The sequence below is a fragment of the Coturnix japonica genome, chromosome 2 (assembly GCF_054131305.1).
Source record: "Coturnix japonica strain WE chromosome 2, WE-NBRP24, whole genome shotgun sequence".
In the NCBI taxonomy this organism is placed as follows: domain Eukaryota; kingdom Metazoa; phylum Chordata; class Aves; order Galliformes; family Phasianidae; genus Coturnix; species Coturnix japonica.
Window position 1 is genome coordinate 82,962,504 of NC_140664.1, and position 576,716 is coordinate 83,539,219.

At 35.6% G+C, this 576,716-nt stretch overlaps 2 protein-coding genes across 14 annotated transcripts; one reads left to right on the forward strand and one right to left on the reverse strand.

The window, feature by feature from the left end:
- The first annotated feature begins 1,348 nt into the window (after positions 1 to 1,348).
- On the forward strand, positions 1,349 to 446,156 carry CDH18 (cadherin 18). 13 transcript variants are annotated; one of them, XM_015854439.3, is made up of 15 exons: positions 1,349 to 1,703; positions 165,101 to 165,183; positions 272,162 to 272,235; positions 291,870 to 292,350; positions 326,658 to 326,952; positions 335,573 to 335,692; positions 379,458 to 379,625; positions 387,944 to 388,131; positions 395,584 to 395,837; positions 408,804 to 408,940; positions 416,105 to 416,194; positions 422,258 to 422,379; positions 426,979 to 427,096; positions 439,103 to 439,354; positions 440,917 to 446,156. In XM_015854439.3, the coding sequence occupies exons 4-15, from the start codon at positions 292,123 to 292,125 to the stop codon at positions 441,417 to 441,419; spliced, it is 2,475 nt and encodes an 824-aa protein (XP_015709925.1). In that variant the 5' UTR covers positions 1,349 to 1,703; positions 165,101 to 165,183; positions 272,162 to 272,235; positions 291,870 to 292,122; the 3' UTR covers positions 441,420 to 446,156. The 13 variants fall into 13 exon arrangements, with proteins under 13 accessions (XP_015709925.1, XP_032298365.1, XP_032298366.1 ...); XM_032442474.2 differs by lacking the exon at positions 416,105 to 416,194; XM_032442475.2 differs by lacking the exon at positions 416,105 to 416,194 and having other exon boundaries at positions 440,929 to 446,156.
- A 34,458-nt stretch (positions 446,157 to 480,614) lies between these two features.
- Positions 480,615 to 488,041, reverse strand: LOC146762002 (uncharacterized). The gene is made up of 4 exons (XM_085539232.1): positions 485,690 to 488,041; positions 485,457 to 485,588; positions 482,774 to 485,313; positions 480,615 to 482,688 (listed from the first exon to the last, which is right to left on the reverse strand). Exons 1-4 carry the CDS (start codon positions 487,590 to 487,592, stop codon positions 481,006 to 481,008), a joined length of 6,258 nt encoding a protein of 2,085 aa, XP_085395358.1. The 5' UTR covers positions 487,593 to 488,041; the 3' UTR covers positions 480,615 to 481,005.
- Between the last annotated feature and the right edge of the window lie 88,675 nt (positions 488,042 to 576,716).

Here is a 576,716-nt window from a genome sequence, read left to right on the forward strand (position 1 = left end):
CGTGCGGGTTGGAAGGGACCTTAGAGATCATCGAGTCCAGCCCCCGGGATTCGAGTCTCCTGTGTAGCAGAGCGGCACTTCTACCACTTGCGCCACAGGGGGGATTCGAACTCAGGGCCCCAGTGTTGCAAGGCAGCGTCTTTAACCACTGCGCCACCGGGGCACACAGTTCTCTTGTTGGTGCTCAATTTCCACACTTGTTAAAACAGGTTAAGTTACAGGACTTGCTACTTGAGTTTTCAGAACCTTAAGGTTGAGGCTTGCTCTGCAAATTCACAGGTTAATTTCTAGTTTGGGATGAGCTCTCTATTATATAAATATATATTCACGTACACTCTAAACAGAATCACAGAATGACCCGGGTTGGAAGGGACCTCAAGGATCATGTAGTTCCAACCCCCCTGCCTAGCAGGGCCACCAAACATAATGCCTTTAGTAGATCAGGTTGCCCAACCTGGTCTTGAACACCTCCAAGGACGGGGCATCCACAACCTCCCTGGGCAGCCTGTTCCAGGGCCTAACCACTCTCCTAGTGAAGAACTTCCCCTAACATCCAACCTAAATCTTCCCTCTTTCAACTTAGAACCATTTCCCCTAGTCCTGCTATTGTCAGCCCTTTCGAAGAGTTTACTCCCCTCCTGTGGGAGTAAGTTCCCTTCAGGTATTGAAAGGCTGCAATGAGGTCACCCCGCAACCTTCTCTTCTCTAGGCTGAACAAACCCAACTCCTTCAGCCTGTCCTCATAGAGGAGGTGCTCCAGCCCCCTGATCATCTTTGTGGCCCTCCTCTGGACCCTTTCCAAAATCTCCATGTCTTTTTTTGTACTGAGGGCTCCACACCTGGACACAGTACTCCAGATGGGGCCTCACAAGAGCAGAGTAGAGAGGGACAATCACCTCCCTATCCTTGCTGACCATCCCTCTCCTGATGGAGCCCAGGATCCCATTAGCTTTCCGGGCTGCCAGAGCGCACTGCTGGCTCATGTTGAGTCTTTCATCCATCAGGACCCCCAGGTCCTTCTCTGCTGAGCTCCCATAGAACTGCTTAAAAAAAAAAAAAAAAAAAATGCAGAGCAGTGTATGTGTTTATGTAAGTCTCTTGGGGGGGGGGGGGGGGGGTGTTTTTAAAAAAAAAAGAAAAGAGAGACAACTTTGAACCTGAGCTCTCCTAAATAATATTTTCTTAAAGAGAAATAAAATAATGATAAATACTTTCTTAAAGTGCTGGCCAAACTCCTCTTGTTTGCTCTGCTCTTGGAAAAGACTCTGGGGAGCAGCAGTGGAATCTGTGCTATTGATTGGCTGGTTAAATAGAGGCCTATTAGATTCAGACAGGCTAGATTGATTATACAGCAGCAGAAGGAGCTCAGACTCAGAGCTGAGAGAACGTCAGGGTGAGAGAGAGCACAAGCAAGGGAGACTGTATATACTGTAGCATCAGTATGTGATTGCTGGTGCCTGATAATACTGGTATCTTGCTCTTGAAGTAGACAACACGCTGAGCTACCTTTTAGCATTTGCAAGAGGATACCAGCTCTTAACCAGTACAACTGATAACAGACTGGACCTTGGAATAGTTAATTTTACTTATAATTGCATCTTATTGCTCTGCATCTCAGAAGAAGCAGCTTATTACAGAAGAAAAAAATTCATCCTATCCCCTTAGTTCACACAGTACTGATAATACAGAGTTTCATCTCCAAGGTAAGGAAATCATCCTTTTTTTTTTTCTTTTTTTTTTTTTTCTGATCAACTAAAAAAAGAATTTATTAATTTTGTATTTTGCATGTTAAATACAAGCTTTGGAATTTGTGTATATAATGTGTTTACTGCACTTAAATTTTTTTCATTCACGGATGAAATTCATCTAATATTACACACTCCTAAAGCAGATTAAGATCAAGACATGGTTTGTGCATTGCATTATTATACTTAACCCTTCAGGGTAAATGGGAATAAATCAGCCAGAAAAGACAATTTCTAACTACTTGTGATGTTTTAATCTAACCTGTCCCACACATGCTAAGCAGCCTCGAGTTGTGACAGCATGCAAGCTCTCTCATGTTATTAATTCCTTACCGTTCATGTTAAGACAGGCAGAGAGAACATTCAGCTAAAGGATTTCTCAGTGCTTGTCAGTAGTTTGAAGCAGTATGTCGTTTGACTGCAAGCTTACCTCTGCTGCACAAACATGATCTGCCTTAAATAATACGGCGTTAGACTGCCATCTTTTTATAGATACTGTACTTATTGCTAATGTTCTGCCTGCTAAGCAAAGATCAAGGCTTATGACCTGAAATGTGTACTCTAGGATGTTCAGTGATGCAGTGCTGTGTGTTTGAAGCAGACATCCCATGAGCTGATTGCTTGTTTTGATGTGACATTGATACCACTGTCTCTAAACTGCCTATGCTCTACATAAACTTTCTGCACACCATTTCCTTCAGCTGTGATGTATGTGGTTTTGCTTTTTCTATGGAAGGTGATGGGTTAAAAGAAAAATTAACCAGTTTTTGGTTATACAAGTCAGGAAGCTGGTTGACTTGGGGGTTTAGAGTCTATGGGAGCTCACATCTAAGAATCTAACACAGTGCCTTTTTTAAGAATACATTACTTCTAGCTGATGTTAGTTTGTACCACCTTCCACTTTAGTCTGCATCCTCTGTTCCTTGATCCAAACAGAAATTTTTGGTACACCAGCTACTGTAATTGTTCCTTCTGAGTGAAGTCATCAGTGTACTTAACCTAAGAGTTTAAGCAGATTGTCATGCATTGAAGTATGACTACCATTGGATTATCCAAAGAAATTTGTTTATTACTTCTAGACTAGAAGCTAATGGCAATCTGTTTTATCTAATGGCAAGTATATAAAAAATAAAGAAAAATCACTTGCTTGACCCAGGTATTTCTTTGAATTTCTAGTGGGCACCATATTCAAATCTTGATGACACAAAATCTCAGGTGGGAAGATAAATGTATAGCTATGAAAATATTTATTTATAACTAATAAAAGACTTTAGAAATGCTGGGGCACTGGGCATGCATAGAATTTTAGAACTAACAATAATTTGAAGGAGAGGTGTGCCTAGATGATCGCATGAGTAAAATATGTGAGGTTGAAGCTCTCTTTTAAGCATCTATGACAAATAAATATTAGTAAAATAAAAACTATACTCATGAACAGAAATGAAGTTTTAATTAAAATAAGAAATCTAAGCTATTTTATTGGTTTATTATTATTTTTATAATTTCTCTGTGGAGAAATTATGTTGGTTTTTTTATCTGTATAATTGATTCAGGGCAGCAACTTAAATATTTTCAAGTAGTAAGAAAGTATTTTGGGGACATATTTTGTCACATTAGCTTCTGTCCAGAGTTATTTTACTCAATTAACAGTGTTATGAATACTGTGAAAATACTGTCAAGAAGAGATAACTGCATATGTTGAATGTGAGAGTCAAAATCTCACCATAAATAATGGCTATGAACACCCATTCAGTTTTAATTAACTTACTAAAAATTTCAATGAGAAGATGAAGACTCCTATATCAGAACTAGGTCTATCAAGTATAGACAGAATTTTGTAAGGACAAAACTGGACAAAAACCAAATTCAGTTTGGTTTCCCATGAAATTTGCTTGGGAATGTTTCAGATGCAGCTTAAGTTGCAGAAAGAATCCTTTACAAACATTCAAAACTTTCCAACAGTCCATACTTACCATGTTTTTTTTCCTCTAAAAAGCCTTGTTTACTACACTTATGATCTTCAAATATACGTTAAGATATGATGTTACTCTGTAATTAAAATCACAGAATTTACATAAGGCAGTGATACAGTTTTCTCCAGATTAGTATCTTCTTTGTATTCGGGTTATACTTCAAAAGGAAATTAAGACATTCCTAAGAAGAGGTATTTATTTTTACAAAAAGAGTATTACTTTTTTTTAAATAACCATTTGTTTGGACTTTTAATTGTCTAAGCTTATGTCCATGAAACGCTTTATTGATTGTCATACTGAAGATCTGCAAAGTAATTATCTCCTTTAGTCAATTGTCAGTTTTAGGCAAAAATAACTGAAAAAAACCCCAAACCAAAAAAGACTGAGTTTATATACTACGAATTGCGCATTTACTTTTGAGTCTACAATGTTGTTAAACCAGTCTTTTTGCAAGACTTTAAACTGATTCAGTTGTATCACTGTTTCTCAAGAAAACTAATTTAGCATTTTTGAAACTCATTTTGTTTTGCCTTGCAGCTTAAACTTGCTGAAAGTGAAATTCCATCTTACTCTTCTAGGAAACTTGAAGCCATTAGGGGGCTCTTTCCACCTATGGTATTGCACAGAAAGCTGCATTAAGCAGTTACAGCTGTTTACTAGCCATATTATGAAACAAGTCCTGTTTGAATTGATTTATTCTGGGTGTAGATCACTTTAATGTTACAGAGCAACTAGAAATTTTTATTTATTTATTTATTTATTAATATGTAGGTAATTAAATGAGGATAATTCTTCCACTGCCAATTAAATGGTTATGTTTTGAAGTCATCTTGTACCCAGATAACAGAAGCAAGGAATATGTTTAGTGTGAGCTCCCTAATTTGATAAGTTAATAAGTCAATAGCTAACAGTCTGATCAGACTGAATATGAATCACTACTACTGATGTCCAAAAAGCTTACATGCACTTACTTAAGTAACAACCAATATGGCAGTAGTATTTGAAAATACTACCCAGCTGAGTACTATTATACTGTACTAATAAAAACCATAAATATTGAGAATAGATGTGCTTGTCACCTACATAACTTGTGTTCAGAAGGACAGGCTAGGGATCTGAATGACTGTTACTTGTATCAAGTTAAGAATGATTCTGCAAGCATGTGTGCAATTGAGCAGCTGTACTGAAGTTGCTGGAGACCAAGTTCTTGTATTCTTTGTTCTGTCCATTTCAAACTTAGAAATGCTTTTAATTTAATTATACTGCGATTCTTTTTCAAGAGAGCGAAGTAGTATACCAGGAAGTAGTTGTAATTAGTCCTTTGTACTGTTGTGGGTAACAGAAGCAATTAATGAAGAGTCAAACACAGATGGAATGCACCTGTTGTAATATACCAAGTGGGCTGGAAGCACTGTCTTATCTCAGTTCAGCTCTTCCAGAAAATTGCAAACATTATGTCTGATTTCATCTTATGTGAGCAGAGGCAAGGAGAAAGGCAGGTATCAGAGCACATGTTAAACAGCTGTCCATTTTTCTGGTAGTTCTGAGGAAATAATTTATTCCTATCAGCCTTGTTGGAGAAAATCCTGTATTCTTGAATCATTCTCCAGCCTGTCTGACTTCTTGCAATGACTCCATTCACATTTACAAACAATGACAATAAACAATACACAACAAACCTAAACACTAAAACAAATGTGAAGAATTTCCTTGCATCTACTCCAGACCTTTGTTGTCTCTCAACTTATATGTACACTTAAACCAAGTATTTTATTAAACATAAAATAGGAACATTGTTCTGTTAAACAGCACCTAGAAATTCCAATAAGGATCTGAAAAAAACAGTCCTTGTTTATAGCTCATGCAGTAAAAAAAAAGTTAGAGTACATTAAATACTGGTCTGAGATATGTCACTGACAGCTCACATTCAGGGCAAGTGATCTCCAGTAGCCAACTCATTAGCACATAGCAAACACAGTACCACACAGGTTAGCTTACAATCATGGGAAAAACACTTCTACATCAGTAGAAGGGGACTGTAATTAACTGTGACTAGCTTGGGCTTAAAGCAATTAACAATAGGTACACAAACAGCCACAAAAGCTGAGCTGGTACTATTTATCTTCACTTTGTTTTAAGGTCCAAATCAGATACAGTGAATTGCATGAAAATGAGTGCAAGTCTGTAGCAGAGTATAGCTTCTTAGTAGAAGTCAGGTGCCCCAGCTACAGGCCTGTTATCTTCTCCATAAAGCAGTATAATTTGATTGTATGCTCTGCTCCCTTGAAGTGAATGAAATTTCACTTTTTTTTCTTTTTTTTTCTTTTTTTTTTTTTTTTTTTAAATAAAAATTATTGCCGCAGAGTTGCTGTAGGCTTTCAATCCAGAGGTGTCTAATTTACTGGTTGGTTAATTTATCCCTTATATATACACACACAATATGGAAACCACTCAAATACTTTTGAATGACAATTGTTGTATAAATGTAAAGTATTATTATGGTAAACAGAAATCACTCAAATTTCATCTAATTAAACCTGCAGGAGTATGGGATGCTCTGTTAAGCATGAATAAATCATTTATTTCTGATGAATGTCTGAAGTCTGATTTAAAAAAAAAAAAGAAAATCTATTCTTCAGGTACGTATTCATTTCCTCACATAAAATATATGTGAGGAATAATTTATATGTTAAGACCTTGGCAGGTACTTGAAGGGACATTACAATTAAGAGGGAAACTGAATTTTACACAGTCTGATAGTGGTAGCACAAAAAAAATGAAAAAATAAAAAAAATCTTTACACAGTGAAGTGAGGCACTGGCACAGACCTCCCATGAAGTTTGGGTGCCCCATCCCTGGAGATGTTCAAGGCCAGGTTGGAGGTTGAAACTAGATGATCTTCAAGGTCCTGTGCAACCCAAGCCATATTCAAATAATCAGGAAATATTATCAAAATATTCTAACAACAAATAATGACAATGGAGACTAAAAAACAAACAAACAAACAAAAAACACACACACAAAAAAAACCACACCAAAACCATTTCACAAACAACAAGAGTTCTTGCTTTTAGTTGTCTTACTAGAAAAACTAACATAGAAAACAACATAGTTTCTCAACTACTATTTTCTCTCAAAGAGAAATAGACCTATACAGTATATGAAACTTATGCCAGAAATGAGAAAGTCATTTATTATCATAGATTTATACTACAATTAAATGCATTTTTTTTTAATAGGGGTACACAAACTGGTATTTCTAAAAATAGCTGAAAATATACTGCAGTGTTTTGTTCTTCCATAATTTTTTGAATTCATCTGTAGTTTTTAGATTCTTTGTAACACAGCAGTAAAGACATTTCTGAAACCAGTATTGTAATTTCCTCCTTTCTGGCTAACAAACTTGTTAGCTTGTACACAAGCTAAAGAAAATAGGGAAAATCCTGTATCTAGTGCATTTTCTTGAGTTTGAGTATTATAAACATGTTTTCCTTTGTGTGTGTGCATTTTCACTTGTAACAGAGAGTACCTTCCCAATACTACATAGAAACTAGCATTTGAAGTTACTGTCTTTCCTGCAATCAAAAGAAAACACTTTGTAGGGAAACTGACTCTTTTAAAAGATCCCTGTGTTATTTTGAAACACTGCAAATCTGAAGCAGTTCTCAGGTAAGCTTCTGTACTTTAAGACATTGAGTCTTGGATGTTTGCCCATTAATACTAATCACTGTTGTACATCAAGCACTTCCTTGATGATTTTCAAACACCATCTTGTAGTGAAGTATAGAATTTAATTAGTAAAATTTCAGCAATGCTATTACTGTGTACTCTTTATTATCTCCTGCTGGTGAAACAAGTATCAATGACCACCACTGCAGTTGTTATGAAGCTGCTCATCACTAACAAAGCTACAGTAAAGCCTGAACGTTCTACAGTGTCCATTAAAAAATAACAATCCTGCATTGCACTGCTGTATGCCTCTTCAATCAGGATTTGTTGTGCAGATTTTACTTTGGTGATCAGGAAGAATTTACAGAGGAGGGGGCGTGTTTCTTTCAAGCATGAATCTGCGTGCTCTTTGAGTGTCACAAAGACAACTTGGACAACTGCTTACCAGTTATCTGAGCTGACTAACTTGAAGATACATGGGAAAAGGAAGATGGCATAAAATGGTATAAGGGTTAAACATAATTTACTACAAGTTATTCTCATACCATTAGGGAAATTTATCTAGACCATGTTCTGTCTTGTTCTAAAAGACACCTATTTTTCTTATTTATGTTCAGTTCACTGTTCGTATGCTTGTTTTTCTCCAGCATAAATTGCAACTATCCTCCAGATCTAGTTCATCATTTCTTTCCTGTTTTCTGTTTTTCACAACTAAATAGAGGGCAAAATATGCTTATCTTAAGAACAGTCTTCAAAAAACAAAATCATTCCTAATCCCTGCTGTATGGTTACAATAATGAGAAGATAGTGGTAAATATCCAAAAGGTTACTTACAGGAAAAACTCACCTGTATGGAAGCATTCACTCTGCTGGGAACCACTGTGGCAATCTCCACCAAGGGGCAATCTCCAAGAGATGCTACTTTAGTGGTGGTCAGCCCTTAAATGGGATCTAGGAGAGGTGGAGTCAAGCTCCACCCCTTCCAGGAGCACAGCTGAATTACCTTCACCTGCACTCCCACAGCTCAATCATCGCTTGCCTCAGATGGTTAATCAGACGTTTGGGCTATGATCAACAGTTTCCCTTACAACATACACTAACATGAAACAAGTTCCATATATTAGTAACTTCAAAGAACCAAAAGACAGAAGATTCGCAAAAGTACAGGAGTTTCCTTAGACAACATCACTTACTAAAGTCATATCAGGATTGTGAGTGCACTAATTAGCCTTTGGTGGCCTCTATCATATTCTCTTTTGACCTTCACTCATACCCTTTACCCATACACTCAGGAGCCCCATTTGATGACAGCCCTGGGTGTTGAGCCCATCTCCACTTAATGTATAACCATGCTCATGAGTACTCAGATATCCTACTTACCCAGACTGAGACCTGCTAGCTGATTTCCTAGTTTGACCTCAAATCTGACTTGTCACCGCCCACCTGCCCAGCAATAACTGGAGCTGATGCCAATACATAGTTTGACTTTAGAACTTCCTTATCATGTTGCATTTAACTGACAATCTGGGCTCTTTACTGAATGTGGCCAAAACCTCAGAGTCTGTCCTTGCTGCTACCCTGGCTAATACTCCCAGCCCTACCAGAAGCATGATGCTTAGCTCTCTGTTCTACAGTGAACAGGCAGCTCATGTTACTCCCTGCTATGAGGGCTCTTCCTTGCTCTCTTATAATGCTTTTAGAGTACATTTGAGACATGGATCCAAGATATTTTGCTGAGAGTGGTACAGACTTGTAGTGACTTTTCATAAGGAACTGCAGAATTACTAAAAATAAACATTTGAGAGAATCAGGGTAACACCGCAAGAGCTGACTATTGCAACTGCACAAGAATTACAATTAAAAAAGCTCTAAACACAAGCATCCTGGTTCAATGCAGTTTTTAGAGGCACTGATCTAAATAAACAAACATGAGTTTTAAAACATCAAGGTGACTTATCCGATTTTGTAATTTCTACCAAATGCTAATTTGAATAAATTTCCATACAAATTGAAAATAAATTTGGCCTTTAATGTATTAAAATCATTAAAACCTTCTTTTTTAAGTCATGGGACAGGAAAGTTGAACTGCTAGCACAACCAATTTCACTGTTTCTACAACAGAAGTTAAAGTTTAAAAAACCAAGTGAGATTTTTCTTAGCCTGCACCTTCAAACTAACATACTTCTAATGTCTTTATCCTTATCTTACAATGAAGATATTTATAGAGTCATTATATTTCTGGAAGCAGACTGTAAACATGATTCCTGTTGATGTAATTCATAAAAATCTGAAAGAACAGGAATACTAGTCAAAATGTGCCACACAACAGAATAGAATTTTCAAGCTGTGAAATGCATTTCAGATATGGCTCTCCAGATGCTTGTATGTTATTTCATACAAGTTCAGATTAAAATAACCTAATAGATTAAAGTAACATAATATCACCATCAAAATAATCAAAATCGAAACCTGGTACATCGGAACCATACAGGTGCAAATATTTCATAATGGGAGAGAAGCAGATTTAATTTAGTGACTTAAATTAAAAATTACTGAAAAGTATTACTCTCCTTACTCGACAGTTCCTTCAAATATTGATGATTTTGGCAATTAAAGAATGAATTACTCCAGAATGAATGATAGTACTAGTTACCAAAATTACATAATAGTATTCCCCTTAAATATTAATATATGTCTTCACAGTGCTTTAACAGAATTGATTCAGCTTTTGGTGTTACTCAATTCAAACTCTACCCTGAAAATATCAGTTAGAAGTTGCAATGATGACACAAATATTTTTAATATGACTGTTATGCACTGTTGAAGCAGTATACATATAGAAGCAACCACTGGATGTTGTTCATTGACCCAAACTGAAATTACATTGTATCCAATCATGTTCAGTTAAACTTTTTCCCCTGTGTGTTATATAGGCCAAAACCTGTATTTAATATACCAAAGCCCAACTGCAATGGAAATTACAGATATGATGCATGTATAAAGGTATAATTTGAATACGTATATTAATACCTACAACCAGTGTCCATGTGAACACAATTTAACAAGCTTCTGTTTTTAAGAACTGCAGTGCTTCAGTGGTCAAGGATTTGGAAAAATAAGATGTATCCACCAAAGAAGTAAAAAAGGAAAGAACTGTGCACCATGAAGAAAAACAGAATTCTTGTTCAGCAGAAATGCTTCACTGTGAATAATCCCCTTACCTGCATTTAGCATGCGTTGATTGTATGGTTCACTAGAGCGCAATATGCTAAGCAGAGCCATGGGTCAATAAAGTAATTTAAAACAAACAACTTTCTGGGCAGAATATGTAATGAACTTCACTTCTTTCTTTTTCTCTGCTAGAACTGTTCTTCAGTTGGCAAATATTTGTTTAAAAGAAAAATAATAAAAGCCACGGTAAACTCACCAAGCACCTTATCTAGCTCTTATACGTTGCAAGAAAATGGGGAAAATCCTGAACAAGTATATCGTATTTGAATGCAGTATTAGCAAATATTTATTTTTAAACCATGTGAATCTGATAGATATATTCACCAATATGTGATAGATTCAAGTTAATTAAAACTTCATCATGCTTGACAAGCTGTAATGCTGCATGCGATAATGTGATGGAAGGTACAACAATAATAGTGGAATGGCACTATCCTAGGCTGCAGCAAATGAGAATAAGGTCAAATGCAACAGCCATGGACACAGAAACAAAGGAAGGAAAAACTGCTTTAAAGGATCCCAAATACTCAGGGATCTCCAGCAAGACACCCCCCCCCACCACTGCCAACCCTTAAATCAGGTCTGGGAAGGGGTGGAGTCAGGATCTACCCCTTCTGGTCACTCAGGTGAACTGCATGCAACTGAGCATGTTGGGTTGGCCCAGACTTCCCATCAGGTGCTCAATCACTGGTTCAGTCTGTGAATTCTACCACAAAAGCCAAGTTCAGTATGTTGGTATTTTGTATGTTATGAGATTGATACACAGAAATGTATATCTTAATCTAACATCTCACACGACTCAATGAGAATATCCAAATATACCATGCAAACAAAAACCCACATCCTTGGCTGTATCAAAAGAAGCTTAGTCAGCTTCTTTTTCAGTTTGAGGGAAGGGATTCTGCCCCAATGTTCTGTACTGCTGAGGTCTCACCTGGAGTATTCCGTCCAGATGTGGAGTTCTCAGTACAGGAGATACTTGGACCTGTTGGAGCAAGTCCAGAGGAGGGTCTCAATCAATGCAATCATCGAGAAAGCCAGACTCAAATGGATATAACTACTTGAAAGGGAATATGAAAAGGATAAATAAGGCAAGAAACAGGTTTAAAATGTAATACAGTCACACAATTGTGTTTGTTTTGTTTTGTTTTGTTTTATTTTGTTTGTTTGTACCAGTACTACTTCATATTTCAAAAATAGACAGTGGGAGTGAGAGCAACCTTCTTTCTTCCCTCCTTAGATACAGCACCCAAAACTCAAATTTAGTTGCTGAGCTAACATTTAGAGTTTTTTTTGTTTTTTTTTTTTTTAATGTTTACTATTTTTTCTGAGTGAAATCAAGTTAGCTTTGTCATACATGACAACTAGGAAAAAAAAGAAAAAATCAGACAAAAATATCTTATAACGATGACAACGAATAACCTATGTGATGCTTAAGTGTTCACTACCAGTCTTCACTAAATTTGGCACTCTTCTTTATCAAGTGTTAGACTAAAAATAGAAACAATCAGCTGGGGATGGTTTCCAGTGTAAATTTGGTTTATGATGAATATTATAGAAGTGAAAAATAAGTTTTATAAAAGATCAGTTTACCTTTTCTTGAAGACTTCTGGAGTATTGGTAAAGTCAATTTAAACGTACTTTAGAACACTATATTGTTATCCTTGCTCTTCATCTTTATTAAGTCACCCACTAAGGCATGCAGCACTTCATCAGTTAGCTTCTATAATATTTCTTCCTCATTACTGACATTCTCAGGAAGGCTGTAGAAAATGATCTTCTGTAAAAAGAATAGTTATCTAGATTCTTTATGAGACCATAAGAGAGGAGGTGATTTGTAGAGGTTAGATGAATTTAGAAACTGATCTGCAGATTGGAACGTGGAAAAGAAACTGTATTTCTTGAGATACTAGTGATAATAAAAAACAGAATCAGTTCACATAGACTGCTGTTGATGAATTCAGTTTGAGGGTTTCTCTCTTCAGGTACACTTCGAGATGAATAACTTGCTAGGATTATTCCTCCAGATAGAATCAGGGATATTTGCAGAAGAGTGTAGCTTAGATGATTTATTTATTTACAAAATTATTATTGCAGAGCTTTGTGGTATGTGAAGACTCTTCTTCAGTTTAACTTCTAGCAAAGGGTCCTTTAATGCATGAATACAAGTACCACCCTGCAGCATAGAGGCTCGAATCCCGGGGGTTGGACTCGATGATCTCTAAGGTCCCTTCCAACCCGCATGAGACTATTGCTATTGCTATTGCTATTGCTAATACTTAAGTAAATAAATAAATTATGACTGCTTGGTATTGTTTAACTCATTAGAGTAGGGATTTTACTGTGCTGTGGTATTCCTTGTAGGTTTCTGAAATACCCAACTAGGTCAGGTATTTTTTTAATACAATATAATAGCCATGTACTCAAATTATAATTTTCAAAGTCACCACCAAAATTACTATCAAAGGCTGGTAAAATACACAGAGCTCTGTGCCATCTATTATTTCATAATTACCACTGGAACATGGTCAGTGTGGCCTGTTGTTTTCATCATGCCAGAGCTTCAGTCTAAATAATCATGATCTCTGTCTTCCTCTCACCTCACATACCTTTCAATAAAAAGTAATAACTCACTCATTTCATCTAATTATCCTTTTTTTTATTTTAAATTTATTTTTGTTTACATCATAGCTGTTTTATCTCTCTCTCTCTCTTTTTTTTTTTTTTTTTTTTTTTTTTTTCCTTAACCATTATGTTATTCAGGATGGATGTCTCCAAGCATCCTTGGATAAACAAAAATTTTTGGATATCTTTTAGTGCGCTCTTATGTGTCATATTGCTTTCCTGCCTGAAGAATGAAGGTATGCTATCAGCAGTTAACTTATGCTTTCTTAAACCAGAAAGCTTGGGGATTCTAGATTGTTAAATAGCTCTGTACTGATGATTATTTTCTTATCATATCTGCTTTCATAATGTGGAGAATAAACATAAATATCCACACTGTATATTAATCACATCAAAACTTTTGGAGGAAAATTTCTGAAGATCAGTATTCTAGCTAACAAGTTCAGTAGAACTCGAGAACACTTTTCTAGAATGTGCAGTGTCATGTGTATCTGTGCAGACAGAAAGAGAACAGCTGTTACTGCTCGAATACTTTAGAGTTTAAACGGTAGTATATTACAGTAATTTAGTTACAATATCATTATCTCATACCACTATCTTTCATGAAGGTAGGCTTCAATTAAAAACCTACACGACAAAGGTAATATATACATTTCCAAAAAACTCTTTTTGTTGTCTGTGACTTTTTAGAATTATTTGGTATGGTCTATAGGGTTTACAATCAGATTTTATTTTTTTTTTTTCTTCTCTAAAACAATGAATATGTTTGTGAAATACTGTCTTTAGTATATTAGGTTTTTTTATGGACATCCTGAAGAAAATTTTTCTTAATTTTTTCTTTGCCATTTATCCCTAACAGACATAAGGAATTTAACAGGAAAAATACATATTTTAACCTGATTTCTCTCAGATGTGAAGATCTTGAAATGTAAAAAACCATAAGAATACAAGGTAAAATTATTTTGTGCTTGTAAGGCAGAGATTGTTTTTTAGATTATATAAGCATCCAGTAATAAATTGGTTATTTTCTACAGTTAAGTTGGATGTGAATGTTTGTTGAAATCTGTGTTATGTTTAAAAATGGTGATAGAGAAATATGCAGAAAAACCTGTTATTAGTTATGAAGAAGGAAGACAGTGTGATGCATTTTATCAACGCATTTATTATTGTGAATTAAATTTCTGGAGATGGGTGTTAATTCAGTCAGGTTTTTAAATTTTGTTGAAGCTCTTCTAACTTTCAGGTACAGTTGTGCTGCCAGAAAAACAACACACAGAAAGAGAAATTCTGAGAGGTTTTTGGAAGCAGCAGCTTGTTCATATAAGTTTTCTGTTTGGTGTTTCAGGCTTAGGTGTTTTTTGTTTGTTTTTGGTGTGCATGCATGTGTGTGTGTGCATGTGTATATCTGAACAATGAAGAGTAACTAGAACAAGTAAAAGAATAACACTAACTGAAACATAAGTTTAAGGGTTAGTTGTCACTGTACAGCTGGGCATTTGTATGTTTTAAGAATAAAACATGCTACAGAATAAAGGAATATGTTTTCTTGTTGTGTTGTCAAATGAAAGTGATTCAGTAATTGTGAATAAGTATAGTAGTCTCTGCTTTTATGACCCTTTGACTCATTCCATGTGTTCTGTTTTGTTTATTTTCTTTATTTTCTTGCATTTCAAAGTCATTTTATTTCTTTTGAATATCATGTGGTACATGTGATATGTAGGAGCAATTCAAGAATTTACAAGTCTATTCCTAAGACAGCCCCCTTTTCATAGGGATAAGTATGAGGTACTGAAATTCTGGAAATGCAGAGTTATTAAATGAGAGGTAGCTTCAAGTAGCAAAGAAATTCAAAAGCGTTAGAAGAAAAAAATAGATTGCTATTCATGCAGATGACTAGCAGAGGGAATTGTCTCCCTCATCCCTGCCTACCATACAGAACTTTTGAATCTTGGCCTTTCTTGTTAAAGATATAATTTTTGTCTAGGTCGAGCATGATAAATACTTCTTGTACATAGAAGAAAAGATGGTTCTTGTGATGTCAGGTGATGTCAGTATCTTGTCACCTACTTTTTCAGCCTTCCCTTACATATCTCATGTAGTCACTTTCTCTTATTTCCTCATTTAAGAGTAGAAAGTGGCAGCTAAAATCAGAAATGTGACTCCACAAAACTGAATAAAACTATCTGCTTGTGTTTTATTAGTAATTTTTACTGACACTAATTCTGCCCCAAAATCAATATTGGCATGGGGTGGTGCCTTTCAGATTAAGCTCTGTAAATGTTCTGAGTAGTGACTAAAAGACAAAAAGTGGCTGTTGATAGTCAGATGAAACGTTAATAGAGAATTTAATGTTACTAATGTTCTGGATGTGACAAGTGCTGTGGAAATTTCTTGCTTGTACACTCTTATGCCTTAATTGATGTAGAAATTTGATTAATTAAAATATACTGTTTCAGTATGTCTCAAACAATGTACAATTTAGAGCTAGTCATACTTAGATCTGACGTAAAGGAGAGCAGAAATGGTGGGAGGCACTCAGATGACTTATTTTATTTGATATCAAGAAGCCCTCATGAGCTTGTAATCAATCACATTTTCTGTCATGTGAACCTGGTCATCTTGTTCTGTACTTTGATACCACCAGCAATAATGTTATAGATACAGCCTAGCAGGGTAAGTGAATGACCAGTAAATACTCTTGACCATCATGCAGCACACAACAAAAATAATGATGCTGTGAAAAACAGTTCTGGTACTCTAATAAAGATGAAACATACTTTATCCCTGTCTTAGACAAAATCAGCAAGTTATCACAGGAAACCTATGGTACACATAAAAATCATGAAAATTAAAAATACTTAATACCACCACTGCCATATAAACATATGATGGCTTAAATTTTATAAAAACTAGTTCCAAAAAGTATCGCTTATTGTCTTCTCTATGCTTTAAAATTTCCTTTTGAAAGATCTAACAAAGAGGACTGCAGTCTTCTTAGTCTTGCAATGTCTTCATCAAGATCACATACAACACCTGTTTCCCAGAAGTTTAGAGCTAAAATGCTGATAAGCCTTTTCTATTCTTATTCTTATTCTTATTCTTATTCTTATTCTTATTCTTATTATTAAATGATAAGCAGTGATAAGAATTTGAAGATATAATTCAGAAAATCTCCTGTTGAAAACTTCAGTATCTCCTTTATGCATCTGAATAGCAGATATTTTCTTTCTAGCTAGTCATAAAAAGAAGTAGTAATGCTTAATTTTGTCCTTGAAGATTACTTTGAATCCTTCTTTGTCTGCTATCTTAAGAGCTCTCCTTATTAAGAGAATAATCTTAGCAAATTGGTCTGGTAGAAAGCTACACTGTAATTTCAGGAAGATGATGGAAGTCACTCTTAGTGCAAATGAAATTATGCAGAGTGAAAAGCCTGTGATGCTTTCAGGGGAAAAGAAAGTGGGTAAAGGGGATTTGAATAGCCTACTCTTCACTTAAAAACGAACATTGCTGATACTTAGGCCTGAGCTGTTGTTCATGAACTTCCTGGGAACACCAGCATACTTCAAAAGATGTACTTCTAGGCAAATACTAGCCAAGCAGTATTCAAGAGTGTCCTGTCATATGAAATATTTCAACTGGTCATTTATCACTGTATAATGGTATAAAAAAGAAAGCACACCACAAAACCATTTCCAAAGCAAAAACTTTTGAAGGTTTAAATTAAATGAAAACGTCTCCTTAAAAATGGCAGTATTACTATATTCTGCAAGTATTTATTAATAGAGAGAAAAATGTTTCTAAACTTTAGAATGATATTTTTTTTTCTTTTTCTTTTTTTTTTTTTTTTTTTTTTAATTTAAATTGTGTTCTTGGTTTTGCATACATTCCACGAATGTAAGTGATTGACATAGTTCAGAAATTGTAATTTCTTTTACCTGGAAAAGGTAATATACTGCTTGTTTCTATTGTCATTCCCCAAATAGGAAAGCAGGAGCAATGTATTATCCTTGTTATCAAAAATCAGGTGTATTTCATTTTTCTTCTTACTTACTGTTTGCTTCTTATTGTTCTTATTGCTTCTTATTTGTTTTTTAAATGGGATATCTTAGCGTTATGACCTGGGTATTCATCATTAATCTTACTTTATGAGCACTGTATTTGCTTCTTTGCCATGAACAACCAACCTTGAGTTGAGAAGATCTTTTATATTAATAAATGTTCAGAATTTTGAGATAATCAGTCTTCAGACAAAGCATACTCATTGACTTTTCTTTCCAGCTCACCAACAAGGTGTGATGCTGATTTGAGCTTAATTTATACAGTAAACAAAATGAAGTCTATTTTTGTCAGCACTCCAAATCTGGAAACAGAAACAACAAAAAATAGAATGTGGTGTAATGATTAATGATTGTGATTAACTCCCTGTAGATTGTGGCTTCATACTCTAATGGTTCTCCTATTCTTATTGTGCAGACATTATGCACAGATGCCTTCATCCATACAGCTTGACAAAAACCTGAAGGTTAAGCTTCAGGTTTTTTACTTATCACTAGTGCACTTCTCATACTGAATATGTAACTTGTAGTTCGTTCTTTTGAATTATCTAAGATGGTAATGTTCTAGAGCTGAACTATCTTTATTTAAATATCTTAATTCCATATGAAATAGGAAAATTAGGTGATAATAAAACAAAGTAATTGTGCAGTTAAATACCCCAGATTACTTTTGGAGGTGCTTTCTCATCACTTGAAAGTAATTTTAATGTAGGTTTGTTTAGCTGAATACACAAAGAAGTTTTGTAGTTGAATGATTAAAGCCATGTTGAAACATGGGCAATGACTGCAGTACTAGTATACCAAAAATATAATAACTTAATTCCAGGCACTTTATAAATTACACGTTTACTCTATGCTCCATCAGATATGTAGGATGTCCTTCTTGCTAACTGGATATTGCTGCGGTGATTCAGACATTTTTCTACTACATTCTGAAGAAGAAGCTCATCTATATGTTACTGTCTTGACCGTAAGAGAAGCTTGCACTATTGTACGTGCTGTATTCTGAGATCTTAGGTAATATACAAATAGCCATTATTTACCCAAGTTGCTCCAAAGGTAATGAATCCTATTTCATTCTTTTGGCCCACAATGTCAGAGGTGGATGTCAGCAGGACAGCAGCAGATGTTGAATCTTCCTGCCAATATTCTGTTACATTTTGTTGCTGTGTGACAAATGACAGTAGAGGGACAGTCTGACAAAATGATGTCTGATGTGGAAGTATGGATGAAGAAAAGCTGTGTCCTTGATTTCCTCTACATGGTATGAATGATATCCATTGTAATTAATGATGCTTGCTGAACATTTATGGATACTAAACAGGAGATTAGAGCACCATAAGAGGTAGGTGGTACGTTTTGGCAGTGCAATAGCAAGAGTGGTTCACCTCTGCTTTTAAGGTTTTGAGAAGCACTGCATGCAAGCCATTTCACTATTGATGGTGAAAATGCATAGCTAATTTTAATATTGTTTTCTTGTATAAGCAAGCTTTTATTATAAAATTAAGAAAAAAAAAAAAGATTTTACTAGATGTAAATTTTAGATCCCCAGATAAAACTTGTGAAACAAACAACAATTACATAATACCTCTATTGCAGCATTTAATACACAAAGATTTGGATTTACAATGCGGCAGACTCCTGAAAAAGTGAATTATTCTCTGAATATTCTTGTATACTCTCAACCATGTTATCACACTCTTATGGGATACAGTGCACTATTTCAGGCATAGCCTAGCTGACAGAAGATAATAGTGTTTTGTTTGCTTTTGGGCAGTCATCTCTCTGAAACTGAAGAAGACAATCAATTTGAAATTATACTGCTCTTCATATTGACTTATTTTTATTTTAATTTTTTAAACAAATCGCACAAATGTATTTTCCCAACTGTTCAATTACTATGATAATTTGGACTCCTGTTTAATATACTCGCAGAATTCTATATAACATTTTATAATGAGCACTGTAACAGTGAATCCAATTTTAATTCTCTAGTGGAAATCTATTATTGACAAATGTCCTGTCAGAGCTTCACAGGATTAGTTAATTAACGTTACTGTATACAAGACACTCCATAAGAACCAAAATGAATTTTTTTTTAAGTGAACGTTGGTGTTTTTTTTTTTTTTGTTTGTTTGTTTTAAATTGACCTATATTACTGATTCATTTCTCTCTGAAATATAATGCAAACATTTTTTTTCTTCCTCTCCCCTTTCTTGGATGACCTGCCATCTACTGTCAGTATTCTCTACCATGTCTTTCTAAGACTCACAATAACAAATATTCAGCATAAGAATAAATGTGGAGTGGATGAAGTTAGCAGTACGGCAGCCCAGGAGAGGGACAACATCTCCTGTTAGGTTCTGCAAATATATTTTTGTTATCCACATTTTACTTTTTTAGAGCTCATTTCTGATGTATCTGAGTATAGTTAAACTGTCAAATGTGTGATGGCAATGGTCAATTTCCAAATTCCTTCTCGCTGTATTCAGTCAGTTGTGGATTTGAATTCAACACAATGCTGCAAATAAACCATAGTGTTCCAAAGTGAGATTCCAAAAGTTGACATTCAGGCACTAACTACAAGAGGAAACAGTCTGATTTCAGAACTTTGTGTTTTCCAGGGACTCTCAATTAAACTGCCTAATTCAGGGGACTGTAAATATAAATCAACCTGAGTGAATTTGGTGAAATAGTAGTAGTAGTAGTACCAGTTATGGAGAAAATATCTTAATCATCTAATTTGCTGTACAAGGATGACCTTTTTAAAAAGTAATTTGCTAACATAATCTTGACACAATTTTACAGTGTGAAGTGATTAGACAATCAACACAATTTGCCATGAGTCATAATGTGTATATATAATTGTATATTTCACATTGCTCTAAGGATAATGCTATAGTACAGACTGTGTTGAAGTCCTCTTGGTTCTGTTTAAAACACTTTTAAGTCATGATGCTGAGTGACTTTCTAAGGGGATTTCTTAGGTGAGCTCATAGACTTAGTAGTCAATTCAGAGAAGTCTGATCATCTGAAGTATATAAACAAGTTGATCAGATAATATACTAGGTAATAGGAATACTGCCAGACTCCTTGTGAATATAATGCTGGTGAGAGATGAACTCTGAGTGAGGATAAATTGAAAAGTTCGTATGATCTCTGATATTAATATTTACTTATATGACCTGTTCTTGGAAGGAAGAGAATTTTTTTCTGTAACACAAATTATTTGAGGATTTTCTTTGAACATATAGGTGTAATACTTACTATTCTGTATACAGAACTGTGTTCTGGAAAATGTTGACATTGTTATCTTCCTGTTTCTTTGTTTCTTACCAAAACCTGTAGACCTCATCCTACTTGTAACTCAGATATTTTTCACATCAATAGAAATACGACTTGGACAAGTTTGGATAAAGTAAAGAGAAAGTTGGACTTCATAATACAAGACTTTTTGCCTTTACAATTGCAAAGGAAAATTTGAATTAAATACAATTTATGAAGGAAAAAAGATGAAAAGGAATTTATCTTATGACCTGTTCCTATTTTTGAAAACTCACACAATCCATATACTTGATAATGTTTCAGCATTTTTCAGCATTTTTAACAGATATCTGTTCTCTCTGAAGGAGAAAAAATCAGTTCTGAAACATCTTCTTGAAAAACCTGGGAATTAGATGGGACTACCTACTGTCCTTCAGTTTATTTTTATTGGCACTGGGTAGGAAGAATTTTATTATAAATGATGCAAAGTATTGTGAAGCCAATTAAGACAGATGACATTTGATTTGGTCAGGTGATGTAATTAATAACTCCTTGTTTGAAACTCCAGTTTGAATTGATCTTACTTAACCTCTGGAATTGGAAGTGCAGAAAAGTTTTATAATTTTTTTTTCTTTTTCTTTTTTTTTTTTTTTTCCCTACATGGATTGATTTGCTTGCAATAGAAAATAAGTTGGTTCAATTCTATATCTATGTGGAACATTCACCTCTGTACATAATATCTGTATTCAGAAGAAAAGGCAAAATGACTGAACATCGATTTAAAGGTTCAGACTACACTTAGGCTTCAGGAAAACTTAATCCATCAGTGATTCCTGGAGTACAAAGTGAGATTAAATTTATCAGAATGGTTGTAAAAACATGAATGCATGTTAGAGATAGCCTATTTTGAATCATATTTTCCATGTAGTTGCTAGATCAAAATGACAAATTAAAATCCAAGTCTGTCCCAAGTAACTGATCTTCTTGCCCTGGTGAATTGCTGAGTCATTAAAACACAATTAAGGCCAAAGAATATGAAAGGAAGAATTGAATTGTGTGCCCAAATCCTTTGCTGAAATGATCAGAATACCTTTATGTTTATAATTAACCACAGACTTGAAATTATTCACTGAGCATGGGGAATTTTTTGTGGCTTTTCACTAATAATTATTTCTAAAAAGCATGGTTTCTTCAACTTTTTGAACTACCTGGCAGCTAGATTAATAGCTTCTTGGCAGCAGATTACAACCACTGGTATGTAGTGGCTACCAGATGAGCATTAATTTTGTTTCATATTAAGCGTGCAAAGAAAGTAGAGAAAATATAATCATTTATTATTATAATAGTCCTAAGTTATAACCAGCTGCATGATTTATGCTTCAATTAAACTATGCAGCTTGTACTAAGTCTTCTTCCTGTATTAAACATGCAAACTGGCTCATTATTTATGACTACAAAAAGCAGATGAGCCAAGGTTTCCAGCGATGATTAGGAAAGGTTTCATATTTGCAACACCCCACATATTAAGCATGGCAGGGAAGATGAAGCACATCATATGAAAGAAAAATTTGATACTGTAGTTTTCCAAGATTGTTACAGTACTTTCAATGTGCTGTAACTCTATAAAATGAAATTAAATGCTGCTATTATTTACACCACTCAAAGCTTCCAGATGCTTAGAAGCAAGTGGTTATCAATGAAAATGATTTTTGGTTTACAATCCTAGGTTGTTCATTTGTTTGTTTTCAAAACTGAGAATGAAGGCATGCCATACCAAGAGGCCTGCACATGACTGGAAAGAGGGTATACAAGAATCCAATGAGGTATAACAAGGCCATGTGTAAAGTGTTGCACTTTGAGTGAGGCAATCCCAGATATGATTACAAACTGGGAGAAGAACTCATTGAGAGTAGGCCTGTTAAGAAGGTCTAGGGAGTCCAAAAGTACAAAAAGCTGGACGTGAGCCAATAGCGTCTTCTTACAGCCAAGAAAGCCAATATCATCCTGCACTAGAGGGGTAGCCAGCAAAGAGAGAGAGATGACTATCCCACTCTTCTCTGCCCTTGTGAGGTCCCATCTGGAGTGCTGCATCCAGGTCTGGGGCCCCCAGTACAGAAAGGATGCAGAGCTGTAGGAGCAGTCCCAGACCGTGGTCACTAAGATGATCACAGGGAAGGAGCACCTCTCCTATGAAGAAAAGTCGGAAGAACTGGGCTTGTTTAGCTTGGAGAAGGGAAGGCTTCGGGGAGATCTCATTGCAGTCTTTTAGTACTTCAAGGGAAGTTTACAAGCAATAGGGGCACCATCTTTTTACATAGGCAAATAGAGAAAGATCAAGGGGGGATGGCTTTAAACTGAAAGAGGGGAGATTTAGGTTAAATGTTTGAACAATTTTTTTACTCAGAGAGTGGTGAGGTGCTGGATCAGGTTGCAGCATGTTTCCAGGGAGGAAAGGTAGAGGGTGAGATGACTGAGATGTCTGGCTTCAAATAACTCATTGTCATCAGAAACTATGTTGTTCTAATTTTAACTAGAGACATAAAATACCGGCTCTGTATGAATACCCTTTGTCACGAAGTTATCTCTAGATCTGGCACAAGCCCAGGAGGAGACAAAAGAGAGAGGGAAGAAAAAACTAACCCACCTTTTGAAGTGCTGTGCAGCGGGCCCTGGACTGTGACCAATGGGCCATGTGCTCTGGAGAGAGGGAAGGGTAGGGAGATAGCAGATGGGTCTAAAAAAAGCCAAACACAAAACAAAGCAAACAAACAAAAAAAAATGGCAACAATCTGAGGAGGAATGGTAATTTACTAAATCCAACAAAATCAAACAAAATGAGAGAGAAAAGAGTGTCCAAATATGAGGTCTGACGCTAGTAGACCTCAGGAGAAGCATGTACCTTACTTCACAGCAAATTGAGCAAGAGGGGGAGCAGCTGTTGTCTCACTTGGAGCTCCACCTCACTTCCTCTTCATGCCAAGTTGTTCAGGGATGACGCCCCTACCCTCTGAGAACCCAAAATGCCTAAAAAATGCAGTCTGTGGAACCAGAACATTAACTCTTTAGGTCCCACTATTTTTCATGACATTCTGAAGTGGAATACCGACAACAAAAATGACAAAACCACAACACCCTTGGTTGGTTATTTCTCCTGCTTTTTGCCTCTTAGACTTCAATTAGTCATAGTCGGAATTTGTCCAAAACCATCACACTGTTATTGAAAAAAAAAAAAAAAAAAAGAAAGAAAGAAAGAAAGAAAAAAGAAAGAAAGAAAGAAAGAAAAAAAGAGAAAGAAAAAGAAAAAAGAAAAAAAAAAAAAGAAGACAAAAGGAAATTAATATCATACAGTGATAAATGAAGCAAATCTATCCATCCTACCTACCCTCTTTCTATAAAAATTTTAAATCTTCAAAGTATCACAACCTTATTTCTCTATATTCCCACTCACCCCTCGTCTATTCATTCCCTCCAACTTTGAAGGGGTGATAGATAGAATAATCAATGCAGCTAACTTGAAAGAAAGTATTTTGGTCATGACTGAGGGTCAGTTTATTAGTGTTGGTGAAAATAGTGTTGATAAAGGAAATGTGAATGGAACAGTAAATTCATACTTTAGTATGTTTGTCAGATAGCTTCTCAGGCATTGGTCTGTCACACCAAAACATGTTCAGCCAACCCTTTACTGAGAAGATAGTCATTCATCTTTGATTTTGAGATTTAATAATTATTATAATGGGTTTTTATCTTTTTGTCTTTATTTTATACCAATTTGTTTAATGCACATTTTTCTTAGTCCTGGAGTTCTTATGATGACAAATTTAGCAACTTTTTCTTTTATCATTTCAGCTGAGTGGTATCTCCAAGTAAACTGGTGTCTTGTCTCAGTTAAGCATTTGCTTTATTTATACATTTAGTAGAGAACTGTGATCATTACATATTCCAATGTGATGTAGCTTAAATGCAGAAAGTCTTTTGGGGTGATAAGAAAGAATATGATATCAAAAAAGCATTTCATCCGTGATGTAATATTTGTCCTTAAAAGTCATTATTATCTTTATTTTCCTAAAGAACGTTTTGTGCTTATGCTATTTCTTGAGCTCTGTAATAGTTTCCTAGCTGACTGGTTTTCTTTTTCTCCCTGATTACACACTGACTGTACAAGTTGTTCTTAAGCTTTGTGAAAATGCACTCTTTGGGACCCACTGAATTACTTCTGTACTGAGTTATCTTATAAAAGCTTGAGTTTAGATTTGTTTATTTTCTCCCATTGGCCTCTATTACATTATTTCCTCACAGACTTTCAAATGTTAATGAGTGTAGATTTTTTTTTTTTCTAGTGGATTCACTAGCATACTGAATTTAAAATTAACTTCTTATTTCTTTTGATTTATTCTGTTGTACATCCATCTTTCATCTCCAGGTGATTAGCCATTTTTAAACTTACTTTTACGACTCTCCTAGAGCCATAAAACTGCTGGGAAACAGTGTAAGTTCATGAACTTCAATACAACTTTGAAACTAAGTGAAAAAAAACAATAGAAATCACGTGTTCTTTTTCTGTCTACTTCTTAAGTCTTTGAGCTATATGTTGTGCATATTTATACTCCTTTGTCACTGTGAAGTTTCCCATACAACACAGCCACGTTACAATCTTAGCCTAGTAATGAAATAACTGAACTGATGACATGACCCAATTTTTATTTATTTATTTATTTATTTAAATAAGCTACTTAGGAGCAAACCACATTCTTCACTTTCTATTTGGATAGATGTTATATGCCTTTATATCCATCTGTCTCTTTCAAGAGAGGGAAGATCCAAATATGCAATACCTGTTGCATACTGTGTATGAATAAGCATATAAAGCTAGTTTTCTAATTGTTTATATATATAATATATATATTTAATCAATATACATGTAACAGCTCTGCTTGTGTATCAAAATCATTCACTGTATTCTTTAAGTTCTTCATTCAAATGTGACACATTAATTTTTATCTCATGATTTATAGAACATACGATGATCCTAGTTGTAGGGATCTCAGATAGCCCTTGTTACTACGTCCTTCTCGGAGCAAAACAAATCAATTTTCCCAACTGAATTGAGAAGGATGAAGACTGTTTAGCCAGTCTGGGCCACTCAATTCACTTCTGAGTGTTTATCATAGAATCATAGAATGGCCTTGGTTGGAAGGAACCTTAAAAATCATCTATGTCTGTCTAGTGCCTTATTCTTTTATTCCTCTTTATGGCTGTTACTTCTTGTCTTTTTGTAGTGCAGCACAATAAAAAGCCAGTGGCTGGCCACTGATTCTTCCGAAGCTACAACTTCTTTAACAGTGCTCCAGCCACTGACTTTATCTGTGGTCATTTTCCAAATGTGCTACAATTCAATGACATTCTGTAATTCTGATGTTCAAGAATGCAGAAAACTGGGTCTTGCATCTGAGATTTGATACTGCGAGTGTTGAGTAGAGGGGGATTGTTCCTAACTCATTCTCCTAGTTGTGCTGTGGTCAGAATGAACTGCTGGTAAGTGTTCAGCTTTTGTTTGTCCAAATCATAACATCATCAATTGGGAATAACCATACTGTGTGTGGCAGTGATTAATCCTGTGGTAAAACAGAGGTGAGTGATGTCTAATAGACTCCTCTAATCTTTTCTGTGTGGCAATATATTTTATTTACTAATTGTAACAACAAAAAATACACTGATAAACTTTTAAAGGATAAAGTTTTTACATCATAGTCTAAATTTACACAGAACAACAACAACAAAAAGCAAAACAGATAAGCAAAAAGCCACAGAGAAACACGAATTTGTTAGTTTTTCTGAGTCTTAAATTTTGCATTTTACTTCCTTCTTCATTGCTGTTTATGTTTCTAATGTATTTCATTAAACAACCATTAATTGACTAATGAAGTTAGTTAAGTGTGTTTGGAGTTGCTAATGGCTTTTTCTAGGAGCTTATTTTCTAATTCTGAAGTTTATCAAAATGATCAAAGAGCTGGAGGGAATAACACACTAATGATTTCTGAAGTATTTTCTCTTGCAGAACATGTAGTTTCTGTTATCCTGTGATCAAAGACTACACAATGACTGCCCTATTACACAGTTGCTCCATGAAAGGAAAAATAAATAAAAGTTTTTGTAAATATTAGTTTCCATAACAGCTCTGAGCTATTGATATTTTGGATACTTGGACAGAGTATATTTCACCTAAATATGTTCTGAATTGTAAAGGGGTCCTTTGGGAAAAGAGGGCCTGTAAAGGAAAAGAGGTATTCTTCTTCTTTTTTTTTTTGTCTGTGGCAAGGGTGGAAGCCTCGAGGGTTTTAGGATTGGACTGTCCTCAAACATCCCAACTCAATCTCTTTCTCTACATCTGAAATACAGTGTTCTTGTTGCTGTTTTTTCTCTAAAACTGTACTTTTAATGGTAAAAATATTATAACTAATACTCAATTTGAACCTATTAAAATTTGCAGTCAGATCTGTAAAATAATTTTGAAAGACAGTAAAGCAAAGATAATCATTCTTACAACAAAAAAAAAGTATTAAGTTGATACTTTCTACATATTAAATCACCGTTTTCTACACAGCAAATGTATATTGAATGAACTTTCAGGGAATTATGAACATAACATGAGAAGCTTTAAAAACTCACTTAAGATGGTGTAAGTCTCATTTCAGGTCTCAGGAAGAAAATTAATTAGTGTGTGTCAAAGGACAGTATGAAACTTTAGTTTTTGATTCAATATTTTCAAAGTAAAATTTGCTTGTGTGAAAATACTAAAATATGCATAGAAGATTGTATGAACAGGAAAATTTGAATATTAAAAACCAGAAGTTTAAAAAAAAAAAAATTCTCAGTGCTGTAAGGCTTATTATTACTGTTTCCTTGTCCATATTGATGTATCTATGGTAAAAACTGAGAGTGTTTTATAAGGGGACTAGCTTGAGTTCTAACCTGGGTGCCTGCAGGGCTGTCCTCCCACATCTCTTGTTCCTCTCTCCCAGCTGCTGTTGCATAGCAGATTTTCCTCTTTCTCAAATCTGCTTTCCCTTAGGCACACACCCAGTGTCACTCACAGCTCAGCTGTGGCAGCAGTGGGTCCCTTTGGGGCAGCTGGAGCTGCTCTGGTCTGAAATGGAGAACTGCTGGGCTCCTACTCATGCAGTCTTGTGGTTACCAAAGCTTTGTCACAGAAGTCCATTAAAAATTCCTGTAATGCATGAGCCAAAGTATAAAGAGTAAACCCCCAAAAGAAGCACCAGTGATCGCAGAGGAAGGCTGTGAACAGTGGAGAGTGGGAAAAAGACTGTTTTGTAAATAAAGCATGGATAGTGTATTATATATTTTGCTGTATATTTTCTTCTGGGGTAACTGCTTTTCTAAGGACGATATGAATTCTGTAAATAAAGTAAAGCCGTCACATACAGGCATGGAAATTCTGATTTATTATTCCTTTAAAGAATAGCATTTTTCATCAATAATTCAGTTTTACAAATCATTATTGTGCTGTAAATTATTAAGATGCATAAATTATTCCTTGTATGTAATATGCAATTTTGAGGGTATAATAGAATTTTATATTTTTTACTAGATGACAGAAGCTATTCTGCTCTTCGTTATTATTCATTCATTTGGAAAGGATGCAGTTCTTAATTTTTTATTTTGTTTTGTATAACTGTCTTGAGTTTTGACCTAAGAGTTATTTTGTCATGTGGGACTTGGATCAATGAACAACAGAAGACTTTCAGAAGAAACAGTTTTCTGCATACTTGAAGGGAAAAATTATAGTGTATTAAATATGCATATCTTTGAAAGTATTGGTAAAGACTGAAATGCTCCTATGCTCTGTTTGATCAGTAGAAAAAAAACCAATGCTAAATCTATGAAACAGCAACACAAACACAACGCTTGGAAAGAGATATGTTCTGTACACTGGTAAAGCACAAGTAGTATTGTTAGTCCTGTTGGAGCTGAACAGTGTACAAATGTAACTGATGTTTCCAGGGGAATTTTTTCTGCTGAATTTTTTCAGCTAACAGTTCTAACATTAACTTAATAAAAATATCCTTAGGTATTGTTCAATATTATCTCCACTCACGTAACTGTTTCTGATTTAAGGCTTAAATGTTGTGGTTTCAGCAAAACAATGTTAATAGCACACCACAGTGCTCTGGTGCTTTTTTGTGTTTTTTTTTCCTGAGTGATAGGAGCATACCCAGGACGAGGTGGGGCCACTCAGTAGGGAAAAGCTGCCTCTATTAGGCCAGGGGTTATTCTATACCAAGTGACACCATATGGTAGACTATAAAGCTGTGGACAGTAGTCAGGTAACAGCAGCTGCTGGGGAATTGGCTGGATGTTGGTGGAACACTGGAAGTTATTGACTGGTGAGTGGCTGTATTGTTAGCTGAAAGCAAGCAATTGTATTGTAGATATTTATGTATAATCATGGTTGTATTTTTGTTTCTATTTTTCTTTTCTGCCTCAGTAAATATATATATATTTTTTATCTTATCCTTATGTTCTCTTTTGTTTACAATTTTTTTCTATGTCTAACCTGTATGGGAATAGTTAAAATGTCTCTATGGTGCTGAGCTGCCTGCTGGTATAAACTGTGACAAATATATAACTGTTGTGCATGTGTGTGATATTCTCTTGTACTAACCAATGTCACTTTGCAGATTTTCATTCTTTATTCGTCTTGTCCCTATGTTTGTTTTGTTATTTCTCCCTTTTGGCATTTGCAGTAATACAACTCTTAAAATAATAACAATAGTACTTTTGTTCACAATTACTCTGCTCATGCATATTTTTCTTTAAATACTAGTAGGTATACTGCAGTCTGATGGAATGCTTTTCTTCTGCCTGTTGATCTATTGCATTTCTAACTTTTAACATGTAATTACTTCTCTGTTTTGAAAGTGACTATGAATTATTTTCAAGCAATGCTACAGTAATATTGGTGGCAAACTAATATTCTTTTAGGCAAATAATGGCTATGTTGCTTGTGAGTTTCCAAGAACTAATTTATTGAATTAATTCATCTTTCTTATCATTCTTCATAGTTTTTTTTCCATTCTCCCTATCCTATTTTCTGCAATAGATATAATAATGAGATTAATTTGTGCATAGCAAAGTTGGAAAAATCTTGATTTCAATGAATTGCCAATTTCAATGCATCATTCAGTTTTCAGGCAGTATCTCATTAGTTACTATTGTTTTCACTATATCCCGTAGTAAGTATCAATAGATGAGAAATGAATATAATCCATATCCTGATGAAAGTGTTCATTCTTTTCTTATCTATTACTGAGGGAAAAAAGTGTAATAAACACAATTCTCTACCAACTGTTGGGAATTTGGTAACTGAGTGATTTCCCAAGGCTGTCTTCTAGCAGCACAAATCCTTTGGAATCCAAGAACTTTCCTTGAATAGTTATAAGCTGAGGTACAACCCAATGCCTAGGATGCATGTATTGAGATCCAAATCTTCTATTTATTTTCACCAGCAGTGAGATGGCAAACTAGAACAGTTCAGTCAAATAGATAAGTTTCCCTAAGGTTTAGAGTTTGAAATGAATAGTTCTTTACAGAAATGCCACATTAACTAGAGATAGAACAAAACTGAAGGTCATTGCCTCAATTTGTAGCTTTTCCTAGAAGTGATTTTTCCCACTCTGGTTGCTATTATTTTCCCCCCTCAATTAACTTTCTGTCTCCCTACAGGTAGGGAAATGAAGAACTGAAGTAAGTTCTTTTCACCAGGGTTCTAATACTGTCATGTATAGAATTATTTTGGAAGCCCTAGTGATCTCCTGCTAGAGCAAAATAATAATTTTTAATGTTCTGGTTTCAAGTGATCTTCCGTAAGTCATTTAGGTATTTTCTTATCTACTTTAAATAATTGTTGAGGATAGCACATTTTTATTTGATGCTCGTTGTATCCTCTAAGTACTGTAACACTTCCTTATTCTTGAGGTTCTTATAATTATTCCAGAAAGATATTTGACTGCATCCTATGGCTGAAGCATGAGGATGGAATATTCTGTATAACTTTATTTTAATAAACATAATGCTGGGAGAGAAGTCCAGTGCATTGTCAGAAAAAGAATAATATGTTGTTGAAAAGGCGAGAAGTCTCTTACAGGGACATTAGTCAGACTGGATTGTAATTTCTAAAATTTTCATCATCTTTGGAATTCTCTACAATTGCTCTTTAGTTCAACTTGTCTTTTAGTAAAGAACTGTTTTAATGTCTTGTGTGCCAGTCAAGGCACAATTATATATGGAGGGGTAAATAGGAAGAAAAGAGTGAAGAGTTATACATGCATAAAGCTATATGTGCAGTGAAAGCTTGTTTCTTTTAAATATCATTCAGAGCCTTCTCTTTTTGTCGTGCTTGAATGCTCTCCTTATCAGCAATTGGAATAAAGTTTGACTAACGCAAGCTTTTCAATCATTTAAGCTGTGTAATTTACTATTTCTTCCCTTCTTCTGTGCACAAATTTATGCTGTCATGTATTAATGTTTTTAAATTTATATTTCAAACCACAAAAATGGCAATTATGCAAATATTGGAAGGTAAGTTTCAAGTACTTGATACTGGACTCATAGCTCTTAGTATTAACTGAAAACTACTGTTGTAATGGTTTACTGTTGTGGATAAATCACAGTAGGTATCACTTGAACATCTTCAGACGGAATGACATTATTTCTAAAGTAGCCTGTTTTATTGAACTCTCAGAACTGCTAGGACACTGTACAGAAACTTTGACCTAGTTGTTTGTTTTTTTTTTTTAATGGCCTTCCTCGCTTTGTAAATAGGTGGAAGAACACAACTCTAGTGGACTTGGTACATTTCCTCATTCTCCGTGTTAAAGAAATATGGACATCTAATAGTGAAATGCCAAATGAAAGTAAAAAAGATTGTTTTGTACGATTTGATGTGCCTGTAAATTTGTGCATAATAAAAAGATTTTCTCAATTTCTTGGAGGTGTTTTAAAATATTAAACAAGAACAGTATGATTTCTTGCATTTGTGGACGTGTATATTAAGAATGTATATATTTAAATGAACATTCTAAGTACACTATAAAAGGGTTTTAATAGTACACTGTTCTAATAATCTGGGAAAAAGCACTCTAAAATTCAATAAAAATGTGATAATATAGAACACAAAAAGTCAAGTGTAACATTATACCATGAAATAAATGCAAGGGTGACTCATTTTGTTGTAACAGGGACCACGATATAATGTCCTCTAATGGGCTTGGAAGCTGTTAACAGCAAAAGACTCAGTACAGGAACTAAGAACAGGGTTTGTTTCCTTTTGTTTAAAAGTTTCACTGCTGCTGTTGAGTGTGAACTCTCTGGATAGAAAACATGATTTAGTCGCAATGAGTCACCACTGACATTTTTCCCTGAATATTTCCATATGATGAATCTGCCTAACTGGAAGAAACAGATTATATGGATCTGTTCAAAAGCTGGAAGATCTAGCTAAGGGGCAAAAGGTCTGTAAAAGATTGCTTTACTTGCATGTGCTGTAGAGGTGTAATTTAATATTTATGCTTATAACCATTCAGTAACCACTGTGATTTATTTATTTAAACTTAAGTTTTAATGGTATATAATATAGCTCAGAATATGTTTTTCCCAGTAGATCCTGTACAAAGGTGTAGGATTCTATCTGGAAGTGACACAAAACTATGCTAAACTAAACAGTGGCATACAGCTGTGAAGTTTGTTTGCAAATATATTTTTCTCTAAAATAAACACTTATTTATTCACATCCAAATGTGTACAAGAAAGTTGTGACAATAAGACACATTTTTAGCTGTGTTATGCATAGCTTGGGGAAACTTCAGATTTGTATAGATTTCTAACAGACTGAAACCATGATATTCAGGCCAAACGTGGTAGAAAACCTTAGGATTCAGAAGCTTTCCAGTTGGAAAATAGAAGTTTCAGGAAGAAAACAATGTGATTGTATCCAGCTTGTACACAATACAATATTTCACAGATATTTTGTGTATTCAGGAGTGAAGTATATTTTATTATATCTTGCATTAACTCCGGTGAGAATGAGCTGGACTGTACTGACCAATGATCTCAGGAACTCATGCATTCTGCTGAGGATGTTGTACAGTTTGGTGTACTGCTTATCTCAGTAGATGGTGACTGTAGTGTTTTTAAAGACTGAGAATTTGTTTTGCTCTTCTGAGAGTCCTTAGCTTGTTTTTGGTTTTTTGGTTGTCCTATTCTATAGTTGAAATAGTTATAAAGAAAAAAAAAAAATCATTAAGCCTACGAATAGGGTTTTGTGTTGGGAAAGAAAAAAGCATTTTGACACTTCAGAAACTTGTGATCCAAATCTTGATTTGTAGTTAATAGCATGAATTATATGAATAGTAGACTGGGCATGGAAGCAAGCTTTCCTCCTTCCTTTCATTTATATTGCGTCTAAGCAAGATTTGGCAAATGAAAGGGAGAATTGCAAGAGCATAAGTCAGTTTGGCTGTTGCAAACAAGTGACTCTGAAAATAAACTCCTGATCTGTAGAGTCATTGTTAAACTTTAATTTGTCTGGATAGATAAGGGAAAAGCAGTAGATGTTGTGTTCCTTTATTTCAGTAAGGATTTGATGCTGTCTCCCAAAACCTCCTTGTAGGTAATCTTAGGAAGGGTGGGATAGACGAGTACCTGTGAGGTATATTGAAAACTGGCTGACTGGCAGAGCTTATAGGGCTGTAATCAGTGGATCAGATACTGGTTGGAGGCCTGTAACTATTGGTGTTCCCCAGGGGTCAATGCTGGGTCCAGTTTTGTTTAACATAATCACCAAGGACCTGGATGAAAAGATAGAATGTACCCTCGGGAAGTTTGCTGATGATACAAAGCTAGGAGGATGCCTGACACACCAGGAAAGGAGTTCTACAGTGATACCTAATTGTCCTGCTGGACAGCAGGTTGACTGTGAGTCATCATTGTGCCCTTGTGGATAAGAAGGCCAGTGGTATCCTGGGGTACATTTAAAATAATTATAATAAAGTGGAATTGGGCAGATGCTATATGAAGTTTAATTTTGTATATTTCAAGTAAAGAAACAACTAACTGTTTCACTTGGGCATTTCTAATGAGAAACTGAAATGGAATGTGCTGTGTAACTCTTAAGTACTAAGATGTTTTGTTCATAGATGTATTTTTTTGAGCGTGTGAATATTTTTCTTGTTCAAGTCAATTTCAAGGATTTTGTATTAAGTTTAAGGATGAACTGCATTATGATACACTCCCCTATTTTACTTCAAAAAGCTTGTCTCTTTTGAATTGTTTGGTTTTGAATGGTTCCCAAAAGAATTCAAGTCTTTGCTCTCTTAAAAATAAATAAATAAATAAAATGTCCATGTGTTGCTTTTCTTTTACAAAAGTGATAAATTGTACAGACTTGCATAAAAAAGTAATTGGGGCTTCAGAGAGTTAGTAAAAATGAGCAACAAAGGCCTGTTTATCTGTGAGGCTTCAATTTTAAGGCTACAAACTGGCTACAGAAATGCTGTCTAGGGTGTCGTGTAGGGTTAATTTTCTATAAGCAAAGTTATACTTTCTATCAAACTTTGTATGTATTACATTTTGTGTGTGACTATTAGAGAAAGCAACTCTGTCAGCAGAGTATGCAAATTAGTTATAGAGTCAGACTGGTAAGAAGGAGAAGACTGCTTAATCCTGCACAAGTACCTCGACCTATGTCAGCAATCACAGATGATGCATGGAAGTGATGATGCAGAATGAATGTTCTTATTTTGTTCTCTTTTCAGTGGGTTATATGATTGTACTTCTAGCTTCATCATTTCACATAAACACGATAGGGGATTGAAAAAAGAACTCAGAATAGTAGGGCAGCAGTGAAAAGGGAAGAATGTAGACTAAGAAAAGAAAACAGGAAATTAAAATAGAAACAGCAAATTATTTTTATTCAGTTCAAAGGGCATTAATTGGTACCACGTTGTGCCAAGCAGCATTTTAAATATTTTTGTTTTCTATGCCTAGTACATCACACTGAAAATAGCAATGCTGCTTCATCACTTTATCCAGGAATACAAGTTCATATAACTTTTCTTAATTAGTTCTAGAAGACTAATGTAAGAGCTAAAGCCTTTTTTAAAATTTATTTATTTTTTAACAGCAACTCATTTTCTTCCATAACAGATCATGCTGTAAATGTCTTGAAAATTTCACATCTAGGGTTCTATTCTAAATGCAGGGGTGTGTAGGTTAACAGTCCTGGGGCAAGGGTAGCAACTATAGACTAAATTCATGCTAAATATTTCACTGAGCTCATCTAGGAACTTTGGCAGATGGTGAGGTACTTGATCAGATTAAGATTTTTCTAAATTTGCTTTTCTAGATTAAAGTAATTTTTTCCTTGCTTCTTTATGTCCTGCTATCTTTATAGCACTTCTGGATATGCCTATACTGACATATTGTGTGCCTCCAGTGGTGTAGTGGTTAAGGACACCACTTTGCAACACTGGAGGCCCGGGTTTGAATCCCCCCTGTGGTGCAAGTGGTAGAAGTGCCGCTCTGCTACACAGGAGGCTCGAATCCCAGGGGCTGGACTCGATGATCTCTAAGGTCCCTTCCAACCTGCACAAGACTGTGATACCGTGTGATATTTCTCAATTGCGTTGAAATTGGGTTCTGTAACATTGAAATCCTTTTAGCACATTGGTTACCTTAATTGATCTCTGAAATTAAATAATGGATGTGTTACTGGGCTGGATGAGAATGGCTTCCAGAGGTCCTGGATGTGTTCATCAGTAGCTCATTCATCACTGATTTCAGATGTCACGTCTCTGTTGCCTTTTAAGTCCCTATAGATAATACAAAATGAAGTGAAAACGGCCACCTGAGAGCAGTAAGACTTTAAGACAAACTCCAGATAGAGAGTGTGGTTCATAGGAAAGAAGCTTTTTATATTCTTGAAGTATTGTGTCTCAAAGTATTTTGGCTTTAATCACAGTGGCGTAATTAGAACAAGAAAATAAAAATTCTTGTTAAACTATTTCTGAGAGCTTTTTTTGTAGTAATTGAAGATTGTATGAAGAGATCTATTGGTAATGTGACAAGATGAATTGGACAATGGAATGAAGTAGCTGAAAGTCAGCAGGGTACGGAGAAGGAGAAACAGCAGGAAAAGAGATAGGGAAGAAAAATAAGCAGAGACAGCAGGAGGAGGAGGGGAGAATATATTGTAACAGGAACTAAATACTTTTCTTGCAACCTATAAAAAATTAAGTGCCTTAGAATTATGCAGTATTCCCACAGAGCAACTTGATTCTGATACTGCTTTTTTAGCTGTGAAGTTTTGCTAATGTGCTTTTTAACTCATGACATCTGCCATTTTCATAAACCAAATGTTTAGTGTTTTTAAAGGAAGAATACACTAATAAGAGATTTTACATTACTGTTCATGCAAACAGAAAAACAATTCTAAAAAACATTGATTCATCCTTTAACAGTTGAGTGAATGCTTTCTTGTGGAGATGTTGCTTCCATTTTGCCATTTTCAGTGACTGAAACATTCAGATGAATAGCATCTCTCTACTGGAGAAACACAATCCATCTAACTCACAGAGCAGTGCTCCAAATGATGTGTAAAATGAGGAAATTGACAGATTTTGCCTTTCCTTAAGTACTAGGTCCATGTAAACTACTTATAGGGGCAAAAGCAGCCACTTGGGTGGTGATCCCCTAGAAGTTGTAAATGGGGTCTAAGAATGGTCTTGCTCTTACATGTAGGAAGAACTTACACTCATGCCTTGACAGTCTACTGGTTCTTTTAAAATAATGACTGCAACTACTTTTCTGAAGTTGCACAGTTAAGAATCTGTCTTTATACAAGGGCTCTTTTGAAAGTAATTCCTCCTATTTTATTATGCATTTATACATTTATTATATACTGGCACACGACATCAGAGGCAGATGTTGGTGGCATGGTAGTGGATGTTAAGCATTCCCACAAATATACCTTTACACCCAATTGTCCATTATCAGTGGTTGGTGAATGCTGATGGAGTCCAAACAGCCAAAATGAGCACAGTGAGGTGATAGGTGGTGTTTTTCAGAAGTAGGGGTCTCTGCTGGTGCAAATTTTGTGGCATACAAGATTTTGTTCAATGCTTTCACAGTAGACTGAATCCTAACCACGAAATCTCAAATCACTTCTAAGAAAGTCACTTTTTATAGCACACAGTCATTAACTTTTAGCATGCAATGCAGAACTGCAAGCAATTACCAAATATGAACTATGCTTGTTTGCTGTTTCTACTTGTGCATACTTCAATTAGTTCAATGTCCGCAGAAGCTTTTGTACACAGAACAAGATTTTGAAGGAAATTTACCTTGTAGCTTACTGTATCATAAGATAGAGAGAGAGAGATTCAGAATTGTTCATTGAAATCCTGCTAGCAGGTAGCAACTTCCTGAGCCTCTGCAAGTATTATGATGCACTAAACACATGGAAGGTCTTGAAGGTGTGTAAATTTAAGTGACTGACAGATAGCATATTTAAATTCAGAGCCTCTACAGCAGCGATTATCTAATTAGATAACTGTTTCCTCATTCTTGGAATTAATCATATATTTGAAGAGAAAATGAGTGGTTTTTTTTGTTTGTTTTTCCATTTGCGCATAGATGCTCTTTTTATCTTCTATGTTACTATTTGGTTATTAAATCTGAGAGTCAAATTAATTTACAGTTCAGAAATATGCTCTGTTTATATTCTATTTTTGTAGTTTAAAATGTGTAGGAGAAGATATTATGTAATTTCCACTGAAGAACATTATTTAGAGTTGAACTCTCAATAAAAATAATGATCAATTGAGACATACATTTAGATGTCATTTTTGAATGAGTGAATGTTTTACATAACTTCCTGAATGATCTTTGGAACATTTTGAGTATTGAGATTTGAGATGAGCACGGACAGTTACTTGTTTTAGTGGACATTTGCCACTAATTGTGAGTTTTTTTCCTTTTTACCTTATTTAAAATTGCGAATTCCACAATCATTTGCCATGTTGATTTATAATAAGTTTATATACTGCAATTGTATTGCAGTACTGAACTGAATATGTTTACCTTCATAGAAGAGCATCATCTTCTAGCATTTATCTTAGAGCAAGTATGCCATGAGTAGTGGCAGTGAATATACTTCCTGATTTCTGTCTAGAATGTGGCTGGGAAAATGCCATCTTTGAATGGTATCAGTTTATAACTGTTATCGGGACACACTGTTTCGAGTTCTAGCACATTTGTAAATGTGCAAGTGTTGTAGTCAACAAAAAGTATAATCATTCATCAAAAATAAACAGTGTTGGAGAGAGTACGCTAACACCTGCTGTTCTATTTTTTGAGTTAGCTATTTCTTATTATAAATTTTTCTTGCTTTATTTATATTCTGTATTCAGTCTCATGGTGAGAAGAGTAGAGTATTTTTCAACATTTTCTTTAATAATCTAATGCACTGGAAGAAGAAAAATAATACCATTTTGTTCTGTAAGCTAACATTTTCTTGACACTCACCTGAGTAATTACCAGAGTGCTTTGGGAGAGTGTGGTGAGGACGGTGACAAGAAATAGGCCTGTTAGTTGGGGAGACCCTTCATAACCCTCTTGCTATGTGTAACAGGAGAATTGTTGATCTTCTGCTGATTGTGAATAGCATTTAAGAGCCTTGTGTCTGATGAGCTGTTCTCTGAAGGGACCGCAGTTTCAGTGATGTTTGAAATTGTATTTGATTCGGCTTGACCAGATTTCTTTGCAGATAGTGGGGGTTAATCAGAAAACCCAGCATTTGATCTTAAGGAAGAAGGCTGCATCATACCGGCTGCCTCCTCAGGAGATAGGGGGAGAATATTTTTTGTTTCTCTTTTGCTATTTTTATAGTAATACTGCTTTCTTTTTTACACTATTCAGAAGTCCTATAGCAAAGTCCTAAGTCTTAAAGTAAGTTTTGAATCATTGGTGATTTAATGGTGTTATCTTTGTGACATATTTTTCAGTTAGTTTTGAACAGATGAGCAGTTTAACACCATGAAAACAATACTTCTTAGAGTACCATTCAGAATTCTCTCACATAGTACTGTTGACTCATTTATGGGGAAAGCATATATTAGACTATGTGGGGGTGGATGGAAAACTGTAGGAAAAAAAAAAAAAGTGTAGGAAAACAGGGAGTGCCCACTTAAATAAATACTGGGAGGGCTTCCCATCTGACTGCAGACCTTGTACTATAGTAAGACTAAATTTTAGGCAGTTGATTAAAATAATCAATAAAGATCTTAGGAAAGTTCAGTCCTGTGCAAGCAGCTCTAGGTGGCAGTACTTGAGCTGGGACAAAGACACACAGTATCAGATGACCTTCAGGAGTTCCTTTCATCTGTAGCTATTCTGAAATCCTGGGTTTAATAAAGAAATAATAACTTATGGTTTAGGTTGTTTCAAGGATGTCAACAATGAAAAAACTCAGAATTCTGCTTAGAATATGAACTGAATAAATATTCTACATTCAACATAGTTCAATTCGCAATTATCATTTTTCATCTCTCAGCTGAATAAAATTGCTATTAGGTAATAGATTATACAGGAAGATATTTTTTAAACCTTTTGTATTGGTAATGCCCTGTCTAGGGAGGAAAGAAAAAAAAAAAAAAAAGATAGAAAGAAAAAGAATAAAAATTTTAAAACCAGCACAAGTGGTAGAAGGACTTCCTCTCTATGATAAATCACATATTCAGGATTTTCCATCAGATGCGAGGGAGTATATGTGTCTCTAGTGATAGGGTGAGTTTGAATCCAAATTTTTTAATTTGAGTAATCACACAAGCATCTGTATAGCAGTTTCTGCCTGTATTTTAATTTTTTTTTTTTTTAACTGAAAATGTTCAAAAGGGGAATTTTATACTGTTTTTTTTAAGCAAGAAAATGTTTGAAGATGGGTGCTGTTTTAGTATACACAGCTCTTTATGCTTTTTATTTTATCAGAAATCTGGAGGTGACAGGTAGCCCTATATATTCATTAAAAATTGTTCATTGAAGTGCATTATGGAACATTTTGTGGGAATCTAAGTTAAGCTTTTTCTTTTTTTTTTTTTTTCCCTCCTTATTTATTTATTTATTTTGGCCATGATATATCACTGATAGAAAAGATTGGACTGGACAACTTTACAGTGAAGCAATTTAAGCAGGTGATATCTGAGAATCTTATTCAAAGCTCAGTGACTTGTCACAAAGGCAGTTCTAATTTAGAGTGTCTTCTAACTTTGGGTATCACAACAGCTCAAGGGAGGAAGCAAATGCAGATGGTATTCAGAAGTTAACAGGCATTGTAAAAGTATCAAATACATAAATATTGTTAATGAGTCTGTACAACATTAATTCTGTATGCAGTTTTGAGGAGATTCAAGTCCAGCAAGAATTAGGAGAACAAAATGGAAAAGGGTTAGGCAATATACACGTGTAAGATGTGCATGAAAATGCTGAATTTATTACACTAGTGGAAAAAAAGCATCTGAAAGGACTTAGAGTAGCAGCAGTACTTTTGATATCTAAACTTTTATTAGTGCTTCTTACTAAAGTTCACTCATTCAAGTGATTAAAACCCTATAATAGCTACTTCACATAAAGATGTAACATTGTGGAAAACATGAAGGTAAGATTTAGTCCTTTTTGTTGTCCCATAAGAATATGAACAGCAATGGACATGTTAGAAATACTTCTAGAGAAGGGTGCATTTGTTTCATTTGAGAACCTTATAGCAACTGAATGTGACTTGAAACTCTTGTAATAAATCATGTAAAATCTGAGATGGCCGGATAGCAAGAAAGAATGTGGAGGCTGCAGACCTTCTTTCTTTGTGCTCAGGTTTCTAAGCTTGCTGCTCAAGCTTCCAGCTGCTCAAGTCTGCTAGGGCAATCACAAGCACAGCAGCCATAGGATCATGGGATAAATAGGTCATAGGATAAATGAAAGGCTGGTTATACCTAGACTTCCTGGTTTACAAACAACAATGTTCTTTTTGTACAATACTATTTTTAGTAACTTACCACAATGTTTCTTGTTTCACATTTTTTTCCAGGTGAGCAAAAAGTGACCTAATACTGTCAGCCCTTAATACTGCAGTTCATAGAGTCTTGTGTATTAAACAGTTGAGAAAAGCTTTTCTCTCCCTGTGTAGTGAAGTAGAGCAGGTGTAATGTATGTATTTTTTGGTAGAGGAGGGAGGGTATCGTTTTTCCTATTTATAGGACTCTTTCAAATGTTGATGTTAGGTTAGCAGGTGTACTAAAATTGAACAGGATTCTTGTGCTGTGGACTTCCTTATTTTTTTGTGACCTTGCAGATAGAACATAGGAGCAGGATTCTTCTGTATCAAGCATGCTCTTTGGTGCAGTGGCAGCGCTGCTCTAGCACTGCAGAGGAATTTAAAATGAAAGCTGAGTATGAACTGTCCTGGTTTCTGTGGCAACCAGGGTGCATCATGCTGCTTCCTTGTGTAAAGCAGTGTCACATCAATAAATATCAGTGTGCTTTAAGACTCTAAGGATAGCAATTTTTGTGAAGACACAGATCTACCACATTGTAATTTATATCTAATTTCAAGTTTCAGACTCCCTTAGTTCCAGCTACTTTCACCTCCTGCTCCCTCCAGTAGAAATAGTTAGTTAGAAATGATTACAAGGTGTCCTGATACCAGCACCTCCAGTTGCACAGGCTGTTCAGTGAAGATGCACAACATGTGGGGAAAATGGAAAGAAAACGAGCTTCTCTGCTGTGGTTGCAATGTTTTTCCCTTTTTTTTGTGTGTGCTGGGTTTCTATTATATTTTTTCCTAGCTTGTTAATTTGTTTTTGTTTCTTTATTTTGCGTTTATTTGTTTTCTTGAAAGATTAAATGTGTTTCAGGAATTACTTCGGACAGTTCAGGAAAAGCTGCAGTTACTGTCTCTACTGTTAAGCCAGCATACCTAGCACTTGTTCACTGTAGGAGTTTCAGTTTAATGAGCTTCAGAAACAATTGAGACTTCCTTACATTATCAAAATTTTGGCAAATTTTGTGTTTAGTCATTAGTAGAATATTGAGGGGTTATTTTTGGTAGTGCTTACGTCTTTTGCACTGTATTTTTGTTTTGTCATCAACTGACTATTCAAACTCTTGATCTGCCCTAGAAATGTACATTATTAAATATAAAAGCTCATATGACCTTAGAAAGAGAATACAGTGTTGCAGCCTCTGTTCATAGAAGTTTATATCCACTGATCAGTGCCATCTTTGTCTTGTACAGAAGCAAGTTCTATGCTTTACATTATCTGATCTGAAGATTACTTGATGTCATACTACTGGGCTTAAAAGCTGTATCTTCTGAGATGTGATGTCTTGCATATCAGTATTTTACAGTAGGGTTCACTAGTGTCCTTCCTGGTACTTTGGATTGTTGTTTACTTTTCTGTTTTCCATTAGTCTTCGTTGAAGTAATTCTCTTCAGTTTTTCTGAGGGGTTTATAATCAGAAGCATCTATTCAGATAATGATAAACATATGTATTTTGAGGTACAGAGAGATAAAAGCAAGACACAGAAAGACTTAGCTGTGCTTTGGGGTCATTAGGCTTAAATCTGGATCCCAGCATTTGTTATTTTACACTCTGCCTGGAGTAACTTTTGTTTTGGCTAAAGACTGTACTGTTCATTAGTGTCTTCATTAATATCCGCTCATCCTTTAAATTCCTATCCTGTAAATATTCATTACAGAAGTCTGAAGTGCTGAGTATGAAAAGTCAGCAAATGAAGCAAGCGGGTGGCAGCAGGCCAAAGCTGATTTTCAGAAGGCTTACTTATTCAAGAAATGTACTAGAAAAAATGCACTTAAAGTGTATTTCTGATAGGACTAATAAGATCTCCAATAACAAATATCTTTCCGTGTGTTCTGAACCAGTCTCACACTTCCAATAACTGTTACGTGTACAAATCACAGTTTCCTCTTCTCCGATTCATTTTATTTAATTATCAGTACATTAACCCATTGTAGTTCTCTGCTTAGCTATCTTTTAAGCATCACTCTTCTGCCAAAATTCTTGCTTTTGAAGACTGTGTATTCAACAAAATACATTTTATATTTTTTCCCCAAGTAGGACCAAAACTACCATGTGTTTAAATAAGATCTCTGTACTATAAATGTCTTAATTTTACATGTATGCAGTCATGTGAAAATCTCCTCCTTGCCTAGTTTTCAAGATTGCTACAAACTGGATTTTTAATGTAGGTGAAAATTCTACATCAGTAAAATATGCAAATATCATCATAACCTTCTTTTAACTAAAGTTTTTATCTGTTCTAATGTTGAATCAACAAAAAAAAAGTATTCAGATTTTATAATTCATTGTAATAAAATTACCTATTTGTATGGGAAATCACAGCCTGAACCTCTGATTAATCAGCTGAGGCAAGTATTGGGTCAGCTGTGGGAGCAGTAATTTAGCTGTGCTCCCGGAAGGGGTGGAGCTTAATATCACCTTCTCTAGACCTCATTGAAGGGCTGACCACCACTAAGGCAGCATCTCTTGGAGATCACTCCCTGGTGGAGATTGCCTCAGTATGCCATGCTAAGGCATCTATATTGGGGAGTCTTTCCTTATAAACAGCCTTTTGAATATCTGTTACTATCTTTGTATTATTCCACCTTACACTATTAAAATATTTAGTTTTATGAGGTTTCTCAAGGAAAAAAGAGTGAAGAATTAATTTTCTGCTCTATGTAGTTTAAAATAAAGTTTAAAAAAAAAAAAATATATATATATATATCCTAAGCCACTTCCTAGAACAAAATTTTCCTCGCAATAATATTTAGTATGAGATTTTCAGTAGTTGGTATCTCAGTATTTCCAGATAACAGACGAGCATAATGTGAAACTTGCTGTACTGTTACTGCAAATGCTGATTTTGTTCATTAGAGTTGGAGGACCTTGGTTGGATGGAGAAGGCAGGATTACTTGGTTTTAACTGACATTCCTGTACCATTCACTGTTATATTTTAAAAATAATTGATCAGTAAATCTATGGAAATGGTCAAAATGCAAAGAATAAATTTATCTTGTTCTAAAACTCTAAGAGCAATATAATATGCAAGGATTGTTTTTCTGTAAGCTGTGTTAGGATTTTGTTTTTCCAGTCCAGCAACTCAAAGAAAATAAGTTGTTCATTGTGCGGTGCCTGTATAATCAATGAGCACACAGAGAAGTTAGACTGGAAAGATTATTATGCTAGAGAGGGATAATCAGAAATAAGTGGAAAGCTTACCCATGTCTTGGGCTTGTCAAAAAAGACTCCAAGAGGAGTGATCTCCAGAGAGTAATCTTTCCCCAGTTGCAGTCAGCCCTTAAATGAAGTCTAGGACAGGTGGAGCCAGGCTCCACCCTTTCCAGACACACAGGTGAATTGCCTTCATCTGTGATCCCAGAGCTGATTCATTGCTTGCTTCAGGTGGTCAATCAGAGGTCCAGGCTGTGATTCTATTGTTCCCATACAGGTGCCATAATTGTATATTCTCACAGCTATGATTTCTGCCAGGTCTAGGTTGAACTCAAATCTTTTAGTTGTCAGAAGGATGTCTGCCACATTTTCCCTCTTACTTTTGTTGAATGGCTTCTTGCATTTGACTCAAATATCCTATGAGGAATAGCTGCTGACTCTTTAATTTAGACAAACCAGGAGACTTTTCTGTCTGCTTTCTTGAGCCACCCAACTTCATTTATGCAATCCAACTGTTTTTATGGAGTGGTAATCTTCTTGCTAACTTTTGAATGCCAAGTACTGTGATTCATATGGCTCTCAGAAGAAAATACATGAGAAACAAGGCTTACAGTTCTACAATCTTCTGCTGTAAATAAAACATATTTCCTGTCTTTCTAGTAAAAAAATGGAGTTTGTTTTTCTTGCTTTATTAAATGCATTTTAAACCAGGAATATTTAATTTTTCTATTGGAATGTTAGGAGTTTCTGACTGGATTTTTTACTTCAAGTTAAGCTAGGCAATTGTGAAGTACAGCTGATTTCTGAATCATCGCATTTCTTCTTAACTAATGTTATTTTATGAAGTTAAACACTTCTGTGGTACTCAAGAGGTTACAATGTATGAATTCAGAAGAAGCATCAAAAATGTTTCAGGAATTGTTTTCCTGAATTCTACCTTTGTTTTTATTATTTACATGGAATTTCTTTAATTTTTGGATCATCTGCTCATGTGGTGAGAATGAGACTTATTTTTAATTTCATTTATGTTTGGGAATTCATAAAATTTTCAATATTCCAAATGTTACTAAATGAGCTGTATTTAACATATCTTTTTAGATACCAAATAGATGCTCTAAGAATGAGTTAATGTTTGATAAGCAATAATTTAGTATGAGCTCTGACAGTGGAATATTTAAGATTTCAACATGTAGCATTGATAGTGATGTTGGGAGAGTGTTTTATAATTGGAATTTTCATCTTGAGACACATCAGACCACATTCCATTTTCTCTAGACTTGTTGCATGTAATTTCAGAAACTTAGTGACCATCTCAGGAAATGTTTGTACACATACATATTTCTTTGCATGCCTGTTCTTGGGATAGATTGTCTACAGATCTTGTTTATCTGAAACTTTAGATTTTCTAGTGATTTATACATACATAAGTAATGTAAGTACACTACAAGACATGTAGATCTCCTGATAGAGAAATGCTATACTTACATATATATAATGGTTGTATGACCTGGAATAAACAAAAAGATGTTCTCAAAGCTGAAGTGAAAATTCCCTGAATTCTGTTTATGATAATTTTTTCTTGCCAGGCTTTCAATTTTCAACAATGAAATATTTTTTCTGGTATGTAAATTTCATAGAATCATAGAACATACTGAGTTGAAAAGAACCACAATGATCATTTGATTTCAACCCCCTGCTATGTGCGGAGTCACCAGCTACCAGACCAGGTTGTCCAAAGCCACATCCAGCCTGGCCTTGAATGCCTCCAAGGATGGGGCATCCACAACCTCCTTGGGCAGCCTGTTCCAGTGTGTCGCCACTCTGCATGTGAAAAACATTCTCCTAATATCTAACCTAAAGCTTCCTGTCTCAGTTTAAGACCATTCCTCCTTGTCCTATCACTACCCACCATTGTGAAAAGCCATTCCCCTTCCTGCTTATATGCTCCCTTAAAGTAGTGGAAGGCCGCAGTGTTTCAGTTCTGTCATTTCTTCATAATACTGGCATCTTTAAAGCTGAGAAATGGAAATATTCTGGCAAAGCTGTTCTTGATTTGGAAATCTGAAGGCAAGGATCTCTGTTAAGATGATATAGAAGCTTGCCTCATTGGTTCACTGGGAGGACAGTAAGAACAGAACAGTGAGCTGATTAATCTATCTCCTTTTCCGCCCTGGAGAGAGCCTAATCAGGGGCTTTGGTTTTCTCTGGTGCTTGGAGTAACTGTGGTTCCTTGGCCTGTCACTGTTCTTCTGTGCTTCTGGGTGTTTATAGACATTTGCCTTTAATAACACAACCAAAGCCTTTTGAAGTTAATACAATAACCACTATAAATCTGATGATGTGTAATAGGTTATGAAGTAAGTCTGGGAAGATTGATATATACCATAAAGCCTGCCATATCTTCCGGACTTTATGGATGATATAATGAATAGAAGCCTAAACCAATGTTGATTTGATCTAGAGAAGTGTATATGCATACCTGAAGCAGAAACATTTCAGACTTTGGGTTGTAGAGGATTGCTTTGGGATGCAATGTCAGTTTGATGCCAAACACAATAAATTAAAGCTGAATGCAGCCTCATCATTTGTTCCCTACAAGTATGCCATATGTGCATCCATGGTAAAGCTGTTTGTCATTGAGTGTGCTAAGTAAAGATCACTTTAGATATATTTGTGTCATTATTTGGATCTGGGATATTTAGAAGAAACAGTAAACAACAAAAATGGCCTTTTGGGGTATAGAACATTTTATCTTTAAAAAATATATATATATATATCCTTTAAAAATTCAAAGAACAAGGTTTGATGGCGGGTATTGCCATTAGACATAGAAATCAAGCACTGCAGTCCAGCATTTTATTTTAAAGATGTCATCTATTTACTAAACATCATGTAAAAATGCTCTTAAATGGAAGACAGTACAATATGCTATTGCAAGAGTACTAATATATATTAAAGTACCCAAATTTGTTTATCTTTGTAGACTGGAAATTCTTATCGATTCTTTGGTAAAGCAACTGGAAGTGCTGAATAACAGCAGCAATTTTGTACTGAGCATTTACCTTGATCTGTTATAAATCACAGACAAATAATCTAGTTAACTTCTCAGTAATTAGCTGTGGACTTTTAAATTATTCCCTGGCTTCTGATATTCTTCAGTCACTGAAAATGGAAATGCCAAGGATACTAATTGTAGGTAATCTGATACATTTTTAATGTTTATGGATTTATTAGCATGATTTGAAAATAAAAGTGGTACAGCTTTTTGGATCTATACGGGCACATATTAAGAATCATAATAATTGCTTCCTCATATGCAGTGTTTAATGCTTGACAATGATGCTGAGATTACCAACTTCTTACATCTTCATAAGTGGACAATAGAAACAGCTGGTGTAAAAACTGCTTTTTATAAAGCTCCTTTTTGTACTCTTAATTATCAGAGTTATGTACTGATACTAAGTGATGTTGGTTTAAGGCTTCAGAAGTCTCTGAACTCAAGTTACAGTCATGGTACTGATAGTGGGGGAAAAAAAAAAAATCAACTATGAGAATATTTAAAATACCTTTGATAATCCTTTCCTTCTTATGCTAGCATTTTATTAATGTTGGTTCCTTCTTTCTAAGTAAACACATTATGATGTCCTTGGCTTGAAATATCAATCTGCAGAAATGTATTAAAATGCAAATTGAAGTATTTCAGCAGTTGAGCTGTTTCATTCCACCCTTAATAAATAAATAAATAAACAAATCTTAACTGATTATTAGCTTTAATATGTTGTTATCTAAGAATATTCCAATCAGGCTGATCTTGTTTTATTTTCAAATTAAAAGTGCTTATAGCCTGGTTTATTTAACATAGGATCTATGTAAATTGAATGGGTATATTACAAGTTAATTGTTAGTTTAAACTTCTCTTTTAAAAGGAAAGTTCTGTATGTTTGTTTTTTTTCCTTCATAATTATATGTACACTCTAAAAAGACATAAACTGTCCTGCAAACGAATAGAAAAAGAAATTCCACCAGAGTATAATATTGTGAGGTTTATTTTGTTTGTTTGTTTTTGTTCTTTGTTTTGTTTTTTGCACTTTAGAAGAAAAACTGAAAGATTATTGATGGCATGAGTTCTAGATTTGTCCTTCAGAACAAAACTTTTGATATGAGTTCTCACAGCCTTGATAGTGTATTTTTCATAATTATTTCAAAGCAAAGAGGCTATCCTATGATAGAAAATTATAGATATTGCAAAATTGTGTATTTAGCCTAGTATGAAGACTAGGGGGAAAACTGGTCTAGGAAAGTTATCAGCATGATGTTGTTTGCAGCAGTAACAAATGGAGTATCGTTTGCTTTGGGACAAATAACTTTCATAATTTTTTTCCTTTTCAAGTTATTAGTTACATTTAATTGTAATGGGCTGCACATCAAATTGGGCAGTTTAAAGGAAGGAGCAGACATATTAGGATGGATACAGAGCAATTCTGCGAGAAATTTGTGTGAAAATATGTCACAGAACTGATGACTGGACAACTTCTTGAGTTCCATATTTATTTTAAAAGGAGAAAATCCATTATTTATTTATTTATTTATTTTTGTAGTTATGCATCAAAATACATGGAAAAGAACATCATGTGAAATAGTATGTGAACTGGGGCTCTTTATACTGGAGGAGACTGAAGGGAGATCATATTGCTCTCTAGAACTATCTGAAAGGAGGTTGCAGTGAGCAGGGTGTCAGCCCCTTTTCATAGGTGACAAGGGAAAGGATACAAGATGAAAAAGAGTTTCACCAGAGGAGGTTTAGATTAGATGAAGGAGGATTTCTTCACTGGACAAGTTGTTAGGCATTGGAACTGCCTACCCTGGAAGGCAGCAGTCACCATACATATAGGTATTCAATAGAGCATTGGATGTGGTTCTTAGGGAAGTAGATTTGTTGTAGGTCAGACTGGTAGCTGGACTTGAGGGTCTTTTCCAACCTATATGATTCTAGAATTAATATACAACACAATAAAAATAAAACATGTTTAGTTTGAAAAAGAAATAAAAATAAATGTATTTCTAGCTGTCAATAATTCTCCATGAAGTTCTTTTTTTATTAATGATGCTGAGCTAAAACTTTGTGAAAGGAATGTGTGGGAACTATTAACAACTGTATACGTACTCTACTTATAGATCATATTGGTTTTATTTCACCTGCTCTTAGAAATTAAGCTGTTTTAGATCTGCCTAGCAGAGTACAGGGAAACCATCTGGCAAACCTTGAAATCCTGGCAGATAACTAATGTGTGATATTACAGAAGAGATGCAGAAAGCAAATGAGATTGAAGAGTCCATGTGAGCATGTGGTTACTGCTAAGCTGTTAGAAAAGTCAGAGGGAGCACATTGCTCAATATCATAGGTAGAGTGCATGGCTTCCTGAGGTGCCCGGTGAGCAGAAAGCTATGGCAATTAACTGAGGATCTCACAAATTAAGGAATTTTCCCAACCTGGAAGTAGTAGTTCTCTGTCCTCATCTGTTTTTACCATGGGAGAGTAGAATGGGGGATAAAGAAGAAATGCTGTAAAAGCCCTTTGTTAGGCTATTCGGTGTCTGTAAGATTAATCATAAAACTTTAACTTAGTTCCTGAGATTTTGTTATGTAGAAAAAAATAAAGTAAAATATTTTTGGATTATTGTCTTGGATTGTGTGTTGTATATTTTGCAAATGTGAATCTTGGAAGAAGCATGATTTGTTATAAATTGTGATAAAATGTGTAATAAAAAAGAAAGTGCAAAACTTTTGGATCTCCATAAAATAGTCACAGAAACCTTTAAAGTTTGATATTAAACAAAAATTCAGAGATAAGATTCATCCCGTAGGAAATTAGCCATCTCTTTTTAACTTAATCTGTTTTGTCTATCTGGTCAATTTATGCATTTTGAAACAAAATGAACAAAAGACCTTTAGTTATAAGTTGAGATGTCTGAGCTAGTCTCATGTCCTTCAGTACTCTCTCTCACTCTTTCTCATTGAAATGTGATTCCTGTTTCCTTTTCAGGAGTAAGACATATTCCTATTTTATTTTATTTTTCCTCTTCAGATGAAAAATGCAGGTATTGTTCTTGATGAATTGGCACAGATTTTAACACTATTCTACATTTAGTGACTAGCCCTTCAGATGTGTAAACATTAAAGTATTGTCAGTGATCAACATTTGATGCTCCAGATTGCCTTCATTTAACGATTTTGTTATCAAATATATTAGTACACCTGCTCTGTTTTATAAAAAAAAAAAATAAATGTTTCTTCTAGAACAATTGTTATCTGCATTATAAAATAAGTGTTCTATAGGAAGCTTTTAAGCAAAACCACTGTAATTTACTTTGACTAACGTCAGACAGTAGTTCAGACTACAACATTAGTGCTCTAAATGTCAAAACAAATCGATTTTGCAAATGTCAGACTGTCATGAATGAAAGCTCTGTTCATCCTCAACTATGAATACTCTCATAGTTCATAATACTACAGCATCTTATGTCATGTCCATTTAAACAGAAAACATCAGAGCAGCTGCAGACTTTATTATGAATTTGGTTTCACAGTTCAGGTATACCCTAAGCAGTGTGAAATGATTCAGGCCCACTTCAAAGTTTGGGCATGTTTGTCAGTACCCTTTAGGTGAAACTTTTGCTGTTGTCAATAATGAAGATCCCAGAGCCTTCCTGAGCAAGTTGTTTCAGTGCATAGAAAATGCAGAACAGCAGAAAAGCACCTCAGAGAAGAGACTGGCTCAGTCTTATTTCTACACCACCCTCAGAAAGCAGTAGGCTGTAGCTAGGTTCATAAATTACCTTTCTTCTGGAGGCAAAATAGCATTTCCTCACCCCCTCCTTTTATTGCATGTGATCAAACTGTCTCACCATCTTAGTTAGCCTTTTTTTCTCTAGTTTGATCTCTCTCTTGCACTAGAAAATCCCAGAGTGGAGATGATACTCCACATGTACCTTCATATATTTCAGATGAAGAAATATAGTTGTCCTTGGTTTTTGAGTGTGCGTTTGCTGATAAAGTCTAGCAAGTGGATAATCTGCCTTGCTGCAAAATTACACTGGTGACCCATGTTGAATTCATGGTGCTCGTGAAATCCAAATAGTTTTCTGTAATGTTGTTACTTGTCTTCTGCCTGTATTACTGTATGTTTAATATTTGTGTGGATTATTTTGTTTGGGCTTTTTTTTTTTTTTTTGGGGGGGGGGGGGGGGAGGGGAGGGCTTGTTTTGTTGGGTTTTTTTTTTGTTTATTTGTTTGTTTGTCCAAGGTACTGAATTTTCTCTTTACTGTTTTGAATGCCATGTGACTTTTGTTTCTCTCTTTCTCCAATTTGCTGAAGTCCCCGTGAACCCTGCAGTGTACTGACATTACCCCACGTTTGATGCCAATATCAAACTTGCCAAGAATATATTCTTTCCCACTGTTCCTGTTTTATTAAGGATAGTACAGAATTTTAGCTTCAGTATCCTCATTTGAGGAATGTCAATAGTAACTGGCTGCCAGCTGGACTTCTTTGAGAACAGAAGTCTAGGCAGTTTTACATCCAAACCTTCATGTAGTCCATTTCTCCCCAATAGAATATGATTTTGAAGATCTTTCTTGGCTTAAGGTAGACAACATACAGTGCTCTCCCTATTACACTGGTTACACTGTAATTTCAATAGGAAGGCACTTCTTTTGGAGCTTCCTTTATGCTCTATTTTATGGCCATTTCCCCCTGTCCCGTTCTCACAGATCACTGAAAAGAAATTGGCCATGTCCCTTTGTCTCCCACACTTGAGCTATTCATAAACATAAATATATTCATAAAGATGTCTATAAGTTTTATAAGACACCTTCTCAGTCTTCTAAATGTGTTTATACAATATCTGTTTGAGAAAGAACACATATGATGTTGAAAGCATACTTAACGCTTATGACTACTTTAGGCAAGTAAGTCCTGTCACTGTCTTGATTAAATAGGAAAAAGAAGTAGTACCGGGGGAGTCACTAAGGCAGGTGTACCCAGTTGTCACAGCTGTTGTTTTGAATATCTGTTTTTCTGTCAAAAAAGTTTATATTTGAAATACTGGAAATAGTGAAGAAATTTACAAGCATAGGAAAGCACAAATAATGTATCCATGTGAGAAAATAAAATCACTGTTGTGATTTTCATCACTGTTACAGCTGAGTGATGAAAGTGCACAGAACAAATGCATGTTACTTAATGGGAGAGTATAATCATGTTATCAATAAATGAAAGATGGCTGTAAGTGAAGTAGATGTTGCACAGTTTAGCACTGTCCATATGAGCTTTGTCTTGGCCAACTGTCTTATACTGCAGGAAAGGTACTTAAGGAAGGTGACAAGTGAATTCTGGTAATAATTACATCATTTAGAGATCTCAGTAGAATTATTCAGTATGTATGTCTTTGACCCAAATAGTTACAAAATCTTTTTTTTGTTGTTGTTGTTTCTTGTTTTCAATTTAAAAGAAGTCAATATCAGTATCAATCAAAAGATGTCCTTGCAGACTTCCAGGTATGCTGATGATTCCTTTTCCTGTTTGTCTAATAACAGTCTTCTTGAGTAGCTTTCTAATCCTATAGTAATCAGATAATATCTGACAATTTCCAGAAAAAGTGAGTTTAGAAACAGGCCACATGGTGGTTTGCTGGAAATTATGGAGACTGTGTGCTGTATTCTCAGATTGTGTGGCTATATCTGTGAGTAGGGATTGCTTACCCATTGAATTTGGCTTGCATCTTGGGGTGTGTGTGTGGGGGGGGGGGGGGGGAGAGGGGGGGATTCAGGAAAAACAGAGCTTGATAGTGGAAGGTCAGAATGGATATTCTTGGACATACCATATTATAACTTAAGTGTAGTGTTGTCTTCGCTATTATTATACTTTGTGAATATATTCTGTATGTATTTAAGGTAACATAAAGACTCAAAGCCTTCTTATGGAATGACCATATTGGTGTTCTGAAAAACAGGGAACCACATAAACTAGGCCTCTTTCAGTTTTTGCTAAAGTAGTTTGACTGTAACTTTGGCAGAAATTATCTCATTAATTTTACTATGTGCTTAGTTGGCTGCAATTATTTCCAAGCCATGATGATGTTTAAAAGTAAGGAAAAATTTAACAGGATGATAACAGTTAAAATGAGTGGTTCAACTTTAAAGGTGCTGGAAACTGTAACAGTAGATATACTCATCTGACAAGAAAAAGACAGTATATATTTATTTCCAGTTCAGCTAGGTGCCAAATCATAGAATCACAAGGTTGGAAAGGATCTCTATCCAGACAACTCTTGAACACTGCCAGGGATGGCGACTCCACCACCTCCCTGGGCAGGCCATTCCAGTGCCTGACCACTCTCTGAGAGAAAAAGTTTCTTCTTATGTCCAGTCTAAACCTCATCTGATACAACTTGTGATCATTTCCTCAGGTCCTGTTTGTTGCCTGGCAGAAGAGGCCAAGCCCCTCCTCATCACAATCTCCCTTCAGGAAGTGGTATTGTGCAATGAGATCTCTTTCCTGAGTCTTCTTTTCTCCAAGCTAAACAATCCCAGCTTCCTGAGCTGCTCCTCATAAGACTTGTGCTCCAGACCCCTTGCAAGTTTCGTTGCCCTTCTCTGGACAAGTTCCAGGGCCTCAATGTCTTTCTTGTAGTGAGGAGCCCAAAACTGAACACGGTACTCAAGATGCGGCCTCACCAGAGCTGAGTACACAGGGATGATCACCTCTCTGCTCCTGCTGGCCACGCTATTCCTTATATAGGCCAGGATGCTGTTGGCTTTCTTGGCCACCTGGGCACATGTTCAGCTAAGCATCAACTAACACCTCCAGGTTCCTTTCCTCTTCACAGTCATCCAGCCATTAGCCATAATTCCTAGATGATTCATACTTCATGGAGTTTTCATCAGAGTGTTTTAGCTGAAATATTTTATTCCTAGTATTTTGTTCTGCCACTTCCAACCAAAATCTACATTCAGAAACACAGACTATTTAAAATGATATTCTTTATGCTACAAAATCAATGCATTTGCATCTAAATTTAGAATACATCACATTATTAAGTGACTATAGAAAACATTTTTCCTTGAGATAGTGAAAATACTTTGTTTCCATACCTTTAACAAAAGCCAGGGAGCAGCTTAAATATCTACTGAAGTTATTTATAATGTTTTCACCCAAGAAAGCTACAGGACCAAACTGAAAATTGCCAATGTTGTTTTAAAACAGTAAAGTTTTACTCTTGGCACTTATTGTTAACACATGGTTCAGTGTACTGACCATGAAGTATATCACTGAAAGTGCTTGCACCACTTCTGGTAATAGGTGTGCTTCATAGATAAATGCAATGAATGTGCTACTCAACTGGGTTAATTCCAGAAATCTTTGGTAACCCGTTTCTTTTGCTTTGGTGGTCACTGAATATTTAAATTATCTTGGTAATGAAACAATAAAAGTTTAAAATGTGTATAACTTGTATAATTATTTATACCTTATCAGTAGCATGTATGCCAGTATACTGTATGCCTGATTTTGTATTCTGTTTGATGATCCCCTACAAAATGATTTTTATTATTTTTTTATTTTTAATTACTTTGCTAATCAACATGGCATAGTGTTTTTTGTTTGTTTGTTTATTATTTTGTTTTGCTCTTCTAATAGATGTGTAACTCTATCCTGAAAGTACATGGAATATCACACCTAAGTACTGCTTTTTAGTCTGTGCATATGATATCATGTCCATTACTGTGGAGGCAGGCATGATTAGAACACTGTAGTCTGCTCTCTTTGACACAATTGTCCTTGAATGCCTATAAAGGTATCCATTCCTAGGACAGACTTATTAGCTGAAGTGTACAAATTTCAAAATGCTTTCACAGTAGGTAAAATGTTGCTTATTCCATTCTAATTAAAGGTATTATTATTATTTATGTATTTTTTTTAATAAATATCTTAAGCTAAATTTACACTCTTATTTTTATACCAAAATTATAGAATATTCTTGTAACTTTATGTATGATGGCTGAAAAAATTCAGTATGATGCTAAGGAGATGGTTTTTCTGAGCTAAAAATAAATATGATTATGCAGTGCTGGCTCTAGGCTATGGTAGTGGTCATGTGCGCTTCCTCACATCATTTTGTTTCTAAATGAAATGTATAGTGTTCTTCTGGTTGACAGTACACAGCTATACTGTGATCAAAATTTCCTTTTAGTTCTTCTAATTCTCTGCAGCCTTTTAATATTTTCAGGAGCTAAGAAATCTATTTTATCCTTGCAGTAATTATGTTCAAATATGTTCTAAGAATATCATTCTCATATAAAGCTTTTAGTATAAATTAGTGGAAGTTTTTAAGTGTATACTCATTTTAATTACTAACTTTAAAGTAACATTTTAGCTTGTTGCTAAATTGCTCTCTTAAAGAAATAAAAGCAGAGATTGTTAGATCATATCCCATAGATGGTGTACTGAATAAGAAAGTAAGTATGTGGGGGGGTTGCATTTTATTTTAAATGTAGTATATTTATATGTTTTATAAATACAGAATCACTGGCATATCTACTGAAAAAAATATTTGCAGTACTTTGAATATATATATAGTTGGATTTTTTAAATGTCCTGAATATTTTCGATATGAATTATAGTAAATACAATTATGCAAAAAAACTTTCCAAACACTACAATTTGCAGAAGGAAACTGTCAGATTGAAACATAATATGTAGAATCCATTTTAATTCCTGTACTGCCAAGCAATGATGTGGAAGGCCAAAAGCAAAGGATGTTATTTAAAGAACTTTGGTACTTGGGCATGTAGCAGAATGTAATAGGCCTATAAAACCAAGAGAATTTTACCTGCTGTATCTGCTGCTCTAGAGCAGTGTACCAAACTGGGCAGGGCAAAGCATGTTGTCTCCCGACAGAAACTTGCTCATGCTCTTCTCTGTGGTGTGTGTCTTTACTGTTGGATGAGCCTAGTTGTGCACTACTGAAACTTCAGTTGATGTTTGTTCCAGGTCACTGTGCTGCTGTTCTCTTTTTTTTTTCCTGAGTAAACATATTCCTTGCTTGCTGCCTGCAGTACCTGATGCTGCTGTGTGCAAAGTGTGAATCTCCTACTACAAGAGCTGCTTTCCACTACATCTCTGTGGAAGTGCTATGCTCTTAGGGGGAAATCTCAAACCATTATACCATCGTCCCTCTACAGCTTTGTGCCCAGAAATTTTTGCTCAGTCTTGCAGTTACTTGATAATTTTGACTTCAGTTACAGTGTTTCTCCTTTCTCTATCAATAAGCATTATCACTTTATATATATATAAACATATATACACACACACACACACAAAGTGCTTTGTATTTGCTTTGTAGTTTCTCTTTGTTACAAATCCAAACCAAAAACATACAGCACAGTTCACAGTTTTAAGGTTATATACAGGCAACAGTCAGTCCCACCACACTTCAGTCACAGTTTCTTTTAATAAAAATCATACAAAATGAATGGTGAGCCAGGATTGCTGTCAGTCTTCCCAAATGTGTAGCCAAAAATATTACCTATCCATTTGTCCTTGGAAAGACTCTTTAGAAAGATGAATATCAAAGCTAAGTTCCTGTACTGCCACAATAATTATTTCAGTGGCAACAGACCTTGTTTTTCAGTTACATGGTTTTGAAATTTTGTTGGATTACAAAGAGACTGCAAGGGACAAAGGCCTTTGAAAAGAAAAAAAAAAGTCTAAATGAAACTCCTGTTATATTAAAGATAAATGAATAAGGCTGATTTGTGAGATCTTATGGGTACTGTATAGAACACTAGCTTTAGAACATTATATGCATCTCTTCTTTGGTTATGTACAATCAAATTGTTCATTTAATAAGATAAAAAATGTAACTTAAATTTCTGGATACATTATGCCAATTTGTGCCATCTTTTCTGAGGCTTATAATAAAATAACAGGAGGTTTTTGTTCAGACTTTTCTGAACTGCTTTGTTAGCTTCTCTTTTTTAATACTGCACCTTGTTAAGCAGTTTTTATTCAGTTGTGCACTTTCATTTCAACTTCATGCACAGATGGCACCTCTGACTTAGAGAATAGGGTAGTTAAACTTTTGAGTTTAAACTTATTCCACACCAGTCTGGAACAATACTTTTGAATTTGTTACATCTTAAGCAACTCAACGCTTTAGAAAAAGACTGCATGCTGATTTAAGCTTGTATTGTCATATTTCATTTAGTAATGACTTAACATCGTTTTATATATGCTACTATAGTAAGTAATATGCAAAACATGGATTGGACAATACTAGACTGTTATAATTGTGGGGACATGTGTCTATGCTGTTCACTTTTGTCAGTGCTGTGATGATGTGACTTCAGTTGCAAGTGGTGGATTTTGTGTGTGCTTCAGTGCTATTCTACACTGTGAAATAATACTTGATTCCCATTCTATGTAGGAATGTCTTTAAGCATATATTTTGTCCGTGTACAGAGAGAAAAAAGAAACACAGGTTGAAGGTGATTGGTCTAGGATGTATGAATTCTGTTAAACAGTCTTGACGGTAGAACTCTTAACATAATTGTAGGTTAACACAATCTACACCAGTTACTTAATCCTTTAAAATCAGCTGTTTACTGCATTTGCTAAAAATATCTGAATAAATTGAATCCTACCTGTACAAATCATCTGAATAAAATGGTGATTCTGAACAAGATCCTACAGCAGAGATGGATTATTTGTAAAGAAGAATAACACTATTTCAATCTGTGCTATTAAATCCTTAAAACACACAGAATTACTTAGAAAACTCTTCATTTCAGACTGACTAGTTTTACAAAAACTTTTTATTGCTGATAAACTCTGCAAAGGAGAGAAAAGTACTATTTGAAAAAGTATTATTTCTCAGTTTTTGAACTGAAGTTCTTCAAAAGAGAGCTCAGAAATTGCATTTTCTGGAGTTACATTAGGGAGAAATGTAGCCACCAGGTGAAATATCAATAATTGCTCAAGGACAAGCTATGCATAATTTACAATTATTCCAAGATATATTTGAGGTTATTGAAGTAGAAACTCATCTGAGGATACACACCCACACTTTACCTTTCCCTTTGCAGTGGAATTTCCTGGCTTTGTTCAGAAAGATATGCAGGGGAAGAACTAAATGAAATTACTGATCTGTAAGTCTCATTCAGAAATTCAAGAGGGAATCAGTAAGAATATTTCTGTCTAGCTGGTCAGCAATAGGAGGAGGTGAAGGTTTAGATTTACAGTGGTTATTCTGCTTGCTTTTGTTGTGATACATTCTCGTGAGAATGCTCGTTAAGATGAGCAGGTCCTAGTAATAGTACCAGAACTTATCTAGAAAAGGACAGCAAGGTCAGACAATGTGGGTGATGTCTCAGTAAATGTGAAGAGAGGGAAGCATAGTGTGAGAGATGTGCCAAAGGTAGTGTGAGAGAAGTGCCTAAGTACTATATACAAAACTATATGCAGTCAATCTAGAGCAAAAGAACAGGGTTTATCTGGAGTTTATTTTGATCTGCTAGGCTTCATTTACAAAAAATGAACAACAACAAAAAGAATCTAATCACTTAATACTGGAACTTGTTTTTCAGCAAACCTTTGGTATTTTCATTTCTATTCTGAAGTAACGTTGCAGTTTAACTGAGAAAGTTAACCACCATGTAAGTGTTCTCTGATTCCTCCCCTTCACAGTGAAACAGGAAAAGAGGAAAGGAAGAATAGGAGAGAAAATACTTGTAGGTTAACATTTTAAAATTAAAATATAATAATAATAGAGGGAAAAATAAGTGTAAGTGAAATGGAAAGATAGAAAAATAAAGACAAACATGCAATGTAGTTCACCACCTCCCATGGCAAGCTTATGCACAGTGAGCTTCACAGCTAGAAGCTGGAAGAGACAGGACATGTACTTAAACAAAAACTGCATGTTCTAGTACAGATTTTCCTGAATAGACAAAAAGCTTTAGTCGTGAAATACATTTTTTGTGTGTGGGTTTTTTTTTTTTTATGTTTTTTTTTTTTTTTTAAGCCTAGATTGTATCTGACAATTAATTTTATACTTCATGACAGTGGGCCTTGTTCTTGTTCAAAGTCGCGAAAAGAAAATTAAAGTTTGATTCCTTTAGTGCTTACAGATTCTGAACAAACAGATTTTTATTGTTCCTGCTACATAATAAGTGGATTTCTATGTCACCTAGTCTGTATCTCAGTAAAAGTACAGAAGAGAAACAAATCTTTTTGTAATGGTGAGAAAACACTGCTACTGCACTATTTCTATGCTTTATGTAATGAAACCAAAAGAGGCAATGATGCAACAAAAGAGAAAATGTCTATGTAGATTTGTACAGATGAATTGCGTAATGGTGTTTAAGTATGGGAAGGCTTGAGGCAGCATGATAATGAAATGTACAGAAATTAAGTTTACATTACCTTTTAACCCCTGTTTTATACTCTTTTCAGACTGCAGTGATTTGATCACATTCACAAAAAAGAAAACAAAAAAAAAAGATAAAACTGTTTTTGTTTGTTTGTTTGTTTGTTTTGGTATAGATTGAGTCTGTTTAGATCTATTACTTTTATTCTGTGGTTCAGTAACTCCAGATTCACCATGTGACTTGTGGTGATCTTAATGGGGAAGAGATCCGACACTGAGGCCTTTTTTGAGTTACATGTGAATGCTGATAGGCTGAGTTCTAGCTCCATCCTAATCCGTAGCCAACTTCTGCTGGGGGCACAAAACAACTGTGATTTTTTCTTTTTACTCAGTAAGGACATTAATTTGCATGTCTCCCCAATACATGACTACTATTTTATTTGATTTTTTTAAATTTTTCACAGTATCACAGTCTGGTGCAGATTGGAAGGGACCTTAGAGATCATCGAGTCCAACCCCTGGGATTCGAGCCTCCTGTGTAGCAGAGCGGCATTTCTACCACTTGCGCCACAGGGGGGATTCGAACCCGGTTCCCCGGTGTTGCAAGCGGCATTCCTACCACTGCACCACTGCCAGATAAACATTAAATTTTTGGCTTTGTTATTTGACTTATAAAAAAAAAAAAAAGAGTTAATTTTTAAAGGATTTTTTGAGGGGTCCTTTGGGATTGTTCATTTCAATTTGGGATTGAAGTTTTCTTCAGTTTGCCCTTAGGAGATTGTGTAAAATTGCAAAGCTTAATAAGGAATGTTTAGGAAAGAGGGTGCATGCAGGAAAAGGCAGAAATCATTAATACCTGATTAATCAATAAAAGTCAATTCAGAACAGCTTTGTTTACACAGTCGGAATCTGGAGGCAAGAATGGAAACCCTCAGGGACTCACTGCAGCAGCATGGCATCTCACCACATTGTTGAGAAAAGAGCTGTGTCGGTCCTAGTCCCAAAGAGAGCCACTTAAGTTGAGACGTATGCTTAAGAAATGGTAATGAGAAGACAGACTAAGAGGAAATCAGATACTGTGTGCCTAGAAGGAAAAAAGGAGTTTGTGTGATATAGAGAGCAATGGGAATTTTGCTGGCAAGATTGATTTGCTGTCTTTTATTTCAAAGTTTTTTTTTTTTATTGCTGTTGTTATTAAAGAGCCTGAAACTGCTATCACATCTGACTTCACTGTCCCAGTATGAATGATGGGTAATTTGACTGCCACACCTGATTTCTTTCTTTTGTTGTTATGTACACTACACCATTGGTATGAGTGAATTTCTTATGGGTCAGATTTGAAAACTACTTACTCCATTCATGTGTCAACTTGTTGCAAATGCTGCTAAAAAATAGGAAGTTACAGGTTCATACTCAGATCTGTTAAATTTGGAGGGTATCTTTCAGAGAATGAGCATGGGAAGGAACATACAATATTGCCAGCCCTACTTTCCACTGGTATACTGCCATCTAATACCATTTGCAGTCAAAGGATGAAGTAATTAATACACCTGCTGTTTGTGCATGATCTCCTGTATCCAGCTAGGTATGCAATAGGGCTATAATGGCCTTCATGAATAAATAAAACAGAGTTGCTTTGAATCAGGAGGGCCTGCTTTGTTTTTATACCAGTGAGAAAAGCACTTAAACTCTGTACAATATCAATTAAAAATCTATTTATTAGATTAAACGCTGTAAAGAGAGGACAGCATAATTAATCTTACATCCCTTCAGATGCTTGGAACTGCTATCCTGCAGCATCATATTGGCTTCTTTGAGCTGGATGTAGCATTCTGAGTAGATTCTACCTGCAAAACGGTTACCCCATTTTAGTCAGCCAAGCTCTTGCAGGCCAAACTCAGAAAAAAATAAGTATATTTATCCTTTCTACTGTCAGATAGAAAGGATGCTCACAAGAGAAATTGTTGCTAAGTTTTATATAAAGGATCTGCAGGTGTTGGCACTGAGTAGGGGCTGCCTTCGGGCTCCTCTGTTACAATCAACAGCCAAGGCAATTCTGTGGCCATGGAACATGCGCAGCATCAGCCCCAGTGCCAAGCTGTGTGTGCAGTGTGACACATGCCTGGACCTACTGGAGTTGCCTATGATGTGAGCTGCAAACTCTTTGATGTGTCTTAGTCTTCTGGTCAGGATCACTGCATTGGCCCAAGAGACAGAAGCTCTGTCTGCATGCTGCAAGAGCACAAAGGAACAATTAATTTCATAATGATATAACGGAGATTTCTTCTCCCCACCCTAAATAAGAAAAATAATTAAAGCAGATAATGAGAAGAAGTGATAAGAGGAAACAGTGGTGTCTTGAATACTGTGACAAATTGTTTCCCTATTTTAGTTCCACGAGGTGGGAGGGGAATCTAAAGCAGCAATGAACTAGACTTGGGTATAATGGCTATTGATTTCTTATCACAGTTTCAGTAGGTATTTGGGCTTGTTGGTGAAAGAAGACATTAGTGCTTGCAAATCACTGCCACTGTGATCACACTCCAGGACTAAGTATTAATTTCTGAAGCAAGATGATTCTCAGTAAGGTAAGATCAGCTTGATAGTCATCAGCATTTTTTTCCTCATTCCTTCCCTTCTCTGGAGGCCATATAGCATTCTCTGCTGAGAGCTAGAAGGTTACAGTGTGTTAGTCATTGTGATTATGCACTTTTGTTGACTTTGTGCAAGAAATGCAAAATAAAGATATGAATTCAGCAGGGTTCAAAAGTAAAATTGATCTGAATTAACACTATTCTGACCATGTCCAGCTAACTTTCAAACAATGGTAGCTTATGAAGAAATGAAGAGGACTCTCAAAAGTTAGTGGGCTTTTTTTTTTTTTTTTCTTTTTGACGAGTGAGAAATGTCATATATGAATGTAAATAAATGTTTAGGCTTATATATAACTGTCTCGCTCCAATTTAGGAGTGAGGCAAAGGTTCTTTTAATAATGTTATGCCCGGCGTGAGATTAAGAAGAAGAGCATTCAAATGTTGATCCGACCAGTTTATTGGAAATAATAGACAATTGAGGGGATGGGGAAGGGAGAGCGGCGAATGCCAAAATTAGGGTGATGGGGAAGGGAAAGTAGGCGATAGAAAAAGGTAGAAAAGAGCAAGAATTACGTTAAAGCGGGGAATAGTCACCTCCTGGATGCAGCAGCGTCCCGTAGCACGTTGTTAACGTTGGTCCAGGGCAAAATAAGCATAGGGGAGAGCAGCAACGGAGTAGCAGGCTGCAAGCAGCAGATCGGTGAATCGCAGAAAAGATGGTCAGAGTACCGTGGTCTCTAGAAGCAGAGTCTCGGCCAGCGAGGTCCCTCGGAGCAGAGTCTCGAGCAGCAATCCCAGAAGAGAGAATAGGCAGCAGTAGGACAACGGTGGAGGGATCTGAGGTCAGATACCTAGATGCCCACAAAACCGTGGTTTGTCCGTGCCCTTTTTATCCTTCTTTCCAGCCTTCCAGAGATTTCGGGACGGCTCGGGTCAGAGTCTTGTGACTTCCTCAGAGCTGTCAATCTTCCTTGAGATGGGCCAACAGGAAAGACCACTTAAGGGCCATTAGTCCTCAGGGATGGCCATCTTCCTTGAGATAGGCCAACACAAAAAGACCACTCAAGGGCCATTGATCAGTATCTTATCTCCCTTTCGTAGCTCCCGGACTTGTCCATCTCCTAAACAAAGGGATTTCTCAAACCTTGGTTCCCGTGTGTCTCAGACAAAGGCAGTCCTGGAACCTTGGCCAGGACTTGCCTGAACTTGTCCATTTCAGCAAACTTTGAGACAGTAATGTAAAAAGCATGGCCTCTTACAATAACCTTCATAGAGAAGATATCAATCCTAGAATTAAGCATTAAGCAGTTAGTTTTACAGAGAAGCTTTTATTCTTTTGACCATAGTTTGCTGTTGTTATTACTTACTGCAGAAGAACAGTAGTTTTTGTTTTTATTTTTTCCCTAAATTAAGCTTTTAAAACAGCATTATAATTTTTTTAGAGAAAATTCTGACTCTTAACATTAAAAAAAAAAAAAAAAAGTAAAGGAAAATAAGCGTTTTTCAATCCAGTGATGATGGATTGTAATAAATACAAGCTTGATAACATTGTGATTCACTGGAAAAGAATGCAAGAGGTACAGAAGTAACTTCTAGTATGGCAGCAGATTTAAACACTAAAGTCTAGAAGCAACTGAGATTTAAGCAGAAATAAGGATTATTTCCCCTTGGCAATTATTATTAGTGTATGCTGCCTTGGGTAATGCTGTAGTATTTATAACTGGTTGTGCTGTATGGATGGCACAACAGGGAATCTTATCACCAAAATAAATGTTTGGTTTTTTTGTCTTCTTCTATAGAAGCATCATTTTGGTGTGAATTTAATACTTGTCATGGACCGCTCCAGTCATGACCTGCAAGATGAATTGTATTTATTTCTTCTGTCTCATTAATAGGGTAATATTTTTTCCTGTTCTTAACTATGTGGGGAGAATCATCTTCTCCTTATGCCTTCCTCTTTTTTAATTCTTTTTTAAAAATCTTTTTACTATGGAAAAGTTAAAGTTGAATTTCTTGTGGATGATAGTGGCCATTTTTATCAATTCCAAAAGTAAATTTCATGGTGTTTTATTAGATCTTATACTGAACTTTAATACTGACTATTCTTAGGCAAGCAATTGTATTCTTGTGTGGGAGAAGGAAGGCCATGCATAAAGCAAGCAAACTTTTATATCCCTCGCTTCAAATATACTCCCTACTCCACATCTGGGGTTTCAGGAGTTAAGGAAAAACAGAGAAGTGTTTGGAGATGCACACAAGACCTAAACTCACAAACAAATGCAATGCAGTAAAGTAGGATTAGGCTGTTGTGGATTCACTTCCTCATTCTGAGATTAGAGTAGCTGACAACTGTCATAGCTTGGTGCACTTCCAGAGCATCTGAAAGCTGTGATAATGGCTACTTAATTAAAGAAGATGTGGAATAAATTTCCCCACTACCGGATGAATTGTGATTTTGTATTTTACAAATGAAAAATGAAGTTCTACAGGATCTGGAATTCAAACTCTTGCAAGAAAACATCTGTACATATAAATGCAAAATTTGCTTTGGAAGAAATTACTGAAGAGATATGCAAGATATAGGCTGATCTTTGAAATCTCACTGATTTTCTCTCTTCAGATCCAAGTTTGCCTCATAAAATTTGTTTTTCTTGCCACTATGGTCTGATATTTCAATCTAATGTTTCTTCCAATAGAAAAAGTGTGCAGTAACTGAGAAATTCCTGTGTGGAATAGAAGCTTTTGAAAAAATTCCAAGTCTTCTTTTTCAAGTTGTTGGCTGGAAACATCATAAAGTAACTTTTATCTTACCCATTCAGTATCTTTAAAACAGCCTACTCTTGCCTTCAGTGTATTTCATATTCTTAAGGGGATCCTTTTTCCTTTTTCTTTGATAACAGGTTGAATCTCAAAATGTTAATGTGCATCTGACAGAAAAAAATGGGCTTTGTAAATGTTTGATGTTTAGCTTTCAGAGAATTGGAGAACAGACTGGGGGGTGGTCAGAAGGTTAATAGGCTGCCTCTCACAGTGCTGAAGAAAGAAGCATTTCCTTTTTCCTGGGTAGATGATAAATGTTGTCATTCTTCTGCAAGTTCTGTCAAGTATTTTTCCAGCTTTCTGGCAGTGGAGTTGTTTAGAAACTCGGGAAGAGTATATGGTTTTAGCAGCTGGGAAACTAAGTCAGATTATTATCTTATGGGAATATCATTTGAAGAACAGCATTCCCATTTGCTGTTTGACTATAATTTTACACAAGTATAGCAATCTTATAATTCAGGACTTGAGTTTAGTACCCTGTATTTCAATAAATTTTTATCATTCCCAGTGTTATATATCTATATAAGACTTTATAAGATCCTGTACTGGCTTCTTTTTTGAGGAAACCGAACAGCATAAAATATGTTTTAAAAAAATAAAAATTGTAAGATGTTTATCTAGGTTCATGCCTAAGCACGGATGTTAAGAGAAAAGCATAAAACTCAGTTTTGAAGTTTACACATTAAAAAAAAAAAGTGTCAGCATTAAAATAAGTGGAACAGTCTATTGAGGGAGTAATTAGATACATTAAATCAGAAGCACTATTTCTTCCAATTTAATGAAGTAGTTGATGATCATACATAATGCCAAAGCATCTGAAAGCTCTTGGGAAACCTTTAGGTGAATCTAGAGAAATCTTAATGGCACTTAGTTCCTATGACTCCTTAGTTAGTAGCGAAAAAAGTGTCTTCTCAATATGTATTTATTTTAGTGCATTTCTTTTTAGTGAGTGTAAGTAAATACGGGTATTATTCTGCAAAATATAAATATTGATCATTTGTCTTCAACCACTCCATACAACTATAAACGTGTGATCTAGCAAACTTCAGGATGTACAATATAAGCATTTGAAAAACATACACCATTATACCATGTTGCTAAAAATGCTGCACCGGACAACTGTCAATACAGCACAGCCTTCTGCAGATTCTGGTCTCGTAGCCCTTATCTCAAGTAATCTCTTGTTCCAAGGGATCCTCTGGGAAGAACCCATGAGTAAGGTCCTGAGTGTGGATATTGGAATCTATCAACTCTTGTACAGAGCACTGCACTCTATTTTTCTTAACAGTGCTTGAGATGTTCTGTTCCTTTTGACTGTGTGAATGTCTCTGATTGTGTGGGACTGCTTCTTGTACAAGTACTTTGCCGGAAGACTTCTTGGTTTCGGGTTAGCTTTTCTTTTGTTGAAGTCATGAGAATTTGTTACTAACTTGAAACGGAATAAACCTGTACCTGTTTCACCTTTAGCTCTCCTGAGTATATGCTTTGTAGCTGAAGTCCATGCTACCTTATGCTATGTATATCTAACAGTGAAACTCTACAGGTAGCTCTGGAGTATTTTAAATTTGGTTTCTCAGGCTGATGTTTGATTCTGTCAAACATAGTTTGTCAGATTGACACTCTTGGTGCAATGGGCAGTTCTGGTGAAAATATTTGTGTATTGTCTGAAGTGAATACAATTACTTGTAAGTCATTTTGAATAAAAGATAAAAGGAAAGCAACTCTGACATGCTTGATGAAGGTTAGCAACTCTTTCAAATCTAATCTAATTTTATGTATAGTTTCATTCATGTAAAATATACAGCCCATTGTTCTACCTTTGGAGGCTCACGCTGCACATAAGAGTATATATCTGCTTTTAATCTGTGCAAGATATAACACATTTAATACAGATTTGGGGTTACTCAGGGGAATGAGACCTCACTTTTCAATTTTGAAATACAAGTGAGATTGGTTTAATAAGGGATACAGCTCAGTGATACTTTAAGATAGTCTTCAAGTATTTATCCATTTGGAAATTTATCTATTTAATCCAACAATAGACAGAGGAATACTTCTTCATTCCCATGATTTAACCTACTCTGAAGTGGATGAATTTTCTCTTTATGCATTTACATGTTAAACAAAAAATGTTTGAGATAGATCAGTGCTGTACATACAAGGAACTGTGTAAGGATATAACAAAGGCTGCTCTGAAAGCAATGCCTCCTAATTTATTATGTTGACCCACAACATCAGGAGGCAGATGTTAGTGGCATGGTAGTAGAGGCTGAACCTTCTCACCAAAATTCTGTTATGTTTTGTTGCCATGAAAAAGAAAAATTCTGCAGAGACGCAGAATTGTATCTGACATGGAAGTGCAGATGAAGCAAAGGTGCAGAATTGAATAAAAAAATAAATAAAAGCATCCATTGACATTCACAGATGCTTGCTAAACATTTATGGACACCAAACAGTGGATATGATCACAGTAAGTTGGTAAGTGTTGCATTTCAGCAATGACTCTGTCACAGAAGCTGTGAAACAGTGGGTGCAGAATTTTAGGAAGGCATCATGCAGGATTTTGTTCACCATTAGTGAGTGGTGATAGCATATAATGAGTGGCGTAGTTAATATTGGTGATTATGTTGAAAAATAGTGTTTTGCCACTAAGAATTTGCTTTGTCAAGTAGCATTATTGTGTTTTTTGTATCTGTTGTAATTTCTATGTAAAAAAAAAAAAAGAAAAAAAAAAGGAGTCATTACTTTCAGAGTGACCTAGGTATTAGAATATAGAGGTAATACAAATATAATAGAAATTTAAAGAGAATAGCACCTGAAGTTATGAGTAAAAATAACGAGCTTGTTCCGGAGATTAACTTAGACTCTATTCCCTAAATCACAGTCAATGAATAATTCCTGCACAAACAGATAAGTGGGAGTTGTTAATTCTTGTGGTAGACAGTTCATTCCCCAGGTGGAGTTAAACACAACACCTCCTGTTCTGTAAAACTACATATGCTAATAGCAGCCAGAGGGAGTAAAACTATTCCAGACTTGAGCTTTCATAGAAGGACTAGTGAGTGTTCTGAACTACACGTGCAGTATCAATGTGACTTTACATACAGGTGTACATATGTATGCCACTAACTTCTTGAATAGTCTTTGTAGCATAAACTATACATCCTACTGCTAATACTGGATATGCTTGTCTTTTGTATAGTTTCAGCAGGTTCTCTGTGTCCTCAAGTTATCAGTATAATAATAACTCATATCCCTTTCCTACACTAACTTCTCAGAATGTAATTCTATTTTCTTCAGCGCGTTGTCTCCTAGAAAGATTTTCTGTCCAAATATACAGGAACCCATTCACATGAAAACTCATGCCAAGTAGTCCTTTTGATATTATCCATCTGCATAACTTTGTCCAAGTTCATTGAATGGCACTGTCAATTTACAGGACCACTAGCATTTTGTTAACTCTAAATTCATTTCATTTACTTCATAAAATCATAGAATCACAGAATTGTAGAATACCCCAAGTTGAAAGAGACGCGCAGAGACCATCATCTAAGCTTCACACAACACCCCAGAATCAGACTATTTGACTGACGGAATTGTCCAGATGTTTCTTGAACTCAGCCAGCTTGGAGCTGTGATCACTGCCCTGAGGAGGCTGTTCCAGCGCTCAACCACTTTTTCAGTGAAGATCCTCTTCCTGATGTGCAGCCTCCCCTGTCACAGCTTTATGTCACTCCCTTGGGTTATATTTCTGTCACTGTCACCAAACAGAAGAGATCAGCTCCTGCTCCTCTGGTCATGAGGAATGTGTAGGCCATGATGAAGTCTCCAGTAAATCTCCTCTAGGCTGAACAAACCAAGGGACTTCAGCCACTCATCAAGTGTCTTGCCCTGTATACTCTTTATAACCTTTGTAGCCCTCCTTTAGACACTCTCTCATAGGTTTATGTCCTTTTTGTGGTGTCTAAATCTGCTCACAGTCCTCAAAGTGAGGTCGCATCAGAGCACTGTGGATTGGGAAAGCTTACTTATGAACATAAACATCATTGCTGTATTATGACAAAGTAATGTGTACAAATGCAATTAAAAATGCTGTAAGGTCTTATGCAGAATAAAATTTCCCTTACAGTTCCATTTCTTAAAAGTGCATCCAAACTATCTCTCCATGAAATATCCATAGCGTTGAGATGTTTCCATCTTCATGGAATTTTTTTATTAGCCAATGTTCTTTTTCTTTTGCAGTATTAACATGCATAAGATTATGTACAGTAAGTATTCAATTATTTTACAGAGGTGCACCTTACTTGCCTTATTGTTAGACAGCATGAGATTACTGTCATTTAGTGTAGTCCAGAGTCAAGTAGTGCTGTTCCTTGATCATTACCTGAAAAAGAAATACATGATAATGATCATAAAAACATTAACTTAAAAGTGTTAACTAGGCACAGCAAGATTTGGGTTTGTTTGTTTGTTTGTTTTTCCTAAACAAGTATTTTTGTTTATCCAGATTTTTTATTTTTTTTTTTAGCACAAAAAACCACACAATTGCAGACAAAACCAAAAGAACAAATGAAGAAAACAAAGAAACCTCCACCACCCTAGATTTTAAATATAAAATCATAAAACAATGCATTTACATCTAAAGTGGCATCTGTTACTATATTCAGTGACAATAGGTGCTTTATATATTACAGAAAGACCTAGGAATAATGTTATTTCAAAACAGATAGATCTATACAGTACCAAAACAGCCACATATTTATCTCTGTCCTAAGGCCAAAAATAGATAATCTTGCTGGTCATTGGTGCCAAAGTTACTTAAGGAGAAGTGTAATGTAGCGATTTTTATGCCAGCCCAAATCTGTGTCACTGCCACTGCTGGTATTAGTGTGCAGGGATCATCATTGCAGTTTTAGTCATTTATGAGATATTTCATTTGGGACTTTATATGTCCTTCCTTCATGATAGAAATATCTGTTTGCATATTGATTATCTTTGGCTTTATAAAGACCATGATGAATTTAGTAGCTCAGCAAATAAAAAATAAAATGATATTTCTTTGCTACGTTTAAACATGTTGACTTAGAAACTGAGAATAATATATATATAAAATATATGTATTAAAATACAGATATATATATATATGTGTGTGTGTGTGCATATATATATATTCTTCCACGGGGCATGAATAGTCCTTTGTTAGTAAGAGTGTTCTGTGGCAGCTTAGGCCAGTTTTAAATCTTTATATGAAGTTTAACTAGCATTACCACAAGCGGTATTTTCTTTTAATTTTTCATGAGCAGTGCCCCAGATAAGGTAGTCTTATAACCTTGGTCAGCAGATACTGAAGCAGGAAGTGTGTAGGTAGAAATACTACACAGTCAGCTGCCAATTATAGTGAAGTGGAGAGAAAAAAAAAAAAAAAAAAAAAGATCTTTGCAGTATAGGAACAATCATGTAAGGTGATAATCAAGTAACCTTCTCATTTTATGGTAAGGCATTCAGAAAGTTTGTTCAGCATTTTGAGAACTGAGATTCCATGATCTAAGAAGGAACCGTAGACAAAGTTCTTCATTTTGTGCAGCATAAATCCACTGTTTCCCTTTTCTACCATGTATTAAAATACAGGTTTACAGATGTTGCATATAGAACTGTAATTATCACTGTGCGTTTTCATTGTGTTTTGGATAATCTCTTGCGTTAGACAAGTTACAATGATAACATGACTGAGTAGAATCAAGATTTTCCCCTCTCTGATACTGAGAAATGTTTAAGAAAATCTTTGGAATCTTGACTGCTTCATCCACACTTCCATGTCAGATGCCATTCTTTGAGACTGCCCCTCTGCTGCCACCTGTTGCATAGCAACAAAGTGTAGCAGAATTTTGATGGGAAATTTCAATGTCTGACATGGGAAAATATAATAAAATAGGAAAAATTGCTTTCTGGAGCAGCCCTCATAGATCATCACAAAGTTCATTGTGAACTTTGTTTATTTTGAAAGCAGCATGTACTCCAGAAATAAGTATTTTTTTCATGATTATACTTTTCAATGCCTTAAAATTATTAACCTGTATGTAGTCAATTCATATGATGAAAAAGTGTAATTTTTGATTTAAATCTATCATTCCAAATTATTCTGCAAGTGACTAATGTTTACAATAGTGTTTTCTTTGTTGGTGTGTTTGTTTTTGTTGTTGTTTATTTTAGTTTTTACTGAGAAAAAGAAGAATTATATTTAAAGAATTTACAATATAGCATTGGGCTAGCTTAATATATTTTTTACTTTTCTTTTTCTACATTTCTTCCCAAGGTATTCTGAAGATACAAAAAATAGGGGGAAAAAATGTGTCAAAAGAATATATTCCAGGTACATTTTTTGAAAAGAAAATCACATTTTATCTTTTACATCTTCTGAATAAAGGAAAAAATAAACATACAGATATTGAAGGTACTGCATATTACATACAATCCATCACATCTGTCACTTCTTCCACCCAAAATCATAGAATCTTGTAGACTGGAGAATACCCTTAGGACCAGCCATCACACAGTCCACCACTAAACCACATCCCTGAGTATCATGTCCACACAGTTCAGGGACAGTGACTCCACCACTTACATAGGCAGCCTATTCCAATGCCTTACCACTCTTTCAGTTAAGAAATTATTCACAATGTCCAACCTAAACTTCTTCTGCTGCAACTTGATGCTGTTGCCTCTTGTGTAACACCTGTCACATGAGAGCAGAGACCAACAGCACCCTTGCTGTTACCTCTTTTCAGGTAGTTGTAGAAAAAAATGGGGTCTCCTCTCAGCCTCACCTCTTCCAGACTGAGTAGCCCTAGCTCCCTCAGTTGCTCTTCATAAGTCTTGTTTTCTAACCCCTTCATCAACTTTATTGCTCGTCTCTGCAAGTGCAACTAAATATCTTTCTTGTAGTAATGAGCCCAAAACTGAACACAGGACTTGAGATGCAGTCTCATCAAAGCTGTGTACAGAGGGCCAATCACTTCCCGATTCCTGCTGGCTGTATTTTTGATGCAGGCTAGGATGTTACTGACCTTCTTCGTCACCTGGGCACACTGTTGGCACATGTTAAACCACTACCTTCCAGGTCATTTTCTGCCAGGCAACTTTCCAGCCACTCTGCCCCAGTCTCCACCAGTGCATGAGGTTCCTATGATAGAAGTGCAGAACTCAGCACCAAGCCTTGTTGAATTTCATACAGTTGGCCTCAACTCAGTTCAGCCTATCCCAATCCCTCTGCGGAGCCTTCAAGCACCTAACTAACTCGGTGTAATATCAAAATTGTTCTACTGAATGAGCTTTCCTTGCCCTGCAAAATATACTATGTATATTTAAATGCTTTTAAAAATCAATTCAGACTTCTTTCCCATGAATGAATTTCTTATTTTTAAACCTGAGTAGTCTCATTGGGATTGTGATTCTTAGAGTTACTGTCATTCATTTAGAGAACAGGCTTCCCATGTGGCAGTTAGAAGAAAAATGTATATTAAAAAAAAAAAAAAAAAAAAAGGTCCTTGAATTAGAAACTTTGTGCTCAGAAAGGAGTATTAATAAATTATTTGCAGAAAGAAGATACTAAGAAAAATCATACCTGTAGCCAAGTTGCAAATAGATATGAGAGGTTATTTATTTCATAATATATGATGAATTAATTAATTTTTACCCTCCTGATTAACATGAGGTTAATTGTAGTCCTTTATTCAGTAGGAGTAATAATTTGGTTTATTTTAAGAAGCAAATCCTTACAAAACCTCTACTCAATACAAGACTGTTATTCTTCTTCTTCTGTTTATTAAATTGAAACTAAAGCAAATGGACCTTCCCCCCCCCCTCCCACACACACACACACATAAACAATTTGGAAATAGAGTGGAAAGTTATGTTTGTGCAATACTTGTGACATTGGAAATTAAGGTATTCTGTTTTTACTTTCTGTTTAATTTTAAGATTTAAAATCTCAGCAAACTAGAAAGCTGTAATTTATTCCTTCTCCAATTTGGAAGTTGTAATTGGTTGCTCCATCTTGCAGCCATAGGAAAAAGAAGAGGGAATGAAATCACAGCTCTGCATCTAACCACAACTAGCCAGTAGTTAATCTAAACTTGTTATCTCTCCATATATAATGCTATTTTGTATGCACTTAAATATATATTACATATATATGTTATATACATGCGTTAGATTTTTATATGTACACATGCATCCACACTCTTTCCTCATGAATAAAAGAACCCATACGAAATATTTTAATCTGACCCTAAAATGACTAGTAGTTAATTGTCCAGAGTCTGAGCTGTAAATTCTGATCTCTTCAGGGACATGAGGAAGTTTCTCTGATCCATTCCAAATAACAAATTACAGTGATAATGAATCACTGTTTGTCAAGTGGACAGTGATGGAACTGTGATGTTCTTGCTTCTGACCCTTTGTAACATAGTTATCTAGATCAATCTATGTCCGTGACAGGAGGCAGTAAGCCTGTGAGCCTCCCGACCCCCAAAAATGGGGAGGGAAAATGGAAAAAGGTTAGGGAGATGGGAGCTGGGCTCAAAGAAGAAAACAGAGCAGTGGCAATGATCTAAGGAGGAAAACTTATGTTACTAACTGTGATATCAGAATGCAAGATAACACAATATAATACAATCTAATTGAAATTGAGGCTAATAAATCAAGTAAAAAGAGGGACAGAGTTTTCCAAAGACCAAGAAGCCAACGTTGAAATTGAAGGAGCACGGCTTGGAAGCACACCCGCACCTGCTGCCAGGAAGTGAGAGAGAGCAAGTGTCCTTTCCATGACATATTTTGCCCTCTAACCACAAGGGATGTGTAGTTCTTCTTCTCTGTGCTCCACATGATGTCATAATGTGGAATACCAATAGCAAAAATTACAAATTACATGCTGCTGGAAACAAATTTTTGGAGTAGAAATTTGATTTCAACTGTTTTCTCTCATAGCTCTCAGAATGACCTTAAAATAAACTATTTTCTAATACAATCCTGCTAAAATTAATAACTGAACTTAACAGGTTCCCATGATAAAAACAAGAATCTTTTTCTTTCATGGGAATACAGAAACACTGGAAGCACATAATTGGTCAGTGTGGAAATAAAGTGCATCATCTTGTAATTCTTACTGAGGTAAAATTCTTTTAAGCAATGGAAAAGTTTATCTATCTGTCTGTCTGTCTATCTATCCATCTATCTATTTATTTCCTTATTTTGTTGTGGCTGTGGTCCTGAACAGTGTGATCCACTTCTTTTTATATTTCATCAGTAATCTGTTCTCAGAGATATAAAACCAGGATGGTTTGGAAGTGTGATTACAAAAGAACACCATTGAATGGACCATGATACTAATTTTACCTTGAGCCTGGAAGTTTGCTTCAGATGTTTCTTTAGTTTAGCATCATTCCTCAATGTCAAAAGAAAGGTAGGAGTTGCTGATACATAGTACAAGGACAGAACTGCATCTAGGCAGTTCTACTACCATTCATGACTTAATGAAACAGTGATTAGTACATTTAAAACATCCGTAGTGCATTTAATATATATGACATATTCCATACAGGTTTGCTAGATATTAGAAACCAGTAATGTGAGAATGGCAGAATTGTTTATGCAAAAGTAATGATACAATTTAGTTTGACATGTTTAAGCTGTAATAGGCAAAAAATTCTTGTCTTGGAAGTTAAGTAGGTTGAACAATAGGATATTACATTATCTTGTAAGAATTACAGAGTATCTTTGTCGTTCCCTTATGTCTTAGGAGACACAATGCATCTCACAGGATGAAAAGGAAAAAAAAGAGAGAAATACAATAACTGGGTATTTTCTGCACCTTTTCACTAAAGGCTTTTATTCTCTTCAATCATTAACAATGCCTTTTCTTTCTAATCCTCGCTTACAGGAGTGTGTAATATGTACATTCCTGTGGGTGTTTATAAAACAAGGTTGATGTTTATTTCTCCAGGGTCACATAGGGAAAAACCTACAAACTTCAGAACATTTTAAGTCACCCCAACATGTTTTGAAAGCCTAGATTTTACCCTTTCTGTCTCTAGGCAGAAAGCAGATGCATGTATATAATATTCTTCACTGCTCTCAGTTCCATCAGAAAAAGATGTTGAATCCTTGTAGTACACCATGCATATCACATACTTTGGACAATCTAGACTCCATGGCGAACAGAAGTATTTATATAGACTATTCACAGTCAGTAGTTTTACACTGTGTTATGCAGATAGAAGTAAAATATATATCAGTATATATATCAGTATAAGCTGAATTAGAGCTTTGTCATAACTGCAGTTAGTTCACAGTCTGAAAATAAAAACACAGTATTTTGGATCTGAACAGTAAGACACTTCTTTTAGGAGGAAAAGAAAATATAGCATCTATGACGTCAGTATCTATAATGAATTTTTGCAGATTATTACTCACAAATGTTCTTATTTTACAACCTTAGAGTACATTTATTCAATACTTACAATTCAGTCAGTTACAAGATTAAATCAATAAAAGTGCATTTTCTTCAATGGGAGCTAGATCAGGACTGCAATTAGTTTGCTAATAGTACTCGATATACTTTTATTTGAAAGAACTTGAGTGTATTAATATGTACATGTATACATGTACTGAAAGTCACTAACACTAATTTTAGTATAAACATGCTGTCATATCTTGGGCATGGTATAAATTTGCTTAAAAATCAGGAATTATTTTATTCAGGAGCTGTTTTGAATTAATATTTAATGAGAAATTTAACCTTGTTCTTCTGTGTTACAGAATAGTTCTAAAGAGAACTTGCAGTGTAGCAGGAAAACAGGGAAAACGGTATTTCTCATTCTTTTGAAGTGTAAGAGACAGCATGGATTACAATGATTATTTATATGTCTCCAGAAAAATAAAACTCTTTAAGAGTAAAGTTTTTTTATTGTTTATGAAGCATGAATGTATCTCATTTTTATATTAAATATAGGAGAGCTTGGTTTTCTGACACACCAAAGAAACATATTTCAAATAAAAAGCTCTGAAATTCATTGCTACTAGCGGACTATACACTTACTGTGTATCTGCACATTTATGGAACACCACATTTAGATGACTAAATTAGAAGTCAGATTGACACACACTTGCTTGAAAACTGAATTTTCCCTTGCACGCAAATGGTATCCTCACAGATGTCACAACCATTCTATTCTTTTAATTAACTGGAAATCATAAGCATATGTACCCATTTATACTGGTATAAATACTGGTCTTGTTGCAAAATTTTCCTTTCTTCTGGAACCACAAATGTAAAGATAGAATTTTATTTTTGTGTGGAGAAAAAAACAGAAATTTAAGCTTGGGAATTAACAACAAAAAGCAAAGACACTGAGGGGATATCTGCAGTCCTTCTGCCTATAAAATCTATTTCTGTATTCAAACACTGTCCTGGTTTTATGATGCTGAATTTGCTATGTATCTCTGCACTGCATAGGCTGCATTTTGTGTGACAATGAAAGCAGAACTGGAAATGCTATCCTCAGGTCAACTTATTAAAAAAATAGTGTTTCACCACCTGTACAAGAACCATGACCAAAGAAGGTACATCTGAGTATTCTGATTTCTGTTAAATACAACTAGAACCTAAATACATGGTTATTTTGTCTTTGGTGTTAAAAGATTACTAATAGAAATAGAACACTATGTATATGACTTGAGTAGAATTTTTAAAATTGGAATTCACTTTCTCTGTATTCAACTATTATTACTTTACAAATTAATTTTAAATTTGAAAGATCATATTTGATTTATTTTTTTTAACTGAAGTTAAACTGCCTGAGCAATAGAATGGAGTACTGTACATACAATTAACTGTGCTAATTTAATAAGGGATCTCGTCCTGATTAATTTCTTTGTATGAAATCCAAACTTAAAGAAAATATGCCATATCAGTGTGTTAGGTTTTATGCTCTTATTTCTTTGATAATTACTGGAGACATGAACTGAAATTCCCTAGTTCTGATACAGAATGGGAGATGAGACATAATACTCTCAGGTTATGTACGGACATTCACAGCAAGAGCGACCAATGATTTAAGCATGAAGCATCCAATTTGAATTTAGCATGGCCTCAATTTGATGGGTTATCTGCCATCCAAATGAACCAGGGGATAGAAAAACTCTGTACCTCAGAACTTCAGTGCAAATGTGGAGTCTTTCTTAACCTATGAATTGAGAAAAATATGTGAAACAAGCATATGACATGTCAGTATCAGCACTGAGACAAAGATAACTTTTGAGAGATATTACTAAGGATTATTGATGTGTATAACTATTATGGAAAAATCTACCAAACCTTACCTGATTCTTCACTTAAATAGACTGACCCTGAACTAACAAAGGTTACAGTCTATACATCTCAAATTTTGGTGGGTGTGAGCATTTTGAATTTAGAGGAAAATAAAAATAAATACTCTCAAATATTTTAAAAGTAAACTTTTTACTGCTAAGAGCGTCACTGAGTTCCTGAAATAATATTTGCATCAGCATTTGTATTTTGCTCTGGTAAATGAGAATTTGAATAAGGTCTAAATCTGCGCATTTTTATGAAATTTATAAATTGACTGTTGTTTATTTTTATCCCTCATTTCCTCTGTATTTTCAGAGCTGCCATATATTGCTTTTTTAAAAAATTGTAATGTGGGAATAAAACATTATTGTTTTTCAGTCTCAAGTATTGTTTCAACTGATATCTTACTTTGATGAACTAGATATAACCACTAACGTCTTTGCCTCTAAATAACCTAGGATAGAAGTTGGGTATACACTGAACAGTGACTTGTTTTTAGTGTTTGTTCATCTTTTGTTTCTTTTGTCTTGTCTGCAACTCAAAAAAATAAAAATAAAAAAATAAAAAATAAAAAAAATTCTTATTTGATTAGCTTAGCATATATTTAGGTAACTTCAAAACTGATACTAGTGTGCCCCATTTGTAGAAACATACTCAATAAAGTTAATAACTTTTTTGTGAATTTTAATTCAGCTATAAGTCCTGCTTGTTTGCTGTGTAGCTCTTGGAAACTATGGCTTCAGATACTTATCTAAATTTCAGGTCAGTAGCTTCTTGTTTGTCAGAAAGATCTCTTAAAGATTTTTGAACTCAGATTCTGCCTGAAATGTGTGTTAAAATATTTAGAAGGTCCCTGAGTATGCAATAGTTCTGACATCTCAGAGTTTCTCTGATTTCTAGAAATAAAGTTGGGAAATGCATTTCAGCCTTCCAGATTAGTTACTGTTTAAAAATAAGTGAAATCATTCAAAAAGATTCAGAGCAATTTTGCATCAAATAATACATTTCTTAAATTGATGTCATTGCTGACTCTCAAATTTTTTTGCTAAAGACATGAATCTTCAGGGTAGAGCAACCCAGTGAAAAAGAGTACAGAATATGTTCCTTTTATTTTCACTAGCAGGTTGTTCTAGATAGAATTAGCAATGGTTGTCCATGATTGGTGAAGTTGAACAGTTCTGCTAAAAATACCTGAACTGTGAGGCCGATACAGTATTCAAATGTTAAAAATTTGAGGTGTAGTTTCAATGTAAGAATGAAGGCACATCTCATTTTATAGAGCCATACAGAATCAGAGGCGGTCTGGAATTGTGCAAGTGCAGGACTAGAGTGATCAATAATAACAATTAACAGAAAGTGTTTTATGGCAAGTTGAAATGTTTCTTCATTTTCTGGAAGTGAAATGAAATTGATCTTCTGCCTTTTACCTCACCCTGCCTAGATCTGACTTGTAAACAGTTCAAAGAAAGAGAGAATTGTCTCTCCACCCAATAGTTTTATTTGTCTTATCATTTATTTTATTGCTTCAAATGCTTCTATGGATTTTTTCTTCTTTTCTTGTCTCTTTTGTCTGCCTTATTCATACACAGATAACCTCTGATGCTTCTTTTTAGTTTCCACATAAAATCTCATGGTTCAAATATTTTCTCTTGACTACACCTTCCATTAAATATGCCCTCCTTGAACTTTATGTATTATTTGAAATTTCTACAAGAATTATCACATCAGGTTTCTCCAAATCTGGAAGAATAAAGATAATAAAGGGATAAAGATAGTGACCAGAATTAATTCATGCCACCAAGAAGTCAAGAGCAGTCAAAGTCTTCCAAACAACTGCAATGCATCTTGTGCAGCTCAGCTCTACGTGAAACTGGAAACTGCCTTTGTAGGAAGGGGAAGGACAATGCAGAAAAGAGAAAGGAGGCAGTCTGTGAAGACGCCACAGGTTTTTTTGTTTGATGCATTGCAAATTTTACTATTTTTCAGAAGAATATCATAAAACATTTCTAGTATTATCAGTCTAATGGGAAGCTGGATCCTTCTCTTTTGCAAACTTAGTGGGTGTAGTTCTGAAGGTTGCTCTGAAATTTGTTTCATTTGGTGTAGGTATATAAGAATAGCTATCTGTTTGACCTGCAATTTGCTCCAAAAATGCTTTCTCATTATCTTCATTGTGGCTTTTGTGTCATGTCAACTGCAGCTGAAAAAGTCACAGATTATCAGGGTGAACTGTGGACTACATTGTGGACTCAAGTTTTGTTGGTGGGAAATATTTTCAGATTTGTGAGAACAAGGAATCACTGTAACATAGACTCTTTAAAAGACCTGCCCACCACACCACCTGTAACTGCAGGAATATTTCCAGTTCTTTTTGCTTCTACATACTAAAGGCTTCTCACTGTGTAAGAAAATCATAAATTATCTAGGTTCTCTGTCCATAAGAATAATATATGATTTGGCTTTTTTTCATGTAACTATGCCTTTTAGAGATTTAAATTAAGAAAATAATGTAATGAAGACCATATGAAATTTTAAATCTGATTTGAAAGACTGTAATATATTTTATATATAATCTATCAGGTTATTCAGATTACAGTTTAGTCTTCTATACAGAGGTATTAGCTGTACACCGAATAATCTAAAAAAGAACAACAGCAATTACAATTGTACGTAAGGTTGTGGGATATAGGTATATCTATTGCCAGGTAATTGTTCTGTACTTTCCTGAACACTCATTCCCCTTTATCTGGCATCTTCTTAGACTCTCTGGGGGTATAGGAAGGGTAGTACTTCTTTGACTACAGGAAGCTAAAGAAGACGAGAAGTGAAAATGTAACAATTTCAACTTAGGTATGTCTTGGTTTAAACGAAAATCCACCTGTGTCCGTGACAGGGGGCCGTGGGCCCCGCAGGGGCCCTAGGCCGAAAGGAAAAAGTTAATTAGGAAAAGAAAACAGCGACAACGATCTAAGGAGGCACACTTATTTACTAAATACTATATCGAAATACAGGATAACACAATATAATACAATATAATTGAAAACTGAGCTAACGAATCAAGCAAAAATAGGAGAGAGAATGAGTCCTGAAACCGAGAGGCCTACTGTGAATCTAGGCGAAACAATGAAGGCTCCCACACACTCCCCTGAACGCCAGAACTCGAAAGACGTCAGTCTAGCCTGTGACAGAGATAATATATTGTCCAGGTCCCGTGACCTATCTCTGGCCGTGTTGTTCTCTGGGAGATGTAGTCTTCTTCTGTAAGTTGCAGATTCAGTAAAATTATTCATGCTTTATATGATGTTATGATGTGGAATACTGATAGTAAAATTACAAAATTATTAAACCATGACAAGGTACAACTCTAATGAACAAAAAAAAATAAAATAAAAAATAATGCAATTTTAAAAGTTAATGCATTGTGCAAGTTTGTTCTTTTTGATAAAGGAAGATCTTAGGAAATGAGTAAGAACAATGAAAAGGAAATAGATCTGTGATGCTGGCAAAAATGGAAAGCTTTCCTTTACTTTTTCATAGTAAGTTCTCAGACTGTTTTACTTGATGTTTTTATTCAATGTTTCTCAAAACTATCTTGGTATTAGCATATTATGAAACTTCAGTGGTATTTCAGAAGCTTTTGTGAGAACCGAAGAGGGCAGATTTAGACTAGATATTAGGAAGACATTCTTTACTGAGAGGGTGGTGAGACACTGGAACATTTGGCCCAACAAGGCTGTGGATGCTTCCTCTTTGGAAGCATTCATAGCCAGGCTGGATGGGACTTTGAGCAACCTGGTCTAGTGGGATATGTTCGTGCCTATGGCAGGGGATTGGAACGAGATGATCTTAAATGTCCCTTCCAACTGTAACCATTCTATGATTCAATGATGAATTAGGATCTCAGTGATCATATTTTATAGTATAGTATTGATATTATTAGAATCAATAAAAAGTAGTCTCTGATATGCTTTTCTTCAAATTATATTATCAACAAACATTTTTCTCTAGGTACATTTTTCTTTGTTTGTTTTTCCCCTATATATGTTGAAAATATAACTAAAATGGTATAATTATTTTTATAATCCCTAATTGTCCATTTTATTTATGACAAGGGTTCACTGTTCTACTTTCTACTGGTGATTCACCTGACACTTTTTTAAGTCAAGCAAGATTTAATTGTATTAAATCTAGAAGTTTATCTAATACTTCATTATCCATTCTGTGTCTATCTAGGAGAAAATTCAGATAATCCTGCTTATTATGAATCATTGAATTTTTCAGTTTTATTTTTCAAGGCTAAGCTTTTTACTCTAATGCCATTATTGAAATAGTAATGGAGAATATGCAGAGAACCTACAGCTGGAATGTAATAAGGAACTGCAGTCTGTGGACCCTGACCACTCATTAACCAATTTGGAATTAGGCACTTCAGCCAAACATAGGCTTTGTTTGATGTCACATTAGTATGACAGCTGAAGATACCACAGCAAGTAAATATAGAGGTTCATCTTTGTAGATTTTGAAAAAGTCAGTGTATGTTTTCAGCTATCATTATGAATTTTCTCAAGCAAGAAAATACATAAAAGGTTATTCTGAGGAGGAAGAGGAGTCAAAAGGGTGTTAAATAGGCTGGAAAATTTCACATATTGGAAAGATGTTGAGCATTATAAAAATAAATTTTGCAGCTTGTAGTTACAATGTTTCCTTGTCTAAAGAATGAGAATTCCTTTGTAGTAACTTTCTTTACATACATTCCTGGAAAATAAAGTTAATTACCATACTACTAAATTCCTACAGGTGTCCAGACTTCTGGTTTATTTATTTTTTTTTTAACCCCGAATATCTGAAAGTGTAATTGATGAAACTGGAAAAAAATGGCTTACATGCTGGCAATTTGGAAAACAGCTTATGCAATCTCAGTTCAGTTTTTCTTTTCTGACCTGGACTACTCAACTAGCAGTGATATTCAGAAGTGACATCTGTGACCTTTGTAGGAAACAAACTAAGAACATATGTTTCTTGTTGTGATATAACATGTAGGAAGTGAAGCCAGAATTAAAAATAAAAAATAAAAAATTGGTGAATACATTAAAGCCTACAGCTTATATATGTATAGATCAATAAACTACTTATACTCTATTGATTATTCACAGAATCTTAAAATCACAGAATGGCCTGGATTGAAAAGGACCACAATGATCTAGTTTCAACCTCCCTACTGTGGGCAGAGTTGCCAGCCACTGGACCAGGCTGCCCATTGCCACTTTCAGCCTGGGTATTAATGCCTCCAGGGATGGGGTATCCACAAGCAGCATGGGCAACCTGTTCCAGTGTGTCACCACCCTCTGGGTGAAAAACTTCCTCCTAAGATCCAACCTAAACCTCCCCTGTCTCAGTTTAAAACCATTTCCCCCTGTCCCATCACTGTCCACCCTCATAAACAGTCATCATCAAATCATTACATTCTTTTATTTGGGGATTTATTTTTCATTCTGAACTCCCACAAGGCCTGAACGAAGCAATTCAACCTCACGACTTAAAGAAACAATGCATACAAAACATATGAGGGCTGTATAATGTGCTCTCCCTAAAGATTTCTGTTTTTCTAAGCACAGTGATAGCATGGAAATCCAGGTAGAAATGTGCTACCCCACTGCACTGTTCCAGTGCATCACCACCCTTTGAGTGAAAACCTTCCTCCTAATATCTAACCTAAACTTCCCCTGTCTCAGTTTAAAACCATTCCTCCTAGTCCTGTCACTATCCACCCTTGTAAACGGCTGTCCCTCCTCTGTTTATATGCTCCCATCAAGTACTAGAAGGCCACAATGAGGTCTACCTGGAGCCTTCTCTTTTCCAAGCTAAACAAGCCCAGTTCCTTCAACCATATTAATAATAATAAAAATGATTATTATTAGGAAACTAGTAAAACATACAAAATCTGTCATATAAACTTGAAACTGAGGACTATTACTCATGCCATACTTCAGAGTTCAAGTTGATGGAGAGAGGTGAAAAGTGCAATTTCTTGAGGCCATTTACCCAGTCATGGGTAAACGTTGGCCAGCAGCCCACAGGAATCAACAGAATTCTCTGCATTTACCTGCTGGAAAGGTCAGCAAAGCTGCTCATCTTCAGGATCATAGTGGAAAGTAGAAAGCAAGTAACTTCAAGTGCCGTGAAACACTGCCAACTGGCACTCTTTCCAGGCTTTAAAATAAAACCTACCACTAAGATTAGATGAGGTGAAAGTTTCCAGGGGCCTTCAGTGGGCTGATGATGCTGCTGCCTCAGCAGTCGTGAAGCAGATGCAGATCTATATAAAGAAAGTGCAACCCATAGATGAACAAGCTTGTACTGCAAGTCTCACCTTCCAGATGGCTCTTCCGTTGTTGAGGAGGATGTGTTAGCATTTCTCTGTGAAGAAAGTGTAACACATGTTTCCTGAACCACCATGAAATAAATTGTGTTAAGTTTCTTGCAGCAGTGAAAATCATGGCAATACTGACCATAGAAATACCTTCTTGTCTCATTATAATTTTGATATTTACATTTTAGTCTTAAATATTTTTTTTCTAATACCCTCCATGTTGATGGACTTAGCTGCTTGCTACTTAGTGGGAAAATTTTCCATGTACATATGATTTTGCAATGTTAATTATGTGTTTGCAAAGATAAGGAATATTCTTTAAAATGTTAGCAGTTAAAAGAGAAAGAAATGTAGAAACTATAAGGCAATTTTTGAGGTTTAAATGAAATTTGTTTTAAATAAATCCGGTTAGAAAAAGCCTTGAACTAAAACTTCTGGGCACAATTAGTATAGCCAAGATGGCAAGGTATGACAAAATCTATCTCTGTAGGTGCAGTTTAATTCAAATTCTATACACTAAGAGATTATTTGATGGAAGTTACACATCTATGTTTTTGACTCTACCTGAAAGGCTTCTCTGCTGAAAGTATACATTGTTTTATCATGTTCTTTTTTGAAGTTAGCAGTGCCTAGCCAAAAGAGAAAGAAAGAAAGAAAAAAAAAAAAAAAAGAAAAAATAAAGAAAAAAGTAGTTTTATTTCCCTTTAAACCTGGGTTTTTGAAGGCAGAAAAGTTCTGGAGGCATGGCTCTCCTTGTCAACATAGCTACCAGCCTGCTTTATTTGGTGAAAAACTAGATAACCAGATCACTGTCTAGGACAGAAGAGAGAAGGTGAGTTGAAAAATAATTAGTTTTTACATGTTATAAAGCTTTAGTGTAGAAGTAATTAGGTTGCTTACTGCATTCTAGGTTGCTAGTCAATAATATATTGAAATGTCATTTTAGTTTACTGAGTTGTGACTTCTAATCAATATTTCTTTTGATTTAGGTAATCAGTTTTGCATAACTTGAATAGTATTTGAATTGACATTTAATAGGAAACACATCTTTACCTTCTTGGAAGAATATATGTCCATATTTGCTGTAAGACTGTTGTGTTTCAGCTACATCACTGCCAAAACTGGTACTAGAAACATCATTTTCACTAAAGGGAGTTAGATAATCTAAAATTACAGGACTTTTTGCAGTTATTGATGTGCTATGGAATCCAAAGAAAAGGATATTTACTTTCTCATGAAAAAAAATTGTACATGTAATAGTACAGTTTGGAAAACTGTTGATTTTTCTTAAGAAATAGGGAAACATATTGCATACCACGCAGTGTTATCCCTGCAGCTACTGTGTTTTTTCAGTATGATCACAGCACTGAAATCAATGTTAAAAAGTCTTTTTAAAGAAAGCAAACAGTAACAAGGAACTAAGTTTTCAACAATATCAGCTTTTCTAAATCTGTAGTGCTTTTTTGTTTTGCTTTTTTTAAGAGATAAAATTAATTATTTAAAAACATCTTTTTAATACTTATAAGTATAAAGATTAAGTCAAAATGTTGCTGTTTACCTAGTAAATAATTGAAAATAAAGCCATATTTTAATGACACAAAGAAATGTGAAAAATAAACAAACTTTCTTAAACATTCCTGTAGCAAACATGCTAAGTCACAGCTTGAACCAGTGATTGAGTACCTGGTAAGAATACAGGGCCAAGGCAGGGGAGCTCAACTACATGCAGTACACCTGAGTGGCTGGAAAGGGTGGAGCCAGAAATTTCCCCTTCTCAGACCTCATTTACAGATTGGCATTGGAGGTAAAGGTATCTTGCTGGAGATTCTTGTTTACTTGGGGTCATCACAAGGTAAGTGGATTTTCTTGTTTTGCAGCTGTTGCAATGGGGCTTGTTCTCATTTGCTGTAGCGTGGGGTTGTGCCATACTGTTTTTATTGCTCTATTTTCCATCACATTATAGTGTTACAAATCAGTATATACATTGATTACCCATAGATATGCTTGGTATTCTAAATGTTTTTTATTTTGGGCGGAATGTTATTTTTCTGATAAATGCTATCCTGTATGTTAAAGCATGGAGGGTGGCTGTTGTTGTTCTTTAAAATCATAAGTAATGCTATTTGTCTTTTTGTAGGACATAAAATAAAGTTATTTTTTCATTGTTATGAATTTTCTAGGCTTCAATAGTTTAGTGGTCTAGGTTAAATTAGCTTGCTATTTAAATGGATGAACTATATAAGGACTTTTATTTTTGAGAAACTCAAGTCACATGTATGCTCGCATGTTCCAATGGTCTGTTGCTGTTAATATTAGTGTCAGCTTTCTTTGAATATTTCTGTGAATAATGGGTGTTTGGTCTGACTCATTACTTCAAAGTGAACCTTGCAAAATGAATACAGCATTATTTCTTTGTGTCAGGAAGTAGTTATGGAAACTGGGAAAGTACTACCTTTCAATTCTTATTGATTTTTCTTTTTCTTTATTTTATTTGTGTGGGTACTTATGTTTTTCCCATTGTGAGCTTCTGATAGCTATTACTTCTTTCAGATGTCCCTCTGAGTGACTATTTTAGTCACTTATTTTCAATTAAAAGTTATTTTTAACCATTTCCACTTTAAGTGTACTGCAACCATCTATTTTATTATTATTGTATTATTAGGTAAGGGAGTAATCTGTGAATTTTCCAAAAAAGTTTAACATGGTCTTAATAATCAGACCTTTTTACAGACTTTCAGTTATGCTGGAAATTATTTATAGTCAGTGCTAATGAAAGAAGGTTGCAAGTTCAAAAAGCTAATTGAAACACTGCCAGAAAACAGACTTTATTTATTTATTTATTTATTTTTTAACTAAATCAAACAATGTATGTAATACGTAAATAAACAGCACCTAGGCTGAGTCACTGACATTATGTTTTCATACTGTCTAAATACTCATACATCTGACATTGTCCTGCTGAGGGCATGACCAGGGTTAAAATGGTCCTGAGACTGTTCCTGGTTTGAACAAGGCCCTTTGAATGTTTTGGTAGACAGGGATTTTTGCTTTCTGGATATAGACAATGCTGTTTCATCATTTTGTGTATTAAAATAAATATGGCCTTAGTGCTTCTACACTGAATTACATGGAAGAATTTTGTTATTACTGTATTTTTTTCTATCATCGTTCCATTGATTGTGAATAAACACAGTTTGCACGTGCCTGAGACCAAATTAGTATCTTTGTTTCATTTCCCACTTCAGTTTATTCATACAAGCATAACCAGGTGATATATTTCAAAATAAGTGATTTTTTTAATTATTTATTTGTTTTTTTAATAACTGTATTATCTCAATTTTCCTTCCTTTTGCACTGAATAGTGTTCACAAAAGAGAAGGGGAGGATGTGGTGGGAGGGAGAGGAGAAAAACAGTTCCTCAGCTCCCTGTGTGTTAAGTTGACATCACATACAGGCATGAATATTAACATTTGTCTTAACTCAGTGTGGAGTTCTTTTCTCTCACATGCTATTATAATCCAGTCTGTCAAGTAACTTAGCAATGCAATGAAGAATATTCTTGGAGAACAATGATTTTTATTTCAATAGCACCAATACTTACAACATTTTCAGCTATATCTCCTCTTCTGTTTGATCTTCTATTGTTAAAATTCTTTTATTTGTCCATCAAGAGCCTTTCTTTGGTTTTTGGGTTTTTCTGTTTTTATTTTTCCTAGGATTAATGTTAGAAGGCAAAATAAACAATAAAAATAATGTTGTATTGATCATAAACTACTTTTTTTTATTATTATTATTATTTTTGAGTAAGGAATCTAGATCAGTAATTGGGCCTACAAGTTTTGTAAAAGTATGTGAAAATAGATTCAGTCTTTAAAGTGTGAAACATGTATCATGTAAATGTGTAAGTCTCTGTTATGTATTTTTGTTAGGATTTTAAGAGTGCACTTGTACCAGGAATGGCTTTGCTACTAGGATATACTGCTTTCTATTACATGCTTTAATACAGAAAAATGTTGAAGAGTAATAAAGCTAATATACAAATATTCATCACACTGAACATTTGCCTTGTTTGTTCTTGCGCAAATGCTACAGGTGTTTATTGCAGTTTCTTTCTAATTGAGATGAATATCGAATTTAGGTAGAGAATTAAGGACAATTTTCTGTAGAGTGCAGCTAAATAATCTGGTAATGAGAATTAATCAGATGTTCTCTTTGATAACTGGCAGTTTCAGTGGAAACATTTCACTACCCCACTGAAATCAAGGCACCAAGAATGACCAAATATTTTTATTGTCCCCAAAAATGTGATCCTGCAACAATAAAGTTAATTTACTAAGTGATCCCATGTTGGTAATGTTTTTGTATCCTTTAAGGTTTCTTTAAGTTCATTTTATGTTGCGTTGTGTGGGTGTTTCAAATGAAGTGGAAATTGTTGCTGATAAGCCTACCTATGAAAGCTTGTAAAAATAACAGCATTAGAGTTCTCTTACGTAGTCCACTCCAAAACTGTTGCTTCCTCTTCATTTCCATGAAATCTACAACAAACATGAAGGGCACAATGATGATGTTTTCTAGAGCAAATTCTCAGCTCTGAAACATTATTTTTCAGAGCAGTCACCACCATTACCTGTGCATTTTTGCCAGCAATGAAAGAGAGCCTGTATGCCACATGTGCAAAAAACCTGCATGGCTGTTCATAGTGATTCATTGTTCACATTACTGTCACTAAAGCTGAAATCCACAACTCACCACCTCCCTGCTCACATCTACTGTTTGGTCTCCAGAAACATTCAGGAAGCACTAGTGAATGTTGAGGGGTGCTGATTTTTCACACAGAGTAGCTCAAAACACACCCTAGCTTCATCTGCTCTTCTATATCAGACTGCCCCTCTGCTGCCATTTGTGACACACAGCAACACAATGTTCTGAAATGTTGGTGGATAGGTTTAACCGCTACTACCTTACCACCAATTCTGATATGATAGGCCAACCTAATAAAGCAGTGTTACCTATGAGCACCCTTGTGGCTGTTGTGGCAAAAAACAAATGAATGAACAAACAACAACAACAACAAAAACAAACAAAAAAAACCAGAATTTATGGAGTAGTTGTTGAATGGTTTTGTTATCATGCAAGAGTGTCAAGCTCCAGATTAAATAATTGAACTCATTGATCTGCATTTGACAGGACTCTAGTATTTCTTTCAAGGTTACGTAGTTATCCAGGTATGATATTCCAGCCCTTTGACAATAATTCTAAATATGTCATTTGCACTTTTCATTAAAAAGTCCTATATTCTGAGCCAAGGTTAATGAAAAATACAAATCCCAATAGAAGCCCTTGAAGTGCTTTAGCAGTAATTTTTCCCTAACTTAATTTTCACCACTAACCTATTATTCTCTTCTATCAGTTCCTTACTCATCTCAAAAATCTTACACCAATTCAGTTATTCTCCTATACAAATAATTTCTCATGCTATGTTTTATCACATAATTACTGAAGTCTTAAGACTACTTGTACTTTTTTTCCACTTAAAATAATTTCTTTTATTCAAGAAAAGAGTGTCATGACAAAACAGCACAGTCTACTTTTGATGTATTACTACACTGTCTATTTCAGATTTCTACAAGTGAAAATAGTTTCTTGATTACTGAATTCTTTTCAGCTTAGCAATGGTAGTTACTACTGATACCTGTTACTCAGTTTGCCCTGTTGTAAATCTAAGTATTCAAAACAGGCAAGGCACAATCTAATTTTGTGAACTTAGGTTGCTTGTAAGTGCTCTGTGCTCAGTATTGATGACCCTCGAGACTTTTTTCTGGATCTTTTTATTAGAAGAACTTCTGTTTTTATTGTACTAAATTCACAGAATGGCCTGGGTTATGGGAGGCCTCAGAGATCATGAAGCTCCAACCCCACCTTTCCTGCATGGCCCCCAGCTTCCACATTTAATTCTAGACCAGGCTGCCCAGGACCCCATCCAACCTGGCCTGGAACATTTCCAGGGACGGGGCATCCACAGCCTCTCTGTGCAATCTGTTTCAGTGCCTAAAATCCTGGTTCTGGATTTTTACAGCTCACTGCTTGAAATAGTGTATGTGAGTGGTACTGTGTGAAGCTTGGAGATTTAGTTTATAATTATATATAAGAATCTAAATCAGTTTTATATGTATAATACAATAAAATCATTTTGAGTGTGACTAACGTTCTGTATGATGGGTTTTCTAAAGATGTTACTGAACTCAGATGCTAGAATATCAGTTATAATTAAACCTCTAAATCTAATGCTTTTATTTGAAGGATGCATGGCAGTGGTCTTTTGGATATAATCTACCAAGTCAGTTATATCACAGCTGTTTCTAGTTATCCTTATTCATGAATCAGACAAGTTTTTGAAATATTTGTATGTTGCATAAGAGATAATAATAAAAACTTAACAATATTTCACTTATATTGGTTGCTCCAAAAGTAATGTCTCCTATTAATTTTCCTGGAAACTACAACAGTTACTAAGAGCACAATAACCCTATTTGCTAGAGGAAGTTCTTGGCTACCAAAACAACTATTTATTTCTTTATTTATTCAGTGAAGTTAGCATTATTACCTATATGTTTTTGCCAGCAATGAGTAAGAGTCTGTATGTTGTACTTGAAAATATCTGCACTAGCAGAGGTGACCTGCTGTTGCCAATACTGAAACTGGCAATGAAATGAAATGCTGATTGGAAGGTCCAACTTCTACCACCATACCACCAGTGTCTTACTCTGATGTTGTGGGTCTTCATTTAAAAAATAATAAAAAAAATAATAGGAGGTGTAACTTTGCTAAGGAAGTCTCCTGTATATTTGTGAAGATTATAGTGTAATACAGTGGCTTTTTTACAGAGGGATATCTTCTACACTCAATTTAACTACAACATGATTTTCTGATTTATTTTTTGTTTGTTAAGCAATGTATAGTGTTTGCCAGTCTCTGTTCAAGCAGCAAATGATACAGCTAGGCATCTAATAACTCATCTATTAACCATGTCCCCCTTAAAACCTAAAATATATATTTTTTTGTTTAGGTCATTAATTGATTTTTAAGATTCCTATTAGGTCAAACAGTGGAGATTACACTGAGTACACTCATTCAGACTCAAGTAACAAGCAGAGGTCTAGTATAAAATCATCTGCTTGTGAATAGCTTTTTTCTACTTGTGGAGTATTGGAAGATTGAGCAAAGGCATGTTTCTTCAGAGAAAAGTTATAAGTAGGCTTTTACAAGTATTGGAAGGACTGAATAGCTGTTGGAGTTTGCTTGAAATGCTTGAGAGAAAGACTGGACTTTCCCTGACTTGTGATCAGATAGATAGTTGAGAGTGTAACATTTATGTAAGAAGTTGCTCATGACCTTGCAAGGACAGATATGGTTTAGAAAGAAAATTAGCTTGACTTTGAGGAGAGAAAATTTTGATTAACCCTTGCTCATAAATTACAAGCTAAACAAAATGAAGTAGAATTTATGTAGTGTGTAAGTTGGGGGTGGGGGAAATCATACTAAGAGCATGCAGGCATATCTTTAGGTATATTTCAATTATTGTTTGAATGAGTACATAGCTATAGAGAATCCATAATATCACAGAACTGTAATCTGTCCTAGTTGGAAAGGACCCACAATGTTGATAGAGTTCAGCTCCTGGTTCCAGGTAGGACCACTCAAAATTAACACCACTCCCACTGCTCTGGGTAGCCTGTTTCATGCCCATCACGAAGGTAAAGAACCTTTTCCTAATTTCCAATCTGACACAGCTCTGTGCCATTTTCTTGGTTGTGTCACAGTTACTAGAGAGTAGTTGCCCCTTTGCTCTTCTCATGAAGAAATAATGAGTACAAAGAGTAAAGTTCTGGAGTGTTTAATAAATGTTTTATTAGACACTGGCAAAAATGAGTTGTCACAAAAAATTTTAGAAGGCTACTGAGGTGACCTTTGTTAATGTACAATTTAGATCACTTCTATAAAATTTTGAAAGAGAGAATCTAATCCAAGGAATGATTGTTAGTTACACATTTGCCTAGTTGGTACAGTGTGCTTTATCGTCAGTGTTATTTATGAGTGAAGAATTATTTTAGCAAGGGATTTTCTGTCAGTCCAAGACTAGCATTGAAAAATATGGCCTCAACACTGGAAAAAAGGAAATCCCTTTATCAACAAATTTGTTCTTGTTTTATTATTATCCAAAAATGAAAATATAAAACATTAACTAAAAAAAAAAAAAAAAAAAAAAAAAAAAAAAAAAGTACAATGTAAAATTGTTTTGGATTTGTGAAAGGCCATTATGAGCAACTTGAGTTTCCTTTTCTATGTTGTGGAATTTGATGATTGCTAGATTTTTTTGATGGTACCTATCAGTGATTTGAAATTTGATCTGGAGAAGAGCAACTTGTATTGATAATATGCTGTTTGTTAGGGATTTAAGTTTAGTCTGCTTGACATATGCTTGCTATTATAAATTGAGGCTTGTGAAACGTGGCAGCTTTTGTAAGAAAGTAAAAGCCAGCAGCAGCAACAAATACTGAAGACTTACACAACAACCCCATCACCATTATTAGGCCTATTCTGACTTTCAGCAGAGACGTTACAATTTTTAAGCATTCTCATGAAGAAATGTAAATAAAATTTGTATAGTCAGTAGAGCTACTAATTTCTGTTATTTTCTTTGTTGAAAGAGACAATGTGGAATTCATCTCTTCTGGCTTTACACAGTCATAGAATCATAGAATCACTCAGGTTGGAAAAGGCCTCAAAGATCATCAAGTTCAACTGCAGCCTTACCAAGGTACTCTAACAACTCTCTGATAAATCATATCTCTGAGCACCACATCCAAACAGTTCTTAAACGCATCCAGGGATGGTTAGTCAGCCGCCACCCTGGGGAGATTATTCCAGTGTTTAACTACCCTTTCTGTAAAGAAGTGTTTCCTAACATCTGACCTAAACTTGCTTTGGTGCAACTTGAGGCCATTTCCCTTTGTCCTGTCACCAGTGAGAAGAGACTGCTTTCACTGTAAGCACCTTTCAGATACTGGAAGAAAGCAATAAGATCTCCCCTCAGCCTCCTTTTCCCTAGACCAATCAGCCCCAGCTCCCTCAGCCTCTCCTCATAGGGCTTATTTTCCAAGCCATTCACAAGCCTTGTTGCCTTTCTCTGGACCTGCTCCAGTACCTCCATGTCCTTTCTGTACTGAGGTGCCCAAAACTGAACACAGTACTCGAGGTGAGGCCTCACCAAGGCCAAGTACAGGGGCAGGATGACTTCCCTAGTCCTGCTCACCGCACCATTCTTGATACAAGCCAGGATGCCATTGGCCTTCTTGGCCACTGGGGCACACTGCTGGGTTATATTGAACTGGCTGTCCATCAGTACACCAAGATCCATTTCCATCAGGCAGATTTCCAGCCACGCCTCCCCAAGCCTGAAGGGTTGCCTGGGGTTGTTGTGACCAAAATGCAGGATCCAACACTTGGCCATACTAAAACTCAGTTTAGTCAATTTACTTCAACATGCATTACCATGAGAAGTAGTTGGCAGTCTGGCAGACGTGTGTATCCATTTACAATTTCAGAAACCAACTGCTGCTGTATGTCTGAAGCTAAAGAAAATCTGCAGACTTGGTGCATGCTAGAATCATCAGTGCTTGATGCTGTGGGATGCTACACTAAATATGATTATTTTATGAGCACAGTGGAAGCATACTTTCTAAGTCAGAAGTGTTGAGGATTTTTTGTGTTTTAATTGTATTGTGAAACTTTAATATTTTTTAGTATAGTTCTATTTTTTGCAGGGGAAAAAAATTACCAATGTCATTAAAACTGCTATACACACACTTTCTAGTTTCTACCCCTTTCACCTGCTCTTCTGAGTCCTGAGAGGCTTCGTTGTGGTTAGTTGAATTCTCATTTTGTGGAGGCATTCACGTTGGTGAAATATAATGCTCATGTTGAGTGTTTCCTCTTCCTCACTCTAAAGGTCATTTCTACTTATTTACTAGCATGTTTTTTCCGCCTTTCCTGTCTTCACTGATCTGCAGATGTAATTTCATTTGGTCACTTTTCTGAAACCAGGAATAGAGGAGGTGATAAGCAATCAACACCAATGACTGTAATTGAGAATTATTAGGCAATTAACAATAACAGTAAGAAAAATCTACATATCTTAGTGTTTTACCACAAAAAGTGATAGGAAGAAGTACATCAGGATTACGTTTATATATAAACAATGCTGTTCTTTTCTACATGTCATGGTTTTATGGTCATCAGTATTCTGCATCATAACATCATGTAGTGCACTGAGAATTTAAGCGTGAATGTTCCAGTGCCATGTACCAAAGAGAAGAAACTGCATTCCCCGGAAGACTGTTTGTTGTGCTGATATCATTCCTGCATGGGGGAGAACACTTGTAAGGCAACGGTGGGTCATCTGACATTCAATTCAGAGTACATCCCATTTGCACATGAGGATGTCCCTCTTGGACCGGAGGGTGTCTCACTCAGACTGCAGGGTGTCTTGTTGAAATTGGAGGTTGTCAAGTTTGGATTGCAGGGAGTCTCTCTCAGACTGGAGTGTGTCTTGCTCAGATTGGAGGTCTTGGAGGTCTTTTCTCTTGACTAGGAGACTCTCTCGCTCATCCAGGAGATCCTCCTTCTTGGCTTGGAGTCTGTCTCACACTCCTTCAGCTTTTCTCTTTGCTGCTCTTCTCTTTCTTCTCTCCTTGCAGCCGCCAGTTCCAACTGCTCATACTACTTCAGTATTACTGTAAGGCCTACAGCTTTCAGATACTCTCATTATATTTGATTTATTAGCTTCAATTCTAATTATTATCTTGCATTTCAATACCATATTTAGTAAATAAGTTTGTTTCTCTTCAGATTGTTGCTGATGTTTTTTAAAATTATTTTGAGGTCCCCTGTTTAGCTTTTCTGGAGGTGTGGATTTTGCAAAATCTCTCTGCCCCACAGAGCGGGCCAAAACAGCCCATAAACCACTGACACTACTTGAAGTATAAGATTGCTAATGTGAGGGCTGGAGTACCTCTCTTGTGAAGGAAGGTTGAGGAAACTGGTCTTGTTTAGCTTGGAAAAGGGAAGGCCTCTGGAGAGACCTCATTATGGCATTCCAGTACTTGAAGAAAGCTTATGAACAGGAGGGGAAACAACAGTCTACATGGGTTTATAGTGATAGGACAAGGGGGAGTGGTTTTAAACTAAGACAGGGGATATTTAGGTTAGATTTTAGGAGAAAGATTTTCACTCTGAGGGTGATGGTGCCCTGGAACATGTTGCCTAAGGAGGTTATGGATGCCCCCTCCTTGGAGGTGGTCAAGGTGAGGCTGGATGTGACTCAGGATAATTTGGCCTAGTGACTGGTAATCCTGCCCATGGCAGGATCTTTGAGGTCCTTTTCAACCCAGGCTATTCTATGATGTAACTTAGAAATTGACATTGATGGCTTTATAAGAAAAGAACTATCCAGACAACAATTATCCCAATGGGAGGCTTGAAGACTCTCTATCTTCTTTCTCTGTGACTGCGGGAGAATTCTCAAAAGCAAAGTAAGTAAAAGTGATCCAGAAGAAATTAGCAAATATTGCTAACTAAAGTTCGCCCAGAGAAGTTGTAGATACCCTGGAAGTGTTCAAGGACAGACTGGATGGGTGTCACTGTCCACAGCATGGGGTTGGAATTCAGTGATCTTTAATGTTCTTTCCTTTGTGTGGTTTGGGTTCCATTCTAAGATTCTACAATTCCATGTGAAACAGGATGATTAAGAAGCAAAGAAAATTCTTAAATCTGAAGAAAAGTATGTGAAAATAGAACAGGCAGTGTAGTGAAGCTAAAAACATTTTTAAGGAATAAACAAAAAAAGTATTTTATTCTGTTGTATGGAAGATAGCTAGGTTTCATGTGCAAAAAGTCAGATAATTGATACAGCTTGCCAGATGTTGGCCAACAGTCAGTAGCCTAGTTCTGGGTCAGTTGACTTTTCATTTCTGATTGGTTTACCCTGTGCAATGTTCACTATCATGTTTTTCATTTCATTTTAAGTAAATTTAGCTTTACTCTTTGTAGTTCCTCTGGGGCGACTAGAAATCTCAACTGTTTACAAGTTATATTACAGAGAGGCAAATGGGGAGCAGTAAAAATGATGTAATTGTGGAGACATTTCTTCATCTCCTGCTAATAACTTGACCTAAGGACTTTAGGGTATATTTGAGGATTTCCCTGTCAGAAGCAGGAAGATTTCATGACTTGTGTTGCTGTAGGGAAATATAAAACAACTGGATGTGGAACAGAGGGTTAGGCTGGCCTTTGGTTTTTATGTTTATCACTGACTGATTCATGGGAAGTTTAAAGCAAACAGTGTCTTTTAAGATAGCAAGAAAAACTTCCCTGTAAAAGAAATTATAATATAACTACAGTTTGCTGGCAGAACTCACATTTCAGTAAGTGATGTCTATTCTCACATACTTTATTTATTTATTTGTTTCAAATCTGTGATCTTCAGTAAATGGCACAGCCTTCTATCGTCATGGCTTGAGAGATGTCAAAAGCTGGTCAAGTAAAAATATAGGATTAAATAGATAAGTTTATTTTCAATTTTCATTTTTTTAGGTGTACCTAAATTTTCATTTATGTTTTTATACTAATTATATATATAACTATAGTTATATATAAAATTATATATATTTAACTATACTTAATATATAATATAGTTTTTTTTAATATATGTAAAATACATATATCACTGTGTTACATTTATGCTTTTATACTAGTTATGAACCTGTATATCTGTCGTTTGATATTCTGATATGAATAGATGCTTACAGGAACAATGAAAAAAATTAAAAAAATGTAGTGGTCTGGTACCCGTATTTTAAATTTTCTTTGTTTGGCTGTTATTCACATTTCTTAGGATCATTATCTATCAGATTCATTAAGTGATAATTGCTGTGAAAAGTTGAAATATTTAGAAGACCATTTTAAATGTACTGGAACTGTAATTTTTAAAAGCTGCCAAAAAATAGAAATCCATGCATAAAATTTGTCAGGATAAGCATCTTAATCTCTTCATGTCATATTGGAAGGGGCAGATCTTATGGTGTAGTCTGTTTGTTTTGGACCATACAATGAGAAATAGTATTATTTGGGCATATTCAAACCTGTTCTGTTTCAGTAGAAGTTTCTGAATTGTCAGGTTTCTTGTATATTCATTACGGAGTTACAAGCCTGTTTGACAGAGCACATAATATTTTTAACCTCTTAATTACTAACTAGTAAGTAGTTTCTCATATTTTCAAAATTTTCATCATATCCAGTGAAGTGTTTGGGCTGCTTTAGGTGTATAACAAGTGTTTTAGCAATTGCTTTGCCTTTATTCCTCTATCTCATATGAAAGTATTTTTCTTTAAAGCTTAGTGCTCCTTTAAAGTTTTAATACAAATAAGCCAGTGTTTTCAAGTCCTCTGGGGGAGTATTTCTGTTTTGTACCCCTGTAATGCATCTGACAGAGTGCTGTCCTGTGATTTACATTACTCCTGGAATGTGAGGCATAAGTAGGAACAAGTATACAATGGAACATCTGTGAAAAGTACATTACTTCATCTCTCTGTCAGAAAGAGGTCAAGTGGTCAAGAATGGTATCTACCAACCAGCTACTACAACTGGAAAATCCAATTAAATGATACCCGAACAGATAGCTTTTATCATTATCCACCTGTTTGATTCTCAGATTTGTTTTGTTATTACTGTTATTTTACATACTTCTCCTCACTGGTGTTTTAGTACTTTCTGCCCTCAACTGTACTATATGAGTACATTTCTATGTCATTCAAATCTTAGCATAAATGGTTACATCTATCCTATCTTCAAATGTAAGCACGGAGGCTACATATTCAGCCATATCTCCACATAACCTATAATTCTCTTAAATTGTATTAGAGTGTTTTGTTGAAACTATTCCTAAGTGACTGAAATGTGCATTGTGTCAGGTATGTACCACTGAGTTACAGAAGAAGGGTATTTTAAACATGGGGGTGATAAAAGCAACTTTCAATGTCACTGAATGTCATGCTTTTTTTTTTTCAACACTCTTAACTGATGAATAATTTTGTTTTGCTTCTGTATTTTCTTCTATTAATATAAAAGAAAAATAAATAATTAAGAAATAAAAGGAACAATGTGAGGTTTTTATCTGGTGTCCTAAATGGCAAGAATGTGATTGATGCCAGTGAGACACAGCTAAATGTATTGCTGCTAGAGTGGTGTTGACACAGTGCTTCATATCACGGAATAGGTGAAAGTGTAATGTGGAAAGGTGGAATACAGATACACAGTTATAAAGAACTCTTCAGATGACATGAGAGTTCTCAATCTCTTTTTGAGCTATTGTAATGCTATATGTTTTCAAAGCCTTTGAAGAGCTTTGACTGTGCAACTTCCTTTTATGTCTGTAGGAGACATAATTTTGTTGTGAAAAGGTTTCAGTGATTTTCTTTCACATACTTTGTTACTAAGAAAATCAGACCTTAATCACTTTTATTAGGACATATTAAACATTTTAAGCAAATATTAGGTCAAGTAATGAAGCAAATAAGTGTACATTTTCATGTTGTCTTAGTAGTTTCATTTTCACTTATCATTTTAATGCAATATAGTTTCCTGAGCATTCAGGAACAATTTTTTTAGTACTTCATTGAGGTTTCTACTTTATCTCCATTTCACACTTCATTCAGCTAGAAGGAGAGAAGAAATTTTTGTTTCAGCACCTTGGATTAACATGTACAAGGGAAAGAAAACCATTTCTGTCTGTGTGGATGTTAACATAATTATTCTTCTTACTTATCCTAGAATTTAATTGTTACCATCCAGTTATCTGAGAGAGAAATGTACACATTCATGAACTTCTCATCTTTCCTCTTTTGGTTGGGGAGGGGAGGGGGAACGAACAAAAATCCTTCATGAATATTTATTGTTTTAGTGAAACTTGCTCTTGCATTTAAAGCATAAGATCATATCAAGAAAAAGTATTCTTTCATAGTAAAATAACTCCAGGCTCTTGAGCTTAAAGGCTATTAGCCATCATTCTGTCATTTGGTTTTGGCTGTGGAAGAAATGAATACATATTTTTATGCTGGTGGTTTGTAATAACATCAGAAGAACTGTTATGTTGTTAAGAGAAGTTATATCACCTTTCTTTGAACTAAACAGAATGGATGTGTTGGTCCATACTGGCTTACGGAATAGGAATATTTCCTCATTTCGGAGAATAATTAGCTTCTGATGCAAGACAATTCAAATATTTCCTAAGATGTTCTGATATTAACTGGGGTTTATCCCAGCAGCCCTGTTGCATCCTGAAGAAATGGGAAACAGTCTAAAACAAAAGATGAACTGAAAAAATATGTGGGTAAATTTTAAGTAAAATGTAAGCAGTTACGGCATCCAGAGGATGACCACAAAAATGAACCAAGGGATGGAGCACCTCCCCTAAGATGATAGGTTGAAAGAGCTGAGGCTATTCAGCCTGGAGAAGAGAAGGCTCTGAGGTGACCTGATAGCAGCCTTTCGATATTTAAAGGGGAGCTGCAGGAAAGAAGGGGACAGACTCTTCAGCAGGGTCTGTGATGATAGAACAAGGGGAAAGGCTTTAAGTTCAGAGTGTAGATTAGGCTGGATATAAGGAAAAAGTCTTTCATGATGAGGATGGTGAGGCAATGAAATGAACTGCCTAGAGATATGGTTGAGTGCTCATCCCTGGAGACTTTCAAAGTGAGGTCAGATCAAGCCCTGGGCAGCCTGATCTAGCTATGTTCATTGCAAGGGAGTTGGACTAGATGCCCTATAGAGGTCCTTTCCAACTCTAAGGATTTTATCATTCTACTATTGATAGGAGACGATTATTTTTTTCCAGGAATGTGGAATAGTGTGCCCTGGTGGCGCAAGTGGTAGAAATGCCGCATTGCAACACCGGAGGCCCGGGGTTCGAATCCCCCCTGTGGCACAAGTGGTAGAAGTGCCGCTCTGCTACACAGGAGGCTCGAATCCCGGGGGTTGGACTCGATGATCTCTAAGGTCCCTTCCAACCCGCACGAGACTATGATACTATGATACTATGAACTAGGTTCCTTTAAAGAGGTATAGGCAGATGACTTTTTATTTTCTGTTACATTATGATAGTATACTGCAAGGGCCATTCCAAAACTGAGAGGTCTATTTTGCAAAATTTATTCATCAAAGGAGTTTATAAGAAAAGTATGCAGTAGAAATGTATTTCAACTTTGAATAATTATACCCAGCTAAATCCTTTTCAGTATTAAAAATTAAGAAATCTCAACAGAATAGAGTTTCTGGTCAGCATTTGGAGCACTGCTCCATTTTTGTAAAATAGTCTTTTCTGCAGGGGTGGTATGTAGCATCTTTTATGCTTACATTCTAGAGAACGTAGATTGGATTCTAGAGAATGTAGAATGGAGATTTACCATCCAAATGCAATTTTGCATTTTACCACATAGCAAATGTTTTAAAAGGCACTGAGAAAGGTACTAACTTAGAATCATAGAATCACCAAGGTTGGAAAAGACCTAAAAGATCGTTCAGTCCAACCATTCATCTATCACCAATAGCTCCCACTAAACTATGTCCCTCAACACAACATCCAGTCTTTCTTTGAACCCAGGGTGTAACTTCTGCCATTTATGAGTCACCAGAAATTCAAAATAAAAATATACAGTGAAATTATTTCACTATTTTTAAGTTCTAAAAGGAAGTTTTGTACTTAGAAAGAAAATCTCCTGTCTGGATATTTTTCGTTGGAAATCTGATATGAAGGAGTTGTTCGGATGGTAAATTACTGATAAATACCACAGCATACTTTCGCTGTTGGTGAATAAATATATATATTTTTTTTCCAGAATGAATCACATGTTTAGAATTAAATGGATTGATTCAAGTTCAGGTTATAAAAGGAATTTGAGGTCAGCATGTTCTGATAACTGGAGAAGCTTTTGGCTACAAGATGAAGACAAATTATGTGGGTGATTAATATTCAGTGAGGCCAATGAACATTTAATTCAACTAATTTAGGTAACAGCATCTCATTTCTTTTGCACTCTCCATATAAATGCTATTTTCTTCTCTGTTTCATATCAGCTAATTCCTGTACAACTACATTTGCTGACAGTGGGAAAAACATTGTCTTTGCTCTTATAAGTTCTCTTTGAAGCCTATAGAGCAGCATTGGAACAGACCATTAGTAATAATTGAAATTACTTTTCTGAAAGTAACTTATCTCATCCTAACACACCTTATATAGGCTTTTATGGAAATAAAAAGAAAACTACAGTGAATAAGTATAGAGTGTAGGATTCATTAAAAGCTGTTTGAACACTGTGCAGAGGATGTGCTGGGAAATACATACAGAAAGAATATTAATTTGTAATTTGTGCTGGAAGTGGGAGAGTGATCCATTTCAGAGAATTTTGGCTTTATTATTTAACACATTCCTTCTGTTTTTAAATACCAAGAAAAAAAAAAAAAAAGCAACTCAAAACAAAACAACTGTGTATTCCTACAGGATTGTGAAAATCTTCTGTATTTTCAAACAGTTATTAGAAATGGATTAGCAGGAATCTGTGTGCTTATGAGAGAATGATAACTTCAGGTTCTTTTTAGTAAGGGACCAGTAGGCATATCTCTGTGGCATTGTTTATTAGTTTTTGTGGAAATAGAAATTGAGTGTTTCTGACAGAATGCAAATTTAAAAGAAGAATATTCTTTTCCTGAACATTTGTGTGTGTGTATGCAAATCTTTGTAAAGCATATATGAAATCTGGATTAAACAAGTCAATCCTTATTGTTTGCCCTGAAAACTCATATAAGAACTGTAATTCACACAGAGAAATTAAAGCAGTTAAAGCAAAAAGAAGTAGGTGAATAAGGTATAAAATAAACTATTAATGTGTAGTATTTTTATTTTTAGTCCCTTTTGCTTCTACTTTCTGCTTATAAACTGGTCAAGAAGTTTAATGTGGTGTTTTTTGATTCCCATAATGAAAGGTGATCTTCAGTTTATTACTGCTGAGGATAAGTCAGTATGCATCTCATAACATTATTGCACCCTCTGACGAGGTAAGTTCTTGCGTTCTAAGCAGAATTTAACAGAATTTCAGAGAGAGACTGAGATTTCATCAGGTGATACAAGGTGCAGCTTCTGCTCCGGGGCTGAGTCTCTTGGGGAATGAGCAGAATTCATCCTAGATGGGTGGAACTAACCCGCAGTGTCTCATTTTCACTGACTTTACAAATCACTGACTTATTGAATGGTGATATGACAGGTAGCTTCTAAGTTTTCTGTGTAACCTGATCTGATGGTTATGGTTAATTGACTTCGCTGTGCTTTTAAAATATTTTAATATTTTTTTATTTGTTATTTTGAGCAAGTTTTCTATTTAATGTATTAATTAAAGCCAGTGACGCAGTTTGTGTTTAAGTCTGTTCCTATTTCTGATGTAAACTTATATAAAGAGAAATTACACCTGTAGAGTATATGGTAAAAACTCTCTGTGCTAACAGTCTTAGGGCACAAGGAGTGGCATGGAGCTATATCAGAGGGGAGGGCCAAGGTGGGTATTCAAAAAAAAGTTATTCCTCAAGGGTGTTCTGGCACTGGAACAGGCTCCTTGGGGCTGTGGCCATGGCTCCAGTTTTGCCAGAGTTCAAGAGGTGTCTGGACAATGATCTCAGGCACAGGGTATGATTTTTGGACGTCCTGTGTGGAGCCAGAAGTTGAATCAGATGATCCCCATGCATCCCTTCCAACTTGAGATATTCTATGATTCTGTATATCTCCTGATGCATTTCTGAGTTGTGCCTATTTATGATAATTGTTGAAAATAATTTTGAGAGATCATACTTCATGGCACTGGTTTTATACAGGCTTACCATGTTCAAATGTTTCAAAAAAAAAAAAAAAAAAAAAAAAATATATATATATATATATATATATATATATATATATATATATATCCTTAATGTTTGGTTATGTATACATACATTTAAAAAATATTAGGTATTTGTAAATTGGCACCAACCAGTGTTAAAGTTCTGGCTGCAAATTTGAAGAAATAATCTGCCTTTACTATGTAGACAGTAATTACAACACGCGTCAATTACAACATGCATCAAATGTGCCATGTGGTTTGGATTTTGAGTGGGAAGCACAATTGATCTTTTGTTGGAGTTTTAATTATGTAGCACAGAACAAGTGGACCTTAGTACAAAAATTGCTTCTTTACATTGATTCTCTTTATTTACAGAAGATACCTTGCACTAATTATTTTTAAAAAGAATGGGATTTTCTGAGAAAGTGACTTGAGGTTGTAAATAAAACCCATTGTGAATGTTGCCTTACCAGACTCCTGAGTCATGTTGGATGTTATGTAGATGTCCAGTTTCCTTCATAATCCAGATTCTTTCTTTGCACAGATTATTTTTTGAAGGCAACATATAGTTGTAAGGCTGTGATAGTGTGTGTAAAACAAGTAGTCATTGCTCTACATGGGATGCTTCTGCATGTTTTTGTTTATTTCTAACAGCCAAACACAACAAATCTAAAGAAGTCGAGGAAGTCTTAGATTTGTATTACTTTGTTGTTTTTTTGGTCATCTGTACCAAAGTAAAATAGACCAAAATCACACTAGATATGGATGATAGCTTTTTGATTTCCAGCTGCATGGATGTAGTTTTCTTTGTAAAGCACAGAGTAGGGTGGAAGTGTTTAGTAAGTACTAATGGGCTCCTGAATGACCAAGATCCTGTTTTGACTCCCAGGATCAGAAAAAATATTTATATCAGCTGTAATACTATTAATACTAGTAATGATTTCTCTCTTAATGCTCTGAGAATTTAGTTGTTTGTCCTTTGAATATATAATGAAACAAAGTAGGAACTGTATTGAAAGTCAAATTGATGTTTTAGGTAATGAAAAAGATGTGTCAGCAGATAGTAGCTGAAGAACAGATTCCCTCCAACTCATTCTAGTGCTCCACCTAGAATCACATGATTCAGTCTTCCCTCAAAGTGTACTTTCATCGTCTTTTGGGAACTTAGCATATCATAGCATTGTTTCAGAAAGGGAAGACGACTCCTCTTTTTCCTCTTCTTACTTAACTGTAGTTATATTGCTGTGATTCATTGCCTAAATTGTCATACTTACTAAATGAAAGTAAGGTTTTCTGTTTCCCCAGATTTTTATTAAAGTTATTTTATTTATCAACTTTTCTATGGTCAGATTTTACAGTGGTTTTCTGTATCATTTTGTTACTTGCTCGAATAGAGTATCACAATTGGTTTGATTCATATGAGTTTGTTCTTCTGTTGGTTCTTACGAACAAGGCTTTAATCATTCTCAGTCATTTCAAAATACTATTGTGCATGTCAGTTATATCAGCAATTAGTTTCAGGAGAATCTGTTCTAGTTTTTGGTCTTTAATTACATTTTTCTTACTAGCTACACGTGAATGTTTAATCTGAAATAAATAAAAATACTATATCTATTTTGCAGTACTGGAAAAATGAAATAGTAATTAAATAGAAAATGGAAAAATAGCAATTTAAAAACAAATAATTGAAGCTGACTGTGGTACTTCAGTACAGACATTTTCTTTTAAATACAAGTGGAAGTAATATTCATATATTTTAAACTATGCAGTACTGCAGCTTGAGAAAGATTTGATCCACACTCTACAAAGGTGAAGTGAGAGGAGTTCTTTGAAAACCTTATCAAGTCCAGAAACTGGTTTTATTTTGGAGTACTGAAACACCTGTCATCCAACAACAAACATTCCACTGGTAAAAACTGTTGAATGAAACTGGTTGGTTTTTTGTTTGTTTGTTTTTTTGGCTGTGCTTCAGAAAGTTAGCAGAGATTGGCTGAATTCAGAAGGCAGCTCCCTAGATGTAAGATGATACTGTCTGAGTAAAGATGGAAAAAATCTTGTTACATCACCTTCTTTAATCATTTCACATAAATTGTGATGTAGTTTAAAAGTTCTGCTTTAGAATTTAGAATCTGTTGTTTCAGATGCTGTAATGCATCACAATGTAATGAAAAGAAAAAATTAAGACTAAGACTTTCACTTCTATATTCTACAGATAATCTACAGTGATGATATCATAGGAAATAATCTGATCTTGCTGCTGTATTGTATTTCTAGGGATGCTTCTGAGAACAAGTGTGTGATGCTGTTTTCTGGCTGTTTTCAGGAAAGAATGAAGTTCCTGTTACTAGCTAATGAATGTATTGTTCTTCCAATAGCATGTATAAGTGCATTCATGAAAAAGTCCAGAGTCTCAGCCTATCTGTAAAGTGGAATTTTTGTTGCTGTTGGCACCTCATAGACATCCTAATTCAGCCTTTTCAGCACTGGCAAAATCACATCTGTGTCTGTTTTTAGCCAAACAAACAAATGCTATAAAGTTTGTTGAAAAAGAAATTGCATTTCCTTAGATTTCTCTGAATGTTTTCCCACATTGTATATTATAACATCAAATTGAGAATCATCATTGACACTGCAGGAACCAGGCAGCTCAGCAGCAGCAGAAGGCTATAATTTACTCTAAGGCAAAGAATGAAATTGTCTAACAGTTGCCAGGCTTTTATGTTACAAGCCTTAGAAGCACAGCAAGAAAAGAAAAGCCAAGATGATTGTTTTTATTTTGGTATATTTTGTGTATAATGCAGAAAGAAAACCTGAGACATAAGAATGAATTGCTGGAAATATAAATAATCCTGTGCTAGATCATAATAAAATCAGTAAAATTCTGATGTTGATTTAAGCTTTGGAATTCCCTACAAAGAGTTCTGTATAATAAGTTGAAATAAAGAAATAATTCAGCCATGCCGGTATGCAACATACCTTTAGCTTAATAACTTACTTATTTTACACATATTTTCTGTTGTCTTTGCTTGTGCTGTTCAAGTTCAGTGAAGCATACATTGCAAATGCGCCATCTTTAAGTAATTATTTTAATTAAAATATTCTTCCCCAACATATAAAATAACTATTTTATTTAAAATAATCTTCCTCCATATATGTTTTTTGTTTGTTTGTTTGTTTGTTTCCTTTTGTTTCCTTTTTTTTTTTTTTTTTTTTTTTTTGTATCGAGTGTTGCAGTGCCATTGTGCTCCCTGATTTGTGTAGGGTCATAGCTTTCTTTTATTTTCAATATCTCAACAGTCCTAATAAGAGTTTACCTTGGTATTGTCTCTCTTCATTTTTATTTATTTATTTATTTATTTATTTTGCTTTGTTTTGTTTTTCTCTTTGTTCTTCCCTCTTTTTCTGAAGAATTCAGGTGGGACTGACTGCACTGCAGTACAGTATAATTATATTGTTTGAACATTGTTTTCTGTTTTGTTGTTGTTGTTGTTGTTTTGTTCTTCCTATAGAATTACCTTCAAATCTTGCACTGAATGGATGGATTTATAGAGAAGCATTTTGTCTTCATAAAGTTTGTTAAGTGTTGACCACAATAAAACTACCTTTGGATTCCATACAGCAGTCAATATGATTTCTGGCAATCTGTTGTTTCTACCCAGTTGCTTCTCACAGACTAGATGTAGTCCACCATTAATACATTCTCATCAGAGTGCATTTCTGCATAGTGATGTTAGAAGTAATAATCACTTCATTTCATTTAGAATATGAATTAATAAATACATAAACAGGTATAGATTTATGACTGTACTTCAGAGTAATGTGGTACATGATTCACACTGCAGCAAGATTTATTTGAATGTCACAGAGTACAGTGAACATATCTGTAATACCAAGGTCGTTTCTGCTGTAATTAATAAGTTAGGACTTCTTTTGTACTGGAGTTTCAAATAAATTTAGTTCTCCTAATCAGGATTATTGGATGTGGAATGGGTGTCCTTGAAACATGTAAATTGTCCTATGAAATTCAGTCATGACTACATTAAAAGTAGGCTGATGTCTTCTTACCAGTGTGAATATTTTAGTAGATCAAATTCATCTTGCAGGTTTATTGACTCTTTATCAAGAAACACAGATTTCCTGTTTTCTCATGTTATTAACATTAGTGAAGCCTTCTTGGTGGGCTCACTGGGAAAAATCTCACTGCTAACATTGAGTTAAATACTTCAAAACCATCAGCCACCATTGTTCACTGGTAACTTCATTTTACCTCATCTTGTACTGGTCTTCATGGTACAGTTTGCCAGGCATGCCTGTGCTGCTTTTATTTTGTTACAGTGCTTTGTTTTGTCCCAACTGTAAAAGCTGTAGAAGCAGATAATCACTTTCATGGTGGTTTATTTTTTTTCTTTTTTTCTTTTCTTTTTTTTTCTTTTTTTTTTTTTTTTTTAATAGGAATAATGATCATCGATAAAATTCTAAGTATCTTCATCTACACCTCTACCTTTAATAATAATAAACAAATAAAGTAAAAGTACAAAAGATCAAGGTTTCTTTTCTTCCAGAGGGTGCTTTTCTCCTAGAGCTAGAAGAACAAAGTGACTCACATTATTTTTAATCATAAAGATTGTCTTGTTCTTTTGCATTTGTAAGGATAAAGTGCTGACAGAATGATCTTTAAAAAGTTTGCATGTCTTTTCATTATTCAAATTAAGCAAATCTCAAAGACCAACTGTGGCTGTGTAACAAATGACAATAAGAAAGGAAGATATTTCCTGAGATGGAGTGGTTAATTCTGCATAGTTCTGTTAATCACAGAAGAGAAGCTTGGTGACTTCTAAAATGATCCTCATGCCTTTGAATTTATCTTAGTGCTATTGTTAGTCATCAGTTTTCAGTTGTTCCTGTCACAAGAAAGCCATTACAGTTTATTTTAGTGTGAACTCATACAAGCTGATGAAGCTGCAACTGGAATAGTTTGAGTTTGGTATGTGAATTCTACCAGGAAAAAAAAGAAAACTTACTGAAGGGAAGATTTATTTTGTTTCATTATATGTTTAATAAAATTTGGACTGTGAATAGTTAGTCTTTGATTATAGGGATTGAGAGCAAAGCTTTTATGAGCAGCATAAGCATATGTTATCATCTACACTGGCCATCATCAGGGGAAAATTCCCTGTTGTATGATGATTTGTAAATTAATTTAACTTCTGTTGTCTCTTTCAGTTTTTGAGCAATTAAATAATTCAAATCAGTCTGAGAAAACATAAAAACATCACATCATTATCTTCCTTTTCACAGGAGGTTCTGTTTGAACACAAGTATCTTTACTGTGATGGCATTACTTTACAATGACACAGGTTGCTGGAGAGGCTATGGAGTCTCCTCCTTGGAGATTTTCTAAAGTGACCTTGACGTGGTCCTGGACAGCTTGCTCTGGGTGTCCTTTCCTGAGCAGGATGTAGAACAAGGGACCACCACAGGTCCCTTCCCACCTCAGGTAACAATGGCTGTATTTCATGAGAGGGATTTGTAGTCATTGTAACTTTTGTAGGCCCAGGAATAGAATCCTGTAGATGTGAATTGAGACTGTAATTTCCTTGGTTTCAAGGGTATGGCAGAATCCCAGTACCCCTTTATAAGGGAGGAAGTTTGAGTTACAAGACACTTAGGAACCCCATTTTATGCTCAACTTAAACTCAGCTAAGTTTATTCACATATCATACTTAGCAGTACGATAGCTTAGACATAGTTTGGCATCTAGTCAGTCATACAGAGGATACATGTTAAAGAAAGCATGTGTCTGTGCAGATTTATTAGCAATACATTGTTGGTTCCAGCTTAGCATTGAAGCATCAGAATAATCCCTCATCTGTGGAGCGTGGGAACATGTATCATCCTGTCACTTTGGTAGTAAGACTGACTTCTAGTGCTGTATTCAAAGTAAAAAGACATAGTAGAAGTACTATAAGCACCAGCATTTTTGTCATCTTCATTTTGGTTCAAATATATATATATTTAATTTTGAACACAATGATAATATGAGCTTGAAGGTTCATAACACTGTATCATTTGAAAGGCTCTACACAATGAATAACTGTGACGTGTAATACAAATCGTGATTCCAAAGACAGATTTTTATTGAATGAAGCTGTAATAAAATAAGACACCTAAATAAAGTTAGAACATCTGCTATGCATGATTACAGCTGTAGGGACAACTGATCAATGTCTTGGAATATCAACCTGGCTGATCACGTAAGATTGTACCATTAGAACAAAGCTTACTTGCGGCAGAAGCAATAAAGCATCAGAACTGCATATTAATAGATATAATCATTAATTTGGACTATTTATTATTATCAAATTAATTGTTCCAGAGAATGGTGACCAGAAAATTATTGGTTTGATAAAGTCAGAAGATTCAGACCTTGCACAGAACAGACGCTAGCATTTTTACCTAGCAAACAAAGCCTGAGTGTCTGTCAATGACGTGGATATTATTAAGAGTATAGTATTCTGAAAATTTTATCTAGGAAAATTATAAGCTCTTCATTTACTCAGATCTCTTTGTACTGTTCCATCTTATAATTCCCTTTACACATTTGTGTCATTTTCCTTATGTTCCAATATATTTTATTTTTTGTTGTTAATTATATTTATCTAATTTTATTGCTTAACATTAAAACTCCTCAAAGTTGTTTTCTTAGGTGTGTTAGAATTAAATTTTATGCTACATAAAATAATTCTAAGTGAACTGTTTTCATTATTTAAATGGTTTAATAATGTTATTATTTGTAATAAATAGCCCAAGTTAATATTTTTCATAAATGTGCTAGGCAAAGTGCAAGTAATTTAATCACCTGAAAATCATCAAGATCTGATGTTGAAATAAAAACAATTATGCAAAGATGAATATTAAGATAAATACTATCAAACCTAAAAGAAAAAATGTAAATACAAAATAATATATGAGAAGCAGCACTAGATTCTGTTCAAACCAATTCTAGTATAACAGATAATTTTAAGGACTTGATTACATATGAAGATTTTGAAAATTAAAACTGATAAACTCCATGCATAACTTTCTTATTCCATAACAGAAGTAGGTTTTTCTTTTAATCTTAGCTGATTTTGATGACACTGGACATTTTGATATTTGCATATGAAATGATCCAGTGTCAGAAAACAAATTAAAATGTTAAATAGGGAAGTAGCAAAAATATCATTCAGTATTGTTTTGGGTTTTGGTTTTAATCACATTAAATAGTTCATCCAGCTAGGTAAAGTATGTAAGTGGGAACAGGTATTAAGTGTTAATAATTTACCTCATTTACTCATTTGAAGTCAATCATGACTTTAAATAGAGGATGTTCTGAATTTCAGTGGTGTAACAGAAATGCTGAGCAGAATATTTAATTTTACAAAATTTAGGATTTACTCATGCTTTCTGGAAAGCGTGACAACTACAGTACAGAATATCAACTAAATTTAGCTTATTCAGAAATACAAATACAGAATACTCTTGTGTATTCTTCGTAGTAATTAAGACGGAGAAATATATGCATATATGTATAAATATACAACATTTTAAAAAGTCTAAAACAAACCAAAAAACAAACAAACAAACAAGCAAAAAACAAACAAAAAAAAACAAAACAAAACAAACAAAAAACAAACCATCAAACAAGTACATTATTATGAATTGGAACCGAATGCATTTTTTCCATGAACTGGGAGGCAAGAAGAAAAAACCTTTCCTATATGTCTGTTTTCTCTTCACTGTTCAGCAGCTTATGTAACTGCCAAGCTTAATTGTATTAATCTTTATTTTTCCAGAGAATAAGATTTTCTTTCGGTGTCTCTTTAAATATGCATTTTAATTTGCTCATAATCCTTCTCACATCTTATCCAAACTTCACTGATTGCAACTTGGATGGATTTCTACCAACCTTTGTCCACTTGCATCTGATTAATATTCATATATTCAAAATTCTGTCCTCATATTTTCAAGTTCCACTGATTTTGTATTTCAGTGATGAGGGCAATATAAAAAGCATTACATGTGACCGGAAGTGTTTTTTTGCTCTTTCCTTCCTCCATTCCTCCCTTCCCCCCTCTCCCCCCTTCCCTTCCCTTCCCTTCCCTTCCCTTCCCTTCCCTTCCCTTCCCTTCCCTTCCCTTCCCTTCCCTTCCCTTCCCTTCCCTTCCCTTCCCTTCCCTTCCCTTCCCTTCCCTTCCCTTCCCTTCCCTTCCCTTCCCTTCCCTTCCCTTCCCTTCCCTTCCCTTCCCTTCCCTCTTTCCTTCCAACAGATTATTGTACTGGAGTCAGATTATTCACAATTTTATTTATTTTATTTTTTTTTTTATTGTAAGTACGAAATTACATTAAGATCATGTTTGGAGTATTGCTTTGTTTGGAAGATGCTTTAATCATCTTGAGTTTGGTGCACTTTGTGTTTCAGAACAATGATTCTGAGAACTTCTGACTTCTCCAGATTGAGAACCCAGAAGGACTTTTTAGGACTTCTGACTTTTAAATGTTTTTAAGTAAATCTTGACTAGTTGTGATCTATTATACAAAGTTATTTTAACAAATGTGGAAACATGTAGGAAAAAAAAGAAGCTGAATTGCACCAAAGTATTAATAAAAAAATAAAAGCTGTAATTATTACAACATTTTAATGAACATTATGTGCAGTGCTAACTGTTGTTTAGGAAGCCTCCTACTAGTTATTGTCACTTCATGAGGCAAAATGCAGGATTCTCACAGTATGATGCTTCATTATTTTCAGAAATATCAGTAATGTAAATAGTGATTGTTTGTAACATGGAAATCCAAATTATTATCTTTTAATAGAAATCCTAGATATTTTCTGCATCTGCTTAGAATAAGAAAGTTATGTTTCATGATTCTTCTTAGGTATTATGTTTCTAACAAATAATTCTAGAATACACATGACAATTTTTTTTTCTCTGAGATAGACTAAATAACAGATGATTCTTTGCATTAAAAATTATTCACTGACAAAAACACTTGCACAGTGACACAGAATCAAGCTCGCTACAATCATATATAAGGATTTATTCTTTTTTCTGTCACACTCTTTAGCACTGTTACAGCTATAGATGTAAATACTATAAATCTGAATTTAAGATTATTATCATTTCTGTAAATAAAAAAGTTACACTGTGATATAGAACATTTGTGGTTTGGGGGGCCTTTGTGTTGTTCTTATTTTTATTCTTTGTACTGAATATTTTGAATTCAAGCATTCTGAGAGTTCTGTGAACTGATCTTTATTTTTTCTTCCTGTTGGAAAAACCATTGACAATGAGTAAGTTCAAAATATAAAGGGGATTGATCTGTATAGTATGACTTGCAGCAAATTTATGATACTTCATCATTTATTTATTTATTTAACAGTGAATTCCTATCTTTCTTCTGTAAAATAAATTCTCATCCTTTACTCCTCACAGAAGAAAAGAAGTTCTCTTTCTAGACTCTGCTACATTTTCAAATATGGAAAAAATAAACCAACAACTTGGATTTCCAGTAGTATATTAACCACTGTTGTCTCTGAATTTTGCTGTGTACTGGAAAGAGGTTAGCACTGCAACCTTACCTCTGCTGGCCAATTCTGGTCTACTGATAAACTAGAGCATTGCATGCTTCTCCTAGACAGTAATCCAGATGAAGGCTTAATCTGGGTTTCTGGGATTTCAGACTTCTGTTTTCATAGTGATGAGGACCTTCTCTGTTCAATTCTGTACTTTCTATGCAGAGAATATCAATAATTTTATTCTGTCTTTCACAGACTTAGAAGCTTTTTCTGTTTTCACTATGTTGTCATCATCAAATCATCCCTAGTCCCACTGTTCCAGGTTCAAAGACATGCAGAGGCATTTTTTTTCATGCATGTTGCTGAAGAATATTCTATGTTTTCAAACAGCTATAAACTTCTTCATAATATTCTCAAAATCCAGTTTAAAACCTCTCTCTTCTCTTAAAATAATCTGTACATGTTCTTGCAAGCTGTCTTTTTAATCCTGTACAAATTCAGTGTTAGGATAAGTAGATATCTCTTTACAGGCTCTCTAAAGATCAGGATGCTTTCATACAAATATAGATCATCTAGTGGCATTAACATTTAAAATGAAAAAAGCACTATCACTTTTTGTTGCTTATGTGTTTTTTGTTTGTTTGTTTGTTTAATTTGTTTTTCCTTCTTTCCCTCTCTGATATTCAATATGGCTACTTAAATACCTGAAACTCTTATTTACTTTTGTCTTAATCTCACAGAAATCATTGCTACTAAGTCTGGATGCTTTACCAAGAAAATAACCTTCATTTTCATTTCATCAGCTCTGAAGCTCATTTCATTCTGGTAAAGGGTGACCTGTGTTACTGTCTCTTAATTTGCTATATTTCACAGAATCACAGAAGAGCTATGGAGGGGACCTCAGTAAAAATGCCCTTCCTACTCCAGCAGGTTCAAATAGAATAGATTGCCCAGGACAATCACCAACTGAGCTTTGCATATCTTCAACTCAGACTCCACACTGTCTAGAAAATTTATTTGAATATTCCCCTCACTGAAAATAAGTGTTTTCTTATGTTTAAATTAAATTTCTGGCATTCCAGTACATGCCCATGGTTTCCTGCCCTTCTTCTTGGCAACAGTCAGAAGAGTCTTATTCCAGCTTCTTTCCCTCTTATTCCCACCACATCATATATTCATAGACATTGCTACAATCCCTCTGAGACTACTCCAGGCTGAACAGTCCCATAACTCTCAGCCTCTTCTTATATGTCAGGTGTTGCAATCCCTAAATTATCTTCGTGCCCTTTTGCTGGACTTGCTCCAATATGCCAATATTGTAACTGATGTTGTTCAGAAAAAAAAAAAAAAAAAAAAAAGAAATGGTTTGTCTCTTTTTTAAGTGTACTCAGCAAAAGATTCTTGTCAGATTGCTGTGTTCCTTTTCTTCATCATCAGAATTACAAGATATATCTTCTTAAAACTTAGTTTTAAATGGGAAATAATATAAAATAGATATTTCATTTGCCTTGAATAAAACAAATAATAAAGTTTAAAATTAATATTTTTATTTTGTTTGGTTGTGGAGGAGAAACATAGTCAGCCTGAAGCTTATTTTGTTCATATTTTGATCAGGTATCTCAGCAATCCAATGGTATATTTTTTGTTTTATTTTTGAGAATTTAATTAGAAAACACGATCTTAACTGAGTGTACATCTTTAAATGTTGCTGACTACTTAAACTATACAGTGTGAACTGGGAAACATTAGCAGTTTAGTGGATGATTGTAGACAAGCAGACTTATATGGAAACATCTCTAGTAAGTTAGGTGAGCAAAACATGGACTGGGTGACATGGGAGGTTGAAGGTATCTGCACCATGTGGACATCCCACAGTGCAGAAGGATACTTCTTAAAATATCATAATGTACAACAGACAGAGAAAAGCATTATCATATCAAAATATATTTATAGTTGCAAAACAATTTGAAGTTGATTAAGCTATGCAAAAATTAACTGTGAAAATAGAGTAACAGTATATGCTCTGAAAGTAATGCCTTCTGTTTTATAATGGTGGCCTACATCATCAGAGTCAGATATTGATGACATAGCAGTAGACGTTGAACCTTCCCAATGGTTTTATTTTCTTGGTGTGAGACAGATATAAGCAGAAGGGCAGTCTGACAAACTGATGTCAGACATTGAAATGTGTAAGAAGAGTTTGTCATTGAATTTCTCCATGTGGAAAAAATTGCACGTATTGATATTTGCTGATGCTTGCTGAATTCTTATGGAGAACAAGAAGTGGATGTGAGCACAGTAAAATGATGGGTGGTGCACTTCAGCAGTGGCAGCAGCAACATGAAAAACAAGTCACGTTCCAAATGGCCATGCTTGGCTGTTACACCACAAAATACTGTATTGGTCAGCTCATCCATGTCAATAGGCAAATTGTGAACAGGGAACCATGTATGAAGCATTATATTAGCTTTGAAGCATTGGAAACAATGGTGGCAATATTGAAATATCACAGTATGCACCAGCTAAATCTAATATGTGCTTGCACAGGAAGAGAAAGAACACCATGTGCAAGTTTGTTAAGATGTATTGAACCAATATAAGGCTGAAGGTGGCAGTCTGAAGACTCTGAAGCTCATTTCCAGTCTTGGCTGGATTGCCCTATCACACTTGCTGCATTGTCTGGATTTGGCAACTTCTCACTTCCAGCTGTTTGGACCAATGGAACATATACTGTTCTATAAATAGAAGGCATTACTTTCAGAGCAGGCTAAGTATAATCTGAGGATTTCAGAAGTCCATATTGGTAAATCTGTTTCAGCAGAATGAGAAACTTCAAAGATTCTTTCAAATAAAATATATGTACAGTTAATGCAGTGCTCTCACAGTAGCATAAAATTTAATTGCACTCTTTTGACACTGGTTGCTGAGAAGGGACAAAAGCATCCTCAGCTGCTTTGTGGGCTTTTTCTGGTTATCACTTTGCTTTAGTTCTTTTCTAAGTTTGTTATGGAACTGAAGCTATTGTTGCTCACAGCCCTATGCTTTTTTTTTTTTTTTTTTTTTTTCCTCTCTTTAAGAGTGGCACAGTAGTCTCAGTTGATTCATTTCTTTGTTTCCTACCAACACACTCATTTTTCACACAGCTTGTAAAATGAACACACTGACCAGGTATTTACCCTTGTAGGAAATGGATCTCATGAGGAATTGCTTGACCATCAGTGTGATTTTAAAATACAAATTTAATGAAGACTGGCTTTCTGATTTTAGGTTGCAGGTCAGCACTGTCAGATGCTTCATGAGGCTTTTTGAGTGGCATGTCAGCATAGGAGAATGTTAGGAAGAAGAAAAAAAGAAAGAAAGAAAAGAAAACCTGAAAAATATTAGTAGAAGGATGGACTGAATTCAGGAAATACATCAGAATAGTTAAAGCCTAATTGTCAGTATTAACAGCTCCTCAGTGTGGCATCCTTCCACAACTGGCAGCAGCACTCCTCCTGCCCACTGAGGCCCAGCTTGGGCAGCCAGGTGGCCTCTTCTCTCATGTAATCGGTGATAGAACTAGAGGGAATGGTTTTAAACTGCACCAGGGGAGACTCAGGCTGGACAATAGGAAGTATTACTTCTCGGAAAGGGTAGTCAGGCATTGGAATGCACTGCCCAGGGAGGTGGTGGAGTCACCAACCATGGGAGTGTTCAAGAAATGTTTGGATGTTGTGTTGATGAATATGATTTAGCTGGGAAGTATTGGTAATGGTTGGACTAGATGATCTTCTAGGTCTTTTCCAACCTTGATTATTCTGTGATTCTGTGCCTAACACTCCTGTGTTCGGATGAGGGACACTCAGGGATGCTGACATGGCTAGCTTCACAGATTCTTTGGCTGACAGAGATGGAATGTCACTGGTACAAGCACATGATGACACTCCACAAGATTTCACATGAGTGAAATGAGAGTGAGCATGGCCTGTTGCCCAGATCCCACACCCTCTTACTTGCCTCATGGATCCTTGAGTCACTGAGCTGCTCCTGTACAATGCTTGCTGTAGTCAGATGCACAGCACTCATAAAATTGTCCATGGAGCGCGTGATGTGTAAGGATTTCCCAGTGTGCTAGCATGGGCTTTCTGCCCACCTGATACTTCCTGGGATTGCAGGCCTCCTATTCTCTGGCTCATCCTGTTTGATGTAACCACACCCATTTTACTCCTCCCCCCTCTTTTCTCCACATCTCCCAACCCCCATTAGAGGAAGGCACAGCCATCCCCTGGCAGGGTCCCACCAAGCCCCACTATCATCCAGGACCCTCAGGTTTGCATGATTATCACTTACAAAGCCTTGGTTTTCCTGCATTTTCAGGAAATCAGGCTAGCCCATCTATTAATGTGACTGATTAGATTTAGTTCTGGCTCTTTCATTCTTTGTTCATCAAGTACATATCTGTATATGCTTAAGTTTTGCTTTCTTATTACCCTTATTTGCAATGGAAATGTCTTTGATCCAATACCATTAAGGAAATGGTTCTTTTCTCCTTTCACATTTCTTTTCAGAAAATATTGAGAAAAAGGGAATATGTAACTAATATTAATTTGCTTTATTTGTAATCTATTATTCAAATGCTATTTTGGAAATGTGACTTTTTTCATTATACAGTAGCTTAGAATGTGCAATTCTACATTTCAGTCCTTGTACTGGTTTTAGTAGAGCATTTTTAACTGTGAGAAAATGCTTAATCTTTGTGTCAAAATGCTGACTTTTTCTGTCTTACTTTGGTCTGCTTGCTGTCACTAATTCTCCTAATCTGTGGATGGAATAATACTTTAAAATATATTTTGGTTTAAGTAACTTCATAACAAGAAAAGCTAATAGAATTTCATCCTGTTGCTCTCTGTTATGGCATAGCAGAAACATTTTATTTTGATGTACAAACAAGTTCAGAGAATCACATGCATAACGTCACCCAAGCAGGCCGTTGTGTATGTTTGGATGTTGTGACTAGTGAAACTGATGATGAAAGCATAAAGGTAATTTACTCAAGGAGAAATTTTTCTTGACTGCATCTTCCTGTCTTTATCTCTCGTTAAACCTTTCATTACTTTTTTCCTCCTACTATAATGGGTGTGTTAATTGGTAAGATTTGTAATTAGTTATGAGAGAATTCAGGACACAAATTTGTCTTTCTGTGCTGTAGTATAATTTTATAACTGCTTGAAAATTAAGTACTAGGGTGATTAAACAGTTTTCTCTGCTTCAGCTTCAGCATCTACTATAAAGGCAATCCTTAATAAGCAGCCTGCAAGAGTAGCTTGTGCAATTTCTTTTTAATGTGATCCATTCTTCTACCCTTTTTTTTTTTTTTTTTAATAGTGGAAGAATTAATGAGGTTGATGATATTGATATTTAAAGTATCATAACCGGCATCTGATTTAGCGTCCATTGACATGAATAAGTATTCCAGTTGCCTGAAATTATTCACTCATCTCCTATTCAAATAGTGGTGAAATACTATATGATTAAACTAAGAATGGTCAGGATTTTGATGTTTTGTTCTAATCCTACCTCTTGCCAAAAATGGTATCTGATTATTTCCGATGGTTCTGCATATGTTTTTACTTCCTAAGAAGTGTATTTTCATGTATGAGTGTCACGGAGTTATCTAGATCAATTTGTGTCCATGACAGGGGGGGCAGTAGGCCTGTGGGCCCCCCGGCCCCAGCAAATGGGAAGGGAAAAAGGGGTAGGGGTAGGGAGGTGGGAGCTGGGCTCAAGGGAACAAACAGAGAAGTGGCAATGATCTAAGGAGGAAAACTTATTTTACTAATTACAATCTAATTGAAATTGAGGCTAATAAATCAAGTAAATGAGAGAGAGAGGGAGGTTTCCTAAGACCAAGAAGCCTACTTTGAAATTGAAGGCACCATGGCTTGGTAGCACATCCACACCAGCTGCCAGGCAGTGAGAGAAAGAGCAAGCACCACTTCTGTGACATGTTTCCTTCTCTGACCGTGAGTTCCTCTGGGATGTGTAGTTCTCTGTGCTCCCCATGATGTTATGATGTGACATACCAATATCAAAACTTACAAAACCATGACAATAAGATGGCTCATACATATAAAAAAATTACTCGTACCAAAGTCACCATTCCAGTTTCGTAACGGTATTTGCAATTATTGTTTTGTTTTCTTTCTGAACTACATAGTTCAGTCTCACTTTATCTATATTTTAATTTAGGTAAAACATCTAAGCCCAGACTATTATACCTTTTATTTTAAATACATTAAAATTCAATTCCTTAGAATGAGAATGTAATCCATTTGTTTCCTTAATGTGTAAGAGATCACGTATAAGAGATGAGGTCAGAAATTTGAGAGATTTAGATGCAGTTTCCTAATTTTATCAGCTATTTCCTGCTCTCTATGTGACTGTATAAATAAACTTATTCCACGATTTTGTTTTTCAAACTGCTAACTCTTTATTAATCATCTAAAGGGGGAAAAAAAAAAAAAAAAAAGAAAAAGAAAAAAGAAAAAGAAAAAGAAAAAAAAAGTATTGTCAGTTGCCTGAATGGTAAATATGAATGATACCATGTAAAAATTAAAAATAGAAAATTAAGTAATCTAATTTATATACTGCAAATAAATATTTATCCAACTGTACCCAGTAATACCTTGGCCCACTTGAAATGCCCTGGTTAAACACAATTGTAGAGTGTGATATATTTATCTTATTTCAGTATTCTCCAGACTAACTATCTTTTCTGTATAAAGTTTTATATTGTTCAAAATTCAGAGTTTCCATGAACTCTGCATTCTATGAGATAATAAAGTTTTCTCCTTTATTCACTAAACTATGCTAGTATTTCTTAACATTTCATTGACTTTGTGCATTATTTTTTCTATGTCTTTTTCACAGAAAGGTCTGTCTTGAGATCTTGCTTTGAAGTGGTTAATGGCCACTTTTAAATTCTCCATTTAATGTATGAAATTTTTCTTTTACCTGCTTTTTTATTTTACCTGCATTTTTGCAGTTACCTGCATTTAGTTTCATTTGATATTTTATTGCTAATCCTAGGATTTTATACAATATACCCATACTTCTGTGTAGTCAGTCTTTATCCTAATTACCCTAGGTAACTGACTTACTGTTGTCAGCAGACTTTCCTTCTTTCAGTCTACTGCTCTGTACAAATAATAACAATAATAAAAAGAATTACAACACTCTTTTTTGTTACTACAAATGACTGTTCCTTTTACCAGCCAGAGAAGATTGCTTAGACGTACCATGTTTTGTGATTCTGTTTATAAACTATGTGGCAACATCTATTTTCTTTTTATTTGTCAACCACTAATAGATGAAACTGTTTCTTTATTATATCATTTGTATTTTAACACTCATATTCCAGCTGTAAAAACTGCTTTGGAAAAGCAGATCTTATGGTATTGTGTCAATTCTAAGGGAAAATATTTCCTTTTTATAAGCATACAAATATAAAGAAACAACTTCATCAAATCTCCTTTTCTACCCTTAAAATTGAATTTATTACTCATGCATTAGTATTAATAATTTGCGGACATGTTTATCAGTAATATAATTTATGTGCAATTGCTTCGTTATCTGATGAACATGCTTTAGTTATGAAATGGTGGATAATTTCTGTTGGTTCTTGCTTTCTAGACAAAATATATCACCTTGTTCTACTTCATCCCCAAAGCATCAGAGAACTTGGTAATAATTGCCATATTTCTATACAATTAATTTTAAAGTATTTTCTTTGTTTCTCCAGAACTGTGGTGAATGTATACGAATAATTGCTATTTATCCTCCGAAAGTGCTACATAAAATAAACCAGATTTTGTTTTTAAAATCGAGTATTATTTCTGCTACTCATTGCAAAGTAAATGCTTGTCCTAGCACTGCTGTTTTGACATTTTTGTCAACTTTCAAGATTTAATAATGAATCACTCAACCCGACCTTTTCAAAATTCCAGATCCTAGGGTTCTCTCTCTTGCATATAAAATAAATTTTGGGTTTCTAGCTGCCTGAATTTATGAACTAATTGTACTTCAGAGGGGAAGGAAAAAGAAAAAGGAATAAAATAAATAAATAAATAAATGAAAATACCGGCTGTAATTATTGGTCTTTCTTAGATAAGATTACTGTGTACTTCAACTCAAATATATCTAATAAATGGACAGAAATAAGTACCGTGGAAAGGGACTGTGTGCTTGAGACCTTCAATAACACTGTAATTGTCAGTCTTCTGTAGCAGATAGCGAATGCAGTTGCATTTCTCCCAAATCCTTTCAAGCATATTGTCATTGTTGTCACTCATTATATTTCCATACTTCTTTAGTCTTCAGAAGCTTTTATTTGTTTCTGATGGCAAGATGTCCATCACACTACAGACATTTGAAAAACCCAAAAAGTAGGGATCTTGCTGGACCAGTAGATAGAGAAAAACAGTAAGAAACCATCTAATGGTTTCACATTGATCTGGTAGTTATACAACATTAAACTGACAAAAACAGAATACCCAGCTCAGTACAATAGAGAGGTGGCAAAGGTATTTTCCCTAGTGGTGAGGCAGTGCTCTTTGACGTACGTAGGGCAAAATTAAATTTTCCAGGAAAAAAGAAAAGAAAAAGATTGCAAAACTGCACTCATGTCCCCATGGTCTTCATTATGCCAATTGTCAGGAAATACCAGATTTCAACAGGCTGGTCCTTTGCTTTGAATGTTATACTTGCAGATAATATTGGAATAAACTTCAAGTTTTACTGCTGCAATTTTAATATCCTTAAATATGGATCAAAGCCTGATTTTAGAAGTGTTTTCATTAAGACTTTTACTACAGTAATATAATTCACTCATCTATCAGTCTGAGAATTCTGTAAATTGGTGGTGGGTCTACAATGGTGCTTCAGTATCAGAGCATCAGGTGTTTGAACTGAGGTCTGCCAAACTGTTACAATTTTTTACAAGTACATTTTCAAGTGTGCTGTATATTGATAGCTAAAAATTGATATTATATGACATTTTTTGTGAATGTTGTGATAAAAATAGATTTATTTTCTTTGCAAGCACATGTGGAAGCATGTTCTTTCTTGTTTCGATCTCCAAAAATTTTGCTTTGATTGTTTTAAATAATATCATCATAAACATCTATACTTTATTTCCCCAGTGGTATAATTTCCTTGAAGTAATTGTAGAGCATCCCAGGCTCTTCTGTTTTGTTTCTTACCTTTTGTAAACTTTTAATAAGCTTTTTGATGTATTTGTCTTTAATGTCTAGGGAATCATCAAATTTATGCTGTTTCCAGTAAGCAAATTATAACTCATTTCATCTAAACACTCTAAATTGAATACAATCACAGACTTGTTGAGACTGAAATGGATCTTTAGAAATTGCCTACTTCATCTTGACTCCTCAAAGTAGTTTCAGCTATAGTAGCTGGTTGTATGGTTGTATGGTTGTATACTGTTAAGTTTTGAGTATCTTTGTGGATGAAGACTTCATAACAACTCCGTTGACAACTTATTGCAGCATTTTATAATCCTGTACGGGAAAAGACTTTTCTACTTATGTTTAAACAGATCTTTCAGTGTTTCAATTTGTTACCTCTTGGTCTGTCAGTGGCCACCACTGGGAAGAGTCATGTTCCATCTTCTTTCGAATCATCCCATGTCTCCCTTCAGGTGTTTGTACACATTTCTCAGGTCAGGAACATGCAGAGTACTCCAGGGTCCAATCCTGTTTAGCATCTTCATTGGCAGTTTGGTCAGTGGGGTAGAGTGCACCCTTGGAGAATCCACAGATGACAGAGACAGTGGGAGGAATGTTCAATGCACCAGTGAGTCATGTATCCATCCAGAGGGACCTGGAAAGCTAGAAAGGTGAGCTGACAGAAACTTCCTGGAATTCAGAAAGGGGAAGGGTAGAGCCCTGCCCCTGGTAAGGAACAACGCCAGGCTGTAATACATGCCGGGACAACCAGCTGAAAGCAGCTCTGCAGAAAGGACCTGGGGCCCTGGTGGTCACCAAGTTGAAAGTGAGACAGCACTGTGTCCTTGCTGCTACGAATGCAGACCGTATTCTTGGCTGCATCAGGCAAGATAATGACAGAAGATGAAGAGACATGGTCCTGTCTCTCAACAGTGTTGAGGCTGCACCTGGAGTGCTTTTTCCAGTTCTGGACTCCCCAGTGCAAGGGAGAATGCTGGGGAGAGTTAGTACATGAACTGTTGTGCAAAAGATTTTGAAGTAGCATCTACAACTTCTTAAGAAATAGGATGTACTTACTTGCTGAAATGATTATCCCAAGAATAGTTTCAATAATGGCCATTGTGTTTTTCTTTAAATGTTTTGCTGGTTTTATATTTCATAGCAATTTGTTTTGTGTAGTTGTGTAGTTTTGTTTTTAGTTGACAATTAGCAACTTGTTTGTAGCATCTGTAAAAAAGGGGGAATGTTGATGTCTGACAGATATAGCATTTGAGTATCCAGTAAAGTCTGGAAAAGAGTTTGATTCTGAAGAAAGTGATTAGTGGGGTCTCATGATGAAATCAGCATAGATGAGCATCTTAAATATCTGAAATTTCTCAAATAAAGTATAAAGCAAATATTAGGATAGCTTGGGTGAACTGCTACTGTCATCACTTCACATCATCTGCAGAAGGAATTGACTGGTTATTCAGGCTTTGCTTCAATTTTATAATTTTTTTTATTTTTTTTTTTAATCAACATGACTGAAAAATAACATTCAAAAATGAAAAACATTATGTGTAGAACACATTTTCGGTAGAAAGGAGAAATAATTTTCTGCACAGCAGAACTAACACATTAATGACTGTGGCTGTGTCTCTATAAAATTAGTCACTTTCACTACAGGGCGAAATGTATTATTTACATTTCATTTCTTCTGCAGTCTTGTTTAACTGTCTAGCAGCGTCTCAATCTTGTCCATAAGGATTGGATATGCAATAGTTGTCAAGATCTTGGTGCTGCTGTAAAACTGATTATGCTATCAAACTGCTGCATTGAGCTGAAATCATTACATTTTGAAAACATATGCACAAATGTGTGCATGGAGATCCCTTCTGCAACTGAAAAGGTGGAGGGCAAAGAGGTTAGATATTTCTCCTCTTTTTGTTTCATCTAGAAGACCACTGGTTGTATTTATGCACAAATAAAAGTACTGCTACTGACTCTGAGTTCTCTTGAACTCTGTGAGAGATGTGCTCCTCCAGATGCACTGCTCTCTGGGACTTGCTGTGATCACTGATGACTGAGGAATTTATCAGATATTAAACTTTTGAAGCTCTAAAATATGAAGGGAGCAAGTATGCATTTCTAATAGAGTCATAAGTACATAATATTCAATATTCAATTTATCAGTTAAACTGCTATTGCTGTCTTCTGTGAACCTGCCTAAATCACATTTAGATTTTAAATTTACTTTGATTAGAATATTAACTTGATACTCATTTTGTAGATGTTGTTTGAACTACTGAAAAAAATTGTATTACGGAATCTGAACACGACCTGTGTTAATCTCAGAAGTGGCTTCAATAATTTTTTTTTCTTTTTTTCATGAGTACTAATTAATTATTATAATTATTTATCCTAACTCATATATTAGTATTTATATTCCTATTTAGGCACCAGAACAGCCTGTCATAGTAGATGCAGTGGCACCATCTGCAGTTATAGGAGTATCTCTCCTACAAAAATGCCTTGTTCACAGGTCCATCGGTCACACTACATATTGTGGATACTGCTTAATTCCAGCCTGGAACTACAAGGCAGTACTTCTGGTGTTGTGGGTCCTTCCAACAGACTTCAATATGGATATCTTCTCCAACAGGTTGTCTCCATGCACTGTAGGGGAATTTGCATGATTGTTCAGAGCATCTTCTTCCCCTGCTTCTCTTTCCCTGGAGTTTTCACAGCTGTTTCTTACATCTTTTTTTCTCCTCATTGCTGTTCAGCATTTTAAACTTCCTTGAAGATGCTGTCCCAGAGTTCCCATGTGCCTTTTCTCAAGAAACTCTTGGTGTTTCCCATCTCCTATATTATTTTTCCTGTTAGATTATTTTTTTCTCATCTTATTACCTCTAGCCTTTTTCCAGTCACCAAGAACTTCACCTAACTGCCATGATTTTTCAAATTTAATTGAGAGTAGTGTGGCAACTATAGCAGTTAATTCCTTCAGGATTCAGGGAATCATCTCTTTGGGACCCATAGGTTTACGAATGTCCTGGTTCCTCAGGTGGTCACAAATCGGATCTTTTATTACAGTGGGAGCTCATCTAGTCCCCACCTTCTGACCCATCCACTCAAGGGGCATCTGAAGGGCAATGCCAGTGAAGACTGAGGCAAAGAAGTTGTTGAGTACCTCAGCATTCTCCTTGTTGTTACCATCTTGCCTGTATTGCTCTCTAGGGGGATATATGCCTTCATGGACATTACTTTTCTCATTCATATACTTATAGAAGACTTCCTCATCCTTTTGTGCACTCCTTATCAAGTTCAGTACCAGTTGAGCCTCAGCCTTCCTGATCCCATCCCTACACAGCCTAGCAGTAACCACACACTACTTCCAGGTTACGTGCTGTATCACTCCAACTTATAGAAGGGAGAGGAGGTTCTTTGTTGTATGAATACCCAGCATGAGAATCTGATGTCAGAAACCCTTCTTGTTCTTCTTCAGTATGCAGGCATAATATGTGAGGAATCTGTTGTCAGAAAGCTAACTTCATTGTTGCCGATCCCTCTTTTATCCTCCTTTTTTCCTGCCTATGTGACATCCCTGGGTGCTTGGGTAAGAGTCATGTGCAGCACCCCCTGAGATGGCCATCTTCCTCAAGGTAAGCCCACACAAAAGACTGCTTCCTGGCCATTCATCTTCAGCTTCTCTCTCTCTCCTTACTCCTGGCCTTGTCCATCTGTGTCCCTCAGAGAAAGGATTTCTCAACCCTTGACCAGGACTTGCTTGGACTTGTTAATTTGTGTCCTTCAGCAAGCTTTGAGTCAGTGCTATAAAAGAATAATCTCTTAGAAATGCCCTGGCTTCAAATGTCTGTGCATTTTCTTCTGACTCTCCAGTTTGACAAGCAGATCCCAGTACAGCCATGCTAGTAGCTTGTCTTCCTTTCCCGGCATCCCAGTGTGAATTCGTCTCCTTCAAAGCATACTACAGAAAGCCTCAGCAAATCATCAAGGTGACTGGAAAGCATCCCTTCATGAATTTCTGTTCTCTTCCAGAATTTGGCAATCACCTGAAATGGATCCTTCAGATTTGAAGCAATTTAGGTGAATTTTTTTTTACTTAGGTTATGGATTTTTCAAGATTAATCTAGTTCTGCTATCTGATTTTATCCATTTGTATTTTTGAAGCCTCCAAGGAAAAGAACTGAAACATGCATAAATGTCCAACAATGTCTCAGTGTTAAAGAAGGGAAAGAAACTTACATTAATCTCACTGGAGTGTACAGTCCACAGTTTTGTTTTGTTTTTTTTTTATACAAGCTTAAAATCAGATGTAGTTAGTTCTATAAAGCCGTATTTTAATAAAGAGTACAACAACTAGTAATATTTATCTTTCATGTAAGAAAAGACAGCTTTTATCTACAACCTAAAAACAACTAAGGCAGTTTCATGATTTACAAGGCTTTCCTTCTCCAAATGATCTCTTTTATTTCTTTGGATAAAAATGCAGAACATGGAGTATGAATTCTCATATGTTTTTAAATTGTGGTAATACTTTTATTTTAGTCTCTATTCAGTTCTGTTAAAAATGGAAGTTGAACATAAAAAAAATCTACTTTTTATTTAAAATTCTATATACTTTTGTAATATTGTAGCATTGCATGTGGCAGGCACCCAAGCAGTATTCCAAGGGCTGCTTTGTGAGGCAAGGCCTTGGTTGCCCTGTGCTGGACACAGTTGGTTCCTTTTTTTGTTCTCCATCAATGCTGTTAAAGATAGAATTCCAAACTTTCTCCCCTTCATTCATCGTTATTATTTGAGAAATATGACAGGTTTTTTTCTATATGTGTTCGCTCTGCTAGACAATAAATAAGGGCTTATTGTTTTTTTTGTGATGCTTTTTAAGATTATCTTGATTAAAATTATTGTTGGGAACTATCAAAGTAATGCAATAAAAATGTTGGTATGTTTAGCTGAGCATAACCAAAATAAGATAACATTGAGAGCTATGAGAATGTGCTTAAGGATCCTTCTAGTTCATAGCTGGCCTTTAAGATATGCTGTTAAAGTAATGTTTATGAAGCAAGCACTACTAAACATTTGGAATCAAATAATAATATTGAAGGAATTAAATATAGAAAATAATTACCAACATTAATTTAATGCTTAAAATAAAAATCAAACTCATTTGGGCATTTAATTCCAATGGAAAAAGTAAATCTTCTTATAATGTTTTTTCTAAGTAAAGTAGTTACAGTGCTGTATCACAAATATGCTCCATTCATCATTTTGTATTTTCTGCATGTTTTGTCCCTGTTGAGAATAACTATGTTTTTTTCAGTGAAATACGCTCTGCAATTCAGTCAATTTTCTGTGAGGGAGGTAAATAGGCTACATTCTCTACACAGTAGAGGTAGGCAATTTTAATTACTACACTTTGTAATCCAGCTAAAATTAGCAGAATTATTACAGAGGACAAAAAGTGCAATTCACAGATAACTTATGGAAGTATCATGTGCTTTCGTTCAGTTAATTATTTTTAATTTATGAGGACAAAAATGAAACAGGAGCACAGATCATTCTAATACTAGTCTACATTTTTTTTTCTTATGTCATCCCATTTAGATGCTAATTATGGATTGCTTTTGGATTTTTATGTATCTTCAAAAAATTCTAAGCAGACAACAAAAATTAGGTTAATAGGTCCAAATTTATTTTTAAGGAAACTGGCAGTGGTGAACCGTAGTAGTCATAATAATACCGTGGATATTTCTTTTTCTATCAATAGAAGATTAAAACAATTTCTGTGATAAGTTTTACAGTAGGATAGGGAAAATTTGGAGATAGTCAGTGCTGCCTTTGTTTCAGTTTTTACTGATACAGTCTTCTTTTGTGTCTTCTGAGAAACACAGTTGTGGTGTCAGCTTAGCCTAGAGAATTGTAGCATTATCCATAGTAAAGAAAGCTCAGTTTAGAAATAGTTTAAAGAATTTGTGTCTGTGTAAGTCTATGAAGCCATACAAGAAGCAATGAAAGTTGTAAAAAAAGCTGGCTTACTTCCTTGCATGGCTTCTTTCTGTGACAGTCATGGTCTTTTAAAGGTCATGGTGATCAACAGAGGTTTCTGATCACTGGAGAAAAGCAAGGATTACACTTCACTTTAAAAAGGCCAGGAAGTTGTTCCAGATAGTCAGCCTTCCTTGTATCAGGGGAAAGCTACAAAAGAAAACATCTCAGGAACACTTTCCATGCTTTTGATAGAAAATCTGGTGAATGAAAACAGCTAACATGGATTTACCAAGAAGCATAAATCCCCCCTGATCCATCCAGCTTCATTCTCCAGTGAGCTGTTTCTCTGTTTGGAAGAGGGGAGAGCTGTGGATATTTACTTTTCATCAAGAATTAGTTGTGTGCTCTCCCATAATTTTCTTGCAATCAGATCGTTGACTGTAGAAAAACACTGTGAGTGGAAAACTAGCTGCCAAGATCAAAGCATAATGGGTGTTATAACATTGTTCCTGTGTTTCTTATGGAAATATATGTTACTTCTTTTTTTTAGTGAGCACACATCAGCAGGACTTTCTGTTTTATTAGTGTAAAATTTAGAACCTCCTCATCTTTCCTCTTTGACTTTAGCCTTGCTAGACCAATTATAAGGACTCCCAAAGAGAAGTGCCAAAACAGTCCTAGTTTGTTGAACATACACTTACATTTCAGCTTATTACAGTCACATAGCCACACCTCTCATTTTACAGTGGTAAAGATCATTTTATTTTCACACAGTCTATGAATCAGATATGACACAAAATATCCCACTGTTAAAAAAGCAAAATATCAAATTTACAATAATTAAAATTTAAAGTAAACTCAGTGTAAAGCATTTGGATTTAAAACATATAAAGCCACATTGAACTCCTTTTAAAATAGTGAAGGAAGATTATGTCCTGGAAGGTATCAAAGGAAAACAAATTTGCTGAGTATGAGTAGGATAGAAGTTAGTCTGTGTCTGGAGATGAAGGTTATAGCAAGTGGGTACTGTTCTATTGTAATTTCAGGTGAAACCTATGGTAATACAAGAAAAGCATAGCATGTTAAAGGGGAAACTTTTTTATTTTATTTTCCTATATTTAGAGTGTATCAAACAATTTCTAGTAATGAAAATTGTGATAATTTTTTTCAATGTTCTTGTTTTTCTGTGATGCTCAGTGATGCTCTTTTGTTTGAGTCTTTACTTTGACAGTGTTGATACTTTCTCTAAAGCAAGATGAAAGTTAGTAGCATAAACAGCTATAAATATTAATAAGCACGTAGATACTCCCCTATCAGTTTTTCTGAAATGATTTGTATTAATACTTTCACAGAACATAAAAGAATTACTTTTGGTTTTGAAAGTTTAGCTGGCTTTATCAACTTTATTTAGCATTTATTTAAATTTTTTTAAAGAAAGTATTCCCACTTGTACTGATATGGCAGTGCACATGGGCATTAAGTACCATTCAAATTATCTTGACAGTTCTCACCAGTATTGTGAAAACAATGATTTTTAGTAAATAAATATCAAGCATGTAGCTGTAAATAATAAGTTAATAACCAATTGGACTTCTGCAATTGTCAGCAAAAAATGTATTAAAAGTTTAACTTAACTTAAGTTGCTAAGTCACACATACTTTATTGGAGAACATAAATGACTCTCAAATGATGCTACGGCTCCTTAAATAAACTTAGGACTAATAAGAACAAAAGTAGTGAGAATTATATGCTGTAGAGGTAAAGTAACAAGGGCTGCAGGCATCATGAATGTATCCAATGCTCTAAGACTGTGCACTGCAGGAAAATTTGGAAACACAAGAGAAGTTAAAAACTATCCACCAGTCACACATGAAAGATAATTTCCAATTTTCAGATCTGTTCTGTATTTTAATATTAGGAGGAAATGGATGTGACAAACATATGCACTTTTTGCGGGTAGTGATTTCTTTGTCCCACTTTGAATGCATAAATTGGAATGCAGGTAACATAGGCTGATAAAGTTAATAAGAAACAGCATTATACCTCTAATTGGACAAACTGGAGAACATTTAGTTGTACACAGGGAGAATTATGCTTACAAACTATCAACTGCTAAGAAGAAAATGGAGAAACTGTGTTTGTTTCATCTTAAGGAACTATATGAGGGACATCATAAGGATTCTTAGAATGTGGTATAGAATTAACATTTGTCTTCACTGGTTTTGAATGGCATCATTGTTTTCCATGACAAAAATCCAGAAGTCTTAACATGCCATTTTTTAGAATTTTTTTTCTCTTGATCCTCAAGAGAGAGACACCAATAAAATGTCAAGCAATTCTTTGTTGCATATTATTAGCCAAAAATACCAGTTGTGTTTGGGAAAATGGCAGATGAAAAACAGGTGGATGGAGTGAAAAGATGTCAAATTTAGATGAATTTTGAATGGCTGTGTATCCCAGAATTACACAGATTGTAATTTTCTTTTGGAGGGGAGGAGGGAAAAGAGAAGTAGCAGAGTTTATTATTATTGTTGTTGTTGTTATTTAAAAGTTCAAGTGTAATCTCCTATTGAAATCTGTCCTGTCAATTTTACTTTTTCTGAGTGGCACTACCGTGTGCCTGCTGACTCTCACAGTCTTCGGACACTTCTTAACTTTTTAACTTCCAAAAAATTTTGAGACTATGAAGTGTAAACTGACAAACATTTCTCTTGATGTAAAACTACTGTATGCATTATTTAAGGATACCAGTATTCAAAATTAAAATGCTGTTTTAAGTGCTTTCCTGACTGTCTTTGTTAAATTGTTTTAATGCTTTGTACTTTAGAGATTTTATTAGGTCACTTCACAACAGAATGAAGACATTCTCATGGTTAAGTTGAAAGGTTTAAGATAATAAATGGAAATGCAACTCTTCTGGGTTTTTGTTTGGTTTTTTTTTCTGTTTTTTGTTTTTGGTTTTTTTTTTTAAATTTCTTCTTTTAAGAACTGATATCGTTTTTTGGGCTTCTCCAGTAATAGTGTGATTAATATAAGGATAGTAATTTTAACATATACTTTCCTTCTTAATGTCTCTTCATTACTTTTTTTCATAGACCAATAAATTATTTTCTCTTGACTCAGTATTTTGCAAAAGCTTATTCAAGCCTTCACCCAGAGTTGGGAGAAATCAGCAAAATTCACGCATATTTTATAGTATAATTATAAATACAAGTTAGTTAATCTTGTTTTGTTTTGTTTGAAAAATTTTACATCTAATTGTAGTAAAAGGTATTTTAATACCATCTTTTATATTAAAAAGTATGATTTTTACTAAGTTCAGCAAGATCATTAAAGGAAAACAAGGATGAAAAGCAAAATTGACTGAACAGTTTACTTTGATCTATCAGTTTCTATTTGTTTGCTTTCATCTTTCAATTTAAGTTGTGTTGTTTTTGAACTCAGCAGTTTGACCATCAACTGGGAAACTTCTAAGGGAATCCAAATGGATACATATTCTGACAAATTGTCTATTATCTCTGCAGAATTTTTACTCTTTCTGTGTCTCTTGTGTATGTGCCAGGCTTTAATGAAATATTGAATTCCTGCCTAATAATCTTTATTGGACAGTCTCTAATCAAGTCCAAATATACTTTCATCTGACACAAAGTGAACTTGCAGAATGAAATAAATATAAATCAGTGAGCATTCCACTTCTAGGCTGAACTTGAATTTGATTGTCATTTAAATAACAGTAACAATGATGAGGAGGAATATTTTTTTATGGTTTTATGAAATTATTTGTCCCGAAAAAAATAAATAAATCACAAACTAATTTTAGTTCTTTTCTAGAATTTTCTTCCTGGAAGTAGCATGTATTCAATACTGAAACTTTTTTTTACTATTATCATATTAATATGTAGTACCTCTGTATAACTGCGTTATCAAGATGTGAAACAAACTGAATAGTTTTAAATCTACTCTACTGTGTTAATGTATTCTATTTTGTATGTTTAAGATTTTAAAAACATCCCTAAATGTGATTATAAAAAAAAAAATTAAATAGACTTGGGGTAATAAAATGAAATCTTGCCAGGCAGCTTGACATAATTTCTATTTCAGATTAAGTACAGCAAATGTACAGAAGGCTGACATCCTCTCTGGTAACTAATTATATAGTGAAAGGAAGTTCCAGAGACCTGTGTACTTCAACAGAACTCTTGATACAGTGCATCATAGGAAACAATTAGTGAAAAAATAGATACTGTCATAATGTTCTAAAATGGATAGAAATGTCTGAAGGACAGGCAATATGTTAAGCTTAAAGACAAAATACTTAGCTCAAGGAAAGTTGATAGTGTTCTTCCTTATTTAGGAGTTCATTAATATTTATTTAATGACCTTGTCTCCAAAATAAGGTGCGTGGAAATGCTGACACTAAATTTTGAGGCATTTAGACTACAAAATGTGATTTGAGATATCATGTGAAAAGGGATCTGAAATGATGTCTAATAAAACAGAAGAAAATGTAAGTCCTGTCTTTTGAAAGCTTCTATTAAAAAAAAAAATAAATGTTTTATTCATAGATAAAGGTTGAGAAAGGCAGTAGTAACCTATCTGTATAAATAAGGTAATACTGAGCCTATATTTAGGAGAGTTGAAGTTCTAAATATGAGAGTCAGATAAATTGTCTTTTCTTTTGAGATTTCAGTTGCTCAACCTATAAAAATGATGGCTGAGGGGAAAACTAATTGCTCTCCTTTCATGTCATGAGGGCAAGATAAGAAATTCAACTAAGCAAAAAGCCTCAATTAAAAAAAAAACAACAAAAAACTAAATTTTAAAATTAAGAGTGAGTTTATAAAGCAGCTTTAAATAAGAGAAATACAGAAAAATAACTCAATTATCTTCAGAATGTAGGTTTGTAATCAATGGAGGCAAGTGTTTGTGATCAGATAGGTTCATTTTCATTTCACTAAAGAACTGCTTTTCATTTCCTCTATTTTAAAGAGACTGTGTGGTTTTGGCTTTATCCTATTTTATTCTTATATTCAGCATTTGTTATATATTTCATGGGACAAGAGTCTGATCATCTTTGTGGTCCTCCTCTGAACACATTCCAGCAGCTCTGCATCATTCCTGTACTGGGGGCTCCAGGCCTGGATGCAGTACACCAGATGGGACTTCACAAGGGCAGAGCAGAAAGGGGCTTGCCTTACCCTGCTGGCCACTCCTCTTTTGACTTATCTCAGAATATCTGAGCCACAACCACACACTGCTGGTGCATTTTAGTACTACTTTAATCATAAATAAAAAGTAACAATAATGATACAATGACTTTTTATTCATGTTTGTTGACAGACTTTTGTCAATGGCTGTATGAAGAATTATGTAAGTAAAATACCCCAGCTGTGCGAGATGCATCATGACCTACCATTATTATAAATGATGTTTAATGAATATTTTAACATGAAAATTCATTTTTTAAATTTATATAGTTTAAAATTTTTAATTCCTTTAATGTATATAATATATGAATGCTTACTTAGTATACTGTTTTCATTTCTAAATCAGCTGTTGTGTTATTTTTCTTAATATGATAAATGCTACACTACTGTATTGAGTATAGACAATTTACATACAAAGAGAGTACTGTAAAAGGCCAACACCATACTCATTTTGTGCTAATGTCATATATAACTGTGTCTGTCTCAATTCCAACATAAGGAAATAACACTATTTGAGACATCTTTCCCATGAAAGTGAATGCAAACACTTTTCAAAAGAAGCAGCTTTTTCTTTTGTACTCAGGTTTCTTCTAGTACTAAATAATTTCTGACCATAATTTCAGCCCTGCAAGAGTTACATCTCTTTTAGCAGTCAGTTCTTCTTGTGAGAACATTCTGCAAGATGTTACAGTGCAGACTAACAAATAAATAAATAAAAATAAAATAAAAATAAAAATAAAAATTTTTTAAAAAATTGATATTAAAAAATCATGTGCATAAATGAGACAGGAGAAAAAAAAAATATCTGTGAATACCAGACATAACTGGGAATTGATATGAAACTTTTTAAATGCAGTCAATAGAGCAGGAGAAGTTGGAAGGAAAGAAAACTGGGATCTGGTTAATATATTTTTAATGATTTTATAGGTAAGATTTTATGTATCAGAGAAGAAAGATTTAAATGCAGGGTGATTTCTTGTTTTCTTCTATCAAATAAGTTGTGCATTCTGATCTTTCACTTTCATCTCAGTCCTAAAATCTGCTGAGAAAATACTGAAATGGTCAAAAACCCCTCCGTTTTACTGGATGTGCCTTAACTTTGAAGACAATTCTTATTTAAGTTGTTAATTACACAAATAAGGGTAAGTATTATTGATGAATCAAGTAACTGTTCAGTTTAATTGTTGACAGGGTCAAGCTTTCTTACTAAGGTAACTTCTTTTTAATAAAACATGCAATTCAGGAAATGCAAAGGGAAAAAAATAAAAAATAAAAATTTAAGAAAAAAAAGTTCTAATTTTTCATTAAATAAAAACAAAAAGCCTCAACACAGCTTGTGTGTCTGAAATAAAATTGTGGCAGTGGCTTTGTGTTTTAATCTTTGCCTTGTAAGACTTTTCAAAGATTTGTTGTTTAAAAGATAATTTTTACATGAGTTTAAACAGAAATGTCTCTGTCGTTCTTTGTGTAGAGTGTAGTAAATTAGTGCATCAAATTGCAGATTTCAACTGTGGAACAGCATGTGGTTGCTGGATGTACTAAAAGCTTTTCATCTCCATTACCTTCTGGGACCATCCTGTGTTATTCATTTAGCTATAAAAAGATTACTGATTCTTGTTTTGTGACATGGTTGCAAATTACTAAAATGGATGATCTTGAAAGTGCTAAATTGCAGTGTAATGAAGCTGAGATTTATAACTGATTAAAAGCCAAACAAATAAATCTATCAAATATGTCTCTGTGACGAGTTTTTGAAAGTTTTGACCCCTGACCATCATTCATTTATCTAATTTAGCTACAAAGGACATTTGATCATTTAGTTTTGTTTAATGGGAGAGGCCATCCTGCTGTAACTGGTATGAGACATTAATTTCCTGAAGAATATAGGGAAAAGAAAAAACCACCAAAACAAAAACAAGTGTTATGGAAAGGAAGTAAAATTTTCTGTATTTCAGAAAGATAAAACATAATAACTAGGAGCATGAAGGCCATGCTGATTGCCAGACAGTGTATTCATGTAAGAGCTGAAGGTTCATCACAGGACTCCTGAGTACTATTGGAGTACCATAATGGCATCAGTCACTATCTGGTTTTCTTTTATATGAAATTCCAATAGGAATAAAAGTAACTCAAAGCGGTTTATTTTAAAAGGTAGCGCAACATGCATCCAATCATATTTCATAACAATTCGCTTAATGTTCTGCAATGTTTTCATTTTTAAACAAATATGTATTTTTCATAGAAAAAAATATGAAACCTCATTCTTCAAAACTGTGTATTTTTGAATGCAACTTCTAGTATTTACATATGAAATTTGACCTGTGAGAAATTGACAGCTATGGTCTTAGCTTATGAAATCTTATCACGCTTTCCCTTTTTCTAGGAAAATTGCATCCACTTATTGGAAAGCTACTGAAACATGAGAATGAAATTGTTTGTAAATAAGATGTTAAATATATATTCCTCTCTTATTCAGAAGTGCATTTATATCTTTTAATACATTCATATGCTCATGTTTTCTACCCTACAATTTCTTCACATAACAATTTTTCAAATACAGAAACTTTTGTAGGAAGGATCTCCATTCCTTTCAGAAAAACAGAGTTGGACTTCATTCCTTTCAGGAGTTTCTTCTCATCAGTCAAACATTTAGCAAATGTAAAGAACAGTGTACTACACTTTCTGTGGAATAAAGTTCTTCAGGTCATGAAGAATGGTGAAAAGTTACTAGTAGCTATGCCAAGAATATTTTAATCTCCTTTCAGATATGGATAGTTGATATTTCTGAGACATTTTTATGCCTTGAAATTGGAAAAAAGTTGGGATTTAATGAAGTTTTATGGATACAGATGAAAAGGAACATGATTATGAGGGCCATGGACAGTATTATATTTCTGAAATTAAAACAGCTATAGTTAGAATTTTCTGGATTCTTAGGCGTAAATTAACATTACCTAACATAAATACACTAACATTCATACATTTCATTTTATAAGAAGTTCATTATTGTGTATTGGCTATAAAAAAGAAAAACGTTAACCACTGTATTTTGCTAGAGTAGTGCCTTTCCCTAATGGACAAATAAGACTGTAGATTATGAAATGTGGAAAACAGGGCTTCAGCAACAGTTGTTGACATGCACTATCCTTAAACATCTACCCTTAGGCAACAAATCCAAACTCTAGATCCAGCCTGTATTAAGCTTTGCATATATTTTCCACCATTTCTGAAATAGGTCTGCTTATTTACTGGATACTGTTCAGTTGAGTGTTGGCTATACCATTAGGTTTCTAGTGTCTAAAAATCTGGTTGTGCCTAAGTTGCACTGAAAAGCACATGAGTAGCATAATGGATATATTTTGTACTGTCCAGCTGGTGAAGCATCTCTCACTCTTCAGTCCTGGTACCCAGAATTTAGTACTAGCTTTAAGTTCTTTCTGCTCTGAAAAACAAAGCAAAACAAAACATGTGGTAAATGCAGACCATATACTTTCTTCTGCCCTAATGGCTGCATTACAGATGAGCATCTGAGCAATGGAGCAGCAAGAGCTATTAGTCATTGCACATTCATACGCTATGTTTGCGTGACCATTTCATTTTGTATTTACTTGCACTTACTTTATAATCACCTTGTGAATCACAAACTACTTGCCCATCATGCATGCATAAAATTTTTTTCAGGGGAAGGTGCAATGATTAGTGGTTAAACAGAAAGGGAGGAACTCTGCTTCCAGCTGCACCTGCATTTCGTTAATGGAAGGGGATGATTCATTGCTAATGTGTCTTGTCTGTTTGGCTTTGCATTAAGGAAGTCCATTGAGCTTCTCTTTTGTAGTTTGTGAGAAAAGGTGGAGAATTTTTGCATTTCCTGTGTTACAATTTTTAAACAGACATATTTTGTAAATTCTCTACAAGAACAATTGAGTTTATGTAAGTATAAATTGAGTGAGAATATAATTTGTTTCCATGAGAAAAATGGCCATGTAATATGAGGGGTTGTTGTTTTAAAATGCTGTATTTACTATTACATTGTGTAACCAAGAGATTGTCCTATCTTTTCAGTTAATTTTCCCAAATATTGAATAATGAATGCACTTCACATGCAATGCAGTAATTTTCTTTTGTCTCCTTTTTAAATATATATATATATATAAAACAAACAAACAAACAAACAAACAAACAAAAATGCTAAATTATCTATTATTCTTTGCTGTTGTTCAACAAAACTAACACCAGGTGAATTTACTTAATCCTTCCTCAGGATTTTATTCAGGCCCTCAAATAATTAAAATGTGAAAGATGGTAGAAAGTCTTTAAAAGCATCTTTTGATGTTATCATTTAAATTACAAATAATAAAGGATATTGTTGATCATTGTTGTAGTATAAAAAGAAAAGGAATACAGTATATTTGAAGTGAAGGTACCAAATCTGGATAAAGTGAATGTGAAGCTTCTGAGAGACAGCAAGAACAATTTCTTTTTTCTAATTAAAGGGTTGGAATGTAAATCATAACCATTTATTGTTCTGACAGATTGTTGTCATTTTTACTGCCTTCTGCAAATTTAATAATAATAGGTTTAAAAATACAATTTCTGAAGTGATTGAGAAGACGTCCATAAGAATACCACCTTGAAATTAGAATTACTGGAGCCTAAATTCAGCTTATTTCAGTAAGGGACTTAAGCCCAGGCTTGATAATAGTCCTTTAAAGAATTCATGGTCAAACTGAATGCAAGAAAGAAATTCTAATTTATTTAATCCATTTCCATGTTCCCTTTCCTTTCCTATATGCCAATTGAAATAAATGTAATATGTCTTAATCATTATCTTATTGACCCTAGACACTTATCTCTTTGAAAAATCTAATAGAAAACAGTAATAAGCTCATCAACAATTTTTGATGACCATAAATCTTATTTTTTTGTGTCATGTTTGAAGAAGTATGATTTATTCTTAAGGAAAACTTAATGCTAGTGAACATCAGGAGCTGGGCTGCTTCACAGGGGAGAAAAAGCTGGGTGCTGAGGGCTGGCTCTGACATAGTGCAGGGCCAGGCTAGGCATTGTAACAGGAAATGTTGAGAGTACCAGACAGACAAGGCTCCAAATCATGATCAGGATCTGTGTGGAGGTTTGGGAAAAGCTGGATGTAAAATGAAGAAATCCAGGTTGTAAAGGAAGCCAGGACAGTGGGTGACAGGACAAGGGCATTCTGCATCCTCACTGGGGCAGAGGCTGGTGGCCCTGGGTCTCACACAGGTGTTAGAGCCTGAGCAGAATCCAGCAGAGTGGCAGGGCCCCAGGTGTCCAGGTTTGGCATTAAGTACTATTCTTCCCTAAGAAAATATTGGAAATTGTTAACATAGGTGCGCTGAACTACTTATGTGACACAGTATTAAAGAAACAGAATAGCCTAATTAATTTTTGCAATACAGATACTGCTCTCTCAGTCTATTGCAATATTAAAGTCAATAGTTGGAACTCTGATTGATTTGGGTTATTTTTAAATGGAAGTGTGAGCATGTGGAATCAATACTTGTACTTTCTTTTAAAGTCTTGTCTAAATTATGTCTTAGCAAACTATTACATTTTTTCCTTCCCTCCCTCCCTCCCTCCCTCCCTCCCTCCCTCCCTCCCTCCCTCCCTCCCTCCCTCCCTCCCTCCCTCCCTCCCTCCCTCCCTTCCTTCCTTCCTTCCTTCCTTCCTTCCTTCCTTCCTTCCTTCCTTCCTTCCTTCCTTCCTTCCTTCCTTCCTTCCTTCCTTCCTTCCTTCCTTCCTTCCTTCCTTCCTTCCTTCCTTCCTTCCTTCCTTCCTTCCTTCCTTCCTTCCTTCCTTCCTTCCTTCCTTCCTTCCTTCCTTCCTTCCTTCCTTCCTTCCTTCCTTCCTTCCTTCCTTCCTTCCTTCCTTCCTTCCTTCCTTCCTTCCTTCCTTCCTTCCTTCCTTCCTTCCTTCCTTCCTTCCTTCCTTCCTTCCTTCCATTTCCACCGTTTTCCAATTGGGAAACTGGATTTAGATGCAAAGTACACTCGTTCTCATCCCCAGGGAAACAGTCTGTAATCAAGACAGGAATCTGGAAGGCAGTTTAAAGATTTCTTCTCTGAGTTGAGAAAAAGTGAGAATTCAAACCTGTTCTTTTCAAAAGGTCATCAATTTCAACATTCATATGGTTATTTTCATATTGTGCACTTCTTCCATCAAACTGTCTTCCTGTAAAAAAATGTATAAATATACCACTGATTCAGGTAATTCAGGTAGTTGGGAAATGCCAGTTCCAGCCTTCATACCAAAACAGGGAGAAAGCTGTTTGTAATCAGTGTAATCAGTGTCTTAGAGGAAAAAATGACTACTTCAACATCTGTATGTTGATATGACATCAAATGTCAGTTTCTATCAAAATCTCAGATAGCTTTCTTTGGTTTTGTTTGGTTTTGTTTGTTTGTTTTGCATTTTCTTTTCACTACTGAAACAAAATTGTTGGTTTCTTGAGTTACTTCAGTAACCACCCAGTGGAATTCTTAGTCTGGAGATGTAATAATTCCTGTTGTGACATGAGCTGTTTCTTATCATAACATATTGTATTTTAACAAATAAAGCAAAACAAAATAAGGGCAATGTGCCTACTAAAAATTGTCTTCCCGTACTAGCAAAACTGATGATTCCACATAGACTCTATTCTGTTTTGTAATAGGAATATGTCTAAAATTTTCAATCATATAATTAGAAATCCCTGCTCAGTGTGAACCAACTGAATACAGTACCTGCTGTCAATTTGAAAATGGATAGTGGCTCTACAGGCAGAGCAGAACTAAGTAGATAAACTGAAATAAGGCTTTGTGTTGAGGTTTGTTTATTTGTTTGCTGTTTGCTTGGAGTTCTGCACATTTTGTTTTGTTTCAGATTCTGGGAGGCTTATTTTATATAATACAACTTCTGCCTGAGGAATAAAAGACCATAGAGTAATGAAACTTATAGATCATTTGTGATAGAAAGAAAAGTCACTGAGTTCAGAGCCTCAAATTGCTTTGTTTCTTAGGCTATGGATAGAAAACAATAGACATTTCTGACCTTTCTTTATCACCGAAATGAAGAGATGAAAATCAGCTTCTGACGACACTGAAGAAAACCAATTTAGTATTTTGACTCTCCAATTCCTATAGGGTATTTAATCTTGCAGTTGTTGCAAAATCCCAGTCTTTGTGGAAATCACAAATATTTTGGTTGCTGATTGTAAACTATCGAAGTTTAAAAATACATATTTTTTATTTTAATATTTTATTTCTCAAACTTTTAGTCAGGCTAGGGCAACTTGTCAACCACCAGATACCATCATGGTTTTGTTATCCTGCTTCACCTAAGCTGTTCCTTGCTTTTTAAATTCATTAGTTGAAAGTAGTTTTAATGTAATATTTTCTTACCTGTTCAAACCATCAATATTTCACCTCTAAGTGAAATCCATCATCAGACAAAAGCCTCAAGTGGGATCCTTGACCAGTTAAGCTCATCATCACCAATAAGTTAACCTTGCTGGGCCCAAAGAATGAATCTCTGCACTGAATTGTACAGGTTAGCAGAATGGAGGGCGGTAATAACAAATGGCTATTACAAGAGAATTGAGATTCATATGTGAATTGGAGCTGCCAGCAGAGTATGGACTCCTGCTATGGGAAGAAGGCAAATCATTTATGATGCTGGAGTCTGAGTAATCAGTTTCTGTGAGAGGCACCAGGGACGGGATAGCTGAGGGGAAAGCATCACTCAAATATGTGTAACTGTAAGAAGTTAGATGCTGGTATAGAAATAGAAATATATAGTAAAAGAAATAGAAGGCAATGAAAGCCATCTAAAATGACAGTGCAGATCAATAGTATGCTGTAGTAGTACACTGAACAAAGGTTAAATATGCCAAAGAATTGAGGTATTGCAGAATTTAAGGCTTTGTGAAATTATTAATATTCTATTTTAAAATGTTTATATTCTCTTGTGTCACTGTTGACACAGATCAGTATCAATTCAGACTCTCAAGCACATATATGTATGCTTTCAAAGCAATACAAATGTTTAAATTTCTGAAAAATCTGTGAGTTTGAGATTGAGGATACTCTTTCTATTCATAATGCAATTATCTTGGATTTAAAAGTTACATATTCTCAGACAGTTGTTGATAAATCTGTACAGATAAACCAGTAGAGTATTCATAACTTCTAGTCAAGAATGGTATTTGTATATTGGACTTGACTATTTTCTTAGCTGCCTAAAGCAGTGGACAAAGTAAGAGGGGGAGGTTCAGTGGCAGGGATGGGAAGAACATTTTTAATATTAATATTTCTTTCTATGTGTGTTTTGAAAAGTATTTAAACTTTACAGGAACTGCTGAGACAGTGGCACTGGAGAATCCATACCTTTGAGAGAATTTTCTGTTCTGTTTTACACTTTCTGTTCCATTTTACACTTCTTCGTCTTTAAAGAAGTAAAATACTGGAAAGAGCAGAGGAAGTGTTTTTTGGTTGGTTAATATTTAGTATTGTTTCCCCCCCCCCCCCCCTCCCCCCTCCCGAAACCAGTCACTTATTTAAAATCTTATTCCCAGTCAGCCGGCTGAATTGTCCCAGTGAGATCCTGTATACTCCTCAAAGTCTCAGATCTAAAATATCCTTGATGATATTAACAATTAATTCTTATGTCAGTGCTAAAAGGTGGAGGCTGCTAGTTTGGACAACTTTTAGAAGACTTCCCAGCTTACAGCAAATAGGAATGACGCATGAATATGTCAACACACTCATAGTAAAATGACACTTCGATGAAGTCTGAATTCCATGCAGACTCCTAACTCTTGTGAATGATCTTTATCTAGCAAATAGCTCCAGCTTAGTGAGAAATGATTAATTTAGTTTGATTGTGTTGCCTCTAAGCCCTCAATGTGATAAAAGCCTGGGTGTCCAGAGATACTTTCATCAGTTTGAAACATAGGGGTTCAGTGCTTTGTGGCAGTGACTGACTTATCTTCCATGACTATTTGTGGAGGAAATGTTTCTGTGATTTCAAGCATGCTATTTCAAAATCATTTCCTACCCATACTTGTATAGGCAACTATTACATCCATTGTATAATTTAGGCTGCACATTGTGTTTTTCTTTTCTTGAGAAAATAAGGAAAATTATTTCTGGGGAAACAGAAAACTGTTTGCATGTATTCTGTTAGATTTGTAAGTTAGCACATTGCTGATAGGGAGTTGCTGCTGATTAGCAATGATATGTAATTGACTTTTAAAAGCATTCCACTGTAATAAGACTTCTATGAGTAAAATAGATTTCTGTGTCCGTTCTCCTGCTTTGTGCTGAATTACTTTTCTCTTAGAAAACAGTCTTTCCTCTGGCAATGTAGTGAACAAGTTTTGTCTGAGAGAGTTAACTTTCTTCACACAGTCTAAATCTGAGTATTATGCTATGTTTTGGATCTGTTACCAAAACAGCATTTTTGTGTTAAAATATAAGACTATTAGATATGGGTATCCAATGCTTGTATACAAACTTTCACTGTGAATTTTTGTAGCTTTTAATTTGACTTATTTTTCCTTAAAAATGAAATTATACATATAAATATAATGGTAATTTAGCCAAAATTTTTCTTTGTTCTACAAGTAACATGATATGTTATTGTACCTGTAGCTGAAGCAAAAGTTACTTCAATTAAGCACATTGTTCTCTGTGTTTCAGGTCCTTAGTTATATTAATTACAAAAGGTCATTTTGCAGTTGAAATTCTGATAATCAGATCTAATTTGATTTTAATAGAGGATGGCTCTGACAGTTTAGTCTAGCAACTGCAAATAGTGTTGGTCCTTATGGTCTAAAATAGGACACTTTTATATTATCATTGAATGTCTGTTCTACAGCATATAGAATATTTCAACAGCAATATTAACTTTTCTGTGTGTTTTCAATTTTTTTTTTTTTTTATTTTTTCTTGAAACTTTGGCTATCTTAAATAATGAGAATGTCTACCTGTGACAGGGCATCTGAGGCTGACAGTTTGAACAGATCTGTAATTCTGTTTTTGTAAAATTGGCTAACTCTTTAATGTTTTTGAGAAACATAAAAAATATATCTAGGAATAAAAATCAGATGTATCCCTTGACTGAATAGCAAGCAGATTCTTAGTGAATGTGTCCCTCTTCGCAACATCTCTGTCATGCTAGAACGAAGCTGGTTTCCCAGTTTGCTGTAGGATGAGATGCTTGCCTTGTGAATAATTCTTTGCCTGTAAGATATATGATATAAGATATATGGCATTATCTGTATGAAAGTGCAGGTGGTTCCACTTGGCTTTGTTTAAGCATGGCTAATGGTTGTTTGATTACAAAAAATTAAAAGGTGGAAGCGATCTCCAGAAACTGAATTATCTGTCCTTCAGAAATTAAAAAACAAAACAGCAAATTACCCTAAAGTTTTTTTTAAATAGTCTTTAAACTGTGAAATAGAGGGAAGATCATGACTGACAAGGAAAACTCACAAGGAAGTTCAACTTAATGGGTGAATTTATTTTCTATTCATTTTCCAGTAGAAAGATTCCATTCCAGCCATTACCCATGCTTAAGTAGTATGAAACTAAAGCAGTAAATGGAATTACCTGTGAGACTGAACTTAAATTTGATCTGCGTAATCAATTACTTTGATTAATGAACTTGTTTATATTGTCATACAGGATGGGAATACATGATTACAGTGTCCATGATTAGGTCCACAGGGCTTCTGAGGTCTGATAGGGGATGTCTGATCTGAAATTACTAACAATTCACTGTTTTTCCTAAGAGAAAAGGAGGTGGTTTCATTACAAATAGTTCAGCTTTTAAATTGCAAAATATGAGACTGTTTTTGTCTAATAAAATGTATTTTGTTTTGTTTCTTGCCTTTATTTTCATCAGCATATAACCTCTCACCATTCTACTCCAGAAAAGAGAATGTGGCAGAGAAAGTCCCTGAAAACAATTGGAAAACTATAAACTGAAAATTGCAGAATATATTATTAGATAAGTATTGATTTATTCTTAGATAAAGACAATTTTTGTAGGTAGTCTTTAGTTTGCAATGTTGAGAGACACTTCTGTTTCAAGTGATCCAAATTTGTTTGATTTAACTTTTAAAAAATACTATGTACCTGTAGAGCTTTATGAATATACATCTAAGGTTTGTTTAAAGTTAAAAAATGGTTTCAGCATGTCTAGTATTATGGGTACTGAAGTCATGTGGGTATGACTTGTATTTATTTGGATAAGACATAAGTATACTGAATTGTTCCTCAATTGGACTCTTGTTTGTGGAGTTAGAATGATGCAGGGCTGCCGCTCTTCCTTAGGCATGGAATTGCCATTTGAAACTCTAATTAAAAAGTGTCCTTACAATGCCAGTTTTTATCACCATGAACTGAGCACACAGAACAAAGACCTTGCTGAGTAATCTTTGTAAGAAAGCAACAAAGTCTAAACATAGGAAGATTATTCACCTGTCAACCGCTGACAAACTAATGTCATGTGCAAATAACTAATGTATCTCTAGCAGTGCCAAGTAGGTAATGGTTATGGAAGAGTATAAGAAAATAGTATGGAAAGAGGGATCTTCTTCATACATACTCCCAAATTTTGTGCTCCATGTATCAAATTTCTAAGAAAAAAAAAAAAAGGACCATCATCTTAATAGTTGCTGACAGCTTTGTAGTCACAAATTCAAACTCATTTTTAACCATCTTGTGGAACTGGAAATTGTATTGGTCATATTAAGAATAATTTCTGTCTGCTAGAGCAACTTTATTGTTTCAGTTATTTCAGTTGCCACTTCATAAAATTGGGATAAAGCCTTTATGAGACAGACTTATCCTTGTGAGATTGTCAATTCCATTTTATAGATTGTTGGAGTTGAAATATATATGTGCGTACTGCACAGTTATTTATGATGACCAGGTATTATAGTAGAATAGTATAGAGGAATCAGTAATTTTATGAAGTTTAAAAATCTTTTAAAAGGTAAGGGTATAAATTTATGGGCAGATTTAGCTTCTCATATTTGTTATCATGGAGAGTATGTGGACACATCTCTTAATGTCTGGCACATATAGTTGAAGTTAAATTCTCACTTCTGGTGATGTAGTTATGTTTATTTCATTGAGAGTTTCACTGAGTAACAGTATGCTCCTTCTTAAAATGCTTGTTATCAGATTTATCAGCAGAAGAGCAATTTAGCCAGTGCTGTGTGGTTATGTGGACTGCACACATGAAATGCTTTCATAGATGGTCAAAATGAGAATATGCATGTGTAACATTCTTCTGAAAAAAAAAAATAATTCAAGCAAAACAGATAAAAACATAAAAACATAAAAACGTGGTGTTTTTTGTTTTTTTTTTCCTCACAGTAGTCCTTATTGAGTACTAAATAATAATAGATGAATAAAAAACTGAGTTCTGAAAGCTTCTTGTAAGATGCCTAGACACCCTTAAGAAAAACACAAAAATTCATCTAGTCAGCTAAAAGAAGAATTTGCCAAATGAAATTTTAGAGCTTCTGGTGTATGCTTAAATTAATCTATCTTTGAAAGTTTCACATATGAAAACTGGGGTTTTTGACTTTTACTTTCCTGGAATATTTATTAATAATTTTTGTTACAGATAGATTGTGATTCTAGTTAAATATAGGGACAAAAGCAGAGAATCACTAGAATGATTTCAGAAAGTATTGTTCAAAGGAAAGATTTATGTAATAAATAAATAATTTTAATAATAATAATAAAGAATTTATAAGACTTAATGGTTCAAATGAAGATAAGTTTTAACACTGTATATTTAAGGGTTACCCCCGGTTAAGCCAAGATCTTTTAAAACTAGTGTTTAATTGCAAATAAAATTCAAAAAGCATTGAAAAGATTCAGTCAAATAATGCAAATAAAATCTGTCGTAGAATGTAGTAACTTAATTCAGAAGTTGCAAATGAAAATATTTTGATAAACTCTTATCAGTTTATCCGTCTCCTAGTTTAGGATGAAAACTACCTTGGTGCATATGCAAAAGAAAGTTTAAGCTCAGTGAAGTTGAAGTGCGAGTTGTGATCATGAGCAGAATGTACTACTAAGATGTACTAGATCATTTTTTTGGAACATGACACTCCATGTAGGAAAAGGGAGCTTATTGTAGTAATGTCAGCTCAACTGAGCTGTCCTTCACTTGTCATTTTAGTAAAACACCATACATGTACTGCTGTATAGCTGGAATGCCAGTTCAGCTGACATAATTTTCATCAATGTTTGGTTTTTTTTTCCTTTTATTTGCTCCTTGTATTTTACTTTTAACTCCTATAGTTACACTTCAACGTGAAAAAGAGATGTAGGTTAAACATTCTTCAATAAAAGTAGTAATTATAAAAGTAAATTATCCTAAAGTCTAGCCACTAAAGAGAACAAATTTCATCTGAACTGACTTATTTCAAAGGGCTATTCACTGGGGCAGAGAAACTGCAATAAGAACTACTGTTTCCATTAAACAAAAAAAATGAAGATGACTATTTCAATAGAAGGATAAATGAAGAATAATGAGAATACAGTTAGCCATAAAAATGTCTTATTACTGATTATATTTCAGGCAGGATGAGGAATTTAAGGATGAACTTGCAAACCTGCAAGTTTTCCTTGCTAACTCCAATAGCACACTTTGCATGTATTCTTGAGAGTTGTGAACATGGGACTAATACTAAAATTGTTATAGTATATTGCAGCTAAAAACCTATGCAAAAGGTTTTTATTATGAAAATAACATTACTAAATTTAAAAAAATAAAAAATAAAAAAATCCGGATTTTATTTTCTAAATGCTACATGTGGTTACAGAAATAATGTCAAATGAGTGACTTGTTCTTCTTGCAACGTTTTTACAGCCATCTTGTTTTAAAACCAAAAGAGTTACATCTTTGTTTTAAATTCTAGTAAATTATTAATATATGTTAAAAGGGCAAGGTAAACTGCCATTAGTTTCAATTAGTGCAATCTCCTTTTTTACAAAATATGCTCCAAAACTAGAAATTGTAAGTGAATTTTTCTGAGTTGTCTAGTTCTGCACATTGCAAACACAAAGTAAAAATGCATTTAGAACCTAACTTTTTCAAGTACTGAAAGTAATAGCTCAAGAAGAAATACGTCCATGAAGGATATATGTCATGTGAAAGGGAAATTTCATATTTGGACATTAGAAAACAAAATTGCAGGCCAAACTGTTTTTAAATATTCAACTTGTATGTGCATATAAAAAATTAAACTGCTTCATTCAGTGTATTTGAAAGAACCTAAGCTACTCAGGGGCAATGTTATTTTATCTGCAAATTTCTTTCCTCCCTATGATTCCTGAATGAACATTAGCCCTAGTTGTTTTTCCTCCTCCCTCATCTGTTTTTATTTGTTTGTTAGTCAATTTATCATTGATGAAAAATGAAGAAAAAAAAAATATATATATATGTGAATTTCTGAATAACAGAATATTTTATTATGACATTAAGGAAGTGTAATATTGGTGTGCTGAAAAATAACAGATCAAAGATTATATATCTCTTTTGATGATGCTTTAGTGATTAAATTAACTTGTAATTATGTCTTTATGTTTATAAAGCATAGTTGTTTTTCTTAGCATGATGATTTTCTATGTGTCAAATATTTTCCTTCTTTAATTGTCACTGCAGTTTTAGAGAAACAGGGGCAAAAAACTGCTAGGTATCTGGGTTTCTTTCTGCAGTGATGGGGAGTAAGATCTTGCAATAATTATAATTGATGAAGGAAATGTTAGTGAAATTACACATCCTTTGGTTTCAGCCAGTTTTCTGAGTGATCTCAGAGGTTTACAGTCCTGTAATTAACAGCCCAGTTCTCACATGAAAACTCTTCAGAATGGAATTCATCTCTCATATTTTTGTAAAGAGAAATTTTTTCCTAGAAATTACTCACTTCTATATGATATGAGATTTTATGAACGTTTTTCCCTTGATATTGAAATTTGCCAGGAATTTTCATGAATATTTTCATATTTACATTTAAGTAGTATGGGGATTTTTATTATTAGTAGTAGTAATTTTTATTTTTATTTTTATTTTTTCCTGTTAGAAATTATCAACTCTACTTGTTTGTTTGTTTAATTAGTGTGAGAATACAGGATTTTTAGTCTGTGAAGAAAAATGTTGGCATTTTCTGAGATAAATTATCTTTTTTATAGCAGTCTGATTATTTCTCAGTGTAGGAGATTTTGCACTTGATTGTGTGCAGGTGTGAGAAAAAATAAGCTGGGCATACTGGATGTCAGGTAAGAAGTTTGACCTTGGTAAACACTGGTATTGGTCTTTTTAAAATATGATCCTAGTAGGGTTTTTGTTGTTGTTGTTTGTTTGTTTGTTTGTTTGTTTTTGTTTGGTTGGTTGGTTTTTCCTGTCAATTTATATGGACAAAATGGCTTACTCACAATGTCTTTTGTAACACATGAGATACTGCTTCCACAAAGTTTTCACAAATACTGAACGTAAGTCTCTGCAAACAAAGTGTGTCAAATGTAACATTTTGTAATAGTGAAAAGAAGGTGTGAGCTCTAAGGCAAAAATCTGTTTTTGTTGTTGTTTTGTTTGTTTGTTTGCTTATTTTATTTATTTATTTATTTATTTTTCCGGGAGTTCTCTGAGTCTTTGGAAAAGCAGTATCTCCAGCTGACCACAACTGTTCTCAGCAGTGACATAGTTACTGGTATGTGCACCTCACTGATAATTTCTTTCTTCTGTCAGGCAGAGGTTCTTGGCTGTATGTTTGATGATTTCCAAGCTTAGTGAAGTGTGGATGCCTCTTGTTGTTCAGCTTATTAGCAACATACCTCCCATGTGTAAATTGTGAGTTTATGCCATTCTTCAGAACAAATCCCCACCTCCATGCTTAAGCACATGATTTTTCCCTAAGCAGTTGCAGAAGCTTTGGAACAAAAGTATTAGAGGTATAGTATAACAATGAAGTTATGATCAATTGTTTAAGAATCTTCAAATTAAATTGTTTATTCCAAGGTAACAAAATCAAGTATGTCCTTAACTTATCAGGAGGAAAGGGTCTTCATCAGAGTAGCACTGATTGAAACAAGTGACATAAGACAAAAGGATAAGTTATCAAATGCAGATGAAACATTTCAGTATTGTCATACTATCTCTGCAAGAAGACAATAGAGTGGTAAATGAAAATGATGTGTAGAATTGTTACAAATTATTTCTTGCATCCAAGTTACAGATCGGTTTGTTTCAATTTCCATCAATTATTTACAGTCAAAATCTTTGGCAGAAATAGCTTATATGCAAAGCCAAGAATTTTCATTGTCTAATTTTTAGTCTAATAAGCAAATTACTATTAATCCAATTGCAATAATGCTAACAATAGGGATTCATCTTTGTGTATTCAATTAAAATGAGATAAATACAAAATTTCTAGGGATCTCTCCTTTCATGCTTGGGATTGCACTGTATCTTGCACATGGACTTGCTGAACCTCATTAGGCAGTTCTTAACTTTGTCAGGTCCCTTTGCATAGCAACTGTTTCTTCTGTTAAAAAAATAAAAAGTGTATGTATCAATCACATACTGGCCATGTATTGTCTGCATGCTGCTTGCCACCAGTATGCAAACCACAGTTGAGCCACAAGGTATGTGCTACAGGCCATATGCCAAACACTAGCCATGAGCCATGTATTACAAACCACAAGCCTCAGACCAGCTGCAAGGTAAGTGCAATATGCAAGTTACATGCCATGTGCCAAATGCTATCAATGAGCAACATGCTACACAACAATAAGAAAAAGGCTTGTGAAGGTTTTGGAGAATATGCCCTACAAGGAGTGACTAAAGGAGCTGGGGCTGTTTAGTCTGGGGAAAAGGAGGCTGAGGGGAGACGTTATTACTCTCTTCAAATACCTGGAATGTGATTGCAGTGAGAGTGGGGCATGTCTCTTCTCACTGTTGACAGGTGACAGGATGAGGGGAAATAGCCTCAAGTTGCACCAGAGGAGGTGTAGAGACATAGACCTGTTGGAGCACATCCAAAAGAAGGCAACCAAAATGATCAAAGGAATGGTACTTGATGATACTTCAGTAGGTTAGTAACTTTTTTCCTGAATTTTGTGTAACAGTATGTTCATTCACTTAGTTAATGCTTGCTTTTTGCTCTTGTTTGCGTCAGCGAAGTATACATGAACACGTGTTCCTTGCTGGAAACTATATAAACTCAGATTTAAGTCATATGTATACTACAAAATAAAATTTATGCATACAAAGCTCAACAATCATTGCAGCTGGTTAGATTACTAATGTAGTTTGTTTGGAAGACAATATAAGATTAAGTTCGATACCATTTAAGGTTGCAGTTGTTGCTAATGTTTTCACAGGCTGTGTATTATTCCTCACCTAATGGAGGGTGTGCTCTTCACACTTTGTAGGCTGTTACTTACCTGGGCCATAAATCTGAAATTCAAACTTGTTCTTAAATATGCACTACAGTCTAGTGCACCTTAGGAAACTGAGTACTTCAGTAGCTGATAAGGTGGACTAATTGAATTCATTAGCCTTGTCATAGTCTGTCTCTGGTTAAAAAATTCTAATTTTTCTGGATTAATTACAAGTTAAAACTGAAGAGATGGGTTTTCTGTTCTGTGGGTTTTGTTGTTGTTGTTGTTGTTGTTGTTTTTATTATGTATGTTTAATATCAGTCATTCAATGCTGCTTCCTTTCTTACTTTCTCTTCCCCACTGAAATTCACTGTGCTTTTCACAACATTTGCAGTTTTGCCTTTCTACACTTAACAGTTACATATGAAAATAAGATTGCTTGCAAGGTACTTGTTGGATGAAGAATGTTGCCTTAAGGGTCTATGTCTTATCTAACTTCTCTGATGCGCATTTATTTGAGGATAAGATCCCCCAAAACATCAAACTTTGGTACCAACTTAAATGCATACTTTATTTTTTAAGCTAGTGAGATAATTGCATAGGAAATATCCTTTCAATGGAGAAGGCAGTTGGTAGTCTTGACTGGCTCAGAAGCAAGTAAAGTCATATGTACTGTGAGGAATGCTACAATACAGACATTAAATAATTTGACATCTCTGGTTTTGGAATTGGAAGAGAAAATTTGACGAATGGACGCAACAAGATTTTTAGCAAACTGTACTTTTTATTGCATCAGAATGGTACCTAAGCTGCTTTGTTTTCTGTTTGTGAACCTGTCCAGAGATGAGCCACAGCACCTGATTATCTTCTGTAGGAGCAGTGAACTTGGAGGATATGAAAATAAGACGATATTTCACATTTACTCTAATAACAAGAAATTGTCAGATAGTTAGAGATTTCCTTTTGAAAGAAGAAAGTGGGAATGAGAAAATGTACAGCTGCCCTCGTTTTTCCCAGGCTAGGAATGCTGCCTTCCCATATAAATGATGCCTCATAGAACTTAGTAGTTTCTGAAATAAACTGGATATTTAGTGGTTATGAAGATTAGTGTTCAATATTTGTTATTAATAAGATGATGTCTTTATGGAAAAATATGTGTATCTTCATAACTGTTTTGCCTCCTTTAAAATAACTATTTATTGAGAAGTTCTTTGTACACATTTTACAACTGAAAATGGTAATTAACTAACAGATACTTCAATTTTGTAAATGATCTGTCTTTATCTCAGAAGTGGTGAGCTTTTAAAATTATTATTTTAATGAAGAAGGAAAAGGGTTTTGGTGTACTTCCTAATATGTCTCAAAAATAGATTTTTATATCTGTAAATGTTTCATTCCCACTTTTTTCATTCATTAAGAATTTTATTTCGAGAACTCAGTTTTAACTCCGTTCTAGCTTCTGCTCTATCAGCACTTTAGTTTGTCTTATTCTTCAAAGTGAAGGTCTGATATTAATGATCTTGAAAATTTTTATTACCAGAATAGTAATAGTAATAGTCATACAGCAGTATCAATAATATATACAGTAATATTGTTTTCATCATTTTTTAAAGAAAAATTCAAATGTACAACTCCAGTTTTACATTTGATATCTATGCTGCTAGAGAAGTCAATAAAAAATTTCTTTCTTGAATTATACCGAGTATAATAAAAGCCAAGTATAGCTGCAGTCTCTCAAGACTGCTCTTAATACTGGTTTAAACAAAGACAATTACACATACAGCATTCAAAGACCATTCCATATTTTGTTTCCAGTTTCTAGCGAATACATTTTTCTCACAATGTGCTTTGAATGAAAAAAAAAAAAAAAAAGAACGTTATTCCACAACATTCCAGTCACATTATTTGAACTGGATATATATATAAAAAAAAAGAACTCGTTTTTTTGTTTTTTGTTTGTTTTTTGTTTGTTTGTTTGTTTGTTTTTGAAAGTCTATATGATGTTTAAAAAAAAAAAAAAAATCAGCCACAGATGGTGATGGAGGAGAAGAAAAAAAAAAACCAAAAAACTTTTCACTCCAGAATTGGCAGGAATAATCATGATAATTTTCAAAATAGAAAAAATAAAGAGAAATTTAGAATTGTTGTTTTATCTTTGATTCTATTACATAGGATGTTGTTTTGGTTTGTTATACATGTGGCATTTAATGTAAATAAGTGACTGGTGAAAATCTAAGAGAAAGAAGGTGATTATTTTTTTCATGCAACTGTTAGTTTTCTGCAAAAATTGATGGACTACATATTACATTTAGTCCTTATATTTTGCAGTTATAATCCCACAGTCATGCCAATACAGTCATAGTCCTTGAATCTGCAACCTGTTTTCAAGTGTGCTAAAATGGTATTAACACAACATACAGCTTCTTTAAGCAAAAAGCCTTACACAAATAGAAAGCATAGTGCTAACAACAAGTTTGAAGCTAGTTTTCATTCACAGTGCTGTACTGAGCACAGCTGATCAAGACTGTCTTTACAGAGAAGTAGAACAAAATCTGCATAATTACAGTCCATCATTATATATTGTCTTACAATTTAATTTATAAGAATTTGCTTTTAATATGTATACATATATAAATTCTTAATCTGTATGGTCAGGTTTGCTTTACCTTTAATATGTGGTTTCATGAAGCTTCCTATCTCTGTCTGTCAGTCCTTTCTGATGTCTGAATAGGTTTGCCATTTTCTACCAAAGGCAAAAGGAAGGAAAAAGGCTAAAAGGGTATTATGTTTGTACATTACTGGAGTACAAATTGGTTAACCACTTGAAAATTGTGAACTACATAAGTGTTTCCTTGAGGGGAAGACAGACAGGATGGGACTTGAGCGTTCCACCTGCTGCTTATGGCAGCTAATCAGCCAGTCATCCTTTTTGTTCTAACCAATCTTGCAGTATGCAAATAGCTGCTAGTGCGTCCTGTGCAATATTTTGTTTAGCAGGGGTGAGATAAGGATGTTGAGGAACTGATGTCATTGTGACAAACATAGCAGTAGGAAGAATAATTTGAACATTTTCAAATTTGTATGGCATGCTTTTAGTTTTACTCATTTATTTTTATCTATTTTTTTATTTACTGATAATATACAGTTATCAATAACCCAGTGTACTTTCATTGGGTAGGCCAAGTCATTTATGAAGAAACCAGGCCTATAGAATTGTAGCAGATTTATAATGCCATCTAAAACTAGCTGGCTGATAGATAAGCTACTTTTTCTTCTGGAATATCTTCTACACATTCATGGAAATCTTTAATAAAAAGATATAGTTTGAATGGTCTTAAGTATACCTTCAAATATGACCAAAAGAAAAAAAAAAAAAAAAAAAAAAGAGGCAGATGGCTTGTGGGATAGGATACCAAATTGATACTTGTGAAAACTTATAGGAATTCATGCTATTTAAAGGCAGAGTGTGTGATACCAGTGGAGGAAGTTGTCTACATGTGGTTTGGCATCCAAGACTGGCTTCAGCTGGAGTAAAGCACATGTGAGAGAATGATTCTTTGCTGTTTAGTGATGGAAACTTTTAAGGTTTTGTGAGGCAACAAAGAATACCAGGAATTGGACTTTAGGTTCTGTAGCTTCTGTCCTGAACAGAAGGCAGAGATTCAACCCAGAATCTAGAACTCAAACATCAAATGTTAGAAAGGCCTTCAGATCTTGAATGACATGATATTTACCCTAAGAATACATATATATTTTCCGGGTAAGTTTGGTCATATTTTTATCCTTCTTGGAAATAGTTGTTTGGTCTGACTTGTCACAGATGTCTAGGTTAGGATAAAATAGGTTGCACTGTGAAATTGTCTGTTTCCCCCTTATGACCCTAAAGATAGTCTATATGTGATGTAGATATTTTAAGAGTGGGCAGTTTCATCCACCCACAATCTCTTAAGGTGCACACACTTTCAGTCTATATTATAAAGTAAACTTTAACCCCTATCAGGTTCTATTGTCAAAATAATTTGAATGTGTTAATGTTAATAATTTTATGAGCTAATTCAGGTACATAATATGATTATATTTAAAAAGCAATTTACTAAATGAACACTACAAAATGTAGTTCTACAATGCTGAGAATACAACTCATTAGAAGAATTTGATAAGTTTAAGTTATTTTCCATTAAGACCGGTACGGAACTTTTGTGTTGCTTCAGTACCAATAGGAATACTTAGATAAGTCAGCTGCAGTCATCTTTGTTGTACGGAGAATATGAATGGCAGCATGAACACTCAAGCAAGAGTTGCTGTAGTGCAGTCTAAAATATTTAAATTATTAGTAGTTATAATGAATTTAGACTTTCTTGTTTTTCTAACAGTTGCAAAACATTTTAATGAGGCTTCATATCTTTTTTTCACATTTATAAAATTCTGGAAAATTTGCATTTTAGATTTTTGGGGGGAGAGAGTTCCTCACTATTTTTTTCTCTCTTAAGGATGATAAACAGTCTCTCTCCCCTTCATATCGTAATTACTTCATATTGCTATATAGTTCCCCATTACTCTGTTTGTGAAAACCAAAAGAACAACTTCCTTAAGCAGCAGCTTCATAAGGCAATACAACCTTCTAATGGAAACAAAAAACAAATATTATTTCTTCTGAAGCCCTAGAGGAAATATGACCAATATCCAGAGTGCGTAAAGGTATTTTGGAGAATTTTAAACATCAGCAGTGGCAGATCAATTTGGAACTAGTTAGAGAATGTGTAAGGTACTCATCCCAAATATTTAAATACCCATTTAAAATACAATTCCTTTTTTTCATGAACACCTGCCAAAGTGTACATGTGCAGCTTTTCTATAAATACTGATAATAAAAAGGTCTGACATGAAGTGAAATAGTATTTGTTAACAACCTACATATTCTATGCATCCCAGCAGAGAAAATGAGTTTTCTGCACACAAGAAAATCTTGTCATACCCTGCCTTTATTTCTTTACTATTATTATTACTATTTTAGTGGGGAGCAGTGAAGCCTGCCTACCACTCTTGTGTTGAATTGAAATATCCAAAGCTAAGCAAAGTAATATTTTTGGGCTTTTTTTTTTTTTACTGCTTTGTTGAGCAAAGCACATTGAGGTGTGTTAACTAACAGAAGCATTTATTACCTAAGCCTGTAGTCGATGACATATCAGGTCTAACAACAAAATACACTTCAGGAAAAAATAAAAATGAGAGGAAGGAAAAAGGAGGAGAATTTCTCTTTCCCAGAAACCTGCTGAGAAGCAGCAATAGAGTCCCAGATTAGAGTCTAGGCACTGGATACAGGGAAGAGGATCTGTCGAGTGCAGTAGGGGGTGGTAATGATGACTATTCTTGATTGTTTTCTTGTTTTCTTGTTTCTTTTTTTTTCTTTTTTTTTTTCCCCAAGTACTTAATACTTCCCTTCTCATATGGTATTTTTAGTAGAATTAATTGCTAAAACTCTATCTGCCTAAATTAGTAAGTTGTTTTTTTTTTGGGTTTTTTTTTTTTTTTTCTGTCATGCAAAGAACACAACGCTTTCATTCAGAATTACTGCAGTGCTACATGTGGGAATATGTGATGCAGAATATGTGTGGATCTGTTCACACAGACAACAGCTTGCTTGACTTACTTATATTTTTATGTGATTTTACATGGGTAGCAATAAAGAAAATCTTAAAATGGAAAATAATTCTGTCTCTAAGAAGACAGTCACTAGCTGCTATCTGTTCCCTTCTTGTAGGTATTTTCAGTTCTTTACAAAACAAATTCAGTAGTCTGATTGAGGTGATAATTCATTACTTTACTGCAGTGATGTGTATCTCTCAGGAACTGTCACATAATCGGCCCATAACAAAACAGTCTGGATAACTGCAATTGTTGCAATTACAGTACTTAATGTATACTGAAGGCTTGATGTCTTATTTCTTCATCATGTTGGACAGTGCTCATACTTCTTCAAAATTTGTGCAAAATGTCACAATAATTGAGAAATGTAACTATCAAGGTACAGAACAGTTACATTTTTGATGTTTTGAGGTTCCTTGAATGCTGGTGCAGCACTTTGAAAAATTCCATAACAACTGACTAGCAGTTCTTAAACTAGTGATTTGGGAGTCCCCTGCTAGCACACTAATGATCCAGACAGCAGCACTAAATCAGCTGCTTTAGTTTAAGTACTTCTTAAGTGTACGTAAAGCCTTGCTTTACAGGGAATTGGACTAACTACCTACAGTCTGAAAAGCAATAAGTTGGACACTTATGCGATGGTAAATTAGTAATAGAAGTTCTTTACTTCCATGTGTTATGTGAAACATTTTAGTTGTTTGGGTGAAATGGTGTTAACATAGATGGTTTTTGTTCTGTTTGTTTGTTTTCAGATCAATGGGTTAAATTCCAGCAGAACTATATTACTCCTCGGGTTTATTTATTCACTTATTTTAAAAATTACTTAGAAATTAATGACTTGCAAAAATGCCCTAACAAAGGCCTTTGGAGGTTGGTAATGCATTTCACAGCTTCCGTGTATTTCCTCTGTGCTGTACTGATTTTTCCAGTGAGTTTAGAATAAAAAGAGAACAGTGTATCAGTGTAAAACCTTCTGCCTATTTACATTTCATGTAAGTTACCTTCTAATGTGGAAACTGCTTAGATATTATTAAACATACGCTCTGTATGCAAAGATTAGTGAATGTCTCCCATGGAGCACTCTACAAAAGAAAATCATCTGATAGGTACTTAAGAGTTAGATATTTTGTTGCTGTCTTTCCATCCAGCTGACCAAGAAGAATACCAGAAGGTCTGTTTGGATGGATAAGAAGCTCCTGGCAAAACTCAAACACAAGAAGAAAATGTACAGATGATCTGAGCTGGAAGGAATTCAAAGACACTGTTGGATCCTGCAAAGTCACTGTTAGGAAAGCCAACTGAGTTTGGCCAGGATTGTCAAATGAAACAAGGAGGATTTCTATAACAAGATAGGTGTCAAAAAGGGAAGGCTAAGGAAAATGTGGGCCTGACAATACTTAAATATCCTAGACAAGGATAAATCTTGGGCTCTGATGAAGAGCCCAAGATTTTTGACTGACTTTATAATCTCTTACGATTAAATAACTTCTTGGTAAAAGGAGAAAGAAGTGGATATTGTTTACCTAGACTTCAGTAAGGCCTTTGACACTATCTCATGTAGAGAAGCTAACACAGCATTAGCTGGATGAGCAGTCAATGTGGAAGATCAAAAACTAGCTGAGTGGCTACGAATGGAGGCCGTTGGAATGGCAGTGATAAAAGGCATGAAATCCTGTTTTCATTATACTTGTGGCTTCCTGTGATTTCATTTCAGCCTTGAATTATAGACAAAATATGATAGACAAATTTCTAATCTTCTTTGATTATTCTTGGTGCTCAATTATTTCTACAGACAAGAATTTACTGTGTCTCCAATTTAAACTTTCATACAGTTCAGATGTTATGCTATTCTTATTTTGAATCCAAACATAGCATTTTCACTTTAAAGTAACTCGATAGTGAGGAAATAAGACCTTACATGTCTGTATTTAGAATGAATTCTAATACTGTCTTAAAGTAGTGAAGAGGAATTCATTATTAAAATAGCATCTAGTAACAGTGAGTTAAAAAAGGGCTATAAGAAGGAAGGGCACAGACTCTTCAGCAGAGTCTGTTGTGATAGGACAAGGCGAAGTTACTTCAAAATAAAGGAGCAGAGATTTAATCTGGTTATAAGGAATTAGTTTTTTTACAATAAAGACTAGTGAGGCACTGAAACAGTTTGCCCAGAGACATAGTAGTTGCCCCATCCCTAGAGGCTTTCAAGATCAGGCTGGATGAAGCTCTAATCAACCTGATCTAGCTGTAGGTATCTCTGTTCATTGCAAGGGAGTTGGACTAGATGACCTTTTAAGGTTTCTTTCAACTCAAACAATTCTATGATTTTATGACTGTCCTTTCCCTAGGCACACATTTCTGCTGTTGCTTTCACTCAGGCCCCAGAAATAATCTTAGTCAGTCATGAGCCAGTTCAAGGTCACCACAAAGCTCAAGAAAGGGAAAACTGGCAAGAAAATAAATGTTGTTATTCACACTAGATAGGTAGGAAGCAACATTTGCTTACTAAACTGCCCAGATTGTACAGTGATAAATATTTTAGCAAATTATTGATTTGTTCTTATCTCAAAATGGTCCAAAGTAATGTACAAATATGAAATAATTGACAAACCAGTATATTCACTTGTATTTTTTACTTGGTCTATTTTCAGGTCTAAAACACTGTGGCTGTAGCTAAAGCTCAGATGCTCAATGAAAACAAAGAATTTCCCTAGTGTTTTGCAAGCATTATTGTAGTCCCATCTCATCCTTTTTCCTCTTAACCCATAGTAGCAGACAGATTTGGTCTCCTGAAACGCAGATGGCTATAGTCTGCACTGTACATTCAAAACATTCAGTCACTTCAAAAGCTGTCCACATCCTGAAGTCACGGATTGCTTTCAACGGAGAGTCAGTATTTTGCAAAATGGAAAACTGTGTTGTAATCAGACTGAAACACAATTATACTCTATGAAGAAAAGATTGTATATCAGTGTGCTTTTTCGAATGTGCTCTGGGGCTTTCCATGAACTTCTAAGTGGCAGCTTATAAATATTATTTGGTTTGGGTTTTTTTATCTTGGGATGACTCTCCTTTAAGTAATGATCAGACTTCAATAGGCCTACCAGAAAGTAAATCCTTTACTTCTATATGCATAAGGGGAGCTTTCAAAAATCACTCTTGATTGTTTGAGAGGAAAATAAGCTCATACCAGTGTTTGTTTTCACTTGAAACTTGGAAGAAAAACTGATTTTTCTATTGTGAATCTAAAGTTTGTTCCTTGGCTTTCTATTTTATCCTATTTCTGCTTAACCAAACATCATTCTTCTTCCTTGAATATTTGTTCTTTAATAAGACTTATCTTCCCATGGTGCTAACTTTTAATTCAGTCTTTTGATAATAGAAATTAAAAAGGCACTGCAGACAGACTTTTGATGTCTGAATTGAGTATGTCATGCTTAAACTTTTTGGAGTTCTAAAAACAGTTTGTGTCAGGAAATGCACATTTGTTTAAAGCAAGATATTCTGAATTCAGAATCATAGAATCAAAAGGTTGGAAAGGACCTACAAGATCATCTAGTCCAACCATCCTCCCATTACCAATGGTACCACACGCCACTAAAGCATATCTCACAGCTCCTCATCCAGACAACTCTTAAACTCTGCCAGGGACAGTGACTCCACCACCTCCCTGGGCAGCCATTCCAGTGACTGAAAGAAGAAGTTCTTTCTTATGTTTAATCTAAACCTCTTCTGGTACAACTTGCAGACATTTCCTTGGGTCCTGTTTGTTGCCTGGGAGAAGAGACCAAGCCCCTCCTCATCACAACCTCCCTTCAGGAAGTTGTAGAGTGTGATGAGGTCTCCCCTGAACCTTCCCTTCTCCAGACTAAACAATCCCAGCTCCCTCAGCGACTCCTCAAAGACTTGTGCTCCAGAACCCTCACCAGTTTCACTGCCCTTCTCTGGACATATTACAGGGCCTCAATGTCTTTCTTATAGTGATGAGCCCAAAACTGAACACAGTACTCGAGATGTGGCCTCACCAGAGCTGAGTACAGAGGGATGATTATCTCTCTGCTCCTGCTGGTCACACTATTTCTAATACAGGCCAGGATGCTATTGGCCCTCTTGGCCACCTGAGCACACTGTTGGCTCATGTTCAGCTGAGCATCGACCAACACCCCCAGGTCCCTTTCCTCTTCACAGTCATCCAGCCACTCAACCACAGGCCTATAGTGCTGCAAGGGGTTATTCTGGACAAAGTGCAGGACCCAGCACTTGGCCTTGCTGAATCCTATTAACCTCAGCCCAGCAATCCAGTTGATCCAGATCCCTCTGGAGGGCTTCCCTACCCTCAGGCAGATGGACACCACTTCCCAACTTGGTGTCATCTGGAAACTTACTGAGGGTACACTCAATCCCCTCATCTAAGTCATCGATAAAGATATTAAACAAGATCAGCCCCAGTAGAGACCCCTGGGGGACACCGCTTGTAATGGGTTGCCAGCTGGACTTAACTCCATTAACCACTACCTGCTGGGCATAGCCCTCTAGCCAGTTCCTTACCCAAAGGAGGGTATACCTGTCTCCTGAGTTACCAAGTAAACTGCCTCATGGTCAAAGAACCATTCATTCATTGCTTGTACTTTCCAGGCCTGCTCTGTGTCCTTCACATCCCCTGAAGGTGTAGAACAAAAAAATTACTTGAGCTCCTGCTCCTTCAACTAAATGCCCTAAACCCCTGAAATCTCTTTTCATAGTTCTTAGGGTTCTCTGAACAATTTCATTGCTACCTGCCTGAACTACAAGTAGTGGAAATAATCAGTGGGCCTAAACAACATAAGGAGTTTCCCACTTATATCCCCGACAAGGGCCCCAGGAAGACAGCACACATTTCACGCAGGTGGAATCCCCGCCGCCCTCCCCAGGCAGCAGCAGGCATTTAAATGATAATGGAACAGGGTACTTCATTTGATTCTTGAAATCATATGGAATTTATATGTTGCATAATGTGAAATAGAGATGTCTGTAGAAGTTGTGATAACTTAGTTTTGATTTAATGATTAGACTTCATCCATAAACAGTGACATTGTATTAAGCACTTCAATGCAAATTTCTAAAACCATTCTTTTTTTTGTTTGTTTTATACCTTTGGATATGAATTTGAGCCTCTGCATGGGTTAGATTCATGTACATGGATAAGGATATCCTAAATTTTGGCTGACATATGTATGAACTAATTGAAATCTTATTACTTATATCTTAGTATAATCTGTATAAAGTAGGAAGAAAGAATCAGAAAATCATAAAATGGTTTGACCTGGAAGAGATCTTAAGGACCATACAGCTCCAGCTCCTTTCTGTGGCAGAGTTGCCGCCCAATTTATCAGGTTGTGCAACTTCTCCCAGTGCATCAACCACCCTCTGAGTAAAGAAATTCCCCCCTAACTTTTAATCTAAGTCTACTTCTGTTTAGCCAAAAGACTGCAAGAGAAGAAAATCAATACAGTTCCTCTCTTCACAAGTAGGAGTAGTAGTAGTAGAGGCAGAACTGTAGCCCAAATTTGGGTAAAAAACACGGATTAGGTTTTTTCTTCCTTCAGTGAGAAAGCACATTATTCAAAGAATACTGCCTGCAGATCCACTAGTTCAGATCTTATTTTACTCCACAATAAGGAATAACAAACAAAAAAAACAACAAGATAAGAAAGAAATTTGAAGAAAATAAGGCTGAATGGGAACCGTTAAGACACAGCCTGACCCCTGGGAGCACAGGTGGAAGCAATTCACCCTTTTGACTGAAAGCCTGGCTCCACACTTCCCTAACCTTATTTAAGGGCTGGTGGCTGCTAAGGTGCTCTCTATGTGGAGAGTGACTTCCTTTGGAGTATTTGGTGAGTCTTGATTCTCTGAAATGCTTAAGTAATTTTTGTTTGTTTGCTTTTTTTTTTTTTTTTTTTTTTTTTTTTTTTTTTTTTTTTTAAATATTACCAGTTTGTGACATGTGTCTTTAGTAGGTGATCCTAAAGTGGTTTAAGGTAGCTATATTTGCTATTTCTGATCTCTATAAAGACTACATACTTGATGGCAAAATAACTGTACTGTTGCAGACCTAGTTTTGGATGACAAGAGCATCCTGTGTAGAAGCATTCAGCTGTTTATTGATTAAGTATAATGAAAGTGTGGTTTCTAGAGTATGTGTGTCTATACAGTATAAATAATTTTTATCTCTTCAGTAGCTTTGTCTTGGTTCAAAATGTTTTGTACTCTACTGGTCTTCTTGGTTTTTCAGATGGCTTTTCTTTTTAATTGTGTTTTCTGAGAACCTTGTGTATGCCTTTTGAAGCATGCATGCACCCTTGTGATTTGGTGGCACTTGTGTTCGTGAACTTTTTGTTTGTAACTTTGCATATTTAATACTTACTGGTGTAATGGAGTAGTTAATACTCCAAAAAGTAGAACTTTCTATAAACTTTTCTAGTGTTTCCAGAAACAGATATATTAGGAAAAAGTCCCTTAAGGATACTTCTGCAGAAATAAGTAGAAATTCTATATTAAGTGACACAGAAGCATTTCTTCAATTTATTTATTTTTTTTCTTCACACCAGAAGTGAAGGCCGATAAATGTTTAAGGATGTTGTAATAGGTAGAGCTGAAATCCTGAATGCTGAATCACTTTTTAGACAAGAAGCAGAAATAATCGCAGATATGTGTCACTAGAATTCCATGTTCTTGTTAATGCCTTGTAAAGATTAAATGGTAGACAAGTAGGATTTCTCCAAAATAGTAAATGTCACTATGTGAATAACATAAATCACCTACAGTCCATATTTTTAAGTTATTTTAACTTCAAGTAAATGAGAGGTAGGAAGTAGTGCTGCAGTTCAGTCACTCATTTTCTAGATCTAGTTCTGTAAGAATGGTGTTCCTAGGTTTAACTGTGTCAGTGGTTTTTGCTGTTGTCAAGTAAATTAGTGAAGTCTACTTTAAAATGTGGCAGTTTTTATCTGAGAAAAGTTTTAATATTTTTCATTATTTTTGCACTCAGACATCATCTAAAACACGTGGAAAGCATTAATGTCAATTCATGTAGAGAAACCTGTCTACATAAGAAACACAAAGGAAAAATAATGGTAAAAAAAAAAAATTAAGAATTGAACTTCTGCATCTTTGTGTTATAATTCAGCAGAGTTTGCCCAGTCCTAAGCTTCATGAATAAGCTGTCTGTTAGTTGTTGTGGTTGTTTTAAAGATCATTTTAATTAGTAAGGGATTTGTGGGAGGAATTTTCCTTGAAGAAGGTAGTGCTCCAGATAACAATTAAAATTCAAGTCATCTGAATAAGAGGGTATAAATTTATTAGTAATTCTATACAACTCTATAAGCATTTTTACTCTACAGGAGTTAAACAGTTGAACAAAATGACAAGGATTTGTTTGTTTGCTAGAGTAAAGCTTTCCTAGTGAGACATGATTCTTCAGATGTCTAGAGAGACTAGACTAAATTGTTTTAGACTAAATTGTAGGTTAATGTTGTAGTTTCTTTTTCTCATTCAAATAATTAAGAAGATATAGTCATTTAGCAACATATTTGACAAACATAGATACATATTGTATTGGCATTGTGGATCTTAGACACAGTAAGAGAAGAAAAGCCCAGAACTGGCTTACTGAAAGAATCAGATGTTTTCTCAAGTTTCTGAGAAAACCAAGTACTTAATTAAGTACTTTACTTAATCAAGCAATACAAAGTTAAAAGAACTTGTGTGAGAAGCTACAGTCAACTTTTAAATGTTGTTTAATGGAGAAAAACTGCTATTTGTATCTAAAGAATAAACTGTGAAAAAAGGGAAACTTTGTTGAGACTTCACAGCTAAACATTTATTAAAATACACAATTTGAGCTAAATCTTTACTGCTATTACTCAATTATCATATTTTCAAAAGGCCATGAAAAGTTGATAGCACACAGGTTTGAATATCTATTGGATGAAGAGAAGCTTGAGTTGAGCTTGAGCCTCAAAAATCTAGAAAAAATATTACCTGACAATCTCTCATATTTTATGAGACTCCATTTTACTATTATTTGAAACAATAATACTCTCTAAGGACACTTGGACATTATGTTTTCTGCTATAAATAAATATTTGACCTTAACATTAGGTCTGTGGTTTGTTTAATTTACTGAATTTGAAACACAGCCTCCTAGTTCTTAGTCTTACTTGATACTCATGCAGTGTCTTATAAATGCTGGATGCTGTTTTCCTTTTGCATAGCATGTGCTTTTGTGTGTCTGGACTTGCATGTGAGAGATTTCATACTCTTTCCCCTTACAGAGAAATAATGAACTGAAGACTTTAGGACTAGGTGTTAGAAAATGAGTTTGCTGACTGCTTTCTAATTTGGTATGTCATTGCTGGCTTTTGAGTATGAAATGAAGCTCCAATCAGCTCCTTTTAGTTTTGTGGTTTTTTGTTGTTTTTTTTCTAATTTCTCTTTTAGCTTTGTCTACCTTTTATTGCTTTTGTTTTATACTATCTTCATGAGATATTTCTACTTCATGTGAAGCCTCTGTAACTGTCATCTTCTAGAGGTGGGTTTATATGATTATGTTATCGTTGCACGCCCTTCCAGAAAGTTGTTTTCGGTGTTGTTTTCTGTTAAAATAATTCCATTCCATTGATACAATGTTCAAGGCAATTAGAAGTAAGTATTCCCTAGCAAAAGTTACAAATAGCTTTATATAATGAAGCAGGGAAGTTCAGTATCATTGAAGCTAAAAATAAAAAGGGCAATTGGTTTCTACACTTGTCTGTTACGTTTCCTTTAAGTTAACCTTAAAAAGTGGTCGATTCTCAATTTTAAAAACATCTTCTAACACTTCATTTTGGACTTTTTAGATGTGATAGCCTATGTTATCCATTTTTTTCTTTAACTAAGGTATTGAGAAATTATGCTTACAAGTGACAAACCTGTTAGCAGCATGTTAGATTTTCCCTTACAGCACACTCTACTTTTTCCTCTCCTTGTACCCTTTGAGTAAAATTCTAAAAATGTATAAGGAATGTAAAGAAGTACCTAGAGGCTGGACCTCTTGAATTGAAGGTAATTTATTTAACAAAATAAAACATCTTTTGTTGTTTTCCTTGGTGTGTCACACATGGTGGTATGTGCAGTAAGAGGCTTGAAAATTCAAAATCCACTCTTCCTATGATTCACATATCTTTATAAAGTTATTTCAGTAGAATTTGAATTGAGTACATTTCTTTACACGCTGGAAAGTTAGTGGTAAATGATGTTGACATGTTTTATTTCAGGAATATGTGGAATCATAGTTACACACACACACATTTATTGAAGATCTACTATGAAGGTTGCCTGATAGGAGCATTTTTTTCTATAGTGCTCTATTTATGAGTTTCCTCGTAGACTGCATTTTAATAAAATGTCTCCCTGCCCAGATGACATTCAGTTTTCTAATTCGCCTTTAATAAGGCATCCCCTTTCTGAGATTTATTTGCTTAAGATAATGAGGTAGGATTACAGAGGAATTAACAGCAATGCTATTAACTTTTTTCCTTTCTTGGGTCTAGCCTTATGCTCTCAGTTTGAAAGTAAGCTGAGATTTATTTTTCCTAGGTTACACAACAAATTCAAGGCAAGATGACAAAAACACAGCTGAGCTAGCAATTCTTCTGAAGAATTAAAACACTGTCTTTGAGGTATGTTCATTTTTAAAATTGCTCTTTACTATATATTGCTTTTGAATTTTAGTGACTTTTCACTGACTTTTTCACTTTTTCAAATGTGAAATACTTAATTTGAAATTAGTTTTAAAAATATGCCTTCCTCCACATTTTTTAAAAGTGTGGGGAATTAATTAGATACAAGTTTGCTTCTCTTTTATCTGGTACTTTTTCTATATACAAAACTAGATAGTCAAATACAAAATTAAGAAATCTAGAGGTTCTATCTTCTTTATGACTTCACATTTACAGATTTTTGTGTGCCATAGTCACTGCAGGGAAAAAAAGCTGTTAGCTCTTCTCATTTTGTGTGCAATATGCATTTCTGTGTTCTAAATAGGTACAATAAACACTTATCAGGCTTTCCATTATATCAAACTGATAACAGAAATATGTACAAATAATTAGAGGAAACAACAGAAAATTGTCAGTAGGTAGACTGAATAATGAGAGTTATACTAAGGAAATTTATCCACTTTTGAACTGCTTTTCTGCAAGTCTAAACCAGCCTCTCTAACATCATTCATTCGTTGCAAGAATTGTTGGAAGTCAGTAATTTTTATTCTATGTTTGTAAATGTACCTCTAATGAATCAAATTGATGCTAATTTTGTTTTAGGTTTAATTATTACTTTGTTCAGGATTGTTAACCTAAGAACAGACAGTGAATATTTTTCTTCACATGATCAAAAATTTTGGGGCCCAGAAATACTATTTTGATTACATTTAAGAAATATTTATGCCTGGGTTACATTTCTGAAACTTCTCCTGACTGTAGTTTTTGCATTGTAATAGTATAACCAGTTTCAAAGGACAGCTGAGTTTCTCTTGAAGACATTTTCCTTTCACAGAATCTCTGCTTGGTTCCTTCTGTCCTCACCTGAATCCTATTTCTTTTTGCCAAATGTGCATCTTTTCAGAGTAGACTGTGTTATGTCTACATTCTCATTGAGTCTTTGTAGACTTGTTAATTTTTAACTTGGCTGAAAATCACATGGGAATTTTAAGTAATGACACAGACCTCTCATGGGCTATTAAATAATACAAGCCACTACTGTAACATGTTTGCATGTTTTAGTTAAAAATGTACTTCTGCTTAAATAAGTACCAAAACCAAAAAAGATCAAAAATGACTACAATAGCAGGAAAGAGAAGGGGGAAAAATATATAGAGTCATAGAATCATGAGGTTGAAAAGGACCTATATGATCATCTAGTCCAACCATCCTCTCTTCACCATACCTACAGGAAACCCCTAAACCATATCTGCTAGCTCCCTATCCAATCCAGGCGCTTCTTGAACACTGCCAGTGATGGCGACTCCACCAACTCCCAGGGCAGGCTATTCCAGTGCCTGACCACTCTCTGAGGAAAAAAAAAAAATTCCTTCATATGCCCAGCCTAAACCTCTTCTGATACAACTTGTAGCCATTTCCTCAGGTCCTCTTTGTTGCCTGGGAAAAGAGGCCAAGCTCCTCCTCATCACAGCCTCCCCTCAGGAAGTTGTAAAGTGCAATGAGATCTCCCCTAAGCCTCCTCTTCTCCAGGCTAAACAAACCCAGCTCCCTGAGCTGCTCTTCATAATACTTCTGCAAATTTTGTTGCCCTTCTCTGGACATGTTCCAGGGCCTCAATATCTTTCTTGTAGTGAGGAGCCCAAAACTGTGAGGCCTCTTTGCATGCTGGGGCAGTAGGGATGTTCAGTGATAAGTCCAAGATGGCTCCTGTTTGCTGGACAGGTCTTGCTGAGGCCTTCTCATGGCAACAGACCCTGGATGGAGGGGGCCAGCAGAGCCTCAGTATTCTATAATAGGGCAAGGGTTGTAGTTGTGATTCAGCTGCAGGAGTCATCCCATTTGAAGCAGCTGCAGAGTAAGAGATGGGTTTATTTCTTGCATGCAAATCATATGTTTGAGATCTAATCAGTGAGAATAGGTCATGTCATTCCTTGGAGTCTGATTACAATTCATTCATTCTGCTGCCTGCTACCCTACTATTTGTATTTGCATGATGTCTAATTTTGTTTATATGAATATTCAAAATATAGCAGATCCAGAAGGACACAGGTTCAGTTGTCTGCTACCAGTTTTCACTGGATTTGTATCACTGAAAATATTACAGCTCTTTTACCTCTGCAATTTCGAGGGTTTGCAATATGAATTTTTCCAAGCAAGTATAGCAAGTTTTTTTTCTAGCTGTTTTTCCTCTTTACTTCTTTTGCTTTACTTTATGCACAGTATTAACGGAACAGAAAAATGATGTAGTTAACTTTCTCAAAATATGGATTAAGAAATGATGTCCCTTCAGAAGGAAAAAATAATTGGTATGTTTCTTACAGTGGCATGTATTTGAACCTGTCTTTCAAAGTGGAACACAGTCTTTAAATAACCTGTAAAACTGCCTGAAGATGAATAGAACTTTATTTCTTCCAAATACTCTAAAATTACAGTACCCAGATCTGGCTCACAGTCGGTGGAATATTTTTGTTTACTTTTAATGGGTTTGTTTTCAAATGCTGAAACTGTCCTAGTTCTTCTGATAACATTCTAACCATCTATAGATAGCACATAATTAACTTGAGGGAAGAACAGGGTAAGCCAGGAAGGAAATATGTGCGGTATGCAAACTGTCTGTTTTTTGGTTTTCTTCATGTGTATGTTCTGTGTCAGTTTTAATGGGTCTGTAATTAGGTCGCAGGATTGATTGATATCAACGCTTAGCTTCCTAGGTGAGGTCACCCCTTCCTTAATTCTCTAATAGGGATTTTGCTTACAGAGAAAAATAACTAATTAAATTATTTGTAGACTTGACACTGGATAAATTATTTGTCAGGAAATGGAGACTAACAGGAAGGAAGAACTGTGGAGAGAATACAGTTATTCTTGCAACCGATGTATAGATTAGTCTAAAAAAACAGTGGCTGTACTAGGCTGAGATGGGAACAGCCTAATTGAAATGATGGGGTTCTTCAAATCTTTAGTCTGGAAAGTTAATGCTATGGGGGAGGGTGTTGAGAGGTGTGGAACCTGAGATGCAAGGAGGAGACTATAATTGTGCCTAACCAAATGCACAGAGAACTTGGTATAAGGGAAATAAAATGAATGACCAAACAAGATATAATTCAAAGGGACTATCAAATGTGAAAATAAGATTGTCTTATGAACTTTTGTGTATAGGAATATTTATAAATGCAGAAAAGATGCAGATAAGAAGGGTGCTGGTTCATTCAAAACAACCGCTGTGTTTCAGAATGAAGAAACAAGTTTTTTCCAAGGAATAATGCAATCTATCAGTTGATTAAAAGTTAGCTCTGTAAAAGGTTTTACAAAGGAGTTGCTGTACTGGGAAGTTGTATCAGTTTGTTGCCATCATTATTACTTTGTTCTCAGGGAGTTCTTCCCATTAAAGACTTGTTTTGGTTGTTGTTGTTGTTTTTAATTTTTCAGATCTTATTTTACTTTTTGGAGATGATATTTACACAACACTGATTTAATTTAAAAGACTGACTACTTTAAAAACATGAAGAGCTTTTCCAGAGATCTTAGATTTTGATACATAGACTTGATCCTCAGAACATTACTTTTGTGATTATAGGATAACTTGTTCCTAAAACAAAACGAAAAAAGGAAAAAAAAAGACTTAAGTTAATATTCTTTTTTTCTATGAAGTATATAGTGAGAGTAACTTCTGTCTGTCGTGAGGTAGTCTTTAGTGGAAAAAATAGTGAGAGTAGGCTATGAGAACAAAAGGAATGAAATCTGTTGAATTTTCTGGTGGATGATAATGATCTGAGATGTTTGTTTAAATTTAGTTAAAACTTATCTTGCATATGTAAAATGTCATCTTCCTGCTCACTAATGCAGATGAGGAAAAACCCTCATATCTCTGTAATAAGTAACAGTTGACTTGTGTATAGTTTTTCAAATAAATTATGCATAGTAATATTCTGGTGCTATTTCATACTAGTTTTCAGTTATATCTATTTACTGTTTATTTCTGAGCCTTTTGATGTACACTGACATGATTTTGTTCTCACTGTAGTGATTTCCAAGTTACTGCTGTAGCAAATTTTGTGTTAAGTTTGGTTGGTTGTTTTGTTTTTTTTTAGGAGATAGCAGGGATGTTCTATGAAATCCTGCTACTGTGCTCCTCCAAGCAAAATGAAAATCAAATGCATAGTTTTTGATTTAGAAACACTAAGAACAAGCATACCACTAATCCAGGTTCTAAAACAAGTGACTGCACCCATCTGATGACTATAGCTTTGACAATCAAAATTTTTGTGCTTCTCTTTAGAGTAAGATGGAAATCTTCATTAACTAGTGGTGCACTGGTAGATCTGAATGTATCAGATCTCATGAGCTATAGTTTTCCTCAAGTAGAGAGGAAGAAAGCAGAAGTTAATTCTAATAAAACACTCTGTAAAACAGCTTCTTGTAAAACTGCATGCATTTCTCAGCAATATGCTTTTTCTAGAAATTGTTGGTATTGAAGGGGGGGAGGGGAAATTAGTGGAAATAGCAGGTAGTAATGTTTGAAAATTCATCATACTTGTCATTAGCCAGAAGTTCTATCCTGCTTCCTTCTGGAGTTTAAACTGGGAGTGGAAGTTGGACTGTGAGGCAGCTGCTCTTCAGAACTTTCAGCGGTACAGTAGTCTCAGTGGGTGAAACTGGGATAAGCACCAAGCGTCATACACTGTAATGGAAGTAGTACAAATGTTTGGATATTTTTCTTTTAAGATGAGAGTTCAAATGATGTTATCCTCACAAAAAGAGTTCAATTCCTGTGAGATTCAGAAATGTACAGGACAATTTTGCAAAAAAAGTTAACCCTGACTTTTTTCTTCAAATGTTAAAATTCTGAACAGAGAGAAGTGTTGCTTTTCCTTATCACCTTCCTTCACATTTGAAACCTGTGTGGTCTAATGAAAGAATCATTTTTCTTTGCCAACCATCAATATTTGTTGGTCTGCTCGGGTGTGATTTTATTCTTCTGTTACAAAACTTTATTCAGAAGACATTGTGCTAGTGTTTCTTAGTTGTTTTTTTGTTTTTTGTTTTTTTTCTTTTTAAGAGTACTGCCTTCTACAATGACTATTCCTGTTTTGTTTTCTTTTTTAAAGGGATCTTCTCTACTCCCTAAGCTCCAGTTTCCTCATCAATCCATCTTTCTTCTCCCTCTCTGAGGATTATTTCTCATATCTCACCTTCATGCTCAGCTTCTGATGTTTCTTCACTATATTTTTATTGTTTGTTTTCACCAGTATCAGCACAGGTCTCCAGAATATCTATGCCAACACAGTGTTATAGTATCTTAGCAGCTCATAGGTTTTTTCTGACTCATCATGAATAATGCTTTTTACACTGGATGGAACTGTTTCTTTATGCTGTTTTCCTTTTTGTTTTGTGTGTGTGTGTATAAAGGTAGATTCCAAAGTGGTCGTATAATCCCACAAATACCATTCCCATTAAGGTCCTGCTCTACCTGTGTTTTCAGCTTTTTTTTTTTTTTTTATTGCTTAAAAGAACCCAAATGCTCACTGAATAATTTATTACCATTTTTCATTGAATGAAACCAGTGATGTATGCATGAACAGTTTTACATATTTTGAGCATAGTAAGGAGCTTTTTTCCTTTTTTTTTTTTTCTTCATCCACTCATGTCATACTTATTTAGAGTGCGCAGGGAATTTCAATTCTTCATGTTTTAGTTCCTAAAAAATTTCTCATGAAGGCTGGATTAGGATGTGCCATGTTCAGATTTGTGGTGTTCTGTGTGGTAGCAGTGAAATAGTTGTTGCTTTTTGACTGACCCAATTGCACAAATTCTAACTCCTCCTCTTAGTCTGAGTTCAACTGGACATCAGGTTTCAAGAGAAGCAACCAGGCACACAAATAACTGTTGTTCATAGTCAGCCTCATACATTGTCAAAATGTTTAAAGGGAAAATTATGCATGAAGTTTAATATTATGTTGTCATTCATAGACATGTGTAATTCCTTGAACATTTATGCTGAATATTGGCAGTTAATAAGGTCCTGTAGTTCAAAACTGAATTGCTAATTTTCACAATAAAGAATTATTCCTCAGGAATTATTCTATTAATATTAACATTCATTGAATATTAATGAGATTGTCCGTAGTGTGATGCAAAGCTTTTACTTGATATTTTTAAAGCTAGCTTTTAAAAGAAGAATACTTTACCCAATAAGTATCATCAGAGGTAATTTTTCCATCATACATTTGTGATTATTTTGGAGGCAAAGGATAAGAGCCCATGTTTTTGGGGAAACTGAATGGTCTTGTATTCAGAAGCAATTAAGGAGGGGATTTATACAGATTAAGTAAGAAGCATGGTTAATAATGCATTCTTAAAAGCTTTAACACAAGATTTATATGAGGAACAGAAGTTTTGTAGCACAGATGAGGGCATAGCATAAACATCCTCAGTACAGCACTCACTGAAGGCTTCAGACACACATTTTTTCTGTAAAAACATACTTTTTCCTATAACCCAAATAGCTTGTGAGTCTGGTAATTGACAGATGACTAAATGTTAGCACAAAAATATTTTAAGGGAAGAAAAATAGCTATCTTAAATTTCTGAGAGTTTTAGTAGTGTTTTCAAGTAGCATTCAGTGTTCTTCAGGTGACTGTATATATCACAGGTAAGTCCTTAACAGCAAATGATTGATAGTTGAAATTTATGATCAAGAAAGGGCATTATTTCTTACACATCTATTATTTTTTTTCTTTAGTTTGCAAACCTGCATCTTTTTTGTACCCTTGGCACAGTGCAGTCCTTCCTATGTCTCCACTCCTTGTACCCAGCAAACTGCAGAAGACTGGGAGTCTGTGTCGTAGAATCATAGTATAGCCTGGGTTGAAAAGGACCGCAATGATCATGCAGTTTCAACCCCCTGGCCCTGAGCAAGGTTACCAACCACCAGACCAGAGCCACATCCAGCCTGGCCTTGAATGACTTTAGGTAGGGATGGGGCATCCACAACCTCCTTGGACAGCCTGTTTCAGTGTGTTACTACCAGTGTGAAAAGCTTCCTCCTAATTTCCAACCTAAACCTCCCATGTCTCAGTTTAAAACCATTTTCCTTTGTCCTATCACTATTTACCCTTGTACACAGTTGTACCCCCCTCCTATTCCCTTTGAGAAGTACTGGAAGGCTACAATGAGGTCTTCCCAAAACCTTATCTTCTCCTAGCTGAACAAGCCCAGTTCCCTCAACCTTTCCCCATAGGAGAGGTGCTTCAGCCCTCTGGTCATCTTCGTGGTCTTCCTCTGGACTAGTTCTAAGAGCTCTCTGTCTTTCTTGTGCTGGGGGTTCCAGGTCTGGACACAGTATTCCAGATGGGGCCTCACAAGAGCTGAGTAGAGGGGGACAATTACCTTCCTCACTCTGCCTCCCTTTTTTTTTTTTTTTTTTTTTTTAGTGCTGCCCAGGATATAGTTGACTTTTTGGGCTGTGAGAACACAATGATGAATGCAAAACCTTACACCTGGCATTTTGAACCTCACTAGGTTCAAGCGGGCCCACTCCTCCAGCCTGTCCAGGTCCCTCTTGATGGCTTTCGTTCCCTCCAGTATATCAACTGTACCGCACAGCTTAGCATTGTCTGCAAACTTGCTGTGAGTGCACTTGATTCCATTGTTTCTGTCACTGATAAAAACGTTGAAGAGCACTGATCCCAAGACCAATCCTTGGAGGTCACCATTTGTGACTGGCCTCTATCCTGGCATACAACATAGATCACACCACTGTACAACACACACAGCTACAACCAGCCAGCCAGTTCTCAATCCACTGAACAGCTCATCCTTTAAATCAGTAACTCTCCAATCTAGAGAAAAGGGTGTGTAATAAAGGGAGGATTTGAAGGAAGTATGTAAGTGTATGTTTGTTTATATTAACTTAGATGTTTATGGCATGATAGTTATACAGATCATTTCTAAGTGGGGGAAAAAAAAAAAACAAACTAACAACTGACTCATTGTGTTAGTGTTGATAGCATTATTTGTTTACTTTAGTAAGAAGTTTTCTTACTTGCTTGTGATTTTTAATAAGTCATGATGGTTACCATTGTGTTCCGTTCAATTACAACTGGATATGTCTTTTTTTTGTGTGTGTGAAAAGCCAGGAGTATCTTGTAAGACCACCTTTACATTGCTTTCTCATGCGGTTTAAAGTTAATTAATTTACAGGGTGTAAACCAAGTCAAAATCATTGTAGACAGTACAGTCTACAGTACTTTTCTTTGTTGCTTTTTTTTTTTTAGTGTGTTTTTGGTTGCTGAAGTTTTAATGTTATAATATTTCTTACAAAAAAGCAAAAGAAAAGGAAAATATACAAAGAAAAACCCTTATCTGCTTAAATTTTTTGTACTAGTCTGTTATTAGTGAGCCTTTTGATTAACGTTTAATTTTCAGGCTTCTATTTTCATGGTGTATTTTAGGACAAGGTCACTTTATCTTTTGATTTGGTCTTCCTCAAGTGATAAGAAAACTCTGCAATGTGACAGTTTTAATTGTCTGAACCTGTTAAATTTTGATCTATTGTATAATCAACGGTTGATAGCCTCAGAGAAGGCAAAATAATGATTTGGCCACACTTTCATAGTTTTTCAAATCTGGAGAGAATTCCCATTGTGTTTCTTCTTAATAGTGTGACTCAGTTCTAAACAGATCGTGTTGAAGCTTTGAATACTTGTTATTCATCTCTGACATCTACAGTTTTCAAGCAGTGTTAAGGTTAAATGGAAGTTCACTTACACTCTATTTTGTTTAATAAGTGCTCTCATAATTAAATGCACATCCATGTATTCTAGTAGTAGAATGAGAAATTCATTAAGATTCCTGATTAGGAACAAGCATTAACAGAGACTGCATAGGTTATAGAAATTTAGCTTCTCTTTAAGGTAAATTAAGTTTAAAACACACTCCTGAAACATGAAGAAAATTGCTTAAAATGTACCTGACTCAAAATTTGTTTTCATCAGGTGTGTACGCTAGAACACATACATTTATTAAATCAGTATTGTTAATAAAAATTAATAAAAGTTATAATAACTTCATATTTATTTTTCAGAAAGTTATATGTAAAGGTGTGTATATTATTGCAAATACTGATGAAACTATCAGGAGCTTTAGGGTATTTCAAATTTGTTTTTTTTCCAGTGGGAAATCCTAATGTGAGCTAAATTGTAAGACCTTTGCTTAGTATCTCTTTAAAAACAGGTAGCCTTTCATAATATTACAGGGATTGGAAGGAACCTCTGGAGAATATAGAGTCCAACTCCCCTGCTAAAGCAGGTTTCCTTCAGTAGGTTGAGTAGCAAGGCAACTGGGCAGATCTTGATTATCTCCAGAGAAAGAGACTCTGCCTCTCCTTGCAACTTGTTCCAGTGCTCTATTGCCCTCATAGTAAATAAGTTCTTTTGGATGTTTGTATGGAACTTTGAGTGTTCCAGTTGTGCATCTTTTCCTATCACTGCTTTGATTTTCACTGGTGGACAATTTGGTATTTTGTCTAATTTGCCACTTGCTGAAAGTTGTAGGAAGGAAAGGGCCAGCAAGTTTTGCCTTGACTAAAGTTAGCTCCAACTTTGCCCTTCAGTTTTAATGGCATATATGGGTAACATAAAGATCCAATGAAGAAACATAGAAGCTCTGTTTTTTCTCTAGCAGTTTAGGTTGTCCATATTTGATTTTGGCTTGATTCTGAAACTTTAAACATATTTGTAGACAAGCTGCATGAGTGCAGCATGCATTTTTCACCAAACCCTTAAAAATATTTTCTTACCATTCCCATAGCATTTCTCTCACAATGGAGTTAAAACATGTTTAAAAACTCATTCCTAAAAGCATCTGGTGCTTCCATTATATAGTGAAAAAGGAGGTTGAAAATCTGTATCTCACTTGAGGTGCTCAGGATTCAGTGATTTTGTTCTAAATGTAAGACCTTTTTTGTTTGTTTGTTTTTGGAAAATAACCAACTTTGTCCTCCTCAATTACTCTCAACTCTCAAACATTTTTCTTGGTTATTAAACAACCATCTGAACTAACTTAAAAATATTTCTGTTGAATTGTCTGAAATGACTGTGAAATACTGTGCCAATACTCATATGCCCACACATATGAGTATTTTCAGACATGAGTATTTTTTTCCCTTTGGTTACTGTGATGAATATTTGATCCTGTTTCGGTAGGGTGGGTTGTAAAGAGGGCAGTGGAGATTAAATCAGGTGGACCTCTGGAAGTTCCAAGCAGTCTAAATGTTTCTGTAGTTGGGTGGAGGCTAATGTCTACATGGTAGTACACTGGTAGGGTACACACAGTCTCAGGTAAATTATGATACAGCATTCTATCTTCAATTCACTGTGATCTGGGCTACATCTACCTCTGAATATAACAGTACTGAAAAGTCCTGTCTAACTTGGTTGCTGTCTCCAAGATATCTTTCATTAGAAAAGATTCCCTTTTCTGTTGGAAAAATGCTGTAGTATCTAACTTATGGACCTGATTTAAAAACAAACAAAAGAACTGCTAGATAATAGAAATTCTTCTAAATCAAGAACAGGAGATTTTCCTCCCACACATTCCAAACTTCTGTGTTGTTTGAATTGTGTGACACCTTCCAATATAGATATGTGAATCTCATTAGCATGCTCTTTATACACTTTTTCAGATCAGTAATGAGGAATTTAATTAAAACATGACCTAGCACTCACTCTAGCAGCATTCACCATACACTTCCTTTTGACTTGAAACACTGCTGTTTTTCTCTGATCCGTAGTTTTAATACTAGCCAGTTTTCAAAGCCATGGAAAGGTGAGGTGTAATACCATTTCATTGCAAGCAATTCACTGAATCTTAAGAAAGCTTTTCAGTGCAAGAAAAAGAAGGAAAATGTTTTCTGTAACACAAGGCAGAAGCCTTGTTAATAAGCTACCAAGATATATTACTTCATAACTCAGTTTTGAAACAATGGCATCCTATTTTCTTGCATTAAGGAGGTAAGAAAGATTAAAGACAAATCTTAACAGACAAGCTTTTGCCTTTTTTTTTTTTTTTTTTAAAGAATTACATAATTAAGGCCTAAATTCACTACTCTTAACTCTGAAGGATGTTATGTTGGAAGATTGCTAGAGGGAACTTGTTTTAGAGAAGGAATGCGACTGTTTTACTGGTTTGAAAAGCTCCTGTAGTAATGTAATTAAGCTGGGAACTGTTTGCTACTATTTTAGGAGTCCTAGCTGTGTGAAGTATTCTAATTTGCCAAATATTACTAGTCACAATGAAACACAAAGGCCCTGTAAAGTGTCTAAGGAGGAAGAGAAGTCCAATGGAAGGGTCAGAGTAGGGCTAACAAGAACAGATTGTCCAGGGTTGTCTAAGCAGATTCTGAATATTCCCAAGGATGATGGGTAGCTCTGTAACATGTTCAGTAACCCTTACAGTAAAGCACTGCTTTTATCTTTAAGATGATTTCTTGTGCCTATTGCCTGGTGTCCTGTCAGAGGGCATTGCTGGGGGGAGCCTGACTCCATCTTCCTTACTGCTTTCCCCATAAGGTGATCAAGCACTGATAAGTTATGTTTCTGCTCAGCCATGTGTGGATGATGTTCAGGGCATCCTCACACAGGATAAAGGGTGATGGATACAATGGTCTGTGTGTGACCCTACCCTTGTTGCAGCAGTAATTCTAGGAGACAGTGGATAACTCAAGTATCAAGAATGCATGCTTTGGAAATGTAGTTGATACAGAAGTATCAGTATGAACGACTTCTTTGAATATTCAGTAATGTGGTGCATAAAATTAATGAGGGAGCTCTTACTTGCCAAATATTACATCTAACAGCATTGAAAGAAATGTATTTACCACTGCTGTACACCAGAATGTGTTTGATAAACGTATTCTTATGTTCTGTGAAAGCTGTGTTGGTCATATAGAAAGGATTACGTACCGTGGCTCACACCGTAGATTTCATTCAATTTTGAAATCAGCTTTCAGGGTCCTGGAAAATGGATGGAACCATTATACTATGTGTTGCTAGACTTTTATCTGCTACATGCTTTCAGCATGTGAATTCCCTTGACTTAAGCTGGAATTGTATAAATTAGGGTTAATTTATACAGATACAAATAGAAAAGTAGGTTTATGTACAAACGGTTAATCAGTTTTAAAGATAGGTGTGTACATGGATAAGTAGATAGTAGAAATGAGGACTCTGCAGTTTACCATTTTCTCACTGACATGCTTTTCAGTGCTGAGTTAATGTTCCTTTAGGAGAGCTGAAGAGACCAGGAAACAGAAGCAAAGCATTTATGTCACTGTCAGAGTTTTTCCTCTCATGTTTTAATAATCACAGGGAGAAGTAACTCTTGAAGCAAGTCATTTATGGTCATTTATGTATGTTTTCTGGGTTTTCACACACTTACCTTGATTAATATATAATATAGTGAAAGCATGCATGACACAAGGTATTTTTGACTTGATTAAAAAAAGAAATATATTAAAGTTAAGGTAAACTTGATCAGTATTCTTGTAGGAAAGTAGTAACAAAGCAGTAGTAAATTTTAGTAATGAATTTCCATTCTAGCTAGGCTGTATCTGTTACCAGTCTTGTTGTAATTTTTGTTTGTTTGTTTTTGTTTTGTAGTTGGTTTTTATGTTTTTAACAACTGCAGGTGAACTATTACTTTGTATAGATCTATTTGGTCTCTGCTTGTTATGCCAATGAATATTAGGAACTGTTGCTAATTTAAAATATATATATGTATACATATGTATTGAATTCTGGATGAACAACTTAAACCCTAAAGGAGTTATGTACTGATTTTGTGACATCTGAGATAGTACATCTTAAAGATAGGTAATAAATGATATAAATTGGTGTGGTAAAATCATAAATATTAGTTCACTGAAAGATTTCTTGCTAGGTTTTTTTTCATTCTTACTATTTTGAATTCCAAAAGAGGGGGAAAAAAATGTAAATAATGAAGAAATGTTCATAGTTTATTTTGAAAATAATGCCTCCTATTTATTTCTATGGAAACTACCATAGATGAATATAGCAAAATAGCACTATTTTTTTTTAGCACAGTAGTGCGTTAGATATGCATTTTTGCCTACAGTGAACAAGAGCCTCCTGCATGTCATACACATATAAATCTGCGTGGCTCTCTGGACTATGGCTTGGTGTTCATGTTGCCATCACCACTGCTGAAACACACCCCCTGCCACCTCACATCTGTTATTTGTTCTCTATAAGCATTCTGCATACATCAGTAAATGTCAATGAGTACAGTTTTTTTCCATGTAGAGAAATTAATTTCCATGCTTTTGCTTCCTACATGCTCCCATGTCAGAAATCATTCTGTCAAACTGCCCCTCTCCTGACATCTGTCACAGCAACAGGATGTAATGGAGTATTGCTAGGATGGTTCAACCTCTACTGCCATGTGACCAACATCCACCTCTGGTGTCATTGGCAAACATAATAAAAAGAAGGGCATTGCTTTCAAAACAGCCTGTGAATATGAAAATCTGAATACTATTTCCCTTGTAATTTCTTGAGACTTCTAAGTGGTTATTGTAATTGGCAGCACGTTATGGCAATTAATGAGCAAATTTGTTAGGTGTTGAGAGTTGCCGTATTTCTTTCAGATCTTTATATTTCACAAGTTTCAAAATAATTTCAGTACTTAAACTGTAAAAAATATTAACAGATAATACAATAAATAATTATAGAATCACCAAGATTGGAAAAGATGTCTAAGATTATTCAGTCCAAACATCAATACATCACCAGTATTTTCCACTCAACCTTGTCCCTCTGTACAACACCTAAATGTTTCTTGAATTACCCTAGGGTCAGTGACTCCACCACCTGGGCAGCTCATTCCACTCTCTCAGAGAAGAAATTGTTCCTCACATCCAACCAGAACCTCTCCTGGTGCAACTTGAGGCCATTGCCCCTAGTCATATCTCTAGCTATATGGGAGAAGAGGCTGACACCCACCTCACTGCAACCTCTTTTGAGGTTGTTGTAGAGAGTGGAAAGGTCACCCCTGAGCCTCCTTCAGGCTGAACAATTGCAGCTCCCTCTGCTGTTTCTTATAAGGCCTGTGCTCCAGACCCCTCACTATACTATTAGCAAATAAATCTATAAGTTAAAACAGAATCAGTAAATTGAAGAACATGACTCGGATATCTTTCTGTTGCCAGATGGAATTACATATTTCTCTCCTTCAGTTAAGGTGTATTTCAGTGTTACAGTACCTTTTCATCTGAAATATGTGGCTCATTGACAGTCTGCACTGAAACCTGTTTTTAGAATGTCTGCAGCACTATTTTGTTAACACAGCACTTGCATGCTGTGTCTAAAAGATTACATTTCCATTACATGGAAAATATATTTTACTCTTCCCTTTTACTAACCTCCTGCTGAAAGCTCTCTTAAAAAAAAATAAAAAAATAAATTAAAAAAAAAAAGCTTTTACTGCAGATTATGCCTAGAAAGGATAGCTGCTTGCCTTTGCAATGAGTGCAGTAGGTGTGTGTAGGTAGTTAATTAGTTGGAGGCATAGAATTTCTCTTGATTGCTCAAATTCTTACATTGTATTGAAAAGACAGTCTGCAAATAATTTGGCACTCAATTTAAAACAAAGGATATGTTCTATTAACATTTACAGTGTCTCTTGTATCTGTACTGTCACATCCTTCTGGCTTGTGCCAAATCTTCATGTAGGATATGCGAGATGGCACAAGTATAGTAGCTAAAAAACAGAAGAGTCAGATGTCATGCCAATATTTTCAAATGGGTCTAATTTGTCTAATGTTAACTTAGTACAGTACAGTTTATTTCCAAGTTATGTAAATTTGCAGGGTGAGAATTCCTTGTTATATTTTGGAAGATATAGAACGTTTAAAAATATATATAAATATATATAAATATACTTGTGTATGTGTAAATTATTTACATAAGAATCACTTGCAAATGACTCTAGGTAATCAAAGATTACACACACTTCTTTTACAGCAAAATTAAATTATACTCTCAGTAAGCTTTATTTCATGACTGACAAACAAGACAGTAAATTATTAAGTTATGAAGATATAACCAGCTTTTGAGAAATTATGAATATATTTTAATATTTTCAATTCATTTCATGAGAACGGCTGATACTGTTTTAATATATATATATGCAGTAATTAAAGCAGCAGATATCTCAGGTACAGAGAACAGAAACCAAGATCAAAAACTTATATCAAAGGACAGGTTGGAATGTATTAGACTGTCATATTTTGAGAAACTTGCTGCATACGTGCACTTATGTTTAAAATATTGTCACTTTATTATTATCATGTATCTTATTTTGTAACCAGTACAGAAAAAATTGTGCATTAAGATGCATGGAACTCTCAATTTCACGTTAGGTTAACTAAAATCTGAGTACAGTCCCTACGTGCTAGTGGAGTAGAAGCTACCTTATTTTTGCTTTATGCCTGATGTTTGTTAAATCAGTCATTACAATTATCGGCTAACTGAATTGCTCTTAATTCTATGACTTCCAAATAGTAGGATTCAAACCAAGTAAGCTCTTTGCAATGATGTATTTAAAATGCAGTGTCATATTGAACTTATTTACATAAGCTGAGAGATAACACTGGGAGATTGTTATTCAAAGTATTTTTGTAATTCCTTTTCCCATTGTATACGAAGAATCTGTTATTTATCATGCAGTGGATTAGTGTGGTGTAGATCATGCTGTAGAGTAATCTGTACATTTCCCCTATTTGGTTTTTATTTCTCAGTGAGTTATTTTTGTATCTTAGCCATCATATGAACTCTAAGAAAATTAGTGGAAGCTTTGTCCTGAAGAGTTTGACTTAAAAGCAAGCTTCTCCAGATGTGCTGTCTGCTTACTTTTAATGAAAAAGTTACATTTCTGTCATTTTCAACACAGGAAGTTGAATGACATGAAGTTCTCCAAAGATTATATCTGTGATAGAGTTTTAATTCCTAACGTAAACATTACTTGGTTCATAATTGCTTTCATTTCTTCTTTCTGAAGTATGGGGCTGTGTAATTAATTGTGTTCATCTGTTGTTTCCAAAAATGTCTATGTTTTAAAAGCTTTGAAATATTTGTGTCAAGGTACAGAAAAGCTGGAACATGCTAAATTTTTTTGAATGATTACACTATATCAGATTACTTAAAAAAAAAAGTATTGATTTAAGAAAAGAAAGTATTGATTTAGCTAATTAAACAACTGCTTTGTGCTTGTGTCTGTCAAATTACAGACAGTACATATTGTTGCATAGCTTTTAAATAATAAAAGCATTCAGTAAGAGATGCTCCAGAGCTATTGATTACTTTGTATCCTTATTGGTGTTTGCCAAACAGAGTATACTTCTTTGGGATTTGTTTTTTTTTGTTTTAGCATTTGACTGCAACTGTGTACCGTTAATTAAATTTCTTACTTTTTCACTCTTGTATGGTCATAGAATGCCATAGTATCTATGATTTATAATTCCATAATTCAAATGCTTATTGTAGTATCTGTAAATTGTCAATACAATTTTGTAAGCTACATTGTTCATTTTAATTATGGTCATCAATATTTTTTAGGACTGTAAAATGAGAATTTACTGAGGTACACAAGGACATTGGGCAGAAGCAGATTATATCAATTATATTTGTAAAGCTCTACATCAAATCTAAACTAAAACAATTCTACAGAGAGACTGCAGTCTAGGATCACAGAATCATAGGGCTTGGAAGGGACTGCTGGAGGTTATCTGGGCTAATCTCCCTGCTAAAGTAGGTTCTCTACAGTAGGTTGCACAGAAAATCATTTAGGTGGGTTATGAAGATCTCTCCAGAGAAGGAGACTTTACATCTCTGGGCAGTTTGTTCCTGTGCTCTGTCACCCTCAAAGTAAACAAGGTTTTCCTCATGTTCATAAGGAACTTCTTGTGTTCCAGTTTTTGACCATTGTCCCTTGTTTTGTCCCTGGGACCTACTGAACAGAGCTGACCCCATCCTCTTCACACTCTTTCCTTATGTAAGCATTGATAAGATACCTGTTCAGTCTTTTCTTCACCAGGCTGATCATTTTTGTGACCCTCTGCTGGACTCTCTCTAGAAGTTCTCTGTCTTTCTTAAATCGAGGAGCTCAGAACCTGACACAGTACTCCAGATGTAACCTCACCAGGGCAGAGCAGAGGAAGGGGATCACTTCCCTCAACCTCCACCAGGACAACCAGGTCCTTCTCTACAGATCTCCTTTCCAGCAGATTAGCTCCTAAGCTGTACTGGTTTGTGTGATTATTCCTCCACAGGTGTAGGACTCTACAATTCCTCTTGAAGAATCACATGGTGCTCCTCTCTGCCCAACTATCCAGTCTGCTCAGGTCTTACTGAATGAAAGCACAGCCTTCTGGTGTGTCAGCCACTCCACCCAGCTTCAGTATCACCATCGAACTTGCTGAAGATGCACTCCCTTCCTCCATCCAGGTCATTGTTGAAGATGCTAAATAAGATCAAATCCAGGACTTGACCCCTGGGCAACATTGCTAGTTACAGGCCTCCAGCTAGACTCTTCTCTATTGGTCATCCATCTGTGGTCTACCAGTCAGCCATTCTCGGTCCACTTCACTGTCCACTCATCTATCCCACACTTCCTAAACTTATTTGAGTGTATGCTATGGGAGATGATGTCAAAAGCCTTCAAGAAATCAAAGTATGTAACATCCACTGCTCTCCCCTCATATTCCCATCCAGTCACGATGTCATAGAAGGCTGCTACATTCATCAAGCATGATTTCCCCTTGGTAAATCCAAGTTGAGTACTCTTAGATTTCTATTTCTTTATGATTAATCTCCACAGTGCATGCATTGGTATACAGGCCCTTCAGACAAGAAAGAGGAGCAGAGGGTGTAGTTTATCTTGAGAGATGCAAGAGGATCCCCCAGTAGCTATATACACCCATGAGGTGACTGGGCTTCTGGTTCTTGAGACTTCCTGTCTCAAGGAAGCAGGGAATCAATTACTAAAAATACTCAGCTTTTCTTTTTAACAGGGAATCACTTACTACAAATATTCAGTGATTCTTTTTACAGTATTGTATGGTAAATTGGTAATCACAGCCTGAACCTCTGATTAATCAGCTGAAGCAAGTATCGGGTCAGCTGTGGGAGCACAGGTGAGAGTAATTTAGCTGTGCTCCTGGAAGGGCTGGAGCTTGACTCCACCTCCTCTAGACCTCATTTAAGGGCTGGCCACCACTAAGGCAGCATCTCTTGGAGCTTGCTCCCCAGTGGAGATTGCCTCAGCATTCCCCAGCATACTGAAGGCATCCATATCGATGAATTTTTCCCTTTAAATGACTTTTTGAATATCTGTTACCATCTTTGTATTATTCCACCTTACAAGTATCTACTACAAGTTGCCTATACTTTCCTGTAGCCTTTCATTTGAAAACTGCTTCATTTTGCATGTTGTAGTAGAAGATATTATTTTAACAAAATCACAGAATGGCCCAGGTTGGAAGGGACCTCAAGGATCATGAAGCTCCAACCCCCCTGCCTGGCAGGGCCACCAAACTTCCATGTTTACTAGATCAGGTTGCCCGGGGCCCCATCCAACCTGGCCTTGAACACCTCCAGGGATGGGCTATTCCCAACATCCCTGAGCAGACCCTCTCCAACATCTCTTTTTTGTACAGAGGGCTCCATACCTGGACACAGTATTTTAGATGGGGCCTCACAATAGCAGAGTAGAGAGGGAGAATCACCTCCCTGTCGTTGCTGGCCGCCCCTCTCCTGATGGAGCCCAGAAGTTTGTGAATGGCTTGAGTGATGATTCTTCTTAGTTAACTAGAACACTTTATATCATTCTTAGGGAAGAATAATAAAAATATAAATAAAAATCAAATATACAAACAAAAACCCCATGAACATACCCAGGGAAGAACATTCCTATTTTGGCAAGAGAGAAAATCCTTAATACACAAGATGGCACTGTTTCATTTGTGCAAACATCTCATTTTCACACATAACAGTGAAAATTGTGAAGTAGAGAATTCATTTTGTTTTTGTATGATTGAAGATTAGAAATTTGCGAAGTTGAGTGTTCTAGTTTATTATTGACAAACCAGAGCATAACTATGTGGATGCAAGACCACGTAACTAAGGCAAATGAAAGCGCCTCTGAAGTGACTCTTTGCAAAATTGATTGAACTGGGAAATGAAGAATTGCTCTCAGCTAAATTGCAGTGTGAATTATTCTTTTGCATTTAGGAATTTAGAGGATTTTGGAATGTAGCCTTCATTTTGTAGTTTTTATCTGAAGCTTCTCAGGGCTGTTCTGATCTGCATATTATTAGCATACAATCCAGGTTTCCACTCTTTGTTTTTGAATCTTTTTGTTAAGATGTGAAGTTATGTGCTCAAGTGGATGAAAATTTCCTGCAATGCAGACTTCAATTTTTATGCCTTAAAGTTTATGATAGGTTTTAATTTGGGTTGAAAAGAATATTGTAGTAAAAAGTTCATTAAAACGCCATAAAACTTTTTTTTTTTCCCCGACATTTATTTATTCTGTGGTAGACAGATTTGATCTTAGATAATATTCGCCTCCTACATTTGCAAAAATATGGCTGTCTTTATTAATGTGATAACTATGATTCAAGAAGAAACTTCAAATATTTCTTAGTATTTTATTCAGGTTTCTTAAATAAATTGACTTTTTATATATCAAATATGCTCTTCACAGGAGCAGAATAGAAGAACTTCAAGCTGTGCATGAGTTTATATATAGTCAAAGTAATAGCATTTCAACATTTTCACTCTTTTTTAAATCTAGGTATGCATGTACTGATAGTTTCATGTTACTTAATGTGATTTTTGAGACTTTCTTAGGCACAGAAAGATGTAGCACTCACATCTTTGTTTTTCAACTTTCAAGGTTTAAAATTTGATACAAAAATGAAATTTATTGTATATGAAAGCATTACCAAGAAAAAAAAAAAGTTTGTTTATTATAATTATTAATCATTACTTCAAGCATATGGTTGGGGGGTTGTTTTGTTTTGCTTTGTTTTGGTTTTTGGTTTTTTTGTTTGCTTGTTTTTGTTCTTAAGAAAATTTCACATGTCAGTCCTTTTAGTTAAAAAAAATAATTGAAGTGTGTATCAGACTACTTTTCACAGATTTAAGCTTCATTTAAAGACACACAAGTCGTCAAACTAAGTCACCATTCCTAGCATACAAATTTTAAAAAGTTTCTAAATGTTCATTCTGAAATCTCACCTTTCAGTCTTAAGAAAAATACTTGCAGGAGTGTTTTTGAAGCAGGTCTGTCTTTACCAGCTATCGTTTTTGATTTTGCATCATTGAGCATTTTCAACATATTTTTCTGTCATAGAATAATAAGGTGGAAGAAGTGTTCTGTAAGCACATTTCTCTGTGTTTTCCAGTTATTCTATGGCACATCATTCACAGGATGAGGTTAGAAGCAGGTCACTTAAAAGGTGGTGTGTACTTTGACTGTAGAGATCATGAAGTTTACAGTTTCAGTCTGTGTCTATTCTGCTTTGTAGCATAAACACTATATGCATCTTCCAAGCAGAGAGCTTGGACCTTACTTAAAAATATAACATGCTGTCTGCAAATAAAATTGCATAAATATTGAAAGAAATATTTCATTTTTGTAACATTCTTGAATTTTAGTTTATCCAAACATTCCCACTTTACAGATTGTGTTTTGCTGCTTTGAAAACATAATTTTGTTATAATGCTGAAACTAGCAATTCTAACATAAACTGCAACAGTCATTCATTTGATAGAAAATAATAACATATCTTAAATTTTCTGTTTGATTCTCTGCTGACACGTAGCTGGAATTTGGGTTCCTTTACAAATGCAATAATAATTAAAATTTCAGTTATGTGGGTTTCGTGGTGGGATTTTTGTTTTTGGTTTTTTTTTTTTCCCCTACTGTTAATTAAGTTTCTTGGCAGCTGTTTAGGACACTGCAAAATAAGCACTCTAATTCTTCTGTGATGTTGCATCCAGTTGGGATTGGACATATTATAAAGAAACAGATTTCTCAGATGTACTTGTTCCCAGTATCATTATTCTGAGGAACAGAAATAGTGATTGACTGATGTCCATAATTTCAAACCTTCTTCGTAAAACATCTTCAGTGTTTTTCCTCAACTTCTTCAAAACTTTTAACCTTGTTCCACAGGACATTATCAAGTAGAAGTAGGCAATTCTTCAGTGAACAATTTAAGCTTGGAAGAGTACCAGTAACAGAGCCATTATCCTAGCACTTAACATATTTCAGAATTTGAATAGAAACATAATAAAGGCACTAAAACATTGGCTGCATCAGCATGTTCAGTTAAGCTTGTTGTATGTTTTAGGTGTTGGCATTCATTGTAACATTGCTTATTAGTAAGTGGATTTTAATTTATGCTTTTTGGTTTTAGAAATAAACTTTCAATTAATCACTGAATTGCTCTCATTGCAATTTCACATCATTCTGCATCAGAATTCAGAAGTCTTTGATGGAAATTATTATTAAATCTTGAAGAAATTTCTTATCTAGTGGGGTTATCTTCCTTTGCTTAGTTAGCTCTGGTACTTCAAGGAAGAGACAGTTCTACTTTCCTTGTTTGGGTCTGATGAAAATGCACAGTGCAGTGCACTGTCTAGTTTTATATTCAGTGTTAACAATTTACTGAGTTAAACATGTATTTGCTTGGCATAATGTGCAAGCAGGGTTGACGGTTAGTCCCTGGTTCAATTAGGAAGATGAACTGTACATTTTTATTATTTTAATTCTGTGGAATAAAGTATTATCTAAATGCAAGATTAAATGTTATGGGTTTTTTCCCAATTTCTCTTTATTATGTTCATTTTACAACAATTTAACTCGAGGGTATAAGAGTTGTTGAGGTACCTTCCAACCTGTGTTCTATGATTTTCTGCATCTAGTGATTGTGTGAAAATTGTGTCCTGATTTCCAGCCTCATAGACATCTGAAACTGATTTATCCAGTAATTATTTTTTCATTAATGGGTTGTTGAATTTTTTACTTTTCATAATGATTGCCATGATATTCCCTCACAATTACGGAACAACTTGACTTTGGGACATTTGATTGAATTGAAGAGTGATAAAGATGCATAAGTTTTATGAAATGGTAGAAGATGTCACTTAATAGCCTTTTTTTTTTTTTTTTTTTTTTTTTTTTCTGGCTTAATAGGCTGATGTCCTTCCTTTAGTTGTTTCAAACAACTTTTTCACCTACAAATAGCAACTAGATATCTAGCTTTTGGTTGTGCCAGCAGAAATATCTCTTGCCATTATCACATAATACTATTTGATGGTTTACCAGGACATTTTAATGACATTTTCATACGCTCATCTTACCAAAGTCTTACATTTGCTGGTATCCTAGACATGTCTGTCTGTAAAGAAAGTCCTAAGGTGTTCACAACATGTTTGAAAACAGCAGTAGATGGTAAAACATATTTCCTAAATTCTTGCATGTATTCCTTCATCGGTGAGTAGAAATGAAGATATTTCAGCTCTGTCCTCTCCCAAGACAGCACACAGTGAAATCAGACTTGAGCTCTTAAGACCATTTTCTCCCTTCTCCTTCAGTTTCTGGTAAATTGCACAAAATTTGCATTTTGCTGAATCAAATTTATTTCATTCTGGAAGAAGTATCTTTACAGTGACTGTATTGGCTCTATTAGCATTGTCTGTAAGGTGATATTAAAAATGTGTGATACGTGAAAATAGTACATGAGGAATTGTAATGTTTGACAAATCTTTAAGTGTTTTTTTGTTGTTTTTTTGTTTGTTTGTTTTGTTTTGTTTTTTCCCTAAAAGTGTTCAGTCTGATAAAAATTGTTTAGATTCTAGATAGGAAATGGTCTTAAACTATTATTATTAATTTACAATAATATTCCAAGAGAACATGTAATCTTATAAAAGTTTGCATGAAGACATTTCAGTGCACGTTTGCACAAGGTTACCATTAGCTTACAACATATTTTGGTATTGGATTTATGTGAAAATAACTGGAAATCTCTGGCAATTTCAAAGGCCTTGAACGTGAGATTTTACTGCCTTTTACTTCATCAATACTTTATGGAAAGTGAGGAAGAAAGGCACATTTTAACAAACCGGGTTATAAAAATATATAATAATTTCCTTTCTGATTTTTTTTTTTTTTTTTTAATAAAATTTGAGTAAGGATCTTCAAAATGAAGAGCAGCCCCATTGATACTATGAAGCATAATAATCATTTCATTAGGAAAAGTTAAATATCTTGTGAGACAATGGCCAAACAGACTATGCTGATCAGATGGCCAGTTCCATCTTGCTCCAGTCTGGGGGCTGGATTATATTTTTCCTATATTGACCTAGTAAACTAACGGAAGTGTGATATTGATATGAATGTTTCCATTTCTACTATGCTGTTATTGATGTTACTGTTTTCTTGGGAGACAAACTAAGGGAGGCAGATATTTCTTTGTGGATTCACCTTATTATTTAGAAGAATATTGCCTGTTTCACTTGTATTTTCTGGGATTTATCTTTAGGCTTTATGGTTTCCCAGCATACTTTCCTGAACACAAATCTCTGCAATACAGGCATAGATTAGAAGAAAAAATGTGTAGAAAGAAGGTTCAGCAAGTCAACAGTGTTTTTGTGGAGATGACTTCCATGTCAGAAGTACTGCTTACATAAGTTTGATTGTTATTATTTCTATGATTTCATAGAAATTTACATGTTGCTATTCATGCAAGAGTTGTACTCTATAAAATGATGCTAAGGGTTAGCAACAGAAATAATTCTTAACCTGTACTTGAGGTGGACAAATGTTAATAGATAGTTTTAGAAATCACTAGGGAAATAGGATGATGAAAATGCAACTTCAGTGGGCATATTCATAATTCTGAGACTCAAGAAAGCAAAGAATCTACATTGTTGTATTTTCTACTCTTATACCATGTAGAATATTCTGTCAGGGCTAAATTCGTATTGCTGGACTAAGTGCTCCAAATAGTTGTGAAATTCCTTTAAAGATGTCATTGTAGTCGAAGCACTCACTTATAGCTAGAAAAAACATAATTTAGTATGCTACAGTGGCATTGAATATAAATCAGGTTTTAGTATTTTTACTTTTGTAATGTGTCATGTATTGAAAACACAGACAATATATGATACCCATTAAGAAAAATAATTTTGGCATGTTCTTGTGTGTTAGATACTTTGGTCATTAGATCTTAAAAGAAAAACATAATAATTAAATAGGTAGCAGCTCTTTCATCCTTCTTTGTTCTTTCTGCCAGAATAGAACATTTTTAAAATTATTTTTTATTATTTTTATTATTTTGTGCAAATTCTGTAGTGCAGTCTTGTGTTTTGCCCTTGGCTTTCAGTCATTATGTTCAACTCCTGTAATCTTTAAAGACAGAGATACCATCTTGAGTAGATTTATTAGGATAATACTTGGGATTTAAAATTTCATTTCCTACAAACGTCTGCCATGATCAATACTGAATTTTGTTCTATGAATACAAATAGTTAATGATGCAGAGTTTTACAGTGTATTCATGAAACAGCAACATTAAGATCTGAGAAATCAAACCAGTAGACTGTTTTTAAAGATTGTGATTGGTACAAAGATCTGTGAAAATCTCAAAACTTTTGGAATCAAGATTGGCACTTGCAATGACATTATAAATAAGTAGAAAGATAATAATACAAATCAGGCAGTCTGCACAGTACATAGCATAATTAGTTCATACTACCTACAAGAACATTCCTTCTGGCAAAAGAAAGATCTCACTTTTGGCATTCTCTCAAGCTCATTCAGGGCCACAAAAGCATGTGTCTTGCACAGGGTTTAAGTGGGATGGCTTCTTGTTTCCATCTGCTTATTGGCATTAAGAGAAACTAATCTTGATTAGTTTTTCTAGGTAAAGAGTTAGAATTGCCACAGCAGTGTTATGTAAGTGAAGACTGAAAGCAATCCTGTACTTGAACAGGTTTATATCAATAACAAAATCTTTACTGTAAGTAATGGCCCCAAAATTTTAAAAAATTCAAGAGGTCTTAGTCAAAGGCAACTGCAGTCATGTTTGCTTTTTCTCATTTTCATCTGTACTGCACTAGATCTATCACCTAACAAGTCATTGAAAACATCACTATTGTATGGCTTTTATAAATTGGCAACACAGGTACATCTAAAGGGCAGGCATGTTCACCAAGTTTTGTAAGAGATACAATAATATTGTCCATACCACCCACATATGGAATTACCACAGAATGAATAAATGTAGTTGAATTTGGTTTTATCACATGGAGCTATTGGGTGATGCTGATGTCTGAGCACAGGGCACTGTATTGGGGACTATTGCTGAAGTAGTAATATTCAAGCTATGTAAGGACAGCTGCTAGCTGTGAAATGAAGCAAGAGAACAGAGAGCTAGGATGGACAGAAAAGTAAGTAGGCGAGATTGGTTGAATTAAACTGTTAGGCATTGTTTGCCTTCAGTTTGGTATTTTCATTCATTCTGGAAGTAGATCATTAATGTCTAAAGCCTTTTGCTAATCAACATTTCTCTTTTAGACTTGGAAATGTCTGTATAGCTTTCTGTTTCAGGAAATTTCATAGTACTGATGGTATAAAAGTTCCATAAAGTGCCAAAATTACTGTTACATTTAATTGAAACAATACAGGCCAGGCTTAGTGTTTTAGAAGCAGAGACTGCACTTCCTGGATGGAGGAGGCAGAAAGGAGAAGTGGAGTAGTGGGAAATGTGCAGGGGAGAGATATGAGGATGAGACTCATACCAGTCAACTTCTCATGAACAAACAAATAATAATGGGAATCGGGATATTAAAAGTTACACTGTCTCTGTCTCTTCATAATTCTATGAAGTTTAGTAGCTCCCAGCTCTATAACTAAGAGTACTTTGGAATACCTTATCCCTTTTACACCAGGGTTCTAATTAAACACAGTGACAGTATTTGCACATATCTAGAGCGTGGATGTGAAAATAGTGGCAAAGAGTTGTATGCTTTAGTGACTTAAAAAGGCTTATTAGGAAAACAACAACCAAAAAATCAACAACAACATCAACAACAAACAGGGAAGTTTGTTATCAGCTCTTGTTGAGATCAGATGGGGCCTATGAATACTTTGTACTTTTTGGGAGCAAAAGAAATTCCTCTTCAAAAGAACTGAAAAAGAAATAAAAGGCTACAATTTGCCTAAATGAAAAAAAGACTTCGTGATACTAATTATTTACTATTATATAAAGACACAAGCATACACAAATGCACACAACATTCAGTTGCATGCTGGGCTACTGAACAAAACATAAGGTTACTTTTTTACAGGCTCTGTAGAATTGAAAAGCTACAAATTTGAATATTTATTTATTTATTTTCTTTCCTCTCAGAATGCCCTTTTAAAGATTGGTTTATTTCACTTTTTGGTTTAAAATTAAACAAACAAACAAACAAACAAAAACCTACAATTCTACTTTCCTACCACTCTCACAAGAAAGAAAATCTCCTTCCCAGAAAATTACCTGATAACACTGTGACATTCATGAGGGTTAAGGACCAGAGAAGCAATATGTGTAGTGATTACAGAAGATAGTTTTGTCTTATTTGGAGCATAATAAGAACATTGTCATTATTCTGCTTGACTGGCTCATTTTTAATGTCGCCTTGGGCAGTAACTGTGTAGATGTAAACTTTTCTTTATTCTTTTCGACCTTAAAATACACTGTCAAATCAAGTTTTAATTTCACTGTCTTTGCATCTCTTCAGGGAAGTAAAAAACAGCATAAATGAGTTTATTTCACCTCCTCTTAATCATTAGTTTTTGTAACACTTGTTTGAATATGAAAACAGTGTGGTAAGAAATTTGAAATTTTGCTCTCACCAGTTTAACAACTGGTGCAAAATAACAAAGGTAGGCTGCCTGTGAGGGAAGCAGAATATGTGGTTTTCTAAATGGCAAAGACACTTCACATAGCTTCACACCTATACTTTACTTCGTGACCTGAGGAGGTTGGGGATTGGCCTAAGAAGGATTCCTAAAGCATCAGAAGTGTGTTGTTGTTGCATCAGGACTTTGTACAGGTTTTGACTGAATCTTCAGTGTTGGCGCTGTCCCATTTGTAGGTAGAGTTACTACATTTATAAGGTCATGGAGGAAGACAACGTGGAAGACCAAAGTTTCAAAATCTGTGAGCAGTTAGTTTTACACCCTATATTAAGTTTGTAGTTGAGCTTCCTCTTTAGAGATCTTTCTTCTCAGATACCTAGTTTTATCTGGAAGCATGAATGGAATTCTGTATTTCAGAAGAAATGGAATATTGATTTATGTATATGCTTTTAAGCTTGAGCTTGTACCAAGAAACTAAAGAGTTACATTCAAACCATGTGCCTGTTCTCACCACCTGTATTAACTGTCAAAACTATTTTCTTCTTAGAGACTTTAGAAAACAGATCAGTGATACAAACTTTTCTTTTTGCTTTCTAAAAGAAAAGATGGTAGAAGGCAACAAGTAGAAAAACCGGGAGTTTGGCAAAGAAAGTCGGGCCCTCCTTTGTGGCCCCCAAAGGGAGTCAAGTGAGTGCACTGAATCAGCGTATTTCTCTTCCTTCTCTTCCTCTTGCCAGCTGCCTACATCAGCATGCTTTCACTTGAGCATCAGCAAAGGTCTTCACATTTGGCAGCGAGACTAGAGTAAACTCTGAGAAGTAAAAAAAAAAAAAAAAAAGTTTTTCCTAATTTTTGGCTCAGCAGTGAGAGTATTATTTACCACCTGTAAGAGCTGTTCACATCAAGACAATTTGCAACTCACTGCATTTTGTTGTCTTTACTTTTATCTGAGTGTTACTAGTGTCACTGTCAGTAGAGTTTAGTGCAAAATCTATTGCTTGCAAGAGTTGTTCCATTGGATATTGCTTTCAGAGTAAGGACTATCATTTGCTTCTAAGAATTGGATAAAGTAAAAACTAGAGATGAAGTCTGAACCTCAATCTTTAGCAAATAGCCACTTCTCAACAAAACAGACAATACAAGGCACCCACAAAAGTGTTTGGAGAACTCTTTCTTATGAGGTAGGAATCCTGAAATTGTGATTTTTCATCCTGGGAATAAAAACCTCTTCAATTTCCCATATAAAGAGCAGGTGGATGTTGAATAGGAGGAGGAAAGAAAGAAAAAAAATAATGTCTGTAATCTCTCCAAAATAGTGATGGCATACTGAACCTTTTCAGAAAGACTGCAGTCCTCAGAGAGACCATTTAATAAATTATGTATTTAATTCACTTAACATTGACGGTGACCTGATCATGCAGTAAGAAGAAGTTTGTTGCTTCTAGTTTGATTCAGGAAATTTGCATCTTAAAATGTATTTGATGTTCACATTTAAAATAATGAAGTCTTCTGCAGTATTTAGCATAGGTAAGTTTTAGCCATTCCAAAAGATGTCAGAAACAGGGTCATATCAATGAAGAAGTTTTTGTGCAGGCAGAGGCAACGTGGCTTTAACCTGCTGTTCTTACTCCCCGGTACTTATTTCTGACAGTGCTACTTCTCAGTGCTTTTGTACCTAAGTGAACTGAGCATGAGCCTCACAGAAAGTGCACCAAAAGAAACACTTCTAACCACTTCAGGCTAGAAAAATAAAAGCTAAGTGTCCATTCTTTTAAATTGTACTTTCTACTGATGTAGTGCAGTCTTCCATCCGCTTTCTTATGTTCTTTCAGACTCGGAGACTTAGAAAATTCTATTAATTCCTTTGAATACTTTCCAAAATTGCATTATCCAGTTTTGTTTTCAGTAGCGTTGAGAAAGAAATTATGGAAAGGGAAGCAGAGTTTTGAATTACATGTCATAAATTTGCTTACATCCATTACAGTTTTGGGGAATAATGTGGCAATTTTCTGTTGTTGATCTCAAGAGTTTTGGGGAGCAAACTGAGGTAAAATAGCTTGATTTTTTTCTCATTTCCTCAAGTTTAAGATTTTGCATGGAGGTGTACTGGACAAGGCAATCTAAGGAGGAAATATAAGAGTATATCTACAGCTTCTACCCCTGAGCTGAATGTTATCAGTTCATTAATTCCCAACAGAATCCCAGCAGCCTCTTCTAAATCCTCAGTCTCTTCTCACCATAACCCTGTAAAAGTGTATGGCTTACTTCACTTGTGTGAAGGGAAGAAATTTTCATTCAGCAGTTTACAGGGTAACTGAGTGGCCTAGAACAGTGTGCATTGATATCTCATTTACAGAAGTACATGTAGCAAATTCAATAGATATCCATGCAGTTTTGTATAATAAATTCATATGGATTAAAAACCTTTTCCTAATTTAGAAATGTAAAATAACCTGCAAGGTTATTTTGCTAAAAATCAAAATTTATCAGTCAGAGGATGAGAAGCTTAACGTTAAATTGATTCTGGATAATATCTGAGGAACACTAAAGCCTAAGATTTTCTTGAAAAGACAGAAAACATTTGCTTGCAGAATTCCACTGAGCAGGGCCCAACAACTCTGAAACACAGAAAATGTGTATAATGAGGTGAAAAACCTCATTATACATAGGTAGCTCCAAAAGTAATGCTTGCTTTCCGTGGAAACTACAGCGGATAAAAAGGGAACAATAATACCATTTGATAGAGTAGATTTTCAGCTACAAAATGCTATTTTTCAACAGAGTCACTGACATTAGACTTTTAACTGTTATGAACAAGAGCCTGCATGACACTCTCTTAAAATCTAAACCAATGAAGGTGACCTGCTGATGCCACTGTTGAAATGTACCACCTACCACCCCACTGTGCTCACATACACTATTTGATCTCTGTAAACATTCAGCAAATATTGATGAATGTCAATAGGTGTCATTCTTTTTCTGCATGGAGAATTTCAATTCCACACCTTTGCTTCCTATGCACGTCTATGTCAGAAGCCATTGTGTCCAACTGTGCTTCTGTTGCTGTCCATCACATGGCAACAAAAACAAAGTGGCAAAAAAAAGTTCAACCTCTACTGCCATACCAGTAGCATCCACCTCTGAGAACACAGGCCAACACAATAAAATAGGAGGCATTCCTTTTGGAACAGCCCTTGTAGATATATTGGAAGAACAGCAGTCATTTAACCAAGGTGACAGATAGATAATACTTGGGGCTGGTTGTATTGTAAACAGAAGTATTTATTCTCTAGTTAGTTTTGGCCTAAGACAGCTTTTCTGTAGCTGTTTACAGCTTTCTGCTTAGTGGATTTATCTGTCTGTCTTTGGAGATTCTGAGCATGTTTTACTGAAAGCCAGTAAGCTTGGTGGGGTATGTACAGAATAGACTTCTTTGTGTTTTCTTTTAGACATTTACATACTTGCTTCACCTTTCTATGTTCCTCTATCTTGTTTCTTAGGTTGAAAACCTAATAGGCAAAGCTTCCCAGGTTGGTAGAACATTGTTCAACTGCTGGTACATGGAAACTGTAATAATGAGACCGTGCAGAAATAGAGAATTTATATATATTCAATATTAGCAAGCTGATATATTTGTGTAAACATTTTATTGCAGTTAATAAGTTTTGTCCACGGAGTCTAGGAAAGCAATCTTAGATTAATCTTTTGTACAAAATAATATTGACTTAAATATGGTACTACAATTCCAGCTGTAATTATTTGTCAGCCTCTCTCTTACACAAACTCTCACATTGGCTGACCATGTGAAATTACTAACCATCAAGCTTTTATGAAGCTGTAGGAAGCAAAACTCTTCTTCATGGTTTGCTTCAGAACATGAGCAATAGAGGTGTTTATGTGCTCAAGCCTTAATGTCTGAATTTGATCCTCATTGTAAGGCATGCACTTTTGAGCTGAGTGCAACTCTGTTTGCAGAGGCTTGGAACCCTGGGAATAGGAGAGGTTCTTAGTAACTGTGAACTCTGTGTTTGGGATCAAGGGACTTAGAAGCCTGCCAGCTGGCTTTTCCAATTATCTCAAGTTTTCTTGTGTCCCTTTAGATTTCTGGATAATTGGGGTTATATGCTTTATTGTTTTCTCTGATTTTAAACTGCTGTTGCTTAGATGAGCTTCAACACTTTCATTGCCTTTGGTTGTTATTTTTCTTATGTCTCCACCAGTGCAATATTTACCCACAACTTAGGCAGATTTTACAGTTTCTGTCTTTTATGTAATATTAAGTAGTATGACCATTAGGTAATGCATTGGTTTTTAACAACATGAATACATAAAAGACAGTCAGTATTCCATTTGGATTTAGTTCTAAATTAATATTTACTTTGGCTACACTTTGCTTTCAGTGTATCAATTGTTTCTAAGGGATTATCTGATGAGCTGTTAGAAATCAGAAGAATCTTGCTTCATAAAAGAAAATTGGAAAATTGTATAACAATTGTAACATGCTATCAGAATCGTTCTCAAATGAAACTCTTGTTTTGGCATGTTAGTAGCAAACTGATAAAAAAACAAATTGTTTGGCTGTATTTTGACATAGAACACAATCTAAATCAATTCTGAGTACTATAATTGAAAATGAAACACTCAGTCTTTTCCTAAACTATTGTGTTTACTGATGCTGTTGTAGTAGCTGGAATTTTTACCTTGAGATAACACATTATCCTTTTTCCTCACTCACTTTCTACATTTCCAGGGTATCAGAATGAAGAACTTACAGGAATTTGAATAATATTGTTAGGAACTGAGCTGGCACAGATTCACAACTGGCACAGGACAAAGGCCCTCTGGTTTTAAATACCAAGCAGCAAGATGTGTGGTATTATCATATTTGAACCCTCATCCTTCTGAAGTGTAATTCTCTTTGACACGTTTGAAAAAAAAATAAGAAAGAGGGAACAACCATACTTTTTAAATAGGGAAGTGCAACACTGTCAAATTTGTTACTTGTCTTAACAACTTAATCATGTTATTTTTTTAATTCTGAGGTGACTGTCTAGTAGATTGTTACTCCCTACATGGGTCAGAAGAATTAAGTTAAAGCATAGTACAGAATTTGTAGATATTTCAGCATATGTTTCCACTTAGATGGCAACATCTGAACCCCAGTGTGGACTGCATGTACAAAACTAGACAGTATAGACAGAGCCAGCCTATGTGCTGTTCAGGAAACCAGGGCTGTTAATAACTTCTCACTTGTCCACAAGCATAAAAGCCAGCTACCCTCTGATACTTAGCAATATACAACAATCATCTCTTACCTGTGCTAAGAGGTAATTATTCTGCCCTCTATTGCTTTTTCATATCAATGAAAAAAAAAAAAACCAAAAACAAAAATTCAGCGACTAGATCGGTACAGTGAAACTAGAGAGTCTAAAGGGCCCTGAAGATAGCTAATGTTGCTAGATTTTATGATTTTTTTTGTTTGTTTTGTTTATTTGTTTTTTCAAAGCATGCAAATATTATGAAAGGTAAAGAATTTTCAGATCATAAAATCAAAGTTGAATTTACCAAAAATAAATGTTTTTCTTTCTCTCACTAGCACAGGAGATAGTCTTTTGACTTCACTAAATTTCATTTCAGGTTCTTAGACCTTCTGAGATCTCTTCTTAGACACTTAAAGTTAGTTTTGGGAACCAATGCAAGAGTCTTTAAAATGAATCCCAGATATGAGCATTATTACTTTTCTCAAGTAAGTCTGCACCAAGATTTCTACTATCTGTAAAAGCCCCACATTTTAATAAGTGACTTCAGTTTCTGTGATTGGTACACTAACAAAGAAGTAAAGAATATTATAATTTTGTGTTTTACATGTGACATGCCATCAATACATTTATACTTGATGCACACAGGTTTCTACCCAGTGCTCAAAACTATGATACAGAAATCGTTATTTTCTGTGGAACAAATATTTAAATAAAATTTCATGGTTAAATTTCATACATCATGGGTTTGCAGTTCCTCTTACTGAATAACTATAGTCTCATCTTTTCAGCTGGCCCATGCGTTCAGAATCCTCCAAAAGAATATATATATATATATACATCATTTTTAATAGACTTCATAAAATGGATTACTTAGACCTTGAGTTTCAAACCAATCTGCCTTCTGTATCCAGGAAAGCTGAACTGAACTTCACTTGAAAAGGTTATAGAACTCTATAGTTGGAATGCTTTTCTTTATCTGAATAGCATGGAATAATATTTGGAAACAATATATTTGGAAAATTTTATAAAAATCACAATTTTACTAACATCCTGGCTGTAAGAAAAAATAATACAGCTTAATTAATAAGCAAAGGAAAAAGGGAAGCATATCAATACCTTATTACAGTAAGATGAAGTGAGTTTTTGTTGTTCTGTGTGTTTTTTGCTTGTTTGTTTTTATCATGAGGCTTTTCCGACTGAATGGTAGAAAAGGTTTGATTGGGTAGTAATGTTTATCCTTCTAGCCTTAGAACTTGTTAACATCTGTGTTACTCTAATCATTCTTCAAAAGCTCAGGGGAAAATAGGATCATTCTTCTCAGCCTCCACATGCTCATCATAATGCTTTCGGTTTTCATTATATAAGAGCTCCATCCTTGCACTCCTAGGCTCTGGGGCTTTTACCAGATTTTTTTTCTGGGCTCAGGGAGGACTAACTTCCTAAGCACAACCACTGAGAAATACATTTCTCTGAACATGAATACAAGCTTTTTTGTGATTTATCTCGGTCTGAATATGGGACATGGAGTAGTGTTCGTCCAGCATTCTGAAGCAGTATGGAAAATCCTCTGTTTACCTATCTGACTGATGTATCTTTCTCACACAGCCAGGATCACACTAATAAGCGGATTTACAGCTGGAAAGTGAATATACTTTTATTTCATCTCATCTTGTGTAAGGAGCCTTGAGGGAGTGATAAGTAGCTGTGTTCACCTTCAGCTCAGAATATGGATTACCCCCATGGGTCATCTAAGCATATCTAATTCACTGCCTCCACCATGAACTCCTTGAGCTCATGTTAGGGCCAGAGCTGTCCCTGCTGTCCCTGCCTCTGCTCTGTTGCACAAGAACTCAGCCTCCTTCTCCATCCTAAAGTCACTGACATTTGCACCAGGTCAAATTAAGTGGTCTACTGAGTCCTGCTGGCTCATGGTACTGCAATTATACAGGGTTGCCTTAACATACTTGGACTGTAAAGTTTGGTGTGCATTTTATTATGTCTTTGCACTCGTCACTCTTTGTTTGTTGTTTCCTATTGTGCTCTTCTATTTACTAATCTAAGTGCGTGGGACACCATCTGTAGTCATTACAGCATCACTAAAATATAGTTCACTTCTCTAGTGCCAAAAAATCGGTGTTCTTTTTGCTTTCTATGCTTTCACTAATGAAAGTGCTGTTTGCTTGTTAAAACATTCCAACAGTTTGTTAGAAAACAGATTAGTTTTCCAAAAAGAAACAGTGCTTCAGGTTTCCTATCAGATCATGTGGAATTCAGACCATGGGAGGATTTTATTCAAAAGCTGGATGAGAAGAGATACTTGCATTTTGAGGTTTTGTGAATAAGTATCCTATTATTAACCTATTGTGTGTTGATTAGGTTTGTTGTTCTTATGCATATGTATACATTGTATGAATGTTTTGCATGTATATTGTATATCAATATACATATTGTTATTCTTCTGACAAAATGTAGTATCCATAGAACTGTATTGAAAATACTTAGAAGTAATAAAATTGCATTCAGGAAGTATGAAAATGATCACATTTCCCCAGTCTGGATTATGTACAAGCAGTGAAAAGTAACTGACAGCTTCACTGTCAGTTAATTAAGCAGGAGTCAGCAGTCCTGAGAGGAGCAATTGGGAAATAACCACGTTTAAACAAAACTACAGCTGTTTGTCAGAGCATATCTAGCTATCAAGTTTCTTAGTATCAGGTCAAAAGGGAGAGGAAAGAATATGAAGAATAAGCTTGTAATTAAGGTTTTACCTCTAAAAATCAGGTTCAAGCTTACAGTTTTTCACCTACCTGAGCTTTAAGCACCTTGACCATTGCAACTATGTGCTGCTTTATTTGTCTGCGCCCTGCTTGCCCCAGTGCAGTAAATATTGTACTAATTAATAGTGCATGCAAGAAATGTTGACAGATGCCTACTGCAAAATAACTTCTATATTGGCATTTCACTTGATGTATGAAAACCGGTACACTAATCTTGATTAAATTTCAGGTTTTCACATTATGTGCAATGAAGAGAGAAGGCAGTGGCATGTTAAGGAATAATTTATGGATGAGTAGTGCTAGAAATGAAAGAAGAAAGAAAGAAATAGAGACTGAATAGTAGTAGTGATATGAAAACTCTGTGAAAGTGTGAGAATTATGGAGCACCTGGTAGTGGTAGTTATTACCAGTAGCAAATGGGTTATACCTGCTAGAATTTTTGCCTCATATTTAGGAAAGAGGGAAGACAAATTTCAAGGAAGGAAACAGAAGCAAAACACAACACTCCTGCTGAGACTGTCTTGGAAGAGGACGGTATTTATTGTCAAATTCTTATCATTGAATTTCATAAATAGAACATCAGAAGGGATGAGAGCGGGTGATTTTTGTGACAAACAGAAATAATTCTGTGGATCAAAGTAACCTTGGGCTCAAGTGGTTTGGCAGCATGGGAAAGAGGATCTACTTATAAAATTACTTCTAATTGATTACTGTAGCATTGTTTCATCTCCCCTCTATTACGTACATGTAGTTAGTGACAGTTCATTTGCCAAAGAAATTTCTAGTATATTTGCTCTTTATGAAAAGAAGTAAAAGAAATACTTAAACCCCATTTATTTCTAGCAATGAGCTAAGTTTATACTTAGAAGGGAAGGGATAATGAGTACCTCAAGACATCTGCTTTGTGCACGTCTTTTGAAGAACAGGATAATCCCCAAAGGCAGATATCACACTTCGCAGTTAATACATTTAAATTTGGTTGTTTTGCGACATGGTAAACTTTTTATCCTTTATACAAGCCTGAGTGGCAAGTGGCAATGGAAACGGTAAAATAATGTTAGATGGGGTCGGGATGTCTATGTGTTACTGTGTTACTGCTGGTTTGGTTGGTTTTTGTCTTTTATTTTTGTTTGTTTAAGAATTTTTAGTATGTGGCTTACTATTCCATTTATATCTCCTTAGATCATCCTACAGAAATTTTCTTACTTCCCTTTAAATTAAATATGTATAATGCCCTATTCATCAGGCAGTTATTTCCTCTAAAACAGTTTATTTGATGTTCACTGCAATTTTTCTGTGCCTTTCCAATAGGGAAACTGTGGTGACATTTTCCAGAGACCAGTAGTCCTAAACCAATTTCACAAACAGTTACGTTTGCATTAGCTTGCACTTATGTCAGGGACAGCAGTCTTTCTTGCTGTTTGCTCGTTCATTATCTTGGAAGCATGTGTATGATGTAGTACTTTGTGAAGAAGTGCACAAGTAAATTAAGGTTTATGTTTATGTTCAAGAAGATGCAGCTGAAGAAATACATCTTGCATTTGAAGTGCAATGTAATGAAAGTAGTAGTTTGCTTTATGGTCTCCCATCAATTCTCAAGAAAGCTCTGAGCTCTGTACAGAACACAGAAAATCTGCTCTACTCTGGCAGTAGAAAGGAACATTGTATTTGAGAAACAAATTGTCAGTTCACAGTTTTCCCCTTTTTAGCACAGGCTTTTTTGAAGTGTTTTGGTACACAGCAATAATTGTTTGAAGAACAAATTACAAAGAGGGAAAAGGGACAGATTCCTTTTCTTTAAACGTTTTAATTTACCTATTCCTTTGAAAAGGAATAGCATAAGTATGAAATTCAAAATAAGAATTTTATTCAGAGACAGCTTCCTTAGTACAAAGAGGTCTTTTCTTGATCTCCAAGGAATAAGATAATGTCAGGCAGGAACAATGGGTTAAAAAATGTATGAGCAGTGAAAAATAAATAATTATAAGAATTACTATAAGGATTTACAAATATGAGAGAAAATGTCAATAGAAAAGAAATGGCCACATCAAAAAAAAAAAAAAAAAAAAAACAATAAATAATTTGGAAATTTCTATTTCTCTATATTGAAAAGAAAGGGAAACAAATGGAAACAAGATAGAATGCAAAATAAAAATACAAAAAAATATTGTCTTTAAATGACATTGAAAACAGACAGGGAGGAAATAGTATGAATAAAAGTAATTCCTGAAAACTCTGAAACTAACTTTATTTAACACCTGTTAAAAGCATAAAATCCTAAAGATGTAGATGAAATTGTAATGGTAAGGGCAAATGGAGTATTCCACTACACTGCAAAACTAGTAGCAGAGAAAAACACTTGAAAATAAGGTTTCATTCTTTTTGTCAAAAAGAAGCCATTATAAAAAAAAGTCAAGGGAATTGAATGAGATAATTTTTCAAGGGAATAAAATACCAATATATCACAGGATCTCTGTTTCAGCTCTAGGTATGAAACAGGAATAAGAAAAAGTAGCAAATCCTGAGAGATGGAGAGATTTGCTACTTCTGTGATTTCCCCAACAGGAATCTTTTTGTATATTATGGACAATCTCACAGTATGAAATACTTGAAAGACTTAGAAATTGCAGAGGGAGGAATCTAGAAATATTTTCTGTGGTTATATGAAAGAAAACCAGAAAAGGTGGCAAGATGTTCAAACCAGCGGTTTGAGCTTAGATTTTACAGTTAAAAATAATAATTAACATAATAATAATAATAATAATAATAATAATAATAATAAAATAATAATAATAATAATAATAATAATGACAACAACAACAACAACAACAACAATAATAATAATAAAACACATCAAACATATAATGTAAGATCTTCAACAGAGAAAGTGGAGATATTACCTTGAATTCTTTCAGTGAAACTCTTGAGTGACAGTATCTAAATATCTTCTTAGTGGTTCTTATGTGGTCCCCAGACGTCTTTTTCCTGATTCAGCAGGAAATATATATGACTATATGTATGTGTATATATACATATATGTATGTATGTGTAAGTAAAGAAATCCTACATTGACTGATGGCTGTTTACTCCTAGAACATGCAGAATGCTGTAATATTTTTCACATACAAAAATACACCTTCGTAGCATGAATATTTTACATCCAGATCGTATGCAGAATACATCAGTGTTGTTACATCTTTCTGAAATATATCAGCAAACTGACTTGCTAACTTTCTTAGTGATCCAACTGCTAGATGGCCATCAGTTATAATGTAAACATGAGGAAACAATAGTAAAATTTGTTAACAGTAGCAGAATTCAATTCCCAAGTCTCGTATCATTTATCTCTGCGTTTTATGAAGGTCCTACTAATGAGTTCTTTGTGTAATTAATCATGTTGACATAATTCAAGGTAGATGACTTAAATCTCGGTTGTGAAGAGTTAATGAACTCTTGGTGAGCTTACTGGAACTTCAGTGAATTTAATGGAGAATTGAACACACTGTGGAGCTCCCTTCTGACTATGCTGTGGGACCTGATCTTGAGTTTGTTAAATATTTAACAGAAATAATTTGAGTGTACTTCTGTGTTTACTGCTAAATGATTTTTCATATTGCTGCTGTACAAGGTATTAATTATTGTCTTAAGATTATTGGAAATAGATGTACATGAACATAAACTATTCTGTCACAGATGATTTATCCTAAATATGAAAATGGTGTTTTAATTAATTGAGAAATAGTGACATGTTCCTAGCGGTTCAAGAATATGATAACATTTGTAAAATCTAAACTATACAAATGTTCTAAAATGAACAATTGCAAGGAAGTCAGAAGTGACAATTTAAAGATCCTGAAAACATACAGAAATCCAGATTTTGTCCACTTTAATCAGGGAATATGATTACTGTAATTAGGTTCTACACAAAGTTCTTTGTGGAATCTGGGGACTAGCTTGATATTAACCTAGTTTGGAGAAGAGGAGACTGAAAGACATCTTCATTGCTCTCTGCAGTGGAGAAGCAGAGGGAGGTGCCAGGGTCTGCTCCTGCTCAGCAATGGTAGAACATGAGGGAATAGTACAAAGCAGCACCAGAGGAGGCTCAGACTAGACATTAGGAAAAATTGCTATCATAAGGGTGGTCAAACACTGGAACAAGCTTCCTGGAGAGGAGTTTGATGCCCCACAACAGACACTGTTCAAGAGGACAATGAGAGGATAATACTCTGAGTAATATGCTTTTTGGTAAGCATTAAAGGTTGGGCGGTTGAGCTAGATAATCTTTGAAGGTCCTTGCTGAATGAATATTTCTATCCTATCTTAGTAATAACAAAAGCTAAAACTGCATGAAGTGCCAGCCTTATAAATGTATATACCTCTCTTCTGCTGCATGATGACACTGAAATCTGTGGAATGTCAAGAAATTGGTTTTATTGGCAAAAATGTAAAATTTACAACTGATAAAAGTCATAGACATGCACTCCATTTGTAAAAATAGCAACTCTATCACTGGAATTTTTGCAATTTGTTTTGCCTTCTTCCTTAATCACAGGAAATAAATAAATGGATTTAGAGAGTTTATCTGCAGACTATCTCTATAAGAAAGAAAGCAAAGTGTGTTTTTAAGTTCCTGAGTGTTTCAGCTGCCAGCTATGAAGCAGGATGAAACTTGTCTTACATTTTGAAAATGATGACTTTGACACTGACTAAACATTTTATTTCTTAACTTCTTCATTGGCAGTTATATCCAATTTATCAGGCAAGCTGTGAGTGTAATCTCTGTAATCATTCCCATATGTTTTTGTTCTTTCAAACACTGTCAATTAAGAGCATTTTAATCATGCTGTCTCTAGAGCCTCTCACTCAAAACATTAGTTCAACATGATACTCTTAATAGAAAATGTTCTGGTTGAAAAGACAGACTAGTGCTTAAAATATACTGAAACCTTCATTGTGTTGCAAAAGCATTTTTTGATCTTAGTGAAAAAATATTACTTACGAAAGAGATTTTGAGTTTACTTAAGAGCTACATTAGACACCACTTGGATGCAAAAAAAAAAAAAAAAAAAAAAAAGTGGAATCTCTGAGATGAATCCATGAGATTTTAATCTATAAAGATAATAATTGTCACAACTGCAATATACTTATTGATATTTCCCTGGCATTAGCAGATTCTGTGCACCTTACAAGTCAACAAACAATTTTTAAGCATGTTTCTATGAATAGTGTTGCATTGCCTTGCCTGGACCCAGCAAGGGTTTCTTCACTTAGTTGGTTGTTTTTTTTTTGGTTTGTTTGTTTGTTTGTTTGTTGGTTGGTTGGTTGGTTTGTTTTTTTGTTTGCTTTTTTTTTTTTGCATATTACCAGATGAATCTCAGAACCAAACATACCTAAAGGAGGCAGAGGTTTGGCTAGGAAATAACAAGAGAATAACACTTATGAATGCCTATTCACAACTGGAAACAGCTGTCTTCCAGCATCTTTAACTTGTATGTATCCACCCTAGCCCCAGTCTGATACATGCAGTTCTGGCAGTTTGGTTCCTGATTGCCTGCTGCCATTGTACAGCTGAGTTGTACAGCTGGCATCTCCAGCCACTTGAGCATTCTACCTCTGGATTCTTCTCCTTTTTCCCAGTAGAGTGAGGATCTTAAAGTACCCTTCTGCTGTTTTTAGACAGAGAAGTTTGTGTCCTACCCTGTTTCTAAGAAAGTGCATATTTTGTAATAAGCTCCTTGGACTTGCATTTTTGTAAAAGTTATAGCAGCACTTTAATAACGGTAACATTACCTGACAAGTGGGTTATCTTTCAACTGTGGTGATACTTAGAAATCTTTTAAAATTGATAGGATTGGTTTAAAAACACACGCAAAAGTATGAGCCATGAAATTAGATAATACATTATTAATTGAAGACACAGTAAAGGACTTAGATCATGGCCATGGAAATAAACCCCCAAATTTAATAAGTTTTGCGCTATTGCTACTTGTGCGCACTGTCCCATCATACTTGTTGTGTGCATCGTGCATGACAGCTTGGTTCTGTTGCCTCTGCTGCTTCCTCTACAAACTCTGTGCTGCAACTTCTCTTTTTTCCCCAGGCAAACAGACCCAGCTTCTACAGCTGCTCTATGCCCACCACATCCTTCAGCACCCAGATCATCTCTGAATGTCACCCCATCTCTCCTCAGCATTAACCGCTTCCTCCAATCTGATGTCACCTGTCAGCTTACATTCTGACTCACTATTCACATTGTTGAATACAGTAGTAAGTATCTGGACTGTTATCGAGACTTGACAAACACATTCCTGGAAACAGACATGCTTCAGTTGGACTTCTACTACTTTGTGGCCTACCCAGTCCAACACTCTGTAGTTTGGCTATAAGGATACTTTGAAAGGCTGGGCTGAAGACCTTAACAGATTCCAGAAAAGTAGTCAGCACTGCTATATTTGTCTACATTCCATCATAGAAGACAAGTTGGACAGGCAGGATTTATTCTTCGTAAATCCTTACTTGCTAGACAGCTTTATTTATTTATTTATTTCCCACGAGCTTGGAAATTATTTCTAGGAGGATTTGCTCTACAAACTTGGAAGGGATTTTGTGATAAGTCTGACCACTTGTAGCTCTGCAGCTCTTCCTTCTTACCTTTTTGGGAAGATGAACATATTGGAAGATAGTAGAGAATGGTGATGCCATTCATCCTACTCATAGTGCTGGATGCAGCCTAATTTATGTTGTATTTCTCCAGTTTAACTACACATACCTAAGTCTGAAAGAATGAGAGATAAGAAGGACAGGACATATCATCAGTAAATTAATATTTCAGAGTACAGAAGTGAATAAACTATCAAAAAAAAAAAAAAAAAAAAAAAAGGTGGTTGATCAATTATTAATTTCCTGAACTCCTAAAAGAAAAATTACTTTCATGGACAATATGCAGTGATCAAACTTTGGCAGTTAGGCTAAATACCATAGAAAGGGAGTGGTCTTTTTCCTTTTCTTGTACACGTCCCTGAATTGGATGTAAGAAAGATTTGTTTGTTTGTTTGCTTTTAAAATGTGAGTGGTGAGGTTCTGGGAGAGAAGTTGTGAATGTTGCATCACTGGAAGGGGGCATCAAAGTCAGGTTGGACAACACTGTTGTCGGTTCTGCTAGTGAAAGATGCCCCAGATTAAGGTAGGGGGATTAGAATTAGATGATCTTTAGGGGTCCCTTCTAGGGGTCCCAAGCTATTCAGTCATTCTTACATAATTGTTTCAGTCTTGATTAGGATCTTGGCATTGTGATAGGGAGCCACTCTTCCGTAGTTTTGATTTAATAGTAGGAAGAATTGGAAAAGTAAACCAATAATGACAGTTATTCTAAGAATATGTAGAAAAAGAACTGGCAGATTTCACTCTGTAAAAAGCTTCTTTCATTTTGGAAGTTAGAAGATCAAAAGCAAAATACTTTAGTAAGGCTTTTTACAGGAAATAAGGCTTTATATGATGCATCTTTCCAAAACACCTTTTGTGAACAGATGGGTAGCAATCGATTATGTTTACAATTGGGGCACTAAAGAAAATGTTGTCATTTTTTCCCCTGCTAGCCATTTATCTATTTAATTCTTTGACAGCACAGAGGAAATCTAAGTAAATGTTCTGTTTTAATTAAAATGAAAGTAAATTTATTAGTCAGAAAAATTCTATGTTCTGTTTATGCTTGGGGAAAAAAGTAAACATATGTGTCTGCTTCATTGTTTGCCACCATTTAGCATGAGGTTATTTCTCATTGCTTATTTGGCCTACAGAACAAAACATGCTAGTGAAACTTTTCATTTTTATCAGTTCTAGCAAATTGTAGTGAGCTGTAAATACAATAAGAGCACATCCTGAGAAGCATTCTAGGAGGGTTTTGTTGTTTATGTTTTTCTGTTTGGTTGTTGATTGTATTCTAAATAAATAACAGTCAGTGACGTTTCCTAAAATGGAGAATGTAGTTGGCTGGTAGAATTGGAGTGCTTCTTTAAGTGAAAGATGGAGAATAATAATCAGTCTCTTTCTTGAACACTGTTTCTTGAACGTTACTTCAACTGTCTGGTTGTCTGACTAGAATATAAGGCAGAGGAGCTTCTACTTCAGAGATACCATGGATATCATGGTATTTCCACTTCAGTGTCAACATCCTCATGAAAATCTCATAATTTCCCACTTGATAACAGCACATCAGAGAGAGGGACATACTAGCAGCATGTCTAGAATCTCAGAACAAGAAGTATGTATGAGTGTGCTGTGCCCATTCAGTAGCCCTTGGTAGAGGCGATTCCTCATCAGCTACAGTGCTGTAAGACTACCTCTGAAGAATATGCTTCAATTTTGTTTTGTCATTAGACACTACTAAATGAAAAGTCTGTCAGCCTCAGCTTTTAGACACTGGAAGCATCTAAGAAGTTGTTCTTTTGTTTTTCTTCCTCTTGGTTTCCTTCTCTGTCAGAAATTTGCTTGTATTTATTCTTTTTCCTGCTATAATCAGAAACTAGGTTAATCTAGTTAATGGAAGCACTGGGATTAGATACTAATTGACTCTACAACCCTATACTAAATACGGTTGTCCCAAAAGCTGTGATGATTTGGCAGTGAAGATCTTTGCATAAGAGCTCAGTGATTTTCAAAATCCAGCTCTGGTCCTATAGTAGAGCTCAATCTAATCACAAAGTAAAGTTACTACAGACATTGTGCAAGTTTGTCTCCTTGAAGCAAAGAAGGCCAAGAGCACCCTGAATTGGTTTAGAAAGAGCATCATCAGCAGGTCAAGGGAAGTCATCCATTGCTTCTGTCCTGGTGAAATTCTTTTGGAGTGATGAGTCCACTTCTGAGTTCCCCAATAAAGTGAAATGTGATCATACTGGAGCAGGTCTACTGAAGGGCCATGAAGGAGATATGGGGATGAGAGTAGACACCATATCAGGTAAAGCAGATATATGGCAGATATGGTGCCATTTGGCCTGTAGAACCAAAGATTCTTGGGGAGCTTTACCAGTATGTATGAATACCTGACGGAGAGTGGAAAACGTGCACACAGACAAGGCATGAAGCAATAAGCACTAACTGTTATGTTTAAACATATGTAAAAACACTGTCAGCATGAGGTTACTCAAATACTGGAACAGGTTACTCAGCAAGGTTTTGGAATCTCCATCCTTGGTGACATTCAGAGTTGGGCTGGACATGGCTGTGAGCAGTAGTTCTTGAACTAAATGATCTCCAGAGCTTTTTCTTATCTCAGTGATTCTGTAAATGGTGTTTTACATTTTGGAGTGTTAATGATACTGTAGACCTTTATAAGAAGCATTAGTATACTGAGCAAAGGAAAATCAGACTGCATTTTCACATTTGTAAGAACTGGAGAAAAATAAATAAAGTGAGGACTCCAACATCCTATAGAATCTTCTACATTAACGAAAATGTATCTACTTTTTCCTTTACTCAGCTCAAGGGTATTTGAGCATTATGGTTTCAATGGAAAAGAATGTTCTCACTTCAACAGTAATCTCACCATCAACTTGTAACATTTTAGAATTCTCATTTTTGAAGTTCTGATTTTAGAATTCTCCATTTTATCTGTCTGCTCCGAGCCTACTGAATGTGGAGTCTAAGAGAAGAAATGTCTTTATCTCAGTAAAGATAAGAAGTATATAATATGTCCCAGAAATAGTTTGTAAGAAAATCTGTCTTCAGGCTGTCCCAGGAGATTTTGTCTATAAGTATTTACATACCTTTAAGTAAAATTTTCTTTAAAAAAACTGTTATAGCTGGGAAGGATGGTCGTAAAAGCCACCAAATAATATAATATCCATAATTTCAAATCAGACATGCTTATAATCAGTTCATGAATTATATTAAAAATAAGGCATAGAAGTTACCATTTGCAATAATCCAGAAAGAACCATAATCCGTGAGGATTTCATGTTGGCCTGTGAATGAAAAGTGATTTCTTTTTGCCTTCATTAGTTTCAAAAGACTTAAGAGTATTTTTCTTAACAGGTTTAAATTTACAGATATATTGTCTATTGCACACCCTTACATAGTTATCAGGGAGCATCCCATTTTACAGTGGTCACTGCTGTACACACTGTCACAGTTATGTTGGTTATGCTGGTTTCCTGGGAAACATTCCAATTAAGCAAGTTTGATGGTTGAATGGTGTCCGTTGTATGTACCTTAATGTGAAATTCCACGTGATGAGCAGAAAGGTCTACTGATGTCAATCATTTCAATGCCTTTTGCTGGGTCTTCTTTCTAATACTTCCCACAGTGCTATGAGGCTGAGACTTGGGGCTGAATCACTGCACTGTTCCTGATGCCCTTTATGTACCATCTGCGCTTTTCTGCATTTGGAGAGGGACTGATTAGCTCAGAATTTTATGGTAACAGGTAGCAAAATGCCAGGTATTATGTTGTTTCCTCCAAGTTCTGTCAGTATGTTTTACCTGTCATTTCATGCAATCCTAAAGGCAAATGACTGTATTATTGTAAGTTTTCTGTGACTGGCAACTGTTATTGGCATCATATATCTAGGAACAGCTGTTGTTGTTTTATTAGAAAATACTCCAGTGATGCTTAGTGTAGAAGAAGCCAAGGCAGTATCAGCAGCATTGCCATTCCCTCTGTGATTAGTATTGTTCAGCATTTGCTAACCTGTGTTAAAAAATCTAGTTTTCCTAATCATCCATTTCAATATTTCATAGGAAATGTATGGCTTAAAGAATATTTGAGACCACGGATAAATGGAATTGTTTTGGCCTCTGAATATTTGTGCACATTACCAGCCAAATTAAAAAATTAAATCATAATATACAGCAGGCATGATCTGAGATCTCTGCAGAACATAAAGATGGCTCAGTTTTGTGTTCACCCACTCAACAAAGTTAAAAATTTCTGTCCCATCATTTTATACCAGAAAATGATGTTTGGATAAAAATGAAAGTGTTGACTGCTGTAATCAATTTGGACATGATTTTTGTTAAGAAATGCAAAGACAGAAAAACAACAGTATTCTGTAATGCATTTGATTTGATTTCAAATTTAGTTTTGTTTGTAGAATTTTTATGTTTTATTACTCTTTTGCATGGAAAAATAGATTCTCTTTTACATGGAAATAGCACTGATATGGTGAGTCAATTATTGTTAGATTGTGATGCATCATCAAAAGATATACATTAATTTATACATCTTCCCTGTCAACTTTTGCTTTTATGCTCCTTAGAACTAACTGTTAATTGCAGTCATTGAGATAATTTTAGATTATCGTTTCTAGAGACTTATCATAGTAAAGCACATTCAAACTTAAGGAAATTTCTCTCTTCATGCAGTGGTACTTGTAAGAATGTCTATTAGTAGCTGTGTTTGAATCAGAAGTGTTTATTAAATAGGAAGAGAAATAGCAGTGTGAGTATCACTGTTTTCAGACATTTCACTGTGACTGATTCTTACGCACTGCAGCTGAGAACAAAAATAATGATGTAATCATTAAGAAATCAAGTAATCAAAAAGAAAAAACAACAAGCAATTACACAGCCAGTGTTAACTGATATTTGTTTTCAGGGGTGGTGCTATTCCTTTGCATGCATTATAAAGTTGATGGCACGTGCTGGGAGAATTTTTTTTTTCCTTTTTAGCCCTTTCACTATAGGAAAAAGGCAAGAAATATGTAACTGTTTTTGTAGGACTGGAAAGTTTCTGTTGGAGGTGGGTGTAACAGGGGTATTCCTGATGCCTTAGAACAAGAACATGAGAACTACTGGTATAACTGTTCTATGTGTGTGAAAGGAGGTTCTTGGCAGCAGCTGTGCTAATTTTTCTTGACTGCAGCTATTAGAGTACACGTGCTTAAGAGTTGGGCTGAACTCAGTAACATTATTGCAATATGATCTGAACATTCTTAATGTACCTACGGTACAAGAAATTTGTAATCTATACATGACCAGGATTTTTTCATTATCTGATTTATTAATGAACCAGTAAGTCTTTTTATAACTGGTTGAATGTTAGCTGAATGATCAGTTTCTAGCAGTTACCTGCAAGATGATCAATACTTGTTTAGCATATTAAGCCACCAACAAAGAGAGATTGGTTTTGCAGGCATATCCTGTAAATGATTAACTGGAGCTTCTTGTCTAACAAAGATAATTTAAACAGCAGCAAAAGATCACGGGTTTTTTTGTTTGTTTGTTTGTTTGTTTCATTTTAAATCTGTAGAAACTTGTTAGTTTGTAGTACAGCTATATGTTCTACTTCATAAATAGTTCATCTACATTTCTTTATTGCTCCAAAACAGGTAAAAATCCAGGTGCTTGAAGGTATTTATATACCCCCTTCCCTTGCTGCCCACTCACCCACCTCTTTAACTACTGCCACTGCTCTTAATCTCTTTATGCTGATGTTCTTTGCTCCTCCCTGTGAGAAATCTTGGAAATACCTAGATATGGATGTGTATGTATACATTTATTATACATGTATGTACACATACACAACAAGAAAGAAACTGTGTAGATTCTCACCTTTGAAGTGCTTTTCTGGAGCATCAAGACTTCCCTCTGCTTGTCATACTGCTTATTGCAGAAACAAATGAGTTGTGAGTTCTGCTCTCTGTATCTGGTGCATATTCATAGTTTCACATTATTTGCTGATAATTGCTGAGAAAAAGATCTACAACAAAACATTTTGTTTTCATCCTTCACCCTGGGTTGTTCCATATCAGCAGCATTTCACCAAATGGCCGTTAGGATGAAAGGTTCTGGTTTTCCCTCTCTCACTTGAGGCAGTGAGGAGGGCATTTTAGGAGGGTGTCTTGGTGTGAATTCAAATTAAATTGTATGGACTTTCACAGGGTTCCCATTTTTCCTCCAGTGTTACTAATCTAACCACTTCCCTGCCAAAGATATGTGGAAGTTGCTTCCCTCATGGTGAGGTAACACAGAAGGAGCATCTGGATGAAGGCAACCCATCCCCCAGATCACGAGATCTGAGCTGGGAGCTATGCAAAATCGAAAAGAAGTGACATGAGAGAGAACATTCTGAAGACTGTGTATTAAAGCATTGATTCATACATGCTGCAGTTGCAAGCCAGAGGATGTATAAATAGCAAATGGAAGCAATTTCTTTTTTGCTCCTTTTCGGAGCTTACCTCTCCCCATTCAAACACCTGTCCTCCTCTTGCCTTCAGTCCCAGCCCTGCTTGCAAAATTATGTTTAATGTATATAGTGCTGAGCAGCTAGGAGTGTTTTTGTTTGAAAAGTTCCCAAAATCCAGCACTGGATTTTATCCCATCTTTGATTTAAGCAAACAGTGTGCAGTCTTGTGCTTTCCATCTGATCTGGTGTAACGGTTTCTGTTCCAGTTATTTAACAGGATAGAATTGCTCTTTTCAGCTCTTCTTCTCCTGTCCCAACCATTCACACGTTGGGTGCTGACCCTTCACTCGGGACACTCCTTTCCCCTTTTGATTCAGGTGACCTTTCTCTGTGCCAGGGCTGTGGCAGCTGAGCACACCCAGAGCGCTCTTACTGCTGGCTGGAAGCAGGGCTCCACTCTGCCAGGAGGGAACGTGCCAGGGCTTTCTCTTACATGTTAATTACATTTTTAATACACTGCCTTAGCAGGTTGGATTAGCGGGGTCGGACACGTGTTTACTCCACGACTGAAAACCTCAATCAGGAGAATGCCATTAATCTTAATTCCAAATAAGGTAGGTTTGGAGTAAAGCTGTTATGCGAGCTCTAGATTTTGGACTGACTTTTGCCTCAGACAGACCGCCCTGATCCAGCCCAGCCCAAAAGGATGCAAATAATCTGACAGGGATGTGAGTGCTGAAGGGCAGGGAATCCCGACACGCGTGGGGCTGACCTGAAGGTGGATGAGAGGGAACCTCCGCTCTCCAGCAAGGCTGTAGCGAGGGTTAGAGGACGTCCCTCCCCCCGAGTCCAGCATCCAGCGAGGCCATGTGGCTCGCTGACGGACGAGGCGGCAGCCGAATGTTTAGCAGCCTGTGACGACTTTGCACAGAAATACGAGGATTTATTGCCACGCCGGGGCCGAGCCGCGCGCTCCCTCCGTGCACTCCCACCCCATCTGCCGGCCCGGCCCTCCCCGCCCTGCGTGGGCTCGGCGCTCCGGCACGAAGGGCGCTTCGCTCCGGGCAGCCGCGCCGATGCCGGGCGAAGCCGCGCGGCGCTGCGCCCCTCGTACCGGTACGTGCGGCGGGCAGGGACGGCGGTGCGGGGCGGGAGGGAGAGAGGGAGTCGGCGCACCGATGAGCCGGGCCCCGTGCTGCCGAGCGGCGGCTCCGGGGCCGCGCAACCGGGGTCGGGTGCTCCCCGAGGGCGGCGGGCGTCGCGGAAGTCCCCGCGCGTCCGGAGGGTGGGCGGCCTGCGGCGGGCACACACCGCGGCGGGGAGGGCTGAAGGAGCGTGGGGTGCGGAGGCGGCGGGCTGTGCGGCAGCGCAAAGCGTGCGGTACGATAACGCTGCCACGGCGGGGGTCCGCGACCTGCGGTGTGTCTTTGTTGAAGTTACCGCCGGTACGTACGCTTTACCCCTGTGGCGTGTTAGAATCGCGTTTCTCCGAGACGGCTGGAAGGGGACCTGGCGAAATACAGGTAGAGAGAGGCAGCCGTGCTGTGTGTGTGTGTGCGTGTGCTTGTGTCCGTAGTACCTGCTGTTCTGCCGTTTAACTTCGGGGGTGACGTGCAGATGGGATTGCATGGTGATCGCGGGCAGATTCTTTAGCTCAACTCACATCTGTGTGCCTGGCTGCTCAGAAAGCATACCATCTGAGACTGTACATGAAGAACTTGATATATAAATAACAATTTCAGGTCTTTTTTTTTTTTTTTTTTTTTTTTTTTCCACCCTATATGTGTAATATCGTGTGATAACTGAGAGCTGAAATTGCAGCAGGAAAGTCTTCTTGCAGATGTACCTCGAGCTGTTTGTTAAAGCTTAAGCTGTGACCCAACTTTACTTTGTGCAGAGGGTACTGTAAATAATGCACAGCCAGAAATGAATTAACTCTTCATCTCCTCCCAGTCCACCCCATCCTTATTAGTGAACAGAAACCACCGTGTGCCTTTTGTTCACATAGCATTTTCCCCAATTGCACTGCCAGTGGTCTGGAACTGAGTGTTTTTGCAAGCCAGGAGCTCTCTACAAGCTCAGTGTGCCTTCCATAGCATGAATCTTTGAAACCAAAGTAGTCCTGTATGTGTGTGTGTGTGTGTGTGTGCGTGTGCGAGAGTCTGTTTTGTGTAAGCAAGGAGCCAGATACTGAATGGAGAGGGTATAGAAGCCAATGAGATGTGGCAAATGTATACCCCTGCATGTTATTTGTCTGAGCTGGTCACTCTAAAGCAGTATGAGCATTTCTTATGTTTTAATGTACTTCATCATTCAAATTAGGGCTTAGGAGAAATCGAATTTCATGAGCATTGATACCCCATTAGTTTTTCATGATCAGAAGACATATGGTAGAGAACACAAAATTATGACTTACAGTTAGCACAGATGATAAAATCAGCTTTTATTTTTCATTCCAAGATACTGACCATAGCTCCTGTGTTTCCAAAGCTCTACTTCTGTACTGCAGTCAATCACAGACAGTTGTGTGACAACACTGAAGCCTTCCTTCTGCAATAGTTGTGCTCCTCCTGAATAACAGTAAATGTTTACCTTCAGGGAAAATATTTATTTGAAGTTTAGCATATGTTTGGTGTTTTGCTCAGCTTTATAGGTAAGGAGTATGATTTATGGAAGGCTTCCCTAATTAGTCCACTGCCCTTCACAGAACATTTAATTTCAGACTTTTCTGAAGAAGAGATGGTACATTATAGCTAGCTAATGCAGTGTAAGGTGTGGCTCTTTTATTAGATGTGGACCTATGGAAGCAGTGCAGTAGTTTTCTTCTTCTGTATCTAGTTAAAATTACTAGTAATCCTATGGAAGGAATTCAGTAGACAAATTTAGTTCATTTTTAGTTGAAACAGCAGGAAAGAAAAAAGAAAAGAAACTGTAACCCACTCTCTTACATGTTCCCTCTAGAAAAGGCAATGTCTCAGACATCACCCCTTCCTTTAAACAGGAGTGGATCCAGTACATAAGCATGGCTTAGGGGGCACTGTGTTGCTGACAGAACCATTTCCAGATGAGGTTCAAAATTAAATTCTGACCACTTGCCTGAACTAAGAATCCCATAAAGCTTCACCAGGACCAGAGTGCTGACCCTGCTAGTAAGATAAAACACCAGCAGAAGTTTTTGTACTTTAGCCAGTTTAATTCCCGAGACAGTTTATTTATTTCCTAAATATTGTTGTATAGTGTTTTGGCCCTGCAATGCAGAGACTTTAACTCATTGCCTTTGTTCGTGCGTGCTGTGCTAGTTGTTAGGAACCAGTTCTGGTGAACACAAGTAGTATTATAAAACAACTTGGGAAAAGTGAATTCAACATCCAAAATGCATGAGTGTGTGTGTAAGTGCCAGAGATAACAGCTGCTTTTGCACTAGTACTGGCTTCCCTGACTTCCCTATGATGTGTAACATTTACATGATACCCTTCAGAAAACAGTCTGTTTCTGAACATAATCACAAAATCATTTAAAAACAATCATTTTGTCTCATAACTCTGCTTTACTTTATTTACTGTTTTGGATAAGGACTTGGAATTTGCCAACATAAAGAAATAAACACCTTTGAAAAGTGAGTTGGTAGTTCTAAACATGATTGTGTGGAAGACTTCAGCTGAGATCTCAATCTGATAAATGCAGTTTGAAGGGTATGAAAGATTCTGTGCCATGTCTGGAAGCTCCTGTTCCAGTTAAGAAGTACAGTTTTGTTACGGCAAGTAGTGCTGAAAATTATCAATGCTATCAGATTGAATCAAACCAGCTAAATACCAGTGAGTCATCTTTTCCATGCAGATGAACATGAGCTCCTGCTCAGACAGATAACAGCTAGTTAGCTCTGGAAGATCTGCCCAAAATGCAGACCTGAGCTATATTGGCCATCCTGACCCATTGTGGCATGGCTTGCTTGTAGGCAATGTAAAATAAAGGTGGCAGCTGATATGACAGAAAGGGAGGAAACACGGAGAGGGAAAAAAAAAAATAAAAAATCAATGCAAATAGATTCTATTCATAGAGGAGACACAGTTCATCTTCTTCCGGAAGAAAGAGGTTTATATGCGAAGGTCATAAGCATAAATAATGTGGAAAACTCAAAACTGCCTATAAAGATTTATGTAATCTAGCATGTAAGTCTCAGTAATATTTGTTTGGAGATTACAATAGAAAACCTTTTCCTTGGTCAGCAGTATTCGAGTTTAAAGGGAGTATAGTCCAGTGATAAATCAGGATGTGGTCTTTGGTATCATGACTTACATGATAGGCAATCTTAGACAAGTCCCTGAAACACTCAGTAATGTATAAAATGAACAGCACTCAGTAATGTGTAAAACAAATGCTGACATGATAACTACAGAACGAACACTGTGCAGTACTGTTTTAAAGGAACACTGCAGATCCTAAAGCTGCAGTGTTAGTGTATCCATTACTCTTTAAGTCAGTTTCAATTATAAACACAGTTTTGCTTTCCATTTCCAGCAAAAGAAGTTGCATGGAATTGAAGTTCAATTCAGGAATCAGCATAGAATTTTTAAGAAGCTCCTCAAGTGGGAGCCAAAAATCATGTGTCCCTTAAGGGAGAAGGAGGGCTGACAGAATAAGTGTTATTTTTCCTCCAAAACCAGAAACAAACTGCTGATGTTAAGGTGCTTTGAGCAGTGTACCATTATTATTATTATTAGTTTGGCTCTATATGTAAGAGATAAACAATTTGGTGATGTTTGCACATCTGCAGTTCTTGTATGCTGAAAATATAATTAACAGCTTCCTGAGTTGGTTGTTTTTTACTTTTTTCTTTGTTCTTTTTTTTTTTTTTTTTTTTTAAATTAAAAGCCTAACTCTTCACTCCCCATTCTTTTGTAACCTGCTTGCTTCTTTTAAGCAAATATTCTTGCAAGGTGGCATATATTTGGGTCACAGATATATTTCCCATCCCAACTCCACTTTGCCTAAGTTTCAGTACAATTTAATTAGTGCTTACATGGGCAACTTTTAAAGGATGTTTATGCAGTATTGTATTAAAAGTACCCAAACCAGCTCACGTTCTGGTTGCATTTCTTACCTTGGTACTGTAGGGGTTGTTGAAATTTTTTGTTTTTTGTTAAGACAGCTTCATTTTAAGACCCACTGTGGTTGGTTTGGAGTTTGTAGGCTTGTGAGATAATTAAAGCAGTAAGAATAAATAAAAGGTATTGTTTTCTTCTTTTATGATGGTAGTTTAAATAATAGGGACTAGTTAGCCAGTTTTATTTCAAAACTCTAATGCTGAGCAGTTTGCAATACGAAATGGATTGTTGTTTGGGACTCACAAAAGTGGCCATAGTCTGTCATATACAGCAAATGTATCCAGTCCATGAGATTGAACACTTGGAGTAGTTTCCAAGAGAGGAGTCATGTTGTATCAGTGTAGCAGATGGGAAGCCAATGGCGGGGCCTGCTGCTCCTCAAGAAGCCTGTCAGAGGCAGAACATGTCTGCTACATCCTCAACCAGCTTCACAGGGTGCAGGGGACCTGACATTGCAGATTGTCTTTAGGTTCTGCATGATTTGTAATGGGGTCTTTTGCTTGTGTGTTTGATGCTGTGTGGTGAAGCCTGCCCTCCCTGCTGGTGATAACAAGTAGCTTGAACCAAAGTACGTATGTAGGTGTAGGGGGTATAAATACTGCCTGTCCATCATGTCTAATCCTCTTGCTGTATTCCTGTGGGAAACAAACAGTTTCCTGTTTTGTTGGCTACCTTTCTTGGCATTTCAAAGTGTACAGTACAATACAGAACTATCTCTTTATTAATAATTATTGAGACCTTACAGCCACATTTATGGATTTATACATATATGCAAAAAACCCCATATTCTTTGAGAGGATACAGAAGAATGAAAACCAGGTTGGTAATGGTTAAAAGCATATTAAAGTAACTGATCAAATTATCTACAACGAGCTATTCTTTGACCCATCTGCTTATTTTCACAGATGTAAATGTGAATTTACATAATTACATTAAATGATTTATTTTGAATAATATTCTATGATTAGATCACTTAATCTAATGACTAATATATTGTTACACAAGAGTTAGTTTTACATTTGGATTTGAATTGTGTTCAAATTGTGTTCTCCTACATTTCATACAGTGGGAGAGCTATGAATTAAAATCTTTTTGTCCATAAGATATCAAATGCCTTTTGCAATCAATAATTATGCCTTGTGTACATTAAAAAGTTTTGTTCTTTCTTTGCAAGTATAGTTTTTAGGGTAGTTGTTAAAATGAGGCTTAAGGTAACATTTGAAATTTGGGCTAGTGGTTATCTGGCTAGGATTTGGTTTCATACTCTCTGTCATGTTGTACTATTAGTCATATTCAAACTGATAGAAGAAAATAATAAAAAAACATTGGAATTGTAGAGACCATCTCCATAGTAGTCTGGCACATGTTTGAGGTATTCAGAACCAAGCCTGAGACCCTGCCCCTGTAAATCATACACTATTTGTAAAGTGTAGGTGCTCCTTCAGTAGAGAGCCTTTCTGCAATTAACAGCAATTTTAATAGTTCAGTAATGGTGACAGGACAGAAAAATCATGGCTATGAATTCTGAGGGTGTTGAAGTGCATATGCCTGTTATTGCATATATTTGAAGGAAAAACTGTCTCGGCTAAAAGGGAAGTAGTTCCTTTAGTTTTTTCAGTAGTGAGAAAGATTTCATTTGGCTGTAAGAAGGTATTTTTAATGCTGATATATAGTATTAGCAGCGGGGAACTGCTGACTCTTCCAAGTGTAAAATGTTGGCTTTCAGGAGACTTGAAATAAAACTAGGGCATATGAACAGCATCGTAGCATGGCAGCTATTAACTGCCTGTGGGAACTGCCAATATTTAAAAATAAAAAGGAAACTAATTTACATCTGGATTACGGTCCTCAATCACTATTTCTTTTATGTTTTACATTCTGTTCTTTCTAATAAATAATAAGCCTTCTTTTGGAGTCGTAAAAAAATGCTACACATCATTTATTATATGCAATTTCTACACACTTTGCTGATGAAGAATATTTATTATATATTTGCCATTCATTAGAACGTGATTTCTTGCATTCGTATTAGGGAATTTGAGCTTAGAGTTACTATCTTGCCTATTCAGTCTGGAGAGATCTTAAATATTTTTGTATTTGCATGGCAGAAAGTATAAAATAACCAGTTCATTTTGCAGCAGGCTTTTGCTTTGCCATCAGTTGTTTTATTCTTTTTGTTTGTTTGTTTGTCTGTTTGTTTTCTGTTTTAAATTGTGAAGCACCTTAGACTGCTTTGAGACAACTGCTAAAGAAGTGTAGGGTTTGATGTTGTACTCATTCGTTTTATTTTGAAATCTAGTGGAGCTTCTCATTAGAAGCCCTTCTAAATGGTTATGGAAGCAGTAAGGCAATCTGTAAGCAAATACATGTTTTCAAGTGGTGCTCAACATTTCTATCTGGTTGAGCTTCTCTCACTGTCAGATAAAGTCCTTAAAGTGTTCACGGTACAATTGATTCATGTTAGGTGTAGTGTTTCCTACACAAGCTGGATTTATTTGCTGCTCTGCATATTCTCAAGCCAGCCGTGGTATGTATGAGGTTTGTGGGGTACCCAGGGCTGGCGCAGGGCATGGTATGGGCAGCAGGAGGCGTCCCTGTTCTCCCCTTCCCTCTGCAGATGAGGCGGCCTTCAGCAGAGGCAGTCTCTGTCTCAGTGCTGGCTGAGCAGGCCATTGGCATGGGGAGAGGACTGTACATGTTCTGTGTGGGGAGTGGGTCCTGTGGCTGGCAGCCACATCTTGGCTTGCTGCTAGGACAGGAATGTTCTTGGTGATCCTGCTGAAGGGATATAGGACCAAGGGAGACCTTTGTGTTCCTCAAGTCCAGCAAGAATGACAGCAACACACTAATATCAACTACATTTTATGCTGGAGGTAGAAAACGTAACATAGGAGACCTCTTTGCCTTTTAACTAGGTGGCTGTAGCTGTATTTGTTTTGTGGGAGAAGCAGGACCTAGAGAACTCAGGGCAGCATTGTGGACAATTTAAGATGGCTCATCCAACAAGTTGCTTTTTTTTTTTTTGTTTTTTGGTTTTTTTTTGGTATATATATTTCTTGCTGGGTTAATATTCTGCTAGATGTCATTTTATATCAAGATTTGGCAAATCTTGTGTCTAATGCACGGAAGCAATAGGCTGGATATGTGGAAGGATAGGCAAGGCCCCTTTATTTAGATAATTTTTATTTGGCTGTGGCAGAGGAATGGAAAAGATGACTGTAGGCATGTTTCTTTTTACATGCCTTTGAAAAGAAGCTTCCTAGAAATCAATTCAGCAGGTTTGTAAATATCTCTCAAGCAATTCCATCAGGAAAAGCTTTGTCTTCATAAGCCTTGCACTGTGACTTGAAGACTAATGAGCTTGAGCCAGTTTCAGACTATATGAAGTTGGGCAACAACTGATTTCCCAAAGCTGTTAATGCCCACTGTGTTACAGGAGTCAGTCTGGTTTGTATTACCACATTACAGTAGTGTTTGTTTGGACATATTATGGTGCGTGAAGATGTCTGCCTGTTTCCTAGATCTTTTCTGAGACTGGAAGGGCCCCTATGTATGTTAAAACAAAAAAGGAATCATGTTCTTGAAATGCAATGAGTTTACTCCACACGACCATTGTGTGATAATTAGTGCTCATTACTTTATAATGAGCACTTGCTCTATTCATTTTGGAGCTTATTATATTTTCATGCCTTGTGACTACCCTGCAGAATAAAACTGAAGATCGTCCCTGTACATGTGGCTTGTTTTAATGGATGCATTATGCAATGTGTGTCTTATGTGCATGTACATACTTGCCACACATAGCTTTAAATTTGCTTTTATAAATAGGATATTATTTTTCCTAACTTTGTAAAAGCCCCAAAAACTTGGATGTTTCCTGTGCTGTGTATTTGTATTTCAGACCACATGAAAGAAAGGTGGTTTTATCATGGACTCCTGTATTAAAGTAAAGCTTGCAAATATTTTGTACATGACTTTATTTTGTTCATTAAAATTAAAGCTCAGAAATTAACGTGATTTGATATGCAACTACCTGCAAACTTGAAGAATCAGATTTATGTAGGAAAATGTTAATATATATGGAAGAATGTTTGTGACATCTATAAACTAAATATTTGAGCTCTTAAATATAATTGGCTTTTGTCTGCTGAGGATCCTTGACACTGTGGCATCACTGCGCTGAGGAAAAGAAGAACTAGAAACTAAATTCCATACAAATTGGTTTGTAGATGCTGTCTTAAGCCTTTCAGCCTGTCTAGCGAATCTGTGTTGATTGCTGGTGATCTTACTGTGTCACCAAAGCTTTTGATAATGACATTCCTGAAATGCCCACATAGAGCATTAGCCCTAAAAGTAAACATTTTACTTTTCTCTGTCATCTTCCGATACTGCTACACAAGCAGCTTATGTTTTTATTAACATTTAGACTTGAAATATTAAAACTGATTTTCCTCTGTATCAAAGTTGCTTATCATTTATGAAACTTGAAGGCCATCTTCACTTCCTTGATTTAAAAACTTCAGTATCAGCAAATTTAAACTGACAGATAGTTAATCAAGCTGTATTTTTACTTTCTGTAATCCTTTCTCTATTGTGTCACTTCTATTTGAACATTTATTACCACCCCCAAGGACTTACAAACAGGATTTTACTGTATTTATGTATACTCGTCAGTTATTTATTGACTAATAAGGCTCACCTCTTAGCTATGACAGTACAGTGCTTGCTGAGATGCAGGTTCCTGTTGAAACCCTGCATGCCCAGCGGTTACCATGCAAGTGGGGGATCCTTGGCCTCCACTGCTGCCTAGGATAGAGCAATCATTGGTCTTACAGAGTTTTTGCCTTCCAGTCCTCCATGGTTTTCTCCATGTTTTTATACTTCTTCATGTTTGTATGTATCAATGCCCATTCTACATTCTTAACTTCTGTTTCTGTTTTTGCTGTAGGTACATTAAAGGTCCCAGTTCTTTGCTCCATTTTGGTGAATCCCTTAATTTATCATGCATTGGAGAACAGTGTATTTAGAACAAAGATGGGCTTTGATCAGCTGAAGAAACGTATTTTAAATGGGTAGTTTGAATGAAGTTTAGTCCCACCCTTGCTGTAGGTCTGCTGAATATATTTTGTCTGCAGAAAAACTTAGCTTATGAACTTGCTGTAATGGCTGACCTTTTAAGTTCCTGCCTTCATGTATCTCACACAATGGAAGGAAGCTCTGTATAGTTGACGTGCAATTTTGCTGAGCAATTTTAGAAATTGATTAAAAAAAGCAGAAAGGAAAGGATAAAAGATATGAAATAAAGAATTCAATAAAGTAGTGAAAGTGTCATTTAAGGAAGAGATTGAAGTCTTTTTTTTTTTTTTTTTTTTTTTTTTTTTGGATATGATACAAGAAAAGAAGAACATGGTTAAACTTGTTCTTTTTCCTGTTCTTCAAGTATTATTGCAGGTTATTGCTGTAAGGGTGTCAATTAGAGTCAGCTACTTGATGCCTCCTTATCTCTTTTCTTTTTCTAAGAATGTATAGTTAATTTTACAGTTTGTCACATTATGAAGTTGATTTCTTTCTTTCTCTGGGTTTGAGCTAGAGAGGCGTGGAACTTAATTTGATCTTAGAGGATATATGGTCTTGTTGGCCTTTTGTACAAGTTCTTTCAATCAGCATATGCTATAAGCAGCTTTATTTTATATATTGTAAGCTGCTTATGCAATGGTTATCCTACTCTTGAAGATTACAAGATTAGACCTAATAATCAGTATTTATAAATCATTTTAGGATACTATGAGTAATACATTAGATCCTGGAGATTATAGCTATTATATGCTTAATTTTGGCTTGTCAAGGCCATATATATTTGCATACCAAGGTGGATCTCAACTCTAAGGTGTACTTTGTCTAAGCCAAATGTCTCTCTTTTATATTTTTTATTTTTAAAATTAATTTATTTATTTTTACTGAAACTCCTGCCAATAGAACAGAAAGAATTTTTGCAGTGGAGATGAGATTTACTAACTTCCTCATCATATTGACCTTTTCTGTGGCTTCTCCACAGCTACTCCATTATCCTACTCCAATAAGCAGGAATCTTTGCAGCAGAGATGACACCAAGGATTCCTGAGGAAGTTTTCTTCAGATGTTAAAATCTCTTTTCCAGGTATTGGATGCTACCCTTGTCCTAACTGCAACAACCATAATGGTAGAAAACTTCTTCCACCAGATTACTTTCCTCTGCCTTTTCATGAAAAAGAGGCTTCTTCTTGCAATAAGGACTCAATGAATCTTGTGTTTCAAGTATTTACGTAAATTGAGAGAAAAAGCCCTACTAATCAGGCTAATCTTTCAGTGCTTGAAAGATATTAAGTGGAAAACATTAATCTTTTTTTTTTTTTTTTTTTTTTTTTTTTAAACAGTCTGGTCCAGTTAAAAGTTTTCAAGTGTTTTTGGTTTGTTTGCTTGCTTTTCTTCTTTTCTTCAGCTCACCTGGAAGTGACTGGTACACCTTTTATGTGTTCTCGTGCAGATATTTCTTTTTGGTCCATTTTTGTTCTTTCATGCATAAACACATCCTTTCATTTTTATTAGCTTATTTTGTGAGGTGTAAATAACTATAACAAATACACCATTCCTATGTGAAACATCTCAAAAATATTGTTATTGAGTAGATTCTCTAAAGCCCTGTCAGACTGGCATCTTAACATTTATTCATTCTGATCCTCTACAGTTTGCACTTTTTTCTGTTCAAAAGACCACATAACTCTCTACTGCCTGAAGGCATGAGAGATTCATTTTTCTCACAAGCAGAATGAATAGGTATTTTCAGCTCTCTCCATTTTGTTTAAAGTTTGTCTTTGAAAGCCTAGCGTGATGAATTTGAGATTTCCTTTCAGGCACATACCTATTCCGTTACATTACTTATATTCTAAGCTTATATTTTTCACTTCTTGTTGCTCAAGTGCAGTAAAGGACTATAGAACTTTCCCTTCTCAGGTAGCTCTGACAGGCAGCAGTACTACTTTTCCTTTTGAAGACTTTTTGTGTGTCTTGTAGTGCCTTTGATGTTGCCTAATTGAAATCTCAGAAATGGGAAAAATAAAGTAAAATACTTGAATCAAGAGATGAACTACATGCCTGAGGTTGTACATAATTTTATTTTGCTTTCAATCTTTCTTATATTCCTATGCCTTATGTCCAGGAAGCCCTCGAACGCTCTTGGTTTATGTATCCCTACCACCCATTCCTGTGTTAGCATCTTCGTTATCTCTGCTGCACTTTAAGCCTGAGTTCTCAAATTTGCTGTTGTTTTTATGCTCCCTCAGAATCCTGTTCAAAACTTTTACCTGTCCTCATTTTTAATGACTTACCTTTCTTAAGTTGTTCTTCATCCTGTCTCATCTACTTATCTGTTATAGGTTTAAATTCCTTTGAATAGGACTGTTTGCCTTCAAACTCCTTTTGAATACTACTCACACATGCAGCTCACTCACAGTTCCACACCTGTTTTGGCATGACCCAGGTCAACACTGCAGCCTGAAGGCAGGCAGTTCTAGGCTGCTATGCCTGTTTTGCAGTTTCCTGAAACAAGAGGATGGTCACAAAAATCACTCTTAAGCTAAATTTTGCCTTTATATTCTGATCAAGATTCTTACTTTCAGTTATTGTTTACTTTTTCATTTTCTGTTTTCTAAAATAACCTGCGGAGTTCCGTGGAGTTACATAGTGATTTTGCGGATTTAAAATCTATGTCTAAATCTTTAGCAATGTACTTCAGCAATCTTGACGTAGAATAGCATTACATCTAATAAGTATTTATTTTGCTTAATTGCGATGCATGTTCATTATAGCCATTTTCAAAGGAAAATTTCAGTACAAGGGACAGTAAGTTACAAAATGATGTTGTTTGTATTAAAAAAATAAAATGAAAAGACTGATTTTATTCTGAAATAATGTGTCATGAATGAAAACAAGAAAAAAAATCTTTAAAAATATATGAGTAAATTTGAACAATGAAGTGGGCAAAATGATCAAAATAGTTTTATGCACTTCAGTTCTTCATCATATCACAAGACCAAAAAATACTATATATTAATAATATGTGACAATATAATATGGATTCTGCTTGTTACTTGTCAACTTGGATGATAATGTCTTCTCTAAACGTAAGTGAATGCTAGGCAGGCCTCCTTTGCTGCTATTACAGGGGAAGAGAATGGTTAAAATTGCCTTCCTGAATTTCCTAAAGGTTAAATGCCTTTCTCTTTGAGGGTGTGTTTTCTTTTGCACTGAATATGAATTCAAGCTGTCTTTTCTCAGAAATCTGTATTTTCATGGAGAGTTAAGAGTTTTTGTGCAGAGATGAGAGCATTATTGAACAGAAAAACTCAAGAACTTGAGCCACAGGAAGGGTAAGTAGTGCTTGCTTGTCCTCATGGCAGAAACAGATTTGTAGCATCTGAAGTCCCTGAAGCTAAAGAAGAACATGTGAGGGTAAAGCAGAACATTTATGGTATCTTAGAATAAGATACAGAAGATGGAGCCTGTTTACCAGAAGGACCAAAGATAAGTTTGGCTGTGGAACAGTGTCTGAAGAAAAGCCCCAGGCAGTGAAATTAATCAGATAAACTAAACAAAATGTTCTAGGAGGTAATGATGAGGAAAAGCTTCTTTATGTGCTTAAAAAACAAACAAACAAAAAACAACCCAAGAATACCTTAATTATAAGATTAGCCTCTTAATTAGTAGAAGAGACTTTAAAGTCCTTCTGATTTCTCTGAGTTTTGAAAGAAATTATGCTGCATCCCATAATGACCAAGAATGTTGATTTATAACATGGTTTAGCAGAACATAGAGATCTGTAATAATTTTCTCAGTGAGCTGTGGCCTAGCTGGTATTAAGGAGAAGGAAGCAGCACCTACACTGAAGTATTGAGTCTGCTGTTTCACTTCTGGGTATTTTGTGTTTTCCCAATATCTGATGCAGCTTTATTTGACAATCTGAAGTAAAGGCTATATGTGTAGCACGTGTGTTGTGCATTGTTCAACTCTGGGAGAAATCTCAAATGACCTTATTATTATTTCCCTAAACCACTTGCTGAGCAATGTGGAAAAAACAGGTCTCTTGTAGATGGACACAGAAAACAATGTGGACATTACATTAACTAAGATACCATCTTTTTCATTACTTGTAATCCTTTCCAGGAAGGATAATACCATGTATTTGTTTGTCTGTGTGGTGAGATTACTTTCTTTTATGATTTGCATGAGCTACTGTATTTATCTTCTCTCACGTGGTATAGAATTTATCAGATGGCACCTGACAGAGTAATAATTGAGTTCAACTGCCAGCTCTGGCCAGCTGCTTCAGAATAGTAATTTTTTTTTTTTTATTATTTTTTTCTTAGAAGAGGCAAAAATACTGTATCATTTCTGCTGTTGCTATAGTATCGTCTAGACCCCCTTTTTTTCCCCTCCTCTCCCCTTCTTTTTTTTTTTTTTTTCCTTCTATTTTTCTCCTGGAATATAAATCAAATTAGAGGGTGTTCTGTCCAGACAGAAATTATGCAAGTAAATACTTAACTCTTATTTTTTTCTTTCTTTTCCATTAAACCAATGTGTCAACTACTTGAATTTATTACCAGTTGCTGACAGTGGAAAAAGAAAAGGTAGCATATTTCTGGTGTTTATTAGTAACTACTTGTCTTTTTTTATAATTCGAGAGGTTAAAGATGCGGAGTTAGCAGTGTGGTGATGTTGTTTTCAAATGCCTTTGATATTCTCTTCTGAAATTTATGATCCACACAGAACTAGGCCTACAGACACCTTCTAATACAGTTATTGAAATGTAGTTAAATTAAACAATTACTTCCCATGACATCTCTGTAAGATCCTTTTTCTCATATGCAGCCATTGTGAAATGAGCGGAGAAATAATTTTTTTTGAAGTAAGCAGAGTGGAGAGATAAAGCCTGCTGTCTGAAGTCACAGAAGTGTAAGGGAGACTGTTGATCACAGCCTGAACTTTTGATTAACATTCTGATGCAAGCAAGAAGTCAGGTGCGGGAGCACAGGTGAAGGTAATTCAGCTGTGCTTCTGGAAGGGATGGAGCTTGACTCCACCTCTTCTAGATCCCATTTCAGGGCTAACCACCACTAAGATAGCATCTCTTTCTGGAGATTGTTCCTTTGTGGAGTTTTTGTAGTGAGTCTCAACATTGGTAAGCATCCATCTCAACTGAAAGCCTCAGCACTGGTGAGTCTTTTCTTAGGTGCCCTCTGGCTATTTACTCTGTAGTTAATCTATACACTTGTATTATTCCAACTATACACATAAGCAAGGTGAATTCAGCCTTTCCTTAGTCACCATAACCAAGCAATTACTTGTTGTGTAGGAGGCGTTTACTTGAATTTACTGCTCAGTCTTGGTTAGGTACCCATCCAAATGGGATAAGCTACAGCCTAATTTTCATCTCAAGGAGTGTGGGACTTAGAAACAAATCAACTCTTAAGGACAGGTTTTGTGTGTCCAGCTAAGAGGCTCTGGAGCTTGTTGTTGTAGCTGTGAGATGGTTAAGAAAGAATTGGGTGGCTCCAAGATAGAGTTGTCTTAACTGTTTCATTAAGAGACTGTAATCTCAGTACCTTTTCTGGCTTGTGTAGCAGACTTTAAATACTCACTGAGCTCAGTGAGAGTACTGTATGAGCTGCTTTCTTGCATGAATATGGCCAGTCCTGGAATATGTCTTATCCTGTTAGGATATAGTTTCATTAAATGTCCCCACCTATCATGTGAGAATTCTTCAGGTCTAGTATTTTTCATGTACTGGATATTCCATAAATGTAAGATATCTTAGAAAATGAAGGTGTTTCATTCCTTAGTTCCATAAGACATAGCTCTATACGTATAGGATATAGCCAATCTCCAATAACAGTTGCTGTATTTGTGGTATTATGTGACTTTTTCTTTCATCATGTGGTCTGAAGTGCAGTCTTGATGACAGTTGAGACTGGTGAAAAGCTTACAGCTCCAAGCTTACCTCATCTGCTTTTTATTACATCTTGTGTAAAGTTCCTGTGTTGTCCTGTCTAAGTGTGGAATTACACCTGTAGCCTCTCCTTTTCTTCTCTCTGTCAAATAATCTGCATTTAAAAGCAAGATTTAATGTAATGCTAGACATTTCAGCTGGTGCCAGGAATGGCCGTGAATGTTGTTAATGATCTGAGGAGGCAGCAATATAAAGATGATGTTAGTACGCAACTGGGGCAGGGCATGGATGGTAACATTTTTGCTTAGCTCTTCGTCAGCCAGAAAGATATCTGGTAACAACCGTGTAGTTTTAGAGGTGTGAAAAGGTGGGTGGAAAACTAGCAAGATATGCCATTGACTTGGTGACATATATATATATATATATATTTTTCCCTAGACTTTCACTTTTGCATTTTTTCATGCTGTATTTGTTCTCGTACTTGTAACAATATATTTTTATCCTTTGAGCAAGTGGGCAGTAACGCCTCGGTATGAAATTAGTTTTTATTTTAAACACCTAATTTTAACTTAAGGAATGGGGGTACGAATCCTGCTCATTAAGCAGGACTCACTAAAATTAACTCTGAAGATAATGAGCCAGAAATTTTGCTGATTAATGCCTGATGCAGCATTAGTCAAGTCAAAACTATTGCATGTAGTGTGACTCAGAATTAAGTTGTGAACATGAGCAGTAATCTCTTTTTTTTTTTTTTTTTTTTTGTCAGTATTGGGGTTTTTTTTTTTTTTGGTTGTTGTTTTTTTTTTTTTTTCCAAATTCTTGCAAGTATTTCTGAGTACACATAGACCTGTGTTGTTACTGTCAAAAGTCATGATTAGGCCTGCAGGTGGTACAGCTGTTTAAGTGTCCATTGTGTCAAAGGGTGTGGGGTTTTTTGTGGTTGGGTTTGTGTTTTTTTGTTGTTTTTTTTTTTCTTTGTATTTTTTTTCAGTCCTGGAAGTTTTGAGAAATTAATCGTGATTTTTTTCCAATATTGTTGTGCAGGCAATACAGGATACTTTTCTGAAATGCAAACATAGGAAGTGAGGAGTGTAAATATAGTTGGATGTATGTTTGCTTGTATCTGTGGGGTTCTGTGTTCATATAAGGACTCTGTGGAAAACACGTAGAAAAAGGACCAAGTAGAAAAACACAGTACGCTTACTAGTTTTTTTTATTATTATTTTAATTTTTTAATAATAAGAGCTTGCTTTGTTTATGTGCTTCATTTGTCTAATGATTTGCTAGAGATCCATGGAGATATAAGTTCTTATATATAGTTCCTGTGTATGACTTGTCGTGGTGGATGAGGAGCTGGACATGAACCAGCAGTGTGTGCTGGCAGCCACTAAGGCCAACTGTGTTCTGGGCTGTGTTAAAAAAAGGGTGGCCAGCAGGGAGAGGGAGGTGATTGTCCCCCTCTACTCAGCTCTTGTGAAGCCCCATCTGGAGTACTGCATCCAGGCCTGGGGCCTCCAGTACAGGAAGGATGTGGAGCTCTTGGAGTGGGTATAGAGGAGGGCCACTGAAATGAGCAGAGGTCTGGGGCACCTCTCTTATGAGAAAAGGTTGAAGGACAGTTCAACAAGGCTTGTTCAGCTTGGAGAAGAGAAGGCTCCAGGGGTATCTCATGGTGGCCTTTCGGCACTTGAAGGGAACATATAAGCAGGAGGGGGAATGGCTGTTTATATGGGTTGATAGTGATGGGACAAGGGAGAATGGTACCAAATTAAGACAGAGAGGTTTAAGTTAGATATTAGGAGGAATTTTTTCACACAGAGGGTGATGATGCACTGGTACAGGTTGCTCAGGGAGGTTATGGATGCCCTATCCCTGGAGGCATTCAACACTAGGCTGGGTATGGCTCTGGGTAGCCTGGTCTGGTGGTTGGCAACCCTGCACATAGCAGGGGGGTTGGAACTACATGATCATTATGGTCTTCTTCAACCCAGTCCGTTCTGTGATTCTATGATTCTGTGTTCCGATAGGCCTGGAGGAATAAAGGTGGGTTTATAGATCAATGTACAGTCTAGTTATGTGAGGTAAAATGGGGTTATGGCCTACATGCTGAACTGTTTTTAGTGACAGTTCTACTTTCAATAATTTTTTTCAATGAATACTAGAAATTGGTTGGGACTCATAAAATTGTAGCAGACTACTTTACTGGAGCAGACGAATTCTGCAACATAGCTACATTATTTGGCTACAGCACTGCATGTTTACACTTAGTTTGCAGCTTTTCACAACATAAATGTTTTGCAGTCACTTAAATCACAGGAAGTTTGATATATGCATCACATGAAGTTTCCTAATGGAAATTTTTCTAAAGAAAATCTGAAGGTGGCCACTGATCATGCTTACTTTGTGTTGGAGCCCTGCTGATAATTTCAAAGGGGCTATGATCTGTGTGCTGATCTGTGCTTTCACAGGTATTTAACTTACTATACTGTGAGTGATTGCATTCCAGTGGTGGGACAACCAGGTTTGTGATGCTCCACGAATGTGTAAAGAATCAGAATCAGGTAATGTGCTGCCGGGTAGGTTGCAAAGGCTGAAAGAGAAAAGAGAAAATTGAGTAAGACTCAGTGCTGTTTGCTTCTTTCCTTAGAATACGTGCAACATATTTGACATGAAATGGGAAGGTTCAGTTGTTAAATCCATAAAAGTATCCAAAAAGCATGATGAAGATAAAAGTCACACAGAGTGGAAGGTCGTGTTTTCTTCTCAGATGGATGAGTTTTAGGCTGTAGGTGATTTAGCAACTAAAACTTGTGGAAAAAATATAATGTGAGAATCTTTGATTATTTTCCAGGGAGATTTTTTTTGTCATTATATCCTTTGAAGGCTTTTTTCTTTTTTTATTATTCTGAGTCCTGAGGTGCCCGATTACTATTGTAGGCTAGTCTTGTCTGATAAAGCAACATCTAAAGAGGGGAGGCAATATTTAAAGTAATACCAAACAGTGAAAAACGTCAAGATACCTAAAATGTCTTCTGTTAGGTTAACAACTCTTTCAAGAGTTCATAAGTCAAAGAAATTAGATCTGCTGAGCCTAACTCCAAAGTGCAGTTTGTCTGTGGAACTAGCAGTGCTCCTCCATGTCAGGATGTTCTCTAAGGAGTTCAGCCTAGCTTATAGCAAGAGCCTGAAGCAAGTCAGCTGGCTGTAGTTCAGATTCAGCTTTGTTTTAGAGAGGATAAACATTTTTTTTACTTTTACAAGGGTATTTTTTACAATCTTTTAACTATTTTTTTTCTGTATGTTTGAGAGCTTTGGGTTTTCTTGAATTAAAAAAGTATAAACAACAATTACAAAAAAAAATATTTAGTGAGAGAATTGGCTTGGGCTCAGAGCAATTGCATGTTAAAACAAGTAGGGATTTCCAACATTTTATACAGTTTTCAAAGATAAATACTTCATGTGCATTGGTTTCAGAGCTTGTATACAAATATTAGCAGAGAAAAAAATGTGCTTTCCACTGATGCAAAAATGCGAAGGTATGTGGCAAGACACACAGCAGCATGCCTGAATATTTGAAATTGAGAGTTAGCTTTTTACATTTATGTAGAAGCTTCCAGTACTTAAACAAGTACAAATTTCTCAGATGTCATTATTTGGTCAGAGAGGGCTAGGAACAGTGTAACTCATTCTGCCATCACTTGAACCAGTGTTAGTTTGTATGGAGTGCATTTTGATATCCTAGGGATAAAGGATATTTTGAAGGAAAAAAAATATTTCTCAAGTCTAGCACTAAAGAAAATTAAAATTCCCCACATTCCTGAAATATTGCAGTTCTTCACCCAGTATCATTAAAAAAAGAAAACACGCAAACAACAACAACAACAACAAAAAAAAACAATGGGTTATGCTGTTAATTGTATTGTACTGTATCTGTAACAGTAACTAATCAAATAAAGAAAACTGTTCTCTGTGTTCAAGCAACAGCAAAGAAACAATCTTATGCAGGCATAGAATTATTTCTGTTGCAAATGAAGCTCAGTAATTTTCTCAGGAACTGACTACAGTTTACATTTGGCTTTGTTTTCTATTGTTGAATCATGACTGGAAAAAATATGACCCATCTTCTAAGGAATAAACCTTTGGCATCACATTCTAATGCAAGACTGGTGTTATAAGGGCTATTTTCTGATACAGGCACAAAATTAGATCTCTTGGCTTTCTTTGAGTGGCCCACTGGTGTTCTGAAGCATTGCCTAATTTGATTGCTTCAAGTGGTTAAAATTTGAACTGGAAACATATAGAAAATGTATTGCTTTATTCACCTTTGTATAGGAAAAAGAAATCAAATCTAGAACCCGTATACTATTGTGTCTATGTATATATATATATATATATATATATATATATATATATATATAATTATTTTTTTACAAAAGCCCTTGTTTTGCTTGGAAACATAGAATCATAGAACAGCTTGAGTTGGAAGATACCTTAAAGACCATGCAGCTCTAGCACCCTTATGCTCCAGTCACCATCTAGATGAGGCTTCCCAGTGCCCTATCCAGCCTGGCCTTGAGCATCTCTGGGGATAGAGTGTGTTCAAAGACTGTAGCATAAATGCTGGATTGTTTTCTGACGTAATTAAAACTAATATTGGTGAGTCCTCATGAAGTCATATGTTTGTAACTAATTGGCATAAATGGAAGATATCACATTATTTCAGCTTTAGTTGTTTTTTAACAGAAAATTATTTTTAAAAATTTTGATCAAATATGTCTATTGCTTATCTATTAAATACTAGCTTCCATAATGAAGCTGTCCTCTGTAGACAGATTCTTACTTGATTATGCTTCTATTTCCTAGGCATTTAACTATTCAGTTGAAAGACCTTAGCTTATGTTTAATTAAGATTTGTTTATGCGTGATGTTGGCTGTGGACATTTCCATTGGTTATTTTAATTTTGTGAAAAGAAAGACATGCCTGATGGGTACAAAGCTAAAGTGGAAAACTGATAGGTCTGTTTCAGATGTCTCTGAGTGATATGCATCAAGGACCCAGCTCAGCACTCTCAGATGTTGGTTTCACACTGCTGTGATACAATTCAGTAACATATGCTAACATTTCTGTAATCTTATGCACTGTTTGTTCATTGTATGGATTTATTCCATCAGATAAATTAACCCTGATGTAGAAAGAAAAGCAGTCTTCATTTACATAATGAAGTTGTGTAGATGTTTGATATTTACTGCTGTAAATGGCTGTGGTTTATGGTGTTTTCTAACTCTGCTCAAATGTAAGTCATAAATAAGAGTTCTTAAGGATTTCATCTATCTAGTTCATACTGTACGGTCTCAGGAACATGTTTCAAGTTGCATCTTACCCTCATTTCTGAAGAATGAGAAGCATTTTGTGTCATGAGATAATTCACTAGGTGAGGTTTGGAAAGGATATCCATGTAAATTTGGTTTGTTGCCTTTTAATTATCTTGTTTGCTGGTGTGTTGTTAGGTAGACTATAAAACATACTGGAATCATGGTTACACTTTTGAGAAAGAGTGATGATTTGCTTTTATATTTGAAACTTGTTGCAGATATCTATTTCTGGTTTTGTGTTTCATGTGTGCTTTAATTGCTAGGTGTTTTCACTTTATTACTAGGTCTGATATTTAAAAAGTAGTTTCTGCAGTTCAAAGTAAGTTTTGAGTTCTGTACTTTGAAGCTAACCTGTATGAAAAGATAGTAATGTATCAAACAGTCATCCAAGTTAACAGTTGCATGTTTATTTACACATTTTGGTATCTTCAGCTCATTTATTGTATGCCTTAACTCTTTTCTTTGATACTGTTTTTATTCACTTTATTGCCTTATTATCTTATATATTGTCAGTAAGGTCTTCCAGTAATTATGATGAAAGACTTGTAAACATGTAGCTTTTATCAGCCTGTTGATTGCCACTGCTGAAGAACAGTCTAGTCTGTGTATATTTTCCATATATATATATATATATATATATATATATATATAAAGCAAGTCTTTTTCTGGCAAATACCATACGGAAAGGTGTTGACATTACATGTTATCTTTTATCTGTTCTTACCACAATATGGTGTCTGAGATGCAGTGTTTCTGTATATGTTTAAGATCAGAAAACAAATACTGAGTTTTCTCTACTGTGATAATTCAACAAGTGCCCACTTGGGCAAGTATGCCTATAAATGGTAACCTAAGCAAGTTGTCTGTTTCACTTGATGAATTTCTTTTCCCTGAGAGAATAAACTGGTCAGCTTTCAAGTGACTTTATAATAAAATTGTTACAACATAAAGATTTATTATAGATTCACATGCTTGAAAGTGTTAGTTGTGAAAATGGTGTGGAATTTTCTAGTCCCTTCTCACTAGTAAAACTGTAATTGAAAATGGGTATGTCCATGATCAGAAAAGTCTGGGGTATGTTGATTTATGCAGCTCAATGGTGTAAAATTTGCGTGGAATCTTAAATCAACTTCTGAACCTCTTGGCTGTTTTTGCCTGGTACAGTAATAAGAGGTAGTATTAAATTACGTCAACAACTGCATAGAATGTAGTCTGTGAAATTGCTGTTTTATAGACAATATTTATGTTTAATGGAATGTTTGTTTAGTCAAAAATAAATAAATAAAAATCAGACATATCCAGTCACAATTCTGACCATATTCACTGCTCCATTTGACATAGTATGTTCCTTTGTTATATTACTTACCCTTACTGCCCAAGCTGTAAATCAGATTTTACATTCACATGATAAAAATGTAAACTAAGTCTTCTAGAGAGACATGAGAACAGCTGCAAGTGTGAATTTGAAATGTAGGGGCTGGTGGAGCCTACAGGGAGAATTTTAAGTCAGACTCTAAAAATTTATGGGTTCCTTAATGCCAAGTTCTACTTTTCCTTACTAGCATTTCTTTTCTGAAGGGCGAGGCTGATCAGAGTAATTATTTTTTTTTTTATTTTATTTTATTTTTTTCTTAGGCTGGGGTTGTACTTATCAGTCTCAGTACAACTACACTGTAATGTATAAGAGGCTAATTATATTTAAGGCATGAACTAATTAATTACTTAGAACTCAGTGTGAGGAACTGTTGTTCATGTTTTCTTTATCTGTCATGAAGTTATGTATTGTGCAGATGTGCACTTCTAAAACCTTATCTGTGAAGCTTGAAGTACTTCTGACAAGTGCCAATGAAACTAAGAAACCTCCTCTTGATTTTCGTAAGACTAAAGAAACGTTTCTTTACAATGTATTTCTGAACACTGTCTCAGTATTAATTGAAAGCATGTAAAGGGGTAGTAGGGATAGAAGAAACCTCTAAAGAAATTGTATTCATATACTCTTCTATCTGTACGTTTTCCAATAGTGAGCTTACCGATAAGAAATGAATGTATTTTTCACCTTTTGCTTCATGACCATTGTTATCTTTTACATATATTCAATTATGATATCACCACCTACATGCCATGGTTAGGATAATGCATGAGTCTGGCCACTGTGTTGATAGAATTAAAAAAACAAACAAACAACAACAACAACAAAAAACACTTTGGAATTGCTGTGTTGTAGCTCTTTTTAGCTTAATTTGGTGTTTTAGTATAATTATGTGTTGTTGTGTGTGTGGCCACCTAGAAATAGAAAAATGGAATCGTTGAGTGGTTTGGGTAGGTGGGACCTCCACAGGTCACCTACTGAAGCCCACTGCCAGGGGTTTGGCATAAATCCATGGGTGGAATCTGTGTAACCTCACTGGGCATCCAGTTCCATCCTCAAAATCAAGAAGTTATTTCATGTGTTCGTTTGGAATTTCCCATGTTTCAGTTTGTGTCTACTGCCTTTTGTTCTGTTGTTGAGTGTCAGTCAGAAGAGCCTGAGTTTCCTTCGTTCCCTCTCTTGATGTGTTTATGCACATTAATAAGATCCTCCTTCCTTGAGCTTTCTCATCTCCATGCTAGGTCTCAGCTTCTATTTCTTTTATAGATAGTTCTATCCCTTTAATATATTTGTGGCCCTTCTTTGGATTCTATTTAGTATCTCCCTATTGATCCTGTTCTGGAGAACCCAGAACTAAATCCAGCTCTCTTAACATCTAGCCTCAACAGTGCTGAGGTTTGACCTTCTGGTGAGTTCAAAGAAGGGCCACAAATACATGCTGTTGGCCATCTAGAGGGAATTCAAATATATCTTCTGCAGACTCCATCAGTACTTCTGTGCTATGCTTTCATATTGCAGTGATTGTGATACTGTGGGTTTTTAGCGTTCCTGATTCAGTAGACTTACTTTGGAATTTGTAAAGCTGGAAACATTTTAACACATTTGACGCCGTTCAGTCAGTTAAGTTTTTCATGCTGTGGAGTACATTACTCAGTAAATGTGTTTTAATAGAGTTAAGAAAAATATGTTTTCACAGGACCAAGGAATCACAGAATTGTAGGGGCTGGAGGGACCTCTAGATATTATCTAATCCAATCTCCTTGTCAAAGCAGGCTCCCTACAGCAGATTGCGTAAGTAGGCATCCAGGTGGTCTCAAATGTATCCAGAGAAGGAGACTCTGTAACAATTCTGAGTAGCCTGTTTCAGTGTTCCATTGCCCTCTCTGTGAGGAAGTTCTTACGCTCGTTGGTGTGGAGCTTCCTATTCTTTGATTTGCAGCAATTTCCCCTTGTCCTGTTGTCACACATTGCTGAGAAGAGCATGCCCTTTGCTTCCTGCACCTTAGGTATTTGTGGACGTTTTGATCAGATCCCCTCTCAGTCTCCTTTTCTCAAGGCTAAACAGACACAGGTTGCTCAGCCTTTCCTTGTAAGAGAGGTGCACCAGGCCCTTTATTATCTTTGTGGCCCTCTGCTGGACTCCTTCCAGGTGATCTCCCTCTGCTTTGTACTGAGGAGCCCAGAACTGGACTCAGTACTCTGGGTTAGGACTCACCAGGGCAGAGTAGAGGGGTAGGATCATCTCCCTTGACCTGCTGGCCACACTCTAATACACCCCAGGATCCCATTGGCTACCAGGGTACACTGCTGGCTCATGGCCAATGTAGCATCCACCAGGAACCCCAAGACCTTCTCTGTAGAGCTCCTTTCCAGGAAGTTTTCTTTTGTGAAATTGTGAAATGCAGTTCATTCATTCCACATTGCTAGCAAGTTTACAGGAATTTGGTCTCGTGCCCTTAGTATTAAAATTACTGAATGGCTGGTGGTATTACTATTCATAAACAGCCATGGTACTGCTAATACAATCTTTTAGAACCTGCAACTTCTTAAGATGACCTAGAGAAAGCCTTACAAGTGATTTTTTTTTTTTTTTAATACTTTCATTTCTGTGTGCTGCACTGAGACCTTCATTAGCTTCTCTTTTCAAATGAGAATAAAATATAATTTAAAAAAAAATTTTTTTTGGATGTTTTCATTTTATTTCAATATTATTGTCAGTATTTTTAGCACACAGCCTCCAGAAAGTCAAAATTCTAATTCTCCTGACTTTGAAATAAAATGTGAGACCAAATCAACGGCATGGTTTCTGTGGACAGCAAATACTGTTGACAGAATTATGAGTAACAGAATAGAACATGTTTGTCAGTACAATACTTAAGCATTACATTTTTAGCATGGAAATAAAGGAGGAATTTATACTGGAAAATATAGTAATGTTTATAGAGAAATTGTAAATAGCATGAGAGAAAGTTCAGAAAGATTTATCTGGAAATTCAGTAACTGGGTAACAGATGTTGGCATTAGACAGATATTAAGATGAACGTTGAGTGTAATGCTACTCAGTTGGAGAGAAAGAGTAGAGGTGAGGGAAATTGTAAGTGAAAAGAAAGGAAGAGACATAAATCAGCTTTCTTTTGATCATCTAATGAGGGCTGGGAGGATGAAAAAGTGTCCTCTATGAAAGATGTTATATTCAGGCCGAAGATTGTGGGTCTTTGTAGTACTCAGAAGAAAGAATTGGCTGAGGTGATGGTGCAAATTTAATAGTCTTGTTTATAGTTAATGCAGAATGGTTCCTCATTTTGTTGCTTCTGTGTAACAATTCAGGGACAGACTTGAAAGTTGAGTGAATTATGAAAAAATATCATGTTTGCTTTGAAAGATATGCATTATTGTATAGTACAGAGACACTACTGGGGAGTAGACAGCAGAGTATATCTTAACAAAAGCACTTAATTTTCATTCTTTCAAAGGTGCTTTTCTTCATTCTCTCAGTCTGTTATGCTTGGGGAAAGAGTTTATTTTGTTTTGTTGTTAGTGACCAAGACTGGGAAGAAAGTGACTTTTCAGGAGATTTTTCATGTGGAATATCATGTTATTTTTCTCACAGATGAGATTTTTTTTTTCATTTGAAAAGTTTGTGAACATGACAAATACCGCTGTATAAAAAAGATGCAAGAAGATTCTCTGATAAATGAGGGCTTCAAATTACATAGGTTTTCAGATGCAGAAAATGGGAGAGTAACATTGAAATGATTTAGAGTGTTTATTAAATGAGCTCTGCATTAGTTGCTGTTTCTACAAGGTTTTTAGATATGACTCTGTACTGAGTTTATTCCAAGGAGCAATACCTCACTGAGAGTAGATAGAAATTACTATCAAATTGGCATTTCAAAAGGAAAGGTTTAATATCCTTCCAAATACTAATTAAACCCAGTATTCCTGATAATATGCCTAAACTGAATAGTTGGATAATAAAAAGTTGCTACGTTGTTCATAATTACACACATTTGAATTATGGGAAGTAACTTATGTTCTTAAAATCCTGAAATCCTTCACAACTTAAATAATCCCTTTCTAATTATTGTTTGCTCTCTTAATATAAAAATTGTGCTGTCAATAATAACATGTCATATGCAGATATTGTATTCCATTGCTGCAAAAAACCTGAATGTTAATCCCTTTACACTGTGATCTTATATTTGTCCTGGCAGTTAAAAACAATAGAATTTGCCCTATAAATGTTTATGTTGAATTTTGTCCAATTCCACACCATGAAAGGAGACATTTCTTGATCAAGTTGTCTGGAATGGAGAAACTTTTAACATCCAACAGATAGTTGTACCTTGAAGTAGAGTGTACTTTTCATTGACACAGTTGTATCAAGCAGCTCGGCAGAGAAGGACCTGGGGGTCCTGATGGATGAAAGACTCAACATGAGCCAGCAGTGCACTCTGGCAGCCCGGAAAGCAAAAGGGATCCTGGGCTCCATCAGGAAAGGGGTGGTCAGCAGGGATAGGGAGGTGATTGTCCCTCTCTACTCTGCTCTTCTGAGGCCCCATCTGGAGTACTGTGTCCAGGTGTGGAGCCCTCAGTACAAAAAAGACATGGAGATTTTGGAAAGGGTCCAGAGGAGGGCCATGAAAATGATCAGGGGGCTGGAGCACCTCCCCTATGAGGACAGGCTGAGGGAGTTGGGTTTGTTCAGCCTAGAGAAGAGAAGGTTGCGGGGTGACTTCATTGCAGCCTTTCAATACCTGAAGAGAAGTTACTCCCAGGAGGGACTTCGAAAGGGGTGACAATAGCAGGACACGGGGAAATGGATTTAAGTTGAAAGAGGGAAGATTTAGGTTGGATGTTAGGGGGAAGTTCTTCACTAGGAGAGTGATTGGGCCCTGGAACAGGCTGCCCAGGGAGGTTGTGGATGCCCCGTCCTTGGAGGTGTTCAAGACCAGGTTGGACAGGGCCCTGGGCAACCTGATCTGCTCTGCTAGGCAGGGGGGTTGGAACTACATGATCCTTGAGGTCCCTTCCAACCCGGGTCATTCTGTGATTCTGTAAAAAATTTAAGGGGTTTACACTGGCTAATGAACAAAGTAATGTAGATAATCCCAGTTGTTCCTCTTTTGCAGTATCTGAAATAAAATTTCAGACAGTATTTCTTCTACTTGGGCAACTTCTTCCTTGGAAGAGACTTGCATATGTGTTTTCTAGATGTCCCAGTTCAGAATGTTGTATATTAGAAGCAGTTTGTGCATAATAAATGTCATGATGAGATCTTTTACGGGAAAGGTAACAGACTGTTTTTGGTACTTGCAATTCTCAATCTCATTTCTGAAAGAGTCAGTGCATCTTCAGATTCAATTTGGACATGATGACATTTAGAATGAACAAATACAAAATCATTGGCATAATCTACGTAGAGGAAATTCAGAGCAGTAACTGGTTTTATGCATTCTTTCAGAAATCTGAAAATATTCCTTAAGAAGTTTGACATTATATTGTTTTAGTAAGTTCCAAACCAGGAAAAGGAATGCTATAGACACATGCTTCCTTTAAAATTGTAACTAGAAGAATGCTTTTCTCATGTCTTAGATTTAATATTCTAAAGTTTAGTTTTGTAGTTAGTATTCATACATGATGCATAAAATATTCTGGATTTCATTCTGATGAGATGTGTTTAAAACTTTAGGTACTGTAAAGGCAATCCAGGATGTCTATTTAAATATCTCTGACATTAGTACACTGCTTCAGAATGTGAAGTAAAGGAACTCAGTCTAATAATACATACTGTCTGTGTATGTATGTGTTATCCTGCTCTCCTCCACAACTAACAAGTTTTTTAACCGTTGGCCATCTCTTGCCAATTTCCACAGATGGTTAGAAGTCCCAAAGATACAAAGTTTTCTATGTGTTTTACAAAAATAAGTACTGTTTCTAAGGGAAAGACTGCTGTGTGATAACACCTTCTACTAACTATCCCACAGTCAGGAAAGTACTTGATTTATTTTGACTTTGTTTATATGATAAAATTGTGTATTTCTGAACTTATACTGTTATGACGTGAATTTCTTCTTAGGGCTGTAGGAAATAAGGTACTGATTGTATCAAAACTGATAGTACGTAGACTCTAAAATTAAAATGGCTTGCAGTTTAAAGAACTTTTAACAGATGGACTTTTGTTGCTTTTATTGTAAATATGTGAATAGTTAAAATCTTGCATACTAGATAATAATTCAATTTTTGCAAACATTCCAGCGGAAAGTTTTGTGCAAGGAAGTTATTTTCTGACTCATTTCTGGACTATGTGCTATTCAGTGCTGTGCTAGTATGCATCACTGAAGTAATGAAGCTATTTCTGAGTCATTAGTAAATCTCAAAACAGTTTTTTTTGTTTGTTTTTTTTTGTTTGTTAGTTAGTTTTTTTGTTTTTTTTTAATTTATTAAAACTTCTGGAGGATTTTCATGATTATTTTGTTGTTTTCTTATGCTGTGCATGCATGTGAGAAATGTGATAATTATCTGTGTGTAGAACTTTCCTGTATGAGAACATGGTAAGAATATATTCTACAACTGCAGAAAGAATCTCAGTATTTAATGAGAGTAGAATTGCTTTAATCTTTGAATACAGGTGAAGAGAGTGATAGTTGGGAATGTAGATGTAGGAGGAAGAACCTGTCAGGAGGATGACAGTTTATGGACAGTTAAAATAAGGATATTAGGAGCTTATAGAAAATAATGTCAGGAGACGATTATTTTCATCATATAGAATGCCTGTTTACTGTCAAAACGTTATTTATAACACATTCTTTTGGGAATTACTTGGAAGTTTTCAAATTATTTTATTCTTAGATGCAGACAAAATATGATGCTTCTGCAGCTGTTGTTCAGTATGGTTATCTGCAAATATATCATCTTTACATAGTTGAGTGACTTCATGATGTCCTGGTAGCATGCATTACACACAGCTATTATCAGAATGCATTAGTGGAAGTCTTTGTCTCATAGACTCTTACTGAAGTCCAAACACAAGTGACCCAAAGCTTGAAAGTAGCTTGGTGTTATTCATTTGTTAAATGTGGGAGTGACAGATTGTGTTTAAGTAGAAGATAGAGGATTATGCACACTTGGAAAGTGCAGTTCACAAACGGGCTAGCAAGTAAAGAAAGACAGATCCAAGAATCAAGCTCTGACAACAAACTCACTCTGGATGTAGGATGAGAAATAAACTAACCCGATAGAATTTGTATGTGTGTATTTGCAAAGATTGGATTTATATATTTATTAATATCTAAAAGTGGATTATATCAGTTTTAATAGGATCTCTGTACTACAATTAAAAGTACTGGAACTCTTACAGTTTTATCTGTCTAAGCTTTGCAACTAAACAATGCAAATTAATGAAAAATCAAAATAAGCCTTGCCTTACTTAACAACTTTATCTGGAAGAAAGAAAAGTGAGAAATGGAACGGGGGGAGGGGGAAAGTCACCAGTCTGGTTTTTGACATTGCTCTGCCGAGTGGGGTGGTCCTTTGTCTGTGAGAGCACTTGTCCAGAAGGTCTAAAGTGTTAAAGTCTCAAAGCCTTTCCAAGCATCCTTTTATATCTACTAGATTTGTAAGGATCATTGTCAAAGTGTTCACCATAAACAAGTTTGCAGTCAGAACTCCTGTAGCAAACAGGAGAGTTTAAGACAGCAGGGCTGTCCTATCTCCACGTCTCCCTCCCCAGACCATGTCTTTAGACTGTAGCCTGTTGACTGTTGCCGAGACTTGTCTTACAATGTTTTGAGATAGCTGCTGGCTATAGATAAAGTATTTTTCAGTATTCTGGTATAATAATGTCACAAAACTGAGCTCTTGATGCTTGTCTTTTGGACATAGTATTGAAGATTGGGATCATTTAACAATTGTTAAACTTTCCACTTCTCACTCTATGGCATTTCATTTGTACAGCATACTCAGTGTTAATTCTGTTTTCTTTCTGTCTTCCTCACTAGTGACTGAGTTTAAAGTTTGTTAAATGTAAACTTCATGACTGTTAATCTTGTACTTTAAAGTAGAGACCCAGGAAATGATGGTGAAAATGTAAGCTTTTCAGTGAATAGGTAGTTGGTGGTGATTCTGATGTACTTACTTTGAATAAGCCATTACTCAGTGTAAGGAAGAAGAGAATGATGTATATTCTGTATTCAAGTATGTAAAAAATTTCCTTCTTGAATTTCACTGTGCTTAACAACAATTGCTACTTCAGTCATAAGTGTTCTGTGATATTAAGGGAAATGGAACTTTGAATAAAATATGACCTTGTTACTCTGTATTTTACTTACATGTTTTGAGAGTTGTTTTTCTTTAGGATGTTAGTGGAGTACCTTCAACTTTTGCTTTGCAAAATGATACCTTGTCAGGATCAATACCAATTATACAGAATTTTCTGATTTCTTTTGTAAACCTGATCTGTGCATGTTGGTTTCAAATGGTGGTGGGGGTGAAGTTTAGTGCTGTAAACCATTTGGTGAAGCATTCTAGCTTTTGTTGGTATTGTTTCAATAGCTATTGTTGGATCATCCATTGTAGCCAAAAGTATTAACATTGCTTATTCAAATAGTCTAAATAAAAAAATATTATTTCTCAAGCAAAATGAATGAAAGGTATCTCTGGATCATCTGTATTCTGCTATCAACATAAAGCTGCAATTATCAAGTTGGGATTATAAGCTGCTTATTTTATCAAGGAACTGTAACACTGTTGATTCCTATGCCTTGGTTAGCTGGTTAACTGTTGTTTTTTTTTTTTTTTTTTTTTTTTTTTTTGTGCAATTTATATAAACTTATTTGCAGGTACTGTGCTAAATGCATTTCTTGTGTGTATTTGAGTATTATGGTGTTTCTTGGTGCTTAAAATGACAACAAATTATGCAGCTTGACAGTGAAATATTTTGTTTTGTCAGACTTCTGAAAACAACACTACTGCATTATATGTAGACGGACCCGTCCAGAGCAAACATAGATAAAAATAAATACACTTTGGGGGATTTAATTTGGCCTGTTTTCTTCTGTATGCTTTCTTAAACTGAGTATCTAAGTAAAGTAAAAACTATGAACTTTATTTTCATCCCTAGATTATAAATTTTTTTTTCAAGTATATTAAAGGTTAAAACTTTTTTTCAGCCTATGCTTTGGGAATGTTATTTGCTGTCATTTAGAGAATAGTTACTTCTCAATAATCTTTAGATGAAATACTGGGCATACTCAGTGTAACTGTTAATTCCATTTTTTATCCCCACTAAAACAAATGCTAGTTGAGCTCTTTGGTAAGACATCCCTCAGAAGCTATCTTGTCTGCTGCTAAGGAACTGATGCATAGTTAGAAGGTGGTAGACTATTGTTGCATACTTCAATGAAAACTTATCATCAGGTTTAATGTTGTTACCAGGGACCACTTAAAACTGTTATTATTCACAGTATGTTTACTGTTTGCAACTGTATCAGATACTGTAAAACAGAAGGATTGATGGTAGCACTTGAAACCTTTTCACTCTTCTAAAAGTAGGAATAAGAAAGCATTTACTTCTTCATTTTTATGAAGTGATCTGTAAACGTCTAAAATAAACAAGCAAACATTAAAAGCATTTAAAAGCTTTGATATGGCACTACTTGTTTCATAGCTACAGTTGTTTGCAGTGGAAAGTGTATTTCATCTCTTAAGATGAGGATGTAGTCGGTAACCCCAGTATAGGAGTTAGAATAACTTTCTACCTTATTTTGAATGAATATAAACTTGTAGCTCAGACATTTTAATATAAGTTATCACGGAAAGAAATCTGGTTTTTTTTGGTGGGTTTTTTTTTTGTTTTTTTTTGTTTTGTTTTGTTTTTTTGTTTTTGTTTTTTGTTTTTTTCCTTAGAACTCACAGAGGAGGGAAAATGCAGTTTAAAATCCATGTAATAAGCAAATTAAAATTGTCTGTGGAAGTTCTGTTTGAAGTTTCAGGGTTATGAATAGGGTCAGCAAAGTGAGTCCAACTGTTTTCTGGGATAAGCACAATAAGGGGTTACTCACATGTTCATTTGAGCCTTCAGCAGTTGACTCTGGAATGACTGTATAAATGTTCAATGTGGTAAAATAACATTTGTGTATATGGGAGGAAGAGTACATATTTATTCACACAGCTTTTAAAAGTACACTGAAAAAAAATGGTAGATCAATGAAAAATATAATCAAGATTGTGTCATTTTTTCAGAATATAAACAATGAAAATATTCAGCTTTTTTTGAAATAAATGCTTAGATGAAGATACTTTCATTCATAACTTTCTGCTGTTGTGTACTGTTAGGGCTAGTCATTATGCATTAAGAGCGTACTGCATTGTGCAAGGTGCAGTAACCTCTGCAGTTGAGATCATCTGCTATATAGGGAATAATGAGTTTTTTTCTGAAACCATTTGGCAGTATTTATTCATTTTCTATCAAGTTTACTGTAGTAATATGGCTTTCCATGAGTCCATTTGTTGAGCAAATGTCTGTATTGCTCCACATTTTTCTTCTTGCTAAAAAAGTAGCAACAGCAGTACGGTCAAATACATTTTTTAAACCTTTTATTATGATTTTGATTTCAACACTCTAAGCTGGTAGCCGTGTAACTTTGCTGCTGCCCATGTAGTTATAGATTTTTACTGCTTGTGGTTCTGGTTCCTGAAGAGCTGATTTTAAATGAAATAGCCTTGACAAACATGATACAAGTACTTGGGGAATTTAAGATAAACAGAGTTCTTGGTAGTAGGTGCATTGCCACTAAAATCTTCAGTCAGTCTCAGTAGAGTCCGTTTAACTTATTAAGCTCACACCAGAGCATGCTGCGCTGCTCCAAAAAGAACACCTGCTCTTCTTTTGCTATATGGAGCAAGTAATTTATTCCAGCTCAGATAATAATTCAGTCTATTTTCTGTTCTCTGTACACTTACAGATACAGCAAGCAGAGAAGGAACCATGCGGTTACACACTCTGTATTGTTTTTAGCCTGCTTGATGAAAGAGAAGATGCTCAAATAAGCTGAGGTGCTATAAATTTTGTATTCAGCTTTCTGATTTAAAAGGAACTCTGATGCTGAGAAAATAGAGACCATGTGAATAACTACAATAAAATTTAGTCTGCAACTGAAGGGAATTGGAATCTACTGAAATTATTTACTTGTCTTATACATCTGCTCCTAAAGATGCAGCAAAATTGCAGGGATGGACAGCTTAATTGCCCTGCATAGGGATAATAGTCTCTTCTCAACCAGAGTGTTTGTCTAAATCCCAGCTTGAAGCACAACTGTGGGATTACATTGTATCTCTGCAGGTCAGGTCTTGTCAGGTTTCTCCGCAGGACTAGAATTGTGCCCTGGAGTGAAATGTGATGCTGAATGCTGTATTATTAGTCTGCTGCTGTATTTGACGTATGAATGTAAGGCATTTGAAAATAATTTGTTTATAAGTCTACTAGCCACACTTTCTCCATATTCTGTGATCAGTTAGAGAAGATCATAAATTTTTCTAAATCATGTTATATGTTGTCTCACTGTTTTGATGCATCTGCCTTGATGATGGTGAGTTTTTGTGTGTATATGTGCCATTTCCCAGTACTTCAAAGTGATGTTCGGCTCTTGTTAGTCAATATATTCTTTCTTTGGAAGCTGCTTGTGAAATATCTTTCTGAGCTTAGTGTTGAACTTAATGCTTCCACAAGTTTTACCTCCTGTTATTTTGACTAATGTCTTGCACATCCTTCAGGTTTTCAGTAAACTAATGGAAGTTAAAGGAAAGGAATTCTGATCAAGTTCTTCCTCAGCTCATGAAGTCATTTATGTGTCTGTTACCATCATAGCTCTTACAGGACTACCCCTTGTTCTTCAGAAAACAAAGGCAATTATGCAATTATTAGCCTGTTCTTTCTTTTCTCTCTGTTGTGCTGAAAGCATAAAGCTGTTTTCTTTCCATTATGAGAAGAATCCATGGGTGTACTTGCCCAGACTGACACTAGCAGTTGTTGGTTACTTTACAGGAGGTCAGAAATGAATGCTATGTTGCATGTTATGTTAAAGGCAGGATAGTGAGTTCTGTTTAGAAATTTCAATGGGTAAGAAGAAAGGAAAGTATTGAGAGTTCTGAGTTAGCAGGAGAACACAATGTGAGGATGTGTGTGTGATTTTTAGGCTGGTTTAACTTTTATACCTGGGCCATGAAAATAATCAGAATTCTGACAAAGGCATTTAAGAATAGTCCTGAGTATAACATCTGTATTGTCTGAGGTAAGCAGATGAAACATAATGAAATAGGGAAGTAGCAAGTGACTGATAGAGGGAGTTTTTCTGTGACCATCTAAAAGAAAAATAGCTCACAAAGTGCTCGTGATAACCAATTTTCCTATTAAAATAGAAGAAAGGGAACAAATGGAAGGGACTATAGAATGAACTTTCCACTTCATTTCCATGGCAACCAGTAAAAAACAAATGTTTGATGGCAGTATGTCATCTTCAAGATAGGCAGTTGAAACCTATGAGGTTTAATTTGAGAGGAAAGTCAAATTAATTACGTTCAGTTAAAAAAATGGAGTGAAATCTTGGCATTCCAGCTACTACATATGAACATCTCTTCACAAACAGTACAAAAGTATAGATTTTTTTTTATTATTATTTTTTTTTTACTTTCAGAAATAGATTGCTTTCCAAACACTTCTTGTAACAAAGTTAGTGTTATAGATGGAGAAAATAATTCTGACTTGCAGAAGGAGTTATGTTTCTTGCTTTGTAATGTGCAAGAAAAGATGACAAAAGTGAAAGTTTATGGTGTAGTCTCTGGTTTCCATGAAACATGGTACCAAATGTCACAAAACAAGGAAAATGAAATATATGGAGTGTTACAGTTCCTTTTAGCAGTGTAGGATTTGTCAGGCACTTTACTTTGTTAACAGCAAATTTTGGAAAGACCTATTACTCCTTTACTGGCGTTCTGGAAGGCAGTTGAGCCAGATTAATACCAAGGCAAAGGGAGAATTTTCAGGGTGTTTCTCATAGTTACAGTGGGAACTTGGAAGTAGAGAACAGATATTGGAAGGTGTTTTTTTTTTTGTTCATTTATTTATTTATTTATTTATTTTTTAAGGTAGCTCAACTCATAAACAGAAAGGGGTAGCTTTTAGCTGACACATTTAACCAGCATTCTCTCAGGCTTTTATCAGAACTACTTGTCCACAGGCTTCAGCAAATTTAGTCCCCTAGAATTCCTGAAGGCCTTTGTTTTGATTTGTTTGATTTGTATACTTATTTGGTAGGAATTATGCCAACAACTAGCTTTGCATCTGTTCTCAAGGTTAAACAAAGGTTAGGGTATCCATCTAGAACTGTAAGTGAACTGTTCATGGTGCAATGCATTTTCATCCACTGCTGGTTTCATTATCAGACCATGTTGTACAGGAAATGCAAGGTGTTCTACAAACATGCTTTTTTTTTTTTTTTTTTTTTTTGTTACGGATCAAAATGGAGTGGGATACAGTACCATATGCAATTATCATTTCAGAAAACATGAAGGATACAACAGTTGTAAAATTAATCTGCATCCTCAATTAATTGTTCTGTAAAATCTATTCTGTGAAAAGCTTTTCTGCAACTAACGCACCATGAGCTCAGGTTTGTTCCTATCTGCATCCTGTTCATAAAATAGCTGAGATATTTTATATTCAAAGCCATTATAAATTATTATAATTCCATTCCTATAACATTACAGGAGTTAACACACTCAGGCTGAGCTGGATCCGTACCTCTCGCCAGATCACACATTTTGTGATACCAGCCAAGAAGATAATTCAGTGGGATGATTTTTGCATACTAAGACTCAGTCTAGGAATGTTTTCACTCCTTTAAGTATTCAATTCATGCCTTGTCACTAATTATGAAGATTGAAAACAGATACCTTAAGCTCCTGACATTTATCCAGTTCAGCCATTCATTTTGGAGCACTAAGCAGTGTGGGTTCTGGTAGGGTGCTCCAATTACCATCAAAATCCCAAGGTACAGTAGAGCTGCTTAATGTTAATATTAGAATCACACATTGAAAAAGCAGTGTTTTCTTATTACCTGCCTTAAAACTACAAACACATCAAATCTTTACAGCCAATTTTATCTTTTAGCAGTAAAATGATTTAAAGCATTCTAAATGTTACATCTTGTAATTTAATGTTACAGTTCGTTTATAAAAATGTTTGATTATAATCTAACATTATATATATATATATATATATTATATATATATATATATATATATATATAATATAGGTATAGTGTTTGCCTCACGTGCATACATGAATAGGCAAATTATATCTGTTTTTTCTTCTGTCTTTTACTAATGAGAGTTTTACTTTGCATTAAGTACTCTTTATTACTGTTTATTTTTCTTTGCATTATTTATATTAGAATACCTTGTGTTACTAAATTGTCTTTATTCTTTGAATATGTATTTTGAAAAATAATGACATGTCATGCATTAATGAATAAATATAAACCTGGTAATAAATTGTTTAGAGATATTAATAGGTGTTCTAAGACTCCAGGTGAGGAGCATTCCCAGCTTAAGACGCATTTGTTTATTGCTATTTAATACTACCGGCTTCTACTTTTTATTGGTACCTTTTCAGTTTTCAAGTTCATTGTTAAATTTTATGTATTTTTCCATATTTTTGTAACTTCCAATGGCCAAAACTTATGTAGATAAATACAACTGAAAACACTTTTTCATATTTCATCTTTTTTAGAATACAGCTAATTCAATGCGTTTTTCAGATACCTTGAAGCAATTTTAAAGTAACATACTTTAGATACTTCATATACGTATACTTCAGATACAGGAATAGTCAAAGGCAAGTTTTACATAATTTAGGCAAAAATATTCCAATATGATTCAGTTGTAACAATTTATATAGTTGTACCAGTTTTTTGTTTGTTTGTTGTTTTTTTTTTGTTTTTTGTTTTTTTTTTATGAGTAGGAGACAAGAAGAGATTTGTGGTCTGGGACCAACTTGAAACATGGCGGAAGTTATTTATAGCCTTGGCAAAATGCACTGGGCCCTGCCCATTAATTTTGGCAGTGATTCTTTATGGTTAATTGAGCTGTTTCTCCTCAACATCCTGAATTACAAAATGGAGCAAATCTTACTTACTGTTTAGTGTGATAGTTTTTATTTAATATAGTTTATTTAAATAAAAAGACTTTTAATGATTATTTAATTCCTAATAAATTCTTAACTTTGAAGTATCAATGTAAAGTTCACAATTCAGAAGAAGTGGTTAAAAATATTGAACTTAATTATCTTGTTAGTTATCCATGTTCTTTGTTTCTTAGTCAAAAAAAGTGAAGCTGCTTTGGACTACTTTTCAGGATCTTGTAGGACTTTTTTTTTATAGTTAAAATTGAATCAGGAATATTGCAGGATGGGTAAGAGAGATTGAGAAAGATTATGATGTAAAGCAATAGAAACTCCTCCAAAATTACTCTTACATTGTGTGTTTATGTGCAAACATTTGGGTAAAAGATGTACATGTAAGTTACATTGCTCTCCATTCAGGTGATGAGTTACAGACTAAAATTTGCAGACAGCAAGACAGCAGAATCCAAATGTCATCTTCAGTCAAGAGCTGAAATTGTGTCTGCTTGGTTCATCTTCATACAAGTGCTCTGAGTTCATTAGAGCTAGCTTGATTGAACTTTTTTTCTCTGTCAGTCATTGTGGTAAAGCAGTTGCAGGACTCAGATTCCTTGGCTGGGGGCAGAGAATATAGGGTTTTTGCTTGTGCCAAAGCTCAGACGTTTTCACCATCATAGCCATGGCAGTCTGCTATTGTGGTGCATTTTCTTAGTTATATAGAAGAATTTTCTGTGGCAGTAAACCTAACGGAGGAATCAGAATTGATGAATTAAGTTATATATGTCATTTTCATGTATGTTTTCTGCTTCAGTTTTTAAAATGCTGGGAGCTATTTGTTTAGGCATTGAGGGGAAGAGAAACAAATGAATAATAAAAAAAACCCACCCTGTGGGAATATAAGCCTAATGTTATTTTGTTGAGGTCAGTCACAAACTGAATGCAGCAGCATACTGCTGTTATGTTTTGGCTTTTTCCACTAACTCTTAAAAAAATAAAAAAAAAAATAAAAAGAATTTTATTCATACTCTTATTACTAATACTCATAATAACGTCTTGAGTTTATTGTAATTCTCAGGCCATATGTGTGTATTTATAGAGAGAGAAAAAGAAAGGATGATTCCTAAATCATTCCAGTCATATTTAAGCATACACATAACCTTAAGAATAATTTTCCACAAAAGACATTTTTTTTTTCTTAGCATTATAGTCATCAAAACCCCAGCTGTTACCTTGACATCCTTGTTACTACTCTTCCTCTTCAATAAAAAGATGCTTGTCTCTTTTGGGCTGAGCCATCACAAGAACCATACCTACTCCATTTTGATTTGATTGATTGTTCAGAGTTCACAGTTCCTCACTTGTATCTAAGACCTTGTGGAAATAATTATAGTATTGAGGCATGAAGAGTGTTAGTGATATTTTGTAGGAGCCTGAGTCTCATAGTCAGACCCTTATTTATTATCTCTTTTTTCTATGCTACTGTTTAAGTGATGGAATGCAATTATTATGTGAGCTTGTATGCAGTGGAATCCAAGGCATTAGTTAAGAGAAATCTGTTTCTTCTGGGATTAGCTTATTTTATTTTTATGCAGTTTTTAAAGAAGCAAGCAAGCAAACAAGAAACAGTAAGAGTCACCAAAGGGATTCTTTCAGGATGTGGTTAATACCAATCCTTTTGCAGTAAGGATAGTGTCAGAGACTGACAGATCCTCTGCTTGAATTTGTTTACTTCATTTACATTTCACACATGAAAGATTTGTTCAAATGGCCTGAGGATAAGGAAGATCTTTTTGTACTGGACTTTGATTTATACTAACATAAAACAGATCCCACGTGTTACCCCGCACTGCCTTTGGACTTGGGGCTAGCATGCCCTGATTGTAAGGGTCACTGATTAAATTGTTTTATGTTTTATGTTGCTCGTTCCGATTCACAAAATGAATAACAAAAGGCAGGTTTGTAATAGCATAAATTGGATCCCAATGAAAGGAACTGCTTCTGATTCTGGATCCTGATTTTAAGCCCTAAACCCTTGCAGCAGCAAGGAAGAATCTTCACTGCCTGGTGTCTTTCAGTGTGAAAACCACAGCAGGGCAGGGTGCCTGCTAAGTTAAATGTCAGTTACTGCAGATCAAATGCATTGCTGCAGTAACAATTGAACCACTTTATGATTTAAATGGAAAAAATTTATTTGTAATGTAATTTCACTTTGAAATCTAGCAGGATTTCTTACCCTGTAACTGTGCAGTCCCGCCTAGACATAGTGACCTTGTGCTATCTGTTCTGTCTGCATGAAGGAAGTAACCTTTGAAGACAATATTTTAGGGTGTAGAAATACATACTGTGTGCAGGAATAAGGATATAATCTAAAACTGAAAACAAATGGAAATTGCTGTATCACATGGCTATCATGTATACATATAGATAGGTGCCCAAAGTAAAATAAAAAATGTAATGATATGTAAAGAAATACATAATAAGCTGGTGACTGAGAAGTTTTTTTTTCTTTTTTTTTTTTTTTTCCTGAAGAATGAATATATTTTCTCAAGGAATGTACGCATGAGATCACTTTTTATCTTACTGTGAGTTAATTGTTTCATGTTGCTTTATACCATGTATGAAAATCATACAAGTTATGTAGTCTCACTTTAACACAATGACATATTTTGGTTGTGTCTATCTTTAACAAGTTCCCTATGGGGGGTGGGGTGGGGGAGGGTGGGGGGTGGGGGGAGGGGAAGTGGTGAAGGGGGAAAGGCACTGATGAGCATGAAAAGCCCGTTTTCTTTTAGTCTTGGTTATAGTTCTGTCTTTATTAAAGCTAACTTGTTGAGACCCTTCTCTCCCCAATTCATGCTTTCCCCTGAATCAATGCTGCTTCCTCAACTGTGATGACCCTGAGAGGATCTATATATAGGGATCTCTATATAGTTCACCTAATATGTGTTTGGAATTCAGAGTAGACTTGCCTGTTGTAATTATGTATTTTGTTCACTGTTAAAACTGCAGCCATGCTGACTCTCCTTGCTCCCATCTTAAAGTCTAGTCCAAAGATCCATAGTATGTACAGTAGTAAAATGCACATCCACAGTACAGACTGGGGTCTTGATTGTCCAAGGCTGAATACAAACAAATAGCAAATGCAGAGGTATGATATTCTGGGCTGTACAAATGAATGAATAGCAAATTATGTATACAGCAATTGCAAGAAGAATAAGTAGCAGTGTGCTTATACACTTCATGTAAGCCTATTTTCTCTTTGACAGACTTTTCCCATACTGATTACCTCTCATGATTAATTGAAATTACTTTTTTGAAAGAACTGTTGTCTGCAAGGTGGTCAGCTCTTCCTGAAACTGTGAGGATGGAATTCCATCAATGCCTTCTTCTTCTTCTTTCTTTCTTTTCTTTTTTTTTTTTTTTTTTCTTTGTGGACTTCCTTAAGCTGCGGTTTCTGGACCAAGCAATTTATTTTAGAATTCCAAATTCCAGCTTTAATTTAAAAAGAAAATCAGCAGGATTCTGTTTCCATTGGCATGTATTAAATACTGAAAAAGTGCAATCTCAATGTACCCTCTGGGCTCAGAAGGCAAATTAAAAGAAGTCAACATTCATTATTTAAAAAAACTTCTTTTCTCCCTTGAAATTGACCTCTGGTAGTTTAGTGCTAGGGGCTATCAGTATTAAGCTTCCATAAGAATTACTTAAATTTGAAATACCAAAACAGAATTTACTCTTGGTAAGTCATACTTCTGTGATTGAATGCATCAGTAATATTTATTTAAAGTGTAAAATGAAATAAAAGTGAATGAAAACTGCTTTTCTGTATATGCTTCTCACAATAGAATGCACATATAGACATGACATGTGAGACAATGTAATTATATGGTAGTCTATGTGTTATTGCATATTATTTATTTCTTTGCTTTCTTTGCTATGTATTTATCCAAAGCTATCTTCCTAATTGTATTTAAGTAGTAGAAACTATTTTGTTATAAAACCTTTATAAAATTTCTGTAGCAGGCCATCTACATGATGCTTAAAGGTAGCAAGTGAATAAATGAACACAAAGTGCAGTAATCAATTTTAAAAGACCAGTTGATTCAGATGAGTGATGTACCTGGTGGGATTTATTAAACCTGTTTAGGTGAAATGAGTCGTTATTTGAAACAGATCTTTTACTTATACATGGGAGGAAACAAATATTTCAGATGTATGCAACTCCTTACGTGTGAATAAAATGTTACCTGGTTCATTATGAGTGGAAAATGCTGCAAAGGACTATTTTATTTTATTTTATTTTTTACTTGATCCATTGTAAGACAAAAGCTAATATTTAATTGTAAGGTTTACATAATTTGTGGATGTTAAAGTACTTAGAAAGCAAACCTCAAAACTGTAGTTATTGTGCCCTTAGAGTTGTAGGATTAAAATCATCACCTTGAATTGCAAAATGCAGTGGAAGCTATAGTAGTCCTTGAGGTGCAGGCCACTTCCTTTGTACAGAAGTATTTATTTCCAGAAAGAGTGATAATTTTGCCATTTTATGGTGGCAGAAGCATGTAAAAGTGACCATAGAACTTTGGACAAAGGAAGGAGTGGCTCATACGCAGAGCTTTGCATTGGTGCAGGGGATGAGCTGTTCAAGAGCTGTGAGTAAGGCTCACAAAACAGCCCAATGTGAGTAACACAGCATTAGATGTCCGCTTCAAATAGTGCGACCAAACAGGGGAAGTAGATGAACAACTTCAGGAATTGTTATGACATATATGATTAAAACAACCTCGTTATCTGCAGGAAAAGCAGCATGACATGACAAAGAACAAACAAAACAAGAGATTCCTGTCATGTGTTGGAGACAACTTCTTGACACAGATGGATGTTAAACCAATAAGGGCAAGTGCTCTGCAGACCTGTTGTTCACAGAAATGAAAGAACTGGCTACAGATGTGAAAATCAGCAGCAGATTTAATTGCAGTGACTGTAACTGTAGAGTTTAAAATTCTGAAAGAAAAAATTTGTAAGGCAAGTAGAATTACAAACCTGGACTTCAGGGGAACAAATTTTGTTTTGTTTCAGAATCTTCTATGTTGAATCCCCTAGGGTCTGCAATGGAGGACTGAAGGATCTGGGGTCTCTGTTTTACCTGAAGGGACAACCTAATTACAGTTATGGTGGATCACACCAATGTGCAGAAAACTACACATTTAGTGTAGAGTACTAGCACAGATGAATAAGAGACTCTAGGCTGAGCATTAGTAAAATGAGAAAATATACAGAAGGGAGAATATGGGATGGTCTTTGTGGATGCATCATACGGAGGTATTGCCCACGTGTTCAGGCATTCCAGGTTCCTGAGCCTTCCACCACAGGTACATGTGGCTGGCTGTCAGGTGTTACTCTCTACAGGTATAGACAGAGCTAGGTAGTTCTTAAGTCAATTAAAAATAATTAACATCATGGGACCAAGTAGGCTGCGTCTGAGGGGACAGAGGAAGTTGTTCAGTAGGCTCTGTGAGGCTATCACCTATCAAAGGCTGTGGTGATCAAAAAGATATCTGATGACTGGTAAAAGGCAAAAGCCAAAACTGTCTTCAAGAAGGAGCTAGGTAACTTGGGGCTGGTCAACCTCAGAAAGTTACTTAGCAAATCCTTTCAGAAGACCTTTCTAAAAGTACGAAAGATAAGACAGTGACAGTGTTCAATCAGCATTGATTTAATGAGGGTAAACCATGACTAACCAACCTAAGTATCTTTTCTGAAGGATGATGAATGAGAATAGAAGTTGTTTAACTTGATTTTAGCAACATAGCAATGCTTTCGATGTTTGTTTTGTTTTTTTGTTTGTTTGTTTTGGTTTGGTTTTTTTGTTTGTTTGTGGTTTTTTTTTTTTTTTTTTTTTTTTTTTGTTTGTTTTTTCCTTTGCTGTTATTATGTAGTAGTGAATGGGATTAAATCCAGGTTGTGACTAGTCACAAGCAGTGTTCCCAAGGTGTTGGTACTGGGGCCTGTCCTGTTCAGTATCATTATTGATGACCCGGATGAGGGGATTGAGTGCACTCACATTAAGTTTGCACATGATGCCATGTTTGCAGGAAGTATCTATCTGCCTGGAGGTAAGAAGGCAGAGGGATCAGGACAGGCTCGCTAGCTAGGCTGAGGCCAAAGGGATGGGGTCTTGCACTTTGGCTACAACAACCCCAGGTAACACTACAGGCTTGAAACAGGGTGTCTGGAAGACTGTGTAGAGGAAATGGACCTGGGGGGCTTGGCTGACACGTGGATGAACATGAGCTAGCAGTGTGCCCAGGTGGCCAAGAAGGCCATTGGCATCTGGTATCAGAAGTAAGGCAGACAGCAGGAGTAAGGAAGTGATCATCCCCATACTCAGTTCTGGTGAGGCTACACCGTGAGTACTGTGTGCAGTTTTGGGCCCTTCACTACAAGAAAGACATTGAGGCCCTGAAGTTTGTTCATGTAAGGGCAACAAATCTTGTGAGGAGTCTAGAGCACAAGTTTTATGAGGACCGGGAGCTGGGCATATGTAGCCTGAAGAAGAGGAGGCTCGGGGGAGACATTATCGTTCTCTACAGCTCCCTGAAGGGAGGTTGTGGTAAGGCAGTGGTTGACCTCTTCTCCCAAGTAACTAGTGATAGGACTGGAGAGAATGGCCTCAAGTTGTGCTAGGGGAGATTCAGTTGGGACATTAGGAAAAGAAAGAGTGGTGGGGCACTGGAATGGGCTGCCCAAGGAGGTGGTGGAGTCACAGTCCCTTAAGGTATTTAAGAAACATTTAGATGTTGTATGGAGGGACATAGTTTAATGGGAAATATTCGTGATAGGTGGTTGATTGGACTGGATGATCTTGGAGGTCTTTTCTAATGTTTGTGATTCTGTGATTCTTAGAACGAAATTTGTGAGATATAAACTGCAAAGGTTGACTGAACCACAAGAATCCTGAGGTCGTGATCAGTGTTAAGAAGTCCAGCTGGGGGTCGATGAATATTGGTGTCCCTCAAGAACTGCAGCTAGAATATGTGCTGTTTTAATGTCTATAGTAATGACCTAGCAAATCAGGTGGACTGCACTCTCATGAAGATTGTAGAAGAACATTTAACTGACAGGGCAAATGAGCTGACAGAAGCTCAGTGTAGACAAATGTTAAGTCTTGGCATCTGGGGTGGAATAATGTACCATGCAGCAGTACAGGCTTGGTGCCAGCAGGACAGAAAGCGTCTTTGCAGAAAAGGTCATCGGAGTCCTACTAAAGAAAGTTGTGCTAAGGGAGCCAACTGTATTCTGCATTGCATGAGCAAGAAAGTAGTTGGCGGGTTGAGGGGAGTAATTTTTCCTCTCTGCTGAGCACTTTTAAGAGCGCATGTGGAGTACTATGTCCAGTTTGAGCACCCCATGACAGAAAATATATTGATGTAGTGAAGCAAATTCAAGGACAAACTACTGAGATGATGTTAAAAGTACTTTTTATCCATACGAATATAAGGCTATGTGGAGATCTTACTGCTGTCTTCAGTTACTTAATGGGAAAGTATAGAGAAGATGGAACTGGATTCTTCTCACCGTGCATGACAATAAAGCAAAATACAGCATGCTCAAGCTGGAATGTGATAAACTTTTGTCAGAAAAAGAATATCTACCGAGAACAATCAAATAATGGCACAGATTTCCCAGTGTGGTTGAAATTCTGCACCCTTAAAGGTAGTGTAAATTTGACTAGACAAGTCGCTTTCTCTTACTGATCCCTGATTTGAGCTGAGGTCAAAAATGACATGAGTATACAAAAAAAATAAAAATATTCAGAATATTTTAAACTTAGTATCCCCTTCATTTTTTGGATGTTTGGCTTTGGTTGTATTTCTGAGAAACTAAATAGGATCTCAGAAATGCGGGGTTACCAGTGTATTTCTAGCAGAAATGAAGAAAAGGATACAAGGAAACTCTTGTTTGGAACTCCTGAGTTTTCCCTTCTGATTTTCAGAAACAGGCTGTATTCAGAGTATCATGGATAAACACTGCAGATATTTCTAGAGTGTATCTGAACTCCACTGCCCCCCCAAAAAAAAATTTTAAAAAAATCATTATTTATGAAGGGTCTTAAAATAAATAGAAGTAAGGCCAACCTCACAGTGCTAGGTTTGTGGATATTTCTTGTTCTTTTTTTTTGTTTTGTTTCTTGTTTGTTTTACACATTTGTTATAGGAAAGCAATTGCTAAAAGCTTTCTGTATGACAAATGCTTTTGTTGCATAAGAACACTGCTCAGTGGAAACCGTGTTCTGCATTTTCATTAAAAGATTTCATGCCTTTTTGGAAGCAGAGTCAGAGCCTTAATATTGCTTTGTCGTTTAAATATAATACCTAAAAGCAACCACGCCAAAACAAAACAAAAAAATAACCTTGGTTAAACTCAAAATGAGGTTGCAGTAGGCATTCATAGCCATTAGTATTTGTAGCAGTAGGCGTATTCTGTTCCTAGTCAAAATATCTAAAGATATCAGTAAATAAAGTCCCAGTGGTAATTAAGACTGATTTGGATTTTAGAGGTTTTTGGTCTGTTTATTTATTTATTTTTTTTCTATGTTTTAAATCCATTGAGCTGAGAGATGTGCTCTCATCTGAATGAAATATTCTGATGCTGTTTTTATGCCAGGAATTCTGAGATCTGATGACATAACAAACACAAACTAAAGGTTTATATGACTATGAAGAGCAAACAACTTTCTGTAAGGTTTAGACAAATATATTTTGAACTGCAGCAATTTTACTGTATCTTGTCTCCAGCTGTTCATACCTTTATGCAAATTAAATGGATATTCTAATATACATGAAGTACATGAACAAATATGTATACTTACATTATGTCATTAAAGGTGTATAAGCTATATGTATGCCAACTAAGATAAGTATTAATAGAACTTCACCGATAATTCTTCATATTAAAGTGATGGAGGCATAAATTTTTATACATTTTAACCTGCAATATCAACAGCATCCTGATAAACCTTATGGGGCTTTACTATCAAAACTGTCAAAATTATTCAGAGATATGTTGATAGATGTGTGTTGTTGGTGCTTTCTAGTTAGAGATGGATTGAAGGAGGTGACCCTTCCATGAGTTTCATTATAAGCCTTCACTGTAAGACAGAGAATCAGACTCTAACTATAATTTTACTTCCCATTAGCTGTTAGTTGGAAATCTGTTGGGAAGATGGCCTATTCACAAGTTTCTTTATAAAAGGGCCTAAAATTACATATTTTGCATGTTTGCTTGACAGCCTGTGCTTTGCTTCACATGAAAATAATGACTTGTTGGAGAGGAAATAAATACTTTGAAGCCCATAAAACTTAGTTGCAGTATGAGTGAAGGGAATTCTTAGAATATTCACTCTGTGGGGTGAATATAGCTTAAACATAGATGAAATAAGACATAGTCGTATAAATATGCGTATTAAAAGACTAACATTAAGCAGCATGTGATAAATCATTATTACATTCTTGTTCTTCGGTATTCTGCAATATATAGTTTGCATTTGTAATTGATTGACCTCCAGGCATGGCAGCCAGGGCTGGTGTGCCTAGGAATCCTTTAATAACTTCCTATAAAGAGGTTATTTCACAAATATGAAAAGTGATTTATTGACTCAGCTACTTGGCAGTAATCATCTACAGAATTTGTTGATGGGAGGATTTAAGCTTGGCAGGTGATTTCCTTATCATGCTAAGTCCGTTACATTCCATGTGAACCTCTCAGACTTTTGCAGGAAGCAATATGAAGTTCTTTTGCTGAGCAATTTTAGTGACAGATGCAAAAATCCTGCTGTACGAATTCAGGATAGTTATCTTTGAGTTACACTGTGAGGTGGGTTCAGCTGGTTTTGACACGGATGTAATCTGGGGAATGGGAAGGTTTTTCTGGATCAGGAAGAATTATGTTGCCAGTGCAAGTGGTGAATGCATTCAGAGTCAGCCCAGTGTAGGAAATTTAGATTAAAGTTTGTTTATTCCATTGACCTATAAAGATTTACCCTTAGACTTTAGGTAGAATGTATGATGTTTTTTAGTGATCTTTAAGAAAAGACTTGCACCACAAGAGATGCTGGACCAAGCTTTGTGATTCTCATTTCATTCAGGCTTGGAAGTAAACTGTTTGTAGAATTTAAAGGCTCTGAAGAGGAGTATCAGCTTCAGACTATTATGTAGAAATCAGCAAACTACTTGTTAATTGCTGCATAATATAAGTGAGCAAGTATTATGAAGATTTGACATTATTTCTAAATTATTATTTTTTTTTTTTTCTTATCAATGCACATTAAGAGCACAGTCCTAACCACTATAACATTCACATTGGGAAAATTATTGTTTTCTATTTTTTTGAAAATATTTTTTCCAGTCCATCTCCTCAGTAGCTCCTCAGGTCTAGTCTAGTATGGAGAGGAAAAAAAAAAAAAAAAAAAAAGCATGTTTAGCTTTAGCTTATGAAATGTTATTCATTGACAAAGTAATATTTTTAAAGAGCCTTAAATTACTTCAGAGCCCTTCTCCTAATTTTTCAAGCCTGAATTGGTATGAATAACCCTTTCTTTGTGCATTACAGAGTTTGTATATGGAACTTAAATGTGAGGCTTTTGAGATTTTCGCTCTACAATTTGTACATTTACACAAAGTAGTTCTTTAGAAAATATAGACAGGCCTTTTTTACTAAGATTTTATCCCCCTACATATACAAAAGTGATATTTTCATATATGAGATCAAAATTTTCCAATAAAATATCTCTTTAAGATGCATATTTGTGAATTTCAGATTGTATGAAATTTAAAAAGATTGCTTTGACTATGTCTATTAATAATTTTTTCTCACTTTTTTGATTTCTGTGAAGTAAAATAGATCTTTTTTTAAGGAAAGTAGAGGAAAGTAGAAATTGAGGCTAAAAAAGAAAAAGGGGGAAAAAAGCAAAAACATCAACCTTATCCAGCTTAGTGAAAAATCTCATACCATTTAAATAAGCTATCTTATGAATTCTTTATTCAGTACATTTGTTTTTGTATTTGCAAATTGTTTGTAGGTGTCTCCTTGGATTATTAGTGTTGGAAAAGAGCAACTATAAGCATACTTCAGCTATTCTGCTGGTACAATTTTGCTTGTTTATTATATAGATTGTACCCATTTAATATTGTATGAATATCATATATTTGAGCTAGACAAGGGTGGTTACAAATGAAGAACAAAAAACCACAAATATCTATTTTCATGTAAGGAAGGCAATAGTTATTTTCCAAATGCAAGGATACTATCTCTATCTTAACCAATTTTTTAATGTACCGAGATGCTATTTATAATGACAGGGGGAAAAAAAAAAAAAAAAAAAAAAAAAAGATTTTATACTTTGTACTGAGAGCAGATTTCTATTAAGAGAAGGCAGCAGTGTTTATATATGCAATGTTTATATGTATTTTTGGAGTCAGTCTTGATATTTCAATGGAAACTGCTTTGTGTACAGCACCTGAAAGCCAAATCAGAAATTTAATTATCAACATGCAGACTTTAGAAGCTACATGTATTCTCTAGAGGATTAGGTTTCTATAGTAAAATGTCCGTACTGTTGTCAAAGGAAATTGGTTTCTTCATTGTCTTACTAAAGTTATTGACCTTTCTAAGTCGATAGAAAATGAACAAGAATCAGGCTGATCACTGTATTGATGATTATTATTTATACAGTAGAAAACAAAGCCAAATCTGAAAAACAAAATTTTCTAGAAGTTAATATAATGTCATCTTCTATTACTCCAAAGAAAAAAACACATCCCCACCAGACTTTACATTCATACTTAGAATGCCGTGGGATATGTTTCTTCTAAAATGTTTTCTCTCGTTACTCAAGACTTATTAAAATAAAACATTGTTCTGAACCTATTTTCCAGTTGCAAAATGTTTTGGAAAAAGATGAACAGTCAGCATATGACAGATGTTTGATGGAGTTTTGAAGAAGCATCCATCCAAGAAAACAGAATAGTTTTCTTGCCTCTAAATTATCTCCAGCGTTAAGAGCTTTTTGTTGTATCTTTGCAATGTATCTTTATCTCTGTTCTCTCATTTTAAAACTGCTTTCATTGGATCCTTGGAAAGTTTTAGAGATTTTATTTTTATTTTGTCCACCTTACCATTTTAAAATACATCTTTTCATGATGTTCATTACTCTTCACCTGTGGATGTTTTATTAAAGCAATAAATAAATATGGTCAGAAAACCAATGGGAAGTTCAGCCTGTAACCTTACATGTATATGTGGGTCCCTCATATCCTTACTTGATTTCTAGACTATCCTGTTTTTTATAGATCTGCCCAACTTATGCCATTTTTGGGCGTATTCAGATTCTGTGTACATCTGAGAATCTAAATGGAAAAAGGAGAATAGAAAGGATTCCCATTGTATGTACTTTCTGTACACATCCTCTTTTCAAAACTAATCCACTGAGGTGACCTAGGAGAGAGGGAAATGTTTTGGGATGGTGTGTGTTTCAGCTGTCATTTCTCTTTAACATTGTGCAGAATGTGATTGCTTGTTCAAAATAGTTTCTGAGAGCACAATACATTCCTAAGGTTGTTGGGAGTAGATCTTTTTAGTATGTATCCTAAAGAAGTATTGTGATACGGTGATTCTCTTTTCTTTCAGTAGTATTTTATAATGATTGATGAAAGATTCTGTGTAGGGAATAACAGAGGAAAAATATTTAGATTCACTTGATAATCTCAAATATTTGTGTGTTTTGTTTTGTTTTCCTCAAGTGATATATGGGAATAAATTAGTTTTGTCTGGAAAGAATAACAGTAGGAATTGGCATCAAAAAAATCACAAAATCACAGACTCTTATAGGCAAGACAAAAATAGAATTACCAATGCCTTACATTATTTTTTGCATGCAATGATATTCCAAGACAATATACGTATTTTTAAGAGTTTTCATACTATGGGCAATTTTACCCTTCTCTTGCAAAAGCAGAGCAGGTTAGATAGCCTACAGTCATAAATCTGTCTGTTGAGATCATTTTTAGGATGTCACATGGTTTAGTTATCTCTACACAACACTGAAGTTTACGTGTTCCGTTTCAAGTGAAGATCTGTGTTTTTGCTTTGAATTTTCAATTTAGATGTGCTTGGAACCAAACAAAATATTTGCATATGTGGGAAACAAAACTTCAAAGGTTTATAAAAGTTCTAAGAGATGTTTGTGCTTATTCTATGGATCTGGTGGTAGGAAATGTTGCTGTGCAATTACACTGAATAACACCTACAGAAGCATGTTAGAGTTCTTAAAATACTTTTATACCCTGAAAGGAACTGGCAAGTATCCTTGAGTCACATACATTTGTAAACCCATGAAAAGTAGGTTGTGTTTTGTCCTGGTAGTGTGAAGTTGTAGTTTTTGTTGTTGTTTTCATACATTCATATACTATAAATCATTCAAATGTCGAACCTCAATACTAAATAGGCAAACACAACTGTACTCCTATAGTTCTAGGTGATTAATTGTGTACCTCAAAACTATTCTGTCCTCCAGAGATCCCTCAGCATCACCAGCAGTCCTCAGAAGGAGTCGCTGCCTCCATTACCCTTGTATTATCAACTGCAGCTTCATACAGGCCGAATGAGGCATGGCAGCAGGGCTCTTGTTAGTCTGCTCCAAAATCCAGTTTATAGAATTTAGACACACTTCGGTAAGAAATACTTAGTTATCCAGTGACCGCTAATCAAACTTAACAGAAACAAAAAAAAAAACATAACAAACACTTAAGATAAAATTTAAGTACTGGCATTTCTCTGTATCACTGAAAGTAGATCATACAACTAAAGGCATTTATAATTTACATAGATTAAATAAAAACTTTCCTAGTTAATGTTGCTGCACAAACCTTATATCAGGTATCTGTTTCTTTTTCATTACGTTTGCTTAAAGTCCATGCTGTAAAGGTGGCAGTCAGGATTTTGCTCGCCTCAAACCTCCATTTTCACTTGATCAAAAGCTTTTCACAGAGAAGTTAGCAAGTGCTCTTGGTGGCATTTTGCATTTTGTTGTAGGATGACTTCCGTTACTTTTGTTTTACACATTCTGTAGCAACATGCACTTTGGAATTGTGTCTGATACAAAGAAAGCTGTAGAGTAACTGAGAAAGTACTACATTGAGACTAGACATATAACAGACTGAGGTGAACTATTTATGTTTTTGTTTTTTTTTTTCTATTTAAACGTAACATGTTTTCTAGTGCTGGACGCTTCAGACCTGGGTGAGGCCTGATGATGGCAGAAGGGGACAATCACCTCCCTCTCCCTGCTGGCCATCCCTCTTTTGACACAGCCCAGGATACTGTTGACCTTCTGGCTGCAAGAGTGTACTGCTGGTTCATGCCCAGCTTTTTGTCCGGCAGGGCCCCCCAAGTCCTTTTCCACAGGGCTGCTCTCATTGAGTTCTCCCAGTCTGTTCTCATGTCAAGACCCAAGTGCAGCATCATGGACTTCGCTTTGTTGAACCTTGTTTGATTTGCATGGCTTAACTTCCCAAGCTTGTCCAGGTCCATTTACATGGCATCCCTTCCTTCTGTGTCATAACAGGAAGTGCCCAAGTCCCAGAGAATTTCAGGTTTGCTGATTTCTATGTGGAATGCAAATTCTAGGCTGGGGGTTGTGGAATACTTTCACTGGATCTGCTACTTTTACTGTATAGAAACGTTTTTGTCAGGCTGAAGCTTGTTCCCAGTATTAAGCTAATTTTGTTTGCTGTGTTTTCATGCTGAGTAAACACTGCTGAAAAGAGAGTTAAGTGGCTTATCAGTTAATTTATTTTCCCTACTTCTTGAACTTTACAGATTATATATAATGGCATAAGTATTTAGCAAATGCTGATTGCATCTAAACCTCAGTGCTGTGTTTTTTTTAAAGCTGCTACACACATTCTTAGTAAGTAGATTATCTGAAATGTTTTCTATATGTACGTACTTTTTTCTGTGTTAGATGTTCTTTCTCCCCAGCCAGTGTGGGGAAAAGCTGTAGCACTAAAAGCATGATTTCTTCTTGCTCTTGCGCATACAGTCTATTTGCTCAGTTGGATTCCAGCTATGTATAGAAAGAACAGCACGCTAGGGAATGCATGCACCTAACAGAGACCTTAAAGTTTCCATCCTTGAACTTTGATAATGGCAGATGATCTTAATGATCTGCTGCTGCTGCATCTCAGGAAAGAATTAGTGAAAAGAAGGGAAAAAAAAAAAGACATTTATGCATAATTGATAATACCTCTCTTACTGTTTTAAAATGCTGTTTCTGTATTGTACTTGCTTGACATAGAAGACAGTGCTGAACTTTGCTGCTTTCCTTAATCTGCCATAAGCTTTTTTGTTGACACAGTTGGAGTATGAGTTAACAGCTTGTTCAGATCAGAAATGTGTTGCAGTTTACAAAGATTAGCTCCATGTGTTATTCACAGTCCGCAAAGCTTTGGGCTGTTCTTTCTGTAAGCCTGCTGCAATTATTGGAGACACACAAGGGATGACACCACCAGCAGCTCAAGTAAAGGCTTTTATCACTCACTCTTCTCCCATATTTGGTCAGATGGTGTACTACATTAGATTTCATTTTGTTTTAATAGCAAGTGTTAAATGAATAACAGTGTTTCATCCTGGTAATAATAAATGCAATGCAATGACAGATGTGACTCTAAATATATTTTAAATAAACATTCTAGAAGTGCATTTTCAGCACTTTAATTTGATTCCCCAAATTTGTATCCTAAAAGTTCCATCTCATCAGTCACTATCAGGCTTGATATAAATATAATTAGCCTTTCCTTAGCAAGTACAGAAAGTATTTCTGTTAATCAGTGTACAATTTTTTTAATTTTACTTATTTATTTAATTTAACTATGCCCACATTTTGTGAATGTAAATGTTTCAGGCTTCCAGAGGATCATAGGGTCATCCTGTTACCAAAAATGATTATTATGCATTGTTTAATTGGATGTGTAATTCTATACTGTAATTTTCTACAGAACAATTGTGAAAATATTAATAGCAACAGTAAGCAGATGGTTAGTTGATTCATTAAGGATTATCCAAAAGCTGTATCAGTACAAAGAACATCTGTAGAAAAACAGAGCATTCAAAAGTTTCTAAGGAATACTACATATTGATGAGTTGAAATAAAGTGATTGATTTCTGAAATCACTTAATGATCTTTTTATTTCTGGATTAAAAAATAAATATGCGGTTGTTGAAGCTCAGTCGTATCTGTAATTGAAACGAAGGCTTTTAATTATAATAATATCAATATTTTTAGAGTATGGAGAAAGGAAGTAGGATGAGGAAGGCAAGCTTGAGAACTGAGAGCAATAAGCAATATTATTAGTACTACAGTATTATAGTATTAATATATACTATTGGATTAATATAACAAATAACTTTATTATATTTGATGTTAGAATTTTTTATTTTCATCTTTTTTATTTTCATCTTAGAGAGAACAGATAAATCCTAGATTTCAGCCTAGAAAACACACAGGAATTACCCTTATGTTCATAAACAAATACACACTCATGTCTAGTGCTGTCACTCTGAGTAGCAAAAGACTCCTGCTCTTGATTTAAATGAGTGTAGTTCCAGTAACTGTTGTTTTATTTTGCTACAGTATAAAACCATAACAACTTTTTTTTTTTTTCTCTCTCTCTCTTTTTATAGACTTCTTTCCAGTGCTAAATAACTTGTTAATAAATTGGTTTTCAAAATCCCCTTGTTGTACGTTGTACTGAACTAGAGAAGCGAGTGCAGGATACTTAAAGATGTTTAAAAACCTTCAATGTTCAGGCCCTTCTAATGCACAACATTCTTTGGAATATAGACAGCATCAGGCATCTAGATAACTGACTGAGGCAGAGGCCTGTGACCCTCACCTGGGGCCATTTGCTTTTGCCTTCTCCTTACCTTAAGCCAGAGAGCAGCTGTTAGGCAGCTTGCTGTCACTGCTGGTCTCTTGCCCTAATGGTGTTGTGGGGACATAAAAGTTGGCAGAGGTTCATCTGTGCTTCTCTTCTACAGAGAATTAGAGTGGGCAGATGTAGCTCAGACCTCATTTCACCTAATCCATGTTTTAAAGTAGGTTTTACCCCATGATGCTTGACATGTCTCATTTTTCAACTTAGAAGATGGTGATAATGTCTATTTTCATTCAGAGTAGGTTTTTCTTTAAAATAGCATTTTTAATGCATTTTCACCCATGCAGTTCAGGGGCTGTCTCCTAGCAATGTGTAAGGAGTGGGCATGCAGAGGACAACAGGGGGACTTCCTGTAGTTTCCCATCACTACCTACTGCTCTGGACTGACAGGAATGTAGGAGCTAGTGGTGGTCATTTAGAAGCAAGTGCTTAATGGTTACTGGTGCTGATGAGAGGTCTGAGAATAACACAGACCTCTTTTAGAAAGCAGGTTGTTCATATTTCACTTTTTAGTCGTGATGAGATTTCCATACTTCATGAAAAAAACAAAAAAACAAAAAAACCCCTGACTTTAGTGCAGTGACTTCTCTAACATACGTTAGGCCTGAAATGACTGTTTAAACTTTAATTTTCTAAAATGCTATCTGGCGTCTTGCAAGTGGGGCTTGCTGTAAATTGCTATAAATAGATACTTCCTTGTGCTACTGTTATAGGAATAGTTCCAGCACATTTGATTTGTGCTAGATCTGCAATTATTAATAACTCTACTGAATGGCTGTTATGGCTTGCAATACATAATATCTTGGCTTTAGCTGGCACAGAACAGATTTTTTTGTTTTCTTTTTTTTTTTTTTTTAATTCATAGTGTTTGGTATGATGCTATGTTTTGCCTTTGGGGAAAAACAATATTGATAACATCCCAGTGAGTTAGCTGTTGCTGAGCAATGCTATACAAAGTCAAGGACATTGCAGTTTTTCACCTCCTCAGATTGTCCTGCTGGTGAGGAATTGAGGAGGAGCTGGGAGGGGACAGAACCAGAAAATCTGACCTAAAGTGGCCAAAGGGAGGGGTGTAGGATGACGGACAGGACATAAGTTGGTGGGTGATGATACACAAACAATTGTACACTCGTTTTGTAAATATAAGAGGTCTGCTCTTAAAGTAATGTCTCCTGAAATGTTTCTGAGAAATCTCTATCAAAGTGACAGATTAAAACTGTGTGTCTTTTTTTCTTCACTTCCTAAACACCATCATGCATTTCTAATGTAATATTTTTGTAATTTCTAAATATGAGTATTACTATTAAATTCCTGGAATTACACAATTATTGAGACTGCGCAGACTCCATAAAGGACACACAGATTTTATTTAAGCAACACTGATGAGTATTAAGTTCTCATGCACACCCTTTGCATGCAAGTGAAGGGTTCTTCTGAGATTATCGTATTAACAGAGATTTCTTGTGCATTAAAAGGTAAACAGACTCCTAAAAAGATACATATGCACGTAACAGTGCAAGTATTCAGTAAAGAATGGCAGATTCAGTACTTCATCCAAAGCTATTGACGACAAACAGTAAGATTGTGTAAGAAAATAATAGTTCTAAATTAACCCTGATGACTGAAAAGATTAATTGTATGAGATCTGCTCTGAAGGTAATGTTTCCTGTTTCATTATGTTTGCCTGTGACATCAGAGGTGGATGTTGGTGGTATGGCAGCAGAGGCTAAACCTTCCCACCAACATTCCATTCCATTTTGTTGTCGTGTGTCAGATGGCAGCATAGGAGCATTCTGACGGAATGATGTCTGTAGAAATGTGTATAAAGCAAAGGTATACACCTTCATGTGGAAAAAATTGCACCCACTGACACTCACTGATACTTGTTGAATGTTTATGGAGATCAAAGAGTGGATGTGAGCGTACTTGAGGGGTGGGTAGTTTGTTTCAGCACTGGTGGCAGTGACATGAAAGACAAGCCACAATCTGGATAGCCATGTGCAATGGTTTCACCATGAAATGAAAAACTTTTCAATTTGTTCATCCACATGTTCTGATTGATTACGAACAGGGAGCTGAATATCGACTTCAGTGCATTGGAAACAATGGTGACAGTGTTGGAATACTGTAGAGTTTGCACCAGGTGGATCCCAGAACTGCTGACTCAGGAAGAGAATGAACACAATCTGAAAGTTTGTCTGAACCTGTTGAAGCAATACAATGCTGAAGATGACAGTTTCCTGAATTCCATACTTACTGGTGAATTGGTGTCTCCACTATGTGCCAGTGTCAAAACTGCAGTCCATGGAACTGCATCATGTGATCTCCCAATTGAAAGAAAAGTTCAAGATATAGTCCTCAGTGGGTAAAGTGATCCGCACAGTCTTTTGTGATAGAAAACAGTTGATTCTTCTGAATTTCCTGCAATGCAGACAAACCAATTCTGATCGCTACTTTGAGATGCTGACTAATCTGAAAGATAAACTTTTGGAGATGGGCCAGAGTAGAAGACAAGCTTTCTCCTGCAGCACAATAACATCAGGCCCCATAGAAGTATGAAGACCATGGAGCACGTACCTACCTTGGTTGGACTGTCCTACCACACCCATTGTCTTCTGACTTCCATCTCTTTGGGCCAGTGAGTGACAGACTGTACAGGAAGCATTTTCCTTGCAACAATGCTGTCGTAGCATCTTTGAAACTGTGGGTTATCTTTGCTGGTGGAAATTTTTGCAAGAGTAGTATGCAGGCTCTTGTTCATTGCTACTGAAAATGTAGAATGGTGATGACTATGTTGAAAAATAGTGTTTTGCAGTTGAAGATTTTTTCTATTTCTTAAATAGCATTAATGTAATTTTTGTATCGATTATAGTTTCCATGGAAATAAATGAGTCATTACTTTTGCAGCGACGTACTTATAGTAGATTATTATCACTACTATTATTATTTTCCTTTTATTTATAAATAGTTCTTATCTAAATCCGTAGTTTCTACTTTGTTGGTGTTTTTTCAGGTTGTCTCCTCCGTCTCACTAGGAGGGTGCAGAGAGCAATTGACTGTGGTGCTGAACTTCCTGCTGGGTTAAACCCTAGTGCTTGCTGATACTGATACCTTTAGGAAATGTTAAGTAATGCAGTAACTGTTGTGTAGCTCAGAAAGTGAAAGTTTCATACAGCTGCCTTTGTTTTTCAATTGCATTTTCACCAATGGAAATTTCCAGCTTTGAGATTAGAAAAAAATAAAAATAGAGAGCTTGTTCAAGGAAGTTTAATTTCATAATAACAAGGCAACATATTTAGACTTTTAAATTAACAAAAGAAAAAGTAAGTGACAATAACATGGTGGTAGGCACAAACCCTGTCCAATCCTTGACTGCAGTGGACCACTATAAAAGGAATGAGAATTTAATTCACTATTGAAATATTCATGGCTCATGCTGTGGTAAATGGCTAGAAAATTGAGCTGGTGCAAAAGCAATGGATTTGGGTTTGAGTTTTTGTTTGTTTTTTTGTTTCTCTGTTTGTTTGTTTGTTTTATTTTTGTTTTTATTTTTCTTTTTTGTGTGTTCATGTTTGTTATCTGTTGTTGTTTTTTTTTTCCTGTTAAAGATTTTTACTGTATTCTTGTGAAGCGATTTCACACTCATAGATTATTAGTGGCTTTTATGATGAGAAAGTTTAAAGGTTAATATCACATGCCTTTTACTTCACCTGAAAGACATTTTTAGTATAATACCCTCTCCCTCAGTTCCTTGAAATCTGACTTTTCTTTTTGTTTGCTTGCAGCTAAAGAGGCAGTAAGTTTGATTTGGCAAGTTGTTTGGAAAAGGAGTGGAGAAGTGCCCTGTAACCACTGAACAGTAAGTGCCTGTTTTACCTGCTATTTTAGCTGCAGATGTAAGTAGAAAACGTAAATGGATTGGTATGAAACTTTTATAATACTAAGAAGAATATAAATATGATGCTGTCATTTCATTCTCTGCGTCTTGCACGCATATAAGTCTAGCTATTTTGAAACTGAAATACATTTTAAAAAGGCCAGCAGATCTGTTTGATTGTATTTAGGAATTGGATTGCACGCAGCATTGAAATATACAGATATAATATTATTGAAAGCTGAAAGTGAGAAGTAAGTGAAGTGGCATTCCGTTAAATTCATTTAGATACTAAGTAGTTTTAAATATTCAGTATAGAAAGTCTCTAAAATTAGAGGTAGCAGTTTGATTGTGCACATACAACTCTGCCTTTGGAAACTAGGAACTAATTGAATAAAGATATGCCTGTCATCTGTACTTGCATGCTACCAAAAAATGCCACTCTGTTTTGTACTGTAAATGACTGTCAGCTTTATTTGCAGAGTGCTTCTCTGTTAATTTAAGTGTTTTTTGCATCATGTCAGATTTTTCAAAGTACAGGTGTTAACTGCTTTCTGTTTCTTCCCAGGAGAAAATATCTCCAAAAGAAAGCAACATATAATAGTGGGTCTTACTGGGTAGACCTAGTATTGTGTTGTGGAAAATTAAACTAGAGCACTAATAGGTGTGAAGCTTGAACTCGTAAATGTTTAGACATATTTGCATCTGTATTAAGCACTTAAGCTGTTACTGGAGAACAGTCACATTAAAAAAAAATAAATCATTAAATGCTGCACCAAGAATACTGTACATCTAAAGCTGTTGCTACTTCAGCAAATTAGTTTAAAAACTGATTTTATGATTTTTCTTAGTATTGAAATATGAAAACATCTGAGACAGAAGGTCATAATGATAAGTTGTAGGAGATATACTAGCTTAGCAATTACGGACATTGTCTTAATACATTGTAATGCCATTTGTTTATATGTGTGTGCAGAAGAGGAGAATACACTAAGATGTCCCTGACTCTGGGATAAACAGAAGGCTTGGAATGCTGTTTTTGTCTTTTATTGGAGTAGCTAGTGGGTGTGCTTTTGGAGTGCTTTTTTTTTTTTTTGTGAGGATGTAACCAGGATGCAGATTAGAATGAGACAAACCAATCTGCTACTTATTGCTGCCAGATGAACACCTCCCAGCTGTTTTCCTCTTTCCTTTGAGGTACCAATTCTGATACTTATTCACACCCTTGGGAAAACAACCCAGCACAATAACCGGAGAGAAACTAACCCAGCCAGAAAGCTGAAGGGTTTATTGTCCACTAAGTGGGCTAGATTGAAGTGAGATGACAGGGAATTAGAAAGCCAGGGGAAGTGGACTGCATATTTCAATAGCCGTTGGAGCTGTGTTGGAGGAAATCATCTGTCTTGCCTACCCACAACCTTCCTCCATCTGTTCAGCTTAGAATCAATACCTCTTTTTCTGAGGGACTGTACACCTCCTGCCTGCCATCTCATTGGGCTTTGGGTGGAAGCAAATGTGAACTGCTGAATAATTAATATTGCCTTGATAGAAAGCAAGGAAGGAACAGAGGAAGTGAGGGAATTGACACATCACACAAATTACATAGGTTGTAGGTTGATAATGGATGATTGTATTTTTAGAATAAATGCTACATATTTTATGAGTAACTAACAGTATAGGCCATCTCCTGTGGGTGGTAGTTATACTGATTGAGATGTTACCTGAAAACAAAATGCCATGTGGATATCATTGCACTGAAGTTTTAAAAATCAGTGACAAGGCTTTTTTGGTAGACAGTAGTCATTGAAATGTAAGAATGATAGAAATAAAAACAAAGCTTTTAATAAAATACTGGAAAGAATAGGAAATAATATATGACTTCTAAAATGTTCCAACTAGGTTTTTATATTAAGATTACTGATGACCTTATTCTTAGAAGCAGAGTTACTGATCTTAGTTTAGCAGTACAAATCCTGTCTAGTCCAGCTGGATAAGAAGACTTGCTTCCTAATGATTTTTCTACATTTGACACTACATCATTCTATTATTAAAGATTTTAAGAGAAGAGATGGAAAAGAATCCCCATGTTGTTGGTCTCTAGAATGTTTTCTCCTTGATTTTCAGAGGGAATCTTTTTTTCAGAACAGAAACAGAACACATGTGAATGTGCTTGTGTCAGAAGTAAAGCAAGTTTACTTTGACACTGACTGTTTTAGGGCAGTGTCTATGAGAAAGTTTGTGATTTCTGATAGTGTTAAATCAGTGGGGGGAAAAAAAAGAAAATATGAGAAAAGAGAGAAAAGATAAATGCTTTGTTCTGATGGTCTGTGTATGTGTGTAGAGTGGGAGTATATTGGCACCACTACTACATAACTCACTCTGTTTATTTAAGAACTGTTGCTACTCTGTGTAGTTTCTGATCAATATTATTTTGGCATGAATATTTTTGATACATTAGATTTTCTGTTCGCATGTAGAAATGGAGTTACAACTGTCTTGTAAAATGTTTGCTTTCTATCATTTATTTTGTTGCGTGACAAAGAATCCATGCCTTGTGAGCTCAATCTTAACACTGCTGTGTCAAGTCAGGTCCTCTGGAGTCCTATATTCTCTCTCCTTCATGAAAGTGCATTAAAAATTAAATAAGAAAACGTGTTGTCTGTGGTGCATGTTGTTTTCATAATATTGTTAGTTAAAGCAGATATAGCAGATGTCATGGATTTGCATCTCTCTATGACTTCCTTATTCTCAGTTATTGGATATCACTTTGCCTATGAATTTTTTTTTATTTTTTTCTTTCATCACTGCTGTCAGTAGGAGACAGATATTCACTAGCAGGTGGATTTTATAAACGCAAATATATAGATATGATCTAGTTATATAAAAATGATATGATTTTGATTAAATTCAGCCCACATAACCCCACAGGGTTGAAAATAATAATAATTTAAAAAAACTTACAAGGTTTTCAAGGTTTCTCTATTTATCTGTGTAATATTTCTTTAGCAAAGTTATAAATTGACAGAATTGGAAAACTATTGGATTAGTTCTCTTTCACGTATGTATGACAAAAAGCTAAAAGGTGAAAACCAAATAGAACATATGCTGTAAAGAAGTGTGTCTAGACAACATGACAGATTAATATTATTGAGATGGATCAGTACTTTGCATGTGTTTTTATTGAATAGCTAAAGTGAATGAATTTGTGCTTTTGATAGGATATTCAGATAGTGTATTCAAGTGATTTACTACCCACGTGTACGTTTAGTTCATGTATATCTCCATCATTTAACTGAGAAGTTCTAAAAGAATGTTTATGCACCAAATGCCTTCATTCATGCATTAAAATTCTTGTATCCTCATAGTAGGACAGATTTCTCATGCATTTGTTTAAATGCATGCTGAAATAAACAGTATTGTACTCTGCCATGTAATAATGAATTGATACGTTCTTGACCTTTTTGACATAGGCAGATGTGAGTGACTGGCAACATCTTTGGTATAGTGTAGGTGCATTTAAACAAGTTTTGATAAATGGAGCTTATGTGTATCACTGCAGTGTATTGCTCTGAGCACGGTATGGATTTCCAGTTTCCTGGGTATGCTATGCAGCCCAAGCTGACAGAGCACAAGCGCTGCTGTTCACAAGTAGTAAGTGCTCTGATATGTATTCTGCATTTACAGACAGAAGAACTCATGGAAATGTGAACATCAAGGAAACAGATAACTGATTAACATTTTGAGTTCCTATTCTTTATTTTCCCCTCTTTTTATTAGTCAATTCAACCAGTTCTTGTAAGTTTTGACAGTAAGTGGAAATTTGGATTTTGAATGATTAGACCTCAGAATAACCAAGTGAGACATATTTTACTAAGTGAAAGCTTGGATATGTACTACCAAACACAATTAATGTATGAAAACATATGCAGAAGCTAACGCTGCAGATTGATGAATAAATCTTATTTAAATCCTTTTCCCAAATGGGATCCAAGAGTAATGTTTAAAATGTAATCTGATACTGAAATCCTTTTTATTATTTCATCTCCATTGATTTAATTAGCTGTGCCAAAGAATATTTGTATTCATAAAAGGTTGTAGAAAGTTTTAGGTAAATTGTTATGAAGGCTAATGTAATGCTTACATTATAAATTTGTAAGATAAAACTTAAAACTTAACATTTTCTAAACTATGTGGCTTATAATAGTAGGCTCTCTAGAAAGAAGAAATATATTAGAATTTTAGGAAAAGTCAAACAATTGATTGTCAGGTTTTGCTCTCTGTTTTTAAGTAAAATGCTATAAAATACATAGGTAGCTCTGAAAGTAATGCCTCCAAATTTTTTCCATGGAAGCTATGACAGATGAGAAAAGCACAGAAGTGTTATCTGATACAGAGAATTCTATGCTTTAAAGCACTATGTTTCAAAACAATCACCACCACCAGGTATGCATTTTCAGCAGCGATGAGCAAGAACCTACATGTTACAGTCATAAAAATCTCCGCCAGGAGAGACAAATCCACTGCTGCCGCCACCAGTGCTGAAACACACTACCCACCCCTCAAGTACGCTCGCATCCACTCTTTGATCTCGATAAGCATTCAGCAAGTATCAATGAGTGTCAGTGGGTGCAGCTTTTTCCACATGAATGCGTCCAGCGATACACCTTTGCTTCATACACATTTCCAAGTCAGACATCATTCCATCAGAATGCCCCTATGCTGTCATCTGTCACACGACAACAAAATGGAATGGAATGGAATGGAATGGAATGGAATGGAATGGAATGGAATGGAATGGAATGGAATGGAATGTTGGTGGGAAGGTTCAGCCTCTGCTGCCATACCACCTACATCCACCTCTGATGTCACAGGCAAACATAATGAAACAGGAAACATTACCTTCAGAGCAGATCTCATACAATTAATCTTTTCAGTCATCAGGGTTAATTTAGAACTATTATTTTCTTACATAATCTTACTGTTTGTTGTCAATAGCTTTGGATGAAGCACTGAATCTGCCATTCTTTACTGAATACTTGCACTGTTACGTGCATATGTATGTTTTTAGGAGTCTGTTTACCTTTTAATGCACAAGAAATCTCTGTTAATACAATAATCTCAAAAGAACCCTTCACTTGCATGCAAAGGGTGTGCATGAGAACTTAAAACTAGTCGCTGTTGCTTAAATACAATGTATGTGTCTTTCACAGAGTCTGCTTAGTTTCAATAATTGTGTAATTCCAGGAATTTAATAGTAATACTCATATTTAGAAATTACAAAAATATTACATTAGAAATGCATGATGATGTTTAGGAAGTGAAGAAAATAAAGAAATCTGGCAGTGAGCTGCCAGTTATATTTAACTGCTATTTCTTTAGGTTACAGTGAGTTTTGGGATGGAGCACCCTTGCTGAACTAGCTTTCATTCCATTAGCCATTTTATTGGGTGTTAAAGATGCTCATAGCAAGCCTCTGTGTTTAATCTCATATTTGATGAGTTACTTCAGGCTATTGTACTGTTTTCTCCATAGACCTTGAAGTTGCCTTGAAGCTGTTATGTCTACACCAGTTCATGATTATGAAGTTTTATTATGTTTTTAAGCTTCTCTAATCACTGTTATTTACATTTTCATACTGATTTTCTGTCCTGAAGTTTGTGGTGGTTTGTTTGATATCTGTGCACTTTGAATTCTCAAAAGTTGATGATGAAGGTTTTCTAGTTGTATTGCTTACTGTGTAAACTTTTTCTAGTAATTATAATTCCACGTTAGAATATGTAGAGCTGCAAGTATTTCACTCAGTAATTTTTTTAAAAAAGTCTAGGTAAGCAGTGAGGAAACACAGAACACTGAAATGCAAGACTACAGTGCAGCCTGTAAAGAGCTTGAATCTCACTTTGATGGGCTGGTGTGTGTTTGTTTCTCTTGACTATTTTCACAGTGAATATTCCAGGTCTCATTATACATATTTGGAAGCTGATATTCTTGTAAATTCGTCTTTTCATTGTTATTTTCTTCATTTTCCTCTTTACTAACTTTGTTGAATGAGTATTTTCATAAATAGGATTAGGTTTATTAAAACTTGTTCACCACCCTTCTCAGGTTCTTAATGTGTTACCTCAGTCTGCCACTTTTCACCCTGTTTGAATAGTGTACTTTGGAAACGGTGTGGTTGTATGCAATGTCATGTAAGGATCAAAAGGAGACTGAGATATAAGATTTTTCTCAGAAACTGATTTATTTTTATTTTTTCCTATGAAATGCATTCCTTCTTGAAGTGAGAGCATAGCTTTTCTGAATTTTCAGCCAACTGTGGTGCTCTTTTAATGATGCTGGATGATTATTAAATTGCATGCTAAACTCTCATTCTGCTCACTTTCAGAAACAAAGCTGAGCTCTGTAGTGCATGTAAGTTGTAGTTTGAGTTGTCCACTGGATGCAAAGAATTCAATATAAAACATTTATTTGTTTTAAACTTAAAACTTTTAAGCAAACTGTGAGTGAGTCCTTGAAGACTTTGAACCCTCATTAGAAATCCTAATATCAAATGCCATGACTCAGGTTGTTCTATTGTTGTTGTTTTTATTATTATTATTATTATTGTTATTAATATGGTAACGGAAGGAAAACATTTAAAAATTGAATGCTACATTCTTAAATTTACATTGTACCTTTTAATATGTGATATTATTTGTCCACAGTAGGTCGTCTTCCAGGTTCCCCATTAAAATGTCTGTGACCTGATCTTTAAAAAGTTAAGTTTTAAGCTTAGTCTTAAGCAAACAATCCCATTAGCTTCAATGAGCTTTTCATTAATGGGTTTAAATTTAAGTAGGTCTTTTTTTGTTTGCACAATCAGAACTTAAGATGTGATCCTAATGATTAACCTTATTTTGCATCCCCCTTCTGTTCCTGAGGATTTGCTGGTGTTATGGTTTTGACATTCAGTCTCAAATAAGAAAAAAAAAAAAAAAAAAAAAAAGATAAGAAGTCTCCCTTCTTATCTGTTCCTGGAAAGTAATTGGGCAAGAATGGAAGTTAAAATTTTCATAACAATGTAGAAAAGTTGTGTTTACTAAAACTATAACAATTTAGTAGAACTAGTGTATTTAACACAGAGATTTGAAGAATATTACAAACTAACTAGGACATGAAAATTGTCTGCTGTTTAAAAGATTAATTTATCTTCAGACCTGAAAAAATGATGAATTTATGTTAAATTGCATTCAACACCTCAGACATTTCTGTAAGACTTCTAAAAGGTCATTCTGAGATATTATCCAGTTTGGATTTCACCTGAATTTAGAACATCACTTCTCTCTGAATTTGCAATAAAGCAAGTTAGAAAACTTAAGAATATTCTAGAATATTGAATATTCTGGTAATGTCAGTGTCTGACATGATTATGCTGTATTGTATATTATGTACGCCACCGTACAGAAGTTGTGTCTTATAAAGTACAAATGACTGGATTTTCTTGTTGATGCCACATGTAGAAATCTAATTACGTGGGTTTGGGAAATTCTCCAACATAAGAAATTTCTTTAAGAAAGTCAGCAAAAATTCTTCTTCTATTCAACCTCGGCCATAGGGTAGAAACTTCAAGTAAGTGTTTAGTGCTTGTGTTCATTTTTGTTACATAGTAGCAGTAAAAATACTTATTCTATAAACATAGTTATGATTTCTATCAGGATAGAAGACTATTTTAAATCTAACATTAAGATTTTCATTTACTCATCCATCGAGGCAGCCTTCTGGAAGAAGTGTTCTTCTAATTAATTGAAACTTTTCTTGCCAAGATAATCACAGTAGTTAACAATGATATTTCTGTATTTTCAACAGCGATCATGCATAGAAATCTCCAATACCAAGTTATAGTAATTTTCTTCTTACATTGTTGTTGATGTTGTTGTTACCTTTAAGCAGACTTTTCCTATGTATGTATCCACAAGCATTTTTATCTGTATCCCTTTAATTCATCCATCTGGGAAAAGCTGCATTTGTAATTTCAGTGATTGCTTTGTCTATCAGTTCTGATGTTCGAATACTTTGCAAAATGAGTTGCTGAGTTATACTGCTTGCATTCAAGAGATAATGTATTTTACTGTAGATATGTATGAGAAAGATGTGACATATCCATTGAGGAATTCAGTATTTATGAGTAAGCCAGTTTAAAAAGGAACTGAACACATTTGATGATGGAAACAATAAATTGAGAACCTTGATGGTTTAATACTAGCTAAGCTGGAAGAGTGAGAAAAGAAGATACAAGGATAATAATAATAATAAAAGAAATGCACAGTATGTACATTTCAAGAGAACAGAGAAAGCTAATCATGATGAAAGGATTGGTATATCCAGAGAAGAATCTAGTTTTACCATATAAACAGAAAACATTTTTAGTGAGATGGGAAGAATTCAAGATAATAGTGATTGTAGTATGGTTGGCAGAAAAAAAAATGTTATGAGGAAAATCAGTGACTTAAAGAAGTCTCAGCAGTGTGATATCAAAAATACAAATTTTGACTTGACATGGAGTGATAGAATTATTAAGATTGGAAAAGACCTCTAAGATCATCTAGTACAACCATCAGCATGTCATCACTGTGCCTACTCAGCCTCAGTGCCACATCTACCATTTCCTTGAACACCTCCAGAGACTACCACTGTTGTGGGTAACCTGTTCCATTGCACTGCTACTCTTTCAGAGTGGTATCCACCCTGAACCTTCTTTGGCACAAGCGGAGACCATTACCTCATTACATACATGCATATCTCCTTAGCTTTTCTTTCTCTTTACTTGTGATGTTTATTACTATTATCAACAAAGGAGAAATCTTGGAACTGCCAGTAAGTGTTATTCACTACTGTTTCTTTTAAAATTATTCCCTATCTGCAGAGTTGAATTCATGAGTGACAGATTCAAAGTTGACAAATTTGTAAAATATTTTGTATTGCAAGTGACTCACAAGGATCACCAAGTCCAACTCCTGCATGAATTACACTAGAAGTCAGAACATGGACAGAAGCAAAGAAGACTATAAAGTCCCAGGAGTACAAGTGGGGGAAAAAAAAAAAAAAAAAAAAAATGGTGCCCAAATTATCTTTTATTCAGTTTTGCCTGCTGGAGGAAAGGGGGGAAGCCAGAAATAATGTATAATGCATATCAGCTTCTGGTTACGTGGCAGGTGCTCAGATGAGGTTTTTGTTTTTTATTACCATGGGATGTTCTATGAAGATTATAACCTTTCAGAGAGGGATGGGATTCACCGATCTAGAAGAGACAGGAAGACCTCTGGCAGCAGGCTAGCTAACCTAGTGATGTAGGCTTTAAACTGAAGTACTTAAGTGGTGGGGTCCAAATGAAAATGCTCATACAACTGCAACTGACTGGGGCACAAACCAGGCCTACCAGGACAGTAACAAAAGACTGACCATCTAAAGGGTGTGTATAGCTATAGGGGGATCCTCTTGCATCCTTGTTGGGAGACCTGCATCCTCTGTACCTTTTTCTTCTCTGAAGTGCCTGTGTACAAATGCATACAGCATGGAAAATGAACAGGAAGAACTGGATATCTCTGTATAATTGCAAGGCCATGAATTCACTGTGGTCACAAAGACATTGTGGGACAGTCCACATGACTGAGATGCTGTCATGGATCGCTACATACTTCTTGGGAAAGACAGGCCAGCTAGATGTGACACTGGAGTTGCTGCTTATGCAGAAGAGTTACTGGAGTGTGACTTGTATCAAGATCTTCTTGGGGATGTCACTAAGCACTGGATCAAGCTACTCAGAGAGGCTGTGCTGTCTCCTTCTCTGGAGTTATTCAACGTTTTCCTATTACAATCTACTACTTAAGGGGGTTAGATTTGATGATCTTCAGAGGTCCCTTCCAACTTTTATAATTCTGTGATTCTTGACATGGGGCCACCCCAAATTCAAACCAGATATCTAAGAGTGCTGTCCAAACACTTCTTTAACTCTGACAAGCTTGGTGTACTGGGAAACATGTTCCAGTGCCTGACCGCCCTCTCAGTGAAGAATCTTTTCCTCATCCCCAACCTGGCCTTCCCTTGAAGGAGCTCCATGCTGTTCCCTCAAACACTGTCACTGTCAGAGAGATGATGATGAGAGCAGAGCTCAGTGCTGCCATCCACTCCATTTGGGGAGCTGGAGCCACCATGAGGCCTCCGCTCATCATCTCTGCTCCAGGCTGAGCAAACCCAGGGACCTCAGCCATTCCTCACACATCTTGCTCTCTAGACAATACCAATCTTAGTAGCTTTTCTTTGGACCCTCTCACATAGTTTTATGTCCTTCTTATATTGTGTCACCCAAACTGCCCACAGTGCTTAAAGGTGAGGCTGCACAGAGCAGAGTGGAAAAATTTTCCCCCTTCCTGGCTGGCAGTGCTGGGCCTGATGCACCCCAGGGTAGGATTGGCCTTTTGGGCTGCCAGGGCATTCTGCTTCCTTACATTTAGCTTGCTGTCTACCAGAACCCCCAAATCCTTTTCCACAGCACTTCAGCCTGCTACCCCTCAATGTCTTACTTCCATAGAAGATTTGATTATTTCATTTTTTTCTTTATCTGTGACTTTTTTTTTTTTTTTTTTAAATTGCATCCAGATTCAATATTTCTGATAGTGTTCCCTTGGTAGTCTCAACTTCATAAAGTAGTGCTGAGATGGTTACCTCAATAGTGTGGACTCTGCAATATTTTACTCTCTGGAAGGGTCCTGTACTCATCTTCAGTGTCTGTGAATTTCAGCTGCTTTTCAGGTCTCTATGAGATCCAGCTGTTCCTTCTCTGTAACTTCTTATATCATTATAATCTTTTGTGTATAGGAAGTTTTGTCATACTCGATGGCTTTTGACCTCTTGTTCAGCTAGCTTAATGCCAGGCCAACACATATTCCTTTCCCTCAGGCATACCCTACAGCAAACCTATAAAGCTGTGTCCAACTTGGAAGCTAATCCTATTTTCTGCAGCAGGTTGGACCAGATGATGCCCAAAGGTTCTTCTTGATTTCAGTTTTGTACAATTATACTTGTGGTGTCAGGGTTTTTTCAAATCAGTAGATAAAAACTTTATGGTGCGTTCATTGAAGCCAGTAGCAATTTGCTCTAATTTCACATATCACTCAAAAATTCAAACCTGAAATATAATTCATGTTACTCTTTCTTCTGTGTAGTTAGTAAGAAAGGTGGTCTTTGTATTTTTGTATTATTTTGCCAGTAACTGACTTAAACAAAGCTGCTTTCTGCTGAAATTTGGGTGATTTCGCAAAAACCTTGCTTACTGTAAAAATAAACAGGGCATTTTGAAATGTTTTATCAGCCACACACAAATTCTTCTTTTTGTATGTAGCTACAATTTAATGTAGCTGCAATAGTTTCTTTTTATTCTTACTGTAGACATTTGCTCCCATAATGTCTACAACCCTAGAATATATTAACATAGTAAGAATCAGGGTTTTTTTACTTGTATCTAGCATAAGAAAAATGGGCTAGTTTGTTTATAACTGTGATGGTCATCAGCAAATAATGTTAAAAATGATTTTTAAAGAAGTTTGGTTTTATTCTTGTGTTGTTAAATTCCTAAAAAAGTAGATTATTTCAGAAACAGTGGTGAGAATTTATAATTTGAAAAAATTTCTTAGAATAAACAGTACCTGTGGATTATATACAAATAGAATGTTCCAAGTTCTTCCTATTTAAACTGGGTTATTGGTCATCAGAGTCTCATATATTTGCTCTGCTCCCTGACTGAGTGACCTGACCTTTATAAATGGGAGAAGTGACTCAAGAAATCACTGAAATCTGTACTCTGCCAGCAGGTTTCTCGGGAAGGGAAACAAAACATAAGAAAAGGCTCTGCTGCATTGGGAATATAAAAGGATCTTTGTGCTATCTTGCATATCTTTATTGTCCCTGACGACATACATGAACTGAAGATATAATTGTAGGTGGATTGGTCTCTGGATGAGACAAAGAGAAAGGTGTGAGTCAGATTCGTGATTCATCTTTCTCTGTTTCACAGTTGTTCCTTTCACAGCATGAAAAGGCTAGTAGCACTGCGTGTGCAATTACAGTTATAGAAACAGTGGCTGGGTTTTATCTAAGTAATTGTGTTACTGTGTTGTTCTGTCGGTAGCATTGTGGTAAGATTGTATAGTTGGAAACAAAATTTCCAAAGTTGTTCATTGCAGCAGAGCACTGATATTACCTGGAAGTTGCTATATGCTTGCTTATGTTACATTGAAAGGTTTTGTATTGCCAGCTGAGGACAGGCTTTGAATCCCTTAATCATGTTTTAATGCCTTATTTCCACTAACCAACATAGGTGTTAATTGCCCATCTATGTGTTTGCAAATTAAGTACTGTTCCTGTTCTGTTAGCAAACTTTGCATATCTTTCTTTGTTCAAGAAAGATGATGTGTTTCTCTGCCCATTTACAGTCTTTCATAAAATGCATTTACTAGCAGGGTAACAAATTAATTGATTCATAGTGTTTAATGCCTTCATACACCAATCATATAAAATGTCTTTTATTAACCGTTTTCAACGTATATTTAGAATAAATGAGTTTTAAATCATCTCCATAGCTACTGCTCACTGGAGCTATTCAGCGTTAATGGCAGAGTTGAGGTCATAGCTTATCTTGTTTATCATCTAACTGAAGTGTTGATTAGGTGCACTTTTAGAATTCCTTTTATAGTAATATAAGTTGAATTACAAGCTAATTCCAATGAATTTTCTGCCTTGTTATAGGTTTTGTTAAGGAACATAGATGGTATATATATGTTGAAAAATAATAATAAAGAGACCCCACAAAAAATGATGGTAGCAGAGCCAAAATGAAAGGACTGGATGGACACAAAACTTGGTTGGTTGGTTGGTGTTTTTTGTTGTTGATTTGTTTTTCCTGTTTAAAAAAGAAACAGGTCCTTTTATTTTGTGTTTATGTATCACACTGAGTCTCATGTTGCCTAGAAACCTTTTGTGGGGGCTGTGTGAAAGTTCAGTCCATTGCCATATGATGTGCTGGATTAGCTACGTAGCTTTGATGTGGTTGAATTTACTTTTTTCAAGTGATACCTCAGTTGCTGCTATCCATTCAGGAACCCATGAAAGTTCATATCTGATAATTAGCTACACATCAGACCAGAAGAGGGTATTTCCATCGCACATCTATATTGTTCTCTATAATTTTCTTTACCTAAAACTACTATATTGACCTTTTGGCATAAGACCGTCTTGAATTTATGTTTATTAGAAATTATGCCAACTGCTCAGTAGTTATTGAATATTTTTAATGATTGTTTGTCTCCTAAAACTGTTCTAGTTTTTGTGCTATCAATCCATCCTCATGTGCTGTTAGGTAGCACCAGTGGGGTTTTGTCCATCTAGATATAATATATGAGTAATCTATTTTAACCAGCTGTGTTAGTGGGAAGTTGTTCTGCACAGAGATGCTTGCAGTAGCTCAGGATTTCTGTTCTCTTTTAATTGCATGTGCTCCTAGGCCTTATTTTAAACTTTTTTTTTTTTTTTTTTTTTTTCATAAAAGAAATGTGAATTCCAGTTCACGTAGCTCTTTCTGTAAGGTACACGGGACCTTTTCTGTCTCTAAAGTTTGTATTCATACTGAATCTACTCTGTTTTGTTACCTGGCTGGTTTAAATGTTGCCACCTGTTCTAATCAGTGAGGTAATTTTATTAAGGCCTGTTATGCTAACAGGGAATGTGGACTGCAAACTACCTTAATAATAGTAATGAAATTAAATGAAAAATATAGACAGACTTTTCTCCAAAACTTAAGTCAGTGCTGGCTAATTGTTAGGGCTGCAGCCACAGTTTTAAATGAAAGTTTTATATTTCTTTAATCATTCATTTAATAATTCAAACAGTCAGTAATTTACCAGGAAACTGGGAATGTCAATGTGTTAATGGATGAAAAGTTTTCTCTGGGCTGTACCTTTTTCCTTTTCATTCTCAAGGTGTAGTTAGTGTGCTGAAATAAATTTACAAAGTAAAAGATTGGAACAAACAATTATGTTTCACATAAATTTGTGATGTGTTCGGCTTTTAGGTATTAATTGTCTAAAGTAAGACAGAGAAAAAAAGAACAAAAACATAAGCATTGTTTAATTAAACAAATTATTTCAACTCTAAGATCACATTTCACAAATTAAACCCATGGGGATATCTGAGCTTTATTTATTTATTTATTTATTTATTCAGAGCATTTATAGTTTATTTAAAGCACTGAAAATTTTCAGTTAGTAAAATAGAGCATTTCAATTAAAAAACAAGAAGTGCGCCTAATGAAGTAGGTAAAAATGATATTTGAGAATAATCTTTGCATTGAGACAGGGAGAGAAAAATATTGATTCTTAGATTTAGAAAATAGTCTGGATTGTGAGCACTTAGGAACAAGGTATGTACTAAAGACTGGAGATTTCAGTGAGGCATCTGATGTTGTCTCTATGGAGGCAGCTGAGGCAGCTAAGAGAAACGAATCTTCTAAATAGGAATTGTTTGACTTATGTCTGTCAGTCAGTGCACTACTGATAAATTCATCACATTTTACTATCTGAGATAATCTGATGAATTTAATAAATAAATAAAAATTAGTGCTTATTCAGTGCAGCTATTGTTAACTTTAAAAAAATCAATTTGGAAGAATATTTCATTAATTCTTGGGCAGTGTCTTATTTTGGATGTCTAATTACAGCAGTAGGCATGTTGCAACCATTATCTGTACTGTCAAATTAGGTTTCTATTATGTGGAATAATAATTTATTTTCCAGAGGAACAACTTGCTTTCTAAATGGAAGGGTTTGTCTGGAGTGTTGTTACATTTTATTTTAGGATGCCCCAAAAGAAAAAGTGTCTCTGGTATGGATGGTAAAAAGGAGATTAAAAGCTACATTTGCACTTCTTTTGGAAATCTTGATATGTCATATCACAGATGCCCACATTTTGTGTGGAATTTCCTTTCATGGTTTTTGTTTTCAGTTAGTGTTTCCGTTACTTGTGTTCCTGTTGAACTATTTAAACTGAGTTTCTTACGATCCACGGGAATTGTACTCCTTGTGGCTTTTTTACACACACATTTAAATCTTAGGAAAAAAAAAAAATTGTCTCTGATAGCTTCATGAAGCAGCTTTCACAGCTACAGCTTTTTCCTGTTGAACTTTCCAGTTTGCTTCTATATCTTATTTATTCAGTTAATTTTTCAGTGTCTTTTTTTTTTTTAATCTTATTCTAACTTTTCTTATTACTTACGTTTTTTATAATATCTAATTTCTAGTCTTATTTTTGATAATTTTTTTTCTCATACTTTTCCACACCTTTATCTCCACAATAGATTTTCTATTTCCTTAAATTAAAGAAAAATATAGTTATGTAAAATAATTTGTTAAGTGAAATAAAGTCAATTCAAGCTTAACAGAATCTCTTTTGATTGGTATTATTTTTTAATTTAATTTTATTTTATTTTTGTGAGTAGAAGTGGTTTTTACCAAAGGACTGTGTGAAAGTGTGAAAGAGGTATAAAAAATCACACCTTGGACACTGTTCACCCATGAGAGGGGGTGGTTGGCTTGAACAGATGAGATTCAACCTGCTTCATCGTGAATATGATTGAGTTCCAATATGATAAAGATTAACTTTCAGAACTTCCAGTTTCTAAAAAAAGCTGACAGTATGGAGCTACAATGTTGAAACATTTTCTTAAAACATGTAACTACATTTCTTCTGTGTTTTTTGTTTTTTAATTTATTCTAATGTTTGTAGACGTACCTACAACATATATGCAATGAAGGGACAAGATAGCAGTATGTAATACGGCTTTAAAATGTTCTCCGAAACAATTTGGTTGCTGTCTCTGTCAGTAGGTGCAGAATGGATTGCTCAATAGATGGTTGTACATTGTTTGTATTATATTGTCTGAGAAAAACATCATGCTTCATCTTCTTATGCAAAGTCCAATATCTCAGCTCTACCACAGCTTCGGGAAAGAGAGCAGAGATCAACTATAGATAAGTTTGATGAGCTATTTCTCTTCATCTAACTGCTTTTTTTTTTTTTTTTTTTTTTTTTTTTCCCCTACTATTTGTCAGATTTCCACTGGAGTGCTGTAAATATGTTGTTGACAATCTGTGAAACTCTTCTTCAGAAAGATAAAATAGTAACAAACTTTTCATTCCATTCTGAGCTCATCTTTCTGTCTTTGGTCTCCAGATCAATATAAAATTATTTCTGTAGTGGTGAAGGATGTAACGTAGGCAATAGACTAAGCAGAGGAAATGCAAAAAGAATAAGATTATTCTCCTGTCTGTTAGTTTATATTCAAATAATGTTATTGAATTTGGTTAGATTTTGATAATGTGAGGGTTTGTTCTGACAGAGAAGAAGCCTTGAGGGCAGAGTGCAAAGGGGGAATTCAGAAAATAAATGAAAAGTGCAGTTAATTACAAGTTCCATAAATAATTGTAACTTCATCACAATGGGACTGAAAAGGGCTCCTTGGAGATGTAAAAATGAAAAAAACAAAAAATAATAAAAAAATGGAGCTGCCCTGCATATGCATTTACAAAAATGAATCATACAAATGAATTCAGATATGTGATCAATTTGATTACGAGATATAGGAAACACTGAGATTCAGCATGAGTCTCCACTATTAAGGATGCATTTCCTCCTGGTGCATACACATTTTGCATCACTGTGCTTTTACTGGTTTCCTGGGAGTTCATTACTGAGGCTTGCTGCCATGCTAAGCAGTAACTACTCTCCTGTAATGATATTCAGCAGTGCTGGTAGGACTCTCCCACCTCATCTTATTTAATTATTTATTTTAATTTTAACTCATTCTGATGGTCTCTTGAGATACACAACTCATTTTCATTAGGGCTCCCAGGAGACAGCAATAACAGAATACTGCTTTGCAGCTGCATGCATCATTATAACAAAATCCATAAAGCAGGACACTTAATCTGAAGCTACAGATGAGCATTGAGCAGTCAGAAGCTCACTATGAGAATGTAAGGCAGCAAATGAAGGCATTTCAGAAAGTTCATTCCTTTTACAGTTGCTCACATTTTTGTATATTTTGTATCTCCTTGTTATCCATTTCAGATCTTCCCATCTGTACTTGCCTTCTGTAGATGAGCTTTGCTGTCTTCATGGCAGATTGTTTTGTTTTGTTTATTTATATTTAAATGAATGTTTTTAGTAGACCTTTAGTAGAAGGATGCTGAGTAACTAAGAAAAGCTTTACACTGAGCATTAATTAGGCTTTGGTTTTAATATAAGTTTACAAGAGCCAAAACATTTCAAAGAATCTTCATTACATATCCTTCTTCCTTTAATTGTTGAACTTCTCATATGGAAATGATCTCCAGGCTTCAAATACAATTCAGTAACTCTTGAAGCCTGAATTCCTGCTTATAACAGGAAACAGACTCCATTGTCATAATCTTTTCTCTCTCTCTAATTTTAAAAGATTTGCAGAATAATAAAAAACTAAACAAAACAAAACAACAACAAAAGAAAACCTTCAATTTTTGGTGTGTTTAATTAATAATCTCTGAATGGAATTAAATAACAGTGTTTTTGAAACAAAGTAAATTCACTTAATTCCCTTTCTTCTCCTTACTGTTAAGCCTAAAAAGAGCAGACATGTAAGAGGTGAAGAATCCCTTTGAATTTTGGCACTTTTAAAAATTACTATTGTTTTAATCGTGTAAGTAACACAGTTTATGTGATCCATCTTGGTGTTTTTGAGTTTACTCTGTGGATGACTTCTGAGAGGAGTGAGAAACAAAGATCTGTATAAAAAACCTTGATTTATTGGTATATTCTGCACTCATTTACATTTATTCTTTTAGAAAGTATGAGTTTTCCACTAGTATCATCCTCACAATTTTTATGATGGAAAGTTTAGTAGTAATGATTTTAAATACATTTTAAATGTGCCATCTAAGAAATCTCAGTGCACCTTATATATATATATATATATATATATTTACATTATTATGCACCAGTAATAGTCTTATAAATGGCTCCCAGGCATTTCCCAAGATGGAAACAAGAGGAAGAAAAATAGTACTTGAATAAATAAAATACAGCAGACTTACTGTTTTGTAAGCTACCATTTAATTTAATGGGCACCTGAAATATAACAGTGACTTAAGTATTTATTTAAGCAGCTCATCTGCAAATATAGGAATCTTTAGGAGGAAACTTTATTCCTCAAGGCAAAACTAGCATGAATAAGGAAAGAGTGCAGAAAGGTGGGGAAATCAAGGTGGAAGCTGCAGTTAGAAACAAATGTAAGTTGGTATGTCCGGATTTATTCTGTAGTATGACTTGATGCAACATTTAGCTTGGAAAAATTCCTATTACATCACATTTGTATGTAAACAAAGTAACAATACATTGTTGATATATGAAAACTGTTCTCAAATGGGATGTGAGTCTTTTAAGTGATCCACAGCTTGGTCTTTCTAGGGTTTGGTGGGTGCTTATGTTGATACAGAAACAGAAAGAAGGGTAAATCTGAATGCTGAGAGTTCCTTTCTCCAGTCGAAAATACTGTACTGAGTTTCTTTTTTTAACTCCTCCCCAGACATAGGTGACTAGTGGTCTTCCCTTACTTCAGCACAACCTTCTGTAATAAAATGAGTAATGGCAAAATAAATTATGTCAGTAATGGGTATTTTTAATGCACAGAAAAGTTCTGAAGTACTCTTCCATTATTGTGAGAAAAAATTTCCTTTTCTTTCTGTTTGCAAGTTCATGTAAATTTTAATGCCTTCACGGTAGCTAAACAAAACCAAAGCAGCTCTTTTTTTCCAAGGAATTTTGCTTTATATACAACATAAACTTATGTGTATGTTTTCATATTTTACTGATGTGTAAAAAAAGATTGTACTTTTCTTTTTCAGCTGAGAAAATACTGTCATTGGCAACTTTGGTCCTTCTATTAAAATAATCATTTAAACAGGAATATCTGAATTTTCTGTCAATATGATCTAATTTTATGAAATGCCAGTATGATATTGGTTGGAATTTAAGTAAAGGACAATGAGTAAAAATGCACATTTTGACAGAAAGTCTCTTTCAATATGCTCTGATACTCATCTAGAATTCTCAAAGCCCATTTTGGAGACTTTCCTTTGAAAGCCATGATAGCTATGGTATTTTTCACAATGTTGGATCTCTGTGCAGTGTATGGAAGATGGAGAACTTATCTGAAATGAATTGTCAGTCCTTATCTGTCTAGTGACACTGAAGCAATGAATTTATTTAACTGCCAGACCAGATCAGTGATTTATTTGCAGGTAATGACCAATTTAACTTGCCCAGGTCATTAAGCTTTTAATGAGTTGTATGTTCTTCATAGCTTGGAAAAAACATACAAAATCTTAAGGTATTTTAATAAAAACAATCAAAAGCACTTTTACAGAAAGGACTGAAATTTTATTTAGATCAAGAGTCTTTGAGAGTCTAGCTAATACAGCTGTGAGTGTAATCTGGGGTCAAAAAGCTGAAAATTACTGGTTTTAGTGATGAGTAAGTGGTTTTTTTTCTTTCCCTATTAGATAGAAAATGGTCGTCTGTGGAGCTCTATGGTGAAGACCTCAGAAGAAATATCAATTTTTCCAGTCAGCTTTTCATAATGTAAATATAGTTTGAGCTTCCCCCAATGGGCAGCTAAGCCATGAACACGCAGAAAAACACTTGTTGGACTGTATTTCTGAACCAAGCTTCACCTTCCATCTCAAGAGATTTTTAAAGGATTACAGCTGAAAAAGACAAGAGAAAGAAAACCTTGAACAGGAACCTTATCCTACAATGAGAATTACAAGTACATCTTGTATCTGCCCAGTCCTAGTTTGTCTCTGTTTTGTGCAGAGGTGTTATGGAGCTGCTCATCATGGCTCCATCAAGGTGACTAGAAATCAAACCAAACACATAGAAGGTGAAACAGAAGTACATCATCGTCCTAAGCGTGGATGGGTGTGGAATCAGTTCTTTGTTTTAGAAGAACACATGGGACCAGATCCTCAATATGTAGGAAAGGTAAGGTCATTATCTTTTTGTTTTTATTTTTCCATCCTCTGAAATGTGGCACTGATAGAAGAAAACCAGGTGTATTCTTAGGCGTCATCTCATTTTAAGGTTGGGCACCTCTCAGGTTGTTATATACAAGCACAGTGAGCTTACCAGTTCCCTACGTATGATCTCTGTGTTTATTATAAGCAGAAATATCAATAAAAGCAAATAGGATGAAGTTAGAGTATTTCTTCTGAGCTCAGCTGCACATGCAGTGAGTGTGTCTTAAATCAGATTCTGTAGACCCCTAAGTGAATAATATTTAAATATGTCAGTGCTAAGTCCTTTTTGTGGAGTATTACAAAATAAGGTTCAGTCTTACTTCAGGGAATATAATAAATACAGTCCAGATTCAAGAAGATATTAATTCAGATATGTAAGGGTAAGTTGGAAAAGGTCTCCTTCAAAGGGAAATCTCTCTGTGGCATTCTTATAATGAGATGCAGGCGGTTTGTTGTTTGTTATTACTCATAAGAAGTCTGTAGAAACAACAGGCCTTATATTTATGTTTCTATTTACATAGTGTGTTTCAGGCATAAGGTTTATGTGACAGTTGGACAGTTGTAGACTGTCCAATTTTAGTTTATTATGTGTGGTATTGTCTATATAATTTCTGTTTTAAATGTACGTTAAAAAAAAAAATCAACAAGCACAGAAATCATTATGTATAGCTTTATTGCAGGACGTATGACAGATGGAGTTTTCTCACCCTGAATGTTCTCAGCGTAATGACAGAATTTCTTATTATGTAATCTAGAAGAATCTTTATTTCCTTAATGAAATTGAAGAAATATGTTGAATATGAGAAAGATGGTTAATGGAAATAAAGCATGGGAAATGTTCTATTTCATTTTGCCTTCATTTTGCCCTCAAGATGAAAATCTTTAAAGTGTATTTTAGAATATGCAAAATATCCAAGGAAACCAGTAGCTCCTGAAATCACAGATGTCTGGTAGCCAGGGCTTTCAAATTTGAACAGTATCATCTTAACTCAAAATAGCAACTGGAGCATTTGCATGTAAGATACTGTCGACACAAAAATCAGAAAAATGCTCTATTTTGTTAGGCCAGCCTTAGTAAGATGCCAAGTACTTGGCACACAGAAAATCTTTAGGATTTGCACAGGAAATGTAGCCTGGGAAGGACATTTCTAAATGGAGATAGCAGGTTACGTTGAGTTAAAAGTTTTTAAGGTAGGTGAGGTGATGAGGGAATATTCCTGCAGAGACCATGTTAGTTTGATTAACATTTTCATCTGTGAGTTTGTAACAGAAGAAATATTCCATGAACATGTGGGACTATGCAGGAGAATCAAAAGATTATCTGTATAGAGCTAGATAGCATGAAGAATACAGTATGGGTACATCGAGATTCAGGGTAACCAGCAAGAGCACTGTATAATAAGGCTCATGTAGAACAATATCATGCATTTCAATAGCTATACATTGTTGATCCATCAAGTGTAAGGGACAGAGAAAGAGTAAAACCTGGTTAATCAGTTCGGTTATAGTTTCTACTGTTATACATTAAATAAGGTAGATATGATTTGAAGATGAAAAACCTGAGATAGTAAAAAGAAAGACAAGGTAGTATTATAGCTATTGTACAAAATAGTGCTAATGTGTTTACTGCTGTCTTTAATTTTGTCCCAGAAAAATGAATTCACTTGTGAAGCTACATGCAGAAAATCCAACGTTGTGGTTGGGACTGGAGATGGAAGGTAGAATATGATTGGAGAATTGCTATCAAAAATAATAGCAGAGTATGTATTTATATAATAAATACACTTCAGAGGTAACCACAGGGGAAAGAGACCTATTTAAGTTGATTGAGCTTGTACCTGAAAAACGTTAGGTTTTGCTCACTGTGAGTCAATGTAGGATGGAAATAAGAAAATAAATGAGATTCTCAAAGAGGCTGTTAATAGGAAGAGTGGACAGGATCTGAAAGGATTTCAAAGTAAAGCACACTTGTCTTTATGATAGCATTTTCAAACATGATTACATGAAAGAGAAGACACCTGGATTTGGTGACCTATAGGGTGATCCCTTTCAATTTTATGTTGCTATGATAATGCTGAAAATATTATTTCATCCTCTAACCTCTGTATTAATGCTACATTTAGAAAGATCAATGAATAGGATTGTGATAAATCCTTTGTGGTCAGAAGCACATGCCTTATCTGAGGATATTTCTTCCTCTGTACCTACCAATATTTTACTTCCTATTCCTGTAAGAATTCCCTATGGTGTGCATCAATTTCTACACTGAGCATATCAGAACATTTTTAAACTCGTTTTTGCAGAAGTTTTGTGGGACTTAGAAGCAGCTATGCTCTATATTTGGTAAATGAAGTTGTGGTGGTTCTGATGATCTGATTTACTGCAAATATCAATCACATTACTTCATTCATTTATTTTTAATTTGGAAGAAAAGAAATGGCTGGGTGAGACTGATGTAATGTTAGTAATAAGTTTGAGTAGTAATCATTGTACATGATTTGCTTTTCATTTTATAGAATAGGTGTTTAGTTGATGTTGCATTTAATTATACTTACCTCAGAAGGCCTCATTTGACCTGACTAATTGAATAAGAGATTTTCTTTGAAAACCCCTCAGATTATGAAAGAAGGCAACATGAATGTTTCCCTTTAATTATAGTCTTCCACTCAATGGCAGCACCCTATCAATTCTGTCAGTTATTTATTTTGTAGACTACTCTGCTTCACTGGTGAGTGTTTTGCCATTTGATATCTGTCCTTTCACATTTTTCGCACCCGATTCGGAAGGAGCATCACAGAAAGCAGTTTCATTATGTAGAATGCTGTTATAATGATTACAGTCATTGTCATGGAAATGCACACTGGGGACAAGAATAGGGTAGGCCTGCAATGAATATAGTCAAGTTTCTCAATCAAGAAATGACTGTCAAGAGTATGGATTTTTTTGCTGCTATCATCTGTTATACATCAAAAGTTAGGACAACAAGTCATCTTTATATTTTAGTATCAGATGTATCTCCATTTCTCAGTCATTACTTCTTTTCTGTAAGAAAATACAATTTGGAGACTAGAAATCTGTATAAAATTAATCTTTATTATTAATGCTTATGAGACTTTTATAGAAACAAGGAACATAACAAAACACAGGTCTTGGAAAAATAAGCTTGTGATAGAAATAAGAAACAAAATTTTTCTAAATTTTAAATATTTTCCATGTTACTGGCATCATTGAACTGGTTCTCTGTTGTTTCATTTGGGATCAGTTTTCAGTGTTTCATATCTTGTTTCCCCTAAAAGACAACTCCAAGAACAGTTTGGTATTTAAAAAGATAACCTGTAAAGAAGTTAAAACCACGTTGGCTTTTTTTTCTACAATCATGAATTATCTGGGGAGGCTTTCATGAAAGCTTCCTAAGATCAATGATATCTAACAGTATTCAGACAGACTGCTTATCTCTGTGTATGCGCATGTGAGCAATGAAGAAATTTCATTAAGCAGGAACAAATGCCCTTGACCCAAGCAGTTGAATCCACAGAACTGAGCTTCCAGCTACAAGACAAAAGTAGGACTTTGCATTCCCAGATGAAAACTATATTAATTAAAATGTGACTGTGAGTACTGAAAAAGGGACTACTAAGAGTGCTGTGAGGTGGTCAGGTACCACCCTTGTGTTCCCCATTCAGGGGAATTAAGACCTTCATGAGGAAACTTAGAATACTTTGTGCTGTAGTGCTGAAAACTAACATTTCTCCTGCAAGTTGTATTTCCTTTGCATTTCCTCCATGTTTTTGAGTGTAATAATTCATGTGTCAGGAACTGCAGAGCAAAAAAGCAGACAATTTTAAGAGAGAAAAGAAAAAGAAAGTGTATCCTTAACGTTCTTTTTCATTTTCAATGTCTTTGTCTCCAGAGTAGCTGTCTAGTCCCTGTGATATTACTTAAAAGTTACACTGGAAGCAGGTCATAACTACACATTCACTGTGTTTTTGACTTTGGGGAGAGAAATAAATGTGTAGTGTAAAAGGGGAGATTGATATTGGTTAGAATCTGAGTGAGTCATGCTATTAGAGGGAATAACACAAGAATGTAATGAATAAGACTGACAGCTGATTTCTCTGTAGACCCTCTGAATCTTTGAAATACTAAATATGTACCTCTAAATCCACTTCAAATGTACCCTTCAAGGCAGGGATGGCTTTTCAGGTATTCAGTTGTGTATAGCTTTCTAACAACTGTTATTCCCAAATTTGGGGGATAGAGAGAATGATTCTTAGTTTACTCAGTTCTTTTACCTGTAATACAAAAATACTTTGTTTTGATGGGGTGTGTAGGGAAGTATGGAATCACTTCCAAGTGTGTTCCAAAATTTGGTGTAATTTAAAAGTGGTTTTATTTTAATTTAAAGAAAATTAAAAGGTAGGTTTAAATGATATAATCCAAAGATTTTGCACATGGATTGCTGACCGTTGTCATCGCTTTGTAAAATGAGTATGAGGGGCATAAAGAGCATCCAGAACAATGTGTATCCAATTTTCTACTATTTAAGTTGCTCCTTTTACAAATAATAAATTTAGGCAAAATAATTTTCCTCTGTCTAGCAAAAGCCTGGTAGCAATGAAAACACCAATGTGCAAATGAACATTCTTCTGTTCTTTTTATGGATTTTGCTTCTTAAAATTTTTTCTTTAACATTTACTTATGTAGGAAAAAAAAAAAAAAAAAAAGAAAGCATAATGAAAAGGAATGGAGTTTGGGCTCAGCAAGCTTTTAAATTTCAAATGTAATATGTTTGGTGTGAAAAAGATTTTTATTTGTGCTTTTTTTTTTTTTTTTTTTTTAATTCTAGGGGTTCTTTGAAGTAAGCAAAATCAACATTGAATCAATAGAGTTAATTTTTAAGGAATCATTTAAACTATTTTAATTCATTTTAAGGCTGAGAGATGTCTCCAGCTTTTTCTGGAGGATCTCTCCAGAAGAATCCATGAGTCTGAAGTTATAGGTGTTGGTATTGGATACATAGAACTATGTACTTTAATACATCCTTTTTACTTTATATCGCACATGTTCCTTCCCTTACAGTTTCTCTCTTATGTGCAGGTCACTAACAATTGGTTTTATTGGACCTTGTACCCATGTTTATGGCTTTCTGCTCCCTGCAGATCCTCATTCATGTCACCATGAATAACATCTTAATTCACTGCCATTTAAGTTGATGGGAAGCTGACAATGGTCAGACAGGACAGTGTATATTTCTTTTTTTCTATCTCCTACTGTTGCTCAAGGAGCAGGTTTACCGAGAAGCTGAGGAAGTGGCCCCTCTCCATCATACTGCTATTTTGTGACCTGAAGTTAGTAACGTGTGACATTATATGGTCCTATATGATATCAGCTGCCTCATTTTCTGCTTATTTTTACAAACAGCTGGATAAGGACTTGCCACCCAAGTCTTTTCATACAAGAAATTCAAAAGTGCACTTGCTTTTTCTTGAATTCCAATGATAGTCATTTTCCTGTGTTGCCTTCATGCTGGTCATAATGCTGTCTTTATTCACTAAATAAGTCCATTTTTGAGAGGATGCGGGCACTTTATTCAAGTTCTACCAGTCATACAATGTTGTGGACCTTTAGTTTTTATTTATTATTTTCAAAGAGGTATTTCTAAACATTGGAATGTTCTCTTGGGAAAAATCAAAAGAAGCAAGTGCTTTCATCAGCCTGATCAATCTGACATTCTCCTAGAGAGTTATTGCATTGCAACCCTGAGACAGAAAATGGCTTTATACCAACTGACAAGGGCATTTTGACTTGACAAAAAAACAAACAGAAAAGCATTAACACACTGAAGTTCACTCTCAAACCAAAGACATGGGATATAGTATTTACCTGGTTTAACTTCATTTAAGTTGATGTGCAATGGCACCAGGAAGAAACTTGGTCGTTTATGTCAAAATAATGCTGGTTTTGTGAGAAAGCTTTATACAGTTTGTCAGTCTTGTGGAACATCAGTGCACTGAGTGGAGTTGATTGCCTCAGTTAATGGTTCAAAGTAATTTTGTTGAGGTGATCTAATATTCTTTGAGACTCTTTATGGACACAAAAAGTCTTTACAGAACTTGACCACTACTTTTTCTTCCTTACATTTTTTTCTTCTCTACCATTTCATAAGTTTCACACACTCATAAATTCATACCAGCAGCTGACATTTTGAAACATTCTATACATTGAACAGCTGTACTGTATATCTTTCAGAACGAACTGCTATTTCTCCTTTAAATAGACACACTCAAGAAGAATTAAAACCTTGTACAAGACTGAATTCTTCTGAAGAGAAATAAATGCTTTACCTGGAAACTAAAAATATCTTGTAATGTCAGGATTTGACTAGTTGTAGCTAATTCTACATGTACCAGTATACATAAAGAGTCTCACGTCCTGGACCACTCTTTAAGTTTTTTGGGTTATTATATACTATATTCTTTCCCTCAAGTACAAGAGTATTACAGGGTTCTCATCCCTGTCTACAGGGGCAAATGCCTAAATTGGAGAATAAAATAACAGAGTGCCAGAGTGGAGAAGGATATAATATAAGTGGTAAAAAATGTTGAGATGTTTCAACTTATCAAAATGTCTAATGTTTACTCTTTTTCTATTGGATGGTTTAAAATATCCAAATTGTAAATTGAAAGTAGGTAGGTAGCTAAGTGTTCTTGGAAAAATTAATTATAAAACTTAGCAGAAGATTTTACAAGGTTAACGAGCCTTATTTCTGCTTAAGCTGTTACGATTTTTCAGCCAATTGCATTGGCTTTAAAATTTGGGCTGAAGCTTGCCATTACTGAGATGGTTGTTGTTTTTAGGGTGGATGCTTCTTTACATATTAGCAGGTAATTTTGTTTGTTAATTGCACAATACGTTTTTGTGTAGTAAACATTATTATTATTATTTATTTATTTTTTCTAAGACACCAGTGGATAAAATAACAAAAGGAATGTACTAGCAAAATCATTTGTCTTAGTGGTGGTGGGGAATATGATTATATTCTAAATATCTACACTTTTCTGCTAATTAGGTCACTGGAAAGGATCAAGATAAGAATCAAGAGAATCTTAGAGGTTGAATTTTTATGTAGACATGAAAAATCAATGTCTCCAATAAAAGTGATTCTTGATACAGGGCCTCAATAATGCTAATTACTTTATTGACATTCTCTAAGATTTCAGGCAGTTTTAGATATTGCTATGGACCTTCTTCAAGCTAGATACTTGAAGCATCATAAAATTAGGAAATACCTGCGGTATAGATAACCTCAGTATTGTGGCACACACCCTTCGTACAAGTAAAAAAAAATCAAATTATGTAGGCTAGAAATAGTACAAGATTAATTTCACCTCATAAAGGAATCAGTCCATTGCGATTGCTATATAGAGAGGTTTTTGACAAACCCCTTCTGGCTGCAAAATGAGATAGTAATATTACATGAAGTTGAAGGACGATGAATTCGTTAGGGTTACAAGATGAAGTGACTGAATTTGTATCTGAATTGAACACTAGGCAGATGTTTAAAATTGTGCTTCAATACAAAATTTAGATTAATTTGCACTATGCACTATGTAAAATACCTAGTTTTGTTTGTAATAAAAAATAAGTGAAGAAAATCTTAAAGCAGAAAGTACTGTGAGTATGCAAAATCATAAGCCTATGTAGTGTGGTCAGCAGTGAACTGAAATGAAAGCTTTCCCTCCTAGTTTGGCCTCATTTACAGGTTTTCCAGTGTTTAGAAACGTGCTGAGTTTCCCATCCTTAAACCACTTATAATGAGGGTAGATTATAATAGATTTCTCTTTGTTAGCCATTTTCTTTCATGTTACTTATGAGTAATCAAAATCCCTTGTGTGTTTTGTCTGTCTGACACCACCCAGTGCCACAGAACCACAGGCACTGGGGGAACAGACACCCGTGTGTGTGCACAAACTCATCTGTACTGGTGCACACACATTGATGCTTGAATGCCAAAACACTCCTAAAACAGTTCAATATTTCTTTAGAGAAATGCATTTTGGTATGGAACTCTGTAGTTATTTACTCATCACCCAAAGTTGTGACTGCCACGCAGATTTTTGGAAGCTTGGCTTAGTACTACATTACCTTGCTATCATAGTGACATTTACAAAACTTAACAAGTTATGGCCCTTTTATGTAGCTCTACTGGAATAAAGACATCTTGTCAACACGTTCCTTCCTGTTCATGGAAGATTAAATGAACAAAGTCTTGCACTCTCTGTTGTTTCAAATGGAATTTCACTGTTAGAGTGTGTGTTAAGTATTATAATGCATCCTCGTTACTCTGTTGCAATATGGGTTGTGTATACAGGGCTGAGGCTGAGAAGAGGAAGATGTGTGAGACGGGGAGCTATTTTAATATTTTTCTTTTTTTCTGTCCAATTCTTTTTTAATTGGTTCTCTGTTACATTAATTTGCCCCAGCACAAGTCTGTTTTTTACCATAAAGGTAACAGGTGACTGGTCTCTGTCTTGACTGAGCTTTTCCACTCTATTTTCTCTCTTCAATCTACTGAGGGGGATAAGTGAGAAAGGAGTTAGGGGTGCTCCTGGTGTGTGACAGTTAGGAAATAGACAAATCTACATTCTTCATTTGGTAGTTTCATTTTAAAGAAATGTTTTTGTTTCAATGCTAATCTTAAATCAGTAAGTGACTAAGCTGATGATATGCTGGCTAACTCAAATATGAATTGACATCTCAGTTATTTCTCAAGTACTTTCTCAACCCTAGAGAAGTATTCATTCATATTCATTTTCTTGTATAAATATCCTCACGCATAACTCATCTTCTTAAAGATGTTGCTGCATCATTTACCTAATTTATTAAATAATTTGAGAAGTTACTTTTACGTAGGTTATTTGTTCAGTGAAAGAAATGCTTCTGTTGCATGATTAAAACTCCAAATGAAATAACTCTATTTTCTATCTACTACAAACAGTAAAAAACAAAAACAAAAACAAAAAAACAAAACAAAACAAAACAAAAAAACAACAGGAAGGCAATCATTGCTGTTAGGTAAACAAATAGAAACTACATCACCAGTTAGGTATTTTCTGCTTTTTTATTAAGAAGGATGTGAAAAATGAAACCATGTAGAACATAATTTGCAGGAACATTTATTTATTTATCTATTTATTTATTTCGTAAACTGAGAGATAGATTGATATTCTTTTTCTAAGCTAAAAGAATAGGTGTTCCAGGTCCAACAGCTTATTGATAATTCTGCTCAAAATGGCCGGAAAAAAAAAAAAAAAAAAAAGGTGTGTATGAGCCTGCAATGTTCTTGGACAAATAGTGGAGTTTGCAGAGGGTTATTTGTGTAACGTGTCATGTATTGCACCAAAGGTAATGGTTGTTTAGCAATATATTCCTTTCTGAGATATAACATTATAACAATATTATTATTATCCTATTTGTCTTCTTTAGTTGATGTATCAGAATTATAAGAGTTATGTAAAATTCTGAAATTTTCTTTTGTGGACTGAACCACGTGCATATTTTTAAAGGAGAATGAAAGTTTGTCAGACAATAAGAAATAAAGCAGGGAATCTACTGTTTGAATTTCCCTCTTGTCCTTTTGTATCTCATCACAGAACACAGTCTGTGAAACTTAAATCACACTCATCAGTTTCTAAATTAATCACCTCTGTAAACATTTATTTTCTAAAATACACAAGCTGCTTTATAATTATAGTGGAAATTGCCAGTCTGTAAACATAAAAGACTTTCTCTTTGGCTGTTCAGTATTAGCTCTGTTCGGTTCTTGACAAGCAATTAGTTTTCATTTAAGTAGTTCTTAGCTGAAGCTCAATAGCTGCAACTTGTATGGTTGTTGTTGGTTTAAATTATAATGAAAAGAATGCAAACACCTTTGTATGGAAAGAAAGTGATGAGATGATATCCAGATTATGCTCAACTACACTGAGATACAGTGTAGTTATACAGTATACATAGTCTTTAGCCATGAGAAATGACTGTTTAATAAGCAAACTACTCATAAAATCTCTAAAAGGAAATGCACACACACACCAAAACCAACCAACCAACCAAACAACAACAAAAACCCACAAAGCTAAACTTGTCTTAAGTATTGCTTAAAACATCCCACCAGAAAGATTCAAAGAAGTTGGAATGATGGAAGAGAAGGCAGAATTAGATTGTTAGCAAATGAGAGAAGCATAAAAGGGTAAAAAAGTCTCTTAAATTAATTGTAAATCATAGAAAAACATGTTGAAGAAATTTTCAGAAATGCTTGCAGAAAACATACAAACAAACATCCTTCTTTAGAAACATCAGGATGAGAAATGCTGACAGGTATTGATGTGACAAAAGACAGTGTATAAAGAAAGCAAGTAAGGTTATGGGAAAAAAAAAAAAAAAAAAAAAAAAGGTTTCTTACAACATTACTACTAGAAGGCTTGGGAAACACAGCACAGACATTTGATTCAGAATGCATAGGAGGAAAAACATCAAACTGAGGTATAAATGCAAAAGGCTATGGAGCAAATCAACAGGTGAGCAGTAATTATCACATGTACTTCATGCACTGTTCTGAGAAGTGCCAAAAGCAGTAACTCTAGTATATAAATTTCCATCTAAATCTGTCTTGATATGTGGATATTCAAGTAACAAAAGGTGCAGTGACCTCAGTATTATCAATAGTAATAAATTATAAAACTTATATGTGGGGAAAACCAATACCATTTAATCTTAATATATATTTAGGTAAAACAGCGAAGAGTTAAGTGGAAATTTGCATTAATTATTAAAAGCCATTGAGAAAACTGTAAATGCTAGCCATAGAGAAATGCAACAAAAGAGTTTTCCTAGACAGAGTGGAATTCAATACAGATAAATATAGAATAGAACATGAGCTGCAACTGTTTTAACTGAGTTGACAGTTACTTCTAATATGACCATACAGTCTTGTTACTTAGTTCCTTGAAAAGGAACTTCTCCTTTTCCTCAGTCTTACAATAACAAGAGATGTGCAACAAGGTTGATCAAATATACAGAACAGTTTCTGCATGAAGAACAACTTAATCCATATTCTGGGATTATTTGCAGCTGTTCTGTCTGTTTGTTTGTTTGTTTTGAATAGAGGATTTTTCATAGGAAGAGTCTGCTTTGCTTTTTTGGAAGTTGTACAGGGAACAGCTGGGCATAGGAGAGTTCTGACTAAAAAGAGATGAAATAAAGTGAGTTTGATTGTGGCCAGACAGTCATGAGTAGTGCAAGGAATGTGAATCAGGAATGAATTTCACTATATTTTGCTTCCTTCTTACAAGCAGTAGAAGTCATCCACAATAAAAACAAAAACAAAACAAAAAAGCAGGCTATAGAAAATAATGCATTTCTGTGTGAAATTGTAATGATATTCCTAATTGATCTCTCAATAGTGAATTGAGATAATTCATCAGATAATACTGAGATGATGAACAAGCCACAGTTTGATAGAAAATCCATTAATTTAAGAAATTGGAATTGAATATCTGTAACTGTAGGTAGTTGAACTTTGGATAAAATAAATGTTGACAAGAATCACTTTTGCCCATTACAAACATTTATTCTTATATTTAATAGTGTTCCTTGTGTGGTTGTGTCAGAGGCTGTTGCTGATGAACTCAGCACTCCCAGACCATCCTTCCTTCTTAGAAAACTATTCCTTTACATGTCTGTAATAGCATGACAAGTCCTCTTCTCCAGTTTATGTGGAAGAAGTAGTTTCAGTATTTCTCTGTATTGTCTGAAATCAATGGGACGTGTTTCTTTCTGAGCAAAAAGGCATACATTCATTGCAGGTAGCTTTCATATTTAGGGGAAATTGACAAATTACAGTGATTCACTCAAGATTTGTTTTTGTTCAAATTTGTAATTAAAAGGATTGCATAAAATTAGGGTGCGGATTCTGTGTAAAACCTGATATACATATACCATATATATATATACCATAGTATTGTTAGTAATACCAGTATTGTTTATTTAATCAACTATGTTTTCTGTAAAAAGAAAAGAAGAAAGAAAAAGGTGTGGTTTTTTTGTTTGTTTGTTTGTTTCTTTCTTTTTTGTCTTACAAGTGAGTAGTAGATCGTCAGCAGCTTACGTTGATGTTATTTGTTCCTTTTTAGTTCTAACTAAAGGTGGTTGATATTTAATACTTCTTGAAAGTCAGATCCTGTTGATGAGGCTCTGTGTAGGAAACCCAAAGCAGAGACCCAGAGTACTCTACTTCTAGCCTATATAGGGGAAAAATAATAAAAAAATAAAAATAAATTGTAGAGATGAAAATTCCGTAACTGTTCTCAATTGTGGCCACTATCTTACAAACTAGCTGTTAAGCTTTCACCTTAAACTTTGCTTTTTCATCTATTGTGTATCAGTTTCTCCACTGCTGAGAGCAACAGCTTTTATTAGAGCCTTCAGTGTCCTTCAAAGTACAGCCACTTCTTTGTCTTCACCAGAGATGTCAGTACTAACTACAGTAGTTTCTAGGAGTAGAAAGATGCAAATCACTGGGCTAGGCAGAACATATACTCAATTGTGGACCAAAGGGTTAGAGTAATGTTCCTGGTTCTTTTGGGAAGAGAAATATTATTAAGTAGCATTATACAGTATTGTTAGTAATACACAGTAACTTTTATACGGCTACTTTTTCATTTGGTCTATTTTGATATAGAGTAGAATAAATCTGATAGTAGTATGTACTGTTTATATTGCCCAAGAAAGTGGGACCCATGACCCAGCAGTATAAATGCTAGTATTTATTTGTGATGTTGCTATTTCAGGAAAAATTAAGTAGTTCACAAGGCACATGCTGACACAGTAAACAGACATTTTTCTAGATGTCTCAGAAGTGCCCCAGCCTACATATTAGTATTTATTTATTTTCTGTTTTATTTTCTAAGGGAGCATTGAGGTTTAGCCTGACAGGCAGCTCAGCACCACACAGCCATTCACTCACTTCATCTTCCCACTGGAATGGGGGAGAGAATGGGGAAAAAAAAGTGTAGATCTTGTAAGTTGAAACAAAATCTATTTACTAAGACAGAAAAGGAGAAGAGAATCAATATAGCAAGGATAGCTACATATATATACACATACACACATATATTTACAAACAGTTGACATGCAATTGTTTACCACCCTCTGACTAAAGCCCAGCCAGACCCTGAGAAGCAGCTGCCCCACCAACCCTGCTCAGCACCCCTCAGTTTTATAGTTTTTTCACATGATGTCATATGGTATGGTATCTCTTTGGCCAGCTTTAGTCAGCTGTCCTGATTCTGTCCCCTCTCAGCTTCTTGTGCCCCCTCAGCTCCCTAGTGCTGCACAGCACTGCTCAGAATCAACATTGGTGTGTTATCAACATTGTTTTCCTCCTGAAGCCAAAACATAGCATCATACCAGACGCTATGAAGAAAATAACAACTCTGTTACAGCTGAAACCAGGACAGTAGGAGAACAATGTTTTGCTCTGTCAGCCTTTTGTAGCAAACAATAATGAAAAAATCCCTAGGTGGAAAGGTGATACGAGAGCGTCAAGACTCATGCGTACTCCAGGGAGAATGTGTAAGTTCTCTGTCACAATTGATACTTTTGTAAATTAAGGTTTCTTCAGAATTGTTAGAACCGTTTATGCTTTTTAAAATCAATATTTCTGTCTTTTTCTTTTTTTTTTTTTACACAAGAAAAAATATTGTATAAGTCTATAGAAAACCAAGTAAATGCAGGACAGCAAATCTTTCCACAGTATCAGTTTACAGAGGGGAGAGCAACAGTGCTCTGGTTTGTCAGCCATTCTCTTTTACCTTGAGTTCTCATTTAATATGCTCTTTCTTCCCCTTGTTATTCCCTTCTGCTGAGTTGTTTCCTGCCAGTGGTTACTGTGTTTTCCAGCACCTACATCCTTCCCCCAACAATAGTGCCATTAGAGAAGTGAAGACAAACTATTCTTCAGGTGTGTTGAAATTCTGCAGAAATATTTTCTCCTCACCCTTTAGTACTCATCTGAATTCTCTTTGCTAGTTAAAATTTCACTGTAGAATTGCAGTTCCTGCAATGCTGGAGAGGAGCTCTGCAGAGAGGGACCTGGGCGTCCTGGTGGACGACAGATTGACCATGAGCCAACAGTGTGCCCTTGTAGCCAAAAAAGCCAGCAGCATACTGGGGTGTATTAAAAAGAGCGTGTCCAGCAGGTCGAAGGAGGTGATCCTCCTCCTCTACTCTGCCCTGGTGAGGTCTCATCTGGAATATTGTGTCCAGTTCTGGGCTCCCCAGTACAAAAAAGACAGGGATCTCTTGGAAAGAGTCCAGCGGAGGGCCACTAAGATGGTGAAGGGCCTGGAGCATCTCCCCTATGAGGAGAGACTTAGGGAACTGGGTCTGTTTAGCCTTGAAAAAAGAAGGCTGAGAGGGGACTTGATCCAGGTTTATAAATACCTGAGGTGTGGGAGCCATAGTGGTGAGGCTGGTCTCTTTTCAGTAGTGCATGGGGATAGGACTAGGGGTAATGGGATGAAAGTACAGCATAGGAAGTTCCGCACAAATGTGCGGAAGAACTGGAACAGGCTGCCCAGGGAGGTGGTGGAGTCTCCTTCTCTGGAGATATTCAAGACCCGCCTGGACGCCTACCTGTGTGATGTGGTGTAGGGAGCCTGCTTTGGCAGGGGGGTTGGACTCGATGATCTTTAGAGGTCCCTTCCAACCCCTACAATTCTGTGATTCTGTGATTCCTATTTTCCAGAAATCCAATATTGTATGCGGTATATTGTATTTTAATTTTGCTAGTGTCGTTGTGTTGAGTCTACAATTCTGTTTTACTCTGAAATGTTCATCACTCCACTGAAGCCCATAATTAACAAGTAGTTGTGCTGTGTAAGAGAGGACTCTGTTCCTCCCATTTCCTTGTCTTCTTCTATGCTTAGGTATTGCACAGAGAGCAATATGAATCTCTGCTGTCTTGCTTCAACAGAACAGAAAGATTGAAAAGTTGAAGATCTGCAGCCTACTAAACAGTAGGAATAGCAAGCATCTCATATGGTAATTAATAACATCTAGTAGCATTTTCACATATTAATGAGTTTTGTGTGTTTACACTGAGTTTCTGAGTAACTCGAGCAGACCATGCTAACATGGAGATAATCTAAATTTCACAGTGGTTTCTCAGCTAATGTAAGACACAAAACACTGGATTTATTCACTAAATTGTATTTAGAGATCCATCTTCATCCATGGAGAATCAAGGAGATTTTTTTACTGCGTAGCTGTATCTTGAGATCTGTGTCTTAGTTGTTTGGTGCACCTTCTGAAGAGTTTCTATCAGAAACTGGTTATAAGTTTTGTCTGCGTAGCTTTTCCAGAGGAGAGATCATGAATCAGTTTATCTAGTATGAAGTGTGCTTATGAGATGACATATGAGGAACTTGCTTTCTCTTCTGGTAGCCAATGGAAAAATATCATGCATTGAAGCAGAAGGTGCAAATATTGAAAGAACTTAACCAAGTGTATACTGTTCTGTTGGTGTCAGTGCAGAAGAACCACAGTACAGGTGTTACAGTAATCTTGTTTGATTACCATTAAGGATATTTCATTATTTATTGAAAGCTGATTTGGGTCATCTTTCAGTTCTATCCTTGCAACATGAAGATATTTGGGAGTATATGGATAAATATTTCTGGGCTTTTACATGAGTTTTAGGAGATATGTCTAAATTAAGAAGCTAAATAAAATGCTTGCCTATAATCCTAAGATGGATGATTCATATCAGAATGCAGAACACTTCTTGAAATCTGTGTGCAATTCCTGTATCTACAGGTAGGTAATTTTTCTTTTTGCCTTTCAAGTTAAAGTAAAACAGTTGCAAATGTGAATTGTTAGATGCAGCTTTGAAAAATGAATCGAAACTGCAAAAGCTTTGGGGAGCCTATTCCAGTGTTTGACTACTCTTTCTGTAAATAAGTGTTTTTCTCTTATCTCAGAAAGACCTCTAAGCATTACTGTAATGCTTTGTTAACATTCTGCTAACAAGCAGATGCTACATTTGCAGTTGGCTTTTGTTTGAAAAGTTTTTGTTATGTGGAGGTGGCAGGGCCTGGGTAAAATAATGTGTAAAAGAGTCTGAATTATCTTTCCACTTGGAGATTATGTAAAGAGACAGTTCTTCTCAAGAGTTTGATTGAGAAACTGTGTGACTGAATCATTCCTGTGTGTGAGATGTACAAGAAAAACAGATTAAATAATTAATTGAATGATTAATTAATTAACCATGATGTTTATTGGTTAGCTGAGCAGTGAGTGTTTTGTTTGAAGGCCTCTAGTAGTGAATTTATTTTACTGACAAGAAGGGAAACTGAGTGCCAAAGACATCTGTTTCTGCATATGTATAAAGCTGCTGATGAGGGAGAAGGAATGATTCCCAGTTCATCTGAAAATTTAACTATATGTTTGTTAAAGAAAATGTTGATAGTAGAGTAGCATTTCTTTTCCTGTTTGAGAAATCAGAAGTAAACAGCAAGATCAGTACTGTATTTTCTGTCTACTTCATGTTTCCATTTTATTTTTTCTGTTTGCTTAAAGATGTCAAGAATATTTTTACAGATTTTTTACATTGGGTCTGAATATCTTCTATAGATATACTTTATTCTTTGTGTTGATGTTTTTATATTAGACCTGCTCCCTTACAGTTGTTTTTTGTTTGCTTGTTTTGATTTCACAAAAATTTATCAAGCTAAAATAAGTTAAACTGTCTATCAGGTTTTTTTTTCCCTTTCTTTGTTGTTGTTGTTGTTGTTGTTGTTTATTGATTTGTTTGTTTGTTTGTTTTTTGTGGATTGATCAAGGAAAGTGTGTTGGGGTAGCATTTCAGCACTCCTGCCCATAAGACAAAATAAATGTTGCTGGCATGCAATGAAATAATGATTCCCTGAATAAAAATGAAACCTTTTCCCAACCCTTTATGAATGCTTACCTTGAATGTTAAAGTTTGATTTATTCATGGAAGTGAACTAGTTTTCCTGTCTTTAATCATAGCAAGATCACAGATTAGGAGGAGATGATTTATATATGAAGTAGCTAAAATGTTTTTTATTTTTTTTAAAGGCCACAGTTTCATAGGTCAGGAATCAACATCAAGAGATCATCGATTCCATACAGGCCTTCATCCTTGAAATAGGACACATTTTCTTCTTTTGTTCTTTTCTCTTTCAGTTTGAATTTAGTCCTTGTTCTGAAGAAGGAGTAACTCTCCTTTTGTAATATCTCTACCCAGAAGGCTTGCAGTTACCGCAGAAGTGTCTGAGTAGGGCTGTTTTGACATGGCAAGGTGTTGTACACCCGTGTCAGTGTGAATGGTTCCCAGAAATGCCAAGTACTTCAGAAGTAGTAAAGCTATCACATAAAAACTTTATGCTATTTTCCAGGTGATCTAACAGCAGATATAGGAGATTATTCCAACTCCCTGCCTCCCCCTCCCCCTTCTTTTCTTTGCCCCTACTGTCCCTAAAATCTGAAATCTTCTGAAATTTCAATTTTCAACCCTTATGATGTTTCCTAGTAGTTACATATTGTTATTCATTATGTATCAATTATTCATTGTAAGTATTATACATCAAAACAAGCATCATTAAAATCAGTATGTGTTATTAAAACAATCATTCTTTCTCTAGTTTTATCTGTGAGGGTTAGTGGTCCAATCCTAAGTCCACTAGTATTGTATTCTGTATTTCATAATTTAAAAGAAAATAATTATGTCAGTTGAAGTGATAACGATCTTTAAACCAATTCAGAGAAATAAGTACTTCTCTCTCATACTGAACTTAAGGATTTGTGAAATTCAGGCTGACAACAGGATTCTTGTTGGGATAAGCAGTTAGTGTGATTTAAAAAATAAACATACAAAAATACATATTTATTTATTTATTATTGAAATGATAAAGATAAATGCATTTAAATTGCACTATTTCATTTCCCATTTCTAACTTCATCCAATTCAAGGAAAAATCAGATACAAAATGAGGTAGAACATTAAATTTTGAATCTAATTTTGCACAGAAAGTGATACAAAATATGCAAAAAAATTCAATTTGGCTGCTTTTTGGGGTAGTCTTAAGCTAGATAAAAAGTCACTCTAAAATGAAATAAAACTCTTTCAGTGCTAGTATTATCACAATCTAATAAATCAGTGCCTGATTTTCAGTATGTATTGTTTTTCTTCTTTGAAGTTATGTCAACTCATAGACATAGCTTTCCTATGACAGGTCGAATGTGTCTTGCTGACATTTACTGAGAAGCAGCTTTGAGACAATCTTATTTAGCTTCCCTCATTTACCCATTTTCTGTTGTGATGCTGAATGCTTATTCTGTCAGTTTGCTTCTCATGCTTACAAAGGAAATTCTATACAGTCTGCATTTGTGCCTAAGCAAAGGTTGCGGGGATTTTTAATGTTAACTGAAAGGGGGATGGGGGCCCTTTCAGTTTTCCTTCAGAATTTTCTTGAGCACTCCTTTAGAGAATGTGAAATTTACATCTCCAGCATTTTTCTTGGCCTTTGTTAGTTGTGAAAATACCGAATTGTTAAGATTAGAAGGAGGGTAATTCCAGCTGATGGAATAATGTTAAAAATGATCACTTGAGAGGAAAAATAAATAAATAAATAAATAAATAATTGTTCAACTCTAACAAAAAAGAAATTTGCTTTCATGCTGACTAACAAGCGCTCTCCTTTGTTACCATTAACTGATGTTAGGGCTATACCGTAGTAGTGGACATAACATCCCAATGGATTGCAACTTACGTAGGATAAATCTGGTTTTAGTAATGCAAGTAACATTTACTTGCTTTAGGATGACTGAGTGAAAGCTTGTGCTCAGGAGGTGTTTGAAGTACCAAGCTATATATATATATATATATATATATATATAAAATATATATATATATATATATATATAACTGAAAATTAATTAATATTTTTAATCTTCCAGAAACATCTTCCTAGTATTAGTTAAACTGAGCTCTATTATGAAAATGTGCTAATGAAATCACTGTGTATCAAAAAGAGACTAGATATTCTCTTTTGGCACTTCCCTGTACTGCTAGCAATAATTTATTTTACATGCTGAAATTCTAATTATGTTCTGAAATTAAGTTTTTATAATAATTTTCCTATCATTTTACACGTACTGTTTTAAAACATTACTTGTATCCACCAATTTCTTGGCAGCCAGAATCACTGAAGATAGTAATGCTATTCTGCCTGAGCATTTTTTGTGAGGGGAGAATATGTCAGAGAGTGACTGAGAAGAAAAAATCACTGAAATGTTTGTGATAAATGGCATCTGTATTGATATGTCAGCATAGACATAACAGACACCAAGGACAGGAAGATACTGCCTCAAAGGTTGAATAGTTGTTTGTGGCATTTCATGTACTTGGAAAACTGGTGCTGGAGAAAGGTCAGATTTTAACAATTAAATGATAGCAGGGAATGGAGCAGCAAGTCTGCAATCCCTTACATTCAGGGAAAGTAAACTCCAACGTTCCTTATTGGAATTAGATATCATGGATATAGGACAGTGCATCACGGTAAACGTAATTTTCCTCTCAAGTGTAATGGGCAGAATATATTACTGTTTGTCTTAGTGAATCAAGTAGATTCTGATATGATTTGCTGAAATACTTGTCATTAAATGCAATCAAAATGCAACTGTAGAAAGTATTTCTTAACTCACTTTTTTAGTGCTAAATTCAAGATAATTTAGATTAGATACATCTGTCCTGCAGACAAATGAAAGATGTTGGATGTTGGAAAGATGTTGGAATATCAGGTATGTGTGACTATGGAATGTGTATTTTCAATGAATTTTGTAGAACTTAGAGGATAAGTTTTTTATTTAACTTTTAAAGATTCATATAACTAAAGCTCCAGTTCTTCAGCACAACTTCCATGTTTTTGAACACTATAAGGAATTTTTTATATTAAAAAAATATCATTAATTATATTTGTCAATGGCTTACAGGTCATTTTTGACCTGGTTCTGAGACTAATGTGGTGGCAGGACCCAAGGACCCATGCCCAAGGAGAGGGGAGGAACGGAAGAGTGAAAAGGTTTGGGAGATGGTCCTAAAAAAAAAAAAAAAAAAAAAAAAAAAAAGCAGCAGTGAGCTAAGAGAGAAAACTAATTTACTAAATATAATATCAGAATGGAAGATAACACTGTATAGCACAATATAATTGGAACTGAGGCTAATAAATCAAATCAAATGAGCGAGAGAGCATCCAAAATGGAGGGTCTTACTCTATTGTTGAAGGCAATATGGCGAGAGAGCACATACCACAGAGACAAACAGTAAAGGAAGGAGACTGTCTGATGACTTGCAAACAGTTTTATCTTTCCCTCAAAACAGAAAATGGAAACAGAATAGTGAAAGTCTTCTGGGTTATTTAGTTCTTATTCTTTTCTGAAGACCAGGTGCCTGGAAATATGGACAATCCACAGAACTGAAGCATTAACTCTTTAACTCCCAGTGTTCTATATGATGTTACGATGTGAAATTCTGGTAATCAAAAATCATAAAACCATGACAGTATGTTGGACATGCATATTTTACATCATGTATGAATATCTGAGTCATGTTTGTAGATTATTCTTATATGTCCCAGTATACACAGATAACACTACAGCTGGTTTTACAAACAGACAGTTAATGGATTCAGCTCAAGAGCAGCTAAACATATAAGACAGGATCACTGGAACAATTAAGAATATTTTTAATATATATATATGATTTTCTGGAAATGCAGAAAGATTTGTCTTTCTGGTTGTTGTTGCAGAAGTTGAGCATCGTTTCTTTTTTCTCATTAAATGACATTGTCATTCACAATGAGAATGTCTGACCATGAAAGGAAGGAAATGCTCTGCTCTGTACTGAAAAGATAGCATGTGGGACCCATAATGACAATATAAGATGTAAAAACTACCAACAATTACAGATTACACAGTGCATCTATACAAATGCTTTTGAGCCAAAACACAAGTCACTCATAAACTGTGATATCAGATAGGCTTGTAACAATTTACAGAATGTGTGTTTTAATAGTCCAGAAGTTGTCCTGAACGAAGTCTAAATAACATGGGTTTTATTCCATGTTACTGCACGAAAACTTTGCAGTAGAGGTAAGTACAGATGTTTATAGGAAGACAGAGGTCATGATGACTCTGGGAAGAATATGGAAATGTTAGCACATTACCTCTTTGAGAAAGAACTGTGCTTGGTCATAGGCGTTACCTTATTAAAATCCTTAATTACCTGATTAAAAAACCTTTAACTCAGAAAGTTCTCCTTGGTAATGATTTTATGAAGTATGGACGTATGCAAATAAGGCTCTTTTCTATTTGCACTTGTAAAAGCATAGTCATCGCTGTAAAATTGTGACTACTAACGAGCGGTGTCCCTCAAGGGTCTGTCTTGGGACTGGTGCTCTTTAACATATTTATTAATGACATCGATGAGGGAATTGAGTGCACCCTCAGCAAGTTTGCTGACGACACCAAGCTGAGTGGTGCAGTCGATACGGTGGAGGGAATGGATGCCATTCAGAGGGACCTCGACAGGCTGGAAAGCTGGGCTCGGGTGAACCTAATGAGGTTCAACACGGCAAAGTGCAAGGTTTTGCACTTGGGCCAGAAGAACCCCAGGCACCTGTACAGGCTGGGAGGAGCGGTCCTTGAGAGCAGCTCGGCAGAGAAGGACGTGGGGGTCCTGATGGACGAAAGACTCAACATAAGCCAGCAGTGCGCTCTGGCAGCCTGGAAAGCAAATGGGATCCTGGGCTCCATCAGGAGAGGGGTGGTCAGCAAGGATAGGGAGGTGATTGTCCCTCTCTACTCTGCTCTTGTGAGGCCCCATCTGGAGTACTGTGTCCAAGTGTGGAGCCCTCGGTACAAAAAAGACATGGAGATTTTGGAAAGGGTCCAGAGGAGGGCCACAAAGATGATCAGGGGGCTGGAGCACCTCCCCTATGAGGATAGGCTGAGGGAGTTGGGTATGTTCAGCCTAGAGAAGAGAAGGTTGCGGGGTGACCTCATTGCAGCCTTTCAGTACCTGAAGGGAACTTACTCCCAGGAGGGGAGTAAACTCTTCAAAAGGGGTGGCAATAGCAGGACTAGGAGAAATGGTTTTAAGTTAAAAGAGGGAAGATTTAGGTTGGATGTTAGGGGGAAGTTCTTCACTAGGAGAGTGGTTAGGCCCTGGAACAGGCTGCCCAGGGAGGTTGTGGATGCCCCGTCCTTGGAGGTGTTCAAGACCATGTTGGACAAGGCCCTGGGCAATCTGATCTAGTAAATGTGTATGTTTGGTGGCCCTGCTAGGCAGGGGGGTTGGAACTACATGATCCTTGAGGTCATTCTGTGATTCTGTGATTCTGTGATACTTTGTCACTTTTGTTGAATTCATTACATGACTTTCATCTGTGGAGAGGGCTAGTGTTAAATGGGTGTTGTGGATACTGATATTCCTCTGAATTGTCCAACAGGGGTGTCAAAACCAGTGTGCTTGCTATTCTGTATTATCAACAGATGTTGTGGTGACAGTGACCTTTTAAAGAAACTTGAGGAAACACGTCCTTGTCATGACAGGGCTCTTTTCCTATGTCATGTAGTACTTTTTGCCTCCAATGGAAAGCAAGAGTACAATGTTATAGGGAAAGGAAAAATGACAGGAAAAAAAGGTGTGAAAGGAAAAAAAAAAAAGTGTTCTCTTTTACAGGAGATTTAAAAGAAAAACTATCAGTTGTGAAACTTGTGAAGGAAATAAATAAGCAAGGTTGTTTTTTACAGATCTGGACTCTACCCATTAAGAATACAGGCTGCTAAAGAGACAAATAGCATTCTGGACTCAGAACCAAAACATTCCTTAAAGAGTTAAATACTGCAGAGGCAGTGAATCTGTACTCCAGATCATCAATAATCTGACTGTAGTGTCATACCACATTTCAATATTTTAAAATTATATAACAAATATAGCAACATATAGCAAATTAAATGACAAAGCAGTTAAAAATACATGCATTTCTTTTACCTAGATAAGTGCTTTAGCATTAATTTATAAGTAGCTCACAAAAATATGAATGAATTCCTTTTGGAACAATGATCTTTGCTGTTCTTGGCAATATGTGCTAGTGAGTTCTTTTCCATTTCTTGAGAATGAAATAACTTTTTTTTTTTTTTTTTTTTCACCTGAAATTGAAGCCATTGGGTAGTAGCTGACCTGTTTTCTTTCCACAGTCTTACCAATTTCTCAGCAAATTAGCTTCAAAGACTTCAAAACTAAAAATGTGTGGAAGATATTTGGAAGTGCAGGATAAAAGGAAGCTGGTAAATTAATTATCTCTCCTTGAACTTTCCCACATCATATTTTTTCTCTAATCAAACTCCGTAATTGAGAATGTAATCGAGCTGCTAACATAAAATTTTCTCTGGCTAAGTTTACACAGCTGACAAATACTACATTAGAAAAATCACACGTTTATTTCTATCTTCACAATATTATTTTGGAACAGCAAAAGAGTAACAAGTGGCTTAGAATATGATATAGATGAACTGCAGTTATTTTTTCACAGCTTAAAATTGAATATACTGTTTTAAGATCATTCATAAAGTGAACTTTATTTGCTATAGCACTGTCAGACAAACTTTCAGCTCCAGAGAGATATTTCATCCCTCCCAATTAATATCAGGAAGAATTATACAGAGTAAGATATCACATAATATAGAACTAATTAATCAGGGTTTTGGGGAAGTAATAGTTCTTTCTCTTTTGGAAAAGTCTGAAATAATCCACATGTGGGCATTGCTGCTCACTGAAGACATACATGAATTGTCTTTTGGAAGACATTTTTACAGTAGGTATATTCCCTTGCAAATGGAATGAAAAAGCAGAGTTTGATTCTCACTTTATGCATATAAAGACAAAAAAACAAAACAAAACAAAACAGTACTGCAATCAGAGAAGCTTGACTGGGAAAGTATCAGAAATGAGGGTCAATTGCACGTGGAAAGTCTGTAGAAGCAGTATGTGGAATCAGGAACTGCATATTTACTTCATAATTATTTCAAATGTTCTACATTTTTCAGTAAAAAAAAAATAAAAATCTTTTCATTGCTTTGTTGAAGTTTCAGACTCTAGCATCTCGTGGTGTTTTCAAAGAATATATGTACTTAACTTTTTTTCTAACCTTGACTTTTTCCATGTCTTAAGCAAACAATTTATTGTGTAATAGTGGCTTTTCTTCTCTTTGTAAAGGTATTTATGATATCAGCATCCATTCTGAGACTACTTTTTGCACTGTTGAGGTCATAGCTGTTTGCATCTGAGTGTGTAGTGTTCATTGTGGTAAAATGTGATACTCATTGTAAAATGAGTTTTGGTGACAGTAGATGAGGAGATACTGAAAGCTTGAAGCTTGGGGCAATTTTCTGTGTTTTTCTGGAGTACATGAGTTTCCTATGCTGTTTTGTGGTATGTGATGTCGGAAGTAACAAAAAGAAACATACATTTCCAGAACAGAAAGTTGTGAAGTAATGTAGCATTGACTCACATATTTACCAGTTGTTCATATTCATAGAAGCCAGACTTTTGGCTACCAAAAAAGAGAAGAAATCTGTGCTAGATTTTGAGAATTACTTGACTGAATATAACAAAGAAGTATTCATTTGAAGTCTGACTTTCATCTCTTGGCATTTAACGGACTTTCTATAGGTGATGTTTGCTTGATGGCACGGGAAAGTTTCTAACTGTTCTGAAATTCTGTAGTCCTTGAAGAATATTTCTGTAGCTTTATGAATCCATCCCTTCCGCTTTCTCTGAGAGTTGTAGTGTTCAGTATTGTCAATATGTCACAGCTGGATAAATGGGAGTGTTTGGAGCTTTTTGTATCTGATAGGTGTTTATTTCTGCGTAAATATGGTAGTTCAAGTATGAGAACTTCAGATTACTCATCTGTGAAACACGGATGATTATACTTGCATTTCAGTGAAACTCTGAGATCTAAAAATTAAAAGATCTACAACAAGAGGCTGTTGTATAGTAGGAAGGAAGATCAATATGTTATGATAGGGACAGCCATTTATTTTACAGTCATACCTAGTTTCCATTGTGCCTGAACACTGCTGTTGATGAATGTCTCATGGGGGAAATGCAATACGTCTCCAATCTGAAACAATTATCCTGGCTATAGAGCAGAACTCAGAAATAAAGAGTCAAGTTTTGATATCTGTTTAATAATTATGTTTGTATTTTCAAATAAGACCTAAACAAAAAGACCAACAAAAATATGTGTTTAGGAGTAGCTGTTCAGTGAGCTGCAGTCATTTAGCCCATGGACCTGCGAACAAGTATGTTCATATAATTGTAACATGCTTTTTAGTAGTCTTTGGTTAGCATGTTTTGCAAAAAGGATGTCTGTTTAGCTCTTTAAATCCTATTAAATAAAAATATAATACAGTAAATAAATAATGTAGTCCTATTTTGTTGAAGAAAATTATTTTTATGTCTATCATATTAGTAATTCAACTAAAAGGTATCTGAAATAAAAGTCTGAAATACTGCTGCAGAAAGAGTTCATGTGGAGAGTTTAGCAGAGTTGGATTATTTTTCTTATACAAGTGCAATTTCAGATTCTGTTTTTCCTAAAATACATGGTGTTCTTTGAAAACATAACAGTTTTATACATAAGTACATATTGTGTAGTTTGAAGATTCTATTTTCTGTTTTCTGTTTTTCTTGTCATTCAGTACAGATGTCCTTTGGTATAGAGATAAAATAGAAGCTAATATAGACCGCTAGTGATATTATTTCACATTTGCTTGTATACCTGTACACTTTCACTGTTACTCAGCCAGCTCTCCCACCATAACTGCCCCCAGAAGTAACAGCGAGACTTCAGAATTTGCTGAACAGATATTTGTATGCTGTAGCATTGTGCTGTGAACTGAATGCTGGTTTTGTTATGTTTTTCTTGGATGATTGCAATGCATTTTTTTTTTTAATTTTTTTTTCTATCTATGTCAGAAAACCTATTCAGCAGATGGAGGCAATTGCAGTTCACTATTCGTTTCTTCCTCTCTTTTGCAAGGGTGTGGAATAGCTTCTTCTCAATTCATGGACACTGGTATGGATTATGCAGTTATCTCCAGGGCTAATGATTCCCCCTGAGAATTCCATCAAAAGGTGTGACATTGCCCAGAGCAGTATATTTCATTAAAACATATCTTATAGCTCAGACCAAAGGAAGCAAGTCTGTGGCAAATCTGAGGATGCCTTTACTGCAGAGACTTAATGAAAATTTCAGTAGTATCAGCTAGACTCTTGTTTTGTAGTATGCACCAATCAGAATAATTTTGTATGTGTATTTTGCTACTGCTATGTTATTGTATCAATTGTTTTAAATTACATGTTGTGTCTGCATAAACATCAAAGGAAGTTAACCTGATGGCTCTTTATACTACAGGATTAAAATATTTTGTATTCTGTATTTTTGGTGTTTTACCATCAATTCTTTATACATCTCTGCATTTTTATATTATTAATTAATGTTTCATAACAGAAGTAAGTAACAGGCTTACATTTCTCTCCCTCTCTCTGTGTGTGTGTATTCTCCTATCCCTTCTTAGAAGCTCACAGCTCATGTTGTTTATGAATAATTTTGTTATTCCTCTGGGTAGGGCAAGCATTGTTAGAGTTCCCTGGTAGTATTGTGCTGGGGCCCTCTTAGTATTTGGTTAAACTGATTGGCAGTGACAACAGGCTTGAGAATGGGGAGTTTTCCTGCTCATCTTGAAAGCATGTGCTGCTCATAAAACAGAGAACAAAAAAAATATAAAAAAATAATAATAAATATTCATAATAAATATTTATATTTTCTCAGTGGAAATAAAACTAATATATATATATATATATTCACTGTTGTGAAATGTCACAAAATAATTCATCTTCTGCTTTTTATTTTTTTTTAAACAAAATAGTAACTTTAGCTCTAAGTTGTTTTCAGACAGCTGAACTCCTCTCCCTTCATTGCAGACCCATACATATGCGCAGGTACTTTGATGTCCATCATATCTATTTAAGTCTTTGCTTCCCAGTAAACTGAAGCAATAAGTGCTTAGACAGAATGGTAGGGGATTTCTTCAACATTGCTTTTCTTAACATAAGTTAGTTGAGCTGCCAGGATAGCTGTCCCTTTTCTTATTATTTTACTTTTTTCTCCCCTACTTTTATAAAGCTATTTGACTTGGAAGGAATTATTAGGGAGGTCTGTTTTTTGTTTGTTTGTTTGTTTGTTCTCTTGTTTTCAGTTAAAATTGTTCAGTAGTCTTGGGAAGTGCAGGATGAGTTTAGTCAGGATTCTAAGTTGAAGGAATTTCCTGAATTGAAATAAAACTCATGAGAAACAGGCAAGGGAGAGAGACTGTGATTGAATCCTGCTGCAAGAGAGAGAACTGGTGATTTGAGGAAAAGGAGCAGGGCTTATCATCTTTTTCCATCCTCCATGGGTTCAGTTATTTGTAATCCACAGCCAAGCAGCGATATGGTCCAGCTTTGTAACCTTGTACTGTTGCAGAAATCTGCAAGTTGTGAAGGACTGTGAGGAAAACTGTAGAACTAAACAAGTTAAGAAGGCAAAACCGTAGCAGCAGGGCTATTGATACAGGAATTGCTGGTAGTTCAATGGTCTGAGATAAGAGACATTTTGTAAAAAATAACAAACAAACAAAAAACATTATGGGTGGGAAAGTAAATGGGAAATGTGATGAAGATTGTAACTCATTAATTGTAATTAATTCCAGTGTGTAGCTGAAGTTGATTCTTCTTCTTCTGAGTGATGCTTGAAGCTTTGTGGTATTTTTTTTCAGGGCTGGAGTGAACCAATGCCTAGCCTAGTAGTTTATTAAATCCTATATATCATTTGGATGTTAGACACCAAATTTATACTGTTAAGTTGTATGTGTTAGCCTTGCAGAATCTCTCTCTACAAACAAATGTAACCCAGGGTGGAAGTTTACAGTCTGTTTGAAATGCAAAAATTAAAACTAGTTTAGATAGGGGTAAAGGAAGCCAAGGACCAGATATAAAGTCATAGAAAAAAAAGCACTAGGAGGCATGAAATTAATAACAAAATAGAATCATACAATGGCCTGGTTTGAAAAGGACCTGCTATGTGCAGGGTTGACAACCAGTAGACCAGGCTGCCTAGAGCCACATCCAGCCTGGCCTTGAAAGCCTCCACGGATGGGTCATCCACAGCTGCTCTGGGCAATCTGTTCCAGTGTGTCACCACCCTCTGTGTGAAAAACTTCCTCCTAAAATCTAACCTAAATCTTCTCTGTCTTAGCTTAAAACCGCTTCCCCTTGTCCTATCACTATCCACCATCATAAGCAGCAGCTCCCCTTCCTGTTTATATGTTCCCTTCAAATATTGGAAGGCCACCATGAGATCTCCCCAGAGCCTTCTCTTCTCTAAGGTAAACAAGCCCAGCTCCCTCAATCTTTCCTCATAGGAGAGGTGCTCCAACTCTCTGATCATCTTAGTGGCCCAACTCTGGACCCACTCCATGAGCTCCATGTCTTTCTTGTACTGGTGGCTCCAATACTTTGGATGGGGCTTCACAAGAGCTGAATAGAGAGGGACAGTCACATCCTTCTCCCTGCTGGCTACTTCTCTTTCAATGAAGCCCAGAACAGAGTTGGCCTTCCAGGCTGCAGGTGCACAGTCCTGGCTTATGTCCAGCTTCTCATTTAGACAGTGTGTAAGAGCATGGGAAAATTACAGATCATTGTGCAGAAGTCCAGAACTGTGCAGATAGAAAGCTTAAGAACAGACTGTTAGAGTTTAAATGAGGTTTGCAGAGGGATAGAGGCTGGTTTACATGTAATGTGTAGAGAGAGTCTGCTAGGTTTACAAAGAGTATGAGCCTAGGTGAAAGAGGATTGGCTGGAAACTGAGAGGGGAAGACGAGACAGAGGAATGTGTAATCAATAGAGCATATTCCTCTCTGGAGTATAAAATTCAGTCTTCCTAAATTTCATCATTGCATTCCTCTCTGCAAAAGTCTGTGAATCTCTTGCAAAGTGACTCAATGTCTTCAAGAAAAGGCACCATGTAACCAGTCAGTGTCATTACCAGAACTCAAGTTTTGAGTTTGGAATTATGTACGTATTATTCTTGTTGTTTATTATTTGTCAACAGTAAGTTTCAATATATGCAGTCACTTCAAAATAATCTGTATGTATGTATTCATAGCCATTCCTGCCCTGTTTAATTCCATTAGATTAGTGTAACAGTTCTTGATTTTCAAATCAGCTTCAGATTTCAATTTAGCATGCTTTTGGGAATCTCTTCATAATACTTCATTTTCAACAGAACTGCATGCATCTTATATCCAGGTCCAAGATTTTGTTGATAGTTCAGTTAAAATATTGCGAAATTCATTACTAGTCCACCTAAAATCCTACCCACACAACACACCAAGAATCAGAATTATTTGGTTAAAGCAAAAGAGAGAAAACAGTCCTACAATTAAATCTCTAATAAATAGTCTCTTAGTCAGATTTCTTCTTCATTATTCTGATCATGCCTGGTTTCTAATTGCCACTTTTCTTCCTCATGCAAGCACAGGGGAGCATGATAATGGGTGGGAGTTGCTAGCATACCACATCCAGAAACAAGATACCATTTTCCTACTCAGTTTTTGGATTGGTTTGGGGTTAGTTTTATAGATCTTATCTGTGTGCTTCTTTCCTATCGATCCCCGCTTCCATACTGTCCATTAGTTTCTGCTTACTTATAGTTATTTGTTTGACTTTTGAAAAATACTTAAAGGCAAACTTCTTAAAGTATACTGTCAGTAAGAATTAGATAAAGCAATTTAATAAAAATGTATGAAGATTAAGGGTGGTGAGCAGGGCCTTTAGTTAAGCCTTAGGCACCTGAACATTTGGGTCTGCAGTTTAGCAATAAATTGCAGTGGTAATATTGTATTAACAGGGCAACAAGCCTACAGTGCCTTCGTTCATTTTAAAGCTGCCACTATGCTAATGTAGCAAATTACATCTATTTAAAGATTTGTAGTATTAAAGTTGATATAAAAATGTAAAGAGACAGATTAACTGAAAAGTTTGTTATATCTCTTCAAGTGATGCCTTTGGAAAATGTTATCTTTCTGCAATTTGTGAAGAAACACTAAAGGAAAGGAAAGTATTCAATTAGACTTATGGAAGAGAAATGTTTAGTACTTACGAAAACAAGGACAGCTTGCTTACTGCTCTGCTAAATCAGTCACACATTGCTGATACAGGCTAGTTAAAGATTGAAGAACCATCATAAATCATCCTGAAGCCAACTTGTTATTAAATATGTCAAGAAGTGGAGCTCAGTGAGTTGATAAAGTTGACATTCCAGATATGCTCTTCTGCTAGTATTTTCAGTTTCTTCAGTTCAGAGAAGTAAAGATGGGAATAAGACCCAACAGGGGATGAAAAATAAATACCTTCTGTCTTCTGGTTGTGGGCAGATTCAGAATATTTAATGTATATATTCTTATTAGGAATATATCATAATAAGCAATGATAAGTAACATTTCCAGTTCAGAACACGCTACATCTCTGAGAACAGAAACTGCTTTTCACAAGAAATTCTGGACCCTGCACAGCCTGGATGTTGGTGGATTGGAGGTGGTGCTGTCAGAACAGCAGAGTGAGACAACACCCAGGAGCCAAAATATGGGGTATTGCTGGGTGGGCCAGGCAATAACCCAACCCCAGGGACCAAACACCTCCCTGGGAACAGGAAGAGGCTAAGGCTGGGCCATGGGCTTGCAAGTGAGCCTGGCTGGGTGCAGACCACAGACAGATAAGGCAGGGCTGTGACAAGATGGGTTCCTGGCCCACTGCAGCCTCACTGGGGCTGGCATGTGGGCTTGGGCCTGACCAGGGACAGATGGGTCTGGTGGTGAGTCCAAGATGTGTTAGTCTCTACTGGTTAACTGCTGGTTTGTGAACAGATCTAAGGTGAGAATACTTTAGGAAGCAAGTTGAAGCTACAGAAAGGGAAAAACGTCTCTGCTTTCAGCAGCAGTTTAAAAGTTGAAATCAAACATCAGTAAATAATCATCACAGAGCTGTATTGTAATTGTTTGATATATCACTCGTGCTTCTTTTCAATTATGTTCATTTTCAATCTCAACATTATGAGTAATCATGTTTCGGTTTGAGAGGTGTTTGTATTTCTTTTTAAATTAAAAGACTCCTGCGATGTTTCAATTTTCTAGCTCTGACAGGGTGTAGAAGAAATGTTGAGTCACAGCCCGACCCAGTGTCTGAGCACTTGGTGGGAAGGCAGAACCACCCAGGAGAGCTCAGCTGAATGCAATGTGCCTGAGTGACCAGAAGGGGTGAAGCCAGGATCTACTCCTTCCCAGGCTTCATTTAAGGGTTGGCAGTGGAGGTCAGGGTTTCTTGCTGGAGATCCCTGTCTAACTTAGGCCTACCAAGGCTAAGCAGCTTCTTTTCTTTGTTTCTGTGCCTATGGCTGCTGCATTTGAGTTTTTCCTCACCTCCTATAGTCTAGGACTTAGCTACTACAGTATCATTGCTATGCTTTCCATTGGAAAAATGCCACTGTATCTTTTGTTTGTCTGAGCTGTTTATTTGCATTACTGAAGTGCATTAGTGTCTCATCCTGTAGGTGTATTTGCTCCTGTGATGGTCACTGACAGGTGTGGTAGCATCTCAGGGAAATGAAATGGCCGTGTGCTTTCTGGGAGTCTGGAGTAAGATATCTTCCCAAAGGTCATGCAAGTAATGTCTGATCTGATGAATGGAACATGGTACACTGACTCTGTGTTGCTTTGCAGTTTCTACCTGTCATGAAAGCAGTTGCAAATAAAGGGAGTCCCCGGTCATCCAGCTAGGATTTTGCTTTCATGCCTCTTTTAAAAATCAGGAAAGGCACAGCTGTAGAAGTGCAGCCTTTCAAGCTGTACATTGCTCCAAAAGTAATGGCACTTATTTATTTTTTATTAGTTAGGTGGCCTTTTTAAGGCAAATGTTAACTTTTTCTAATATGAATACTTAAGAATACTTTTATCAAAAAGGATTCTGCTATAAAAGAAGTAATATAATGATTATCAGAAAAAAATAGAATAACAGTAAATCAGAATTTGGATGCCAGAGTACCTTCTATTCTTGTTTTTAATAAGTCTCTTCAGAGATCATTTTGGTTTTCTATGAAGTTTGAATTGCTGGCGTTTTAATATGAGAGCATTACTCAATATACACAGAATGTAGGAGAACTAGATAATAGGAGAATGTAACTGGAACTTTGCCTATTGCTACTCAAAAGCAATTGTGTAAAACTTCCCTGCTGCCCTTTAAATATTAAGCAAACAGACCTTTCCCTCTGTGTGTCTTTCTCCATCTCTCTTCTTCTTCTTCTTCTTTTTTTTTTTTTCTCCTTTTTTTTTTTTTTTTAAATTTTTATTTTTTTTCTTTTTAGAAATAAAATAGGTCCACAGTGGTGACGCTGGTTTGATTTGGTTATTTAGTTGGGTTCTCTTGTGGCTCTGATGGAAATAAGGTTAATTGTCAGAAGTTAGGCTAACATTTGTATCTACTGATTTTTATTTTCTTACTTTTTCTAGATGTTTCTTTTAGGTTCACCCTGCTCAAACTCTTAGAGAGCAAAATATACAATTTGTCACCCCAATTCTGTAGTTTTAATACAGACAAGATGGAAAATGTCATCAAGTCTTGTATGCTTATTCCTTTTACAAATAGCAAGTTTGTTCATCTTAAATTCAAGACAAAGACCTGACAAAAAAAAGATATAAGAAAGGAGTCAGAAAACAGCAGCATCTCTATATTTTATGATTTGTTTGAACCTCCAGAAGTTTTACTTTTTCTCTATTCATAGTTTATGAACTTTTCCTTTATAGAAAGGAATCTGGAAATTGACACCTTGTGCAACATTAATTGTTAGTAGTAATTGGCATTCTGTTTGTGCCTGACCGAGATTGTGAGTAGTTAGTAATGCCACTTTGCAGATACTGGGAGACAGTAAGGACTTTTTTTTATAAGAACAAGAATGTGTTCTTAAAATTAGAAAGTTTCCCTTCTGATTTAACAGCTCTGTGTACATGCACAATAGCTGAGACTGCTCATTTCAGCATTATCCTTTTGTTCTTATTGTATGTCTCAGTAAATAGATTTTGTCCTCTAACAGCTTTGGATTTAAAAAAAGCAAACAAACAAAACAATCAAAACAAACAAACAAAAACAAAACTGCAAAGGCTCTTGGCTTAGCAAAACAATAAAAATCATCTCTCCTAGGGAATGTGTTTATTTTACATCTAAATAGACAATTCATTAGAGTCGAGTTAGAAGTGCTGAGCTGGATGGATGACTGTTTTTTATTATCTGTTAATGTACCATGGTACTTAGTGATTTTCCAGGATTTTTTCAGTAAATTATAAGCTTTGTTCTACTCAAGTAGTGGTGTATTGTACTTTACATGTATTTTGTATCATAGAGTATGCACTAGGAACAATAGAAATGGCAGAATTATCAGTCAGAGTTCATAATTTCATTGTACGTAGTCTAAATGCATGCAGATGAGACAGAAAGGAGAAGAAATAGCTGTGTTCTGTAGAAAGGTAGAGAAATCCTGGACAGACGCCTGTTTCTGACGCATGGCACAGCAGAAAGTGATGCTGTCCTTGAGCCACAGAAGATAGTGTAGGCAATGGGACTGCTGAGTAACAGTCATTTGAGCATACTTTAATCCTCAGTGTGACTGCCTCAGACTTAGTGCTCAAGGCTTTATTTCTAGCAGTGAGTACTTTAAGGTACTACTTAAAGGATTAAAACCAAACCAAAATAAAATTAAAATAAAATTGGTTCAGGGAGCTTTTCTAGATTGAAAATAGAGCCTCAGAAATCTCAAACAAAAAATTTTTACTATACTGTCTTGGAAATGACCCTGAGTAAAATGATTGCCTTGTCAGTAATAGTGCATGAAGAATTATAGCAGGAGTTGAGAAGGTTAAAAACTAGGCAAAACAGTGTTAGCAGTAATATTATAATTTTTATATCTTTTGTACAATAACCTTTCATGAAACTTAATAAGTCATTTTATGTGATTTTTATGTGTATATATTCTACAGCTGCACTCCAATTCCGACAAAGGTGATGGATCAGTCAAATACATTCTTACTGGAGAAGGAGCAGGAACTATATTTATTATTGATGACACAACGGGAGACATCCATTCAACCAAAAGCCTAGATCGAGAGCAGAAGACGCATTATGTACTTCATGCCCAAGCTATTGACAGAAGGACAAACAAGCCACTTGAGCCTGAATCTGAGTTTATTATCAAAGTACAGGATATCAATGACAACGCACCAAAATTTACAGATGGACCATACATTGTTACTGTGCCAGAGATGTCTGAAATGGGTAAGGGAAACAAGTTACTTTATTCAGCAGTCTTTTAACAAAGGGAGAAAAAAAAAAAAAAAAAAAAGCCACATGCTGTTTGACACTGTTGTGACACTGTATTGTATCATTGGTTGGATGTGAAAAGTATTACAGTTGAGGTGGTAAGGAGACACCGAATGCAATCTTGTATATTACTAATGATTTTCATATTGAGGAAACAATACACATACATGCTGACTGTAAAGGAGAGTCACCCTTATTCTTGAATCGTTTATGATACATGTTGCATTGCACTCCTAGGCAAGCTGCAGTTTGCATTCTAGAAACAAGATATATTTGTATTTCCTTATTCAGCTATGCTGTTTATTTCATTCTTTTATGTTTACAAAAGCAGTAATCTACTGAATTAAATAAATCCAAAGGAACAGTAGTTCACTAGATTATTTTAGACCAAACTCTCATATTTTTGTTTTTAATTTCTATAAAGTGAAACAAAGTACACCATAAGTGTTGATAATTGTTTTTCTTGGGTTAGAAATGTAGTTCAGAAATTCTTATTCTTTGATATGCCTTATTATACAATCAGTTTTCTTTGTAGCTTCTCTGCTATTGAAACTAATTTATAGCTGTGAGATCTCAATATCAAACATACATAATTAGTTCAGGATAGACAGGCAACTATAGCTTTTGTGATAAGTACTTTTGAAGAATGGTCATGACATTCAACCTATTTTATCAAGTCTACTATATTTATTAATGAATGGACAGTGCAGATCATTATCTCATGTACATGCACTTTATCCTGCCCGTCAAAATACCTACACACTCCATCTAAGACACAAGTGTAGAGTCCAAGATTTGTCAGATATCTAACCTTCCCAACTGAATATATATATATATATGTATATATATGTATGTATGCTCTTCTCTTCTTGCTGTTTATCAGATAAGCAGATTGTAGGTTTTAGACTTCTGCATAATACAAATCAAATAGGAAAAATAGCCAAATACATGTAGTTACTCAGCTCTTACAACAATATTCATCATTACATACAAACATTACTGTTGTCACTGAATCTTAATGCTTTGCAACCATTTGAATGCTGGTGATGATTTGTATGAGTAGCTCAGAAGAAAACAAAAATAGTTTGTTTCAGACTTGAAAGTCAGATCTTTATCTTGTTGATGTTATTTTGGATGGGAGAGTATCTTGTGCAACTCCAAGTGTATGTAAGTGAAAATTTTTAATTAGAGATCTACATTTGACTCATATTCTCTGGTACCACGTGATGTTTTTATACTGAGTTCAGACATATCTTAATATGTAATGAGGGAGATTTAATCTATGTATATAAGGAGACCAGTTTCACAGTATATAAAGAAATTTATGGCTAGACTAAATGGGTTGAAATTCTGACCTACATTAGATATTAAAATAGTATATGCATATACAAGAGAACTGTGGCATTTAATTCATTTGCTAGCATGTAGTAAACCAATCCTGCAGAGACCAAAATGTAGTAACTATTATTTCTGAGCCATCAAGTTTGTTTTTTTGGCAGACTAGAGACAGACTGATTTCTGAATCAGAGGATTCTTTGTTGACCTAAGTGACATTAATTTTAGATAGAGTACAGTAGATAATCTTCTAACTTTCATGCAAAATCAGAGTATGTTAAATGGACTTTTAAGCTTACCAACTATCATGTATCAAAAGTATATAACACTTTCCCCTCTCACTTTCTTCTTCCTTTCATGACTACCTCTTTGTTCTTTCTGTCACTTCTACTTCCGTGAAATGTAGGAATAGTTTTGGTTTTTGTTCTGTTTTGTTTTAAAATGTTCTCTATATGCAATGTTCTGAAAAATACATACATCTCTACATGATAATTGTCTTAATCTAACATTTCATTCCTCATAGTTTTTTGTAGCATTTTTATCCTTTTCCAGTCCTCTTCCCAAGTCCTCCCACACTGTATGCTATTTCAGATGTCTCCTCTCAGCCATGGATAATTCTGAGCCTTTTCTTCCTTCAGTCCTTCTTACAACAAGAGTGTATAAAATGAGAAACAGCTTTCTTTGACCTGCTTTTATTTCCTTCTCTCTTCTTTCATTATTATTCCTATATTGGCTTTTAACTTCCCTTTTATGAATTTTCTTCTTTGAACATTGAGTTTTCTTTGTCTTCTCTTTTCTAAAGTTCCCTTTGTTTTATAAGAAGACAATTTAAATTAATTGCATATTTTCTTTCTTGTTTGTGGAAGACTTTTACTTGCTGGATGGGAGGACAGTGGGGAAAGTCAATGATATCCTCCAAGGCAAGAGCAGTCAATATTACTATTTTCTGTATGTATTTCTGTTATCTCAAAATGTATTGTTAGTATGTAGATGTTGGTCATAATTTTGTACTTGTCTTAATCTAAGTATTTCAGTACAACTTTTCCGAAGAGCAGTTATAATAATTAGACTATGTTGACATTTTTGGCTATAAATCAGAGTGGATTATTGTAAACCAAGAAAGTTCTAATGGTAGAGCATTAATGTTCTGTTTTAAAAATTAAATACTTTACGGGTTCTACCTGAGGTCAACAATCTGCTCCACAGAATTTCCCTGTAGTGTAAATAAAGCAAGGTTTTCGTATCCTTCCATACAAGCAATCTGCCATGGGCATGCACTGTATTTTCTTTGCAAATTTTTTATCATTCTTTTCCATTTACTGAACTTTTGTGTTTATTTCATATTGTAAACAAGTTTTTGCATGCAGCCTCTGGAAGAATAATTCTATTACGGCTTCCATAGGATATATTCTTTCTGCCAAATAATATTCATCCTTCTGCCATTTTCATTTCGTCTATAATTAGCTTGAGTTTTAACACTGAGATGTGGATTCTATATGTGACTTTACATCTTGTTTTTTTATGAATTTCTAGGGAATTGTCAGTGCTTTAAAAAGTCCTTCCATACGTATATCTTTTTTACATGGACTTGGTACAGAGGTGGTAAAATTGAAAACTCTCTACAGTATTCATGCAAAGTGATGGATGATGTTTTTTCATTTCTCCTATGCTGCTTAGTTTCTGCAGCAGGTTCCTGTCTGCCCCCAAGAAGTTAGCTGATATTATTTTCCCATAAGCTATAACTTTTTCTTTCTTAATCTGCTTTTAATAAGTGTAGGACCTTTAAAGCTTTTCATTTTTAAGTCACTGACAAGAGACTACAGTGAAGTTTTGTTAAACTACTTGCCAAATATTAGATCACAGTATTCACAGTTTCAGGGAATTATCATGTTATTCATGCTTTATCTCCTGCAATGAAGAGCTAGGGAAGAAAAGCCTACCTATTCCTTGCCTTCACTGAACCACTTTTCTAAAGCTTGGTTGAAGAGCCAAAGTTTCTATCTCAAATGACTTCTAACATGAGAGCTACAGCTGCACTCTGTTTCATGGTTGATGGGTGTGCTGATTATCTAAAGGTAAAAGGAAACAGAATCTTTTTCAGTCAGTAAAAGCCTTCTGTATCTGCTCATTTCTTTATGGCTTCAAAATAATGAAATATTGCATATTAACTTTTCCTAGTGCTGAGTTCTTGCATAAGAAGAGTATTCCCAGTACATCCTACTTAGGCAATTAATAGGTATACTGGGCAGTTCTGAACTTCTCGAACTTCTCCCAGGTTATTGTAATGTGAGCTAGTCATAATTCCAGATAATTTGGAAGGCGTTGTTCACCTGTTCATAAATACAATTTGCATGAGAAATGTTGATGTTTTTGTGGGGTTGATTTTAATATATAAATAAAGATAGCTAACTTAAAAATATGGGGTGCTTTTTTTTTTTTTTTTTTTTTTTTTTTACAGTATGATCTTGGATCAGTTTTGTGGTCTCTGTATTCCAAGCATTAATTTCCTGGTTAAATATTTTTTTTTTCCTAATGTAGATTAAAAGTAAAACATGTTGTATCGGTTTGTTTCTGATTTAAGACTAGCTTAGGAATTAGTGTAGTTAGGCAGGAAATCCCTGTGTTCATTAAACTTCACCTTATTTTCACTTCTTTGAATTTTTTTTCAATATTGATCCATTTGAGTTTTTAACAGTACAGCAAACTATGGGAAGTCATGCATACAGATTTGCATTCTCAACAGACATGTTTTATTGAACTACCTCATTAAACATTAAAAATTTGTCTTCAGAGAGGCAGGTTGAAGTATTCCCTTCAGCTTCTCCTTGATATTTGAACATTTTTATTGTAAAGATACTAACAAAAGTAAAAACAAAAAAAGATTTTGATATCAAACTACAATTTGATTTCCCAAATAGAATGATTGTTACTTTTGACAGACAAAAAGACAGAGTTAACAGAGTGGAGCTCAGAGCATGCAGATGTATTTTACAGCATAAAACATTAGCTAAGAAAATGGAATTCCCAAAATGTAATCTCTAAACTGTGGAGGGAAATCATGTGGAATGGTAGTTGTACTCTGAATAAGCAGAGCTTCCACTTTGGGGAAAAAGGAGTCTTTTTTTTTTTTTTATTGCCTAAGTGGAGTGTTAGAATGCTTTCATGGCAGAATTTTTGAGTTTTCCTTGACAGGCACTTTCACAGTACGTTAGTGAAGAAAGTATGGAAGGTATGCCTCTGGGTCCAATGTTCGTATCTATTCTGAAGTCTCCGGGGAAATTAGATGTGTATTTTTTTGTATTACATTATTTTTTTTTTCAGAATGCTTAGCATTAAAAATGGCATCTCAGTTGTACTGTATTGTTCTCCATCTAAAATGTTCCCTACACCTAGTTTCTACGTACAATTCAGCAACAAAAACTGATGCTGTATCAGAATGGTACAAATACATTTGAGATCATGACTTGTCAGTCAGATTATTAAAATGACGTTAACTTTGAAGGAGTAAGTAAAATGAATAGATAAACTTTTAACCTTTTTTATTTTATTTTATTTTATTTTATTTTATTTTATTTTATTTTATTTTATTTTATTTTATTTTATTTTATTTTATTTTATTTTCCTGTGAGGCATTTTATCCTACCATTTTCCAATCTGTTTCCTCTGTGCTCAGCAAATAAAAGAATTAGATAACAGGCCAGTATAGGTATATCATCTAAGATACTGAACGTACTCGCTTAAAACAATGAAATGCTTGCCTAGTACAGCGAAAAGGTTGGGCTAGTTTGCACTGAAAGAGTGCTTGAGAGTTAGGGTGGTGGTGGTAAGTTAAAACCTGTGATTCTTAGTGTTCTTTCAGATGTAAAGAGAACACTTTGCCACTATTCAGTATGAAATTGCTATTATCTGGTGTTTGCTAGGAGAGGGATACATATGTATTAGAAAATCACTTAACCGGATTTTATAATAGCGTTCCATTCATGCTAAAATGATCTGCTAGCTGCTCATGTGAAATATCTCCATTCTTTAGCCCCTCTTTCTTTGTCCCACACAAACGAGCAACATAAGCACTCAGATTTGATTTCCTATCTTTTAAAATAAGCAAAGTGGAGAAGAATGTATGTGAGGAATTATAGTACCATTAAATATTAAATCTATTTCATGTATTTTTATTATCTGAAATAGCTAGGTTTATCCATTCCAAAGCCTACCTTGAATTTCAAGAGCGCTATGAAAAAGAGCAAATAGGTAGACAACTTATAAGAAGAGCAGGCAGCTGCAGAAACCATTGTTTCTTAAAGCAGAAGAATCTCTAAGTAAAAAAAAAAAAAAAAAAAAGTAGAAAAGTTGCCCACCACTCTGGTAAGAAAACTGGTGACTACCAGTTGAATAGATTTCTTTCTTGTATGCAGTTGAAAAGAATAAAATCAGTGTGTATCAGTTACTTGGTAATGTTTAAAAGTTCCACAAGTAAGGTTCCAAGCTAAAATGATAAAGCTATAAATAGGGCTATAAACAATAAATGAATTATGAATTAATCTTCACCACTAAATACAACAGCTGAGCTACGGTAGTACATACTCATAGTAATTAGGTGAGCTGCAGTGAAAGGTGTAAAACTTTCTTTTCCTCTATTTCAGGTGGCCTGTGGTTGTTTACATGAGTTCTTATGCTAAAATCAGATAACAAATCAATATGGCTGAGTAAAGGACTAGAATATTCTAAGAAAATTAAACTAACTTTAATTTGTATTTAAATTTCTCAGTGACTTAATCAATTTTACCATTAACTCCTGAATAACTATAAACAGACTACTAGCTTCAGCTTGGTTTTTATTACAGTTTTCAAGTTTTCAAATTTATCGAGGTATCTTTTTATCTACTGTATTGTCAGCTGTGAGGCTATGCGTTTGGGCTGTTTTGGAGACCACAAGGTACTGTATTTAAGTATGCAGTCATGTTTTCTGTACCTTTTTACTAAAGCTCTGGTAGATGCACAAGTTAGTATTCCATGAATGAAGGAATACTTTCTGGAACAGCAATAAGTACATACATGCAAAGATTTGAATGTTTGCATTCCAGTATTCTAAGTGAGAACCAATGATTTTAAGTATCTCTGTTCTCAATATATGCTGATTATTAACATAAAAGTTATTTTATGTTACATTAACAGATAGCTCTGTGCGTTGGAAACTGACCTATGAAGTTGAATGGTTGAAACTGTGTACCTTGGTTTCTATGTTCCTACCATATGTTCTCAGGAAACCTTTCAGATTAGCTCTGGTCTGGTTTCTAAAACCAAATGTTTCTTTGCAGTCAGGGTAAATCAGCCATGCTGCTACTGCACATCTTTTGGTTTAGTTTAATTGGAAGGAATCTAATTGGCATGCTCTAAAACACTTCCATGAGGCAAATCAAAGTACAATGAAGGAGATCAAGGGATATAAGTCAAAAGCATACTTCTCTTCAGAACTAAAGTGTGAAATTGAACACCCCAAAGTGCAAGTGATGCCTACATGCATGGCTAATTTAGCTGCGAAGCCATTTTCAGAATTACGGAGGAGTAACCTGTGCTTTTATCACCTTTCCTCTTTTAATACTGAACTAAAAGAGTCTGGTGAAAGCTGTGTTTATGGAAGAACATTCATATGGGAAGAAGACAGAATCTTGATTGTCTTTCATTTACTGGTTTCTTATGTGAAGTATTGGGCAAAGGTAGAAAAAAAATCATTCTTAAATGTCTCGAAAAATACTGTACATTTAAAATCACTTATATTCATTACATCTATGCAAAACTTCTTTCTATGTTCTAAAACATACATCTGATATGTTATCCTGCCTAAATAATCAGAATTGCTAGCACATCATTTTTTCTAGTGGTATATCTTAGCTGTATATAAATGTTTTTAAACTTCTTATCTGGTTTGTTTGTTTTTTAAATATTGTATTCATCAGTGGAACTATGTCAGCTCTTATGTAATTATTTGATTTATGGATCTTTGCCCTCAGTTAGGTTTTATTATTAATAATTTATCCTTTGCTGTCATTGATTTGGGGCCATTTATGAAAATTATTTTAAATGTGCACTTCAGTAGTAACTTGTACTGCAACTGATGATAATCCCGAAATCTGTTAATATGAGTTGTTCAGAACTCAAGTAAATATTCAGATTTAGGGTCTGTATGTGTGAACAAGCGCAAATACATATGCTGCAAAGTTGTATATATTCATGTTCATGTAATAAGGTTTTATTTTTTTTTTCCAAGTGTATATAAAAATATAATGTAATCATCATCATAGAGTCATAGAATGGCTTGGGTTGGAAAGGGCCTTAAAAAACATCTAATTGCACACCCCTGCTATGGGTGGAGTTTCTAACCTCTAGGCAAGGTACTAGATCAACCTGTTAGGGCCCAGGACTCTGTACAACAGCATTGCCAGAGATGAGGCATCCACAGCATATCTGGGCAACCTGTTCCAGTGCCTTACCACCCTAAACACAGAGCTAGAGCTCAGTCCTGCATCTTCTGGTACATGAGACTGGCACTGGGTGAGCACTCCAGTTGCTAGGCTAAACCAGCTCTTATTTACCAATACTAATTCTGAGGATTACTCCAAAAGTAATGCTTCGTATTTTATATTTTCCTGACAAGATAGTGTCTGACATGAGAGTGTATACAAAGAAAAGGTATGGAATTGAATTTCTCCATGTAGAAAAATATAAAAATAAAAAATAGAAAAAAATACAAATTGCCTCTATTGACATTCATCAAAAATTACTGAATATTTATGAGACCATGTAGTGGGTGTGAGCACAGTGAGGTGGCAGGTAGTGTGTTTCAGCAGTGGCAGAAGTGACACTGAGTCACCTCTGGTGCAGATCTTTACACGTGTGGCATACAGGCTCTTGTTCATCACTGGCTAAAATGCATTGCTAGTAGAGGTGGTGCTGAAAAATAGTACTTTGTAGCTGAGATTTTGCTCTATTAAGCAGGGTTACTGTGTTCTTTGTATCATGGTTTCTGTGGTAATAAATAGGAGGCATTACTTTCAGTGTGACTTGTGTACTAATGCTAATTCCAGTGCTACTACTAATAATAATAATACAGAGGCAATGCCATTGATCTCTCAGTTTTAGAATATGAGGAATGCAAACGTTTTAGGAATGTACCTATAAATATTCCTATTTGCCATAAAATTATATGTATTATCAACTAACTTCTGTTTTCCTATATACACAGGTACATCTGTTCTGCAGGTGACAGCAACAGATGCAGATGACCCTACATATGGAAACAGTGCCAGAGTAGTATATAGTATTCTTCAGGGACAGCCATATTTCTCTGTTGACCCTAAAACAGGTGAGTGTTTTACATATCTATCAGTGTAATCTGGTTAATATGTTGCAGTTATTAAAGTCTGGTAGATGGAATCCAGTGTACGAAATATGTGGGTGTGTGGGATTTTTTTTTTCTTTAGTTCCTGTTATATACTACTTTTGGCTTTAACACTATGAAATTTTAGAGTTGCTATGTTTCACTGAGTACTAAAATGAGCCGACTGGGTACCGAATTAATTCTGCATTATGCTATGATATGAGCCATTCAGCAAAAGTGGAATAGCACTTTCACATTTTTTCAAGCCTCTGTTTAGGAATTGACTCAAGTGTGCTGAATATATTATGATTTTAAATGCTTTGTTTTGCCTGAAGAATTGGCTTAGGAGGATTATTATGTGCCTCAATACATATCCCATAATAAATTAATATAATTTTTGTATTTATAAAACTACTGTTTTGCCATTGCACTGAAATTGTGTTATATGTTTCAAGAAGTAGGATGAGCTAAGTTATTTATGCTTACACTTTGTGCATCACCAGAAGAAATCTCCTTTGGAACTGAAGGTTAATATCTTTAGATTTTCTGAGAGCTGTTATCTTTATAAATATGACAGAACTTTTTTTTAGGATATATTTATAGTCCTTAATATTAAACAAGTAAAACATAAGAAGTCTTTTTTCATCTGAACTTTTTTTCCCTTTCCATATCAAAGAATGAAATCCTTTCTACTTATCTAGCAGGATCCCTAAACTTAACGTGCGAAAGAGAATTGTGCTAAAGTCAAGAAAGTGTAGTATGAATTGTTTCTATTGTAATTTTATTTTTTTTTTATATAGGTGTCTTGTGTATGTTTGTCTCTGTGGTCTTTGGAATCATGTGCTTGCGTCAGTACAAGAGAAATGTGTCTGTAATGCCTGGGATGGCTTTTGGGTTACACTTGCTTTGAGTAGGAGGCTGGCCTAGATGACTCCAAGATGTCTCTTGACCTAACTTATTCTATAAATTGCTGAACTCATTTTAGAAAGACTTAACAGTGAAAGGCCTGACAGGGGCAGCATTGAAGGATTGTATGAAGTATTTGGGCATAAACTTGATGCAATTCCATTCATACTGTGTGCCAGAAATAGTTGCTGGTACACACCTTAGCCTGCGGACTGTGAGCTGACACAGGTAAAAGCATTCTGGGGTACATGTAGCAAATCAGTGGTACAGTAGTGAAGCTCTCTCTACCCTTCTTTTACTTAGAAATACAACTCTGGCTTTTTATTTGCTTCTCTTTTGTCACTCTGAGTCACTGGCCTATATTTTTTCTTTTGACAATGGTGTGCAACATGTAGTTGGGAGCTGTTATTTATTCAATGAAGAATCATAATGGGTGTCTTCAGTGCCAGATCTGTATCATACAAGAAAATAATATTATGCCAGTATTTGCTTCTGTTGTGAAGAAAGCAGATGGAAGTATGTTTACATTCTGAAAGTCTTAGGCTTTAAGAAAGATTTTAATGACATCCATGAACTTAAATTGTTTTTAATATGTGTACAGAATATGGAGATGCTTTGATTCCTTATTCTAATGGAATGTTTACACAGGGAAAGAATATATACCTTATAAGGTATGTAGACAGTGAAAAAAATGGAGAAAACTTTGATTTTTTTTAATGTTATGTTGTTCTGTGTTTTTTTGTTTTGTTTTGTTTTTTTAATTCCCGAATAGCAGTTAATTTAATTCGGCATGATATAATGGGAAGAAGTAGAATATTAGAAATGATGGGAAAGTCTTGATTAATAAAGTGTTTCACTATGAAATTTCATGTTGAATTCCTGTTTTATAAACCACTGATTTTCTAAGAGCATCACTTTTCTGAGTCTCTGACCTATTTTTCCTGAAGGTCTAAATTGTTTACTTCCATCTTAATTTTATTTTCTCTGGAAGTTTTCTGAATGTACAGTGACATGCACAAGTTGCTTTTACAATGTAGAAGTGGAATGGCCATAGCAAGGAAAAAGAATGGGAAAAGTCTCAATGTTCATAAAAATGCAATTTTTTTATTTTATTTATTTTTATTTTTTTTTGAAGTTTAAGAATTTCTAATGGCTATCTGTGAAGCTTCTTGAAGCTATCAGACATAGACATCAAGTTCTTCATAGTTATTATGTGAATACTAATCTTAAAAATTGACCCAAAGGAGCACTGAGGTGTAGCACTGAGGGATTTATGCCCATTTATTTCCCCATCTGAGGAGTCACAACTGGGCTTTTACATGGTTCTTAGCCCCATGGATCAGGATTGAAACCCATCAGGAGGAGTCAACAGGAGAGGCTGTTGCAGTCTCCCTTTGGGTGGAAGGAGTTACTGCCCACAGGGTATTGGACACAGGGAGCGCAGGGAAGAGCATTATGGTGTTGCACTAGATTTATTCTGGCATGTTTAGAGGAAGGACTTTAGGCAGAGAAGGAGAGCAATTGAGACAAACTAAGGAGGGAAAAGCAAGGGAGAAAAACAGCATGAGAGCATAAAAGGAACCAGTTGTGTGTAAACAGAATCTTGCTCAGTACCATATCAGGTCTGGTGTGGAAACAATACTTTTCCAAAGATGATGTGTAAAGATGATACTTTTCAAAAATATTTTTCAGCAAGAAACTTCTACTGAAGTTATTTCATAAGAAAGGTGAATTAACACAAACTCTGTATGGATTGGCCAAAAATCATAAGGTATCTATGAACTAATTTTACTACAATTTTAAAATATGATAGCAAAGATGACATCTGGAGGACCTCTGTAATTCAATTCTTATCTGAATAGGAAGGGTATGACAAACCACTTTCATAAACCATCAGCAGAACTGTAATCTGTCTAGGAAATTTGACCTTTATCAGCTGTATTTCAGCACTTATCCTGCTGTCAGTATTTTGCTTAGTATCACTCACAAGGTCAGTGCCTATGTGAAGGGGGAACATAAAACTTGACAGTAGGATTGCCTAGTTTCCCTTATGTTGGGTCCATATTTTCTGGGTTTGCCTCAGAGTGCACTTCCAGCCCCTCAGTACTCCATCCCTTCTTTTCTTTGCCAACCTTTCTGATTTCAGCTGAGGTAATTGTCTTCATGGTGTCTGGTATAATTCCGTATTTTGTATACGGGGGGAAAAAAAAAACCCAAAAAATGCAATATTGCTTACATATCAGTGTTGTAGTTATTGCTGAGCAGTGCTTACAGTGTCAGTGACTTTTCAGTATCTCACACTGAACTGCCAGTGAGGAGGCTGGCAATGAACAAAGATCTGTGAAAGGACAGCACCAGGAAAGCTGACCCAGTCTGCCCAGAGGGATGTTCCATACCATGTGCTGTCATGCCCAGTAGTAAAACTGGGGGAGTTGGCTGGGGGTGCAGCTGCTTGCTCAGGGCATCAGTTGTCAGTGGTGAACAATTGCATTGAGCATTACTTTATCTCAGCTAAGAAGTTTTACCTTTTTTCCTATTCTCTCCCCTCTCCCACTGGAATGGGAGTGAATGAATGGTTTTATGTTACTATGGTGCCTGAAGGATTTGAACCACAACAGGAGCAATAACAGAAACTGCACAGTAAGCTTAAGATTGTGGATAGGCTCTGAATATTTTGAATAATATCTATGGTTATAATTACAGCATTAAAATATGCTCTTCCTTTTTCCTTAGCTGGTCCATGAAACTAACAGTATTTCAGTTATATGTTATTATGAGATGAAGCTTACAATATTTGCAAGAAGAAATTCAATTGCATTTGTAACATTAGGGAAGCTGTAGGAGTTGAAGCCTTCCTGGAATTTAGTAAAGCTCTTGCACTTCCAGAAGCAGATATAGCCATCAGGAGAGCAGTCTTAAGGGAAAAGTATAGATTAAATGAGGTTTTGCTCTCTGTCAAACTGTTCTTTCAAGAAATACATTTTAGATCAATAGATTGCATCTAAGACTGCTCGGGCAGAAAACGCTGCAATTCCGTATGTATCTAACCATGATACAAGTTAGGCTACACTTGAATGAAATATGGAAAAAAAATGAGGGACTTATCAGCTATTTCTTCTTGAAGGATATCTCTTTATGATGAGATTTTCTTCAGATACTTGCCTGCAATGTACAATGGCAAGAACTGGTAACGTAAGGTCCTTTCTCTTAAATGTGTTTCTCAAGTCTTATCTTTAATCTATTTGTAATCAGTTCTTCAAAAAAGTTAATATCACAGTGAAGTGGTTTGTTCACCTCAGCCATAATGTTCTGCGAAAGTAACTGAGTGACTGAAAGAGCACGCCAGTATGTTTACTTTGCTAATCATTGGCATTTAAGCTCCAATACAGTATTCTTTGCTGTACTGAGGAGGCCTTTGTTTTCCAAATAGAGGCCTTTATCTTAAATGTCTAACTTGTTTTGTACCTCGGGGGAAAGGGTGGGGGGGCGGGGCGGGGGCGCAGGGCAGAAGCCTGCTATTTTTTTTGTACTCCTATAGTGCCTGTATTCTGAGTGAAGTATTACATTTAGTTCAGATGTGTTATCATTTCCAAGGGTTTCTCAGTGGTATAGACAGTATATGTCAACAACTGCTGTATTTATTTATTTATTTTGGAAGAGTTTTCATAAATGACAATATCATCTTATGGGAAATGATTCAGAAAATATGGCTCATAATGTCAGATTTCTGTAGCACCTTCTGTAAGGGGTTTCATAATGCTTTGGCAAAGCAACATTTGCAAGGTATAGTGAAGTAATAAAAACAATATTGTGCATTAAGATGTATCAGCAAATTATTTATGTAATCAATGTCATAGTGAATTATTATATATATTTATAGTATAAATATCACGTATTTCATTTTATCAATTTATAAGATTTAAAAAAAAACAGGGAAAAATGCAGTTTTTCTAAGCAACTAAAAACAAAAGTTTTCTACAAAAGTGTACTTAGTGATAATTTTGTTTTAGAAAAATATACTTTATAGGAATCATTACATTCTTAGCATGTAGATGTGTTTATTTTGATGCACCATCTCCATGTTCAGCTGACAGTAATAAGTAAAAATAAAAAAGACCAAAACAGTTAGTTTAATGTGATATTATGTGAGCAATATGGATGAATTTGACATTGATTTTAAAATTCTGTTTCATGACATAATTGGTCAATATTCTCTGTCTAGCTGCTACTTTTCATGTACATGTATATATAGAAAGAAGTATTTCCATGATAAAGCTTTTCTAAGTAGATTTGTTTTTTTAACTGGGCTGCTGGCACAAAATGATTGCACAAAATGCCAATATCTGATAATTTTTAGACAGTTTAAAGCATGCATTTCTGGAGTTGCATTTCAGAGAAAGGCCTATGGAAAATTGGATCTTAAATAATTGTGGCTTTTTAGTGTAGGTTTGAAGAGACAGATGGTACATACTCTCCATCCATGTACTTCTCTCAGGATATGTTGTTCTTTATAGGTATGAGGGGCACCTGATTTCTTGTTTCTCATAGGAGTGACATGCAAAGACAGTAATTTTTGCTGACCTGTATGTCAGACATCCGTTATCACTTCTGTTGAAATACACAATAAGAAATTGGAATAGGGCACTGACTATTTGTCTAGGTAAATTAACCATACAAGAGGTGAAGGACCCAGGGATATTTTTCTTTTGTATATGATTCCTTTCAGTCCCACACTTAGCAGGAGTTTTGTCCTCCTTTTAACAGTAACTCTGGCAAGAGTTTGGGAGTGCTTTAACCTCTGTGGGAGTTCACTGTGGGTTTCTTACTGGTTTTAGATTAAGATGCTGCTAATATCTGTTTCCAGATGACAGCTACAGTGTTACTGTGTTTTTATGACTTCTTAGATTCTGAAGATCCTTTCTTTTTTGTCAGAAGTCCTCAGGGTGAATTTCAAGGCCTTGAAATTAAAAACGGTTCATGTAGCTGCTGACACATGTTCTTAGGCAGAGGCAAAATAACAAACAAAAAAAACAACCATTTGTTTACATTTTCTCTCAGGTCACACATTTTTCTTAAAAGAAGTTAGAGAAAATTTCATTATTACTAGAGATGTACCAACATTCGAGAGCATAAGAGGTTATAGGTAAACAAGGAGCAGTGCTTGTGAACTCATGTTGAATGCTAGGATTTTTTAGTACCACCGTAACTTTTTACAGCATTATTCTTAATTTCTGTGGATAAGAATCTATTTGATGTATGACAGATAGCTTCTCTCTATACCTTGCATGAATTGCAGCATATATTGCCCTACATATAGAGGGAAAAAATATATTTTACATAATTCAGGGCACAGAATGATATCCAGGAAGGTGGCTTTTTTGGTGTTTACAGTATTTGCAGTACTTTTAAAGTACACACTGTCCATGTCTCAGGCATGTTGGAGCCTTAGCTAGCTCATTTCACTTCATACCTGGGGCCCTCTCCAGGTCTTGCATGATTTATTTCTAAGGAAGGACACTCCAGCATATTCTTATAATGTTGTTCCTTGCCTACATGTGTGCTTTCTATCCTGAGCAAGAAGGGGCTGAGGACAGCAGGGCCACCTCAGGCATGGCTGAGATGTGAAGGAGGCAGGTGACAGGCTTTAAACAGGATTCTCTACAAATGAGGGCATGCTTAGCTCATAGCTTCTGCCTAGTACATAAAGAACAGAATAGAAAAAGCCTTTCCTTTTGTCTAGAAAGGTGAAAAGAGACACACATATTAGCATATCCTGGTGCTGGAAAGTTTGTTGCAACATGGACACTGAGACATCAGTATGTCATATGGAAAGAAAGTCTGAGGATCTCCAGTCCTTCTCCTCATGGCAGTAGGGGGTTCTCTTATCTGATGGTAATTATTGCAGTGCCACAGTAATGTTTTGGTGCCATCTGGTTTCATGGGAAGCACTTCTGACATTCCACTCCAAACCAAGTTCTTTTTCAAGCACAGAAATATGTGTATCTATATAACTGTGTTACTGTTCCAAGAGGACCATAGTTTAGTACAGAATGTAATAGAATGTTATTGCTACTCTTTCATTGGCCAGTGATGGACTACATCTGTGACTTAGAGATAATGCAGGTCAGTTTAATAAAACTTGCTTGACATCTGTTAATTTGAAATGTTTCACTTAGTATTCAGAGAAATTTGCATTAAGCTTCCGAAATCCAACGTTTCTGTACTAAATTTTAAATTAAGGCAAAAGCATAGGAGTGTATTTTTATTATCTTTATATGTCTAAATTGAAGGTTTTTCTCCTTTTTCCTGTTGGAAAGAACAACAGATAGAAGGAAATAATAATAATAATAATAAAAAATTAAGTCCATTTGAAGTGCAAAGGATTAGAAAAAAAAAAAAAAACAAACAACGTATTTTTCCAATCTCTTTCAAAATATCACATCATGTTCTACTTAGAGGTTTTTTATGGATTGATTTTTATTGTCATTCTAGTTTTAACTAAAATAACTAATTAGTGCTTTGAATAGCTGTCTTATGAGAAACGACGAAAAATTACCTTTTTAGTTTGTTCTGAATCAGAATGAAATTGTCATTAATGATTTTGGTAGTTTTAAAGTGTCAATTATGAAATAATGCACCTCTGATTGAACATCAAACCTCTAATTTCTGAAAATCACTGTTCAGATTGATAGCCACAGTGTTGGTTGTTTTTCTTTTTTCATTAGATCATTGTTAGTCAAGGATTTCTACATAGTAATAAAGCGAGGAAGAAGAACAACTTTTTCTGGCCAACAGTCTGCTCCCTCAAACAAAAGAAACTGCATTTGTCTTTGAAAACAATTTATACTGGAAATTTAGAAGCAAACTCATTTTCTCATTTCAATACTTACTTTTCTTTATCAGTTGTCAGTTTAGACAATCAATTCCCAGATATACTAACAGTTTATGTTCCAAGATTTGCAAAAATTTTTTGGAGTAATATGTAAGAAACTTTTTGAAATGTGGGTATAGCACCAAGAATTCTACATAAGAATTATAACTATTGCAATCTGGAGACAAATCAACCTGATTTGATTAGCTCTGACGTATGCCCAGCTTTCATGCTCTTCCAGGAAAAGGAGAAAAAAAAAATTATGCTTTGTGTTAGAATTAAAATTTTCTTTCGTCGTTACAAATAAGAGATGGAACTCTTTTTTTCACAGAATATAAAAGAAAAAATGGCTTGGTTTGGAAATTATTGTATGTCATCTAGTTCCAGCCCCATGCCATAGCCATGACTGCCAGCAGATTAGGCTGCCTAAAACACCAAGCTGGCCTTGAACACATCCCACAGCTTCTCTGGGCAGCCTGTGCCTGTGCCTCACCATGCTCTTTACTCACCACCTGAATAAAGAATTTCCTTCTGATTTCTAATCAGAATCTCCCATTTTATAGTTTATAACTGTTATCCATGTTCTGCTTGGTGACTGGGAAAAAGGGAAACATCACACCTATTTTTAAGAGGTGTGAAAAAAGACCTTGGGAGCTAAGACCTGTGAGCCTGGAAAGATCACGGAACAAATCCACCTGTAAGCTCTATGTCCAAGTGAAGGCCAGGGATGAGTGATGTCCCCCAGGGGGTCATCTTAGGACTGGTGATCTTTAACATCTTTATCAGTGACTTTGATAGCACAATCAAGTGCACTCAGCAAATTTGACAGTGGCACTAAGTTGATGAGGATAAGAGAGTTAGAGCATGTCTCTTATGAAGAAAGACTGAGGGAAATGATCTTGTTTAACCTGAAGAAAATAAGGCTCTAAGGAGACCATGTCACATCTTTTCAGTACCATACATTTCTTTCTAAACTAAGGAGTTATGAGGTGCAGAAGCCAGTAAAAGCTATGTCAGTGGAACAGAACGTGACGTTGTATGTAATGTTAAAGAATAAAAAGATTTCAGCAAATGAGAAGGGGTAAGAAACAAGCTTTTTGAGAAAGTTGGAAAGCTATTATTTTCAGGATTGTGAGAACAAAAACTATTCTGAATGTAATCTTGAAGAAGAATGGGAATTATCTGACAGATGAATATGAACTGTCTGTATTTCAGCTGCTTGCTCCAAAAAAATGGGCTTTTAAGGAGCCATGAAATAAATTACTGCATTAGCCTAGGCAACATGAAATGATATCATGAATGAAGATCTGTGCTGAGGTGGAATTGAATTATTTCATTATACTAGCTATAATTTGTCTGGGTATATCTTTCCTTAGGACTCTATTTATGTAAGCAATATGTTTCTTTAAAATATATATTCTCTTTTTTTCATTTTTTTTTCTTTTCATTTTTTACCATGTACCTTTACAAGAATACAGAAGAAAAAGGTCACTGTACTGAAAACTATTGTTCTTGTTTCTGTATATCCTCACTTAAGAGCATAAGGTGGACCGTGGGTAATATCAAATGCTCTGGTGGGTTTTTGGTTGCTTTTTTTTTCTAGCTGTATGGGAAATTGGTAATCACAGCCTGAACCTCTGATTAGTCAGCTGAGGCAAGTGTTGGGTCAGCTGCGGGAGCACAGGTGAGAGTAATTCAGCTGTGCTCCCGGAAGGGATGGAGCTTGACTCCACCTTCTCTAGACCTCATTTAAGGGCTGACCACCACTAAGGCAGCATCCCTTTGAGATCACTCCCTGGTGGAGACTGCCTCAGCATTTCCTGGCAAAGGCATCCATATTGGCGAGTTTTTCCCTATAAATAACCTTTTGAATATCTGTTACCATCTTTGTATCATTCCACCTTACATTAGCATACTCTTATTCTCTGGTGACTGAAAGTACATTTGATACATAGTCAAAATCCTGACATTCCATGTTCATATCTGAGTAGGAAATTTTATGCTGGCTTTACAATGTGGGTTGGCCTGTAAAACTATTTTACTTCCAGTTCCAATATGGACAGTTTGTTATGTATTACCTGTCATTTTAATGTAGTCTCTTACTATATACATTGTTGTGGACAATTCTGATACATTTCATTTGAGCAGCTTAAATAAATATTCCCCTCTTCTGCGATTAATAATCCAAACTTTATACATTCAGAATTTTAGTTGAACATAACAATCATTTTTCTGTCTCTTTGTTGATGAAGGCTTTCATTCTTCTTGATCTCAAAAGTTCATGGAATGTTTTGGTGTGATGGGAAGATACAGTAGATTGCGCAAATGACAACTTAACCAGGTTGAGATTTTATCTGGCATTTTAAAAAGATGCTGATTATTGATTTCTTGGAAAACAAGTTTGCACATCATCGTGTTCTCACTTAGTATTGATTTTGTTTTTTGTATTTGCATCAAGTGAAAAATGTTATCATTATTTTTGCAAAAAACACCTAACAACAATGGTTGCTGATTTTACACTATCTGATGTTAATTATTCATGGTACATGTGTTTCAATAAATACTTTATTAGCTGTCATCTTTATCATTCATATTTCACATTAATAGAAGGTCATTTGAACTTAAGACTGCAAATTTTCTTGTTTTTTTAAGCCTTCAGTCTTGAAAAAATTATTTATTTTGGGACTGTATTTGCCATATATCTTTAATGGAAGTACTCCTTTCTAATGGATAATACCACTTCTCACAGTACAGTTTCTTGAACATATATTCTCAGAACATTTCATCTGACAAACTACCCTATAAGGTAGACTATGCAAAACAAAAACATGTTTGGGGAAGTTAAGACATGAAATCTACTGGAGGAAAAATAAATTATGGTAGTCAGTGGAAAGGGTCAGGAGAGCAAACTATAAAAAAGAATACTACAGAAGAGAGACCTCTTGGAGGTCATTTCCTTTCACATTTCCATCATAATGCTTTTATCACATACTATCGCAGAACTGTTTTATTTCTCACCTAGTTTAAATAGAAAATTAAATGCAAGCTACTGTGAATACAGTAATTCACATGCAGATTTGTGAAATCAAGTTTTTTCTGAGTTTATGGAAAGATTAAATTCACTTGTTTAGATGAGTGTGTTGGTTAATAAATGTGGAATTACACATTTACAATGATTTCATAGCTGTAGTATAGTTTTTGACAGCTTTATTGGTGATTGCAGTGACTTGTTCCTCATATATTCAAATATTGTGTAATTGTCTGTTGTGGCTGTGCTATAAGGCAACACATATTACCAAAACATAATAGGAAAGGGAGAGGCGAGGGAGAAAGGACAGAAACAAAACAAAAGTAAAAACAACCAATGTAAATATATCCAGAGAGAATAAGTCGAATGTTTTCCTTGTAGCAGTTCTTGTTAATGGTAATGCCTGAATGCTCAGTTGATGTGAACCAGTATGGTTGTACCGATGTTTGAATAATCAACTGGCTCCCAGTCTTTGCATCCCACTAAGGCTTGCTGTGAGAACTATTGAGATGAATGAAAAAAAGGAAATCTGCAGTTCAGGAATAAAAGAGACATTCTGTATTGTGCTTAAGATGCATCGACAAAATTTTAGAAGAATAATGAAGTCTTCTTTGTTCTACCCTGATGAAAAATATGGTGCTTGAAATCATCATAAACCATTTTTTATTTATTGTAATACAGTCATACATTGACTGATTCAGTTTGCAGTGTTTCTTAATTTTTGTCATTAGACCATTTTCTGAACTGCAGAATCCTAAGATTTTCCTGCAAGAGTGCTGCTCCAAGTTATGCTTGTAGTTCTTCCTGGTATCAAAATGGTTTAAATGCCCTTAAAATATGGTTTTAATGTACTAATTAGTATTAACAGAAAAAAAGAAATGATAAAAAGAGGGAATACAGTTTATATATTTTCTCCAATTTGATATCCTTTTATACCCTGACTTTCACCTCTAACCAAATTCATTTATTTCCAACTAAGCTAGTTGCTGTCTTTTGTGTTAATTATTGACAAAGTGACAAATTAAATACAAGTGTACAAATTAAGCTAATCCATTTAACCGAATCCATATTTCTTAGCTGTGTTTAAACCCTGCATAATCAGCCTGCTGTATTTATTGTAATTTTGTGCTCTGCTTTTATTCTCATCTGCTCCTGCACCAGCTGCTGTTGCTTCTGGAAAGCAATTTTGCTGGCATATCATTTCACCAGTAGTAGCTGCCCAAGGGAAATGGTTAGATCAAATCGATTCTACAGATACTGTTCTCTGTTTCCAGAATTCTGCCCTTTCTTTCCCCATGTGTGACATAAAGATCTTCAGTTCTTGTCTTTTTGTGTGTGTATGTGCATTTCTTTTTAAGCTGTTAGTACTATTTACAGTACTGTAAAACATCAATTATTTTGGATTCCTGAGTGAATGCAACTCAGAATCAATGCCACTCTTGCCTACAGCCTCAGCTGACATTTTTTCTTAGAACTGAACTTTCCTTTAGGACCTAAACCTCTACTTGACTAGATATATCTTATCTGATTTTATTTGAATAAATACATGAATAATATGATCTTAAATAGATTCTGACAATCATGGTAAAGTTACTGAGATAATTCTTCAACATTTCATTAAACTTTTCAAACATTTTATTTAAAGTACATTCAGAAAACAAGTGAATGTAGTAACCTACACAGTAAGAACAAACACAGTTAAAAACTTGGTAGGACGTTACATACATGAGAAATAGTAGCCTATGGAATACTACTAGCTATTCATAATGCATGATCAAAGAAGTAAGACATGGAACTGCTCATTAAATATTTATAATTGAAAAATATTTCCAGAGGGGAAAAAAAACAAACAAAAAATGGAAGATTCACACAAGTAAACTTATAATTGCAAGTAGTAGAAAAATGGTATGGCAAGCAAAGGAAAACAAGAAAAACTAAGTTTAGGATAGCAAAGAGGACCTTTTTTAGATAAAATAATGGGGAAAAAATGGAATATTTAAAGTAGTCCTGAGAATTTATTTTTTACTTCTATTTTTTAACAGCATTCAAGAATATCCTGCATTAATGTTTTGTGTAAGTTCATGAGTGAAGTATAATGAGGAGATAGGATCCAACAGGAGCTGATATGTATGCTAAACGAAGGGTATGGTAGTAATTTTGAAATATTTATCAAGACAACCTCCATGCCTGCTGATGTGTTAGTGTTGTTGTTTTTTTAAAATTAGTTTACATTAAATGGAAAAATTTCAGAAAACCAGAAGAAAGTCATTGTCCTGGTATTTTAAATACCAAAGAGGATGTCATAGTTACTATCAGGCTTCTCATCCTGACATCAATTTTGTTGAAAACAGCAGAGCTACAATTAAGAATCAGAACAATATATTTATAAGAAGTTGACATAGGTCCATGGACAAATACATCATCATGAATTAATGTAATATGCCTTTGATAAGATCATCATTAAGTGATATAAATAGTAATGTTGGTGTTTTATAAAGTAACCCAGTCTAAAATTTGGTTTCTGACTTATGTAATATATTTCATGATGATTGAGAGGGTGGAAAATACAAAATCCTTATGACTCTCAATAACTACTGTCATGCAAAGAGGTCTTTGGAAATCAGGATATAGTAAAAGCCTGCTGTGTCACAGTAGTGGTCTATCAAGGCTGGTATTCTGCCTTTGACATTAGTGGGAGAATGCTGTTTAGGGAGAGGAGGTTTGTCAGGACACTTTCCACAGGGATGTAGGGAGATGACACCTTCCCTAACTTCAACACTATCCATTTATTAATCTTTTGTCCACTAAATCTAATACTTTTCTGATCCTGCTGATGCTATCCTGTAGTAACAACCTGCATTTTTAAAGAAGTACTTTCTAGTTTAAACCAGTCTGTCCATGTTACATCAGCTGACCTCAATTCTTGCATTGTAGGATTTGGTGAATAAAAGCTCTACATTTAACTTGTCTTACATTTTATTAACCCAGAAGATCTTCCTGTTACATACTGACTGTGAGATTTCACTTCATGCTCCTTCGTCTGAGAAAGAAATACTGAATAGTTGTAAAAATAGATCTATGAGAAGAACCAAGGCTGTCCATCTCACTAGACCCTCAGAAAAGAAACTCACCAAACCCAACTTTACTTATCCTCGCTAGCTCAGGGTGTTCTAAGGCATATTCTAAGATCAGAATATCTTTCAGTATTCAAGTTTTGAAGAATGGCTAAATGTCATCCTCCATTTTGTTCCTAATAATCCTCTGCTAAATCATGTCCCTGAGCACCACATCCAGATGGTTTTTAAACGCTTCTAGGGATGGTGACTTGACTACCTCCCTGTGGAGCCTATTCCAGTGATACACTGATAACAGTGTTAATTACACTGACCTCTCCCACACACCTGCTATTTCTCTGGGCATCTTAGAAGACCTACTACCTTTACACCTAGTAGGTAAGTTAATCTGTTTCTTTTCAGATATCAAAAACATAATCATCTGTGAGATTAATAATCTTTCAACTGCCATCACCTGCCATCACCATCTCTTTTTATATTTGAATTTCCCCTCATATGCAGGAGTATTCTTAGGTCATCCCACGAAAGTACAAAACAACTTCATCTACAGAGTAGATTGAACCAGTAGGTTAGATCTCTTTTTCTCAGGTAGGTGTTTTCCATTGTGGAGAATGCTATAATCCTTTATGGGAGGAATGCCTGTCTGCTACAGCTATGGAAGATAAATTGTTTTGCAATATTCCTGTAGGCTTCTGCTTTCAACCTTTCAGATTTTCTTAGATGTTGGAGGCAAATAGAATCTCCCTGTTATACATATACCAATACAGAACCCATATCCTGGATAGGTAATTGAAAATAGTGCATCCTGTTTAATAAAAGAAGGATAAATCATATTCTGCTGCTTCAGTACTAGAGGAGGTTTTATCAAGCAGTTTATTCTACTTTTGTTCTTTCTGATCTCTAATCTCACTGAAAGGTCTAAAGCATCCTGGAAGTATATGGTTCTTTTAATCAGTAGGGAAAAAAAAATAAATAATAATAATAAAATTCCAGACAAGCAGATCAAGGTAAATTATTGCAGATATTTAGAGTTAAATCAGATGAGTTCATAAATGCCCTGTTAATATGGAAAGGAGAATTTTGTTTGGCTTTGGCATGCCCTTGTCCTTGCTGTGTTTGGGTACCAGATATATTTTTACTTCAATAACAGATAAATAATATTTATCCCTTCTGAATTTCTTGAGGAAATATAAACGTTGTTTCTAAAGAAAATCTTGTCTTCATTTTCATGGTGAGGATAACTCATAAGCCTCAATCCTTATTGTTTTTTAATGCTCTTCTACAATTAACAAATAATTATTTTTCATTTAATAGCATTGAAAGCATTCTTCAATAAATAACATTGATCTTCAGCATGCTGTTATTTATACACTGTTTCAGCAAATGGAGTTCAGAGTTTCTTTTGTCCTGTGACTTTTCTAGAAGCTGAAGAGCTCAACTTTCCTCCTTTCCTCAGTGTTATGAATTTTTACATGACCTAGATGATAATCAAACTAAATGATCTAATTTATAATTTAGCCATGTAAGTTTCTTGCTTCTTCAACATTTGCTTGTTTTACTTAGGAGAGTGTCATCTTTGGAAAGGCTTTAGGAAATGCCCATTAGCAATGCCAAGGGAAAAAATTTTAAAAGCTTAAAATCTGCTCTTTTTCATGCTCCAATGAATTAGTCAGTAGAACTTCCAGCTCCTTCAGTTCCTAAGTCTTTTAGCATAGCTTACAGTTTTGCTCTGACTACCTTTTTCTTTTTTCCCTACTACTTGAAAAACCTTGTTTTCTGAAGTTTTGTTTTATATGTGAATCTGTTGAAATAGACCCTTCTGTGTCTCTACTACTACATCTCAACAGCTACTGAAGAGACAATAAGAATCCAGAAAAAAAATAATAAGAATGGTAAAAATTTGGGAAAAAGTGGTCTGAAAATAAATACTAAAACAACTGTCCTCACTGGTCAGAAGAAAAAAAGTGACTGAGGGAACAAGTGATGAGTTCCTAAAAGTCCAAAAAAGACTGCAGTCTGTCAAAATTGTGATTGCATTGTGATGCGGAAACACTTAGCATTGAATGTTATAATACCAATTTAAATAACACCTGCTAAGAATGCTTGACGTAAGGTCCCTGAGTTTGTGAGTTTGAGTGTTTGCATCTGGGAGCTTGGGATCCCATAAGACTGCACTTAGAGAAGTGTTATCTGATAAGGGTTGAATGCTGACTGGGCTGTGAATCCAAAACTGGGAAGCCTAAGCTCCATTGGGCTGCTTTCAGCATGGAAAGCAAACTTTCCATGCTCTACTAGTTTAGTCTCAAAGTGGTGCTAGTAGGGAACTGCAGTGCAAGCCAACCAGCGCCTGGAGAATCGTTGAGTCGAAAGGAGATAATTGTACTCCAAATGTGTGAAAGACAAGAGCCACAGTGGGAAAACTTCAGAGAGCACATGCATGTCTTGTGCTGAAAGGGGCATGTTCTTTATGGCAATATTTTCAACTGACAGTTGGGTAAACTTGTTTAAATTTATCTCCTAATATGGCAATAATAGCAGCATGAATAGGAAAGCAAGTTTAAGAGGAAAGTTCATGAACAAATCACAGGATAAGATTTTAAAATTATTCCTTCTATTATTTCTTCTTCTAAGAGGAAAGCACTGAGAATATAGTAATAAACTAATGTATATTAGTGGATTAAAGTGATTCTACAAGTACATTTTTTTGTTGTATGCTGTCTGCTTAAACAGCATTGCTAAATGTACTTTTCTTAAGAATGAAGCAATGCAGAAAATGCCAACATGAGAAATGGAAAATGGGCTACTCATAAGTGTAATGACACATGGTATACCATACCTTCTCCAGGCTTACTTGAGTTGAGAAATGCCTAGAATGGATGCTAATTATATTCTGAGTATGTACTGAGAATATTTCAGTGTGAGTGATGTCACTGTGCATTTTTTATAAAAAGATTTGCAAATACCCATGTTTGTTAATGCATAGACTCGAGCCATCTGCCTATTGTGTTTCTCATCTTATTGTGCTGATAAATAAGAGAGAAACAAAGGGAATTCTAAGATTATTTGTGTCTCCAGATACTTCACCTTTATTTCAGCTACGTGGTATGGCTACATAAATATTTTATTAGATGGCTTCTAAGAAAAAACAGATTTTTCTATTAATAGACATTTGTATAATAGTTTATAAATCTAGGTTTGTTTCCATTCACCCTGTAACATTTACTGTGTGTTTGCTTTAATAAAACAATGTTCACTGTAATAAAATAATTTTCTGCCATCTGTATGGCAGAAAAATGAAAGATGCATCAAGTACTCTTTCACCACAAGACTGCCAATTTTCTGACTAATGACCCTCATTAGCAAAAGGAATAGAACCAGTAAGCTGTAATGTCCTTTTCTGCTGGCATTTCCAAGCCAAAGGAAAGCAGGGTGTTCTTGTCCCTTTACATCGAATGAAAGCAAGTAGGCTCAGATGTGTAGCCTGGTTTATCATGCAGACATCTCTATGTCTGAAGAATTCATTCCTAGTCATGAATGTAACATGCATTCAATTATTTAAAAGATTGAGTCTCTACTATATTGGAGAGTGTTTTCTTAAAATTTAATGTTGTATCAGTTTGCATCTGATCTTAGATAATAACATTAAAAGAAAACAAATACCAAGGGGCATCATTTCTCTGTAAACAAGAAGATCAGCGCAGTTCTGTGCTTGTCTCCCCAAGAAACATCTTGACATAAATGTTACTTGCATGGTATTTGTACTAAGAATAGAGTTACTGGCAACTGTTGATGTGGGTGACATCCACATCATAGTTATGCAGTCAATCACATAGACTTTCCACATCCTTTTCTTTTGCATACCTGCAGATACTCACAACATGCACGCACACACACACACAATAAATAAATAAATAAATTAATTAATTAAAATAAAATAAAATAATAATAATAAAAAATTAAGAATTTAAGAATTTTAATCTCATAATTCTTGCTTGAAATTCATGCTTGCCGTTTCACGTTTTCCTGCTTAGGTGAAGATTTACGGGAGGTACTTCTTAAAAGTGTCAGGGGAAAAATAAGTATGTTGTAGTTTGTGTACATGTATGTGCATAAAGAATAGATATAGTAGCTTTAAATGGAATATAGATGATTTGCATGCAAGAATGATTGGTACTAAAGTGAGTCTTGTGTAAAGATCTTGGATATAAATCCAGGTGCATTATTTGTTTTACTGCTTCTTTCAGAATCATAAATATCATTTTTGGCAGAATATAAAAATTCAGGAAAAAAGTCATAGCAGTATTTCCCTCCCTGTTCCACTGCAGCAAAGCCCTTCATATAAATATTCACTACTGCAGAGAAACCAAATGTACCCTTGAAGCCTGGGAATACTTTATGTCATTCAGAAGCATCCTTTTCTGGCAGACACCTGAAGTTGTACCCAAGCTCTTTTAGCTAGCAGGACACTCACAGTTTTATGTGGCCCCTGAGACAAAAGGAAGGAGAATGAAGGAGGAATGAAAGACTCTTATAAGCTATTGCTTATTTTGAAGTGAGGAAAATTGGAACATTTACAATTCGTTTGGATACTGTACCTTTCTCCCCTCAGATTTTTTTAAAGACTGTCTAATATTACCAAAATTTTTAATTTTTTGTTTTGGCTTTAAAAACATTCAATTACTGGGTTAGTAATGTACCATCTATACATGGGGAAACTACAGTGAATACACAAAGGACATATTCAAAACAAGTATTATGTAAAGGACTGTAAAATACACTGTTCTCTCTGTGTTGTTCTATCTGCTAAATTTGTACCTGTGTATAACTATTTGAGTACTATATATTTTTGAGATGTCAGGATGTTTAAGCATTAAATGCCTCGGTTGTTCAGAATTTAGGTCATGTTCTTTAAAAAATAGCCAGCTAAGAGTGGACTTGTATATTTCCTTGTGCAAAAATTACCTCATATTATGCTTTGCATTTAAACATGAAAAAAATGAGTGGGTCATAAGTAAAAGCCAATCCCCAATGGAGTACTTAGCAGCCCAAGAAGTTGTTTATATCTTTATGCTTTATCCTGATTACCAAAATAGGAAATAAAGCAGAGGTATTTCATTATTTTTACTTAAAATAGGTTAAATGTTGAACATCACTCATGAAATTTGTTACTGATGGTCTCAAAAGTGCAATGACATAGACTGACCTTCAGGACAATGGTTTCTTCAGAAAGGAAAGGCATAGGCCCTGTTGTGAGGAAAGAAAGGCAAAGGAAACTTAGATTTCTTATTTCTCCTTCCTCACAACATAATACTTGTCTGTGTCATGTAAATGGCAGATTGCTGTCATATATCTGTTGTCACAGAAGGAAAGCTTATGTAAAGAGGCTTTGCAGTAGTTTATGTGCATCAGCAAAACTGCATGTGCTTCATGCAGCTTTCAGACAAAGGTTTCCTACTGAAAGTTGCCACATTTAAACTCCAAATACTAGTTCAAGCTAGTGAATGCTGTCTTAGATAGCTCAGCTGTCTGAAATGGTGAATGAAAGCAAGGAATTCTTTGTGAATGTCAGTACCTACATTATGAAGTGTTGCAGCTAAAAATCAACTGCTTGACTTCCATTCAGAAATAGGTAAGAAATGACAAAATTACAGAGTAAATAAAGGTACTCTCATGTTCAGAACGAAGTTGTGTCTCAGGCTATGGTGACAGCATTAACACAGGAGGAAAAGAGCTCTTGTCTTCTGGATAGGTTTTTGTTGTTGGTGGTTGTTTTTGTTTTTTGTGGGTTTTTGTTTTTGTTTTTTCCCCACCAATAATACTAACCCTTTTCCACACACTTTGAGAAATATGTTTTATTTCCTAACTGGCAGTGGAAAGGGGGAAGGATTTATTGTTAGAATGTGGTCGGTACTGTGAAACTTGGACACACTGTCAGATGAATTTTGGGAAAATGTCATGAAAAAGGAATCAGACATTTTCTTGACACTGAGATGATTACTCACATTTGGAAAACTGAAACAGAGAAAACAGAGATACTGAATATGGTAATGAAATAACAGTGCAGATTTGTTTACTCAAGAAAACACTGTCTAGGTTGATTTTTTATTTATTTTTTTTTTTTAAATCCATTTAGGAGTGAGGTCAATTCCACTGTTTAAATTATATGACGTACTAATGCATCTACAGAAAGTTACTTTACATGGAAATTACACCTCAGTTAAATATTCCTTCATAAGTTCCTGAACCAGAATTTAAATTACACCGTGGTTCATCTTGTCAGGTCTTTCAGAACCTTTTTGAAAGGTTTGCATATGAAAAGTGACCTGTTTTCTTACACTGTGAGCATACATAGAAAGGGTCAATTTACCTACATCCCAATCCTAAATGGAAGAAGAAATTGTTTTCTGGAATATCTAGTGTAATTTGTTGCAAGCTGACTGTTAGATAGCACTTTCTGAAGATGATAGAAGACACTAATTGATTTTGTAGTTCAGTGACACTAGGATAAGTGATGCTCTCAATCATGTAGCTTGGCTTAGAGACTTGTTTTCATTTTTCTTCTTTTTGATTTGAAAGGTTTAAATCAAATACGTAGGAGGCACTTGATGGAAGAAACATACCATGCAACACATAATTAGTATGATGAATGTATCAGCCAGTCTCTGCCTTTCTTTCGCTTACTTGATTTTAGATTAAATGCATTAGTGCCCAAGGAGGAAAAGCAGACTGTAGATGAGCGATTATATATATATATATATATATATATATGTACACATATACACACACACACATATATATATATAGTTCTTCATTGTTAAAGGGTATTATGAAACTAGGTATTAGCAAATTAAAAATAATTTGCTCTATGTTTAGCATTTATGTAAGCATTGCTTATCAGTTATTAGCACAATGTGCCTGTTAAATATTTTTTTTTGCAAATAATGCATGTAATAACTCACAGAAGGTGCAATGTCTGCTAAGGATGTAATGTATCATGGAAACAAATATTGTATTTTTCTTGCTCACAAATTCAGCCTCATAAACTTGTACTGTAGTGAGAAATGAACAGAATTCCTATACTGAGTCCTTATTCCCTCTCTTCTCTCACAAACATGCAGCTACACTATACCAAGGACACTGCTGTGACCCTGTCCTTGAGGAACACTCAGTTGTTGCCTTCCAGCTGGTTTAAAAGAACATTATTTCTTGCAGTGTATTCTGACCTTTAGCCAGTTCATGCAGTCCCTTTGTCCCTGTCCCTATATTGAAAGAAAAAAGAGCGTGTTCTGTAGACACTGATTCTCATGAGAGATGGAGAATACGTTAACTTCTGTTAGTATTCCTTCAGGTACCAGTAATTAACACAAGGCAATTACTATTTAAAAATACTCTGATAGTTTCTACCAACTACGTATATGTAGAAATAATACTAGATGTTTCTGAAAGTTACCATTGCACGATAGAATAATCAACACAGTCTGATGGCTTTGCAAGTCTCTTACTTCCTACTTCAAACTTGGACATAGGTTAATTTGCGCAGACTGTAGTTAAGTTGATCAGGGAAGACTTGTTCTATATTTGTAATATACTTCTTGAGCAGTTCTGCAGTGAACTCATGGAATCCTTGATTTGTATTTATTTATTTATTTTTGTTTATTTGTTTGTTTTGTTTCATTTGTTCCACATTTATATATAAGTCTTTGAACTGGATTTTTTTCCCTATAGAATCGTTGAGGTTGTTGCACAAGATTTCCTTTTAACTGATTCAGTGTATTCATGGGCCATTGATTTTAAAGTGTATTTGCTGAGAGATGATTATAAGATACAGCTGCAGAGCTAAAATCTGGTTATACATTTATTTCTCCAACATTGTGTGTTCCAATGCAAGTCTTCTATCACATCTCTAGGAAGAAAACATTTCTTAGCAACTCATTCCTACTACTTCACCAGAATGGTTAAAAGCTTGGCAAAACTGGCAAACAGGGCAATTCCAGTGGTCAGGGAAACTTTATTAAGAAGTAAACTACTTGTGGAACATAAGGAAAATGATTATAATTGTAAGATTGAGAAAGGGAAGGAGAAATGGAAGCCAAAGAAGGGTGAATTTCATAAATCTGTGTTAATGTGGTAGTATAGATAAAATCACTTGCTTAAAGTAGATTTAGTTATGATCTGTAAAGTGTAATTTTATATAAGTATAGCATCTCAGGACAAAACTCAAGAGGTAAGTTTGACTTTGAAGGGGCTGTGCTAACAGAAACTTTTAACAAAAAATAAGCAATATGAATTTAATCTGCCACCATCTAGGCTGCCATCCTGAAAGACAGACATGATGACTGAACAGTAGTAAAAACTGTAAAGCTGCCAGCATTCACTTACAGCAGGAATTTTCAATATTCAGGTATTTTAGTTACACACATGCATATTTTTCTCATAAAGTCAAGATGTAGAAATATCAAGATATAAAAATAAGAACTTTGTGACTAAAAAAAATTCCTCTCCATGACTTTGAATATGTAGTTTTCAATTTCTGCCAGACGTGATTCTGTTAGAAAATAAATTATTGCTAGAAAAGCATAAGTGACTTCTATTAAAACAATACACACAGATCAGTCAGTTTTATTAAACAGATTAAAAAAAAAAAAAAAAAAAAGGTTTTGAAAAGGGTTTTTGTTGGTGTTTGTTTGTTTGTTTAATAAGTGAGAATTGAACTCAAATTACAAGGACTGAGCTTTAGTAAGACAAACTTAAATATTGCTCATCTCCAGAATATTTTTTCATAAATATTCTTGAGGTTGTTTTGCTTTCACTGTAACTTATTTCACTAGTTCAAGGTTTTCCAGACAAAGAAAAGCAATTCCAAAATATACTTGAGATCTCCCAAGATGTCAAGAGTCATAGTCAGGGTTTTGTTTTACCATGTCCCTTAAGCATGCATGAAATATTACTACCAGTAACTAAATAAATGATTAAAAAAACTAATTGTAATTGTAAATAGTGTTATGGTTTATCTATACATCTGTTTTCACAACTGTCTAGCTAATAACATCATGACAGCATATTTCCACAGATGAGAATAAATTTGAAGGATTACAGAAGAAAGGAGATGGAATCTTTTCTCTGTCTGGGAAAAGATATGTATTATTCTCTTCTGATCCAGACAGAACAAATGACAGTTCCATTTGTTTTAAATTGTATTTTAAGGAACAGGAATTAATTTCACAATTCTTAAAGGAGAACTATGGTCATAATTGTGAAAAGATACTGACAAATGTAATGTGGGCAGCTGTTTAAATTCAAAATCATTAGGAGATCATTTGTGAAACTAACAAGAGCCTCTTGTACAAGTAAAATCCAGAGTTATGTGATGCTGAAGAATTACATATGTTAGCCAAAAAAGCGAGATTTGTAATGTACCGTTACCAATACAGGCCTATGACTTAAAAAGCATATATTTAGGTAGTGTATCCTGTGTGTTCTTTTTACCATCACATTGTAACAACATTAGAATCATTTGATTCACAGTTCTTAAACATTTGTATAAAGATAAGCATAAAACTTCAATGGGAAATGTTAAATGTTAACCAAGTTAAAGTTGTCCTTTCCTTTTAATTTCTAACCAACCATGATATGGCAGTACATTATTTATAAAGTACAGGACTGCAGAATTTCATTTTGTTGCTGGGGTGTTTGTTTATTTGTTTGTTTCCATTTAGTTTTACACTATTCCCTCAGTCAGTATTTTGAAACATCTTGTAGATGGGTTGTTCGAGACGGAGAAACCCTCGGACATGTATAATGGCAATTTAGTGTGCAGTGTCCCCTGCCTGTCTAACTGTGCTTCCCACTTCTTTCCTACGTGACTCATGTAGAGATTTCAAATACATTTCTTCAAATTTATTCATCAGTCTTTCACATTCTCCTGATTTCCTGGTTTTCAGAAAGAGTAAATGCCTGGTGAATGATATATGAGCACACAAATTAAAAGCTGTATAGTAGGAGGATATTTTTTTCTGATCAAAATGCATGTTTTCACTGCTTAATTTAGTTTATGAATATTTTTGCAGTGTTTTACATGCTTTTGACCTGGTCAGAGTAAAAGGTTGCTACAAAAGTAATGCCTCCTATTTTATTATGTTGTCACACAATGTCAGTGGCAGATGTTGGTGGTATGACAGTAGAGGGTGAATCATCTCACCAGTATCCTATTATGTTCCATTTGTTGCTGTGTGACAGATAGCAGCAGAGAGGCAGTCTGACAAATGGCATCTGATGTGGAAGTGCATAAGAAGCAAGAAGTGTAGAACTGAATTCCTCTGTGCATACCAATAGCTGTTGTGAGCCCAGTGAGGTGATGGGTGGTGTCTTTCAACAGTGGTAACAGTAACACAGAGGGCAAGCCACATTCCAGATGGCCACGCACAGCTATCACACCATGAAAATGTCTCAACCAGTTCTTCTGCACAAAATGGTGAATTTCAACCAGGCATCTCTGTATGGAGCTGAATACTGGGTTTGATGCACTGGAAACAATGGTGGCAGTGATGGAATTTTGCAGATTTTGTGCCGGATCAGTCCCTTGAATGCTTACAAGAACAGAAAGAACATGTGCAAATCTGTCAGGATCTATCGAACCAATACAGAGCTGAAGGTGACATTTTCCTGGATCACATCATTACCAGTGATGAGACGTGGCATCACCACTATGAGCTGGAGTCAAAACAGCAGTCTGTGGAAGGGCATCTTGTGAATTTTTTATTGATGAAGGGCTCAAGATGCAGCACTCAGGTAACATGATGTGGACTGTCTTTTGGGATAGGAAAGGTGTAAATTTTCTGGATCATCCCAGACAAACAGTCAGCTCTGACTCTGTCATAGAATCATAGAATGGTTTGGGCTGGAAGGGAACTTTAAGATCATCTAGTTCCAATCCCCTGCCATAGGCAGGGACACCTCCCACTGAACCAGGTTGCTCAAAGCCACATCCAGACTGGCCTTGAATGCTTCTGATGGAAGGGGAGGGTCCTCCACAGCCTCTCTGGCAACCTGTTCCGTTGTCTCACCACCCTTACAGTAAAGATTTTTTTCTGATATCTACTCTACCCTCTTCCAGTTTTAAACCAATTCTCCTTGTCCTGTCACTACACGTCCTTACAAAATATTCCTCCTCGGCTTTCCTGTATGCTCTCTTCAAGTACTGGAAGTTTGCTATAAAATCCCTCCGGAACCTTCTCAAGGCCGGAGAGCCCTAACTCTCTCAGCTTGTTCTTGCAGGGGCGGTGCTTCAGCCCTCTGATCATCTGTGTGGCCCTCCTCTGGACCTGCTCCAATAGTTCAGCGTCCTTCTTGTGTTCTGGACCCCAGAACTGGATGCAGTACTCCAGATGCTGTTTTACAGATTCAGAGTAGAGGGGCAGAATCACGTCCCTTGACCTGCTGGTCACACTTCTCTTGATACAACCCAGAATACAATTGGCTTTTTGGTCTGCAAGAGCATGCTGCTGGCTCATAACAGACACACCCACATTCTTCTTCTCAGGGCTGCTTTCAAGCCATTCTTCACCCTGCTTGTATCTGTGTGTGGCTCCACACATCTTGCACTTGTCCTTGTTGAACTTCATGAGGTTGGCATGGGCCCATCTCTCAAGCCTGTCCAGATCCCTCTAGAAGGCACCCCTTCTCTCTAGCTTGTCAGCTACACCACTCAGCTTAGTGTCATGACACTGGCTAAGCTAAAGGCTCAAACTTCCAGAGTCATAACAGAGAGGAAGACATTCTCTTGTGACAGGATAATGCCAAGCCCTATACCAGTTTGAAAACCATTAAGCACATTGCCAGTCTTGGCTGGACTGTGTTACTTACCACACCCACCTTACCATATGGATTTGGTGTCATATGTTTGAATTGATAAAATATGGACTGTGTGGGCAACATTTTCCTATCAACAGTGCTGTCATAGCATCAGTGAAACAATTGTTCACCTGCACTGCTGCAGGCTTTTATGAGAATGGCACATAGGCTCCTGTTCATTGCTAGTGAAAACACATTGCTAATAGTAATGAATATGCTGAAAACCAGTGTTTTGAAGCTGGGAATTTGCTCTATCAAGTAGTGTTACTGTGCTTTTTGTAGCATTTGTTGTTTCCATGGAAATAAATAGGAGGTACTACTTTTAGAGCAACCTATGTAATAAATGTTTGCAATTGAAATGTCTTCAGTTTTAAGACAGACAGGTATAGCCAAGTTTCCAGTTCACAGCATGAACTATGAATTGGGTGGCATTCTGTTCTGCATGCTGTAGATTTTTTGTTTGGTTGGTGTTTTTAGTCTTTTCTACTGTAACTAGATTATCTCTCCTTTTGTAAGTATGAAATACCTGCACATAGGGCAGAACTTCTAAGTATGGAAGACTGTTCAGAAATTGTAAACACATTCTGCTGTGCTTCAGGATTATCTGTGATTTGAATATGAGGCTTAGGAAGAATAGTAAAAATGGTGATGGGTATGAGATTAGTATAGGAAATTCAGCAGTCAACTGGCACCTAGCTCAGTTCTTTTATAGAATCATTTAGCTGTGCTTCTTGTAAAAAAAACATTGTATAATGCAGTGGAAAAATATGTGTTATCAAACAAGCATATTCTGGTTACAGTAATTCAAAACTTTAACGTTTAACATTTACGCATTGGAGGGGTTGTTTTGGAAGTCTGAATGTAAGATTTCTGCATAACACTGCCATTTCACTTGCCATAGTATCTATTGCAAAATAACCATTATAGTATTTTTGCATAGAAATTGTAAGTGTGTTGAGTAATTTGGAATAATCATAGATTTTAAAGAGTTTAATAGTCCATTCTCATTGAAAATGCATCAGAAGAGTTACGGATTTGGGGATTTCTTGCTATTCATTTTGGATGTAACCGTAGTTGAGCTCTATTGCTTCCTTTTTCATAAATATGTGTCAAGACATTTTATTTCCTTTACATGTTTTGAATCACTGCATGGTTGAATAGATATAATGGCACAAGGCCACAACTGCTAAAAAAAACAAATGAATATAATTTCTAGTTGAGAGTTCCTTATTCATGTAAACACAGTCATATTGTTTATACCAGAGAAACCGTATCATTTGGCTCTGAAAGATGTTGAGACTCCTCCTCTATCCCCTCCAGAATTCTTTGTGAAATTGAGTTTTTTCACCCAGAATTTCGTTTCATTCTTTTGTTTCTCGAATGCTGTTACTGTGGGGCAATAATATGCCAGTCGCACAGGAGAAATGTACAAAACACAAACATTGCATTCCAGAAGAGGATTATAAGTGGTGGCTGAAAATCCATTATCCTTGCAGTGTTCTGTCATTTTACAGGTTTGAACCTGCATGCACTTGTTTGAATTATCTCTGTTCTATTATCAACATATCACTCTTTTAGTTGGGGAATGCACCTAATGGCCTGGAAAATGATTTCAGTGTTGCACAACAGCTTTATGTTAGAATGTACTTTGTGATACAGTTAACTCTTGTCAGTTGCCACCACTGAGAAAAGCATGAAATATAGTTAAAGCTGTCGCACTGCTAAATAAATGAATGAATAAATGAATAAATAAATAAATAAATAAAGCAAGTTAGCCTTTATTGACATTAGAAACATTTAAAAGGAAGAAAAAGGGATAGTACTGTCCTTTTGTAGCACGTTTGTATACAAATTATTTTTAAGATACTTGTCATAAAGGTGGATTCTGAGTATAAAAATAATAACCGAATTTTTGCCTAAGCAAAACAAAACAAAAAGCCAATGATGTGCATTTCCTTGAAATTAGGTTTTAAGGATGTAATAGGCAAAAAAAGCATATTTATGAATTTGTACTGTAACTAGAAAGATTCAGGCTATATATTAAGGAAAATTATAAAAGGATTATTAAAGGACAAGAATAAAAAATTTAAAAATGCCAGCTTTCTTAGCTAGCTTTAAAATATGATAGCCAAATGTGTGTCAAGAGTGTTTCAAAAGTAGTTCATCCTTCACAGGACAGGAAGACAAAGGTCCTCCTGACCTGTTTCTCTCTGATTCTTTTACTTTGTACTTGGGTAGATCCATTTCTGGCAGAAAGACTTGATGTTTGAAACTAATATTCTGAAAGATTATGTTCATCTAGATATGAGAGAATAATTCCAGCTGGCCTATGTGTATTACAGGTATAATAGAAACCACATTATTTTCATTGCTGCCACAGTGATTTTTATTTTTATAGATTCACAGAATGGACCATGTTGGAAGGGACTACAAGGATCATGAGTCTCCAGCCCCCTTGCCAGGCAGGGTCACCAACCTCCCACTTTACTAAGCCATGTTACCCAGGGCCCCGTCCAACTTGGCCTTGAACACCTCCAGGGACAGGGCATCTACAACTTCTCTGGGCAGCCTGTTCCAGTACCTCACCACCACTCTCATAGTAAAGAACGTAGTATAGAATGCTCACTCCTTAGCTCAAAATGAGAATGAAACTTTTTTTTTTTTTTTTTTTTTTCCCCCTCCGGAAGACATGAAATCATATAATACTCTAAGTTGGAAGGGATCTTCAAGGGTGATCATGAACAACTTCTGGCTTCATACAGGACCACACAAAATTTAATATCTGTGTGTGAGAGCACTGTTTAAATGCTCCTTGAACTCCAGCCCCACAGTGTGTAACCAATATACCCAGTGGTCCTTTTTAACAGTGCAAAAATATTCATAGCATTGATGTGTGAAAATCAAACTCTATAGCCTGAGAGATATAGAGGAGGTATGTTTATTTCATCATTGTACATACACCAGGTCCAAGGGCGAATGCTCCTCCTAACTTGCACACGACAGGGCAAAAGCTTGGTACAGATATATGCAGAACTAATACATAATCAGTGATTTTCCTGGAATTCTTATACATATTCATTATATTTCTGAGAACCCTTTAGCATACGGTCCCTCCACCTTGCACATGTCGTGAACAGTGGGGATACCCTCCTGGTGGTCGGGGGATGAAAGCTCATTGTCTTCTTCGCAAAGCCTAGTAGTCTTCCTTGCTGTAAACTTCTGACCCTGTGGGAGGAGTAGCCCCCAAAGCAGTTCTAACTTGCCTTGTAGACATCTTAGCACTTACTCACTAAAGTCCTTGAGCTATTCTCAAAACACTTATCTTTATGTCCTTCACCCTCCATATTGTCCTAATCCCAGCTTGTTGCCATCCTCATTCTTTTAGCAGCCTCCGCATAGTTGCTTCTGTAAACTATCTTTGTCCTTTGTTTCTGTGAAGCATCTTCTACTCTTCAGCACAATGCAGTGTGATCTAAGAGGTTTTTTATGAAGAAATATCTGTAATGAAGTATTTCAGAATGAATGTACTTCATGAGACTTGCTGTGTTCTTGAATGTGCTGTTCACTGATGACCCTTTATTACTTATAATTGCTCAGAGCAAAGCTGAAAGACAGTGAAACAAGATTTTTTTGGTATTTGTATAAGCACTTCTGGCACACCAGGCAGCGTCATTTGATTCGTACCATCCATGAAAGTACAGACATACTATAATAATAAATTGTTTGCATCATTAAAAATAGACAGATTTCCTCCACAGGAAGTGTAGTGCTCGTTAAAAACATTGTTGCATAGCTTATGATTGCAGGGCTAGTAGTTAAAAAATAAAAAAAATAAATGATAAAATAAAATGAAAGTCACTGACACACTGTAAATACACAATTCTATGATATATGTCCTATGAAGTCTCTTTCCAATGGAGGACTTGCCAAGTGGAGATCAGCTTGCGTTCTGTTTTCAAATGTTCAGTGTTTGCATTCTATACTGTTTAGTACATGCATTGCTATACCAAGCCCTGTCAAGCAGCATCACTGCCACAATCACTGATGTTTTCCTAGCCATTTAAGTCAATTAGTGATGAAGATATTTAAAATAACAAAATACAAAAATGCAGGGTAAGACTCTTGTTATGTGATCTAAATTATTTATTGTGTTTCATGCTGGGGGCTTTCTTCTGGTGTTCAGCTGCTGGGAATCATGTTTGTCCTCTAACTGGACACACTCTGATAAACTGTAGGATTGGCATGCTTTTGCATAAGGAATTTGTATTAAATGTCAGAGACTACAGGCATCCTGGTGTGCAGTGTTTAGGGGCAGGTAATCTTCACATAATGGTGTTCTACACAGGCATATAGCTAGAAAGACAGAGCACGGCTGGCAGGAGAGGAAAAGGTGGAAACTACGTAATGATGTAGTAGGACTCTGAAACATTTCTGAAAACAAAACTGAAAGTTTTTGCAAGTAGAATAACTTTTTTTTTTTTTTTTTTTTTTTTTTTGGGAAACTGACATCCATGCTTCCGTGGGTTAATTAGAAAATATTCTTCTGCCTCATTTTTAAATCCTCTATATTACAGTGTGGAGAGCCGGTGCTCTAACTTGTTCATCACTATACATGAACGGAATAAAAAAAAGCTCTGGAATTCAGCCTTCGAAATATGGCATGCAAATGGAGAAAAATCTAAACTATTTGAAGTTTGAGATGAGGTTCAATTTTCTGTGTATTTTCTCACTATTTGCTCTTTGTGTCCCTTTAAATATTACACACATTAAACAGATCTCTAATCATAAAGATGCTTTTAGTACCATTTCTGAATATGAATTTAATGAAAATGCCCAGATTTGTCAAGTCGCTCTTTTTATATGCCTTTATAATAACAGCCTCACAGTAGAATGAAAAATTCATCTTTACAGCAGAATTCACAGTGTTGTAGTATATTTGTGTTGGACTGCCGTATACAAACCTCTTCTATTCTTTGCTTGAAATAGTTCTTTAAAAAGTCTCCAGGAACACTTATGTGAAACTGGGAGGACTGTAGTCTGTTCATCTAGTGCTGTGCACTAGTCACCTGACTAGGTGTTGTGGACACACAGTCACTCCCAGGGTAGGGATAGTCCAAGTTAATGATTTTCACATAACGTTAAGTGAGAAGATAATGGCCATCACTGGTTGGACTCTGGTAGTAAGTGTCTTCCAACTGTTTATGTAATATTAAGCATGCTGTCATACATTGTAAACATAGTTAATAAGAGTTTCATATGGTACTAATTGTTAACATCATCCAATTTATGGCAGGATAAAATGATGGAACTTCGAGTTAGTCCATTTTCCAAAGTAATGTTTATCAGAGATAATAACTTTCCCTGCCTTATGCAGTAAAACAGAATCTTTAAACCTGTGCCTTGTATTCTGTTGAAAGTCAGTCTTTTAGATACAGGGGACTAATGGTGAAGTGAGTATTTTGAAGTATAATTGCTTAGTGTTAGGTATGATTTCTCAGATATAAGTGGGCACACTTATTTTGAGGCCATGTTTTTAAATGATTTCAGACATTTATGCATGAAAATTACTGGTTTCATCTACATTGTCTTGCTACTGTGTAAGGAAAACTATTTTGCAAGGATTTGCTTCTTTGTTCAGAGTGGTGAGACCAAAAATAAAAGACCTAATGCTTGGAGACAGCTTTGAGAAAATTGTTCTTGAAAAAATATATTAATTCATTCAAAGCAGAGTGATATAGCTGTGTCCTTTGCAAACTATATATGTGTATCCCATTAAATTTTCTTAAGATTCTGAGGATTTGTGTGCCATTTTCCATTTGATAAATGATATCTTCTAGAAAAGGTTATAAAAGTCTGTTCTCCAGTCTTTTTGTAAATGGTTTTTGCAACACAGTTCATAAACAATCTAAGTGATATTGTATAACAGTAATAGATCAAAGTGCAAAAGTTGTATGCATGTCAAATTATGTTTTGAGTTTTACTGTTTGGACTTTAACATTCAGAATACTACTTCTTCTTAAGTTTGGAAAGTATTAAAAAGTATTTATTAGGATACTGTGTTCTCTGAGGTCAAGCTGACAATTGTCCTCGGTATAGGAAACTGTTCCTTGGTAAAAGTGGCTTTTGCAAGTGCACTGTTAGTCTTAATCAAAACTATGTGGATATTGTGGATGAAAATGATCAACCTCTCCTAGAGCTGAAGCAGCCACTATGCACCATTGCCATTTTCTGGGCTATTATACATTGGTAGTTAAGTTTTCTGACACAGACAGCTAAACTCTTCAAATGCAGCAGACTATAGATGTCATTTATTCAAATCTGAAATACTTAAAATATGTATGGTCCATTTGAATTTTCACTTTACCGAATGTTACAGCAACTAACTTTGCTGCAAATAACTATACTGCATCCAGGAAATAAATTCTACTTCACTGATGTTTCCTCATTTAAACCTTTTCAATTTCCTGTGTTCAGGATAAATTACAGTACTTGAGCTTTCTTCAAGTTACATTCCCAGTGTTGTTTTACTTACAGCTTTTCTAAAAAGATGAACTTCATCAGCAGAAATACATTGTTTTTATAAGTCTCTTTTGATAATTAGTGCATGATGTGTAGTCAGGAACCACTTTGTGTCTGTAGCAGATACAAGGTCTTACTGATGAACTGGTTTCTCTCTGATAACACAAAATGGTAAAAAATTCAGTACAGCCTAAAATATAAACATGAAAGAAAATATATGATTGTGATTAGAAGAGTAGAGAAATTAATTGAATAACTTAAGAGAAAGGTAATGGCCCAAATAGGTATGCAGAAGACATAATGATATGAATATAATGCTATATAAAAAATAAAAAAAATAAAAAAAAAAAGGCCATTTTTGGCCAGATTTTCAGGAGTGTTCTCGTAAAAGCTGCCTTCACCAACATAAGCTCCTCTTGCTATTAATAGCTGAGGAATGAGAATTCATCATCTAGAGTATTGTATTGACAACTTAGTGCTAATCATGGTAAGAAGCTTTTTAGACTAAAAATAAAAGATAAGATTATTTACTGATTCATTATCTTTATTTGAAGTGTCTGGATTTACACCAGACCGAGATCAACAATGTGAGCTCCTGCCCATCTTCATTATATATGTGTACTTTAAGGAGATCTTAAGACGAGCAGACAAGAAAAACACTTTACTGTTCCAAACATGGCAAAGCATAATTGCTGCATTTTCTGCACAAGGAAAGCTCCTGTCTACTTGAATTAGGATTTACTATGGCTGACCTGATCCCAGTGATGTTTATAGGTTCTAAGTTGGTACATGAGATGAAACGATCTTTTTAAATCATTTATTTACATATCAGTTATCATATATGTAGGTACATTTAAATTGCTTTAGACACGCTGTTTCATATTGTCTCGGGTTACTCTGGAGAACTGAGTTACATATAAAGAGCAATGCTTGCTATTGTAGGTAAAGTTTAGAGGAAGTCTTCCTCTGAAAGCATACACAAAGAGAACACCAGGAACATAGTATGTTTCTATGTTTCTTTTGATTAAAGAGATGTAGTGAATAATATATGGAGTGAAAACTGGTAATCTTCTCTGAGTCTCTGTTTTATTTTGTCACATTAACTCCCGTCAGTACTTAGAACACATATTTGGTAAGCAATCCTTGACTTCTACCAAATGGTCAATCAGTTTAATCCCATTATCTTTTCTCTGTGTTTTTGTACAGTGGATTATTTAACAAGAAAATGAAAAAAACAGATATGAGTTTAGGAAATCATTTCTTGTGAAAGGGACAGTTATATAATATTAACATCCTCCTTTTTGTTACCTGCCTGAGGTAAACATTTGCACAGCATGTAGTTCTAGAGAAGGACAAAAGCTCTAATTATAACTCTGCTGCTGATCTGTTTTCTTCCCTGTATACATCACAAATAAATTACACAGACAAATAAACTCATTCAGGGTATCACTCCTAGGAAAATCTTATTTTCAGAAGTTCAATGGAAATGTGCACCAGTTGTTATTTTTTTCACGTTTCCAAATATTTCTCTCTCTAAAAAATTTGAATGTCACGTCTTTATCTTTGATCAAGACTACATTAAACAGCTAATGTTGGCTCAGTGCATGTTTGAAATGTTGTAATGTATTAAGCTGCAAAGCACAATCAAACTGTACAAAAGTATGAAGAACTTAAAAGAGGCATACGAGTTACGCTGGCTTCCTTAATGTTTAATTGAATGTGTGTATTTTAATTTATCTACATTGAGCTTTAACAGGCATATTTATGTTATGCAACCATACACATATTGTGTTCATCTGAATGAGGTTCTGTAGATTGGTGCAGTTTATGAAACTGGTTGCTGATTGATCAAATAAATCAAGTTTTAAGTTGATAGGCTATATTCTCAAAGAAATAATGGAAACCTGGAGGTATAGCAAAAAGGCTATTATAATTTTCAGTAACTGCAGTTGAGAATGGCAGTCAGGAAGAGGAAAGGTGACCTTTTGATTTATTTATTTATTTTTATTTATACATTTTTTAAATTTGTATTTATTTATTTATTTTCCAGCACTCACCATTAATAATTTTGCATAAAACTTTGGTACTTGTGACTTGCTTAATAAAGTTACTTTCCTTATTGTAAATGGGATCTCCAAAAAAATCCTGGCTATTTCAAGGCTGAAAACTATGTACAGAGTTGTTCCCAGAAGTATTAGTATTCAGTAAGAATTTTTAAGGAAAGGCTTTTGTATTTTCAGATTTGTGCTTTATCTGATTGCAGAATCATTTCAAATGCAGGCAAGCTTCAGTTTTAACATAAGAGTGTTTTACATACAAATATTTAGGCAAAAGGTGATCACCTTGCAGACCTTGAATTCAGTCAAATCAAAAAGTGAAACAAGTTTTTAAAACTGCATGTTGTCACAGAGCAATCATATTTTATATTTTGTGTGACTATTTTGATACTTTTTCAGTTTACTTTAGTGTGAGGGTGTTTCTTTTCAATGTACTACAATGCTTCTCTAATTCAGTATTATTTTCTTGATAACAGATAGCAATGGAACAACAATGACTTCTGTTCTCAGCCAACTATATGATTTATGGTGCCGCTTGGTAGAGATTTATCTTTACTCTGACCAAATCAATATCTAACTCTCAGATCAATGCATCCCAGCTGAATCTCAGCAGAAGTAAATAACTACCTTTTGTGTCACCTAATAGATGAAGGTTTTATGAGTGTTAGGTCTAAGACAGGAAATAACATTTGTGAGCATGTATATCAGACGTTTTAATATAGGATATCTTTAAATTTTGTTTATAGAGAATCATCATATTTTATACGTGCAGAACAAAGTTGTGAAAAATGTGCTGTGTTTACACATTTTCAGCATTCAAAAATATCTATTTTGAACTGCTGTTGTTCTTAAGTCAGCATTCTGTTTACTCATTAAATTTCTTAGACATCTCTTCTTCTATGGAGTTTAAACTTTTTTTCATTGGATTGGAACTTTGTTGTAAGCAGTAAGCTTCCAGTGAATTTATATATATATATATATATATATATATATATACATATATATATAATTTAGATAAAAGTTTTTTTGTTTTTTTTTTTTCCCAGAAAATACAATAAAATTTTGTTTCTAAGGTTCTTCCTTCAACCAAACCTACTAATCTTATATGTTACCATTTTCACTCACATGTAAATATGTACTTATTAGTGTATAGATGGTTACATTCAGTTGTACTAAACTTGCTACTAAGCCATTTCTAAAGTGAAGAATTTTTGCTGGTTGTATTTTACTGATGGTTAAATTTGATGGTTTTACTTCCAATAGTCTTTAGCTTGCTGGTCCACAATCACAACACATTCTGCAGTATTAGTTTCATTGTTATTCAAGTACCTAGGTTATACATGAAAAGCATTTTGTATTTCTATGTTGATGTCAGTCTCACTGTATTTCATTTGCACTTGGAAATTATAAATAAGCATACTTAAATGCTGTCTAAGTTGAAATCTTAAGTACTTTATGCCAATTACATATAGGTTAAGCTAAATTGATATTTGGTCCTTAATGTGTTACGTACAGGTCAGTGATGCATTGAGGTTGAGTGACACAATCATGGATATGTCATGAGTAGGTGTCATGGGTAGAAGAAAGCACAACCATGTAAAAGCTTGGTCTATTGATTAAGCAAGCTTTCTTACTAACAGACATGCTGAATTATAAGTCTAGATACTGTCTGTCAATTGTAATTAAACTAGTCAGCATATGAAATTTTGTTCAAATATGGAATCTTTCCAAGATTGTGTGGCTGCATTCAGGTTTTAATTAACTGGACACTATTTTGACCTTATTTGAAAGCTTTTTTTGTCAGGCTAATAATCCCTGTCTTCTTGTCTCTATCAAGGTGACTCACTTGAAAAGAAACCATGATATTATTCAATATCAAGGACAACTATGTTAATTATCTCAAATTATTTAGATACATTCTCATGTGCTTATTAAAGACAAAAAATTAAGTTTGCATAGAAGTCTAATTTAATTATAATAGATGAGGAATGCAAAGTAATGTCTGTGATTTAGTCTGTTTTTCTTTCTATTGTGGAGGAGCTGTGGGTTATGAGTGAAATGTGAAATATGACTTCAACCTTGAGCTGTCTGTTATTTTGTCATTTCATTCAAATTACAAATTAAAAAGCTTTTCATGAGGTTGGATATGTAGGCATGTGGCATTACAAGAAGCAGTGTTTGATACTAGTAGCAAATACTATTTCTGTTTTAAGAGAAGGGTATTTCAAAGCTGTTGAATATAAGCAATCAGTCTTCAGATAGTTCTAAGCTCTTTCTTGTCAAATGGGATTTCCTTTCAGAGGATTCTGGTACTTAATTCCCATCTGCTGTGTTCAGGGGTTACTGAAGCATCCCCTTTCTACTTAATTGTTTTGTTCTTCTCAAGTGTCATAATGTCATTTAAGGATTAAATGCAACCCCAAGTTCACATTATGAAAAAATCACCCTTAATGAATAATTTCCCTCTTCCCAGTGTTTTTTCCCCCTTTCGTTATGTTCATGTGCACATCATTTGCTGCTTGATCCTTATGCTTGTCTACATGACAAGTAGTCTGTAATGGAGAAAGTTTAAATAACTAAACAACATTAAAGTAATCTGTTAGTTTTGTATATCTGTATCTAGATATATTATATAAATGTGTAGTTATCTTGAGCATAATAATGTAAGTATTCCGTTACACAGACAGTATTCACTAGGATTCACTAGCTAAGGGCTTTCAGCAATCATCTTTCTCACTTTTTTTTTCCATTATGTTCACACACACCCTCCACCTCCTCCCTCCCCCCCCCCCCCACCCAGAGTACAGTTTATCTTTGATTTTGAATACATTTTTAACTGAATTGTCAAGGAATCCAAAAATACAAAACTTCATTTTCAGAAAAACAGGAATGTTAGCCTTGCCTTGGGCTGCTTTACCTAAGGCACAATCATACTCCTTTAACAGGAACACATCAAAATTTGACTGCTATATTCTTAAAGTTGGATAAATGACCACTGAGTCCTATTTGCTTCTAAGCATATCTTTCTTCAGACTAATGAAAGAACCACTAATTCAGTCCCAAGGAAAAGACATCAGTCAATGTAAAATCACTGACTTAGCCTCTTGTAAGACAGCTGCTCCAGAAATGATGTCTTCTATTTTATTGTGTTGGCCCATGATGTCAGAGACAGATGCTGATGGTATGACAGAAGTCAAAATTTCCCACCAATATTCCGTTGCATTTTGTTGCCATGTGACAGATGGCAGCAGAGGGTAATCTGATGGAGTGATGTCTGTCATGGGAGAACATATGGAGCAAAGGTTTGTCATTGAATTCCTACCTGTAGAAAAAATTGCTGCCATTGACATTCATCAATGCTCACTGAACATTGAAGGAGACCACACAGTGAGTGCACTGAGGCACCAGGTGGTGTGTTTTAGCAGTGACAGCAGCAGTGGGTCACTTCTGCTTGAGCAGATTTTTACCAGTGCAGCATACAGTGTCTTGTTGATTTGCTGGCAAAAATGCATAGCTAGTGGTGATGACTGTGTTGGAAAACAGAATTTTGTAGCTGAGAATTTGATCTGTTCAATGGAATTGTTGTGTTCTATGTTGTGGTTTCCATGGGAATAAATAAGAGGCATTACTTTCAGATCATCTACATGGCAAATATCAATTACCAAGTTGATAATATAAAGAAATCTATAGACTTTGGAAACTAGAACTCCATGGTGACACTTTAAATATGTTTAGTAGAATTTTTCAAGCAAGATAGGAGGAGAAAAAAAATGGAACGTAACAGCAACATGAACAAAAATGGATGATAATATAGAAAATTGTTAGAATGCTACAGAAATTAGATCTATGCAGTATTTGGAAAGAAACAATTATTTGCTTATCACACCATCCAGTCTTAATAGTAGCTATGAAGAATGCTGTGTCACATCTGCTTGGGGAAAAGTATTTTCCAAGAAACAGTCTCAGATAAATTCTTCACTAATTGAACACCTTGCTAGTGCTGTTTTGATCACGACAATCCTAATTTTAGATAAATCCTGTATTACTAGAGAAATACCAGAATGTTTTCAGAATGTAAAAGTGTGTCAATTTTCTGAAAGGACAAGCTAAGGATAATCTGTAACATTAGGCTGACAAATGTATGCAAAATAAATTAAAAATGAAATAGTTGAGAAAGTATTAAACTTGTTAAAAGTTGTAATGATGCCTTTCAATATGCTTTCCATAAAAAGACCAAGTGAAACCCAATTACACTGTTTCATGAAATGATGAGTTCCATGGCATTCTAGTAAAATACATAGCAATGAATAGTAGCAAAAAAGAACGCATTAACTGGCTACAAGCTGGCTACCTGGGAGTTAGCAAAAAGTTATCATCAAGGCAGGATCATCCAGAAAGAAAATAAAGATATACCACCAGAAGTTTAAAGGATTGGTGTAAGAACAAATCTATTCAACTTCATTATGCTTTAGAAGTAAGTGTAGAAGTATTGCTGATAAATGTTTTGGGTGACACAAAATGGACAGAAGGTTGAACACAGATGAAAACAGCAACTCCTGGTGGAATAACCTGTATTACTTGATAGACTGTGCTACTCAATTCAATAAATGTGAAGTCCTATGATTTGGGACCTGGGATTTATAATAGAAGTGAGTTAGGTAGAAATATATCCCGGAGAACCGCATCCAAAAAATCAGAAAAGCAAAATTTCATACAATCATATCATCATAGAACCATTAAGGTTGGAAAAGATAATCTAGTCCAACCATTCATCTACCATTAATGTTGCCCACTAAACTGTGTTCCTTAGTACCACATCTGTATGTTTCTTGAACACCTTCAGAGATGGCAATTCAGCCACCTCCCTGCAGAGCTCATTCCAGTGCCTGACTGCTCTTTCAGAGAAGTTTTCCTAATATCCAACTTGAACTTCCCCTGGTGCAACCTGGGGACACTCCCTCTTGTCCTGACACTAGGGACTGTCCAAGTGTTGACTGCATGACTGCCCCACTACTGATTTGTTGTTTTGTCTTAGGGAATCTGAAAATATTTTTGGAAAATCAAGGCCATCAGCACTCGTATAGTTCAGCTCATGCTTGTTTTGTATTGATGGTTATAAAATGTTCCCTTGAACTAGGAAATATTTACAGAATTGATGCCGCATGACATACTGTGCCTAATGAAATCTAATGAGTCAATATTTTACTGTATCAGTATTATGATAGAAGCATCTCATTCTGTTCCATCTTCATTTTTGTATAAAAAAAACATTTCTAGCTTAATTGGTCTATAACATAGACCCATTTTACTTGTCATGATTAACCCTCTCTTGTTAGAAAGAGAAATACAGAAAAATAATGTATGTAACATACTTCAAGTTGCTGCCAACCTACCAGCTACCACTGGAGCTGTGCTATAAACTCAAGTTTACTCTTTAGAGGTCCTCAGGCATAGAGATCTGTGTTTTCGCTGTTCAGCAGAAAAAAATAAAAGACACTCATATCTTTATAGCTATGTAGAGTCATACCAGGCTTAGGTTTGATGAAAGAATTTGAGTATGAAAGCAGCATAGAAATGTCAATGCATCAGGCTGATCTTTTATGTTATTAGATACTGAGATTTGCACCAGAATGTTGGTTTTATTTCTATGCTGTATTAGCTGATAATTTTAAAGCAGATATCTGGGCCAAAGGGAAGAGTTAATGTTTGTAGGAATAACCACAATCAGAGTGGTATAAACCAGCAATCCAGTGCTGCTAAATCCAGTAAATACCTTTTCAAAGGTCAGTGATTTGGAAGTAGCAGTGCTCTGAAGTCAATGTAACATGTACATCATTTCAGTGGAGAAACATCCCTAATGGTAATGTTGTGATGCATCCAGTTTACAAGATGCTGAGAAAAATTGATTTTTTTTCAGAAATTACAAACAATTTAAATTGAACAGAGCTGACAAATTTGGAAGCTATATACATATGCTTTAACTATTGACAAGAGAAAGAATGACAGCTTCCTGCTTAAATACGGTAGCCAGTTGCTATGGTATTTCTGTAATATATATTCCTTTGATTTGCAGCAATTTTATGTGGCAGATCTGTGTTGCTTCTCTGTTGTTGGTAGGCAGCATGGCAGCATATTCTTAATTCGTTCAGTTATGCTTTTCATTATGAAAACAGTGGAAGATGCTATGATTTCATTTGGCATCCTTGCAATTGCCACATAAATTGGTGTGTTTTCTGCTCAGTCAGTGAAGATCTCTTCCAGTCCCTTAATCTGGGAGGCTTTGTCAGAATTTTTTTTATTTTCTAAATTCAGGCTGTTACTCATTAAGATTTATGAAAAGATTCCAACTCTAATAATAAATTGAAAGCTAAAAGCCACAAAAGTCCTGCTTCTTTCTCACAAAATGGATATGTCAACTTCTTTCAAGGTAGAATAGTACTAAATTTTGAAATGTATGTTAGTATGTATAAAGTATTCAGAACATTAAGTTAAAATAAAAAAGCTAACTACATATCCTAAAGCAAGACAGGCATGAAAGTAGATATTTTGGTTCCAAATATAAACATAATACAATGAAGTTGTCATCTGTAGCAGTTTTCTTTCCTCAGTAATTAGTAAAAGTTACAAAATCAGTTTAGTGGTTGTGTTTACAACAAGACGCACAAATAAGAAACAAGAGTGTAAGAGATCTAGTGAGACCTATTGACCCTTCAGAAAATCTCTATGATTAGCAGGATACAACAGCAGGGTGGATATTTTCCATTCAGAAGATTAATCCATAACAAATCAGATTGTCATTGAAGCAATTTTTTTTTTTTTTTTTTTTTTTTTTTTTCACTAGGTAGAAAACCTTTGAGCTAAGAATGTTAAAATGAACCATCATATATTCTGGGAAGGTCCCATTCACACATCTTCCAGGAGTAGGCTGTAAGAGAAAGCTGACTAAAATTGTATATTGGTTACTGAATCTAAAGTAAGTTCTTACGTATAAGCAATAAGTTACTTCAAGCGCATCACACTGTCAGGTAAGAATACAGTTAAATACTTTGATAACTGCAGAATTAGACACTTGTTCATGGCAGACATTTTCTTAATAATTGTTTGTGTTCAACTAAAAATGGTTTGATTTCTGTGGTAGACTATAAAAAAATGAATTTGGAGGGTATGATCAGAGAAGAAAATAAAACTTGTCAAACTAAAAATATTTTCTGTTCTTTCTCAAATCCATATCTGTTGGGTAAAAGGAAAGAAAAGGAGATATCCAGAATAGTACGCTTGAATCTTTTTTTAAGAGCTTGACATTACACTGTGAAAGTATAAGCTGTAGTCGGTAACTGTGGTTAGAAAACCTGAACTGGAATGCAGGCAAGTATCTGGCCATTAATGATCAAGAATGATAAACTCAAATTGGGAAATGGACAGTTCAAGACTAGAAATTATAAGGGGAAAAAAATAAAACAACAAAAATTACTATGATTTAGAGATGCATAACTATAGACAAGTTTGAAGAAAAATGTGTTCAGGAGTAGCCTTCCATGTGGGAAAACACATCTCATGTAATTTAAGGTGGAAATTGGTATGACTAGACTAAGCAGTCCAGTGATCCAGAGCTGCGCCTGCAGCTCTGCTCCAAGGTCTACACTTCCACATGATGTATACAGTTTTAAACCTAACTGTTGTAACACTTTCTTTAATATCAGAAACAGTATGGCAGAGTTTTAGTATTGATTAATACATTTATTTTTATTTTTATTCTTTCCTTTTTTTTAATAAAGATAAATAAATATTGGAAATACAGCTGATAAGTAGCCAGGTAACAAGGTAGCAGAAGTGCCAAACAAATATGAGACAAAGATTCAGGCTGTATTTGAATTCAAAAGGCCTGTGGCAGTGAAAAAATATAAAATGGAGGGGAGTTGGCCAGGAGAGCAATATAAATATATATACTATTATCATTACTATTATTATTACTTTTCTGTCTCAGTAAATAATGTTTTTTGTTTGTTTGTTTGTTCTATCCCAGACATTCGTTCTACTTCTTTTTTTTTTTTTTTTTTTTTTTTCCATTTCTCTTCCTTCATTCCTCTAGGAGGAAGTTAAAGTAATCAGCAGCTATTGTGTACTTCAGAAATCTAAAGTTTCTTGCAACCGTTTTGTTTTTTTTTTTCAATTGCATTTTCACCAATCTTTACAGCTCATCTGTCCACAGCATGGACTGGTTGTGCCTGGTCTCATTCCTCCCATGTTGTGGCACTTGACATTTCCATGAGCTTTCTGTCAACCTATGATCAAATAAATTACTATTTACAGACATCATCATGAATGAAAGATATACCAACACTGGAACAGAACTTACAGGGTTGACTGTTACTCCTTTATAATAATCTTTCCTTGTGCATGTATGATTGACTAAATGTTAAGATAAATTCCTGGATGTGATGCATAAAGATAAATGGAATTTTAGTTTTACTTGCTTTTAGTTCTCTCTGTACAGAAGTAGAAACAGTAAAAACTTATCCTTCACTTCTCCTAGAATTGTTAGATAATTTACACTTACAAAGAAAAGTGTGCATGATTGATAAGTGTAAATAAGGAATTACATGTTTGGGGTAGTTCTAAAAGGTAAGTGGCTTTATTCTGAAATTGACTTTTATTAAAACCAAAAATTATCTCTGGCTTCTCCACTTAGGTATGAATTCTCATTAATAGTTCTATTAAGTAGATATTTAAACAGTTGTAGTAGCTGAGATAGATTTTAGCAATGCTGGAATCATTATTTATTAATTTAGTGATATAGTTTTTCTTATATATGAGTGCTGCCCTGAATGCAATGACTGCTATTTTATTATGTTGACAACACAGCTCTGGGTGCTGCATTTCAGTAGTGACATCAACAGTAACAGTAGGTCACCTCTGCTCAAGCAGATTTTTATCAGTGCAGCATCCAAGTTCTTGTTCATTGCTGGCAAAAATGCATAGCTATTTGTTATAACTGTCTTTGAAAACAGGGTTCTGTAGTTGTGAATTTGTTCTGTTAGATGGAGTTACTGTGCTTCTTGTTGTAGTTTCCATAGAAATAAATAGGAGGCATTTCTTTCAGAGCAACCTATGTAGGTTTTGTGTTCTTTTTCACAGTCTCAAGCAAGTCGACTGGCTAGCACCTGGCATTTTTGCTCTAAAAAGTGATAGTGAAGCATTCTCAAACGTCTCTGTATATAATCCATTATCTATTATTTGTTTGTACACAGGAGACAACCAGTTGGCTTTTAACCGTGAATATCAGTTAAACCCAGCTTATTTGGATTAAAGAAAAACCCTGTGTTTCCAGAAAAACCTTCTATTCTTCCACCTTTCCAGAAAAGAACAGTTGTGCTGAGCATTTCCCTTTGCTAGAACAAGCTAATCCTCATATTTCTTTCTTTCCTTTGTTTTCTTTCCGCCACAGGAGTCATCAGGACTGCCTTGCATAACATGGACAGGGAAGCCAGAGAGCATTATTCCGTTGTCATTCAAGCCAAAGATATGGCTGGGCAGGTTGGAGGGCTGTCAGGGTCAACAACAGTCAATATCACACTCACTGATGTCAACGACAATCCACCCAGGTTTCCTCAGAGTATGTACAATTTCAGTATATATTTTGTTTTGAAAATTGTGATAACTGTCAGTGAAGTCTAAAGCTATTAGTGGAATCAATTAAAATTCAAATTCAAGGTGAGAAGGCAACTAAGGAATTGTATGATTTCACCAATATTGCTTCTCTAATATTTTTTTCAATTTTCTCATGTTTTCCAATGAAGCACACATATGAAACAACTGAAATACTGAAACCAATGAAGATTTATTCCAGTTAAACACTGAGTAAGAGAGAGATGGATGATAAGTAAATACTCATGTCACATGTGGGTTGTTCTCCACTCCTTTTAGAATGTGTATAATGCAATAACTGCATAATTTTGATCCCACAGGTGAATGATGTTGTTCCATGGTTCAAAACAACAAAAAGTAACACATTCAAAGTTCAAATTTGCATTTGGCTGCTTCCATACACATATACCAGTTTTCTTCTTCTATTTCTTTCTCTAAACTCTTGCAAACTTTTAAGATCACTTTTTTACACTGCAGGTGATCAAACCTAAGCTGTATACAATTGTTGAACTGCAGTGAAGTCTGCCTTTCTCGTAGCTAAAGGATTAGTCAGTGTTGATGTCAAACTGAATGTTCTCGCATTGTAAGCCAGAATACTCTTGTTAGAAAATCTTTGTGTGACCACTTGTCACAGAGTTATCTCTAGTTCTATCTGTGTTCGTGACGGGGCCAGTAGACCCACAGTCCCACTGCTCCTCTTACCCCCCCAAAATAAAAGGGGGGGTGGGGGGGGGGAGGAGGGGCGAGTCAATGGTTTATGGGCCAGTTTGGCCTGGTTCTGTGAATAATGGTTCCCCCCTGGGAAAGGGGAAAGGGAAAAAAGGGGAAAGGGTAGGGAGATGGGAGATAGGCCTAAAAACAGAACAGTGGCAATGATCTGAGGAAGAAAGCTAATTACTAAATATTACATCAGGATGGAAGATAACACCATATAATACAATATAATTGGAACTGGGGCTAATGAATCAAATAAAATGAGAGAGAGAGCCTGATACCAAAAGCCTTGCTCTGAACTGAAGGCGAAATGGCTAGGGGATGCCCTGACAGGATGAGCAGTGGAAAAGAGACAGTCTCGTTTAGCAACTGCCAGCTATGACACCACAAACAGGAAGCTTATTTTTGTGTACATTGATCTGACACAACAGCTGGAGTCCTATAAGTACTCAGAATTCAGTTGACAATTTATTTGAAAATCTTCTGGAATGAAACTGCATAGCAAAGCCTACTCCTTTTGCCGACTGGCTCAAGGCCAGTAAGGATCTTGTAATCTGGATTCAGATGTTGCATGAGCCCTTGTAGAACATAATGAACTAGTAGCTATAGGTACATCCACTGGGAAATACATTAAGCTATTTGAATGGGGAGATTTATAAACAATAGTAGAGATCACAATGCTCCAGGGAAAAACAAAGCTTCCTGGTAGTACACAATATGTAAAATCTGGTCAAGCAATAAGAAGGCTCATTAAAAATATTGTAGAAAAGCGTGGTTTTTTGGTGCCTCACAAATGCAGACACACAAGCCTTTTAAAAACAACCTTTAATAAAGTGTGTTTGGTTTTAGGTTTCAAAAAATTTTAGCTACACTCTGTGCTCTATTTGATAATTCCAAACTTTTGGAAAGACAAAGGGAAAGCCATATCTTTGATCAAATACATTAAAGCAGTTAAAGTACAGAAAATGTCTTAGTTTTTCTGCAGATTCAGGAAGAAATGCATCCCTATGACTGGTCCCTTTTATTTTGAGTGGAAGTTTTTGGCAAACTGACTGACTGGTACAGAAGTGCACATCAGCACATATATTTCTTAATGTGTATTAGTATTTTATAACAAATTGAGGAAATGTAAAACTTTACATTATCTTGTACAGAATTGAAGGGACTGTAATAATTGTGTAAAATATTTTCAAAAACTACAAAGCATCATTTCATTTCTAATTTAAAATAATTATTTAATAAAGCAGGGTAAAAGCCTTGTGTTTTAACATGTATCAGTTTTACCAGAAAATATTAATCCTGGAACAAGTATTGTTAGTTATATTTATCTTTCCTTACGAAGAATTAGTGTGCCACAACATTAACGTTGCCTTTTCACTTCTTTTCAACAAGTGTAGCTGAAAGCCATTACAAAAGAATGGTAGCTGTATGTTAGTAATAATGAATCAAAGCACTGATGTTCTAAAATCAGCCCATACTTTACATTATGTATTTAAACAGTCTATCTTTCTGGCCCTGTAGATAGGAGTTCATGCACATGGACTAAGTTAAGCTTGATTTGTTCTTACTAAATAAGCTCTTAATAATAATAATAATAATAAAAAAAAAAACAAACAAAAAAAACCAAAACAACAAAAAAAAACCACCTGATTAAAACCTGAAAAAGAAATTATACATATATCTGTTTATATGAATTTATTTTTTCTGTACTTGCTCAAAATTTTCTTTCAAAGACATTACGAGAGGAAGTGCTAAAGTACCAAAAAGACTACGAAGAAGATTATGTAACTTTTCTGCATAGATGTATCAGTGTGATGATTGTAGTTCTGAAATAGAAGTGAATACATGGTAATAATAATCTCTGAAATAAGATGTATGGCTTAAAAATTCTGTTTGCAAAACACAGAGGTATGTGTCAGAAGTAGGCAAGGGGTCGTGAATCCATCAGAATCATGAACTTAATCTTCAGATGCATTTTGCTTTTGAACTACTTATTACATCTTGTACAATTCTAATTTATTTTCCTTTATCACCACAAGTTTCTTTTTTTTTTACAGAGTCTTAGTTATACATGAACTAGCTATGTAATATAAGCTGGCAGACAATGCACTGCATGAGAAGGTCTTTTCAATAATCAGCATCACTCAGTTCTTGTCAGTTTCAGCACTGATAGATCCATTTGGCTGATAGTTGAAAGCATTAATTTCATAGTCATACACTGACTTCAGTAATCTGTTAATAAATGTTCATCTGCTGATGAAACATTTGTATCAAGCTTGATGTACATAAGAATTTTCTGTATACTTTTGCTTTGTTAATTCTCTCTAGTCTTGCTTAGGATGAGTAGATTAGACATGTTTTGCTTTGTTTAGGATGAATACATTTTGATTGCATCTAGATCATCATACTTGGCAGATGCTTTCACTGACATGTTTTGTACATCAGATGCTAATGACTACAGTCCAGATAGTGTGTAGTAAATCTGTCATTTTGTCTTGAGCCCAATTTTACAAGGCAATGACTTCCCAATTCCCCATTTGTAGATTTACTTCTTTCATACGTCTAACTCTGTCCTTTAGAATAAAGAGGAATTTAAATATGATTCATGAAAGAAAGAGTTTTTATAAAGCTTGATTGTTAAAGCCTTGTTGTTTTATAGGAACATATAAAAATAATATGAAATTATGTATGGCTTGGGCTGGAAGAGACCTTAAGGATCAAGTTCTAACCCCTCTGCCACAGGCAGGGTTGCCAGACACTAGGTCAAATACTTGATTAGAATCTTAAATAACGGGTGAACTTTGTTTAAAATAAATAAATAAATAAATCTAGAAATAAATCTTGGCCCTGTAAACATTGACCTGTCTCTCTTTTCACTCAAAACCAGGGGTGGGCTGTTCTGCATAACCCATACTTTGTATGATTCAATATATAAACTTAACTGCCTTATCGATGTCTGAGTTTTCAAGCAGATCAAAGCATTAGAGGCAGGAAGTGAGCTAGTCCTTGTAATGGGCTGAAATCCTGGGGTAGGGCAGTGCTGCCAATGATGGCTTCCCAGCTAGACCTCCCACAGGAGTTACTGGCACATCCTCCCACTTGCTTCTGAATAAGATGTGAACAGTAATTCAGTATGGACTTTTAAAGTATAATGGTATCTACATAAGTTATATTTGTAGTTATTTGTAGAATGAAAGGAAGGTAACAAGATTTTCTTTAGATAAGAATGCTGTTAGGACTATATTTCAGGTTACTGTAAAATTCTGGCAACACAGGTCGTGGGGAATGTACATGTTTGGATTTGCCATTAAAACTGGATATAGGTTATATTTGCATTATAGTCACATGGCATAGTTCTGATTCTAACAAGTATTTTGCTTCTCCCACAATCTTAAAGCTAGAGAACTATTTCAGTTAATTTTTTAAATAAAATTCTCCTTTAACAAGAATTCATGAAACTTTTGATAACACATTTTTATAGACTTCAAATATAAAAGGAATCTAGGAGAGGTAAAAGTATGTTTCCATCAAATCTGGTTAAATATTTATGGACAATAGATGTTAAGTATAGTGAGCTTTAATGTCACTACATGCCACAACTTTACTTCGTAAACTGTAGTATATGGAATGTAGCAGTGCTTTCTATTTCACTTTGTAGGTATCATATATGAGGATTTCTATGTACAAGATAGATTATTCAATGCATCTCTCATACATGTCAAAATCAAACAAAAACATTTTGAAGTAGTCTGAAATCATTTTCATCCCATATGGTTTCTGATGTTTGAGGCAGTAATGGTTTGGAGAGTTAAGCGAGTTCTTATTTATTTACTGAGTGGAGAAATGGAAGTAGGACTGAACAATTTTAAGGGATGCTCTTCAGAGCTACCTTAATTTTCATGTTCTTCATGAGTCTAAACCCATATGAGAGAACAGTCTAGGCTGTGCTGATACCAGGAATAAAAAAAGAACCACCACTACCAACAAACAATAAACCTTATTACCCTGGATAAACAAATAGCATCTGGCCAAATATTTACTTATTTTTCTGTCAGCCTACTATTATGTTTGTCCTCCCTTCCTTTACTGAGGAAAGTAATTCTTGCTGTTCCAGAGAACATTACGAGCTAGAAAAGTAATTCAAATTTATCAATAAAAATAGATTAATAAATGCAGTGAATAATCTGCTTGTTGAGTTGCTGCACATACTGTCATATTTCTTTTTTGAAGAGGTTCAGACAAAGAAATTGTTTTTCTGAGGGTAAAACACAGCATTATAGGTTGCCTGAAGGCTAACTGAAATGGGAAGTAAATTGTTCTACAAATCTTTAAGTTGTTTCTGCACTGTACTAACAGATATGCCATATAGTTTATTGAAAGAAAGATAAAGATCTTTTACATGTATTTGAACAGTGTTTCAATTAGCATTGATTAAAGCCTTGTATTTTCGTATGACTGTTCTTTACATTAAAAGGAAAATAGCATTTATTTCATGAGCTATGTGAATGCATCTGAGTGAACACTAACATTAAAATCAAATTAGTCTCTTCAGAATCATGATCTATAAGCCACCAAGCCACCACTTAAAGCACCATAGAACATCCTGAAGACTCTTTGAAATTCTTTCTTTATAGAAGAAGCCTCTGATGCTGGGAGTGTGGGAACAATCTGTTCAACACAGGCAGAGTTTACGAAACAGTTTTGATAGAGAATAGTATCTGATCCTTAGAACTTTTAGTGCTCAGTCAGATTTTAGGAAATGGCACAGACTCATAGTTTGTGGTATCGAATCATGAATTCACAGCATACTCATCCCACAAACCTTTTGTGGCAAATGCCCTATCAGAATGTAGTTCATGCCCAAGGAAATGTTCTGTTATGCCACTGATTCATTCCTGTACTATCCATTTGCAGTTTGAAGTTATTTAGTGATTAGAAAGAAGATTTCTGATTTCCACCTCTGGGGTAAATTTATTTATTTATTTATCTGACATTCACATTGCTGAATCCTAACCCCTTTTGAGTTGATTTTAGATAATATTGCTTGTAATTATCGAGTGTCTCACTTCAGTGTGACATGTTTCAAGATCTCTGTGTGAAGCAATGGGTAATTTATCATTTCTGACCTCTTAATGCGGCAGTTTTAATTTTCAACTGTTTTAATAATATATTTTTATCCAAAACATTTTAGTTCTACAAATACTGATAGGTAACAAATGAGTGAGGGATTCCAGATACTTATTTTGCTTGAGGGCTCAGAATTTCAGAATGTTTGAAGCTGGTATCAGTAACATGATTTTCAGAAACAGATGGCTAACACTTGGGGTGTGATTATAAAGCAAAGTCGTGTGGATATGTTTGAACTAGCTTAACTATTTGGAAGTCTCTAATTAGTTCACCCTATCATATGGGATATAACACTTCCAGTTGCTGAAGTGTCTTGATTATGTAACATATTCTTTATGACCTCGTTCTTGTATTTTTTGAAGTGCATTAGTCAGAGATAAAGTGCCAAAAGACAGCATTTCTTAGTTTTTGTTTTGTTTTGTTTTGTTTTTTAACAATAAGTAAACTCCAAAATGAATCTCATCACTATAATTTAATGAGCAAAATAAAGCAACTAGCAATGTGAAAATGTCACTTGACGTCATCTGTATGCATGAAACTTTGCAGTAGAATTGAATGCCGTGCATTTACATCAAAATTAGTGAGAATGGCTTTTGTATGCATATCAAAAAATCTGCTGTGCATTTTAATTGAGTCAACGACTGAGCAGAAATTGTCTCATTGCATCAGAGTTGCCATTTTCTGGTTTGCATGGTAAGTTTTACCTTTTCACTTATTTTACTGGGCATTTCTTTCTTCCCTTAAGTTTACCTTTATTTTACTTCATTTCATTTCATTTCTAATCTGTTTTTTAATTTCCTAGTAAACCTCTCTTTGTCTTTGTACTATTATTTTGTATACTCATCTATCTTTTTCTCACTGTTTATGTGTATTACTAGTATTATTTTTTAATTCTTATAAACCAGTAGTGCAAAAGCAATTGTCTATCATAAGGTTTAAGAACCATTGAGCAATGAATTAGATAAATTATTAATAAAATCATCTGTTTTCTATCCAGTGCCTTAAGTTATTTTAGCAATGTCATGCCCTCCCTTAACAGTTGAAACTCATGTAGATTTGTAGGTTTCTTCAATTCACTGGTCAATGTTTTTTCTGCCATAATGCACATGTAATCATAGGATCACAGAATCTCTGAATTCACTTTAAAACTTGCCTTTCTGCATGTTTACTGAGGTACATCTGCAGTCATACTAGATGGTTTAAACCCAGAAAATGGTAACAATGTGTTAGCTTTGTTATTTAGAATATTCTTATCCACTCTTGCACATCAGTGTTTCACTATGGAATTCACTATTGCAGAATGCTTTAAGAAGATAGAAGAATTTCTAGATTTTCAGGAGATACGTAGTAACTGAAATTGACTATTGCCATTTTTTTTCTGTGCTGGAGGTTGACATGTGATGTAAACTCTGCAGATGGTTGATAGGGTCATAAATGAGACATATTGGAGGGGTTTATTGTATGTTCATACCTTCTATTGAAAGCCTATGGTTTCAGCATCCCTGCTGTGTTACAACACTAATATTATTGCAGAAAATGTCTTTAAGCCATCTCGCTGGCCTAGTTTCAGATGGAAATTGAGTTTTACATAATTGCATTGTGCCTGTTTATGACTTTTTTTTCTCCTTGTACAACCTTTGTGTCCCACTGAGAACTTTGTACCTGTCATAAAACTTAAGCCAAAGTGATACTGGCAGTTAAGAAAATTATCATCCAAAAAATTTATTTTCCATTGACTAACCTGACATAAAAACAGTAAAAGTTGTTTTGGATGCCTTTTATAGTCACTATTCTCTATTTCATTTATGTACCCATTATGTTCATTTTCCTTTACTTTGAATATCAAGGGAAAAATGTGTGCAAAGGGGCAATACTGGTAAGCAATAATGGTAAGGTATTAAGAATGTATTACATTTTTCTATGGAAAAAAATATGTGTTGATTCAAAGGTAGTAAGACAGCTGATAAAATTTCAGGGAAATAAATTGTTAATACAGCATACAAAGTTTTTTGAGATGAAAACTGTTCCTGTGCTTATTCCTTTCATGGAAAATTGGTGAAGATGTGTATATTTTAATTACAAAGAACGTAAACTTTAAAAAATTCTGTAAAAATCCTAAAAGTAAACTTCAGTGTTCATTTCTGCAATATGTGATGAGTAGCAAAAAGAGCAGTAAGTAAGTAAGTAAGTAAGTAAGTAAATAAATAAATAAATAAATAAATCCTGCATTAGTTCATTTGGATTTTGAGCTGGAGTATCCTACAGAAGATACAGTTTCCATTTGGGTTCTTTAGGGAACCTAAATATATTCAGTGGTTTATTTGTCAGCCTTCTTTATTAAGTATTATCCTATTTTCACAGACATGCATTAAGCACATAACAGTTCTTTAGTTTGGCTAAAATATGTCCAAGCTGTTTATTGTTTGTTTGTTTTTTTCCCCTCAGAACATTATCAGCTCTATGTTCCTGAATCAGCTCAGGTTGGATCAGCAGTTGGCAAAATCAAGGCAAATGATGCAGACACTGGTTCAAATGCTGACATGAAGTACACAATTATAAATGGTGATGGTGCTGGGGTGTTTTCCATATCCACTGACAAAGAAACACGGGAAGGAATTCTTTCCTTAAAGAAGGTAAGCAGACATTGAAAGTTCCCAGTGTGTGTCATTAAAAATGTAATGATGAATGCCAAATAATCATGTGCTCTAATTATTACTTTTTTTTTTTTTTTAACTGTGTCACCCTGTTGAACCACTAACTTCAACAGTGTAAGCTTATCCATGCTGCTCTCTAGAATCCCTTAAGCCTTTACAGAGAAAGCAGGGAGAAAAAAAATATTCAAGGACAGAAGCATTTAAGTCTTTCTTGGGGTTGTGTTTGTTTGGTTGTTTGTTTTGAGTAGTCAAAACTAATATTTGTAAGTGAATTGTTTATTAATATAACTTTGCTGATGTTTTACTCATTAAATGTCCTTAAAAAAGAAGAAATGTGAAATATTTGGCTTTAAGTTGTACAGAAATGCATGAAATTTGATATGGAAAGCTTATCTGTGGAAATGAATGTATACTTAAGTTGTCATATACCTTTATTACTTGAATTTCTTCCTAGCTGGCTGTCTACTGTGCTAAGTATTGTGCATTGTGTAAATCAAAAAGACGCAAAACTTAACTGGCCTAACCATCACACAGTTACCATATATATTTGAGTGGTGTAGCCAATATGTTGGAGGGAAGGGAAGCCAGAGGGACCTGGACAGGCTGGAGAAGTGGACCTATGAGAATATAGTGAGGTTCAATGAGACCAAGTGCAAGGTGCTGTACTTGGACTGGTACAGTCCCAGGTATTTATATAGGCAGGCAAAACTCCTTGAGAGTAGCCCTGTGAAGAACTGGAGGGCCCTGGTGGACAAGAAGCTGGACATGAGCCAGCAGTATGTGCTTGCAGCTCAGAAGGCCAACTATATACTGGGATGCATTAAAAAAGCAGGGAGAGGGAGATGTTTGTCCCCCTCTACTCAGCTCTTCTGAGGCCCCATCTGTAGTGCTGCATCCTGGCCTGGGGTCCCCAGCATAAGAAAGATGCAGAGCTCTTGAAACAGGTCCAGAGGAGGATTGTTAAGATGATCAGAAGGCTGGAGCACCTCTCCAATGAAGGAACGTTGAGCTGGGCTTGTTTGGCTTGGCAAAGAGAATGTTCCAGGGATATCTCATTGTGGCCTTTCAGTACTTGAAGCGAGAATATAAACAGGAGGGGGAACAACTGTTTTACGTGGGTTGATAGTGATAGGACAAGGGGAAATGGTTTTAAACAAAGACAGGGGAGGTTTAGGTTAGATATTAGGAGGAAGTTTTTCACACAGAGTGTGGTGACACATTGGAACAGATTGCCCAAGGAGGTTGTGGATGCCCCATCCCAGGAGGATTCAAGGCCAGGCTTGATGTGGCTCTGGGCAGCCTGGTCAGGTGGTTGGTGACCCTGCACATAGCAGGGGGGTTGAAACTAGTTGATCCTTGAGGTCCTTTTCGACCCAGGACATTCTATGATTCTATGATTCTATGATGTGCATTTCCTGCATTTATCCCTGTCTGTTTAGACTATTAATCATGAAGTGTTCCTGCCACTTAAGTTCATTCTTAACTAAGTTCAATACAAAAATATAACTCCATGGATAATTTAATCTGTGTATTAAATCCTCTGAAATGATTTCATGGCAAGTTCCTGAAGAACTTGCTTATTTATGTTAATATCCTATGTGTAGACTGGAATTTATTTTAATAATAGTAGAGAAAGTTGAGTTACTGTATTTATTTATTTATTTATTTATTTATTTATTGAAATGTTTTAGCAAGGGAAATTCTTTCTTGATTTCTTTTTTCTTTTTTCTCCCTCTCTCTCTTTTTTTTTTTTTTTTTTTTTTTTTTTTTTTTTCATTTGGAATAACAGATTTCAATAAGCAATTCTCACATGGCTTTGTTGTTACTGTTTTTAGGTATCAGTTATATCCATGTACCCTAAAAAATGGTAGTGAATTAGCATTCATATTTAGCTTGTATGTATTCTGTGTTCTACAGGAGCTAGGAAGAATGAAAACCAGAACCACTGAAAGAGTAATTGTGAGAAAAAGGCGTCTAAACAAATGACAACACTGTAATAAATTTGGTGTTTCTTTTGCATCTGAACAGATACTTATGCATGTAACTGTAACTGAAGGAAATATTATTTTTATAATTAATACCAATTTAAAAATGGTTCCTATCTCCGAGTCATAAAAAGCTTTAATTTGCTGTGTTTTAGCCTTTCAGCCACAAAAATAAATTCTTGACTTCTCTATACCAGTGAAATTCATGTTGGCCTAGATGGAGGTGGTGCTATAATCTGTCACTACTTCCTGAAAATGAACATTGTTCTACTTAAAAATTCACCATGGCTATTAAGAATATGAATTAAAAATGAAGAATTTACAACAAAACAAAGTAGTTCGTACATCGAATGTATAAAATCCCATTTCTTATTGTTGGCAGACATTTCACTGTGTTTTAGAATATGACAAAAGCATACGTTCTTGTTCTTTTACATACACATGACAGTAACTTGAGTCCCTTTCCTATCAAGACAAGAAAGGGTATATTTTACTTGGTTAATATTTTATTTCTACTGAGAAATGTAACACTTAAAACATCAGCTGGTGTGGAATACTTCCATTATCTCCTCAGGAAAAGAAAGCACAAACTTATTATCTCCCTGAAGAGTACAGTTCAGAAAAGTGACCTCATGTTTAAAATTGTTGTGTTTTTTGTTTTCACTCAGACTTTTTATGTAGTTTAATAAGTATTTTTAATTATTATTTTGTAGTATTTATGTAGTTTAATAAATATTTACACTTTACTTTAATTACTTTAAATTTAGATTGGTTTTGAAGTTAAATGAGTTCAGTAATCTATCCAAAACAAATAATCTCCCCTAAGAACAGAATTGGTTTTGTTTCATACACCAATTGCTATTGCCATCAGTAGAGCAAAGTGATTTCTGATACTTTTCTGGAAGAATATGTGTAAGACACATTGGAAAAGTCAGAAGGAAATGTATTATTGTGTCTGTATATCTGAAGTCTTCCTCAAAACATTATAAAGCTTCTCTTGTGTGAGGATCTAATATGAAAATAAAATTTTTCAGTGCCTCCATGAACAATATACAAGCCTTATTCAGTTCTCTGTAAGTGGGAGACTGGAAGAAAATGAAACAAAATACCAGCCAGAGTGAAAGCCATAATTTCCCCCTATCCTTCAGGATCAGAACTTTATCCCTTGTGACACCTGGAGAAGTATGCTCAAACTGTACTGACATCAGATCAGCAAGCCTTTCTTACCTGATAGTTGCAGATAATAGGCTGAGATAGGTGACTGAAATTCAAGGCTTCTCTGTGAGTTTAATGAGGGCAGTTTTACATATTATGTTTGAATATGTTTACAATTCACAGTTGAGTATATGTTTCTGGGGATAGAAAGGGGATGGAAAGAACAGAGCCACATCTCTCAGTATGTTTATTTGTAAATGAGTCCTTCTGGTGAATATGATGGGGAAGTAGAAATAACTTCTTAGGAAATGCAAATTATTTTGCATTACTATTTTTATGCCAAAACTCTAAACAAATTGCAGTAGTCCAGATATTCAAAACCTAATTTTATTATTAATATATCAAATAAAAAAGAAAAGCAAAACAAACAAAAAAGAAAAAATAAACAACAAAAAAAAAAAAAAACAACCTTCTGTTGATAAACAGCACAGATTAATTGAGACAGTAGATGAGTAAACTTCTTAGCACAGCATTGGACAAGCTGTAAATGTAAAATAAATGTCAATTTTAATACAGCGTTTTAAGCAGTATTCCAACAAAATTAAATGCTGTACATTCAAATTGCAAACAGATTTCAGTTGATGAATATTTTAACATACAATGAAAAATACTTGTGAGTCATTCAAATATGAGGAATCTGGCTTTCTTTGCTCAAAAAGTTCCTTACTTCTCAGGAGAGAACAAGTAAAACCAATTAATACTAATTAGGACCCCTGGTAATAATATTCTTTAGCACAGTGTATATATTTTCTCCAAGATATCTCAAAATGTTGAAAGTAGTGTTGTTGTTGTTGTTGTTGTTTTTTTCTTTAGCTCTGTGAATCACTGTGCAGGAGTGTAGACTTTTTGCTTTTTTGTGTGTGTGTTCTTTTTCTGTTTGTTCTTTTTCTCTTCTGTGTCCAAGTATGTGATTTCTTTTTGGAGAAGTTGTGGAAAGAAGATTAAAGAAAATTAAGAGAAAAATTTGGTTTGACTATAGTTTTAAAAACCTAGGCTCCTTGAAATGTCAGTTTTTTTCTGATTATCTGAAATCCTGTTGTACTTCTAAATAAAAGACATTAATATCGTCCAACTGAATAACTGCATAAGAGAAAACAAGACTTTTTAGTCTGTATTATGCTTCATGTTTTTTGAGAGAAATTAATGTTTGTGTACAACTTAATCCAAATACTGTCAGTATAATTTTTTCCCAAACCTCCTATGTAAAATTCGCCATCCTGTTTTGAGCTTGTTTAATCTAGAGTGCATATGCTACAAAGCAGTGCAAATCATGCTTTAATATTTGACCTGTTCATAGCAGTAATAAAGATAAATGAATGTTATCTAATTTAAAATTAGAAAATTATATAGATTATATAAACTGTATTTACTAGATATATTTCTGTATAAATTGACCTGTTAAGAGTAGTATTTTTAGCTCTTCTTTTTTTCATTTCAAAAAGTTTATCACACAGTGGTAAATTTCTATGCCTATAATATTTTTATTCATACACTTAAGAAAGGGAGATATGAAACAAAAAATGTTTCATACTATTATTTTTAAGAGAATTAAATTGCTTTTCTTCAACACAAAGAGGAGTAATCAAAGAAATATATATAAATCCTGACCAGCTATATTTCATATACATCACACAATTTACTGTAGATTTTATCTACAAAATATACAGACATTGACAAATCACACATTGAGTTCCTCATAATTCTTGGCTTAAGTATTACTTTTCAACTCTTTAAGGTGATAGGAAGTAAGAATTTATCATTGATCAAAGATTTGAACACATCCATTGATTTCTGTTCAGTCAGTCTGTAGGTCCACACAGAACAATATCGATTTTAATGGAATCCTTTCATGCCAGAATTTCTACCTGTGGGGATTTCAGTTAGATCATTGACCTTGTGGGATGTGTGCTAAAGCACGGTGCAGGAGATGAAAGAGAAAAACATACATTTGCTTTGTGTAATATTTTGAGATCTATTTTTCTACTGAAATCTAAATTTCTATAGTAAAATAGTATTATGTGAGTGTGCAAATTATTGTTATGCTATGTTCTGAGACTGTTTCAAATTTACTGGTAGTATGTATCTGTACCAAGTATCTATCTGCTCTGCTCAGCATGGCAATATATATAAACTACCTATCCTTCTTTATAAAGCGACTGAAGGCAGAAAGTTGTAACCCAGTAAAGTCTTTAGGTATTTATTATCAAATATGGGCACTTTTCCTCAACATTTAAATGCACTCATAGGAGTGCCTTTAAAGTTTAACAGTGTGAAGCTTTGAAGTGTATTCAATGACTGCCTGAAATGACATATTTTCTTGAGACTGATGAATGACCACTTGGTATTCTTTATAGCCTCTTGAGTCTAACTCATTCCTGCAAACTTGCTGAACTTCATGTAATTGCAGACAGATACTGATAAAAGTTCAAAAAATTACAACAGGGATTGTTCATGATGCTTGTGCATTTAAATAGCTTTGGTCCAAAGTGCTTTGTTTTATGGATGCTCTCTCAGGCTTTTCTACAATTGGCCTTGTCCTCATCATTCCATTTAGTCCCTACAGTCAGTATAATACAAGTGTAGTTCTTCATTTACACATATATCATGCTCTGCAGAACATAAAAAGATGTTGATCTTTCAGGATATAAACTATTGTATGTATAGTTTGTGCAACACATCACGTAATACAGTTTTTGCTATTTATTACTGTTTTTGAGTTCAGTATCTGTAGATGTTTAATGCATCTAAATAAGAAATGTATTTTTATAGATATTTCAGTAATAAATGCCAGCAAACAATACATGGAAAAGGTAACTTCTCACGGTAAGGTTGTGATTTACTGTCCATGAAAAGTAGCAAATTATTTTAGTGACACAAAAGAAAACAATCCAAAATAACTGTAGTCCTCACAGTCACTCCCACTACATAATACCTAACACTGGAAGAGCTGTGTGTGTCATGGCCTATCCTGTGAGTTCAGACTGATTCTATCTGCAGTAAAAGGTTGCACAACTTAGTGTTTTGCACAAAAACAGAAGACTATCGTGCTCCTGATTTTAATGGTAATGTCAATGTCACTGAAACAAAATATTGTCCATAAAGCTTATTATTTGACAGCCTGCAGCTGAATCTGTATAAATTAATTTCATTTTCATGATCGTCAAGGCCATGATTTATTTTTTTTTCTTAGTAAGCCTAAAATATCTCAGAGGATTAAAAGAAATATAAAAGAAGGGAGATAGATAAAATTTTGACATGTAAATACCTTACTAGAAATACTACTCCTAAAAAAGGAAGTATTACATGATACAGGAGTCAAACCAACTTCTTTCTAGTAGAGACGTAGAATTCCTTGTGGGAATCTATTGATTTTAATAACTTAATTAATTAATAAAATTAATTAATGATTTTAATAATAAAGTTAAGACTAAGACGGCAGTAGCACTTCTGGTGGATGGTGCAGACAGGGATTTGCTTTCTGTTGGGTTTTATGTGGACATTAGGCATTTAGAAGGCAAGTCTACAGCTGCAGACTTTCTTTCCATTTATGGCTGTTTATCCATGTGCAGTGAAGCAGTACATAGTAAGACAGGCTGAGGAGTTGTCTATCAGGTTGCTGCTGGTATAGAATTTAAAAAGAAATAGTCTAGACTATAGGTATATGTCATGCATTTGCCTCTCTTTAGAAAAACATGCATGTGTGTGTTTAGGCCATCTTTACATTTGTAAATTTCTGTGTCGTATTATAACAGAATGTTTTCATGCAAGGAGTTGCTTTTCAGTTGGAGGTTTAAGAGAAGAGGTGCCCAAAATAATTCTAAAGCCCCATCACTGTCAATTAAACATGTTAAGTAAAGGTATTAAATTAATTTAATTTGGAATACTTTTTAAACATCTAGCAGCAACCACTAAAATTTGAAGAGTGATAAAATCCAGAACCTACATTATCAGAAGAAGAGTCTGATGCTCAGTTGCAACCCTGAGTTCTCCCAGAATTAGTACCGTGAACAAAATTCTATTGGAGAGAAAACCTGAGTCATCCCACTCCATGTATAACCTTCTACTTACAGAGTATGTCAGTGACTGTCAAAATACCACAGAATGTTGTCCCTTCACAGTAACTTGCTACCAAACTAAACTGAAAAGATATTATTAGTTACAAGGCTAAACTGAAGAGCAGAATGGTAATGAGAAATACCTTTTTTTTTTTTTTTTTTTTTTTTGCCAACAGCCGCTCAACTATGAAAAAAAGAAATCCTATACACTTAATATAGAAGGAGCAAATACTCATCTTGATTTCCGCTTTTCGCACTTGGGACCATTCAAGGACGTAACAATGCTGAAGATCATAGTTGGTGATGTGGATGAACCTCCGCTCTTCACTATGCCTTCCTATGTCATGGAAGTTTATGAAAATGCAAAGATTGGGACAGCCATTGGCACTGTAACGGCACAAGATCCTGACGCTGCCAACAGTTTAGTGAGGTATAGTAAGTGCAAGTTGTATTGGGTTGAATTCCACCTGCTGAATGTTTAATGAGATCCAGGATATATGAAACAGTATTTTATTTTAGTACACACAAGGAAAAAGTATGTTGGAATCATAGTGTTACAGTCTGCCTACCTGGATTTGATTTAATAATGCAAACTCAACCTTTTGTTGTGTTACATGAAAACATCATTTAGCCATCAATCTGAGAAATAATTTACATGTAATTCATATGTCAGTAGCACTTCTTCAAGCTAACCACTATGCAAGACCAGTGCATATTAACACATCATGTAAGATTATACACTTTTCTGTCCTGCTGCCAGTGAATCTTGTACCAGCAGTTATAAATCAGTTCATGACCATAATGCTGGTTTTCTGTCATTCATGCAGACATTGTGATGGTCCTCTGCACTCCTCCCACATTTGATGTGTCAGGTGCTCCTTTCCAAGTAGTCACACAGTGTAATTGCTGCAAAATTGCATTTCTAGAGGAAGCCACTATTTTCTTATATACTTTTAGTAGCATAATGAAAAACATTGAATAATGCAGCCTACTGACATTGCTAAACATGTGTCAGGCTATCTCTAATTGCAAGATATGGTGCAAGTAAATGTGCTGAGAAGTAAACTCTTACAATATTAGATGTATCATTTGAAAACTAAAGAAACGTAACATATAAGAAGGCAAGACTTTGATAGCCTCTTAATGAAATTTATTCATAAAAAAAAGAAAAAAGGTCTCATCGAGGAAAAAGAAAAAATTCTGTGTTGTTGCCCTGGTTGAAATAATTCATAAAGCAACAGAACTGGGTTGGAAATAAGTCATGATCTGAACTAAGGAACTGAAATCAAACTGGAAATACCCCCACAGCAAGCTTGAAAAAGCATTGATGCCAAAAATATGCATATGGATGTTAATCTGGCTTCTTCTAAATTTAAGAGCATCTGCATTTAAACTTGACTGCCCTGGATCTAAGGCTCGAATTCATTACTAGTTTAGAAGAAGGTTTTTGTTATGTGTTTTCCCCTTTAGTAGGATCTGATTTTCCTCACTTTATTTGCAGGATATGTTACTTTCTAAACTTAGATACAATGTGAGAATCTTGTGGAACAATGCAGAAGTATTTGTCTTGAAGGTGGTACTAGGCTTAAAATATTTCAGGAAAAAACAAAAATATTTGTGAATATGTATTTGAGGTTGTTCCTTTTTATAACAAGATGGTATAGCCTTTGTGGAAATCGTATGAGAATATACTTGGAAAACAGTATTTCAGAAGCTAATTGGGCTCCTGACTGAGCTGAAATCTGCTGGATGTGTGATAGTTTTTGGTAGGATTAAACAGTTTTTGCAGAACAATGAAATAATCAGGTTTTTATGGTTGTGTGAATTGTTTGAAGTTTCAAAATGTTTAGTGTCAGAAAATCAATATTTACAATTTCTTAGTGGCAAGTTATTGTCTTTGAAAAATCATCACTCTATTATTTATGTCCAAATCATAACACAAATTAGAAAATACCACGAAAAACATCTCCTAAGTGCCTGTGGTTTTTAATAGTATAATTTTGAACCAGCAGCTAACACCGCCAGACTAGCAGTTGCAGTAGATTGGAAGTAGAAAGGACAAGTGCAGATTTGACTAGTTCTACCAAAATTCAGCCATCTGTGGCCATTAAAATTTTTTTCTAGAAAACTGTAAGGCAATAATGGTGACAGGAAAGCTGCAGCAGTTTGCATAATTTCTGGGAAAGGCAGAAACAGATTTTTCTTTGTTGAAACAGGAAGTAATTTGTAGGGAGAGGGACTGGAATTACCAAATATTTTAATTTTGGTGTTGGCCTTTTTTTTTTTTTTTTCCCATACAGGAATTTGTAACCAATAATTGGGGTTAGAATATGAAATATCCATATTATTCAAGTAAATCAGTTGAATTTTTTTTTCTTTTTCCTGTTTTCTGCCTGTTTTGTGCCTTTCCTTCCATTTATTTCTGTTGAATTGGGTATCAAATGCTAGCAGAATATACTGAATTGCTTGCTTCTGAAAGGAATCAGTTACAATTTAGAGGGGTTCTGCCAGTCCTTAGCAGCTCAAATATCCATAACATGTAATGTGATATGTCACCAGCACTGGGCCAGGTAAAGTAGCTTGGCTGAACTAGTGCTTGGCCAGAGGCAGGTCCTGAAGGAGGACCCTTAAGAGGTGATTTTTCTCAGAAGTCTGTGTGCAGTGTCCTTATGTCTTGTGCCAGTTTGCAAGAGTATCCTTCACTGTTCAACTAAGCCCCAGTTATTCTGAAAAAACATGTTTTCTTCCCAGATACATGAACAGTTCTAGGTTCATTAAAAAAAAAAAAAAAAAAAAAATAAAAAGATATTATAGAAATAAAAGACAGAAAGTTTCAGTATGAGAAAGCACATATCACATAGTCTCCACAGCAGATAATTACAGAGTAAGACGTGAACACCTGGTCTGCATGGAATTATGTTTCCTCAGCCAACTGAATTGGATGCTTTTTCCAATGCTGTAAGTCTGCAGGGCAGCCACAGAGCAGCAATTTGCTTTACAATTTTTCCTTATCCACCTCTGTGTTCTTTCTACTTTGTAAGGGTGCTCACTGCTATGTGTGAGACTGATAAAGAATTGCACACACAGATGCAACCATATCATTTCTCTATTGTCCATCTGCTATAAGAGATATGATTCTGTGATTTATTCGCTCCTCAATTAGCTATCATTTTGTTTTGGTGGCTGGAACAATTCTAAATAGAACAATGATGGGAGGAGTAGCTACAGTAATTAACAGTGTTGAAAGGAAATCCTTATAAAATTTAATTATAGATACTAAAACAACAACAACAATATTACTTCTGTTGTTATCAGTGTTGAAGAGTCAGAATACTTTTTTTTTTTCTCACTGCAATTTCATCCCTGTAATTTCAGCTTGCTTCTGAACCAAGCTATCTCAGAGGGCACTGATTTGTTGCCAATCTATGTACCACTGTTTAAGTTTTTCAATCCTATCAAAAGAGTCTCTGTAAGAAAAAACTGTTGCTATTGGTTTATTTTATTCAGACGTTTATTCAGAATTTTAAAGTTAATTTTGGCATAAATATAAACACGTACTGAATGAAACTTTTTTGAAATGCTATATTTTGAAATATAAGATTATTATTATATTGAAATATCAAAAGTAAACATAGCCATAGACAAGACAAGAAAGACAGATATAGGAACATATATTAATTTTAACTATTTGTGAGTGGTTTGGAAAATAACCATTTGCTTAAAAATTTGTCTTCTAAATGAAGAGAAAATATTCTAAATTGTAATTTATTCCAATAGATTATAGGTTCCTTACATTTGTGTCAAGTGGTCTATTTCCATATCATAATATTTTATTGCTTTAAAAAATCAGGGTTGTGTCTTATAAAATATCTGATGTGCAAGCAAGACTTCAAAGTTGCCAATACAGCATGAAAGAATGGATAAAGATTGAATTCATTTGCTGTCATTCTAATTTAAAATATCATTTATTCTAAATCTCTCCACACTTACTTAGATATCATCTTTTTTTTTTCTTCCTCAACCCATACACGAAGAATTCTGTGGAGATTAGAGGTGAAAAAGCTTTTAATTGGCAAGATGCATATGTGCAATGGGAGCAGCCCTAGGCTGCTGATACTGCCTTAGGGCTGCAGTTGTGCCTGTTGAAAACCTGCCATCTTCCTATAGGTGATGTTTAGATAGTGAGCCACAGTGCATGCTCACAGCATTCCTTGGAGCTTTCTGATTGCATCTGCTCTATTTTCAGTGGAGTGCTTTTCAGAAAGATAACATTGCTGCCATTCCCCAAGCCCCTTCCAAGTTAATGGGTCAGAAAAGAGCAAAGGCATGGTTTCAAGACCACAAAACTTTATTGAACTCTGATGTAACAGTGAAAATAATTGTGTGACATGGGCAAATTCTCTCATATTAACTCTATCCCAGGCTGATACTATCTTAAAAGAAACTGAGTGTCTTCTTTAACATTGATTACATCCTAGTAAGTGTAGTATGAGAGAAAAAAGTCATACTGTTACAGAAGCACCATACTAGGTCTTGTTATATTAATACATTGAAATTCAAATCATTTTCATGTTAGACCCTGGCCACTCTGTAGTCTTACCTTGTTATAATGAATTTTATTAGCTGGGACTGAATTTATTTAGCTATAGGAAATTGGAGTGATCTTACTGACTTCCTAATGTCACTCTAAAATTAACTTTCTACTTGTCACTACTGCAATAAGCAAGAAAAAGAAAAAAAGAAAAAAGAAAATTGCAACATAAAGTTACACATGGCTTTCTTTTTGTTGAAAACTATTTCTTCAGTTCAAGGGAATGAAGAATGAGCCAACTGATGATGAAACAATTAAACAATAAAAACAAAGCATTAAACAAAAATTGTCCATACAAAGTCAAGAAAGGTCTTTTTTCTTTTTTGTGAATGTCAGACTGTTCGTTTTTTGGTGAGATAGAAGAAAGGCATAAAGGTGTTGCAGAGGATTCTGTTTATATTGTATTTTTCTGATGTGAAGTTTATATTTACTGGAGGTAGAATAAAACGTGAAATTCTGATTCAGCCATTCACACCAATTTTGACTATATTATTGGCATGTTTAGTGGAGGGAGGTGCCCTCTCAGCCATATGATGGGACTGGGGACACTGAAAATGAAAATTATATTTTCCATTTTCTTCTTGTCCTATGTGATCAGAATCATTTTCTATGCCATTCCTTTACTGTCACTAGGAAGAGAATATAAGACCTGTCTCCTGCTGGAAAATATAAGAATACTCTTCATCTTTCTGTATTCGTGTGTCTTGCTTGTTGTTTGGATATCCTTTAAGTTATAAGGCTGGTTTGCTATTTTATACCCTGTGCATAGGACGCTTTGTTAGCTATACTTAAGGCAGTTTGCTGTGATTGGTGTCATTGTGTACAGAAACCATCCCTCCCTCTCATGCCCAAAGGGGAAGCATCTCCCCAGATTTTGCCATCCTTGAGCTTGTGGAGGGAGGCATCTCTTTGCTCAAGCCCTCAAATCATGATGCTGTCATAACCCTGTGATCAACACCTACAGAGACACTATAGAATCTTTCCAGAGCATGTGAATGCCTTGCAGCTAGCAGAGAGGAGCTGTGACCTCCTCCATCTCAACTCCTTCTTCACTCATTTGCTTTCTCTATTCCTTCAGTATTATTCTTCCTCAAGAACGTCTGTAAATCAGAATAGAAAAAGAACATCTTTCTTTGAACAGCTAAAGCCAGAGTAGATTTTTTCTTCAATTTCTTCTCTGATTCTCTATCTGTCTTCACAGGGAGCAACCATTTAAAAACCTTTCTTTATTGTGTTGAGGTTGGAGATCTGTTAGTGACTTTTTCCCTGAGGCATCAATTTATTTTTGATTCTTGTCAAGCTGCACATCCCAGGCCTCCCACTTTCCCATGAAATGGCACTACTGCCATCCCCAAAACAAATCTGCCTAACAAAAAAATCCACCCCTCTGTTCTTGAGTTGGTAAGCTGTTCTGACAGCTGTTCTTTCTGGGAAGCATCCAATTCAGGATGGTGGTCAACATCTTACAGCAACCAGAGCCACCTCTATCTCGTACTTAAATCTTTGATAGAAATACTGACAGAACATCCTTGTATTGTGGCTGTGAGAGCCGAATTTTTCATTCCAAGACATCATTTTTTGTTACTTCTTTGTTTTAAGAATTATTTCCACTAGCTTCAGAGAACCAACAATATTTAAAATTCTTGTATGGTTTTAGGAGTTGGCATTTATTTTTGAATAATCTCTGTAATGAAACCTTTTGGTAGGGCCATTCACCTCCCATAAATACATATAAATCTATTGATGTCGTTTTTATTTGGTTTGCTTTTTAGCATTATTAAGAAAAGAATACGTAAGTAGAATTACATTATTTAGCTGGTAAACCTTGGGGAACAAAAAATGATTTTCATGTAACTGTGACTGCACTTTATTTCTTGGCAACACTGGAATCTGAATGTTAATCCCTCCGAATAAAAATAAACTGTGTTGTAACAGTGCTACCATCAACATGTCTATTAAAAACGCAGTTGGACAGTTGAAATCTTCTGAAGAAATTCATGAAGTCAGGAAAAGAAGAAAAACTTTTATCTTGATTTGACTTCTGAATTATGCCTCTGAGAGTGTGGGATGTTCTTAGCCTACATTTACTGGCAGAATTAGCTAGGAAAGATCATCAGTGGTTTTAGCACATGTAGACAGAAATTGTCAGCTAGAAAAGATGGGACTACAGAAATGTCTCATATCCTTCAAGTGAACAGCATTCCTGGTTTCCAGTGTCCAAGGTGAGCAGTGTGCCAGCAGTGCTCAGGCAATGGGAACAGGAGCAGCAGCAGGGAGCCAACTTCTGCATGAAATGCAAACAAGCAGCAGCTGCCACTCAAAGGCTTGGCTGGGAGAGAGGCAGCGATTTGCAGCTCCCCCGCACCTCCTGGGACCTGCTACCTCACCTTCCTGGGACAAAGAGAAGGAAGTCTCTGTCACATCTGCGAAGCACAGATTTCAATGCAAGAGGTGAGCTGGGAGTGTTGGGCAGGAGATGTCAAGGTACTACTGATCAGCTGGCAGCTAGCTCCAGAGTTAACTCAGTGGGAACAGTATATCCTGCAAGAACTCTGAGAGGAGCAGTGTTCTCTTCAAAGTAATGCTATACTTATCTGAAAGAAGTGAAGAAATGGTAAACAGAGATCATCTTCTCCAAGTTCTCTTCAAATGTATTTCATTTTCACCACAGGAAAGCACAAATGAAGGTGCTGCAGAACTCTGGAACATCTGATGTCTCCTTTACCAGACATGCTGCAGGGAGAAAATTGGTTACCTGCTGTTTTGGCTGTGTGACTACCGTGTCACACTCCCCAATTGCTTTTCTCTCCTGAAGAAGTTTGTTTGAACTATGGGGAAATAGACTGTCCAAGGAAAGGAGGCAGTGTGGTATGAGACAGGAGTGGCAACAGGCTGCCTTCCCACCACCTCATTTGTCTTCAGGGCTCACTGGCAATGCTGCTGCCAGGGTGGAGATGGAAGATGGAAGATGAAGGGCATGCACCAGAGTTAAAGCCCATTATGGGACATTTCCTGCAGCTCTCCAGCTGGCCAAATGCAAGAAGCTGCAGTCAATCAATTGCCTTGCTTTTCTTCTTTATATACCTCCTGTGCACTGTATAGGTGTTCCTCACACTTTCTTTTTTTTTTTTTTTTCCCTAGTTTTGTGTTGTTTGTTTATTTGTTTGTTAGTTTTGTTTTTAAATTCTCTGTCCTTTGAATCTGGCCAACTTTTTTCTGAGAGATTATTCACTAACATTTTTTAACCAACCCTACAGACTTCCTTTTAAAAGTATTTGATTTCTAATAGCATTTAGATGGCATGACTGATCAATTTGGCCAGTATTCCCACTACCTTTTGTTAGCTGTTCCTTGTAACCAGTTTCTGTTATTTGAGAGCTGACTATTAGATATACCTTGATATACAAGCGCAAAGTGATGTTATGAACTGCAAATCCAAACTTGCCTGAAATGGGATTTTAGAAGTTAATTAGAACTTAGAGTTTTTTAGACAGGGTAGAAATTTCTGAAGGAGTTCTTTTTTGCTCTTGTTATATTTAGTAATAAATAATAGTAGCATAATGAAGGAATGTCTTATAGGTTTCTTTAATGATGAAAACAAACAAACAAAAAAAAGTCAAATGCTCAAAATGCTATTTAAATTCTCAAATTCAAGGCTTAACTATAAAACAAAAACTGGAAGGAGAGAGACTGGGATTTTAACAGACAATACCACTTATTAATCAATTGCTAAACTGATTTTAATGTTATTTCAAAGCTGAATAATTTAGCTAGATTATGAAAATGCTTATGAGCTTTAACTTCGGAAACCCTTCTAAAAGGTTCAGTTATTAAACTCCTTTAGCATCTTTTAAAACCTTCTTCATGCTCAAGCATTCTCTGTGCTATTAGAACCCAACTACTTTAAAATGCAAACATATGTCAAGAGCGCCTAGGGCCCATCTTGCGTATAGGTTTCTCTTTATTTCCTAATTCCTGCAAGCACTTTTAGTTTAATATTTTTATTTTTATTTATTTTTATTTTTATTTTTATTTTTATTTTTATTTTTATTTTTATTTTTATTTTTATTTTTATTTTTTATTTTTAAATCCTCACTGAACCTTTGTGTCACTAAAATCCAGGAAAAGATATAGGAAGTCATAGGAGGTGGGAGGTTGGTGAGATGTAGGGGTGAGGAGGTTGGTAAAGTGACTCCATTAAGTGGCTCCCCTGAAGAAAAAGATGATACATGTTGAATTTCTCAGTGCCTGTAGTTTTGATATTTAATTTCCTTCAGACACTCTTTGGGAACTGTGACTAATAGCTTTCCTGTGTTCATAATCCTGAATGTAATTTCTTAAAGAGTGTTTTATGTTGCTGATCTGGAGGTAAACAGTTTATTGAGAGATGTTTACCTGAGCATGTCTTGTTATTAAGTCTCTTTATTGACATGGACCATGCAAATCAGATGTGCTGAGTTCTTGGTTATGTTAATTCACAGAGCATTGTCACGAATAAATGTCTTTAAGAAATATCTGCAGTGAGTGCTATAAATTCATTTTTAAATGAATGCATTCTAAATGGGTAAGAATAAGTAGTCACTTGCACAGTCATGATGAAAATTTACTTTTGACATAACTTTGAAATTCTAAGCTTGCACTACAGCTCTTTGCAACCTAGAAAAACCCATCATCACCATACCAATTACTAGGAAGAAATTTAACTCTACCCCAGCCAAAATCAGGGCATAGAAAACTGAGTGGCTAGTATTTTATAAAGCCCTAAAATGTTAAGTGCTTTATAAATACAATGAAACTTGTTCTAAATATTCTCTTACGTGTGACAAGAATGAGTGGCTCTATGAAGAGTATTCATCCTACAAAACATTTTTAGGGTATCTGATCGTAGAGTTTAATATTCATCGTTCCTTGGCTCTTTAAGAATGTCATTTGTAACTTATTTCACACAGACATTCATGAAGTATGGGAGCCCTGGAAGTGCAAATGGCTGCTTTAAACGTGATACAGAAAGCAGTATTTAGGAAGAATACGAATTAATGGGAGAGAACTGAACTTCATAATAAGAAAGCCTTAGACAGGGCCACTGTTTTATTTATGCATGATCAAGAAAAATTCAGTTGAGCTCTGGATGTTTTAATATGCTATATGAAAAAGGTAGAATGTAGGGAGAAAGTGCTTCTGTGGATAAATTAGTATCATTTTTTATTTTTCTATTGTCACTGGAAATGAAAGTGTTACTGAATGAATCACCTCAGGATTGTTTTATTTCTATGAATGACATAGAAAGTGCAGTTTAAATTATTCATCCAATACTGAGCTTTCAGCTTCTATAGAATACATTTAAGTAAGTGATTTAGAAAAAAACTGTTCATGTTTCAGAAACTAAGACAGTGTTTTGTTACACGTCTATGAAAATGATGTATTAGGTTGTCACAATTCATAGCAGAATTGAGCTTCCGTTTTTCTACATCAGCTTTATATTTGGTAGAGATCCTTGTTCTTTTTGGTTCTCTTGCTTCTTCATAGAGGGATAAAGTAATAATCTGTTATGATTATGAATCAGACGTGCACAAAAGCAGCAGTGTATTCCTATTACTTTTTTTTTTTTCCCCCTCTCATTAACCCCAATTTGAAATTATGTCTATTTTTAAGCTTATGTCTGCAAGTAGTCCTACTTTTTATGGTTATTAGCACAATACTGACTCACAGAGTAGTCACTCTCTCTGATGTTAGTAATAAGTAAACACTGTCAACAGTAGTCAATGTTTGCAGAGGCAAGATTTATGTTTTATATATATTTATATGTATATATATATATATATCCTTTTTAATTAAGAATACATATTCCATAATAATATTTCAGTGAATATTTTGTTTTGTTTTGTTTTTCAGTAAATAATTCATGTAATTTTCAGGAGACCTCAGAGCCAAGAAAAAGGCTGGAGCCAGAGAGAAGGAATTACATTTTGTTATCATATACCTGACAGAACTGTGACAGTAGAGGGTCTTGCTAAGGTCTCCAGGAAAATTATTTGGGGGATGGATTTTCTTTCTATCCTTCCTCTGTCACTGTTCCACTTCCTTTTGCAAAAGAAGTGTGTGTATGCACGTGCTGTCCATCTTGTCCTGCACAACTTGACTTCATTATTTCTCCCTTAACAATAGCACAGTTAACATGGTCCAAAAATTTGTCAGGTTGCCTGCATTGCCAACTATGAAGTATAAAGCCTGGAAGCACTGATCCAGTTGAAGCATGCATCTTCTGGATAGACTTCAAGTCTTAACATAGCTCTGTGCCAAGCATGGCAGCTGTACGTACTTTCAGAGTTTGATTCCACTCTGTCTACAAAGTTCCTTTGTAGTTAGGAAAGGTAGGAATATCCGCCTGCATAGGAAGTAAAACTTTTCCTCTGATACTGAATCAATCTTTCAAAACATTTTCGATACAAGTAACTACTTGGAGAACCTGCCGATCCTGCTCACAGTTGAACAGCTCTGCACAGCATTCTTTTTAGTAGACTAAGAACAGCAGAAACACTGGTAAAAAATCAATTGTTCTGAAACTCAAAAGTGAATTCTGATTCCCAGCCATGTGGGTAGCTTGAACTGATACTGCTAGAAAAAATTAGACAAAGAGGATAACTGTGGAGGTCTTTTTCTTGCTTTGCGGTGCGTCCACAGTGGATTCCAGTATTCCTTGAAAGCAACACACGTTTGCTTGGATATCTGCAACATTTAGTTTGTTGTAATCAGTGACTGTCCATAATTTATTTTTAATTTAACTGTTGAGTTTACTAAGCACTTCAGCTTTCTAAGGTGTGTCTGCAACAAGCTCTGTGGTTCAGAAATTTGTAATTCATTTTTTATTATTATAGTTATTCTTCTTCTCTATCTATGTTGCTTGCTTTGTTTTGTTGTTGTTGTTGTTTCGTCCAATTTAGGACACCATGATTAAATAATGTTTTCTGGAAGAATACTTCCTGACTTGAATTCTTTACAAGAGATTCCCCCATCTCCTACATATTCAAGATCTTTCCAGTTTACTTCTATTATGGAGACCTTTTAGTCATTTTCTACTTGAAGCACCTTCTACTGCCACCTTCCACATCTTAAGTATCATCACTGAACACTTCTGAAGTATTTTATAAGGAGGTGTTCCCAAGTGTTGGTTGTTGATAGGTCACATGGGTTCTGACTTAGTTTGGATAGGAGACAGTAAGTTAAATTTTTATTCCAGAGAAACATAAAGATTTGTTGTTGCTCAAACCACCCCCATGCTCACATGGGGGATGTTTCACTCTTTAGGATCTTGAGAGGAAGAATGCAAAGAGTCAAAAAGGACAGATTTTCTAGTCTGGTTTGGTCCACTCAGATTTCCAGTGCCTAGTTGACATACTTTTATTTCTTGAAAATACGGGAAACATGAAAAGACAAATCTTAAATGCTACAACCCAAACTACCCTATTGTAAGCATATGTAAAAAATTTCTTACAGCTAGAAGAAATGGGTTTAGTTTCTCTTTAATTGGCATAATCTAACCTAAGTCGTCTCATCCTAGCTGGCTTTTACACTCTCTCGTGTCCTTTGAACAGTTAAGGTGATTCATTCAAATTTCTACCTCCTCCTCTAGTCCTTTATTTCCTTTGCTTTTTCACAAGACATATCTTATTTTGTTGTATAATTCATCCAAATGTTTACTTGCTTGTCTGTTTTCCATTTCAGTAAATAGTCTAAATAAGTATACTATGAGAGTAATAAAACTAAAATTATTTTTAATTTTTTTTTATCTTTGAAGCTTTCATATGCACCACTCTTTTTATTAGTTGGCAATTAAACCTTTGGTGATGTAGAAATAAGAGCAGTTGGATGGGACAAATAAATCATTTTAATCTATACGTAGCTTCCATATATTAGAATGAGAGCAAGGCTGGCAAATTATCAAGAAAAACAATTATGGTACATAAAAGGCTCTGTCTTGTTCCTTATTTTTTCATTAGGTCTAAAAGAGAAGGTTTAATAAGGGTGTGTAATTGGTTCATTTGTTAAAAGCTTACAATAGCTTTTGTAAGCAATTCAGGCTTTGTGAAAAAAAAAAAAAAAGAAAGAAGGAAAGAAAGAAAGAAAAATAAAAAAGGAAAAAAAAAAAAAAAAAGCCTTGTCAATCTCTTCTTTTGTGTTCCCATCTGCTTCCATTACCCACTTGAAGGTTTTTTACTTTCTCTGCTAGGCAGAGTGCCCAGAAGCCAAGGGAGTTAAGGAGGGCTGCTTCTAGGTTAATGTCAACAGCGGCTCTGGGAATCAGCAGTTTTTGCTTCTAGTCTTTGTAATGTACATGTTTAAAATGGCTTATGTCGCTATGTCGTCAACTCCATGTCAAAAATGCATGCTTCAAAGCAGGTACTGGGACTGAACAGGCTGTTTAAGCAGAATAGTTTTCTGTTTTCTTTGTTTTGCCTTTCCATTGTGTGTTGTAATCAAAGTAAATATGCTTAGTGTCTTGACAGAAATGAGCACTGTTGTCTAAAATATAATCTGTTAGCAATAGGTATATCTATAATGCATAGGTATTTGTGACTCAGATTGGAAATCTTATTATATATCAAAAGATCAAATAAAAATAATATTATGAAAGGAGTGAAACAATGGTTCTTCAGGCATCTCCATAATACAGAATTTTTCTTAGGATATTTTCTAAAATCTCCACAATCTTTGAAAGACTGAAAGTAATATTCTTATGTAGCTTTCTGTTACCTTGGAGCATACTTTGTACAATGAGTATATATTTACTATTTTATTTCTCCTTAGATATTTCATTGATCATAACACAGAAGAAGATAGATATTTCACCATTGATGCTAATACTGGAACCATTAAAACTGCCAAGATCTTTGACAGAGAGGAAACACCTTGGTACAACATCACAGTGGCTGCTTCTGAGATAGGTAAATAACATACGTGGCACATAGTATTTAAAAAAAAAAAAAAAAAAAAAAAAAATTGAAAGGAAAATATTAATATTTGCTTTTTAGGAGCATTATCTTGAAGTGTTAGGTTCTTTTTAGACAAAGCTACTTTTTTTTTTTTTTTTTTCTTTTAACTAACAACAGTAAAAGAGAAATTTCTGTGTCTGTGTAACTTCCTTAATTCCACAGATCAGCCAAACAAAACCCCACAAGCCTGTGTGAGTCCACCTATGTAAGTTTACCGTGTTGTTCTGTGTTTAATAGGACTGGTTTTTTTTGTTTTCTTTTTTTTTTTTTTTTTAAACCAAGGAACAGTGCAGGCATTGAAAGGCCTAAAATAAATAGCTTGTCATATCTTACTCATATGCATCTTAGAAGACACCACTGCATGGTACAGTCAGAGAAATTAATCCTTTCTTCTTGTAACTATAGTTTATGTTTGTCAAATATGCCAATATTAATTTATTTCCCACAGGTGTCTAGTAGTTGCTGATTGTCACTGTGCTTTTCTGGCCTTTAACAGGCAGAGACAAAAAATGTTTCCCACTGCATTCAAAAGGCCTCAAATGTGATGAATTTCCACTACATCAAAAAATTACGGACATTGTCAGAAATATCTGAATAAATATCCCAGATAAATATTTTTACATGAGGCAGGGACAGTTTAAAGAAATAAAGATTAACTTTTTCATTACAGAGCCCTTACTTTGACACCAAGTTGTAGAGGATAAAAATCAGCCAAGCAAAAGAAAAAAAATCCCATGTGGTATCAGTAAACCCATTCTTTCTGAGTACTCTTAGTGATACCATTTTTCAATGAAAAGTGATTTTGATCCAAACTGTGACATTTTGTTTATTTTCTTTCCTCTTTTTTTTTTTTTTTTTTTTTTCCTTTGGTGTATGCCATCATTGCTAGATGACAGACTACGTTTTTGTTACTTCTAACATGTGCCACTGATGTGAATCCCCTGTGCTTTCCTCTCTTTCATTTCCAGGTTTAAATGAAATCTCTTCTGCCACTATATGGCTAGCATATGTTGCAGAATTAATAGCACCTACATATTTTATAAGGACAACAAATTGTTTTTGCTTATTAACCTGCTGTTTCAACTAAGTTGACACTTTCAAGTACATAAATTTCTATATTAAACAATAAAATCTAGAGTTTTATGGTTAGCTCTTCACAAATGGTAACCACAGCACCTTTCTGTGCTTAACAGTATATTTGCAGTGCAGTACAAAATTTATTTAGTTTAAGCCTAATGATGAGTGAATAAGTGTTAGTTTTAAGTAAGATTTTAAAGCCACATTGCAACATACAGAAAAAAAAAAAAGAAAAAAAGAAAAAAAAAAAAAAGAAAATAAAAAGTAGTCACTAGTCTTTTTGGGAAACAATCCAAATATTACTATTTTGCAAAAATAAATCTCAATTGTATTAAACTGAAATGTACCTTTCTGCACTACCTATTTCACATAGTCTAGTGAGTGGTATTGCACTTTCTATGCTGAGGAAGATTATAAATAAAAGATAACTGACTGGATAATGAGGATGAAATATATATATATTTTTTTTTTCTTAAGAAAGCCAGCTTAGAATTCTCCATTCAAGATGCTACTTACTAAGGGAAATGTAAGTCTTGTTCTTTCCCTTGCATTGCCTCTCTTGCTTTCAAGGTGGGGATTAGGGAGATAAGTAGATCTGTATTGTTAGCTTGGATAACAATTCAGTTGTGAAAAATATGAGAGAGAACAGAGAGGAGGAAATGGATGACAGACAGACTAAAATGCAGCGTAAATGGCAGATAAACTTTCTTTGTGCCTACTTCTTTGTCATTTTCTTATATAAAGTAATTTGAAAATTATAACACTGACACAGTCTTCTAAATACATTGTAAAAGCAGTAAGTGGATACATGACTGAAGAAGGAACATATTTTGTGCATACAGCATGAAGGCCCAAACTTGTAAGCACTACCTATTACATATCTTACATCCATTTATGACATTCATTTTCAGTTCCATCCACAAGGTCTGGCATAAATAAGATTTGAGGTTGAAAAATAGATGGAGCACTATGACCAAAATGTGCTTTGGCTGTCAGAGAGGCAATCTTCAAGTTTGTCTGATGTACTGGAAGTCATTTATAGCTTTCTGAAACAATTTCCTTAACCAAGAATGCTGCAGAATCTGGAAAGCTCAGAAAGATTGTTCTGCCTCAGAAATAAAAGGTGCTCTGCTGAAATAATTTTACTGTTATAGTTAGTTTCTTGAAGTGTTTTCTTGTTTACTTAACACTACACTTCAGTAACAGAATCCTTTTGAATAACCTACTGGATGCTGTGCTTATTTTATGTGAAAGAAATTTAAAATCAACACTATATTTCTAGCCTCAAATTTATGATATCCAAGTGCTCAAATGTCTTCTGTGAAATTGGTATAACCTCTACCACTTTCCTCTGTGGAAGTAATATTGTTTTCATGAACAGTGATTTTTCTGTTTGCATAGATGCTGCCTAAAGCACAGCAAAGTTCACTGGTAGAAGAATGGGACAATCCTTTATTTTCTTTGACATGCATTGTTCTTCCGCAGCAGCATGTGGTGATTGAAAATGGAGATTTTGGTGTCCAAAGCACACCATCAATGTAATTTCTTTGACTGTTTCAGTGCAAGTACTTCCTGAAATCTCCTTGTGGCATTAAGGGACAAGGAACATGGTAAAACAATTCTGTATTTTATACTGAAGTGTCTACTAACTGTGTTTGGAGTGAGGGAAAGGACTAAAAGCTGTTGGCAATAGTTTTAAAAATATGATTTCACTTAAAACTAGTCATGTCTCATTAGCTGATTTAGAGGAAAGAAATATCACCTTTATGAATGGTTGTTCCTTTGACAGTGGAATGAGGTAAGGAGTTCTAAAGAGTAGTTTGTGATATATCAACTAAAAGTCACTATAATGATAGCACACACAAAATAGGCAACAAGTGATTGAGATTACCAACTAAAACACTAAAAATTAAGGAAGACTGAGATAAATTCACACAAGAACAAGGCTTGTGGAAGTGTGTCATAGATAAGAGAGCAGTGAGTTGTACTGAAAACTGTCTGAAATGGAGCACTGAAAGGGCTGTGATGAGCAACCTGAAGGGCAGGCAGAGGCTAGTCATTAGTGGAGTACCACAGGGGCCAATAATGGATGCAATACTGTTTAATCTCTTCATTAATTACCTGGTTATGTGACAGAGTGCACACAGCAGGTGTGCAAATGACACAAAGCTGGGGTAATGGAAGGTTGTGCTGCCATCCAGAAGGATCTCAGCAGTCTGGAGTAATGAATGAACAGGAGCTTTATGAATTTGAATAAAGGGAGATGTAGAATCCAGCACCTCAAATGGAGTAACCCCATGCAGCAGTGCATACAGAAGGCCATCTCTCTGGAGAGCAACTTTTCAAAAAAATGCCTGGCTGAATATCCTGGTGGACAACAAGTTGAACATGATTCAGCAGTGCTTACATGAGGCAAAGGCAGGCAACAACATAATGTTCTGCACATGTAAGAGTGTTGCCAGCAGATCAAGGGAAGTAATCCTTCTGCTCTGCTAAGTTGGTTAAGACTACTTCTGGAGTGCAAGATTCAGGTCTAGGCCCACCTGGACAAAAGAGACATGGAGCAAATGGAACAAGTCTAGTGAAATCATTAAAGGGACTGGAGTACTAGTCATACAACAAAAGGCTGAAAGAATTGTGGTTTTTTTTAGCCTGGGGTATGTTCAGGGTGTTCTTACTAGTATGTTTAAACACCTGATGGGGTAATTAAAGAAGGTGAGTAAAAACTCATCTCTGATGTACCAAGTGGAATGTCAAAGTAAAGGGCACAAACTGAAATAAAGGAAATCCCACTTAATAATATTAATAATAAAATTTACTGCAAGATATGTCAAACAAGTGAACAAGTTGCCAAGTGAGATTGTAGATTCTGTGTTCTTGGAGATATTCAAAAACCAGCTGGATATGGTCATGAGCAATGCACATTGGTTGACTCTGCCTTGAGAAGGGAAGTAGGGTGAGCTGATCTCCAGAGTCATTCTGTGATTCTATGAGAACTGCATGTAGAATTAGTAGATGAAAAAGAACAACCACTCAGCAAGCCTGCAGATGACACTAAGATGAGTAGCGCAGTTGATATATTAGAAGGAAGGAATGCCATCAAAAGTCATCTAGACAAGCTTGAGAAGTGGGCCTCTGTGAGCTGAGAGCAGACTGTGAGAAGAACTCATTGGGAGCAGCTCTGGAGAGAATGACTTAGAGGTTCTGTTGAACAAAAAGCTTGATGTGACCCAGTAGCGTGTGCACTTGCAGCCTGGAAAGCCAACTGTATCCTGGGCTGTGTCAAAAGGTATGTGGCCAGGTGAGGGAGGTGATTATTCCCCTCTACTCTGCCCTCATGAGGTCCCATATGTAGTATTGCATCCAGGCCTGGAGTCCCCAACACAAAGAAATGGAGCGTTGGAGTGCATCCAGAAGAGAGCACGAATATAATCAGAGGGCTGGAACATCTCTCCTATGAACAAAGGTTGAGGGAGTTGGACTTGTTCAGACTGGAGAAGAGAAGGCCTTCCAATACCTGAACAGAGTTTGTAAACAGGAGGGAGAGCAACTTTTTTACATGGTCTGACAGTGATAGGACAAGGGGGAATGGCATTGAACTAAATGGAGATTTAAGTCAGATATTGTAAAGGAATTCTTTTCTCAGAAGGTGATGAGCCACTGGAAAAAATGACCCAGTGAAGCTGTGGATGTCCCATCCCTAGAGGCATTTGAGCCCAAGCTGGATGGGGCTGTGATCTAATGGAAAGCTTCCCTGCCTATGACAAAGTGATTGGAACTAGATCTTCAAATCAATCTATGGTTCTGTGATTCCCTGACTTCAAAATACTGATGCATCCCAAAAGAAGATTATTGTAAAAACAGTTGTGAGCAATTCAGTTAAGGTTGTACTCTAGGAAATAGTACTGACATTAAAAGCAACAGCAAAGTCCCAGATCACAACCACTTCCAAGGCAAAGTAAACATGTACTTCAAAGTTTGTTTTCAAAGCAGTGATGCAAACAGAACAAATAGCAATATTCCTGAAGACTTAGGGCTCAAGAAGAACACTTAGTAGCTATGGGAACAAAAACTGACAGTTGAGGGAATCATAAAATGGCTTGATTTGAGAAAGAAATCAAGAGCATCTTTCAGTATAAATTTCTACTTGGAAATACTGCAAGACAGACTGCATCAGGAAGCTCCTGTTAGGTGTTAATTCTAACAGCTAAACTAAGCATGTCCAATATCTTCTATGTAGGCAAAAACAGCTTCTAGATCTTGCATTCACATGATTTTAACAGTCATATGGAGAGTGATAATGGAAGATGAAGGACAAGTGTTAAACAAAAAGAATAGATCTGTTAATGTTATTTAAAGGTGAATGGATTTATATTACAAGAAGTAAAGCCAAAATCCAAAAAAAAAAAAAAAAATTTTTTTTTTCTTTCTTTCTTTCTTTCTGTTTTGAAACACATGAAAACAACATATGCTTTGCCTGAAGGAAATGAGTCTATGGAGTAATATCTTCCTGGCACACAGCACTGAGAGAATTAGAAAAGAGCAAGAATTGATGACATTTTATTTTCTCACTTTGCCATTTTCCCATAACCAAGAATAATTTTAATACTTTGCGTTAAAAAAAGAATAAAAAAATTAAAAATAAATTGAATCCTTTTCAAGGTCTAACAGAAAGTAATATAAATCAGAGCGAAACGTTGTTACAGTGCTGTAATCTCCTAACCTTCTATCTCTAGTGGACAGCAGAATGATTCTTTTTAATACCAGTGAGTTTCTTGCCAGCTTTGTGTCTTTGGGTTTCTTCAAAATGAATTTTTCCTTACAATGAATACAGAATTTTTTAGAGTGAATTTTGGTCCATACTTTTTTCTTGACTTTTTTTTTTTTTTTTTTTTTTTTTGGCAAGGTGAAGTGTGTATAAATATTAAGTATAAATAATAGAAAGATGGATTTGATTCTCCTCTGTTTATTTGGGGAAAGGTATAACTGGGATATTCATACCATGTCATCTGAATATGGTATAGCGTATGGCTCTTCCTAACCTCCCTTGTTGTTCCACTTGGGTTTGCATTTAACAGTTTACTCTCTGATGAAGAGAACATGTTTAGTTTGACATCAGTAAAGACAAATTTTCATTATATATTATTTAGCTGCATTTGTGATTATAGATATGTTATAGAGTCAGACCTTACAGTGCTACCTTGAGGCCAGCACCTCCCACAAATTCCCCCTGAATCAAGAAAAAAAATCAACTCATTCTTTGTTTTTACTTCACTTCCATTCTGACAGCTATTTCAGTTACAGAATAAGTTGTGGTACTGATAGCAGTGACATTTTTTATTTTTCCAAGAAACAGAATCTGCCACAAAATGTTTCTTACTTTTCCCTGAAATGAAAACCAGATTAAAACAGATTTTTAAAAATTCAAGATCTGTGTTTGAAGACTATTTTGCTGATGAAGTAGTGACAAACTGAGTATCTGACATCTTTTTAATGGCAAGATCTAGACACAATACTAGCACTTTGTCCACACTATCCAGTGACACAGTTTATTTCCAGTCTTGGTAAGCCCCCTGTCAATGGACCATGAAATTATAATAATCTTATCTGTAGCAAAATCTGCCATTGCATTCTCATGCAATAAGTAAAGCTGACACAAAACTCTTTATAAAAAACATTGTCTTGATGCAGCTAGTTCTCCATCCTGCTCATTAAGCGATTCCTCTAATGCCAAGATCAGTGCTTATTTCTCTGTTTATCTTGGTTTAGTCATTGCATCTTAGGCAAGATGGATTTTATTCTTCTCTGCTTCTTAGGGGAAAGGTATAACTGCGATATTCATACCATGTCATCTGAATATGGTATAGGGTTATGGCTCTTCCTAACCTCCCTTGTTGTTCCACTTGGGTTTGCATTTAACAGTTCATTTACCTGCTTCCCTGGACTATGATAAATGTGGTGCTCCTGGTGATGGTAGCTACCAAGGGGGTCTCTGAAGAAGAGACAGTCTTTGGGATCACGTGACATTTTCCCCTTCAGGGCTTTGCAAAGCACTACCAGAATCCCGAGATGGACTCACTGCTGGCCACAGAACCAGTGCAGTTTGTGGTGCCCTGATCTACTCAGGAGGTAAGCATTAGAATTGTCAATGAGCTGAAGAGTTTTGCTCGAATTAAAGCAGAGGGAGTAGCCAGACTGAGAGTAGTGAATGTTTAAGTCTGCTGCAGTGCTATTAGTAAAGATATTGCTTCTTTTACTACTTCTACTGCTGCCACCACCCTGACTTAACCTTTTTTTTTTTTTTTTTTTTAAATATTCCTCTCACATATAAAGAATCCTTTTATTATTTTACTTCTGCTTCTGTGATATGTTTCATCCATTCTAGATCTATATTCTGTCAGAACTATTCAGAATTGGTAGGTGAGATTTGTGCCTTCTACTTCTCTTTAAAAAGTACCAGAAAAGATAGATGTTTGAACTTCCCAAATATTTGTTAGCATCATAAGGTCTTGAAAAGCTGGGAAAATGAGAAAAGAAAAAAAAATGCTTTTGCTGTGATAAGAGTGATATATAATACTAATCATGAAAAGGCATATACATTCATTATAAACCTAAATTAGGTGAAAATTGTCGTGCTACGTCATGAGAAGGTGGATTTTATTTATTTATTTATCTTTTTAAAAATTTTTTTCAAAGTTCTTCGCTCTGTTACTATAGTTCAGGCTTATTCTATGTTCAATTATTCACTCAACTTTTATAATAAGTGCTAAACTATACCATTGTAGCTTTACACACACACACACACACACACACATACCATAATAAATAAGAACACAAGATTATTGACATCAGAACTGTTAATGTCACTCAAATTGAATTTATCTTCATAAAAATAAACTTTCTTCTTGAACGGGTTTTCTTAAGTTTCTCCACACAGATTAACTGGGGAGAAGATTTAGGCATCTAGATTGGCTGTTGATAAGAAATTCTACAACTTCAGAGAGGACTGCCTGGCTGCAGCACTGATACTCAATGAAACTGACTACTTTACAAATGTTTACTATTCTGGCAGAAGAACTGCTTATACTGGGAAAAATCTCAAGCATAAGAAAGCAAGCTCCTAATGTAGGTGAATCGGAACAATATTTCTGCTTCACTTATCCCTTAAAACAGTGAGCATTCACGCTGAAAAAGCTTCTCTTGAGGCATAATGCTAATAGGATACAGAATGTATCTGGTTGTTTTATAATACACAGGACTGAAGTATACGTCAGCACAGATTATCTCAAAACTGGAAATCTGCAAAATTACTGCAATGCATTTGACTAATTAATATAAAAGGGATCAGTTATCAGAGTGTTTTGGGGATTGCAGGTGAGCTGCACACCTGCAAAAGACTGTAGTTTATGTTTATTTTGTAATAAAATAAATATTTTGTAATAATACAAACCAAAATACAAACTACTTATAAGGACCTTGTTAATCTGTTCTTATTCCCTCTCTCCCTTATAAGCTGTGTTATCATCTTGCATACACACTGATGTAGTATACACAATCTGACAAACTTCAAGACCATTTTGGAAGGTGGTGTTAATACTTTCTATATTAGCATTTTGTAATAAGAAGGCTGTCAGTATGGAAATTTGCCTGCAATGGTCAAAGATCCTATAAGGTAACTGCTTCCAGAAAGAAGCCAGTAATTCCCTGTACTCTTTTGAACTGGTAAGATAAATAGGAAATCCTTGTGCTGCAAAACAGTACCATAAATAAATAAATAAACAAACAGAAAAAAACCCAAAATTAAAAAATAAAATTAAAAAAAAAAAACACATCTCTCTGAATCTCTGCAAAATCTCGGTGAAAGTAATGCAAGATCAACAGACTGGAAGAAAGATGCATTGGGAAGTAGTGACAGGTATACAAGAGGACATGGTTTAGGATTGGGAAAGGGTTCTGATCTGCTGTATTGAAACAAAAGAATTTGTCCAGGCACACACTGGACTAAAACATTTGATTTTCTTTTCTCAGTAAATATTCCAAACATGCCAGAGCAACAGAACAGTTCTCTGTCTCTGTTACCTTTTGCCCCGTGCTTTTCCTGATTGCTTTCTCCCTTTCTCTTAGATGTATTATGCCCTCTTCTAGCTTTGAAGATGGCATTGCTTTGAACTGAGGACTAGACCAATGACCTGCAGAGGTCCCTTTCAGCTAAGATTCTATGATTATCTAGTTGTCACAAATCCTTCTGTCTTTTGGCAAAATCTTCAGGCTTTTTTCTAACATTAAAATCTTCATCTCTGTATCTTATGAAACCACTCCCAAATGGATTCTTCCTTAACCCTTTACTATAATATCTGGCTTTGATCTATGTACTATTCTTTTGTGTACTCTTCCTTTGTCTACCTCGTAATTTATGACTCTTTCTAATTCATAAGCCTGAAATTATTCTGGAGAAGAGGAGGCACAGGGAAGACATTATAGCTCCCCACAACTACCTGAAAGGCTATTGTAGCACAGTTGAGATCAACCTCATATCTCAGTTATCAGTGAGAGGATGAGAGGAAATGACATTAAGTTGCATCAGAGGAGATTCAGGTTGTATTAGGAAAAAAAAAAAAATAAATCTTGGAAAGTAATAATACATTGGAAAAAACAGCTCAGGGCGGTGGTGAAGCTGCCATCATTGGAGGTTTTCAAGAGATTTGGTATTTGGGGATGTGTGTTACTGGGAGCGTTGGTAATGGGTTGACAGTCAGACTACATGACTCTAGAGTTTTTTTTTCCAACCTTAGTGATTCTTTAATTCTGTGATTTTATACCTCACAGAATGTGAGTTAGAGCATTCTAGGCTCAAGAACAAGGATATTTTCATAACCTACAGATATACAGATCCTACTACAGGATTTTTGTAATTTGTTTGTCTGTTTGCATTTGCAGAACAAGCTACCTAAAATATTTTGTAAATTATATGTTAGTGAACATTAAGAACTATTCCATCTTTATTGCTTTGTACCATGTTGTTCTGCACAATCTTAAAGTCTACCAACAATGAAGGACCAAAGATCTTTTAAGTTAATTCTCAAAGTGCAAATGGAGTTCTGGAATGAAGGCTGCTTTTCTTTCTCCCATAATTTGAGATGGATGGTTTCTTTCATCCAGCTGCATAGAAAACAGCCAACAGTTCTTCACTTTCCCTTTCTATATTTACAGCATTCATACACTCCTCTAGTCTACTTAACTAGTCTACTTAAGTACTGTATTTTATACATATTCCTAAGTTTGCAACTGAACATTCACAGCAAGAAAAAGGAATTTGTGTCTATAGCTCTTCTGAATGTATTCTTCTAACTTTTAATATTAATGTTAATTGGGAATGACAATGAGCTTCCTATCTTATCTAAATTAAGTCTTCCTTTTCTGTTTATCATTTTGATTTCCCTCCTATTCCCTTTTCATGGGAGTGGATGACTAATTTCCAAAAGTGAATGAAAATCATCATGCAAACAGTCATATTAATCAAAAAGAGAATATGAAAAAATCTGGAAAACAAAAGAAAAAAAACCCCAGGCTCTTTGACTAATATCCCAGATGAAAACACAGAAGGATATATCTCTCACTTTGTCAAAATAAACTCCAATGTTCTCAAATATTCTTTCAGCAGGAGGCTACATTACTGGTGGTTTTGAATCTAAATGTCTAAGCTAATGAATGATCTTTAGGATTCAGAGCAAATGCCCTCAAAGGCATGAAAAATCTGAGGCATTTTACAAATGACCCTTTTTTGATGGAAACATAATGTGGATAAATACAGATAGAAATAACCAGGACAGGTGAACTTTAGATACTTAATGTTTCTGCTTCTTTTTCCTTCACATGAACACACACAATTAAAAATAAAACATGCACATTAAAAGAAAAAAAACTGTAAGACCCCATTCTTCTACTTTGTTGTGTGTGAATGATTGCTTTCGCTTTTTTTCTACTGGTAGTTTAATTTCATTGGTGAAAAACAAAATTAAGTTTGTTATCTGCAAGATGGATACTTACTCAGACTTGGGAAGATACATTGCCCCTAATTTTAAAATGTTCTCAATATATAATTCTTCTAATCAAATATAAGTGTCTTGGTACATAGTAGTAAGAACAAAAGAATGATGGATTAAGACTTGTATTTTTTTCCCCATCTTAACACAGAAAGTGTATTTTCATTGAAAAAAAATATTTTCCTTTTTCAAATGTTCTCTTTTTGAAGGCGAACTCTCAAACAACTATAGATCAAATAAGGCATTATCATTTAAACATTTTCTATTCATTGTCACTGATGGTGGATTTTCACAAGAAAACAACACAAGTCTCACAGACTGCTTTGTGTTACAACAACATGATGACATGTGAGAATGTTTGCATCAGGCTTGGGAGTGGTTCGTGTATACCTGTGTACTACTATTTCTGTATTATTTCTGAATTTCACATACATAACTCTGAAAGTAATGCCTCCTATTTATTTCCATGGAGAATGCAACTGCTGTAAAGAGTGCAATAACACTGTTTGATAGAGCAAATTCTCAGCTACAAACCACTATTTTTCAACAGTCACCACCATTAGCTGTGAATTTTTGCCAGCAATGAACAAGAGACTGCTTGCCACATTCATAAAGATCTGCACCAGCAGGGGTGGCCTACTGTTTCCCAGCTGATATGTCCACTTCATGATAGGACAGCCCAACCAAAACTGACATTGTTTTCCATGGTCTTCAAACTGTTACGGGACCTGGTGTTATCATGTTGCAAGAGAAGAGTTGTTTTCCTCTTGTCCTGACTCTGGAATTTTGAGCCTTCAGGTTAAACAGCATTTTTACATAGTGATCAGAGTTGATCATTTGTCTGCTTTCCAAATAATCCAGAAGGATCACCACTTCCTATCCAAAAGAACAGTGCACATCACTTTACCTGCTGGCGGCAGCATTTTGAAATTCTTTGGTGGGAAATTCATGTCACCACTCCATGCACTGCCATTTTGACTCTAGCTCATAGTGGTGACATCGTGTCTCATCACTGGTAATGATGTGATCCACTATACTGTCACCTTTCATTTGGTACTGTTCAATAGATCCTGACAGTCTTGCATACAGTGTTGTTTTTGTTCCTGTGTGAGCATTCATGGGACCCACTTGACACAAACACTGTAATATTCTAATGTTATCACCATCATTTCCATACACTGAAACCAGCTCCATAGACAATTCCCTAACTGTAATCCACCAATGTGCATGGATAAGCTGGTGGGAACACTGTTCATTTCGTGGTATGACAGCTGTGCATGGTCATCTGGAATGTGTCTTCTATTTCACATTGCTGAAACCCACTGCCTCACTCTTCTTACATGCACTGTTTGGTCTACATAAACATTAAGTATCAATGAATATCAGTGGGTGCAATTATTTCTGCATGGAGGAATTTAGTGGTACATTCTTGCTTCATCCATACTTTCATGTCTGATGCCATTTTGTCGGACTACCTCCTATGGTACTGTCATCTGCCACATGACAACAAAATGTAATGGAATATTGGTGGGAAGGTTCTGCCTCTGCTGCCACACCGCCAACATCCACCTCTGATGTCCTGGACCAACATCATAAAATAAACAGCAGTTATGGAGCTGTCTTCCTAGTTCCTAAACTCACTGAGGGACTAAGAAAAATATATAAGGTCTTAATGTGACACTTGGATGTTAATTGAAAAATAATCAGTCGTTTCTTGCATAGAGTTTGACAGCATGCAGTAGCACCAACAGCCTTCTCCTACTCCATTTTCAGAGTATCTTGTATTTTTATTGCTATGACGTAACTGTAACTTAAGACTTACACTATGCTTTCTACTCTTTTTTTTTTTTTCCAAAACAATTAATGAAGCTCAGTAAATGTCATCTTTCATGATCTTACTGTCTAAAGTTTTGCAACTGTATCTAGTTCTCATCCAGTTGTCTTGACAAATCATGTTTTAATTGAGGATGTCACTGAATATTGAATATTACATATATAAAATGATTCATTTTTGTAAAATAATATCTACATAACGTTCAGTATTGCATAATATTGAATATATTGCTGCATAATATTGAAAATTATATATATTATGCAATTAATCATATAAATATTGACTATATATAAATACTCTCTGTGTATTTTTCAGACAATCCTGGGCTAGTGAGCCATGTTCCAGTTGGCATTAGAATCCTGGATGTTAATGACAACCCTCCAGAGCTCGCCAGAGAGTATGACATAGTAGTCTGTGAGAATGCAAAGCCTGGTCAGGTAACTCTCAGTTATCTTTTTCTCACTGAGAATGAAGAATTACTTTATTTGTTAATGCTACATATGTTAAAAGTTTATTTTGGTCACATGCCATATTTCCTTCTGATTTCATTTTCATATTTCACATTTGACTCAAATTTTTAAATGTATTAGTTTGTATTTTAACTGTATTAGACTAAAGGGAGAAGACTGGAAATGAATTCAAGGTGTTTTTCTTGTTATTTCAAGAAAATACATTACAGAAACCTTAATCTTGTCATATGGAATTGGAAAAGCCACTATCCTGTAACAAATGGATGAAGCAGATTTAACAGCTCTCACCAAGTACCATGTGGGAGAAAGGTTTCAAATATAACTCAGTGGAATGACTAACATCACTGCTGTCCTCACTTTCTGTATGTTTGATTGCTCAGAAGTATTCAGATGGAAAGTCAAATGAGGGTGAACCTATCTGTGAAGTATCTTTAAAGAAAACATGCTGAACAACTCTTCCAAAACTATGAGCAGAGGGAAGGTTGCAATTCAGACTGAAAAACAATTATTTTCCAGCTACTGGTCCATGGTTGATGGATTTCACTGTGGTCCATGGTTTGACAACTTTACCAAGCTTGTTTGTTTGTTTGCTTGTTTACAGAAGTACCTTTTTGCGTAGAGAGTTGTTACACAGATATTCATGTCAGTAATGCATTATTACACAGGTTATAGATTGGAATTGTGAACTTGCATCATACCCATATGAGACATACTTTGATTTTTATATTCAGTATACAACTAGGCTTCAGAAGAGATTGTGATGTCCCTGGGATATTAAGAAAAACAACAACAAAACACATAAAAACAACAACAAAAAAAAACCAAAAGTACCTGGCTCATGCTCAGAAGATTTTACTCTCTATTCTAAGAGGAAAATAAAGAAAAGTCAATGAATAGCAAATATTAAAGCAGAGCAAATAAACAAAGATTGCAGAATAAGACAACTTTCCGTGTGCTAGAAAATGTGTCGAGATGAATGGTTTGAATCACTACAAAGACAGTATTTATTCTGAATTATCCATCATCTGGTAAGAATGAGTAGTACAAAATATCACTAAAGAACAAATTCTGTCAGACAGTGCCAGGCACACCTACTTGTCTGATGCTTGAGGCTGGGCTGCAGCTCTGCCCTGTAGTGTATGAGTCCTTGTTCCTTCTTCAGGAATTCTAAGGAGATAAGTTGCCATTAAGGACATTTGTCCTAGCACGTCTGGTTTGAATTTATTATGTGCAAAATAAACTGGTTATTTGTAATTGCCAGACTTTTTGTTTTTGCCTATTTATTTTCAGGAGAGGTATCTACAGAGAGAAATCAGAGACAGAATCGATCTCCCGATTTTTATTTTTTTTTTCTCTCCAAGGCTCTATTTATTTATTTTCCAAAATAATAATAACAACATTATAATGTTATAATATTAATACTTTAAGAAATTGTACTTCAGTGGACCTCCCAAAAAGAATCTCAAAAATGTTTTTGAGAAGATGATAATTTCCACACTGAAGTGATAGGTTTTTTCTCCATTAATAGTCACTTACTCGGACTGTAAATTCTGTATCTTCAACAGCTTCCAGATGAAGCATAATAGATATTACATATTAATGTAAATGAAGCAGTCGTGATTTGATCTTAGATGAAATATGGAGTTGGAGAACCCTGAGTCCTAGAAATACACTCATTTTCTGTATGGTTGTTAAATACAGCCAATGAAGGAGAATGAAACTTTTGAATCTTCCATCAAGTACCATTACAAAAGAAATCTTCCTTTGTTTAGAACTGGGCTCGTTTTATTAATTTTAAGAAAATGAGAGCAAATAGTGGTTTTAAAAAAGTTCAAATGCTTTGTTATGGAAATTGCAGGAGTGAAATGTTTACATTTTTCTGAATGTTTCCAAGTTCACTGCTTGTCGTGACAGAGCATGAGGTTGTTTAAATGTCTCATAGGTCTACTAGTCACATTGATGACAAAAAATAACATTATTTCTGGGTGTATTTCAAAAGAATAATGGAAAAATTATGGTAGTAATGAAATGTAATTTCCCTGACACTGTCACTGTAAGTAACACACAAACACATGTGCACACATACACAACATTTTTCGGAATTAATGTGTATAAATGTTGTGCTGCCAAGAAGAGCTACCTTATCCTGGACACTGTTATTTCTGATAGTCAAAGGAAGTGAACCGTAGCTGGCAAGACATACTGCTGCTGTAAATTGGCTGTATGTATATTTACTTGTTTATTGATTCAGTTCTGAAAAGCATCTGAGCTGGACCAAATAGCTGCTTTATATCCTTTTCGGTTAGTTCTCCTTCATTAATGAAATTCTTTTTCTTCTGGACAACTCTTACCTTTAAAAAAATAGCACAGCCTTTCCATTTAATCTCTTCAGTTCTATCACAGAGATAGATATTACAGAAGCTGAGTTTCTCTGTCCACATTTTTATTTTAATCAGCAGCTCTGATGAGGTTCATATTAACATCTGTCAGTAGACTAATAATTAGTTGGCCTATTAATTAGAGAAGGGCTAGGTGTACATTTGGATGTCAAATAGATGCACATTTTTGTTCTTCACCTCTAAAAGACTGTCTTCAAAATCCTTTCCTTGGAAAAGGAAAAGCTTATTCTGAAAGACCATGGCCCCAGAATTGTTCTGATGCTCTTTTGACCTGTTCCATTACACACACAGTGTCCACTTTCCACTTGGAAAAGCATGGTTTCTATACCATTTGATGCTGTACTTTTTATATAGGTTGGTGCATTCAGAGGATAGTCAAATTTCCACATGTAAGAAAGTAGGTAGAATGTTGAGTTTTAATGTATCTTATTGATTAATTTTAGTCTAGTGGTAGTGAGGTCTTGATCAAAAGTATATTTGTTGTAAAACGATATACTCTTGAAGCCAAGTTCAGCAAACTATCCTGGAACATTTTATTTAAGAGAGGACAACAGAACAAATGTTCATCTAGTAGGCCATCAAATAAGATCTGAAAGCACATAGCTAAGTGACATATCATTCACTGATGATTACGTATGAGCATGTATGATATATGAGCAATATTTAACAATTCACATTTTTTAAGTTCTGGTCTGAGTTAATTGCAGCTGTGAATTGCATTTAACTGTATTTTTGGTATTTGAGTAATAATGGAAACTGATTGTCTTGAAAATATACTTACATTAACTCCTGTTTTTGTCTTGCTTTGCTCATAACTTTTGAACATTTAAGATATGTATCTTGGATAAATAAATATGTCTGTTTTTACATGGCAATTATTAGAATTTTATATGCATATTATCAACATTCAGTAGAAAACAACTAGCTTTTACTAAACATTTTTACCTGTATTGTCATGTCTTTGGCAAACTTCGTGATTATAGACATTTCAATGTGATCCTGTTCTGCTACAGGTCAGTAAAGAAGTACAATAAAAAATATTCTCAGCAGTTATCAGCAGTATTGTTAATTGTTTAAAGCTAGCATAATCTGTAGAATATACTATCTTGTATGCATTTAGCAGAATAATTATTGTAGTCTATTGGCTTTAAAATGTATTTGTTTTGCTTCTTGTACATGAGTGAAGGTAGAGAACTGCGTGCTGCCTTTTCATTTCAAAATAGATCAACCCTCTGGAGCCCACACTGTTTATGCTTCAGGTTCAGTCCAGACAGACTGCAGCTGAACACTGAACAGAAAAATTGTCATGAAAAGAGCCCTTCTCCCTCCCCCTTTTACATTTCCCTCAGGATATCTATCAGCTCCGTACAGCACTCTATGTGGGCTTCACTGGATATATCACAAGAACAACTTTTATTAAATTCTACTTTATCACTTGAGCTTCCAGACCCAGCATGAAAATGAAAGCAGAGTTAGAAATATTGCTTGGTCACAGATTCCAAAAGCTTAGCTCAGTTTTAGTTGAAAGTAAATTTTAAAAATCATCAGGGCTTTTGAAGGTAAAGGTCTTACCTTTCAAAAATGCCTCTCCTGTACTTAGTTGCTACATCTAATTCTGATCCTTTGGGGCAAACCAAACTATGCCCAGGAGTGGCAGCTGTTTTTTTTATTTTCTGTTGTCTGACAATTTTATAACTGATTCTTATCCAGAATTTTAAACAGAGCTCACCATTTTCCTTAAAATATTCTTTTTCTAAGCTAGTACTGAAGTACAACTCATTGTTAAGATGTCAGGCAAGATGGTGCACTGGGCAGACAATTCAGCTTCAGCCTGAGTTTAGGCTTTATAGAAATGAAACCCTAGGCAAAAGTATAACTCTGAAGGTCAGTAGGAAGTAACACAGATGATAAAAATCTCCACACCAGGGTTTTTGCCTGTACCATACCTGGATGTTGGGAACTGTAGATACTTCAGATGCATTTATCTAGCTCCTAAAACATTTCATGCTAGAAGAAACAAGCTAATGACCCAGTCATATCATCTGCTGAATTTAGCAGCAGTCAAGTAGAAAATTAAAATAAGCAAAATTTGAACATTCTACTAAGGTCAGGTAATATTGGGGTCAAGTTTAAATTTCAGCACATTCATTGTTAATTTTTATTTCAGGTAATTCAGACCATCACTGCAACTGACAAAGACAACTCTGCAAATGGGGCCAGATTCCATTTTTCTCTTGATGAAGGGCTTTCTTTGAATCCCAACTTTACTCTAAGGGATAATGAAGGTAAAACAAACACACAATTCTGTACAACATGGATCTCTGTTTTGTCTGGAATGTATCATTTAACAGATGATAGAGTAATTTCCATGCATTTCTTGACAGAAGGGGAAAATTAGTATGTCATCATCAAACTGGTTAATATCAAGGGCATGGTGTATACAGCATACTGCAAACCATGAATAATCAGATATTCTATTTATTTCCTTTAAACATTTTAGCATTTGTTGTTCAAATATTCACAAATGATTTAAGAAAGGATTAATTAAAAAGGTGTTGACATTTTTATCTGCTTCTGGGTAGGTAGTAATGAGTGAGTTTATTGCCTTCCTTAAGGGAGGAACTAAGAATTTAAGGTGAATGAAAAGTTGAAATTCTGCTTGCATTTGTGGATATGATACCAAGAGTAGTTCTTTCAGTGCTTCTTGAGTCATAGTCTTCCTTCATATTCTTCCTAATAAGACGTGTCTAAAAAATGCAAAGAGTACTTTTGAGGTGCACAGTGGGTGCACCTAATAGTTGCCTTCAGAGTCACTTGGCTGAGTTTTTCTGAATGTTTCTTGCATCAAAGAACCATCTAGCCTTTCAATAAATAAAATAAAATAAAATAAAATAAAATAAAATAAAATAAAATAAAATAAAATAAAATAAAATAAAATAAAATAAAATAAAATAAAATAAGCACAAGAGAAAATCAACCATGCTATTTATGTAATTGTTTCCATTTTACACTCTGTTGAAAATGAAGGTGAACTTTAAATGTTTGTTTGTTGCTTTCCTCTGGATCTTTTTGGTGTAAGAACGTATTGTGTGCTTTTGTTCATATCTGTGTGTGAAAATATATGGTAGTTGGCTTTATCGTAGTTGTATTTTTGCAGTAGTACCATGGGATCCTCCCTGAGATCCTATAGTCACTGCACATCTATAATGACTGAGAAACATTAGCTTCATCACTGTACAAATGAAACTGTTCCTCAAAGATATTTTGAAGAAAGAGAGACTTAATAATCTTCCTTAGAATCTGTTCCAGTGTTAAACTGTTCTTAGCACAGAAAAGGAAATACTTCAATCTTAGAAAATTGGGTTTTGTTTCACCTATGGAGATGAAGAGTAAGTATGCATTTCTTGTAACATTTCACATAAAACTATGAGACAAACAGAAACTCCAGTAATACAGTTTCCAATTTGCATAAACTTTAATACAAAGATATTTTAGCTTTCATAACAAGAAATTTAACTTGGGAAAAAAACAGAAAACTGTAAAATTTAAGTTAAATTTTAGAGTACATTCACAATAACCAGTTATTTTCCATTCACACGTGTCCCTATCTCTACGCAGAAACTGGATATCTGTTATTTTGTATTCCAGGAAATAGCTGAGAAATAATGGGCAGAAATATTTCTGATGTTTGTCAAGTTTGCTACTTTATTTCTGGATTTAGTAATCCAACTATGGTTGGGATTCTAGGATTTTGTTTTGTTTTGTTTCTATAGAAATTTGCCAACAATTGCCTTAAGAGAGTTTTCAGTGTTTTGCAAAATGCTGAAAAACAAAAGCTCAACATTGCATTGAATGTGGTGGTCAGCAATAGCTTTATCTGTGAATGCAAAGCTGTATTTCTCTTGCAGACTTTTTTGAATTTCCTCTTTTTATTTTTCAGGACAAAGGATTAATTTCACAGAAATCTCAGGAGACTTTTTCTTTCCTTACTTTTCACAACCCTAAACAACTGAATACTGCTCTGACTTTGAGCTGCCATGCATTATTGCATGAATGTTCAATTCTACTCCATTATCAGTACAGCTACAAGATCAAAAGACTCTATGGCAGTAAATTAGATCCTTACATTTTAACACATCCATGCACTTTCACTGAAATCTAGAAAAGCTACACAAGCATAACATTTCCTAATTTATCCCTACATACATGTGTCATGTCAACATATGCATGATTCAGATTAGTAGATATTAAACTGTCATTCCATACAATTGATTGTATGACTAGGTAAGGTTATCTCTCTTGAGCTTGAGCCTTTGGTCATTAAAAATTCACAGTTTTAAAGCTCCAGTCCTTGAGTACATACCCACAAAATACAGAAATTAAAACCCTTAGAGGAGGATTTAGGACTATATCAACTATGCAGTCTGTCCGAACCTAAGAATTGATTGGATCACCTTCTGGATTCTGATGGTGTTGATGATATTCATTTTAAAGGAAAAATATAGAGAAGACAAAATATGATATTTTTTCCCTGCTGACTACCTTATGCTATAGTACATTCTTTGATGCTGGCAGAAGTTTTTTGTTTTGACAGTTCAGAGAGAGAAAAAAAAAAAATTAAGAGTGTGAGCAAGAGGACAGCCAGCAATATGATGCAGTATCCATACCCATGTAAGCAAGAATAGCTATAAAATTTCTTTGCTATACAAAGAAAATGCATTAGGTTGTAATCATTCCCTGAAGTCTGCAATTTTAGAAAGCAAACCCAGGAAACATGCCTCTTTGTTTGAGAATTGTACTTATGATGGCTTTTTAATGAAAACAAGGTTGTTTACAATTTATTCTGTCCAGGGAAGTGTTGCTATTTCTACTAAAACCTGAATGGCCAAATTGTTATTTCATTTGGAAGTGCTTTTTTCCTTACTGTTTGGATGCTACATATCTGAGTTATTTGTTGTACATGTTCTCCTGACATTGTTTTTCGCTATGTTACAATAGATAATTTTGAAATCCTGATCAGTTTTGTGTAATGCCTTAAATTTACAGTTTTTGCCTCATCAGAAATATCAGCTACTGCGAGTCCAGTTTAAAATTTGCCTGGGCATTATGGTGAAAGAACCTCTTCAGAACAGAACTGTTCCATTGAATTGTAAAACTGCAGTCATTTGGGTTGGAAGGGACCTATCTCCTCTGCCATGGGCAGGGATACCTTCCACTACATGAGGGTGTTCAAATCCCCAACCAGCCCAGCCTTGAACACTTTCAGGAACTGAATATTTACAACTTCTCCGGTCAACCTGTTTCAGGGCCTCACCACCCCCTGAATTTCTGAGAATTTCTTAATTATTTCCAATATAAATCTACCCTCCTTTAGTCTTAAGCTGTTAGGCCCTAACACTGTGCTCCCTCCCTGAGAGAATCTCTTCTCATCTTCCCTGTAGACCTTTCCCCCTCTAGGTACTGGAAAGCTACTATAAGGTTTCACCAGAGAGTTCTCTTCTACAGGCTGAACAATCCCAAATTTCTCAGCCTCTCTTCATAGGAGAGATGCTCCAGCCCTTCGATTATCCATATGGTCCTCCTCTGGACTCACTCCATCAGGTCTGTGTCCTTAAATCGGGGACCCTGGAGCTGAATGTGGGGTCTCAAAAGAGCAGAGTAGAGGGGGAGAACCATTTTCCTCAACAGTACTGGTAATTCTTCTCTTGATGATACAAGATACAGTTGGCCATCTGGGCTGCTCACACACACTGCTGCCTTGTGATTTTTCATTAGTGAACACCCCCAAATCCTTCTCCTCAGGGATGTTCTTTATCCATTCTCTACCCAGTCTGTATTTATGCTTGGGACCACCTCGAGTCAGGTGCAGGACATTGTACTTGGTATTCATGAGGTTCACAAGGACCCACCTCTCAAGTCTGCCCTCTGAATGGCATCCTTTCAAAGCAATGAATTTAATAATTACACTTTTTCTTTTAATCCTGAAAGAATCATAGTATTTTTTTCCAGATGGTCAAAGTATGGCTGATATATTTATCAGAATTCATTAGCTAGATGGAAAATACATGTGAGAATATTTCACTGTTATGATACTCCTATCTATTAATATATGGATGCACATGTGCACAGTCTCTCTCGCTGCCTGAATTTAAAATACATATTCTCTTTCCTTGCTTATTTTGTTGCCCACTAGAGACCTCTAGCAGAAGTTATGCCACACTTTTAAGGGAGTTAGCAAAAGATTGAATCCCCAGAGGACAGGTCACTTTGGTGCGGGAGAGCATTTATGAATTTTACGCACTGTAAAGCAATGTTTTGCTGTTGGTATTTTTTTCACAAGATATACAGTCTATAATGGATGCTCCAATGGGTCTTGTAAATTTACTGGGCAGTAAAGGGTTTGTGCAGACTGTACAGTCTCACCCAACACTGCCAGTAAGATTTGTACATTCTTCTGCCTTTGGAAGTTTTGAACGCTATCCTCTGAAGTTAGACAAAGTTTACCTTACTTCCAAGGAAGAGCAACTCAGAATATGTAGGAATTTTTCTGCTTTCCTTTTATTTCTTCAGGACATAGGTTTCATTTCTCAAAAAATAAAAATTTTTTAAAAATGCAGTTTTGTTTTTCCCATATACCAACTTTTCTCTAAGATTTGGATTTTGGAAAATTTTGCAGTCATGGGGAATGTTCTGGAACTGAATCAAAGGTGGACTGCTTTTCTAATCCTGACTCTTCGGAAATTCCTTTTTGTTAATGTTCTGTAATATTGTGGTCACAAGTTATTTAATATCCACAGACATGAAAGATCTAGAGCACGCTGAGTTCTACAGTGTCTGTATAAGATGAAATTTGTAATGCATTCATACACCATGGCTGATGCTAATTAGTGTTTTTCCCATGTTAATGATCAAAACTTAGTGAAAAAAAGAATCAGATTTACTTTGTATGGCTATTATTTAGGAAGATCGTCACACCATACCATTATAGAGCATCTAAAGTGGCACTGAAGGTCAATTTAAACCCTACTCTTTGGTACCTAACAGAAATGGAAAACATTTATGAAATTCTCTTCTTTGTTTATATAAAAGATGTAACATTCTCTCTCAGGTTCCATAGTAATGTATATTCATACCGCCCTTCAATGAAATATCATCCTGTAATGAAGAGAAGCTGTAATGAAGAGAATCTGTAACTGTAGGAGAATGATGCGGAAGAGACAAATAACATCTGAGAAAGTGCGAATTAGCATTATAGGTAGTAACTGCAAGCACAATCCATAGAAATCTGTCTCTATAAACAGGTTGAATGCCACCCTGGGTAGCCGTTATCACGCAGTCAACATACAGTGGTAAAAAGTTATTTTTTCCTCAGATCTATGAGCATTTTCAATCTTTCTTTGATTAAAACAAATTGATTCCAAGATTGACCCAATTGATAAGTTAGTTCATAGTGTACAGGTTCTTCATGCCTCCTATTCAGTGCTGCTACCTGCTGGTGTTTTACATCTTTGAAACCAGTAAAAAACAAAAAGGAGTTATCAGTGAAGAAATGAAAAATAAATGGTATCAGTATAGTCCCTCATAAACGACTTGCATGTTCTCACTTTGGAAGTGTCTCTCATTCCAATGTATTTTGTTTGGGTTTTAATTAAATACAACTTCTTAGAACATTTATAACTGAAAATTAAAACGTCTTAATCTATTAACAAAACTTTTTAAAGTTTCTGTTTCTCTGGTGCCTGCCTGCAATATATAACATGTCAAAGGAATTCTCAAATTGTGAATAATAAATACTTTTGTATTCTCTAAAGTGCTCCAGTAGTCACCTTCCTTGGTGTTATCATTGTATTTCAGCTTCTTAGATTTCCGTTTGCCTTTCTGTCTTTTCTCTGTTCAGAAGCTCAACATGAAAAGACAGAGATAATGGAAAGAGGAATGTGATAACAACAGCCTTGCCTGCAGTGTGCAGTCTGGCTTAACAAAATGCCATATCTTCAGAGTGTGAAGAGCTGCTGTTTTACAGCTATGCAGAATTTCCCATCTGTAACCTCAGATCCACTTATGTTCTAACTTGCTGTGTTTGCAAAGTAACAGCTCAAATGTGAGAAGGCTTAGTGGTCATGCACTGGGGCAGCATGCACCACAGGGAAGCAGATGATTCATTATTTCTCTACGTTGCTGTTAATTTTCCCTTAGCAGCTGGCCCATTCATCTTCAGCAAGTCCTGGTTCTTCTCCTACATACAGGAGCAAAGTTCACAGTTTAAATTTGTAAAGAAAAATAACTTTATTTCCAGGCCTAGAAGAATCGTCAGATCTGTAGTTCATCACATCCTAGTACTATTGCTGCTATCCTATACTTGTGCTCCATGTAGTTGGCGTATCTGTTTTCAGATATCAAAAGAATTTCACAATTCATAATCCTCTCTCTCATCTTTCAAACGAGTTCTGTTGATATAACAAAGTTGGTTTTGTTTGTTTGTTGGTTAATTCTCTCAGTAAGATTGACATTTATCTTCATACTGGGCTACCTTTAGCTTTCATAGTTTGTGGGAGTTTTTTCTGTGATGTCAAGACCCTTCTCATAAAAGCTGTTCTCCTACTTGCTCTCTCAATGGGTCCTCCCACGGTTTTTGATACAGAATGTAAACAATTTAATAAAAGATGAATGCTTACAACATCAGACTAGATGTCAGGATGCAGTTGGTAGTGCACTTTGGCTAAAATTTAAGGTATTTATTTAGTTACCAGAAACATTTTCTGCTCAGGAATTCTCAATTTTTCTTCTTTATATTAGTTTAGTGATGCTTTTCTTTTCAGCCTGTATTTTCATGATTGCCTTTGTAGCTACAAGGTAATACTGATTTACTCACTTTTTTTCAGATTTGAGCCTGGGAGAGTGAAGGAGAAGTTTTTGCTTTCCTGTTCAAATTTGAATATTAGACCTTCTTTGGGTACAGGCCCAGGACAATTTGCTTCCACAAATTTGGTAGAATCGTTTTGTGTATACAGATAAGGTAGCTGAACTAAAGTCTTCAGGGCTTGTAAACAGAGTAAGAAAAATAATGTAAAGCTTTAAGCAGGGATGAAATGTTATTCTTGGTAAAAACGCTTGCTTTCACCTACTGAAGTCAACAGAATAAGATGTGAGAATTTTTTTCTTCTACAGTGTGTGACATGACATGTAAATATTAATGCTTAGCTTATGGACATGGAATTAGGGAATTAAGTTTTAAGCTAAGTCCTTAAATGCATCCTTAGGTTTTTAAGGTATTAGTTCTGGATAACCTTGTTGTATGATTGTCATTTTCTCATTTGTTGCAGCTTGAAATATAATTCTTCTTAGAAATGCCACTTTTTTGAAATTGCCTTCTCTTCCTGTTGATAAGTGTGTGCCCTAAAATGTTCACATGGGAGTGCTGTGCCTCTCTAATGACTCCAGGAAAAATTCTAGGTGACCACTAGACTTTATTGTAGCAGTACTGGTGCTGAGGAGGGGGAAAAAAAGCTAAAATTGATTGTTTTCTTGCAATGAAGCATAATAACACAGGCTGACTGTAAACATTGCATAGCAGTTGTCCTTGTACCTCCTCTGGACCCAGCGGTGCTTAGATTTCATTATTATGTTTTTGTTGTTGTTGTTTTGTTTTTTATGATATTGTGAATTAATATGAAAGCTGCAGCCCAACAGAGCAGTATTACCATAGCATGAAAAGAAACTACGTGCTGCAGGGTGTAGCACAGGGCTGTTTAGGGATGCTTGAGGATCCACGGGCTGTTGGAATAATTAGCGTATCCAAAAGAAAACAACAGAGATAGTGATATGTCTGGTGGACACGACATACAAGGAGCGATTGCGGTCCTCTGGTTTGCTCAGCGCAGAGCAGAGGAGCTGAGGAGCTGAGGGGAGCCCTCACGGCAGCTGCAGCTCCTCACATGGAGCGAGGGGCAGTGCTGAGCTCTGCTCTGTGTGACAGCTACAGGGCCCGAGGGAACGGCATGGAGCTGTGCCAGGGGAGGGGCAGCTGGGGGTTAGGAAATGGTTCTTCACCTTTTCTTTTTTTCACCACGAGGCAAACTGGTGCACTCATGTCCATGAGTGCACTCATGTCCATCATGTTTCATGTGCCTGCTGTACACCTTCCCTGGTGTACGCGATTGCCTCAGGCTGGGTTTTATGTGAGAGACTGTTGGCCCAAACAATAGCATCCCAGGGAGAGTGCTGAAATTCGGCACTGTGAGTGATCACTTTTCTGAGATCTCACTCACTCCCCAGCCTTGTTTTGTTTGTCTGCAAAGCACAGAAGATTATCATGGTTCAGCGTGGTTCAGCCTAGTTTCTGTGATGAGCAGATGAAGGGACCCACTGACCCATCCATGCCCAGGGAAAGGGTGTGGGGAAGGGAAAAAGTAGGGAGATGGGCCTGGACAAATAATAATGGAAGCAATGAGCTAAGAATAAATAAATAAATAAATAAATAAATAAATAATAATAATAATGGTAATAAATAAGTTACTAAATATAGTAGCAGAATGTCAGAAAACGCAGTGTAATACAATATTATTGGAATTGAAGATAATAAATGAAATAAAATGAAAGTTTCCAAAACCAAAGTCAGTACTCTAATGCCATGGGTGAAAACAGCCAGGGAGCAGAGAGGGGAGTCTTCCAGTCTGTTTTATCTTTCCCTCCAAATGGAAAACAGAAATGGTAAAATAAAGTCTTCTGGGAATTCTAGTTCATTCTTCTCTTATGAGGCCATGTGACCAGAACTCACAAAGAAGTATACAGACAATCATCGGAACGGCAGCATTAACTCTTATCTCCCCATGCACTGCAAGATTTCATGATGTGGAATACTGATTAAAAACCATGAAACCATGACAGAGATTAAAATAAATAAATAAATACATGGACTTAATAGAGAGGAGCAACTCTGCTAATAAGCTAATAAGGTGCATTTCAAGGAAGGAAGCAAATATAAATTGTATACTGAACAACCAGAATGTTTTAAAAGTCATTTGTACATATGAGGAAGATGACAATGAAGAGTTTCTTTCTGAATACAGAAAAGCAGAAGCAGTAATCATTGCATCATGTGTATAAAGAATATGTTACTTTATTTTCATGCAAAATATGCATTCATTTGAAATTCCTTGTTAATCACAAATTTATGTGTTGTTTTGTTTTGTTTTTTTCTGCTCTTGGGCTGTGTCCAGAGCCTAATCTGCCACTGCTTTGGCAGCTGACAGACCAACCAACTGAAGGTCATTTTGTATTCTGTTTGAACTGTGGAAGACTTTTATCCACACCTCCAGCGCTATTAGGGAAGCTGGGACTGACAGTCTGGGCATTAAAAAAAAAAATAAAAATGGAGAAGGTGGCAAATAGGTAAGATACTATTAATAATAATAATTTTAAAAAAAAAATTTTTTTTTTTGCAACATTATGTAGTAATATGTTGAAAGAGCTTACTTTGCTCTCCGATGTTACCATTATATGTCCTGAAAATTTAAAGGCCATGTAGTTGATCTACCTGCAGTCTGTGCTCCATAACATCATGTGGTTTTTTTTCAGACGCACTTTAAAATATGTCAGTTTGATTGCTCAGGTACAGCATTTAATCAAAAAATAAAACATACTTGTACCAAAGAACAAGTTAGTTCAATTTTCTTAAATTAGATTTTTCTTCATATTTTAAAATTAAATCAGAAAAGCCAAGCAAGACCTCTCCGGGTGGGCACAGACTGTAATTATGGACTGAAGATGACTTCTCACTCTGCTTTAGGGAAGAATTTTCTTTATAAAATAAATGCGGTCTGCGTCTTGGTGTTATCAAATTTGATTTCTTCCTTCAATTGACTCATTTATAAAACAGAACAATTCACTCCCTGGTCTAGGTGGAGAATAATTTGGAAATCATTTATGTCTTAGCAACATGATAATTAAAAATTTCAACATTACTGAGAACATCAGAACATATTGAATAAGGTTTCATAGGACCAGGTTAAGCAATATGGAGTAGTGTTAAAGTTTAACAGAATGTTTATAAGAGACACATTTCTACATATCTTAAGTTTTTGGTTATGCAGGATTCCCTTTCATAACCCTGTTTTAAAAGCAATTTACCTTTTTTTCTCATCAACTCTGTGTTGGAAATCTTCTGCTCACTATTGAAAATATTTTTATTATTGCACGTGAATGTATCAAAGATATTTTATAAACTTGCAAATATCATTTATTTCCATAGTCTGGTGGTCTTGCGCTGTATGTGGTTGTTTCAGGTGACAGAATTATCTGTCCATACTATCTTGGCTTAAATAGGGTTTTGTAAATGAAATGAGTGTGAATGACACTGTATATGGCTGGTGCCATGCCTCTAAGGAGTAAGTGGGCATGAAGCTCAAGTTTCAGTGCTCAAAAGTGTGTCGTGACATGACAAAGTTGAATAGGACCATAAGGTGTACTGAAAACAGATGATAAATGAATAGAAATAATATTTTACTCCAACTGCAAATGAGAACAAAACTTAATGAGTTTGTAACATAGTCACCATATTGAAGATTTGCAAGAATTAGGGAAGATGGAGAAGAGAGCTAATCAGGTTCAATGCGGGAGAATTTGATATTGTGCAGTTTTGGGGTCAACAGCCTAGCTCCTTTGTGACCATGGGTAATTCCTACTTCATACGTATTTCTTAAGTGAAAGCAGTTACCAAATATATTATGACATTGTGCCTGAGGCTACACTAACAGATATTATCAGTACTATTACTTGGTGATACACCAAAATAAAATGTGGAGAGGCAACTTAAAATTAATGCCTTAGAGTTTGGTACAGACCTTGACAGTTGATGTGGTATGAAGCATAATTGTATATAAGTATAAAGTATAAATAAATACTAAAGTATACCTTGCACCCAATGTAGATGGAAACTAACTCCTCTGTTCAAATACCTGTGCAGAAAATAAGCAGTCCCGTGACTGTGCCACACTAGATGTGTTGTCATGCTATATTTTCACAAAGTGCCACAGGCTTCATTTTTTCATAATTCATGGGAAACACATTTAGTGCTGTATCTACAGTGGTAAGGAAAAATAAGTTTTCTGTGTCCATTTTTGTTTGGTTTTGTAATAGGAAGAAAAATCCAGAAAACATTTTTTTGCACTTATCACCTCTTGGCTATTTTTTAAGAACCTTTAAAACCATTGGGAATCCACATCATGTGCAAGCGGCATGAGAGGAGAGCTCTTTTCTTCCAGCCTCTCTTCCTGCTTCTTGGTCATGATTTCTCTTTGGATCGTCTCATGCTTTCAATATCTAAGTCACTAATTTTGTTTGCTTTATTTGCAGACTCTTGTTGAAGGACCCATACTTTTAAAGTGGTGGCCGCTAAACCAAAATGAAATATTACATGTTTGAAATTAAGATATAACTGTATATTATCATACCATTTCTTCCCCTGAATTCTCTTTATGCTCTTTGCATTTCTTAAACTTGAAGAAATGTGGGTGGCAGTTTACCATCCTAATTTGTGCTCATAAATGCTCTTGCAGTGCGCATGTAGTAAGCTTAAGTATTCTCACTAACTGTAATACATGCCAGATAAACATAACAGTGACAAAATTTTGCATCACTTTCTCTCTACTATCCTTACTTACATTATATCTTCATCAGTTTAAAATACCTAGTGTCTGCAATCTCTGCCAGTCCCCTTTCCCTTCCCTTCCACCTCTCTCTTCTTCCTGATATCCCTGCTGCAGGAGTCCTTTCAGATATTTTCTGAAAGTTCATCTATACAATCTGTCACAAAACTTAACATATGAAAATTTAATTTTAACTTTTAGTAGAGACATTTAAACATTATTTTGAGAATCAAAAGGACTTCCTGTTGTGGAAAAATTACACAACAGAGATTTGCAGGATTCCAGGTATTCACATTTGTGAGTGTCTATTATAGAACCAACAGTATATCAGGATTCATATCATGATTCAAAAACTTGCAACCCGAGTTCAAAATGTTTGTCAAAATCCACTTTGACTTAAAGGCACAAACTTAAATAAAGCTTATTTATTTATTTCTTGTTACTTGTTCCTGCTTCTTCTTTTTCCTCTTTTAACCAGAAATGGTATTCACTCAATTTTAATCTAGGTCGTGCATTTTCACAGATTAGGATTGTGGAATATTAAAAGGCCCAGTGCTTCTGCTGGATGGGAAATCCAATATTAATCTGAATTCAATAATATTTTTCATTTTGCTTCTGATTCTGTTCTTTTTTGTGATATTGTAGATAACACAGCCAGTATCCTGACAAGACGAAGGAGATACAGTCGAACCACTCAAGATATCTATTACCTCCCAATTTTGATTTCTGATGGTGGAGTGCCCCCTCTCAGCAGCAGCAGTACTCTCACTGTTCGAGTTTGTGCATGTGAGAGAGATGGACGCGTGAGAACTTGCCATGCTGAAGCTTTCCTCTCCTCAGCTGGCTTGAGCACAGGAGCTTTAATCGCAATCCTGCTCTGCGTTGTCATTCTTCTTGGTAAGTCATTTTCAGTATTAAGTACTGCCATCTTCTGCTGGCTCTCTGAATGTGACGGGGCAGAAATGTTTAATATGATATGTTTTTGAACTAGAAGCTGCCTGGTAGTAGGAGGTAATTAGAAACATATAGCTGTGATTAGAGGGGAAAGGTTCAGCTAAAATTAATAGAAAAAAAAAAAAAAAAAAGCCTTTAAAGCACATTCATGAATATCTGGAATCCACTAGAAATAGTTTTTCAGGGGTTATCAAGTAATTAGTGCTGCAGATCATTTTTTCTATAATTTGAAAAGATTTCAAAAAACCACTGGCTAATTCCATGCCTAGAACAGTGCAAAAAAACCCACCAAAAGTGATAGAAAAGAGATGATGAAGAACGCTTTTTGAAATGCATTACACTGTAAGACACACCATTAGCACTGTACAAAAGCCATTTATTACCTTTGTGGGATAAGCTGATAGCAATGCACAACATACTCCTTGGGGGCAAGGGACACATGAGATAATACGATGGCTCCATTAGATAAATGTCCTTGCAAGTGCATTTTCTTTCCACATTTATTTTTTTTTCTTTTCCTGCTCAGGCCAATTAGAATGTTACGCATTAGTTAATATATATATATTCTTTCTGTGGCAGAGGCAAAACTTGCTGGTTACTTATCTCTGTAATACTCATCTATTCAGGTGCCTCTCTGCATTCTGACAGAGCTGGAAAAGAAATAGTAGGAATTGAATTGTGACTCACATAAGACATATTGAGGATTTATTTTCTGAAGATTCTACGTTTTCTAAAAGTGCACCTATCACATCTTACTTAAGAACTTCCTTCTGGGAAAAAGAAAATATATATATGTATTTGAAATGTATAGAAATACATTTGGTTTTTAATATTTTATCACACAAGATTGAATATTCATAAGAGAAAAAATAAAGCTTGTATATTTTAATGAAGTGTTTATGCTGAATATTAGTCTTAATGAAGCTCTGAAAGCTTTTAACAATGCATCTGAAAAATGACAGCCTTAGTTATTTGTTTCTCATCTAACTGCTAGTATATTAATCATTTTTGTGTCCTATATGAGATCCCTAATAATCTTAACAATTGGATTTAATTACTGGCTCAAGAAATCCTAGAAATTCCTTCAAAGTAAATAGGAGTGTGTCCTATACTGGCCCTTTGGAAGACCAGGCTGTATTGGAAGTTTGTACTTTTACCATAGGATTATTAATTTTCTCCTTAATTGTTTATTTGTTGCTTTTTGGCATGTTCATGTGTCAAAACTGAGCTGTGTAAAATTTGTGAGTGCTTTCTGGGCCTACAGTAATCTATCTATTTAATTTCATATAACGTTACACAACAAAGGTACTGCTCACTTAGGGACTGTAAGTAGGCTCGTTTACAAATTGGGTATGTGCCTGATCTTATGATACTCCAGTTCAAGGCCAGCTTAATAACATCAGAATACAAATATTAGCCTAAGTCATGACTTAGTAGCTACTGTTTCTGTAGTATGTATCTGTTTACTTCAACTGTAAACTTCAAACCTAATCTAATATCTGCAGTTTTCTCTTTAGCAATTGTGGTCCTTTTCATCACCCTAAGACGTAGCAAGAAGGAGCCTTTGATCATTTCAGAAGAAGATGTCCGAGAAAATGTTGTGACATATGATGATGAGGGCGGTGGAGAAGAAGACACAGAAGCATTTGATATCACAGCACTACGTAATCCATCAGCTGCAGAAGAGCTAAAGTATCGGAGGGATGTCCGCCCTGAAGTTAAGCCTGCACCCAGGCATCATCCCTCTTCAAGCCTTGACAGTATAAATGTTCAGGAGTTCATTAAACAAAGACTTGCAGAGGCTGATCTGGACCCCAGCGTGCCCCCATATGACTCCTTACAGACATATGCCTATGAGGGTCATAGATCAGAAGCTGGATCTATCAGCTCTCTGGATTCAGTCACGACACAGTCTGACCAGGATTATAATTACCTTGGAGACTGGGGGCCTGAGTTCAAGAAGCTAGCTGAACTCTATGGGGAAATAGAATCAGAAAGAACAACTTAGCTGTAATTCCCAGAACAGAGAAGTTCCTAAACAGCTGGAGATAGAACGACAGTGTGGTAACAGCAAATGAATACAGTACTTGGAACTGAGCAAGTTGTACACAGTTACTGTAGAACAAGTGCCCTTTTCATATTTGAAACTGGGTTCTCCAATTGGAAGAAAGTAAAATTTTGAAAAATACAGAAAAAAGAAGCAGTTGTCCCTTGTGTATATTTTTAATTGCTCAATAAAGTCTGTGGTACTGTATCAGTAACAGTACCTAAAGTAAAGCTGGACAATGACACTTCTATTGCAATATGCTTAACGTCTCCGAGCTACAGTACATTTCTGATCATGCCTGTTTAGGAACATAGCTAATGGAAGAGTAAATCATTTGCAGATGGTTTTGAGGTTGCCTTGCTAGCTGTGCCCTAGGCCTTGTGATCCCAATGTGAGGTAGCTAATGGGGTTTACAATCAGTGTGAGAAGTCCTAGGAGTCATTTTCCTTTAACAGCAGGAATAATCCACACCTGTCCTCTAAAATAAATGGTCCTTTGATGGTTTAATCTATTTGAATTAGCCGGTTGCAATGTGAAAATGTCATTTCATTATGTCCCTCATGATCTTTTTATCTCTAACCAGCTAGCAGAGGGAGAGCATCATTAGCTGCCAGTGCAAACACAGCTCTAGACCATAACCCCAGACCCACTCCAGAAGAAGTGTTGTTTTCAGTGTATGTGCTTTTTGTCTTTTCATGGAAACATCATTCATGTAAATGAATCTGAAGTACTCTTTATACAGCAAAGAAGATAAAGCATAGGTTCTTTCAGTAAAAACAAGAATGACAGCACAATAAAGTATGCAGGTGTTCAGTTCACTGTGCTTCACTTATGGCAATAGACGGAGCTTTTGAAGTCTTTTGCTGGTCCTAATCCAGGAGCTGTAACAGTCACTTTATGACAGAGTTCTTGATCATAATGTGTCTATTTTTGTATGTGTCTAATAGCAAAGTATTGCTGCTGGTAAGACACTGGGATAGAGACAGCTTAAACAAGGAGATGAAAATGATTATGATTGTTTTCTTCTTAGTTCATTACATAGATATTTGATTTGTCTTAGAGTAATTTCTGTCTAAGCAGAACAAACTCTTTTTCTCACTGTTTCAGACATAATGGGAAGATAAACAAGGAAGTGGAGGGTGAAAGAAATGTGTCATTTTGGATTTCTTACAGATGAAATAAATTGGTCTTTTATGTTATTTATTTATTTATCTATCTATCTATCTATCTATCTATTTATTTATTTATTGCAGAACTTGCTCTTTAGACTTCTTACTGTCTATAAGATCTGTTTCCTTTTGGTTTGTTTGAAGCTTTAATCTTTTGTTTCTCTGTCTTCTGATAATATGTCTTCTGATAATGTGAGAGGACAAGAACATTGTATCCCATGTAGGATTTTGATTGAATAGGTTCACTATCTACTGAAGTCTTCTGCTTTTAAAGTGATTGGAGCTCTACTTAGAGATGTGGGCTTTTACAATATGCATTTCATAGAGAAACTGTTCAGGACAGAAGCTATGTACTCTCTGTCTACTTTGGAGAGATTCAGATTGGCAGAGAAAGAATTGCCTACAATCATAGAATCATTTAACTTCAAAAAGACCTACAACATCATCAGGTTAGGTGTTGTCACCTAACAAAGCAAGTCCACCACTAAACCCCGTTCCTAAGTAACATACCCACGTGTCTCTTAAATAGCTGTGGGAATGGTGGCTCCACCACCTCCTTGAGCAGCCCCTAGCAATGTCTATCTATCCTTACCATGAATAAATTTCTCCTAGCATCCAATCTAAACCTCCTCTGATGCAACCTGGGACTGTTGACTCATGTCCTCTCACTTTTCACCTGACAAAAGAGACCAACACCCTCCTCACTACAACTTCCTTTCAAGTAGCTGTGGAGAGCAATGAGGTCTCCCATCAGCCTCCTTCAGGCTAGGCAGCCCCAGTACCCTCAGCCACTCTTCATAATTCTGTTTTCTGTGCCCTTCACCATCTTCTCTGCACTTTTCTGAATGTATTTCAATTCTTGCTCGTCCGAGCAGAGTCTATCTTTACACTGACCTACTACGAGCCACACTAGTGAACCATTTAGTTCTTTACAGTCTAAGTAGGTAAATTCTGTCCAATTTTTTATCAGTCCCACTTTGAGAATTTTTACTTCTTACAATACACTTCTTACCAGTAAGCTGTTGATGGCTTTTGGTTTACACAGCCTTCTGGAGAAATAAGCTTTGAAAGAAACTTCTCAAAAACTGATATATATATTAGTCGCAGTTACTTCCAGAGTTGTTTTGTTAACACACTGTTTTCATTTCAATTTGAAAATTGTACTGTTTCTATCAACAACAAAATTCACAAACCAGTTTTGAGGGGAAAAAACTCCCAGCCCTAAGAAGTCCTACTGATGATTTGAGAGTAGTTTTGTAATTTTGTTTTATAATTTCTACCAAATACAGAATCTTCTAGTAATACATTTACTGAAGGCATCCTCACTGCAGAATACAGTTTAACAGCTGCTTTGAAGCAGTGACCTTTGTACATAAGCAGAGAATGCTTTATGTATCTTTATTGAGGGTAGAGTTAGGATGTGTTTCAGTTTCATCCCAAATAAAGCGACTAGAAGTGCAAGTTTTTTTTATGAGGATACATTTTCTTTTGATTTAGATTACATACACTTTCTCTGACTTCTCAGTTTTTATACGGTATGATTAGAGTGCTAAGAAGAAAATCTTTAAACAGTGGTAGTATCATGATTCATAATAGTTTGTACTGCTTGTATATTAGAGCAGCATTCATTGTCGTACAATAGTTTTGAGGGCCAGTGTTGGTTATCTATTTGGCTGTTCCTGCTTACCCTACATCAAAGCAGGGGAAATCAAATGCGTATTTTGCTTAAAGTAGTACTCCAGTCATTGTTTTGTTTTTGTTTACTTTATAGAACATTCAGGTTAAAGCCAAGAGAAGTTAAGTGTGGCAACACAAACAGTCACTCTTTATGCTCATGTTCTGATTAAGTTAATGAAAAGAGGAGGTTGTATCTCACAGAATTAAGAATCCTTTTCACCATTCCTGGTGCTCTCTTGCTGCTATACAACATGTACATTTTACCCAAAGCCCCGGGGGTTCTGAATCATTTAAAATTCTGCAGGGTTATTGAGACTGTACTTCAGCAATGCTGCAGTGTGTCATGTTTGGTTTGCCCTATCCAGAGTGATCACCAAATGTGCTTTTCTGTCATGATATGTCCACATGCTTGCTAGGCTTACTGTTTTTTACTCAAATGCACATTGCTGTGTCGTGTTATTTGCATGACAAATAGCAGAATACTGAATCATCAGGGCTACAGAAACAGATCTCACAATGCAAAAAAGAACATATTTTCAGATTTATTTCCCTTATACCACAGAATTTTCCTTTGATCTTTTGTGTCCTATGAACAAATTTAAAATGCATTTGAGAGTTTCTATGTTCACATTGATTAAACTGAAATAAAACTGTGTTCCATGGAAGGTACAGTCATTTTGTAGCGTTGCCGATTTAAATTCAGTGTAAATTCAGTGACAGTATTGTGGGAAAATCTTACCAGGATTATGTTTTAAGTCTGATTGTATGGATTTTGCTTAAAGCTTTCATAGACCCTTTGTATACTCATGCTCTCAGATATGTTCCCATTACCCTAAATAGTAATCCTGTTGTCAGCGAACAACTAAACGCTGATAACTGCCAGTTTTATTTAAGCTGGAAGATGCATGGTAACATTAAATGGCACATAGAAAGGGATGCTTAAGAGATTTGAGATGTAGAATTTTAATTCTGCAACAGCTATTGAAATAATCATGCACTTACACTCAATTATTTTGTCACATTACCTCAAATAAATTCTTGTAACAGAGGGGGCACATATTATGCTGTAAAGGATGTCTTATCTGAGAAAATGGTCCTACTCGTGTAGGAAATGTGCTGTATGTACAATACATTGTAAACCCAAAAAGAGTAAAAGTGTGATTTAATGCATTTTAAAGAAGAGTTGTAATTCAGCAGGTTTCAAATTAAGATTCAGAGACTGAAAACAGTTTGTTTGTCAGTGTTATCATTTATTCCATAAACACTGAAAACTGTAAAAGTCTAAAGTAATTTCACTGTTATGCACTTTATGTTCTGCATTTCTTTGTAGAAAATCAAAATATTTGTAAACTTTTTTTCTTTTTTTGCTGTTGTTTTCAAGCTCTAATCGATGCAGTTATTTCAATTGCAAATAATGTGAGAAAATGTCTATGTGAATATTCTCACTGGTGTTTAAAAGGAATTGCAAAATTTCTGTGCTCTAAGCCTTTGTAAAGTCATCTTTTTAGAAAAAAAAAAATACAAGTCTTGGACCGGTCTGGAGTTAACCAAACTCATAGACTCACATGAAAGTAACGTTCTATACATGGAGGAGAGTATGAAATTATGCTGCCTAAGGTAACTCTGTGAATTATAAAGTGCTAAGACCTTGTACTTGCAGTACATATAAATGGCACGGTGCATTCTAAGGAACATTTGGAGCGTGTTGCAAGTATTGGGCCATCCTTATTTTTCCAAAGTCTCCAAAATATATATTTTTTTTAACAAAAGAGTAATGTAAAGTATACCTCCTTATGCAAGTGTTACTGATAGAAATTGTTACATTCTCCTTTAATAAACAAAAGGGACAAAACCTTTTATTCGTATTTTTCAAATAAAATATGCTCTTTGCTATGGTGATGGGTTATTGTATTCCACATCACAATTAAAATGGGTTATTTTGTCTTCACGCCTGTATTTTATATTCACCAAAGAATCAGAACTATCAAAAGGTACTCTGTCTATAAGAATGAGCAGCGATACAGCAGTATTAATGGGGTCAGGGCCAGAAACAGTATGGTAACTTTAAATAGATTTTAATGCCTGGTAAAGTCACTCATTTGTGCCACTATTTCAAAAACTGTCTTACATGATTATCGCTACAGATGAGTAGGGAGAGACAGCCACCACAAGATACTCTGCAACAGACTGAAGTGTAACTGCTAAATGGTTCATTACTTTTACTTGTGGCAACTATTACACTCCAACCATCACTGTCCTGAAACTAAAATACAGCATTATGGGAGGAATAAATTATCTACATGAGTGAGTTAGGGAATTGCGCATCTATGAAACCAGATTGGTGGTAACAGCCAGAGTTATTATCCTAAGTTGACACAGAATAGAAGATAAAAAAACATGCAAGGATAATCCCAATGATCAGTCAAAAGAAATAGCCATGTACAGGAATCGCTCATTCTTTCTCAAGTGAATTAACAGGCTTTACAAATTACATCCTAGAAAACAGAGATAGAGTGGCAGACACATAACTTGTTGAATGTAACATCTTTCTGGACAGACAGAATTTGAAAATGAAGCTAAGGCTGACAGGAAATGGAAAAGTGATTATTTGTTCTATGTTATTGCCCATAGGCCAGTTTAGACTGTCTAGCGCCTGTCTGTGCAATTCTTGCATGTGCCTCAGCATAGTCTCAGAGAATCTCAGCTTGATGAGAGATCATTCAGTTTCAAGGTGAACATTAGCCTGACTGCAAATGCAAGTCCAGGGGAGAAACTACTTTATTTTATTCTGGTCCTCATTTGAGTTGCTCACACATTCTGAAGAATATTTATTAAGACTTTGGATCATTTTTCATATCTAAGATTCACTGGGCTCTCTCTCAGAAGAGCTCATTATCCTCTCATATAGTTTAATTTCAAGTTCCTTGAAATCCATTCAATTCTTTCCATTCTTGGCAAAACATATTAATGTGTAGGTACACAGAATCTTCACAAGCTATGAAGTTTCTCTTGTGAGTTTAATAGAATGTTTCTGTGGGTTTCATGTCACCCTGAGACTAAGTAATTCCTCACAAAGCCATCTAGAACCTTTAATTTACAGGAAAGTCCTGGAGATGCAGCGGACTCTTCCTACATAGGTTACTCTGAAAGAAATCCCTCCTATTTACTTACAGAAAAAATACAATAGATACAAAGAGCACCATAACACTTCTTGATAGAGCTAATTCTCAGCTACAAAGCACATCTTTATTTTTCAAGAGTCAAAACCATTAATTATGCCTTTCCACCAGCAATGAATGAGCCTGCATGCTGCACTTGCAACAGCGGAGGTGACCCACTGTCACTGACATCTCTGCTGAAATGCATCATCCATAGCCTCAGTGTCTTCACATCCACCATTTGGTCTCTGTAAGCGCCCAGCAAATGTCAATGAATGTCAATGGGAGCCATTTTTTCTGCGTGGAGGAATTCAGTGACACACCTTTGCTTTATATGCACTTCCACGACAGATTTTGTCAGACTGTCCCTCTGCTGCCATCTGCCACATGGCAACAAAATGTCAGTTTATTGGTGGAAATGTTTGACCTCTGCTGCAACACCACGAACATCCACTTCTGCCATGGTGGATCAACATAATAATAGAGACATTACTTCAGAGCAGCTCTTGTACATCAGGAGCTTCTAAATTTGATTTATTTTTTTTTTTGCTCTGGAAGTACATGCAGTACATGCAATAAAGCAATATAGATGGCGGACAGTGCGTGTCAACTGAATCATCCCTATCCTTAGAAAAATAAAGAACATTGGAATTAGGACTCCTAGTAGAGATCAGGGGGCACACAGAGCAACTTCTCCTCATAGGTAATCAGTCTAATTCTAATTCAAACATTAGAACAACCAATTGCCATCTTGACAGATTCGTCATTTACACATGGTCTGATAATAATAAAAATAATGTCCTTCATCTCTCTGACTTCTTTTAATCATAAAGTATCAAATCAGAAACTATGATTTCATTTTTCCTGCTGTACAATTCAAAATTGTTTCAAACTTGATATGTGAAAAGAACTTATCCTTGAATGAAGAATCCATTATTTCTGATTTGTCTGTCTCAAGATGGGTGATTTTACTGAAATACTTTTTAGGCAGAGACCTTATTTAAGGTACAACACCAAAACATTCTTTAAGTATTAACAGAATGAGTTCTTTAACTACAAGTGTAACACTCAGTCGATGAAGGAAACAAGACAAAGTAAGCATGATGGGGATATAAACCTGTCAAATCTTGTAGATAGAGAGAGCTGGGGATCTTGAACCTGGAGAAGAGAAGGCTCTGAGGAGACCTTATAGCAGCCTTTCAGTACCTGAAGAAAGCCCAAAAGAAAGCTGGGGAGAGACTTTTATAAAGACTTTTTATAGAGGGAAAACAGCTTTAAATGGGAAGAGGGTAGATTTAGACTAGATATCAGGAAGAAATTCTTTACTGTGAGGGTAATAAGATGCTGAAACAGGTTGCCCAGAGAGACTGTGAATGCTCCCTCCCTGGAAGCATTCAAGGCCAGGCTGGAGGGGGCATTGAACAACCCGGTCTAGAGGGAGATGTCCCTTCCTATAATAGGGGGGTTGGAACTAGATGATCTTAAAGGTCCCTTCCAACCCAAATCACTCTGTGATTCTTTAAGTACAGACTCTAAGCATATCTGAAACCACCTCCTCATGAGCATATTTTCTCCTATGTAGTGTTTTTTAAAAATGGAAACAACAAACGACTCTCTAGTACTCCATGTCATGTCCTTATTTTCCAAGTGAGCATTTCATGCATTTTCCCATGTTTTAATAATATTTCACTATTTCAGTAACACTGGATTAAAAGTCTTTGACAGATTTCCTCCTTCTAATTTCATCAGAAGGTTGAGAAGTCACTTCTGTTGGATTTGATGAAAAGTCTATTACAAGGACTTTTTCAAAACAAGTCCAAGATAGAATCATAAATCAAACTCTACAAGGACTAACCAATAACTCACTGGTCAAAGCACTTTATAATGGATGTGGGAGACTGACTTCAGAGTAAGAGGTTAAACGGGAATCTCCCAGCTTCCTTTTATAATCCCACATATGTTACAAACTGCAACAAAATTTTTGTGGATTGTTTAATAAATGTTTTCAGTAAAAGAGAATTACTGTTGTCTGTCAAGCTCTGCAGGGCTGGGTGATTCTGAAATTTATGTATTGTTCACTTTATATTCCACTTCTTTTGTTTCATATTTCATTTCTTTTCTACCTGGACTAGATCCCATTTGTCCTACATGCTTGAAGCACTGTAGTACTATAATTTATCTTAGAAATACCAGGGGAATCTGGGAATAATACTTCATCTCTCTTAAAAACAGAAATACTTGTCATTGATAGCTGCTGCTAAATGTACCAATTTTCATTTTTTACTCTGGGGCAAACATTTTAATGGGACTTAATCGCAGCTGAATTCTTTACATTTTTCCCATGCATAATGATATGAAATTCTAATCAGCTTCTACGGTAACTTATAAAATCTCGGTCTTGTTAAGCATTGTCATAGGTGCTGTAGAATCACATATAAAATTACATAATTTGGCTAGAGAACTTCTGGCTTATAGGGCAAGATTTCTGAATCCAATGTTAGAAAGTGAATAGTGGTTATAGGAAGCATAAAAAAAAAATTAAAAAATGGAAAGGTAGTAGAGTAGATAGGAAGCAAAAATCCAGAACAGATGCAGTTACTGTTAAAATGGTTAGAGATAAGCCACACATTCCATAAAATATACAGTGATACAGCACAGATTTTTCGATAATGTATTATGATTACCATTGTAAAGTTTTATGATTTCAAATTAAACTATTTCATGACCATTTTAACTATAGGTAATAAAAACAGAAGTGATGTGTATTATACAATGGGGGCAAGATGTGAAATTCAGAAAATAACACAGTGAAACAGAAAATATTTTACAGGAAGTTATTTATTTGTGTTTCTTTGCACTATTCAACTAATGTTAATTTCATTTGATGATATTATAGATATCCTGTACACTGCTTGGTCACTTGTGCAACATTCAGATTACCAATGGTATGTTTAAGTTTAGGGCTTGCTGATTATACATATGATTATGTATGTATGTATGTATATATATATATATATATATATACACACACATAATCATATGTGTATATATATATATAACAAAGTGCTATATAAGTGCTATATAACTATATATATATATATATATATATATATATATATATATATAGTTTGTTAGTTTGTTTTGGAATGTATTTTCCCAATGAAAAGCTACTCAGATTTCCTCGCTTACTTTTAATTCCTCTGTCAAAGACGACAAGAACCAGGACAATAGCTACACTTACAGGAATCTAGAACTCTTTTCATTATTTGTATTAATGCTAAATACTCAAACACAGGACTCAAAAGAGGTTGGAGAAAGCTACTATGTGTCACACATACCAGAACCACTGCTGATGCTTCCCCAACTCTTTAAGCAATTTTGCAAATAGGTGAATTTGATATGATTTCTTTGCTCACACTTAGTTTATCTTGTCTCAAGGAAGTCAAAAGAATATAGACTGCATTCAAAACATGAAACATAGATGAACAATGTGTGTGTTTTATTCCACGTTAAGCTAAGTTATATGAGCTTTATCACAAGTCAAAAGTGATGAAGGAAAAATGCTTTGGCTAGTATTAGACTTCATCTTCTATGCTGCATTTCTCAACTTCCTTGTCAATGAGATGATTTTACAGTGGTATATACAAAGATGCAGTTCGTCAGATGGAAAGTAGGTGACTTTGGACAGCATTTTAGACTTGAACTCAGACTGCCTCTTAACAAGATATATTTTAGAAAGAAAAAACACCTTGAGAGAAAAAAAAGATCAGATAGAGACATCTCAGTTTAAATGTGTGGAAGAGATACTTGGTGTCTTGTGAACTTCTACATTATTCTGACAGCCAAGAAGATACTGCTATGATTTGCTTCTGTGTAAAAGAAAACTTCTACCCTCTGAAAGTGAAAAGCTTTTTCCTTGTGTTCAAGGTGTTTTATGTCAGTCTTTATCACAACTTGAAAGACTTCATGCTGAATATGAGAGGCAGATATGGTCAATCTGTTTCTTTGCATCTTGTGCTGTTAGCTGTGGATGGTGCACATTACTCTGTATGGTCCTTGTTGTTGCTGAGGAGCATCCCATCCTTGACAGACTATTAAATAAAAGCATAGTGATAAGTTTATCTGGCTAAAAAGAGAAGTGTGAAATATCAGGCATTTCAATACAAGGTCAGTAGTTCATATTTGAAATGGAAGTTAGAAATGCAAACAATTCAATTTTTAAATAGCACTGTGGCTGTATTCAGCATTGTGTTCTTTCTCCAGCTTCCATCCTTGCTACATTACTGCTGGTGTTTTTAGACTGAAGTAGATCATCTTCTTGCCCTTATAACTGACACAATCTGAACGATTATTTTTACAGAATTCATTGAAGTAAATGTGTTCTGCCTGGATATAGAATATAACTCTATTTTTGTCTGATTTGCTTTATGTAAAATACAACTAGAATTCTCACCTCCTCTCATTCAGAAAGTAAATGTTAGCTTCAAATGTTGCTTTCACTGTTCTGAAGTGGAACCTGATCCGAAACATTTCACAATTGAAAATCAAAGAACAAGTCCAAGTAATATGAATGCATGGTGACAACAATATCAATCATATATGGAAGAAGGAACAAACAGTAGAAATTCCCTAGTAAATTTCTCTGCTTTTTTAAGCAAAGGACCATTCAGTGGCCTGAAAATACAGAATGCTTATAAATCTGTTGAAGGAAAAACTGAATCTCTGGATGATCAGAATCTGAGTTTCTTTGTTCGTGATGGCCTCTTATAATGGAGTTACAGCATCAGTGGATAAAGGAGGAGCAACTGATATCATCTACCTGGACTTGTGCAAAGTGGTTGAATGATATCCTGGTCACGAAATTGGGAAAAAGAAAAAATGGTGTGATGGATGGACCACTTGCTGGATAAGGAATTGGCTGGATGGTGACAGGAAAGCTGGGGAGAGACTTTTTATAAGGTTCTTTCCATCGCAAACTATTCTGATTTTATGATTTTACAAACTGGGATTCTTCAACATAGAAAATAAATGACTGATGAGAATAATATTTAGAATATTATAAAAATAATAATTATAAAGTTAGAACTGTTCTACAGGAAATAAAAAGTAAAGTATTATTATTATTATTTACCCTAGGGCAACTTCGGGCCATAAAAAGAGATATCAGCTCACAGATTGAATGTTAAGAAAAAAGCTAAGCATTTTTTTTACATGATATGAAAACAAATAGTATAATCCATATTTTGGATAATGAGCGGATAGAGCTCTTAATTACATGCCAGATGAGGCTTTGGTAAACCACACAAATGCAATTTGTTAATGGGTACAGACATCAGTATGACTGGTCTATACCATCCTTCTGGGGTTGTTTTTGAAAACTGCTTCAACTCAAAGAAATTTTGCGAAGTGACACTGGAAAATATTGCTAAGTAGAAATGGAAAAATGAAATGGCTTCTATCAAAGAGATACTAAAAATGAGACAAAATGGTTATTTGTGGAAAACCTGGTCCTGTGTATCATACCCAGTGATTTGGAATATGAAGAAACTGACAAGTAATTTTCAGCCCAGTAATACTTACTTCCATTCCCTCTTTTGTCTCTGAAATTCACCCACCACCCAGTTACAGGTGTAGTTCATGAACCTTCTTCAGCTAACTTGTTTAATGTGTAGGTAACGCCAGTCAGAAAAATTAACCCACAACTCAATTTAAAGTACAATTGAATTATGAAACTGAAGTCAAAGAATTGCTGACCTTGACTCATCCTGTACTGTCCTCTAGCATATATTATCCCATTCAAAATGTTCTGAAGTGAATAGTTATATAACTAAATTACTGAGAGCTGAAAATTACGGAGCAACCACATGAAAGATTCAGTTTTAAAGAAATAAAAATGTGAACCATTCTATTTCACTCTTATTAAACACATCAGTTCTGATATTCAAAAGATTCTTTCATGTTATGCTCAAGATTGTAGCAGACTAAATATCTTTCCAGAAACTAAGTTAGCTTTGTGCTTTATTCATTGTCAGGGTAGCTCAAAGAAAACTTTGACATTAAAGATTACAACTATTTATGTTAAAACTTGAAAAATCCAAAGCAAATCCAACCAACTGTTTAAATCCACTTATTGATGGAAATGATAATAGAGAAGAATGCACTGAACTATCACATCTTCTGTCACACATGTGACAACTTTAAAGAAAGGAAATTAATATCTTAAGCATACAAAACAGAATTCTCCACTACCCATGTAATAAGCAAATACATTATTTATATTCTGCAGAAATGTCATCTGTAACCAAATGACATTTACCTCTTACCAGTAAATTAGTGAGTAGATTTATTAGGGTTGCTACTCCTGTTTCCAGCACCTAAGCTCGTAAAGGAACTGCTGTTGACTATATTACCTGATAATATTTTATACAGTCTATGTAAAAATAGAGAATTTAACTACAGAAACTCTAAATGCTGTTTGCTGAGAAAACAAACAAACAAACAAAAAAGCCATATGTGTAATTTAACAGAATATGGTGCAATCATATAGATTACTGTAAAATAGGCGATTTGAACTATAATTGACTCAATGAAGCTCCTTGTGTGTGTATATTTGTGCAAATACGTATATGTATCTAATTCTTATTGTCCTTTTGTAGAACAAAGATTGCATTCTACTTATATTTAATATGAGCTCATTGATAATGCAGTAAGATTTTGTAGAAGACTGATCGTTGCAGTGAGCTGTGTATTCCTTGGTAAATGAAATGTTTGCTTCTTGTACTTATCAGGTAATAGAAGTTTATATCTAACATTCAGCATTTTATTAGTTCTGTCCATGTCACGTGCAAACATGACAACTACTTACATTTAACAACTTCTATTTACTAATGCTGAACTCATACCAACCACACTTACCACAGTAGTCACATTATCCAGCTAAATATGGGCATATAAAGTGTTTCTGAACAAAGAGGTAGAGAAAATCTCGCTCATAGACACAAATAACTCCATTTGTTTTATTTAGAATATTCTAGGAATACCAGCAAAATAAAATCCTTACATTCAAAGGTATGCTTATAAATACAACTTCACTCAGATCCACACCTTCTTACAAAGCCTCTGTTGATACCATTTCATATTAAACATCATAAGGTAAAATTAACAACTTGGCTTGAATAAAGAGGTTAAATCACTGACAATATTTTAAAGAGAGAAGGAGAAAGTCACAGCAGTGCAACAAATTCTGTACACTTGTGTCAAATCTTGATTGCTTTTATCCTTGTACTGAAATGCTGCAATACTTCATCTTTACTATTGCGTTTGTTTGATAGATCTAAGTGTTTTGTTCCACTACGCTAAGGGAAAAAAGGAAAGAAAAAAAGAAAAAGAAAAAAAAAAAAAAAAAAAAAAAAGAGAATTCTGCTTGAAGATATATAGTCTGGAATACAGAACTTATTAAGATGGGAATACTATTGAAGTTGAGAAGAATGTAACAAGACATCCAGAATCTAGATGTACTGACAGGGACATTCATTTTCAGCCAGTTAGAGTGGCACTGAAGGTAGATTATTTCTGTATGGTGTATTTACATTTATATGCCTGTGTTTGTTTTTCACCACTGTCACATGAACCCCATGATTGAAGGGACTGATTATTTTGGGGTGGCTTGCCTGTCCTGCTGCTTCCATTTGAAACAGTCTCAGTTTATCTCCCAGTTCAAAGATGCTCCCCTGATGGTTTTCCTGGGGGAAAATTGCTTTTCTTTCCAAGAAGCTGGGGGCATACTGGGAGTGAAATGACAGTGGATGGCCTGTGCTAGAGGCATTTATTTTTCTGTTTCAAAAAGCCTGGGGCAGGAGTAGTTCTGATCTATATTTTAGCTATGACTGATGATTCTACCTGAGAGCCTTACAGAGCATTGTGGAATATTATGTGCAGCAAAAAAATCACTGATACATGAGTTTCAAATGTTGTTTATTCAAAAAATTCCGATTCAAACCCCTCCACATAAAACAAAATGCAGGTAATGGCCTATAAATCAAGACTGTGTTATTAGAAGAGATAGTGATGGGTTTTATCCCCCTGTCCTGCAGAAACACAGTGCCAGCCTAAATTGTGCATAAAGGTATGATGAGCTTCCTTTTGTATATTGCTGGATAGACTTCCCAGTAGAGCTTTCTTGATGAATGCTTTTGTACACCACATCCAACTGCGATGTGTTCATATTGTTAACAAACAACTAATAATAAGAAATGTTTCTTTCATACAGAGCATATAACAAAATCATCTACTGCAGTGTATTGGAGTCATGGCTGTTAACTGCTTATCATGTTCCCTGCACACAACATGGGCATAAAGAAATCAGGAGCTTTGTAGTCAGAAGCCTCCTCCTTATCATTACTCCAGAGAAGTGGAGTATTTGTTCAAGTTATCTGGCATTTAGACTTCTGTGTAGTAAAAGAACTGATCTTATCTGTTGACCTAAAAACTAAGAGGACTTAAAATTCAGCCCCCCACCCCCCACCCATTTCCACTGCCTATTTTTATTATTTAAACTTATTTGTAAGTAAATTTATTCCATCTTCTGTTGCGCTAATTCTTAGGCATAGCATAAACACAATTGAACAGAAAAGATATTTGTGAACAACTTTAGTTTTATGTTCTTCAGATAGTGTGAAAGAACTCATTAACAACTCAAATGTTTACAAAAATCTCATGATTAATTTTTGAAATAAAGTTTAGATGCATAGCCATATGATGATTTATACTACATATATTCTTGTGCAGGCAGATTGCCTCCGCTGGTGCAGATTTTTACAAGCGCAACATGCAGGTTCTTCTTCATTGCTGGCAAAAATACATTGCTAATGTGATGCTACTAGATTTTGCAGCTCCTATGAGCTTAAATTGAATCTGAAGAAGCACAACTAAAAATGCAATTGATTTTTTTTGTGTGTGTGAATGATGATAGTAAATCCTCCAAAAAAAAATAACATGATAAGAGATAAAACATGTACAAAAACGAGAAAAGGTACTATACACATCAAAAACCAATACCTCTGTAGTGGAGAAGTAGTGGAAAAAATGCATTCTACATTTTGGGCAGTACTGCAGTTTCCAGCATTCTCACAGCCTTCAGTCAGTACTGAACGAACCCAATTGCAGTCTTGAAATGAAATTCTGGCAAATAGTTTCTGTCAAAAGTTCATAGAAAACAAAATATTGACAGCAATGGAGAGAAAGGCATCTGTAGAGAACAAAATGCTGAATACTGAATAATATGTAGTCAGCATGAAGTACTTGATCTGCTTCTTAAGTTAGTACTGGATATCATCATGCATGATGATATCCACCAGAAGACAATGTACTTTTTTTTTTATTATTTAAATCTCGTCACACTTTTTAGATATTTTCAGTCATTTTTGCTTCACTTGATGGAGAGTGCTATTCCCTTGTGTTGTGTTAGCTAAGTAGTCATGCAGCACTTTAGAAGCTTGAATTAAAAGTCTATTTTTTTTCCCCTCTGAACAAGAGTAATAAATAAAAAATATCATCTTTGAATAAAATTCTGGTATTGCACTGAAGGGAAAAGACTTTATGTGTTAACACTGTCGAGAATAAATGATGCATAGTAAAATGGCTCCAACAAGCAATGAAATTCAGATTTCAAATAAGTTCCCTGACTTAGATTTTAAAAATGTACCAGCATACTTTAGTTTTGTAAGGATTCTAGTCAGGATCCATTTAATTTTATCATACAAATGTGTGGAGAACTATAAAAACAAATATTTTTCTGTATCTAAGATCATCACTCACTGAGTCATCCCGCAAGAGGAGTCCACTTTCAGAACTCTGAGAGACACAGCAATGTAAGATCATGTGGATGTCTTAATTTCTCATGTGAGGCACTTTTCCTGTCCCTAACTCTAAATTCTGGAGAATCTTATCCTATTTCATCCTTGTTCAATTCACTTACTGTCAGTGGTAAAGATGATTGACATGTCAGTGCAATGAGCTGTTGAATGCCATCAGATCACGTCTTTCCCTCAAATGCAATAATTCATATTATGGATAGTCTCTCCAAACTGGTACTGGTGGTTCAGTTAACTCCCATGAAAAGATACTGACAACTGTATGCATTTATTTGCATCCATTTAGTATTTTAGGAAGGTGAAAGTATTCTTTTCTTTCTCATTAGCTGTGTATGAATAGCCTCTGTGTAAAAGTTTCCTACCTCAGTTCAATAGCAGGACTTTAGAACACCTAAGAGTACTCATTGGGAAAACTAAAATTGTTTATTTCTTATGCATTCATCTATCATACTTGTACAATGTTCATCATTTCATTGTGTTGAGGATACACCTACTTTTTGAATGGCAGTGAGTTTATCTTAAACTGATTCTTTGAGATTGTCGTTAGTTATGTGTGACATTATTTGCTCTTTTTGCTACTTCATCCTTCTCTGTTCAAAAGATTACTACAAATAAAAGAGAATCAAAAACAAAATAAATTAGAAAGTGTTGCCTTTATTATGCATCTTGTCCTGTTTTAGTTAATTAGTTAGTTTTTTTTTTCTATGATTGTTTATTTTAAAAAAGAAGCAACCTGCTTCAGAAGCCCAAAAGTTGCTTAATTCCTTAGACAATTTTTCATACAAAAGTAATATATGAGATTCTGGAAAACATAGCCTTTTTCATAAATCTACTGGTTAACTTACAAAGATAAATCAAATTCTGCTGAAAAATAATTAAATATGCAGATTTTCACAACTCCATTTTTAAAAATATTAGTTGTTCTGCTATACAACTTTAGTATTATGAGCTGTTTCTTATAAGCTAGACAGAATATTTATGAAAATTTATAACTGCTTCAATCGTGCTTCTGTGCTGAAACTGCACTTAATTTTCTTGCCTTTGCAATAACGTGTTTACTAAAGACAGAAGCAGTGTTTCAGCTCATTATGTCAATAGAGTTGAAGCTGCATGTTTCTGCGCACTTGCTGACCTCTTCTGCTTTTGAACATAGCTGAAAGCTCTAAATCCTTTAGCTGGCTTGATTAGACAGTGGCCCTTTGCTTGCATTGATTCCAAGATTCAGAGTTCATTAGCAGATCACCAGGTTGTTTTTTGTTGTTTTTTTGTTTTTGTGCTTTGTTGCGGTTTTGTTGTTGTTTTTGTTTTGTTTTGTATTTGTTTTCGTTTGGTTTTTGGTTTTTGTTTTGTGTTTTTTTTTTGTTTGTTTTTGGTGTTTTTTTGTTTTGTTTTGTTTTTTTTTCCCCTGTACTGTTTGCAATTACCCAACTGTCTGAATAACTGAATAATAAATACAATCAGAACTAATGCTGGTCTTTTTTAAAAGAATTCAGTGTTTCATTTTTCTTTCAATAGTCATTTATAAATGCTATTTAAATATATTTTACATTCTTATGTGCTAGTACATTATATATATATATACACACACGCACACACACTTAAATATATATTAATGCAAGCAAAAATAGATGTTCAATGAGTCTGGATTTCAGTGAAAGGCTATTGGAGGAATTTCCAGCCTACAGCCCAAAGGCAACAAGTGGCCCAGCACAGCTTGTAGAACAATCCACCACCTGCCCCACATGCAGGATGCCTTCTTTAGCATCCCGTGGAACACTGGAAAGCAGACTTTGTTTGAATTTAGGTGTGTAAACCCCCAGATTGAAAGGAAAATAGAGTTATGTTGGATTGTGCTCCTTCAGAGCTTTAGAAATAGCCCAACTATATTTAGGAAGTAACTTTCTTATCTTCAGTACCAGCTCCTTTTATAATAGCTAAGAGGATGTTCAGAGCCACTGACCTCCACACGGCCATTGCTTCCTAAGAGACTGAATCTGGCAAACAACGTTTCGGCAAATATTACTGACAGTGTTAGCGGTGGTCGATCCCAAGAACCACTTCCCTGTGGTTCGAGCCCCAAAGCTACCCACCTCCTTGGGGAAATGCAGAGAAGAACAAAACTGACAGTGGCATGATGGAACTCTCAGATTTATTGTGACTGACTCTGATGACTGTAGCCAGCATGTGGAGCTTGCAGATGACTGCTCCTGTAGCATCAGTGGGGGCAGCGGTTGGTATTCTGGCACCGACACAGTACTGGCCATCGCTGCCCAGGTCGGCTCCCGCGGTCTCTTCGGTGCTGGCTCCGGGACTCTGCAGCCCAATGATTGATAAGGAGTGCGGCTCTGAGTCCAGGACTGGCAGAGTTTGAGGAACTGTTCTGAGCACTCAGGGCTGCAGCACGGCTGCTCCCACAGCATCCCTGGGGCTCATTACTTGCATCGTCATTGCAATGCAAACATGAGCAGACTCTCCTCCATGTCATTCTCCTGTGCTACCTGGGCAGGACACTGCTCTCAGGCACCATGGAATCGTGAGCTGGCCCTGAAGGTGCCTGGCTGGTGGTACTGCAGCTGTTGCTTCTCTCCAACATTACAGGGCTTTGGGAAGGCCCCAGTTCCATCTGGATGGCAGAACTGGGATCAGCGTTGTCCACAGTTAGGCCGGAGGCTGTAAGGGGAGGCAGGAAGGTGAGTGGGATGGAACCCCAGCCCTGGGGTGGGAGAGGCTCCCATCCCTCCTGGGCCAAGAGGGACTTGAGCAAGGCTTGCCAGGACCCAGCCCAGTGGCATGTGAATGTTTGCCTCTTACAGGTGCCCTCTCCAGCACAGGTGTTGCACTCCCAGGTGTCCCTGCTCTTACTCAGGTCGGAACAGAGCAGATGGGTGCCTCGCACAGCACAGGACCTGCATAGGAGCAGCTCCCAGGGCCTGGGGAAACAAACGGGTTGTGGCCGTGAGGGCTGAGTGACCTGAGCCAGGGCATGCTCAGCACAGCTCTGGTGCTCAGGCTGTGCTCCCCCAGCTTGTGGTGAGGCTGCAATGCCACACAGAGCCCGAGGGCTGCTGAGGTAACTCACCCGTTTCCTGACTGCTCCCTGCCATGTGGGCAAAGGCACTCATGGGCACTGCAGCACATGGGCTTGTCTCTCTTTTGTGCATGGTAGTTTTTGTCCCACACTGGTCCTTTGCTGTCTTCCACAGAGTCCATGCAGATGATGAAGGTTTTGGTCTGCACTGGCCTAGTCTCCAATGACTGCCGCCGGTGGTGCTTCCAGCAGAAGGACCTGGGGCAAGATGGGAGAGAGAGGCAAGGTGAGAAATGCAGTGAGGAGGACAGAGAAACAGGAAGGAGCCCCAGGCCATGTCTCTGGCTCTTGTCAGGCTGCTAGGAGCTGTCACAGCACATTCCTCACTTCTTTGGCTGGTGCTGACAGCAGGGGTTGGAGGCCCACAGACAAAGGCTGACAGTCCTTACCTGTACTGTCCAAAGTACTGGGTGACACATTCACCCTCTGAGACGCAGGGGAGGTGGAAGCTGTGGTCACAGCCTGGCTCTGCACAGGTGATGAAGGCCCCCCTCTTGCCACAGATGAAGCAGTGCTGGAAAGTACAAAGCATCCCCCATCAGCGATAGGCTCAGGGCCTGTGCAGAGGACTGCACACCACTGGGCATGGCTTTGAGGGAACTTCTCACTGGAGGAGGCTCCAGTCTCTGCAAAACCCTCAACAAGTTTGCCAGTGACGACACTAAGCTGAGTTGTATGTTTGACACAGTAGAAGGAAGTGAAGCCATGCAGAGGGACCTCAACAAACTTGAAAGTTGGGTCTGTGTGAACCTAAAGATGTTCAACATAGCAAAGTGCAAGGTTTTGTACTTGGATCAGCGTAATCCTAGGTATGTATACAGACTAGGAGAAGACCTCCTTGAGAGCAGCCCTGCAGAGAAGGTCCCGGTGGATGAAAAACTGAACATGAGCCAGCAGTGTACTCTTGCATCTCAGAAAGCCAGTGGTATCCTGGGCTCCATCAGAACAGGATACGGGAGGTGATTGTCCCTTTCTACTCTGCCCTTGTGAGGCCTCATCTGGAGTACTGTGTTCAAATCTGGAGCCCCCAGTACAGGAAAGATTTGGAGCTGTTGGAGAGGGTCCAGAGGAGGGCCACAAAGGCAATCAGAAGGCCGGAGAGCCTCCCCTACGAAGACAGGCTGAGGGAGCTGTGCTTGTTCAGCCTGGAGAAAAAAAAAGGATGCAGGGTGACCTACTTACAGCCTTCCAGTACTTAAAAAGAGATTATAAACAGGAAGGGAATCAACTTTTTACTCGGGTAGATAGTGACAGGATAAGGGGGAATGGTTTTAAGCTCTAGGAGTGCAGGTTTAGCTTGGGTGTCAGGGGGAAGTTCTTCACAGAGAGAGTGGTGAGGTGCTGAACAGGCTGACCAGAGAAGTTTTGGATGCTGCATCTGTGGAGGTGCTCAAGACTGAGATGGATGGGGCGTTGGGCAACCTGCTCTAATACCAGATCTGGAGGTTGGTGGCCCCGCTTGTGGCAGGAGGGTTGGAAATTGATGATCCCCGTGGTCCCTTCCAACCCAAGCCATTCTGTGATTCCATGATTCTGATTTCTAGCATTATGCCTTGGTTATAGATGGAAGTGCTGATGCTACAGATGCAGTTCAGCTTATCATATGCTTTAGAGGTGTAGATAAGGAACATGTTGTCATGGAAGAAATGGCTCTTTGAGTACTATGAGAGGATACAACTCAGCCTCTTGATCTGTGTGAAGCAGTAATGAATACGTTTCAGCATCTCTGTCTAACCTTTGTCATTGTATCCTCTACAGCTGCAGAGGGCATACGAGGCTTAGCCTGGGGATGCAGTGCCTCCGAGCCCTCCAAATCCAGCTTTGAGTCTCCCAGATTGGTCTTGGCTCTCAGATGAGGCTTCGGACTCTGGAATGAGGCTTTGAGCCCTGAAACTCAGGTCTGGGGCTGAAAAGGATGTTTTTGGCCTGAAATGAGGCTCTGAGCCTTGAAAGGAAAAAACAAAAAAGGGATGCCAGGGGAACTTTGCACCTGGAGGTAAGGCTTAATGCCTCAAGTGCCTTGAGGAAAGGAAACTTTATTCTGAGGGCTCAGACCCCCAGTGTGGGGTTCAAAAGCCTCATGTCCGCATACAAAGCCTCCTCCAGCAGCTCAAACTTTCCATTTAAAGATTCCAATCATCTTCTTGAGGATAAAAGGGGTCCAAATCCGCATACAAAGCCTCCTCCAGCAGCTCAAACTTTCCATTTAAAGATTCCAATCATCTTCTTGAGGATAAAAGGGGTCCAAATCTTCCTGTCACGGTCCACAAGGCCCATTTGGTTTTGTATCCAGGTGCTCTTTTTGTCAGGTTCAAGCTTCAGTTAAACCCCTGGACTATGGTCCAGACCTCTACTCTGGAGAATGTGACTGCTCCTGTAGTGCCTACACACTCACGTGGAGGTCCCTGGCCTCAGCTGCAGGGCTCAACCACTGAAGTTTAGTTCTACAGCATCACTCTTTTGGCCCAAATGCTCAACTGAAGGGCAAAATGCATTATTTTTAGAATGGCCTTGGCCTTCTTGGACCTCATCTGGTTGTGCTTGGCCCATGCATCCAGCTATCCCGATCCCTCCGTAAGACCCTCAAGCACATCAGCGCTTCTTCCCCACTGCCCTTAATCCTGACCCCTCGGGAGCAACAAGCAAACACTGGTGCAATGTTAGCCCTACCTGGTCTGAAACTGGGGCATGAGACACAGGGCTAACTCCTGCTATGGTCAATAAGTTTATGTGTTTTGATACTGTATGGGAGATCACAGTGCGAACCACTGATTAATCAGCTGAGGCAAGTGTGGGGTCAGCTGTGGGAGCACAGGTGAAAGTTATGTAGCTGTGCTCCCTGGAGGGGTGGAGTTCGACTCCACCTCCTCTGAGACCTCATTTAAGGGCTGACCCCCACTGAGGCAGCATCTCTTGGAGATTGCTTGCCAGGGAGGATTGCGTCAGCTCTGGTGAGTTCCCTTTTCCTTATACCTTCTGTATTTCCACCATTTTCCTTGTAATTGCCATTCTTGTTAGTACCAGTATAGTTACTGCCAATACATTTGGTGAGCCAGGCAGGAGAAAACAACATTGAATGGCGATTCCACCTGCCATATAACCCAACAGGGGCAGGCCTTATTGAATGTTATAATGGTATCCTTAAGGCTGCCCTGAAGACAGACTCTCAGTCCCTGCAGGGGTGGACAAAAAGATTATATGAAACCGTGCGGGACCTGAATGAAAGACCTTGGGATGGCAGACCCAGTGCCCTGAAAATGTTACAAACTATATGTGCCTCCCCTCTTAGGATCCAAATTACAGGTACCGATAATAAGGTAAAACCGCAGGTTGGTACTGAAAATAATCTTCTGCTCCCTGCCCCTGAGAATTTAGAACCGGGAATCCATAAGATAAATTGGCCTTGGAAGGTGCAGGTAGGACCCAAGTGGTGTGGCCTACTTGCACCTTGGGGGAGATTATTGGAGGTGGGAGGTTCAGTCACCCCCTCGGTAATAGGTACATGGCCTACTGACATCATGGTTAATACTCCGGTCTTTATTACTAAAGGAACACCTATTATGTCCCTATGGCAGATCAAGACTCCTCCTCTGGTGCCAGACATAGTTATGCAGCCACAGATATCTGGCCGGAGGGTATGGTATTGGAGGCCGGGACATAATCCAATACAAGCAGAAGTATTAACCCAAGATAAGAATACGGCCTGTATCTTACCCTGGAGGGCGGATCTTCCCCTCCTGGTACCTTTGAAACATCTGTATTATTCCCCCTAAGATTGATCCTAAGCTTCTAGGACGATTACTTTGGACTGGTGAAAACGCAGGCGGACCTACACTTCAAGATGACTTGTCTCCGGTACCATCTATCAAGCACTGGCCCATGGAAGATCATAAACACCCATCCAATCATCATCATTTGAATAATATCAACATCTAATGCGACGGGAGATTGTATCAGCGTCGTGATTGGGTCTCTATAATAAGGGGAACTCACCTAATCATTGGTTTACGCTGTGAAGGGGTGGAGTGTATGGGAGATCACAGTGCGAACCACTGATTGATCAGCTGAGGCAACTGTGGGGTCAGCTGTGGGAGCACAGGTGAAAGTTATGTAGCTGTGCTCCCTGGAGGGGTGGAGTTCGACTCCACCTCCTCTGAGACCTCATTTAAGGGTTGACCCTCACTGAGGCAGCATCTCTTGGAGATCGCTTGCCAGGGAGGATCGCGTCAGCTCTGGTGAGTTCCCTTTTCCTTATACCTTCTGTATTTCCACCATTTTCCTTGTAATTGCCATTCTTGTTAGTACCAGTATAGCTACTGCCAATACAGATACACTGTCTAAACGCAGTCTTCTGAATAGCCAGAAACAGGCAGCCTTACTTTCCGTTTTGATAAAGGCATTTGAGAAGAGGTTTGGAATCTGTGTGTTTACGTGGGATTTGTTGTACATCCTTCAGTGTCCAGTATCTTGATTCGGAAGGGACGTACTCAACAAATTGAATGCACAAAAAGCTGCTAAGTCTAAGTCCAGACCCCTATTGTGCACTGACTTCTGCAAATCTGCTGGGATGGGCTACTGAAATCCCAGAATGATACAACACAGCTTAAACGTTATGAATACCCCTAAAGCCAGAAGCTAAGCCAGCAAGACAAATACAGTACCACATAAAAATGCAAGGTCGGAGAGGAATTCAGCATCTGATTGGTAAGTTTGTGACTCATGGAATATTATGAGAATGCTGTTCCTATGCAGTACTGCATTTCTGCCAGTCAGAAAGCTTCACTCCACAGATTATCTGTTGTTTCAGGATTGAAATGCTATCAGTCAAATCGTGATGAAAGTATATCCCGTAACAGAAAACCCACATACCCTCCTAACAACTGTTAAAGAGAAGGATCAGTGCTGCACAGTTTTAGATTGAAAGAATATGTTCCTTTGCATCCTACGGTACGCTGCAAGCCAAACTTTGTTTGTGTTGGAGTGAGAAAACCCCAAAAATGGAAGGAAAACTCAGTTGTGTTGGACTGTGTTCCCTCAGGGATTTAAAATAGTTCCATCACATTTGGGAATGAGCTTGCTAAGGAACTGAAGATGTATGGGAACTGTTGAGTCATGGCCTGAAGCACTGATTGAGCACCTGGGGAGAGGATCTGGTCAGCCCTGGCAGCACAGGTGCAGGCAATTCTGCTGTGTTACTGGAACTGGTGTAGCCTGGCTGATCCCTTAGACCTCTTTTAATGGCTGACTGCCAGTGGGAAGGGATCTCCTCAGTATAAGAGAAGTGTGAAGCTTTTGGAGAGCTCCGCTGAACTGCAGCTATGCAGGTTAATGAGATGTTGCTGACAACCTGCAGCAACCTGCAGGTCTCAATGAGACTTCTCTGGTTATATGGTGGTGACTATCCCTGCTTTATGACTTACTCACTAGAATTCCTCTATTTGCTATTGCTAACTTCCCAATCTGACCTGCATACCTAAAGTGCTTTGATTTTGTAATAAATTGATTGGACTATATCTTGTCAGCATTTACTACCTTAATCTTGTTCTGGGTGTATGTATGTATTGAACCATCTCCTTCAATAATTGGAGTGAAACACCTGGAAAAGAGAAGGCTGTGGGGAGATCTTATTGTGGTCTTCCAATACTTAAAGGGAACTTTTAAAAATGAGGGAAATCAACTTTTTACACAGGTAGAAAGTAATAGGACAAGGGGAATGATTTTAAATTAAGGAAAGTATGATTTAGATTAGATGTGGGGGAGAAATACTTTTACTGAGTGCTGGAACAGCTTGTCCTGACTGGTTGTGGATGCCCTATCTCCTATAGTGAACAAGGAAGAACTTATGATTATAGTATTTTTCTTAATTTTAATTTAATTTTTTGCTTATGCTAATTAGCAGACGTGACAAAAAGTGATTATATAAACCCTATTTTATTGCAGTGCCAGATACAAATTATGGAAACTGTCAATAATTACCAGTGAATCCACACATTCTTTCTGGGTGAAGTAATGAATATACAAGATTCTTATCAACTAGTTACATTTTAAATAAATTTGAATTCCTTTAGTATGTCTCTATAAATATGCTAAAATATAATGGCACAAAGTAACATAATGTTTATTTTACTGAACCTCCACACTTCCACAACTGTTAACAGCACAGGAATTTTAAAATATTTAAGGTAACTTACACAAAATCATGCAATTGACATAGAAGTCCAAGACTTGTTTTCAAGTGCCTGAATATTTGAGGCAAAGTATTTTGAATAGTTGAAAACAAGGCTTATTTAGACACCTAAATGTGTAGATGGGGCCTATCTGGAACTGCAAATACCATGCTGCAATATGTAATTCATTACTTGAGCTATTCTCCATTAGTTATTGAGAGAGTCATTTGAGCAGTGTGACACATTTCTCATTCCACTTCCTTCATAGAGAAGAACATTTCTATGAACCTTCTAATTTCGCGTGTCGTTAGCTGTGTTCTGAACTCTTACTGGGAAACGTGTCACAAAGATGCTCATGTGAATGTCTGTTCAGAAAGTGAAGCTCACCACAACAAGCCTTATTTCCTTCCCCAAAGATGAACACTACAATCTTAATATTCTCTGAATGGTCTTTCCTTTAATTATTACCTCTACACACAAGCTTTGTCCAAGTTCTTTTTAGCTTGATCTCATATTATCTAGAAAAAAACTAAATGAAAACCTTTCTCAAAGTAGTGCTTCATTGATATAATGGAATTCTTCAAGGTTAAAGACAGCATGCCGTAAATGAAATTCAGGCTGACTGACCCAGCAGGACTTTCCAGAAAATTGTAATTTTTCAATTTTTCAGATAGTTTTATTTGTCTTAAATACGTCCACACAAAAAAACCTCAAATATCCTTCCTATGCAACAATCAAAGCTATACTTTCCCTCATTATGCAGCATTTCACCTAACAGCCTTCTGAAGCTGAAAGGACAAACCTGACAGATCTTTTGTGTTGTTTAATGCACTGTCAAAGGCATTCAGGAACTGAAGTGATTGCCACATGTGGAAGTGTGCCCCGGTGGCGCAGTGGTTTAAGACGCCGCCTTGCAACACTGGGGCCCGGAGTTCGAATCCCCCCTGTGGCGCAAGTGGTAGAAGTGCCGCTCTGCTACACAGAGGCTCGAATTCCGGGGGCTGGACTCGATGATCTCTAAGGTCCCTTCCAACCCGCACGAAACTAATCTAATCTAATCTAATTGTCCTCATCCACAATTATGCAGTTTTCTTCATCTGTTGTTGATAACAGTAAACACTTGCAATTAAAATAAAACAAGCCTGTAATACATGGGCAGAGATGGAATAACACTTTCTTCCATTCTGTCCCCAGATAATGCACAAGAAGCAATTAGGCTGAACAGACTGTTAATTGATAAAATTTAGTTCCCTGAAGAGTGATTGCCCAAGACTTCAGGGAGTGTGGAGGGACATGTACAGATCCTGGGAATGAAGCATATTTGTGGAAACGTAATCAGAGAATAGTTTGGGTTAGAAGGGACCTTTAAGGTTGTCTAGTTCCAATCCCCTGCTACAGGCAGGGACATCTCCCTTTAGACCAGGTTGCTCAGAGCCTCATGCAGCCTGACCTTGAATGATTTCAGGGAACATCCACAATGTCTCTGGGCAACCTGCTCCAGTGTCTCACCACCCCACAGTAAATAATTTCTTCCTGATACCTAGTCTAAATCTACTCTTTTCCAGTTTAAGGCCATTTACCCTCATTCTGTCACTATCTGCCTTTATAAAAAGTCTCTCCCCAGCTTTTCTGTAGGCTCCCTTCAGGTACCGGAAGGCTACTATGAGGTCTCCTTGGAGCTTTCTCTTTACTAGGTTGAAGAGCCCCAGCTCTCTCAGCCTGTCCTCATAGTTGCAGGGCTCCAGTCCTCTGAACATCTTCGTGGTCCTTCTCTGGAACCGCTCCAAAAACTGCATGTCTTTCCTGTGCTGGAGCCTCGAGAACTGGACACAATACTCCAGGCAGGAGTCTCACAAGAGCAGAGTAGAAGAGCAGAGTCATTTCCCTTGGACTGCTCAGCATTCACTTGTATGAAATATGAGCTGTAGAAACAAAACTTTACAGCACCCAGAGAATTAAAAGGCATTTTTCTCCTTTTCCTCTTTAGCTTTTTTTCCTCTTCCTCAGATACCCAGCATTTTTGAGCAATTCACACAGTACTCTTTGGTTAGTTTTAAAGACAGTAGGAAAAACAAGCAAGTAAAAGACTTTTAGCATTTAGAAAGAAAACAAAAATAAGAATTTATGTAAACAGAGAAGAGGGAAGTGAGGATGCACTTGGAATGATATAATATCATGCAAACAATTCTTCAATAGAATCAGAATTTCAGGCTACTAGTGTAGGTAGAAAACTACTTCAGCAAGAACAACAAGAAAAGATCAGCCCTATACCAGAATAAAGACTTGTACAGTTCTGTGTCAATACTTAGACATTCTTCTTTGTTTTTTTGTATGAGGCCACAGTAAGACTGTGTCAAGAAAGAAGGTGGCATTTCTCTGTCACTTCTCAAGGCAGTTCTTCAATAATCACATAGCTGTGGCCTGAAACTTATCAGGCATATAGAGAATTAGAAGTATTCCCCAGTAAGGATAGGTTAGTTGTCAATGGTTGAGTGGAGACCTCACAGGAAACAGGTTAAAGTGCATTTGATTAAAGTGCAGGGACCATAGTCAGGCAAAAAAAAAAAAGGGGTAAGATAAGCCCATGAATAGCAAGTAAAATGTCAGTCTCTAGATTTACAGAACTTCATGGGTGACTGTTTTGAGTAATAAAAAGTCTGAAATGGAAAGCAAACAAACAAACAAAAAAAAAAAGCTGTATTCTATATACTCTTATTTTGTAACTGAAAGTGGACAGTGAGGAAATTTAAGGACTTTTCTGCTCAACTTGGAAACATATTAGCGAAATCACTCTGATCTGAAAGGTAGGCTAAAGCTAATAATATTTATTTAAACAATCTTATTGTCACCATTAACCTTTTTCTGAAATGTGAATTCACATTTCTTCTTTCATTCCCTGGCATTTTCTAGACTGACTTGTACAGCTGAAAAAAAGGCAGGGGCACAGGAGAAGAATCACTTATCTTCTAAGTAAACAACCTTAAAAATATACATGTAATTATACTCATTTCTTTCTTTCTTTCTTTCTTTCTTTCTTTCTTTCTTTCTTTCTTTCTTTCTTTCTTTCTTTCTTTCTTTCTTTCTTTCTTTCTTTCTTTCTTTCTTTCTTTCTTTCTTTCTTTCTTTCTTTCTTTCTTTCTTTCTTTCTTTCTTTCTTTCTTTCTTTCTTTCTTTCTTTCTTTCTTTCTTTCTTTCTTTCTTTCTTTCTTTCTTTCTTTCTTTCTTTCTTTCTTTCTTTCTTTCTTTCTTTCTTTCTTTCTTTCTTTCTTTCTTTCTTTCTTTCTTTCTTTCTTTCTTTCTTTCTTTCTTTCTTTCTTTCTTTCTTTCTTTCTTTCTTTCTTTCTTTCTTTCTTTCTTTCCCAAACATTATTCTTCATAACTTTTTTTCATTAAGTTACATTCTGTTATCCAACCCCTGCATCTTAAAATTCTGGTCTGCATGCAGCATATTGCTTTATTTGCACAGTAAAATGTCGTGTCATTCTGTTAAAAAATGTGCTTTCTTTTTCTAAGAAAGGTGAATTATTACATATTTGGAAGATATTCTAAAATAGCATAAGTTCAGACTAAAAAGAAAAATTCTTCAGTTCAGTGTACACGTGGCTCTCCACTCTTCTGGGATTTCATTTATTGATCTTTCCAAACATTGCTGTCAAACACTATTATTTTGCAGTCTGTAAGGGATTGGTATCCCATGGCAGACGTGTTGTAGAGACATCCTGCAGCTGAAAAAACTCTTCAGGTTGAAGTCTCTTACTTGATTAGGGCTCTAATAATAGCCCTTAAATATGGTGGAGTGTTACCTCTGGTCAACAGAGCTGGTGTTGTGACATGAACTTAAGGCAAGGCTAAGGTGTCCCAGGCTCCCACAAGCAAGTGTATATAAAAAACTGGATGATGATGTTTCTATACAGACTCCTTGTAGAACTGCTTACAGAAGTAGGACTCTCTCCAGTGAGTAATGCATTGTAAATTACTTTTAAACTATTTAAGTACAAACATGTTTAATTTATATCAAAGTGTACAACAATAATTCCTTAACAATATGATTTATTTTTATTTTTATTTTTGAAATTGATTCTAAAATATCCACTGTATTCTTGGGTTGGTGCATGTTATTCTTGTCAGCTCAAGCAAATAGTCTTCCACAGAGGAAAAACAGAATCCTTTCTACAGTAGACAAGCTTATACATCATCCACTCATTCTAATTTCCTTGATAAGTCTAAACTTTAGTTTCCAAATTTGTCTTGAACAGGTAGGTTATTTTTTTTATACATACTGAAGTCATTAATAAACTCCTTGCAGTGGCTCTGCTGTAAAATGTAGCTGTGAGATTGTGATGTTGCCTCTCACTAGATATATCAGACAATGAATATATAAGGAAGTGAATTATTTAAAATAATAGTAATTATAGTAACAATAGCAAAGGATACTTGATTAGGAGTGTATTCTCATCCTTTCTCATCTTAGATCTTGGATTGTTATTTACATAGATTTCAATTAACCTTCTAGATCATGACTTTATCTGAAAAATCACAGAAACGTATCTGTAATTCCTGTTTTAACTTAGCTTTACTATGTGAACTTGCTTTTAAAACACTTACTAAAAAAAGCCACTAAAGGAAATGTCAAATAATTCATCTTTTAAAATGCAACTATATGCTCAAGAATGATTCTTCACCACAAAAACTTCTGACAAGAACTACTCTGCATTCTGGTTTTGTGCCTCTATGTCAGCATTATTCTCTTGAATTCAAGATAGATATGCCAATGGTAAAACAGATTAAAAAAAAAAAACAACAAAAAAACCCCCATAAATAACAACAGTGTCATGGTTTTATGATTTTTTTTTTTTTTGTTATCAATATTCTACGTCTTAACATCATGTAGTGCACTGTGAGTTAAAACGTTAATGCTCCAGTTCTGAGTACCTGTCCCAGAAGAGATGAGTCAATATTGTGCCCTGAAACATCCGAAATTCTATGTGAATATGAGCAAAAACTTATTTACTTTGTGGGTTACGGAACACATGAGCAAGCTGCCTGGAAATGTGTTAATATCTTCTTCTCTGAAGATATTCAACATATGCATGAATGCCTTCCTGTGCAGCCTACTGTAGGGAACTTGCTTTAGCTGGGTGAGTAGACTAGATGACCTGCAGGGGTCCCTTCCAACATTTATCATTCTGTTATTCTGTGATTATATGTGATCTTAAAGAGTCTTATGATGTAAATCAAACAAAAACAAAGAAGTCTCATTCAAATCTCTAATTTTACCCAAAATATTGAGAACACAGAAAATAATAGGACAGAGTAACCATGGCTGTGCTAGTCCTCTGTCTTTGATCTGTCTACTGTATCTCTTCTTTCTCTTTTCTTCTTTCTTCTACTTCCTCTCTCCTCTCTGCATTCTTCTCTGTCCTCTCTTATCTCTCTCCTCACTATCTCTTCTCACTTCTTTCAACTTTTTCTTCTGTTCTTTCACTTCTCTCTTATATTTGCTTTCTACTCTCAAACCTCTCTCTCATACAACTGTATGAGAAAACACATAGAAACACAAATGTTGGAAAAGACCTCCATGATCACCCAGTCCTATCACCAATTTTTCTTACTGAACCACGTCCCTCAGTACAACACCTAAACATTCCTTGAATACCTCCAGGGATTGTGACTCCACCACCTCCCTGGGTAGCCCATTCCTGTTCCTGACCACGCTTATGGAAAAGATTTTCCTAATGTCCAGTCCGAATCTCCCCTGGTGCAACTTGAGGCCATAATCTTTAGTCCCTGCTAAAGACTGCTAGTTAATGGGACAGAAAGCTAACACCCACATTGACCCAACTTCTTTTCAGGTAGTTGTGAAGAGGGGTAAGGTCTTCCCTGAGCCTCCTCTTCTCCATACTATATAATCCCAGTTCCTTCAGCAGCTCCTCAGAAGACTTGTGACCCCTCATACACTCCAGGGCCTCAATGCTTTTTTGTAGTGAGGGGCCTAAAACTGAACACACTACTCAGGGTGGGACCTCAACGGATCTGAGTGCAGAGGGATGATCACTTCCTCACTCCCACTGACAACCTTGTTTCTGATACATGCCAGGATGCCATTGGACTTCTTGGCCACTTGGGAGTATTGCTGGCTGATGCTCAGCCAAGCATTGACCAACACCCCCAGGTCTGTCTCTTCTATGTACTCTTCCAGCCACACCGCCCCAAGCACTGCCTAAAGTTGTTGCAGCCAAAGTATGGGACCCAGCACTTGGTCTTGTTGAGCTTCATCCCATTGACCATAGCTCATTTCTTCAGCTTCTAATCTCTCTCTTCTTTCTCCTCTCTTCTCTCGTCCTTCTTCTCTTCTCTCTCTATTCTTAATTTAACATATGGGAAGGCAAGTCTTACAGTAAATAGAACAGTAGTACTGGAATACTAACATAAGCCTGCCTATTCTTTTGTCACAAGTTCTTGGTTCTTTAGTCTGAAGGTAATTTATTCCAGTTGTCCCTGTGCTCCATGGTAAGCTGCAATCTTAGGCTAAACAGTGCTTCCTTACTGCATTTAAGGAACCAGGAATTCAGAGATATTTGTAATGATCCTGCTGTTCTCTACCTTTATTCTTTGTCACTAATTTTGCTCATCATCTTTCTAAAGCTTATCACAGAGCAGCTTCCAACTACTTGAAGTATTCTTGGTGGTGTAGTGAAGATATTTCTCATTCTATAGAGAGAATTAAGATATAGTTAGGCCTCTTCTCTGCTGCTTTCATTTCTAAACCTATGCATTTTAAAACTTAAAATGCTATTAGAAAAATCTTCTATTACAACATAAAAGAAAGTTAGGGTCTTTATTGCTAAGCAAAGCACCAATCTCAGTGCATAATTTTGAATTACTGCCTGTGTTTTAGGCTAAGTACACTCCAGTTCTGAAAAGCAGATTCATTTTTACTTGTCACATTGCATCTTGAATTAGTTGAACACTTACATGTGAAAATCTTTAAAAGTTTTTTGTTTCCTCAGCTTTGACAGGTGGGATGCAGCCAAACCTTTGACAGATTTTCAAAAGCAAAACTGAAACCTGAAATAGAATTGAAACTCTTTTCCAGGGGTTTTAAAATGGCATGCTCATGACTGTAGTGGATGCTAGGGGATTATCTTCTCATTTCCATTTGTGTAAGCCACGATTATCCCTTATAAAACCAGAACTGTATATGCTTCATTCAAAACAAATTATTGTCATGTTTTGTATAGAAACATAGTGATTCTTCCTGACAATAAAGTAAGACCTTACAAATAAAAATATTTTAGCCTGAATAATGGAAGAGGTTTCATCAGGAGCAGATACATGGAAGAGATGCACACTGCATCCCTCTTGACACTGAGCTGTGCCAGGACTCAGGGCTGGCAGCAAGGCTGTACCTTCCAGGAGTGGATTATCTCTGATTCTCCCTGCCTGAATGTATGGAATCATGGGGTATGTGGCTTCAGTAGATACAATAAAATTTTTAGTAAATTTTCAAATTCTAAAAGAAAAAACATGCAAGCCTTATAAACTGAGACTTTAACATCAGCAGTTTCAAGAGCTCTCTCTATTGTCGAGTTACCTGGCTACATTTAGAGTCCAACTGTCCTTTCTTCTGCGACATCTGCTGCTGTTCCTCACTAGAGGAAAAATCCTGATGCAGCCTCATTAGAGATTTTTCTCTGTGTAAATGTTTGGTATTTGTCAATTTTCAGGAATTCCTTAGTTGTTTTTTGTTTGTTTGTTTGTTTGTTTGTTTCTTGTGTCTTTGATTCCTTACTAGATTCTTCTGCTTCCTAAAAATTCAGTTGTTCCTCTTCAGTTCTGTCACTCTTCTTTTTGCTTCGCAAATTGCTAGGGATAAGGATATTCAATTTATGTTCAAATGTTATATTACAGAAATGTATGAAAGAACTGTGTGAATTTCAAAAGGAATGTTACTAAATCTAAGGAAATCTTTCCAGCAGAAAAGGTGTGGTAGGATGAGTCTCATCATTTTGAACAAGCAGAAAGAGTTCAAGTTGCCTGCAGTATTCTGTGCTGATATATTTACTGTAGCACCCTAAAAGATTTATTCTTTGTTGATAACATTATGTATATCAACACTTTGATTTCCAATCTTCATTGGCAGTTTCTCAATATTTTTAGGTCAGACGTGAAGAAGCCTCTAGCAACTTTTGTCCTTTGTGGTAGTTGCTATTTCTCACCATGCCATACTATCTCTTTGTTACAGTATTTTACAGATTCGAGTTTGTGGATTTTTTACACATAATGCTAACCTGCTGATATCCTATGTGTCCCTTAGAGGTTGTCACAGGTTATAGCAGCAAAATGTGCTGAACATCTTGAAGGGTGTCTGAGATTATTGACTTTTTTTGGACAGCTGGACATAAAAGTTATTAGAGTGTAGGCCAGTGCTCTACGCGAGGGTATCAAAACATGCATTTTGCATAGTGACATCATTGCATACTTCAGACAAAAAATTCTGAAATCTGGCATATTAACCATGAGAAACAGTTTAAGTAGCTAGCTCTGACAACTTTGTGAAAAATGGATATGTGTTTCCTTGTACATTTTTGTTGCGGTTTAACCCAGCAGGTAGCTCAGCACCAATCATTCACTCAAGCTCACCCCACTCCCAGTGAGATAAGGGACAGAACTGGAAAAACACACAAAGTAGAACTCTTAGGATGAGATAAAAATATATATACTAAGGCAGAAAAGAAAGCAGAGAAAAAGGTAACATTAATGATAATAATTATATAAATGTGTATATACACACAAACAAGTGATGCACATTGCTCTCCACTTACTGACTGATGTCCAATCAGTCCCTGGACAACTCCTGCCCCCCCATCAACTCCCACTGTTTTTCCAGGTTTTTTGTTGTTGTTGGCTTTATTTGTATGTTTGTTTTAACTTAATACCATATGGTATGGAATATCCCTTTGTCCAGTTTAGATCAGCTGTCCTATACCCTCCCAACTCCTTGTGTCTCCCCAGCCCCTCCACTGGCAGGGCAAGAAGAGAAACTGAAAAGAAGCAAGATGCCTTTGTCTCTGTACAGCACTGCTCAGCAACAGCTGAAATACTGGTGTGTTATCAACACTGTTTTTCACCTAAAGCCAGAACAAATCGAACATTATGAAAGAAAAATCAACCCTGTCCCAACTGATATCTGGAATTTTATTCTATCTCTATGATTTTTTTCAAGACAAAATGTGATTAAGTATACATACATTGCAAAAATCACAGTTAAATTTATAATAAAGTTGGAGAGACTCAACAAAATTGCCTATGTTTTATTTCAGCTGAAAACAAATAGCTATAGAAATGAACTTCAGGAGAATCAATACAATTACTTCCCCTTCTGAGAACTGCAATAAGGAAGTTAGATGTTAGTTATATCTGACGCTTAGCATTAATTTGGCTTAATGAGTTACAGAAGCATTACTAAATCATTTTAACAGTGCAAAATCTTTGAGTCAGAGTTTTGGAGAATTCTTTATTCCTTTCTCCAGCTTCAGAAAAGCTCTAGCTAAAACTTCAAAATAAAATATGCAAAATGAAGCAGTGTATATTCTTAAAAATTGAATTTGCTTGTAAGGAGAAGCTCTGAAGATTATTCCAGAAAGGTAATATTTGTGCATCAAGTTAGGTGCTTTGTCACTGCTAGATGGTGAAATTCAGTCTCATCCAATTCAAGCAGAATGAATAACCCTCAAAGCTTTAGGCTGAAAAAGAATATTAAAAACAGAAGAATTGGAGGGGGGGTGTGGTGGGGGGAAGGAGAGGGAGGAAAGAAAGAAAGAGAAGAGAAAAAAGGAAACAGATGATGTAAGAAGTAACAATTTCTTTTTTTGTTTGTTTTTTTTGTTTGTTTTATTAAACAACAAGATAATGAATGTTAATCAAATGGAGAAAGACTGAGAATATGAACTGATTGAATCAACAACAAAACTAAGACATGTCAGAAGGTTCTTCAGAACCAAGATGATATATTCTCCATTGAGAAAGCAATGTATGATTATATGCTTCCTCAAAGTCATGTGCACATTCTACTCTGTGGCAACCAGCTCTCAAATAAGAGGTGGTTTCATTAGTTTCAGAAAAATCTGTGGCCTGACTTGTCTATTTGTTAATCCCTACAAAATCAGGCTGTGTTGCCAGGAATAGAATAACAATGAACAAGCTAGAATTTCAGATGTTTAACAACTTCTGTACCAAAATCTGGCAAAACAAGTACCCCAAGATCTCCTGTGCTGAATGGAAGCAAGATTAATTAAAACATACTCCTTGTGTATATGTGTTTGTTCATCTTTACCTCCCTCACAATGACTTTCATGACAATAGTCAGAGAATTGAGATGATAATTTTTTACCCAAAATTGACAGAAGAACTAAGTTAGAAATATGTTTATGCAAACAGATGCATGCTTACAAGAGGAGAATTTAACAGAGCTAAGGTCTCCCCACTCTGAAAATAACCCATGTCCCTTGACACAATTTCAGGATAAAGTTGTGTTATGCTGGCTGGCAGGGACCCTATAGAGGAGAGATGCTCTCAGTGCAAAAGAACCCTTTCAAATGTACATATAAATGAAGTCATGCTTCATTAGTACTCAGTGTGTAAAGTTTCTATAACTGTTATGAACACACCAGCCAAAACAGCTAGGCCTGATGATAGTCTAGTACACAGTGCTTCAACCCTGAAGCAAAAGGAGACAGCCAAGGTACTGAGCTCTGATTTGCTAGTTTCTTCAAAATTTCCATACCTTTGAAACTTTGTCTGAAGCAAATATTTATGGTAAGGAAGCTGCTAATAACATACCTTTATTAATGAGTATCAGAAACTGAAATCTTAATGTCTAATTTAAAAATAAGGGATTAGAGTAAGGAATGATTTCCTTTTCCCTCCATTTGTAGCTTAAAGGGCTATTTACTCTTTCTCAGTTATTCTTAGTATTGTTATTACATCAAAACCTGTTTTAGAGTGATTTGGCCAAATAGCATCACCAGAAAAAAAAACACCACAAGTGTGTTTGCAGGACTGAATCTAGAGCCCACTAAGCATGATAAACCTTCGTTGAGGCATGCTACCTGGATTTCTTCCTCACATTTTATTGTCATTTCTAATGAAAAAAGTTACTAAAAGCAGAATTATTGATTTACAAAAGCAGTATACATTTTAAAAATTTAAAAAATAATTTCTAGTTAGGTCTCCGAATTAGGATGATCTCTCTTTTGAAAAATAAATTCTTATGATTTCTACCTCTCATCTGTTTTTCCTTGCTTTTGAGTGGAAAAAAAAACACAGAATCACAGAATCACAGAATGACCTGGCTTGGAAGGGACCTCAAGGATCATGTAGTTCCAATCCCCCTGCCTAGCAGGGCCACCAAATATACACATTTACTAGATCAGGTTGTCCAGGGCCCCATCCAACCTGGCCTTGAACACCTTCAGGGATGGGGCATCCACAGTGTCCCTGGGCAGCCTGTTCCAGGGCCTAACCACTCTCCTAGTAAAGAAATTCCCCCTAACATCCAATGTAAATCTTCCCTCTTTCAACTTCAAACCATTTCCCCATGTCCTGCTATTGTCAGCTCTTTCGAAGAGTTTACTCCCCTCCTGGGAGTAAGTTCCCTTCAGGTATTGAAAGGCTGCAATGAAGTCACCCCGCAACCTTCTCTTCTCCAGGCTGAACAAGCCCAACTCCCTCAGCCTGTCCTCATAGGGGAGGTGCTCCAGCCCCCTGATCATCTTCATGGCCCTCCTCTGGACCCTTTAAAAACAAAACCCAAACAATTATTATTCTACAGAAAAAAAGTGCTGGTTCTCCACAGTACTAATGGAAGTTTCTGATTAGTTGAAAGGAAACCCCTGTCTTGACAGGCTTTTTAACATTCTGTTTTGTATATCTAGCCAGAGTAAGTCCTGCTTTTTAATCCTATATTTATCCCTTCATTTCTTCAAAGAATTTTGGAAATCAAGAACTCTCAAATGGCAATGCACATCCAGCTTCATCTGGACGCTGTACAAATGGCCAAATAACCCTCTGATTGTATATGTGCAAACTTGCATAGAAACTCTTAGCTTTAATCAGAATGGCTCACATTAGTAATAAAGCAACATAATTTTTTAGGGAACCTGCCTACAGATAAATGGATATCAAGAAGTCTTAAAAATTTTTGGACCAGTGAGATTTACCCTTTAAACTGGGACACAGAAACAAACTCATCAAACTCATCAGAGCTAAACCCTCAGAGGTAGTGAAAAGAATAGTAATGACCTGGAAGTAGACCTTCCATTGTTCAGAAGCATTCTTTCCTTTGAGTTTCACTGGTTTTGTGTTTTTTCTTTTCTTATGTTTGTTTGTTAGTTTGCTTTTCCTGTGGCCTGGTAAAAACAACAACAACAAAACCAACCAAACAAACAAAAACAAATTTAAATCACCATGAGTGTGAAAATCTGAAAATCTTAAAGAGACAAATATATATTCAGGAAACTCAGTCATTAAAAAACATGACAAAAGACTGATTAAGGCTCTAATGTTTATTGGTAGTCCAGGTACTATGGTGTAATTTGACTATCTCCTGATTACAATTATAGCTCTCAGAATCACTCAGCTCCACCTGAAAATGTACATTACTTCTTCAAATCTTGTCTTAGTTGTCCCAAACTTCAAATCTTCAAGAATTAAAAAAAAAAAAAAATCAGTGCATTTTCCTGCTAAGTTGGGCAGATTAAAAAATAATAATGATAATAATGTAATATCTACCACTAAGGATGATTAAAGATGCTTTAAATCTTGATACTATTTTGTGCAATTCCATTAAATGTACAGCATTTTAAGCATTACTTTTTTTACCAAAGAGTCAAAAAGGTGAAGGATCCTTGTATAATTTCACGTACACTTTCTTTAGTCCAAAGGTCTTAATGCTGTTACTTTGGATTATGCAGATACAAGACAGAGGAAACTGAGAAAGACTGTAGCCTGAGTTCTAGCATGACTGTTGTACAATAAAGCCATTAATATCTACTGCATTTTCCTTTTTCTTCACACATTTGACAAACATCATGAATTTACAATGAAAAAAATTCTTCTATTCTTTAAGATACTGAACATATTTTCAGGATTACTGGAATGTATCATGTCTGTTGAATGCCTAAACTTCTTATTCCCTTCCCCCTCCCTTAAATTACTGATTTCCTACATCAGCTAAAAGTGATATTTGGGAAATAGCGTTCACTACTTTTTCTGTAGAAAAGTAATCCAAAAAGTTATTCAAGAGTCCCAGTAGAGGCATACTGGGCTCTCCATGATTAAACGGTTTGTAACACTTTGAAGAAGAGTTTGTTGGAAATAATAGCTTATTTTTGTTACAAAACAACATCAATAACAAAACTAACACAAAATCTGTATAAAAAATAGATCTGTTCAATGAAACGTTTTGTTAGGAAGGCGCATCAAATTTAAAATGAAATTGATGAAGGTGAGAGGGACACAAGTGGAATAAAGTTATGCTATTCAATACAGTTGCTGAAGACCTAAATTCTGCTGCAGAATGTCCCAGGTGACAGACTGCTTTTAATGTTATTATTATTACTATTATTATTATTATTATTATTTTGTATAGCAGAAGAGGTTGATAATGACCTACTTCTGAAGTACTGACAGATAACAGAATCATCTAAATTGTGGGTGAATTTCAGGATACAAACTTCCCTCAGGTTCTTCTACATTCTACCTAGGAATCTATGTCAGAGGAATATTATCTTTTCCCTCTGAAAATTGTAAATAAATACTGTAGCTTTGTCCTCTCCTTTCCTCTCCTCTCCTCATCATTTCCTTTTTCTTTTTCCAGGACTAGGGATAAAACACACTTTTTAGAGAACAAGAGAATGATTTACAGTGAAATACCTGTCCAGTTGAGTTGACAACTGTTACCTTTATCTTGTCAGTGTTCTCTGGAAGTTTGCAGCTTGACCAATTACTGATATGACACCAATATGATGAGCAGTAAAATGGCGATTTATTGAAGCTAACACACGTATATATACCCTATGCCCTTCGTGTACGCCCACTGGAAACGTATACACCATATATCTTGATGGCATGGGGATGGACCTATCTCGTCACAGCCCGAAAAGCGCACACTCGCCTAATACAACATTTCCCCCTCCCCATGCCAAGAAAGCCTTATCCCGTTACAACGCGAACGCTAGTCCTAATCTAAATTATATAAAGGTGTTAGTCCTTATCTAAACAAGTAATTTATAAAGGGAGATATGCAGATTGCAAAGCATGCAGAGATAAACGATGCTATATCTAACAATATTAGTAGTTTCTAACTAATACGTTCAAGGCATCTTTGGTTATATTATAACATTCATCCTTCTGCTCAGAGTTTCGCGTATAACCGCTGGAGCTCCATTTTCTCATTGAACACTCCTTCTATCATACGTTGTAAACAATCTTGTAGACATCTAAATATACATGGCACACATATCATTAATGCAAGAAATATAAGAAGCCCTATCACTAATGCCTTAAGTAGCTGTTTGAGCCATGGCCCAATACCTCCAAACAGACTTCCCAACCAATCTCCAAAAGGATCATCCTGGATGCCAACCTTCTTGGTGTGTTCTTGTAACCACTCCAACTTCTTGTGCAACGACTCACTATGATCACTCAAGTTAAAACAACACATCCCTTCAAAGTCCTTACACCCATGACCTTGTGCCAGAAGTAAGAAATCAATTGCCGCTCTGTTTTGGAGCACAGCGTGTCTAATGCTCTCTACATCTATAAGCAAATCTGAGAGTAGCCGAGAGGTAACATTAGCCTGTTTAACAGTCCAACAGGCCAATCTCTCGATTTCTTTTAAAGCGTGTGCAGCAGCCACCCCGGGAGCAAGGAAAGAAGCAAAGACTCTAGCAGTGGGTCCCCATAACCTTACGTCGTCCCCGCAGTCAGGCTCCAGAGCATGCATATCCCTTTTGGCTCGCGAATGATTAGATGCCTTATAGATCTCAAAGATACTTGGGGATAAGATAGTCAATTTCCCCAGATAGCAAGGACCTCCTACTGGGTTCTTAGGAATCCCTTGCCAAGCACGATCCCCACAAATAAGAAATATCCCTGGTGGTAAGGCTTTTGCTGTATCATTGTTCCAAAGTTCTCCCATGAACGAAAATGATCCTTTGGGGATAGGGAAAACACAACAACCTGTGTTGAATGCCATATCTTCACAGTCGACCTTTCGGACAGACCCATCCGTCCTGCTAATATTAACAATCTCACCTATTGAGACGTTTATAGGACAATCTCCAGAACGATAAGGCACCGATCCGTTAGGGTAAAACCCACAATATCCTCCATCAATATCAAAGGTCTCATCATCACGGGGATACACAAGGGTATAGGGGACAGTTTGATTAGTTTTCGGGTCCCAGTAGGGGCCCTCTGGACCAAGAAGTTGCTGCCTAGTCAGAGACAACCTTTTCATTGAGCCAAAGATCATGCACCCAGGGGACAACCATTGTGAGCTATTGTTGTCCCAAGTATCATTTTGTACCATTTGTGAGCCAAGTAAATCCAGCTGCTGGGGCTCCTCGGGAAGAGTGATGTTTAACCTACAAATAGTACAAGCCATTTTCCTTCCGAGATAGTATACGGAATCATTTCCCAGCCACCTCCAAGTTCTTTCTAGTCCGTTGCAGAACCGCAAACAGCCACTCTTTTTCCCAAGGTAACCCTTAAACGCAGAGTCATCCCATTCTGGGACCCCTATAAGGCATGTTTGAAAGGGTGACGTAGCTGACTGTAATGCAAGACAAAAGTCTGTTCTTCCTGTCTGATTAGCCCATGTAACCCATAAGTTCCCCGGTTGTTGAATCAAATGAATGCCCCCCACCGGCGACCAACACAGACACAAAAGGCACAACAGCATTAGCATGGTAGTTCTCGTTGGCAGCAAGGGTTGTTTCTCTGAGTTCTCAGGTTTCTTTTTCTTCGGTATCCACGAGAAAGTCCTTCTGGGCTCCTTTGGTTCGGGATTCATTGGGCGTCCGATCAGCAGGTCCTATAAGAGGATACTCAGCTCTTGTTAAGTCCCTGATGATTTCTTTTTTGCCACCAATCTCTGGCTTAATTTTTCTTGATGGCACCCAACGTATATCTCCCGTATCCTTGCGTTTTATTGCTGCGTATCCCCTTCCCCAGACCAATATGGACCATCCCGACTCCCAGGACCCATTGTCCAACTTAACCTTTACTGGTGGGCCTTCCTCGATAATTTTCGGCTGCCAATGTCTCTGTATGGGGGTCCTTGAATTTTCCCCTCGCTCAAAATGATTTAATGCATATAGCGCACGGGCCAAAATTTCACCTTGCTGTGATACCGGGATTTTTCCTGAATACCCTTCCCCCTCCCCAAGCACACGAATCTTTTCCTTGAGGAGACGATTGGCCCTTTCTACGATGGCCTGACCCTGTGAGTTTCCCGGAATTCCCGTAGTATGTGTGATATTCCATCGGGCTAGCCACTCTTTGGACGAGTGTGAAACGAAACAAGAACCATTGTCTGTCTTTATGTGGCGCGGCATTCCCAAAACTGCTATGGCCGTGGCCCAGTGGTGTTGCGCTGCTGTAGAATTGGTACGGCCATGTTGGGTAGCCACAATGACAGTAGAAGATGTGTCAATCGTTACAGCGAGCCATTGCCTTGGGGCCATTCGCGGTTCCATTGTGAAGTCTGTCTGCCAGACATCCAGTGGGGCAAGACCACGAGGATTAACCCCTGCCCCCAATGCTGGCGCTGAATTACAGTGCGGACAGGTTTGAACGACCTCCCTCGCAACAGTAACTGGAATGGAGCAGGCCCGAGCCAACGCCTTAGCCCCTATGTGCAATGCAGAATGAAGGTCACGAGCCTCCTGCAGGGTATATATCTGACCCCCAGCCATTCGATCTGCGACATCATTTCCGGCTGTAAAAAATCCTGGGACATCAGAATGGCTACGGACATGGAGGACAGCCACTGGTGCAGTCCTGGCTACTAGAGCGTCCTCTAGCAGGGCTGCAGCCATTGTGTTTGGCTGCCCTTCTTTTCCCATCCGCAAGAGCATCCTAGCTACGAACGCAGAATCAGTAACAATGTTGCAGGGAGTCTGGGGCCAGAGGCATAGCGCCACTGCCACTGCCCTGGCTTCAAGCATTTGGACGCTTGCCATACTATCGGATATCAACTTTGATTCCCATTCACCAGCAGGACCCCGCCAAACAGCCACCCCCTGGCCTGTCGCAGACGAGGCATCAGTGAAAATCGTGGGACCATCCACGGGGATGTCCAATACCCTAATTCGCAGTGATATTTGGAGAGGTCTCGCCAGATCGAAAATTGGCAGCGAGTCTGAATAGCTAAACTTGCCACTGAAGTCATACACAGCCAATGAGACCTCATCTGGCAGAGGCTGAACATTCCGAAAGGTCCCTGGCAAGTATATGACGTCCAGGTCCTTCCCAAAGGCTCTCACTGCTGTGAGGCGAGCCTTTCGGAGCAAAGATGATAACTGCTCCAACCACGGAGTGAACGCTCTTACCGGCTGGGCGGAAAACAACCAGCATAACGGACGAGGGCGAGAGCTAAGGGTATGCCCTACCACCGCAGCTGATCCCTGCTGGCATCTTGTTACTGCACCCTCAAGTGGCCGCTCCGAATCCCACCTCGCAAGCGCATTGGTGGAGCATGCAGATAGTATCTCTCGCCAGGCCAACTCCATCTCTGGAGTCCACTGCCTCTCCTCTTGTGGGTTCGACCCCTTCAACTGGTCATAAAAAGGTTTCATAAGACGTGGAGGGATACCGACAGCATTTCTCACCCATTGCATCGCCCCCACTAGTTTTTGCACGTCCCACAAGGTTGTAATGTGAGGCTTTACTTCCAACCCCTCCGGGATCACCGTTGCAGACCCAAACTTATAACCCAGGAACTCAATTCCCGGTTCTCTCTGGATTTTTTCTTGGGAGATAACAAACCCGACAGTTGTAAGCGCGCAGACCACTTGATCCTCCAGAGTCTGCAACCGAGAGTCACATGGTGCAGCAAGCAGCAAATCATCCATATAGTGGGCAATCTGGCAGTCCGGCAATGATCGTCTCACCGGCTCTACAATTTTTCCCACTACAATCTGACAAATCGTAGGTGAACAGACCATACCCTGAGGGAGAACTTTCCACTGGTATCTCTGGGCGGGCCCCCTATTATTCACAACTGGGACCGTAAACGCGAAAGCTTCCCTATCATGTTCAGCCAACGGGATGGAAAAGAAGCAATCTTTGAGGTCAATGACCATCAAAGGCCACCCCTCTGGAATAGCTGATAGTAAAGGTCCCCCCTGCTGGACAGGACCAAAGGGAACAAGCTGTACATTGACTGCTCGGAGATCATGTAGTAACCGAAATGACCCAGAGGACTTTCTGATCACAAAAACAGGTGTATTCCAATTACTGAGAGAGGGTTCTACATGGCCTGCCTTAAGTTCTCGTGAGACAAGCTGTATAAGCGCTGTTAATTTATCAGCGGGAAGGGGCCACTGATCCACCCAAACGGGAGAAGCATCCCGTTTCCAACGTAGCGGAATCGCATGTTGCAGCGCTAAATGGTGGACAGTGGCCCTTTCTATAAATTTGTCAACTGCACCCCCAACTGAAGGAGAACATCTCTACCCAGAATGGAACCACTAATTGGGGCTATAGTGGGGGTCGTAAAGACAGTCCTCTCGATGGAGCCATCCCTCCCTATAAGCGAGAGCTCTACCCCTGCATCAGCCATACAGGTGGACACCTCACCCCCCACCCCCATGAGAACTCTCCACGTAAAGGTCTTCGGCCACTCCTGTGGCCAATCGTCTGTCGCAATGACAGTAATATCCGCACCGGAGTCCAATAAAGCCATAAAAAACACCGTTCTAGGTCCCGATACTGGGGTCTCAGGATCAAATGTCATCATGACCTTAACCAATGGGCGCTTGCCTAGGTCCATAGCTAATGCCACGGTGGGAGTTGTGCTCGTAGCCCGGTTTAAGGAAGTGGGAAGGAGCCCCGGGCCATCGGCGCCCTCCCGTTCCCGTTTCCCTGCATCGTGATTTTAAGTTTTCGGCACTGACGCGCGGCATGTCCAGCCCCACCACACCACTGACACTTCTTGTCCGGTCCCTGGAATTCCTTCTGATTAAACCTCATAGGGCATTGGGCTTTAAGGTGACCAAGCTGTCCACACTTAAAGCACGGGCCCTTATCCTTATTTTCCCCAACTCGAGAGGCTGCCATTACTGCAGCAGCCATTCCCTGCATGGCAGTTACAAAGCCCTCATTAGTCAATGGTGCATTTTTCTGATGATCTAGCACGTACTTGATGATCTCTCCTGGAGTGTTCAAAGTCCCAGGTGCCGCCCTTATAATCTGTTGAATGTCTGGCAGCGATTTTTGTTTAAGACAATCTATCACGACTAAAGATTGGACCCCCTTTGGGAGGTCAGACCCCTCCACCGCACGGATCAAGCGATTCGCAAAATCAGAGAATGGCTCGGAGGGCTCCTGTTTGATGTCTGTCCATGGGAGCACAGGCTCTGCAACCTTAGCCACCATCCGCAGAGCCTGAAGGGCTGCGGTCGTGAGCGCTGCCAACTCCCCTGCTCTAAGCGCATTCGCCTGGCCCTCCGGGGATCCCACCATGCCATCTGCTAACCCCTGAAGACGCGCAAGAGTCGTCTTGTCTTTTCGACCCTGGCCATTAGCCGGATGGTTATTATCGCGGGTCGCAGCGGCTACCACAACTTGAAGCAGCCTATTCCACTCGTCGTACCATAAGGTATATTGAACAGGCTCAAGGATGACACGCATAAGGCTGACCACATCATAAGGCAGAAGACTAGAGGCCATGAGAGCCTCAACTGCTGCCATAGTCACTGGAGAGCGCAAGCCTTTGTTTTTGACCAAATCTGCAAGGCGAGTGACTGCCTTAGAGTTTAAAGGGGTCCAAGCTGTACCCTCTGTATTCACTGTTACTGGAAAGGCAAACGTATCCGTCACATCGGCTGCTCTGAGATCCTCCCTCACCCGAGCCCAGTCAGTGAGTGTGGGCGGGCTCCACGGGCCAGATGCCACAGGACCACACCCCTCCTGGGCGTGTCCCGGGGCAGTCTGCATCGAAGTGCTACGCCCACATCCAGTGCCCTGCTGGGCGGAGTGATCCGCCCCTTCAGGGGAGTGGCTAGAACAACAGGCAGGACCAGACAGTAACGAAGTACCACCCCCTCCCTCCCCTTGCTGGGCGGAGTGATCCGCCCCTTCAGGGGAGTGACTAGAGCAACAGGCAGAACCTGGCAGTGAGACAGTACCATCCTCCCCCACTGCCCTCTTATCAGTTGTGCAGAGAGCAACAGTACATTCCACCGAGGGTCCCCCTCCCCCTTCATCCATAAATGATTTTAATGAAGGATATAGTCTTCGTGCTGGATAGGGAGGTGGGGGCGGGGTGTACTCTGGAGCTGAGTGGTCTTGTTCAACTTCCTCCTTCTTTGTTCTTGAAGGTGTTACGTCAGTTGGAGCCAAGGGGGTCGGCGCCATCTTCTCCTCCTTTGGATCTGTAGGAGAGATGAGACCCCCCCCGGTTCCCCTCGCCCCCAACCCCAACAGTTCCCTAGCCCGATCCCCCGCAATCTTCTCTTCCCTTGCCGCCTTAAGCGCCTCCAAGACTAATCCCCAGACCCTGAACTCTGTAACTTTTCGGGTGGCCAGCACCCTTTGTGAAAGCGCCATTGTGAGCGCATCCCAGTTATTGGGATCATATAAATCAGAGGGAGATGTTAACATCCCCTCCTTCTCTAGCAGCGAAAGAACTGCAGCAATCTCCTTCTTAGAAGGAACATCCTTCCCACAGTGAGTTTTACATGCATGCAGAATCACCTTAATAACGGCTTCCATGTCGCCTCTGGCCAAACGTATCCCACCTGGCCCCAACCTGGCGCTTCCCCAACCGTACCGAGGGGGTTCCGAGCTCTCCCTACTGCCTGACGAAGAGTTATGGCCAATCCTCCCGTCCCAGTCTTTCACCACTCCGCGAGTAAATAATTACCGCTCCGCAGTGAGAACCTTCGCCGTTAGAATTATAGCTGCTCCACTTCCAATCACGTCGGGGTCACCATTTGTTACCTTTATCTTGTCAGTGTTCTCTGGAAGTTTGCAGCTTGACCAATTACTGATATGACACCAATATGATGAGCAGTAAAATGGCGATTTATTGAAGCTAACACACGTATATATACCCTATGCCCTTCGTGTACGCCCACTGGAAACGTATACACCATATATCTTGATGGCATGGGGATGGACCTATCTCGTCACAGCCCGAAAAGCGCACACTCGCCTAATACAACAGACAACCTACAACTGTCATGATAAAGGTAGCTCATTGTAGAAAATATGCCATGTCTGGTTGTAAGAAAACGTGCAGGAATGTCTTGTCTGTCAGTTAGGACCTCAATGAAATCCTGTGAAATTAGTGAGAAGACGCCAGTGACTTTATACACAGTGAACTGTGGTATAAACTAGAATGTTACTGTGAGATGTCAGGGTAAATTTAATGTTTAGTCTCTGAGTTGCCTACTAAAACAATTTGCTCTTACATGGAGTCTTGAACATGAATTAAAAAAAATTATGAAAACAAAAATATTCTCATGCATGTCTTAAAGAACAAGTTTGATATTCGAAGATAGATTAATAAATTTTTCAGCTCTCTAGTTACAAAAAAATGTACATTATTACAATATAACTTCTTAATTTCAAGAACGTGATCTATGGGAGAGCTTATTTCAGAGCCTATTGTTGTGGCCAGCATACAGGGTGAAAAGAACAAAGCCAAGGACATAGTTTGCATTCTGCATTTAAACAACATTTGATTAGGTGATAACAGTATTAATTACTCACTGAAAGTCAAACAGACTAGGTAATCAAAAATGTATTTGCTGCAGTGACATTTCTATTGTCATGAGAAAATAGATGGCAGACAAAACACTTTGAAGAGGGAACCTGAATAAACTGGGGCTCCTGTCTATGTAAGAAATACTTCTAGATGGTAGAGTGATTCCATTACCATACCATTACAGAATACCTGGCTTAGAAAACATCAATGTAAAGTCTGCACACCCTCCTACCAGAGGAAAAAACAAACTTAGCATTATTACATGCATTGACATGTAACATCTGCACAGAAATAACTGAGATGAAATCCCAGACAATTCAAAATATTATGCTGAAGTTATTGTTCAGCTACATATTAGTAGAATTTGTTCTTTTGGGATATTGCTGCTTGCTGTATTCTTTTGAGCATATGACTAGAGCTATTGTTTGTAGCAGTGATGCTGTTTGAAAACAAAGAAAAATTTTACGGTGAAGCAGATCAATGCCACTGATGTAAAATTATAGCATTTTTTTAAGAAATCCATGACAAATAATGCATAATGTTTTTATCAATGGACTGCAAATAAGGTATTATATGTAGAATGAAGCTCAGCACGTTCTCTTACAGTAGCACAGTATCTGCATCTCATGGAATTCGTCTTTCTTGTTAAAAACAAAGTCTCACCTCTGATAAAATGTCAGTTTGTTCATTTAGAAGGACAAGCTGAAAATTATTTAATATATATTTGTTTACTATTTGAAGTTAATTTCAGTTACCACTTTCTGAATTTTCATTCAAAATAAGTGTAAGTGTTATTACAGCAATGCCATCCAGGAAGTAAATAATGATAATACCTGTGTTCTGCAGTGTTCATTTTGTAATATGTTTTTATTTATTGCCTCTCTGTGTAGCAGTGTGAGGTCAGTGCTTAGTTCAGTCTCTTCTGAGAACAGTTGTAGAAACAAGGCTTCTGCTTGTAATTTTCAGTTTCTGCCAGAAATGTAACACTGAGGAATGTATCTTCTTATTCAAGAGGATGGCAAGGAGCCATTTTGGAAGATGAGATGGAAGAAAAGTGTAATCTGCTAGGATGCTGATAATACAGATTTCACAGAATTTCAGAATTATAGGAGTTGGAAAGGGCATCCAGAGGTCATAGAGTCCAACTATCTGCTAAAGCAGGTTCCCGAGAGGTGGTTGCACAGGTAGGCATCTGGATGAGTCTTGAATGTCTCCAGAGGAGACTCCACAACCTCTCTGGGCAGGCTGTTCCCAGTGCTCTGCCATCCTCAAAAATAAAGAAGCCTTTCTTCATGTTCATGTAGAACTTTCTATGTTCCAGTTTGTGCCCACTGTCCCTTGTCCTGTTGCTCGTGACCACTGAAAAATCTGACCCCATACTCTTTACTCCCCATCCTTCATATATTTATAAGCATTGTTATTGCTTCTTCAGGCTGAATGGTTCCCAGGTCTCTCAGCCTTTCCTAATACAGAAGATGCTCCAGACCTCTAATCATCTTGCTTTTTATGGTGCCCTATGTGTGATACTTTTCTTTTGCTTAGTGTGTTATTTAATTTCAATTTTCATTCTATTTAGTTCTGCCAAAGGCAACTTCGCTTCGTTTTTGCATCTAGTTATTAGAATCATTACATTAATACCAGGCTCTTGTCACAATTTCTATTACAACAGCTGTTCCACACAAGTAATTAAGCATCTATGCAGTAGTTTCTTCATTGCTGATTGCCATTTTCCATTCTGTTGCTACAATTAGACTAATAATTTACACATGTACAGTGCCTTTCATGCATAGGATCTTGAACAATTAACTGTCATGACCTCCTCCAATGCAGATAAAATACCAATTTATTCACCTTCCCATGTAGAACAGCTGGCAGTGTCTGCTTGGAGCCTGGTTTGGTTACAGAAGCAGAAAGTACCAAAGGCAAGTGAGCAATAGCAGTGGTTCCAAAATTTGCTTTAAATTGAAAATGAAAGGGCAAAGAGAGACACTTGAATTAGATCATTGCTAAGCAAGAGGGAAGAAGAAGAAGTTCAGAGGAAGATAAAAGAACTAATATATACTAATAACTAATAAATTACTAATATAGGAGGGTGCTGTAGGATCCTGAAGGACTTTGGGCTTATCAGAAAATTGATCTACAGGTAAGTGACATAACCTTCCTATCATATGCATGAATACAGAGATAAGGAAAAGCTTTGTATAAGTTTATAATATACAGAAATATTGGAAGCAGTTCTGTCCATCTTTGTTAGGCAGTGCCATTGTATGCATAAGTTTTTCATTAGTGCAGCTACTTGCATGAAAAAAAATCATGGATTAGACTGAAGTAGCTGTTCTTCAACTACCAAGTTATTTAGCTGAAGTTTGTTCAAGGTTGAGTACAGTCACCCATTCTCTCTGTGTTGTGCTGTCAGTCACTGAGGCACAGGTTAAACAATTTTATATAAGTATACTGAGAACTGTACTGATATTCAGCAGTGTTGTCATGGTCATGGACTTCATGAAGTGCAGTGCAAGAATCCCAGGGTTCTTGACTCTGGATACAGCTAAATGGGATGTGGACCTTGGCAGTAGAGCTGAATATTCTTTCTGCTTCTCCCTCATGTTCCTTCCCTCTATTGTCTCTTGGCTGAAGCCGAGGAGATACCTAGGTAACACTACAATTATAGTGAGTATATGACAGTAATATCAAATATCCCAGATCCTTTATTCTTCAGGGTTCATTTTCTAACCAAGATCAATTCAGTGTCTGGATTGCAGAAGATCTCTTCAGACAGTTGTTTGGATATCATCAAACTGTATCATCACAATGACCATAACTGGGAAGATCTTTGGTCCTTAACCATCAATACATAAGGCATCCTGTAATGTCATTCAACTGAAAATAATCTCTATTTAACTACCCACTGGCATCATCTGACTGTTAGTCACTGTTGCAGAAAATTGTTAAGTATTAGGAAAGCTTATTTTTAGCTCTTCAGACATGAATTCTCTTGATGTTTTAACATACTTCTCAATGTTTATTTTTAAAAAGGTGTAGTTGGTATGTGATTTCCAAATGCTTTTGCTCTGAGTTTTGACTGGTGCATACAGAAGCAACATCTGAAATTCAAGATTCACGCATATGATCCCTAGCTGTTTTTGTGAGGTTTATTTTTTTTTTTGAGGGGGGGGGGGGCATTTCTTTTCTTTTTTTCTGTAACCGAAGACAGCTAGAAGTAGATAATTCTCTGCAAGGTCAAGATGGATGAGAATATATGTATTTTCATCTCAGAAACAAGTAATTCTTCTTGGCAACACCCTGTTAAGCTTACTGAAAGAGGAGTTAGATTTCTGGGTTACCGAGTGAGGCTTGGAAACAAAAAATAGAGATTAGAGTTTCACAGCCACCTTTTCTGTCAATTTCCTCTCTGACATCTATCAGTCACCTTTTACCTGCCTCCATCAAGTGCCTTCTCAATTTGTATTTATACAAAGCTGATCCCGTAGCCATTATCCTAGCTGAGGCACATGGGATGGACATCCACAGCACAAAACGTGAGCTGAAGCAGTATGAAATAAAATCCAATTTAGGACTTTATCTGAATTATAGTCTCACAGATCAAAGAGTGAGGGGATTATGTGTCAGTACAGACAAGAGATAGAACCTCTAGATACCAAAAACAAACATAGCAATTGTAATACTGAAATCTTAATATTCAAATGTCATACATGGGATTCCACATGTGTGTGTTTCTTCATGTGCCATTTTATTAAAATGTGTATAATAACATGCAAATTAACCAGTCAGTTATTCAAGAATGGTTCTACACTGGAGATAGAATAGTAAAAAAATTGGAATGCAAAGAGCTGGTTTTGTGTTTTCAGATCAATTTGCCAGCTTGCATTTGCTCTCATTCACTCCACAAACTGCAAAATAGTTTCAGATATTGATAGGTAAATGATCTTGATGAAATTAAACAGAAATATTTCCTATATATTGTTTCCCCATCCGAATTTGCTCCTCTTCTATGGTGGCAAATAGCATCATAAACAAGATTTCTACCATTCATGTTCCTCAGTTTGAACTGGAGAATTGCGGTGGTGACCTATGAGTTACCCTGAAGGAAATTCCCCATGCAACAACTGTACAAAAGTTCACCAGGAATCTAAATAAAACACTGTTTCCTCAGTTTTTAGGAGTGCTACATAGAATACATTTGAGCTGAATAAAAAGTGCTGAAGTTAACTACTACAAACTGCTGTCACAGACCTTGTTTTGATAATGAGTTGTGAATAATGAAGTCGATATTTGCCTTCTCTAGCAGGCAAGGAGAATTTTCCAATGTAAAATTTACTCTTCCTGCTGTACTTATGTGATGGCAACATGACTAGCATTCATATCCTCCCTTTTCTTTGAGGAAGAAACAATTTTGGTAATCTTGTCATCTTTAAAACATGCCAGGGATGGGTCTCTATTGAAGCTTTTGGTTGTTAAAACATACCAGAATTGTGAAGGAAATATTTATACGTATTTCCAGAAACTGAATACTTCACAAACGCTTTGCATCTCTAGAGCCAATGGCTTGTTAAAACAAATTAGAATTCACTTTTCTAAACAGGGAGACTTACATCAATTTGTTTGAAGATCATCTACAGAATTAACTGATAATAAATATGTGGTCTAATCACTTCCTTCTTGATGGTAAGGTCATTTTTACTAGTATTAACGTCTGTTCAACTACTTCTGGTATCTTTCTTTCAATAAGAGCCAAGAACCTTTTCTGCATCTCCAATAACTTTTTCATTCTATCACTCTGACATTTGTTATTTGTTTGTTCAGTCATTCTCAGGAACCTTTCCTGTGCTCTTACTCTTTGTTGTGTCTGCTCTGTCACTGGTGGTTCCCCTGTATAACAGCATAAGAGATACCATCCATTACAGAAAACATCTGAGACTGGATTTTGAAGGGAAATTGTGTTATTTAAAAAATCCTACTTGTCCTGTGCCTGTATAATTGTAGTGATCATGGTGATTGACCAAGAGCGATTTTGTTTTGGTTTTGGTTTGGGTTTTTTTGTAAGTTGAATTTATGAGGAGTAGGAGGAAAATGCATTTTCTTCTATCTGATTTAGAGCTGTACTACGATCTGACTACAGTCATTGAGAATTTAAATTTATGGCAGTGTCATGTGGAATGTTTAATATACTAATAGTGAAATCATGTTTAAATAAGAGATGTTTGTGTTGCTTAGTAGGCTATGATTCCAAGTAAAGGAAATTTGAGAAGAAAAGAAAGCCACGTGAAATAAAATGTGAAATAAAATATTGTTCTCCACTTCTTGCAGAGTTGATGGGGAAAAGGAGTTTCATCACATCAGGTGATGGTTCATTACTTGCTAAATGAGTCATAACTGTGCCCACTTGGACAGTCAGCTTATACCACTCTCAAGATCACAGTAAGATTTTCTCTCGATGAGCTTCATAGACAGCTATTTTTTTTTTCTTTTTGCCTTAACTCTGTGCACTGAGAGATTTTTTCACAGCACATTTTGGGATAAAAATGGGAGCCAGTTGGAAGCAATAGCAATTCTAGCACATGAGGTCAAGCACCAAGATTCTCTTCTCCAAACATCCTGTTGTTCTTTTCATTTTGGTTGATTTATTCCACTTATAACTATTTCCAGCCAGATTGGACAAAGCACTGTTCTTTGGTACAGAGTTTATTACTGCAAATATGTAGTGCTTTGCAGAGATATGTGCAAAAAGAATTCAGTACCAGGTTTTCTGTGTATTGCATTCTAGACCTTTACCCTCCTGAGCAGTGTTTGTGTGGCTGTGATGACAGGAGGACAACATATACTTGCTCCTTTAGAAAGAACTCACCAGGTATGCGGAAGCATTTCATCTAGATATGATGATATCTAGAGTGTAGTACCTACTTGCAAATAATGAAATCAGTGCTTATAAGAGATTGTTTCAGGGATTTTCAGAATGCTGTGAGCAGAACAAAGGCAAATTCTATGTTCATAGTAACAGACATGATACCTTGTGTTTTGGCATTAAAGAAAAGAGTCCTGCATATCTATTAACTCACTATACCTATATCTATTAACTCACATGTTTTGGAATGCATAATTATGTATCATAAAACTGTATGAGAAAATGAAGAAATTTGAGATTGGGTATATCACAGGTGCCAGGAAGAAAAAAAAAATAAAAAAAATAAAAAAATACTTAAACAGTACTTTTTAGGTGGAAATATATAAATTCTTAAAAGCACAGAAAAACCTATATAGTACAAAATGCGTTGCATGACTATCTTCTGCATGTAACCTCATAGAAAGTGATTATAGTGTTAGATAAGTCATCTGAAAGTCTGGGAAGAGAACTGATTCAAATGTGGTGTTAGAAAGCAGCACTTTTTAATTCATGATACAAACTGGATGAGTTGACAAATCAAACATGAACCCTCAAATTTTGGGTTCTACATACATACAGATAATGCATGTATATACGTTTCCTGAAAACAACATTTGTGCTCATTCTCTTTCCAAGGACTTATTTATATATGCTAATATCCTCTGATCATTCATGGTGTGGCCCTTGGGTTGTTGTACAATCACCTACTTCATCCCCTTTATTCAATCTTGTTTCTTCACAGTGACTCTTATTCAACTTTCAACTGTTTTCTTTCAGTCTGGCAAATTTCCATTGCTTGTTATTACATACTGAGAAAATTTTTATCTTGGTACACTATGGCAGAAAACAAAACAATTTATATGAAACTCAAGAGTGTTCGGTACACCTGATTGATACAAAGCTCCCAGTACACACTATATTAATAAGTAGTGGTGTGTTGCAAAGTCAGTGGAGCAAGGATTTGTTCTCACAAGGCAAGACTGTTAGGCCTTCACATATCAAACAACCAATAAAAGTTAAAAAGTAAAGTTTTACTGAACAAGCATGCATTAATTCATTTTGCTGAATTAATATATTGGTCCTTAAACTAGTAACATGTTGATCCCTATTGTTAAACCAGCCTGCATTAGAAACATAAAATCCTACTTGCACTTGCTTCAATGTACACATTTAGTTGAAATTAGGAGATAGTTTCAATTATTTACAGCTGCTGGGGATTAACTGGACACTCAAAATGTCTGTGATATTAAGAACATACTTCCACTGTTTCAGTTTCTCACATTTTTCTCCCTTTTACATTTATTTCAAATGCCTGTTAAGAATTGTTCTGTTTTTCATTGTGTTGTGTTGTGTGTTTGTTTAGTGGTCTGAGTACTCAATCAGTGATATTGAATTAGCTGTCTGAGTCAAGGAAGACATCTACACAGGTAGCAAAAACAGGGGTTATACCTGCTTTGGAAAAAATACCTTACTGTCTCTATTGCCCACATGCCAAATAATTGAACAACTTCTGTCCATACAACTCAGATTTCCTTTTCATCGAGAGTGAATTGTTGTGTTCAAAATACCTGTCCCATGTGCATGTCTAGGATGCCTCTTCTCAGGATAACACTGTGGGCTGTTCACATTGGTCCTTCACTCTTCTCTGGCACTTGACTGCATGTATTCTGCTAAGAGAGTATTCATGACATTTAAAATTAGAGCATTTACTATTGAGTGACAGTGTATCCCTCTACAGGATAATATGGTTGCCATGGCCCACTCCCAATAGATCACTGCAGAAAAAAAAAAGGAAGAATTATGAGAATACTTTAGTGTCTTATTAAGTAAACGTTTACTGTTGTTTTGTTTGTTTGTTTGTTTGTTTTTTACCAGGTTATTAGTTTTTTCTGCACCAGTTCACCTTCATTGTCAATATTTCTAATGAAATCTGCTTTGATAATATTTTGAGGCAATTAAACAAGACTGAAAGTTTTATGTTAATATACTTAAATTGTCAGTGTAGGTTGAATGGGTATCAAAATAAGTAAATTGCACTGATGTGGATTTTCTAATGTAAACAAAAATGTATTTTGGCAAAAGGGTATTATTGATGTGCTCATTAAAGAATGTTTGAGAATAGGAGAAGTTTGTTTCTAAGATTGCCTCATAAAAGGAATTTCCCCATGATGATTTACGTATTGATAATGCTGCAACAGGGGAACATTAAATAAGATCTTCTACCCTTTCATACTGGCTGCTTCAAACACTATTGGTGAGAACTAATCCAAGTTAAGCTTTGTGACAGAGAAATGAAATCCAGTATTCTGTTGTTTCAGATTGTATTCTCATCAATTTTCCCATTGCAAATATGATGTAGCTGCAAGAAGTCATTGCCTCATCAGCCAGGATTCTATTAAATGTCTTGGGACAGGAGTAGAGGGCAAGCCCTGGAGTATTTAATTAGGAAGTGGCCTTGGCATTTATTTGGAAATAAAATTTTGAGGAAGAGATGATCTCTATTCTGCTTTCTTTCTTCAAAATCCCTAATTCCATCTTGTTCATTTTACTGGTCCCCAGGCCCTTGTGAAAACATCTGTTACTCCCTTCATGATAGCTGCAGTGATTCTAATCCAGAATAATAACTATGCTTCATTATGAGTACATGGTAAGAGTAAACATTTGCCAGTAATAAGCTGCAGATGCAGCTTTAACACTACAGTTCCCAAACAAACCAAGAGTGACAGTTAAAAGCTGTAGATGAATCTTCTCATGAACAACAGTTTAATTCAGAGGGTCTAAGGATACTGGAGCTGTCAGAACTAAAAGACAACTGTGTTTTCTTGAATCAACTGCTTTCATTTCATCAGAAAACGTCTGTTATTTTTTATTAGATTTCATAGCTGTTAGATCATATCTAGTGGAGTGTTATCTGACAAATATGCTCTCTTCACAGCAAAATAATTGACATATATAATTTTGCTTTACGTATTCAAAGATGAAAATAACTATGCTAACATGTGATGGAAAAATGATACGCAGCTCTAGAATTCTGACTCTTAAAAGGTGTAATCATGACATTCACTTTACACTGTTCCTCTGATTCTTTTGTAAATCTTTATTTCATTTCACTAAGAAAAAAATAATTTGATTAAACCCCAAATCCTTCTTTCTCCTTAGAAGAGATTGATAGAGGTGACATTGTCTCATCTGAAGGTCAATAATTATATCTCAAATATATTTTCATTCATAACCATTTCCATCTTTATTTTACATTATATTCTCATGCCCCATAGTTTTGTTAATATATATATATATATATTTTATTTTTCCCAGTGCATTTTTCAGTATTGGAATCCTTGAGCCATCACATATTCTATGTTTATTCCATTTGATTTCCACTGGCCATGAGTGGGAATATGTATCCAGGTCTATGAAAATATATTTGCATGATTTCTTTATGGACAGGATATAATTATTTTTTTTCTGTTTCACTACATACCTAGACTATAAGCTACACGTGCTCAAGATTTTCAAACTTCTGACTAAAGGAGTATGTGGAGTAGAATTAGCTAAAACCAATACTATATGGATTTATTACAAATCGATGTGCTAGACATCTCCTAAACCATTATTACTTCATCTCCAAACTTGCCTGTTAGCACCTCAGTTTTTCTCCTATAAAATTTAACTTTTTTTTTTTTTTTCTTTTTTCTTTCACTTCTCTTCTCCCCTCCCCCTTAGTAAGCTTTTCCTTTCCATGTCCCTGGCAACACTGCTGAGCTGAGCTGAAACAACTTTTTTCACAGAGTCATGGTTGTAGCCTCACTACTCTTACGAAAATTTTCATGAAACTCACTGGAACTTAATAGCTTTAGAAGCTTTACTTCCAGTTAAACGTAGAGGAAATTGGACATTTTCTGCAAAGTTCACTGGGAAATCATTAGCAAACTATCTTTTTCTCACAGAATGAACACGAGGTCACCATGAAGAATAACATCTAGAATTTTGTTTTGTTTCAGTGCTGAATGAATTGGTAATTATAGAACTTAAAAAGATCACTGTGATTAAAACTTTATGAAAGACTAAGGACAAACCCTGGTAGTAAATAAAAGTAATAAAAGAGGAGGGAAGGTCACCTCTCTTGGACATATGGGTGCTCTTTCATTAGGTTCCCATAAGCAGATCTCAGAACAAGCCTAAATCTGGTCTCCCAAGGTCCCAGACTGTGACTTTTCTAATTGTCTATCTCAATTTATTCAGATCTGACGCTCTATTGTCACATGCTTTAAAGGTTGCCATTGTCTTCTGCAACATCCATCCATTCTTTTTCATTTATTAGCAGCCAGTCGAACAAGACACTTTCCCCAGCTGACCTGGGAATCATCAGTTCATTAATCACCATCAATTGCCCTTGACAGTCTCCAGAAATTTTCTGGATTGCTTTTCCAGTAAATACTGAAGTGAGATTAATTGTGTAGAATGATTGGGTAGGTAAATATTTTTACTGATCTCCAACATTCGTCTTTTCCCTTGAAGAATTATTTCATTTTAAAAATATGCAGCAGCAAACTAAGTACATTAAGTGAAAATCACTCCAATCAACCACCTATATGGGTACAAATGTACTGTTTACCATGAAAGACAGTGTAATTGATTGTAATTAATTTTCATTCAATGCAGTCTGTCAATAATACAGTAAAAATAAAGGATAAGAAGTAGTGTTTGCATTACAATTGTTTGATACAGTAGTAGAGTAAAGCAAAATAATCCTCCCATATCCATGAACATGAGCTAGACTCTTACAACTCATTGGCTGGCTATATAAGTCATTATTTTGCCATTTAAAAGATACATACACATTTTGCAAGCCAGGTGTGCTACTTAGTGTACTAAGTTTTCCTAGCTTTTCTTTATAGCATACTTTTGGTTAAACAAAAACTCATACTTAGAAACTGCTGAAGAACTCTGAAACTATGGTGATTAACCAGTGAGTGTTCCCACTGCAAAATTAGTAGCTGGCTACCATGAATGAGTGGTTTAGTCCCATACTGAGAACAGAGAGTAATCTGTCCCAGATATGTACAGGAACCTGTCCCACTCCAAGTGCATGAAGTACAAGATAGATACATTTCTCTGTGATAAAGGTGGCAGGATGTACAATCCCTTGTTTGATTGGAACTTCATTAATGACACAACTCCACCAGTGTGGATCCACAAATAAAAATTTGGAAGATAATAATACATTTTCTATTACTGTCAAGACAATCAAAACCAGGAATTATGGGAATTATTGTTGTCTACCATGAAAACTGTCAAAAGATTTTCCTGGAAAGTTGGATATTTGCTTATTTATCTATTTATTTATCTATTTGTTTGTTTGTTTTAAAGTACCTAGTCTCAAGAGCAAATATAAGTAAGTTCTTACAACTCCAGTTTAAACATCCGTTCACAGTGATAACAAAAATCCTGCATGGAAAAGTTATATTAAAACAAAACTTTGAAAGTTGAAGCGAGGTTTTTTTTTTTGTTTCTTACTGAAGTTATAATGTATCTTTGCTGCCTAACTACAGTTATATTCAACAGATGCATTTTCCCTGATTCAAATCTTGTAGGAGATGGCTGAGCATTTGAAACATCTGTCACTTGATGAAAATAAGCTAATTGCTACAATCTCCTGGTATTCTTTGTTGAGTTACTATGTGACTATTTACAGGGAAAAAAAAAAAAAAAAAAAAAAAAAAAGATAAAGGAAATGTGTAAGACAGGTAGAGGTAGAGGTAGATTACCAACAAGGAAAATTCCCCCTAGACCTTTGATAAATGCCAGAAGATTGTACATATTTATTTCTGTAAGTGCACAGGAAAATCAGTTTCCTGTGGGGTGAGGATAGCTTGGACTCTGTGTATGCAACTAGTGCATATGAAGACTGCTGCTACTGCATATTCATTATTTTGCCTAGGATGCCTAGAATGAGGGAAATAATTTATTTAAAGCCTTTTGGGATTAGCTGAGTAATTTGGAGATTTGAAAGAACCTAAAAAGCAATAATTTTAAACTAGAAGAAAGGAAACTTAGATTAGATGTTAAGGAAGAAATTTTTCACTTTGAAAGTGGTGAGACACTGGTATATGCTGCCTAGAGAAGCTATAGGTGACTTTCAGGTTAGATGTTTCCTGGACAGCCTTATCTCTTAGGTGGCAACTCTGCCCAAGTCAGGTGTTTGGAACTGTATGGTTTTAAGGGTTCCCTCCAACACAAGCTACTTTGTGATTCTATAAAGCATTTGCTGACATAATTGCTCTCACAACCTTAATTACAGAATGTTTGATCATTAAAATTTTGGTGGAAACTTTCTTTGGAGATTGGTCAGGTCAGGTCAGTTAGTCTCCATAAAACTTTCAATTGTTTCTGAGGATATCTCAGAACACAGAAACACAGACATTGGATCTGGTATTTTTTATATTCTTTTGATATCCCCCCCCCCCCCCCCCCCCATAGTTTTTTGAACATATGACAGGTAGCTACATATCAAATTCAGGACCTGTTATAGAAGGAATGTAATAGACACCAAGCTCCAACACTAGGAGTGTTCATTCAGCACTGATATTCAAAGAGACGACCTGTGTAGCTTGACAGAGATGCTAGAACATCTGCTGTTGCTTCTGAAAGGGGGACAAAGAAAAGTAGGGACAAGTCCTGGCAGAACTATGTGGGAAGAAGAGATTATTAGCACAGGGACTGCAATACAACCAAACCATCGGTCTCAGTTAGAGCCCTTGACTCATTTCCTGCAAAAAATGAGGTTCTAATTTCAGTAAGGATCATGTTGCTTTTTCAACCCAGTTTTTGAATAGCTCACTTATGTGAGACCATCACCATGATCTAGAATCATGGTTTTATTTTACACCCTTCTGCTCCTCTGAGAGAATCAAAAGTCTTCCACTGTCTGGTTCTTTATTCAAAAAGAAAATAGAAAGAGTTAAGACTTTTTATTTATTTATTTTTTTTAAATTAACAATGGAATTAGTTTTGTTGTTTTTTGTGTGTTATTGTAGAGAAAAAGAATGAATTTATTTCATGTACAGAACAATTAAAATTCTCAGATTCAAAAGATTGGTTCTGGTGAGATTGAGTGTTTAAGTAAAATTCTAGTGTTGATAAGCTCAAACTAGTAAGTAAATCAACCTAATTTAAAGTAAGCTCAAGCAACAGAAATACTTTGATTAGAAGCTAACTGCAGTAATGTCAGTGTTAACTTCTGGATACACAGTCAGAGATAATGAGCTTAGACAGAGTTTAGAGTGCTATTACCTGTGACTAATTTTTTCTATATATTCTGTCTGCAAAGTTCAAGAATCCCATAATTGGGATGGACAAAATTGTCTTGATGACTAAACAAAACTGCAACAAAACAAGACCACTACTGTTCTTAGTATTTAATTGTTGAGCAATGCCCTAAAACAATGTTATCAGAAAGAGGGAGATTTTTGCCCTGTTCAAGAAGGGCAGTTTCTAGAACAAGATCAAAGAGTTTCTGTGTGTGCATTCTGTACCTAGAAGATTGACCAGACTCAAGGCACTTGCAGACTTAATTGTTAGCAAGCCAGAAGCAGGTAGACTTAGAAATCCAAGTTGTTCTAAAGCAGCTCTCATAGCATTGGAGACCATAAATGATTAATCCATCTTCAGGGGAAAAGAAAATCTAGTTGTTATTATCCTTGCTATTCTACATGTTCATAATCAGGTGACCTAAGGCAATGTTAGGAGCTGAGTAAGTCAAAAAGGATTAAAACATATTACACTGAACTTGATGTTTCCATGATGGTAAGAATTCTAGAAGTGTTAATTAAATTGTATCCTCTGTGTTTTCTGTCAATCTGATCACTGTGGATCATGAATACTTCTCTAGTCCAATATTTTCCTGTTCTTTCCAGAACAAAAATTTATTCCTTGCTTTCAGTCCTCTCTGGAGTGAACTACATAGAAAATAACATTGTTATATCTAACAACCAGGCCACCTTTAAACAAAATGTGCTCAGTAACTTACATAATATTTACCTAAATAAAAGGCTGTGCTAAATATCACCAAGTCATTTACTTTGGTCTTCCAGTCATTTTGCACACACCTACACATTCATTTCATAGGAGATAATTAAGATGTAAATTTGGAAGAGTAAATTTTTGCTCTGGTATGAAGGTTTGCTCTCCATATTAATTACTCTTCTAAGTAAAGAATGTTCTAGGAATTTTTATTTTTTTTTATTTTTTTTTTATTTTTTTAAATTATCAGAGTTATTGACATTCTTTTTATTTCCTTCTATGACATAGGCCACATATACTTACTATAGCAATGTTTGTACCGATAGTTATCTATTACATGTAGTGAGATTTCACAAAGTGAATATCTAAACTGGAATTCAATGTATTTGAAAGGTGTAGCTTCTAATAGTTTACCTCAGAGCAAGTTGGACAGAGAAAAGAACACAACTTCATGTGTTTTTTTTTAATGTGTGGAAGATAGAAACCTTGAAGTAATTCAATGGTACCATCTCATTTGTATAGTCATTGTCATACAGATATCCCAATACCAACTTCTTAAGAGATGTCTGCTTTTACTGTCTATTTTCATTTTTGAACAATTACCTTTTTTGTATATCTGACAGGAACTTGATTAGTGGCCTTGAGATGACAAAGTTTCACATATGTTCTGAATCAGAAGAAAAAAGGTATTTTCCTTTTTATCTCTTCAGTGACATTCATTAGTGCATGCGGCTTTTCATGTTCTTTCTAAAAAGTTAATGGATTGCTGCAAAGGGAATCTTTTAGTTTGCTAAAATCCACATTTCACCTATCTTTGAGGGAAAGAGTGAACACAGTGCAGGTTTTAAATGAAGGTCAGCATTATATGATAGTTACAAAGCAGAAAACAAAAAGGCAGAGAAGAAAAGAAAAATTATTTTTTTAAAAGGGTGACATTTGTTAAGAAATTAAGCCATTAAACAGCAGGATTATTATTATTATTATTATTATTATTATTATTATTATTATTATTATTATTATTATTATCTTTTGAGAAAAGAAAATGAAGAATTTAGAAGAATGTGGTTCCAGTGAGTTCTAAGTCAAGCATTTATTTCATCTGCCTATTAGTAAATATGTGTTCTTCCCCTAATTCTCATAAATGTAGACCACATGATGTTTCCATTGCAATAAGAAAAGTACTGCAAATAAGAAAAGTAGAAGCATGATGTTTACTTCTGTTTCTACACAAAGCACACCAGAGACACAGGATAATTTTCCCTTCTAAAACTAATATAAGGGTATTACCTAAAATAAGATTGTAGAATAACAACAACAACAACAAACAGCTTGCTTTTCTCATTACTCCAAGTTTATAACTTGGTGCAGAATTTTATGGCTTGCAGATTCTTGTTCATTTTTAATGAGAATGAGTAGCTACTTGTGGTGTCTATGTTGAAAAATCATGATTTATAGCTGAGAGATTACTCCATCATATAACGTTATTGTGCACTTTGTATCTGTCATATTTTCCACTGAAATAAATAGGAGGCATTACTTTTGGAGTGACTGACACAGGATAGTACTTTTTACTGCTACTGTTGTTCCTGGACTGTTGTTGCTGACCTCCTTTTACTCAGAGTACTTTAAGTTAATATCTTTCACTTAGACACTATCAGAATGGACAAATGACTGATATTATTCCTTTTCTGAAAGGATACCGTGTATGCATATGAAAAACAACAACAACAAACAAACAAACAAACAAACAAAACAACACATCTTAGGTTGTGTATCCTCCTAGATACACAGCTTCTATATTTAATAATATTAAAGCATTACAAATAAGGAAAATTCTCTGGAAAGTCAAATGATGATATTACACTTGTAACATCGTAGTCCTATGGTTCATTTCCTTCTCACAGCTTCTTTTAAATGAAACACTTGGCTTCATTTCTTCATGTTTATTCATACTGTCTGTATATATTTGTATATACCAGGCATTAGAAGCTAGTCTGTCAATGGTCCCTAACTCATGGCTGTGTTGATTTAGACAGTAGCTGTTTTAAGATGAGGGAAATAATGCATTGGTTTGCTAACTTTCTTTAGCCATGAGATAGATGTAAGTAATCTATTTGTTTGAGTTAGCAGGCCTTTGAGTTTTTTGCTCAATGTCATTAATTGTACAGAATGAATTACATATCCAGTGCCTTTGTATTTTTAAGATGCTTTGAAAAATGGATGAAATCACAATATATAATAAAATCATATGAAAATCCTGTAGCTGGTTTTAGACAAATGAGAAATAGATAGAGAATGAAAAACTAAAGAAAGAAATGGTCATATTCTGCATGGAAATGACTACATAGATACAAAAATATTAAAATAAACCATGCCTAAGCCAACCAATCAGACAGATGTACCATCTGAACCGTGGCTAATATCATGTTCTCTAATATTTGCACATTTTGAGATGAAAATGAGAAAATTTATGCTTTGTCACTGTCACACAACTGACAGTACAAAATATCAAAACTGGACACTTGATAGAAAATTAGAAGAGAAAACAATGTTCTGCTTAGAAATCAGAATGATTCACTTGACCAAATAAAAAAACAAAACAAAAACAACAAAAAACAACTAAAGAGAAAAAGTAAAGGGAAAAAAAGATTAAACAATTCCCATTTTCTATAAAAATAATGGTGTATTTTCTTTTTTTTTTCCCCCTAGAGATAGGAAGTCAGTTCTCCTTATTAGAGGTTGAAATGCATACCCTATGAACTCCCGTAACTTAAAGGAAAAAGCTTTTTTTTAATAACATTTTAATATATTTTTCTCCATCCCTTTTGTACTGCTCATGTTATTTAGATCTGTCATACAAAGAATATAGAATAGTGTCTATGTTTTATTAAGAAAATAAATCACGGCGGAAAAGTACTGCCTGCACGGAATAATCAACTGATTTTATGGAATTTTTATATAGTTAACTAGCACAAGCAAACACAAATTTGTTGAAGTTTGTCTCCATTTCACCTCTTTAGCCCACAAACCAACACCAAATGCTAATGTTTAGGGAACTACAGGTTACTCCTGCAGAATGCAAAATAATGATTATTTACTCACTTAAGATTTCTTCTACTGCTTGGTCTTTCACATCATAACATTTTAGGAAACTGTATAAGTTCAGCCTGGAGATACAGATTACCAGTAACCTCAAAACTTTGTGGAAAAAAATGAATATAGACGGGGATAGAGACACTACAGGGAATTTGGACTACATGACCTTTAAAGATCCCTTTCAACACCCAGAATTCCATGATTCTATGTTCTGCAAATTGTCATTAAAGCTGTAAATTTCGTAAAGTCCAAGGGACAGAACCATCGCCAATTCCGGGAGTTCCTTAAAAGTATGGATGCTGATCAGAGGGACAACAATTGGTTTTCTGAAGGAAGGTGGCTATGTGGATATGAAAAGCTGAAAAGATTTTGAGTTGCAAAATTAAATCAGATAATTTATGGAATCAAAAAGGAAATCAGTGCCACATTTTTAAAGATGAAAAATGTCTCAGAGATTTAGCATTTGTTGGTGGATTTGACCACTCATTTAAATACATTAAACATGCATCTTTGAGATGAAAATTAATTAAACTATGTCCTATGTTTTAACAATAATAGCATTTAAAAGGGCACTTAAATTGTGGCAAACTCATGTTATGGCAAAGAATATTATGCATTTTGATACACTGAATGAACATTCCTACAGACAGCAAAAAGTTTGCAGCTGTGCTTTACTTTATGGTGTGGAATCAGGGAGCAGATGTCCTGATTTCAACCAAAACAGTGTTAGTAGCAGAACGGGACAGTGTTTTGATTGTCAACCCTCTCAGTATGCAGATCTTGATTCTGACATGCTGACTAAGCTTTCTGCATTGACTTCTGAGCTGTCTCATTGTAATGGACATGTCCGGTGATCTGGACTCTTGGATAAACCTGGTTACTACCACTCTGCGTTAACAGCCTTGTTTCAACTCTCCTTAATTTATTCTTAAGAAGGAGGTAATTTATGATAGAGATGGTGAGTATAGTGAAGTTTACATCTGTCCCAAATTATCTCTTTCTTATGCACAATGTATACCCACATACACAAATGAACATACACTTGGATTTCATTGATTAAATCTATACTGTACCTCATTACAAACACATTTTATAATTCTTCTGGATGCTTTTTTCCTCTCTCCATGTGTTCTCCTGGTTGGAGTGATATAGGGCAGTATGTGATGGAACGCCATTCAGCTGCAAGTCATATTCTGAGGAATTATCTCTGTATCAACTATACTCCTATTGAAATCATGCCAGGGTTTCCTCTGAAGTTGTACAGTCCTTGTATGAAGGTCTTTATTGCAGGTAAACATTATTGCAAAAACTTTGAATCAGTCTTGAGACCTCAGAAACTCTGCTTTTCCCTATAATTAATTTCATCCACAATCTACTTGCCTATGCTTGAATCAACTGAATCAATAGTACTTACTCCCTGAGAACAATGTACTGAATTACCTAACTCAGTGAATGCCAGTTTTACTTTGTCAGCAGATTTCTCACTGGTTTGGGGAATGCATGGAACAGTAGTCCATGTTTATATTATTTCAGTTATACCAGATATACTCCAATTATATTAATAGAAGAAAAGGCTTAAGAAAGGCAATTTTTGTCTTATACAGTCAGACAAATATCATGCAGGTTTGTTTCTTTTTCATAACCATCAGTGGATCACTGACACATTGGAAACATCATCAATACTGTTATCATTAAGCTATGCCACATACCTCTTGGAAATATCAACAAATTATCTTCTATTAAATATTAAAAATAGGCAATCCATGGCAACTATTTTGGGTTCTCATAAACTGAATTCATTTTTCATATTAAATTCAACTGACATAAAATTCGAATCATCCTTCATGTGAATTAAAACTATTAAACTGATTATTTTCATTATTCAGATCTATAGTAGTTAGGTAAATGAATAATTAAAAACCAAGCAGACTTACTCAAAAATCACTCACTTATTGCAAATCTATTTGAACTAAATACCAACTTAGCCTCTTCACCAATAATGCCATGATCTCAATAGAAAACAAGAAAATAAAAATAACTATAACATTATGTCTAGTAACAATTTTAGAATTATTAACTCTCTTAAATTTACATGTTCTTAAGGGAATAGATTGAGATGAAATGTCTTTTTGGCCTAAAAGGACATATCCTATATTTCCTTGATTCACCAGTAAGAATTCCTGCTACTAAACAGATTTTCTTCTGGAGGTACCATCTCCATAGCTTCCAGTCATTTCTTTTTTATGGATTGGTTAAGTGACACACTCCCCAAGAGACATGCAGTGAAGTTTTGAAACCTGTGGCTCTGGAACCAGTACATAATTTTGTCTTGAGTGTGGAAAGAGATCAATAAAATCCCATATCTCTTCCGGCTATCCCAAGCTTTCTAACTCCAGTGAAACCTAAACAATGAGTAACCCTTCTAATTACTGTGGGACTAAAATATCGTGTCTAGTGTATGTAGTTGTCATCTCAGATGTAAATAGTATTGGACTTCATATGCTTTAGATTCTATAATACCTACAAAAGGCATGGAGTATTGAAGATCATTCTTTTATTCTCCATACTGTTAAATTACGGTTACCTTTTGCCAATGCTTAAAGCAATATTAAATTACAGTTACCTTTTGCCAATGCTTAAAGCAATATTAAATACAGTATTCATTGAACAGTGTTTTCTTGTGATCTATTTGTTATTGCTTTAAGTTACATACCAAGATGCTTGTGAAGCACAAAAAAAAAAAAAAAGAAAAGAAAAAAAAAAAAGAGAATAATTCTCTGAGTGAAAGCAGTTGATTCTGTCATCAACAGAGAGAATTAAGTGTGTGTGAATCTATCTCAGTTTTGAGCTGCAGCTAAGCTGTTACAATGATTGGAGAAAGCAATTCAAATACATCTCAGTTAATCAGGATGCACATCTCTATGAAAGCCATTTAATTGAGAAATCTTTCAGGGCAAAGATTTAACCTTATAATAGTGAAAATCAATAATGGCAGCTTAATGGAGGACATTTTATTGCTTAGTAGATTGTCTGGGGTCATAATACTGAAGTTTATGTATCTTGTGTATCTGGTGTTAGTTCTCACCTGCTTATTAATTTATTAACTCTGAAACCTTCTCTTGAACACATATGCTGTGTTCCAGTGGCTAAGTCTACAGCTGAGAAGCCAGCTGTTTTTACTATGCATGGCCAGATCTAAACTACTTGTAATCAAAGTGTTAAAAGCAGTGAACAAAACCATCTGTCAAAGCAATACATCCTCACCATTTCCTACAAGTTATTCATATGCAAACTTTAAAAAGTTGTTCTGAATATGATTTCTAAAAGCAAAAAGTACATTTTCCATTTGTCAGCATTGGTAGTAAAATTTGCCAGGGCACTGGTAAATGCACAAATTGGTGACATGAATTATTAATTACAGAAATGATTTTGGCATAATGTGGGTGTTGGTTTCATGGCAGATGCTGAAAATGTTTCACTGCAGTTTCATCTCACAGCTGCCTGTTTCGCTGTCAAGGGGCAAAAAGCAGGCTCTGCCACTATGTAGATGCATTCCCTCTGCTAGCATGCTTATATCCTGAGGCTGCCCACAAGGTCACACTTGAAGTTATCCAAGCATTAATATAATGAGTGCATTCTCAGGTACAACTTCCTGGTCATGCACTACTCTGGATGCAGAAGCATGTCCAACAGGTTTGTTTATTCTAAAAATGACCTCCAATATTGTGACCACCAGTACACATACTGTACAAATGCAATTCAGCATGTGGATCATAGTTACCAAGTAGGAGACCCTAGGTGATATTTTATCAGCGTATGAAGCTTCACATATTCTCCACAAGCTCCTCAGCTAGTCATCTAATCCCTGAATTTCTCACTATTGGTAGCAGGGAAATTGAGATGAAGAATAAAGGAAGGAGTTTAAAATCTCTCTTACTGGGAAAATCCCAAAGAATAAAAACATTTCATTCTGTGGGATGCTCTATTCTGTGGTGTTTTAATGAAGTAACTGACTGGAACGTGAAATGGCTTCAAGGTGCTCATTAAAATTGGTTAATTCTGATTCACTCTCAACTTGCATAGTTGCACAGGCTGTTATAAAAGGGCAAAGTAGTGGGAAATAAGGTTCTTTTTTATATGGTTCTGCTGGCAGACCGAATCTTTGGATTTTAGATTATTTAAATCTGATGCAGTCATATTTCAAAGAATGATTTTTTTTTTTAATTTAATAATGATTAAGAAACATGTATTTAATAATTTATTAATATAATCCATGCCTTTTATCAGCTCAGAAGTATCAAGTCTCAGTAGGGTCTGTCATTTCTTGAAGTAGCTGTATGTAGCTGCAAAAAGGAAAAGAATGAAATTACTAAACAGTGAATATATAGATGGAATTTAAAGTGCTCAATCCCTTTTCAAAGGATGTTCCTCCTTCTTCAACTAATTGCTGGGCTGAGTTTTTATGATCCTACTATATTTAGAGTTTCCCAATAAAAATAAGATATAAGAGAGAGAGAAATAAGAAAATGAATGAACTTAAAAAACGCCAAAGGCTGAAAGATAACCCAGTTTTCATACAGCAAAGTAATTAACATGTCATCTATAGTCTTTTTGAGGTGAAATTGGAAGTACTCTTGAAAGGTTAGGAGGATATATTTGTCTTCTATAGTGATCTGATGCTGTCATTAGTACAAACATGGAAAACTGCATTAGTAAAAGAAATCTTTGTCTTGTGTGATAATTTGCATACTGAATATTTAAAAAAATTAACAAATGGAAGAATTTATCTCGTAGATATATACTTGAAGGTTGGGATATAGATATTAGAAAGAAAAGGCAAGTCGTCATTCCTCTATGACACATGCAAGGTAAACTATAGAGAACAGAATATTTGAATTCAATTTCTTCAACTTCTTCTTTGAAGAAGTACCAGAATAAAACTATTTAAAGTCTTACACATATTCTGGATGTGCTGCCATCTTATCTTCATCTGTCTAGAATAATTTCATTTGCTAAAAATTGCACAATGCGTATGATAGCAACATATCTGGGGACTTGTCTTAGGACACAATGGTTATTTATGGTCTGATTTCTCAAGAAATTGATTAGTTAGATTTGAACATTTAATCATGTTGTAAACTTGAATTACCAGCAATATCTTGCCTTTTATTAATGAAATTAAATTGTTAATTGACAATTTGTCCCTTTAATAGCTAAATTCAAGTTCTGGGCATAATGTCATCATTTAGAAAGAGTATGTAACTACGAAAGTTTATCGGTTTGAAGTTCGGTGGTGTTATGCAAGCAAAAAAAGTGTACAGTTTAAAATAGTTTGTATATACTCAAAACTGCTGTTCTTGCAGTTTTCTATCGTGAAAATGACAAATGTGCACCTAAATTTGTGCTCCTTTGTAAGGCTGGATACATTGATTGATTAAATATTCCTTTATTTTCAGAGAAAATATGATACTGAGTATACAGTACAATAAAATAGACACTGTTTATTTTATAGTGTAATTTGACTAGTGTGGAAATATAAGTAAATATAAAAATTAATTGGATAAGTGGTGATCTAGAAAGTATGAGAAGGAAATTGAGGGAAAAAAGATAACATGCTAAATATGCATTTACTCAGATTATACCTTCTTGAGAAAAACAAAACTGTCTACTCACTGCTGTAGACCTGAAGAAAGATTAGAATTCATGAACTACAGTTCCTTGTAAAGGTAAATATGGGTAATATCAAGTGGTTGTAGGGAGCTGAAATTCAAGAGTGCAAATGCAGAAACTAAAGAGTTCGGCAACAGTAATCCAAGCTAAATTTTCTCTCTTTTTGTTTGAAACCATTCCCTTTTGTCCTGTATCTACCCATGTAAAAAGACAGTTTCCCTCCTTTTTCTAATCTCCCTTTAAATACTGGAAGGCTGCAATGTTTTCTTCCCAAAGCCTTATCAATCTAGTGAACAGGTCAGCAGGCTGTTGAACAAGTAAACAGATCTGAGAGATCTGTTCAAAATGCAAGAGTGCCAGAGCACCTCTACAAGTCTTTTTCTTCAGAAATGAGAATTACTGTGCATTTACTTCTTTATTTTGAGAATGGCAGAGAACTGGAACAGGCTGTCCAGAGAAGATGTGGAGTATCCTTCTCTGGAAATAACCTAAACCCACCTGGACACTTTCCTGTGTAAGCAATTGTAGGAAACCTTCTTTAGCATCAACAGAGATCAACAGAGATCCCTTTCAACACCTGTGATTCTGTGACTCTGATTCAGAAGCTGTGATGGCCCCTTTATTCTTACACAGTTGGCTGCAGCTCCATTTTCTTTCTCTATGCAGCCAGGTGTGTTCACTGGAAAAAATATGCAGGTTGAAATTCGTGGAGTGAATTCATGCAGCAATATCCCCTGTGACTGACTTTTAAGAAGTTGAATTTGCCTTTTAACCTTGAAATCTTTCATAGATTAAAAAGCACAAACTCATCCATAATACAAGTGAGCTTCTCCAGCTTAATAATTCTGGTCTCCTTTGTTTCTAGCTAAAATACCTGCAAATTTCTCTATGCATAGATATTTAAAATATGAATAAGTATCACGTGTACAAAATAAAATGAAATAATACTAAATTAATACTTTAAGCATCTGAGTTGACACTGAAATCCTGAAATTTAGGAATTTAGATTGCTTTTAGAGATATAATGTTATACTTGTGTTTATCTATCTGTAAATAAACAAACAAATAAATACATAAGTAAGTAATTGCTTTTTTTTTTTTTTGTGAGAACTTGAGAGGAAATATTTGTAGACAAACGTGCATCTGTTTAAGGAAAGGATATTTTTAGAAAATAAACTTGTGTAATAAGAGAGAAGCAGCTTCTTAAAAGGAAAATTTCTTAAGATATCTTGGACTGGCAAACAGGAATATTTTCCTAACACTTTCAAAAGGTTCTTTTGCAGTGCTGAGCAATATATTTTAAATATTTATGTATCACAGATGGAGAGAGAGAAGGTCCTCGTTTTTAATATCTGTCACAAATTTCATAAAAATGCTTAGAAATCCCAACTGAAGAGAGTGGCAGTTTGCTTTGAAAGTGTAAAATGCTATAAAAAACATGAGTATTTGGGGAAATCATATGCAAAGTGTCTCAGGGACAAGTCTATGTTTTTATCTTAAATTATACGTCCCCATCTGTACCAATGAGACAATAAATACTATCCCTTAATCTCACAGGGATGTTGTGAAAACTCTCAATAAATGTGAAGCACTTAAATACTATGTAATGATGAGTGTTACTCAAAACCCCAGAAGTGAGTGAATAATTTTGAGTTCACAGAGGGACTGAAGAATGTGCGGTAAATAAAGCATGGAACTGCACACTACAAAAGGCTGAAATAAATAAAAAAATGAACAGCTGTTTGCTTACTAAATGCCATCCTGCCAGAGCGCTGAATTATACACAGGGGAACAGACTACTGCTATCATACAGTTAAAGATTGACTCAAGATGGATATGTACTAAGCATCTGAATTAAATTATATAGGAGACAAAATCTTACATTTAACTTCCAAGTGTTTAATGTTACAATATTATCAGTTTTTGTGCACTATCCCAGCCTTTTCCTAAAAATGTATACTAAGAGAATAATTATCATTTCATAATACTAAATTAACATTTGACAGATTATTAGCAGTGATAAATATTTAGTTCCATGCAGAGTGCTGGAACTTGTCCTGCTGAGGTACCTGACAGCAGAAGTAAACAGTTAAGTTTTTATGGAGATCAGAACAAGAACAGGATCAAAAGCAATGATTTGGTGGTTCACAGAATTTAGTCAGAAGAGCAATATTTTGTAGGACATACTGTGGCCAAAGCTATGCTCTTCTGGACACAAATCTTTCTTCAACATCTCTTAAATTACAATCCCATTTTGTCCTGAAGGCTGTTCAGAGTGAGCAGATGGCTGGACACAAGTAGTGGGAATAATACTTTGCTTTACCACCACACTGCAATGAGCCAAGCAGAGCTGGAGCAAGGGCAAAAGCCAAAGGGTTTTTGAAAAAGCACAACAAAAGGGATTATTAAAATGACCCTTCTTATTTTTTGTATATTGGCAGTCAGCTTTTCATGGATTTCCTGAGCTAGAGAAAGCATGTTTTACATATACTGCTCTGTAAAATCCCAGTGAAACTCCCAGCCTTACTTGCTTTTGAAATTCATATTCACATCAAAACTCAGTTTTTATTTTTCTGCATTTTTTCCCTCTTTAATACTATGTTTATTCAGCTTGAGTCCCCAAAGTTGTTATTAGCAGTACTGGAAAGATGTATGTCTACTTTTAGATCGGCATCCTGGAAACCCTGTGAACTATGGAATCAGCTTTCAGTGAAAAAATGAAATATAAGAAAAAAAATAATAATTAAAAAATATTTAAAAAAACAATAATAAAATAATATGTAAATATTAAAAAAACAAACAAACAAAAAAAAAAAAAACAGGATAAAATTTCATGCTCTGAGTAGGCCTAAAACTAAGAAGAAAATTTAGGTTTCTGACTGACTTCAGGAGTTCTTCTGTTGACTAAGGCTGTGATTTTTAACTTGAAGAGATATGACTTTTCAAAAAAAAAAAAAATTCTAAAAATCAACAACCTGGATAAAACAGCATCATTTGTTGTAAATTCCCAAAATATGATTCTCTGAAATTATTCTAGATCTTTGACTAAAATTTTGGAAAAAATGTCAACCTCCGTTACATGTAGCCTAAAAGTACTAAAATTTACCAGGGTATTTACATCCTGATTTTTCACTCTTTTTGACATATGGTAGCTAGGAGAAACTTATGTTCAGATGAAATATCCACCTTGAGGAAGGACAGTTGTTATGAGAAGTCCATTCTGAATGTTCTAGAATGCCTGGGACATTTTAATATCATTGACAGTATTGCACACACTTGTCTTCCATGTAATAAGATTTCCCTTACTTGGCTCAAAGTGTGTGTCCAACACATGAAATTCTTCTCTTATTTAGGTACACAGGAACAAGATAAAATAAATGTAGAAAATTGCTCTGGAGTATTTAGCAGAACTTGGAAAATATATATGTATATCTCAACCTTAATTAAGAAAATAAACCATTAATTAATAACAATAAAATGATGAGGATTTATTACATATTACAGCAAATGCATATTCATTTACAGAAGGCATATGAATATCTAAGAAAGTAATGAGATTAAGGCAATGATTCTGCATGATTTACTTCTGTTATGCTGCAGAAGCTCTGACATAAATTAGATGTCATTCTTTCGCCTCTTAGGAAAGCCCCAGTTAACAGGTGTGAATGTTCTGATAAAGGCCATCATACAAAGGTGAAAGGAAATGCTACAACCTGCATAATGTCTTATCTTGAGATTTATGCAGTAATTTAATAGCCTAAATAATCAAAGGTAATAGAGAGCAGGAATGACTAAATTAAGGTTTTACTGACTTTGAGAAGAATTTGCGGTTTAAAATTTGAGTTGCATTATTGGGTACAATATGAATCTGATAAGTAAAACTAATATCTCCTTATTGTAGACTCCACGTAAAATGTATTCCTGAAATAAACTGCTGAGTTCTATGAGATAATTAAATGTGGTAAATACTAAATAATTAGAATTGACCTCCCTTTAACCACTAGGTATATTAGAAGAACTGAAAAAATAGCAAAAGAATTGTAACAACACGAAGCAATGCTGTTGAACTAACTTCACATTAAAAACTTGTCAAAAACATCATGACTGGCCCCACAGAACACTGAAACACTGAAACACTTTAACTAGTGTTCTCAATTTTTTTGCTGTTCTTTAAAACAGGAAGGAAGGAAGGAAGGAAGGAAGGAAGGAAGGAAGGAAGGAAGGAAGGAAGGAAGGAAGGAAGGAAGGAAGGAAGGAAGGAAGGAAGGAAGGAAGGAAGGAAGGAAGGAAGGAAGGAAGGAAGGAAGGAAGGAAGGAAGGAAGGAAGGAAGGAAGGAAGGAAGGAAGGAAGGAAGGAAGGAAGGAAGGAAGGAAGGAAGGAAGGAAGGAAGGAAGGAAGGAAGGAAGGAAAGAAGGAAGGAAGGAAGGAAGGAAGGAAGGAAGGAAGGAAGGAAGGAAGGAAGGAAGGAAGGAAGGAAGGAAGGAAGAAAAAGAAAATATTATAAGAAAATATTATGCCCAGTTTCTTGAATTAATGTTAACATGCATCAGTGCACATCATAGAATTGTGGAATTGTAGAATATCCTGAAGGAACAGCAAGGATCATCAAATAAAATGTAGTTTAATAAAGTTGGCCTCTTATGATGTCTGGCAATTTTACTAGCAGGTATCTTCCAATTTTGATCTACCCATAGTCATATTATATCACAAGCAGTACAGTAAGTATAGGGGTCAGTTGCTAAAAATACATAACAGTTTTACTTTATTTCACATACATCTCTCCTGCCTATATTTATCTAGATCCTTGACTGAGTCAGTGATCTGATTTATATTTGTTTTAACAACACGTTCTACTGCACATTTGTGTTTCAGGTTTGTTTTTTTTTTTTTTTCCAGGGTAAAGCTGATGAGACCTTCTACTATCCCATATGCCAAAGGTACAATAAGTCCTTTACCTCAAATAAAATTATCACTCTTACTCTGCCGCAGTGTCCTTCACTGGGACAGTGGTAACCATTTTTGACTGAAGACTGCTAATCTGCTTTTCTCCTACTTGAAAAATTCCTGATTGACAATAATAAGATACTGGAATTGCACCTAGTTTTTTCTTTGGAAATGTGCAGAATACACTTTGAAGAGTAAACACTTCCAAATCTCTGCTATAATTAATCAGTTCACTACGTACATGTTCCACAAGACCATAGAATTGTAGAATCACTGAAAATGTTTACATTTATTCTGAATGGCCTATAAGAACTATTGTCTTTCCTGATGGATGGGTTACAAGACAGTTCACTGGTCTCTGAAATTAAACATAGATGTTGATGCCTAAGAAATTCCATTTGTCTTTGATAACTTAAAAAGCTAAGTGTTGTAAACAATATATTTTGTTATTTCCCGTGGTAAGCAGTAATTTCAGAAAACATGACCCGGACTTCTGGAAATAATTGTCATGGGAAAAAGATGAGTCTGTTTATGGTTGGTTGTTTTTTTGGTTTTTTCTTTGTATTTTTTTGTTTTGTTTTGTTTTGTTTTGTTTTTTTTTGCTGTTATTATTCTGGTTACCTCTAATTAGATTCTTCACAAAATTTTTAATTTTGCATAGTATTAAAGAAAAGCTGACTGAATTCTCCCATCTCAACCCCCCTCAAAAAAGAAGAAAATAGGTAACTACTATCTTGGTGGAACTGCTTTTTTCCTACTGAAGATGATGATATAAGTGAGGGAACTGTCTATCTTCATTTGTTTCAGGAAAAGAGAAAAAAGAAATAAGTTTACTTTAACAAAGAATGTCATATTTCATTTGCCTAAATAAAAGACCAAATAAATCCTTAAGTAAACTAAACAAAAAAGATGAAATCTAGTACACTCACAGACAGATTTTTTATGATTACTATTATTTTCTAATATCTCTGCAAGGTAGTAGTATCTTTGCATAAGGCAATACACAGGGAATTAGTTCTCTCAAAGAGAAGGCTTGATTTCTATCTAGGTAATGATGGAAGTCTCTGCTACAAGTGTTCTCTGTGCCACAGTGCTGTCATCCTGAGTCACTGAGCTATTCTGAACTGCTTTTTTGTTGAATAGCCTGCTGGTTTGTAGTCTTACATGACCACTGCAGCACACACATGATTCACTGCTGCTGATTATCCTAAATTATTTATAGAACAATTCCTAACTGCCTTAACTATATACAGAAGATTGCCCTTTGTAACTACTGTGTTTGTTGTTGTTGTTGTTCTTGTTGTTGTTGTTTTGTTTTGTTTTGTTTTTTCATCTTTCTTTGATTATTAATGCCATGTACAGTTTGGCCAGTTCTACAGTAGAAATTTCTGAGAAAGTCATTGGAATGGTCAAATTCCAGCCAAGAACTTAATTTACAGAAGCACTGGAATTTGTCTAGACAAGGGACAAGTTGCCTGGAGAAACCTTTAAACTTTCCAGATTTCTGGACCTGGAGAGGCCATGCTCCAATTAACCAAATACTTATGACGGCATGTGAGCAAACACAATGTCTCATGTCAGCCTATTGTTTCAATTCATCTGTGGAGATACTTCTTGGTCTCCTTCTGGACCACTCAGGAAAATAAAGTTTTGAAGACATTGCGTGTGCATGCAGGTACAGCCCCAGTTCACAGCCATATAACAATCATAACTACAGGGTGGTTTTCATCCTTAGATCTTACTTTTACATATATAGAACTCGCTTAAAACTTAGGACACAAGCCAGGCCAAAAAGCAGGGTAGGGTATGAAAATAAGCAGTAAGTCTAAGGCTTGGCTTGGAGCCAAGGAATAAGGAAGGCTTTCTTCTCTGGTCACAGAGAAGTAGGGTGTGGAATTTTCCTTTTAGATTTTCACTTGGAAGAGTGTCCAAATCTGGAAAAAACAGTAACTTTTTTCTATTATTTGTATTGTTTGAATCCAGTGCCAGGATCTACTATAGAATAAATGAATTTTCATTGTTACAGAAAACAAAGAAATCAAATATATTCTTAGTACTGACTTACAGCATTGACATTATGGAGAATGACTTGGCATTTAAAAACATAGTGGTCCATAACGGGATGAATAGTGCAGTTTCTTGAGATTATATTGCCCACAAAAGAGGATTTCTTCAGAATACATTTTAAGAAGACCATTTTTCTCTACTGTTTCACTACTGTTTTTAAATGTTGCAACCATGTGACAAAAACCCACAGCTGAAAAATTACAGCATCATGGCAAATTTTAATAATGTCCTTCAGAGATACAGTTTTAGACATACGATTTGATTTTGCACAAATGTGTATGAGAAACAAAATGTCATTATTACTTCTATTTTTGTTAAAAAAATAAAAACAGTGAAACGATTATTGAGAAAATCTATTGGTTTCTGCAAAATCATTTTTCTTTTGACTGTACTAGAAAATCTAAAGCATTTTCCAAACAGACTGAGGCATGTTCTGACCTCTGTAGAGTTCTTTCAGTGTTTAGGAAGAGTGTTTGATGTTTTGTCTGAACTGGAGGATCTGTTAAAGCTCCTGTAAAGAAGGAACATAACCTTGCCAGAAGCTTAAACATTAATGTCCGGATAGATTTGTAAGTTTTATGTCAGTGCTTGACAAACCTTTGATGTTGCTTAGAAAAAGTAAGCAAAGAGCACATCCTTTAGAAATAGTTCACTCAGATAGGACTGATACATTATAATTAATGTTGTAGCTTTCCAGGAGCTTGGCAAGCAACATGGAAGGTTAATATATACATAACTACCAGAGTAATTTTCACTGCAGAATCAATACATCACGATTCTTTAACTGAGAATGTGGTATATATGACATCACATGAAAACACTGCTGCCATGCCTAGTTCTGAGTTTTGACCATACTAGGACAGTGAGGCAGTGGAGGGTACATTTCAGCAGTGGCAGCACTGATGGGAAAGGCAAACAACATTCCAGACACCCATGTTTGTTTTTTTTCTAACACTGCATACAGGCTCTATTTGTCACTGGCAAAAATGCATAGCTGGTGGTGGTGACTGTGTTAACAATGTTTTGTAGCTGAGAATTTGCCCTATCAAATAGTCTTATTGTGCTCTTGGTATCTGGTGTAGTTTCCATGGAAATAAATAGAAGGCATTACTTTCATTGTGACCTAGGTATTATGTCAGAGTCACACTAGGATTAGTCAGAGATAGTTACATTGTATAGTTACAGTCACTGAATTACTTTGATTTGTTTGGTACCTAGAGGACAGATAATAAGACAGCCGTTTATTTTCAGCAGTAGTGGTTTTCAAAAAAGAAAAAGAAATGGTAAAAACAGTTTTCGTGAAATAACAAATATATATATATATATTCATGTATTGCATGAAGACATATAGTGCTGACAACGCATTTGTAGCTACACTGTGATCAGTTAAAACTGGGCTAAATCTACTGATTTTGACTTGTGGAAGAAATATAAAATAAAATTCCAGTACATCCTATAAAGAGATATCTTCCATACTTCTCAATATGTGATTGCATAAACACTGCTCAGCAAGCTTGTAAGGAATAAAAAGTTTATATAGAAGGAATGACATGACAGAGTATAAAAATACCTGAATAAGTAGTACCTAAATTCACAAAGTAGCATGTGTTATGACTTCCAAAAATTAGATTTTAAGGTGTACATTAATAATATTAGTTAAATAGTTTAAATATGGAAACAAGTTAATTGCATTACTAAAGATAATTCTTCTCTTCTGGTTATTCTAGCCTGTGTTATATGGATCTAATTTGACTCTCCCTGAGAGGAAGGCTGTTTAGAGGAAGGCTGTTTAGATCTAGTTTGGAATGCAGTTGTGGTCAGAAACTCTTACAGAAGAAGAGAGGATAGGTGCAGAGTATACCATTATTTACAAAAAAAAAAAAAAAAAAAAAAAAAAAAAAATCCAAAAAGCAGGAACCAGCAGAAAGAATATGGCTTGGCATGCAGTATGTCTGGTAGAGGAAAGTAGCACAGAAAAATGTACTGTTTGGGTTCCCCGCCTACCCCCCCCCCCTTTCCCCCCCCCGCTTTCTCTTTTTGAGACAAGAAAGACAGAAAGGGATTTTTTCTGCTGGCTCTCAAGCATAAAGAGCCATGTTCTGTCACCTGCTGAGTATAACTCAGGATTTACAAACGTTAAGGACTGTGTCACTAAATCAGATCATCTTCCCATTATCTTTATCCCTAAAGAGGTCATTAGCACACTGCAGGAAACCCTCTGGACAGCCTGTTGTCCGAATTACTGCACTGAAAGAGACAGTGAGAAATAATTCCTTATTCACACACTGTCTGAATGCCTGCCTATGTAAAATTCATTGTGGAATACAGAGTTTGTTCAGCTCAACCGTTTAAAGCTACCATTTTAATGAGTTGCCAACAGAACCGGTTAAAAGCTAGTAGCCTTCAAAATAGTAGCTGTTAAACCTATTAAAAGCATGTTAACAAGTAGAAAGATGCATTATTTTAGAAGAAAAGAATTCACCTGGGGAAAAAAAAACAAAAAAACAGCAACAACAAAAACAAACAAACAAACAAACAAACAAACAAACAAAACAAAAAAACCCAATTTTTTCTTTGCAAGATCAAGTTGATTTAAACGTAAGTTTACTCAGATATTTCAGCCAGCATTTGAAGACAGCAGCTACCACTGGGCCTTATTCAAAGCTGTCAACATCCATTTTCAGGGTTCTGCAGCATCTCAGGAAGAACTACAAGATCTCAGGAAATAATATCTTTACAAGTAAATTACAAGCAATCCCTTTGACAGGTTCATTATAAGCCTTCTTGTAATTCAGGTGTATTAAACTTTTAAATCCTGCTATGAAAATTATTTGAGGAAATAGAAGAAAAAATAAGACTAGGAGAATTCTATTACTTACAAAAAAAATAATTAATTGAAAAGGCTCAATTTTTAGGAATAGATCTTGATTTGGGTGTTCTGACCTCTAGTAAAAGGGTCTTCTGGTTATTTTTTCAGTAGAATTAGCATCATGATTTCTTAGTAATGAAAGACGGTTAACAACAACAACAACAAGCATACATACAAATAAACAAACAAAAGCAGAGAAACCTCCACAATGTGGGCTTGAAGTAACAAGACTGAAACTTCTGGGTATGTAAATATCCAGCTACTGCAAAGACACAGGAAAACAACTTCTTTGCCTCTCCCCAGTGATTTATTATAGCTTTCTGACTCACGGTATTTAACCATGTCTAGAATTCTTTTGAGTATGCTCGTACATTACTCAAAACAGTTCAAATTCAACCCAGAGAAACACAAATATTTTACAGTCTATATCATATATGTTATCTGGATGAAGACTATCATTTATGGAAACGTTGATATTGTGTAGTATAGTTATAATGCACAATCTAGATGTAGCTCTTTCATGTCTTTCCTCCCTCCTCTCCTTCCTTGACCAATAAATAAGAACCAGCAATTATTGGTAAGATTTTAGAACATTTCACTTCATCTAACTGACACATATAGCAGTTATCTTATAAAATGCATTGTGTTCTGAAGATATAAATGATAGCAGACAAAAGCAAAGGAAATATGACAATACCTCCATATGATGTGGTATCGTTATTTTCAGTAAAGCTGAGTAATTCTGTCAGACAGTGTCTGGGATGTACAGGGATTGTTTGGTATCAAGAGTTTAAAAAAAATAAGAATCTATTAACATAAGTTTTTCAAAGTTATGATTCAGCATAAGTATACTACACATGAAAAAGCAACTTGAAGAATGAAAGAAAAATCAAATCCCTAGACTTCTTATTGCCTGAAAAAGGGAGATGTTTTATTATTGTTTTGTACCATTAAGACTCTCTGCTAGCTGTTTGACTTTTCCCCCACTATTAGGCCAATTGGAAAAAAGCTCATTTTCTGTATGAAGATAACACCTTATATTTATACTTCGCTGCTTAGCAACAACAAAAGCACTGATAGTTTACATGTGCTTACAACCGTATTTGTTGTTTTATAATATTTTTAAGATTGGTCATATAATGTCTTTAAAATTATTTAGAACATTTACTTTGTGATTACCCCTTTTGGATTCCAAGCATCTAAGTGCACAAAGATGTAACTGAGTATCCTTCTTATTGCTCTAATCATCACATTACAAATTACATCAAATAAAAATAAGAAAAGTCACAAAATAATATAAGGTAATTTTAGTCAGTTGTGGACATATTGAAGAGCCCCAATAAAGTTTCAGGATTATTTTAATATTAAAATATAAGTGCTTAATTTACATAAGGCTTTGTCCTATTGTTCAACAAATTTGAGAATAAGTAGTAGTTCAAACTGCAAACAGTTCCCAGATCATGTTAAAAATCTGTGTTTGGTAAATCAAATTCTCATGCTGCTCTCCCACTTGTACTCTGCTTCATCTATTTCTCTCCAAGATGACCTCTCAGGAAGTATGATCAGGATGTTTCTTCCCTGATTCTCTTTTTACACACACACCCAGGTCATACTGTTCTAGTTTTAGTTTGACAAAAAGCCCTTGTAGATAATTGTTCTGAAAACATAGTTCTGTTGTGAATAGAAGTGCCTCAATCAACACCCATCAAGGTCTGAAAGGAATGTTGGATAAAAAGGGATTTCCAAGTTTCTAAATAAATGTATCTGAGAATAACTTTATATTCCAATAATCTTGGCCAAACTGGCAAAGTACATTGCAGCCATGGTTAACTCTTTCTGAATGGGAAGATAAATTATTCTAAAGAAAAAGTCTGTTTTGTGAGAAACAAATTCATTTTTGAGGAATTGATTGCAGACAGGAGAGTTACAGCTTAACTGGGGGTCAAAATCAAATGGAAGACCACAGAAATTGAAAACCTTAAGAAAGAGTCATAGGAAAAATAAGGTGTCTAAGTAGTGTCTTAGTAATAACCTCCTTTTTAAGAAAAGACTAATAGCAATAGGCATTTGAAATATGAGTCAAAAGACAGTCAAACCAAGTACTTAGTATGAAATGGGTGCTTAAGACATTTGCATTCTACCCTGTGAACAAAAATCCACATTGATATTCATCAGATTCTTTACCCTAAACTGGTTGCTACTATCTGATAATGTTACTTGTGTATGTATATAAAGGAAACAAAGAATGTATTTAAGAAAATGGGGCTCTAAAGCTCTAAATCATTTTGTGGCAAAAAACAAAATAAAATAAAAAAATGAAATAAATAAAATAGAAATACTCTATCTTAAAATTTTCATCTAAGTGAACACAAAGAAGAGAAGATAAAGGTACATAAAATATGCCATATACTTTTTAATACCATGATCATTAATGTTCCAAGCATAAAGCATGTTTTATTACCTAGAAATTCATATCATTTGCATTTTAACAGGGTTTTATTTGAGTTTACCCTCTCCTTTTTATGTTAATCTATACAACAGCTAGAGAAAGATAATAAATGAAAATTATAGAAATCAAATATGTTCATTCAAAGAATTTAAATTTGTTACTTCCTATAATATAAAACATATTGTGAAACACAGAGATCATCAGATGATTTTACTGATAAAGATGGTTGTTTCCTTTACAATGCTCTTTTTACTAGTTTACGGGTGATGCTTTTAATTTATAGTACTGATCTAAAACTTCATCTCCTGAGAGTACCCTTGTACAGACAACAAATATTTCATTGTCATTTATACTCTAGCTGCAGAGAGTATGAAAGTAATCACGTTTTCTTAAAAAGTTTGCAGTTTTTATAATGGAGATCAAATATGCCATCACATTCCTTAATATTTGCTTTTAAAAACTGGGATGTATAGAGCAACCCAAGGTTTCTTTAGTGTCAGCATTCACATTTCTGCTGATATTGAAAATCATCTGAAGGAAATTAATGCTTTTACCAAAACTCTAATCTTCTGCACTTTGACCCATTGCAAGGTCTTTTCTGTAACTCTTGAATTAAATTAGTATCTACTCTTCTGTAACTTCTTAATCTACAACAGCCACTTTCAATAATAGCATTAATCTGAGAGGCAAAAGAAGTCCCACATCTGCACTTTATACCTCTGAGCATAAAATCATATAATTGTATGAGATATCTTTTCCTGTATTTGATTACTTTTATCTTCAAAGAATCTGAAGGGAATATACTGTTCTATATGAAAAATAGGTTTCATTAATAAAAGACAGATCTAATCTTAAAGCTATCACCTCCATTTTAATATGGTATCCTCTCAAATATTATACAGTGTTGCTCCTTAAAGATACAATTTTGCAACAACACTGAGGGGGAATTTTAATAAGACCAGTGTGATCATCTTAACAACAAAAAATTAATTTTCTTTCTTATCTAGCCCTTGCCTTTTATGATAAAGAGGTAGTAGAAATTGTATGTTGGTGGAGTTATTGTACTGTTTTAAAGGTTACGTTGATTCAGCCTTATGCTATGTATAATCAGTCAACACTAATTATTACCAGCATGAACTTGTCGGACACATTTTTAATAATTAAATACATACGATGAAAGTTTCATCGTATTTTCACATTCAAATCTTATTTTCACATTCAAAATGGCATATGCAAAAGTCACTATCTTATTTTTGTTGCTTTAATGTACGCAGAATGAGTGTCAGAAGCATTTTTTACATTTCACATAAACAATGTTTTGATCACTCATTTCACACATTTCCTCATTGGTTTTGCAACTTCTTTCCACTTCTTTATGTAACACATGAATTTGGAAGGCATGCAGCAGAAATGCACATTTGGATAAATAATTTGAAATATAAATCTACAGGAGAATCTCCTTTCTCCAAGAAATAATAGTTTTCCACAGTGCATCAAAATATAGCCTACTTTGGAACAGAAATCTGTTTGTTGCTTTTTTTGTTTTTTTTTGTTTGTTTTTGTTTTTGTTTTTAATCAGTTAAAATATTACATAAAGATAACATCTTTGACATCCTGTAACACAAACGATGATCTTGAATATATTGTTAACATATTTATAATTTTGGAAAAAATGAAACAACTTAATTGATGAAGAAATAAATAAGAAGAAAAACAATACATTTCTGATGGTAATTCTCTTACATTTCACAGCATTCTTCTGGAAAAGCTGGCAGCTTACAGCTTAAGCAGGTGTACTCTTCACTGGGTAAAGAATTGGCTGGATGGTCAGGCCCAGAGAGTGATGATGAATGGAGTTAAATCCAGCTGGCAGTTGGTCATGAATATTTTTTCTCAGGGTTCAGTATTCAGGTTGATCCTGTGTAATGTTAATATATATTGACAGTCTGGACAAGAGGGTTGAATATACCATCAATAAGTTTGAGAGTGACAAGTTGAGAGGAAGTGCTGATCTGCTTTAGTGTAGGAAGGCTTTACAAAGATATCTGAATCAACTGGCTTGATGAGCTGAGACAAATGGAAGTCACACTTCTGAAAGTCTGGACCACAGCAAAAGATGTTGCTGTTATCAAAAATTAATAATAACAAGAGCTATAACCAAAATATTGAAAAATGATGCCAAAAGAAGAAATCAAAATAACTCTTATATCTAAACTTTAGCCCTTGATGGAGGGCACTTTGAAATGAATCAGATCATCAGATCATTACCATTTATTAAAAGAAGTATTAATCTAAGAATTTATTCACACCCCCTTGGAATGGAGAATGTTAGTCTTAGAAATAGCATATTTGCAAACCATTTTGTGTGATAGCATGGCCTTTATAGTAAGATATATTCTGAAAAACCAAAAACATTTTTCCTCCTGAATAGAGAGGGGAAATTTTAAAAATGTATGAAAGACATTGACGTTTTCGTTGTTGTTGTCAAATATTACACTCCTTATAAGTTCTTGTTATAGTTCACAATAAATTTTTAAGACTTGGATTCATCAATATTGTATCAGTTTTAAAGTGAGCTCTGAACTTCATTCACTGGTTCTAATCAGTTTTGAATGGCAGAATTCCTTGCAGGAGAATTAAAAAATACAAAGAAAATTATGCAGAAAGCAAAGCACAATTGGGCTAGATCATGAGGGTATTTTGGCAGTCAATTCTAATTGAAATGCTAAGTTTGGAATTTTATTTCTCTACTTTTTGACAGCAATGAGCATCATTAGAACAATCCACAACATTCAATCTGTTAGTTTCAGAAAATCATTTCTTCAGAAAGCTGTTTGACAATACAGGCTGCATGGTATTTTATGTCAAAAGCTGTTGTATGCTTGCTCATCACTGAACTTGAAAGTGAAGAATATGGCCAGATAACTCAAAACAGCTTTCTGAAACTCTTAGATAAAGGGATTAAAACATATTTATTGATATGTATATTTAATAAGAATTAAGCAGCACAATGGTTCTGAGGAACGTTCTATTTCTGCAATAAACGTTCTTGTTGAGACACTTAGAACTTCATTTCTTTTTCAAGATATAACATGAAAACCTTGCCTGTGGGAAACTTTTAATCCTTCTACATGAGTTTAAGCCTGAATTTTAAGCATGTGTTTTGTATGTTATGCCATTCTTTTCTCTTTAATTTATGATACACAAACTACTGTATGTACATGCTTCTATTTAATAATGATTTCTATCTCAACAGCTTATCACCAAAGAAAAAAGGAGTTGAAAAGAAGTTGGCCATGCTGCTGTAAGTGAATTTAGAAATGTATCTTTTCTATTTATATATCCATTCATAACATTTCCTTTTAAAGCTATGTAACAAGCTTAAAATTATAAGGAATATAGAGAATGGGAAAAAAACACCTATGAAGTTTCACATGTGAGAAGTTTCTGGATATTTAGATGGAGATATGTCACATTAGCAGAAAGCATTGTAGGCAACCACAGTAAGTTACTTCAAAGTTCAAAGTTCTGTGAAAAGTTTGAAATGGATGACAACCAATTTAACACAATGGTCTGTGATAACAATTGACCTGTTGGCAGAGTTGCAAAGACTGATCTCATAAAATTATTTTTAAATATCTAAGAACCCTTCCAGACTGACAGAACGGTTGAAAATTATGGCTGTGGTTCACTTGAGTTTCCAAGACTTCCTTTCAAATATTATGGCTCCCTTGCTCTCTTAGTTGCTTTCTTTTCCTGTTGGCTGCAGTTGTACTCAGTGTATTAAAGGAGCATTTCATGCATGTGAGCTTGTGATGTGTGAACAAACCAGAGTTGCATAGGGTCACTCACATCAGCCCCAGTGGTCCTGAGAGGGCACATGGCCTGTGCAGTCAGCTTCAAGCCCACAGGGCATCCACTGTGGTTAGCTGAGCTCATTTTGAGACAAGGCCAAGCCTCAGCAAGCTCACCAGCCTTCACAGCACTTAGGACCCCTTTCCAAGATGGCATGTGGATTTTCAGCAAGGCTGATCACATGCCCAGTCTTCCTCTACAATCTCTGCAGCAGTCCAGCCTGTATCTTTAAATGCAATTTTTAATGCCCAAGACTGTCCTCTTGGGTTGCTTATTGTCACCTGTTCTACTGTTTAATAAACACAGTTTCCTTTTAGTGCTTATGTGCGCTTCTTTTTCCTCTTTGTGCTACAAAAGAAATGCTCTGTATTATCATTTCTGTCAAGTAGCTATAGGCATGAGGGGAGCCTTTGTCTTTAACTGCGAGTACTCCCTTACAATTCATGACCAACATGGATTGTCCTGGCTTCAGCTGGGACGGAGCTGATTTATGTAAGGTCTTTCAAAAAATATATCAATCCAGCACCTACTGTGGTTATCTGTCCTTTTCTATGTAGATGTGGGGAATGACCAAAGTTACCCAGAAATTTGTCTCAAAAAATTCTCATGCCTTAATGGACTACAATGTTATTTGATGTGAGCATGTATTGATCTTCTGGGGAGACTGAAGTGTTTGGGCCGTGTACTGGGGAGACTTTGAGTGTTATTTGAAAGGAATCAAAAAGAAATTTGAGTTTTGGACAAAAATGATTTTATAAAATTCACTGAGAAACTCTGAAGAGTTCCTGAGAAAACTGGGGCAAGGACTCTCCATGAGTCACTTGTTCAATTCGTCAGATTGCTCCTACCTAAAATACAACTATCTAATTTAATACTAACCTCTCATATTTAATTTTGCTGACTTGTTCCTTGAAGTAGGGCAGTCAAAATGCATTTAGGTAAGGAATGTTTGGGAAGGTGTTTATGATATCAATAGGGAGGAGAAAATATTAATTAGAAAGTACTAATCAAAACTAAACTCAGTTAGTTTAATTTTCTTGCTACAGTTATCATAACCCTTTCCATTAATATTTGCACCAGAAGTACTGAAAGGTTAAGCACGAAGGGTAAAAAATGGACCTGAAAGGAGAAACAGTTTCTGGCAACTTGAGGCTGCTTTTTACATCCTATTACTTGTCACCGGAGAAAAGAGACCAACATCTTCCTCATTGTCACCTCCTTTCAAGTAGTTTTAGAGATTGATAATGTCTCCCCTCAGCCTTCTCTTCTACAGACTAAACAACCCCAGTTCCCTCAGTCACTCCACATCAGTTATGTTCTCTGGTCCAATCACCATCTTTGTTGCTCTTTTCTGCACAGATTTGAGCAAGAAAACATCCTTCTTATAGTGAGGGGAGAAAACACATTTGAGGTAAAGCTCTGCATAGAAGGGGACCATAACTTTTTTAGTCCTCTGGCTACACTATTTCTGATAAAAGCCAGGGTGCTGTTTTCCATCTTGATCACCTGCTAACTAGTACCCAAGGTCTTTTTCTGCTAGACAACTTTCCAGCAAATGGAATGTCCACATGTCCCAAATTGTAATATCACTTCTATTTTAGCTGATAAAAGATAATGATCCCTTGATTTTTAAGGATTCATAATTTAAAACGTGTTCACAAATATAGCTGCCTAAAAGGAGATAGGAAGAAATGAAAAACTTTCTGTCTAGATTTCTTACATAAAATTAAGACTTTACTGAATATTGGGCTTCATGTAAACAATATGGACTAGTAAATCATTTTGTTCTAAGATCTCTTCTGTTCTCTTTCCAAGGAAAAATAACTTTTTGAAAGTGTTCTGGAGTCTTGATCAAATTATTTTAATGGGATATCAGAATTGTTGGGAAAATCTTCAGTTGACCCCCAGTGCTTTCCATAGTCTCTAAAGGGCTGTTTTCTTTGGTTTTGTGTGTTTTTATTGTGTTTTTTCTTTCTGTTACATGAATTTTCTATATTTCCACTGATTCAAAGGCAAGAGTGAAAAGAACACTTTGGAGTGAAGCTGAGGATTGCACTTTGATGTGAAATAAGAAATTTAATATATTTAATATATTTTCATATGGAATTAATGTGTTCTGTTCCAATTAGAGATGAACAAGAGCATTGACATTTAGGTTTGTATGTTTAGTCTTTTGATTTTATCTTTCACCTTTAGTTGAAAGCATAAAAGTGATTTGTATTCAGAAACTTTAATTCAATCTCCAGTTAAATTTTGAGTATTTCATTGTAATGTTCAGATCTGTGAGCTTTTTTGGGTTTGGTATCGCATAATACTTTAATAACATTTTTGTCAGACACAATTTGAGCTGATAAATAGATGCTATCAGATTTCAGTCACTTTGAAATGAAAAGCTAAGAAAAATGACACATCTATAATTTTGACTTGATAACAGCTTTTGTAAATTACCTAGTTTTAACTCCTATGGAGTTCAAATTTGCTTTTTTAATTTTTTTTTTTTAATTTTTTAAATCTTTTTATTGTTGAAAAAGAATTGCAGTAGATGGTCACAATTCTGGTTGTATTTGAAAGAGAGAGATGAAACTTTTATTGCAGCTATGAACATGAATGATACCAAAAAAGAATTTTCTATTTGAAATTAGAAAATAATTATAATGCTCTCACTAATCTTTCCGTGACACCTATTCTTGTATGCATTCTTCAGTGATATATGAGAATTTCTGCAAAACTGCATTGCCTTTCTGACTAAGTAAAAGCACAGATAATCACAGATCTGGAAAGCATCAAAAAGATCTTCTCATTTGCACTGGCGTTTTAAACTGGGCATTGTACAGAAAGGTAGTTTTTGGTGGATATACTGAAGAAAGAAGATTGTCATATTATTTCAAGAAATTTAGTTAAAAAAGCTTTTCCTTCTACAGCTAAGATGTCCTGAGTGTTCACTTTGATGTTACGACTGGTCTTATAAGTGGCAATTGCAAAGATCCTTTGTGAAAATGTGAACTGATTGAAGACACAGCTAAATGTGATATCAGTGGTTTCAAGGAAGTTGATCTGGTGATTGCCCCCGAGCTACTTTTGACTCATCCAGCCATGAAATGAAGTTATCCTTTTCCTGTACATTGAAATTTGCCATCTGGGTCTCCAATAATGGGTACTCTTTCAGGCTTATCCTCAGCACCTGATATAAGGTTTTATCTGTAGAAGAGAATCATCACAGTTTGGCTCCATGACTTAGTTCTTACTGTAGTGACTGTAATTTCCCACTTTCTGTTTCTGGTTGGTACTGAATACTTTGCATTTCTTATATATCAGAAGAGATATAGGAAATCCACACAACTGCTTCCCAATGAAGAATAATCTCTGTAATTTTTCTTGATACATTTGTTGGTGAAACATGGGACTGAGGCCATATTTATTCATCTTGGTGTAATTTTTTTACTACTAAGGATTTCCACCCTGACTTGAAAATCAGATAGAAATCACTGATTTGCTGCACAATTTTATTCTCTCAACTTCAGTCTGGAGACTTTCTCTTGCATGTAGGACAAGTGCAGTACAGTGGATGTTTGCAGGAATTTAATTGTAATTGCCCTGAGAGCAACGCTGGCACTGCCAGCCCCAGTTACTCCTACCCATTCCCAGGACCCCACAGCAGACCAAGGTTTTCAGCCCATACACCAGTGAGGTCAAAACAGGGCCTGGCTCTATCTCCCCTTGGCCTTTCCCAGGCGTGCCTCCTGCTCATTTGGGTCCACCTGCTGACCCACAGGCCAAACTTGGCCCACCCCTAACCCCAGGGAGATGCCAAGTGCTAGGGGCTGTGGCTATTCTTGTGATCCTGGTTCTCTGCTTCTGATATGACACATTTTGGATCCTAATCTCTCATTTGGAAATAGAATTAGTGCTCTGAGATATTTGTGAGGCAAGTATTTTAGTCAAGTGGCAACAGTTCTACTGCAAATGTTATAAGGATATGAATATAATGATTAAATATCTGAATCAAGTGTTAGAAGTCTACTAGGTATAAATGTGACCATAAGTGATAATATAAATTGGAGTTTGAAGCACTTTTCAATTTTTATTCTTTTTTCTCTTCTGAAATTGGGTTTGATATCTCTTTGTTCATGTTCATACCAAGCCAAAGTAGTTCTGAATATAAGAAGACCCTGCTACATTGCCAGGGATTTGCTTTGCTGGTTTATTTTAGGAAGAGAATATGAAAAAAAGAATTGAATTTGTTTTGTTTTGTTTTACTCATGAAGCAAGAAAGCAAGATTATTTTAAACTGGGAAGAATGCTGTGAAAGAATTGGTTATAACACGGCCTTCTTTTTATTGAATAATAATTTATTTTAAATAGCTTAAGTTAACAAGAAGTGTTTGAGATTTCCCTATTGCCTTTCTCCTTTCTTTTCCATTGTTGTTATTGCATAGTATATAAATGCTGCATAATAATGCTCCACACCAGCTGGCTCATTACTGCGCTCCTTATAGTGTTGTATATATACACAGCAAAGTTCATACACACAGAGATATATATTGAATATTTAAGAAATGAAGTTATTATTATGTAGATTCAGAAAAACTTTCACTTGTTTTTCTGGTGTCATCTATGTATCAGTTTCTGGTCCTGTGAAGTCAGTCTCGGTTGGAAATAGCAGGTGCATTTTGTTTCCTCAGTATTTAGCTCCATAGCTATAAGAATACATTGAACTTGTCAACTAGCAGAAGAATGAGAACGTTTACAATTTGGACACTATTGATTAACTGATTCATCTCTAGCAGCTGTGAAGAAGGAACTGTGATAAGTCTGTCAATGTCGAACAATTTTACAAGGAAGAAACAAATTATTCCACATTGCAAGGGTATTCAAATGCTAATTTTTCCAATAATGACACTGACAGTGAAACTGGTACCTCTGAAGATGCGCAGTTCCTTAGTTTCTCAAGACTAGAACAGCATTTCAGATTTGCACTTAAAATACTTATTCTGAAAAAAAAAATCTGGTACAGATGATTTTATGTAACGATTATCATTATTCCCTGTTTAAATAAGACAAACACCAAATTTGGGATTTGGTGTTTGGAATTTGGAATAAATTTGTAAAACACCATGATTTTCCAGAATTCTAAACTGTTTTATTTGCTTGTGTTTTTACTTATGTACTTGCACAAGGGAAACAACTTCTGAGTTAAGTGATTTTTTTCTTCAGTTATGATGCAAATAATTAGTTCAGGGATTTCTAATGTGTTTGTAATAATAGACAGGGATGATGAGAGGCAGTCCATATAACTGAGACCAGAAATGGAAAGATTTAAATTTTTAAAAATTACTTTTGGTGGGAATTAAAAATTTAGAAATAAAAGGGTAGTTTCTACTTATACAATATAAGTGTCAAGATAGTCTGTGGTTTAAGCAAATAAATTGTTGTACAAATGATAACTCTTATTATTTTTATGTGAAGGATATGTTAAGATGCTGAGTTGAGATTCACAGTTCTGTTCTTCTTTTACCATAGATTTTCCATATTATATTTACATACATTTGAAGTATGGCTTCCAAAATATTGTCTGCTGTGAAAGACAGAACTGTTTTTCTTTTGTTGTCTCAAAGCTTGCTTCGTGAGGCCTTTCTGATGATAAGACTCTGACTGACAACTGTTAAGTATCCTGGAGGGCGGATGGTGGGTGTCATTGTGCCATAGTGTTTCTGCTTAGGACTGCAAAGATAAGCAGAAACGGGAAGAGCAGTCTTCCTCAGGGGTGCTGCTCGAAGGAGTGGACCACTGCAGAAGGCGATAACGCTTGTGTCCGGCAACAGAGACCCCTCCCCCCCCTCCTTGCTGGCTCATCTGAGGGCCAGGAATGCCACAAAAGCTGGTTGTAAATCATCTTTCGAGGAGTGTTTGCCTGTTTGTTTGGAAGTTCGGTACTTCCCCCCAAAAAATGCTGAGCTTTAATCCCCAAACTTCAAAGAAGAAAAGAAGAACCCCCACCGAAATGGGGGATAAAAGGCCCTCGCTAAACTGGGGACTTTGGAGACAAACTCCCAAAGACACCTTTGACGGAGAATTCCCTGAGGGGAAAACCTTGTCAGAAGAACCCCCAGGACCGGCTTGCTGTGGAGCTCCCAGGCTGTCTCCCATCCTCTGCGGTGATCAGACGAGTTCCTGAGATCAACGGACCTACAGTGTACCTCGCTGGACCCATGGTGGTGACTATCTCTTTTGCTCTCTGCAAAGACTCCTTGCTTATATTTCCTACTTTTTCTATCGCCTACCTTCCCTTCCCCATATTCCCTAAAAACGGATAGGACTTTAATAAACTGGTTGGACCAACATTTGAACTGTTGCTTCTTAATCTCATGCCGGGTATATACACAAATCAAAGAACCTTGCCTCCCTCCTGTAAATTAGAGCGAGACATCTGCTTCTCTGTAGGGTTTTGAGAGGATAAATGCACTTGTGTTTGAGCTGACAAGATACTCCAATGGCAAGATGCAAGTTAACTATGAAGAGAGAAGGAAGACACTTCTTGTGCACAGAGCTTGCCTTTGTTTCCCCCTGAATTAGTCTGGTCTTAATCAGTGTTATCTTTAATTCTGTCCATTGATCTATGGCTTTTCTCTTCTTCTGCATAACCTTATTTAGGACTCTATGACACTAGAAAGTCAGCTAAAATATTCTTGTCTTTATTTTTATTGAAATATATATTGAAATATATATAAATGCTGGCAAATCCAATATGTTAGGCTCTACATCCAGTCAAATGATTACAAATGGTGTTAAGAAGAGCAAACTGTTTTAGTGAGTGAATTCTGAGAGCAGAAGACCTTGAAAATCAATGTTTATCTATTTCATCTTTTCATATAATATTTTGCATGTGTTTAGGGTGATAAAACAGTGGGGCCAATAGAATTTTCTTTATTATATATATTTTTTTCTTAGAAACATGGGAAGATGTTCTTGATTTAATGAGTCTGCTAGTATATTGAGTGGATTGAGTGTTCTTCACTTATGATAGTTATAAGAAACTAACAGACCCTGATTACCCTGTTCTAAACATAAGTGCAGGTCATGTTCTAAAAGAGAATCAAAAAGAAAACAACTTTTGTTAGCCAATATTTTTGTAATCATTCCGTGAAATGAAAAGAAAAAGCTCCTTGAAAAGTATTAAGGAGACTTCTGAGTTGTCAGTAGAGTGACTAAGAAAAATAGCAAAAAACAGGACATGAAATAACTGCCAAGCACATGTTGAAGCTGTTAGCAAAGAAAAAGTTTTCTCTTGATAGTTTCCCTCACTATTCAAGAAAATAGGATTTCGTATATTCTTTGTTAAAAAAAACAACAAAATATCATAGATGTCAATTTTCTCCTTTCCCTGCAACAAAACAATGCGTGTGGCCCTGAATTTTAGGTAACTGCTTGTTTTAGAAAATGGTCATCATAAATATCTTTGAAACTCACTGATTTTTTCCACCAACATTAATTTCAAAGATTTACTTGCAATTATATCATGCTGTTCTTTTGAGTGATCAACATGGAATTAATTGCTTCAAATAAAGTTTTAAATAGTTCATTTTATAACTCGTAGAACAGAATAATATCCACATGCTTTCTTTGTTTTGATAATTCAACACTGTAATACAGTGAGACCTATAGGTTTAGAAATACTCTTCTAAACATGGACACTGTGATACCTGAGCTTCAGAAGGGTTCACACAGTTCAGAAAAAAAAATAGGATTAGATATTAACAACATAGTTCCTATACAAACAGTATTGAGAGGAACAATTAGTGCTATATTAATTTTTCTTAGCCAGGAATTTCCTAAATGCTTTGTTGGTAGATAATTATTTTCCCAGAGTGAGCACACTTCTGTGGGAGAACCGAACTCATAAGCTTTTCAAAAACAAATGGGAAAAATAAAGAAACATTATTAGAAATCTGAAGATTCTCTTCTTTATGTAAATGTAATAGATAAGACAAGATCAGTTGTGATACCACAGATATACATTTTAACAGTTCTGCTGCAAATTTACAAAGCATATTTAGTTTCCAAATGAGCATACTGGCATACCCATTTACAGCTGATCAAATGAATGGAATATATCATTCTGACAGAAATTTCATGTGGACATTTACCCTGGGAACTCTTAGCATAAAACATAACCTACATGTTAATAAGAAAAAAATGTTCAGAATATGGAATATGTTAAGGCATGCATCTTGCACATACAGCTGGTAGTAGCTGCTAAGTAAAATCCTCTTAAACATCTATAACATATTACTTTTTAACTTTTAAACTGTTCCTAAAGATTCAAAGCACTGAGTGCTGAGTTTCTTTTATTACTTTCATGCTTCTTTGAAGAGAGCAAGAAGATTAGGTTGGACTGCTGCTAAGTCACACTGAAAAATGATGCTAACTGTCATAATACTAAGAATGAAAGAAATCAACAACTAGAAATAAATAGAAACAGGACCTGAGGGACTTGAGGGAGAAGCATGAAGCTGTATCATATGAAATTCAGATCAGATGTTAGAAAATTTCTTCACCAGTGGGTAATTGGACACTGGACTGGGCTCCCCAGGGCAGTAGTCACAGCACCAGGGTGTCAGAGTTCAAGTAGAATTCGGACAATGCTCTCAAAAATATAGTTTGATGCTTACGTGGTCCTGTGTAGAGCCTGGGTTTAAACTCAATGATCCTCATGAGTCTGTTGCAACTCACAGTGTTCTGTGATTCTGTGACACAGCAGTTCTTTAATTTCTTGTCAGGGTGCTGCAAATACTCTCAGTTCCCTTCAGGCTGTGAGCCAGAAAACAAAGGATATTGAGGCTGGCAGAGATCTGGCCTTGCCAATTAAAACCTGTTCCTTCACCCACAATGAGGCCGTATATTTTACTAGAGCACTGATGGCTTTAAACTGCTCATACCTGTAAAATTTTGAGATACTTTTGTGCCAGACTTGGAAGTGATAGTAAATCTTACAGCAGAATGACTTTATTATAATTAAAATCAGGACCTATGTAATCTGAAGAGGATTTTCTAGACAGGGAAACAATGATACTCTTTAGGATTGAAATGGTAGTGCTGAATTTTCAGAATCCATAATTCTGAAATATATTTTGCCGATAAAATAAAATAAAATAAAATAAAATAAAATAAAATAAAATAAAATAAAATAAAAAAGACTTTTCTTCCTTTAAATACTTCTAGGAAAATAATAAAATAATTCCTATGATAAATGTAGGTTTTCATGAGCAATGATGACTGTGACTGGGTTCGTAAGAAATCAATCCTATTTGTGCCAATAAAAAGTAAGTTTCTATAATAAACTGTCTTTCAGGCTCTCTGGAATGTGGAAGAGTGCACTGGTAAAGCTGGAGAGCAAAAGAAAAGAGAAAACAAAACTTCAGTTTTATGTGTAGTTTGAAAGTCATTGAAAAAATAAAATAAAAATAAAATGTAAGGGATCTGTCTCAATTCCTTTTCCTTTTTATTTATTTATTTTTTTATTTTATTTTATTTTATTTTTTTTTCCAGCATGATACCAGAAGGTCAACTGGGCTATTGCATTGTCACTAGTATTTGTAGAAAGCTAGTCAGCCAAAACAGCCTGCTGAAAACTATGTGAAGCTCTTTGGACTGAACAGCTGTATCACAGAGGCTTATCTAACCTTGTTCCCTCTAACGTTACCACAAGATAAATTATTGTGTGAATAGAATAGGAACTGTAGTTGAAAATATAATTGTAAATTTGTTCTTTTTGCATTTGTAGAACTATTTAACAGAAAGTCGGAAGCTGATCAAATCCAAAGTAACGCTGAGCCATTATCTAGAATTGAATAACGACTTGTTCACAGAGGATTGGCAGAAGAGGAAAAGCAGTTAGAACCATGGAAACATATACTATTTTTTCTCCTTTCTGGAAAGACACTTTTCATCAGATGCTAAGTATTTGCATTTAAACTATGATCTTATTTCTTCCTGAAATCTGTGTAGTTTGATCTACTGAAGCATTAATGAAGCTTCAGTTAAATGGTCAGTTATGCTGGAATTGATATACAAAGGAGTCTGACAAAATCATACCACATCTAAATATCAATGAAGCCTTATTTTTTATAAAGGAAGTAGTTACAAAAAAGACCCAACTAACCAACCAAACAAACAAACAAAAAACCCCAAACAACCACAATGCTGATAAGGCAATATGACATGAAACTTGTAACTACTTGAGAAATCATAAATGACAGAATTGTAGGGGTTGGAAGGGTTCTCTGGAGATCATAGTGTCCAACTCTCTGCTAATGGAGGTTCATTACAACAAGTTGCACAGGAAAGAATCCAGGCAGGTTTTTAATATCTCTGGAGAAGGAGACTCCACAACCTCTCTGGTCAGCCTTTGATAATATCCAATCAGTTATAAGTCAGCAACATAAAATATTAAAATAGAACATTTTCCTGAAGCCATTAGCAAGACAAGCACTTTAAAATCCATTTATTCCAGGCAACTAGCAATATCTTGTTGTGATTTCTGTAATTCATCCTTATCTCTAAATTCCTTCTCATATTTAATTCCTATATTCAACATGGAGCCACATACGAAATGCACAACTGTTGCACGCTGTAGGTAAAAGAGAAAAAAATTTAATGTTTCTAACAACCCCAGAAATACTCGCACAGTAGATTAACATCTTAAAATTAAAATTTCTTAAGATTAACTTCTGAAAATATACTAGATGATTGAAGTTTAAAAAATCATATTAAAAGTGCTACCAAAATTAATAGCCAGTTTACAGATGGGTAAATAGGCAGAGATAATGTGAAGTTGACTATGCGTTTGGAAGCTGTGCTACAGATGCAGTGAAGAATATAAAACATTGTGTTGAAACGGTTACCATTCATTGATGCTCAGTATCCTACTTTGTGTCATTGACCATGGAAAACTTTGCAGTAGTTTCTGAGTGGACAGTTTTAGCTTGGCAGTGTAACACCAACAGATCCTTGTTTGAATATCATAATGTACCAGAAAACTAAGATTTTTCAGGTCCTGCTTCATGAGCCATTCTACCTTATGTATGTCCATGAAAGCTGGGTTGGGCTGGCTGAATAACTCCCACAGGGATAAAATTTAAAATGGCAACACAGGCAAAGAAGAACCTGCTGTTGTAGCCTTGGTTCTCTCACAGATAACTATTTCTTCTCATAGAGGTGGGCATAGTGGTGTGTGTAGTTAGGCATTCAAACCATGTTTGTGAAGATGAGAAGATGAAGAAGATAGAGGTTCTTCTTAAAACATAATCATTCAAACACAACAATAGCAGGGTCAGTTAATGTACTGTCTTCTGGGCGTTGTTGTTCAAGATGTCTCCTTATAGTCATGATGCTCAGCACCTGTTCTTGTTCTCTGTTTATTTTGAGCAAATTTGCTTTCTTCTCAAATAATTTCAGTATTCTCCTGGTGCATAAAGATATATCTTAATCTTCAAAATTCTTCCAGAACTGCCCTTTCAAAATCAATCATTCTCCTCTCTGCTTCCTACCTTCTACAAAATTTTCTTTCTTTCTTTCTCTAGATAGACCACCTGTAAGGATGAAATAATATGTTTTTAATGCAGTTTCTTTGTGTTTATGACAGTATCAGTTCTGATACTGAACAACTGATATAGTTGTGACTATAAATATTAACAACAGTAACATCAATAATAATAATAGGAAACAAACAAACAAACAAAGATATCTAAAGATTGAAGAAATTAATTTCTTACAGTGGGCATCCTTTCCTGATGATCCAAAACTTGCTACAGATAGTATTTATTTATTTTATTATTTTTAATCAAGATTTTCAAAGAAACGTCTGTAGGAAAAATGAATGTTTTATAATCATCAGATGTTTTGAAAGTTCTGTTTTGATGTCTCAAGGGAATTTTCAAAGAGACATGCTTCCTATTTTTTTGTTCTTTGCAATGAGATGCTCACTAAGATCACACCTAAGGAGCAGGACCTCTTTCTTTGATAGGAGAAACTGTTATGGCAGTCATCACATGAAGTGTTTCAGGTACTCTGATAAAATAAATTGCAAACATAAAGTGCCCTGGGAGCTTTTTCAAATTGAAAGTGTTGACTTTGCACTGGGAAAGCTAAACTTTCATCATAAAATAAAAAAATCTTTTTAGTTCAAAACTCATGTTTCCACTAAAAGTTGTATTTGTTTGCTTTACTCTTTGTTTTATTCTTTATTACTTTTTGTGTTATCATTCTCTTCTAAAACATATCTCTTCATATGAAGTTCCAATATTTGATGACTGTTTAACAGTACCCTGTCTTCATCGTCTTTTCCACTTCATGTGTGTGTGTTTGCACGTGCTTTTTTTTTTTTTTTTTTTTTTTTTTCCCCTGACTTTTTTCAATTTGTTCTTTAAAACTTTCTGTTTAAAGGGAAGAATATGGGAAGGTGAATGGAGGGGAAGAAGTCATAAGAAACCTTACTTTTTTTATTTATTTATTTATTTTATTTTTTTTTAATTTTTTTTCCCATATCAAATTAATTTGATATTGCCACTGTAATTGTTCAAATATCTAAGTTGGGTATCTGTTGATATAACAGTGTTACAATGTTGGCAGACTGTCACACTTCTACAGAGGCTCTGTGAGACCTCTAGCATAGCAAATTGCTTTCATTAACCACAGTAAGAATACATGTAACACTTCTTTCTTTCTCTGTTTTTTCACATAACAAGTAGCAATTAAGTATATTCTTCTCAGTTTCGCCCAAGAGGACGAGCAACCTGAGGGATGCTTTATCTAGTCTACTTTATTTCAAACATCATACATCAGTAAAATGTTCATAAATAACATGTCTTGCAAATAAATGAGATAGTGTTTCTTTTTCCATTTGCATACCTGCAAGAAGACAGCTTGAGACCTGCCACATGGTTATTGTTCCTTTCTTGCTCAACACAAAAACAACAAAAACAAACAAAACAAATACAAAACAACAACAACAAGAACAAAACACCCACAAATTACAGTTAATTTTATCATTAATATGAATAAAAAATAACAGGTGATATCTTGGTAAGCCATCATTTAGGTATGTGTGTTATCATGCATACAGTGCATGCAGAGGACTGTAGTATTAATACTTAAATGTACTGTCATCAGTGTTGTGAAATATGGAGGTTATTTATCACAGGTAATGTAGTAAAAGCAGCTTCAATGCTGTTTTTCATGTGTGCCTGTCTTTGAGGTCAAGAAAGAAAACTCTACTTTCAAATGTTTGTTGAGAGAACATTTGATAGCATTTCCATAGCAACAAAGAGAAGCAGAGAAAGAGGAACTTTTTAACTGACTTCATTTTATCTAAACATTGTCCTGCCTGAGGTGTTTTTATTTATTTATTTATTTATTGTTTACAGAACAAGGAAAATAATTGCACAAACATTTATTTTTTATTTTTTAATTTTTAATAAAGCCACTGCCATGAATCATCTATTTCTTGATGGCAGATACTTAGTCTCTATCCTGTGGTCTAATCAAGAGAAGAGCATGGAAATGAGGGTCACAAAAAATTCCATTGCATTTCTAATTTACTTCTAAAAGTACATTTGTGACAGTCTTCATTTTCAGTATCTGTTTTGATCTCTGCTTTTTGTTATTGCTGTTTTTTGTTGTTGGTGGTGTTGTTGTTTTTCCCTATTGCAGGGGTTGGAAGGGACCTCTAGACATCATGAAGTGGAATTCCCCTGCTCAAAAAGTACCCTACAGCAGAGCATGCAGGTAAGCATCGATGTTGGTCTTTGAAATCTTCTGAGAAGACTCCGCAACATCTTTATGCAGCCTGTTCAGTGCTCTGTCTCCCTCACAGTAAAGAAGTTCAGATGGAACTTCTTGTGTTTCAGGTTGTTCATTTAAATAATATAGGAAATTAATCTTTTTGTTGTTTTATTTTCTTTTGTTTAAAAGAGTTGCGCTTCATGCACAGTTATTTTGCCACATATATTCAGTCTTAAAAATAATCTTTTTCAGCTAACTGTGTGGTCTTATACCAAAAAACAATCGTCTTAGGTAAGTAATAGGTGTAATGAGGTTGATTTCTGAGGATTGGAAAGGAGACAGGAGTGTACTGACCACTTCACCCTGCTGCATAGCAACTACTGAACATGAACTGACCTTTAGAACTTACTCAAAACAATATTCCTCTGTGTTCCTGAACCACAACTGAACAAGTAGCAAGCTTCTGATTATCAGGCCAGAACATTCACAATGTGAATATTTATCTCATTAGCTGTAGAAAGGAACACAGACATATACATTACAGCTCACAGTGAGCATGTGTAGCTTACTCTTCAGGCTTCCTAGAAAAATGTTTTGAAATTGGTCCAACTGGCCTCCAAAAAAAACCATCTTCAACAATGGACAGATGTTCTGCTGCCCCTGGTAATCCCTTGTTGCCTCTGTGCGAAGTCCTGAGACTAACCCTTGTCTATTAACTTGTATTTACAAGTTAACTCTATTAACTTGTATTTCAGTCTTCTTGAAAATGGATCTACAAGCCCGGTTTCTGTTTCACTATATGGTGAAAACATATCAGCCAGAATGATCACCAGACTTCTAAGATCCTGTATGTGTGGGAGACAGGGTCAAATATCTTCTGTTTTAGAATGCAGTTGCGTAGCAAGGTATCATTGCAACTTCTGATGCTGTTGAGTTCTGCTTTTTGTGAGCACATCACCAATCTAGCAGATAAAATGCAAATATGAAATAATAAAAGCTTGTCTAAAGCATTTTATTTTGAAGATATTCTACAGAAAATCCCTCTTTCATTCTTTGAAATGAATAGAATTGTTAGCATATCTCTGAGTTTTACATTTAAACCAAATATATATATATATATACATATAAAATCATATATATATATGATTCAAACAAAATCACAAAGAATGGTTGAATATAGAAGGGAGTTATGGAGGACATTGAGTCCAGTCCCCCTGCTCAAACAGGAACACCCAGAGCATTCTGTGTAGAACTGTGCCCAGGTGTGTTTTGAATATCTCTCTCTTTTTGAATATTGTTTTGAATATCTTTTCTCCAGAGAAGTTCTTCATTTTCAGATGGAACTTCTTGTGTTCCAGCTTGTGCCACTGCCCTTTGTTCTGTCAGTAGGCACTGCTGAAAAGAGCCTGATTCCGTTACACTTGACTTACACTCGCACTGGTAAGATCTCCTCTCAGTCTTCTTCAGGCTGAACAGCCCCAGCTCTCTCAGCCTTTCTTCATAAGAAAGAGGTTCCAGGCCCTTCATCATTTGTCACCCTCCACCAAACTCTCTCTAGAAGCTCCCTGTCCTTCTTGTGCTGAAGAGCCTAGAATTGGACACAGTACTTCAGATGTGGCCTCACCAGTGCAGAATTAAGGGGAAGGATCATCTTGATTTGCTGGCCACACTATTTTTAATGTACCTGAGGATATCACTGGCCATCTTGGTCAAAGGGGCGTACTGATGGCTTGTGGCTCATGTCCATCAAAACATCCAGGTCCTTCTCTGCAGACCATATGTTTGCATTTCATACATATTACACATATTTAATTATACTTTTTTTGTAAGTAATTTCTACTTATCAGTGTAGGTAGAATTGCAGAATCATTAAGACTAGAAAAGACATCTAAGATGATGTAATCCATCTAGATCCGTTTACTGATCTTTCCAGTTCTTCTTGATAAGTGATAATATTTGAGATACCTACTTCAGTACTTTAGTTCTACTTTAGTAGAAAAATATAATGAACTAACTTTTCTTCCTGCATTTGCCAAATGAAAACTTTGTATTTCTTTATTCTTTGACCTAAACCTAAATCACATTATTCATGTTGAAAGTGAGTTCATATTTAAAAGTAAACAAAGATATTGTAATTTGAGAGTAATAATTGGAATAAACAAACAAAATAAATCCTTTTGTCATTTACTGAAGTGTTCATGATTATTTGATTATTTTTTCATGCCAATGAAATCTGCTGGAGATACGAGCAATAAAAATTCAGATATTGTAAAGCTTGAATATCATTCCCAGTGCAGAGATGCTTACATCTTTGCAGTAGTAGACATGTAAAGAGAAATTAATAACTGACTAAAAGGTTTCATGTATAGAGAAAATGCATTTTTTCTATCTCTTTTTTATTAATTTATTGAAAATATTGATGAGATTCTGTGATTCAGCTGTTTATTTTTCTTCTCTCTTGAGAAAAGAAGAAAAGTGAATGAAAAGTTATTATTTATGCTTCACATCCTATGATAACTGGACCTAAGAAAAACAAGAGACTTGAAAATTGATGTTTAGTTATAGAAAATAGATGTGTAGTGCAAAACTTTTTTTTTTATTTGAAGAGTGTGGTTTAAGCCTTTACAATTGCTTGGCAACTTCAACAGCAAATCATACTGAATTCTTAAAGATTTTATGTACCATATAGTCCTGTGTCTAATTTTCTAGTAGTTATTCCAACAGATAAAATCAGCAAGTAAATAAATGCACAACAAGCCTGCCACTGAAGATAAATATTTATACTAATAGAGGAGATTACTTTTCATGCTGACATTTTTCATATTCCTTTAAGCGTGAAAACAACTATCTTCTATTTGCATATCCAATATGTTACACTATGTCTAAACAAGAAATTAATCTATCTTGTTTGTTTGTGGGTTGGGTTTTTTGTTAGTTTGTCTATTTATTTATTTATTTATTTGAATTAAGCTTACAGGTGAATTATTTTCCTATTTGTGTCAACATAAGTAATTGCTCGGGGCAGGAGGAAAAGAGTAACAGAATTACATGGCTTTATTAACATGACTGAAAAATGAATTATGAAAATGAAAGGTAATATTTATAACACAAACACCTTAAAATAATGGTTTAAAAATACAAATACGAAACAACATTTGAATGGTAAATTAATTTTCCACATTTCTCTTCATGGATATTTCTTGTTGATTTTTTTTTTTCTTACTTTCTTTTTTTTTTTTTCCCCGTGTTGTTGATGCAAAAAATGAGATTTGTCTGAGAATGATTATTTTAATAACATTTTATTGGGCATCTCTGAAAGCTTTCTCCTTGTTGTTTACTCACAGGAAGGCAAGGTGTTGTGGTGTCTTCAGCTGTGTCAACTGTATAGAATACTGCCAATCAATCATTTGGTTAGTAACCTTTAATAGAGGTTATGCAACTGAGGAAGGGAACTAAGGGAACTAGTCTGAGAGTTTTCAGTGGGTGTTTAATATCAACCCATCTTATAAAATAGATTGCAATCTTTCCACTCCCCTAAGAGAGAAACAAGCAGCTGCATATAGACACTGCACTGTTTTCTGTCATGTAAACATCTATTTCAAACTTGGTCAGTAACAAACAGTAATACTTTGCACTGCTGAAAGAAATATGTTCTCAACTAAAAAAAAAAAAAAAAAGATTTGTATTACTCATCTCTTACATTTTGCCTGCTGTAAAAATGCTGCAAAATCATTACTTCATTGGAGATGACCATGGTACAGGGGCAGGCAGAGGCACCAGATATGCTTCAGAAGAGCGCCAGGAGGAATGGCATCTGGCCCCTTTTTTGCACTGGCTCAGTGTGAAGTGGCAAATGTGTGCCTGTTAGATAGCTGGAGCAATTCCCCTGTGCAGGAATACACTGAGCAGAAGATTACAGAGAATCTAAGTGTTATCTGCCACAGTTTGACTCCTTAGAGTGGTTGTTTTTGCGCTGCTCCATTGTACATGCATTTGAAAACAATGCAGAGAAAGGAAGAGATAGAAAGAAAAAGGCACCATCTATCTTCACCCTGAAGCAAACTTGTTCAGTAGAACAACCCAAATGCAACTGCCTAAGCATTTACATGAAACCTTTACCAAGAAAATCTCTGCAAATAAGTCTTAATTATAGTGTAAGGATCTAAAATTAAATATACACGTATAATTGCATTAAAAAGAGATCAATGAATATTTAAATGAATCCAAATAATGTTGTGATGATTAAAGGAAATCACAAAAATGCTGTTAAAGTGTCATGTAAGAAAATGTGTTGCTTTACTGCAGAGAGAAACAAATGCATGTGTGTTACTTTTATTTTTTTCTGAAGCAAGGTATAATACACATACAATATCCTAGATATATACAAATGTTGAAGTTGGAAAAGACCACTAAGATCAAGTCCAATCCCAAGTCACCCCCACCATGCTCATTAACTATGTCTCTCAGCCCCACACATACACAGTTCTTGAACACCTCCAGGGACAACTCCCTGGGCAGCATGCTCCAGTGTATCACCACTCTATCTAAGAAGAAATATTTCCTAATTTTCAATATTCTAGGCATCCAGTGAAAAATCTTTTTATTCATATTTTTAATTGTCCTTCTATCTCTTATAGAGACTGCCATTTTTCTCTCTCAGGTGGATATTGGAAGTTTTATCTCAAATGAGATTCTCCCAAGTGAGGCTGAACAAGATTTTGCATATTATGAAAAGTATGCCTGGACAATAAAGCACTTAGTAGAGGCAAAACAGCTGAGAGGAACAAAATAAGGTTCTTGAAGACCGTAACAGCAGCAAGAAACTGGGATGAAACAGTGTTCTAGCTGCAAAGATTAGCAATACTGGTGTAAGATACTGGTACTGTGGATGGGAGTGTCTTTCTCTGTAGAAGTAGCAATTTGTGGTTAAATGTTGATTCGTGTTCACAAGAGGTGCCACAGCTGTACATACTTTTTTGAGTTACATTCCCAGTGCATTTCCTTAATTTCTTCAGTCCCTGAATTTCTGCAGAGATAGATATTTAGTTACATAAGTATATATTAAATACAGAACAAGCTACCTCTTTAATCTCACAATATATCTAAGAAGAAAGAATTATTAGGTGGTTGATTCTGATATCACTGCTTACAATAATGGGTCTCTGAGACCAGAAATTTCTTACTTAAACTTATGGACTGCTTATAGAGAAAACAAGTCGGCAGAATTTTAGTGGTATCTGAAGACAGTCATTAATATCAGAATTCTTAAAGATTTGGCTATTTAGATATTCAGTCCATGAACATTTGTCTATATGTTACACAGTCTTCCCTAACTTCAGTTTCTGTACACTGATGGTGTTCTATGCTTCTGTTACTATGACCCAAAATACAGACCATCATTTTGACTTTGAATCACTTTCATGCAACACAGCATTTCTGGCAGTGAGAGAGAGACTAAGGGACAGAAATCCACAATACCTATCTCAGTTTTCTGCTCTATAATGTACTGCTCTGAATATGCAGAGTCAAGGGCACATTTGTTTAATCTCTTAACCCAGTGAAAATAAATGGCATCAGCTAAAGAAGAAAAAAGTAACCGCTGAAATGCTGAACAAATTACTTTCCTATTTGCCATAATCTAAGAAAAATTGTCTTAACGCTAGAGCATGTCTATAGAAGACACCACCTGTTTCTTCTTGACATATTTAATCATCCATTGCAGTGTCATTTCTGGGTCATAAATGTGCCTTTGTTAACTAAGATATTGCAAGAAATGACCCATGAAAGAGAGAGGAGATATAGTTACAAACTGTAAATGTATGGGCTGATAATTTGCAACAAAATGACTTTAAGAACAGGGAACAAAATATATAATTTCAAATATTTTTTTTTTCTTTTCCCTGGATGAAATATTTATGTATAACAAATTAAGCTCTCTACTTTTTAAAAACAGTCAGGTGACTGAAAACTAATTTTCTGAGAAAATTATAATAAATAGTCATATAATATATAAAGTGTCTGCTATGAAACTTTGAAATTTTGAATTATAGCAGAAAGAAGAACTTTCAGGTAGGAAGGTGTGTTACTGAAAGGAAGACTAATAGGACTACTGGACAGAATTTTCTGATCAATCTGAATAATGACAAAAGGTAGTTATGTTTACTATCGTTTTTCTAAGTGAAGTATTCGAGAACTTTAACAAGAACATCACTGAATATTAAATATATAATGATGTTCCCATCTACCATATCTAACAAATTGTTACAAGTAGGACCATATCAAGAACATACCAGCATGTTTGAGAAATAATTCAAATGCTTATCTACTTATTTTGACATGCACATAGTGCATTTGAGCATCTTATTTTCATAACAAAGGTGGAAATCTTAGCTTTTTGGATAATTTCATCTCAATTAAATCACCACTTCTGAGTCTTACAGCGTGACCATGAGCCAAGGGAGAGCAGAGAAAACAGCTGAAACACCAGATCATCTGGTATTCCTTAACCTGTAGTGAGTGTACCTGTAGTGGCACTACAGCTAGCACTGAGAGAAGTAAATATCCCAGTTACCCTTATGAATTATACATTGTGTTAAATCACTTGAAGAACATGGCCTCAGTTCTCTTCAAATGAAACTGAACAGGCACTCCCTTTATTGAGGGGCATTTAGTCCACAAGTCCTACTGGTAGGAAGTAGGTGTTCAACATTTTAAGCAAGCACAGCATCAGTGTCAAATCCTTAATGCCATTTGCTCAGGTCACAGAGATATGTTTAATGTCCTGTGATGCTTGATAATATGGATGGAATATGTGTCCCCTGATGGATATGCCCTCAGCAAGGGGGGAAAGAAGTTGCCAGGTATTTATTAATTGGTTATTATTATTGGGAATGATAAATTTTTTCCTACTCATATTTTGTTTAGATTAAGCAATGCCTTTCATTTATTTATTTATTTGTTTGTTTGTTTGTTTTTGAGAAAAGGTCCTTTTAAAACTGTCCCAGTTCAGATGTAGTTCAAGTAATGTCTAATTTTTCCAGTAGAAATGTACTTCATCCAACTTAGTCAGCTCTGCAATACGGAAGATAACTGTCTTTGATTAAAGCAAGTTATTTTCAGCTTTAGATAATGGATCTGTGTTGAAGAAGGTGCTGCATGATTAGGTGGTTAAGTTCAGAATGTTGTTTTTTTAAGGTTCAGATGTCAGTTTTGAAAGAAATATTCAAAGCAAATTTTTGTTTGAGTTCCTTCTGAGTTCCTAGTTCAATATAGGGACTTTCCTGTCAAAAGCCCTGAAGACAAGAAAACAGTGGAGTGTCTTTGGCTTATGTGAGGAGACAGTGTTCTCCACAAATACATAACATGTCAAAAACAAACAACTCACCCTGACAAATAGTTTTAAAAATTAGCTCTCTCATTTCAAATAGGTGATGGCTTAAGAAGCTCTCACTACTCAGTCATTCAATCACTTCTAAAGAGCTCCTGCAGTGGATGAGGAAGGCTGTTGTCTTTGCATAATCCTGTGACACCCTGTGAACCTGATACGAAAAATTCTATAGTTCTATAACCTAAGAGTCCAGGCAAAACCCTTGTCAATTTTGATATACGTAAACTTGCAAACTGAGAGCCCTGCTTTGAAACTAGAATGTAATCATATGCTTACAGGCAAAACAAACCACTGCACAGCATCATTCCTTTTGTTTCATGTGTAAGCCATGCAAAGCTGTGAATTGTGGATGTTTGTGATGTTAATGTATGCAGAGGATCACATTTGATTCTGGGTTATTTGAAAAGGTCACTGAGTCATGAAAAATTACTCAGTGAACTGGAGTCATAGTTGAGACTGTCAACGCATGTGAGCCCTCATGAATGGGACTTATGTTTTGTACTGAAGTTTTAGAATGTGTTTGAGAATAAGAGAAAAGATCATTTGATTTTTATTATTTTTAACAGAAATAATGAAAGTGGTGTTGCATGAGTCAGAGAAAGAATTGAGAATCCTGTTAAGGCATTTTTCGTGTCTTAGTTTTGAAACAAGATCCTGAAGCAGATGGTACTTCGATCCTCAACAGTGACACTAGGTTGGAAACTGTTATGGTATGTTTAATGTATCATTGTAAAAGATGAATAAACCTGAAAAAAAAGCCTCTTATGGCTGAGTGATCTGCTCCCAATCCTTAGGAGGTAAAGGTTCTTATCTGTAAGTGTATATAAAAGCAATACTGTAAAATGACAGAAGGCATACTGTTGGCTGCCTTTATTTTGCAATACAGAATTCCCTGTAGTCTAATTGTATCATAAATCAACATTGAAATATCTGACACATAACTGTAATATGTATTAAATGGTTGGTGTGCTTGTATTGAGAAATGAGCTCTTGTGTGAACCAGTTTTTGAGGCCAAATTTGTAAAGTATATTCAAATTAAGATCTTCTGTTCTAGTACTTCTTATAGCACCTCAGCCTAACCCTCTCGTAGGATGGGATCTAAAACAACAGTCAGACTTGGAAGATGAAAGAGATACAGGCAGCTACTGATTCTGAGTGGACTAGAACTGACCGTATAAATGTGTTTCAGAGCTTAGTTGAACACACATGCTTCAACAAGTTGAGGACTCTTCTATTAGGTCAACATGATGGATAAGAGCTCTTGATTTTTTCAGATGAGAGGTAGCACCAAGAATGACTGTCATACAGTTAAACCAAGTGTGCATCAATAACAAGGAAAGAACATGCCTAACTTTGAAGTTTTGCTGATCTATAATAGCCTGTGTGCTTATTAAGCAAGATAAAGTTTCAGGATAAGAACAGTCATGTAATGAAACCATACAAACTTGGAAGCAGACATTTATAGATCTATAAAAGGTCTCTTGGGAAAGATTAGAAATGCCTGAAATAATTAGTCTTTAGAAGGGAATGCAATTAAATCTAAAAGTATAACTGAAGTTCATATGGATATGTCTGATTTAATATTAACTGCATCAAGGAATTATAAAAGTAATTTATGGCACTAGGGGATCAATTTAAAATGTAAATTCTGTCCACTATCCTGGATAAACCCTCATAAAGCTATGCTGTACTTTAATACTTGCATTACTGAATTTTTAACGGGACCCAAGATGGCTATGACAAATTTATCTGAGGTAAATAAACTTTTTCTTTCTTTTCTAATGCTCGTATAGACAAATATATTTTTCTGTTGTTTCATTCGTTCATTTTTTTTTTCTGCATTATCACTAAATGATGACTTTTTCAGAAAAATTTTTAGCTTAATGACTATTAGTTAACAATAGGGGAAAGCATTTCCTCCTCTTTCTTTTAAAAACAAATTTTCATATCACATTTTCCTCAGTTCTGTTGAAGACTAACAGTAATGCACAATGTCATTACCTTGCCCACAGTGAAATACACAATTATTCAGATTCTGGATAGAGTCTGAATAAATGAAAATGAAAAAACAGGGAGCAGAATAATATAGATGACATGACATTACTGAAATGTCATTTTGAGTCAAAAGTCATGCTCAGAACAGAATTACTTTTCATTGTGATATTCAGGAAGAATATTTCTTCTTTATTGTGGATTTTCTGCTTTTTAATACATAGTGCTAATCAAATTAAATGTCAGGCAAGGTCAGGAATTATTTAATCTGTGTATTTCTGTGTCCATATGCAGACTAGAAACAAGAACCTTATTTTTTACCACAGAACAAAGGGCATTTTAAAACCAGGATTGTAGAAGCAATTGACACCTTTTACTTGCCTAGACTTATGTCAGATCTTCTATAGCCATTTTGATGTTTATGTGACCAAATTCAGTATTTCCTGGGAGTAACAACATTTTCAATCTGTATTAACTACCCTTGGTTTCCCTGTAATCATGTCTTGTCTTCACTCTCCTTAAAAGTACAGAAATGGATATGCAAGGGAGGTAAAATCATGAGCTGGATTTATGCTTCTTACTTTTTTCTCTCATTTCTTTTTCTATGAAACCATAAAAAGGTGGGACAATGAACAAAGGACACAATGACTGCTTATCTTACATTCAGTTTCTATGGCATAAGTTACCTTTTCAGTGTATCACATTCGATCAGTCTACTGGAATGATGGTAATTAATATGCCAAATTAGTGGAAACCTGGCATCATGATGTCATTGGCATAGTGATTGGCATACAAGAGATAAATGATTCTCTGATTTAGAGGCAAACAGGCAGAATGACTATTTCTGCATGAATGCCTGGGAATACTTCCCTTCAGATTCACAATAACTCAGATCTGATAATTGTCAAGGTATGGTGCTGAGGACAGCTGTTGAACTACTGAAGACATTGTAAAGGTTTGTTCTGAATCAGCAAACTGGTAAAGGAACTGTAAGAGCTGATGAAAATTTAGTTTCATTTATCTTGTGTTAGATAGCATGTGATTTTTTAAAAATTGTATATAAATTGCCAGAGAAAACATATTACTGAAATGGAAAAGCTCTGCCTTTGGTTATTAGTTTTTCAAATAACTCCCTGCATGAACAACATTTTATGACACACCATTGCAGTGATCAAGATTAGCATTACTGATTACAATTTTCTGTATTTACAAATGTGTTGAAAACAGAAATATTTCTACCAATTAATTTTAGTGTTTTGCAGACAAAAAAATCCAAAAAGAAACAACCATAACACTTGATTTATGCCAACTGGTGCACTGAGTTAACTTTACTGTTGATTCAGTTTAGCAAGATCAGTTTTTATTGGGTTTTTTTTTTTTTTTCCCATTATTGTTTAATCATTGCAATCAGTTAAAATATTAATTTTAATAACTGAGCAAGATAAGCTGCATGTTTTTATTACCTCTGATTCATGATATCCTACCAGACCAACAACTGCGCTACTTCTTTATGAGGGTTACCCTGTGACTGCAGAGATGAAAAAAATCCAGTGGAAAATTGCCTGCCTGTTCACTGGAAAGTCTCATACATTTTCTCATACTGACTAAAAATTCCATCATCTCTTCCCATACCCTGGCCCCTTTCCTTCTCTCTTTGTCTCTCTTGAAGTTGCTAAGTTGCTATTTTAAACAGAAACACAATATGAGCTATTGAAATTAGACTGCATTTCGGGAGGTTTGAAGAGATTAAACCATGTCTTGATTTCTGAGTCCTGGGTATTCGCCAGTGTACTGACCGTGTGTGTGAGTAGCTGGGGCACTTCTCTGCTGAGTGTCCCTGTTAGGGCAGTATAGCATATATGCAAATCTAAGAGTAATTTTGTGTGACTAGGCTATCAGAACCCTAGGCTAAAATTTCTCCATAGCTCAACAAACTATTTTTAAATGTTCTGGTACTAATCATACTTGAATTATTAGAAATAGCTACACAATCAGATGCTGTTAAAACTGACAAAGGAATGCAATTTGATTGACACTGTGTAGCACAGCAGTTTTTGCACTGCATGACAGTACCACAGCCTTTAATGTTAGTTCCCAGCAATGATGAAGGTACTGTAGATAATCTTTTCATGGATAATTTGAATTATGCAGCATTAAGCATGAATGACAGAAGTCCCAGCATAGGTAGTTATTTTGGCTCTTATTTCCCCATTGGAGGCTGGATGATGTTGAAGGGGGAGGGGGAAGGAAACAAATGTTAATTGGACTAATTTCTAAATTCTAACATGGATGATCTGAACCTTCTCCGGGAGTGTCTTTTCCCACTAACAACTTAACTTAAAAAAAGTCTGGTCATGACATTCATATTTGAGTTAAATTCTGTTGTTGACTGAATAGTCAGTGACTCCTTTCCACCCAAATCGATCACTTTAGTCTTTGTCTTCCCTCTAAAAACAAAAGTATTCACCATTTTCTTCCTCTCTTGTTCCTCTCTTTGATCAGTATATGAAAAAGAAGATAATTCATTCAGAAAGCAAACTCCATCCATGAAAGTTTTACTGGCTTTGCATAGTGAAAATTAAGTGAAATTGATTGCATTTTTAGATCATATGGAATCACTAGTATTGTATTTTAAAGAAGATTTTAAAGAAGATATATTCCAAAATAATCAGCTGGTGTATATTTGATTTGCAATAGCTCAGCAGTGAACAATTTGTTTCTTCTTTTCAAGGTTCAAAAACAGATGGATTTTCAGAGGTGCTACATGCCTCTATCTCCTAGAGAAACTGCAAGTGATTTTCATAATATCATGCTGGCATAGAAACATATGTTATAAAGATCACAGAGTGGATTTTTTGTTCAGAAATAATTTCTGTTGCCAAAGAGCAAATTGTTTGGAAGAGGGAACTGAAAATGTTATTGCTTTGTGGCTTATTATATCGTATCTGTTCCTAACACATTAACCATTCATAAAGAAAGAGAAGAATTTTAGAGGGATTGTTTTCTTGGCCTTCCTGAGCTTTATAATTTCTATACATTTATTTATACTTTCTCGATTAAATCATAGAAATTGTGTGAAATATACCTCACATGAATGTTATTTACTTATTCTGCCCCCCAAAAGAGTGACTCTCCCTCACTTCTGGAACTGCCACTCCAATGCCTTAGAAACGTTCATAGCTGGAAGATAAGGGACTTTCCTGTAAAGTGTTCTCATCTGAATAAAAGGGATATGTGCTCTTGGTTAGGTTTTAACATCAGTGCCAAAACCCAGGAGGTTGTAACTCAGCACAAGAGACAAATGTGGGCACTGGGTGTATAAATAATAGAAAGTGTTCAGCTTAACTGTATGCCTTGTTGCCAGCATCTCTCTTCAAGGTCAGGTTCCTGCTGTTGCATCTCCCACCACATTCTCTCTACTCCATGTAGAAGGTACCTGGGCAAATGACTGGAAGTTTTCTTGAGATTAAACAACTGAGATTAAATGAGGGCAGCCAACCTCAAAGATAGTTTCTCCATTTTTTGATGCTATGGTCAGTGCATTCGTTGCACTTTCTTACCTGCAAGACAGTGAGATAGCCTTATGTAAATGGATACATGTGAAACTGTAAACCATGCAATTATTATGGAAACAGAATGTTGTCCACATGGTGTTGAAGAAAACAGTACCAAGCAGGGGAAGTCTGAGATTAACACAAAGAACAAAGATTGCAGTAGAGAGATGCTGCTTCTTTGTTTCCTCAGTTATTTCCCAGTTTCCACTCTTCTTAGAACAAATTACAATATCCAAGTAGATTTGTTTCTTAAAGGCACGTTCCATGTTGATTCTTAAATATTGACTTTTTCAGTCTTTTACATTTTCTTTTTCTCTCCTTACTTAGATTTCAGGCTTTTCATATACGTATGTTCTATTTGATATTCTTGTTTCACTTCCTTTCTTTTATTGTCCCAGATTTTATTTTGGCATCAATTCTGTTTTAGCTTCACTGGAAATAAGCACAGTGGGAAGCAAATTCTCTGAGACAATCACTGTCTGCTCCACTTGAGTAAAAAAGCCTAGCACTTATTATTTTTTTATGTAACTTAGTAAGTTTGATACGCTGGAAATTAAAGTGAAAGATTGTGTGAACTTTATTAAGCTTGCAATGGCAGTCTTCTTTTCCCCACTCTTACTGCACAGGATGGCAAAAGTAAAATGATTCACTCACACAGCTCCTCTAACCCTCTTCCCTTCCCCTTTAGGCACCCACCAAAAAGGAGCTGGGTTTCAAGAAATGTTATTAATTTTTATTTGCATCTGCTTTATTCCTGGGAAGATTGTGGAGCAGATCCTCTTAGAAGCTTTGTTAAGGCACATACAAGATAAAGAGATGATTTGAGACAGGCAGCATGGCTTCAACAAGGGCAGATCTTGCCTGACCAATCTGGTGGCTGTCTACGATAGAGAGATGGCTTCAGTAGATAAGGGGAGGGTGATGGCTGTCATCTACCTTCACTTCTTTGAAGCCTTTGACATGGCCCCTCACCACATCCTTCTCTCTAAATTGGAGAGGTATGGTTTTGAAGGATTGACTGTTCAGTGAGTTAGGAATTGTCTGGCTGGGTGCAGCCAAAGGGTTGTGATCAATGGTTCTGCATCAGGGTGGAGGCCCATCATGAGCAGTGTCCCTCAGGCGTCAGTCCTGGGAGTGGTGCTCTTCAACATCTTCATCAGTGAAACAGACGATGGCACTGAGTGCACCCTCAGCAAGATTGCAGATGATACTAAGCTGAGTGGTGCAGTTGATACACTTGAAGGCAAGGAAGCCATCCAGAGGGACGTGGTCACGCTTTAGAAGTGGGCCCATGTAAATCTAATGAGGTTCAATAAGGCCAAGCGTGGCGTGCTGCCCTTGGGCTGGAGAAATTCCAGGTGTTTATGCAAACTGGGGGAAGATCTCCTTGACAGCAGTCCTGCGGAGAAGGACCTGGGGTTCTAGTGGACAAGAAGCTGTACATGAGACAACAGTGTGTGCTTGCAGCCCAAAAGACCAACTGTGTTCTGGCTGCATTAAAAAAGGGGTGGCCAGCAGGGAGAGGGAGGTGATTGTCCTCTTCTGCTCAGCACTTGTGAGGCCCCATCACAAAATCTCAGAATGACCCAGGTTGGAAGAGACCTCAAGGATCATGAAGCTCCAACCCCCCTGCCTGTCAGGGCCACCAAACTTTCATGTTTACTAGATCAGGTTGTCCAGGGCCCCATCCAACCTGGCCTTGAACACCTCCAGGGATGGGGCATCTACAGTGTCCCTGGGCAGCCTTTTCCAGGGCCTCACCACTCTCCTAGTAAAGAAATTTCCCCTAACATCCAACCTAAATCTTCCCTCTTTCAACTTAAAACCATTTCCCCTTGTCCTACTATTATCAGCCCTTTCAAAGAGTTCACAGTCCTCCTGATTATACCCTTCAGGTACTGAAAGGCTGCAATGAGGTCACCCCACAGCCTTCTTTTCTCCAGGCTGCACAAGCCCAGCTCCCTCAGACTATCCTCATAAAGCAGGTGCTCCAGCCCCCTGACCATCTTCATGACCCTCCTCTGGACCCTTTCCAACAGCTCTAATATAATCCCATCTGGATTACTATGTCCATGCCTGGGGCCTCCAGTACTAGAAGGACGAGGAGCTCTTGGAGTGGGTCCAGAGGAGGGCCACTAAAATGATCAGAGGGCTGAAGCACCTCTCCTATGAGGGAAGGTTGGAACTGGGCTTGTTTAGTTTAGAGAATGTTCCAGGGAGACCTCATCATGGCCTTCCAGTACTTGAAGGGAGCATATAAACAGGAGAGGGAACAGCTGTTTATGAGGGTGGATAGTGATAGGGGAAGGGAGATTGGCTTTAAACCAAGACAGGAGAGATTTAGTTTGGATATTTGGAGGAAGTTTTTCATTCAAAATGTGGTGACACACTGGAATAGGTTGGTAAAGGAGATTGTGGATGACCCATTCCTGGAAGCACTCAAGGTCAGGCTGGATGTGGCTCCAGGCAGTGCAGATGCCAGTGCAGATGTGTCTGGTAACCTTGAACATGGCAAGTGGGTTGAAGCCAGATGATCACTGTGGTCCATCTCAATCTAGGCCATTCTGTGATCCTATGATTATTCTTATTTTTGCCACTAGGACTACACCTGAGATATGAAATATCATATCTCACATTTTAAAAAATTGTAACAGACTCATATTCACGGAGTCCTCAATGGTTTTTTTAAATAAAACTCCTTTCTCTGCTCTAGATACTTTCATGGAAGTGTAAAAATACAGCATGTTTAGGAAATGATGCTTAGGTGAGGAAATGTAGATGAACAGTATAAACATTTGCTTAAGCATCCCACTACGAATCCTCAAGCTTACATTAAAATAATAAAATAGAATCTGAATATTGGAAATATTAATTTGGAGTATAGTTACCAAAACTGATGTATGCTTAGCTGTGAGAGATCTAAATAAATAAATAAATAAATAAATAATGAAAAATAGTCCTGTTCTTCAAAGATAATCTAATATTCATTTCGTCTGAGATAAAATTTATTAACACTAATCTTGGTGCAATTGAAAAGAGTTGAACTCCTGGAATGTGAATTTTGAAGTTCTCATGCAAATCCTTTCCAAGTCAGTAGGTATGTTTTCATTTACTTGGAGGATGCATAACATATGCTCTGATTCTCTGCTCTTCAGGTGCTAGAAAAAGCCTGGGGATGTCATGGGCTTATAAGTGATGTAATACACTAAACAGTTGCTTTAGTATACTACATTCTTCATTATCTTAATCTGTATTGCTTTCTTAATGTTGAATATAATGTACATCTCTATTCAAATGCACAAAATAGCATCATATAGTGTTAAGAATAAATTGAAAATGTGTATTTTTGCTGGAAGTAAACCAATTCAGTACTAACCCCCTGCTGCTTTAGCACTCCACATGATCACACATTGTTTCTATTTCCAACTTATTTTTCATAGTCCTCCTACAAAGTACTTTATAAAGATACACATATGATGTTTTTGAGGGGGTTGCTGTCACAATAAAAGATATGTTAGAATGAAAGCTCTTGTATTTTAATTAAGGAAGGTTAAGGAAGTTTATTCCAGTGTAAGAATTTGGCTATAAGAGTTTACACTCTATTCTATATACTGTATGTATATAGAATAGAGTATATATATATATATATGTATTATATTATATTTTAATGAATGGAAAATTGTAGCCCCTTTTGACACCAGCTGTCATCTTCCAGTCAATACAATTTCAGCAGTAAGTAATAAGCCTCAGGATCAAGAACTGATGTGTATATTGTACCCTAAATTTTGAAATAGTAAATAATTTTTAAAATATTTGAGTGTAACTTTTAGACTCTTCCAGAACATGAGACTTGGTAGAACCATGTACAGTGATGAACAGTGTTTAGACACCTCGGTCTCCAAGAAGACTGGAAAGCAGATCCACCAAGCTGAATAAATACTCCTTTTGAATGCTGTTCTATAATGTTTTCTCAGTCTTGAGGGACTGCAGATGCAGTGAAACAAATGTCTCTCCTGTGTGGTCATCATTAAATATTCATAGAAAATCTCAATGAAGGATACCGCATGTTTAAGATATGATGGAGACTGTGTAATTTTTATTCATGCTCAATTCATGAGTATGATTATGCCTCATTGCCTCATTTGATTAATGAAATCAGTATTTCTGTATACTTCCATATTCACCATGCAGTCCTGAGTGTTGAACACTGTCAGAATGAAGCATTATTCATCTCCTTATCAAATTTAATATACTCTGACTCAAATAGTAGAGTGGATCATGAACATTATTGGTGATTACCTTAACAAAATAGATGTTAGAATTTTCCATGTTCTGCATTGTAGACAGTGAGTCACAAGAATACCAGTCTCTACGAGTATTGCTTAATTTAGGTGGTCAACTTCAAAATTTAGGCTTCATTTTTCAGAAAACTGTTTTTCCATTGTTCTAATTTCAAATAATTTGTACTTCAGTACTGAGAGACTTTGTGAGTATTTTGAGTATCACATAAGGGACACCTTTCTCCTCTTTTAAGTTTGTCACAGTGTTTCAATCATCTAACTTATTCATCTTTCTAGCAGATTATTTTGGCATAGATAGCACTGAATTATCTCATATCATATTCATATACTGACAATTACTGAATATTCTGACTTGAGTAAATTTCTATTAAATCCCATTTAATAGAATGGGGATTCACACTGCAAGTTTATTAGATGTAGAAACATTCACATTCCATAGTTTTCTTAATTTCTTGTAGCTCTATCAATATTTTCCATAGGTTTCTAATTCTTATTAATAATTGACTGTAAGAGTATGATTTTTAAAATATCTTTTGTCAGTGACTTCTGTGGAATTATTATGCATTACATTAGAAGGTAATTTCTCTCTCAAGACTAGATATAGAATTAATTTTAACATCAGTGTTACACATACATGTGCTTACTTACTAATTCACAAGTAAATTTTAAATAAACATGTTTGGTTTTTTTTGAGATATATAAATTCTAAGGTAAAATGGGACTCTAATGCAGTGACATATTTACTTTCAAGGTCCATTGATATTTCTACAGTTGGCATATGTTTGCATAATTACAGGAAATATGTGTCTGACTTAGACATCTCCACAATTACTTCGGAGACAGCTAGTGTGCATGCTTTAATTTAACTAACAATCCAGTATGTACAGTAGAATAGTCTCAAAATTGCTCATTCTGTTTTGTTTTGTTTTTGCAAAATCATTCATTAATCAATCATTAAGAGTTATTGTATGAATTTGTCAGTTTTGATGTTATTAAATCTTTTCATTTACTCTTGCTCCAGAATGTGTGCAAATCCCTATGTGTTTTGTTCACCTAAGACAATATTTTTATGGTGATTTTTTTTTTTTTCAAAGTTTTTGGCATTTTATTAATCAAATTTCAATGTCAGTAATGTTTTGGCATTTGGTACCAGTGCAGCTATTTCCAAAATCTTTATATTTACCTTATTGATTCCCCAAAGTTTATGCTGAATTTCATTTAGTTGACTCAAATAACAGTGAACAAAAAATGACTCGGGATATACATTAAGGCTTTCATTTAATCTTTATGGAACAGCACTGCTAAATTAATTTTATTGATTCATAGGATACATTTTACAAATTTAGAACATGATATGTATAGATGGATTTCCTTTCTTGGTCTGGCATGGCTGCTTTCAGGAGGGTGTTCAGAGAATGATGAGATTTCAAGAGAAAGTTCTAATTGTCATTAAACTCTCTGCCAGTATGAAAAAGAACTCCAAACACTCTGTAGTTACCCTAAAAGTCTGGTGTGAATGGAATTTCTTGTTTGCTGGATAACTAGGTATGTCTCTCTGTGATTGTTTGCTAGTATTAGTTGGTATAGCGCTGGGACTACTTGTGAGTGGGATTTCTGAAAGGACTCCACCTTGTTATAATTTTCCCTGTACTATGACAGTTGTGCTGACATCACTGGCAGCAGACTGGATTACAAATAAGCCAGAGATCATATTTTCCATTCCTTCTTTCTTTCCTTATTTCCTCTCTCCCTTCTCTTATTTCTTTTTATTGTACGAATGCTTTTTTTCACATTTGTAGTAAAGTACTATTCCTTATCTGCCATCTAGCAACATCATAGTTAAATAAAATGAAACAAATAAATTAAAACAAACAAACAAACAAAAAAAAAACCCAAAAAACAGAAGAGCCTGTTATAGTTACAAAATATCTAATATCAGGGTATAATATAGTTTTAGATTTATTATATGCTTGAGTGAGCTTTTCAGCCTACAGTCAGAAATTACTGCTCTTATCAGTGTACACAGCAAAGATGAGTTTGTGCCCCTTTAATTTAGAACAGCCAACTACTCTCAAACAGCAGTGCAGAATTTGAGAGCACAGATAGAACTGAAGATAAATACAAGCAGAGGATCCCAAATTGAGCAATGCTTTCATAAGTTGTAAAACAATTTTAAAATCAATTTGTCATTTGATGAAATTGCAGTTCAGGTTTTGGAAGATAGATTCAAAATGCTGAGTCCACTTGAGTTAAAATCTTGCTAACAACAATTCTGCAGTTTGAATCCTGTAGTATTCCTATTGTATGTTCAGGATGGTTGAATGTACAGGCTTTGCACCACAGCACTTTGTCAAATCATTTGTGATGATTGCCTTTCTGAACTTCTTTGAAGAGATTATTTTGGTAATTTTATATGAGATGATTGATCATGGTTTCAGTTGTTAAGATGTGGGTGCACAACTTGTCATGAAAATGGACATATATATATATACTGCCATAGCAGCTTCCCTGGAGAAAGCAGTATGACTTTAAACCACAGTGCTGTTTGGGGTTTTGACATTTTCGAATTCCCACATCCTATCTTTGCTTTGGTGATGTATCTACTGAGTTGTATCAAAACTCTTTCCCTGAATTCCCTGAAAGTTCTATAAGAGGAGATAATGCCATTTGCTTCTACTTGCTACCCCATTAAGCTGCACTACAAGTATATAACATTTTGGCTTTCCTAGCCTGCGCTGAGTGAAGAGGAATTGTCTTGGGCTTCACAGTTGATCCAAATGTAATGCTTTCTATTACTTGTCATGGAAACTACTATAGATACAAAGAACACTACTGGATAGAACAAATTCTCAGCTACAAAACATGATTTTTCAGCACCGTCACCACCATTAGCTATGCATTTTTGCCAGCAATTAAAAAGAGCCTGTATGTCATGCTGATAAAAATCTGCGCCAGAGGAGGTGACCCTACTGTTGCCACTGCTGAAACTCACCACCCACCATTTCACTGGGCTCACATAAACATTTCGTGTCCATAAGTGGTGTTCAACAAGTATTGATGAATGTCAACGGATGTCATTTCTTCCACATAGAGGTATTCACTTCCACACCTTTGCATCATATTCACCTCTACATTAGAAGCCATTCTGTCAGACTGCCCCTGTGCTGCCATCTGTCATTAAGCAACAACATGCAAGGGAATATTGGTGAGAAGGTTCAACCTCTGCTGCCACATCACCAACATCTGCCTCTGACGTTGTGGGCCAACATAATGAAAGAGGAGGCATTACTTTCAGAGCAGTCCTTGTAAAATGTACAGTATTGTTGACATATAAGTAACAAAACATTTTAATTTTAATTTTTTTTCTTAAAACTTAAAAAAAAAAAAAAAAAAAAAAAAGTAAGAGTAGAATAAAACCATAAAGCTAGTGGAATATTTGACCATGATTTTGTAAAACAAATTCCTCCAGCTGGTCTGATATCAGGGGTTGCAATTATCAGTGAGGTCTCAAAGTGCTTTTCTATTTCTGATGAAATGTTACTCTTTCTGCATTTCATCTTATAAAACAGTTGTTCAGATATGTGCATAATGCCAAAAAGTAATGACATGAATAACATGAGATCTCTGCTAAGATAGGAATTGTAAAAGTTTGGTGAAGAGACATTATCAGTATTATGAGTTGAATATCTGGTTGCAACTTTATACTTTTCATTTGAAAATTTGAAGGTAATGTATTTCTGTCAACAGGAAGTTGTGTCACAAGCCTAAATGGATGATTTTTTCTTTGATCTTGAAAATTATTCTCAAATTTCTTCATCAAAACAAAGCAGAGCTGTGTATTCTTTGTTGCTCAGAGCCCTGTGTTTAGCCAGTGTATCAAAATGCATACAGTTATTTCCCATCAATTGATTCAGCACTGTAAAGCACTGCTCTCCCTATGCCCTATTTTTAGTTGACACAGTGTTAATAGTGCACTGATGATTTGGCTGTTGCTGAGTGATGGGTGTGTGCCAGGGGCCACTTTGTGGGGAACATCTGCTGGTTTTATAGAGCGAGGAGTGGGGCAGACTTCACTGTGAGCTGTGCTGGGCCCATGGGCCACGGGTTGACCATGCCTGAACTATAGTTTCCTTTTGCAGTATCTGTGTGCACAGGGTAAAGGCCATCTTGGACCCAGCTGCACATTTAGCAATCTGTAGTACTGTCAGGAAGGGCTAAGGGTCTCTTCAGGAGGAAAAAAAATAGTAAGAACGATGAGAGAAATAAAGAGAGTCAGAAGAGTGCAGAACAGTACTTCTTTCCATCTGGAGGCAGGGCTCTTTAGAGTCACCTTCCAGTATTTCACTGTCCCTATTTTGTGGAGTTCAGAGGTCAGAGGCCTTCCAAAATCTTATCCTTTGAATCTGGGATACCAGTTCAGATCCAGCTGATCCTCACATGAAAGGAGGGAAGTGTGACCTGACTGCACATCCTCCCCCACCTCGTTATATTGAAGTGAAAGTAACATTCTAGGTCCAAACACAACTAGCAGTTTTAATGAGGATCTCCATTCTACAATTATCTTAAAAAGTATTGGCATTCTCCCATTTCTAACTATCTAATTTGGGTGGCCATACTATGTGACTTTGTAAGAAAATGAAACAAGACTTGTTTTACCTAACAACTTTGTGAGAGAGAAAGAAAAGAGAACTGAAGCCGTAGGGAAGAAAAAGACAGACAGAGATCATCAAGAGATCATCCAGCCAGTGTAGCTCAGCGAGGTCCTCAGCCTGAGAGCTCTCATCCATAAGTTCCAAAGTGTCCAAGCCTGAAAGCCTCCGCACGCTTCTCTTAGGCATCCTTTTATGCTGCCCAGATTTATGGAGTTCATTGTCAACAAGTTGGCCATAAACAAGTTTGCATTCAAATCTTTGCAGAAAACAAGAGATTTTAGGGCAGAACAAGGCCATCCTGTCTACAAAGTGAACCCTCCTCTGACCAGGTCTTCAGCCTTTAACCCGTTGTCATGGCAATGATTGCATCTTGCAAGTGTGAGAAAATTTGGGACATAACACAGATAAAGTGTTTTTCATTGATCTGCTACACCAGCCTCTTAGAAGCATTTATGCCATACTTTAGTCCTGTAGAATTACACCTTAAATGGGAACCATGTGAGAATTTCAGTGGATCATTATATAATCCCTAGAGAAATATTCTCCTTCACTTGTTTCCATATGGAAGGCTGTACAGTGACTGTGTACAGTGTAGAGTGGGGGCTTTTCAGTGCAACTTGAATACTTTTCTTGTGCAGGTGCACAGTTTTCCTCAGCCTCAGAGATAATACATATTTATTTTCAATAAGACTACATTGAATTGCATCTCTGATTATATGGTCCCTACTGCATGCATGTATAAATATTTCAAAACTATGAAGCAGGAAGCTGGAAAGGAAAAATTTTGCTGAAAGGTACTGCATAGTAGTATTTATCCCCCTATTCAATTAATAATGTATTTCTCTAACAGTGCTGAAAAAATAAAAGAATATTTGTTGAGTCCATATGCTCTGTACTAACACATTTATGTTCTGGAATTATATTTTATTTTTCACGTATTTAGCATAGTGGAAAATAAGATTATTTGTATATTGTATATTGTATATTGTATATTGTATATTGTTTGTATTAAATGAATACATTCTCAATTATAATATGTTTAAGTCACTTACAGTACGCTTCTGTTTCAATGATCCTTACTAAAATCATAATAATATAATTCTGCTTTTAAATCAGGACATTCTAGAGGTAATGTATTGTATAGCAATACATTAAATCAATAGGCATATTTTCTGCTAGTAAATATATATAGAATCCCTACTCACCTGATTTGTTTGTTGCATACAGAAACTGAGGGATGCTTTTCTTTAAAAAAAATAAGTCTCAATGTACTTTTAATTATACATTAATCTTGTAGCAAATATATCTTTAAGTTCATAAGGCTGTTTCTTGGATTATAAAGACAAGATGCCACAGAGTGTTCTATAACAAATATTCTTTTTTTTACATAAGGTAATTACACTTAAAATTGTCCTTTGGGAACATGCTGCTCACACCTGTGATGTGTCTGTTTCCATCTATTTTTTACTTACTATGTAGATATGACCCGAGATACCAATTAAGATGTAAAATATTAAATCTTCATTCCACAGAATTTCACAAATTTATGATATAGGAAAAAACACTTTTCTGAATTCTAAATGGCAAAAAACCTTTTGATTAGTCTGATGACCTAGAACTGAACTTGAAATAAAGCTGAAAATGCTGGAGGAAGAATATGTTCAAACTAAGTGCATGTGGCTTTCCATCAAAAATATATTGCTATTGACCTGATGAACCCATTCTCGTTCTAGCTGATGGACCCACAGAAGATGAAGGTGGGGTATGGACATCCTTAAGGAGTGTGTGAATTGCATTCATTGTTCTCACTAGCAGAAGAGGAAAATAATTCTGTAGTTCTACTCAGTGACTAACATTTGTAATCTCAGAATTCTATTTGTATTTTGAATGACTTCTCCTGCTGCCAAATTTACTTGAATCTGGCCTATAAATTAAACAAAGAGGAGGAAGCAGGGATGGGGCTGGCAGATAGATGAATGGATAAAACATAAGCAAATGCACAAGCTTCATTTCTTCAGGAAAATGGAGTAAAAGAATGTTTGCAGGTACTTGCTCAAGGGGCATACTTACCTGTAGTTTCAGAACCACCCCTGGTTCATATCAGGAGAGCAAATGCAAAACAAATCACATTATAAAGGCCATTAAATTTTTCTGTGAGATTTTTCAACTATTGCCACCCAGGGGACACAAAAAAGAAACAGGTAGGGAAAAATGGGAAAAAGTCCATTTCTGGAACAAAAGACATGTGAAGAAAGCACAAAGCTTGTGCAATAGGGCTCCTGGCAGAACTTTCACTGAATGTGCTAATGCCAGGGGGTTTACTAATAATAAGGGACTTAAAGGACTGAGGCCTGGATTTTCAGAGGGAGGAATCACTGGCAGCTCCTTCTAACTTCAGATGAAGTTGCATCTGAGAGAAATTAGAATCCATGTAAATATCCTTTGTTTTCTTAAGCAGTTAGAAAGACAAGTTCTTACTGGCAGAAGAAACTCTATGCAAATTGATCCCAAGACCTTTTCCAAGCTTTCCAAATATGCTGCATACCCAGCATACATACCTGATACCTTTCCAAATTGCTTGCAAATATTAAATCACAACTTTAATCTTAAAATGATGTAATGTCTTCTTTTGTCATGCTATTAATAGGATGAAATCCTTTACATGGGTAAATTTAACTTCAGCATGGCTTCATCTTGGCCAAAAGCCACACATAATGTGTCTTGCCCAGGGATACAGGAAAACTCTGAACAGCACATCTGTGATTAGTAATCTCCCAGTGCGAACTCACCAAATGATGGTAAAGACAGTTGAATGCCTTTCTCCCAGAGACACAAAATTACTGTTGATGAACTGGCATACTTTAGGTGCAAGCAGTAGTGATTTTCATACCAGACAATGCTGAAGGAAGACAGAAGAAACTATGTAAATTAGCTTTCAGCCAGGACACTAACTTTCACCTCTATCCTGTCAGAGTAAGGACGTCGCTCTTTAGATAAGACAATAATACTGTCTCATCCTCAATAGACTTAAACACCTGGCATGGATACCACTTCATTAACAGCTCAGTGGGAAGGCTGCTATCTGTCAAATTTCTACTTGAGTGTTCTCTAGAGGGATTTCATCTTAGCACTGAGTCAGCCTGATGCTAAGTATATTTTGAGATCTGAACTCACAGCTTGTGGTGACACAGGTACAAGTTTAATAGTCATGGTTTGGATGTTCTTTCCATTTTAAGGACTTCATTTCTGGTGCTTATAACTTTCCAAACCATTAATCCCTGGAAAGACTTTTCATATGAAGCTTAAAAAGTTTGATTAAATAACTATTTGGTTGCTACGAAGGTATCTGAACATAAGGGTAAAGGGGAATGAGGAAGAATTTTATATCACAAATGTTATGCATTACAAATAACTTTTGTTTCTGGAAATTATTAGTTTAATTAATGTTAATGCTGACACAATTTGAGCTATCAAAAAGCTTCCAACTCTGTCAGATAGTAATTACCCCAAATACACTTTGGCTTATCGGAAGAGGCACATTTGTTCGTTGTCTTTTATTATTTCTGTGTTAAAAGAATGCAGTGGAAAAAAAACTGGATAGCTATTTTTTTTTGCTGGAGAAGGTGAAAACTACCTTGCAAACAAACAAACAAACAAAAAAAAAAGCCCTGAGAAAAAAAGTACCTGGGAAGAGATTTTAGTTGTTCATTAAGAAAAACGGTAGAATTATATTTATATTATGTTTGACAGTTTCTTGTAATATGCCAGCAGGAGAGTATGAACACAATCCATTCTATTGTCTCAAACTGGATTATCCAAAAATTCCCAGAGTTTCTCTAAATTCTTTTGAAATCAAAGTAAATGTGTAAAAACTCTTGTTTTTAATTCGGGATTACTGCAGCTGAAGGTATTCACCCTAAAATGGGCAGAGAAGACCAAACACAGGTCTGATAACAAAAAAAGAAAAAAGGAAAGAAAAAATTGTTTACTAGGCTGCTTAAGAGAAGGTAACTTTTACATGTTAACTCTCCATCTGACACCACCTGACATATAATTCATTATATACTCTGCAGTCCTTCTTGCCTGTTTTCTGCATCTCTTCAGTCTGCCGTATGGCTCTTATGCTCCTTTCAGAGGTTATTTTCTACCCATCTCCTTGCACTGTGAACTGACAATTGTTTTGCCCGAAGGTATGGTGCTGGTCTCATTAAAACACCCAGGAAATCATGGTTCCTTTGTTGTTAGCAGCTGCACTTCCACAAGATATTTGAAAAGGCAGTTATCCAGTTAGCAATGATCCTATCAATGTTGATAAAGTATGAAAATCATATTGAATAAGGGAAAATCCGTCAACTTAGCCTTTAATCATGTTTCCATGTAGCAGGCAAATAAGACTCATTAGGCATGCAATATAAAATCATTATAATTGACAACACTGCAGGTGCATTCCTGGATCTCAATATACAAAGCTATTTAAAAACTACTGAAGGTTAGACTTTTGTTCATTGCAAAACAAACACAGTCTCATGAGGTTTTCTAGCTATTTCTTGCACTGACATCACAAGGCTACAGACTTTAAAATATGGTCACTTACAATATACAAATTAAGACAACCTCTTGGTGTGTTGGTGTCTGTACCTCTTGAAAGACAACAGTGTCATGAAGAAAAATATAGAGAGAGGAATCAGAGCATTCTTCTTTGATAGGTATGTTGAAAGGTATGGGTGGTATTCAAAGGGACTCTGGGAAGGGGATGCTGACAGTTTTGTTGTAGATAGATAGGACAGAGAAGCTCTTTGATTAACTTGCCCCAGAGTAGCAGGCAGAAGGAAAGAAAAGATGAGAGGAGTCAAAGACATAAATTCTACTTTTAGGTTGGACTTCTGTGAAGGAGAAGAGTATACATGCAAACTGCAGATCCAGAATGATGTGAATTTATTTCCCAAGTCATGTGTACACCCCATTTCTTTATGACTCTTTATGACTCTGAAAACAAATCCCACATATCCACTAGCTGTAAAATCAGAAAATGTTTTCATAGCCTAATAATTTATAATTTTATAGGATTACTACGACTTAGCTTCTTATACTGTTGGAGAAAGAAAAGGAGAAATATACAGATTTAGTTGTAGGCAATGACAATTTTAACCCTATTTTTTATAGACTACACAACTTGTTATTAACCTTTCTGATACTAGAAACAGTCTTGAGATGCACTCTCAACCAGTATCTATGTACAGACTGGGAAATAATGTCTACACTTGCTTTTTTATCCAGTTTCTGTTTGTGCAATATTGGGTGGTCAGATGAAGTTAAACAGATGCTACCTCCCCACATTCACTTGTAGCTTAGCATGGGAATCATAATCCCTTCCTGGCTTTTAATTTTCTCCTTGTATAAAACTTTCCTGGAATATAAGTTAGTCATGGATGGAAAACTATTAAAAAATTCAAAACCAAACTCCACATATTGTGCACAATTGTCTCCTGTAGATACTGTATATACAGGAATACATTTGCAGACCCTAATCGGCAAAAAAATCCATGTTTTGTCACTGAGGCTGAGTGCTTAGTCAGCCCTAAGCAATCAAAATTCAAATACACTTATTCTTCTGTTATTATGGTTTCATTTTCTTTTCTTTTGTCGCTGGCTGCTTCACTGACAAGTCAACATAAAAATCGGGTATTTTCACTCTGCTCACATTTTACATTAAGTTCTTTTGCCAGTGGACACATAGTTCCCTTGTTCCATTTCATAGACAAGGGAAATGGATTTAAATTAGAGGATAGACTTAGATTAGATGTTCAGATGAAATTTTTCACTGAGAGAGTGGTGACAGACAGGCACAGGATGCCTAGGGAAACTGTCGATGCCCCATACATGAAGGTGTTCAAGGTCAGGTTGGATGGGGCCCTGGGCAATTTGATCTAATGCTTGATTTAATGATTGGCAACTGCCCACTGCATGATGGTTGGAACTAGTTGATCTTTGAGGTCTCTTCCAACTGAAGCCATTATATGATTCTACGATATGTTATTTTCAGAACATGATTATAAGCTCCACAGTGATTTGAATGGATCACAAGACCTAAAACATTACTTTCAAACATGCATTCTTTTTTTAATTAATATATGTATATATTTATTTATTTTATATGATAGGACACCCTACATGTGGCCTGATGATTGGATATTTAAATATAGAACTGTTTGTCTGAGTGGTTACCATTGATGCTTCTTGTTTTATGATCCTCCAGATGAGATCACAAGCTGGACAGATTATTCTGGTAGACCTTTCTTCTTGAAACCTTGTGACTTCCACCCAGCACTTGAAAGGAAAGATTCTTATCAGTGAGTGAGTTCTGCTGCCGACTACTGTATGGTGGGACTATGCATTTTATTGGAGATCCTTGCTTTGGCTTCTTCTTGGAGTAAGTAGTGGTTATGATAACACAAGAATAGAGTAGAAAATAAAGCTTACTTATAATTCCAGTTCTTATGTGTAGATAATGCTGCTTTGGGGGGAAAGAATTGAAGCCCAGGATAGTCGTCTTAGAAACTGGAAGACATTTGTATTGAATGGTCACAGATAGTAAACTACTGTGGACTAAAATATGACTTTGAAATTTTGTTGTCATCTAGATGCCTTGTTTCTGAAATATTGGGAAAAGAGCTGAGATTTCTCTGTATCTAATTAACATTTAGGAAAGAGCTAAGTTTCACTTTCAATGATCTAATATTTAGGAATGGAACTAATTTTTATTCAGAAAATATTTTTAGCTGTGGATCATGATACACAACATATGATAGATTTACTAAGCTCTTTGAAGGTGACAGAACACAGTTGCACTCCAGAAAGCTGTTAAAATATAATGGTATTGAAAGGAGGGGAAAGGACAGAGGGAGTGGAAGACTTTTATGAATAGTGTCAAACATCTTTAGAAACAATTTGTGCTTCATCACAGTGTGTGTTTCCTCCTTGACACTTTTTTTGCTGTTAACTGCCAGTGAAAAACAAAGTGTGAAGCTTTGGAAAATGTGGAGTGATTCTCTTTGCGTATTAGTTGCTATTTACAGATATTATCACATATAATAAACATAGGCTTTTGTGTGTGTGTTCACTGAAGGAACATCTCAATATGGTATTAACAATTAGTTTTTTCTGTTTGCATATTTTATAAAAATTTTAATGTTCTTTCTCAGTTTTCTTGCAGTGATGTTTAGAATGAGTGTTAGACCAAAACACAAAGCCAGAACTTTTCAATGTCTGTACCTAACAATAGTCATGGAGGTGAAGAATTCTTGCATCTAAGAGGTATTTACATATTCAGTTGAAATAGAGGATGACATCTTTGCATAGTTTTCCTTGCTTTGTATAAAAGCAGTTTTGAAAATACAGCTAATCCAAGGTTTTCAATATTAAGGAGAAATGGCAGCTAAACAGGATAATTTCATTTTCTCCCTTACTTTTTCAATGTTATTAATGAATGGTGACATAAAATTTTTGTATTCTTTGATAGGAATCCTGAACCACTGGAATGCATGCTAGTGTTTCTTGATTTTGCTGGCAGCAAATCTGTATTATTATGAGACAGATTATAGCCCTAGGTGATCCAAACTTCCTTGCATGGTTGTAGCTGTTCACCTGGTGGGCTGTGTTCAGAACAGTTTACTTCCCAATAGTTTTAAAGAAACTGATATACTAAGCATCCATATTCTTTGTGATAGCCTATTTTTTAAAGGCAAGTGGCCCTTCTGTTATCAAATTCTGGAAATGACTTTTCTAGAAATGCTGAGCAACACTTTATTTTGCTATGAAGAATAATAATTACTTTGACCTCTGAAAACCTGCCAAACTGGATTATAGCTATTTTTTATCATTTCAGTGGACAACAGCTCTTCTTCTGCAAAACTGTTATAGAAAATTCTTGGCAATGAAATATAAGACCCACTGGATTTCATCTGGTTCATATTAATTTTTCAGGAGAATAGTAAAAACAAGGGTAAGCTCTGAGATTCTTCTAAGATCAGTCTGCTCGTGAAACAAGATGTCTAGAAATTAACTGCATTAATTGAGAGGTGCATTCCTAGAAGTGGCAAAATACTGACAACATTCACCTGGAAAACATTTTTCTATAGAAACCACTTATGCCTGATTGGCTAGTAAGCTGAAATGATACCACTTGGGAGGACAAGGAAAAATTGTTATTTTTTGGTGAGAAAAAAGCAGGAGTCAAATTGTAGCAGACTCTGGAACTGAAACACAAGACCAGGAAAGAAGATTGAAAATTATTTTCCTGCTGTAAGAAATTGTTGTTCTTTGTCACCTGATCTATTATAAATGGATTTAAGACAAATTTTATTTCTATTTTATTTCTCTTTTATTTCTCTTCCTTTTTTTTTTTTTTTTTTTTTTTTTTCCCTTGCTACTCTACGCTGGCCTTGAAGTAGAAAATTAAGCTGACTACTATTGCTCTAGTTAAGAAACTTTCCAATGAACAATATGTATCCTCAGCAGTAAAATGGGTTTTCAAATTGAATATGAGGCTCCTGTATACCACACTAACACATATACATTAACAGATCCCTTAATAAAGTCATTAAATAAACAAATACAAATAAGTGGCATTCATCAATATTTAATATACATAAAATTATGTTTCATTTAAACTGAAAGCTAATTCAATGCCTCACAGACAGTTTTGTTAGGATGCCATAATCTTGGAGAAAAAAATAGATTAATCATTAAGTATTTACTTCTGTAGTACACTGATTCATTTTCTATCTGTGCATTTGCTAAAACCATCTATAAACTACAGTCATTACTAAAAACTTTCAGACCTTAAATTTCATAAGACTGCCTTTAAGAAAAAAAGCTCTCTCTCTAAATAATAAATTAAAAAAAAAGATCATTTTTACCTTGTACAATCATCATCTCCTTCAAAATGAAAGATTAATTGAAATATCATGATGCCACCTGAAAACTAAATCTATGCAATATTATTTGGCTGATTTAAGCCACCCGCAACAACTTCTTTATATGCAGCTGGAGCACAATGAATCTCTTCCCAGAATTTCAATTTATCTTAAGGATTAAATTTAATTTTAAGATTTCAGTTTAATTTTAGGCTTTCAGTAAGAGAAAAATCTAGGCAGGATAATAAGATCTAATGCTGAGCCAGTAGTTCAATCTGAGAGGCATCATTTTCAGTTTCCTGTTGCATTTTATCTTTAATCTGAGAATAAATAACACCACCTGATGTAGAAATTGTGAAATATTTTTGTGAAAGCAGTGCCTACTTTGGGTGAAATCCAAAGTAAAACTGTTTGGGTTTTTTTTGGTAGTTTTTTGTTGGTTTTTTTTGTTTGTTTGGTTGGGTTTTTTTTTGGTGGTTCCAATGTTTAATGAAGAACTATTCCTTTCTTAATTTGCAGCTAGTGAATGAAAAGTCTGGAGGTAAATGTGAAATGTGCATTTGCTTCCAGTCCACTGTTTTCATGACAGCTATTGAAACTGAATCCAAACCAAAATTAGAACTCAATTCACCTCATGGCCAAAACCTCATCTCCTACTTGTTGCCACTCATTTTGCAGAGCTGTATTCAAAGAACTTAAATGACTCTCTAGCACATTTGCTCTAAATCTTTCTGGATAGGAAGTTTTGAATATACTTCCACTGCATATATAAGAGCTAGCATGAACAGACAGATGGATAGTCAGACAGGCAGGTAGAATTAACTATCATCAAAATAAAAGATGAACAGAGAAAGCTGTGAAAGACTACATCTGCCCTCAAAAAACTGGCTTCATGGAGAGAAGCTTGTTTCTGTTCCCCTTCCCTTAATGTCCAAGGGTAGAAATTATTAGCAGAGATTTTATATTGGCTTGTGTATGTGAAATCTATAGCCATTTTTATTCATTTTATAAGTGTATATAAAATAAAATATACTGTGTTTATATGGCAGAATCTACCTGTGCAAACAGCCATGTAAGTAATAAATAAATATGAATCAGCGTATATGCAGTAAATAGGGACAGAATTTTATGACTCACCCTATTTCTGAAAGAGTTTGCTGGATCATGACTTTATCCTGTAGGATCTAAGGCATCTTTTTCCCCAGTTAACATATTTAGATCTAAATGAATTATGTGGTGTGTATGTGTCAATGAAAGGGCATTATAATTTCAATAATTATGTTCTTAATTATATTCTTGGGGATTAGTAATTTTGATCTTCAAAGCAGTATTTCAAGTATATAAAGGAATAAATACTTATTAACATGTTCATAAGCAATCAAAGATATCTTAATGTCAATTGATTTCAGAGGAAGTTAATGGATTAGTTAAATGGAAAGTATTTTACAGGGAAATTGGTGGCACCCTTGTGTATTGATGGAGTTAATGATGCCTCTGACTTTGCTACCAATAATAACACATCCTACTGGAGACAGAGGATTTGACACTTAATATTTTGACTCCTTCATGAATCTGTAACCAAATAATATTTTTTCCTTCAAGGCAATACTGCAATAAAATCTGGTGCAATGAAAAATGAAGGTCCCAGTTTTCAGAGAACTTCAGGATATTGGTCTGAATTCTTATTGTTTTAAAGTAACTTTGGAGTTTTTACAAAGTTACAGCTTTTAGTACAGAGTGAAAGCAGGAGTCATTCTTCATCTCACATGAACTTTTCTTTCAAGCTTTATGCTGTTTTTAAGTCCTGAAAGAAAAGGTAGTTGAGAATTTATGATGAGAATTACTCTTTTGGCATGGAACTCAGGTTAATTTTTTGCATGTGAATCAACAGATGTATTGTAATTACTCCAACCTTGGCCTGACTGAAAATTGAGAACAGATATTTTGCTCTACTGAAATGTTTTGCAGTCTGTAAATCTTTTCTTCAAATGTAAATCTCTTGTCTGTATATTCTTCCTTTTCTCTTGCATCACGATTAAATGTTATGATACGAATCTGTCATTTTCTGGTAGCCATACTTTATAGGTTGTTTGCTACAAGAAGTCTCTCAACATAAATTTATTTGTGTGGAAACCAGAATTCAAGATTGACACTGCTCTTCCTCATAAAATGTAGTAAAAACCTACTTGAATATTGTCCTTAGTATACATCATAAGCACTTTTATGAAACAGAAAATAAATGAATTATAGTTGTGTTTTGGGATGTAGTGAGGAAAAAAAAAATGTATCTCCATGAGAAGGGAAGATCCTTCCAAGTAGAAGAACTAAAGGAATGTTTAGATTCTGTAAACAACAACCGAGTAAGTCCTTCATGTCATATCTTAAAACGAAAATATTTTTCTTACCTAATAAAGCAGCATAGGATAAAATTAGAAGGAGGTAACCTGCTCTTAATAGAGAATATAAATAATAAATAATTATATTTCATATGTTTTTAGTTTGGAAGGATTTGCCTTAAATTTGCCTTTGCTCTGTAAACCAAAAAGAATTCTTTTTTCTATCTCTTTCATTTTACAGTTCTCTGCAAGGTAGTTTCATAGTGCTTCTTCTTTCAAATATAAAATTATTGTCCTTAGCTAGCTGTGAGTGTTCCCTGAAGACCTTAGGTAGCAAGACAGAATTCATCTGACAAGGGAAATATTCAGCAGATGATATAGGTTATGATGTTCTCAACATTTAGGAGGGACAGCAACAAGAAAAGGCAGCAGTTCCCATTCTTCTGCATCTGTGCAAGTCAGCTGTCATTACATTCAGCTATAGTAACAACAGTCTCCTGCTCCTGAGCTGCAGGCAAGGTGTATTTTTCTCTATCAACTTGTGTTTGTACTCTGCTTCATATTTAAGGCAGTGTCTCGCTCCAAGTTATTGGAGGGAGAGGAGGTTCTTTGATATATATATACCTAATGTGAGATTAAGAAACAATGGTTCAAATGTTCATCTGAACAGTTTATAACAAATCTTAGGGTGATGGGGCAAGGGAAAACAAGATAGAAAAGAGGAAAGAAGCAAGAATCGTGTAAAGCAGGGATAGTCACCACCAAGATCTAGCAGTGTCCTGTTGCATGCTGTTCTGATGGTCCGAGGCAAAGGCGCAGGGGTAGAGCAGCAGCAGAGTGGCCAGCCTTAGGCAGTTAGCAGGTACAGCGATAGGGTAAGTCCAGAAGGAAGTGGCAGGTCTCAGGTAGCAGGCCCAAGAGAGTCTGTCAGCATGCAGGCATCAGCTCATGAGGCTTTTGATGTCAGAGACCTCCTCTTCAGCTTGCAGACATAATGTTGTGAGGAATCTATTGTCAGAAACCTATACTTGTGGTTGCTGGTACCATTTTTATCCTCCTTCTTCTGCCAACATGGCATTTCTGGGCACTTGGGTAAGAGCTGTGCGCAGCACCTGCTGAGATGGCCATCATCCTTGAGATAAGCCCACACAAAAGACTGCTTCCCGGCCATTAAGCTGTGGCTTATCTCTCTCTCTTGTTGTCCCTGGCCTGCAAATCTTCAAACGATTCTGCAAATTTTAATCAGGACTCACCTGGACTTGTCCATCTGTGACCTCAGCAAGCTTTGAGACAACAGTGCAAAAGAATAAATTCTTACAAGTAGTTAGACTAGACAAGCTTGCAGCTCACTGAGGAAAAACCTAGAATTCATTAATATTTGTCGCAGGCCTGGCCAAACCATGCCAAGTACTTGAATGTTTCCTTGAGCCATACCTTGAGCCTTTCCTTATGAAAAAGGCACAAAAAGCCAAAACTGTAGTTTCAAACTATTATTCTAAAAACATTAGCTGACTTCTTTGATGTTAAGAAGGAACATTAGCTTGTGACAGTGTGCTAGGAGCTTGGGAATGACCACAGAGAACTCAACCACAACTAATTTGAAATACATTTGCAACTATTTCTTCTGTAATAAGCTCATCAATTATATCAGTTTATGCTCTCCATCAGTTTCCAACTCAGTGGCAGCACATGCATGAGAATGTGGGAGAACAAAAAATCATCTTTGTTTTCTCAACAAAAGAAAACAGCAAGAAAACAACACCAAAGCTAAAGCAAATAAATGAAATGAAGTACAAAGCTGGCTGAGTAAGTCAAAGTGCTACATAAAATATACAAGAAAACAAAAAACAAATCAAAAGCTTTTAAGAGACTCAGTTATAATGTCAGCATTTTCTAGAGTATAGCACAATGGAAAAAAGTGTTTCAGAGATATCTTTGGAATCAGTTGATGAACAAGGCCTTTTTTTTAATTAAGGAATTGCAGATAGACAAGTTTTGTATAGATCTTCTGTTTTTTTCTTTCAGTGTTTATATGCATTTTTCTAACACAATAAAAGCTGATCATGAACATTTAATTCAGATCAGAACTACAGAACAAGAACAAAAGAAGCTCACACAAGAATTGCCATTAAATTCAGCCAAATGTAATCGAGTGATTGAGGCACATGAGAGTAGCCAAAGGCTCTTGGAGCTGGATTCTGACTCAAAGATAATAATTTCTTCTTTAGTAATTCTTCTCTCACAAACGTAAGTCCATATCTTGTCTGGATAGACTGTAAGACAGAAGAGAATACCATGCACACTTTTGCATACGTATGTGGATACGTAGATATTG

Bases quoted from the DNA above. Each gene is read 5' to 3' on its own strand.
- CDH18 (XM_015854439.3), top strand. From the start codon at position 292,123: ATGAGAATTACAAGTACATCTTGTATCTGCCCAGTCCTAGTTTGTCTC. The intron at 379,626-387,943 runs GTATGTACAATT...TTTTCCCCTCAG, and splicing joins TCCACCCAGGTTTCCTCAGA to AACATTATCAGCTCTATGTT. The intron at 427,097-439,102 runs GTAAAACAAACA...GTGATATTGTAG, and splicing joins TACTCTAAGGGATAATGAAG to ATAACACAGCCAGTATCCTG.
- LOC146762002 (XM_085539232.1), bottom strand. From the start codon at position 487,592: ATGGAAGCCGTTATTAAGGTGATTCTGCATGCATGTAAAACTCACTGT. The intron at 485,314-485,456 runs GTGAGGTGTCCA...GTTCTCCTTCAG, and splicing joins AGTTCTCATGGGGGTGGGGG to TTGGGGGTGCAGTTGACAAA. The intron at 482,689-482,773 runs GTGCCATCAAGA...ATCCTCTTATAG, and splicing joins ATACGGGAGATATACGTTGG to GACCTGCTGATCGGACGCCC.